The 576716-nt window shown below is 38.8% G+C and overlaps 6 protein-coding genes, 1 long non-coding RNA gene and 1 pseudogene across 41 annotated transcripts; 5 read left to right on the top strand and 3 right to left on the bottom strand.

Moving 5' to 3' along the window:
- Positions 1–30107: 30107 nt before the first annotated feature.
- SLAIN2 (SLAIN motif family member 2) lies at positions 30108–114899 on the top strand. 2 transcript variants are annotated; one of them, XM_008521629.2, is made up of 9 exons: positions 30108–30986; positions 64657–64805; positions 72570–72734; positions 74756–74917; positions 77886–78245; positions 78973–79110; positions 89121–89198; positions 109947–110265; positions 111855–114899. In XM_008521629.2, exons 1-9 carry the CDS (start codon positions 30598–30600, stop codon positions 111919–111921), a joined length of 1827 nt encoding a protein of 608 aa, XP_008519851.2. In that variant the 5' UTR covers positions 30108–30597; the 3' UTR covers positions 111922–114899. The 2 variants fall into 2 exon arrangements, with proteins under 2 accessions (XP_008519851.2, XP_070471112.1); XM_070615011.1 differs by lacking the exon at positions 89121–89198 and having other exon boundaries at positions 30202–30986.
- A 48202-nt stretch (positions 114900–163101) lies between these two features.
- SLC10A4 (solute carrier family 10 member 4) lies at positions 163102–169207 on the top strand. The gene is made up of 3 exons (XM_070615009.1): positions 163102–163944; positions 164754–164964; positions 168124–169207. Exons 1-3 carry the CDS (start codon positions 163349–163351, stop codon positions 168634–168636), a joined length of 1320 nt encoding a protein of 439 aa, XP_070471110.1. The 5' UTR covers positions 163102–163348; the 3' UTR covers positions 168637–169207.
- An 817-nt stretch (positions 169208–170024) lies between these two features.
- Positions 170025–174358, top strand: ZAR1 (zygote arrest 1). Its single transcript, XM_008521631.2, has 4 exons — positions 170025–170936; positions 172380–172472; positions 172552–172626; positions 173835–174358. The coding sequence occupies exons 1-4, from the start codon at positions 170025–170027 to the stop codon at positions 173976–173978; spliced, it is 1224 nt and encodes a 407-aa protein (XP_008519853.2). The 3' UTR covers positions 173979–174358.
- Positions 174359–177363: 3005 nt separating this feature from the next.
- Positions 177364–422694, bottom strand: FRYL (FRY like transcription coactivator). 15 transcript variants are annotated; one of them, XM_070614993.1, is made up of 66 exons: positions 422449–422589; positions 388482–388698; positions 380313–380702; positions 359582–362199; positions 316186–316385; positions 302138–302191; positions 299003–299142; positions 297950–298046; positions 290221–290300; positions 289756–289836; positions 287145–287313; positions 286760–286852; positions 280375–280473; positions 279478–279579; positions 276539–276583; positions 273981–274084; positions 273672–273780; positions 270977–271063; positions 267508–267679; positions 266918–267050; positions 264607–264714; positions 261325–261562; positions 260242–260427; positions 259891–259977; positions 258079–258347; positions 255147–255342; positions 253931–254055; positions 252387–252444; positions 249966–250057; positions 247944–248116; positions 246144–246304; positions 245488–245598; positions 244497–244651; positions 243528–243627; positions 242288–242456; positions 238957–239216; positions 238455–238595; positions 234754–234922; positions 232852–232936; positions 232138–232250; positions 231028–231178; positions 230260–230363; positions 229173–229358; positions 227012–227216; positions 225683–225804; positions 224427–224617; positions 222986–223080; positions 221297–221904; positions 220905–221002; positions 215827–215997; positions 213860–214000; positions 210893–211090; positions 209314–209475; positions 209111–209185; positions 208601–208777; positions 204863–205066; positions 202637–202804; positions 197359–197609; positions 194235–194442; positions 192612–192761; positions 190571–190669; positions 184487–184555; positions 181786–181803; positions 180928–181038; positions 179801–179991; positions 177364–179463 (listed from the first exon to the last, which is right to left on the bottom strand). In XM_070614993.1, the coding sequence occupies exons 4-66, from the start codon at positions 359778–359780 to the stop codon at positions 179205–179207; spliced, it is 9372 nt and encodes a 3123-aa protein (XP_070471094.1). In that variant the 5' UTR covers positions 359781–362199; positions 380313–380702; positions 388482–388698; positions 422449–422589; the 3' UTR covers positions 177364–179204. The 15 variants fall into 15 exon arrangements, with proteins under 15 accessions (XP_070471094.1, XP_070471098.1, XP_070471100.1 ...); XM_070614997.1 differs by lacking the exons at positions 359582–362199; positions 380313–380702 and adding an exon at positions 362245–362374 and having other exon boundaries at positions 388523–388698; positions 422449–422694; XM_070614999.1 differs by lacking the exons at positions 359582–362199; positions 380313–380702 and adding an exon at positions 362245–362374 and having other exon boundaries at positions 227012–227213; positions 388523–388698; positions 422449–422694.
- A 36695-nt stretch (positions 422695–459389) lies between these two features.
- Positions 459390–484598, top strand: OCIAD1 (OCIA domain containing 1). Of its 8 annotated transcripts, none has more exons than XM_008521623.2 (9): positions 459390–459979; positions 461394–461456; positions 461877–461957; positions 468092–468145; positions 475166–475213; positions 476213–476348; positions 477249–477424; positions 481435–481587; positions 484086–484598. In XM_008521623.2, the coding sequence occupies exons 2-9, from the start codon at positions 461399–461401 to the stop codon at positions 484121–484123; spliced, it is 744 nt and encodes a 247-aa protein (XP_008519845.1). In that variant the 5' UTR covers positions 459390–459979; positions 461394–461398; the 3' UTR covers positions 484124–484598. The 8 variants fall into 8 exon arrangements, with proteins under 8 accessions (XP_008519845.1, XP_070471088.1, XP_070471091.1 ...); XM_008521624.2 differs by having other exon boundaries at positions 459731–460142; XM_070614986.1 differs by having other exon boundaries at positions 459755–460088.
- A 7805-nt stretch (positions 484599–492403) lies between these two features.
- OCIAD2 (OCIA domain containing 2) lies at positions 492404–507216 on the bottom strand. 13 transcript variants are annotated; one of them, XM_070612900.1, is made up of 8 exons: positions 507003–507101; positions 503877–504041; positions 503667–503777; positions 499701–499797; positions 498050–498103; positions 494983–495030; positions 493875–493992; positions 492404–492758 (listed from the first exon to the last, which is right to left on the bottom strand). In XM_070612900.1, exons 3-8 carry the CDS (start codon positions 503730–503732, stop codon positions 492677–492679), a joined length of 465 nt encoding a protein of 154 aa, XP_070469001.1. In that variant the 5' UTR covers positions 503733–503777; positions 503877–504041; positions 507003–507101; the 3' UTR covers positions 492404–492676. The 13 variants fall into 13 exon arrangements, with proteins under 13 accessions (XP_070469001.1, XP_070469007.1, XP_070469000.1 ...); XM_070612906.1 differs by having other exon boundaries at positions 503667–503773; positions 507003–507053; XM_070612899.1 differs by lacking the exon at positions 507003–507101 and adding an exon at positions 506794–506983.
- A 12193-nt stretch (positions 507217–519409) lies between these two features.
- Positions 519410–564374, top strand: LOC139082316 (uncharacterized). The gene is made up of 4 exons (XR_011538202.1): positions 519410–519551; positions 552940–553037; positions 561839–561993; positions 562197–564374. It is a non-coding gene; the product is annotated as an uncharacterized lncRNA (long non-coding RNA).
- Positions 531096–531728, bottom strand: LOC103551909 (large ribosomal subunit protein eL22 pseudogene; annotated as a pseudogene).
- Positions 564375–576716: the final 12342 nt, after the last annotated feature.

Raw genomic sequence — 576716 nt, 5'->3', positions numbered from 1 at the left:
GGGTTTTCTTTATTCCAGAGAAGCTTGCCCAACCTATATACAAGGAAGAATGTACAAGGATATTTTTTAAACCCTTTGAAGCAGCAATAAGTAAATAAAAATTAAAACAGTCTAATTCTCCATCAATTGGGAAATGAATAAACAATATGTAATTATTCCCATATATGATTATTCTCATTTTTTCTCTATGTGAATTTACATATAGTAGTTAAAAGCAGTAAATCATATGTACCAAGGTGGGTAAATTTCAAAAATATTACACTAAGTAAAAATTAAATAGTAATAGGATACATTCAATATGATACAATTTGTGTATAATTTTACATGCATAAAACAATGTTATATGTCTATATGTATATATACTACATATATTATATGTATTATCTATTATACATTATATTATTATATATTCTATTAATATGTTATATATTTATTATACATATATATTATACAGATTATATATATTATACATATATATAATTTATTTATTTATTTAGAGAAAAAACATTCTGAAGCAAAGATGGCAAAGTATAAACATCATTTAAATTCAGGTGGTGAGTAAACAGTTGTCTGTAATATTATTTTCCATATGTTTGAAATATTTAATAATTAAATAATTTTTATTTGAGTTATTATTAATGAAAACACTCAAATTTATTTGGATGAATACAAAAGCAAAGCATATAGAAGCAATCTTACAAGGCTAGAATTTATTACTAGAGTTCATTTCATCCCTATAAGTTCTTGATGTGACAGTCAGCTCCAATTAAACCCTCAAGAACATCCTTTTTCGAGCTTACATTGGGTAGGGGATCCTTTTTATTATCCCCCAAGACAAATGTGACAAATAAAATTCAAAGGGTTTCTCAAGCTTTCTTCACCTTACATTTACTGGTCGAAAGACAGGTTTAGGCAACGAGAGACTTGCTCATTCATACTTCTAATTAGTTTTGTTATTTATGCAAATTGCTTATTTGCCACTTAGCCTTTTGGGGTTGCTGATTTGAGCTGTTTGATCTTCTGTGGCATTGTATACATTTTATGAAAATGCAAACAAATATATTTGAAGAAAATCCAAACTAAAGAATCACTTTGTCCCGCCACTTGGTAACCATCACAGTAAGTATTGGTTCAGTCAAAAATCATGAATGGATGCTAAAACCAGTGAGTGAAAGTTTGATGAGAAAGAGGATGTAATCTGAAAGCATTTCCCCACAAATTACTTTTTAATTACAAAGGGAAAAGCTAGTAACTTTGCAGTGGTGAGCCCAGTCAGACATCACTTTAACACAAATAATGAAAGTTAATATCATGACTACCAGGACACATCAATATCGTGTGAACTGATGTGTGTATGACACAATGCACTGAGAACACAGCATCACGTCAGACAAACCCAAATTGAGGGACGTTCTACAAAGTAACTGGCCTGATGCTTCAAAAATGTCAAAGTCTGGGACCAGCCTGGTGGCACAGCAGTTAAGTGCGCACATTCTGCTTCTGGCGGCCCGGGATTCGCTGGTTTGGATCCTGGGTGCGGACATGGCACTGCTTGGCAAGCCATGCTGGGGTAGGCATCCCACATATAAAGTAGAGGAAGATGGGCACAGATGTTAGCTCAGGGCCACTCTTCCTCAGCAAAAGAAGAGGAGGATTGGCAGCAGTTAGCTCAGGGCTAATCTTCCTAAAAAAAAAAGTCAAAGTCTATATGAAAGACAAAGAAAACCTGAGGAATTATTCCAGATGAAAGAATACCAAAGTGACATGACAACTAAATGCAATACGTGATATGGGATTGCATTGGATCTGGGACCAAAAATTATTTTTCTTTTGCTATGAATGACATCAATGGATAATTAGTGATTTTGAATAATTTTTTCCAACTTCTTGCTTTTAAGAAGCCTCAGAATGCAAATTTAATATAAAATACTTTGAATATCTGCATCATATAATGAGAATAAAGCATGAAAACATTTCAGTCTCATCTTGCTACTCCACAAAAATGTAACAATTTAAAAAGAGAGTTCTCCATACTCTGCTCTCAAGAATTACCAACAACTCTGTCATGGTAAGATTGACAGAGAATTTCTTCTATATATTTAGGCCTGGTCTGCAGATTCCATATCACAAATTTGGGAACTAATGGCAGAACTGATTAGCTGATCTATTCTACTGTAAAGCTGAAAAAAGAGAAAGATGATTAATAAAGCTGTTGGGGCCAAATGACATTGGATTTCACATCTTACATCAGCTTCCAGAATTGCATGTAGACATACAGCAGTGGTCAGTCCAGCACTTTGGCTTTGATGCAATGCATCCTACTTCCTGTATCATTTTAACTTAGTGGAATTGTTTTAGAGATGAGTGTTATATATCTCAGTTTCTTGGATAGTGTTCTCCATAATTTTAATATATTAACTGCAACTGTTTTTAGCTTTAGTTAAAAGTGAGCTTGTTTCTCATTAACCATCTGACTTGAAGTTAATTACTTGGCTTCGTTGAGCCCAAGAGCTTTAACTTGCTAACTGACAGGATCAGACTCTTGTCTCAGATTCTTTTCCATTTTAGTTGAGGGTTGTTCTAGTTCTTTAGCCAATAGTTAGAGTATCAGTAAAAGAAAACCTATCTTCTTTAAAAGCCATTCCTTATGTTAGTTTGTTTTATGCAGTATTTTAGATGCATAAAAATGTGTAATTAAGAATAGAACAAACTTCCATATACCCACTATGCAGCTAAAATATAGAACATTACAGTTTTTAATCAATCATGATGAAATTCTTAAGTTTGACAAAATACTTTATTGGCAAGTCTGCAGGGGAACAGGCACTTCCATACATTGCTTGTGGGAACGCAGAAATGGCATAAGGGGAATTTGGCGATATCTAGCAAAATTGTACATGCATTTAACCTTGGATACCTAATCGCCCTTCTATAAATCTATCTAAAAAATATATAGGCAGAAATATGAAATGATGTATGCACAAGGTTATTTATTGTAGCATTATCTGTAATAGCAAAAGACTGGACACCATCCAAATGTTCATCAATAAAGGGACTGGTTTAAGAAGCAATGGCACATCCATATGATGAAGTCCTATGCCATTGTAAAAAATGCTGCACAAAATGCTATGGGATATGCACATTACAATACCTTTTGTGTAATAAAGGGGGACTATAAATATGTTGTTTGTGTGTACTACAGTTTTTAAAAGTAACAATAGAAGGATAACCCGAAAGCCAATTAAAAGTTGGTTAACTATAGTGAAAGGAAAAAACAGAAGGCAAGGGATGGCAAATGACACATATGAAAAGGTGCTCAACATCATACGTCATTAAGGAATTGCAAATTAAAATAACAATGAGATGACACCATACACATATTAGAATGGCTAAAATCCAAAGCACTGACAACACCAAATTTTGGCGAGGGAGTGGAGTAACAGGAACTCTCACTCGTTTCTGGTGGGAATGCAAAATGGTACAGCCAGTCTGGAAAACAGTTTGGCAGTTTCTTACAAAACTAAGCATACTCTTAGCATATGATCCAGCAATTGCACCCCTTGGTATTTACCCAAATGACTTGAAAACTTATGTTCACACAAAATCCTGCACACGAATGTTTACAGCAGCTTTATTCATAATTGCTAAAACTTGGTAGCAACCAAGATGTCCTTCGGTAGGTGAATGGATAAACAAATTGTGGTACATCCAGACAATGGAATATTATTCAGTAATAAAGAGAAATGAGTTATCAGCCACAAAAATACATGAAGGAATCTTAAATGCATATTGCTAACTTAAAAAAGCAAATATTAAAGACGACATACTATAATCATTCCAATTATATGACATTCTGGAAAAGGCAAAACTATGGAGACAGTAAAAAGATCAATGGTTGCTAGGAGTTCTGGGGGAAGAGTGTAGGAAGGAGAGAAGGATGCAAAAGCAGAGCACAGGGGATTTTTAGGACCATGAAACTATTCTGTATCACATTTTAATGGTGGACACGTGTCATTATACGTGTGTCAAACCCCATAAAAATGTACAACACAAAGAATGAACAGTGTAAACCATGGTCTTTACTTAATAATAATGTATCAGTATTGGCTCCTCAGTTGTAACAAATGTACCACACAAACATAAGATGTTAATAATAGGGGAAAAGGGTTGGGTGGCAGAGCAAGGGGAAGGGAGTATAGGGGAACTCTCTGCTCTTCCTGTCCATTTTTTTGTAAACCTAAAATTGCTTTCAAAAAATAAAATCTATTAATTAAAAACAAAATGAAACAGGAGGCAGGGGGCAGGGATGGAAATAACCCCTTCTGAATGAAATTTGTCATATGGTTTTGACTTTGGAACCATGTAAACATGGTTATTAAATGACTTAAAAAACAAAGTTAGGGGCCAGCCCCGTGGTGTAGTGGCTAAGTCCAGTGCATTCTGCTTCAGTAGCCCAGGTTTGTGGGTTCAGATCCCAGGTACAGACCTACACCACCTGCCAGCCATGCTGTGGAGGCATCCCACATACAAAATAGAGGAAGACTGGCACAGATGTTAGCTCAGGGCAAATCTTCCTCAGCAAAAAAGAGGAAAATTGGTAACATATGTTAGCTCAGAGCGAACTTTCCTCACACACACACACACACAAAAATTAATTTAAAAAGAACAATGGAACCCCTAAAAATCTAAACAAAATTGAAACAAGTGAACCTAACTTTACATCAAGTTGGTGCCATGACCAGAGAAGAGCTATTTCAAGCATCCGTGAAAGCAGCATTTAGACTTTACACTTTCTGTGGGAAATCTTAACCTGTATTTCGTTGTTTTATTGATAATTACAATATTGGGATTTCTATTTTCAAACTGTCATTTTTAACAGTACATATGTACATACATCCTAATATAAATATTAATAATTAATAACTATTTATTTGCTTTTTCCTATCTTATATATTTCAATCCTTTATGAAAACAAATAATTATGTTAATTTTATAAAAACCAAAAATTTTAGGGGTCGGCTCCGTGGCCGAGTGGTTAAGTTTGTGTGCTCCGCTGCGGCAGCCCAGGGTTCGGATCCTGGGCGCGGACATGGCACTGCTCGTCAGGCCACGTTGAGGCGGCGTCCCACATCCCACAACTAGAAGGACCTGCAACTAGGATATACAACTGTGTACAGGGGGCTTTGGGGAGATAAAGCAGAAAAAGAAAAAAAAAAAAAAAGGATTGGCAACACTTGTTAGCCCAGGTGCCAATCCTTAAAAAAAAAAAAAATTTTAGCTTGAGAACAGAGATAAAATATAAAATAAAAAATTAAGTGAAATTTCTAATCTTTAATTTAAATAGAAAATATCAGTATGAACTCATTATTCATTTTTCTCTTCCTAAAAAACAGTTATTTTCTAGTTTTGCCAACTGGAAAGGTATAATAACTTACTACCAACAAGCACCTCTAGTGCCCAGATTGCAGTCTCAAAATAGCAAGGAAACAAAGTGTTTGGAGAAATGGCTCTTGCCTAGGAAGTATACACAGTGAGCCTGGGGTATCTTGTTGTGCCTGAGAGCCAAGAAGCTATCAGGTGCTACTAGGGTTATGTCAAAATGACAAAAGAGCCGAACTGAAGAGGCTCTGCTGGCTAAAACTGGCAACAGTGTGAGCCTCAAAAAGAATAACAAAACCATATAATCTAGTTGAGTAAAAGGATGCAGAGAAATTATTCCATTTTTAGAAATTTCTAGAAAAATAGAATCTAATCTATACACAGAAAGCTGAGCAGTGGTTGCGTAGGGCCAGGGATGGAGTGGGAGTAAGACTGACTGCAAAGGGCACAAAGGAACTTTTTGAAGCGATGGAAATGTTCTATATCCTGACTGTGGTGGTAGTTACATAGGTGTAAACAGTTTTCAAAATTCATTCAGTGGTATATTTTTTAAATGAGTGCATTTTATTGCATGCAAATTACACCTCAAGACCTTTTTTTAAAAGGAATAATGACTGCAATGGATAGAAATCAGATATGCAAAAATCTTGGAGTTCTTAGAAATTCTTTAAAAAAAAAATAAAAACCTCTTTGGTCACCAAATTGCTAGGATACCAATTCATTATTCTAAAAATTAATAAATTGATGTTATCATACACTCACTCTGCTTTTGTTATATGGGCGCTAACTCAAAGGTCTTAGTGACTGATGAGGGAAAGTTCTTTACAGAAGAATTGCAGTTATAAGTTCAGAAGAAATGGTAAAATTAGAAGATTACTATTTTTCAATCTTTGATGAAATGATGGATCTAAGCAAAAATCTCGATGGTTGCAAAAACCATTAGTTGAAAGATCAATGAGGAGCCTTATTATTATATATATTGATGGATCAGGTCAAACACTCTGAACCTATGGATCAACAACCAGCATTATGTGCTTCTTGATGTAATACAGTAGAAATATATAGCATCGTGCATGAAGTATCCATGCCTAAATAAATAAACTTGAATCTAAATCAAACCTCTAAATCTAACCATAGGTTGATAGGAAATACTGTAAACTTTGTTTCCATTCCACACTATTGAAATGGTAAAACTTGATATGTCTAACCTTGGCAAGCGTGGTGAAGATGTGGATGGAACTTTGGAAACTATCTCACCCTGCTGATAGGTATACTAATTGGCCCAAGGAATTCAAATTCGATGATCCTTAAACGATGGGGAAAATCTTCTTGCCACTAGATGGTGCTTATTGGCTTTTGAGTAGTTTACTGCGTTGTCTTCTACTACATTGCTGTATTTCTCTTATTACTCCTTGTGCATAATTGGAGGAAGGGATTGGGCACTGGCACTTGAGCCTCACCAAGAAGTTGAAATCCGGATCCAGGCAGCTGTATCTGCTTTCTGGCCATCGCACCATGTTGGCACTGGGGGACACATCTCTGAAGCTTGCTGTCTCCCCAAGACACTTATTTTATTTAGTTCCTTAGCAATATCTATCTCTAGTACTGTATCAAGGGTATTTTTTCTGAGGAATATGTTTTTCAATATTTAATAGCTACATTCTCTATTTAAAATTTTTTTTTTAGTTTGAGATCAAAGTTATAGAAAATGGTACAAAGAAATTTTGTATATGCTTCGCTCAGGACCCAGGTTCCCTGCTTATTAATATTTTACCGTTCTCTCCCTTTCTCTCTTTCCCTGTCTTTCTCATTATCTCACATATATGAATATATAAGACACTATTAGTTAAGTATAATTTTTTAAACCATTTAAGAGTAAGTTGCAGACATGTTGCCTCATTGACCTTATCAACAAGGGCATTATTCTACAAAACTACAGCATACCTATCAAAATCAAAACAGTTCCTCAGGCTGTCCTTGTCTTTTTATAATTATACTGTTTTTGAAGACCGGGTACTTTGTATGACCTTCAATTTGGGTTTCTCATGGTACTTCCTCATGATTAGATTCAAATTATGATTTGAGAGGCAGGAATAACACGAATGGAATGCTATGTTCTCAGTGCATGATATCAGGAGGCACACTGTTAATTCGTACTCCTACTGGTAATATTAACCTTTCTCATTTTGTTTCCCCACAGAAGAACTAATAAAAAAATATTTTGTAGTTATTAATTAACATAATTTGCAAGTGTTTTGTGGGGAGATACTTTGGGACTATGTAAATATCCTTTTTCTCATCAAACTTTCACTCACTATTTTTCCTGAATCAATTCTTACTGTGGTTGTTACCAAATAGTGATTTTCTAATTCTATTATTCCTTCTATTAATTAGCTGCCATTCTACTGTAAGGTAGAATTTTATTTATTCTATTTATTTATTTATTCAATTCTCTATATCAGTATAGACTCATGGATTCCTATTTTATTTAATGGTTTATAATCCGTTACTAATATTATTTATTTTGATGCTCGAATTGTCTCATATTTGGCCAGTGGGAGCCCCTGCTGGTTGAGTCCTGTATCCTTTAACATATTCCCAACATACTTTGAGAGCTTCCTTATTTTCTGGAGCAAGAAGATGTTTCAGACTCATCTTGCACTTTCCTTGGCACAGCCCTGAAACGGGCAACTTATCCAATGAACCATGGTTCCTTTTAATAAAGCATTTAGAAAACAAGATCCGGGTGCTAAGTTTGCTCTTTGCTACAAAGGTATCATTGCTTCCAGGCCTCTAACCAAAAAGAGCCAGGAAACGCATCTATATCTATGCCTATGTCTACATCTATATATTAAAACAACCCTGAGTTCACAGCAATACCTATAATTCTAATCCAATACCATGTAATTTATTCTAGCCTTCTCCCTTTCCATAATTGTACTCCCTTCTCTGACAGTAAGAAAATTGCCTCCCACAAATGACTGGATAAAGAAGATATGATACACACACACACACACACACACACACACACACACACACACACACGGCAATATTATTCAGCCATTAAAAGGGAGGAGATCCTGCCATTAACAACAACAGGAATGGACCTTGAGGGCATTATGCTAAGTGAAATACATCAGACAGAGAAAGACAAATACTGTATGATCTCACTTAAATGCGGAATCTTAAAAAACAAACAAACAAACAAAACTCTTAGAAAAAGAGATAAGATTTGTAGTTACCAGAGGCAGGAAGTGGGAAGAGGGGAAATTGGATGAAGATGGTCAAAAGGTGCAAACTTTCAGTTATAAGATAAATAAGTACTAGGAATGTAATGTACAACACAATGACTATAGTTAACATTACTATATGGTATATATGAAAGTTAAGAGAGTAAATCCTAAGAGTTCTCGTCACAAGGAAAAATATATATATACATATTTTTAAATTTATATCAGATGATGAATTTTAACTAAACTTATTGTGGTAATAATTTTTCCATATAAGTAAAATCATTATGCTGTACACCTTAAACTTATACACTGATGTATGTTAATTATATCTCAGTAAAACTGGAACAAAAACCATTTTGGAGCAGAAAGAAAGAAGGAAGGAAGGAAGGAAAGAAAGAAAGAGAGAGATAGAGAGAAAGAAAGAAGGAAGGAAGGAAGAAAAGGAAGGAAGGGAAGGAAGGAAGGAAGGAAGAAAAGAAAGGGAAAGAAAGAAAGAAAAAGACAGAAAGAGAAAAGGAAGGAAGGAAAGAAGAAAGAAGGAAGGAAAGAAAATTGTCTCGCATTATCAAAATATTTATTTTCCCTGTAGGTACCCAATATCCAGGTCAAGTGAGACATCTCCTACATTTCTTTGGCTGACTCCACCAGGCCAAATTCACAGGTTACCTCCTCAGCCCCAGCTCTGCCATAGCTGCTAGGTACACTACTTTAGTCCCTCTGATCCCAAACAGTCCCTAGTCATTCATGATTCCTCCCTCCCCCTCATTGTGCACATATGATCAACCCCAAGCCCTGCCTCCTAACTGTTTCCTGAATCTGTCTCCTTCCCTATATTCTTTCTACATGATTGTATGACTGGGAAAACTGTATCAAATGCCTAGAAATTGTTGATGTAGTTGAGGGAGCTAGTATATTTTTTTCCCTCTCCCTCTAATGTTTTTTGGCTAATGACCAATTATTAAGGGCCTTATTAACCATGGTTAAAGAGCAACATTTTCCCCAGGCCATACTTGTTCTCTTTCTAATAATTATTTGGAGCGCCCAAAAATTGGACAGGAGAAGTTAAGCCCTGGTCTTAGCCCACAAAGTAGAGTGATGCTCAGATGCTAGAACTGTTCTGATTGAAGGATGAAGTGGCAGATGAGAGGCCCATCTCTTTCCATTCAGCCTCACTGATGATGCAACATCTTCTAGCTTCCAGTCCTAACCTGTAAAGGGCAAAACTGAAAGCTCAGCTCTTCTCTGCTATGCTGACAAGTATTAAATTCAGCATTAATGGCTACAAACTAATTGCTGAGTTACTACGGGTAGGTGAGTGCAGCTCAGGTTGATGCTGTGCCCACCTTTCTGGTAGTTTGCTCGAGTCCAGTTAACTGTATCTGTCTTTTAGCTACTTTGGATTGTCAATGACCCTGCCTTATCACCTCATAGTTGATCTAAGAGGTGTAGGTAGGCTAGGATTGGGAAAAGCGTCTTTTCTCCTCATTATAAAAGAAATCATTACATTCTGGGAATTTTGGAAAAATGAAAATAAAATGAAGAAAACAAAAATTACGCCAAATACTACAACTCTCTGATATAATTTCTTGAAGTTTTTTCTGTGCTGTTATAAAACAAACTTGAGATTATAATGTGTTTATTTTTGTATCTTATTCTTTCTTAATATTATCAGATAATCATTCTTTCATTTCATTCAAAATTGCTTGAAACATCATTAATAAAAACATAGATGTGTCCTAATTTAACAATGTCCTAATTTTTTACATTGAAGTTGTTTCTATTTTTTTACAATTAGAAATATTACTGGAATAAACATTTGTGTACTTTAATCTTTGTCCACATTGATAAATATTTTCTGTGGTTAGATTACCAGATGCAGAATATCTGGCCCAAAGTCTATGAGCACAGTTAAGCTTCTGGAGCATATTGTCAAATTGTTTTCCAAAAAGCTTGATGTAATTTACACTTTCATCAGCCATGTATGAACGTGAGTGCCTTTCTCACTCCGACACAACTGCATCTTAGAGGACAGGATAAGAAGTAAGAATAGGATGATAAAAAGGAAGATAAATGGAAAAGAGAACTCAAGTAGTTGCTTGAGGAAGAAGATTCATTTCTAACTTCTATCTTTCTACACAAGGATACGATGGTGATATTTAACCATTCTTATCTTCTCGAGAGCTATTAGTCTTATCCTGTGTATACATCTAGGCAAAGAGAAGATCCTAAATGGTAAGATGCTCTGGAGAGGTTGGACATTCAGCTTTATCATTTGGTAGGAAGATGAAGGAAATTGATTGCCCAAGCTGGACACTTTAGAGCATCCTCCTTCCCTCCTCCTCTCTCACATTTGATCAATCAACAAACCCAGCCACTCTGCCTCCTCTCTATCTCTCACTACCTCTTCACCTCTCTCAGTTTCTCCAGTTCAGACTGTCATCCTTCACCTGAATAAATGCAATAGCCCCCTAACAGATCTCTCTCAAATCATCCTTCACATAGAGTAATCTGCCCAAAGCACAACTCCAGCCATCTCATCCCCCCTGTTTAAACACCCTCAAGGATACCTCATTGCTCACAGAATAATGATCAAGCTCTTTATCCTGAAGACAAAGGTCTACTGACCTATTCCCCACCTGTCACTACTGCTTCATCTCTCACTTTCTCCTGCCTTGAGCCTTATACTTCATCGATAGCAAGCTATTTATAGTTACTGCCCAAATACCATTCTATTTCTTGCCTCTAATTTGCTCATCCCCACTACCCAACATACATTCTCCCCACCCCACCCCAAGTAATGGCCAGGATACATCTTATTCTTCTTCAAAAATAGTAATTGCCCCTCCTCGGGGAAATATCCTACTTCCCTGCTCGACAGATCAGATTTGCCACCTGATTTTTTTTCAGCTGGGAATGTCTGAGCACAGTTATGTTTGCCACTTCCAAGTATAAGCTTTAAGAGTCAGGCTGTGGCTTGCTATGCTCTTTTTTTTTCCCCCTTGAAATGAGATCAGTAATGTTCCAGGTGGAGGCTGCTTCATCAGCCTGGATCCTAAAGTGAGGACAATATGGACTATCTGCAATGGATGTGAGTGAGAAACAAACCTTTGTTGCTGCAAACCACTAAGATTTTGGAGTTAGTTGTTATTGTGCATAAAGAATCTTATCCTAACCGATATACTTGCCATCTCCTGATTATCCTTTCCTACAGGGTACTACTTTTAGTGAGGTTCTATGGTAGGAGTATGGCTGCCCATTACTTGAAGATATAAATAAACTTCCTGTTTGGGGAAGCCACCATTGCATGAGTTTTGGCAGGTGGCAGTTTCTGCCTCCCACTAAGGAAGGTGAAAAGAACCAATACTTCTCCTCCCAGATTCCTCACAGCTAGGGAATAAGCATGTGACCTAAGTTCCAAATAACCTAAGTCATTTGGAAGCTCCCTACTCAGAAATTTGAGTCTTGATACAAAGAAGCAACAACAGTATATCAAGCATTATTTCTGTTGCTGGTGGCAGCAGCTAGTGTCCAGTGGAGTGACAGCAGTGAGAGCAGAGTCAAGGGGTGTAACAGTGAGTGTTTAGTTGTGGCAAGATAAGCAAACTGTTGTGGTGCTGAGGTCTGGCTGTCTTCCAGGCTGCCTAGTGCCCTCATTCCTGCTCATTTTCTGATCCTGCTTTTCCAGTGTTCCTAACAATTTTTCGATGTACCTCATATTCTTCCATTCAACCCATTTTTGTCTTAAATTACCAGAGTTGTTTTCTGCTGTCTGCAACCAAAAATCTTATTCCTACTAATTCCCAGGGCTCCAAGTGACCTGGTTCCACATGGAGTCACATTTTAAAAGCCCAATCCTGCATCCTAAAAGAATTTTAAAAAGAGTCCCAATCTTTATCTAATGTCTCTAAAGAACCTTAAAAGGGATCCTACTTATGACCTGTATTCACCCACACTTATTCATACTTTTGCCTCATCTACCTCCACCTGGGAAGGTTTCTCACACTTCGAGCTTCCCTGGAGACACCCACTTGCAACCCGCCCACTCTGCCCACCTGGACTGCCCAGCTCTGGGACTTCTTTTCCTCTTCCTCTCTTTCTCTCCCAGCTCTTTGTTATCTAGATCATCTTACCCTGTCTAGTTAGGGCCTTATATATTTTATTTCACCTCCCAGACCTTGCTTCTCTCTGCTTATTTTTTCAATTCTGCATCACCAATTCTGCAAAAGGTCTGGGAATCAAGCTGGCCAAGACAAACTCCCGTTAAAGTACAGGTGGCAAGATGGCAGCCCACTAACCACATCCAGCCCTGCAACTTAATTTCTGTTGTAAAGTGTTGTTTAAGCTGTAGAATGTTGTGCTTATCTTTATTGAGTTACTTGCCAAGAGTTAACAGTGTGAGAATTTCACCTAAAAATCTGGATTTCCAGATCTTCTGAAAAATCGAAAGACCTGGCAATATTGGGATTCTCCATGGTAAGAATCAACCGGAGTTTGGGAGCAGCCGCCCCCTTTTGTGAGGCATCACTCCAGTTCTCCATCATCCCATCCCAGTTTTCCTCACTCAAATTACCTTTCTGGCTCCTGTGGGCATTTGAATTTGCAACCCCTGCTCTCCAGGGTACGCCAGGAAGGATAGCAAGCATCTGTGAGTTGAAAGAGCATATCTTCTTTAGAGATGGGGGCATAGAGTGGAAGGAAAGATACAGGAGGGGAACACTTACACATTGTAAATCCTGTGTTGCTACAATAGGAGAAAAGGGGGAGAGACTGATGAAAGAAGAAATGTACAGGAGAAAGTAAGGCAGCTTCAGAGTGTGTAGTGGGTGGGGGGCAAGGCAAATGGATTAAGGTGCCTAGCTGGTGAGAAGAATAAAAGTACAATGTTAAAATTCTTCCAGGAGCTTGTATTTTGGAGAATGTCTCTCTCTTCTTATCCTCCACCCCTGCCAACCTGACTCCCTTCTCTGTACTTGAAAGCTGTCGTCCTTGAAGTCCCTCTGAGCTGCAGAGGAAGAGGTATAACACTCATAAGCAAGAAGCAAACTGCATTTGATTCCACTTTAAATGTATGGGGGAGAAAGCTTTTGAAAGGAATCATAAGGCAAAATATTTTGAAAAGCATATTTACCTTCCAAAGCTTGCTTGTATTTCTTTTAATCCCAATTTTCATATGCGTGTTAGATTTGTTTAAAGTTAGAGGCATCTAAATTATCAAACAATTGAACTAAAATTTTTTACACCAAACTCACTGTTTTCTCACAACTTTACAAGTTTTTCACTGAGAAAACTTACTTGAGGTCTATATCTCTACAGTATTACCTACATCTGTACATGAAACAAGGTTTCAACTTTTTAATACTTCACAGGTTGTGAGTGAAAACAAAATAGCAGATTTCAGGCTGGTAGAGAAAAAAATGTACGGTAATGTTTAAGGAAGAGAAGGGTCAATGAAACACTGGACTGTGAAGGAACTCCACTTTAACATGTCACTCTCTGAAAAAAATTCAGGGATTTTACTATTTGTAGTAATATAATCACATTCATGCTTTTCAGGGGATATCTAAGTGTTGAACATAGCTTAGATGGAAAAGAAGGAGAGGAAAGTTGAGAGTGAAGAAATGCTGTGTTTCATGTCTGTTGCATGTACTTAAAACAAAGAATTTATAAATGGCAAACTTGGGTTACTTTAGTATTGTTTCCATTTCTTCTCTTGTCATTTTATTCTCCTTTCTTGTATTGTTTATTTTGTATATTGTAATCATAGACAGTAGAATTTTTTTAGAAACTGATTTCTTGAAAGTACAATGATATAACTGTTTTGGAGAATAACTGGGAACAGCTAGTTAGTTTGAAGATACACATACCATATGACCCAGAATTTCCTCCTATAGGTAAATACCCTAGAGAAACTGTTGCACATTATCATATGGAAACCTGTCCAAGTGTGTACCTGCGGTATCGTTCATTATAGCCTCTATTAATAGTAGAATGGACAAATGAATTATGGCCTATTCACTGAACAGAACACCATACACTAATGAAAAGGAATGAACTAGGGCTACAAGTTTCTTTATGGGGAAATCTCACAAAAGTAATGTTGAAGGGAAAAACAGATTGCAAAAAAACCCACAGTGTAACAGTATAGCAGCATTTGAAACAGTGTAGCATAGTCATGCAGATACTCTGGAGTCAGACTGCTGAATTCAAACCCATCTCTACTATTTACTAACTATGTGACCTCGGCAAGTCACTTAACCTCTATTGGCCTCCATTTCCTTATCTGTAAAGTGGGGATAATAATTGCTTCTACTTCATATGGTCATTGTGAAAATGAAAATGAGTTAGTACTAAAGTACAAGAAGAATACATGGTATCACTATTTTTCATACAGTGTATATTCAGCCTAAAATTATACACAAAATACTGTGTATTATGTAAGAATGTATATATGTTAGGAAAAGCACATATACATCAATGGGAATGAAAATACAAAATCATGACAGCAGTTGTCTCCTGGACAGAAGGATATTTCTTGAGCTGTGGTGGATACATGATTGTTTGTTAGTATACTTCTTATGCCTTTGTGTATGGCTGAATTAGATAAATTTTAAATCAAATGATTGAAATGTACTTTTTAAACTATACATACAGTGTAACCAAATTTCTGAAAAATTGGAAAATAGAGGAAAAATCACCCCAAATTACACCATTTTAACCCACAATTTAAAAAATTGTGATTCTTTCAACATCTGAGTGAGGTTGATGAATAAGAATGCTGTTTCTACAGCATTATTCATAATAGCCAAAATCAACTCAAATGGCCATCTTAAGCAAATGGCTAAACAAAATATGGTATATCCATACAATGGAAGGAAATTCAGCAATAAAAAAGGAATGAAAGACTGATGATATATGTTACAACTTGGATGAAATTCAAAAACATTACTCTCAGTAAAAGGAACCAGAAACAAAAGACCACATATTGTATAATTCCATTTATATGAAATGTCTGGAAAGGCCAAAAACGTGCCAAAATAGATTAGTGGTTGCCTGAGGCTGTGGCGGAGGGAACAGGGAGAGACTGCAAATGAGTACCAAAGATTTTTAGGGGGTGATGGAAATATTCAATGATTGGATGGTGGTGATGGTTGCACGACTTAGTGTATTTACTAAAACTCCTTGAATTGTACACCTAAAATGAGTGAATGTTATTATATGTAACTTAAATGTCAAAAACTCCTTTAAAAAACAGTGTTTATAGAAGAAATACTTATGCTTGGGAGAGAGGGGAAGGAATGTTATTTCAGTTTATAGACATGAACATGGAAATCTATAAATCTGAAAAAGGACCCAGAACCTTATCCCATTAAACGATGTCAGTAGAAACCTTCCAGGTAGGTTGAGGTGGAGGCTGAAAGCAAAGGTTCCTTTCTGTCAGGGTCTCAGGGAGGATGCCACCCTGTAGGAAGACCCTTAACAGCATGGAACAGCCATAGTAGAAAAAAAAAATAGTAATGGTTTCTCTTGTTAGGCAGAGAGAAATCTGAAGATGGTGCTCCCTGTTTTTCATGTTCTGTGGGTGACTTACAGGAGACTCAAAAGTTCCTGCATGCCCTGATTTGGGGAGGGTGGGCACCAAGGCCTGAGAAAAAGAGTAAACTGAAAGAAGCCTGGAGATTAGGATTCTGGGACCAAATATCATGTATATGTTTATGATCCCCAAATTTACATCTCTAACTTAGATCTCGAATTAACTCTAGGCTCCCATCTCCAGTGGCCAACTTGATATCTACCCTGGGTTATTGCACAGAAATATCAAACTAAACAGCCTCAAATGGCAATCTTGATTTCTAGAACCCCAAACCCCCATCCTACCACTCTCCCAGGTTGCTACCCACCCCCCTCCCCCCATACACAGCCACTGTCCCAGACTCCTCAGTACATGGAATTCACTTTCTCTATCTCCAGTGCCACCACCTGTTCTTGGCCACCATCATTTTTCTCCTGGACAAAGCAACAACCTCTTAACTGGCCTCTCTGCTTCCACTTTTGCTTTCTTCCAACTCATCCTCCATACAACAGTGAAACTTGTTTTCTTAAATGTAAATTGGGTCCTGTCACTCAAATTCTTAAAACTCTTCAATAGCCTCCCATTGTGTGTGGAATAAATGCAAACTCCTTAGCTTGCCTGGTGAGGCCCTGAATAACCTGGCTCCTGCCCAAGTCCCCATTGCACTACCTGGCATTCTTCCCCTAACTGCATTTATTCACATTTGTTCTTTAGATTTTCACATTTCCTGAGCTCTTCTCATTTCGAGGATTTGGCACTTACTGTTCCTTTGATTTGTATGGCTCTTCTGCCTTCTCATCCTTCGCATTTCAGCTTAAATATGCCTCTCTCAAAGTCACCTTCTCCGCTCACTCTGTGAAAGGTAGCCTCCCTTTTTATTCTCCGCCTTCATCCCTTTTTTGTTGTCTTCATAGCACTTCTCACAATTTGCAACTATTATGGGTTGGTTTACTTATATTTTAGGCTGCTTTTCTTATGAGAATGGAAACGCTATGAACCATATGCTGTTTATTATTGTAGCCCCAGCATCCAGCATAATACCTGGAATGTCGTAGAGGCTCCACAAAGATTTGTTGAAAGAAAGCACTTAGAAAAACACTTGAATATTTCCCCCTATTGTTCAATTTTCAGAAAGAAACAGATTTTCTTGGCTGTTTCAGGACTATTTTGATTACAAGTAACGGAAGCCCATTTAAGCCTAAATAAAAGGGAGATTTATTATGCAGACACGGGGTTCTTTCAGGAAGCTGAAGGGCAAAGGAACAGGTGTGTGTTAGGAAAGAACCCAAAACAGGAACTGGGGTAATTTAAGGGACCCAAGGATTTTACCCTACCTGCAAGCTAGCTAGTTAGCCTACCATGATTTCATGCATTCTGACAGAAGACACAAGCTTCCTGCATTAGAGACAAAAAACAATGTATCATTCATACCAATGGTAGTAGCCAGTGTATCAACATTTGCACTGGTTCCAACCTCCAATTCCCACAGGATGACATGAAGAGAGCCAGGTGGTGCTTACACATCCAGTGGGCTGTGTTACAGGTGAGAAATTCCTAATTTAGGAAACCCAAATCTTTTTATAATGGGCAGTATGCATGCCTGACCTTGGCCCTGGAGAAAAGACATTATCTTTATCACATCGGATAGTAAACAAACCTGCTCTTTGCTCTAGGGAGAGACAATATCTCTATATTTCAAGGCTGTTTACTATATAAACATCCTTGAAAAAATAATCCAGAACAAGGGCAGTTAGTGCCTCACTCACAAGATATGCAGAAATGCAAGAGATCCAGGGAGAAATGTCTCCCACCAAGAGGTGGGGGAGGGGGAGAGGACGAGCTAAGCAGAAAAAACTACAGACATCCACCATCTGTACGTCTCTAGACTGTAGTAGCTTTTAGAATGGTTAAGGGAATAAGTTTAGCACTTTTCACAAATGAATTCACAGAATATTTACTAATTTGTATGTTATAAAACCTTTACCATTAGATCTGTTTTTCTTAAGAAAAACACTGCTATCTCTTTCTAAAAGGTATAGAATATTTTGAAAACAATATTAACATGTTTTCACAACTACTGGTATGGAGGAGAACAGTTTAAATTCCTGGCAACGATGCATTTGAAATAATTCTTTAAAAATAGTTTCTCTCTTTTTTCTGTTTCTGTTTTTTAAAGAGAAGATTGTGGCAAAGGGTCAAGTGGGGTATTGTTTTATATTTTTCCTGCGTAAGGGAATCTGAACTATTCTGGTTCTGTATGAATAAAAACAAACCTTGGAACATTTACTGCTATCTTTAAAAGAAATTCGAGGCAGTACTAAGGGAGTTAAATGCCCCTATTTAATTCCCCATAACCATTTCAAATATTTTTAAACTATATTTGTACATGAATTTGAAATTCTGATTACCCAGAATTCTGTGGATGAAGAAAGTCATACAGTCTTAGGAAATAAACCAGGAGTCAAGGCTTACTGCTACCAGAGTAACCTTATTCCACAATTTTGCTTTGATCAATGACTGTAGAATGGTAGTTATAAACAAATCAATGATTGATTCATTGTTTCTTCAGTTATACTTGTTGATACATTTGTCTTGGATGATGAGACCATAAAATATTGGGCTTAAATCAGTTTAATTCATTTTATGGAGAACTTAGCATAGCAACTAAGCACTTAAATGCTTGCTAAATTTAAAAAACGTTCTTCAAATCAATTACAGAAACACAATTTCATTTTATTTTATCAATTAATTAATTAATTATTGCTGAAGAAGATTTGCCCTGAGCTGACACGTGTGCCAGTCTTACTCTATTTTGTAGGTGGGTGGCCACCACAGCTTTGCTGTCAGCAAGTGGTGTAAGTCCGCACCCAGGGACCACACCTGGGCCACCAAAGCAGAGTGCATTGAAGTTAGCCGGTAGGCCACGTGGCCAGCCCTGAAACCATGATTTTAGGTCTTAATGAAAAGTAAATATTTAGAAGCACCCTTCCCTCTAATTCAGCATTAATACTTTTTTATTGTCTTCCTGTCTCTGAAATTTAAGAAAAATAATTCCCTTTTCCCCATGTTTCTCCCATTTCTAACCCAAGAGAAAATCAAACCTATTTCAGCCATATTTAAGCAGTAGAGCTAATCTGTAATAGCAAATCTAAATAGAACAAATTACGTATTATTTTTCATGTGATGAAATATGTTCTTAAACTAGAGAATTATTTCAATCAACAAAGGCTTATTAGAAACTGCATGTAGGGGCTGGCCCAGTGGTGCACTGGTTAAGTTCGCACGTTCTGCTTCAGCAGCTTGGGGTTCTCCCATTTGGATCCCGGGTGTGGACATGGCACTGCTTGGCAAGCCATGCTGTGGTAGAATCCCAGATATAAAGTAGAGGAATATGGCATGGATGTCAGTTCAGGGCCAGTCTTCCTCAGCGAAAAGAGGAGGATTGGCCCAGATGTTAGCTCAGGGTTAATCGTCCTCAAAAAAAAAAAGAAAAAAAGAAAGAAACTACATGCAGGACACTAAGCTTGTTTAATGAGAAGAGTGAGAAAAGTAAAAACAACAACAACATAACTTCATATTCTTTAATATTTCAGAATATGAAATGCCATTAATCTGCTATCATTACTATAAAATTTAGCTACTATTTATTTAGATAAGTGAGTTTTTGTACAGCGCTATTTAAAGCGTGGAACTGTTTGTTACTGCTGCGTGATAAGTACAGAAATTGAGACTAAGCATTTAGAAACTTTTATAGCAGTTTGACAGAGTAATTTTCTGTATGTTGAACCTAATAATAAAAAATTTAGGCTTCAATTTTGTTTATCATTTTAAATTTAATTTTTCTAGGAATTCATTTTTACTGTATTTTACAAAAGTATCATTTTCCTACAGCTTGGAAATAAAAATTAGAAAACTGGTCCTTACCACAGATAGTTTTCGAAGCTCCGTTTTAGCGTAAAGCATTATAAAGTCATCTAATATTAGGGCTGCTCTTAAGTGGTTACTGGGCACTCCAGCAGTATGATAGGATTAGAGGTTTCTTTTACCAAACATACTAGATTTATTGACTGTTACGTGTGTGTTGAGAACCCAAAATATTTGAGGTGTCCGATGAAGTTGTGCTCTAGGATCCTGTTCGCCTCCGTCCCCGGGCTCAGCTTGCTCTACCCCAGTGGACTAACATTAGTCAGCCTAATAATACGTGAGTCTACTGTTACCTCCCCCGAGAATCTGGAATTGGGATGCTGAGAGACTGAATGATTAGGTCATAGTGGGCACATGAACTCAAATGTCAACAGTTGTTACAACACCAAACCACATGGAAGCCACATGGAAGCTGATGTTGTGAGGGGAACACAGAAGCCATGAGTAAGCAGAAGTTTTGAGAGACTAAGCAGGATGGAGCAACTGACAAACATGCAAGAGGCGGAGGAGAGGAATCTTCTTCAACTGTAATTCAAATCACGTCACTCTTTGGTTCAAAATGCTCCCTTTTCTTCTCGTCTTACTCAGAGCAAAAAGTCAAAGTTTTTACAACTGCCTGCTAGGCCCTATAGAATCGTTGCTCACCTCTCTGACTTCGTCTCCCGTGACTCCTCCCCTCACTCACTCCAGTTGAGCCACACAGATCTTGTTCTTCCTTGAAACCAGGCACATTGTGGCCTCGGGGCCTCTGTATGTGCTATTCTGCTTGGCATGTTCTTCCCTAGTTATCTGCATACCTTGCTCTCTTACCTCCTTCAGACCTTTGCTCAAATGCCTTCTCTGCCACGCCCTCCCTGACCACTCTATTTAAAATTGCAACCCCACCCCCACCCCTCTCCTTATCTTCTTCCCTGATTTATTTTTCCCCACGGCACTATCATCATGTGGCATATTATACATTTTACTTACGTATTTATTGTCTGCTGCCCATCACTAACATGTAAGCTCCATGAGGTCAGGTCTTTTCACTCTCTTTTAGCCTTTGCAATACGCCCAATGCCTACAACAGCTCCTGGTACATAGTAAGTACTCAATAAATATGTTGGCTAAATGAATGAATGAATGACTCAAGGAAATGGAAGACCTTGCCATCGTTTCTTACTTTGTAGTGCTAGTCCTGAAGTGGCCTGGTTACTCTATCACCTATCATCAGATATTATAATACCACTTCTTCTTCTTTTTTTTTTGCTGAGGAAGATTCACCCTGAGCTAACATCTGTCACCAGTTTTCCTCTTTTTGCTTGAGGAAGATTGGCCCAAAGCTAACAACTGTTGCCAGTCATCCTCTATGTTGTATATGGGTCATCGTCACAGCATGGCCACTGATGAGTGGTGTAAGTCCATGCCTGGGAACCGAACCCAGGCTGCCAAAGCAGAGCATACTGAACTTAAAAACTAGGCCACCAGGCTGGCCCCATAATACTACTTTTGCGTAGCTCCTCCTTTTTTCTTTTTGATTTTTGTTTTTTAATCATGTAAATATTTACATGGTTCCAAAGTCAAAACTAAGTTATAAGATAAACTCAAGATGAATTCTATTTCTATGCCCTCCACTCTGTTTCCTTCTTCCCCATTTGGTCACCATTTTTATTGATTTTTTTTTTTTTTTGAGAAAGATTAGCCCTGAGCTAATATCTGCCGCCAATCCTCCTCTTTTCTTTGCTGAGGAAGATTGTCCCTGAGCTAACATCCATGCCCATCTTCCTCTACTTTATATGTGGGATGTCTGCCACAGCATGGCTTGGTAAGCAGTGCATAGGTCCACATCTGGGATCCAAACTGGTGAACCCTGGCCCGCCACAGCAGAGAGTGCAAACTTAACCACTGCGCCACTGGGCCAGCCCCAGATTTTTGGTTTATTCTTCTATTGTTTCTTTTTGCAAATATAAGCATATATGTATATATTTTATATCCCTCCCCACTTCTTACAATGAATGCAGCATGCCATCAGCACCATTCGGAACCAGTTATCCTGGAGACATATGGAGATCTGCCTCTTTCCTTTTTACTGAGCCATAGTCCTCTGTTGTGTGGATGTATCATACTTTTGCCAACTAGTCCCATATTGATAACATTTGGATTACTCTTAGTCTTTTACTATTGCAAATAATGGCATAATAAATAGCCTTGAGCATAGGTCTGTTTATATTTTTGCCAGTTTACTTTTGCAATAGATTCTCAGAAGTGAGATGAGTGAAAAACCTCCTTTTTTAATGGAGGTAATTCGAGTGGTTTTCTGTTCATTACAACCCAGAAGTCAATATTAAGACAGCTACCTAATCGTGAAGTCTCAAATTATACTGCTTCTGGGAATTCTTATTATCCTAGACAGAAGGAATCTACATCTATTCCCCTAATACTCTCTCAAAAAAAAAAAAAAAACCTGAAAAGAAAAATTAAAGGAAAAAACCCCCACAGAAACCCCTCGTATTCTCTCTTGTCCACATTGCTCACATGATACTTTTCACATGTGGCTAGGTATATGTAGTTATCTGTGTATATCTCATCTCTTCAAGTGGATAATAAGCTGCTGCAGAGCAAGAAGCACATTCCTTATGACCTTTATCATCTCTGGCCCCTGACAGTGTATCTTGAACTAGTAACAATGACTGAATGAATAAATACAGTAGGTCAATCCAGCACATGATGGTGCCCCATATAAAAGTGTCCATTTAGAGTTATGCCTCACATAACACACCAGAATAAATCTCAGGTGAGCTAAAAAGTTGAATGTAAAGATCATAAGAAACTATAAGAGAGCCAGGCCCAATGGCCTGGTGGTTAAAGTTTGGTGCGCTCTGCTTGGGCAGCCTGGGTTTGGTTCCTGGGTGTGGAACCACACCTCTTGTCTGTCAGTAGCCATCCTGTGGCAGCAGCTCACATAGCAGAACCAGAAAGACTAACAACTATACACAACTATGTACTGGGGCTTTGAGGGAGGGAAAGGAAGAGAAAAGTTGGAAGATTGGCAACAGACGTTATCTTAGGGTGAATCTTCTCCTGCAAAAAAAAACCCAAAAAAACCTCCAGAAACTATAAGGAAAAAAGAAGTGACATTTATCATTCGTGTGGAGGTCAGGGAAAGGACTCTCTGAACTTTGTGCCGTTAAACTAGACTGATCCAATAAAGCTGAGCTTGGAGCCCTCCAGGACAACTTTTTGGATCGTCTCACATAGCTCCTCACCATGTTCTCTGCTCATAGTACCAATTCCAGCTGATGCCACTGCTGGGCTGGTCCTTCAAGGGATTATTGAATGTTCTTGCCCAAATCTAAGGCTCCAGAGTCAAGCCATTGCTACAGTCATGTGGAAGGTCTGGCAACTACATTATTGTGTGCAGGGAGCACATCGGCTGCTGTGTGGAGGTGGTGACCTTTGTTAGCCTTTTGGCTGAGTGTAGGAGGAGTTGTTTTTCCTACTTGGACTCTAATAGGCTACGCCCACTCTTGGAGGGGACCTTGTGCAACATTATGATGTAGCTCTGAATGCATCTGAGGTGGAGAGGTAGCAACGCATCTCTTTTATCCTGCCTGTCAGAGAGGTGGGAGAAATTCATTTCCTTCCATGCAGTCTGCAATCCCATCTTTGAAAGACATACACACTCCCCCACTATCCCATAGTATACATAACCCTCTCCCTGCCAGGATGAGCACAGTCAGCACCATGATCTGTCCTGCTGTCAATGCACAGTGAAATTTTGGTGGTTTTCTCAAGAGCTGTCTATAAATAATACCACATCATAACTTGGGTCCAATATTCAAGGACTCAGAGGATGCTTAAGCAGAACTCCTAAGTGATAGCTGTGCATGACTTAAGGTTGCCTAAATACCTGGCCACACCTCCTGATCAACTGACCTGGGCCTCAAAAACAGGCAATAGTAAAAGCTCAAACATTTAGGAGAATGGTGGTAATAGAAAACAGGAAACAAGACTTCCATTAATGTGAGTAGACAACCATGCCAACAGATAGAGCAGCTCTGTTTGAACTGTGAGCCACCACTCCATGTGCAGGTGCCCTATCTGAGGTAAACCATACCCACTGATAACAGGGGAACCACCTGTGCCACGCCCTACTCCTCATCTCTTTCCTGCCCTGCCCAACACCCTACCCTCATTTCTCTAGACTGGAGTGCAGATGTGAGATGAGGGCTATCTGGTTTCCAGGGACTTTGGGGAGCCGGAATTTATTTACACATCTACACAACGGCGGACTCTTGCGTATCAGAGAGCTTTGCAGATTGGGCCCTGGTCCAGCATATCTGGTTACCAACTTGTCCCAAGGCTAGAAACTCACAACCCTGCCAGGCAACAGCATCACTGGCCCTTTAAATGCAACTGTTCCTCCTACGCAACGTGCTACAGAGGGCATGGAAAGGCAACTGCCTACAATCACTTAGTTTTTAGCACATGCCAAGAATCACCCTCTCATCTACTATTGAACCCACTGCTCCTTGCTCTCTTCTGTTTCCCTGGCTCAATACTTTGTCTTTTGATATCTGCTTCCAGGCTTCCTTATTTCAGGACTGGATCAAATTTTCCTTCTCTCGTGTATAGACCTAGGACTCTTGCCACTGAATTTTGACTCTTAACTTCATGTTTTGTTGATTTGGGTGGTACTACTGCCCTGGGTAAGAGACTCTCTCCACTAACTTCTGTCCCATAAAACCCCTACAGGCGGGACTAGTTGACCAGTCTTTCCAATGAGCAGCTCAGATGCTGAAGCTTCATCTTAGCAAACTGCTGACTGGGGGGTCTTCAGGCCTCCCCCACTCACCTCTCCAGCACCTGAAGTACTGTTTAAGCAAACGGCCTTCCAAAAATGGAAGTCTTTTGAGCAAGAGATAAAGGAATTACCTCCTTCTCTAAGAAACAGATTGTTTCAATATGTTGGGTCCCAGAGGTGCTGAGACTTCAAAACTGGCAAACTTGCTCTTAGCATGAGATGACTGACTTGTTAGGTATCATAAAGGCAGTAACCCTTGCCCTCAATTGTCCCCCAAGCCTCATCCCAGATGGTAGCTGACTGAGGTACCAATACTCTTTTAGGAAATCAACAGAGAACACATTTTGGTCATGGACTATCGGGGATTGTGAGTGCAGATTCTGAAGTCAGCCCACCTGTGTTCAAATCCAGTTCTACTACTTCCTGGCTATGGGATCTTGGGAAATTATTTACCTTCTCTGCCTGAGTTTCCTCATTTGTATAATAGAGATGATGATACAAATAGCAGCAACCTCAAAGTACTATAGTGAGTTTTAAATGAATTATTACATATCATAAAAGTGGTCAATAATTGTTACCTACTATAATTATTGGGCCAATTCAGAAAGACCTGGATATATACAGAGTTAAATTTCCAGGGTACACATAACTTTGTTTACATAAAGATGATGACAGCTAAGAAAGAAAATTTCTAGACATGCTTCAGCAAATTGAATAGTTGATGATGTCTTTCAATCTGTGTAATATTCCAGGAGTATCCCAAAGACTCGGGAATGAAATATTCTACAACTTCCTAGATAGAAGAGTAATTATAAAAATATCTCAATGACAGTTTAATTTACTTTAGCTTAATATGAGCCTATATTCATAGTCTACCATCTCTATAGCATCTCTAAGTCAATTCTTGGAATGACATATTATAAATCTTAGATCAAGATTATTGGGATTTGTTTTATTGGCTTGGAGATTTGGGTGATTCTTAATACTTTTTCTGCTATCTTTGAATAGTAGGTTCTCTAGAACATCATGGATATTCAGAAGTGGTTCATATTCCACTTTTCCAACTTCATTGTCCTGCTTGTATACTACTTAAAGAAAAGAGGAAATAATAAATGTTATTTAACAATCTTATCTTCCCACTTGCTACCACAAAAAGGGTGGGAGATAAGGTATTGTTTCCTTTGACACAGCAGCCTCGTAAGAGTTCAAAAATCTGTTCACCTCTGCCCTGATCATTGACCTCCCCGCCCCTACAGCAATATAACACATGCCCCCAACAGTGTGATAGGGGGCACCCTCTGGCCAGAGGTCCTCCCTAGGGAAGTGATGCATGCCATTGTGGCCACTTTTGAGGAATCTCATAACTGTAAGCTCTGATGGATGCTGACTGGAAAGACTCTAGGTCCAAATCCCGGGCCTCTCTTCTGTTTTGCCCCAAAGATTTCAATTCACAATCTCTTATATACCTATCCTTTAAAGATCCTAGGATTCCTTCTTAAAATTGCACGTGTCAGGACAGTGAACAAGAGGTCCCTTGATAGACCAGAGGGAGGTACATCCTGGGGAAGGATGCTGGTGAGGAATAAGTGAGAGAGGACACATAGGAAATGACCAGCCAAGTGTGTGCTTGTGAAGATAAAACAGATATTGGGTAGTAAAGGTTTCTTTGAAGAATTTGAGCATTTTTTAAACAAATGCAAATATTTCTGTAAGTGCCTAGCAATTTCTGTACTACTTTTGGGCAGGTGCTCATTCAAGCACACACACATGCATACAAAAAACACACACACATCTTGACTTAGGATTTTAGGACTGCTAAATATCTTTAAGCCATTGGGTAATAGTTTTTCACTCTAAATACTTTTAGTGGTTTGTAATATTTTCCACTTGGTCAGGAGTTTCACCAAGAGCTAACATGCAAGTAGGAGCAAGTTATGGAAAGGGCCACACCTACTTAGAAAAGAAGCGACTCCTTCATCAGCAACAAAGCAAGCTTATGGTAAAAGACACCTGAAAAACTAGTTGGGATAACTGTGACACATACCACAGACACCTACCTATCTACATAAGACAGTCCCTTTCAGAGTGACTTTTTATAAAACACGCTCTAACACTTCTGAGTCACCAGAGAAAACAATATCATAGTTAACCTGAAAGAGAAGGACCCTCGCAAAGTTTAAGATAGGATGGAAACATTCTTGTCCTCATTCTTCTCAGTGAGAACCTAAGACTTCCTCTCCTCAGCAATTCTTAAGGGCTGTTGGCACTCAGGAAGTGGAGAATGACCTAGTTTTGAGGCTGACATATATAGTGTAACATGTTGCTCTTTTGGAAGAGGAAAATGTAATTAAAAAAATCAACCATTCAATATTATTAGGAATTTCTATTTTCATGATTTGAGATACAACAAACACATTTATCTGAAATTCTCTGTTAGGAGGCTTCACTTGACCTAAATCTACTCATTCACTCAACATGTACTGAGCACCTACCATAAGGTAGGCACTGGCGATACAGCCGTAAACCCTGGTCTCACACAGTTCACATTCCACTGGGGAGAGAGAGACAATAAACAAAGAAAGAAAGAGATGGTGTGTCTGAGGAAAAATGAAATAATCTAAGAGGACGGGGAATGATAGGGATGCTATTTTACGAGGGTCATAATAATGACGATGGTGAACTTAGGTAGTGATATTTGAGCTGAGACCTGAATGAAGGGAAAGAATCAGTAATGTGACAATGTGGAGGAAGATTACATCTTAGACAGAGGGAATAGCAAGTGCAAAGTTCCTAAAGTAAAAACTTGCTTGGCATGTTTGAAGAACATCAAAAAGGCCAGTGTGGCTGGAGGAGAGGGATGGAGGGGAAGAGTGGTAGTCAATGAGATACTTGCAGAAGTTGCCAAGTATCCAGTCTTATTGGCTAGGGAAAGGACTTGGGATTTTAATCACGTTGGGAAGCACACAGAGGATTCCTAGCAGGAGAGCGGTAATCTGATTTACACAAAGGATCATCTGGTTGCTGTGTGCATCACAGACTGTAAGCAGCAAAGTGGAAGAGCCCATTAAGAGGGTACCACAGTAAGCTAGACAAGAAAAGACAGCAAGTTGAACTAGAGTTGTACTAGTGGAGGTGCTAAGAAGTACTCAGACATATTTTGAGTACAGAGTTAGCATGATCTGCTTAAGGTTCAGAGATTAAGACAAGCACCACATTTGTGGTATAGCTGGAATCTGCCATCAGGCCTTCTGATTCTTCATTCATTGCTCCACATTACACCAACCTCTCCTCGCCCTGTGGAATATTAGCATTTAACTTTATAATGTCATATGAACTATTCTTTTCAAGGAATATATTTGAAGTGTTCTCGTTACAGAACCTGGCTAATGAGAATTTATTTCACAAACCACTAAATGCAAGTGAAAAGTGCTATATGTGAAGCAGTCATGATGTTTAACCCTCTAGCAACTAGTTCAGACATGTCAAGAGACAGCAATGATATTTAGATGTGCATTATATAGATAATACATATTACTTCACAATTATTGTGTATTAGCCAACAAAGACATCCTTTGACTAGGTTTGCATAGCTAGGAAAATAGTCAGCAAATTTGAAAATACTCAATGCTTTTTTTTCACTATGAATAAACATCTATCTGGTCCTTGACCTGTCAGAATTTACATTCTTTTGTTTTTCCTTTTCAGGAAAATTAGCCCTGAGCTAACTTCTGCCAGTCCTCCTCTTTTTGCTGAGGAAGACTGACCCTGAGCTAACATCCGTGCCCATCTTCCTCTACTTTATACGTGGAATGCCTACCACAGCATGGCTTGCCAAGGGGTGCCACGTCCACACCCAGGATCCCAACTGGCGAACCCCAGGCGGTGGAAGCGGAACCTGCGCACTTAACCCCTGCACTACCAGTGGCCCCCACATTCTTCTCAACTTTCAACAAACCAGGTATTGAATGTCCACCGTGTCAGATACTATACTAGACATGGGAAACAAAAATGAATGATCCCTTTTCATCACGTATACAGACAAAAACAAACAAAAAACTTAGAAGACAGAAAAAGAAGCAATTTTTTAAAAGTGCAAACGTCTGTTGAAAATTATTGATCAGGTGATGCTAAAGTAAACAGAACAACTAGATCTTTGTAGAATTGTCAGGGAAAGGTTTCCTGGATGGCTGAGTACAAGTTTTAAGAGAAGGAATCAGATTTGGCAGGCAGAACATTCTAGGCAAGGAAAATACAGCACAGAAAGGATAAAGGGTGGAAGCAAGTAAGCCATGGCATATAAGCCCACACCCAAGTGTAATAGAACTGGATCATTACTGGCTAAGGGTGGAGGAGGCAATTAGAGGAAAGCTGGAAACACAAGTAGCTCACCACTGACATCTGAAGAACAACGAATGTGGTCAAAACAAAGCATCTGAGTATTTTTTGTTTTGTTTTGCCATCAGTGGTACACATACCTGGTGCCACTGAAGGCAGATCTTTACATTCATACATCTTTCAGCATTCATCCGTATATGTCATGTTAAGTACTTTTGTATACAACTTTATATACTTTTAATATAAAACTTTATATACTTTTAATATACAACTTTTTAAAAGTCAAGACACACTACAAAAAAGTTTTTCCGAAGAAAACGACCCAAAGAGCAGATGATGCATCAATGAACAGACAAAGGCGAGGGGAGAAGAGCAGTTTTCCACCCTCCGCTTCCATGCCAGTGCGCAGCAAACTTTAAGTCGGGAAAACTGTTTTAATCGCTAAGATAATACCTTTAAAGTGCTTAGCACAGTGTTTAGCCTGTAGTAAGTACTCAACAATTTATGGTTATTTTGATCTTAGACCTCGCTTCACCATTTGGGATTCTGTTTTCTCATTTTCAGAGGAAGAAACGGGTGACAGAAAGTCTCTGAGGCTCCTGCCAGCTCTGACACTCTCCTATTTCAAGTAGGCATCGAACAAATATTTGCTGAACAGACGAAGTAAACCGTCTCTCCACCGGCCCTGGCTGAGAGCCCATCTGAGAACCAGCCGGGAGGGAAGACAGGATTGGCCCGCTGGTCCCACACGTCCGTGTTTGGGGGTGGAGAGCACACTACACGCCCCTCATCCAAGACCAATAGGCGTGGCTGAGCGAGAGCTCCCGTTTGCGATCTCAGCCCCACCCGCGCCCCAGTCCCCACCCCTCCCGGGCGGCGGCGCGCCTATCTCCCCAGCTCAGGCCCAGCCTGCGGTCGGAATCGCTCTTCCCAGCCAGCCTAGCAGCGTCCCCCAATCCGCCGGCGCCCGGGCACGCCCCTTCCGGCCGAGGCCCCGCCCCCCCGCGGCCCCGCCCCGCGGCGAGCTGGGCGCCGGGTCCTCTCAGCGCCGGCCGGCGGCCTGGCCCTCCCCCGACGCTCTGAGGTCACCGACGGGGCCGGCCTACGGGGGGCGGAGGGACGGAGGGAAGATGGCGGCCGAGGCCGGATATTGGCGCCGCCTCCCCCAATCCTGGAGCCGGCGCAGATGAGGCGGCTCGGCTGGGGCCAGCGGCGCTTGGGAACCGGAGCTGGGGGGACCCTGGCGGTGGGGCCTGGTCCTGCTATGTGCCGGTGCCTCCGCTAGAGTGAGCGGCGGCGGCGGCGACGCCTCTTTCCTCCGGCTGTTTCGCTAGTGCGGGCCGGCGGCGGGCGGCAGATTCGGCGGGGCCGGGATGGAGGACGTTAACTCCAACGTGAACGCGGACCAGGAGGTGCGGAAGCTGCAGGAGCTGGTGAAGAAGCTGGAGAAGCAGAACGAACAGCTGAGGAGCCGCTCGGGGGCCGTGCAGGGCGCCGGCTCGCTCGGGCCGGGCAGCCCGGTTCGGGCCGGCGCGTCCACTCCCTCCTCCGGCACCGCGTCCCCTCGCGGCTTCCCCTTGGGCCTCGGCGCCAAGTCGGGCAGCGGGGCGGGCTCGGGCCCGAGACGGACGAGCAGCGAGGAGCTGCGGGACGCCACCTCCTTGCTGGCCGCGGGCGAGGGCGGCTTGCTGGACGAGGTGGAGCCGCTGCGGCCCGAGGAGCTGGAGCGCCTGTCAGGCTGGGAGGAGGAGGAGGAGAGCTGGTGAGCGCGGGGCGCCGGGCCGGGGCTGGGCGGGGACGGGCCGGGGGCGGAGAGCGTTCTCCGAGGGTCCCCGCGGTGGGACACGTCGCTTTGTGTAGTCGGATCCGCGCTCTGACGGGGACCCGTGACTGTTTTTGCTTTTGGCTGCGGAAAGGTCAGCTGGAGTTGGGCAGTCGAGGCGTGCCAGGGGAACAGGGTTGGCAGCTAGTTCTCCTCTGGGTCGTGGACCCCAGTGGGTTCTGTGGGCTGGCGCAACCTGGGGAGGGCTACTCTGCTTTATAGGAAGGGATCCTGCTTTGTGTGAAATCCTGGCTTTCGGATGGTGGCCTGGGCATTTTGGACGTCGGGGAGGAGTCTGCTTGATCGGGTATCACCGGTGCGGGGAGCAGCCAGAGTGGGCTACGTCTGTGCCGTGGTCGGGGTTTTGGATCAGTGGGAGATGGGTACATTCCTGGCGGTGATGGGGAGACGGTGTGAATCAGCACTCTCCTTTGGGTAGTAGGGCAAAGCCTGCTTTGTGTGAAGAGGGCAGAGGATGGTGCTGCTTTGTGTGAAGAGTCCAGGGTGGAACGAGAGCCCTGGCTCTTGTTTTTTAAACAAGAATCGGGGCTGGCGTTTTCCGGATCTGTGAAGTGACAGTTATCACGTCTGTCTTTCGTTTCCCTGTCATCCTAGGGGTAGAGAAAGAGAGCCCTATTTAAAAATCTAAACCAAAGGTTGTATCGCCGTAGGCCACTTCTGGGTAAAATTGTGACCCGCACCGTAATATCGCCTCCATAAATAGAAAGGACATGGGAGGCGTTTTTCCTCGTAGTTTATTGCAAGCGTATAAAGATGTCCGTGTGAAATTCTTTGTCTTAATTTATCCCTGTTTAAAGTTTTAACTTTTGGCTAAAATGTCTCTACTCTCCGTTGAAATGGAAACTTCTAACTTAGTGAAATCGAAATCCTGCATGGACTCTGGTATTGCAGGGCTGCAACTCAGTGCACTGAGGTGGTTAAGAGCTTTGCCTGGATTCAGGCCCTGGCTCTGCCACTTACTAGTTGTATGACCTTGGGCAAGTTACTCTGAGCTTCACTTTCTATCTGATGGAGAAAAGAATAGTTCTTACTCTGTGGAGTTGTGAAGATTATGGGAGATAATGCACGTATACTTTTAGCACTGGGTCTGGCGTATAGTAACCTCTCCAAGACTAGCTGCTGTTATTCTCAAGCCTGGTTATTTAAGTCAAGAAATATTTAGTGAGTTCTTGGAAGATCTAGCGGAAGATTCTAAAGATAAAAGGATTCTCCAGATTAAAGATTCTTGAGTGTTGATCCCTGTTCATTAAGGCAGTGACAGTCTTATTGGGAGCCAAGTTTATATAAGCCAGGACATATACAGTGAATTGCTAAAAAGAGTGATAGGAACAAAATGTATTGAGAGTGCTCAGAAATTGGGAAGAAAATAGTTTAAAGTAGTTGGGGCAAACTTTGAGGAGAGGTTGCTTTGGAGCCTGGGGGTGGGGAAAGAGTGGGAAGGGCGGTTTATACTCTTGACAACTGCCAGAGCAGGGTCAGAGATATTTGTAACCCCCAATTAGGAAGGTTTGAAATACAGGGATACTCTTGAATACATGATGTCAAGCCTTTATTTTATTACCAAGTGATACCAAATATTATTAGAACTGACTGCGGTAGTGACAGTTTCTCATATTAGTGTGAAATCACGTCCTCCCAAAGGAATCCTGGGTATGTGTACGGTTTAAAAGAGCCCAGAATCATCTAAATATCATCACATGCCTCTTCCAAGTGATGATGATAATGATGCTCTTAATAATGAGGATTAGCTGCACCCATCAGCCCATTTTAGATTATGTATTATTAGAACACATTGGCTCCACTTGGAGAAGTTGTCCTTTGCTGCTTTGGTTTCTGAGCATAGGGTTTGTTTAGGTAAAGCGAGTCTTCTTAAATACTATGCCAGAAGTTTCTTTTGACCAAATGGTTCCTGCTTACTGCTTTGATCCTAGCTATGTAGCTTGATATTGTAGATGTCCTACACTTTTTCTGAAAAGATTTGTGTGAATTTAAAGTTTCATAAATCATATTTAAAGTGTTTTGGAGTATGTGTTAGGAGTATAAGTTGAAAGGGGTGGATGTTGGTGGCAGGAGGAGGAAGATTCAAAGAGTCAAGAGTTTTTTTCTTGGCAAGCTAAAAATCTTTATTTATACCCGTTGTACCTTCTTTTTCATCTAGGGGAATGTTTTTCCTCAAGTGTGTAACACCAAATGCTAGTCCTGAAGGTGTTAGTAGATATTGTGTGAAAAATAATGATAGATCTGAGGTCATGTATATGTGGGAAAAACGAGGTTCAACAAAAATAAACAGGTTTCTTTAATGCTGGACTTTTTGATATGCTACTGTGTATTAAATATGGTAAACCTCTAAGTGGTATGGTTTGTTTCCTAAACTTATTTGAGCTCCCAAGGAACTAGTATCTATAGAACACACTTAGAAAACAATGCTCTAGAGCAGTGGCTTTCACAGCTCCCTTTTTTTTTTTTTGGCCCAGCTTCATGATAAGAAATACATTTTACATCATAGCCCAGTACACACATGTATATGAATAATTGAAACAAAAGTTTCACAAAACTATAGTTACTTTTAGTACATGTGCTAAGTTCTAATATTTTCTGTTCTGTTTCTTTAGAAAAAAATGTTGGTTACAGCCCACTAAGCTGATTTTGTGACTCGTCAATGGGTTGTAACTTTTTGAAAAACACTGTTCTAGAACAACTCAGAAAAGTCTAGAGAAGGGAACTAACATCATAGTGTATCACGGTGTGTTGGGCTATGCCAGGCAGCTTATAAACACTTTTGTTCTTAATTGCATTTAATTTTTATCCATTTATGAGGTAGGTATCATTTTCTAGATAAGGAAGCTTAATCTCTAAGCATCAAATAACACACAGTAGATGATGGAGCCAGGGTCTGAACATCAAAGCCTATGCTGTTCCCACTATATTTTGTTTTTTCCAAGTATAATCCCTTTTCCATGTGAATGGCCCCTTAAAATATTTGAAGACTACTATCCTCCTGCTGATCCCTTCTCTCCACCACATACACATTCTCATCACTTCTTCAGAGTAAGGCAATCCCAGTTTATTTAATCATTCCTGAGATAATGTAACTCTCTGATCCTTCAACCATGGCCATTTTTCTCATAATGAATTTCTAGTTGCTGTTGTCATTAAACATGGTACTCGGAACTGTATTTTGCATTTTAGATGGTACCTGACCAGAAAGTGTTTGGTGGATATACCTTGCTTGAGCTAAATGCTATTATTTTGAAATATTTTATTAATAGTTTTAACCTCTGTTACTTCTGCTTAATATAAGCTAGGAGTGTCAGTTACGCTCTGTATCTTTTATACATAAGTTGTTAAACTAAGTCTCCCTCACCCTGTTTTTGTGTAATGAATTTTTTTAGCATAAATATTAGGCTTTTATATTTCATTTTGTTAGTCTTGATCTAGCCACTTAATATTATCTATTCTTTCTCATTTTTTTGTCATTTTCATATTTGGTATGCATACCTATTGGGTCTTCATTCAAGTTGTTAATAAAAATATTAAAATGACAGCAGAAAGGGCTCTGAAGTGTGCAGCTCGACTGGACTCCCTCCAGATTAACATCAATCCATTAATCAACATGCATTGTGGTTGTTAAATAACTATTAGTTCCACTTATTATTGTCAAGCCCTTATGCCATTTTTTGTGTATGAATATTATGAAAGATTTTGCCAAATGACTTGCTGTAATTAGGCTATACTGTGCCTGCAGGGTTCTTACCTGCAATGAAGTACACCTATTAAAATAGAAATTGTAGTTAATTTGGTTTGACTTGTTCAGGGTGAACTCTCTGACTTTTTCCTTTTCTAACTTCACAAACATTTTGTTGAAGCCAGTTTTGAATTTTGCAAGGAATAAGTTTGGTTTGGAATTTCTAGACACTACTTATTTTTCTCTTGAGGAATGATCATATTTCCTCTCATCCAGGCTTTTGACCCTGCCATGATGTTTCAGATCAACAATAACTGGTAATAAAATTTCAATTCTTTTCCATTATTTGGAGGGGTAGGCCTAAGCCTGTTTCAAGCTACATTCCAGGGACTGGGCCCATGGCCAAGTGGTTAAGTTTGCACACTTTGCTTCGGCAGCCCAGGGTTTTGTTGGTTCGGATCCTGGGCGCGGACCTAGCACCACTCATCAAGCCGTGCTGAGGCGGTGTCCCACATAGCTCAACCAGAAGGATCACAACTACATATACAAGTATGTACTGGGGAGCTTTGGAGAGAGGGAAAAAAAAAGAGGAAGACTGGCAACAGATGTTAGCTCAGGGCCAAACTTTTTTTAAAAAAAACAGCTGCATTCCAGCTTACTTTGTCATCTTGCCTCATTTGAACTTCAGTTTCCTTCGAAGAATGTTTATTCAACCTGTCCATTTGAACAGACTATTGGTAGAAAAACAGAAGCTAAAGAATAATTTCTGCCTTCCCTTTGTCATTTAGTATCATTGCATATTTTACTCCAAGACTTTTTTGTACTAATGCTCTCAATGTAATTTTTTTCTCGTTGAGTTTCTATTTGTTGAGATATAATTCACATACAATGAAATTTGCCCTCTTAAAGTTTGTAATTCAGTGCTTTTTAGTGTATTCACAAAGTTGTGCAACTGTTATCACTATCTAATTCCAGAACATCTTCATCATACCCCCAAAAAACTGCAGCCCACTATCAGTCACTTCCCATTTCCCTCTCATCCCGCCTTCACTTATCTACTTTGTGTCGATGGAATTGCCCATTCTGGTTATTTCATGTAAATGAAAGCATATAATATGTGGCTTTTTGTGTCTGGCTTCTTTCATTTAGTATGATGTTTTCAGGGTTCATCCATGTTGTAGCACGTATCAAAACATTCCCTTTCTTTGTTCTATTTTATATCTGAATAATATTACCACATTTTGTTTATCCATTCCTCAGTTGATGGACATTTGATTTGTTTCCAGCTTTTAGCTATTATGAAAAATGCTGCTGTGAACATTTCTTCTCAGGTTTTTATATTGTCATGTTTTCATTTTTTCTTGGGTACATATACCTGGGAATGAAATTACTAGGGCAAATGGTAGCTTCATGTTTAACTTTTTGAGAAACTGCCACACTGTTTTCTGTGGCTGCACCATTTTACATTCCCACCAGCGATACACAAGGGTTCCAATTTCACCACATCCTCATTGACACTTGTTATTGTCTGTCTGTTTTGTTATATAGCCATGCTACTGATATATCATTGTGATTCTGATTTGCATTTCTCTGATGACTAAAGATGTTGAGCATCTTTTCATGTATTTGTTGGCCGTTTGTATATCTTCCTTGGAGAAATGTCTATTCAAACCATTTACTCATTTTCTAATTGGGTTACCTGTCTTTATGTTAAGTTGTAAGAGTTTTTTATATATTCCTTGTGAGATACATGATTTGCAAATATTTTCTCCTGTTCTGTGTTGTTTTTTCACTTTGTTTTTGGAACTCTTTGAAGCATAGAGTTTTCAATATTATTAAATTTGATTTATCTATTTTTTCTTTTGTTACTTGTGCTTTTCCTGTCATATCTAAGAAACCTCTGCCTTATCCAAGATGATGAGATTTACTCGTATCTTTTCTTCTAGAAGGTTTATAATTTAGCTCTTACATTTAGGTCTTTGATCCATTTTTTTTATTGTGTTAAAATATACATAACATCAAATTTACTGTGTTAACCATTTTTAAGTATATAGTTCAGTGGCATTAAGTACATGCACATTGTTGTGCAACCATTTGTCTCCAGAACTTTTTCATCTTCCCAAACTGGAACTCCGTGCTCATTAAACAATAACTCTCCATCTCCTGCTTCCCACAGCCCCGGACAGCCATCCTTCTGCTTTGTCTCTGTGAGTTTGACTGCTCTAGGTAACTCGTATGTATGGAATCATACAATATGTGCACTTTTGTGACTGGCTTATTTCACTTAGCACAATGTCTTCAAGATTCATACATGTTGTAGCATGTCTCAGAATTCTCTGAAGCTTTATTTAGTCTCATAATTCTCAATGGGCAAGAGAAAACAGCACTTAAATCTTTCTATCCCAAACCTAAGCTTGTATGATGAGTATATGATGTTCATATTTAAATATGGAATTTATATGTATATGCTTTTTTGTGCATGTGACAAAAAACCCCAAAACTCATGGAAAATTCAGCCTCTCAACAGTTTCTAAGTGTACGGTTCAATATCGTCAACCACATGCACATTGTTGTGCAGCAGATCCCCAGAATCTTCCCATCCTGCATGACTGAAACTCTGTACCCACAGAACAGTGACTCTTTACCTCCCCTTCTCCCAGCCTCTGGCAACTACCATTCCACTTTGTTTCTATAAGTTTAACTACTTTAGATACCTCATAAGTGGAATCATTATAGTATTTGTCTTTTTATGACTAGCTTATTTTTACTTGGCGTAATGTCCTCAAGATTCATCCATGTTGTAGCATATGCCATGGTTTCCTTCTTTTTTAAGGCTGGATAATATTCCATTGTATGTATATACCACATTTTCTTTATCCATACATCTGTTGATACCTCTTGGCTATTGTGAATAATGCTGCTATGAACATGGGTGTACGAATATCTGTTCAAGTGCTTGCTTTCACTTCTTTGGGGTATATACCCAGAAGTGGAATTGCCAGATCAAATGGTAATTCTATGTTTAATTTTTTGAGGAGCCACAATACTGTTTTCCACAGCAGCTGCACTGTTTTACATTCTGACCAGCATTATACAAGGGCTTCAGTTTTTCCACATCCTTGCTGACATTTCTTTTGATCCTTTTTGAGTTTTTATATAGTGTGAGGTAGGGGGTCCAACTTCATTCTTTTTGCATGTGGATATCCAGTTCTCCCCATACCATTTGTTGAAAAGACTTTTCTGACCCCATTAAATTGTCTTGGCACCCTTGCTGAAAATCAGTTGCCCATAAATGTATGGGTTTATTTCAGGACTCTCAATTCTGTTCCATTTATTGATGACTATCCTTATGCCGGTACTGCACAGTTGTGATTACTGTAGCTTTTTAGAAAGTTTTGAAATTGGAAAGTGTGAGTCCTACAATTTTGTTCTTTTTCAAGATTGTTTTGGTTTTTCAAGGTCCCTTGTATTTCCATATGAGTTTTAAAATCAGCTTGTAAATTTCGTCAAAAAAAGGCAGCTAGAGTTTTGGTAGAGCTTATATTGAATCTGTAGATCGCTTGAGGCATCTTAACAATATTGATTCTTTCAATCCATGGAAATTGGATGTCTTTCCATTCACTTAGGTCTTCTTTAATTTCTTTCAACTATGTTTTATAATTTTCAGTGTTTGAGTCTTGCATTTCTTTTTAAAATTTTATTCCTAGGTATTTTATTCTTTTTTGATGCCATTGTAAATGGAATTGTTTTTCTTAATTTCACTTTTGGATTGTTCATTCCTATTGTGTAATGCAGTTGTATATATATAAATATATATAAATTGTGTATACAGTTTTGTATATTGATATCTTTGTATCCTGCAGTGTTGCTTAGGTCATTTATTAGCTGTGACAGATTTGTGTGTATGTGGATTCCTTGGGATTCTTTTATATATAAGATCCTGTCATCTGCTAATAGAGAAAATTCTACTTATTCGTTCCCATCTGAATGCCTTTTTTTTTTTTTTTTTTCTGGTGAGGAAGACTCACCCTGAGCTAACATCCATTGCCAATCTTCCCCTTTTTGCTTGAGGAAGATTAGCTCTGAGCTAACATCTATGCCAGTCTTCCTCTATTTTGTACATGGGATGCCTCCACAGCATGACTGATGAGTGGTGTGTAGGTCTGTGCCTGGGATCTGAACCCATGAACCTGGGCCACAGAAGCGGAGCACGCCAATGTTAACCACTCAGCCATGGGGCCAGCCCCAAATGTTTAATTAATTAATTAACTATTTAATTAATCAATTTTGAGGAAGATTAGCCCTGAGCTAACATCTGCCACCAATCCTCCTCTTTTTGCTGAGGAAGACTGACCCTGAGCTAACATCCGTGCCCAGCTTCCTCTATGTTATATGTGGGATGCCTGCCACAGTGTGGCTTGACAAGCAGTGCCTAGAGCCACACCCAGGATCTGAACTGGCGAACCCCAGGCCGCTGAAGTGGAACGTGTGAATTTAACTACTACACCACTGGGCCAGCCCCTTGGATGCTTTTTGTTTCAACTTCTTGCCTAATTGCCCTGGCTAGCATATCTAATATAATGTTGGGTACAAATGGTGAAAGTGGACATCCCTTAATGTGATTTTTTTTTTTTTTTTTTGGTAAAGAAGATTGACCATGAGCTAATATCTGTTACCAATCTTCCTCTTTTTGCTTGAGGAAGATTGTTGCTGAGCTAACATCTGTGCGTCTTCCTCTATTTTGTGTGTGGTATGCTGCCACAGCATGGCTTCATGAGCAGTGTGTAGGTCTGCACCTGGGATCTGAACCCACAAACCCCAGACCACCGAAGCAGAGTGAGTGAACTTAACTACTGTGCCACTAGGCTGGCCGCTCAACGTGATTTTTTTTTTTTTTTTTTTAAGATTAGCACCTGAGCTAACAACTGTTGCCAATCTTCTTTTTTTCTTTTTCTCCTTTTTCTCTCCAAATCCCCCCAGTACATAGTTGTATGTTTTAGTTGTGGGTCCTTCTAGTTGTGGCATGTGGGAGGCTGCCTCACCATGGCCTGATGAGTGGTGCCGTGTCTGCGCCCAGGATCTGAACTGGCGAAACCCTGGGCCGCCAAAGCAGAGCGCAAGAACTTAACCACTTGGCCACGGGGCCAGCCCCCTCAATTTGATTTTTATTGCTCTTTTATTTTTAATAATAGCTAACAATTATTTATTGCATTAACATGTGACAGATACTAAGCACTTTATATAAAGTGTTTTATCTTCCTAATAACCCAGTATGATCAAACTGTTATTAACCCCATTTTAAAGATGGGGAAATTAAAGTTTAGGTTAAATAACTTGCTCATAGTCACTCAAGTATATGGCTGAGCTAGGATTGGAACCTAATTAGCCTGACTTTATATTTAAAAATTTTCAACCCTTACCTAATTCTAATTATCTGTATTTTTTATGTTATTCTTAAAAGATTTATACTGTTAGGTGATATCTCAGTGTAGTTTGGATTTGCATTTTCCTGATGATTAGTGATGTTGAACATCTTTTCATGTGCCTGTTGGCCATCTGTCTATCTTCTTTGGAAAAATGTTCAGATCCTCTGCCCATTTTTTGATTGGGTTCTTTGTTTTTTTGTTGAGTTGTATGAATTCTTTCTTTATTTTGGAGATTAACCCCTTGTCAGATATGTGATTTGCAAATATTTTCTCCCAGTTGGTGGGTTGTCTTTACGTTTTGATCTTGGTTTCTTTTGCCTTGCAGAAGCTCTTTAGTCTAATGAAGTCCCATTTATTTACTTTTTTCTTTTGTTTCCCTTGTGCGAGTAGACATGGTAGTCAAAAAGATCTTTCTAAGACTGATGTCAAAGAGTGTGCTGCCTGTGTTTTCTTCCAGGAGTTTTATGCTTTAACGTCTTACCTTCAAGTCTTTGATCCATTTTGAGTTAATTTTTGTGTATGGCACAAGACAATGGTTGTGTATGGCCTTCATTATGTTGAGGTACTTTCCTTCTATATCCATTTTATTGAGAGTTTCATAAATGGGTGCTGAATCTTGATGATTGCTTTCTCTGCATCGATCGAGATCATCATGTGGTTTTTATTCCTCATTTTGTTAATGCACATCACATTGATTGATTTGCAGATGTTGAACCATCCCTGTGTCCCTGGTATAAGTCCCACTTGATATGATGTGTGATCCTTTTAATGTATTGCTGTATTCGGTATGCCAGTATTTTGTTGAGGATTTTTGCATCTCTGTTCATCAGCAGTATTGGCCTGTAATTTTCCTTCTTTGTGTTGCCCTCGTGGGGCTTTGGGATCAGGGTGATGTTGGTCTTGTAAAATGAGTTAGGAAGTTTTCTGTCTTCTTCAATTTTTTGGAATAGTTTGAGAAGGATAGGTATTAAATCTTCTTTGAATGTTTGGTAGAATTCTCCAGAGAAGCCATTTGGTCCTAGACTTTTATTTTTTTGGAGGTTTCTGATTACTGTTTCAATTTCTTGTGATTGGTCTATTCAGATTCTCTGTTTCTTCTTGATTCAGTTTTGGGAGGTTGTGTGAGCCTAAGAATTTATTTCTTTCTTCTAGATTGTCCAATTTGTAGGCATATAGTTTTTCATAGTATTTGAAAATTTGAAATCCTTTGTATTTCTATGGTAGCTGTTGTAATTTCTCCTCTTAATTTCTAATTTTATTTATTTGAGCCTTCTCTCTTCTTTTCTTAGTGAGTCTGGCTAAGGGTTTGTCAATGTTGTTTATCTTCTCAAAGAACCAGCTCTTAGTTTTGTTGATCCTTTCTACGGGGCTTTTTTGTTTGTTTGTTTCAATTTCACTTATTTCTGCTCTAATTTGTATTATTTCCCTCCTTCTGCTGACTTTGGTCTTTGTTCTTCTTTTTCTAGTTCTGTTAGGTGTGGTTTAAGATTACTTATTTGAGATTTTTCTTGTTTGTTAAGGTGGCCCTATATTACTGTGAATTTCCCTCTTAGGACTGCTTTTGCTGCATCCCGTATGAGTTGATATGGTGTATTTTCATTTGTCTAGAGATATTTTTTAATTTCTCCTTTAATGTCTTCAGTGATCCATTGGTTGTTCAGTACCATGTTGTTTAGTCTCCATACATTTGTCACTTTCCCAACTTTTTTGTTGTAGTTGATTTCTAGTTTCATAGTATTATGGTCAGAAAAGATGCTTGATATGATTTCAGTCTTCTTAAATTTATTGAGGCTTGCCTTGTTACCCAACATATGGTCTATCTTTGGGAATATTCCATGTACACTTGAGAAGAATGTGTATTCTGCTGTTTTTGGATGGAGTGTCCTATAAATCTGTTAAGTCCATGTGGTCTAGTTTTTCATTTAATTCCACTATTTCCTTGTTGACTTTCTGTCTGGTTGATCTCTCCATTGATGTAAGTGGGGTCTTAAGAACCTCTACTGTTATTGTGTTGCTGTTAATATTTCCTTGTATATTTGTTAAAAGTTGCTTTATGTACTTTGGTGCTCCTGTCTTGGGTGCATATATATTTATAAGTGTCAATGTCTTCTTGGTGGAGTGTTCCTTTTATCATTATACACTGCCCCTCTTTGTCTCTCATTGCCTTTTTTCTTTTGTTTTTAAAAAGGTTGGCACCTGAGCTAACAACTGTTGCCAATCTTTTTTTTTTTTTTTTTTTTCTGGTTTATCTCCCCAAATCCCCGCTGGTACATAGTTGTATGTCTTAGTTGCAGGTCCTTCTAGTTGTGGTGTGTGGGATGCCACCTCAACATGGCCTGATGAATGGTGCCATGTCTGCACCCAGGATCCAAACTGGCGAAACCCTGGGTGCCACAGCGGAGCGCACAAACTTAACCACTTGGCCGTGGGGCCAGCGGCCCCTACCTTTTTTATCTTGAAGTCTACTTTCTCTGATATAAGTATGGCAACACCTGCTTTTGTTTGCCATTCGCTTGAGTATCGTCTTCCATCCCTTCACTCTGAGGCTGTGTTTGTCTTTAGAGCTGAGATGTGTTTCCTGGAGGTAGCCTACTGTTGGGTCTTGTTTTTTAATCTATCCAGCCATTCTGTCTTTTGATTGGAGAATTCAGTCCATCTACATTTACAGTGATTATTGATATATGAGGGCTTAATGCTGCCCTTTTATCACTTGTTTTCCAGTTGTTCTGTATTTCCCTTGTTTCTCATCCCGTATATTTAGGACTGCCATTTCAGTTTGGTAGTTCTCTATGTTGGTTTTCTCATTTTCTCTTTATTTATCGTTTGTGTCCTTGTTCTGATTATTTGTTTAGTGTTTTTGTGAGGTTTGTGTAAAAAGTCTTATAGATAGTCCATTTTCTGATAGCCTCTTATTTTCTTAGTTTAAGCAGGTTCTGTCTCTTTCCTCTTCCCCTTCTAAGTGATTGTTGTCACACCTTAGTCTGTTTTGTGTTGCGAATTTGTGGTTAAAATGACAAGCTTGTAGTTATTTTTGATGTTTTCCCTTCCTTTATCTTTAGTGTTATAATTGTTTGTTAACCTGTTCTGATAGCTGCAATTTTCTGATTTTGTCTGCCTATTTATCTCCTTGCTCAAGGCTTTGTGAATCTCCCTCTTTTTTCAGGTATAAGGGCCTTCTTGGTCATTTCTTATTGGGGGGGGGGGGTCGCATGGCAATGAACTCCCTCAGCTTTTGTTTATCTGGGAAAGTTTTTATTTCTCCATCATATCTAAAGGGTATTTTTGCTGGATAGAGTATTCTTGGCTGAAAATTTTTGTCTTTCAGAATTTTTAATATATCATTCCACTCTCTCCTAGCCTGTGAAGTTTCTGCTGAGACATCTGCTGAAAGCCTCATAGGGGTTCCTTTGTAAGTTCTTTTCTTCTGCATTGCTGCCCTTAATATTTTTTCTTTGTCATTGAGTTCTGCCAATTTTACCAGTATATGCCTTGGAGAAGGTCTTTTTACACTGATGTAATTAGGAGTTATGTTAGCTTCTTTTACTTGTAATTCCAGCTCCTTCCTCAGGTTTGGGAAGTTCTCATCTATTATTTCTTTGAACAAGCTTTCTGCTCCTTCCTCCCTGTCTTCTCTCTCTGGAATACCTATAATCCTTATATTGCATTCCCTAATTGAATTGGATATTTCTTGGAGAATTTCTTCATTTCTTTTTAGTCTTAGTTCTCCTCCTCCATCTGAAGCAGTTCTATATTTTTGTCCCCCAAACTGCTAATTCTGTCCTCCATGATATCAGCTCTATTATTCAAGGACTCCAGATTTTTGTTTATTTCATCCATTGTGGTTTTTCATCTCCAACATTTCTGATTGGCTTTTCTTTATAGTTTCAATCTCTTGTGAAGAATTCCCTCTGTTCATTAATTTTATTCCTGATTCCATTGAATCGTGTTTCTGAGTTTTCTTGTATCTTGCTGAGTTTTTTTAATGATAGTTATTTTGAATTCTCTGACATTTAGATTGTAAATTTATGTGGCTTCAGGATTGATTTCTGCTTGTCATTTCCCTTCTTGTCTGGAGTATTAATATATTTCTTCATACTATTTGATGGGGTGGATTTGTGCCTTTGCATAGTGATAGTATCTGTTTGCAGATTCCGCTTGCCCCCACTGGGGAGGGTCAGGAGCTGTGTATTCAGAGCTTGTTGCCATCCCTGGCATCTGTGCCTGTCCTTTGGAATCTGTGCTGACAGGACCTGTCTGTGATTGCCTGCTCACACTGCTTCTTTACAAATGCATGCACTTTGGTGGTGGTCCCTCGCCCTGGCTGACTGGCTGAGGTGGTGTGCCAGGTGGGGGTAGGGGTGCTTTCTTTTGCATGCATAATCCCTGGGACATTCTCGCCCTGCCCTCACTGTGTGCTCTCCTCCGGTGCTGGCTTTATGATGACACCCCTCGCAATTGCTTAGCCTCCTCTGTCTGCAGCTTTCCCAGTGCTGGGAGGCAACTCAGAGAGCAAAGGCATTCCTGCAGTGAGCTGCCCTTCCGCCCGCCACCCCCTTTTCAGGGCTGTACGTGTTCCTGTGCCCTAGGTTGCTGCTGGGGAGGGCGAGGAGATCCCCTTACCTCCTACCACTTCCTCCTGGGGGTGTCCAGCACCTCCACCTTCAGATGTATGGATCTCTCAGACATCTGTTGTGTGAATATTCTCTGTTGGTCTATGAATGTCCTTTTCGTTATATCTTGGGGGGAGAGAGGACACTTTTTAAACGTAATCATTATACCAATTTCACCTCCCAATTAAAAATCTTTAATATTATCAAATGTGTTCTGGATGTTTTTAGATCAAATTTTCTTTTTTACTTTATTTATTTTTTTGAAGAAGATTAGCCCTGAGCTAACATCTGCTGCCAATCTCATCCTCTTTTTGCTGAGGAAGACTGGCCCTGAGCTAACATCTGTGCCCCTCTTCCTCTACTTTATATGTGGGATGCCTACCACACCATGGCTTGCCACGCGGTGCCATGTCCGCATCCAGGATCTGAACTGGTGGACCCTGGGCCGCCGAAGCAGAACGTGCCTACTTAACTGCTGCACCACTGGGCCGGCCCCTAGATCAAATTTTCTAAAACTTGGTTTGCACATCTATGTTTAGCATTTTCTTTCTATTCTGTTATAAACTCTAAGATGAAATTGGCTGCTTCCAGCATTTTGATCATTTTTATATCACCAGTTAATTTGTTGATGATGGTCAAAACAGGTTCAGTTCTTCTTTCTTCCCTAGCCTTTTGAGAAATTAAATTGTTGGGGTGAATCAAGAATTTCTTGAGTGTTCTGCTGTGTGCAGGGTGAAGCTTTCAGGAGATGTCTGACTACTCCAAGTCCATATCACTGTTATATCCTTGTACTAGAATTAGAATTTTATTATTTATATCTTCCCTTGGCCTTTTGGCCTGTAATCCACTTCCATAATATCATTCTTATTTTCACATTTATAATTATTTAAGATTTTTAGTTAAATTTGGTTTTAGTGTCTCTGTACTTTGACCCATGAATTTGTACTCTCAGGCTCCTACTTCTTTTTTTTTATTTTGAGGAAGATTAGCCCTGAGCTAACTACTGCCAGTCATCCTCTTTTTTGCTGAGGAAGCCTGGCCCTGAGCTAACATCATGCTCATCTTCCTCTGCTTTATATGTGGGACGCCTACCACAGCATGGCGTGCCAAGCAGTGCCATGTCTGCACCCAGGATCCAAACCAGTGAACCCCGGGCCACCGAGAAGCGGAACGTGTGAACTTAACTGCTGCGCCGCCGGGCCTGCCCCCACTCCTACGTTTTTGTAGAACAAAGTAATTTTAGTCTAATTTTCCCTAAGTCTACGTTTTCTTCATTAAATTTATCTAAAATGTTTCTTTCCTGAGGAAGGGAACAGTCTTGGGTCTCAAAGAAAGGATCCTTTATTAATGGTTTTCATTGGAATTTCTCAAAGGCCTCATATAAAAGAATGAACAAATGCATATAATACATAAAAGTCTTTATATTACTATTTAAAATATTTGTTGTTGAGGTAAAGGGTTAGGAGCTGACTTCTCCATCTCTTTAAGTCTCATAAGATTGTTGTCTCCATCCCTACTGTTAATTGTACTAATCGAAGAGAAATTTACATGTGGGCAAAAGGGGAGTGTATGTGTGAAATACTTTTTAAATGAGTTTTAGATTGTTTATTCATCTACTCTGCACTGATGTAGATGAAAGTTTACTGTTGCATATATATTCATAAAGACTGCATTATCTAATCAGTATTTGCTAGTTAAAATTAATTGTTAGCATCCAGCAGTTTGTTTTATTTTTCCCCCTTTTTCTTACCTTTGAGAGATCCATTATTGCTGGCATAAACCCCGTATATCTGTAGTGGAGACAATAGATTGAGAATAGAGATGTTAGGGAAAATTGATATGAATTGTCAGGCTCTTTGTAGGGCCTCTAGGAACTTTTGCAGAATATAAAATCATAGAAAAGGAAATTAGAAATGGACTTTCAGATTAGGTGCTCATTCCTCTTGTTTTTAAGCTGTTTAATATTCAAGCTGGCTGAGGCAGATGGTTTCTTAAAAATTTTTGAGATTGGAAATATAAGTTTCTCATATTCTGTTAAATCCATTTTACTTTAAATCAGTTTTCTCAAATTTTTGAAGATACTTTAAACTCGAACTGACTTCTTATCAATAAATTTTATTGATAAACTTCCCCAACTAGATAGGTATGTGGTTTTTACTTACTGTGTTTTTTTACTCATAGCCCTTCTCTTCTGAGAATAGTCTTTATTACATGACCTCTGTTTTATGTATGCTTTTTGTAGGGGGCTATTCGTAGAATTAGCCGTAATTTAATATGATAAGCCTAGGTTAATAAAGCAGTTTAATTTGTGTAATTATCACCACTTATCTGAATATTTTGGAAGTCACTCACTGATTAACATCTTGAAGTTTTGTTTACTAGATTGTTCTGTACAAGGAGATGTTACTTTAAAGGAAGGTGTGAGTGTTTTAAATAAATCAGATGTTATACATCTGGGTGAGCATTTTGTTCCCTTCTTAGCAGTGTTTTCTCAAGTAATTCTAACACGGCTTTAAATTTTTTTCATTAATCTAACAAATACTTAAAGCTCCTATGTGTGAGCTGTGCAATATTGGAAACACTGAAAGACATGATAATGCAGGTCCTTGCTTTCTTAAAAAATGGAATTTGGCCCAGAAGGGCCACATGGTTCATAAAGTATATTATAATCACTATTGTTCGTGCACATTCTGTATGCTCAGTATTGTATAAGCCATTTTGTGCATGTTAAATCATTTAATCTGCACAATTTTGAGTTATAGCTATTGTTATCCCCATTTTTTTATTGTGGTAAAATATACAAAACAAAAAATTTACCATTTTAACCATTTTTTGAGTGTACAGTTCAGTGGCATATTAAGTACATTTACATTGTTGTGCAGTTATCACCACCATCCATCTCTGGAACTTTTTATCTTTCCAAATTAAAACTGTGTAACAGTAACTCCTCATTCTCCTGTTCTCCCTGCCCTTAGCCCCTGGCAACCACCATTCTACTTTCTGTGTCTACAAATTTGACCATTCTAGATACCTCATGTAAGTAGAATAATACAGTATTTGTCCTTTTGTGTCTGGTTCATTTCCTTTAGCATTGTGTCTTCAAAGTTCATCCATGTTGTAGCATGTGTTATGTTATCCCCATTTTACAGGTAAGGAAACTAAACTCAAAATCACATAGCTAATATAGTGAATGAATTGAGATTCATAGCAAGCCTGAAAATCATGCCTAAAGAAAACGTTTGATCTTGATTTATTTAACCTGTAGATATTTAGCTTTGACAATACTTTTTAAATATTTGAAGTACTATAATAAGGTTTATTAGACTTATTCTGTATAATTCTGGAGATCATTACTAGAACAATAGATATCAGGGAGGCAAATTTTTATTTAATATAATGAAGAATTTTCTTTTTTCTTTTTTCCTTTTTTTTTGGTGAGGAAGATTGTCCCTGAGCTAACATCTGTGCCAATCCTCCTCCACTTTGTATGTGGGACGCTGCCACAGCATGGCTTGATAAGTGGTGTGTAGGTCCACGGCCGGCATCTGAACCCATGAACCCCGGGCTGCCAAAATGGAGCACGTGAACTTAACCACCACGCAACCAGGCCGGCCCCAAGAATTTTCTAATAGAGCTATTCCTAGATGGTATGGACCCCCTTTAAAAAGTGTTATAAGTAATCTTCAGCAGTAAGGACTACTGAATGGTCCTGTGGCAAGAGATGTTACAAAGAGGTAAAAAGTTGAATTAGTTTACTTCTAAGTGTCTTTTAAACTCTGTGTTTCTGTGATTAAAATATTACAGTCTGTTTGGGAGTGTAAGATACCTTCAAGACAAAGTGTTAAGCATAAATGTGGGAGAGATTTTTTAGCAATGGAAGCATCATGGATGTTTCTTTTCTAAATCTATGGTACGATTTTTTGAATATCCTCAGCAACGGCAAATTCTTTTCCTCTTGAGGTTTGAGTTTTGAAAACTATTAAAAGTCATTATTATGCCTAGTGAACAAAAATGGATTAGCAAGATATTTAAAGTCCTCAGCAGTCCAACTTCAATTTACCTTTTTCCTAGATTTACTTGCTATTGCCAGAAAACATCATGAACATTCATGCCTGTTAGCTTTTGATGTTCATTCTGCATAGAGTACCTTTTTTCTCTCTTTCATGAAATTCTAAATTTCCCACTTGGTTTCCTTCCTCTTCAACGTTACCTAGCACTGTTTATATATCCTTTTTAGAGTGTGTGTAACATGACAGCCTTGTACTTTGGTCTGTCTAGATTGTGAGCAATTTAAGCAGGGGGCAGTATCATATTTAACTTTGGTGTCTGAATAGACTTTCAGTATCTTGTATCTAGTAAGAGTTCAGTTACATTAAATTAAATTAAATCAATCTTATTGTCAATAATGTTAGGTTGAAATGAGGTGAAGCTATAAAATTACAAGACCAAATTTCTTGCATGATTTGCATGACCCTTATGCCAGTTACAGATGAGGAATTTCACACATACTCTCCATAATGGCAGTATTGAATCTGTACTTTCCCATGATGAATTAAGAAAATACTGTCTAGATACAGTGTCTGATTTTAAAAGTCAGTTTTAAAATTAATCAAAATAGTGATATCTCTATCTTTGATAGGATAACAGATGCACCTTGTTTTAAACTTTTTTGTACTTTTTGTGATTTCTAAATTTCCACTTATGAACACAGATTGCTTTTGTAATTAAAAAACATCCTATTGATTTAAATCAGTTTCGTTATTCTTTGGTCACATGGGTAGGGATCATACTATAACATGATACATTAAAAAGCCGTTGATGTTTCTCTTGTTACTTGGTGGTGTAAGATTATATGTCACAGATGGAGAAATTTTGGTTCTAGTAAGTTTAGACATGCATGTTTGATAAAACTGGAGCCCAAGTCAGCTGATGTGTATGATCCTATCTATTGTTTTTAATTTTGCATTTTAAAAATGAAATTCCACAAATATAAATATCACCAAGTTTATCAGATTTACCTAAATTGTCTATTTTTGTGGGGGAGACCCCAAAACTTCTTTATTTTCCAGGAATATCAGATAAGAAACCCTAAAGCTGTGTAACTTACATCCTGTGAGCCTTCTGGGTCACTGATGTGCTTGCTCTCCTCAGTCCCGTCTTTGGAACTACCCTGCACACAAACCCCTATGTCAGACTTCCCAGGGAACCTGGTGTTGATGCCCTAGTAGCCCAAAAGGGTTCCTTCCCTTCTTCCTCCACTTACCCAGACCCCTGCTTCCTTGCCTTTCTGCCAGGAACATATCTATAACTGTATCTGTAAATTAGTTTGATTTTGACATGACTTTTTTAAAAGGAGACAATTTGGATAGTAAATAGCAGGATTAAATAGTGTCTTAATGTAAATGGGTTGAGTTACAATAATGTACTGTTCCTTACAGTAAGTGCTTGTACTAGCCAGAGCACAAAACACGTTGACTCTTGTGGTGTTAGTTTAGTAGCAAAAGTGAACTTGTAAAAGCATGTACGTTTTAAGGCTTTCAGTAATCTAAGTTCTTATTTTTCCTGTTCCGTTTACTCAAAATCACATCCTCTGGGAGCTTTCATTTGGGAATCTAAAGTATGGTGGAAATGGACACCTTCAGGAACAAACTAGCTTATTTAAGAGGAAGGCTTTTAAACTAGGTCTTTAAACTAGGTGTGGCTCAAAAAATGCAAAACATACAGTTTGCTTTGATCTTGGAAAAGGCTCAAATTCTGGAATAAAATTGAAATGTCTTAAGCGTGTTAAAGGACTGTAAGAAGAAAAAGAAAAAGCGATTGCATCGCTTTGAAATGTGAGAAATAATAGAAGCAAGATAATGCAGTGCTGTAATATCTGATATGAAGTTTGTGAAAATATTTGGAAAGATAAGATGAAGAGGAAGGTAGTGTTTAGTTAAAAATTAGAAGTTTAGGGGCCGGCTCCATGGCCAAGTGGTTAAGTTCGCGCGCTCTGCTGTGGTGGCCCAGGGTTCGGATCCTGGGAGCAGACATGGCACCGCTTGTCAGGCCACGTTGAGGTGGCATCCCACATCCCACAACTAGAAAGACATGCAGCTAAGATATGCAACTGTGTACAGGGGGGTTTGGGGAGATAAAGCAGAAAAAAAAAAAAAGGAAGATTGGCAACAGTTGTTAGCCCAGGTGCCAATCTTTAATAAAAAAAAAAATTACAAGTTTAGATTTCATAGAGGTGAATCAAACCATCTCCCACTCCTACAGTTTACTAGAAAGAAACCCCTCCCGTACACAGCCCTCCACTCCTCCATTCAGGAGCTTCGACTCATCTCCCTGTGAGAGAGTAAAAAAGAGTAGTTAACCATGTGTGGCTGTTAAGGGTGGTTTTATTTGGAAGGTGTGAATAAGAAGCAGGGCTGGGCCAGGCTAAGTATGTAAGTGACCTGTGAGTCTGATAAGCTTGAAGAATGGGATTTAATAGATGCTTTCAAATTAGTAAGAAAGTTTTTAAATATGCATTTAGTGCCTAATTAGCACTATATTTTAAAATTATATTGAGATTAGATTGTATGTCTTTAATTTAGTATTTTTAGCATACGAATATCTTTTTTTCTTCATCTTTTTCCTTCTTTCTTTCTTTTCTTTTGTTTTTTTTTTTACAGGGGAAGATTCACCCTGAGCTAACGGCTGTTGTCCGTTTCTCCCCCACCCAGCTCTTCCCCCTCTGCCCAAAGCCCCAGTACATAGTTGTTAGTTCTGTGTGAGCTGCTGCCACAGTATGACTGCTGACAAATGAGTGATGTGGTTCCACACCTGGGAACTAAACCCAGGCTGCTGAAGTGGAGCACGTGGAACTATAACCTCTAGGCCATCAGGGATGGCTCAGGATATGAATAACTTTTGAGTGGACTGACTGATTTACCCTCTAAGAGGGACATAATGGGTTTTGCTGTTGACTTGTCATAGTGAAATTCTTGTTTGCTACTGGTTATTCTTAGCCAGGGCTGATCTGGAGAGGATTAAAAAACAAAATCCAAAAAACTGGTGAATCTTTGAAACCTGGATCTGGAGGTTTGGAACTTGATGAGCAGGCACTGTAGGTCTTGATGATAGTACAGTCTATGAATGACAGAGGCTAACAACCAGCACTATGTGAGGTACGATCTTCTAGTTTTTGTCTTAATTCAGCTTTGAATTCCTCTGTAGCACCATACTTGGCCAATGGTAGCTGCTATATGAATATTTGTTTAAATGACTGTGTGGAGCTTGGTATTAAGCTTTCAGGGTGCTTAGAGTTTGGAGACAGAATAAACAGAATTCGGTTCTCTCTGAAACCAATAATGAGTCCATGGAAGAAAGGTTTATATGTTCTTGAATTTGAGAGCTGGGACTTAGGATTTAGGTACAGATGGAAGGGTATTTCTTCCTGTTCTGTCAGAATCAAAGAGTGCAGGGAAAAGAATCAGTGCTGCATTTGAGTAGGGTAAAGAGAGAGCCAATGAAGATGCTTAGGTAAAGTTTGTTGGGAAACAAGTGAGAAATAAAGTTGAATGATTGGGTAGGGGACCATACTGTGGATGGCCTCTGAAATCTAGGAGGAGATTTTTTGAGTGTTGGAATATTCTTAACAAAATGGTGTTTTGGAAAGATTAGTGTGGCAGTATGTAGATGGGAACAGAAGACACAGCTACCTTTTAGGGCTAGAAAACTGAGCCTCTGAGCTTTGCATACCTCTTGTGCCCAGAAGCACATGGCAAAACTGGAATTCAGACCAAAATGTTGAGTTGATAGTGATATTCTTTCCATTTCATCCTAACTACTTATAATTAATTACATGAAAATCATCATATCAAGGTAAATGATTAAAGATCATATTTATTTAGTTCCTTTTATAAAACATCCACGTTGTTTAAAAATATCATTTTGATCTTAACTCTCTTCTATGAGGATATTGACATTTTGGGTGCTGTCCTGTGTATTGTAGGATGTCTAGCAGCATCCCTGGCCAAACAAAAATGTCTCCAGGCATTGCCAGATGTCCACTGGAGACAAGTATTGCTTTAAAGCATACTTAAGGTATGGTGTCAGCCTAACCAGAAATATTTAGTGCTATATTGCAGGAATTAGTATCATATTCTAGTAACTTTGCTCCACTTATATTCCTAAGTTATAAAATAGTAATGTTCTGAAAATTAGGGAAAACTAAAGTGATTGTGTAATTTATTTGTACAAACTTGGACAGTTTGCAAATCAAGGGAGTGCTGGGATGCCAAAACAATAGACTTAAATTAGGACTTCCCTGGGCAGACTGAGATGAACGGTCACTCTAGGAGTAATCATCAAACATTTATTGAGTACCTACTGTGAGCAGAGCATTATGTTAAGATAATAAGGAGTAATCATAAGAACTGTGGCAATTGGAAAGCCTCGTGAAAAAGCTAAGTCTTGAATTGGTCTTGAAGTAAGGCTTGAGTTAGACAAGGAAAATGGAAAGGAAATTCTTTTTTCTCCCCCGGTAGTAAAAAGAACTTATGAACAAAGGCATCTGTGGTTTAACTGTCTATAACGCATGGAGTGAACATTTATTTGGTCAGTTTGACTAGACAAGAGGATTTTTTTCCTGAAGTGCTTGGGAGAGAGGATCAAAGGACAAAGTTTTGGATCCGGTAACACAGAATCTTGAAAATTAAGCTGGGGACTGTATCCAGTGGGAAGGTTTTTGAGCTGTGAAACAACGTTACACTGATCTCTGTCTTAGAGAGCTGAGTGATAGGGGCTGGTGGATGGATTGGAGGGATGCGAGTCTGGTAGGTAATGGGAAACCAGTAGAGAGTGTTGTAATAATAGCCTATGTTGTGTGAGATGAGGGTCTAAGCTAGAGTGAGGTCAGCGGAAATGAAAAGGAAAGGATGGATTTGAGGGCATTAATGAATTAATAGAATATGTTGACTGAATACATGGAGAGAGAAAACAGTCAAGGTTAGTGTAAAAATTTTCATTTGTTGACTGGAAAAAACAATGGTGTCATTTTAGGTCTGTTCGGGAATATTTGATTTTGGGGGGGATGTGTGTAGTAAGCGGTTAGAGCTCTGTGACTAACACCCAGGAGAAAGATTAGGGCTAGAACTATTAGAAAATCATGTATGTCCAAAAAGTGATAGTTGGTTATGATGAAACAAAAAAACCCTTCAAATTATAAAAGTTTCTGATAAACATAGAATAAAATAGTAGGAACAAAGAAATAGTTGTATCTTGTGAGGGAGCAGCTGATAAAATAACAAAAATCATGTGATATAAAAAGTGTGTGAAGAAATGGAAGAGCTCAGTTTTTACATTTATACTGTGTTTTCAAACCCTCATGTCATCACTTCTAGCTTTGGTAATTAAACTTTAATAAGTTATGTGGAAAAAACTGATGGGAAAGAGAAGAAAGTTAAGAGACTGGAGAATAGGTTGAATTTAGCCTCTTAAAGACACGGAGATAATTTGATTACTGTCACTTGGGAGAGATTCTGGTTAGTTGTTATGGGTATTTTGAAAGGAATGAATAAGGTGGAATGGCTGTGAATTAAAATAGGAAAAATTTAGTTCTGCTGATCTTACAACTGGAGTAACCAGATGGTACAATCAAGAATAACTGTAGAATTTCCATGGTTAATTTTTCAGGAAAAAATGCAGTGCTCTATTATGAATTCTTTGTCATTATATTCGTTTTCTCCTATGTGCCAGACAGTTTTCTTTGGGGGTGAGAATGGGGCATAAGAGATCAGGTGAAATATTCTTATTCCTGCCCTTGAGATGCTTGGAGTCCCATATGAGAGACAGTTATATAATTATGTGTAAATTGTATATATACATGCAACTGCAAACTAACAATGGAGGGCTAGATTAAGTTTTCTCTCTAGGACAATGCCAGTTCTAAAAGTATTATCCCTCCCTCTCCCTAAATGTATTTTATGCATTCTGACCCCCTCAGTATACAGGGCACTTCAGGAATCCTCGCATACCCACTCTTATCTTTCTTTCTATGAAACTCAAAAGAAAAAAAGAAGAGAATGTCTGGACTGGTCTTCTTAACATTAACTTTAGTTCTATAAGCAGAGTACAGGGTACCATTCTCTCTTACTTCCTCCTCTGGTGTATAACGTAAAAATATTGCCAAATTTTCTGTAGCACTTCAATTACCTGATATTTTAGGCTGATCTATTGTTGAGGTTAAGCACATATATTTACAAATATATGTATTTAAATATATTTGGTTTATATTTTTCTTATTTGATTCATATTTTCCTATTCTTATTTGGTTCATATTTTCACAAAGTGGATAAAATATTGTAATATTATACTAATTCAAGAAACCAATTTTAGATTCTGTAGGAATACTGCAAATAGAAATTCTCTGAGAGGACACTTGCTTAATCTTTATTGTATTAATAAACCTTTGTTATCAGTGTGCTGTGGATTCTAACTTTATGCTCTCATACCTTTTCTCAGAATTTTGTAGAAACCTTCTCAACAATAAGAAAAGTATATTAATTTTTAAAAACCTAACGTTAGTTGACAAACTATTAAAAGTCATTATAGTATGCATTATTATTATTTGCGAATTGAAGGATGTATCATTTGCTAAAACTTATGACTTTTTAGCTATAGGTACCATGGTTTCTACAATTAAGATCTTGTTTAAGGCATTTCACAGATAAAGTTAGCTATTGATGAGCAAGGTACTCTAAAAGAATTAGTGTGAATTACACACACATTTCATATATATGTAACACATATATCTGTATGTGTATATATATATATATATGTATATACATATACCCATGTATTTTTTCTGTGGACTAAAAAATTCCGCTATCAGTAGTAATTGCTATCTATTTATGTGGTTGTGGCTGGAAAGATGTGTACTAATCAGTATACATAAAGACTGTCTCTTGCTTTGCAGCGGTTGCCACAATTTGCAGCATCTGATGTAGTTTGAGACATTCTTCCTGATGTCTTTTCTCAGAAAGAACTCAGTTTCTGGTTGCTGTGCTCTCATTCAGTCTTACTGCAACTGTTTTTTTGTTATGCCTCATGGCTATGCCTCAACACTAGAAGTTTCTCTTTTTTTTATTTATTTTTATTTTTTTTATTTTTATTTTTTAAAGATTTTATTTTTGCCTTTTTCTCCCCAAAGCTCCCCCCCCCGGTACATAGTTGTATATTCTTCGTTGTGGGTCCTTCTAGTTGTGGTATGTGGGACGCCGCCTCAGCGTGGTTTGATGAGCAGTGTCATGTCCGCACCCAGGATTCGAACCAACGAAACACTGGGCTGCCTGCAGCGGAACGCGCGAACTTAACCACTCGGCCACGGGGCCAGCCCCCTAGAAGTTTCTCTTTTTAAAGAAGTAATTTCCAACCTCAGTTTTGTGGCATCCCAGGGAATATAAAAATTATTTTTATTTTCTTAAAATTAACAAACCCATGCCATACCAGAATGAAAATCAAGAGAGTCATGAAATGAAAATGAAAGAGTAGACTATCACTGTTAAAAGTTTGGGATTCACTGCTTTAAAGCTTTTCTTCAGTCTGCTCTGCTTGCTCTGCCCTGTTTTTTGGTTCATCATGTGTTCTACTGTCGTACCTGCTGTTTGTATATGTATCCTACCCTGCAGCTAATGTCACCTCAGTGCTTGTAAATTGTTCTCTTCTAAGACTTTATTCATGAATTCACTTTGTTAGTAATTACCATTATTATTGGTAATACTGGTGATGATCTTTTAAAAACCAGAAAGATTTATTTCTTGATATAAATATCATATGCTTTTAAGTCACCTAGTGGGCCAAATATAATAGTAAATGGCATGATGATCAATCTAAAATTTCAAGAAATTTGAACCGAAGATATTTTTCTTCACTTGAGTTGTGATTTTTTATTATAATAGCAGGATAAATTACAACTTTATGTTTTATGGTTGGTAGGGTTTACGAGAAGAGAGCAGAACAGCAAGAGGCTGTTAGATGATTACTATATTGAAGTCTTTAACTTAAGGATCTTTTGCATTCTTTTTTAACAATGGTATTAGACAGTAAAGTATAATAGTTAAGAGCACAGGTTCTGGAGCGGTCCTGGTTTTGCCACGCAATAGCTCTGCTACCTTGGACGAGTCATTTATCTCAGTGTGCCTCAGTGACCTCATCTGTAACACGGATTATTAATAGTACCTATCTCACAGATTTGTTGTGAAGATTGAAGGAGTTAGTATATTTAAAGTACTGAAACATGCCTGGTATGTAATAAGCACTTGATAAAATATAAATAATAATAATAATGTTTATTATTATTGCCACATCATCTAAGAAAGCTTGTTAGGGGTCAGCCTGGTGGCATAGTGGTTAAGTTCACACATTCCGCTTCGGCGGCCCAGGGTTCCCGGGCCTACACACTGCTTATTATCAAGCCATGCTGTGGCAGGTGTCCCACATATAAAGTAGAGGAAGATGGACACAGATGTTAGCTCAGGGCCAGTCTTCCTTAGCAAAAAGAGGAGGATTGGCGGCAGATGTTAGCTCAAGGCTAATCTTCCTCAAAAAAAAAAAAAAAAAGCAAGCTTGTTAAATCATTATAAAGCAATGTATCCCAATAGTTTAGAATTATTGAATTATATTTAGTTGTGGGTGAAACCAAAGATACTTTTATTAGCTAAAGCTTTTAAAAAACATAAAATTATAAAAATAGAAACAATTAGAATCTCAAAATGGTCACTTTGATATTATTTACTTTGGTATGTTGTTTCCTTTATCTTTTTTATGTGCATTTTTAAACATTGTAAATATGGTTGTTTTATTCAGTGTTCATTCAGATGCAAATATTTGATCATCTCTAAATGTCAGTCACTATGCCGGGGATTATGTATTGAACTTTGTGAAGACAGAGGCTCTGTTCTTTTGCCTTGAATATGCCTAACTCAATAAATAGATAGAAAAGGACGATTTTGAGGTATTAAAATTTGATTATTTTCCTTGGCCTGTAAAGTTTGCATACTAGTCTAAAGAAATTTATTTCAATAACAATTTTAATATATCTTTATTTTTCCTTAAGTTAAATCTTTGTTGTTATTAGCTTCACTAGACTACTTTCTGCTGACTACAATATGAAAAGTGATTACTATGGTTACCAGAAATTCAGCAAAGTGACTCCAGTCTCCTTTCCTATCTCCATTCGTTTAATTATATCTCTACTATATGTGGATGCATAGAAAAGTCAGGAGAGACATACTTGGAACTATAAATAACTTTGGAGGATAGAATTGGTGGGGTGAGGGAAATTATCATCACCCCTTACATTTATGCATTTCTATATTACTGAAAGTTGTTACACTTTTAAAAAAATAATAAAGTTATATTCTTAGTTTTTATCACCAATCATTTTATATAGGCGTGTGTGACATATAGGTCACAATATGACTTCTTATTGTCAGTTTCATAATATTCATACTCTTAATTACCTTTCTACTAGTTCTCTCAGTATTTAACAGTATACATAATTATATTTAATGGTGTTAATTCCTTGGTAATGATTGTTCTAAGGGAAAAAGTGATATCTTGAAAGACTAGTTTATTTCTAACAGCTTTTTTAAACAGCTGTTTTGAGGTATAATTTACATAGCCTAAAATCCACCTGTTTGTATGATGCTTTGTAGTATTTAGTGATTTCTAGTATATTTACAGAATACTAGAACCATCATCATAATCTTGTTTTAGAATGTTTTCAACATCCCCTAAAGAAACCTTGTATACCCATTAGCAGTCACTTCCTATTCCTCTTCTCCCTGCCCCCTCTCCCGTCCCTAGGCAACCACTGATCCACTTTCTGTCTCATGGATTTGCCTATTCTAGACATTCCATATAAATGGTGTCATACAATATGTGGTCTTTTGTGGCTGGCTTCTTTTACTTAGCATAATGTTTTTGAGGTTCATCCATATTGTAGCATTTTTATTGCCTTTAACACAATTTTTTAAATCTCTTTTCAACCTATAAATACCAACTCAAAAACTTCAAACAGGACAAAAATGAATAAAATATAAAGTAAGTCTCCTGTAATTAGAATGAGGGTTAGAGATGGAATTTCCTTTTTGATGGCGCATATCTAAGTGACTGCAAAGATGCTTTGTTAAAACACTTTGTTTTACCATGTAATACGTAGTGGGGCACCTAATATAACCTTCTGAGAAGTGTTCAAGGGAGCTTTCCTTGAAGAAATGACATTTAAGCTGAAGCTCAGTAATGAGAGCTGAAGTTGGGCAGGGGACGTTGAGGTAAGCGAGAAGTGGAATTGAGCTTGTTTCAGGCAAGGGGAACAGCATGCACAAATGAACTAAAAGCAAGTGTTGGGCTTTCCAGGAATAGAAATTAGTACCATATGGCTGTTATTTAGATTTGGATGATGGAGGAGGGTGAGAAATGTAGCTGAAAAAAATACTGCAACAGTTAGATCATTGCTCACATCTCAAGGGCCGTCAGGGCCAGTTTTTGGAAAAGACTCTCTCCTAAGGACAAAAGGAAGCTGGCACAGACTTTTTAGCAGATGAATATTAATAAAGTCAGATTCATATTTTAGAAAACAATTTGGCTGTAGTATATGGAATGGATTGGAAGGGAGCAAGACCAGAGCTTTTCAAATTAAAAAAAAAAAGATTTTGTCTTTTGCAAAATTGTTTTGGCCATTCTTTGTGCTTTATATTTTCATATAACTTTTAGAATCAGCTTGTCAATTTCTATAAAAATGACTGCTGAGATTTTTTAGGGATTATGTTGATTCTGTAGATAACTTAGGAAGAATTGACATCTTGACAGTATTGAGTCCTGAGATCTATGAACATGGTACGTCTCTCCGTTTGTCTTTAATTTCTCTCAGCAGTGCTTTATTGTTGCCAGTGTACAACTCTTGTACTTTGTTTGTTAAATTTATTTGTAAGTGTTTTCTTTTTGATGCTGTTGTGAATGGAATTGTATTTATTTCATATTCAAATTGTTCATTGATAATATATAGAAATACAGTTCTGTTTTTGCCTGTCAATATCTTGTGACCTTGCTAAACACATTTATTAATTCTAGTTGGTTTTTTGTTGTGTTTATTGTTTTTTGTAGATTCCTACAAAGGATTTTCTATATATGGGATCATGTTGTCTGTGAATAAAGACGCTTTTACTTCTGTCTTTCCAAATGGATGCCTTTGATTTCTTTTTCTTGCCTTTTTGCACTGATTCTAGTACAGCATTGAATAGAAATGATGAGCGTCTACATCCTTAACTTTGTTCTCAGTCTTAGAAGAAGCATTCATTCACCGTTCGAGCTATTTTTGTGAGAGTTTGTGTAGGATTGGTGTTTTTTTTCCCCTTAGTATTGATAAAATTAATAAGTTAAGACTTTTGGGTCTGGGCTTTTCTTTGTAGGAAGATTTCTAATTACTGATTCAATTTCTTCTTAGTAAATCTCTTCAGATTATCTGTTTCTTCTTGAGTCCCGTTTGGTAACTTATATCTTTCTAGGAATTTGTCTATCTTACCTAAGTTATCTATTTTGTTGGCATAAAGTTGTTGATAATGTTCCCTTATAATCCTTTTATTATTGTTAATGTTTGTAGCAATGTTCACCCTTTATTTCTGATTTTGGTATTTCATTTTTTCTGTCTTTTTTCTAGGTAAAGCTAAAGATTGATCAGTTTTTTAATTTTTTGAAAGAATGAACTTTGATTTTTTCTCTATTGTTTTTCTGTTTCATTGATTTCTACCAATGTTTAAAATCTCCTTCCTTCTGACTGCCTTGGGTTTAATTACTCTTCTTGTTTTATAATTTTTATGCTGAGATTGATTTTCTTTCCTAATATGTGTTTAAAATTATAAATTTTCCTCTGAGTACTTTGTTAGCTTCATCATGTAATTAGTGGTTATGTTATATTTTTGCTTTTATTCAGTTCAAGATATTTTCTAATTTCTCTTGTGATATCCTTTCACCTGTGGTTATTTGTAAGTATGTTTAATTTCCAAATATTTGGGATTTACTAAATTTTTTTGTTGTTCGTTTCTAATTTAATTCTATTGTGGTTGAACAGACTTTGGAGAATTTTAATTCTTTTACATTCAGAAAGGCTTTTTTATGGTCTGGATGATGATCTGTCCTGGAGAATGTTCTGTGTGCGTAAAAAGAATGTATATCTTGTTATTGTTGGGTGGAGTGTCTCGTAAATGTCAATTAAGTAAAGTTGATTGATAATGTTATTCAAGTCTTCTATATCCTTACCGATTCTGCATGTAGTTCTTTTTGCAGTTATTGAGTGGGGGCTATTGAAAACGCCAAACAAAATTTCTGAATTATCTCTTTTTTCTTTCAGTTTTACTACTGTTATTAGGTATATTTACATTTAATTTTTATATCTTCCTGATGTATTGATATGTCTTGTTTGTCTCTAGTAATATTTCTTAAACTCCAGCTCTCTTATGGTTACTATTATGCATAGTGTATCTTTTCCTGTCCTTTTATTTTCAACCTATTTGTGACTTTGAATCTAAGCTGTTTCTTTTGTAGACAACATATGGTTGGGTCTTGTTTTTTTTAATCCAGTCTGACCATCTCTGTCTTTTGAGTAGAATGCTTAGTCCATTCACATTTAATGTAATTATTGGTGTGGTTGGATTTATGTCTGCCATTTTTTTTGTTTGTTTTCAATGTGACTCAATTTCCTTTCTGTTCTTTCTGCCTCCTTTAACTGTGTGCTTGGTATGATGAGTGAGTTCCACTTGTATCTTGGACATTCTAGGTGTTATGTTGTGAGACTCATAATCATATTTCTTCTTTTTTAGTAGGCAGTTAGTCACCTTGTTTAGGTGTAAGTGGATGGGCCTGGATAGGGGTGGATGTTCAGCCAGGCCCTGCTGATACCACCTTGGCAAAAGTAGAGCACTGCCTCACACTACCTCCTTCCAGATGGATGGGGTGTAAGATCAGCTCCCTACTGAGCCCTACTGACACATGGAGGGTAAGGAAAAGAGAGAGGAGTTGTCCCACTTCCACTTGTCTCTGCCTCATTATTGCTGGGCAGGGATGGAGTCTCAGCACCCCACTGGACCTCTGTGACTTAATTTTAGCAGAAATAGAGTAATGAAGTAATATCTTTCAAGTTTTCTTGGCAAGTAAAAACTTAACAAAACTCAACCTGTTGTAAGTTGCATTAGCCATCAATAAACTGGCTGCATCCATCAGAACTAAGTCCCTCTTGATTAAACCATATATTATTATACAAGAAATTCAAAAGTGTCAGAGTGAAAAAAATGGTTTTAGTAGGCAAAATAGTTATTTTGAAGAGGTCTATGTGTTTTTAAGAAATGAGCAAAGGAGATGATATATGTAGTTATTGCAAATATTTTTACTTGGAATTTTCTTTAAAATTCAGGGACCAACACACCTAGGTCTTGCTAAAGGAGGATCCAGTTATATGCTACAACCCAACTCATGTGTCCTCTGGCCAGTTGAGAAGCACTTTGAAACCTCAGTTGAAGGTTTTCTGATTGAAGAATAATTTTGTGCCAATACTGTAAGGGCCAAAGCCCTCCATTTTTAGTCTTGGGGGTAGTGATAGGGCACCAAAATAAGAGAATAGAGTGATCGAAGATGGCATAAGCAGGAGTTATTGAATCAGTCTCCCCCTTTTCATCACTCTAGGAATGGACAGGTTGCTACATTAACTTCTATCTGTTAGTGGAAAGAAGGAGCATTCTCTATTGCCAGTTAGAGTATTAAATATGGGAATAGTGGGGGGAAATGTAGTTTATATGTGTAGAATCAGTAGGACTTAGTGACAGATTATTGATGAGGGTAGGAAATAAAAAAGATGAAGGAACCCAAAATTACTGTTAAGTTTTTAGCTTTTGTAACTGAAAGAATTATATTGCCATTGACAAAAACAGGAAAACTACCATTCATTGAATATAGGAGAAATGATGATGTTTTAGTTTAATTGATTTTGAATTGTTGATGTTTTATTCATTTACCTTATAGTAGTTTCTATATTTTTAAATATGCTAAAAGCACCTTACAACTTTTTCATAGACAGCTTTATCAGGATATAATTTACATACTATAAAATTTACCTGTAGCTATGTAATTTATGTACCATAAAATTAAGTGTATATTTTGATGAATTCAGTGTATTTACAATCGTGACACTGTTACTACAAACAACACCACCATGTAATTTTAGAACTTTTATATCACCCTGAAGAGGAACCTTTTCCCCATTCCTACCTCCATCTCTAAGCAATAACTAATCTACTTTCTGCTCCATGTTCTTTTCTAGACGTTTCATATAAATGGAATCATACAATATGTGTTTTTTTGTGTCTGTCTTCTTTCACTGAGCATGTTTTTGAGGCTCGCTCATGTATCTTGCACTTTTTAAAATGAGTTTTATAGTTAATAGTAGAGAAACATATTAAGTACATGTGAGTCATGGGGGTAAATTGTGTGAAAAACCAGTCAGTATACGGAAAAGTTATATATTGGAAGAGTGGCGATGATGTCATAAAGTGATTTCATTGTCTATCATTAGTCTATAGAGGATTCGCTTGCTAAATATTTGCTAACATAGAATATCAGTATATGATAATTATCATAATTAAAGGGAATGCTGAGGTAGAGATTTGTTGTGAAACATTTGTAGTATTTAAGTTGGAAAGGGAATGAACTCCATTGGTTTCATTTTCATTTTGAATTTTTAATAAGTTGTTTAACAAGTTGAGATTGTATTTCATTATTTCTGTCCGAATGAATATGAATTGAGGACCAGAGAAATGACTGTTCACCCTATTGTCTTGATTATCTTGATCAGAGCTAAATAATTGATGTGACAGACCTAAGTTATAGATAGGGGAGATGAAAGAATGGACGGAAAATGTACATTTTGCCACTGGGAAGTAGTTTGTCAATTATGGTACTGTAGAGATATATTTAAATATTTACACCAGAACACACTTCACTTTATTGCCGTAACTTGACTAATGTAAAATATGAAATTATTAACTGCCTGCCTTATTGAGACATTTGACTGTATAGATATATCAAAGCATAATTTTGTTTACTTCATAAATTCCACTTAAAGTATCTTAATTTGGAAACTACTCTGGTTAGAATTCAAGTAACTTCACATTTTCCATATGGGGTCGCATTTGAAATAAATTAATATCAGTTGACATAATCTGGACTAATCTGAGGAAATACTATAAAGTAGGCAATTTAAGTACACCCTTTCCCTATCTTCTCGCCTTTTTCTTTTCATATATCTTCTCCAGGAGCTTATAAAATACTGTCTCTTTCTTCTTTCCTGAGACTGAAGTAATTTCACAAATTGATTCATATTAAATTATTAAGAATTTAAAATAGTGCTTTTCTCTGATGTTTCATCATTTGAAAAGTGGGCTACAAAATGGTTACTGCTTAACTGAAAGGAGTGAGTTACTAATGGTAGATTTTTGTGTGGTTTGTGGTAGGAAGGCATTATATTAGGGAGTTAGTCGAGTACTATTGTAAATAGAATAAACCATTGTAAGGATAAATGTTTCCTCATAGTTTTTTGTAATGAGAGTAAAAGAGACATTTTAGGATTGGACAGTTGGGCTCATTTGAGTTCATTTAATAGTTGAGATTTGGGTTTATGTTGATCGTTGTAGTGTCATTTTCTTCCTGTGCACAAAGTAACTGTGGGTGATTTTAAAATACTCTGTCACTTTTACTCCCCACCCAAATATAAATCTATCCAAAAGGATCCCTATCTTATAACCTTGTGCTTAATAATGAATGTTACCCTTTTGTTTTTTGTTTTCTTCTAGGCTGTACTCATCACCAAAGAAAAAACTTACACCAATGCAGAAATCGGTTAGTCCATTAGTTTGGTGCAGGCAAGTTTTGGATTACCCAAGTCCTGATGTTGAATGTGCTAAAAAGTCTCTTATCCACAAACTTGATCAAACTATGTCAGGTATGTCTATAACTTTACTTGTGAATTCATCTCTTTGCTTTCTTTAATCAAAAAACAGATAAATGTTGAGTGGTATGTTTTTAGGAAGGCAATTATTTGCTTGGATAGTGTTTTTTGAACCTCATTGTGCATACCATCATGAGTTTTTGCCATATGCACATAACCTGTTCTGTTATTTACTTAATAGATTTCTTTTCTTCAGCCTCCTTATTTTTATTTAGCTTCATCCTAAAGAAAAATAGCCATGAAATAATGGATTTTATGTGATAGCTGTTTTTCTAATACAAGTTAAAACAAATACCTATTTTAAAAAATGTTTGTCTGGTATCATCTAAAATCATCTCACTTCCTACCCTCAGGGAAATTGTGATGTGGTAGAAAGATAACAGGTTGAGAGCCAGAGTTAGACCTTATTCTTCTTCTAGCACTTGGTTACTGTCTGACTCTGCGCATTATTTAACTTCTGTGAGCTCAGATTTCTCATAAGAATCATGAACCTTAAAAGGTTATTTTGAAGATTACATGATCTTTATGAAAGAGCCTGTCATGTTTTTCTGGCTCATAGTAGATTCTTAATAAATGTATTCATTTCCTTGTTATGTTGTTCTTGTTTTTTTTCTTTAATTTGGTGTTTAGATTTAAATTCTTTTTATCTTCTTTTGTTTAATAGCATTCACAAAGCTGACAAAATATATCTGTCACTATGTATGGCCTTTAATGGAGCATGCCAGTATGGGGTAGAAATGTAGGAGAAATATTGGCTCTTTCTTGGAATTTATCTCAGTATCTTAAGAATGTTACTGTTTTCTGGAATACTCACATAGTAAAGGATTGATGCATGATTACTGATTCTAAATAGCTTTTTGTTTTTGTTTTTTGCATTGTATTTACTTGGCACCCATGTACTTAAAATTGCTTATTTTGGCTTTGTTATTGAAATATGTACTCTCTTGTTTAGAGTGTAAGCTGAAAATGGTCAGAGGACTCAAAGGGGAGATTAAAAAGTTAAACTGTCTTACTAAAAAAGCGTAGTTCGCTTGGCTGTAAGGAGTAATGATTATTATATGAAAATAACATATAGGATGTGACGGAGCTTCTCAGTCTGTTTTGACATTAAAGTCCTACTTTTCCTCTGTGTAGAGAATCTCTTTTGAAAAAGCAATAGCCTTTATGTAATTTTTAAACATGTTTTTGTCTGAATATCAAGTGTTTTTAGAATTGTATCCTGGAGGTTGGTTAAAATCATATTCATAAGAGAGTATTAGAAATAGGTAGACAAGCTAGTAGACAATTTGAAATAAGTGGAAAATTTATAACTCAGATGATATTATTTAGACATTTATTAAAAATAGTTTTAGAACCAGCCCTGATGGCCTAGTGGTTAAAGTTTGGTGTATTCTGCTTCAGTGGCCTAGGTTTGGTTCCCGGGCACACAACCATACCATTCTTCTGTCAGTAGCTATGCTGTGGTAGTGGCTCACATGGAGGAACTAGAAGGACTTACAACTAGAATGTGCAGCTATGTCCTGCGGCTTTGGGGAGGAAAACAAAAAAAGAGAGAGAGAGGAAGGTTGGCAACAGAAGGTTAGCTCAGGGCGAATCTTTCCCAGCAAAAAATATATATGTATTTTTTAGTAACAATTTTCCAGTACTCTGTCTTACCTTAGAAATACTCTAAGTATATTTTACAGTTTAATTAGGAATTTTCATTATTGAACAGTGTATGTTCATAACCTACTATGTGCTAGGCATTATTCTCAACTCTGAGGATATAGCAATGAATAAAATAGACCAAAACATCCCTTACCTCCTGGAGCTTGTATTCTAATGGGGGAGGCAGACAATAAACAGAATAAGTTAAACATATAAAACAGAGGTTGGCAAACTTTTTCTGTAAAAAGTCAGATAGTGAACAATTTAGGCTTTGTGGGCTATAAGGTCTCTGTTGCAGTTACTCAGCTTTGCCCTTATTGCACACAAACAGCCATAAATAAGACATTAATGAATGGGCATGGCTGTGTTCCAATAAAATTTTATTTACAAACAGGTGGCAAGCTGGATTTGGCTCACAGGCTATAGTTTACCAATCCCTGGCTTAAAACATCCTAAGGAATAGGAAATATTAGCAATTGATAATTAGTAACTTGGACTTAGGAGAGAAAACCAAAGCTGTTGCACCTCAAAAATAGCAATTTGAGTGAGTGGTTTTTTGCTTTATTATAACAAGGATATTGAAGATAGTAGGAGTGTGTAGGAAATCCTGTTACTCTTGAACCAAAACTAGATGCAATCAAGTGCAGGACCTTTTTAACAGTGTTTAAACTTTATAGCTATATGCACAGAGCAGTAGCTACAGCTGTCAATATAATGTCTATTTAAAGGAAAAATAACTTGGCTATTGCAAGTTTGAACCTTGTAGTCCTAAACCTCCCTTTTCCCAAGTTAGAGGGGAGTTTTTGTTTGTTTGTTTGTTTGTTTTTTAAAGATTGGCACCTGAGCTAACAACTGTTGCCAATCTTCTTTTTTTTTTTTTCCTGCTTTTTCTCCCCAAATCCCTCCAGTATATAGTTGTATATTTTAGTTGTGGGTCCTTCTAGTGGTGGCATGTGGGATGCTGCCTCAACGTGGCCTGACGAGCGTTGCCATGTCCTCGCCCAGGATCCAAACCAGTGAAACCCCAGGCCGCCGAAGCAGAGCTTGCAAACTTAACCACTCGGCCGTGGGGCCGGCCCCGGGAGATTGTTTTTTAATTGTATTTTTGGATAAGGCAAAACTTTCTGGGACTATTGTATTCTAGCGGAACAGTTTCTGCTCCATCACACTCAGGCACTACCTCTTGTTCCTAAGCTGTTCTTCTCTTGTTTTTTATGATTGTGCATTATCTTTTTCACCCTGTCTTACCCTCCCTGCTGTGTTCAGTTTATGTTGAAGATTTTTCCTTCTCTGCCCATCTTTTTTTTATTGTGGCAAAATTTATATAACATAAAATTTCCCACTTTAATAACCATTTTTAAATATACAGGTTGGTGGCATTAAGTACATTCATATTGCTGTGCAACCATCACCATTGTCCATCTCCAGAACTTTTTTATGGTCTTATACTAAAATTCTGTACCCATTAAACTTCCCATTCCCCCTTGCCCCCATCTGCCCATCTTTCAAGTTTAGGATACCCTAGGTCTCTTTTGCCCCTCTTCTCTCTGTTTTGATGATTTCATCCATTCATATGTTGTCCAGGATTATCTCTATTCAAATTAATCTCATTCATTCATGCATATATTCCATTAATATTTGTTGAGAGCCTGTTATGTATTAGGCTTTGGGGAAAAGTTGAAGGATACATGATGGGGAAGAACTAACACTGTTCCTGCAGTCATGGAGTTTATCATCTAAAGGGGGAAACATATTAATACAAATAATTTTTATAACTGGTGATAAGTAATAGAAGAATATGTAATAAATACAGTGCTTTGAGAAATAGGTCAAACATCAGGAGATAAAATTCCTGAGTCATAAAGAAAAATTTAAGTAGGGTAAGGGGGAAGGAGAAAGAGTAGGGTGTTGCAGGTAGAGAAAACAGCATGTGCAGAGGCTTTGTGAGAAGCCTGTGGCTGCATGTGGAGGGAGCATGACATGCATGAGGAACTGGACCAAGCCAGGGTGGCTAGAGAACAGTAAGGAAGGGAGAGACGTGAGATAAGGCCAGAAAGATATGTAGGAGCCAGACTCTGCAAAGCTTTATAGGCCATGTTAAATATTTTGGACTTTATTCTAAAAGCAATGGGAAGATATTGAAGGGCTTTATCAAGGGTCTGGTGTGTGTCGGTGGGAAGACATGATCACATTGCTGATTTTTTTTTTTTAGTTTTTATTGAGTTTATGATAGTTTATACCCTTGTGAAATTTCAGTTGTACGTTATTGCTTGTCAGCTATGTTGTAGGTGCACCACTTCACCCTTTGTGCTCACCCTCCGTCTCCCCTTTCTCCTTGTAGCCACTAATCTGTTCTTTGTCTACATATTTAACTTCCACATGTGAGTGGAGTCATACAGAGATTGTCTTTCTCTATCTGACTTATTTCACTTAACATAATTCCCTCAAGGTCCATCCATGTTGTTGTGAATGGGACGATTTTATTCTTTTTCATGGCTGAGTAGTATCCCATTGTGTGTATACACACACACACACACACACACACACACACACACACACACCCCATATCTTCTTTATCCAGTCATCAGTTGTGGGCACTTAGGTTGCTTCCATGTCTTGGCTATTGTAAATAATGCTGCAATAAACATAGGGGTGCATGGGACTTTTGGAATTGGTGACTTCAGGCTCTTTGGATAGATACCCAGTAGTGGGATGGCTGGGTCATATGGTATTTCTATTTTTAATTTTTTGAGAAATCTCCATACTGTTTTCCATAGTGGCTGCACCAGTTTGCATTCCTACCAGCAGTGTATGAGGGTTCCTTTTTCTCCACAACCTCTCCAACAATGTTACTTTTTGTTTTGGTTATTTTTGCCATTCTAATGAGTGTAAGGTGATATCTTAGTGTAGTTTTGATTTGCATTTCCCTGATGATCAGTGATGATGAGCATCTTTTCATGTGCCTGTTGGCTATCCGTATATCTTCTTTGGAGAAATGTCTGTTCATGTCTCCTGCCCATTTTTTGATCAGGTTGATTGATTTTTTTTGTTGTTGAGTTGTGTGAGTTCTTTACATATTATGGATATTAACTCTTTGTTGGATATATGACTTGCAAATATTTTTTCCCAATTAGTGGGTTGTTTTTTTGTTTCAATCCTGTGTTCCCTTTCCTTGAAGAAGCTGTTTAGTCTGATGAAGTCCCATTTGTTTATTCTTTCTATTGTTTCCCTTCTCTGAGAGACATGGTGTCTGAAAAGATCCTTTTAATACTGATGTCAAAGAGTGTACTGCCTATATTTTCTTCTAGAAGGCTTGTGGTTGCAGGTCTTACCTTTAGGTCTTTGATCCATTTTGAGTTTATTTTTGTGAACGGTGAAAAAGAATGGTCAATTTTCATTCTTTTACATGTGGCTTTCCAGTTTTTCCAGCACCATTTGTTGAAAAGACTTTCTTTTCTCCATTGTAGGCCCTCAGTTCCTTTGTCCAAGATTAGCTGTCAACAGATGTGTGGTTTTGTTTCTGGGCTTTCAAGTCTGTTCCATTGATCTGTGCACCTGTTTTTGTACCAATACCATGCTGTTTTGATTTCTGTAGCTTTGTTGTATGTTTTGAAGTCGGGGATTGTGATGCCTGCAGCTTTGTTCTTTTTTCTCAGGATTGCTTTAGCAATTCGGGGTCTTTTGTTGCTCCATATTGCATTGCATTTTGATAAAGTCATGCCTAGCTTTAGTATGGAGAGTAGAGTGGAATGTAGGACGCTTTTGAGGGGAATTGATGATTGTAGCTGGGCAGGGTGTGTTAAGGGGAAAGAGTGGTAGTGGAAAGGAAAAGATATATAAGGAAAAAGGAATGAGCCAAGTATGAGGAAATGAGCAAGAAGAAAGTATCAACAGTAGTTTCTAGGTTTCCAGCCTGTATAACAGGATGAATGTTATCATCCTGCTATAGGGACCCCAGAAAAAGAATTTGACTGTAGCAGGCAAATGATGAGTGTGGATTTGGACATGTTGGCTCTGGGGTACGTTTGCAGTACCCACAGGGGAGACGTTAAATGGGCAGCTTATATGGCACTGAAGCTAAGGAAAATTTAGGACTAGAGATATAAGTAATGGAAAGGACTGAGGACTTGAAATGCTAGTGATTAGATAAATAACCAAGTAAAAGAGAATAAGCTTCAAAGGAGATCAAAGAGTAAAGAGATTAGGAAGAAATTAGCACCTCTGTTTCTGCTCAGGTTGATATTTCTGAGATCATGCTGCATACTACATACTAAATGTTTAAAATGTGGTCTCTTGTCTCATAGTGAATATGTATAAAACTACACTGTCCAGCTTCCTGCACTATCCAACTAAACAGAAAACATATGTTCCTCCTCCCAAAACCACTACCCTTCCAGTAGGCAAACCAGAAACTTATCTTATTTTTTTTCCCTTTAGTAATCCTTTTTGGTTTTTAATATCTATCCTTTTTTTTTCCTTTTTTTAATTTGTCGCTTGTACTGCCTAGTTCAATCTAATCTATCAACATCAAAATTTCCATCAGATTTTTTCCTACAGTGATTGGATCATATCACTGTTACTCAGAAATCACTGATGGCGTTATCATTCCTACTCAATAGAGTTCAGACTCCTGAGCATGGTGTTCCAGGCCTTCCATCATGTGGCCCCAGCTGGTTTTTCCTGTGTTGTCCCTCATCATGTGCTTTACCTTTCTAGAGTGCTCACTGTCATTCCCGGAACATACTGTGCATTTTCAAGACACTGCTTTTGTTCATGTTATAAACACAGATGAAAACACATATTTTCTCCACTTTGAATGGCCTATCAAATTCCTCCGCATCCTCTCAAGACTGCTCTAGTGCCTCTCCTTCCAAAAAGCCTTACCTAGTTTCTCGCAGTTGTAATGAATTAACTCCTATCTCATCATTTCCACAGGCCTTTGCACCTTTATGATAGTACTTATTTTATTTTGGCTTGAGATCCTGTTTTTTCTGCCTTCACCACTTAGCTATAGGCCCCTTGAGAAAAAGCACCGTGTCACACTTGTCTATGTTTTCCACACAGTGCTTGCCAGTGGTCATAAATACTGAATAAGCCGTGGATTTTAGAATAGGGTGGAATTAAGAAATACTGTCTTAAGTATTAAGTTTTCTTGTATGTAATTGTACTTGATACTTATCACTATCTTTATATTTCTATAATTTGATATGCATGGCATAATTTTTTTTCCTTTTTTTGACAGAAGTATTCTCCGTAGGTCAGAAAATGGGGGTAGGGTGAGCTTTTTTCTTGTTAAAAAGAGAATTCTTGCACGTTTTGACGTTAACCTGGCCTAAATAGTCAGTATTACTTTATCTTTTAAAAAATTCAAGCTTTGGGGCCGGCCCCTTGGCCAAGTGGTTAAGTTCGCGCACTCCGCTTCAGCGGCCCAGGGTTTCGCCGGTTCGGATCCTGGGCGCGGACATGGCACCGCTCATCAGCCCTTGCTGAGGTGGCGTCCCACATGGCACAACCAGAGGCACTCACAGTTAGAATACACAACTATGTACTGGGGGGCTTCAGGGAGAAGAAGAAGAAGAAGGAAAAAAACAAATCAACCAAGATTGGTAACAGATGTTAGCTCAGGTGCCAATCTTTTAAAAAAAAAAAAAAATCCCAAACTTTGGAAAGGCTGTTTTTAAAACTCATTATTTCATAGTTTTTTTGGGGGGAGGGGGCAATATATTTGTTATAGAAAAATGAGAACACAAATATGCTTTTACATTCATTTTATTTTTAAAAGCCATTTAGGGTTGATACAGTTGGAATAAACTTTCTAACAAGATAGAAGTAAATTAATTTTGTGGTTAAGAATTTGTCGAGATTGTCTTGCTGTGATATTATTTTTGTTGTTTGGTGTGGCTATTATTTGCCTAACGCAATTTAAGATAGTGGGAATATTTTGTTGGGATTATTAATATGATATATTTTCCCCACTATTATAAGATGTCTCTGTATTTAAGTTGAGATAGATAATGACTTAATGAATTTCCTAATAGGAAAAATTTTGAAATAAAATGTTAACTCTTCCTCAGTTACTAAATTTGATTTCCCCCTTTCTTATTAATGCAGCTCTCAAGAGGCAGAATTTATATAATAATCCTTTCAACTCTGTGAGTTACACAAGTCCTTACAGTCCAAATGCAAGTAGCCCATACAGCAGTGGTTTCAATTCTCCATCTTCAACCCCGGTGCGACCTCCTATAGTCAAACAGCTAATACTTCCTGGAAATTCAGGTAAGGAGAAAATGAATTGAAGTAATTAAGGAATGGTTTTTAACTTACTGTCCTACCTCAGAAAATAACTTATTCATTAGCAGTTCAAGTTTTTTTATTTATGCAACTTTTAACTGGTTAGAGAAAATAGCATTGAGGAGCTACTTGGCACTAAGTACTGTACAAGGCACCAGGGATTCGGATAAGCCAGGTTACATCCGCAAAGTTTGCTTTAGCATGTGCTTAAATGTTTCTAATCTGGCTTGATTAAATAGGGTCACAAGCATGCTTCTTTTAACCAGTAGATGCTTAGTGAATAACTTGCTTGGGTTGTAATAGTCACAGAGTTTAAAACTTTTTTTATATGAGTTTTCATAAGGTTTGGTATTGCACTTAAATAATAGTGCAAGGCTATATATCAGTGTGCCAAAAGAGTGTTTGGAGCCCTAAATGATATGGGAAGGGGGATAAATTGCTGTAAATTGGGGTCAGAATGTTCTGCTGTGATTCTGTGACTAAGACTGTTACTTTGTAGCTTACTTTTCTTTAGAATTCACTCAGTTATTACTGTACTCTTTTTTTTTTTTTTTGAGGATGATTAACCCTGAGCTAACTACTGCCAATCCTCCTCTTTTTTCTGAGGAAGGACTGGCCCTGAGCTAACATCCGTGCCCATCTTCCTCCACTTTATACGTGGGATGCCTACCACAGCATGGCTTGCCAAGCAGTGCCATGTCTGCACCTGGGATCCGAACCGGTGAACCCCAGGCCGCCAAGAAGCGGAACATGCACACTTAACCACTGCGCCACCGGGCCGGCCCCTTACTGTACTCTTATTGCTGCTATTCTTATGGCTAATTATATTAGCTTCCTTAAAAATTAGAGTATTGTTAACTGCTTCAGATTTTTGACCTGTGGCCTCTGTAGTCTAATGACTTTATTGACCCTGCCCTTTACTTTGCACATAGGTTGTTAGGTGCTACTTATTTCACCTATGACTGTCATACTAAAAAGTTTAATCTGCTATATTTGTTTAGCAGAATAAAGAGTTTTATTCAGATACTATGTGAGCCTGACCTTATAGTATTTTTCCTATCATGTGTGCTATGCTCTTCTTGATGATATAAGCATTAACTATTTTGTATTCTTCTTGCTCTTCTTATGTTCCTTTCATTTTGGAGCTGATTCTTTTGGTGAAGAATTCTGGAAAAAAAATCGTTTCAAATAAGTCTGTTAGAAATATTAGTGACAGTGTTGTAATTTTATTATTCTTCACTAGAAGGTGATGATCTGGTGAAAGCATTTCCTTAGAAACAAGTTAGACTCTTCTGCACATGTATATCCTTTATTCCTCTGACCTGTCTTCTATCCCCTTTTAGAGTGATAAAGTACTTTTTTTAATCTAGTAATTTTCTTCATCCCATCTTTGTGCTTTACTACTAAACTTCAGAGGACTCCTTGGATCCCCATTACTAGTTTGGCAAAGGAATTTTATAAATATGGCATAATGTAGGAGAAATGAGCCTGGTGTCCTTTTTTGGTTTGTTCCTAAATCTCTAAGGAATCCTGATTTTCCTCAAATTATAGTTTTCTTGTTTAGGAAAAGTAGATGCTTTTATTCAAGGGAAAAGATGATGGTGTTTGCTAATGACTATGAATTTGGGAGGGGGAAAACACCACATCATGAATTCATCTATTCATTGGTTTCTTTGGTTATCTTGTAAAAGTTGAAATCCTCTAACATATATTTATTGAACACTAACTTCTTGCCAGGCACTGTGGTGAAAGCTTAGTTATTTCATAAGAAGATAGATAAGTTATAGTTAAATGAAAATTTGTTTCGCCATAGTACTTGGAGGAATCTCTGTAGCCCTCTTTATTCTTAATAAGGTCAATTTTTAATTTCAATATTTGGAATTTTTACCAACAGAAAAGGCAAAATAATATTGAACTGAATCACAAGATATAATATCAAGTTAATTGCATCAGATGTTTATTCAATTTTTGTTTCACTAAAGTTTGAATCTTTTTCTTTTTTTAAGGTAATTTGAAAAGTTCATCAGATAGAAATCCTCCGCTCAGTCCTCAATCCTCTATAGACAGTGAGTTAAGTGCTTCAGAATTAGATGAAGATTCAATCGGATCGAATTATAAGCTAAATGATGTAACCGATGTGCAGATTCTAGCTCGGATGCAAGAAGAAAGTAAGTATTTTCATTGTTAAAGTTGAGGTCTTTCATTACTGCATAATTTTGTTGTGGGTATTAAATATGTCTTACAGTGTCGTGGAATAGTACTGTCATAAGAGTAGAAATGTTACAATTTCAGAGACTTCTTCCATACATGGACTCGTTTGTTCATTAGCTTGTTTTCAGAGTCTGTGTTATGTAGAACAGTTTACTTTGATGGTAATCCTACCCTGCATGGTCTCTACACTGGCACTCACTGCGGTAGTTATTACTGTTACACTGTGTTTTCTTAGTGTAGACCAGTGTTTCTCAACTTTTTTCATTATTGCCCCCCTAAGGATCCTTTTTAGATACTTTTTTTTCCTTTTTGCCAACTACCCTCCTCCATGAAATTTTAATACCACAGATATACTCTATATCTCTTTATGTACTATGAGGGCCACAAACTATTATGATATCTAAGATTTTTTTCACACCCCAGGAACCAATTTTTGCCCCCTTAGGGGCAAATATCACCTCTCTTAGAATGTATGGTATAAACTATAAAAAAAGACCTTTGTGAGAAAAATTGGAACTGTGATGTTAAATTAAACAAAGCATGTGATACTGCTTTGCAAAGTGGTCCTTTCAACTTTTTAGGTCACAGACACTTTTGAGAATCCAATAAAAATGATGTCTCTGTCATCCCCAAAATGTACATATGCACAAAATTTTTCATACTATTTTAAGGGTTCCTGTATGCCCTGGCTGTCATCTGAATGTAAGCAGTTGTGATAGTACTCTTATTGCCTGTACATTTTATTGTAAGATGCCATGGGCTTAACTGGGAAATAAGTAATCTCTCTGAAGTGATCCCTTTAACCTTTACAATGAAAAGACCTTTGAAGCACACATTTCAGAGTCTCAACAATTGGCTGAGGGTAATGGAGCATTGCTGTCATTCAGTTCAAGAGCTTTCTGTTTTGGGCCCTTGCTTTTAGGGAAATATGTAGTAAGTTTTATCAAGCTATAACATTTGTTAAGAAACTGCAGAATGTTTCTTACTCTGCTGATTCATTTCCCATTTTCACACAGCTTCCCTTAGACAGATAGAAAGACTTGGCACTTGCTTCATTTATGTTTAGCTCTAGAAACTAATAGAATGGAACCCTTTTCTTCTTCTGTAATTTTGTTTAACTCCTCACCGAGACTGTGTGATTGTCAGCTAGTGGGCTGCTGGTTGTTGTGGATGTGAAACGAGGATAAAGAATGCTGCTTAACTGTAACTTAGAGTAAACTCACTCGTTTCTTCTTTGAACCCTGACTTCTTACACCCCGGTATTTTGTTAGAAACTCAACCAGCCATTTGCTGTAGCTTTCATGTTGTGTTTTGATACCAAATAACAGAAACTTTAGCTTTACTTTAATAATCCTTTCTTAACTGTCAACCTACACAAATATTTCTTTTCCTGCTCAATAAAAAAAGATGCTAAAAATGTGTGTGATACCTCCATGAAAATGCCAGCTTTTTTTTTTTTTTAAGAGAATGATTTTCCTTTTTATAACATTGTTTATTGAGTGTTTTTGCTAACAGAAGTGTAGAGTTACAGATTTGGGCTGTTGCCTGGTTAAGCCCCCTCATTTTTAAGATGGGAAACACACAATCCCACAGTGAATGTGACTTCCTTAGGATCCCCTTGTTAGTGGAGAGCTTACATCAAGATCTGGATTTTTCTTTTCTAAGATACTGCTCTTTTCACAGCTCTGTTGTCTTTAGTTAGGTGACATTAGTGCTACATTTGCTATAACGATATAACAAGACACTACATAACTTGTTGGATACCACAGTGGTTCCCAAAGGCCTAGATGGGCCCCAGGAATCTGTAGTTTTACAGATACCCTGGTGTGATTCTCATCCACTGCTTTGGGGAAACCATAGTGATAGCACTTTCTGTGTATGAATATATAACTTAAAAATTTGAATACTATTCTATAACAGATCTTTTAGGCTAGACTGCCAGTAGTTATCAGAACTTGCTCAAAATATTATCTAAATTCCGCACATTTTTTAATTGTAGTTTTTTTCCTTGTTTAATGTGTGTCAACATTTGTTTTTTGTTTGTTTCTTTTTTAAAGATTTTATTTTTCCTTTTTCTCCCCAAACCCCCCTGGTACATAGGTGTATAGTTTTAGTTGTGGGTCCTTCTAGTTGTGGCATGTGGGATGCTGCCTCAGCATGGCCTGACAAGCGGTGCCATGTCCGCGCCCAGGATCTGAACCTGCGAAACCCTGGGCCACCACAGCAGAGCGCATGAACTTTAACCTCTTGGCCACGGGGCGGCCCTCAACGTTTGTTTTTGTTCTAGAAGTTTTTATGCTATTTGAAGGGCTCCTAAGGTTACTTGAGTGTTTCTGGAGGTATCAAGATACATGAAGGACTCCTTTGAAAATTCTTACTTTGATGGCTTAGAATTTAAGCTTGTTTTATTGAAAACTCTTGGGTTATGAAGCAATCGAAATTTCATTTATGCCCAACTGTTGAATTCCTAAGGGCAAGATAGAAGTTTCCTTCATCATCTTCACAAATAAGACTAACTCAAGAGTTCAGCATCCAGGGAGTTTATTTACTCACTGCTGTATTCTTTTCCCTGGTTGGGTAGTAATTGTTTTTCCTCAATATTCCTTTAATGTTAATCTCAAATTTGGATTACTGTCTTTAGTAGTAGAAATATTTTTAAGTTTATGATTCCACTTGTAATACAGATTTTAGATTCAAGAAGAAATGTTGAAATTGGGCAGAAGTTTATAGAATGTCATTCAATTTAAAAATAACCTTTAGATGTGATTATGGGAGGATGTCCATGATGATTCAAGTGAGAAGGGAGTTTTCCTTTATACTTTGTACCCTATTTTAATTTCTCAATGATAATCTTTTGCTTTTAAACCTTAAATATTTAAATGTTTAAAAATGTAATTAAATAAATAACACGTTCATTGTTGTCAGGTCTCCGACAGGAATATGCAGCCACCGCATCTCGGCGCAGTTCTGGTTCATCTTGCAATTCTACAAGACGGGGTACTTTTAGTGATCAGGAACTTGATGCACAAAGTTTAGATGATGAAGATGACAATATGCATCATGCAGTATACCCTGCTGTTAACAGGTTCTCGCCATCACCACGCAATTCACCTCGACCATCACCTAAGCAGTCACCCAGAAATTCACCTCGTTCACGATCTCCTGCTCGGGGAATAGAATATAGTAGAGTGTCCCCACAGCCTATGATTAGCCGCTTACAGCAGCCTCGCCTTTCACTTCAAGGCCATCCCACAGATTTACAGACAAGCAATGTTAAAAATGAAGGTAATTAGAATGTTTCTGGAAAAAAAGTTGTCCTTCGTATTTCAGTATGAAAGTAACACAATTTTTACCAAGGTCTTGTATTTCAGATACGTAGATCAAGAATTCAGTTTACCATTTTGTTAGTAGTGAACCAATACAAAAGTAAAGGAGAAAGTGAATTTAATTTTGCTTGATTATGTTAGTTTTGCTTTATTCCTCTCATGAAGTGATCTGTATATAGATTGTGATTTAAATAAATAATTTAGGGACCAGCCTGGTGGCGCAGCAGTTAAGCTCACACGTTCCGCTTTGGCGATCAGGGGTCTGCCAGTTTGGATCCCGGGTGTAGACATGGCACTGCTCGTCAAGTCATGCTGTGGCAGGCGTCCCACATATAAAGTAGAGGAAGATGGGCACGATGTTACCTCAGGGCCAGTCTTCCTCAGCAAAAAGAGGAGGATTGGCAGATGTCAGCTCAGGGCTGTTCTTCCTCAAAAAAAAAAAATTAAAAAAATTTTAAAAATAAAATAATTTATAATTCTTTTTAAAGATTCTCTTATTCTACCCTTTTATAGAATCTAGGTTGAGTTGTTTGTTTTTTTATAAGGCATGTACTTCCTGTTAGCTCTTCTAAAATATGCAGAATGCTTCAATAAAGAATTTGATTTTGAATGATAATTAATATTTTAGTTTTCTCCATTTGAACAAATGGTTTGATTTTTTTTTTCAATTAAAATTCTGTTGTCAGAAAAACTAAGACGCAGTCTTCCAAACCTGTCCCGAACATCTAATACACAAGTTGACTCTGTGAAGAGCAGCAGAAGTGACTCAAATTTCCAAGTGCCAAATGGAGGAATACCTCGCATGCAACCTCAGGCTTCAGCCAGTAAGTATCTTTCATGTGTTAGTTATTTAAAGGAAAATGAAAATTAGATATTCTTTGCTGGTAGGTATATTAAACTATATCTGTAGTACAATATGATTAGTAATTGCTATAAGATAATCATAGCTATATTAAAATTTAAAATTTGTCCCTCTAAGATACCCAGTTGCATCAGTAATTATATTTACATGAGACTCCGATCTCTCCAGAATTTTAAAATAAGCAAAGTCTAGCTATTTAATATATAAATATATATTTCTTAAAAACCTCACATTCTGCAATACTGCACATTAAAAATGACAGGATTTTGAGAGGAAATAATCCTAGAACAGAACACTTAAAACCCAAGCAGCTTTCTTACTAGAGCATTAGTAAAAACCATAATGATCCTATAAAAATGCTAGCACAATTAAAGGCATGTTAAATTCTTCATAAAATAAATACTCCAGCAAATATAGAACTTCATTAAAAAAATTAAAGTTGAAGATAACTTGATGGAAGGGAAGGGTTGAGACTATTGAATTAAGGAGACATATGCAACATAAACAAAGATCAGAGAGAATCATGCAGAAAGAACTTCTGAGACAAAGTGGCCAAACTGAGCCAAGAAGTGATGTAGCAGTAGGTACCACTGTGTACTTTACTGTACAAGGTGATTAAAAAAGAATTGAACACTTTCCAAATAGTATTGCTTATGGGGGCTGGCCCAGTGGCACAGCAGTTGAATTTGTGTGCTTCGCTTCTGCAGCCCAGGGTTCGCTGGTTTGGATCCGACTCACCACTTATCAAGCCATGCTGTGGCGGGCGTCCCACTTAGAGAGGAAGATGGGCACAGATGTTAGCTCAGGGCTGGTCTTCCTCAGCAAAAAGAGAAGGATTAGCAGTGGAGGTTAGCTCAGGGCTAATCTTCCTTTGGGAAAAAAAAGTATTACTTATTGACTAGGATAGATATGAGCATGTAGTCAAATCAATTTTAAATGAACTTTCTCAGTTATTTCTGTAGTCTTAGAAATGCTCACTGTGTGTGCTTTGTATCCCACAGCTTACATCAGTCCTGTAGTCTGATTCACTCAGTTCCTTTGTAGCATATTACCAATGGTTGAAGTGGTGGCTGTGATGTGTTCCTTCATTTCCTCAAACCTTTGAGGAAGAAGTGATACAAACATGAGATTATTGACTGTCTGTTCATCTATAACTTGTTTATTGAGTAACACGACTTTTGAAAGCATTCAATTCTTTTTTAATTCCCTGTCCTCTTCCTTGGCTCTGTTGTGTTTAGCTGACTTTGTATACTTTGTATGAAGCTGCTGTTAGCTGGTAGCTCAAAAATCAACAGAGAGGAAAAAGTACATTTGAACCAAAATGACTTTTGTGATAATATTGATAAATTTTCCTTCTTTACCAGTTGCATATATTATTATTTATGTTACAGAAACTCACATTATACTGTACTGTACATGCATAATCCTATTTAATCCTCAGAACAATTCTATGAGGTAGGTACAGTTAACACATTTTACAAATTAGGAAATTTAAGCTTTGAATGGTTAAATAACTTGTGTATGATCGTACGGCTTATAAGTGGCAAGTTAGGACTCAAACCCATGTTGATCCTGCTCAAGAGCCCAAGTCCACCTAGAGAGATTTGTCACATTCGTGATTTAGTAGGAAGACATAAAAATTATCCAGAAATATTATTTCTCTCTTTCATAAGGTAAACTCTAAAATTTAAGGCACTGTGGAAAATTGTTACCTAGAGATTTGTGTACCTCATTTTTTTCACTTCGATATATACGAAAAACATGTTTTTGTACCAAATTAAATTTTAAAATTAGTACTCCAATATTCTTCGTATTCCAGTATACACAACTCTTATGAGCTGTGTCATTGAGTGCCATTATGATACTCATACGGTATTCATAACTGGTATAGAAAATAGGGAATCACAAAACTTTAAAAATGAAAGTAAAGATACAATCTAAAGTCTGTTATCCCTGGAATGGTGAATGATAGGTTTTGTGCCTTTAAACCTACAAATTAAGTTAATTTGACACTTGAGACAATCTTGTTTCTGGTCACCCCCGCTCCCCACCTCGCGCCCCCCCCCCCCCCCCCCCCCCCCCCCCCCGCACCATGCCCTTGGTATAGTTGCCTGAAACAAAAAGCAATCCACGATGTTAGTATAAGAGGAAAGAAAATGTTATATCATTAAGAAGATGAAGTAATAAAACTCCCGTATATTATAAGCTACACTTTTATAACCTATGCACAAGTAATCCAAAACATCATTTGTACTTGGGTTGCAAAGGTGTTTCATACTTAGTTTGAATTGTTAAGTTCCAATTTCTCAAAACTTTACATGATACATCTCCAAACAGCTTCCTAGCTGTTTGATAAAACCAGCTAGATCTACGTTCTCTTTGCCTCATTCCATTATTGTCAGTACTAACTTTTTACTCAGGGTTGTTCCCTCATGCCCTCATACATGCTCTTTATTTGAACTATTCTAGCACCTCAATGCTGTATGGAAATGAAAAACAATTTTTCACAAAAATAGAATAAAATAGAAAAGTTGAGAACCTAGGATAAAAATGTTTATAATAGAAGAATATATTGACCATATCCTAAACTTTATGGTAATTAGCTCACCTTCGCTAGTGGTAGAATTAGGGTTGTAATCACCTGCTGATTCCCTAGAATTTTTTTCTGTGCGTGAATTATTTTTCCTTCTTCCCCAGAAGTTGATAATTAAGAAAAATATATAGGGAAACATAATGAGGTTCTAATCACTGATTTACTTATAAGTGGAAAATGTAGTTTCATAATGGTGTATTTCAATATTTGAATAATGTACAGGTAGAAGAGAAAGTAAGGTACCGTCTTTTTTTTTAAGTGCATATGCTTGTTTATGTTTATATTTGTAGCTGTGGTGAAGCTTATTTATACTTAAAATGTCACAAACATTTGTTTTAGTGTAGAATCACACTATTCACAAAAATGTATTTGGAAAGTAGTAAATCCAGAATATTAGGAAGTTTGAAACTTAATATTGTTTATTTTATAAAAATATTTAAAGCTTTATGTTTAAAGTTAATACATTATGAAGCAAAATGTTAGTCTCTTTCTCTTAAAAGTTTGCATATATCTTTGATACATAAAAGTGTGTATGCTTTCTTTTAGTGTTATTTGTATATAAATATATACTGTTTTCATAGTGCCTTTTAAATTTTGATAATCATGTACAAATATTATAATAGCAAGTTTCATACATTCTATACATGAATTATTATTATTTTTTGTATAAACCAGTTAGTATAATAGATGTTGCATTTTGGGTTTTTTTAAGCATTTGTTTTTCCAGCTCTTAAGTGGTAAAGCTTTGGTTCTTACTTGCTGGTCTGCATGAACCTAACTTTGCAAGGTTGCTGTTATTTCCACCTAAGGGACCACTTCTTTTGCCTTGTTACTGTGCCAATCACTATTTTTATATGCTTATTTGCTGTGGCTGCATTATTGTGGATGCTGGCATTCAAATATGAATATTATGAGAGTTCTAATATATTTTCATTTTTATAGCTATTACAATTTTCAACTTTTATATTTCAAAAATGTGAGTAACTTAAAAAGTTTAAGAAAACCAGAGCACTGCAGAGGTCATGGGTACATGTCATTTTCTCAGTTTCTCCAATTAAAAGAAGGAATGTGTGTCAGGGGTAGAGTTCTTAGAAAGACTAGTGCCTTGCTTGCTTTCTAAGACTACTAGAACACAGGTTAAGTAGCAAGTTTTGTTTTCAGAAAAATACAGGAATTTTTGGTTCAGAAATAAGGAAAGAGAAGGGAGAAAAACCTAAGACAATCTGCTGGTTTAAAAAAAGTAATAATACTCAAACTTTGGTTAGTATTTTTAACTGTTTACTTTCACATATATTATCTCAGTTGAACCTCACAACAACCCATTTCTTATTTTTAGAGAGAGCAGAAATCCATATAAATTATATATATAATTTCACAAAACTAGATAAGTGGCAAAACCAAACCAAATTACTCCCAACTCCTCCCTGAGTCTCCTGATGTCCTCCCAATCATTGTTTGAATTACATCATGCTGACCTAACTGCAAATGAGTAGGCATCTTGGAAAATATTCTTGGATGACTCTATTGGAGTGTGATTTGAGGTTGAACTATAAATACTTTGTAAATTACCACAAAAGAGTAAAATAATTCAATGTAATATTTATCCATTTGCTTACGTTTAGCCAAATGGAAGATTTTTTCTTTTCTTTTTCTTTATTTTTTGAGGAAGATTAACCCTGAGCTAACATCTTCCTCTATTTTATATGTGGGACGCCTGCCACAGCATGGCTTGATAAGCAGTGTGTAGGTCCATGCCCGGGATCTGAACCCATGAACCCTGAGCCACCAAAGCAGAGTGCATGAACTTAACCACTATGCTGCAGTGCCAGCCCCAAGAATATTTTTGCATAGAATACAGAGTATACTTCCAGAAAAAAGGCATATAGGATCAATAGTGTACTCTGGACATCTCACTGAAGAGGGAGTATCCAGGGTAATTGTCAGCTTATGCATAGCGATGCTGCACTGAGGCCCGTGGGGAAGGAATTCTCATCCAGATTTTCCTTGGAACCAAAACACTAAAAGATTACACTTGAATTTTACATAATTATGAAACATAAATTGAAGTAAGTAATTCATGATAAATCTTTGTAATGGGCTAATGTAAGAATGAATGAAATATTTGTAGAACTTCTGTTTAAAGATAAGTAGTGCAGTGAGGTTGGGTCAATTATCTGATCATGAAGAGATTTTATAAATGTAGTTTTTCTGGCCCTTCTGGAAATTTTGATTGAATATATTTGGGATGAGGACCCAGCATCTCTGTTTTTAGAAGTATTTCAGCTGATCCTGGGGCACATTCAAGTTTCAGACCCTTTGGATTAGACCTCAACTATGGAGGATCTTGAATGCTTAGTTTAGATCTCTGGATTTTACCCAACAATCAGTCACTTATGTGGTCCTTAATTTTTCAACCGGTATTTATTGTGTGTATGTTACATTCCAAGCACTGGGAGTGTAAATGTGAATGAGACGACTTGTGCCCTTCACTAGCAGGGAGTGATAGGCAGGAACTTCTGTGGGAACAGAGGAGAGGCATCAAATTCAGTGTGAAGAGGTTTTCAGGAAAGATATTGAGAGAGATATCAACCAGCTCAAGAGGAGCTCGTGAGTTGCTACATGAAGAAAGAAGGTATAGGTTTTCCCAACAGTGGCATCAATAATGAAATCTTAAGAATGGCACCCTGATGATAGTAGTTTTGTATGACTAAAGTGTAGGGTGCAGTGATGAAGGACGAGAGGTGTAGGTAGGGAACAGATTGTGGGAGTTTTTTTATTATCATATTAAAGGATTTGGATTTCATCTGTAAGAGTAGGGAGCCATGGTAGGGTTTTAATCAAGGTTGCTTAGAAAATTCAATCTAATGGCAATGTGGAGAAGGGATTAAAGTTGAGGAGAGACTAGAATCCAGGCAAGAGATGAAGATCTGAACAAGGCAGTAGTGCAGAGGGTGATGAGATCTGGATGAATTTAAAAAATGAAGTGAAGATATGTGGCTTGGTAACGTTGAGATGCTTGGAGATGGAGAGGGAGAGAGGACTGAAGGATGACTGTGAATGAGAATTTGTAAGCAATAAAAGGTTTGAAATAAAAATGTCATGGTAGGGGGACGGGGACAAGGATCATTTTACATAGTAGTAATTAACATTCATTTCTAGTGGGTTATGCTTACTTAGTATTTGGCATCTAGAGATTATTCTTAATGTCCCCCCATATGACAAAATTATATTTGATAGTAATCATCAAATGGAATTATAATAATAATGGCCAAGAAAAAAGGCAGAAAATGAAAATGTTCTTTTATTGACCTATTTTATAACTGTGTCAAAAAAATAATAAAATCAACATTATGATACCAAAAAAAAAAGTTAATGGGTTAATACTTTTAAGTTACATTAATCATTTTTTTAAAAAGGAAAAATATACTTTTACATATTGGTCTTTTACAGTAGTGAATATTTACTTATTTACTTATTATTTATTACTTATGAATATTTACTTATCTGCTTCTGCAGATGTCAATAATTTCTTCAGAATTGATCTTTGCATCTTGCAGTTCAGTACACACTATAGCCAGATTTATCAATTTATCTTCACTCATATCAATTGAAGAACAGTCTTCAATTTTTAGTTCTGAAAGGTTTTGATTTTTTTTTTCCCATGGAGCAACTGCTATACAAATAGGAAAAATCTTCAACATAAGGGTAAGTTTGGCAGAGATTCATACAATCCATTTTAGAATAAATTCCAGAAATTGCCATACTGTCCATATCTTTGTTCCTTTGGGGATCAAGTCTAATGATTTTTAAATGTCTTCACAGTTGAAAAATTTTAAATACATACTCAAAGTCACATATAACAACAGAATTAAAGTAACTGACATTGTTTCATTGATTTTATAATCACTATACCATCATTGTTTATTTCTGATTTGTCTAAATATAGGAATATATTATTGTACCATAGATATTGGAGGCATATACTCTGCTGAATTGAGCTTGATTTCAAATTGCTACAAACTTGCTCAGGAAAAAAAACATGTAGCTGAATCCACCTCTTTCAGGGGAAACTATATAACTGAGAGTTATCCTAGTTGTCTTTCATGTGAAATGCAATGGTTATTAAAGGATAGGTATTAAAAATGTGCTAATTTAAAGCTAATATGTTATTAAAACTCAACACTACCTACAGCAGTTGTTTATAACTTAGGCCAACAAGTTATTTTCTTCAGAGAGGAGCATTTTATCACTGACATTGATTTTTTTTTTTTTTTTTTTTAAGATTGGCACCTGAGCTAACAACTGTTGCCAATCTTTTTTTTTTTTTTTCTTTATTCTTCTTCTCCCCAAAGCCTCCCAGTACATAGTTGTATATTCTAGTTGTGAGTGCCTCTGGTTGTGCTGTGTGGGACGCCGCCTCAGCATGGCCTGACGAGTGGTGCCATGTCTGCACCCGGGATCCGAACCGGTGAAACCCCAGGCCACCGAAACGGAGCGCACGAACTTAACTGCTCAGCCACGGGGCCTACCCCACTGACATTGATTATTATTGCTGGGACATGATAATGAAAAAACAGACCAAACTTGTTTTATTTTTGTTTCTGAATTCCCTGCAAACAGTACACTCACTTATTGCCTGCTTTTGGGGGAGTAGAGGGCAACACTTTCACCACCTTTCCCTTGATGTACATGAAGGAAGTGAAAGAACTTGGATGTAGGGAGATCCAGAAGGACCCTGTTCTGGTCCAAAAATAGAGTGATGAAGGTCTGAATTAGGACTTTAGGAGACAATGGGGATAGAAAGGAAGGGATAGATCTACAGAACTACGGAGATGAATAAATGGAGTTTAAAGTAAGAAAACTTTGAGCTAGAATGATTTGGAAAATGGTGGTATATGTTTAACAGAAATACAGAGAGTTTTGGAGTTGGTTTGTGGAGAAGACATTAACCTACATAATGGTAACATGAGAGAATAATATTTTCACTGTACCATCTTTGCCTCTCACAGTGGGATCTTGCTAATTTGAAATTATGTAAATATTAAAAAAGAAACCAGGGAAACCATACGTATTTTAAAACAACTAACACATTGAATTCTATTATTTTAGAGAGATTTGGAGACTTTCAGTTTAACTACTTACACTTTATCATTTAAAAAATGTTTTTGTCCTTAGAAAACTGATCAAATTAAGATTGATAATTTGGATAAAAATTAAGGTTTTGCTCTATTTGGGTAACATCATGTGACTATGTGGTATCTTATGAAAATCATTCATTTCATTCTGTCTGTATCAGGCAAATTTAGAGTACACTGCCTGATTGTATTTGCATTCTGACTCTTTGAATTAGCGTATGATAGTTTTCACTTGTCTATAGGTGCTGTTCTTGTGACATCACCTATGAAACTTGAGGGATAAGTAAGGTTCGTTGGAGTCATCGTAGCTATTAATTTAAATAGGACCTTTCCAAAACAGATGATTATAGTTGGTATTAAGCCCTCATTTAAAAAAATTGAATAGTTAATAGATATTGTGGATTGTTAGCGTACATACAGTTGGTAACCTTTTGCCCTCATGTACTCCAGTCACAGTGGCCTACTTTCTGTTCTTCAGACATTCTGGGCACACTCCTACCTCAGGTTCTTTACCATTGCTTTTCCTTCTGTCTAGGATGCTTTCCTCAGATATCTATATGGCTCACTTCCTCTCTTCAGATCTTTGTGCAGATATCATCCTAGGAAAATCTTTCCTGATCACCCTGTTTGTAATTGCAATTTAAATCTCCTACTTCCTGTTTTCCTTTTCTATTCAGTTTTCTCCTTAGCAGCTATCACCATCTGGCAGGCCATATATTTTACTCTTTGTTTATTGTCTATTTTTCCTTTCCTAGAATGCTAGTTCCAGGAGAGTAGGAAATTTGTCTGTCTCATTGGCTAATGAATCCATTGTACCTAAAACGGCACCTGGAGTAAAGTAGATAATTAACTATTTGAAAGAATGAAAGAAAGCAGGAATGAATGAATGAAAATATGAAGGGGATGAAAGCATGTATGAATAAATATGTAAATGAAGACTATTCACTGATAGCATCCTGTATTTCTGTGGGAGATATAGTAGGCAATGAAATTATAAAACTGATTTTTTTTTTAGGTTTGGAGAATTTTTTGCAGATCTGCTTAGCATAAAATATTACTTAGCTACAGTAATGTGTGGAGTGCTGTAAAATTTGAAGTCAAATACATTTGTTACTTTTAAAAAATGTTTACTATCAGACAGTGAGAAAACAGTTTTTCAGTGTTGGTAGGGTTAAGCAATAGAGCATAGGAAAAATTCTCCTTAATTCTCCGATGATATATCAAGTATCCCTTTATCCCTGCAATGATTTTTTTAAACTAAGGCCAGATTTATGGTTGTGGGATCTCCTTTTTTTTTTTTTTGCATATCAATCGTAGAGATAATATGAAGTTTGACTTTCAAATCGGTAGACGTTTTAGAGCCACTTAAATAGGTGACTTAAATAGGTGTAGGACTCATCAGTTCATTGGAGCCATAGTGATCTTTAACTCTGGATGGCTCTGGGCTGCTGCTTACATGCCAGTTTTGAGAGTTTCATTGCAGTTAATAGATTAAGAGTTTTGAATAAAGCTTAGAATTCCCCATTGATCACTTTAACAAACAGATGCTCTGACTCCTCCAAACCCCTCAACCATAGTCACACACACACACACACACACCCCTACCCACCCCATATGCATATATGCACAGCCCAGATATGTTGCTACCCAAAGTCTAAAGTACAAATTAGTTGTATTCTACAGCAAGATGATATTGAACACATTAAAGTCTCCAGATTGTGACTCCCTTGAGGACCTGCCTCGTTCTGAGTTTTCTTCTTTTTGAGTTTGGGAATTACTGTTTCATGTTAGGGCAATTCATCTAACAATAACTGCTTTGCCAAAGTCCGCTTCTTTGCATTGAACAAGTATTACATTTATTTTATTGTATACTATGTGCTTGTGTTCATCACTTTTACTTAATTAGCTTTGTATTCTTTGCATCCTGTAGCATGTTTGCTGGTGATTTGTTTTCTCTTTGGTATTTTGATCAGTTTACATACTGTAGATTTTGTCATCTAGAAGAAACTATTTCTGAAAGTATGCACTTTGCACTAAAGATTTCTATCCCCTTTCCTTTCCAACTTAATGCACTAAGCATCACTTTAAAATTCTTCTGCTTCTGGGATTCTAACACATTTTCACCTTATGGTTTCTATTCCTTGACAAATTTTCAGGTTTGTATTAAAATATTCAAGTTTACAGAAGCTATAGCCGTTATCTTGTCCTTTCAGGCAAATATTACAGTTCCTTATTTTTCAACAGCTTCGCAAAGGCTGAAAAATTTGCCTCGTACTTCCCTCAAAGCCAAACAGTTGCTTCAAACTTCATCTACAAAAAGAGGTAACTACAGCCTCTTACTAAGTTTTAAATTTCAGCACTGGTTAAGTTAGCTAAATCTTATACCTTTTGACCTACTGAGTCAGTGATGTCTGTAGGGCACGTTTTAGTTTTCTTTTTAACAAAAACAATAAAATAAAATAATGTGGATTCATTCTCTGTTATTGGATAAATGCAGAAGAAACTCCTTTTCTACAGAGGTATGTATTGAGTTGCTATTCTGTTCGGAATGAATGATATATAGGTTTAATATTAGAGAATTTATCATTTTTCTTACCAACCTAAAACTGAAGGTCATTGTTTTAGCTTAATGTTAGATGAACTATTAAATGCTTTAAAATGAACTGGATGTCAGACATCATGTATGTAATACGTTTTCTCCTGACTGATTTTTGGATTTATTTATCTGTAGGATGAAATGGAATTCTTTCACATTAGAAGTTGATTGACTTTAAGTCAGAAGTTGTTATGGTTAACTGATAATGTTTGGAATATTTAGGGAGTGGTAGCTTCTGTAAGAACTGAGAGTTGAAGAAGTACAGGAAGATTGGACATCAAAGCTGTCATATTAGTTCCAAGAGATTGGATGTATGGGCAGCTAGAAACAAGTAGAACTGGGAGAAATACTGTGGGATTGGGTAGACCAGCAGGAATAAGAATGAATAGAATTCTCAGAGGAAATGGGATGGAACAAACATAGGCAATGAGGAAAAATATTTCCCCTATCGAGGACATGGAGATTTCCTGATAGCTTCAGAACTCAATAAACAACAAAGATATATAAGGAAGATAAAGCGCTAAAAGACATTATGTGGAAAGAGGAGGTTTCAGATTTGATTTGTTGAAGAAAAGATTTAGTTAATATGGTTACAAAAGTACTGAAATAGATGTTTTAACAAGTTCATTAAGGCAAATGTTTTAGGATTGATTTGGTGGATTAAGTATAATTTAAGGAAATAGTTTCAGATAATAGAATCTGAAGGAAAGAGAATAGTTGAAAAGTAGGATATGTGAATGTTCGTGTTTTGAATATCAGAAGTTGATCATAGGCCTCCAATACACGTGTCTTTTGGTGCCACTGTCAGAAATTATAGGCTGGATAGATTATGTTATTTGGATGGAGAACAAGATGATTTATTAGGGATTATTATAGAAAAGGATTTTTATAGAAATTATTTGAGGACTTCAGGCTTCTTTTATGAGACTTCTAGGTATTTTTAAGTACTTTTAGGGGTGGGAGGTAGGTGAAAACAGATGATCATGAAAGGATTGTGGTGTCTAAAACAGGGCAAGAGTTAACTATACCATAAAAAAGTGGAGGATTGTAAGTTTACATAAATTTTATTTGCTGTCTGCTTCTGTAAGCTGCTTCATAATGTTTTTTGGAATCAGGTAGGTTTAAATCATTGTAAATTGTTGTTTAGATTTTAGGTTGTTGTTTATTAGGTTAAGAAGATCATAACTTCTGACTTTTTAAAAAAGTTTGCCTATGGTTCCATTATTTTTGTGACTCTAAGCACCAAACTGCCCACCCTCCATGATAAGATGACAGGAAAACCCAATCTCAAAATTCTTGGTACCTCCAGCTGTCTAGTTGACTTAGTAAAGGGAGAGAAGTCTCTAAGTGTGTGTGTTTGGTTTTCTTCTGTGTTGTTTCATTTTGTTTAATCTCTTACTTATTTAACTTAATCCTGACTCTCATATTTTCTGGTTGGTATGATCATTTTACACTATAAGTTCTGAACCAATTGAAAAATGGACACAAGTATACAGTAGGATTTAAAATATTAGTAATTACTGGTAAAGCTGAGTTGGAGAATACCTCTTGGATTCAAGGCCAAAATGGATTTTTGAACTTTCCCTCATATCCAGACTTTAAGAGAGAGGGATCTGCATGGGACTGTGGAATTCTCTGCCGTTGTAGGGTAACTTTGGCACGTTAGACCATTAGTAGAGAGTAGGCACATTAGTAGAGAAACACGGACTATATAGTAAATTGTCGCATCAATCAATTGTCCCCTCCTGAAGATGAGTCTATAACATTTCCTAGAAAGCTGATGTACTTATTTTAAGGACTCACAGCATCATGGGAAGAGGAAGAAAAGGTACACAATTGGAAATATGATCACTTTGATTTTAATTGCATTTAGTAGTAGCTGGAGTATGAAGATGAGAAGGGAAGTAAAAACTGTGTTACCTGGCACCAAGAGACACACCATAAACATTTGTTAAATGAACACAGTCATTCACACTCACACTCAAGAAAGGCTGGACACGTTCCTCTTTGTGTTTTCCTCTTGCAAGGTTTTTGTGTTTCTTTAGCCCATCCTTCTCTTTGAGGAAAAGAATCCATTGTGTATTTTAAGGCTTCGTGGAAGTGACTGCTAAAACAAACTGCTTTGACAAAGAGATTATTCATTCGCAGTTGTTGGGAACTCAGTCAAGTGGAGGTAAACAGGGTTCAGACCTCACCAAGTCAGGGAAAGAAAATGAAGACTCGTTAGAAAAAGTGAATGTGGAGAATCAGGACAAATTAAAATATAGAAACATTTTTATTTAGAAGGAAAAAGGCAACTAAGGAGGAGTTAGTGATGGTAGTTGTCTAATAACTTCTTTAATTCGCTATATTTTCAGATATTCAAGGTCAGATAAATAAGTTTATAATAGGCCTTGTTGATTTGAGTTTAAAATACTGTTTGATATCAGACTGTCTGAAAATGGAGAACCCAGGAATTACGTGATTATCCTGGATCCAAAATTTAAAATTTCTTGTGTTCCCCTTTCTATCAACAAGTATTTATTGAATCTGTATCAGAAACAGGATACGCTCATTATATCCTTTCCTTCCCCCCCCCCCCCCCCCCCCCCCCGTTCTAGCCCCTCTTTACTTTCTCTTCTGTCATAGGTGTGGTCAAAGCCAGCCTCTGCCATAAATAGAGTTTCTAGATCCAGTTAAAGTGATAGGAGTTGCTCCCCCTCCCATAGCTTTGTTACGTACAATTGGGAATGGGAAGGGAGAGAGCATGGGGGCTATTCCTGGGGCTCCCTCCAAACACAGAAATTCCTGTTAGACCATTTCATGCTATTTGATAATTGAATAGATTATTTGCATTTGGACATGGTAAGGCTTTTATGATTTTCCAAGATCTTTCTTTCCTCTTTGGTTAAATCTTGACTGCATCTATAAATTTCCTTTGCTGAGTAAGTCCTAGATCAGAATTTTCTCCTCTGTGAAATTTGTGCCTTGATTTTTTCCAGATTAAATACTGGCTGCATTTTAGAATGTTAGTTACAGCTATAAGGTTTAAAGACCTAATTCCAAGTAACATCATTATATTTTTTATTCCTCCCTAGCCCAAAGTTTATAGATAAAGTAGAATGCTGCTACCATTAGAGGAAACATTTTTTGCAAATCATCTTCTCTAGTTTTCCTTCAACTTATACATTAACCTTGTTAAAGTATTTCTCTCCATATCTTGAGATTGTAGAACTTTTTGACTTGTCCTTTCATGGACTCTAGTGCACTTATCTAAGAATTGAAGGATTAATAAATTTAAAAGGATTTCTAATTTATAAACCTGTTTTTTAAACTTTTTAAAAAAATATAACACACCTTCAGAAAACTGTGTAATACATAGCTTAATGAATTCTTATCAGGCAACCCCCTAGTAACCACCATCCGTATCAGAAGATGAGAACTTGCTACCTCAGACACTCTCCACCTGTCTGCTTCCAAACATAATCCTCTCTTGATCCCCCTCCCCTCAGACTAGCCATTCTTCCGAATTTTTATAGGAATCATTTCCTTACCTCTCTATATGATTTTTATCATCCAAGTAATGAAACTATAGTTTTGCTTCTTTAATAATACGTCTTTTTGAGTTTCTCTTAGTTTACAGTTTTCTTCCATCTCTTTACTCTCCCTTGTTTGTTTGCTGAAGAAACCAAAAAGATCATTTGTCCTGTAGATGTTCACACAGGCTGGATTTTGCTGGCATCTTTTCCATGGTGTCATTTAGCAGGTTCCTCTGTACTTCCTGTAAGTTGATAGTTGGATCTAGATGCTTAATTAGATTCAGTTTTGTTATTTTGGGTGAGACTGCTTTTATAGGTGGTGCTGCTTCTTCAGCCAAAGGTGCATCACATCTTTTTTGTGTTGTTAACAGCCATTGACACTTAATGCCCATATCCTTACTTTATCAGGTATCACAGAGCTGGATTATTCCAATTCTAACATTCCTTTTTTTATTTGTCAAAATGCTTCTGTAAAGAGGAACTTTTCTTAATTATTTGGTCACCCAGCAATACAGTTTCATTAGGAAATTCAGAATAAATACTTGTTCTTTCCCTTTATTTACCAGTTTACAAAATAAAAAATTGGCAACCTAGCATCCTGCAAAGGTGACCAATATTTTTCTTAAATATATATCATTATAAACTTGTAAATGTAAATCTTTTTATGTGTTTCGATCCATTCTGGATATTTTCCCAGCTTTGGTGGAAGCTGCTTCAAGTTGGCTTTCAAGTCTTTCTGACACAACCCTAGTAGTCTTTGATAACTTCTTGCTAACTGGTATGACAAGATAGACTCACCTTGTACATTTCCTGCTGCAGACCTGGATTTAGTCATTTCTTCAGAAAGACTGGTTTTGAAGGTAGGAATTGGTATTTTAAAACCAAAATCCAAGTTTTCAGCTGTGCTCGTTGGTACCAGGTTGGTCGTTGTTTCTAGGTCTTTTCAGTTACTAGAGCTAGTAAATATATGTGTAGATTTGTCTTTGTGTATTTTTAAAGATTGAATGCTCTAATGAGTTCATTCTGCTACTTCCTATTCAAATTCAGGGCTTGAGGGTAAATACTTAACCTCTTTTAATTTACATCTGTATCTCTTATTTTGCTCTGAGAATCCTATCTATCAGCAACACACAAAATTACAGTATCATTTAATAATTTGTTTTATCCCATATTACACACAAAATCTTGTAGGGATGATATTAGCATAATACCATACGATATTATTATTGAAAACAGTTTATGAAACTTTTTGCGCATGCTCCCTCCATTTTTTTTTTTTTAGTTATGCTATATCTCCATTGTCAGATTAAATAGCTATTACTCTCCTTTATATGCCTTATTTATTTAGTCTTAGTTCTACATTTAAATATATATTTGATCCTTGCTACCAGTCTGTATGTTATTGTCTCCCCAGTCATTTTTCTTGTTTGAATCTCATTCTCTAGTAGATTCCTCAAGAAGGCCTTGTGGGAACAAAATCCATTCCCTCAGTTTTTGCGTGTTGATGAGAGCCTGTCTGCTGTTTTTATATTTGAAAGTCATTAGCTAGATATGAGATCTTTGGCTCACATTTTCTTTCTTTGAGTATATTAAATATATCAGTCTATTTTTGTCAGGAATAAAGAATTTTGTCTGTTAGAATCATTTGGTCTTTGGATGTCCAAAGAATGTTTTAAAGTTCAATAATTTATGAGAGTATCTCTTAGTATTGGTCATTCTGAATTAATTTTCGCGGATATGTGGTGTGTCCTTTCAATCTGGAGTTGTAAATGTTTTTAAATTTTAGACAAATTCTTTTGGATTATAATTTTTAGTATTCTGTTCTCTTGCCTTTGTTTTCTTTCTGGTAGGGATTTCTGTTGTACACAAGTTGGATATTCTTTTGCCTGTCTTCTGTATCTGTTGACTTCTCTTGAATCTTTTTCATCTTTCTTCATTTCTTCTTGTTCTATAAAGTTTCTTTTCATTGTCTATTTCTGTTAAAGCATAATCTTTGTATACCATGACTCTTGTGTTCCTTCTATCTTAAACTTCATTGTGAAAGGATTTATTTTATGTCTCATTCTTTGCTGTGTTCCATTGCCTCATTTTCGAGTGTTTCCCATTCTGATTTACGATGTTCTTTCATATCTTGTATCATTTTCTTGAATGGCTTTAGAATTTGAAATAGTAGATTGTGATTTTTGTATGTACATGGTGGACATGATTTCTGGCAAGTTTCCATCATTAGTAGAAATGTTATTCTGTTGCTTTCTCTCTTTTTTCTTATAATAACTTTATGTGGGATTTGACCTCAACCTTTTTCTGTTACTCATTTTTTCCATGAAATTCATTTTTCTAAACATTTAGAAAAGGAGCTTGATTTAAGATTTTCTAATTTTGTGGGTCTAGAGTTCCCTCTTCTGTTGTTTTGGGGAACTCTTCAAAAATATGGCTACTTATTTTCTGATATTTCTTGCCTTTTTTATTCACTTTCTGCTACTTTTAAAATATACAACTCATTGTTTTTTAGTATATTCCTAGAATTGAGCAGCTGTTACTGTTGTTTGATGTTAGAGATGTTCATCACGCCCTTAAGAAACACCATACCCATTAACAGTCACTCTCCATTCCCCACTCCTTCCAGTCCCTGGCAACCACTAATCTTTCTGTCTCTTTGGATTTTCCTGTGCTGAGCATTTCATATAAATGGAATCATACAATATGTGATCTTTGTGACTGGCTTCTTTCACTTAGCATATTTCTGAAGTCCCTCATATTGTAGCATATGTTAGTACTTTGCTTCTTTTTATTGCCAAGTAGTATTCCAGTGTATGGATATACCACATTTTGTTTATCCATTCATCAGCTGGTGGACATTTGAGTTGTTTCCACTTTTTCCCTATTGTGAATAATGCTGCTAATGCTGCAAATGTTTGCTGGAGCTTATTTATTTATATCTATCAATCCTTTTGTATGTATGGAAGAAAAGCTAGTAAGCCCATTCCCAGAGGTTTCTTCTACCCTTATGTTTAATAAATCCTCTCTTGGGGCCAGCCCCATGGTGTAGTGGTTAAGTTTGGCACCCTCCATTTTGGCAGCCTGGGTTCACAGCTTCAGATCCTGGGTGTGGACCTATACCACTCGTTAGCCATGCTATGGTGGCAACCCACATATAAAGTGGAGAAAGATTGGCGCAGATGTTAGCTCAGGGCTAATCTTCCTCAGGAAAAAAAAATCCTCTCAATAACTGTATGCTTGCAGAAATAATGGTGAGTCATGTACGCTAATGGAAGAAGAAATTAAAGCTTCTATGACTTGTTATTTTTTTGTGATTTGTCAGCCATTACAAATTCACTATGCCTTGGTGTCATATCTAATGACACCTGCCTGGGATACTAGCCCCACAAATAAACTTTCTGAGTCTAGTTGAAAGTTAAAATGGTGAAGATAACATTTTAATATCTACTCCCAGAGGTATTTCTCTTTTTGGTTTCCAGTAAAGAATGCCAATCAGGGAATCAGGGGACCTGGGTTCAAGTCCTGACTGTCCTCTGTATTTGCTCAATTGATCTCTGTGATTGTGGCAGTTTTCCTTCTCTGTACAGTGAAAAGGTTGGAGTAGATAGTCACTAGGAACTCTTAACAAGGATTCTTTAACTCTGTAATGAGAGAATCATATGTACTTCATCTCGGTGGTCTTTAGTAACCGGAACTTATTTTTAAGTGGTTATTATGTCAGTAACCTTTTACTATCTTTGATGGGGCATAGACCATTGAGCGTCTGGGATGTAACTTAACATAGTAAGGGATAGTTGACAAGGAAGCATTTTTGTCGTTATTCTTTGTTAAATAATTGAATGACATATGTATTTTAATAAATGTTTTTCTCCCCATTAGTCATGGTGGCCAGTGTTTGGCAATGTGTGCATTTTTATTGCAAACTACATATTTATTGGATATTTACACATTTTTAAAAATCATAGAATTCATGTAATTTATAGTTTGGACAGATCACTATGAAGACAATAACTTGGAGTGTCAAATTTTTATAGTGCCAGATACACATGGGATATATTATTTATAATACATTTTATATTCAGTGAATAATTATCAAGCTAAAAACAGTATATAATTAACTCAATTTCTCCATTTTAGAGTTGTTTTAAGTGCCTGCTGAGTTGTCTAAACCTTGATTAGAAAACAAATACCATTTTTATTAAATGCTTATTAAAAGACAAAAATGAATATTTTAAAAATGTGAATCCTCATATTCCATTTTAGTTGTGACTTAACAAGATTAGCATTCTTAGTCATATGTCAGTTTTATAAATAGAGTTCTAATTCTTGCTCAGAGCAGATAACACTTCTTCATTTTATGCCTTGATTCAAGTGTAATTCTTAGTATCCCAAATGAGTAAAGAGAAATTATAACCTACTGTCATAATTACTTTGGACAATAGAGCCTAATTTACTTAATCGCTTTATTTTAGTTAATTTATAAGGACAGCCTATGAGACTGTCCTCAGTGGCATTGTTTGAGTATCTTTCCACAGAACTCAGCTGCAGCAGGATGAAAGGCACCATATTTCTTAGGTAAGGAATGCACAGATATGATAATATTTTACAATTTGTGTAATATTTTACATTTTACCAACAGTTTACACACACGTTATTCTTTTGATCCTTGTAGCTAACCGATGATATTTGATGATACTTGTTTTATTAGATTTACATCTAAGTGTTTCTTTTCTCTTTTTGGGGCGCAATGCAAAGGATATTGCATTTTTTATTTTGATTTCCATACATTCATTGCAGGTATATAGAAATACAGTTGATTTTTGTATATTAACCTTCCATCCTGTGACTTTAGTGAACTCAATATTTCTGTAAGTTGTTTTTTTAGTAGGTTCTTTGGGATTTACTATGTAAACAATCATGGAGACAGTTTTTCTTTCTTTCTAATCTAAATGCCTTTTATTTCCTTTTCTTGCTTATGGCACTGGCTAGAACTTCCAGCACTATGTTAAATGAGAGTGCTGAGAGCATATATCTTGCCTTGTTCCTTATCTTAGAGGGGAAACATTCAGTCTTTGACTATTAAGTATCGTGTTAGCTGTAGATTTTTTGTAGATGCTCTTTATCAGGTTGAAGTTCCCCCTTCTCCTCTTTTTATGAGAATTTGTATCATGAATATGTGTTGAATTTTGTCAGATGCTTTTTTGCTTCAATAAGTGTCATCATGTGATTTTTCTTCTTTATCTTGCTATTGTAGTGGATTGTATTGACTTTTCAAATATCGAACCAACTTTATATCCTGGATTAAACCCCACTTGATCATGATATCTAATTATTTTTTATATATCACTGAGTTCTATTTGCTAATATTTTGTTAAGGAGTTTTATGTCTATATTCATGAGGGATATTGGTCTGTAGTTTTCTTTTTTGATACTGTCTTTTTCTGGTTTTAGTATCAGGGTAATACTAGCTTCGTAAAATGAATTGGGATGTGTTCCCTCCTCTTCTGTTTTCTGGTAGAGAGTATGTAGAATTGATGTTAATTCTTCTTTTAACGTTTGGTACAATTTCCAAGTGAAACCATCTGGGCGTGAAGATTTCTTTTTTCGAGGGTTTTGGAATTATGAAATCAGTTTTCCTAATAATTGTATGGCCATTCAATTTATCTATTATGTATCAAATAAGTTGTGGTAGTTTGTACATTTTGAGGCATTAGTCTATTCATCTAAGTTGTCAAATTAGTGTGTGTAGGGTTGTTCATAGTGCTCCCTTATGATCCTTCTGATGTCTTCAGGGTCTGCAGTGATATCCCATTTCATTACTGAGATTGGTAATTTGTGTTTTCTCTCTTTTTTTTCTTTGTCAGGCTTGTCAATTTTATTGTCCTTTTGAAAGAACCAGCCCTTCATTTCATTGATTTTTCTCTATTTTTCTAATTTTCTATTTTGGGGTTTTGTTGTTTTCTGCTCTTTATTATTTCCTCTACTTGCTTTGAGTTTAACTCTTTTTTTCTAGGCTTTTGAAGTAGGAATTTGGATTATTAACTTAAGACTTTTTCTTCTTTCTAATTATGACCTACAGATTTTGATATTTTGTATTTTAATTTTTATTCAGTTCTCTGTATTTTAAAATTTCCATTGAGAAGTGTATTTAGTTTTCGAGTGATTTTCCTGTTATCCTTCTGTCATCTTTTAGTTATTGATTTCTAGTTTGATTGTATTATGATCAGAGAAAGTATTCTTTATAATTTCAGTTCTTTTTAAAGTGTTGACGTTTGCTTTATGGCCCGGGATACAGTCTATCTTGGTGTATATATTGTGGGCACCTAAAAGAATGTGTGTTCTGCTGTGATGAGTGGATTGTTCTCTAAATATCAAGTAGATCCTGTGGTTGATGGTGGTGTTGAATTCTTTTATATCTTTGCTGATTTTCTATCTATCAGTTGTTGACATGGGGATGTTGAAGTCTCCAACTATAGTTGTGGATTTGTGTCTTTCTCATTTCATTTCTTTACATTTTTCTTCACATATTTACAGCTCTGTTATTTGGTACATACACATTGAGGGTTGTTATATCTTCTTGGTAGTTTGACCATGTTATCATTAGATATTATCCCTCTTTGTCCCTTGCAATTTTCTTTTAAATTATCTGTTATTAATATAGCCACTCTTGCTTTCCTTTTGTATTGTTTGCATGGTATATCTTTTTCCGTCCCTTTGCTTTCCACCTCCCTGTTTTGTTGCATTTGAAGTGACTTTCTTGTAGACAAGCATAAGGGTAGGCCATGTTTTTTAATGCACTCTGCCAACTCTCTGTCTTATAAATGATGTAGGTAGACCATTTACATTTCATGTAATTATTGATATGTTTAGGTCTGCCACTTTAGTTGTTGTTTCCTGTTTGTTTCCTCTATTTTATTTTTCCTGCCTTCCTCTGGGTAGTTGAATGTTCTTTAGAGTTCCATTTTGACTTACCTAGTGTTTTTGAGTGTATATATTTGCACAGTTATTGGAGTGGTTGCATTACATTCAATTTTGTATACATAACTTACATAATATACATATCACAGTCTATTGGTGTTATCATTCTACCAGTTCAAGTCAAGTATATAAACCTTACTTTCCTTCATGTCCCTTTACCTTGCCCCATTTATAATTGTCTTAAATAGATCCTCTACATACATTTCCAACCACCTCTGTGTTACTTTTTCTTCACCCTTCATGTAATTTTGAAAATTCAAGGAGAGAGACAGCCTATTGTATTTGTCCATATTTTTACTTACCCTTTGCATATCTTCCTTTCTGATATTCTAAGGTTCCTTCTTTTTATCATTTCCTTTCTGTTTAGAGGGTTCATTTAGCCATTCTTTTGGGGTGGGTCTACTGGCCACAAATTCTCTTGGTTTTCTTTTGTCTGAGAATCTCTTGATTTTCCCTTAATTCTTGTAGGATATTTTCCCTGGGTATAGGACTCTGGGTTGACATTTCTTTTCTTGGGACTCTTGACAAATATTGTGACACTTTCTTCTGGCCTCTTTGGATTATGATGAAAATCCACTGTCATTAGAATTGTTTTTCCCCTATAGATTAGGTGTTATTTTTCTCTCTGATTTCGAGGATTTTTTCTTGTCTTTACTTTTCAGACGTTTGACTGTGATGTGTCTTGGTATGAGTTTCTTTGGATTTATCTTGTTTGGTGTTTGCTCAGCTTCTTGAAGCTGTAGGTTTATGTCTTTTGCCAAATGTGGGAAGTTTTCAGTCATTATTTCTCAGAGTACATTTTGTCCTCTCTTTCTCCTTTCCTTCCTGACTCTGATGACATGCAAATGTTAGGTCTTTTGTTATAGTCCCACATGTCCTTGAAGCTCTGTTCATTTGTTTTTTTCCATCTATTTTCTCTGTGTTGTTCAGATTGGGTAATTTCTTCTGTTCTATCTTCTAGTTCACTCATTTTTCTCTGTCCTCTCTGTTCTGCTGTTGAACTCAACCTTTGAGTTTTTTATTTTGGTTAATGTATCTTTCAATTGTAAAATTTCTGTTTGGTACTTTATATCTTCTATTTCTTTTCTGAGAGTTTCTATTTTTGCATGTTTCAAACACTCAGAATTACTCATTCAGTTTTATGATGACTACTTTAAAATATTTGTCAGATAATTCTAACATCTCTGTCATCTTAGTGTTGACATTTATTGATTCTCTTTTTTTGTTTAGTTTAAGATCTTCCTGGTTCTTGGTATGATGAGTTACTTTTCATTGAAATGTGGACGTTTTTTGAATTATGAGATTCTGGATCTTATTTAAACCTTCTCTTTTTTTTGAGGAAGATTAGCCCAGAGCTAACTGCTTCTAATCTTCCTCTTTTTGCTGAGGAAGACTGGCCCTGAGCTAACATCCATGCCCGTCTTCCTCTACTTTATATGTGGGACGCCTACTACAGCATGGCATGCCAAGCGGTGCCATGTCCGCACCCGGGATCTGAACTGCCGAACCCCAGGCTGCTGAAGTGGAATGTGTGCACTTAATTGCTGCGCGACCAGGCCGTCCCCTAAACCTTCTCTTTTATATTTCTTTCTCTGACACCACTTAGGGTTTTGATGGATTGGGGGTGGGGGCATTTTATTACTGCTAGATGAGAATAGAAGCCCAAGTTCTCTACTCAGACTCTGTTGACACCCAAGGGAGAGGGGCTAGCTGGGTGGAGGTAAGAGTTCTGACTCTCCATAAGGTCTCCACTCACACTGTGGTGGGGATGTCTTGTTACCACTGAGCAGTCATAAAACTAACTCTCCACTAGCCCTCTTCTGACACCAACCCAAGAAGAGGGGGAAGAGCACTTCATTCATTACTGCCTTCTCTGACACCTCCCTTGAGGGGTGTTGTGGTGCCTTGTCAAGCCTCACAAGGATAGAATTCTAGGCTACCCATTGGCCATTGTTGGCATGGGTGGGAGTAGGGCCACAGATTTTTCTGTGGTGTTTAGCTGGAGTAGAGCAGTTACTCTCTAAAAATTTTATTTCCTAGTCATTTGGCTGGAGAGAGCAGGGATTTTTTTCATACCCAATGGTGTTTCCAAGTTGCCGGTTTCTTCAGCTCCAATCTGGGTTATATGAGGGAAAATGAAAACCCTGGGAACTCATTACCATGTCATCCCTCAGGTTGCAAGGTCCCTAGGTGGTTTTTCTTTCTTCTCTCTACTCTTCAGAGTTATCTTATGTCTTTTTTATATATAGTACCGTTGTTTTAAATTATAGTTAAAGGGATAAATAGGGAAAAATACATCTATTCCATTTTTCCAAGTGAAAGTCTGAGATTCATATTTTTGAAAATTTCAGGAGACAACTATTTCCCTGGCATGACTATTAATAGTTAAAATGTTGGTCAGAAGTTTTTCTAGAGGAAACGATACTTTTTTACAAAGCCTATTTTCAAGATAGGATTTGGGTAAGCCATTCAAAAGATTATAGATATAGGGGCTGGCCCCGTGGCCAAGTGGTTAAGTTCACGCGCTCCGCTGCAGGCGGCCCAGTGTTTCGTTGGTTCGAATCCTGGGTGTGGACATGGCACTGCTCATCAAACCACGCTGAGGCGGCGTCCCGCATGCCACAGCTAGAAGGACCCACAACGAAGAATATACAACTATGTACTGGGGGGCTTTGGGGAGAAAAAGGAAAAAATAAAATCTTTAAAAAAAATTAAAAAAAAAAAAGATTATAGATATATTCCAATATTTATAAGTATGTCATGTGGAAATGAAACACTCTTAGCCTCATCAATATAATCTGCCTAATTACACCATACCTTTTACATCGGTCACCATAAGAAGGAAGCCTAGGACTCCTTGGTCATACTTCATCTACCAGATTGTCATTCACAGTGTCAGTGCATCTCTTAATCTGACTTCATTTCCATCTATCCCCAACTCCCCAGACTTCCAAAATACTCTTTGGAACTCATGCTCCTCCTCTGAACTTTACTCTTCTTTTTCCTACCTGAAAACTGCCTCTCTACCTAAATAAAACCCTGGTCAAAGGCTCCCAACTATGGTAAAAGCTAGGACTGAAGATGGCTTTTCTGGAATTGGTACTGGAAGGTCCAGACCCCACCCTTAGTAGCGAGAGTATTAGAGACATGGAGCCTTGGTTATCCGGTGAGCCTCCAGGAAGACAGTGAAACAACTTGGGTAGACACTGGTCTGGCAAGGGAGACATAGGTGGGACTGTAGAGAATGGAATTGAGAAAATGTTTTTATAGTCACTTATAGAAAAGGGAATATGGATTATATAAGGTAAAAAAAATCTGTGAAGTTCATGGGATTTGCAGTTCAGGGGTACTTGGGCCCTGTGGACAACTTCAGTTTTCTACCAGAGAAGACTGTAACAATTGTTAGAAACCAGGACATGTTGATTTGAGAGCTATTATTCTCAACTATGGCTCTACTTTAGAATCCCTTATGGAATTTTTTTAAAATCAAGTTTATTCAGGTGGAATTTTAAATGAATAATTTGAATTTCAGCAAAAGTATGCATTTATGTAACCACCTGCACAGTAAATTCATAGAACATTTTCACCAGCCCCAAAAGTTCTCTTGAACTCCTTTCCCAGTCATCCTCCCACCCCAGGGAAATAATCGGATCTGCTTTCTGTTATCATAAATTAGATTTGCCTTTTCTAGAATTTTATGTAAATGGAATTCTACAGTATGTCCTGTTTTGTGTCTGGCACTTGATTCACTCAGTATAACGTTTGAGAGTCATCCTTATTGTATCAGCAGTTTACTCCTTTTTATTGCTGAGTAGTATTCTGTGGTGTGGATATATCACAATTTGTTTACCCAGTCACCTGCTGTGGACATTTGAGCTGTGTCCGGTTGAGTGGAGTGTTCTATAAATGTCAGACCAACTTAATTGGTGGTGCTGCTCATGTCTTCTACTTCCTTTCTGATTTTCTTCCTATTTGTTTCATCAGTTACTGAGAAAGCAGCATTGAAGTGTCTGTTTTTTAATTTTTATTTAATTTTTTTTTATTTTTGAAGAAGATTAGCCCTGAGCTAACATCTGCTGCCAATCCTTTTCTTTTTGCTGAGGAATATTGGCACTGAGCTAACATGCATGCCCATCTTCCTCTATTTTATATGTGAGATGCCTGCCACAGCAGAGAACCCTGGCTGCCAAAGTGGAACATGCGAACTTAACCACTGCACCACAAGGCTGGCCCTGAAATGTCTAACTCTAATTTTGGACTTCCCCCCCCACACACACACCTTTGAGTTATGTCAGTTTGTTTCGTGTGTTTTGTATATCGATTTTGGGCTATACACAGATAGAGTTCTTATGTCCTTTTGCTGAATCAAGCCCTTTAACGTTATGAACTTTATCTCTGGTGGTAATCTTTTTTCCTGATATTATTATAGACAGTGCAGCTTTTTCATGATCAGTTTTATATGGTGTATCTTTTTCTGTCCTTTTAACCTACATCTTTATATCTAAAATGTGTTTCTTTTAGATGGCATGTTGCTCTTGCTTTTTGTCCATGGTGACAATCTTTACCTTTTTTTATTTTTATTTTTTGGTGAGGAAAATTGTCCCTGAGCTAACATCTGTGCCACTCTTCCTCTGTTTTGTATGTGGGACACCATCACAGCATGGCTTGTTGAGCAATGTGTAGGTCCGTGCCTGGGATCCGAACCCGCAAACCCCAGGCCACCAAAGCAGAGCACACAAACTTAACCACTACACCACCAGGCTGGCCCCAATCTTTACCTTTTAATTGGAGTGATTACTGTTCACATTAAATTCAGTTATCAGTATGGTCGGTTTAAAATCTACCATTTCATGGTTTGTTTTCTCTTTGTCCCTTCAGATCTTTGGTCCTTTTCCCCCTCCTCTTTCTTTTCTTTCTTTTGGAATAGCTGAGTACTTTTTTTTTTTTTTGCTGAGGAAGGTTAGCCCTGAGCTAACATCTGTGCCAGTCTTCCTCTATTTTATATGTGGGCTGCCGCCACAGCATGACTGAGATGGTGTAGATCTCTGCCTGGGATCTGAACCCATGAAACTGGGCCACCGAAGCAGAATGCACTGAACTTAACCACTACACCTTGGAGCCGGCCCCATGGAATAGCTGAGTACTTTTTAACATTCCATTTTATTTTCACTCTTTGCTTATTTTCTACATATTTCTTATTGTTTTGCTTTTTATTAAGTGGTTGCTCTAGAGTGTGCAGTGTGCATATCTAACTTACTACAGTTTACCTTCAAGTAATATGCCACTTCTCTTAAGATGTAAGAGCCTTGTGGCAGTATGTTTTCATTCCTCCCCGTTCTTTGTGCTACATTTGTCATTTATTTTAACTCTACATATGTATTAAATCCCAAAGTACGTTTTTATTATTTTTATTTTAAATAGTTAATTATCTTTTAGTGAAACTTAAAAATGATTTGTTAAAGATCTTTTATGTTTCCCAACATATTTACCATTCCTGGTACTACTTATTGCTGTATGTAGATCAGGGTTGCCCTTTAGTATCACTTTCCTTCTACTTGAAGAACTTCCTTTAACATTACTTTTAGTGAAGGACTGTTGGCAACGGATTTTCTCAGCTTTTGTTTGTCTTTAAAAGTCTTTATTTTTATTTTAGTTTTGAAAGATAATTTTGCTAGATATATATAACTTTAGATTGACGGGCTTTTAAGTACATTAACAGTGTTATTCCATTGTCTTTGATTTACCTCATTTCTGTTGAGAAGTCTATGATACTTTATCTTTGTTCTTCTGTTAAAAAAATCTGGGGCCGGCCCGGTGGCGCAGCAGTTAAGTTCGCACGTTCCGCTTCTCTGCGGCCCAGGGTTTGCTGGTTCGGATCTCAGGTACGGACATGGCACTGCTTGGCAGGCCATGCTATGGTAGGCGTCCCATGTATAAAGTAGAGGAAGATGGGCACGATGTTACCTCAGGGCCAGGCTTCCTCAGCAAAAAAGAGAAGGACTGGCAGTAGTTAGCTCAGGGCTAATCTTCACCCAAAAAAAGAAAATTAAGATTTTTTAATTAGTCACTTTTAGAAATTTGATCATGATGTTCCTTGGTATGATGTTCCCTGTGTTGGCCCTACTTGGGGTCTTTTTCCCTTCTTGGGGTGTTTTTGAACTACTTAGATATGTGAGTTCATTATAGTTATCATCAAATTTGGAAAATTTTCTGCCATTCTTCCTTCAAGTCATTTCTGTCCCATTCATACTCCCCCCTGCTCCATCTGGGACTCCGGTTGCTTATATTAGACCACATGATATTGACCTGTAGGTCAGAGGCTTTACTGTTTTATTTTTGAATCTTTTTGTTTTCTATATGCTTTAGTTTGGAAAATTCTTATTGTTAGGTCTTCAGGTGCCTCTTCTTCTGTAGCATCTAAACTGCTAATAATTGCCATCTAGTGAACTTAGCATTTTGCATATATGGTAAGCTTTTCATCTTTCAAAGTTTTATCCAGTTCTTTTGAAAGTCTTTTATTTCTCATCTCTTTTATGTTTATACTTTTGTTTATATCCCTAAGCATATATGTAATAGTTCTTTTAAAGTCTTTGCCTGCTAATCCAGTCGTCTCTTTGACTTCCTGATCGTTTCTGTTGACTAATTTTTATCCTGATTTTAGTTATGATTTTTCTATTTCTTTATATGTCTACTAATTTTTTATTGGATAGTGGACATTGTGCAGTTTTATGTTGTTCTTTGCTAGATGTTATCTTTTAAATAGTGTTGTGGCAAGCACTTGTTTATGAATTAGTTTGATTCTTTATAGCAGGGATCAGCAAACACTTTCTTAAAGGGCCAGATAGTAAATATTTTAGGATTGTGGGTAATATGGTCTCTGTTGTAACTCCTCAACTCTGCTTTTATAGCTGGAAAGCAACCATAGACGATAAATAAACACATGGGTGTTGCTATGTTCTTATAAAGCTTTATTTATAAAAACAGTTGAGGGGCCAGCCCCATGGCCAAGTGGTTAAGTTCGCGCGCTCCACTTCAGCAGCCCAGGGTTTCGTTGATTCGGATCCTGGGTGTGGACATGGCACCGTTCATTAGGCCATGCTGAGGCAGCGTCCCACATGCCACAACTAGAAGGACCCACAACTAGAATATACAACTATGTACTGGGGGGCTTTGTATAGAAAAAGCAGGGGAAAAAAAAAGATTGGCAATAGTTGTTAGCTCAGGTGCCAATCTTTAAAAAAAAAAGTTGATTTGCCCATAGGTGGTAGTTTGCTGACCCCTGCTTTAGAGGCTTATTTTTAAGTTTTTAGAGTAGCTTTATTCTAGGGCAAGTTTATTCCTTTTGGGGTGTTTCTTGATTGCCCTGTGTGTTTGGCAAGGATTCTCTTCTCTTGCTGGTTGAAACTCAGATGTCTTTTAGTCCTGTATGAGCTTTGGAAACTGTTGAGTTTACAGTGCTCCAGTCCTCCTTTGCCCAGTTTCATAGAGCTTTACTCGGTACATGCACAGTTCAATAGTCAACAAAGAGTCAAGCAGACCCCTAAGCTGAGTTATAGAGGTCTTCTGGAGCAACTCCCTCCTTCAAGGTACTCCACCTCTCAAATTCCAATTTTTGTCTTCTCACCTCAGCAAGATAACTAAGATCTGTTCCAGATCCTCCTCCTTACTCTGTAGTCCAAAAAGTATCTCCAGACTCCCCACCTGACCCCCCACAAAAGCCAGAGTGCTCATAGGACTCACCACATTTATTTTCCTTCTCTCAGGGATTATAGTCCTGTACTGCCTGTTGTCCAGTATTTGAAAACTGTTTTATATATTTTGTCCAGTTTTATAGCTCCTTCCCAGTTTTGCCATCATGGCTAGAAGCGCCTATGGTGGTTTTAAAAGAAATATCCGAGTTCCATTTCAGACTAGATTCTCGAACGGTGGTGCCTGGGCTTCTGTGTATATTTTAAAAGCCCCTCAGGATTCTGACACACAGTCAGGTTTGAGAATCATGGCTCTAGAGGTTTGGGAGTCAAGCAGAGATGATTTGAGCTCATCAGGTACTGGGACCTAGTATATCTTATGTACAGAGGTGCTGACAATTGGGACTTTGATCAGACAGAAAGCAGGGAAGATCAGTTGGGAAGGAAGGAGGCTATGTACAAAAAAATCTCATTAAAAGGAAAGTAGGAGATGAATTTCCCCTATTTTTCAGTTTTGAAGCTAAAGCTTATCCTCTTGTCTTCCAGACACCGGGTAAAAATAGTGGCCAGATTCATCCATTCTTTCCTATTCTATTCCCTACTGTGGTAGACTTTACTGTTACTTACATCCTTTAGACGGATTAGTAGAAATGAGGAGGATGGAGTTGTGTATAATAATCCATTTCTGTGGTCTTAGGACAAAGTCCCTGGCCCAAGCTTTCCCCCCCTTCACATCCTCCCCAAACTAATGGAGTTTGGGAAAGAATAGGGTGACCTCTTTCTGCCTCTGATCCGTTTCTTCCCCACTCTGTCCCCTCTCACCCCCATTCTCTCTGAACCCCACCCGAGAGTTCTTTGTTAGATAAAGCATGTTACAGTAATATTTTTTATTTACATTGTCTGTAGCCATCCACGGGCATTTGGAGAAACTAAACTTGATGCTCTTTCAGAAGTGATTTATCCAAACAGAATAAACAGGGAAGGATGAATGTGTTTCCTGGGAGATATGAGCTTATAATGCTAAGGGACCACCACAATAATAAAATTTATTTGAAGTCTTATTTTGGCTTAAAAGTTAATGCAAATTGTACTTTTTATTCTTTCATGTATCAGTATTTGTTTAATATGCGTGTCTTAGAGCCAACCCTGGTGACCTCTATTGGTTAAAGTCCGGTGCTTTCACCGCTTCAGTGACCCGGGTTCATTTCCCAGGCAGGGAACCACACCACCCATCTGTCAGTTGCCATGCTGTGACAGCAGTTCACATAGAAGAACTAGAAGGACTTACAACTAGGATATACAGCCATGCACTGGGGCTTTGGGGAGGAGGAACAAAAGAAAAACAGGAATATTGGCAACAGATGTTAGCTCAGGGTGAATCTTGCCCTGCAAAAAAAAAAAAAGTGTTTTAACTTACTACTTAGTAGAATTGACATTCCAGAAAAATGTACCGCCTTTAGCCTGTGACTTCATGTACCTCTTGATATGCCCCTGGGTTTCTAACTTTCCTGCTTGGTGAAGCACAACAGTAGAAGCAGTCTATTTAAAAAATAATTTTTAGTTTCTAAATTTTAAGTACACTGTAGGTGATATAGGACTTGGAGGCACACCCACCAGATACTTGATACGTTTTGTTTTTTTGCATATTCTTTTTTTTTTTTCCCTAAGATTTTATTTTTCCTTTTTCTCTCCAAAGCTCCCAGGTACATAGTAGTGTATTTTTGGTTGTGGGTCCTTCTAGTTGTGGCATGTGGGACGCAGCCTCAGCACAGCCTGATGAGCGGTGCCATGTCCATGCCCAGGATCCGAACCAGTGAAACCCTGGTCCGCTGAAGCACAGCGCGCGAACTCAACCACCCGGCCACGGGGCCGGCCCCACTTGATGCATATTTACATGAATGTTTCTTTGAAGGGAAAGTGTGTTTCGGATTCTAGTCAACCATCTGATAGTTGACCCTTTTTTTAACCTTTAGAATATGGCCAGGTTAGTTGCTAGTGAAACAGAATCCTGCAGTTCCTTTTCTCTTCTGGTATAGTGGATTCCTAGCTGGCCTAGTTAAAACACTGTTGTCAAGGATAGTTGCAATCCTCTGAGTAAGCACTTGGTTATTTAGGACTTACCAATTTTTTTTTTAAGCCCAGAAATATTCTTTATTCCTTGCATTTCTATAGAGTGAGTTTTCATGAATACAGATGTACTGGTGCCCAGTCATCAAGTGTAACATAAAGCAGTGGTTTAACTTATACTTGGTTTTCACTGAAAACATTGATTTTTCTTTGCCATTTGCAGTACCTTCTCCAGGCAAATTCCGCTCCCCTGCAGCACCGTCTCCTTTGGCTCTCCGGCAACCAGTAAAAGCATTTAGTAACCATGGCTCTGGTTCTCCTGGTAGCCAAGAAACAACACAGCTCACACACGCCACCTCCTCACCTGGACCTCCCATGGTTCAGAACACAGTCCCAGCAAATCCTCCCAGCAATATCAACAGCACTACTCTAACCAGACCTGCAGGGACAACCGCGATGAGAAGTGGCTTGCCCAGACCCAGTGCCCCTTCTGCTGGGGGTATACCAGTGCCTCGCAGCAAACTTGCACAGCCTGTTCGCAGGTAAGTGGCAAATGCTCTCTTTCAACATTCTTGAGCATAGGAAAGTGAGTAGACTGCAATTACCCTCATCTCTGCATTTGGTAGTGAACATAGCAGGTCCTAATGGGTTCCCACTAGAGTCTTAGTACAATTTGAATAAAACATTACTTAATTGTTTTAAAGAAATCCTCACTTGAAGTATTCAAGTATTATGCCACTTTGATTCAGATTAAATTTGCCCAGATACCTAATATGATTAAGCATCTCAGAAAACTCCTAGAAAATCGTTAAAACCACTCAATTTGGTTGTGATGTTTGTTCATTTTGAATATAATGATATTCAATAAAGATAATAAAAGTATATTAAAACCTAGAATGAGATTTAAGATAACACTTCTAGCTACCAAGTCTAGAGCTACCAATCTACCTGGCATGTAATCCAGGAGGGTGGTTTTCAAATCTTGCTACAATTAAGAATCTTCTCTAGAATTTATGTAAGTATATAGAGGCCTAAGTTTTACCCCCAGAGAGTAGATCTGATATGAGGCCCAGAATCTGTTAGTATGCTGGTTTTTGTCTGTTTGTTTGATATTCGGGTGATTCTGAGCCCAGCCAGGTTGGGAACCATGCATCTGTAATCTTTATCTACTTTCAGGAATGTGATTGCCACCATCAGTAAACTTATGGGTCAAATATAATTAAACTTTATTTATCTACATGAAAATAAATTCTTTCTTCCCATAGGCATTTAAAATTATCTCTACTACTTTTATTCTAAGATAAACATAGTACATTTCTGAATTCAGTAGTAGAGTACAACAGCTTTTTGTTATGCACTATGCTAATTGGCTTATACATACCTTATTTAATTTTTACAATAATATTAAACATGTAGGTACTGTTGTTATTCCTATTTTTCAGAGGAGAATGTTGAAATTTAACGAGGTTATGTAATTTGCCAAAGACTACACAACTAGTAAGACCTTCAGTTCCAAGTATGTCTGACTAAAAAGTCCTTTTTTTTGGAGGAAGATTAGCCCTGAGCTAACATCTGTGTTCATCTTCCTCTATTTTATATGTGGGATGCCTACCACAGCATGGCTTTTGCCAAGCGGTGCCATGTCCACACCCGGGATCCGAACCAGCAAACCCCAGGCCGCTGAGAAGCGGAACGTGCGCACTTAACTGCTGTGCCACCGGGCCAGCCCCTAAAAAGTCCTTTTAGGTGCTGTCCCATTCTGTCTCTCTAGTCATGGTGACACTAAGCCTTTTATCACATTCATCACTCTGCCCCTCAAATAAGTGAAGTTGGTGATCCATGTGGTTGGAAAAGATGAGAGAATTTTTTCCTTTCTTTTACTCCAGTAGCTGTGTTAACAAAAGAGGTGGAGTCAGGTGGTGCCCAGTGAAACTTGACAGTTGTGGAAATGCTGAGTGTTGGAGGGTTGGGTTGTACTAATAGCTGTTTAGAACTTTGATCTCAGTGGTCCCCTGAAACAGGCTTCACTGGATCGTGATGCTACCAGCAAAGTAATTAATATATATGGGAGATAATATGATAATGTTTCCTAAAGCCTTGCAAATCACTTTATAAAATTGCTTTATTTCAGATCCTTGCCAGCTCCTAAAACCTATGGTAGCATGAAAGATGACAGTTGGAAAGATGGCTGTTATTGACCAGCAAAGACAAGAATGCAGAGGTCCACAGCTTCATGGATACCCGATACCCCTTCACCAGGCTAAAAGACAACTTTTATATGCAGACTGTTCAGATAAGACTCTTGGGATTTATAAAATCCCAGCCCTCTCTGTCTTGATTAGCACAAACTGACAGAGATGATCAAGCAGCACTTTAATGACATTTAACATCAGATGTGTTTGGTAATCATACAATCACTCTCTATGGAATCACTTTTAGTTTTGTTTAATGGAAACTAAGTTGATTTTTAAATATTTGACAGAGGCCAATATCTGGGCAAAAAACTAATGGATGCCAAAGAGAAATGCCCATTTGTAAATGAGAGAGTACCTTTGTGCACAAGAAAATGGTGAATTCAAGCTATCCAAAACTTCACGTTCAACCTAATTTACTGTATGAATAGTATCAATAAATATTTGTGTTAATGAGAACCAATATTCTGACTAATTATCTAAAATGTTTCACTAGTACTCCAAGAAACTAGATTGAGATGGAGGTGGGGGAGCGGAAAGAAACCTGGGCTAGAGATTTAAAACATGATACCTAAATTTGGGAGAATTCTATAAATTATTTTTGCAGATTCATTGGAAAAATTGTCGTTTTGTTTAATCTTAAGTTTTGGATGTAGCTCACATATCACCACCACCAGATAGTGTTATGCTGTGCATCCATCATGTTGCATTGACACATCGGACTTCTGTGTGTTTGTTTTGATTGCCAAAAGGGCTTGATATCAGTTGTACAATCTTTCTAAACTTTATAGCTCCTGGCTCAGGAAAGATAGCCTTTGCTATTGAAGCCAACTTCTTCACATGCTGTTATCTGTAGCAGAACCTAAGAGATCTTGTTTTTATTGGCAGGTTTCCATGATGGGAAAAAGCAAGTAGTATGTGTCTTTATTCTTGATATAAATAACGCCACCTCAGTGCTTACAACCTGGAACAAAACCATACAGTGAAAGAGCAGGGGAAATCTATGCACTTAACTTACGAAATCTCTGGTAATGACAGTTGTATTGTTACTATTAATTGACACAACGGTCTGTTGTATGGTAGGAAAATGTAGCCTGCTGAATCCTACTTAAGTTGATCCACTTTAAACTGAGTAACTGTATAAAACATCCTTTGAAAATACTGTCCCTTTTGACTTAGATTCTGCCTTTCATCAGTTTTGGCATTTTTGGTAACAGATGAAACCTACTACATGCGACTCTAACCTGTTAAATACTTGCTCTCTAATGGCCCTTATGTATATCCTAGAAATCACTTGTTTCGGTTTTATTAGACAATTACCAGACTAAAATTTCCTTCTGCAGCAGGCTTCTCATTTTTCATAGTGAAGTCTGTTTTAAAATATTTAATTTGAACAGCTCTAAAATATTCCCAATCAGGTCACCTAAAGGATTTTAGAGATTTGAACATAAGTTCTTTTCCTATCAGTCAAAGACATTCTGTAAGTTGGCAAAGGAAACTGAGAGAGAAATGGGAAGCTTGATATTCAGAATCACATTGAGGTTGATAGGTTGAGAGAATGATAAAACTTTTACAGCCAAGCCCCCTGTTCTGCCATGACTGACACTGTGGTATCTTTATTAGCTTGACCAATAGGGAGTCAGTCAGCACAGCAGCTGGAGACTGATACTGCCAGCGCTAATGTATTTTGGTGTATAATGCAAGGAAGACATTTTATCCTTGAGTTTGAGGGTGAATGGGTGTGGGTCAGGAAAGGATGGCACCAGCATTCCACATGATGATGAACTAAGAAAATGTTGCTTTTCAGAGGAACATAAAGAAAGCATCTGCTTCAGGTAGGGGGGTATCTCATGTAAAAATTTAAGTGAAAGAAAGAATTAGCCACTGTCTCTTTTTAAAACAACATGTACACAAAACAAAATAAGTCTCAGTTTTCAGTGCAACGTTGCAAAAAAAATGCTGCAATCTAATAATTAAAAAGAATTTTAACTCTATTATGAAAAACCCATTACATTTTTAAGTTAGGTTTTCAGTTTCAAAAGGAGTATTCAGGTTATTTAACTTTGTTTTTAAATGGCTGCATCAGAAAAAAAAAGTCTATTTTTTTTAATTAAAATATTTCATCACTTGTTAAAAGAATATTTGGATCTGAGTAGGGTAAAGTATTATTTTACCTGCTGTTGTACTACCACAGACTATTGGCTTTTAGTTTCCTAAAGAGAAAAATTGCCTTTTTACTAGAAAGCCTTTGTGTATTGCCAATTTTTCTGTTTGGGAAAATCTAAGGATTCACTGTGGTTAGTTTTACAGAAGAAATGTGGATTTGATAAACTAGTGCCTATGATTTTAACTTATGTTTGATATATAGTAGTAAGGGTTTTATGAATGTTGATTATTTTTTTGTGCCAACAGCCCAGAGTTGTCACTTATATGTAAGCAGAAAGCTATGAGCTCTGCTTCCAAAGTTATTTAATTTTCTCAGTGTTTGAATGTTATTTTTTTGTGTGTTAATAAAAGTGTAAAGAATTGGAAAAAATATAAATATTCTTAACTCAAGCATTTGCTGGATCATTTTTCTACAAAACTTGTTTGTATAATATAAACACTCTCTGAAGAGTTGACTCTTTTCAGTTTTCATACCCTGGAAATCACATTTTGTAAAACTAGGGACCATTCATAATAGTCAGATACTTTTTAAAATTATTATCTCAATACATCACTTTTATAAAAAAAGTTTTTTTGGAAAGGAAATTAGATACATATGTGTCCCCAGATGTTTGTGTAACTCTAGAATGATCTAGATGTGTATGTTTAACTTTTTATTGAATGTACAGGCGTCCATTTTTGCCATTACGCATGGTCCTTTTAGATCACATGAAGTTTGATTTACAAACATTTCTATAGCCGAACTTGTATGTGTGGTTGCCTCCTTAATAAACAGCCTGACCATAATGTTTATTATTAAATTTATATTTGTTTTTTAAGTGTTTTATTAATTTCTGGCTATAAGATTGCCCCCCACCCTCCAGTTGCCCACAATTGGTTTTAATAAATTTCTCTTGTGATTTTTTTAAACACGCAAACCCAAATCATGTTGCCCTTTCAGACTCGATCTTCATGAGGTTGGAATATATCATGTTATATTCTCTCCATCCTGGTTATTTCATATGTGGATTACTTGGAGTAAATTTATAGTTTACTCAAAACTGGTGTGTTCCTGGAACTTTTTCACCTGTTTGAATTGATACCTAGTTAGAAAAAGCTAACATATATAAAACAAGCAAAAAGCCATTACATAAGAGTTTCCAAGAGGAAAAATTAATGCAGTTTCAAGCCAAATATGAATATTTAGTTGATCATGTGCATCTTTTCTCTTATGGATGAATGGGAAAAGTCAAGAATTGTACACTGTTTAATTGTTCCCAACATTCCGTTTGGAAGTTTTTACTGTCCTCCGTGTAATTAGTCTCACTGATGAGGCATAGAGAAATGACATCATGTTTGAATTTTTCTCCCAAGCCCAACCTAAAAACTTTTAAGAACCATTTAAAATGTCACTATTCTTCTAAGTCAATTAATAGAAGTTAACTTAAACTTGTAATATACATAGTGCAACAGGAAAACCCATGTTCTTGTAAAGTATTTGCTGTATCAAAGTTTAGCTTTGAGTTACAAAAGCAGAATAAATGATAGAGAAACCACCCTGGAGGGAGGTAGTGAACAGGATATTCATATGAGCATGAAACGGCAGTTAGCAGCCCTTAATGTATTTTGAATGATCCTAAATATAAATCAACCACTCTCATTACTAGTCTGAAGATGGAACAGATTTCACTTATGGGCCTTACTTAATACAACTTGGTTAAAACTGTGTTAAGTGCATGGCAATTTTTAGAGCAATTCTTTATCTACACTGGGTAACTTTAATATTTTTTCTTTAAACAGAAGAAAGAATCAGAAAATAAAGCTTGATCCCACATTTTACCTTGGGATCCCACAATCCCATCATCCAGAAATAAATATTTATGTGCTGACCCGACATGATTATAAAATATTAAATGAAAGAGTAGAAAGTCTCTGTTCAAGATGAGAAACTATTTTTCACTTACAATGCTGACATGAGTTTGCTTGTGAACAGAGGTATACATTAACTGCTATTGACACACGTCTTTCAATTCCTGATTGCAGATATTCGTTGATTTATTTTTACCAGTCATGTTGTTTATATCTTTATAACATTAATTGATTTTCCTTATGAAAAATTGTTTTTTATTGAAAACCAAATTATATAGAAGAAAAAGCACTTAATGTCATAGGTACTCGACCACTTAAATTTGAGGATATTGTCTTTTTATTTTCTTATGAAATTAGGATCATAGTCATAGTTGACAGTGTAACTTTTTCTGGACTCTGACGTCACTGATGACTGCTATGATTTAGGTGAATTCTGCAAAAAAAAAAAAAACTTCCAGAAAGAGTATACAAACATCAATCTTTACCAAGCCTGTATTATCATAGTTCTTTATATAGTATCTCTTATTGATACTTGAACTGCTCCACAGGGTCTACCAAGCCATGAATTGACAGTATTGATTAATACAATTCCAGTTTTAAAACAAATTACCTTTGAAGAAATAATAGACAACCAAATAAAGAATCAAGATACTCTATATTAGGGTTCTCAAACTTTAGAATCACCCGACAGGTTGTTGAAACACAGATTTCTGCGCCCCACCCTAAGCGTGCCTATTAAAAAATAGAACTCTGGTCCCAAGAACAAAAATTCTAGGACTAGGAGTCCCCAGCGTAAGTCAGGTGCCCATCACTAGACTAATTGACTGTGGCCAGGTGTTTGGGGTTAAGTAGGAACTATGTAGCTCCTATGAAAACCATCTGGATGGAATGAGGGAAGACCATTTTCCCTGAAAGTGGTGCTGTCCCCAGTAAATGGGCCTAGTCTGGGGCAAACAAAACAACAGGTGCACACCACGAATGTCTCAGTGCATATTATACAAAATGGTTGTTTCATGTCAGTGGTCGTATTTTCCTGGAGGTGCATTTGTAGTGAGAGAGGAGGTTCAGATAGTATTTGAGCCCTTGGCTCAGTTGTTCATGAGACCCAGTATCATCCTGTCCTTGAATTCCATGAAACAACAAAGTATCCTTATTATAAATTCCCCTTAGTATGTAGGTCAATTTAAGCTAAGATTCTGTCATTTTTCCCAGAAGGAAGAGTAAATTTTTCTGATGTTTTTTAAATTGATACATAAAATATGCACAGAAAAGTGTACAAAACGAATGTTCAGCTAAATGAATTATTGTGACTACAGTGTAACCACCATGTAGGCAAGAAGTAGACTGTTCCCAGCACCCCAGAAGCTCTCCTGACGCCACCTGCCAGTCACTACTTCCTCCTCTTCCAAGATAACAGCTATCCTGACTTCTACATTATAATTTAATTTTGCCTATTTTTGAACTTTATATAAATGGAACCATTCTCTTTGTCATTTTTTTCTGTAAATTTTATTTTGATTAAAGGCTAAAAATGTTTCTCTGAGACTCAGAGACTAAATGACAAAAATAACGTGAAGTTCACCCATGTTGCTGATGTCACTGTAGTTTGTTCATTCTCATTGCCATATTATATGCTATTGTTTAAATAGATCACGATTTGTTCATTCTAATGGTGAATGAATGTTGAAGGACAGTTGGATTGTTTCCTGTTTGGGTCTCTTAAAAATAATGCGACTTTGGACTTCAGGCGTAGTCAGGGTGAGTATGCCCTCAAAAGCCTCTCTCTCCCACTTACAAATGAAAATTTTGGGAAGAATGCAAAAGGCAACTAACTGATGACACTGGAAAGTAAACAAAAGCAGGCAGATTGGGGAAAAGCATCAAACCTGGAGAGGGTGAGTTTCCTGTTTTTCCCCTCTGTTCTCTCTCGGCCTCGAGCCAGGAAAAGAGCACCCAGCAGAGCTGTCATAGTGAATCCCTGGACAGGTTAAACCAGAGGAAACTGTGAGGAAACACCTATGGAAGAAAAACTCTAAAAGACAAGAAAAAAAGGAGCTCCTGGAAGCTAGAGCATGTTGGGGGGTTCATTTCCTTCCTCTTCTCTCATGGCATGTCACTGGTAAGCCCACAGCTAAGCCCTGGTAGCCAGCAGTGCCAACAGTTAAAATAGATGGAAACCCTGTCTTTCTAGACAGAGGAAATGGGGAAGAGTGTGAAGATAATCCCCGTTTTTCTCTTATTTTCTCTACTGTCTTTGTCGTGAAAGGGGCCTGAATTTTGGGAACTGCACAGCAACAGTGGTGGAATTAAAATTCCAAGAGAAACCCCATATATCTAGTCGAAGGACAGGGCAGGGGCCCTGTGGGACAAGGAAGGATCCCAGAGAGAGGAGAGCTGGAGAAGGGAGGCCTTTCATTGGCACAAGCTCCAAGCTTACCCTGAGCTACACATACTCAGAAAAGACCAAAGCAGCATAGCAAAGCCTTTGAGAACCGAACTACAATTTAAACCACTGAACATGACACAGACTAACTACTGAGTAGTGCACGTGTGAGAGAGAGCCAATATAGCATAACAAAGCCTGTGTAAACTGAGCAGGAGTTGGAACCACAGCCAGCAGAAGATGGAACAGAACTTAGAGTCTGAACCTGTCTGGGTTGATGGTTAACTAAAAATCATCATTGTCTGGAATATTTTGCCAGGACCTGGAGTGTAAACTATAATATTCAAAATGTCCAGCATATAATCTTAAAATTACTCAATGTATAAAGAACCAGGAAAATGTGATCAGTTCTCAAGAAGAAAAGCAGCAAATGTCAACACCAAGATGATCCAGATGTTAGAATTGTCAGAAAGAAGTTAAAGCAGCTGTTGTAACTATAATATGAGGTAAAAGAAACTGCTCTAGAGATGAATGGAACTACAGAAGTTCTCAAGAGAGTAGAATTTTAAAAAAATGGAAATTTTAGAACTGAAACCGCTGAAATTTTAAAAATTTGCTAGATGGATTTAGTAGCTGACTGAAGACACAAGAGTCAGTGAAGTTGAAGAGAAATCAATAGGGTTTTTTCAATCTGGAGAACAGAGAGACAAAATAGCAAAAATGAGCAGAGTTTCAGAAAGCAGAGGACCAAAATCAAAAGGTCTAACATTTGTGTGACTGGAGTCCAGTGGTAAACTGGCTCTCAGAAAAAAGCCCTTGTTTGTAGTGTTTTCCAATGTCTGGATGTAAATATTCCCACCATGGCCATTTTCAAGCTATCAACATGACATCGCTGAATGTGGAGTAGGGAGGAGATGTGCAGAATCAACTCTTGTGAGCTGATACAAGCATACTCCAGCACACCATGTTAGAATACCAGGAAAAGAAGAGAAAGGGTAAGTACGGAAAAATTATTTGAAGAAATAATGGTTAAGACTTCCCAAATTTGTTGAAAGACATAAATTTACAGATTCAAGAATCTCAGTGATTGAACCTATCTGGGTTAATAACAGGATAAACTCAAAGAAAACCACACTCAGACACATCATAAACTGCTTAACTCAAAGAAAACAGTACAGACTCAAACACACCTGGACACATCATAAACTGCTGAAAACCAGAGAGAAAGGGAAAAAATCTTGAAAGATGCTAGATAAAAACATTATATACAGTGGAACAACTATTCAACTGAACACAGATTTCTCATCAGAAACCCTGGAGATCAGAAGATAGTGAACAATATCTTTAAAGTGCTGAAAAAAAGAATTATCAACTCAATTTTCTATCTAGTGAAAATTTTCTTCAGGAATCAAGGCAAAATAAAGACATTTTTCAAGTGAGGGAAAACTAAGAATTTATTGTCTGCAGACTTGCTTTTAAAGTAAATGATGCCAGAGGGAAACATAGAATTACAAGAATGAAGGAAAAGCAACGTAAGTGTTAAATATATGGTAAATATAAAAAACAAGTTTTATAAATTCTTTAAAATATGTATGTTGAAAGCAAAACAATAATGTCAAGAGAAGTTTTCAGTGCATTTTGGAACAATGCAGGTGACAACTGTAAGAAGGGTAAAGGGACCTATATAACTGTAAGACGTAAATTTTACTTGAACTGGTAAAATATTAATTCTAAGTACACTATGAAAGATTAGGTATGTTTATTGCAATCCCTAGAGCATGTATCTTGCAGTTGCAATTGAGAGAAAGGATAGATAAGTTATAATAATAAATAGATTCAAATAATCCAAAAGAAGCCAGGAAAGGTAGAATGGAAAAACAAAAACAGAGGACAAACAGAAAACAAATATTAAAATGGTAGACCTAAATCCATCTATACCAATAATTACATTAAATGTAAATGATCTAAACACATCAAATTAAAAGAGATTGTCAGATTGCATAAGGGCAAGACCCAATGATATGCTGTTATAACTTTATGCTTTATATAAATATGAAGACAAGTTAGAAGCAAAAGGATGTACAATGCAAACATCAATTGAAAGAAAGCTGGAGGTACTATATTATCAAACAAAGTAGACTTCTGAAGAAGGAATGTTGTCAGGGATAAAAAGGAAAATCGCATAATGATAAAAGGTCAATTCACCAAGAAGATATAACAGTCCTAAAAATGTACACTTAATAACAGATCTTCAATTTCATGAAGCAAAAACTGATAGAATTGAAAGGAGAAATAGACAAATCCACAATTATAATTGATAGAACAAGTAGACAAAATTAGAATATGGAAGACTTCAACAACACTATCAACCAACTTGACCGAATGGACATTTAAAGAATACTCAATCTGGGCCGGCCCAGTGGTGCAGCAGTTAAGTGTGCACATTCTGCTTCTCGGCGGCCTGGGCTTTGCTAGTTTGGATCCCGGGTGCAGACATGGCACCACTTGGCAAAAGCCATGCTGTGGCAGGCGTCCCACATATAAAATAGAGGAAGATAGGCACGGATGTTAGCTCAGGGCCAATCTTCCTCAGCAAAAAGAGGAGGATTGGCAGTAGTTAGCTCAGGGCTAATCTTCCTCAAAAAAAAAAAAAAAAAAAAGAATACTCAATCCAATAACAGCAGAATATGCCTTCTTTTTTAAGTGCATGTGGAATATTCACTAAAACATTATATGTTGGGTCATAAAACAAACTTAACAAGTTTTCTTCTCTGAATCAAAGTTAAAGCAGAAATCAATTACAGGCATACCTAGGAGATACTGTGGGTTCGAGACCACTGCAATAAAGTGGACGTTGTGATCAAGTCACACGAATTTTTTGGTTTTCTAGTGCATATAAAAGTTATGTTTACAATATACTATAGTCTATTAAGTGTGCAATGGTATTATGTCTAAAAAAACAATGTATATAATTAAAAAATACTTTATTGCTAAAAAATGCTAAATGTCATCTGAGGCTTCAGTAAGCCGTAATCGTTTTGCTGGTGGAGGGTCTGGTAAAAAAGGTAACATCCGTGAAGCACAATAAAGCAAAGCACGGTAAAATGAGGTGCCTGTCCAGCAAGATAGATAGCTGGAAACACAACTATTTGGAAACTTGAAAACATACTTTTAAATAACCCATTCATCAAAAACAAAGTCACAAGAGAAATTAGAAAATATTTTGAGTTGATCGAAAATGAAGGTCCAAAACGCTAGAGTAACTAGAAGGAAATTTATAGTCTTAAGTGCTTATATTAGGAAAAAATGTGGTTGGCAGAATAATAGCCCTCCAAAGAGCTAGCATCCTAATGCTTTGAACCCGTGAATATGTTAGTTACACGGCAAAGGGCAATTAAGGTTGCAGGTGGAATTCAGGTTGTTAATCAGCTGACTTGGAGATGTGGAGATTATCCAGGTGTGTCCAACACAAACACAAGGGTCCTTATCCATGGAGGAGGGAGACAAAAGACGGAGAGCCCGAGAGAGGGCAGCGTGAGGACTCAGCCCAGCATTGCTGGAGGAATGAGGCCATAAGCCGTGCAATACGGGCCGTCTCCAGAAACTAGAAAAGGCAATAAAGCCCTGCTGGCCCCTTGAGTTTAGCACGGTGAGAGTAGTTTCAGACTTCTGGTCTCCAGAACTGTGAGATAATACATTTGTGTTGTTTTAAGCCACTAAGTTTGTAGTAATTTGTTACAGCAGCCGTAGGAAACTAATAAAAGAAGGTCTTCAAATCAATGATGAGCTTCCACCTTAAGAAATTAGAAAAAGAAAAGCAGAAGGAAAGAAAGAATGAAGAGCAGAAAGCGAAACTGAAAACAAAACAATTGAGAAAATCAATGAAGTCAAAGTAATGCCGCTATGAATTTTCTTGTACATGTGCATGGATTTCTGCTGGGCATATATATAAAAGTGGAATTGCTGAGTAAAATGGTGTGCATATGTGTAACATTCACACGTTTTCCAAGCTGATTTTCAAAGTGGTTGTACCAGCTTACATTCCCACCTGCAGTGTGCAAATATTCCCATTGCTCCACATCCTTGCCAATGTTTGGTCTTGACAGTCCTTTTTATTGTAGTCATTCTGAGTATGTGGTGATATCTTTGTGCATTTATTTTTCATTTCCTTGATCACTTATGATAGGTGAGAACTTTTTCATATGCTTATTGACCATTTGGATATCCTCTTGTGAAGTCTGTTCAAATAGCTTGCCTGATTTTCTATTGTCTCTTTCTCTTACTGATTTGTAGGAGTTCTATATGTGTCCTAGATAAATAAATATATATAGTTGTTAGTAAAGTTTTTCATGGTTCTTTTTAATGAATGCATAATCTGAAGTGCTGTCCTTTTCGTCCCGCATACTGATATCAGTGTGTTTGTGCATTCTCCCTCTCCCTCTCTCTCCCCTTTCCTCTTATCAGTTTCACCAGGAGTTTCTCAATTTTATTCTTGCAGCTATTAATATGATGTGTCCCAGGAACCAGTCCTTGGTCCACTGCTCTTTCTGCACTCACTCAGTGATTCATGCCTTAGAAATCATCTATTATACATGTCTGGAATTCAGGCCCATCTCCTGAACTCCAGATTTACATACCCAACTGCTGACTCAGCATCTTCACTTGGATACCCAATAGATATCTTGGGGTGTACATGTGCAAAACCAAACTTCTGATCTTGCGAACCTGCTTTATCCATCTTGGCTGATGGCAACAAGTTGAACACTTGGGAGTAATTCTTGATAACTCTTCTCTTTCTCTCATGCACGCACACACACACACAATATAAGCTTCATAGGAGCAGAGAACTTTGATTTGCTTATCATTTTATCTCAAGTGCCCAGAACAGTGTCTAGCACATTGTAGGAGCTCACATATTGAATTAAAGCATTGCTGAGAGTCTCTTTAGAGAGCAACTTGTAACAAAATTTAAAATGTACCTTTAGATCCAGGGATTCAACGTCTAGGAATTTATCTTAGATATACCTGCACATGTGTTTGTGTAAATGTGAAAACAAGGATATATTTTATAGGATAATTTGTGGCAAAGGCTGAACTTAAATGACAATCAATAGGAAACTGGTTAAATTATGATACAATATTCACTGAAATATTATGCAGCATAAGGAAGACCAAGATACAACAGCTCTATATGTAATGATGGAATTGGGTGGAATGACACCCAAGATACATTGTTAAAAGTAAAAATGAGATGCCAAGCAGTGCCATTTGTGGAATAAAACAGTTCGTGTGTGATATCTGCTTGATTAGCAATGACCATCTGAGAATACAAAAGAAACTGGTGACTGGCTACCTGTGGAGAGGGTAATTGGGGACTACGTTAATAATGGTAAGAAGACTTCTTTTACCTGAATTTTTTTGTTTGTTTTTTTTTGCTTGTCTGGAAAACTCTTTCTCTCTCCTTCCATTCTGAATGATAACCTTGGTGGGTATTCTTTGCTGTAGGTTTTTTTCTTTTAGCACTTTAAATATATCATGCCAGTCCTTTCTAGCCTGTAAGGTTTCTGCTAAGAAGTCAGCTGATAGCCTTATGGGGTTTCCTTTGTGTGTAACTTGCCTTTCTCTTGCAGTTTTTAGGATTCTCTATTTATCTTTCATTCTTGACAGTTTAATTATAATGTGTCTCAGTGTGGGCCTCTTTGGGTTTATCTTGTTTGGTGCTCTCTGTGCTTCCTGTACCTGGATGTCTGTTTCCTTCCTTAGGTTAGGACAGTTCTCAGCTATGATTTCTTCAAATGGATTCTCTGCCCCTTTGGCTCTCTTTTCTCCTTCTGGGATGTTAATAATATGGATGTTAGTGTGCTTGATGTTGTCTCAGAGGTCCCTTAGACTGAGCTTGTTCTTTTTTAATTCTTTTTCTTTTATCTGTTCAGCTTGGGTGCTTTCCTTTAGTCTTTCATCCAGTTCGCTGATCCATTCTTCTGTATCATCTACTCTATTCTTGAGTCCCTCTAGTGAATTTTTCATTTCCGTTATTGTATTCTTCATTTCTGATTGGTCCTTTTTTATATTTTCCCATTCTTTATTGAACTTCTCATTGAATTCATCCATTCTTCTCCCAAGATCAGTGAGTATCCTCATGACTATTAGTTTGTACTCTTTGTCAGATTGTTTATCTGTGTTTCGTTTAGTTCTTTTTCAGAGGATTTGTCCTGTTCCCTTGCTTGGAACATATCCCTTTGTCTCCTCATCTTGCCTATTCCTCCGTGCTTATATCTGTGTTTTAGGTAGATCAACTGTGGCTCGCAATCTTGGAGCAGTGGCCTCATGTAAGAGATGCCTTACCAGGCCCAGCAGTGTACTTCCTCTTCTCACCAGTTCAGAATGTTCCAGGAGTGTCCCTGTGTGGGCTACATGTGTCCTTCTGTTGTGGCAGAGTTTCTTTCACTGCAGGTGCATGGGGAGGCTGGGCTGTCCCCCTGCCCAGCTGGTTGTAATGCTCAGCTGCGTGTGGCTGCTATGGTCCCTTCAGTCACTTTATTGGGCATGGGGAGCCCCAGCCCAGTTGGCTGCAAGGTCTAGTAGCACATTTCTGCTGCAGTTTTTCTGTTAGGTGTGTAGGCCCCCAGTGTGACTGGTTGCTAGGCTCAGGGGCTTACAATTGCTGTAGGCCTCCAGTCTGCAAAGCTGTTGTCAGCTCTTTCAGGAGTGCAGCTGGGTGGAGCCAGCCCCAGGCATGGTAGCACACAATTGTTTCAGGCACTAGAAGGTGGGGCCAATCCCCTGTGTGGCTGTCAGCTCTTCTGTTGCTGATAAGCCCCATGGCCCAAGGTCCACACACCCTGTCAACACTGCCCTGCCCTGTGCACACACCCTGACCCACTGAAGCAGACCCACTCACCCCACTGCAAAGTTCCCATACACCCCACATATTCAGGCCCACAAGCTACCCTAGGGTTTGCTGTTGGGTGGGACCAGTCCCTAGGGCTGGCTGCCTGCTCTGGCTGAGCTGGATTAAATTGGTGCTCTAGTGGATGGGGCAAAGCCCTGCACTAACTGGCCAGGGGAAGAACTCCAATGGCGTCTGCCAGTGTCTGTGTCAGCACGCCTATATTAGGTCACAATAATGGCTGCCACCAAAGTCTCAGTCCCTTCAGAAGTGAGCCCAGCCTGGGGATCTCTCACCTCTTGCTGAGATGCGCCCAGAGCCTATCAAGTGAGTCTCTTTTCACCAAAGGACTGTGCAGCTTTCTGGTGATTTTAGGTTGCTTTCCAAAATGGGTGAATTTGTGCATGGGCCCTTTAAGAGCAGGCTTTTTTCCCCTTATGTCCCATAGCTTTTCTGGGAGTATTCCCTCTTGTTAATAGCCACAAAGCCAGATATTATGACATTTGCCGTGGTTGTGGCTGAGTTCAAAAGCTGCTTATTGTGGCAAAGCTCTCCCGCTCAGATCCCCCACTCCTCCAGGAAGAGCTTCCTACCTTAAGATCACTCCTGGCTGTGAAGTGCCACAGCTTGTGAAGGTGGCTTCTTTCTCTCCAGAAAGGCATTTCTTCCCCTTCCACCTCAGTCAGCACTGTCCCTTGTTGTGAGGGTTCCTTTTATCCACTTTTCAGTTCTCTCTCAGGGGTAATTTTTCCAAGAGTAGTTGTAAATTTGTTGTGTCTATAGAAGGAGGTGAGTTCAGAGTCCTCCTGTGCTGCCATCTTGACCAGTACCAGTGAATATTTTTTTGTACTGTTTGAATTCTTTACCATGTGCATATGTACACCCACTGGTTTCTCTTTTTTTCTTTTTTTTTGAGGAAGATTAGCCCTGAGCTAACATCTGCTCCCAATCCTCCTCTTTTTGCTGAGGAAGACTGGCCCTGAGCTAACATCCGTGCCCATCTTCCTCTGTTTTATATGTGGGACGCCTACCACAGCATGGCTTGATGAGTGGTGCGTAGGTCTGCTCCCGGGATCCAGATTGGTGAACCCTGGGCCACTGAAGTAGAACATGCAAACTTAACCACTGCATCACCAGCCCAGCCCCACCCACTGGTTTTTCAAAAAGTAAAAGAGAAATATAATTCTTCTCCTAACTTCCCCACCATCTCCCAAAAAACCTATCGTCTGACTTAGCTAAATGAGTAGAATCAGGTCTGTGAGATGTGCTCTTCATTTTTTTAGCCCTCTCATTTATGTCATCTTAAGTTTATATATTTGGGCTACAAAAAACATTTTCATAAATTTTACTTTAATGTTATGCTTCGAGTCTTATCAAGGATTTTATAAAGAACAACCACAAAAGCTGCTTCTGCCTCTGGTGTAAAATTATCAAGAGCATTGCTCGTTATGTTGCTCAACACCGTCTACATAAGGGTCTGTTCAAGCACTTTATTTTAGAATGCAGTGCCTGGAAAATCACTGTCCCTCTCGAGGAACTGGGGCTCCCTGTCTTGGATACAAGACCTGTGTGCTCTACCATGTTTGCGTTTTTGTTCCGGTTGCAGGAAAGTTTAGATCTATATATGATGCTCAATTGTAGTAACTGAATTTATTTATTTATTTATTTATTTTTTGAGAAAGATTAGCCCTGAGCTAACATCTGCCACCAATCCTCCTCTTTCTGCTGAGGAAGACTGGCCCTGAGCTAACATCCATGCCCATCTTCCTCCACTCTATATGTGTGACTCCTGCCACAGAATGGCTTGACAAGCGCCATGATCCAGCAAACCCCAGGCTGCCAAAGTGGAATGTGTGAACTCAACTGCTGCGCCACCAGGCTAGCCCCTGAATTTATTTTTTTTAGCCTGCCTTGGTCCAAAAATTTTAAGGTGGTTTACATAAATACAATTTTTTTTTAAATTGACACCTGCACTAACATCTGTTGCCAATCTTTTTCTTCTTCTTCTTCTTCTTCTTCTTCTTCTTCTCCCCAAAGCCTCCTGGTACATAGTTGTATATTCTAGTTGTGCGTGCCTCTGGTTGTGCTATGTGGGATGCCGCCTCAGCATGGCTTGATGAACTGTTCCATGTCTGCACCCGGGATCTGAACCAGTGAAACCCTGGGCCGGCAAAGTGGAGCGCACAAACTTAACCACTCAGCCACGGGGCAGGCCCCAAGAAGTTTTTAATTAGACAGAAAAACATCATGAACCTAAGGAGAATAGGAGAAACCTCATGTGGCATATTTGCTTCCTCTTCCTTTCCAGAGCCTGGATCATATTTCTATTTTATAATATAAATATTCCCTTAGAAAGAAGGTGAACATAAGTGAAGAGGCCGTATTTATATTTTTTATCCAAATATTAAATTTTTCTACCTATTTTCGTTCTTCAGCAAGCAAGCAAGACTTCTGTAAGTTTAACTTACTTTGCACAGCCCTTTGCTGTGGACTGAGAAAAAATCAGTTCTGGTAATATAATTTTATAGTCAAATTATAATTATTGGTTTCATAGTAAATAAAGGAGACTATGACTACTAAATAAGTCTAAGCAGGGACTGGCCCCGTGGCAGAGTGGTTATGTTCGCCCACTCCGCTTCAGCGGCCCAGGGTTTTGCCGGTTCAGATCCCAGGTGTGGACATGGCACTGCTCATCAGGCCATGCTGAGGCGGCGTCCCACATAGCAGAGCCAGAGGCACTCACAACTAGAATATACAACTATGTGCTGGGGGGCTTTGGGGAGAAGAAGAAAAAAAAGATTGGCAGCAGATTTTAGCTCAGGTGCCAATCTCTAAAAAAAAGAAAAAAATGTGTAAGCAAAATTTGTCAAAGTCCTTTTACAAAAAACAAAAAAATTAGAAACTATACGAGTTTCTTTGTCTTGATTACTTTTTTCTTTTTTTTTTTTTTTTTGAGGGAGGAAGATTGGCCCTGAGCTAACATCTGTTGCCAAGCTTCTTCTATTTTGCTTGTGGGACACTGCCGCAGTGTGGCTTGACAAGCGGTGTGTAGGTCCGTGCCTGGGATCCAAACTTGCAAACCTCAGGCTGTGAAGTAGAGCGCACAAACTTAGCCACTACACCACCAGGCTGGCCCCTGTCTTGATTACTTTTATATAACATGAAAAAGTTTTAATTAGAGAACTCAGGTTTCTGTGGGAGACATCCTTCTTTTAATATACACTTTTAGAAAGTTGGGATGGAGGGGGAAACTATATTTGAGAATTGATAATTTGGCTGGCAGCTACTTAGAGTGTTTACACTTCAAACATCTTTTAGATAAAAGGAGGTACCTATACGTTATTCCCTTGTAGATACCAGCAAACCAGACAGATTTATAAACATCTAGGAAGAGTTCCTTTAATGCTTTCTCTTTTATTTATTTGCTTTTTATTTTTATTTAGGTATAACTGACATATTATATTAGTTTCAGGTGCACAACATAATGATTTGATATTTGTATATATGGTGAAACGATCACCACAATAATCTAGTGAACGCCCGTCACCACACGTAACTACAAAATTTTTTTTCTTGTGATGAAAACTTTTAAGATCTACTCTCTTAGCAAGTTTCAAATATGCTGTACAGTACTATTAGCTATAGTCCCCATGCTGTACATTACTTCCCTATTACTTCTTTATTTTATACCTGGGAGTTCGTACTTTTTAACCGCCTTCAGCCATTTTGCCCACCCCCCGCAACCCCTCTCCCCGCCTCTGGTAACCATCAATCTGTTTTCTATGTCCATGGGCTTGGTTTGGTCGGTTGGCTGGTTTTGGGGTTTTGTTTTGTGTTGTTTTTTAAGTTCCACATATAAGCGAGATCATATAGTATTTGTCTTTCTCTGTCTGACTTATTTCACTTAGCACAGTGCCCTCAAGGTCCATTCATGTTGTTGCAAATGGCAAGATTCCCCACTTTTTATGGCTGAATTATATACATATACACACACACTCATACATACACATATATTATACACATAATATAATATGTGTATATTATATTATACACATATTATATACATACACACACATAATATATACATAAACCACATTTTCATTATCCATCTATACATCAATGGACACTTAGGTTTCTTCCATTTCTTGGCTATTGTAAATAATGTGGCAATGAAAGTGGGGGTGCATATATCTTTTCGAATTAGTGTTTTTGTTTCCTCCAGTTAGATACCCATAAGTGGAATTGCTGGATCTTATGGTAGTTCTATTTTTAATTTTTTGAGGAACTTGCATACCGTTTTCCATAGTGGTTGCACCAATTTGTATTCCCACCAACAGTGCATAAGGGTTCTCTTTTCTCCACATCCTTGCCAACACATGTCATTTCTTGTCTTTTTGATGATAGCCATTCTAACAGGTGTGAGGTGATATCTCATTGTGGTTTTGATTTGTACTTCCCTGATTATTAGTGATGGTGAGCACCTTTTCATATATCTGTTGGTTATCTTAATGTCTTTTTTGGAAAAATGTCTATTCAGATCATCCACCCATTTTTTTAATTGGATTGCTTGGTTTTTTGCTACTGATTTGTACGTGTTCCTTATATACTTTAGAGATTAATCCCTTATCAGGTATATGATTTGCAAATACTTTCTCTTATTTGGTAGGTTTCCTTTTCACTTTGTTCATGGTTTTCTTTGCTGTGCAGAAGATTTTCGTTTGATGTAGTCCCACTGTTTGTTTTTGCTTTTATTGCCTTTGCTTTAGGTGTCAAATTCAAATAATCATTGCCAAGACTGATGTCAGGGAACATGCTGCTTATGTTTTTCTCTAGGAGTTTTATGGTTTCAGGTCATGTTCAAATCTTTGATGCATTTTGAGTTAATTTTTGTGTGTGATGTAAGACAGTGGTCCAATTTCATTCTTTTGCATGCGTCTGTCCAATTTTTCCAACACCATTTATTAAAGAGACTGTCCTTTCTCCATTGTATATTTTTGGCTTCTTTGTCATAAATTAATTGACCATATATGTGTGGGTTTATTTCTGGGCTCTCTATTCTGTTCCATTGATCTATGTGTCTGTTTTTATGCCAATACCATGCCATTTTGATTACTATGTCTTCGTAATATAGTTTGAAATCAGGGAGCATGATGCCTCCAGCTTTATGCTTCTTTCTCAAAATGGCTTTGGTTATTTGCAGTCTTTTATGATTCCATACCGATTTTAGGATTGTTTGTTCTATTTCTGTGAAGACTGCCATTGGAATTTTGATAAGGATTGCGTTGAACCTGTAGATTGCTTTGGGTAGTATGGACATTTTAACAATATTAATTCTTCCAGTCCACGAGCATGGAATATCTTTTCATTTTTTTGCATCTCTTCACTTTCTTTCATCAATGTCTTATAGCATTCATTGTAAAAGTCTTTCACCTCATTGGTTAAATTTATTCCTAGATATTTTATTCTTTTTGGTGCAATTGTAAATAGGATTGTTTTCTTAATTTCTCTTTCTGATAGCTCATTATCAGTGTACAGAAACACAACAGATTTTTGTATATTGATTTAGTATCCTGCAACTTTACTGAATTTTTTAATTAGTTCTAACAGTTTTTTGGTGAAGTCTTTAGGGTTTTCACTAGTTAATATCATGTCATCTGCAAATAATGACAGTTTTACTTCTTCCTTCTGATTTGGATGCCTTTTATTTCTTTTTCTTGCCCAATTGCTCTGGCTGGGACTTCCAATACTAAGTTGAATAAAAGTGACAAGAGTGAGCCTCCTTTTCTTGTTTCTGATCTTAGAGGAAAAACTTCAGCTTTTCACCATTGAGTATGACGTTAGCTGTGGGCTCGTCATATGTGGCCTTTATTATGTTGAGGTACATTCCCTCCATACCCACTTCATTAAGAGTTTTTATTATAAATGGATGTCCTAAATTTCTCTTTTAAATACAAGATGTTTCCATGATAATCTGAAGCACAACAACTCATTTTCACTGAATCTTAAGTTTCTTTCTCTCAAAATCTCGAGGAGATCTGTGAGTGTCCATTAGAAGACAATGGTTACTAACATTTGAGAGAGAGGAAGAGAGAGAATGATTTTGAAATTTCTAAATCTGAGTCAGGAAAGAATTATAAGAGAAATATTCATTCAATAGAATATTATTCAGCAACTTCTACATGCCAGACTTGTGTTATGTGCAATTTTCATGGAGTAGGAAACTCTTACATTGGTGAGTATACATCCTAAGTTATTTCAGTTTTTCCCAAACGCCCTCAAATGCTACTATCTCACTGAAGACTTGGTTGTGATTAAGTCTACTACCTTATCTAGCAGCAGCTCCCAGCTGCACTCTCCCTGACCTGAGAAGCCAGTTTTCAGACATTTGATATAAAGGGATTCCTGCGTAGGGTAACAAAACTGAAACTCAAACCACGTCCTCAAGCCTTTACAATATAGCTTCTCTGAAAATTGACTGAAATGGCATCCTTGTTCATAGAAATGTTAAGTGCCAATATCCTTTGACTAATTCACCAATTGTAAATTTGATAGGCTTCCTCATTAAATGTCAGAGCAAAGAGATTAATCAGAAATCAATAAAATGAATAGGAAATCTCAATAAAGTTAATAATATAGCATTTTCACAAATTTATTATAAATGTTTAGAACATTCTAAGTTGTTCTCAGTGTGAGTCATACAGATTTTCAAACCCCTTATAAAGGGGCAATTGTTCTTATTATATACATGGCTGAAAAACCACCTAATAAGACAGTAGACAAGGGCAAGACATCGGGACTGGTAGGGACAGACAGAATGCCTGGTTTTTAATAGTTTTCATTTGTTGAAGCATTTTGCTCTTCTAGAATTCGGCTATTTAGGTTTCATTGCCCAAAAGAGAGCAAAGTCCTTAAAGAGCATGGGATGTGGTTAGCTGAGATGATAATACTAACAGTAGCAACCATGTATTAAGTAGATACTATTATTTTTTCCCACTTTTATTAAAAATTTTTACCTTATATAGGTCAAGCTACTTGTCCTTCATAGTTGAAAGTTCCAAGCAAAGAATTGATAGAATAAGATGATGATGGTTGGCTTTGGGGGGAAAAATGTTAAGATAGGGTTGAAAAAAACCATTATGTTTAAGCCACTGACATTCCAACAGAGAGTTATAGGGTATTATTGACGCAATTGTGAGACCTAAATAAGTTGTAGAAATCACCCAGAGTTTCAGGGATAAAAACATTGTTATAATTTATTAACATTTAGTGTTGGTAATTGCAAGCCTACCATCACTGAGATTCAATTGCTGATGGAAAAATTCACTAACTTGAGTATAAAAGTTATATAACAGCAAGATCCTCAGGATGAAATATAATGAGCTGAGACAGGGAAATGGTAAATGGAGTAATGAAAAACAAATTTTAAGGGCTGGCCTGGTGGCATAGTGGTTAAGTTCATGCTCTCCGCTTCAGCAACCCGGGGTTCCCGGGTTCACATCCTGGGCACGGACCTACACTCTGGTCATCAAACCACACTGTGGTGGTGTCCCACATACAAAGAAGAGGAAGATGGGCACAGATGTTAGCTCAGTAACAATCTTCTTCAAGCAAAAAGAAGAAGATTAGCAACAGATGTTAGCTCAGGGCCAGTCTTCCTCACCAAAAAAAAAAAAAAAAAAAGAAAAAGAAAGAAAGAAAAGAAAAGAAAAAACAATTTTACCCATGAAGAAAATCATTAGGAAAACACAAGAGCTGTCAGACCAGCCTGGTCTATAAAAACTTAATGCTGTAATTCTCATTTTTTAGCAAAGGTTTGGGAAGCTATGAGACAAGAAACATAGAAAACTAGATCCTACAGATAAAATGTATGTAAAAAAATTATAAGTGGTGGTCTTCAACACTGTTGTGGGAAATGACACTAAGTTCATGGCAGAGTGGATAAGAGCACTTATCCAGAGAGTGGAGAAGTGATGTTATCAGGTTACTTAACTTCCTTAAACTCCAGAATCTCCCTCCATCCCTGAAAAAAGGGCTTGATCATAAGATCTATATCATGAACTTGCGGTGCATATTAAAAGAGCCAAAGTATATAAAAAGCTTCACATAGTGCCTGGGCCTTAGTAACCATTAATTATTGTAATTATTAATACTAAAAATAATATTTAGGAGTAATATTAATTGGTCAGTATATAATATATTGGGCTTCAAGTAACAGAAAACTTGATTTTCAGAGGCAGAGTACTCAGGAAGTCCAAGTTAGTTCATTGGCGGTGTTGGTTCAGTATTCATCAATAATTTCAGTGATGCAGGCTTTTTCTAACTTTCTGCCCCATCATTCTTAGAGTTGAATTTTGTCTTCATTCTTGTTGCCTCATGGTTCTTTATAACTGCTGCAGATCCAGCCATCACATCTTTACTGAAGATAGGAATATGAGGGAAAGGGGCAGTGTCAGGGATAGCTGATCCCTTTCATCAAGAAAGCAAAAGTTTCCCAAAAGGCCCAGCAGATTTCTGCTTGTATCTCATCAGCCAAAACTTCATCACAAAGCAACTCCTGCTAAAGGAAGCTGAGAAAGTGAGTATTTAATTGAGTACATTGCCTTCCCAAATAAATGAGTTTTGTTCGTGGAAGAAGAGGGGAAATGGATGTTACATTAGCAATTAACAGGGTCTGCCACAAATAAATGAATTTTCTAAAGAACAGAAACTTAGCCAAGTTCCAAAAACCTTTTAAATTTTAGTTATTTTTAGTGAAAATCTTTTTCTGGTGCTTTCATAAACAGAAGATGCTGATCACAATCATGTGGATGTTGCTTAATGATGAAGCTCGTCGGTAAAATCAATGGCTATATTCCGTGTTCAGTACATTTCTTTCCTCCTGCCTGCCAGCTGTCAATCCTCCTGCCAGAAGCCAGTGGTGCTATCTTTTTTCTGCTGAGCCAAATCAGATAATCCAAATTATTAGAGTTACATATAAGAATAGTCAGGAAGTTCTTAGCTATGCCTATTTCTACACGGATGCCTCGTTTCTGTTTATCCATCTTTGGGACAGGTATTTCACAGGCCTCTTTTAGCATGCTTTTTGATGTTGCACTATGTTCAAATGTTTGAATAGCCAGACATCTGATATCCAGTAATTGGGGAGGGAAGCGGAGGGAGAGGGAAAAAGTGCTGCTAACCGTAGTGCTCATCAAGCCCAGTCAAGCAGACAGACAGCTGTTGAGGATAATAATATACACAGGGATTGAATGCCTTACCTTTCAGATTCATTAATCTTGCTTAACGAATATAAAAGAATGTAACCCCACAGAAAACTGCTCATTCAGGCCTTGACTACCTATTCTGTAGAAGGCCCTGTAGGGTGTGATATCGATTGCCAATTTTGTAGGCTTTTTTTTTTTTTTTGGTGAGGAAGACTGTCAACAGCTGTTAGCTTACAGCCAATCCTCCTCTTTTTGCTTGCGAAGATTGTCGCTGAGCTAACATCTGTGCCAGTCTTTCCCTATTTTGTACGTGGGACACCACCTCAGCATGGCTTGATGAGCAGTATGTAGGTCCACATCTGGGATCCGAACCCGTGAACCCCGGGCCACCAAAGTGGAGTTCGCAAACTTAACCATTACGCCACCAGACCAGCCCTGCAGGCTTTTAACATGAACACCTGCCAGGTCCAAGGCTCCTTCTCTTTTCAAGGATATTTGTGGTTGAGGTTGTTCGCCATTTTTGTTAGTAATTGACTGTGTCTACTCTTTCTATGATGATATTTAAACTATGATGTTTATTATCATTTCCAAAATATACTTTTTTACAAAGATTTATTCTTCAGCATTGATGCTGTGTTGGAAAGTCAAGTGCTATTTTCTATTACAACACTAGAGGGAGATCTTGTCTTCTCTTGGAGTTTTTAAAAATCTCAACTCACCCTCAGGTTGCTCTGAATTCAATTTATCTTCAGTCCAAGGGAATCCGTGAGATTTTCATATTCGTCAAAATAAAACGAGGACACGAGGACTAAATGTAACGTGGTATCTTGTGTGGGATCCTGAAACAGAAAAAGGACATTAGGCAAAAACTAAGGAAATCTGAATAAAGTATGGACTTTGGTTAATAACAATGTATCAATACTGGTTCATTAATTGTGACAAAGATCCCATAGTAATGTAAGACGTTAACAATAGGGGAAGCTGGGCGTAGGGTAAATGAGAACTTTGTACTTACTATCTTTGCAAGTTTTTTTTTTTTCAAGATTTTATTTTTTCCTTTTTCTCCCCAAAGCCCCCCCGGTACATTGTTGTGTATTTTAGTTGTGGGTCCTTCTGGTTGTGGCATGCGGGACGCCGCCTCAGCGTGGCCCGATGAGCGGTGCCATGTCTGCGCCCAGGATCTGAACCAGCGAAACCCTGGGCCGCCACAGCAGAGCACCTGAACTTAACGTCTTGGCCACAGGGCCACCCCCTCTTTGCAACTTTTCTGTAAGTCTAAACTATGCCAATATCAAAAGTTTATTAAAAAAATACATTTAAAAAAAAGTGAGACCAGAACCTAATTTCCATTCTATTTCTTTTTGGAACCATGGAAAATACTTTAAAAACAATATATTTGCAGGACGAATTGAATATTGGAAAGAAGAACTTTGCTGAGTGAGCTATAAGTATTTGAAGATATCATTAAATAGGATTAGACATATTTAAAATACTTAAATATTAAAAAAAAATTGTTATCTGAGCTTCTCAAACTCCTAGCAAAGAACCCTCCCAGCAGAGCAGAGGACAGAGGACGGGAGCAGGGCAGCTCGCTTGGAGGGCCGAGTGTCTGGGAAAGTCCTTGGCTTCTCTTGCTAATTCACAAGTGTGGGCTCCCTGAGGCCTGGCTCACCCTGCTGGTCCATCTCGAAGGAATGTAACAAAAGTCTGTTAAAGTTTCTTAAGGAGTATCAGAGAGCCGTCTCTGGTGTGTTGTTATGTGGCGCCCACCCCCAGGAGTTCCTGCAAATCTGATTCAGACTTCTCTCACGCTCTCCAAGCTCCCACTTCCCAAAGGAACTCATTTCTCTCCTCGCTCTCAAAATCCACACCTACTGTCCATGTCCCTGGACTCATGGCTCCCTTCCCTTCCTCTGGCCTTCTCCTTATTCCCTCCTCCAGGACCCATTTGTTCCTCTTTCAATTGGCTCCACTCCACTTCTTCTCTAAAGCCATGGCTTCTTTCCCTGTGGTTGGGAGGGTGGCCACCAACTCGTCAACACACCCCTCCTCCTCCGCCTGGGCACAAGGTAGGATGGCATGGCCCTGCTCATTCCCCTGCTTCAGCCAATGGAACACAAGCAGGAGTGACATATCTTATTTCTGGACAGGAGCCTGTAAGAGCTGACTTTTCCTTCCCCCTCCCATGGAAAACACTGTCATTGCAGGTGATGGAGTCTCCCCCAGTTTGCAGGCTTCAGTGAGGACAACGAGGAGCCCACAGTCAACCCGCAGGGACATACATCACGCGAAAGAAAAATGTCTTTGTGATTTTAAGCCACTAAGATTTCGGGGTTGTTGAGCAACATAACCTAGCTCATCCTGACCATCCACCATCTCTCCAAGCAAGACATCCCGTCATCGTCCCTGATTTACTTGTGAAGAAACTGAGGTACTGGAGATTAAGTAGCTTGCCCAGTATTACCTAGCTACAGAGTAGTAAAGCCAGGAGTGAAACCTAGGAAGGAGGGCTCTGGTGACTGTGCCTTAAATAACCATCCCCTAGAGACTCTCAGAGAAAAAATACAAGAACACATCAGAGAATCTGTCTTCTGTTTCCTGGCCCCTGAACAGCACCATTCTGCTGCTCCCATCGGCCCGGGTTGTTTGCTCAGCCGGCTGTGTAGCTGTTGTCCTGAGATTGGCCTGTTAGAACCTTTTCCTAGATCCATGGGTTTTCTCTCTTAGTTCACTCCCTTGTTCTGCTGAAACTTTCTAAGAGGCTTATAGGAAAGGGTACATGAAAGGTAAACTTCTGGAGGCCCTGAATTTTTGAAAATGTTTTATTCTTCCCTTATTATGATAGTTAATGTTATGTGTCAACTTGGCTAGGCCACAGTGCCCAAACATGTGTCAAACATTATTCTGGATGTTTCTGTGAGAGTGTATTTGAATGTGATTAACATTTCCATGGGTGCACTTTGAGTACAGCAGGTTGCCCTCCATAATGTGGTGGGCCTCATCCAATCAGTTGAAGGCCTAAACAGAACAAAAGACTAGCCTCCCCCAAGGAAGAGAGAATTCTGCCCACAAATGGATTTTGGACTAGAACTGCAATATTGGCTCTTCCTTGGGTCGCCAGCCTACTGGCCTGCTCTGCAGATTATGGACTTGAGAGCATCCATAATCACATAAGACAGTTCCTTAAAGTAAATCTCTTTCTATCTAAATATACATCCTATTGGTTCTGTTTCTCTGGAGAAGCTAATACATGCATACATAGCTGATAGTTTGAAGGATATAGTATTCTCCCTTGAAAACAGTAGTTCATCCAAACATTGAAGGCATTCCTCTATGGTCTTCAAATTTTTAGGGTTAATATTGAAAGTCTTACCATCATTCTATTTGTTCCTTTGAATGTGGACTTCCCCTCTGCCCACCCCTGAAACAAAAAGGTATTTTCTTTGTCCCAAGTGTTTTGATAGTTCATCATATTTTTTTCTTGATTAAGGTCTTCAAAATCGTTGTGGGCCTTTTCACCTCGGAGATTCACATTCTTCGGTTCTGCAAGATTTTCTTCTTTCCCCATGAGTGTACTTCACTGGACTGGAAGCTTTGTGGAGGCAGGGGCCAGACAGATCTTGCTCCTCATTCATTTATGGTGCCTAGTGTAGTGTAGTACTTGGAGCCCAATGTCTATGTGAATGAATGAATGAATGAATGCAGGAGAAGAACATGTACACTTTGGGAAGAAGAGATTGAGCTGAGTTTTGGCCATATGGAGCATGAGGTGCACGCTGTACGTAAAGCTTGGAGTCTGAGTCAGGTGTCAGGGCTGGAAAGGTAGACTGAGGACTCAACTGCATATATTTGGGAAACGAAGCCCTGGTCGTGAAATGATCTGGAAGAGTGTACGGAGAAAGAGAAGCAAAGACAGTGGGTGGCAGAGGGCTGTAAAGTAGATGATTCCTCTGAACAAAGAAAAAAATCTGTTCCCCAACTCTTCCTAACAACAGGAAAGCTGGAGGAAGATGTTCTCTTATCCCAGGGCGTTCTGTGCCGCCCAGCAGATTCTGTGTATTCTTTGAGAAACACGGTACTAGGAGACACTAATTATTAGGGTCCGCCTTCAAAACTCACCTCTTTCTATATCCACAGTTCAAATAAGCAGAGAGGAGACACACATGGGTTGAAAACAGAAATGGCAAAGAGGAAAAGTGGACAGATCAGAAAAGTTGCCAGAAGAGAGATATAGGTCAACAGTTCTGGCCCACCGAGCCCTCCGGGTCCTCTGAGCTGTTCAGATCCTCGGCCCCAGGCCCTCTGCTCCTGAAAACCCTGCTGCTGAACGCGTCCCCAAATAACCCCCGTCTATGCAGATAATCCGTAGTCAATCTAGAAAGCAAAACTGAGGGTGAGTTATGATGAGTCAGTATTACAGTCTGAGGATTACAGCCCCAAAGGCTTCCTTCCCCAAGGAAGGGGGCACGGCAAAGAAGTGGGGTCAACAGAGGGGGTGTATACAAAGAGCATACATCACACGTGACTGGAATGCTCCTTTTAGTACTGTCATGAGATGCTCAGCTGGCACAGCAGGTCAGTGGTCACAAGGTGAGCACAGCAACTTGGTAATGAATCCTTAGTTTCCAGGAAGAGATACTTATCCTTAAGGAAATGCTGATATGGCAGGAAGCCACGCCTCTATCTTTAAGGGCATCATTCTTGTCTTTGGGACGTGGTAAAGGTTAAAGCAGATGTACAATACATGCTCAACAGGCACGTCAGGCCCTTTTGGAGAAACAAGGTCAGGCTGAATTCGTTTTAAATCAGATGGCTTCCTCATAGACTCCAATAGCTCCTGTTGTTTGTCGTTTACTCATCATCGCGATTCCACCCCTGCCATTAGCAACTATTTCTTGCAGGCCCAGCTTCTGCTCTCTTAACCATGCCCACAGCCCACTTTCCACCAAGTCTAAATCATTCTCTAAGAAGGCTCTAGTCTCTTCTTAGTAAGCCTAGCCTGAACTGAAACCACTGTCCCCAATTCTAGCTGAAGTTAGTTGACTTCTCTAATCACTGGATATTTAGGGCCCCCTCTAGTTGCCTGTATCACCAGCGAAATCACCTGGCGGGAGCTGACTCTCAGTGCGGGTTCTCTCTCTGCCTCGCCCTTCATATTTCTCTGCAAGCTCCACAGTGTCTCAGAACGAAGCTCTCAGGGACCCCCGCCCTGCACGGTATCTTCCTGCCAGAACATGCTTGCAGATGAGCTCACAATCGAATTTGTTTATTTTAATGGTTGGGGTTTGGACACCTGGGAGCCAATTTTAGAAAATGTACTGCCTGTTGCATGAGATGATGAAGTCCAGATCTAGCACGCAGTTCTGAGCCTCCACCACCGGGCTAGCTGACTGGAGTGTTCCAAGGAAGTAGAGAGACGGTTTGTGTGTCGTAACATCCTTCACAAACAGGAATTCAGGTTCCAGTAATCACGGGCTAGATAATGAGCACCAACCTTTTCTCTAAAATGAGACGTTTTGGATAAAATATATTTACAGTCACATTAAAAACAATGAAAACTTGAAAAGACAGCGGGAACTGCCATGCTAAATTATGGGAGAAAGCCTGACTGGAAGTCCGCAGAAAGAACCTGAGCGCCAAAGCCGCCTTGTGCTTAAGGGTGTTAGCTGACGCTGAACACTGAGTCTTGAGTTGTCCACCCTTGGGCAGCCTGTGGCAAAAGGGACAGAGTCAAGGCCAGGGCCCACCCAAGAAGAGGAAACTTAGGGCTAACGTTCTCTACCTCACAGGGATCCCAAAAGGCTGATTTATAGTAAATATGCATTTGGTCTTCATCCTTGTTTCTGGCACAGGGGGCCTAAAACCACTGGAATTTCTTAAGTGATGAGAGCCAAAAAGGTGTCTTTTGTTATGTTAATGAAGTGACTTTTAGAAAGCCCCTATGTCACCTAAGGATGGGGGCCAGGGGAACCAACCGTGTCATTCGAGAATTGGAACTTTCAGTCCCACCCCCTGATTTCCAGGGAGGGGAGAGGGGCTGGAGGCCGAATCAATTGCCAGTGGCCAATGATGTCATCAATCACGCCTATGCAATGAAGCCGCCAGAAAAACCCAAAAATGGGTGGGGCTCGGAGAGCTTCCAGGTTGGTGAACACTTGGAGATTTGGAGAGTGGCCTGCTCAGAGAGGGCATGGAAGCTCCACGCCCTGTCCTTGCCCTGTGCATCTCCTCCATTTGGCTGTTCCTGAGTTATACCCTTTCATAATAAACTGGTAATTTGGTAAGTACAGTGTTTCTCTGAGGTCTGCGAGCCGCTCTAGCAAAGAAATTGCACCTGAGGAGGGGGTTGTTGGAAGCTCAATCTGTAGCCAACTGGTCAGAAGCACAGGCGGCAATCTGGACTTGTTATTGGCACCTGAAATGTGGGTGGGGGACAGTCTTGTAGGACTGAGCCCTTAACCAATGGGATCTGAAAATAGTGGTGTCAGAGAATTGCTAGGTGGTGTGGCACCCACCACACCCCCAAAACACACATTGGAACTGGTGATCAGAATCACTACCTTATGATTTCTGATCCTGCTTAAAACAAAACAGTCTTCATTTAAAAATAAACCATTAATATCATCAGGCATTTATTAAATATCAGGCATCAGGCAAATATTAAAGTGAGTGTTTCATAATTTAATGAAAGTCTTTAAGGAAAACATCCACAAGAGACATTTTACTTAGTTTCAAATTTAAAAGACTGAAAAAACTCGTTATTTAAGCCCTTTAAAATAGCTTGGTATCAATTAGCAAAATCATGATTCAATTCAGCTACATGATCACTTTAACCCTTGAAAGCACAGATATAGACAGAAGAACCCAGGACTTTATTTTCTGGGCAAACTTCCAACCTGAAGCTTAACAATGGTTAATAAATTTCGTGTGTCAGGGTCATATGAATTCTTTTAAGACTGCAGTAGAAGTGTTGGCAGAATTTCTTCTAATGGTACAGGCTCTAAAATAAGTATCTAGTGAAATTAATGCTGTAATTGACCCCACCTGACTTTGTAACACTGCTAAGTGCAGCCAGTCATAAGGGGAGAATGGAATGGCTGAGACAAATGGCATCACAGATTGACGTCATGAATTTCATTTCCTGGAATTACTCGAATCATCAAATTGTAACTGACCAATCAGACAAGAAGGGGGAAACCATCCTTTCAGCATGTTTTTCAACAACTGATGGATATCCTGAATGTCTTATTGAGCATCCTCTCTCCCTCATAAAGACAGCCTTTATTTGGGATGGTGGAAATTCCCAGGAACAAAGGTGACAGTAGGACTTCCCTCCTCTGAGGCTTGCTTGGCAATCAGCTCTGGGATAATATCACTGAAGGAAAGATTTGCAGACTACGGGGCAACAGGCAGAGCATTTCTCTGTGGATGTTTTCATTAGAAGACCTGTTGGCTTTTAATCCCACAATTTCACAGAGTGCAGCTTCTCAATACGTTTTTCAGCTGAAGTTTGTAGAGAAAAGATTTTTTATTTATGTCCCCAAATTCAATATTTTAAACAAAATGATACATAAGTAAAGTCTCAAATTACTTCCAAAAACAATTAGGAGACGTCAGAATGGCATGAGGATGGTTTGAAAAGGGCACCAAGCGTGCAGGCTTGCATGTGGCTGGATTTCACAAGTCAGCTGTTCATAACAGTTTTATTAATTGCAAGGTACCCAGTACGTGCTGTTTTAATCAGTATTCTTCCTAGCATGGGGGTTTATTACTTACATGCAGGTGTGTAGGTGTTTCACCAAGTTTGATTTTAGGAAATTGATTGAGTTCTGGAAACGTTTAGGAAAAGAATGAGTTCTAGGAAAGAGATGGCTGACTGACCACAACTCGGGGCATCTGGCAGGGCTGCAGGGTGGAACATACAGATTGTCATGAAAAATAGTGTCAAAGGGAGCGGGATGCCCTGTATTTCTTGCTTCTAAGATCATAAGATCTACCTCTCACTCTCAGGAGTAGGTCAAACCCCTTGGAGAGGATGAGCTCCTTAGCTGACCCTGCATGGACATGGAGGGGAGAACAGGAATTTTTATAGCAATGGTCAAGAAAAGTCAGTACACACATTCTGCTAAGTGAAATAAATCAGATGGAGAAAGACAAGTACTGAATGATCTCACTTACATGTGGAATCTAAAAATGCTGAACTCACAGAAACGGAGAGCAGACTGGTGGTTGCCAGGGGCTGGCAGGTGGGGGAAATGGGGAGATGTTGGTCAAAGGGTACAAACTGCCAATTGTGAGATGAGCAAATTCTGGGGATCTAATGCACAGCATGGTGACTGCAGTTAACAATACTATATTATATACTTAAATGTTCTCACCACTCCAAAAAAAAAAAAGACAACTATGTGAGGTGATGGAGGTGTTAACTAACCTTATTTTGTGGTAATCATTTCACAATATATACATGTATCAAATCATCATGTTGTATACCTTAAACTTAAACAATAGTATGTCAATTTTATCTCAAAAAATTTGGGAAGTAAAACAAAAACAAAGCAACAACAAAAAAGAAGAGTCAATACAGAGAATATGGCCGGGCATTCTGTCTTCAGGTAAAAAAAAAAGAAACAGTTGAATGATGGCAGGGATCTTGGTGATGACAGCTATCAGTGTGTCTGTCCCTTGAATCATACTTCTCCAATATAGACAGGTTTCCTCTATGCCAGGGGCACAGCTGTCATCCTGGCACCTCCTTTCACTATCTTCCTGGAGATCCATTTGTGTCTCTCCCAGTTTAATCTCCTGTTTTCTGTTTTGCACGTTTTTGATTTACTGTTTGATTTTGATGGACCACGTCCTCCAGTATCTCCATCAGAAAGGGTGCAGGGGAGGTAAGTTTTTTGAAACATTGCCTGTCGAAAACCTCTTTGTCCTAGTAAAGGCTGGTAATTTATTAATAGTTTAGCTGGGTATAGAATTTCAGGTCAGCAATCATTTTCCTTCTGAATGGTGAAGGCATGACTTTACTATCTTTTGATTTTTATTTTGTTTATTTTTTACTTTTTTTTTTTTAAAAGATTGGCCTTGAGCTAACATCTGTTGCTAATCTATTTTTTTCTTCTTCTCCCCAAAACTCCCCATACATAGTTGCATATTCCAGTTGTAGGTCCTTCTAGTTCTGCGATGTGGGACGCCGTCTCAGCATGGCTTGATGAGCAGTGCTAGGTCTGCGCCCAGGATCCAAACTGGGCAAAACCCTGGGCTGCTGAAGCAGAGCATGCGAACTTAACCACTCGGCCATGGGGCTGGCCCCTCCTGTCTTTTTTTTTTTTAACTTCATGTATTTTTCATTTCTGGAAATTCACTTTGGTTCTTTTTCAAAACCGCTGTGTCATTTTCAGAATCCTTGATTCCTGAAGATATTTTTAAGTTGAATTCTTTAGTTCTTTAAACTTAGTAAGCATAGCTGCTTAAAGCTCAGGACCAATCATTCCAACACCTGTTCTCGTTCAAGTTCGTGTTTTGTTTTCTGGTGTGCTTCTGCTGCTTGCTGGGCACTACCCTAGAAAAATGACTTTTAGTGGTTCTCTGGGGTCTGGACAGCAGAGCTGTGCCTTCCTGCAGAGCTTTCCATTTGTTTCTGCCAGATGCCTAAGGGCACCATTAGAAAGGACCACATGAGGTTTGCAGCTCCTGACCCACCCAGGTTACATGTCTTCTGAGGATGATTTCATTTGAGGACCTGTCCATTGACCTCCCTAGGACAGCTTCTTTCCCTTTTTTCCTCCTTTTTTTCTCTCCTGCTCCCCAAGGTAGCACCAAGGCAGCCCTCCCCACAGTTCCCTGCAGACCAGGGGAAGGACGGTAAGGCTAGCTCAGGTTTGCCACTGTTGCTCTGATGTTCTGCTTGCCTCTCTGGTTACAAGTTCCCATCTGAAAAGGGACCTGAGAGTTCCCAACTGTCTTTTTATGCCTTTAATGATTTTAAGGTATTTTTATTTTCAAAATTTTTATTTTCAGCAGGAGAATAGCCCAGCTTCCTAGCCTGTCATTACTGGAAACTGAAATGCTCCAATGATTTACTTCCAGTATTACTGTTAGGAAGTCCAAAGCCATTCTGATTCCTGATCCTTTAGATAAGATCAGTTTGTGTTGTTGTTTTTACTTTCTCTTTCTCTGGAATCTAATAAACTTTGATGCTAATATTGTTTAACTTCATAATGATGTGCTTTGAGGTGAGTCTGTTTTATCCATTGTGCTGGGCTATCCGTGGGCCCTTTCAGTCTGCAAATCACATCCTTAGATCCTGAGAAATGTCCTTGAATTACTTCACTGAAGATTTGCTTTGCTCAGCTTTCTCTGTTCTTCCTTCCAGGAATGCCTATTAGATATTACACCTATGGACTCTGTGGTGGACTGAATGTTTGTGTCACCCCAAAATCCATAGGTTGAACTCTAATCTAATGTGATGGTATTAGGAGATGGGACACTTGGAGGGTAATTAGGTCACGAGGGTAGAGCCCTTACGAATGGGATTAGTGCTTTTATAAGAAGAGGCCAAGGAGCTAGCTTGCTCTCTTTTGCCATGTGAGGCTATAACAAGAAGTCTGTAACCCTGAAGAGGGCTCTTACCAGAACCCAGCCATGCTGGCACCCTGATCTTGGACTTCCACCCTCCAGAACTGTGAGGGATAAATTTCTGTTGTTTATAAGCTAACCAGTCTACAGTACTTCATTATAGCAGCCTGAACTATGACTATTATAATCTTTCTTTCCTATGTTCTGCCTCTGTCATTTTGTTTTACTTTGTAGAAAAAGTTATGTTCCAACTTTCCTATTGAGTGTTTCATTTCTGCCTCCATAGTTTTCATTTTTAAGACTTCCTCTTTTTGTTGTTCTCTAAATGTTCCTTTTTATAGCATACTGTTCTTGTTTTGTGATTGCAATACCTATGTCTGAAAGTTTCTTTTTTTTTTTTTTTTTGCTGGGAAAGATTCGCCCTGAGCTAACATCTGTTGCCAATCTTCCCCTTTTTTTCTCCCCAAAGCCCCAGTACATTGTCATATATTCTAGTTGTAGGTCCTTCTAGCTCTTCCATGTGAGCCGCCACCACAGCATGGCTACTGATGATGAGTAGTGTGATTCTGCACCGAGGAACTGAACCTGGGCTGCCGAGGCGGAGAGTGCCAAACTTTAACCACTAGGCCAACAGGCCTGGCTCTGAAATGGTCTTTTTTAACTTTGAAAGGTTCTATTTCCCCTGCTTGGTTTCTATTTTTTATATTGCTTTCTTGCTTGCTTGTCTGTGTGGGTCTCTAGCTTCCACATTGGAGGTTTTCCTTAGATGTCTGGTAATCTTTGGTTGTGTGCTCATGCTTAAGAGAGGGAGACTAAACAGCTGACCAGAAGCTCTGAGCACATGGGTGGGACTTGCCTTCCCTTTAGGGTGATCTGGCTGGGACATTTTATTAGGGAAACTCCAGTGTCATTATCTTTTGACTCTAGCTGCCAAGTTTTGGGGACAAAGTGAGGAGAAGACTAGAGTAGTCACAGTATTTTGTGTGCACACATTCACCTATTGCTTTTGCTTATTGTATTTGTACCTTCGACTATGTCTGATATCTCCCAGTATGGAGAATCTCTTATGCTCTCCAGAGAGGGAACCTCTAGTCTAGAGGAGCTTGTCTAGAGACATAAACCGGGGAGTAGATCTGGACATTTCACCCCTTCTCCTCCTCTTCCTCTCCTCCTCCTTTTCTTCTTCTTCGAAAAAATTTTTACTGAGATATAATTTATATACAGAGAAATGCACAGATCTTCAGGGTGGACCTGACTAGCTGCTTCTCAAATGATCCTAATTTTAGCCCATCCTTCACGCCGTCTTCCTGAAGTATACAGTGCTGCCCATTCTGGAGCCTTTGGGGATTCTGGGTGTCAGTTGAGTTAATAGTGTAATCAGACCCCAATCTGGGTGCGAGAAGGGCTGATTCTGAAAACTAATTCTCTCTCTAATTCTAATTCGAATTCTCTAATTCCCCTAAATTCTCTCAGGGGACATATCTTTCCCTTTCTTTCCTTCCTCAGCACCTAGACTGGAACAAAGAGGTTACCTTTTCCCATGGTTTGTCTTTGCTAAGGGACAGACAGTGTTCTCTCCTACCTTTTTGAAGAGGGTGTGGCTCTTCTAGATTCCTGACATTCTGTGGGTGTCTACTTCCAACTCCCCAGCTTGTGGCACCTGAGGCTCTGTCTCCTGGGTCCTGTCCCCAACACACCCCTACCCAGCCTCGCCCCAGGACTCTGGGGTCCCAGTTTTGGCAAACACCCTCAAGACAACATGGGCTTCAGCACGAGCTCACCGTTCTATGTTCCTGGTTTTCAAAGGATATTTGTTGTTCTTAGTTTAGCAGTTTGGGTGTTTGTAACTGGATGATTTTTCATAAAATCTAGTCTAGAGTATTGCTGATAACAGTTCGTCTTGTTAAACACTACTCATCTTTAAAAGTTCAATTCAAAGGTCACCTTTTGTGTGACAGCTTTCCACCTTTCTCCTGGAGGAGTGAGACCCTCCTTCTCTAAGCTCCCACAGTCTTCATGACCCTCCTCCTGCAGTGCTCTCACTTGCAAAGCTGCTCTGTGTACTTACGTATTTGTCTCTATCACCAGTTACGAGCTCCTCAGGGCAGCCACTTTGGGGGGCACCTCTTATCTTCTGCCTCTAGCAGAGAGCCTGCCACCTGAGGGGTACTGCATACTCACTGAATTCAAACTATGAACTATGGACTATGTGCTAATGTCATAGTTCAAAATCTGCTGAGGCTTCCAATCGTGTCTGTTAGGAAAGACTTGCTACCCACGTATTTATTGCAAACATGTATTGGTTGTCTTCATTCTGTCCCTGAAACATGCCAAGCTTATTCCTATCCCAAGGTCTTTGCATTACTGTCCTTCTGCTTGGAATGCTCTTCCCCTGGCTGTTTACATGGCTACCACCCTCCTCTTATGTAGATCTCAACTTGAATGCTGCCTCCACAGAGGAGGCTCCACTAACCACCCCCACCCATGTGTCCAGTCACATTATCCTATTTTCTCTTCTTAAGAGCATTTATTACAACATGTGATTCTGTAATCACCTAAAATTAACTTGTTTATTCATGTATTTAAAAAATAAACATATAAATGCAATCTATGTAGTAGCACTCCCAGACCTAGAACGACGCCTGCCACGTGATAGATATTCAATAAGTAATTTGTTGACTGACTGCCTAACATGTACAGGTGCAAAAAAATGTAGAAACTGAGTGATTGGCCCTGACAGGCTCATTGAAAAGTTCATTTGATCAAAAATGGATGTTCTTTTGGGCCACTGTTGAGAATTCTCTGAGTGTGGTAGACAACTAGTAATATCTGCCTTTTTCTAGGCCTAAGCTATCTAACTTACACTCTGTAATTCTGGGGACCTCTCTGACCATCTAGTCATATGTCAGAGCAGGTTTAACGTGTTTTCCTAAGCAAAGTCCTGGCTTTGTCTGTAGGTGGCACTAGCTTTGGTCCCTCCAGTCACGGAGTTGAGTTCAAGTCCTTCCAAGTGGGAATTAGGTTCAGCCCACCAGTTTCCCCTAAAGGATGTCCCCTCGCACCTGCTTATCCCTACCCCTCTGCTGAAGCTAGGGCGGAAGGAGGCACGAGATTGTGGATGAGGGGAACACACTGCAGCGGGGGTTTAGGAAAACAAGATGGCACGAGGCACCAGGGGTTTGAAGACAGGAAGGCCTAAGAAGTAGGATAAAGGGGAAAAAGCGAAATGGAAAGATCTCAGAAATGACTGAGACCAACTTTGATATTCAGTCCAGGGGCAGCTTTGCTCAGAATTGGTCTGAAAAGATGCAGTTCCTCTTGACTTATCTGGGCAAGAAAACTTGTGTGAAAGCGGGGGAAGGAAAGAGGCACTTTTGTCCTGGGACATGAGCTTCTTACCTCACAAGGAGTACAGTGAAGCAGGGCATCAGTTTCTCCTTTAGTTCTAAAAATGCTATTATCTCTGGAGCTCGGTGACCACGTTCTCCCTTTCCCCGACTACAAGCCACGGCATGGCATAAACAAGGTTTGCTCTGCATGATAAATAAATGTTCTTTGGAAGTGGCTTGCCCACATCTAGCCACACATGCACGTGGCTACCAGCCGTGGTCCTTCAGCTTTAGTGTGCAAAGAGGTTTATTAAAAACGCCAATTCTGGGGCCAGCCCCGTGGCACAGCGGTTAAGTGCACATGTTCCACTTTGCTGGCCCCAGGTTCGCCGGTTTTGATCCCGGGTGCGGACATGGCACCGCTTGGCATGCCATGCTGTGGTAGGCATCCCACATATAAAGTAGAGGAAGATGGGCACAGATGTTAGCTCAGGGCCAGGCTTCCTCAGCGAAAAGAGGAGGATTGGCAGCAGTTAGCTCAGGGCTAATCTTCCTAAAAAAAAAAATGCCGATTCTCCCTCAGAGGTTCTGATTCGGTAGATTTGATGGAAGCCCAGCTATCCACATTCTAACCTAGCACCACAGTGATTCGGAAAAAGGGATGTGTGGACCACTATTTTAGAAAATTGGCTTTTAGAAAATTACAGTAATAATACTTAGCATTTACTAAATTGACCCAGGCATTGTGCTAATACTTTATGTGTACTGTCTCTCTGAATCCTCACAAGAGCTCACTAGCTGGTCGGAGACTATCATTAGCTGAAGAAACAGGCTGGGAGGTCAGGTGTAATTTGTAGGTGGCGAATCACGGACTTAAACCCAAAGGTCTCTGATTTCAAAGCCCACACTCCTTCATCGGGCTGGGATCTCTGTAGGATTCTCCGATCCCTTGCTACTCCAAGAGCGGTCCTTCAGTACACATCACCTGGGAACTTGTTAGAAATATAGACTCTCAGGCCACTCCCCAGACCATGTGCATCAGAATCTGTAGTTTAACAAGATCCCCAGGTGAGGTCTATACCCATTAAAGTTTGAGAAGCACTGTTCTAATATATTTTACTTATTCATTTGTACTCCATCTCACGCCAAAATAAATTAGAAGTATGTTTTCCTATTACATATATCATGGAAATGCCTTACATCTTGAGCAATGTGATTCAAATTGGTTTATGAGCTTTAATTCATCCATTCAACTAGATTTAGCTGAACTAATTTTATTATTCTTCACCCAGACTATTACAATTATCTCTTATTTAATTTATCTGCCTCTACTCTCTTCTATCTTCTGTACATTTTGGCAAGCAAGTTTTTTTAAGCAATGAAACCCCTTATTGAAACAAAATTTTGGTGAAAGATCTACAATAATAAAAGCGCAGCTGCTCTGGTTGAAATGTGTGTATTGGCGGGGGGCGGGGCAGTCAGAGCTCTGTCTTCTTAGTTCTCCCTGCCGACCTCTGGTTCCCAAGACACCTCCCCTAAAGCCCCAGGTTTCTGTGGAGCACAGATGACTATCCTTGCACTAGCCTTTCTCACCCGTGGCATTGTAACTCTTTCGTGATCAATCATGAGGTGCATTGCCAATAATTTAGTAATAATTGAAGTACCAAAGTTTGTGACAAATTTAGTTTAAAATAACTTGGAGTGGATCCAAGTCAAGCTCACATTGCATTTCCGTGTGCTTTCTCGAGGATGAAAGCCCCTGTATTAGTTACACATGGGAATATGGGGAGTTGTCAACACGGACGTCATAGTGGAAAAAGGTCCAGAGTCATGGATTCGGGCTGGCCTCCATGTTGCTGCCAGAGCGTTTCCTTAAAAGCATCACCCTCCTTGCTTATAAACTCAGCCCTCCACAGCCTACACATTAAGACCAATCTGCTTACGTGTATTTCTCTCTCTCACCTCTTGTCATTTCTCCCTGTAAGCCCTCCAGGGCTCTAGGACTCCCGTCTCCTCATACATGAACACGGCAGACCCTTCCACGATTCTCTGTCTGCACAAGTGCTCTTCCTCTGCCTGGAAGTAGGAAAGACACGGAGAGAACAGCGGATTTCTGACCTTGAGTGCCTGCCTCTGATCGCTCCTGGGCTCCAGCTCTTCTTCCCGCCCTTGCATTCTTTGATGCTCTTTGACACCCTCACATTGGGCTCTATCTCATCCTTCTTCATCTGTCGTGAGATCTCCTCTTACTTTTGTACCCTCAGAGCCTGGAAAGCAATGAGACAACATGTTATTTCTTCCTTTTTTAATAGAGCAAATCAAAGAAAACTATCTTGTATTTTAGGGTTTTTAGATTACTTCTCTTTCTTTGACTCAAGGTGACACTTGAAAATACTCCTTTGAGTGAAAATAAAATACAACATGCTCCTCAGGGCTTTAACTTAACACAAAGACTTTTCCAGTTCTAGTTTTTTTCTATACGAACAAGAACTTTTTATGTTGACTCCCTGAAGAAGCAGCAGTACTCTATCATCCCAATCATTTTCCATTTGCGTGCGATAATCAGCAGGAATTTCCTTCTTCGTGCCAAACCCAGCAGTGCAGAGAGCCAGGCTTTTTAAAAAGTAATTCATTAGTTTGCAAATAGGAAGTGACAAGAGGTAATTGATCTCTTTCAATTTGCTTTCAGAGCAGATAGTTTTTATTTCTTTGCCCCATGGCCCCTTTTGAGTTAGTGTATGTATTTTCCAGAAAATTTGTATCGTTTTTTCAATTCAATGGGGAGCACTGAGACTATTGTAAATCACAAATGGAGACCTCTCAGTCTTAATGTCTGCTTTCCTATTATAACTAAATATAGCAATTAGGCAATACCAAGGTCTTCTCTCTTGCCCCTGCTCTCATCTCAGCATTCGGTCCAACCTTCTTTATTCTCTGCTTTCCCCTCCCCCACAGAGATTTTAATTTTGTTAAAACGTTGTTACTGCGGCTGTGACTCAAGCAGCTCAGCTAGCTGCAGAAACACAATGTCATTTAATATTCCAACCCACAGCCCAGACAGTTTCACATCGGGTCATCTGGAGCAGGGCTGTGGAGGCTGCTTTATGACAATGATTGGCAACACCCTGCTATTGAAAAACAGACAGCATGAAAACCAGCTAGTGTGCTCTGAGCAATAATTCCGTTTTCAATACCACACTATAAATTGCAGCCAATTTAAAAGACATGAATATTGTCACCAGAAGATGATATAACACTAAAGCCACACTCTTGATTCCCTCTGAGTTGGCAGAATAAACCACATCCAATCATTAATCCATCCGCCCATTCATTCACCTATATTCAAAGTGGGCCTGTTTCCGGATGGGAGCCAGGCAAAGGCAATGCTTAGGACCCAAAACAGCGCCAGCACAGCTTCTGCTACTAGCATCCCAGTGGTCTACTGGAGAGGGTAGACTTCAAAAAAAAATTTACAAATACAGGTGAGGCCCATCATGGTAATCTGGGAAACCAAAGAGATAGCACCTAACACTAACAGGGAAACCAAAGGCAAGTTGAAGGGGCTTACGGAGGAAGCAAGATTTGAAGTAAATTTTAAGGGATGAACTGGATATTTCAGGGTGGATGTATTCTGGAGTCAATGTCTACAGTTCACAGCAAAAGCCAGGTGAGAGGCCGACCCCTGTGGCCAGGTGGTTAAGTTCTCATACGCCGCTTCACAGGTTCAAATCCTGGGGTGGACATGGCACCACCTTGTCAAGCCATGCTGAGACGGCATCCCACATGCCACAACTAGAAGGACCCACAACTGAAAATGCACAGCTATGTACCGGGGGGCTTTGGGGAGAAAAAGGAGAAATAAAATCTTAAAAAAAAAAAAAAAGCCAGGTGTGTTAATGAAATCACCTAAGAATGTGCAAAGTGAGAAGAAAAAAGAGCCCATGACCGAATTCTAGGAACAGCCACATTTAAGGATATGACTGAGGCAAAGGAACACACAAGGGAGTCTGAAGAAGAGTTACGGGAGTACAGATATAGAAGCGTGTGGGATACACAAGGCACCTGCTTTTACAGAAACCACCTTCCCCATTTTTGTATCCCTAGCACCTGACATTCATTCAGATATCTGCTAAATGAATGATTTTAGATCTTATTTGGTTTTCGTTTTTTTTTTAAAGATTGGCCCTGAGCTAATATCTGTTGCCAATGTTTTCTATTTTTTCCTTCTTCTCCCCAAAGCCCCCCAGTACATAGTTGCATATTCCAGTTGTAGGTCCCTCTAGTTCTGCTATGTGGGAGGCCCCCTCAGCGTGGCCTGATGAGCAGTGCTAGGTCTGTGCCCAGGATCTGAACTGGTGAAACCCTGGGCCGCTGAAGTCGAGCGCACAAACTTAACCACTCGGCCATAGGGCCGGCCCCAGATATTATCCAGCTTAATTTTATCTTAGAAATGAGAAGAGTAAAGCCAACATTGTATAATTTGTGTAGTTAAGATAGTCTCTTTATTTATTTTGCATTTTTGCTATCACATGTCTAGATATGGATTTATGTCTATTTACCCTTCCCAGGACTCACTATGCTTCTTGAATATGGATTTGTGTCTTTCTTTAAGTCTGGTAAACTTTTAGCTATTACATTTTAAAATATTCCTTCTTGCACATTCTTTCCTTCTGGAATGCCCATTAGATGTATGTGGAGGTTTTCCATTTACTCTGTTGTGGACTTGTCTACGCCTCTAAGAGGAGGTTTATTATCTTCTATGCAGCCTATCTGAGTATTCTTGGTAACAGAAGGATTTTCAGCTTATTGAGTCAGTCATATTACCAGAAAGTGGAGGTGTAACAATTGCCATCAGTCTGACTGCTAATTTATATCTGTTTCAAGTTCTCTCTGCAAGGCTTCAGAACTAAAGTTCATTTGCATATTAGACTCCAACAGGTCATTCCAAACGTCCTACCCAACACATCTATAACCTGAATCTCAAACTTGCTTCTTTGCCCACGTTCTGTATCTCATTTAATATCATCACCATCCATCCAGTCTTCCAAATTAGAGCCTAATTGTGCTTTGAGTCATGTCTCTTCTTCACCACAAATGTTTCTTCTCCTCTTAATTTCCATGCTTATTCTCTACTATAAGCTGGCATTATTTTCCATTGGAATTATCATAATAGCTTCTTAATTTGATTCTCTCGATGTTCTTTATGCCTGTTCCTATCCATTTACCCAGATCTTCTGGAATTGTCTTTCTGAGTCTTGAATCTGATATGTCACTTCCCTGCTTAGAAAACTTCTCTAACTTTCTGATGTCAACAGAATAAAGTTTAAGATCTTTACATGGCACTATAATAATAATTTGCCTCCACTACCCTTCCACATCTTGTTTCTTGTCCTTGCCACTTTGTTTATAGTCTCTCTCCCCCTACGGAAGTAGTGTATTCCCATGACTTTGTTCAAACTGTTCTCCTTTCCTGGAATGTCCTTTGCCTTCCTTTACATGTTGAAAGTCTAGTACTCATTAGTTAATAAAGCTTAGGATCCTTAGACAGAATTCGTCACTCTCATCTCTATTTGTACCTGAATATATAAAGTTCATCACAAAATGCCTTGCATTTGTATACTTAGCTGTAAACATAGATGGCGCAACAAGGTCCTTGAGAACAGGAAACATACTTTATATTCCTCTCTATCATTCTACTGACTAGCAAAACAGTGGGAAATTAATACACAGTTGTTGAATTGTTATAATGCAATATTACAAAAAAACTCTGAAATTTTAGGAATCCATGTCTACTAATACAGACAACTCTGAAGGGTCTGGAGTAATAGAAGAAAGTGTGTATATACACATATACTTTGCCTATATATACATGTATTACACATACACATGTATACGTATGCATGTCATACATATATATTTCAAAATATCAGATTTTTTTGAAAAGTCATTTATATTTGGCCAGTTAAGAGAGTCTAGGGGCTGGCCCCGTGGCTGAGTGATTAAGTTCGCGTGTTCCACTTTGGTGGCCCAGGGTTTCGCCTGTTTGGATCCTGGGCGCAGACATGGCACCGCTCATCAGGCCATGCTGAGGCAGCATCCCACATGCCACAACTAGAAGGACCCACAACTAAAATACACAACTATGTACTGAGGGGCTTTGGGGAGAAGAAGGAAAGATAAAAACAATTGAAAAAATCTTTTTTTTTTAAAAAAAAAAAGAGTCCAAGCAAGTATGATAAAAATACTAGTACCAATTTTTAATCCCCCCATCTCCAGCCCCCATTAAGGCCTCTCTTTGCATGATTTTGCAAAAGTAGGGGAGAGGAGGAAGCTGTGACCTTATCTACTATCCCCCAATCAATATTTTAGACAAGTAGGGCAATGGATATCAATGTAAGTAGCAGCCATGGGTAATAATTCTCAGATCTATTGAATGGCAAGGCTATTTCAATATTGAGATTAAGCAAAGAACGTATGAAATATAAAATTAAGACCACACTCCTTTCTTAGGATCACATGAAACCAACATTAATTACTATTCTGCCAACACATATCATTACTTACCAAGGTTAAATGAGTGAGCAAGAGGTTGGTTTTACGATTTGCTTCTTGCATAATGGGCAAGAAGTTTTAAATTATTCCAAGAGAAATCCACCTTTAAAGAATGTTTCAAAATAACACTTCCTAAATTCAGAAATGTTAATGCTGCTTCTACTTTGTATGGAGTGATGGAAAATTAAAAAAAACCAAACACCCAAATCCAAACCAATTAGCGGAGTTTAATTTTAATAAAATTTCTTTTAAAAGAAATCTCAGTTTTGCTACTTACTGCATTGTCTGTTCTACTTAACAAGAGGTAATTTCTCAGTAGTGGGCCTTGAAAAATATTACTAGAGACTTTTTTCATGTTTAGATCAAATAAATTCTCAGTTTAATATCCTGCTAGAGCTTTGTGGATACGGTTTTTTCCTTTTCACGTTATCAGATGACAAATGCCTCTGATACGAGGCTTTATGCTACACAAAGATCGCTATGTGAAGTCCCCAGGAAAGGCTTTCATGCATTAAAACAAGCTGAAATGTTAGAACTGCAAGAAAGCACTGGCTCTCCCACTTCTCAGGTTAGTTGGCAGTGATAGGAAAGTTAAAGAATAGGTGAAAACAAGGATGGAACTGATTAAAGAACAGAATATTAGCAGAGAAAAGAGAGAGAGAACCATCTTCCCAGGTAAAGCAAACCCTTATTGTTAAATCATTGAGGAGGTGTGTGGAAAGCTGTGGGCTCCTCTGGTACAGACTTTGAGATAATACGGAAAGGAGGACCTGGATTAAATCACATCTCCATGGATGCCTTTTGGTAGAGACTAGGAAGCGCACAAGTGACTCACATGATTCCAGAGCAGAAGAGACGATACTTTGTTACAAAGATGGCTGCAGTATGAGATCTGAGGTGTTGTCAGAATAGGCAATATAGACTGGGGAAAGTCATGCCAGGACGCAAGGAATCATAGCCTCAAATAACGTAGCACAAGATTTGGAAACAACAGCTACACACACCAACTGAAGATACCAAGATCATTTCAATGCAGGAGCTTAGGTTCGTTAGGTCAGTTACTGTATTCAGTAACAGTAATATGGTCTCTAGGTATGGAAAGCTGATAGCGGAAAGATGATAGATTTAGCTGTTAACAACCGCCTACTTTGTGCAACAATTTAACTCAGCCTGTTCTTCCCCTGGCCACATGAGCTTGGGGCTGCAATCCAGGAATGTGAGTTATACTGAAACTAGCAAAATAATAGCCTTTGACTCCCAAACGCCACCTGTAAAATTACTGGATAACTAATTGCCAATTTTTTCCCGTTTGGTGAAAATGGTCTTCCTATTTAGGGACTGCAGTTGCAGCTTGAACTAGCTTGGCTAAAAGGGGAGCTATATTAGCTCGCATAACCAGGAAGATGAGGAGTGCTGTTGGGAAGGACCAGAACAGGGACCTGGTGTTGCCTGCATTTTCTCTCTTCATCTCTCATCCGCTTTATTTGGGCTTTTATTTTTGGCTTTATCCTCCCAAGCTGGGTGATCTGATAAAATGGAACCACGGTTAGTATCAGTTTCAGGGCTCACAACTTCCCAGGTTCTTAAGAAGAGAAAAAAGGGCTGTTCCCGCATAGCTCTCATTTATAAAATAAAATTAAAAAGAAATCACAGGGAAGAACCCTAATTGGCCTGAGTTGGATCACTTTCTACTCCCTGGATCAGTACCGAGCTTAGGATATTGGTTCCTGGAGTCAGATCATATGCACAAATTAACTTTCACGAATTCAGCTATGAGAGTTAAACGGGGGAAAAACAAGAGAGACGATGGATACATGTGGGTGATGCTGTCGGCCACTGAGCACAGTGAGTCTGAGTGCAGAGATGTGACTCTGCTCTTCCCGAGGTCAGTCTCAACTCCCAGTGTTTGTAATGGCCTGAGAACCTGGAGCAAAGGTCCAGAAAGTAATTTCATATAACATGGCCCATAAATGCAAGCTTGCCACTCCCTCTGGTACTCAGCTGGAGAAACAGTAATCGGTTTCAATACTGGGGGAAGAAATGTCACAGTGGCCTTCACGAGAAGAAGATAATTATACCGTATGGGTGTTGAAAGGATTTTCAAGGACAGTTTTAACTACACTTGAATTTCTTCCCACAAGCTGACATTAAAACCTAGGCCCTGTTTAGGATTACTCCGAACTCTATTAACATGGGTCTGGGGGCCCATCCCTCAACCAGTGGTGCTGTCCTTTAGGAAGGGAATGGCGGCTTCCATTTGGACTTAAAGGTAATAGCAATTGGAGGTGCAATTCCCCCCAAAGGGAGGGTCCATCTCCAGGAGAGTAGGGGAGGAGTGCTTGGGAGCAAAACAACAGAGATCCTTTACACTGACTTCAGATATTCGGACTTCTATGCCAATTGTGTAAATGTAATATTGCAGATTAGTAAATGTTTTAAGTGTGGTATGCTTTTTGGACACAGATAATAGTCCCTGGTTATATCTATCATTAACTAGTTATTAAAGTATAATTAACATTGTTAGAAACTGACATTATTCTGTAAAATAGACTTAATTATATAAATCAAGTGTAATTACCAGGCCATGTTGCTTTTAGATACAAGCCAGCTAAGAGCAATATTCTAGTCAATTCTCCTGTTTGACAGATCTCTATTAAAAGAAAACCTTCCAGCTTCCTTTCAACAAAAGTGGCCAAACATTACTGTAATTCAAGTTACTTCAATGAACTTAGAAAACTTACCTGTTTTACTACTTAAAACCCACTATATCTTCAATATACTTGTTTGATTATTTCAAACAGTTTCTTTGGGGGGGTGAGATTGGAGATAAAGAGATTATAAGAATACGAAAATCATCCACTGTCCAAAATATATTGGTATATATTGGTCCAATATTTTTGAAAGCAAATATAGAAATATTTTTTTAAAAATTAGGGCTAGGGGCTGGCCCAGTGGTGCAGAGATTAAGTGTGCACGTTCCACTTCTCGGCGGCCCGGAGTTCTCCGGTTCAGATCCCGGGTGCGGACATGGCACCGCTTGGCATGCCATGCTGTGGTAGGCATCCCACATATAAAGTGGAGGAAGATGGGCATGGAGTTTAGCTCAGGGCCAGTCTTCCTCAGCAAAAAGAGGAGGATTGGCAGCAGATGTTAGCTCAGGGCTAATCTTCCTCAAAAAAAAAAAATTAGGCTAGAGTGTACATTCTGTTATATAACGTGCTTTTCTCACATCAGAGTATATTATGAAACTTTTTAATATTTGCGTAGTATTACATTATATGAACAAAGAATAATTCATTCAAACAACTGCATATTGTTGGATATTTAAATTCTTTTGTTCTTCTCTTAGCACAGTCTTATTTTAGCTTTGAGCATAAATAGTCTGCAATTCAGGTGATTTCCCTAAGTCAACACGGTGAGCACCTATTGCTTTGCTTGCCTGGCATCCATTTTTCCTCCTTCTGTTAACAGCACCCAACATTCCTTTGGGGAATCCCTTACCCAAATCTGAGTTCACGTGTCTTGAGTGGGGATGAGATCACTCCCAACTGGAGTAGAGCATTCCAGCCCATGGCCACAACGACTGTCTCAAAGATAGGCACAGTTCCCCTGCCTGGGCCAGGTGAAGTCCAGAACTTTTATGGGAATTATTGGGACCTAGGCATTCTTGCCACAGGAGGTTCTAAGCTGGTAGGATAGATCTGAAATTGCTGAGCCCCCCTATGGAGAAAGCATACATGAAAATAAAGATGACACAGAGGAAAGCAGGGCTGAGAAATGGAGAGACTGAGTCCTCGTTTTAACCCTGAAAGCCAATACACCTGGAGATTTTTCATTTTCATGAGTCAATAAATTGTTTTTCTGGCTTAAACCAATTTGATTTAGGGTTTCTGGAACTTCATTTGAAGTAATCCTAATTTTAAAAAATATTCAGAAGCAGAACTGTATTTTCAAATTATTTTCCCTAGAAGTTGTATCAAGTATCACACCACCAACAAAGATGAGTCTTCTATTGCATTTCCAGCATTAAATGTTGTTACTTTGAGAATCTTTGTCAACTTGATTTTTTTTTTGAGGAATATTAGCCCTGAGCTAACATCTGACACTAATCCTCCTCGTTTTCGCTGAGGAAGATTGGCCCTAAGCTAACATCTATGCCCATCTTCCTCTACTTTATATGTGGGATGCCTATCACAGCATGGCTTGATAAGCGGTATGTATGTCGCACCTGGGGTCCAAACTGGCGAAGCCCAGATGCCAAAATGGAGTGTATGAACTTAACCGCTGCACCACCGGGCCGGCCCTTATTTGATTTTTTTAAAGTCTCATATTTTGTGTTTAACGGCCAGTGAAGTAAAATTTAATGTTTAATAATTGTAAACATTTAATAATTTATTTAATAAATACAATATAATTTGTCTGTTGTAAATTATGTGTCTCTCTTGCCTATTTTTTTCTATCAACCTATCGTCTATGGATTGATTACAGTGATTTACTCTTTGACACTTGTAGAATGTATTTTTCCTCTGGATTTTATACTCTAAAAAAATAGGGGCCAGTCCCGTGGCCGAGTGGTCAAGTTCCCGCTTCACTGTTCGGATCCTGGGTGCAGACATGGCACCACTCATCCGGCCATGCTGAGGTCGCGTCCCACATGCCACAACTAGAAGGACCCACAACTGAAAATATACAACTATGTACCAGGGGGCTTTGGGGGGAAAAGGAAAAACTTTAAAAAAAAAAAAAGTTTATATTTTTCTGATTATAAAATATATTTATGGCAGAAATTTGGAAAACACAGTAAAATACAAACAAGAAAGCAAAAATCACTTTTAATACCACTACTCCCATGTAGTCTACATTGGGGAAATTCCCTCTAAATTTATATGTATTTAATATATTACTAGATTATAAGTGAATGTGTTTGTGTGTTTATAGCTTTTTAACTTATTTTATCACTTAAGATTACTTCACAGGAATTTCCCCCTTGTCATTAAATATTCCTCTAAATAGATCTTGAGTCCTCTCAGGAACCTGAGAAAAGCCAAGGACTCATTTTTCAGAAAAAAAAGAAGTCACATATCGAAAAGTCGAAGCATCATTTCAGGAGGTCCTGGAGTCGTCCATGGACTCTAGACTAGGAACTCTGGTTGTAAATGCACTAGGTAGCGTCTGCAGAGCAGTCTCCTGTATGAGTGCCCTGCAATTTGTTTAACCACGTCACATCAGGCGTGGGAGTATGGACTTTGGGATCCAAAAGCTTGGGTTCGAATCCTGACTCTACCCCTGCTAGGGGGTGATCAGGCAAATTTCTAAGCTTGTGAAGCCTATGATAAGGATTAAATGAGATGATCCATGTAAAGGCTTTGAAGATTGTGTGCTACCTAGTAAGCTCTCAATGTAGCTCCCTTTTAAAAATTTCCCTGATTGTTTCCTTAGGATAAACTCCTAGAAATATAATTACTGAGTCAAAGAAGATGCACATTCTTAGGGCTATCGTCATCTACTACCAACTTTTCTTCTAGAAAGGGTTCACCACTAGCAGGATGAGAGAGTGCCCAGTTGAGAGTATCCTTGCCACCATAACATAATATCATCTATTTCGGTCTTTTCCAATAGTGAAAAAATGGCATCTAATTGCTTCAATTTAATTTCTTTGGTTACAAGTGAGTGTGACTATTTTTTATATTTTGGTGACTCAAATTCCTTTTGTGATCTTGTGTGTCTTTTCATATCATTTGCCTTTTTTCCTATGGTGGTGTTTGTTCTTATTAATTTACAAAGCCGTTTTACAAGTTAGTGATATTAGCTCTTGGCTTTATATATGTTGCAAATATTTTTTCTCACTTTGTAACTTGCTTTTAACTTTTTTCAATGCTGTTTTTACTATACCAAAGCTTAACCTTCTTATGTAGCCTTATCTGCTGAGCTTTCCATTATGATTTCTTCCGTTACTTTTTTGCTTAGGAAGGTTTTCCCTACCCAAAGATGAGATACATTCTGGCCAATATTTTTCTTCATTATTTTGTTGCATTATTATTGTTATTATAATTAACTCTTTAATTTATCTGGAATTAATTTTGGTGTATGATGTGCACAAGGCTCTAAATTTATTTTCCCAAAAATAGCATATTTCTGAGCGCTATGTTGTTGTCTCTCCCTTCTGTGTACTCTCTCCCCTCTGGGTGGGCCAGACCCTCCTTCGTGGCAGCCAGAGTAAAGGGAGAGCAATCCACAAAGCTAAGTGACCCAAGCCAGCTCCCCAGTGTCACCACACCTGGAGAAGGAACTCTGTTTCCTCATCCCGGGGTTTTCCCCTAAATAGTGAAGGAGATCAGAAAGAAGAGGGGAGGGAGCAATATCTGCTTGCTTCACATTGACAGTAACCTCATCCGCAGAGAGACAGCAGGCCTACAGGCCCCAAGAAGCCCTCAAGACTGCAGGTGCAGCGTGATCCTGCTGATTTACAATCCAAATCCATCTTTTCTGCTTTTTGCTCTTCGCCCATTGCACAAACCGCCTCCCAGATTCCTCCCCGATTCCTCCCGGAGCCCCGAGAGGAGCTAGTCGGATGACTTGGTCTGCCTCTGATTACTGCTTATTTGATTTGATTGTGGATTTTAACATCGTTAACACGAGGACGGGGCAAATAGGAGCGGTGCCGGCAGAGTTGGGCTTCAGCTCATCCTCTGCCATTTGTCTTCGTCCCTTATCTCATCCTGTGGTTTCACGTGTAAGACTCAGTGTTGCCTCCTCCTCATCGTGTCAGTTTCTCTAACCACTCCCCTGGATACACTCACTTAAGGCAAGTATTCAGGTGGCATGATTCATTGTATATCTGAGTACCTTTCTTTTGTTTATATAAGCTTAAATGAAAACTTGGAATATTTTTGGTCACATCCCACTTCCTTCAAAGCTGTATGGATGTTACGGCATTGTTTTCTTGGGTTTACTGTTTTGGGAAGCATGAGGGTGTGTTATTTTCCTAAATGCTTTTGGAAGCACTGCCCTTTGGAATTTATGGTCTCATGGAGAAGAAGTACATGATTCATTTGTGATGAAGAATGCAATATGCTGTGAATTTAGTCTTATTTTTTATATTCTCTGTCATTTTCATGAGGTTCGGGGAGGAGAAAATATAAACACACGGGCGCAGTCCACCATTGGGAAATGGAAATCCCCCAGCTTCCTGTGATGTCAGAAAAAGGGGCAGGGACAAGCCCCCAGGAAGAAGAGGAAGATTCTCTCTGGGATCTTGGCTCGGCTAAGGCTAAGACCTCGGCCTAGAAATTCCTACTGTTGGCTTTCACAGCTCAGCTGGCTGTCACTTTACGGTCACTCCAGACAGCCAGAGGCTTTCTCAGACGCAGGAGGTCCCTTTCCTTTGCAGATGCATCTGGTGACTGACGTAAACTTGTTGGGTCAACATTCCCAAGAACTCTGAATTTGATTTGTTTGGGGATAAATCTGTCTGAAGCAGTGAAGCTCACCACTTTATTTCTTTTCAGGCCCTTAATCCTAACGCCAGGGCTATGCTCCCAATGCTTCATAAATCTCTGGCCACTGAAATATTCTCTCCCCATCTGCCATTTCTCACGGAGACTTTTCTTAGCAGAGCTCTTCCTTGCGCTCTTTCAAGACACATCACCTTTCACATTCAGCGGGTCCTTGTGGGTTTGCTTGATGAGTCATAGAGACTTCCCTGTGCCTCAGTTTTCTTGGGTGTAAAAATCGAGCTAATAGTATCTTTCCCACGGCTCTGCTGTGAGAATCAAATGAACAATGCACACTCGCACAACACTTGGCTCAAAAAACACTGGTGGTGTGTTACTTTCTACATTAAATTCGAACATAAAGATCTTGTGCAAAAGTTGTTTGCAAATTAAAACCAGATATTGTGTCTTGCTATCAGAGAACCGCACATACGCAGTCAAGCGCCCCTCTCGATGCTGAGGGTTGCCGGCCATTTGAACAGCGTATATGGTGTATTTGCGTGCACAGATAAGCTTATTATTATTTTTTTTACTCTATGTGTCTGAGTCTCTAGATTTCATTATCTAAGAGGCAGAGCCCATCAGAGAACTTGATCAGCAGCCAGGCACGGTTTTTTCTTCTTCTTGTCCTTTGTCAGGTCTTTGTTCCGCCCCTGGCTACACTCTAACAGAACCACTTACTGGTGATTAAAAGGAGGGACTTGGCGGCGGGGCGGGGCCTGCGGGCGCGGGGCCCGGCGATTGGGTTCACCCCGGGGGGCCGCGCTCTCTTAAGTGCCAGCCAGCTGGCGTCGCCGACCCCGGAGCCGGGGACCGACCCGCCGCATCCGACGCCGCGGAGACGTCAACGGCGAGCGGCCGAGGCTTGCAACCGAGCCGCGTTTGGCGGCTGCGACGGACGGACAGACGGACGGACGGCGGCGGCGATCGAAGGACGGAGCGCGGCGGGAGGGAACAGAAACGCAGCCCTGCCGCCTCCCGCCGGCAGCGCCATGGACGGCTCCGACAACGCAACCCTGCTCTTCGCCCTGTCTTCCCTGCAGCCGGACAACTACACGCTGCCGCCCAATGCCAGCAGCCTGAGCCCCGGCCCGGACGTCCCCGGCGCTCCTGCCTCCAGCGCCGGCCCCAGCGCCGCGCTCAGCCTCGGGCCGGGTCCCGGCGCCAGTCTCAGCCCCGGCCCCACGCCGACCCCGAAGCCGACGGGCAGCAGCCTGGCGGGCGGCGCGGAGGGCCTGGGCGCTTCCCCGTTCCCCCGGCCCGGGGCCCCCCACGAGCCCCCGTTCTGGGACACGCCGCTGAACCACGGGCTGAACGTGTTGGTGGGCGCCGCCCTGTGCATCACCATGCTGGGGCTGGGCTGCACCGTGGACGTGAACCACTTCGGGGCGCACGTCCGCCGGCCCCTGGGCGCCGGGCTGGCCGCGCTCTGCCAGTTCGGCATCCTGCCGCTGCTGGCCTTCCTGCTGGCCCTCGTCTTCTCGCTGAACGAGGTGGCCGCCGTGGCGGTGCTCCTGTGTGGCTGCTGTCCCGGCGGGAATCTCTCCAACCTTATGTCCCTGCTGGTTGACGGCGACATGAACCTCAGGTACGGGGCTGTCTGTTCCTTGGGCATCTTTCGCATCCCAACCAACCGCGTTTAGAGCCAGGGGTGAAGACGGAGGAGCAAGGAAGGGGAGGCGGTTGGAATGAGGCGTGGAAGAGGGAAAGAGAGAGTGGAGGAAGATGTTGACGCCCGGGCTTTAGAAGTCAAGGCGGACCAAGAAGAGGTAGTGTTGTAGGGGGAAAGATCTAGACGGGGACGGAGCTGCTCTAAGGGTCTTGAGGTTTCAGCCACAGCTCTGTCAGCATCCTCCCTGAGCGTCGGGCTGTCAGCGCAGGTCTTCGACCCCTGGAAGACAAAGGGAACTGGGAAGTCTGAAGCTAGGACTCTTAGGAAATGCAAAAGCGAAATAGGGCTCTTGGCCCTGCTAAAGAGAGTAATCTCACATATAGGACAATATAATTGAGTTCTATCTGACAAGTAGTAAGTATTCAGCAGCTGTACCTTATCTCACAGGGTGCTTTGGAGGATTAAAAAAGAAGAGGAAAGAAAAAATGTTGCTTGCCCTCAAAATCATCCAGACTATAGCCAGCTCAGTAGGCTTTGTGAAGCTGGAGGCAGCAGTCCTGAGATTTTGTGTTCTTGCCTGGGGTTCCTGTGTCCGTTGGGCCTGGACCTGCTGCTCTCTTGTGCTCCCCTCTGGTAAAGTAGGTTCTCACAGACTGCAAGCTGGGGGACTTGCGGTCTCCCCCTTTTCCAGATCCCCAGTGTACAAGAGAGAGGTTACCCCGTGTTCAAGAGAACCTCTTTGGCTCAAAGCCCTCTCTGACTCCTGTTCATTCCCTTTTCTGCAGCATCATCATGACCATCTCCTCCACGCTTCTGGCCCTGGTCTTGATGCCCCTGTGCCTGTGGATCTATAGCCGGGCTTGGATCAACACCCCACTGGTGCAGTTGTTGCCCCTGGGGGCAATGACGCTGACGCTCTGCAGCACGCTCATCCCCATTGGTTTGGGTGTCTTCATTCGATACAAATACAACCGGGTGGCTGACTACATTGTGAAGGTAAGGTCACTCTTCCCTTTAGATGCTCTACACGCTTGCAGGGTCCTGGGTCTCTGACCCACGGCTGCAATGCTAAGAAGTTTGGGAAAGAGGAGAAAGGAATGAAAAGGACTTGTCAGCCTTGCATGGATAAACTTAAAAAAGAAGTTTATGCCACAAAGATAATTTCGACCTTTGGAACTTCACAAATTATAGCTTTAATGAAAGCAGAGCTTAATTAAAAACGGCGTAAGAGAACTATCAGTACTCATAGGCGGAAACATATCATCGGGGGAGGGGGGGAAGATGGCAGTGCAATTAGATGGCAACATATTTCCCACTAGCAAATTGTATATTACTAAAAATCAAAGCAGATTAAATACAATTATTTTACTAGAATTTGTGCAGTATTTTAGAAATGAATTACTAATTTCTTAAACTGGAACTCTAATTCTGAGAAACTCTGTAGAAGTTTCCGTTAAAATGTTTTATTAATTTTCTAAAAATAAGTTGACACTAATAAGACTAAAAGTAATTTAAAAATTGCATCTTGGCAATATAATACAATACACTAAATATTGGCTTTAAAGCACAAAATAAAATAGTCCTGGATGAATAAAGCAGAATATATTGCCACTGCTAAATGTGTGTGTTTCTTTTCCTTCCCCATTGCGGTATGTCAAGTGGTTTCTATAGGTAGTGAGAGGATGGGGATTTTTATTATTTTGTGCAATATTTCTAGTATTGTTTTATTCTTAAAAAAAGATGGTTTTTACAGCAGTAGAGATTTTTCTAATAGTGGACTGGAGAAAAATTTAAATAGTTGTAAATTAGGCTTTCTTTGAAAACTCAAAAATCATAGTAAATAAGAGTAAACCATGAATAGGATTCTTATTTTAGGAAGTCAGTCAAATTAGATATGTAACTAATTACTATAGCATGCAAGGGAAATTCCTTTAGACAAATGAAGAGAAAAAGAGCCATTCCAATATTTCAGTTATGTAGATTTAGAAGACATAATCTTTTGTGTTTTACTTATACTAGCTTATTTTCTACAGTGATCTAATTATACAGAGGGGCTAACTTTTATTAATATGAAAAACAGAGTTCTTTTGTGTACATATATCCAGCCTGAGTAAAAGAAATTGTGCTCTATAATAAACATATATATCTGAATGTAATAAATATACATGGTTATGTAAATATACATATATGTTATATATTATGTATAATATACTCATAGATAATCTTGAGATGCATTAAGAACTTATTAAGCTTAATCATTAAAGCTAATACTATTAATGTGATGACATTTACTATAAAACCTTAGGAATTCTAGAGAAAGTCAATCAAATGAGCTATTTCAATGCTAAAAACATAAACATAAAAACATATATTTAGGTAACAGACAGTTCAATAAGACTGGCTAAGTTTAAGGTAAACCTATCTCTATTCCTTAGCCAGCACACAAGTAAGATGCGGTTTATAACATTTTTATATTTTGCAAATACTTTAAAATGAGCATTCGGTGTCAAAGCTCACCCAAATGATTTAAAATAGTTCGAAGGAAACTTTGGAGCCAATATTTTCACAATGAAGAACCAGATTTCCTGTCAAAGCTTTTAATGTGGACACACTTTGAAACTTAATATAAGAAAAGTTTCTGGGCTGGCCCGGTGGCACAGCGGTTAAGTGCGCACATTCCGCTTTCGTGGCCCGGGGTTCACCAGCCCAGATCCCGGGTGTGGACCTTGCTCTGCTTGTCAAGCCATGCTGTGGTAGCCGTCGCACATATAAAGTAGAGGAAGATGGGCACAGATGTTAGCTCAGGGCCAGTCTTTCTCAGCGAAAAGAGGAGGATTGGCAGCAGATGTTAGCTCAGGGCTATTCTTCCTCAAAAAAAGAAAAGTTTTGATTTATAATAGTTTGGTTTCTGCCAATTGTACATTTGTAGCATGAGTACCTTACATAATAATTATTTCAGCATCCTCTAGGGTAGACTTTTTGACCAGCCCAGATAAATTTTAAATAATTTTTAAAGAGTATAAAGTATATGCCAATCCCACAGACCCCAAAGGGATTTCCTCCCAGATATCCAGGGAACAGGAGCAACACTTAAACTGTTCTTCTGGATCTGCAGTCTCCTTCACAAATGCCCACTCCCCCGTTCTAAGAAAACAAGCTAACTACCAATCTGAAGGAGAAATAGGAGAGGAATCTTTAGGTTTCCATCTTACCATTTACACAGCCTGTCTTACTTGAATGAGTGGAATGTACTAGTCAGACATCAAGATGACACAATGTTTCATACAGTCAGTTGTTTTATATCTAAAAGCCATCTATTATATATAATGATTCTTAACCATCTAGAGACTTACAGGTGGGAGGTGTCTCATGAACAGATGAAAAGAGGGGAAGTTGCAGAATTGCAAAGAATTCCTCACATGTTACTTTTCCCCCCCTCTTACATAATCTAGAAATTGGTAATTGGTTTGATATTGCTAACAATCCTCTGAGATATAAAGTATTTTAAAGGTTAAAAATATCACACACTAAGTTTCATAAATTTTAATAGTATTTTCTCTCATGTGTAAAACCGGAATTAATTTCTTATGGGAAACATGGGGTCCTGTTCACGGAAAGTCATGTCCATTTGCCCACTCTATGCATGAGACCATACCTGGTGTGTCGGGTTCAGTTGTAAGTGCTCTGTTTTTAAGAGGTGCATTTACAAATTAAAAGCATGCTCCGAACAGTCAGGACTCCAAACCAGTTATATGGTGGAGGCTGAAAGCCTGGGGACAATCTGCCTGGAGAAGATAGCAGTTTTTTAAACTTTTGAAGGCTATTTTGCAAGGGGAGTAGTCTGGTCTGTGTTGTTCCTGAGGGCCTATCCAAGACAATGGCTAGCAGTTACAGTTACAGAAGGAGAATTGTTACTAGATATAGTGGGCCTCCAGACAATTAGAGCTGTGACGGTAGGTCCAGATGCCTCCTCAAGAGGTGATCTACCCATCTTCAGAAAGATTCTGGCAAAGACTTTTTACGGCAAAGATCTCCATTCTGTGCAGGAGGTCAGACTAGATGGGTCTCTTCTTCCAAGCACCTGGATATCTCCTGCCTGAATTCGTCTCCAACTATCTATTTTTGATGGCTTGTTTATCCATTTTCTATTACTAGGTTTCCCTGTGGTCTCTGCTAGTGACGCTGGTGGTCCTTTTCATAATGACTGGCACTATGTTAGGACCTGAACTGCTGGCACGTATTCCTGCAGCTGTTTATGTGGTAGCAATTTTTATGCCTTTGGCTGGCTACGCCTCTGGCTACGGCTTAGCGACGCTCTTCCATCTTCCACCCAATTGTAAGAGGACGATATGCCTGGAAACAGGGAGCCAGAATGTGCAGCTCTGTACCGCCATTCTAAAGCTGGCCTTTCCACCACGATTCATAGGGAGTATGTACATGTTTCCCTTGCTTTATGCGCTTTTCCAGTCGGCAGAAGCAGGGATTTTTGTTTTAATCTATAAAATGTATGGAAGTGAAATACTGCACAAGCAAGATCCTCTAGATGAAGATGAAGATACGGATATTTCTTACAAGAAACTAAAAGAAGAGGAAATGGCAGACACTTCGTACGGCACAGTGAAAACAGATAATTTAATGATGATGGAAACCACTCAGACTTCACTGTAAACATGGAGATACACAGGAGCCTCTATCTTGCTGAAGTATTACTTCATATTTATGGTCTGTGATAGAGTATATGGTTTACATAAAGGATAACAATTAGTTCACATTATCGTACATGTAACAATTTTGATTTTCCCATTGTAAGGTTGCATGGTATATTAGCCAAACGTTTTCACAAATTACAAATCAATGTCGTAATATAACTTGCACCTGGGACTGCTGAAGTGACTTCTGAACAAGTTAAATCTGCCCTTTGGTTTTCACTGTTACTAATTTCTATAACTGTTTCCAGTATGTTAACTCTTAGAAAACAGGGTCTTGGAAATGTAGATTTTTGGTGCACTATCTGATATGAAAAAAACACGAGCTATATTTGTAAAGCATAAGTGAGTTTAATGTAATTGTTGTTTAAAAAAAACTGTGCTTGCTCCACTTATAAATCCTTGACACTGTTGAATTTTGACCTGTATTCAGAAAAATCCTCACAGGTCAATTAAACAATGAAATAGAGTATTTTATTGTCAAACCTGTATCAAATCAGAGCAAAATTACATTAATGTATTCGATTACTTAATCTGGTCTATTGGTAAAGAACAGCCAACATTTTCGCAGCGGACGAAGCATTTCCATTTCAATTGGGGACTGATTTTGGTTCTTCTGCATTTAGGTAAACACACCCCAAATCAATTTATCTTTTGGAGGGATGATTTGGTTAGGAAAATCTGTAGAACTATGCACCCCAGAGAAGAGCAATAGTCATCAGCACCTCGTGGTCCTCAACACAACCTCGTGGTCTCCATTGGGAGGGTGGGGGAAGGGGGAGGAAGGACGTTCCCCAGGGGAGAAAACAGCCTAACTAGATAGGGATGCCCTAGAGGGCTTTCCCTATGACCAACTGAGAGGGTTCAGTGGGTAGGCTTCTCAGAGCAGCTCTGAGATAGTTTAACTATAATTTGAGGTCATAGGTAGCAGACCCAAAGCAGTTCGGTAAAACCTCGCGTTTTTGCTCACTCGCCAGAGGCACCAGCCTCGCCTCAGCTTTCCGGGCGGCGCAGACACCTGCAATCAGCAGGGCATAGGAACCACCTGGAACAGCTGGTTCTCTTGGAATCCTCTTCTCCGCGGGCAAGTTCACTTACAAATCAGTTCTTGCAGCACAAAGAAAACCTTCTCTCCAGATCATCCAAGGGCATTTGTGCCCACCTCTGAGTGTGGAAAATTTCCACGCAGAGAAGATCGAGGTGGGGCCCCCTCGGCGGGGACGCGGGGACCCGGGCCGGCGGCGGGAAGGGTGCGGGGGGCCGCGCGCGAGCGGTGGTGGGGCGGGCGCTCGCTGCCTCCGCGGGGCCGCCTATTTAGGGCGCGGCGGGCTGCACGGCCGGGCTGCGCCTATGGCTGCCCTGGGGGACGAGGGGCTGGACGGTTACATGTACCCGGCGTGCGCCCCCTGCTCATACCCGATCCCCTACCTGCCCGCCGCTAAGGGCAAGGGCGCGGCGGGCGGGGCCGACTGGCGGCACCGGGGCGGGAGCTACCCTCCCGCCTCCTCCTCGTCGTCGTCATCCTCGGCCGGGGCGGCCCCGGCGGCTCTCCCGGGCTGCGGGCAGCTGTCGGCCGCCGACTACTTCGACAGCTACCAGCGGGCGCAGCTCATGGCCCTTCTGTCGCAAGTGAGCCCGAGCCTGGCCCCGGCACTGCGCAGGGCCGGCGGCCGCGACGTGGCGGTGCAGGTGAACCCGCGCCGCGACGTCTCGGTGCAGTGCTCGCTGGGGCGGCGCACGCTGCCGCGCCGGGCCCGCGACCCCGGCTCCCCGGCCGGCCCCGGGCCTGGACCCCTCCCCGAGGGCGCGGGCGGCGGCTCAGCGTCCCCGCAGCCGGCGCGCCAGGGCCCCGGGCGGGGCAGCCCCCCGAGCAGCGCGCCGCGGCCCGTGCGCTTCCCGCGCACCGTCGCCGTGTACTCGCCGGTGGCCTCCCGCCGCCTCACCACCCTCCTGGAAGGGGCCGGGGGCGCGGCGGGGGAGCGAGGGCCGCCCTCTCCGAGGCCCCGAGGCCCCGAGGCGGGAGAGACGTCGGTGAGGACGGCACCCCAGCAGCCGCAGCCGCAGGACGAGGAGGAGGAGGACGAGGCCCAGGGCGCGGGGTCTGGGCTGCCGCCGCGGGAGGCACCGGGAGGGGAGGCGGCCCCGGGGCGCGCGCCGAGCAGCCTGGAGCAGCCCCCGCCGGGCGGTATGGCCCAGGCTGCCACGGGCGAGAGGCCGTCGCTGCGGAGCCCCGAGCCGGGCAAGGAGCGCCTGCGCTTCCAGGTGAGTCCCAGTCGGGCTGGGGGCCTGGCCGGGGCAGGAGAGCCCGGCGCGCGGCGTCCCCGGTCCCTGGGCTGCCCTCGTCCTCCGCCGCTCCGGGCACGTGGAGGCGCCGGGCTCCCCTGGGGCGGGCCGCGGCGGGGCCGCAGCGGCTTCCGCAGTAGAAGGAAAGCGAGCGTAGGCTGCTTGTTGTTTGCGGTGCTGTGCAGCGAGTCGTGCTTTTAACATTCTTATTCTGAGCGTATCCGCAGTATAAGACCCTGACCGTGACCCTGTGGTCCTGTGTTGATCCCGCATGTGGATGATTTAGGATGAGTACGCAGCGGAACATCGGAAGGTGACCTTACTGGCAGGAGAGCTAGTTCCCAAGGACTCCACTTACTTTTCCGAATTCGATGTGGCAAAGCTGGAATAGTCGACTACTGGGGTCGTGGTCGGCTCTGCCCCACCTGACTTTTGCCCGCATTTCCCAAGCTTCTTTTGGAAGCTAGAACTGCTGAAGTGCCTGCCTTAGGATCTTTCCTTGCTCTTAAAAAGCGCCCTTGTTAGAAACCTCATCCTGCTGGAGCGCTTGGGCGGTTGTGTGTTGCTGCCTGAGAGAGCAGCGGGCTTGGAGGGCCAGCTCGCCCCGGCTGAGCCCTGCAGGGCTGGAGTACACTGAGGTGGTTGTAACCTGGGGCAGTGGGAAGGCTGAGAGGGTGGAGGAGGCCTTTGGGGTCCCTTCCACAGTCCCCCCAGGGCTGTTTGGTTGCGGGGGAGGGAGTGGTGGGGTTGCGAATCAAGCAGTTTATACACCAGCTATGTGTGATCTTAAGTAACCTTCCTAAAGGCCTAACTCCAAAAACTTGTTTATAACTTATTTCTCACTGAGAGGGAAGAAGATAAGCTTAAGAGTAAGATAATACTACTTTAGTTCATGGTAAGTGTGAATTCTGGCTTATCCACAGCTGAGAAGCACTGCTGTCCCATGGAAATTTAACTAGCAGCATAATCTTGGGTGAACACCTCAAAGTATTTTAGGATGCTGAGTCTTACTTCTTCAGTGTAACCACTTCCATATGTGTATGTCCTACAATCAAACTTTATCCTCCAGAGAAAAGGCCTCCCTTAAAGAATCTCAAGGTTCAGGAACCCTGGATGTTTGGCTTTTCCCTTGTGGGTCTGAGGGAAACACCTACTTAGTAATCTGTCAATTACTTTGCTTTATGAACCAAGTTAATGATGGCGTATCAACTTCCGTGGGCCCATGCTTGCTTATCTGCTTGATTAAGCTGTTAGCTCACCCAATTATTATGTTGTAGAGACTAACTCGAACCTGATCCTACTTTCCTCCAGGATCTGAACTGAAGTTGTCAGTTTTAAGTATCACATAGACCGTTCCCAGCTTCTGAAATAAAGGACAGTTGAGATGCCATGTTGGTTGAACTTGGGTCTCCTTTGGTTCAGTTCCTAGAGCAGAAGTATGGCTATTACCACTGCAAGGACTGCAACATCCGGTGGGAAAGTGCCTACGTGTGGTGTGTACAGGGCACGAACAAGGTAAGAACACGAGCTGACATCTTCTGGACAAAAGGGTCGGGAGGGTTTTGCTTTAAGTTTTCCCTCTCTCCCATCCCAGGTCTACTTCAAGCAGTTTTGCAGAACTTGTCAGAAGTCTTACAACCCTTACCGAGTGGAGGACATCACCTGTCAAGTAAATCGAATGTTTGCATCTTGTGTCTGAACTGGGGAGCGAGAGAAGGGCTTCAGGCAGTTTCTTGAATGTGTTTCCTTAGCGAGGACAGGTTCCCAGCAACCTAAGGTTTTGGTTGCTTTTTGGCAGAAGTCAGCGAAGTGTAATACTCAGTTGGGAAGTGGGGCCTTGGGCCTGGTTTCCTTCTCCCTTGCAAATCTCGCCCATGGTAGCATCTTCAGAGCCTGTCACCTCGTGTGCAGTCTAGAAGAATGCTTGCCTTACCTGCGACTCAGTCTAATAGATGAGAAAGCAAACTGAGCAGAATTCCTTTCTACGAATGTGAGGTGGTGAAGGTTGACTATTTACACAACTGCATTTTATAAAGCATGTACCCGAGTTAAAGTATTGAATGTAGGCATGGAGTTTTAAAGTTTGCCTCTCCTGAGAGTTTGCAAAGGGATTTGTTTTAAAGAAAATCCAAGTTGCTCAGCTTTATGGGGTTAACTGGTAACATGATCGTTTACTAGTAAGCAAGCACTGCTGCATGGCACTAAAGGGCTTAGATAATCTAAGAGAAAAGAAGTGACTAAACTTGCCTGTTACCACGCAGCTGGTGGAGCCTGACTTGCCAGCTGAGACAGCCTAGTCGATGCACTTGACTCCAGTCAGACATTGGAAGCATTAACGCCGTAGGGTGGGTGGAGGGAAACTAAGCATGGAAAACTTGGACTGAGACTGCGGGTGGAGTAGAGTACGGTTCTGATGTAGGCTGCCTTAACCGCTCTGCTCTTGGCTCAGCAGTTGCTGCTCTGCCGTCTGCCTCAGCTTGAGGTCATTTGCAGCAGGTGGAGGGCCACGGTCAGCCACCAATGCCAGGCCTGACCCACACCGGCCTCGCACCTTTAGCTTTCCTGGTCAAACGCCTCTCTCCCACTCATTTGTCCTTCACCCTTCTAGTGCAGGAAAAGATTTCCTTTTAGACAATTGTTTCAAAAGAAGCTTCACAATTCAGAATCGTGTGCACATGGGACCACGACCCCATGGTGAAACACCCTCTATTCCTAATCTTGTCATTACTAGGAAGGGATCTAGACAGAACAAGATTGCATAGGGCCTTGCTTAGAGTGCATTCAGTAAGTATTCGAATGGACTAGAAAAATAACCTTGGAGTTCTAGGAAGTCACCAAGGGTTTATCTTCTGTATGTACTTCTCATTTTGATTTCAGAGTTGTAAACAGACTAGATGCTCCTGCCCAGTAAAGCTTCGCCACATTGACCCCAAAAGGCCTCATCGTCAGGACCTGTGTGGGAGATGCAAAGGCAAACGCCTGTCCTGTGACAGCACTTTCAGCTTCAAGTATATCATTTAGATGAAAGTCAAAGAGGGGGAAAAAAGGTCCTGCTGGATGTGTGCTAGTGGGACAGCTAAGTTAGCTTTTTCCGTGCTCCTCCTTTCTGCCTCTCCCTTCTCAAGATATGTCAGGAAAGGCTGTGTTTTTGGCAAAGCCTTTAAATAAAAGTATTGCAAAACAATTGATAAATTGCATACAATCTTATTTTTTAAAATAAAGGCTCAGGAGAGCTCATCTTGTGCTCACAGTCTGGACCTGTCACTCTATCTCTAATATGATTCATTCATTGCATACGGAGTGGCTGGGCTCAGAAACTCATAAGCAAGATATTAACTGAAAAGCCGTCTAACCATTAAAATATTCTTCTGGGGAGATGGAGGCAGAGCCATGGCTTGATGTGTGAGATGACACTCTGGGTTATGCCCAACTCAGAACCCTGAGTGGCTGCCTGGCTGGGTGGCGGTGGGGGGGGGGGAGCTTCAGTGGGTACAGGTGATCTTAGTTAATAGGTAACTACTTGGGGAGGGAGGCTGGGAGAGCTAACCTGACTTGTTAATCACAATGTTACAGGTGTGGAACGGTGGCTAAGGGCAGCTTAAGGTGGTGAATAACGTCATCGATGGACTTCAGGTGGTAGCTTTTGTTTAAAAATATAGGCCTAAATGTACTTAACCCGAATTAGTTGGACAGGCAGTTTTGGCCTTTCTTGTCACTGGCAGCTCTGTAACTGGAACCGGTGTTTCTCGCCCTATAACATGGGGGTTCTCCTCCTCACTGTACCTCCAAGCTTCCTACCTGATTCCCAAGAGAATAGGGAGGCCCAGCCCCAGAGCTCCCGTGGTCCGTGGGTTGCAGGATGGTATTTCGGTTACAACCTCCGGGACTCAGATGAAATCAGAGTTTGAAGGCTGCTATTGGTTTCCTGGCTATGAAAACAACATAATTGGAACCAGGTGCTAATTATGCATCCTTCCAATTTTCTAACCAGCCTGTTTAGGTTAACCCTTCCTACCTTAGAGGGGCCATGGGAGGACATCTGTTAGCATCTTGGATGCTTGTGTCTAGATAAATACAGGGAATAAAAGAACCTGAAGTGAGTTTGGGGTCTCCAGAACCCATAGAGTGAGGGGAAAGGCCTCTGCATCCACATGGACCTAGGCAGGTGCTGGTAAAGATTCCTAGGCCCCCATCCCTACTGAATCACTGTCTGGAGTGAAGCACCCCAGGTGTTGCTTATGGAACTGAAGTGTGAAAACCATCAAGTGAGTCAGCCTTACTTGAGAAAAATATGGACGTGGCCTCTGCCCTTATGGAGCTTCCAGTTCAGTGGATAGATGGCCATTAATTCCTGCATTAAAAAAAATGGAAGTTCTACCACGTAATATGGAAGAGGTACTTAGTTAAGTGCCTGTAATAAACAGGGGATCTGACTTGGGGAGGTCAGGGAAGGCTTTCCTAAAAAATGACACTTCAGCTGAGCTGAAGTTCGGATGAGTTGAATTAGGCAGAGGGGAAGGAGAGGTTTTCCAGACTATGTTAACAACATGTGCAGAGGCCCAGCGGTAAAGAAAACCAGGAGGAGGCCACAGTGGTAGAATGCTCTGGAGAATGGGGTGGACATGCGGGCAGGCGAGACTGTTAGGCCCAGACAGGGAGGGCTTCTTAAAGCTTGCTCGGGAGGACTGGTGTTAATCGGTCATCAGTGAGAGTCCACTGAAAGGTTTTAAAGCTGTGGTGGGGCATGGTGACAAACAAATTCACCTTTAAAAAGAAATAATCACTCTGGCTGTACAGTGCATGCCTGTCAACCAGGAAGGAGACTTGCAGAGATCAGATAAAATGGTGGCGGGGCCAAAGAGAGATGAACGACAAGAACTGTAGGTCTGGGTGAAGGTGAGGTTTCATTCTAACACCTGTTACTACTGATTTGACTCGCGTGGCATGCAAGTGGTACCTCATATGCACTCAATGGGCATTTGCTGAATGAATGAGGGAACAATAGAGATATACCTGCACTGAGTCCTAAGACAAATTCAATCGCTATTAATATGGCTGTTAATCTTTAAGCTTAATATTGCTTGCCATTAATTTTCCCAATAGAGCAGCTAACCCTATTTTACAGTTGAGGACAGCAAGGATCAAAGTATGTTTTACTTAGTGGGCATTCAGACATTGAACAAAGTGGTACAGAAACTCACGGTGAGTTATGGTGATATGCTAGCAATGAGAAGGCACTGTCGAACTGTGTACCATTGGAAATTTATAAAATGTAATTTTTTTTCAAGCGAGAGATTGAGAGGCTAGAAGGAAATACCCTTGAATACTGTTGTCTTTGGATGTCAAGAGAAGTTACTCTACTTTTCTTCATATTTCCTACATTTGCTAAAGTGACAATGGATTACTTTGAAAATTTTTTTAAAATGCCATAAAGTACAATTTTAATTACATTGATTTGAGGTTGTGCTGGCATGGTGTATGAGCACTTCTCATAGGCCTAAAGGAGGGGAGCTCAGCCTGGCTTTGGTGAGTCTGTTCTTAGAGAAAATGTTAACTATTTCCTCAAGGTAGACCATGGGTTGTACTGCATCCTCTGTTTTTTTTTTAAAGATTTTATTTTTTCTTTTTCTTCCAAAGCCCCCAGTTCGTAGTTGTGTATTTTTAGTTGTGGGTCCTTCCAGTTGTGGCCTCAGCGTAGCTTGACGAGCAGTGCCATGTCATCGCCCAGGATTTGAACCGGCAAAACCCTGGGTCACTGAAGTGAAGCACGCAAACTTAACCACTCGGCCATGGGGCCGGCCCCGCATACTCTGTTTTCTATCACTACAAGTAGAAAATATTTTCTAAATTGTGTAAAAATCCTTTGGCTTTCTATTTTAGAAGCAGCATGAAGAAACTGCCAGATCTCTTCTCTTGGTGTTATTTTACAGACTTACTATTTAAAAATTATAAATTTAGTGGGCAAAAGAAAAAGATGGTATGAGCAAAAACTGGGCTCTGATTGGAAATAAAATGTTTAATAAATTAAGCATTTGATATATTTTGTTAATAAATGCAAATTTTGGATTCAAAGGATAAGGAGCAAGGAAGTATAGGTCTGAAGAAAATCCAGTTGCAAAAGGACAATCTTAATGACTATATTTGCATCTTGTTTTCTGCAGGTGTATTCATTTTTATTATATTATTAATAGACTTAGCTGCATATAAATAATATGAAAAGGCAATTTCAGCTGTTTGAAAGGTGATGACCACCTTTTGATTTTTGTTTTCCCCCTTGAAGGGGAACAATTTTATTCTCCCCCTTTACGGAAAGTTATATTTAAGAATAATGAAAGTGACATTTCAAAAGTTTCTAAATGATGCACATTATAATCATTCATCCTTTCTTAAAATACAACACAAGCCAACAGCTACAATGCTTTTTATTTTAACAAAAAGGATATAAGGAGGGTGAGAAAAATAGGGGATGGTAAGATAGGATGTAAAGTGTGGTGTGTCTCTGGACACCATCCTTCTCTTCCTGCCCCACACCCAAAAGTTATTAAATAATTTAAAGGACACCATTTACAGTACCAGAACACCATCAAAATAATTGTTTTTATCAGGGTCAAAAAATACAGTGATTATGAATGTGCCGTGACCAGTTACGGAATTTTACAGGTAACATAACTATAGTCAGCAGTCCAACGGCGTGCACAGTGCCTTCAATTAATGCACTTGAGCATAATTACATTTCTGGCAGGGTCCACACCCCCAAGAAAAGGCAAAGCTAAGCATTTCATTTCTACATTCTAAACTCTGGAATCACAGAGCCCAGTTTAAAAGAAAAGTCACAGTGGATAAGAGATGCATATAAAAAATACAAGGTGTTCCTTTCAAATCAGAGGAATTGTGGGACTACATTCATTTCTTTTACAAAATGCTATTTAAAAAAGGACAGAGAATCCAGTTCATGTTATGCTGCAGACCTAGACAGTGAATGAGTATATTGCATGTTTTGGTAGTCGGTCTTCAGGCTTCCTTTCATTTTCCCCCATAGCCCCAGGTTCCTTTAGGGTGAAACATGTGAGTCCTGAATAAACATATAAAAATGCATTTGCATCTCTCTTCTTGAATTCTGCAGACTTCAGAGCCCGCAAGTCATATATTCTACCATCCATGACCACAATTTTTTTCTTTAGCTTTGTACACCTATTCTTGTATAACAGTGCATTGCACAAATGTACAAGAAAATACTGGTTTTAATCTATACAGTTTCTATAATAATTATGGAGTAAAATAAGTTAACTTTTCTAATGAGAATAGCTGACGGGCAGCATACATCTTTATTTTACATTTTAAAGTCTCTGCAGGCATCTACTTTGGTTAGTTATCAACATTGTAACATAAGCACTGATCAGAGAACTGAGCAGCATTCCAATAACGTTAACAGATATATTATTTCTTTTCGAAATACTGGGAAAGCCCAGTTTTAAAATATTATTAAAATGTTCTAACATTTACACACTATGAAGAGTTAGATCTAATAAAATAAAATTTCTTCAAAAATAATCTTGCAGTGCTCTTTTAGGCATGCTCTGAGACGTTATCACCAAACATCCATACCTTGAAAATATGACTATCACATATTCACACATCCCAGCTCACACACACATAATTCCTTATACAGCCCCAAAAACAAAACACCCACACCCTTATCCCACATGTTGAAAAATCAGTGGTTTTTGCAAAGAAGTGTATGTATATCTATCCGACTGGATGTTCCTCATGTGGATGATTCAGCATTAATTGTAGAGTCTGCTTATGGCCGCTAGAAAGCCAAGCACTCTGCAGGTCTTCAGCTAAAACGAACCAGCCTCGATTTCAGCCTCATGTCACCTGCTTTCCCACGTCTCAGTATTAGAGGCCATTATTGCAAATGTTCTTAAAATTCCTTTCTTTCTCCAGAAAGTAATGTATTTGTATGCATCACTTTTAGCCCTTTTCACGTCGGTTGAATAATCAAAAAATTCTTTCTTCATACAGTTATTGTGGGAGGTATTGGCAGCTGTTAAACAATTAGATTTTTTTCCTTCAGATCTTTGATTTTGACATTCTTTATCTTGAGAAAGTCTGACATTAGTTACACTGTGGTTGTGGATGCTGCCAGAAAAAGTTATCAGTGAATTGCAAGGGTTCATAAAAGGTGCTTGTTAATATTCTTAAATCATCTTCAGTTTAGTTTCTTTCCTGAAAGGCTGAAGTTTCTCAGAATCCAGTGCTCACCAAACTTCCAATTGGTTTGGCCTGTGCTAGAAGTTGGTATGACTGCACCATGCGTAAAGACTCTCTTATTTCTAGATTAAGTTCCATCAGTTTGTAGTTGGCTTCTGACATGTCCAGGTCGGAGCCTATAACTGCAAAGCTTCCTGTCTGGCCCAGCGTCTGGTGATGGAAATATATGTGTAACAGCGTCTGCACAGGGTCATCTTCACAACTGCCAAAGATATCATTGGGCCAGAGAGACCTGAAAATACACAATATTTTTAAGTCCTGAGACTCAATCAAGCATTTCCTATGATTAACTCCGTTTTAAGTTAATACCTATAACAACAACAACAAAATTTCCTTGTGAATCACTGAGGATTTGTTTTAATATTTGAGCAAATATCTTACTGAAAGTATCACTGAGAGTGAACAAAATCTAAAATTGGTGTCACTTCAGTGGTAACTGTAGAAAATAATGTCAGGCCTTCCTTTCACAAAGCCATGATTTGGAAACATAAAGTAGGACCCAAACCCAGTGCTTGTACACCCCCAGCCCGCGTCTAAAGGCATCACCTTTAAATCCCTTCATGTTTTACCTGAAAGCTTTCACTTGTGCTACAGCCAACAGAAATTCCTTATTTTTCAAAGTTTCAATCAAAGAATGAATGGCAGTTTCTATCGTCGTTTGTGCAGCTTTGGCAATGTCCATTTCTTCGTTTTCTGAAGCAGACTCAGCTTCCTTGAGGATACTTTCCAGCTGGGCAAGTTCCTCAGACATATTGATGACCTAAAACAAATAAATACACCTTCAAAGGACCTATTTGTATATTCAATAATAAAAAGAGCATTTAATCGGCTGTAACGACACATCAGACGGTAGTAGTATTTTATTTTCAAATGTTAAACTTAGTAGTTAAGGGCAGTTAATATTTCAAGTTCTCTATTCAGTAGGGATAAATAATTTCAGCCACCAAGTAGTGGTCTTTAAATACCCTTGATAAAACAACAGATTTTAGTAAGTGTAATAAAACAGGTTGTAACCAATGTTTATATTGGTTTTAACATATGGTCTAGACTACGTCTTGCATAGCAAAAATACATTCACTGTTATGGGGGGTCATGAAATTTTTTTTTGACAGTAAAGGAAAGTCTTTATATTTTAAAAGGTTATTTACCAAGGGTATTTTATAAAAAACCAGTATGTGTATATATATATTTTAATTTATTTAACTATTAAAAAAAATTAAATCATTTCCCCAGTGATAGTTTCAGTACCAGCAATTGACAAGGGGGAAAAAAGATTGAAGTCACTACCTCTGAACCTGTTCATGACATGATTTCCAACACTTAAAGTGTTTTTTGACGCATTTATTTTTGTGTTCATTACAAGAACTAGAGAAACATGTGGACAAGGTGTTGGGGGGTTCATGATGGGATTTTGTGTCTCCATTGAATTGATATGCTTTACTTGACTTTCGATTACAGATGATCTGTCGCTGCTACTGCAACCTTGAAAGTCTTGAACCTTTATGGCATCCAGCTATATCCTATCTTATTTACCAATAGGTCCTGAAGTAGTACATCATTTCAAGAAACAATTCTGAAAAAAAACAATTCGCTATAGTGACTTTTGACATAAGCTCTCCTATAAGGCATATATGTATTGTATATATTTTAATTTCCTAGAATCAGTTACTGATGCCTCGTATAACTGAATATTTACCTCTGCTTCATTTTTTATTGTATTTACTTGGTTGATGAGTTTACAGTAGGCTTGGAACAGAAGCAGCAGTTGAAAATGCAGTTTGTATAGCCTTCGGCAGAGCTCCAGTTCCTAGAGATAAATGACAATGCATCAAATTTAGGTGCTATTTTCCAGGATATTTGAGTAGATGTTGTATTTCCAATAAAAATTTATAAATAAATAAATGTTAAAATTGCCTTGGCATTTATTTTGCTATAGTAAGCAAGTTAATATGACTTGAAGCTGATGAAAGATAGATGAAAGATGCTTTGAAGACTGGGATTAAGGTAATTTATTGTTGGTTACATAATTCATTTTTAGTGTGAAGCACATTTTCACATTAGACAAACAGAATTTTTCAGCAGGCAATATATAGGATGCTTTGAAAATGATTCACTACAACTGAAAACTTCAAATTCATAATGAAAAGACTTTACAAATGCACATGCTTTCGCCCATCAAGATGATTATTTTATTGCATTTATCAACAAGTGCCTGATAAAGCAAAGTGAAATTGGTAACCTCTTGCCTAAAAATGAATTCATTTTTCTAAAAAAACACTTCATAATCTCACTGAAGTGAGATAAGTTAAGATATGCACTTTGATTTTTAAAATTAAGATTTAAAAGGCGATGTTAGTTAAAGATGTACAAAAAGGCGACTGCTAGTCGTACGTATTAATGATAAAATCTCATTATTTTTATAGGACCAGCATTTCATGGATTAGGGCTATGCAAAACTGAGGCAAACACCACCCTTAAAGTAATCACAATGGTAAGTGAAAACCAGTTTGTCTGACATGGATAAGTAGTCTATAAATTAAGACAGGTCACTTACTGCTAGAATTTCCATTTGCTAAGCAAGAAGGTGATCGGGTCACAAAAAATACAAAGGAAGAAAAAGACCAAGAATTAGTGTAAGAAATCATTGTAACTAGGGTCACAGATGTCCCAGGGAAACTGAAGAACATTTAATTACACCCCAAAGAGAAATTCATGATGCTATTTCCAGAATAAAACTGTTTAGACATTTACTGTAACAATCCAGGGTGTTTTAAATTCTTTGCCAAATAATAACTAAATTACATTTAGGCTATATTTCAGTGTAAAAGTCACAAAGAATAAAATCGAACTAAGGTGATTCTTGGGAAACTTTACTATTATAAGTGATCTTCTATCTAGGTTTTTATAGCCTTTAAAAACAGAAAGTCAAGTGTAATAAAATTTCTATTAGTAAAACAGAAAAATTCTGATTAGAAAATAAGTGAATTACTGTTCTCAGAAAAGAATTGGGTTATAATCTTATAAATACTTACCCATGAGATTCTCTCTGGTGTGGCTCATTCTAGGCCTCCTACCCCTTACTGCCTAATTAGGTCCTATGTTGTCATAATCGGTGCTGAGTCAGAAGGTAAAATATCAAAAGTAGATGTGTGTTTTAAGTTGCATTCCAAATGTAATTTAGGAAACTTCAGAAATTCAACCCAACTAGGTTTGAATCAAATGAGATAATGTATGTAAAATAGATAGGGAAACATCTAGTTTATGAACTATTTTAAAGCTATCACATTAAAATATCTACAGCAACTTGGACCTAGTCTCATAAATGGAGAAGAATGACTTCTAATTAAAACAGCAATGGCCGTAATGTAAATATTGCTTCTAAAAGTCCCTTTGGAAGCCTGCTTTTCTAAATAGTTTCCTCTGAAGGACTGTTTATATAACATTTATTCCTATCAATTTAGAAGGGATTTGCTAAGCAAACGTGAACTTAGCTCCCTCCAGCTTACTATAAATTACACGGAGGGTCAGTCAGTGAACACCAGGTGAGCACAATCCAACCGCAAACATATTAGCATATCTAAATTTCTGAGGTTTTACTTTCTATGGTTGTATATGGAAACCACTATTTGAGTTCTAAATACTTTCTCAGGAGAACTCATTCTACATGCATAGATCCACAGCCTCTACTTTGGGATGTAATGGAAAAGAAATCACTGATAAAGTTTATGATCACCACGATGGTAGGAAGTAACACAAACGTAATTAAGTCTATAGCTCGGAATTACTAGAAATTACACTAAATATGCTAACATTGTACATTTTCAATTATTGCTTTTTAAAGTATATGAAAATTTGCATACATATTCTCTTCACTTATTTTTTAGCAAATATTTAATGACTGCTTATTATGCAAAGGAGTATACTGCTACACGGGGACAGATAGTAGATAATGTTGTGTAAAAAGGGCCCCCCACTCTCAAGGAGCTGAAGATGAAAGGAGAGGTAAGATATGAATGGAAGTCTTAAATGTGCAGAGTCTCTAGTTTTCACTTAGTGAGGGAACCTTAAACTATATGAACAGACGCAGACTCTTGGAGATGGAACTCATTTTCTTCAAGGTAGAAGGGATATAAGGAATCACTTAGTCTAACATCTAATTTATACAGGACAAAAGGAGTTTCTTACGTGCTTAAGCCATGTGGTGAAATAGTGGCAAAGACAGATTTAGAGCCAAAGGATCTAATTCTAGTCTAGGGTTAATTCCTTATCTTTCCTCATTTCTTTCTTTACAGAGGTGATTTGACAATTTCTTTGTAAAATAGTGCACGATTTGGAGTCAGCCTGCCTAGGTTTAAATCTCAATTCTAACTAACTGATTTTAGATAAATTAGCTTCTCAGAGCCTCATTTCCTCATCTGCAAAATGGGGACGATTATAGCATCTACTAGACAGAGTTGGAAGGACAGAGATAATGGGTGTGAAATGCTCAGTATAGTGCCTGGCAAACAGCTGACATTTATTGAGAGTATCCTATTTTCTCAACATTTCAGTTTTTTAAAAACTTCAAATTTTTATTATAATAGTACAACAGCTTTTACAGTGACCAGAAATCTGTAACAATCTGACACTGAAAAAGATTAGAATTCTGATGTCAAACACAGAGGTTGTTGAGAGATGAATGAATGCATCCTCCCCGGATGAAGTTGCACTCCTATTGGACGAATTTGTAGGTCTTAATTTATCCTCCCTTAATATAATGTATGTATTATATATGTGCACTTTTCTCTAGTAAAATATATTACTATTATTTTCACTGAGTTTTATACTAGCAAAAAACATAATTCACCTAATCAGAATTTCCCCTTTAGAAAACTAATATGAATGTATATAATATCACTCTCAGGTTTGCTTTCCGGACCAATTTATCTGCAGAATACTAATGCAGAACAACATTTTTTTTAAAGAGGCAGATACAACTAAAAGCTGACCCGGATTGTCCAGATATCCATCAAGTTTACCTACTGGATGTTATTAAGCTTCAGTCACAGCTGATCGTTCATTTTTATTAAAGTGAATTTTTCATTACTAAGCCAATATTTCATTGAACCTAACTTTTACAAAGATTGTTCTGATATAAAAAATGAAAAGTGTTATAAATATTCTTTATTTCTAGGAATATCAAATAAGAACATTTGAGCATATGTATTATTTTACCTGATGTAGAAATATAGCAAAACTAAGAATAAGAAACTTACTTGTGCATCTGTGTTTATCCTGTACATGTCTTCTTTGGCACCAAATGTCCTCTTACAATTGTCTAACCACTAGAGAAATAAGTAACAGTAAATTTTAATAGACATTGCACAATACACAATGAAATTGGTAATATAACAGCCAGCGCATATAAAACAACAAACTTAAAAGTGAACTTGAGGGGCTGGCCCAGTGGCGTAGTGTTTAAGTTCATATGTTCTGCTTCAGCAGCCCAGGATTCACGGGTTCAGATCCTGGGCACGGACCCACACACTGCTCATCAAGCAATGCTGAGGCAGTGTGCCACATACAAAAAAGAGGAAGATTGGCACAGATGTTAGCTCAGGGCCAATCTTCCTCACACACAAAAAAGTGAACTTGAATTTCTAGGATTGGTTGTAGACATAAAATATCCCCACTCGAGCCTAATCATTTATATACAACAAACCAAAGCACATGATGCATCAGCGTAACCAGATGTGCACTTGTGACAGTCTACCAACAAACACAAACGATCTTCTGCTCCAGGGACTAGTGGTGCCCACTTCAGGAAAGAATATTCTTCATTTTGCAGATTTTATTGGAAACCTCCACAATCTATACCTGACCTCTGTCTAACGTGAGATGGGAAATGACAGATGTGCTTCCCTCTGGTCAATTTAATAAAGGCAACTTAGAACTCACCAGGTCCCTTTGCTTATCAGGAGTGTAATTCTCAGAAGACTGGTGTCAGTTTTAATTAGTGAAACAGAAACCAAAATCCATTTTAAATCTTATTTGTTTTGCTTTTTCTTCCTTTTTGGACAGTAATGAATGACAAACCTGTTACCTCCAAAGAATATTGAATACAGAAGCCAAATGTGGTTTTCCCTTAGCCAGGGGCTATTCCTAAAGATAGATATTTATTTAAGGTACCTTTTTTTCAGTCAAATAAAAATAAAATAATAGCATTGTGGTTTAGCAGGAAAAAACACTGGATTCACAGAATGTCCAAGCAGAAGTGAAAGCTAAGAGCTTTCAAGTTAAGCAGCTGGGTTTTGATAGTTTGATATTATTATTATCAGTTCTTATGACTTCCTATTTCTTTGTGTGTGATATATATACTAGTTTTATTATGTTAAATCTAAGAAACCATTAGGACTTTTTAAATTAGGACTTTGAGAAAAACTACTAGCTACATCAATTTATTCTTTGAAAATACTTCAGCACTGGGCATTTAAAATTCCCAATTGTAGTATAACATTCTACATGCAAAGAATTAAAATTAGACATCTTGGTTATTTCAAAACAATCTCTTTGACCTTAGGTCCCTTTTATCCCAGTCTCTGAGACTGTACAGGCGCTTAGGCTCTTTGCTTGACAGCATCTCTGAAGAAAAACATGTTAGGCCTTTCTAGTGAGATACAGCTGCTGGCAGCTATTGTCAAAAGCTCTCCAGCAGATTTCTTTATATCAGCAAAATACAGTTGACATCTATCACGGAACTGCTACGTTAGTCTTTAGTCACACAAAATGTTAAAATGCCTATACACTTAATCATCATCACTAATCCAGTCCAATTTGTCTAAGTATACTAATACATTTGGAAAAAAAATAATTTCAATTGATTAGTGGCTGCTTATTAAATATTTTTTTTTATACTGTATGCCTAGTGATACAGCATATTAGGGGCACTATTTAACATAATTATTTCTGATTTTTATTCTGTTAAAAGACAAGCCCCAACCCTATAGTCTCATGGCCGCATACTGGCCTGAAAAGTACAGATACACACCTTTCCAGCCAGTGTATGTAAGACACAGTAGATCACTGGTGTACAGAATACCCTCCAGTTCACACCTAGTCAGTCTTCCTGTCATGATGTCTTCTTTACTCTGAGCTCCAATGAAGGTTAAAATTTAACTGGAGAGGTTTGGCTTCTGGGCGTGATGGAGGAGCTTGCGTAAGGCCAATCCTCCAAGGACAACTAGAGAAGCTGAAAACCATTGTCCAGGACTTAGAGAGGAAGAGGAAAGTACTGAAGCAAGCCCTACATGGACACCAGTGTTTACTCCGGAGGATTTGCTTATTCATGTCCATAGGCATAAGAGGCTGAACAGAAAGTGGCGGCCTACAGTTTCACTGGGCCGGAAAAACGGTTATCAAAGGTAGTGAGGTACTGAGGGCCAAGATCCTGGAGAAAAGGGCACTGCAGAGAAGGGAGCTTGTGTGCATTTCTCCTTGGGGCACTTGCTCTTCCTGTTGATTATGTGCAGGAGGACAGGCTAAGAAGCCAAGTAGCAGCGTCTGGGAGGCTAAAGAGGTAAGTGAAGATTTCTGGTCTTTTGGTGCTGGGGAGACAAATTGTTCAATTCCTGCCAAGATGGCGGGGTCCTGATAAATATCTCAGGCTTTCACTCGTGATCCTTAGAAGACACAAGGAATAATGAAAGAATGTATAACTTAAAAAACTATTACAGGGAAAAAAGTGAATAATAAAAAATACTTGGTTGTAAAGTTAAAAATAGAAATACCCTATGACCCAGCCATCCCATTACTGGGTATCTATCCTAAGAACCTGATATCAGAAATCTCAAGAGTCCGTTGCACCCCTATGTTCATCGCAGCATTATTTACAATAGCCAAGACGTGGAACCAGCCTACATGCCCAGAAACTGATGATTGGATAAAGAAGATGTGGTAATATATACACAATGGAATACTACTCAGCCATAAAAAAAGACAAAATTGGCCCATTCACAACAACGTGGATGGACCTCGAGGGTATTATGTTAAGCGAAATAAGCCAGTCAGAGAAAGATGAACTCTATATGACTCCACTCATAGGTGGAAATTAGTATATTGAAAAGGAGATCTGATTGGTGGTTACCAGGGAAAAGGGGGGGTGGGGGGAGGGCACAGAGGGGGAAGTGGTGTACCCACAACATGACTAACAAAAATGTACAACTGAAATCTCACAAGGTTGTAATCTATCATAACATTAATAAAAAAAAAATACTTGGTTGATAGAAAAGAAGACAAGGAAGAAAAAAGTAACAGAGAACAGAAGGGACAAGCAATAGTGAGATGGTAGCTCAGGAAGGAATCAAAGTTCATTTTACCCCCATATAAATATTTAGTTGATTCAGCACAATTTACTGAAAAGAATATTCTTTTCTCACTGCACTGCAATAGCGCCTTTGCTGTAAATTATGTGATTATATATGTGTGGGTCTCATGTTTCATTGGTCTATTTGTCTGTTCTTATATGAGTACTACACTTTTGAGGTTTTTAATAGGTCTTACTGGCTGGAAGTCTAGCTCTGTTGTGTAGACCTTGTTGTTGTTCTTTGTGGACAAGGTTTGGAAAATTTCTTCTGTAAAGGGCAGATAGTAAATATTTTAGTTGTTGCAAACCATATATTCTCTGTTGCAAGTATTTAATTCTGTGTTGCAGTGTAAAAATAGCCATAGACAACATGTAAACAAATGGGACGGCTATGTTCCAAAAAACTATTCACAGAAACAGGCCAGATGTGACCTGAGGGCTCTAGTTTGCTGACTGTGTTCAAGAAGATTGTGAGCGCTATTATTAACCACTCGTATTTCCATATAAATCATAGAATCAGTCTGTCAATTCCCATTAATATACTGTCTGAGATTTTGAATGAGATTGCCTTAAATCTACAGATCATTTTGTGGAAAAATGACATCTTTACACTAGTGTGTTTTCTGCTTCATGAACATGGTATAGCCCTCCATGTATTTAGGTGGCCTTTAATTTCTCTCGGTGATATTTGAAGTTTTCTGTGTGGAGGTTTAGCACATCTCTGACTAGGTTTATCTGTAGGTATTTGATGTTTTCCTATTGTAAATGTATCTATTGCTGTATAACCAACCACCCTAAAACTTAATGGCTTAAAACAACAAGACAAATCTCTGTGTTGGCTGGGAGTTTCTTCTGGTCTTGCCGAGGGTCACTCATGAGGCTACAGTCATGTGATGGCCTGACTGGGGCTGAACTTACTCATATGCCTGCCAGGCTGGCTGTCAGCTGGGACGCCGCCATTCTCCTCCACGTGGCCTCTTATCCTCCAGTAGGCTGGAGGTCAAATAGTTTTCCAGAGTTTATCCCAATTTACACCCTGACCAACATGGTGGCTAATGCAGAAGCTGCAAAAGGCCTCTCAGGTTCTACTCTCAGAAGCTGTACAGCATCACTTCTGACTTTGGTCCAAACAAGTGACAAGACCACCCCAGACTTAAGAGGTGGGAGAATAGGCTCCAATCTCCTGATGGGAGGGACAGCAAAGTCATGTTGCAAAGAGGTGTGGACAGAGAGGCATGATTCATCAGGACTGTTATGTAACACTCTACCACAGCTTCTAGGATAGCAAAGGTTTCTGAAGACATGAAAGGCACTAACCATAATGGGAAAGACTGATAACTTGGACTTAATTAAAACTAAAAACTTCTGTTTATAGAAAGAGGCTATTAAGATAGTAAAAATGCTAGCCACAGAGAGGGGAAGAAAAATTTGTAATACATATATCCAATAAAAGGCTTGTGTTTAGAATAAGGAACACCTACAAATCAATAAGAAAACCACAAATGACTCATTTACAAAAATGGGCAAGGTATCTGAAGGCAAAATAGACAAAATGTCTAAATGAAGATATCTATATGAAAAGGTGCTCAAACAGTCATCAGGGAGGTGCAAAATAATATCATGAAAAACTACCACATACCCACCAGAATGGCTAAAATTTTAAAAATTGGCAATACCAAGCAGTGGCAAAGATTAAGCAATGGTAACTCTTGTACACACTTCTGATGGGATTGTAAATTGATACAATGTCTTCTAGAAAACTGCTTGGCAGAATCTACTAAAGCTGTACATGTGTCTAGAGTGTGATCCAGCAATTCCACTCCTAGATAGATACTCAACAGGTATCTGAGCATATATATGTAAAAGACATGTAGAAGAATGGACATAGCAATGTTATTTGTTAGATGACCAGATGTTGGACGATCCTTTCTTCATGTTGAAAACTCTTTCCTCTTCTCCAATCTGTCATTATTCTTTCAATCCAAATATAAGATCACTATCCCCTTACAAGGGGAGAAAGCCTTAATGTAAGTATTTTCTCATACCGTATTCTTTCTCTGAAATAATCCCTCCATCTAAAATTACCATCTGTCAGGCCTAAGGTCATGTCTCTGTTCCGTGAAGTTTTCCTATCAGTCCAAAGTGACCGGTCTCTGGAAATCGTAGCATTTGGTCTGCATCAGTTCTCTGTTAGACCCGAACGATCTTGAGATGTGTCTTTCATTGCCAGTACTTTTATTTATAGCTACAATTTAAGTGATTCTTTCCTTTGGTTACTAGTTATTCACACACAGTATTTGTGCTTTATATTCCTACCTAGAATATTTAGGGAATAAGAACCAGGTTTTAGGCTTCATTTTTCAGAGGCCTTTACATGTGATAGATATTTAATGCTTATTAATGAAAGACCCATCTCCTATCTAGAAAAAGAAAGCCTACTCAATGCATTTTGTGTGAAAAGGAGAAGCATTTTTTCTTCAAGTTCTTCTACTCCTGCCAATTGAAAACATACTGGATGTTCCCTCAGGGAAGAGAACTCCTGTGTTTTGTAGTGCCAGATTGGAGTTGAAGAAACATTTCTTCGCAGGTAATACCTATAATCTACTACCCTTTACCCACATACATACACACCACAGGGAAAAGATCCAACTTCATCACAGGTGCAGATTTTCTGGACACAATATCATAACGCATTCTCAGAGAAATGCTGCTTTCATTTCCCCACTTGCAATGTTGACAGCAGCTACATAGTCTCCACACAGAAGCTTTTTATAAAGCTATAGCTTTCCATTGTGCTCTTAGCTCTTACAGGGCCAATTTCTAAAAGCCAAAAACAGGAATTCACTGGACAGAGAGCTCAAAGGCCCTACCATTCTCAGTAAAACCCAGAGGCCAGTGTTAAGAGGCTCTCTTCTCTATCTCAGCTATCCAGCTGCCATCTTAACACTTATAGTGTCAAAAGAAAACTACTTTTTTCACATGGTAAAAAGAGACTGACCTGTTCAGCTGCTTCTCTTTTGGCATTGTATGTATCCAGGTGTTCTTGCAACTCCAAAACACTGAACTTGAGTGTTTCTAGCAAACCACAGGACATCAGCTGTAAAATCAGAAACACAGTGATCCAGGTTATCATTTCTGATCGCAATCATGAGACTGACAACTTTTGGATCATGGAATTTCTGCTGGTTGGTTTTCAACCCAACTTGGTGCTGGTGTCTCTAACTGTACTCTGTCCCTCACTAAGGGCTGACCTTTCACTGAAACAGAGTGGGAGTGCAGTGGGATTTCAGGGATGTCAGCAAGGGCAAGCACATCTTGAAATGCTTTCAAAAACTGGCTCAGTGAAGAAATGGTAGGTCAGACTAGAATATGCCATAAAGGTAACATCCTTGAAGCTTTTTAAACCTTAATTCTTTAACTATCTTAATAATCTACAGGTGTGCTTAGAAACAAGCCAAGTGGGGAGACCAAGGAGCTCTGGGTTGTTCCCAGGGGAAGGTCTAGCCCTCTTCTATCCACTTTCATTGAGGAATTGAGAAGAGTTCACATCTCTAGAACATGACGTTTTACCCTCTCCATCTAGGACTCTGTGGAGAGTGAGGGCAGGTGGGGGAGGGTGAGAATCAGAAATAGTCACAAGTCACTACATATAATATACTGGAATTGCATTTTGCTAGATATTTATAGTCAAGTGGAAAATATGAACCATTACACTTTAAAATTCTGAATTATATTTTAAAAAGACCATTTACATTGGTGATGTTTAGATTTGACATCAAAAGCAAAGGCAACAAAAGTAAAAATAAACAAGTGAGACTACATCAAACTAAAAAGCTTCTGCACAGCAAAGGAAACCATCAGCAAAATGAAAAGGCAAACTACTGAATGGGAGAAAATATTTGCAAATCATATATTAGATAAAGGGTTAATATCCAAAATATATAAAGAACACATACAACTCAATAGCAAAAGAACCAATCTGACTGAAAAATGGCAGAGGATCTGAATAGACATTTTTCCAAAGAAGACATATAGATGGCCAACAGGTACATGAAAAGGTGCTCAATATCCCTAATTATCAGGAAAATGCAAATTAAAACCACAATGAGATATTACCTCCCACCTGTTAGAATAGCTATTATCAAAAAGACAAGAAATAATAAGTGTTGGCGAGGATGTGGAGAAAAGAAGAGAAAATGTGGAGAAAAGGATGCACTGTTGGTGGGAATGTAAATTGGTGTAGTCACTATGGAAAAACAGTATAGAGGTTCCTCAAAAAATTAAAAGTAGAAATACCATATGATCCAGCAATTCCACTCATGGGTATTTATCCAGAAGAAACAAAAACACTAACTTGAAAAGATACATGCACCTTCACGTTCACTGCAACATTATTTACAACAGCCAAGAAATGGAAACAATCTAAATGTCTGTTAACATATGAATAAAGAAAATGTAGTGTATATATACAATGGAATATAACTCAGCTGTAAAAAAGGAAATCTTGCCATTTGCGATAACATGGATGGACCTTGAGGGCATTATGCTATGTGAAATAAGGCAGAGAGAGAAAGACAAATACTGTCTGATCTCACTTAAATGTGGAATCTAAAAAAAAATCCCCCAAACGAAGCTCATAGATACAGAGAACAGGCTGGTAGTGGCCAGAGGCAAGGATGGGGGGTGGGTGAAATGAGCGAAGGGGATAAAAACATACAAAATTCCAGTTGTAAAATAAATAACTTCTGGGGATGTACTGCACAGCATGGTGACCACAGTTAATAATACTGTGTTGCATATTTGAAAATTGCTAAGGGAGGAAACCTTAAACGTTCTCATGACAAGAAAAAACAATTCTCTAACGGTGTATGGTGATGGATGTTAACTAGACTGATTGTGGTGATCATTTTGCAAAATATACAAATACTGAATCATTATGTTATGCATCTGAAACTAAACATAATGTTGTATGTCAATTATACCTTAATGATGCCATTCAGATTTAGTCTTTATAAAAAGCCCTCATGTAAAAGACTTACTGTTTCAGCATCCACAAAGACTGTTGGGCATTCTGAACACATCATCATCACCTCCAACGAACTTTTAAACTTGGTACCGATGCGCTGCAGACTCTCACCAAGAAAGCTAACGGCCTCGTTAGTTATGTCTCCAAACTTTCTTTGAATTGTCTACGGAGAAAAGCATAAGAAAAAGTTTAGTATTTCATAAGAAGGGCTTTTTTCATCTTTAAGTAAAGAAGCGTAATTTATAATTAGGGCAAATTATTATTCTAGTGGTATATAATGTGACAATGATATATAATTATGGTGACAACAACTGATCTGTAAATCCATGTTTTTAGGCACTTCTTTAGGAAATGGTTTAATTTCTAAAAAAAGATCAAAGATTTACAAAATAGTATTACTGAAAAAAGAAAACAGTGATAGATGCCATTCGTCTCCTCATTCCTGAGATCTTTTCATTAGGAGAGACAGAAGGAACACATGCTGCACGTCCTTGGCAACAAAGTCCTCACATGCCTGAGGAATTAGCTCTTCTGAAGTTAAGTTCTACCCGAGAGAAACTTTCGGTAAAAGCTGCCTTCTGACTTTAACATCAAAAAAATGCATCAAGTGTAGTAGCTTCTCAGAACTTAAGAATATTCATTTACGTATAACCGACAGTGCGTGACCCACTCAATGAATTAGGCTATATTATCAATAATATAATTATACAAATAGTTAATGTGTACCTACATTATGTGTAGCACTGTTAGGTGTTATTAATTTAAAAAAAAAAAAGGCATAAGCCACAATCCCAGACATCAAGAAACTTACCATATCACTGTAAAGAAAAAAATATACATAGAAAACCAAGTAGTAATGCAAAAACCACAGAATCAAATAAATAAATGCTCCAGTTAATGAGCACCAAAGAACCTCCCAGAGGGAGACTGGAGGTCGGAGGAGTTGGGAAAGCCTCAGGGAGCACATGTACTTAGCTGGGTCTTCCAACATGGGCAAACTCTGCTTAGGTAGGGCGGGAAGACGGTAGGTAGTTCAGAGGATAAGGACTGAAATGGTGGTTTTTCTCTGTGCCTTAGTTTCTCTGGCCACAGAACGTTAAAAATATCTCTACATTCCATAGGTCTGTTGTAAGAATTATCTACTTAATGTAAAGCATTTAGCATAATGCCTAGCAGGTAGTGAGTAGTCAATAAATGGTAGCTCATATTATTCTTATTTTCAGGGTTGGGAGCAACCTTAACTAAAATTTTTAAGGTCTCCACACAGTAACGAAAGTGCCAATGAATTTAACACTTTATTATAAACTGTTTTATGGTATTGACTGTGAGCTCGCTGAAGGCAGGGACCAAACTTTATATTTCTTTGGCATCCCTGATGGTGCCTAGCATACTGCAGAAAATTTAACAGATGTTTTGAAATTCTAGTAATTACCTTAGGGGAGATACCTGTACTAGTCATTATATAATGTATCAGCAATACTACAATGTCAAAATGTAAATTTAAATAATATCATTATCTTAGGAAAAAAAATCAGTGGAAATATTAATATTTGAGATACTGATTTTAGACCCCCCCAAACCCATAATTTTATCAGGTAACTATAATATGAATTCAGAAACCTTAAAGCTCACTGACCTGAAACAACCTAGAAAACACATGAAAAGTAAACACTGCACAGGATCCGTCAGTGTCAGACAGCATCTGATTGACATGGCAGCGCCAGGCTTCTTCTTCATCATCATAAGCTACTGGCTGAAAAGCGGCTATTATGGCAGAAAGAAATGGGGACGGTAGAGGTGATGTCTGTACTTCTGGAAAACCATCTTGTTCTTCTTCGTCTTGACTGTTAACAAAAATATCACAGTAATCATAATACTATCTCAACAGACTCAATTACTTAAAACAGTTTGGTTTAAGTCATCCACACACACACACACATTTATACACACACACACACACACACACACACATTCATACACACACACACACATTCATATACACACACACACATCCATATACACACACACACATCCATATACACACACACACACATTCATACACACACACATTCATATACACACACATTCATAAACACACACACACATTCCTATACACACATTGATTTAGAAAATGTACGATAACCTAAACTGTGTAAGGAAGCATTAATAATCAGATTTCTGTGTTTTTCTATTTAGCATCTTTGGTATTAGAAGTCTAATTTCACACGACTACCTTGAAACAACCCAAGTCCTATAATATGCCAGCACCATGGAATAATTTCAGTAACTTCTGTGAATACTTCAGATTAGAATGCTTGCATTTTAAATGGTCAGTTTTGGAGGTTTTTATTTGAACAGGCCCAAACTGATGATGAGAATATTTAAAAAGTTCTGGGCATGTACTTTTGTGTCACAGGCTGTGTTAGGGGCTCTCTATGGATTGTTTAGTTCAATCTTCACAGCAACTCTCTGAGGGTTTGGTACTACATTTTCCTGATGAGGGAAAAAAAAAGGTTCAGTGCGGTTAAATAATGTGCCTAGGTTATTGGGTAGGAAATGACAGAATCAGAATTTGAATCCAGGACTATGAGTGCAAACCCAATATTAAAAGCCATGACATGATGCCAGCTCAGCTATTTCATGAGTGCACATGTGTGCCTAGCAGTATAGCAGGAACAGATTGGACTCAAAAGAAACACAAGACCTAGCCATCTTCTTTGAAGAATTTATAATCCCAACCATGAGATAATACAAACAAAAATGGAACAATGAAAAAAGACGAAGATGTATTCGGGTTGGACGTTCTAGGAAGAAGGTGTAACTCTGAGTCTTAAAGATGAAGACGTGTTTGAGTCAGAAAACTCCATAAAAAAAAGTGTTACTCAAGGTCTTAAGATTGCATGTTTCACATTATAAGATAGCTCTACAAGGCTTTACAGAAATTATGGAGCATTTCTTACAGAAGAGAGGGATCTGAGTAAAGATTGGGGGAAAAAATCAAAATAAAGCCGACATTTGAAGTGAAAACTTAAATTATACCTCAAAAAGATTAATTTTTAAAATGTCATTGTGGCGACTAATTTGAAGAAAGTGTATCCTGTGAGCTTGAGTAGATGCCTCTCTATTTAGGAGATGCTCTATTCTACTTCAGCTTCAGTACTTGCCAAAGTCAACTATGTGGCTTCAGCCTTTCAGAAAGCTAAAGAGCTGAATATCCACCTCCACATCATTTCTGGCATCCATGAACTTGTGTATGATCAATGAATGAGCGAGTGACTGCAAAGGCTACTGTCATATCCAAATCAATAATAGGAACAAGGTGTGTCACCAAGACATGTTGTCAATATCTCAATGTACACTTTCAAATATAGGTGAGCATTCTAGACACAGAGAGTGAAAAATTTCCTTATGTGTTGTATATGTTAAAACTCTATCACCACTTGAAGTATAAATGAATAATTTTTATTGTAAGAGTAAAACTCAAATTCTTGATTACTAAATATTAATTTTTGTATGAAAATAATTATCAAGGAGCTTCAAATTGCTGAATAGGGAAATAGACTGAGAGTGCAGTAAGTTAGATACCTTTATAAAGTACGTTATTTTGAGCCACAAATATTTATAAAATTTAAATAATAATAAAAGCAAAATAGTAGATAGTAGATTATATAATTCTAATCACTATAGAATTGTTTGGTATACAAGTTTCACAGCAGCCACCAAAATTTCCTTTACAAACTAGATGTCATAATTGGTTATTCAACTCAGTTAGCTCATGAGTGAAGAAACAGTCCTCTTTGGGAATTCTTCATACTTTGTGATAATACATTTTTTATTATTATTATTTAAAATTTTTTATTGCAGTAACATTGGTTTATAACATTATATAAATTTCAGGTGTACATTGATATATATATCGATTTTTGTGTAGATTACATCATGTTCACCACCCAAAGACTATTTACAATCCATCACCACATACATGTGCCTAATGTGATGATAAATTTTGAATGTGCAGAGCATAAACATTTAAAACAGGACTGAGAAAATTATCTGACTACTAAGAAATCATCACTTTTGCCCATTAAATGTCTAGCTTTAAAAATCTGACCATTGATAATGAAACTGTAAAATAATTTAGGGATATAGTTCAGATTTATTCTGACATCACAGAAGTTCATCTTATGATTCTGATACTCAGATCTGGCCCTGGCCCAGAATTGATTTTAACACCTGGCCATTAGGCATTTTGCCAAGATCGATATTTGGTGTGCTTCCCAGTGTAGAATGCCATTCACTAGTGCCTTGAGAATGGCCTACTTGTTTTTCTTTAAAAGAATGTCACTAACAGAAATGAACCCATCATGTTAAGTCATTTTATCTTTAAAAATGAAGACAGTATGGGGGTGGCCCCGTGGCCGAGTGGTTAAGTTCGCGTGCTGTGCTGCACGCGGCCCAGTGTTTCGTTGGTTTGAATCCTGGGCATGGACATGGCACTGCTCATCAAACCACACTGAGGCAGTCAGTGTTCCACACACCACAACTAGAAGTACCCACGACGAAGAATATACAACCATGTACCGGGGGGCTTTGGGGAGAAAAAGAAAAAAAATAAAATCTTTAAAAAAAAAAAATGAAGACAGTATGATTATGGACTAAAACATACACACATAAGTAAACTGGAATCGAGGGTCATATTTGGGAGGGAATGGCATAGAAAATATCACTTCATTATAGTGTTTGTCATACTGTATTCTCACCTCGACAGTCCAGAGAAATCGGCTTCTTCTTCTTCACATCTCTCATCTAGTTCTTTCAAAGCTAAGGTCACATCCTCTTCACAGATGGACTCGGGGTAGCTCTCAGGAGCGAGAGGCTCTGGCACTTCAGTTTCCTCTAAATCGAGAATTCCTTGACACACAAGAGAATCTTGCTGTTCTTGAATTATATATGACCCTTCATCTTCAAAGCTTGTAATAACCTGTTCCTCCTTTAATACTGAACTGGTATCCTGTAAAACAATCGTATTTTTTATGGACTTTACAAACTTTAAAAAAAAAGAATTTTATCAACATAGAAAAAATGATCATTGCCAACAACGTAATCTATTTTATTAAGTAGTCTTCATTTACATAGTTTAATTTTTGGACTTTGTGGACTCTGATTATATAAGACTGTTTTTTAAAAAACAATACAAGGTTTTACAAATTTTGAAATTAAAATGTATCACCTACTGCCACATAAAAATAGCAAGGCGACTTTTTTTCTCTTAATAGACTTTAGTTGTTTCCTTAGAAATATATCCTTTGGTAAAATATCTTCTCTCATACATACTCTAATTCTACATTAGTAGAATTTTACATTACTACTATAAAATTCTCTCTTATTTGCAATGTCATTTCTTTCATTATACCAAAACATTATATCCAGTGAGTTCTGGATATAAGAGGAGATAATTCAAAATGGTTAACCTGCTGGTCTTGTGTTGCTGCCATGAATCAGGAACAGGTCCTGACCAATCAGGAGGATGCTGAACTGAAACAAAGGCAGCCTTACTGGTATACATGAGCTGAATACTTGTGATGTAAGAGTTGCTTTCAAGTCATAAGGCCACAATAACTCATTGCAGGTTTGAATAATGCTTCATCACCGAGTTACAGTTCAAGCTCATTTATCAAAAACAGTGACTGCGTTCTCCTAACCCTCAGCAAATGATAATGAGAATGTGTGTTACAGTGTACACTCATGGTTTTACCTTCCTATCCATTGTAACATTACTGAAGTACGGTTGCTACATGCCTGACATGGAGTAGAAGCCCAACAGATATGGGTTAAATAAATGAACTACCACTATTAAAAAAGAGAAATACTTCTAAGGTGTATATCGTGACAGTATCAATACTAATTTTAATATGCATGTATGGATATTAGTTTAATCAGTTTGAAAATAACCACTCATGGTCTCACAGTTTTAGGAACAAAGATCAGCTTCTTTCAGTACTTAGACCTAAGTTACTAGTTAGTTGTACAGTAGTTTCTTATCTCTTTTTCATGAGTAAAAACCGAATTTTCTTTCCAAAATATGAAAAATGAAAGAGCCCCTGACCTTAGACCAGCCTGGGCCTTAGTTTATTCATCTGTAAAATTCATCTATAGTCATGCATTGCATATGTCATTTTCGTCGATGATGCACCGCATATATGATCGTGGTCCCATAAGATTAGTACCATACACCCTAGGTGTGCAGTAGGCTATACCATCTAGGTTTGTGTAAGTGCACTCTATGATGTTCACACAATGACAAAATCACCTAACGACATATTTCTCAGAACGTATCCCCATTGTTAAATGATGCATGACTGTATAACAAAATAAAAAGAAGGATTTTGACCAGATTCTGGGCTGAGTGGTCTGGGATAAATTAATAACTAACTACACTTGGTTTATAACCTAATAATGGGGTTAGCCTAATATGCAAATGACAATAATATATAGTAAAGTATCGTAAGTGTAATGTCAATATCAGCAATATACAAGGACTACTGGTACTCAAAGAAGGGAAAGATCACATCTGGTTGAGGCAGAAGACTAGTCTCTTTGGAGGAAACAACACATGATGGGCTTTGACAAAGATAGGGTAGCAATAGGGTTATGGATGGAATGTTTTTGTTCCCTCAAAATTCATATGTTGAAAACCTAACCCCCAATGCGATGGTTTTAGGAGGTGGGGCCTTTGGGAGGTGATTAGGTCATGAGGGTAGAGACCTCGTGAATGGGATTAGTACCCTTATAAGAAGATGCCAGAGGGCTATAGAGCTCTTTTCCCACCATGTGAGGACATAGCAGGAAGACAGCGTTTGCTACCAGGAAGCAGGCCCTCACCCAGAGTGAATCGGCTGGCACCTTGATCTTGGATTTCCTGGCCTCTAGAACTGTGAGAAATAAATTTCTATTGTCGATAAGCCACCCAAGTTTACGGTATTTTGTTACAGCAGCCAAAGCTGACTAAGACAGATAGTATTTCAGGGAAAAGGAATGAGAAGATGTCAAAGGCACAGAAATACTGCAGGAAAACACAAAATGGATTAAGGGAACATTGGTCTGGAGTTAGTTAAGCAAGGAAAGCAGCACACTCTTGCATCCTCACAGAATTGCACTTCTTAAATAATAGAGTACAATCATTCCTTAATCACTCCAACAGCTCATGTTCAATACATCCTATTTAAGGTTTCCATCTGAAATTTTCCTTTTTAACGATCTGGCCATGAAAGGCATAAGTATTAGTTATTTGGAAAGACAGTTAACGTTACAGTCCTAGAGACACATCTACACCTAGGATTTTTATTGGTATTAATTTTTCCTTCTACGGCAATTTGAACATACCATGTTGAAATAACCCACCAAACTTTACAGTGTCTTGGAAGTGGGCCCAATAAATATTGTTTGATGAATGAATGCCCCATCTGAAATAACACAATTTCCCATATATATGGAAGTTTGCATTAATTTCCAATTCATTTCCAATAATTATGAATTATTTCTGAGAAGTAGTTTATGCACTATGATTAAAGCTATTTTAATAATAAAAATTAAAAGATTTCCCCATTTGTTAATTAAATAAAATTAAAATACACGACCATTAACCACACTGCTTTTGTTAAGAAGGTATTTCTAGTATCAGTCTGCTGTTTACCACTGTTTCTAATGAGAATGTCTGTTGACCTTTTAACATGCTATGATCTAAACTAGACACAGCAGATTAGATTATTAACTAGTAGTTACTGTTCACTTTAACAAGCCTCCCAGCAACTGAAAGGACTATAGTCTACTTCAGGTGCATCTCTAAGTCCTGTCAGTTCTCTCCTGTAACCACTTCCCATGCTCACCCGCTGGGTCTTAGTTCAGGCCCCCTTTATCTCTTGCTAATGTTCTTCTAGCTTATCTCCACATCCCGGCCTCCTCCAGTCCACCCTTCTTCACACCTCCATCACAGAGACTTTACTGAAACACAATCAGACTGTAACCTTTCCCTGGTGATAGGTGCCCAGACTGCAGGCTCCATGTGGCAGGTACCAGAACCTACTTTCCTTTTTCCACAAAAAAAGCTGAGATTTTAAGAAATAAACATAATCAGATCATAAGCTTCTTCTGCTTAAAATCCTCCAGTGGTTACCTGCTGTGTGGCTCATAAGACCGACCTTGAGAGCACCTTGGCCATCCCCATCTCCTTCTCCCTCCATCGCTCATGTTCACCGGGCTCCTGCCCCCCTGGCCAGCTTGTCGTTCTTCAGATACACCTCTGCCTTTCTAACTGCTGCTTCCTCAGCCTGGAACGGAGTTCTTCCTCCACATCTTCAAGGGTTGGCTCCTTCCTGTCACTTAGGTTTCACCTCAAATGCCACCCTATCCCACCTTCCCCTTCACCAAGTCCACCTTACTGTTAGATTTTCTTAGTATGAATAAGAAGATGATCACTTTCTATTATTTATATTTTGTTTTATCTGTTTATGATGTCTCTCCTACTAGAATTAAGCTCCGTACAACCAGGAGCCTTTGTCTGTTTCACACAGTGCTGTAGGCCTGGCGCCTAGAATAGCGCCCAGCATGTGGTAGGTGCTCAATAAATACTGGCTAAGTGACTGAATGCTCGTATGCCCTGTATTCCCATCTAGGTATCTGGTACAGTGCTTGTCACAAGATAGGTATCTTTCGAAAGAATGAAAATTCATGACTTCCTCTCTTATCAAGATGAAGTCTTAGTATGGCACGCAGGGCCCTCCATGTCTTAGACCCTGCCCATCTTTCCTCTTGCTCTTCTGCCTTCTCCCATTTTAGTCTCTAGAAATACTGAATTTCCTGCTGTTACCTGAACATACCATGCTATTTCACGTTGTTGTGTCTTCCCACATGGAGTCCCTCTGTCTGGAATGTCCCAGTGGCCACGAAGCCTGTCCTTTACCACCACCATCCCCAATGCCCAACTGATCAGTCTCTCCTCTGAGTTTTCACAAAGCCTTGAACATGTCTATTATTGAGTTTCTCATATGGACATGTACTGCTTTTTTTTTTTTTTTAACCTTCTCTGTCTGCCTTAATAGACAATGCACTCCCTGAGAACAGGGGTCATACCTTCTTCATCTTTCTAGCACCTGACGGAATGCCTGGCAGCTAGTAAAATCTCAATTAATATTTGTGGAAATGAATTATCCAAACTTCAGCCATTCTAGCGTGAGCATTTAAAAAACTGCCAAAATGCCTTCATTTCAAAATATGTCTGCTTACTGTTAAAAATGTTAAATACATTGCCGGCTTAATAAGAACATGAGAATTCAACTTCCTAAAATAATCAGATCTAATAACTGTTTAATTTGGTTAACACTGAAAAAATATAGTATTTTCCTACTACTTACCAAGCCATAATGACACAGCTATAGCAATTACAGTTAGGAAAAAAGTATCTATAATAATCTTAAAAGAAAAACACTAAGAAAACTAATACTTACTTATTTTTGGTCAGTCATTAGCTTGGAATGTGGCTTACTTCTCACAGGTCTTTCCAAGAAACATAATACTAGTAGTTCCAAAGTCTTTTTAAAACGTTTCATTTAACCAACTGCTAACACAGCTGGCCTGAGGTTTTAATCCCAATCATAGCATCAATCACATAAACCAAAACACAAAGCAAAGAGAGAAGGAGAAACAAAAGCGGTCCTTCAAAGAAGATACAGCGCCACAGATGATGCTCACCATCCCCAGAGAAGCGTCTATACATTAAACTAATCACATTCTGCAACTCAAAATGCTCATTAAAAACACTCAAGGTTATTTTTAACCTGTAGGTCATTTCCTTAATCCATCAACTTTCTGTATCATCAGATTTGACTATCTCATCTGAAACAACCCAACAGGTTAGAAATACTGGAAACAAATCAAATAATTAGTGTATCAGATGAAAACTCTTTTGGAAGAAAAGCGAGGGATGAAATAGTGCTAAAAGGAGCCCAGATTGGCCATGCACCAGCCCCCAACTCTCCCCACCTCAGGCAGCTGGCTGTTAGCATTATCTAGAGAAGCCTCCAAAGTTGGGGTCTCATCTCTGATTTGAAGCACTTCTTCTGTCGAGACGCTGCCAGTGGAGTCTTGAGACTGAAGAAGTAAATCCGGATGGTCTGGCATGGTTTCATCGGCAGCAGAATCATTGTTTAACTAAAAGGAGAATACAATAAGGAATTCCTTTATGAGTCAGGGATGGTCACTGAAGCATATTCTACATCATAAGATACTTTGGGGGCTTACTTATAAAGAGCTTCTTAGACTTCATAGGATTACCTCCCCCGACCCTTTAGTCTACCCCAGAATTGGTGCTGTTAATGCAGGCAGCTAACCCATCAACAGAACTGAAACATCCATTAATATAGGTTAAATTTTGCCAAACAAGAAATAGCCAAGTGGAAGAGCTCTATGTAACCATGTTTATCTTGAACTGAAATTCCTATCTTTACAATGTTTTGTGTTTTCAGTTGGTCTGAGGATTTGTCAGGGCTCTTTGACCTCCCTGTGGCCTCAACGCCAAGCAGGCAGCGGATTCTTAAGAAGCAGCATTAATTCGGAGGCAGGCACGTAAGTCTCAACAGGCCATTCACTCATTTAAGCAAAAATCAATACCACAAAACTTCAATAAGACAAAAAGAATTGGGACGATAAAGTTGTTGTAATGGCAGTCCATCATTAGTGGGTTTATAGTCTTTAAAAACTAGTTGTAATTTAATTAGAAGAAAATATATTACAATTTTTCCTCTTTTAGGCAAGATTATAAATTTTTCATGGTCAATATTTGACATAAGAAATATCAAGTTTATGCTTCAGAGTAGGTAAAGGCAAAAACTAACTGTTTTCCCTCTGAGGAGGAAGCAACTTAAAATTCTTTTTTACCTCACTACCCTTATGACTAGAGCTGGCTTTATAAGGAGACAGTCAATTCTGCCCCAAGGCTCTCAGGAGAGCTAACCTATATTAAGCACTTAGAGTAGGCTAGGTGGCTTTCCTCCTCATGAAATTCCCATGAGGCAGATACCACCAGGAGCCCTGTTTTAAAGGAGAGGTTAGGTAACTTGACCACAGTCACACAGCAGGTTGGTGGCCTGATGCCAGCCTCTGAGCCCATAGTCTGGCTCAGGGAGGGCCTGTGCCTCATTCAGTCAGTCACTATTGCCAGTAGCTCAACCATTCCTTTAAATGAAAACACTCGCATGGACACCCAAGCCTTAGGTGGCATGGATCTGGGGGCAGACTGCCCGGTTCAAATTCAATTACCTGCTGCGTGTCCTGGGACCAGAACTGAAATAACTGTACTTACTTCGTGTGGTTGGGGGCAGAGTTCTAGTGACTAATCCATGTAAAACAGCTTGAACAGAAACTGGCACATCTTAAACACTCAGTGAGTGATAACTATTGCTATTGTTATCAGCAACGGCTTATCATTTAATACTTAAATGGGGAGTTCGTTGAAAGACATTGGGCAACAGTGAGATGTCAAAAACAGGAGAGATGACAGGCAGCCAACCACAAGCTGACAACTTGACATTATGTCTAAAGCCAGCTCAGCCCCCGCCATTCAACATCGCCACTGTGTAACTGTAGCTGACACCTGGTCTACACTGGTTGCTCCCTTACCACATGTATCATGGTAGCTATTCCATACCTTCTACGCCTTCTCTCTCCTCATACTGCCATCTTGAAGTTCCAACCCACTACCCTGCATCTTTATCCTTCCTCTCAACCTCACATTTCTGAAATGAAGGCTACTCTTGCAGTCTTCATTTTCTCATTTTTCACTCACTCTTTAAATCTTTGTCATCTAGCCCTTGGGATACAAGTCAGAACCCCCATATCAATGACTTGATCTTGAAAGAGACCAAAACTGTGCTCTATCTTTGCACATCAACTAGGAAAGAAGAGCGGGTAGTGAATTAAGTATCCTTCAAGATGAGGGCCTCTGATTGTGCACAGAACAACCGCCATGACGAGGAGAAAAGCAATATAAAATATGTCTTAGCTGCTAAGGGGAGCACAGTATCAACAAATGTTTAGTTCTGTCATGAATAATAGAATACTCCATTACAGCTGCAATTTTGTATTTTCATTTCAGTGTGTGCATTTTAACCAAACTGAAACGAAAATCAGAAAATCAAGAAACATTAATGGCCAAGTTGGAGGTTAAGAGGAAAACAAGACCGACTGTCACCGTATAAAAAGGTAGTGTACCATCTGCGTGCGTGAGAGTATCTGGCTTGCAGTGAGGGCCGCTTCCTCTTCTGAGGACTCATCTGTATCCTCCTGGTTTGTCAGGTTCAGGCTGGGCGTGCTGCTGGAGCACTGGTACTCCTGGAGGGATGGAGTGTCCCCTTTGTCAATACTGTCCAGTGAGCGCCTGCGGACTCCCCAGTTGAAATTGTCCATACTTTCTCCCTGGAAATGTAAGACATGATTTCTAAATCCTCAAATACATGCTTATAAATATGGTAAATGCAATAACACTAGGAAAACATACACTGAGATGAAAGATACTTAATGCATCGTCATAAGCAGAGTTTCAATCAGCCCTTCAATTTCTTGAAACGGTTAAAACATCATTAAATATTTATACTTAAAGAGATCAAAATATTTGGTTGATAACCTATTTTAACTAAATAATTTTCTTAACTTCCTATCTTGTATTACTGGGGACCAACTAAATCTACTATCTAGGCCATTTCTATTCTAACACACAAACACAAATGAGACTACCAAGACAAGTACGTCACAGACGACAACAAAGAAACAATCCACAACACCAGGCTGCAACTTACCTGCAGCTCCTGGTTAGCAAAAAGGAAAACACACAGAATTAGAAAGAACGAAGACAAACATTTAAATATACGCTACACTTTTGGGGAAAATTCTTTGTGATTTCTCACACCCAAAGACTGATTCAAGCTCTGGATTAAGCTTTGAGCAGGAAGCAACATGTGATTCAAATTACTTTTTTTATGCAAAATATATTGTGAAAAAGTCAGAGACAGACACTTAAAACAACATTTCTATGATACACTTTGGCAACACAAACTCTAAGAAAATCTTCAAAATTTACATAGATTGAATACTTGATACAAGGCAAAACTGACTTAAAATATCCACACTCAGTTGACAACATACAGGGTCACAATTATTTTAGTCTGTAGGATGGCTCTGGCTAAATCCAATGGTCATTTTTTACTATAAAATAATTTAAAATCAAGATTACAGCTATCAAAACATAACCTTTGCCAACTTCCAAAGGTCAAGAGGAAAATACGACAAATTTCTATTTCACCCCAATAACGGATTTATGTAAATTATGTTTCTGTTATTCTAAGCTGATCCTCCTTTTGTAAGGATATAATTCTTTCTTAAGCCCTGATATGACAAATCACAGTGAGTTAGCTAGCAGACTATGATTTATTAGTGTTCCTTTACTCAAGAGGGATTGTTCAGAATAGAGGTTTTCAAATCTTTTTCTTTTTTTTATTGAATAAAGCAGAGGAATACTTATTTCAAATAAAATTTAAGATGCAAGTCAACTGGGCAAAACTGACAAACAAAACCAGAGCTGCTCTGGTTAAAAAAGGTGGCCAGGAGGTCTGCCCATTTGGCCCTTGGATCTTTCCCTGTTCTCAGGGTATCCTAGAAAACAGGGCTCTGCAATCAGGGTTTGAAAAGCCACGTTCCTAAAACATTTCAAATATTATTATGTAGCATAACACATAACAATGGCCACAACACTCGATATATATTTGGTGAATGAATGAATACACACTGTGGGCTTTCAAGGTTAGGGATACTTTGGAAGTGTCATTAGAATTAATTCATTTATTATTTTGTAGCAAAGTATTTCCTGTTACTATGTTTTAAGCACGACTATATTTAGGTTTTAGAAAATCTCTGTCATTTGATTTGGCCTAATTCTTAGGCATAAATTAGCACCACCTTCCCCAAATTACGGTGACTTGAATCAAAGACAGGAGGATAATAAGCGTCTTTAATTCAGTCTACGGTTCTATTTAAAAGCCACATTTATTACTACTGACATTTTAAAGTACTGGATGAACTTGGAAGCATTTACAGTGTTCTTAGAGAAAAAAAGCAAACAGAAAAAAATAACCTTACCATTACAAAAATGTCAAGAGCCTGCCTTTGGAAATTTTAAATTCTGAACTGAAAAAAGCAAGTAACTACAGAAGAATTTCGCAGCTGCTCATGCCCTTGGGGCAGGGCCGCAGGTCCCTTCAACTCATAACGCTTTTTTGCCTGATTATGCAAGTCTAGCCTGTTTCCTACATGTTTTCCAAATTGTGGGAGTGAAGTCAATCTTAGAGGGTGGTGACTTGCCCTTTTTGAAAAAAACAGAAACGAAAAGAAGAGAATAGAAAACATCGATATGCATGGCATAGAGTAAGGATGCATATTCTTGAATTTTTTAAAATGTGTGTCTATATATCTACATGGATGTGATATAAAATGTTATTAACTATGAATTACAGTCAAAAAAAGTTTAAAAGCCACTGCCCTATAAGGTGCTGAATAATACTTGTTCTTGGGCTCCTATGAACCTGTACAACTGTGGGAATGTATAAATGGTTAACTATTATATAGGAGCCTTCTAGCTCATATCTGCAGGGGATGCCGAAGCATACAGGAGGCCCTCCCTAAACTGGTCTCCTATCAACAACCAACAGTGTGACACGGCACAGGCCATTACATTTCATTCCTCCGCCTCACCTAGTAGCACTAAAGGAAACATCCCTTCAAGAGAGTTGATGAATGCATACGAATTATATGAGTGTTTAAATTCTTCGGAGAGACATATATCAATGACATGGTATGGATACTTGATAATAAGGCATTTTGGGCTCCTCACGTATAGATATTTGTAAAAGTTTTAGAATGAACATTTTTTGACCTATTTGACATAAACTTTCTAGCTTTAGGAGACTGTGGTTTATGGGACTGACATTAGCTATAGGAATTCATTCTGAATAGTCTAAGACAACCAGGGCGATCTATTCTCTTTGCCACAATGATTGTTTTAGAAATTGGCACATGTGCCAGCTTGGGCCAATGAGATATGACAAGTATGCTAAAAGCATTTAGGAGAACAACTTCTTCACTTTTATGAGAGCGTTTCTGGAAGCAGCCCTCACTTCCTCTGACCAGTACTGTCTGTGGACATAACCATCTCGCCACTGTCTGAGCTGACTGGTAGAGAAGGGCAGAACCTAGGGAACTACAGAGAAATAACCAGAGACCTCACTGAGCCATATCTAAATAAGTAATAACTCCAGATCATCTAAATTTTGTGAACTAATAAATCCACTTTTGGTGTTGGATTTTCCACTTAGAAAGCATCTAAACTGACACAACTATCAGTTTAATTAAACAATCATTTTAGAGGAGAAAGCCCTTTGGGCATGAAATGAAGTGAAGCATTTGAGAGAGCTGGGTATGTCATAAAGAAGAGAGTGGTGAGGAATGTCATAGGAAGAACCTCAGCCATTTGCCATGGGAAAGAGTTCTGGAGAGCCAAAGCCTTCTTAATCATCAATTTAGTAGCAGTGTTTAGATTTATACTTTAAAATTGTTTGATAAATTTTAATATAATTTTTTACTATTTTGCTGCACATTAATTTGTATAGCTCATGTAAAACAGGATCTAAGTAGATCCTAAATTAGAAAAACACTTGTGAAGAAATCCATTTTTTTTACTCTATAGTGTTAAAGATAAAGATGAAAAATTAGATTTTCCTCTTATTTCAGACTTATTCTGCTGTTGACTAATTATACTAATCACATTCAGTTCCCAACTTAGATGTTGACCTTTTTGACCTTACACTGACTTTAATAAGGGAAGAGTCTATGGTCAAATCCTTAATTCTCATACAGTTGCAACTCTTCTATAATACCCTAACGGAAAGCCCATATCCTTACCTCTGCATCTTCCAATTCAACATCTAAAAAGTCAAAATCCTTAAAAACACCAAACTGTTGTTCACTGCTATTATCTTCCACAGCTACTTCTTCCTCCTGAATTATGTCTTCTGTTGCAGAAATTAGGCTAGTCTGCTGGTCACCGACTTCCAGATCTTCATTGGAGGAAAATACAACCTGACCCCACCAGAGGGGGAAAAAAAAAAAGGCCATGCATCAGCTTGTCACTCTGCACACGAGACATCAGTGCCCTGAGAACCACTGCCGGGCATATCTGTCAATGAATCCAGAGCTTTAATTTGGTCTTCATGTTAACATCTAACTGGCTGAATACTTAATTAGCAGAGCTGCCAAGTGTCACAAAGACAAGTAATATTTTTTTCATTCTTAGTTAATACCATAAGTGAGGTAAGTCAGAAAAAGGTAAGCAAGGAGACAGAATAATTTCCATTTCTTCGTGGACTAACATGATTTTTTTAAACCTTTACACATGCCTTCCCGATTACTCACAGATGGATTCTTCGGAAGGCCAGATTCTGGACCACAGAGAGAAAGCACATTCATTAGCTTTTCTCTTGTTCTTCGCTAAAGAAAAAAAAAAATTCAAGTGTTAGTATTACTGATATAATAAGATAAATTCTCGAGTGTTCACACAGACAACAAAATTGATTCTTCTATTCCATAAATATTCATTTTGATATGCTTTTACATACCTGTGATAACTGTGGCCTTTTCCAGCTGACAGGGACCAAGGCATTAGAATTCGAACCCGAAGAAGTTGAAGAAGTACTTCTAGTAACAGCAATAACTTTCGGCTTCCCATTTCTTCCGGCTGCGCTATGCTGATCACCATATTTATTTCCAATAATTGGGGTCTACATAGAAACAAAATGCCAGTGTCTGACTTACATAATTCAACATAAAAGGGTTAATAGTGTATCAATAATGACATTTTTTTACAAACAAAAAACAGCATAAGGAGAAAGATTACTTAGCACGAGGCAGATGTTACAAAAATCAAAGGTAATGATGTCTTTTTTTTTAATTAAGTGATTTCACTTTTTTGGAAATGAGTCTCTGAGAAGACTATCTGAGAGCTTATTCCTATTTTAAAGATAGATCTGCTTTCTTTAAGAACTACCACCTCCGGCTTTCCCCCCGTGGTTGTAAAATATATCCTGTTTGAGAGCTCAGAAAACATAAAAATTATTTTAAAAAATCACCAGTAATCTCACCACTCAGATTTAATCTCTGTTAACATTCTGCTGTTTCTTCAATGCATATTGTTAAGTGTGCTTCAGTAATGTGCTTTCGCAAATATTAAAGATAAGTAACAACTCCGAAGAGGAAGATATCTATATAGTGTCTTACTACAAATCTGATGTATAATACTTCCAAAATTATTTCGGTAAAAGTTCTATGATGATCTAAAACTCACTTATATTTATTTGGCTTTGTGAAGTGTCTTGAATTTTCATTTGAATATTCAAGCTCATTTGCATGTTATACAGTCCCTTTATGATCTGGTTCCTGCTTATCTCCCTAACCTCAACTTCTCCCACTCCCTCCTGAACTTCACACTCCAGCAAACTGAACTTCCTGTTGTTTTCCAAACATACTGTGCTTTTATGGACCTGTGTTTTGGCACATGCTGCCCCCTCTGCATGGAATATTCACCAAGCTTCTCAGGTCTCAGTTTATTTTAGCTTTGTTTTTCCTTCCACAATTTCAACTAAAAATCCTTTAAGAGTTCCTACTGCTTCAAGATAAAACCATCTTGTTACTATGGCAGGCAAGGTCCCTGATCTTGCCCCCCTTATGCTTTCAGCCTCATCTCTCATCACACTCTACCGCCATTCTCTGTACCCTGCTTCCGTGCTATGGCAGTTTCCAGAGCACCATGCTTTCTCACACTTACAAGCCTTCATTCACACATGTTGCCTTTTCTTGGATTTAATCTCTCCTCCCCAAATTTCAATATATGCCCGTCTAGGGTTATTTATCTTTCGACACTCAGCTCAGATTAGATGTACATGCTATATATTTCTATAGTACTTCTAACTTACTTCCAGCCAAAGCACTTACCACAATGTTTATTTGCCTATTTCCCCAAGAGACTGTAAGCATCCTGAGAGTAACCCTTCTCCCTACCCCCACCCTGTTTTCTCAGCACCTACCACAGCATCTGCTACTGAGTATCAGCTCAATCAGTGCTTGTTGAACGGGAGAATGAATAAATGAACAAAAGAAAATTTCTAACAGAACACTTGTATCAATTCCTGAGCGTCTTACCTCAGATATATCAAAATGAAAATCTAAGGTCTTCCCAGGCAACTCCTTAGAGACATTATTAAAAATCTTAGTGAAGGATATTTCCGGGGAACCTATGTCTCCTCCATAGGTCTTGGGAATATCGCTGGGCACAACAAGACTTGCAGAGCGAGACACCACGAGTTTTAATATGTTAAGGGCTTCCTTCCAATAAGGACTCTGGTTTAAAAAAAGAAGAGAAATATAAAGGTTACAAATACATTATTTACCTATGAACAAAATTTAGTGTGGACTGTAGACAATGAAAATACTGTTTCTACAAAAACTCTTGAAAACTATTCATTTTTACTTTGAGGTCCTTCACAGAGGGTCTGAGTTACAAAAGGAAAGAAAACAAGTTATTATTTGTGCTGTTAGATTTACAAGTCCCCAAATACATAATAATGCTACCAATTCAGAATACTTTGCATTTCTCCCCAATGAGCGCTTTATAAATACTATTAATTTCCAAAGTCTGATACCGTCATCTGGCATTAGTGGTAAACAAAGGGGTTGTGTACGTGTCAACTTTCTAGATGAATGAAGTTTATGGCTTTAAGACTCTAAACTTTAGATATGTTAAGCCTTGGACATAAACAATTTTTAATGCATACTTTCTTTTTTAGACATAAAAATATTAAAATACTAAAAACATTTTAGATTTTTCTTGATGACCCAAGCCCCAAATAATAAGCACAAACACTGTGCTAAAGAGATGCTCTCAGGGATTACTGAGTTGCATAGGGTGAGTTTTTTTCTCCTACCTATATGATGGCTATGTTTTTTGAGTTACTGTTCTGCTTTTAGTTTTGTATATTTCTACCAACATAATTTAGGAATGATTTACATGACAGATGTATATATGGGGAAGAATCAATGTCTAATAAAGAATTTATATTTATCTTTTACCATCTACTGAAAAGAATAGACAACATAAAAAAACTACTTTTTTGCTTATTTATGGTACCAAAATCACATCTCAACCTTGTATGACATATGTTGTTTCACAGCTGACAATTCTAGGGTAGGAAAAAATGCCACGAGAAAAAGGAAGTGAAAAATCTTTGGCAGAACAGAGTCATCCAGTTTAGTTAATAACATCTTAATATGAAGACACCTAAAGCACAAAATATTTAATAACAATAGAACTGTCCGTATTATGACATTTTAAGCATATCATTGTAAAAATCAGTTTGTTTCCATTTAACAAAGTTATGGCTAAGTAGAAATCATCATCTTTTTTTTCTGACAGAGATAATTAGAAACTCTGGGCATTGTGAGGTGCTCCAACATTTCCAGGGATGTTTCCATAAATTACATTGGTAGCTGTGTTCCAAATGTAAACGACTATCAGGAGTTCAATTCTGTAAAATGTTTAATGTTGGAATAAAGCAAAGTCACTATCTGTGATGACCCGTCAGCTAAATATGACCTTGGTTCACACAACATCTAAAAATAAACTTGAAAAGAAATTTGAGTCACCATTTTGAAATTAGGAGATTTTACAGCAGAACCCAGATTTCTAGCTTCTTTTTAAAAATTCGAAGTTCTGGCCACCCTGGACCAGTCCTCCAACATGGCAACTGTTAGAGGAAGCCAGGTTGTGCCGTTCCTTTTAGATGGGGAACGTGCAATTCACTGAGTCATAAGTCTATGCCCTCCTTTGGTTACTTGCTTTCTCAGTGGGCATGTGGGCTTGTGGTTCTGAACAAAATAAATGTATTTATATTTTATAAATTAGTAACTCAATGTGTTTATGTTTCTGTGGAAGATCCAGCAAATATTTGATGAGTTAACTTCTTTACACTTTAAGAAGAAAAGAGAAATGTGCTTTAGGAAAAAAATACAATTGTTATTTGGTGAAGCCTTCCTCAATAAGAGATAAGGTAGAGAAGATACAGGGGGTCACCAAAGAATCTTAGGTTCTTTTGAATATTTGCAATCACCAATTTTCAAGGGAATCTGAAAAGTAATCTGGATTACCTAACTGAATAATGGAAAACATTTAAATCCAGTTTTATTACTTTCAGATACAGACTAGGACACAAACTCATTCCTAGTCAAGTATTTCCATTTGTAAGTTTTGCTTTAGTGAATGCAAATATAACTGGAATAGAAACATAGAATATTAATCTGTGAAGGTTCTTAAAGAGTTTGCTCTCTGATAAGTTGTATCCACAATACTGATCTGCTCAGCAAAGCCTTTCTTAACAGATAGTTCACAGGTGAAATTTAGAACAGACCAGGTTGATATGACATCACTTAGATTAAAACTTTCTACTTTCTAAACTTCTGGTGCTTTTATCAGACACAGAAAGCAACTCTAAAATACAGACTCTTCAAAGGGCTCTTCTGTTTCTAAGAGTAATATTTGTTTATTAATTATGTAGAATCTGATTAAAAATAGGAAGGTACAGGGGCCAGGCCCTGTAGTATAGTGGTTAAGTTCAGTGTGCTCTGCTTCAGCGGCACAGGTTCACAAGTTCGGATTCTGGGCACAGACCTACACCACTTGTCAGCCATCCTGTAGCAGGTGACCCACATATAAAACAGAGGAAGACTGGCACAGATGTTAGCTCAGGGAGAATCTTCCGCAGCCAAAAAGTAAAATAAAGTAAAAGGAAGGTGCAAAGAGTCACAATTCTAATTGTACTGTCTAAAGATGGTGACTGCTGCCATTTTGAACATCCTTTCTAGTCATTACTGAAATGTATATTAGTAGATGTAATGGTTAAAATTCAAATTAGGAATTAGACCAATGTTACCATTCAGATTCTGCTTGTTGTCACTTACAAGGAGAACGTTTTTCCACATTGTAAATATTCCTGAAAACATGATTTATGGACTAGCCACTTCCCTACTCTTGAACATTTAAGATGTTTCTGATTTTTATGATTATAAATCGTTTTGAGATGAATATTTCTATACATAAGTTTTGTGGTCACTCACCTGTACGTATTTGCCAATAATCTTTATGATCTCCAGATTAAACTGCTTGACGGGGGCAGCAGAGAGGTCAATGTGACTCAGAAGACTGTAGATGATCTGTAGTAGCGACTGCTGCATACTGGACAACCCTTTTTCTAACAGCTAAAAGCAAAATTAAAAGGTGTGCTTTAATCAAGTTAAAGAAAATTCACTATTTAGATTTATGATGTTGAAAAACAACAGATTTAAACCATGAATTTATAGCTAGATGACTAGAAATCCAGAGACTAATAAAGGTAAAAGGTGGTATCTATTTATTGTTATTTGTCCTCAGTTCAGAAAAGAAAGTAGATATTTTTCATCTTAATCTTAGCATTTTCTTTTATTTCCTTAACTAATTTAGTTGAACACCATTTACTTTAGGTTAAGAAGAACACCACTATACCACCATCCCCAAAGAGTGCCTCCCCCAAACCATTCATGCCAGCCACTTATTAGCCATGTGATCTTGGACATGTTTCTTAACTTCTCCAAGCCTGATTTTTTAAAATAAAATAGCGGTAACACCTACTTCATGCAGTTTGCAGGACAATCAAATTAAATATACGTAGTTTTAAATATACGTAACTAGCTTTAGAACTGTTGGTAGTAATACTTTGAGAGTTATTAATAATAATACAACAAGGACAATTTACACCAGTAAGAGCAACATTTGGGGCAAAGCAGTCTCTCTACCGAGTGGACAAATGTTGCCCTAATGTGATGCAAACAGGCTGCACTGTGCCAGTCCCAGACCTTGGAACCCCACGATTAGATCCTCAGGGAGTACTACTGTGACTTTAGTGGTGAGCTTTATGATGGCTCATGTGAAGCTCAATGTGAAGCTGGTCTAAGGCACTGCAATTCAAAGCCAATTAAGGAGGTTAGGCCTGGTTTATGTTGGCCCTGGTCCTAAAGGTACAGGTGTAAGATAAACCTAGGGACTTGCATTCACTCGGGTTAGGAAGCTGTCAGGCAGACAGCTCACACTGTCAGCTCCCTTGAGTCTAAAGCTGACAGGAGCAAACCTATCAAAATCAATGCTTTAAAAAAATTCACACCAGTCCTGAAGCATTTCATGATATTCAACATCAGTGACGTAGCTAAGGTAAACAGTCTGATGAGCAATACGTAAAATATTTATCGAGTTGTGAATAATTTCTTTTAAGTTTACAGTGTTTTAGGTTTAATTTCTATAGGCCGACTTTTTAAAAAGGAAGCTATTACTTTATTATATGCTGATAAACATTCTTAGCGACCAAGAATTTCTTCCTTTTGAGGTTCTCCTTGTGGCTATCGACTCAGTAATTCACTTTTCTAAGCATGAAGTTACTCCCTCAAGAAACATTAACTTTTTATGCCGTTCTAGGGCTAGTTTTTTAAATAATTTCATTTTTAGCCACCAAAATCATATTTTAGATTAGGAAGCAAATGTATCATCAAAATAAAGAATTACCCAGCAGAAATGCCTTTGCATGCTGTATTATTCTAGAAGGGATTTCAGAGTCAAGAAGGAATTTTGTGGAAACAAAAATAATAGCCATTCTCTAGGATCAAGACCAGTAAAAACCCATTTTCCATTTGAATTAAAATTACATTATTTTGAGTTTTATGTCACTTAAGGACAGTGAATGAGGAAATACACTCAAAAACCCATTTTCCATTTTAAATAAAGTTGAGGTTTGCATTATTTTGAGTTTATATCACTGAAGGGCGGTGAATGAAGAAATAAACACTGAAAACGGAAAAAAAAAACTTTATAAAAACTTCCTTTATCCTTGAAAGGAACTACCCATATTTTTCTTTTAAAAAAGATGTTATCTATATTCCCTCTCAAAGACAGTTTGAAGATTAGTTAGCATCAGTGCTGCTTCTAGAAATAAGTCTACTTGAAAATTTTGCCACAGAGCGGCTAAACAGCCCCCTGCCCGGTTTTCTTGTAAATTTACCTCTGCAAGATAAGTCACCAGATTGAACGTAGTCTCCGAGAAGGAGTCATGCAGGTATCTACACACTACGTTGATCCAGTTAGAACAGTCTCGGGAATACGTGTGTGTACTGTACAAACTCATCATGTGAGCCAGATTGACAAGCGTTGGGCATTTTTCTTCTGCACAAACCTAAAAACACCAAAAAAAAAAAAATTTTATCCACCTAAAATAAAGATATAAGTTTAAACTTGATTTTATACTAAAGGTATTTAATGAAAATGTTAGATGTATATGTTGAAGCTTTAATGCATTTTATTTCAGTACAGAAGAGTTAGAAGAGAAGAAAAGCACAAGGCATTCTTAAGAGAACGACAGACAACATGGAAAGATGATTAACACGTCAAGCACTTTCACAGGTGTTAAACAGTATGGCTTTTTTCAGTCTGATGCTCTGTAAGACCTTCTTTGGTAAAAACCCATACGTGGTTTTGTGAACCATATATGTTATTTTGTACCTTTTGAAAAAAAGAGTTTTGTTTTGTAAAATCTATGGTTCAGGGCACAAGGAAACATGCTGGCTCAACCTGGGAATTCTCAGCGAGGTTCAGAGCTGCTGTGCCAACAAAGAAACGCTTCGGTCTCAAGCTCCCCAGGGTCTCTCAGTAGAGCAGTCAAGTACAGACAGCCTCAACACGTGTGAGGTATTCAGAGGACCTCACTGGAGCTCTGATAATACTCTGAGTCTTGCAGCTCCAATGAATGGCAGTCTGCAGGGTGGACCCCAAACGGCTCTTCAGGAAATCACCTAAAGCTCTTCAGGTTCTTGGTCAGTCATGTAGAGGCCACTTCAAAATGTATTGACTTCTAGAGTTTCTTTGACACAGTACTACGGAATCTGAATCAACAAACGTTTGGGAGGATCTTACTGACCAAATGCACCTTCTTAGTCTGTTCCTTGAGTTATTGGTGAGGACGTTCCTGAGCCTCCTCTGGGGGACACCTGAACCATGCAGAACTAGAAAAGGGCCATGCTAGTCTTTCATCCCTATCTATCAGAAAAGGCCAGCCTCAGGAGGCCACCCCATGGCTGAGTGGTTAAGTTCGCGCTCCACTTTGGTGGCCCAGGGTTTCACTGGTTCAGATCCTGGGCGCGGACCTAGAACCGCTCATCAGGCCTTGCTGAGGCACCGGCCCACGTAGCACAACTAGAAAGACCTACAACTATTGACTGAGGGTATTTAAGGAGGAGGAGAAGAAGAAGAAGAAGAAGAAGGAAGATTGGCAACAGATGTTAGCTCAGGTGCCAATCTTTAAAAAAAAAGAAAAAAGAAAAAAAGGCCAGCCTCACTGACATTGCTTTTAGTTTTCCTTTTTTCTTTTTCCTTGCTTAATCTTCCATCTTATTGATGTGTTATATGTATTCTCACAAACTGCCTAGAACATTCAATAAAGAAAGTAGAGTGTTACCTTTTTAAATATATATATTTTCAACTTTCAGAAGAATATAACTGACTTTTCTTTTGATTCATCATGTGGACATTATCACTGGACAGGTCTGGGACACAAAGTTGTGCAAGATTGTGCACAGACTATTAACACAGTAGCTTAGAAGCTATTTTATAAAATCATTAAAAGAAGCTGATTTCATGCATTAGCCTTTTACCCATAAAACAGACACCAGGAAGAAAAAAGAAAAATTTGGTTGATATTTCTTATCTGTATTTCAAAATATAACAATATTTTTAAAAATCACATAATTTTATAATTTCACAAAAATTTGTTACTCTTCTGGAAAATTTTTTTTTCTGCTTTTTTCTCCCCAAATCCCCCAAGTACATAGTTGTATAGTTTTAGTTGTGGGTCCTTCTAGTTGTGGCATGTGGGACGCCACCTCAACGTGGCCTGACGAGTGGCGCCATGTCCATGCCCAGGATCCGAACCAGTGAAACCCTGGGCTGCTGAAGTGGAGCACCCGAACTTAACCACTCGGCCACGGGGCTGGCCCCAGGAAAAACATTTACACTTTAAATTCTTTATAGTAAATTTTTTAATTTAAAATTTTTTAAAGTAAAATTTTAAAATATAAAATTTTTGCTGAAGAATAAAAACATTGATAGAATTCTTATATTCTTAAAGAATTTTTTTTTAGAGAATGATTTTTTAAAACGTATTTTTGAAAAGACAGAAAATTCCTAGGAATACATGCTGTGCAATTATATAATAAAGCCAATGGTTACAATTTAGTTTTGAAATTTCTGAATTACCAAGTTAAAATATGATCCCAAGAGTATGTTTATAAGAAACTTTTTTAGCATACTATTTTTGCCATATGAATAGCTAAAAAGGACAATATTTGTCCTAAGTGTTGCCTCGTTTTGAAATTTCGTGCTCTCCAAGGGTGCAAACAGCAGGGCTAAGGATATTTGCATAATGAGGAAGCACATAATGGCAGAAAATTACTCTCGACAGTTTAAGTGAGAGAATAATTAAGGAATCAATTTAATCCACATCCTGCAGGTTGCTGAAAGCACACGCAAGGAGCCTTTGTGTGCTGCTCAACAGGAAGAAAACAGAGTTAAAAACAGTTTCTGACTCACAGGAAGCCATATTTGATTTCTTAAAAACAAAAAAGATATTTGGGAATTTCCCGTGCTTGGCCTTGGTCATGACAGCAGAGGCTCAACACCCCAGGGGCTCCTGCGTGGGCCAGGCCAGGCGAGGCTGTGCTCCTCACGTAGCCCAGAATTTGGCAGAAGTTATGCAACACGTGTCAGCTGCCACCCTTAAATGCTTCTACTTCCCTTATTATAGGGGATTCATGCTTTTCTTCATACCTCAAAGTAAGCCAAAATACTTTTTTTCCTCATGTTTTCTTTCTTACCCCTCATGTAGGAAAAAACTACTTGTTTACAACATTTTTCAAATGATGTGTCATTAGAATATTAAAATGAAAGTCATTTTAATAAATTATTTATTTTGTATCACTTTTAGACCTCCTTAATGCAAACACATATTGATGAAGCTTTTTTTTAGGCAAATGATCATTTTCAAAACTAAGATCTTTCCGGGGCTGGCCCCGTGGCCGAGTGGTTAAGTTCGCGTGCTCCGCTGCAGGCGGCCCAGTGTTTCGTTTGTTCGAATCCTAGGTGCGGACATGGCACTGCTCATCAAACCATGCTGAGGCAGCATCCCACATGCCACAACTAGGTGGACCCACAACGAAGAATATACAACTATGTAACGGCGGGGGGCTTTGGGGAGAAAAAGGAAAAAAATAAAATCTTTAAAAAAAAAAAAAAACTAAGATCTTTCCATTGATTATAATAATGGCTCTTTTTTTTTCCCCCTGCTGAGGAAAATTTGCCCTGAGCCAACATCCATTGCCAGTCTTCGTCTATTTTGTATGTGAGCTACTGCCACAGCATGGCCACTGACAGATGAATGGTGTAGGTCCACGCCCGGGAACCAAACCCGGGTCGCCAAAGCGGAGCACGCTGAATGTAATCACAGGGCCCCCAGGGCTGGCCCAATAATGGCTCTTCTTTTTAAATACATGGTTTTAAAATGATTATGTTAAGAATATCTCCATATCTAATTTATTTAGAAATTTAATTAGGGGTGGATTCAACAGATATTTTATTAAATATTTTCTTGTCATTTATTAAATATTATCTATCAAGATAATGAAAAGGTTTTATTCTTGTTCCTGTAAATGTGACCAGTTGGGTTGGTTGTATTTTCCCACTACATTTGCACCCAGAGATAAAGCTGCACTTACCAGTGTTGAAATCTGGTCCATGGAAAGGGGGGTGTTTTATCTGGCTTTCTACATGCTTGCTGTTTCCAATTACTGCTGTGCTACTTGTTAACTGAATCTTAGTTTTTAAAAACTTGCCTATATAAAAAGTTCTTCCAGAGAAGTTTACTTGCTTGTTCCCTTCTGTTGCAAACTTCTCTGACTGTTCTCCCAGGGCTGTAGCTAGATCCTCTTACTGATCTTGCTATTCACTCACCTCCTCCAGGTCACCCAATTTCCTGTGGTATGTATATTACTTGTAACTTTATATAACTCCTTCTTGTAACTATTTTTATTTTCAGTCTGAATAGCCTTTTCCCAAGACTCAATGACTGACCAAAAAAAAAAAGTTAAGAATTAAGTTTAAGCAGAATTCAAGGTACTTGAGAGATCTTTACTGTTCTTAAGAGGGGAAATTATTAAAAATATAAAATGTCAATATCATATTCTTTTAAAATTAAGAGCTATAACGCTTTTAAGCAAATGTTAACAGACAATTTAAAAATAGCTAATGTTCTTGTTTCAGAACTGTATGGTGGGAGGGAAGGAGCCAAAGAAGGAAGAAAAAAGAATGAAGGGAGTAGAGAGAGAAGATGAAGACAGTGTTAAAAGGAAAACGGCAAACACAGGGAAAGAAAACTTTCAGAATCCCAAACTCCATTATGCTCTCTTCTTCCTCAGGGTCTTTGCACGTGCAATTTCTCCTGCCTAGAAAACTCCTACACTCAGTCCTGCTCTTTGTTTCTCACCCAGAGATCTTACTTTGTTTATTCCTATTCAGCCTTCAACGTCTGCTTATATATGACTTCCTCGACGAAGACTTCTGCTTTATGTGTCCCTAGAGGACTCCGCCTTCCATTGCACTTATCAGACTCTGCTGGGATTGTCTTCTTACTTGACTGCAGTCCCACTATAAGGCCCATGAGGTAAGCAGTCTATCTACTTTGACTATCATTGTATTTCCACACCTAACCCAGTGCTCAGTAAATATTTGGTAGCGAATAAATGAATGAATCAGAAAGTGACAGAGAGGTAGAGGATAAAGTAGGGAAACGGAGCAGAAAAAGACTCAGACTCAGAGAAGAGTTACTCTAATTAAGCAATTTTATTCACTGTCATTTGATCAGTTGTAATTTACATCATTACTATGCAACTCCTTTATATGAATAAGAATAAAAGTTTAGATGTAAAATTCACATAGGAAGTGACAGTATAAGGATTTTTAAGAGAGTTCCCCCCTTAAGATAAACTCCAGAAAAACTTCCCTTTAGTGTTATCTTTCAGTGTAACATTGGCTTACCTTTGCTATTCGACTAGCTGTTTCTTTGCAAAACTGAGTTGGGCTGTCAAAATGCTGGATTAAGTGAGGCAATAAGCAAAGGATGTTAAGAGGAAAGCCTATCAGGAAAAAAAAAGCAAACAATAACCAATTTTATTGCACATTATTTTAAAAGTTAAAGGTATTTTTTTCAATGGTTCACGGAAACCATTTTCTTTTTATTTCCTGGGGTACTCGATCTTCTAAATTCTTTTTTTCGCTTTTACCAAAGAATTTAAGCTACCTCCCATTAAAAAAAAAATGACTATAACTGTTTGTGGAAAAGCAGAAATTAGTAGATTTTCAAACAAATGGTTAGTTTACATTTCACTACATTAAAAAGCAAAGAGTTGGTGCAATTCTATTAACGTCACCTGACAACTGGGAAGGATCCACCAAGGTGTGTTTGGAGACAGCGATGAGTTTACTGAGGAGGTGCACGGTCATTTCTTGTGTAGATACTGAGGTAAAGCCCTTCAGGAAGAGCTGCTGAAGGCCTGGGAAATTATTCCATTTCAATTTACTTTGTACATTTTCAATCTTCTCTCGACTCTCTGATTTATCCAAAGGCAAATGGATAAGCAGTTTGTTGAGAAGCCTGAGAGCCAGGAGGTATTCATATTCATAATCTGATTCTAATAAAGATGCTGCTATCCAAAAAATGGTGGCCATCAAGTTGGTAGGCTCAGTAGTGGACTGCACATCATACATTCCTTTCTCTCGTAGAGAGGAAAGGCTTCTCGTCCTTGCTAAACTACTGCTATGGTTTATCCGTCCATCCATTATATCCAGTGTGTTACTCCGCCGCCGGTCACCTCTTCGGTCACCAATTGAACTTAATCTCAAAGAGTTACTTCTTGCATTGCTGTTATATCCCAAATAACTGCTACTATTAATGGGACTTGTGCTTAGATTGAGTTGTCCAGTGCTTTTCCTGTTAGCTGCATACTTGTTTCCCATTATAGGATCATGGTATGAGGTTCTTCAAAAAAAAAAAAAAAAAAGAAAAGAAAAGATGAATGCATGCACAACCACTTCTTTTGCTATGTTAATTTTACTCTCAAAAACACTGAAAAACCGTCACTGTTACCAGGAAAAATCATTTTTAAGTATATCTGACTTTGCTTAATCCGATTTCATTTCTTTCCTCCATATTAAAATAAAATGCACAACAGTATCTTTTCTATTGTGGCCAACTGTTTCCTTTGAGTTGGATGACGTTGAGCTCGAAGTACAGATTCTGCGACAGCAATTACTGATAACTTTCAGCTCCAGAATTTAGTAAACAGGTCCAAAGCATCATTTATCTTATCCCCGAACTTGATGGTCCCGATGTTCCTATTCTCTCAATGCAGATTCTTTCCCAAAGAACCAAGCTCAAAAATTTATTTTTGATTTCTCCTTCTCCCTCAAATCCAATTATCAGTGATGAAAAATATAATTACAGAATACTTTCACTATGTGTCAGCAGTATGTGAAATGCAAGGAGTATCAGACAGAGTCTATTGGGGGAGACTGATATGTAAATGGATAAATTTATATAGCCTGTTAATTGCTGTTATTAAAATAATGAAGAAAAAAACCTATGAGAACCCAAAGGATGAAATAATTAGCACTATCCTGGGGGACTGAAAAATGCTTAGCTAGGAGGGGCTATTTAGGATGGACCTGAAGATAAATCAACTCTGGGATTTGCAAGGAAGAGAAAGTGGAAGGAGAGGCTACGCCAGGGAGAAGGAACACCATGTGGAGGGTATGAGTCCTCAGGGGACTGGCCTGCTAGGTGGGCAATGGGATGTTGAGGGTGGCAGGATGGAGCTTGTCAGTGAAGTCACGTAGCACAGCAGAGAGATCTCTGACCAGGACTTAGAGGAACAGCACTGCCACTTATTAGTTGTGACTTTTCTCAAATCCTCACTGTCTGAGGTTCATTTTCCCACTGGTATTATTATTTTTGGTATTATTCTTACTTACTAATATTACAATATAATATTTTAGTTATACATATTCAGCTACTGAAGTTCTATGTACAACCCTCCAGGTTGCCAGGTTTAAATTCTTACTGAGAAAGGGCAGAAAGAAGATCATAATGCTTCATGGTTTCAGCCAAAGTGTCAATTGCAGACTCCAACGTGAGAAGAAGCTCAATCACAAATCCCTAGAAAAAAGGGCAGATTTTAATTAATTTTGCTCTGGGAAAAAACAAATTGCAATGGACTTCCCAAGGAGATTTAAAAATAGACAGATTCCACCTTAATACTACAAAATGATTAAACTCTTGAGCAACATGCTGCTGCTGACTGATGAAAACTCATCAAACTAATGGTATAAACTGATTATAATGACATCACAATTCATTCAAAATTGCTCAGGCCAGGAAGCCAGGAACCAGCCTTGTTACTTTCTCTCACGTCTAAATCAAATCCATCAGCAAGTCTCGAAAATATTATTTTAAAAATATATCCTAAAAAATCTGACCCCTTTTCTCTACCTCCATAGCTTTCCTTAATCTAAGCTACCACTATTTCAGCCTGGACTCTGACCACAGCCTCTGAACTGACCCCTCTTGCCCTCCTAAGGACTCCACCTGGCCGCCAGAGGGAATTTTTTTAAAAAGCAAATCATATCCATCACCCTCATCTCAAAACTTTCGAGTGGCTTCCCATCTAGTTTCCCTACTAGACCCCACATGATCGGGACCTGCCTACCTCCTCAAACTCCGGCCTCTGGACGCCCCCATCCAACACGCTCCAGCCACAGTGCTTTACCTCATGTTCCTCAAAAAACCCTATTGCTTTTGCCTCAGGAACCTTGCACTTGCCAGTCCTATTTCCCTCTGCCTGAAACGTTCTGCGCCAAATTATAACAGGACTCTCACTTCATTTAAGTACGTGTTCAAAAATCACCTTCTCAGATGATCCTACATAAAACAACTCCTTCTGCCTCATCACCCTTAACCCATTACGCTACCTTATTGTTTTCACAGCATCTGTCTAAGCAAAACTGAGTTATGTATTACAGGCAAATTAAAGGCTTGTTTTCCCAATAAAATGTGAGCTCCTGAATGCCAGGAACTTTGTCTGCCTCACTACCATATTCCCAGTGTCTAGAACGATGCTAATAAAATCATCACTCTGTATAGACTTAAGTTCGCAAGTGCAATATTTCACTTACTTTATCTTAAAAATGAAATCTCATGTTCGACGTTACATTTAAATTTCACTTCCTGTCTCTTTTACTTTGTGATCATCCTACGATAATACCCAGGGAGGAGTGTGTAAATGTCAAGCTTTCTCTGATAGGCACTAAATGATTCGATTCAATTAGTGTGTTATTAAATATTAATTACAAAACTGTACTTAATTCTTTGCCTGCTTGTTAACCTCTGCCATTAATAATTCTATATCGCTATAATTACGCTCTAGCTGCAGTGATCTGTGTTTGGCAGTAAGCCTTGACAATGAGCAGCTGCTCCAGAACTGCGGAGGGAACTTCATGAAATACCTGTGCATCTTCCCCTGGGTCCCCCACAGTTTCTACAAGTCTGGAGAGAACATCAGAAAGCGTAGTTGCAGACAGAGGCTGCTTTAGTGCCCTGAAAATCTGAAAGGATCTCCCAGCATAGTGTCGAGAAGAACAAGAAAGTGCTGTTTGCAGAGCAACTTCGCTAAGATGATGTTCCAAATGAATTCCTTCTGTGAAAACAAAGGAAACAAGTAAGCAGTCCTAGTTTTTCAGAATATAGGGGTTATAATCAGAGGCTAATTTTTCTTTTTTTAAAGATCATCTTTTTTTTTGGTCTGCTTTTTCTCCCCAAATCGCCCAGTACGTAGTTGTATATTTTAGTTGTGAGTCCTTCCAGTTGTGGCATGTGGGAGGCTACCTCAGCATGGCCTGACGAGTGGTGCCACGTGGTGCCCAGGATCTGAACCAGTGAAACCGTGGGCCACTGAAGCAGAGCATGTGAATTTAACCACTTGGCCACGGGGCCAGCCCCCAGAGGCTAACTATTTTAAACCCAGTGCCAAGCAGTCTCTGGCAAACCGGGTAGGCACTCAAATTTTATGTCAATGCTTTTTCTTGTCATTAAACTCCATTTGCATTTTAGATGACTCTTCATTCTAATCCCCAGGGAAGGAATCCTTGACAACAGGGTTTCTCAACCTCAGCACTATAGACATTGTGACCAGAGAGTTCTTTACTGTAAGGGGTGTCCTGCAGTGTATGATGTTCAGCAGCATCCCTGGCCTCTACTCAACTAGACACCAGTAGGAACCACTTGCCCCTGCTCCTCGATTGTGACACAACGTCTCCAGATATTGCCAGGTGGCTCGAGGGGCAAAATCACCCTTCATTGAGAACTCTTGCTTTAGATATACATGTTTTTACTACAATTTTCAGAATTTTAGATCATAGAAGCCTGTACCAGTATAAAAAAGAATTTTTAAGTTTGTTATCTCTACATGTTCCTTTAATGTCACTGTTTCATAATGCGTTGTAATTTTATGATGCCACCATACACAAAACTAAGAAGCCCAGCATGTCACAAGTAGCTTCCTTATTTTTAAGTAGTAACTTAATTTGTCTTCAACCCACACAAATCCGTTATCACTGATAAGTTAAAAACAAAAAACCTATCTAAAACTTTTTAATTTAGACATAACAGCTAACTTTTTGCTAACCATTATCAGAAGTTTCGACATCACATTAAAATATCTCATTGAAAGTAAATATTATCTGAAATATTTATTGAAAGATACCTGAGCTCGACTGCTTAAAAACGGAGACCACATGTTTTAAAAACGTGGTTAACTGCTCAGCACTCTTTATGCTAGGATTCTTGGCAGAAACATCCTCATGGTTCCAAAGGGGTCCTCTTTTTCTGAAAACAGAGAATAGATTAAGTCCCCTGGTTTTTAACTTATGTTGACAGTTCTACTCGCCTAACATGTGCCTTTGCAATTAGAAAGGAGAGTAGTTGAAGAAATCTAATGGCATGCCACACAGTCTATAGCTTACGTGCATGGATCGATCTGTAATGATCTATAGCAGGCAGAGGGAGACTCAAGCCACATATAATTTCAAAGTCTCCCATCGTTAACGTCAAATTCTTTCAGCAGTAGTAGGAAGAGATAACAAACTTTGCCAAGTGAGAAGAGTACTAGTTATTGCTTTATAAGTCAAAACACTATAATTTGTAGAGGCTGGATTGTATTTAGATTGTAATGCAAAGAAAATAATTTACTAGCTACAACTACAGGCAAAGTTTAGGACAGAATAACATCCTGTTGATTCTTTCTTGGAACTGTCTTTGCATTTTCAAGGCCACCACCTTGCTTAATAAGGGTTAAGGCCGTTATTACCACAGGCCCCAAGTGCCCTGGAGACCTTTCACATGGTCACGCCGCCTCCAGGCCCTTCTGCCTCTGATTCATCCTCCTCACTGCTACAAGGCTGATTTTCTCAACATACTTATTTAATTGTGCCTCCCACCCTCCCCATCCAGCTCAGAGATCTTCAACAGGGCCTCCTTTCTTGGAAAATAAAAGATCTGTAACGCAAGGCCTAAGCTTCATTGCCCTCCAGTTTGAATCTTCCCAAACTTTCTCATCTAGAAAGCCCCTTTCCTCAGCACCGCAGCTGGACCGGGTCCCTCATTATCCCAACACACTTCTCTTCTCACGCCCCTGTGACTCTGCTTTCCCTGCAGAACACAAGCCCTTTTCTCCTCATCTATGTTTCTTCCTTACTTATAGTGCCTTGCAAACAGTAGACCATAAGTAAACATGTGATGACTGACTGATAATGTAGCTAATGGAAGTGGAACATGTATTCAGATAATACTGTATTCTCTTTGGGCACTTGGCATCCAGACACAATTAAGGCCCTCCTTAAGTATAGCCGTGTGAGCGCAGAAGAAGAAAGTCTTTGGTGGCATCAAATCTTCTGAATATCGCACAATACAAACCCATGTATTTCAAATCAATGGCACTTCAGAAAACAAAAATGTGGTTCACCGTAGCTGACGAATGAGGGAACAGCCTAACACACACGTGTGTTGCTGGAACGGTAAGAGCTGCAAGTGTTACCTTGAGGTGATGAATTCCATGAGGGTTTTGACTTTTCCATCCTGCTCGACTGAGATGTCGACCTCGCTGAGGAGAGTGGTGTGTAGATGCGACACGGCCGCGCTGCTATTTCCTAAGCTGATACTAGACGAGGTAGAACTTGAACTAAGCCCTGAGTCAGTCATAGGGGAGGGCTGGTAATCAGGTGTAAAATCATTAACGCCTGCTGGGAGAGAGATGGCCAGCCATCAATACCCAAACACAGAAGAATCTCACACAGCACTGAAAGCACTCAACTATTGTTCCTTATAGATTGTATGGGACACCCAGGGACGCTGTTAGCACAGGTTGATGCAGATCAGCGCTCCTTCTGTTGGGGCCTCATAAGCACCACATGACATCAGGCGAGTTTTTGGGCAAACATTATTTTCATAGCCAATTATTAAAACTCAACTGCTTGGATTTACTGTGCAGTCCTCTGCTGCCATCTGCTGAAGGAAGTTGAAAGTGGCAGTTTCCTACGATTTTGGCATATTTCCTCAACATGTGTCAAGTCAGTCACATTTCTATAATGTGAACTGACTTTTTAATTTCTTATGGAAAGGATTCTTCTATACTTTCTGCTTCATTTTCCTTAAGGAAAGATTATTTTAAAGCCAATTTGTAACATTTATATTATTTCAATATTAAACAAATAATTTTAAAGGTTATTACCAATGCCCGTATTTACAAAATGGCAAAAGCAGCCTTAAAAACAAACTATGAAATTTTAAATAAAGATTCTTTAACATAAAAAATGCAGTAAACTTTTTCCATTCAGCTTTGAATCATAGTTTTAAAAGGTAAAAAAGTTTCCTAATAATTGTTTTCTTACCAACTATAGGGTCTTAAGTATATAACAGGGTTTTAACTAATAACTTTAAAATTCATTAACCCTGTACCTGACATTATATGACTAGGAAAAAAATATTATTTCAATTTTTAAAAATAATTATTTTCTATACCATCTATTATTAACCTGATAATACTGATGAATGGAATAAATAAGTTAGAGCTAGTAGGAATGAAGAAAATATAGCTTCCAAAGTTAAAAAAAAAAACTACTCAGGGGCTGGCCTGGTGACGCAGCGGTTAAGTTCGCACGTTCTGCTTCTCGGCAGTCCAGGGTTTGCTGGTTCAGATCCCGGGTGCGCACATGGCACCACTTGGCAAGCCATGCTGTGGTAGGCATCCCACATATAAAGTAGAGGAAGATGGACACAGATGTTAGCTCAGGGCTAATTTTCCTCAAAAAAGAAAAAAAAATACTCAATAATTAAATAAATTTTATATTCTCATTAGTTTGTACCTCATTACTTCACAATGTTTTTTTTCTCTTTCTGGTGAGGAAGATTGGCCCTGAGCTAACATCTGTGCCAATCTTCTTCTATTTTATGTGGGATGCCGCCACAGCACGGCTTGACAAGTGGTGCTAGGTCTGTGCACAGGATCCAAACCTGCAAACCCTGGGCTGCTGAAGAGGAGCGCGCAAACCCAACCACTATGCCACCAGGCCAGCCCCCATGTTATTATTATTATTTTTTGCTGAGGAAGATTAGCCCTGAGTTAACATCTGTGCCAATCTTCTTTCACTTTACATGTGGGTCCTGCCACAGCATGGCTGATGAGTGGTGTAGGTCTGTGCCTGGGATCTGAACCCACAAACCTGGGCAGCTGAAGCAGAGTGCGCCAAACTTAACCATCACATCATGGGCCTGGCCCCAAAATGTATAACATTTTAACTGCAGTAAATATAATCAAGTGAATAAAAAATTTTAAATGTCTATCATTGTCAGTTTTTCAGATCTTGAGAGTAGGAGGAAGCTAATATAAGTTCGACACCTTTTTCATAACTAGTGGTCAATAAATTAAGCATTCTTTCATTGTATCTTCAACTTACACGTTCAGAACTTAAAATTTTATGACAAAGATTCTTAAAAGCAATATGGACTCAAATCCTGCAAGTTCAATTCCTTCTTTAACTGGTTAATAAATGATGTAAATGGTGCTTAAAATAATAAAACTATATTCATAAAAATGTTCTCTAGTATTTCAACTTTTATTTAGTTGACTTTCTCTATTGTAGGATTCCAAATTAAGGAAGTACGATTCCACTTTCAAATTGTATTTTTAAAGCAAATACCTGTGAAGGTATAATCTAAGTGTGTAATTTGTTTGACTGTAAGCACCCTGGGCTCATTAAACTCCTTGTTCCTGAGAAGGACAGAAGCAACAGTTCGGATGTTACTGCTGGATCCCATTACTATTAGTAAGTGCAGAAGCAGGCGTTTACAATGTTCATAGACCTCAGGGTGGCAGTGGTCAAACCCTAAAAAGGATAGTAGAAAATAATCATCAATAAAGAGAAATAATGAGTCTTCTTGCAATCAAAGTCATATTTTAAAGAAAAGCAGAAATTATATGAAATATTTTGTGGAAGATCATGTACCACATAAAGATTTTTTGTTGGCCTAGGGTTCACATATGCTTTTCTAATAGTCTATTGTACTAGGGAGAATCAAGATAAGTTCTCAATGTGTTTTATGTCTAAAATTTAGTACTCTTTTAGAAATTATTACCGTTACATAACACTAGATGTAGATGAATTTTAAAAAGGCAAGGATTTTTGGAGCCTAGCACATAATACAAAGACAATTTATGTTTGATTACTGAAGGAATGAAGTAATAAATATATAATAAGTGTGCATTATCAGGAAAACTTAGGAGAAGATGACTATGTTGATTTGCTTCAGGAAGCCAATCCTAGAAGCTTAAGAAGTGTTGCCAATGTGATGGATCCCACGTGTTTGTTACAATGGGCACAATGGAGTGTCAGCTGTGATAAGCAGAGTGTCCACAATCCAATTCTTTTGGGACTTGGAACTCATTTCAATTTCCCAATTACTCTGAAAGTTCCAAGCCCCAGAGGTGAATTAATTTTACTCTTGCTATGGCTACAGAATTTTTTCTGCTAGAGGGTTTACGTGTTTGTGTGTGTGGTGAGAGAGGCAGTAGGATAGGAATAGGAGTGGGGATAATAGACTTGTTTGTAGTTAAAAGAAAGGCTAGAAATAACTTCCCACTAGACCACGAGAATCACAGTAAAAAGTGTCATGGAAATAACATACAGAAAACGGGAACAGAAACATGTAGAAACTTTCTTAAAACTATATTGCCTTTAAATTATCACAAAAATATGAAATGAAGGAATTAGAACCAATATTTATTACCTATAAAAATTGCATGAAGAAGAAGATGGAGGTAGCTTCCCCATTCCACCTTCACACTATGATCAATGATCAGATCAGTCAAAAGGATTACGGCTATGTTACACCTGTGACAAATCAGAGAGTTATTAACATTTTACTAGGGTAAACCTAGAGAAAATCTTATGTAAATTACTTGAAAACTTTAATATTGTATTTTATGGAAAAATACAACTTCTCAAGAAAAAAAGAGGAAAAGAGATACAGGCAAAGAAACCGTTAAGTGATAGTTTTAGAAAAAATATATCTACTAAGAGCTCCTCGAAGTCAAGGGCCATATTTTCTTCATCTTCAACCTTGAGAGCTTAGCACACTGCTTGCCACATAGTAGGTGTTCAATTCACGTTTGGTACATTAATAAATTCTGAAAGAATGCAGTTAACTGTTCTGTTGTGATTTTGCTAAGTAGAATTCAGTTTAACTCAATTCAAAATAATAGTGCCTACTACCATAAAGCAATATTTTTCAGATGTAGTAACTGGGTCCCAGAAAGGTCAAGTAACTATGCCAGACACCCAGAAAAGCAGCAGCAGAATTATATTTAATATTATTAAATGTAAACAGAATTCTAGTTTTTAGATCTCTGAAAATCTAAACACAGTGATCTAATTTGTTGCAATATCTAAAGAAAGAAGATTGCTTTTATCCTGTGTCATCAGATAGCATAAAGAAAGCTGAAAGTGTTAAGCGGCAATTTGGCTCATATGAAATAGGAATGACGCTGTAGTCCACCTGTGAAGAGGTAATCCAGGTGATGATGTTTCAGGCAAGTAATCCACCAGTGGTGACCAGCAGCCTCCAGCTGGTGGGAAGGGTAGTGGCTCTCCTTGATTATGCTCCATCACTTTCAGTCGCCAATTAGAATAAAGTGGCATTGAATCACCTATCAAAATAAAATGATCTCATTTTCTACACCATCTATTTTCTGCCAATATAAGCAAACTCTAGTAAGACGCCAACTATTTATAGCATTGGAAAGTGCTAAAAAATAGTTTCCCACTACTTGACATATATTTGCTAGCGAGACCTGAGTACAATGATCAAATTAAGCAAATCAGAGAGAGAAAGCGTTATCAATTCAGGTTCCATCCTTTATATCAAAGCAAAACTACATTAGCACTTCATTATGACTCCATAATTGATGTCCAAGCCGAGAGACCACATTATAGGTACAGCTGCCTTGTAGCAAGGGCCTTCTGGTAAGTTACTCAATTCTAAATTTCCTGAGATAGGGCCAACACAAACCTATTTTAAAAGGAAATCAGCTCTACCACAATGGGGCTGCAGGGTGCAGTAAATAATGCAATCAGGAAATGTGAATTCTGTGTGACGTGGGTAAGTCACTTAACCTCTCTGGACCTCAGTTCCATCATGTGTAAAATGAGGATATTGGACCAGATCATCTTCAGGGTCCCTTCCCAGTTGGAAGGCTTGTGTTTTGATTCCACCCTACCTCAGTGTTACAGTGAGACTTCGGCAGATTACTCACTTTGCAATTGCAAGGGAGAACTTTTTAGGAAAACGTGAGTCCAATGGAGAAAGCGCAAACCTGTTCAAGAAAGCAGCCTGGTGCTAGTGTCTGTTCTCTGATGCTTCTTGAGAACCGATTCTTACGTTTCCTTTGATTTATCTACAGGGAACCTGCGCTTTTAAAACAAATTTCCCCCACTCATGCTGCTTCTTAAAATCAAGATATTTCAGACTATGTCAGAACACCACTAGTGGCACTTAAATACTCTTCTTAAAAACAATTTATTGGAAAAAATATATTGATTCACTCTAATATAATTAATAAAACACCTCGCCATTGTAGTTATTAAAAAAACATTTGGAACTTATTACTTTTTTCTTCTTCATAAGATCCTCCAGAGCTGCTACTGTATCGAGATTCTAGTCTGTGATGTTGACGGTTTAAATGACTGTTTAGTCCACTGTAGATGTCTAGGTGCACATAGCTACGGGAATGATCATCGCAGTTAGTCAAGGTCAAGGTAAAATGGTATTTGCACTTTATATTTCACTTTCTATGTTTAAAAAAGAACACAGTACACAAAATATTAACAAAAGTTTACTACATATTAATATTTACTATGTAGTAATATATTTATATTATTTACATATAATTATTAATATTAATATATAATATTAATATATATTAATTTCCATCTTACAATTCAAAAGCTTAAGCTTTTAAGTCAATTATTTCTACCTGAAGATTTTCCTAAATTGTTGTGGTAATAATGTCTGATGAAACTTATTTTCTACCAAACAGGCAGAGTAAATATCCATTTAGACGAGTTTAAAAATGCAGCAACACAAAATGTGCCTGACCATATTCCACGTCTTCCTCCATTCAAGCAGATGAAAGAATCTAGCATGTCAGCACCTTTAATGGTGAGACAGTCAATGTGGAAAAATCCCAAAATGCAAATGTATTTCTTCACTAGAATTTTAACACAATGAAATACGCATTCCAATGCAGAAATTACCATTTATTCTGATGACAGTCAGCGTCTGTCAAACTGAAAGGCTAATGAGGGACAGAGAAGGACTTACCCCTCTTCCATATTCTCTTTTATGGGCTTATTATCAAGATTGCCCTCTGTGGGAGCTACCATCGTATTGCTACTGGAAGTAGTTCCTGTAATCAGAAATAAAACAGTATCTGTGAATTTAAAGCCAGTGATAACTCAATAAGAACAAAAGACTTCAAATTACAGATGTTAAAACTCCACTAAACTGAGAGCAAGGTGATTTTTTTACAAAGGAATGTATTCATAATGACCAAGAGGGAAAGGAGACAACAGCAACAAAATTTTGGATGCTGGAAAACCAATGGACAAGAAGTAAGTGTTAAGAGGGCTGAATCCAAAGCTGGTAGTGGGGGAAACAAAGAAGCTTCCATATCTATGTTGCTGAACCTCCCAAAGGCTCAGGAATTAGTGGCATCAACGACCTCTGGAAGCAGGGGTTGAAGGTGGCACTAAAAATGGCAAGATTGGTTGAGAATCTATTTCAGAAGTAGGTGGTCCCTAAGACCTATGCCCTTCCCTCTTGTAACTGGGTGGCTGTCTCTGTCCACTTCTAGACGTCCTTTCTGATGAAGACTAAATCAGAAGATTTCTGGACTAGGGCACACCACATCCAACTGAAGGAGCAACTCTTTACTGGGAACAAGAGGATTAGGTGAAAATATACACACCCAAATTTGAGACTGTATCCCCATGTAGCTTTCTTACCCCACGGGGCTAAGGGCAGGCTTGAAGACCATGATGTGTGTGTGTGTGTGTGTGAGTCTACAGATTCTACATATTTGTACAAACACACACACACATACACTCACAGCCCTACACCTCTACTTTAGGCAGATGACTAGTAGAGTTTTCTCTGGGGAATCTGATTAGTGCAAGAAAAAAGATCTATGGACACTTACATCAGTGAAATCATTGCACAACAAATAACAAGTCCATAAATTCCTTATATACCTACAAAACATTCAATCCACTTTTTAATACTCCACTCTTTATGAAAAGACAGATCCAGAATTGGTAGGCTTTTGAGAAAAGCACTTACTAAGACAAATCAAAACAAACAGCAATATAGAGAAAATAGGAACTTTTCTTGGGAGAAGAAAACTTTATCAGATATAGAAAATAATCCAACCATGGAACATGAATAGGGCACTCAAAAAAATTCTATTTTTTTTAAAAAAAAACCTCTTTGGAATTAAAAACATTCTGGCAGATAAGAAAAATTCAGTAGAAGCATTATTAGATGTTGACTAGAAAGGAGAACAAAAAGCCTAAGAGATGAAAATGGATAACAAAAAATAAATTATAAAGATATAAAAGATCTCTAATTATACAGATAATGTTGTTATTAACATACTGAAAACATTTAATATAAACTGTTTAATATAAACTGAATGACAGAGTTTCATCGAAATTTAATCTACAATAGCCTAAATATTATACTGATTTTCAATGGAAGTTATTCCACCAGGGACATAGTTTCTTCGACTCAAAATATTACAATCATCATAATATATGTATTTACATAAAAGTATAGACACTCACATGATTGGATACTATGCATGATATATGCCCAATAATTCTAGTATGAAATTACAGACTAATTTCAATACGTAAGCATTTTCTATATTGAACACTAATTATATTCATCACAGAATGCATTTGTTAGATAAGGAGACATAAATCTATATTCCAGTTCTGAATAAGTATGTAAATACATTTCCCGTCTGTAACATTAAGAACCCTTACAATGTCAAATTTCTTTACTCATATGAGGATTTACAAAGTCTCGAGTTAATTACCATATATGACTCAGGTTTGCCTTCGTTTTCTTGATGATGAGGTTTAAAGCAAACCCTTGCTAAAAGGAACAGTTATGTGAAGCTTCTCTTTGGGGACAAGTGATCAGTTCTAAATGACTTCCCACCTGAGGTGACGGAAGGGATCTTATAGCTGGAAGTGATGCGGTAATACGGGGGGTTATCCATGTGAGTGACGCCCGAACTGACAGGATCCGTCAGCTGCAGTTCACTCACCAGTTCTTCGAGCAGCTGCATTGTTTTATCTCTACCTAAATATACAATAACTTTCTTTACCTGCCGCAAAAGAAGAAGCAAAAGTCTTATCTCATAAGTTTATCTTGAGACAAATTTTATCAAAGTAACTTTAAGTAGTAGATGAATTAAGTACAATCTAAATTTGAATAGACATTGATCAGCAATAAGACATTAATCTGCTTTACAAATACTGTGCTCCCTCTAGCCCTCAACATTATATATAATTAGGATGACCTGGATACATTGTTTAATGGTTTCCACAATGTTATCTACTTCCTTTACTTTTTGGCTTTTTTTTTTTTTAAGAAAAGCAAAAGAGAGTTTGCTTTCCTATAAGCCAGTTTCTTTTCTTTTTTCTTTTCTTTTTTTTTTTAAAGATTTTATTTTTTTCCTTTTTCTCCCCAAAGCCCCCTGGTACATAGTTGTATATCTTCGCTGTGGGTCCTTCTAGTTGTGGCATGTGGGACGCCGCCTCAGCGTGGTTTGATGAGCGGCGCCATGTCCGCGCCCAGGACTCGAACCAGCGAAACACTGGGCCGCCTGCAGCGGAGCGCGCGAACTTAACCACTCGGCCACGGGGCCAGCCCCTAAGCCAGTTTCTTTTCAATGGAAAAGCTTTTGATTAGTATCATCCTAAGGTTTTCCCTCATATTTTAAGTCAGCCAGCCCTTAAACCCAGGATTTATCTTTTATTCTATCTTCCTCATTCTGTATATCCAACACAGCAGTACCGAGTAGTGATTAAGAGTAAGGATCTAGAGCTAAACTAGAACTCAAACTACACAGCCTGGCCTGGAACGCAGATCTAACACTTACTAGCTATGTGATCTGGAAAGTGACTCTCGGTTTTCTCTTCCGCAAATGGGGACAATAGCATCTACTTCATACAGTTTTTAGGATGAAATAAGTTAAGATTTATAAAGCACTTTAAAAATGCCTAGTACATAATATGAGTTAAATAAGTGAAAACAAAATTTTTGTATGCATTATATGCATGTTTTAGTAATATGTATTAGAGAAAGAGCTTACTAACTGATCAGCCTATCTCTTTTTTTCTCCCTCCTTTCTTTTTTTTTTTTTCCAGGAAGATTAGCCCTGAGCTAACTACTGCCAATCCTCCTCTTTTGGCTGAGGAAGACTGGCCCTGAGCTAACATCCATGCCCATCTTCCTCTGCTTTATACATGGGATGTCTACCACAGTATGGCTTTTTGCCAAGCAGTGTCATGTCCGCACCTGGGATCTGAACTGGCGAACCCCGGCCACTGAGAAGCGGAAGGTGTGAACTCAAATCACTGTGCCACCAGGCCGGCCCCATCCCTCCTTTTTTTTTAATTCTTACTACTCAAAATGTGGTCCTAGTAGCATAGGCAATATCATCTGGAACTTGCTCGAAATACAGAATCTTGGGCCCCACCCTCACCTCCAGAATGAGAACTAGAACAAGATCACCAGGTGACTCCCATACATACAGATGGATGCGAAGCTGTGCTTCAGATGACCCCTGGACAAATCTTAAAACATTACATCATACCAAAAATCTTACAGTGCTTACTCATCAATAACGGTCCTACACACAGCTCTTCATCCAACCCCCTCCATCTATTTGCTAATTCTCTGTTCTCAGATCAGCCTCCTCTGACCATGCCAGGTGCATTCCTGCCTCTGTGCCTTTGTTATGACTGTGAACACCTCCAGCTGACACTCCTGACCCTAATCCTGTCAAGTCTTCCAGCCCCCCCCCCCCCCCCAACTGTGCTGCGTTCACATGAAGCTTTCACTGACTTTTCCCAAACCATCTGACTTGGAATTCCAGCTCTAAGAAGTGATACAGCTAAATGGCTGCGTGACTCTGAGGAAATTACTCTTCTCTCAGCCTTGTTTTATTCACCTGTGAAAATGCTATAATAATCTTACCAAACTCACAGATATCTTCTGAGAATTAAATGAAATAATGTAGATAAAGTTCATGAATCATGCCTGGCTTATAACAAGTGCTTAAGAAATAATAATTAAGAAATTAATATTATCGTCATTAAAAATGGCTCTTTTTAAATTCCTGGAAAATGCCTATTTTCTGAATTTCATCTTGGCATGAATTATAACTTCATACCTGTTTCTAGTTCCAGCCCCAGTTCACTCATTCATCTAACTAATGGGCACCTTCTAAGTGCCAGGCACTCTTCTAGGCTCTGGCCAGACAGCTATGAACCCAGTAGACAAAAATTCCTGCTCTTAAGGAGCTCACAATCACCTGGGTTGATTGAGGCAAAAATAATGAGGCAAACAGGTAAAATATACAATATGTTTGACAACAAGTGTGAGGAAAATCAATGAAGCAGGGAAAGGAAAAAGAAGAGTAGGAGTGTGGGGCAGGGCATCTGTAGTTGTAGATAGGATAACCAGCCAAGGTCTCAATAAGCGGACGTTTGAAGAAAGCTCCAAGGAGGTGAGGGAGTGAGCAATGTGGCTACCTGGGGAGAGAGGAAAAGTACGTGCAAAGGCCCAGAGGTGGGAATGCCTGGTGTGAGAGCAGGGTAGCAAGGGGGTCAGCAGAGCTTAGGGGGAGGGAGCCTGAGGGAGAATATCAGCAGATGTGGTCAGAGAGGTAATGTGGATCATGTTGTTCTGTCCCATACACCGACCTTGCTTTAAGTGCTTCTCAACGAATATTAATCCTGTGACATGCCTCCAGAACAATTCTTTCAGTAGTCAGGTTAACTCAGGCAACGCTGGGTAAAGCAAAGCTATTCAATGGTGTGTTTAAAATAGAATCTGTAAGAACTTTTAGAGCAACATTCTGCAGCTAGTCTTCTGTGGAACACACTTTTAGGGAATGCTACCACGGGATGGATAGCTCTATCTATGCACACACACATACGTGTGTTTGCACACATGTGAGTATATTCAGTTTAACCCTCATGTTTGATGGTTTCATATTGTTCTCTTAACTTGAGCAGATTTTAGTACTGCTTTCCCCCTAGAAGGCAAAGACTGTTATATTGTTCATTGTATATCTCTTACTGTGCTTTTCCCTTGCTTCCAGAAGCCTTAGGTGCAATTCTACAGGCACTGAGCCCTCACTCACCATCCTGCTCTAATATCCCAATGCCAGCTCCTGCCTAGCAGAAACTATAAACATCCTCAATTTTGTGGTCTCTTCTTCACTATCACTTTCTCTCGAGCAGCATCTCTAAACCTCCCAGACGGCTGTGGTTCCCAGATCATTCCCTCTCAGTACTCTGCAATTTTCCCTTGTAGCCCTTATCAAGACTGCACTTTATTAACTTACTGATTTATTCATTAAATAAATCAGGTGTAGGTTCAGAAAATAAAATCTGTATCACCCATCAGATTGTAATGCCCAGAATCTAGAAGAGCAGCTGGCCTGTGATGAAACTAGAAAATACTGGTTGAATGCATCAATGAGTAAATCCATGTGCGATTTCCTGACTGTCCTCATCCTGGCCCTGGCTTTGCCTCTGCTGGTCTACTGCGGCCCATGCTCTGAGATTATAAGACACCAGGTAAATATTTTTGAAAAAAAAAGTCAAATGAACTTGAATACATACGTAAGGCAAAAGGCTTGGTTCACTATTCACTCCACAAATGCTGATCAAAAAGTGCAAAATTATTTTCAGGTTTTTTGGCCAGCCATCTGCAAGTGTGGTCCACACATTCTCCACCTCTGACCAGGCCAGCTCATCACCATACTAGATGCAGGAAGCACAAGACATACTTCAGTAATGACTGTCTATTAAATTCCCAACTTGTCACATCATGCAATATCAGAAAATAACATTTTTATGGACAGCTTTAATTGTTTCCATGCTTTAGAGGAATAAGCATTTTTTTCAACAAATCTGTACATAAATATCATTAATCGCATATGATTTTAGCTCCCTCCCCAAAAAGATATTTTATATCTACTGAGATATTTTTTAAAGACAGGAATTTATAACGTACATATGCTTATCACAGGATTATCTAATCTCTTCATCTATTTCTAACCTTGTTGACTCCTCGTAACTCAGTAATTTTGGGCAGCAACTGGAAACACAAACTCCATTTTACCTTTGCTGTCATGTACATCAGATTGTTCAAAACCATTGCAGTGGCTTGTGGGGAGCCCCAGCCTTCTCCTCGTAACCAGCGCCGGCTAGTCACCATAAGTTCTCGATCTTTTAAGGAATCATCTTCATCTTCATCATGTCGCCTTGCTGTGGGCAAAGGTTTTAAATCTACCAACTCAATGTTGTTCATCCATGGTAAGAGGTAATGCAGCATGACTTGCCTCCCAGCGGGGTGAGCTGTCTGAATTCTCTGGCTTATCTCTGTAATTGCAAACAAGCCAAAAGAGGGAACAATTGATAGAATTTTGGTTTTCGTTGATTTGTAATTAATTTCAACATCTCATTCTTAAAGAATAGGAAGCCAGATTTTACTCATTATACTTAAAAATTATGAGTACTGTTTCCCCTTTTAATAAATTTGACCTTGGTGACATCGTAAAGAAAAGTAACAGCTAGCATATATCACGTACTTACTTTTTATATAAAATACCATTGATGGTTAAGATAAATAAATACGTACTGTCGGTGGGATTGTAAAATGGTGCAAACACTATGGAAAACAGTATAGTGGTGCGTCAAAAAATTAGAAAGAGGGCTGGCCCCGTGGCCGAGTGGTTAAGTTCACGCACTCCGCTGCAGGCGGCCCAGTGTTTTGTCAGTTCGAATCCTGGGCGCGGACATGGCACTGCTCATCAAACCACGCTGAGGCAGCGTCCCACATGCTACAACTAGAAGGACCCACAACTAAGAATATGCAACTATGTACCGGGGGGCTTTGGGGAGAAAAAGGAAAAAAAATAAAAAAATCTTTAAAAAAAAAAAATTAGAAAGAGAATTACCATACAATCTAGCAGTCCCAATTCTGAGTATATACCCAAAAGAACCGAAAGCAGGGTCTCGAAGAGATACTTGCACATCTATGTTCATAGCAGCATTATTCACAATAGCCAAGAAGTGGAAGCAACCCAAGTGCCCACTGACGAATGGATAATCAAAATGTGGTACATTCATATAATGGAATACTACACAGCCTTAAAAAGGAAGGAAATTTTGTCACTTGCTACAACATGGATGAACCCTGAGGACATTATGCTAAATGAAATAAGCCAGTCACAGAAACACAAATACTGTATGATTGCACTTACGTGAGGTATCTAAAGTAGTCAAATGCATAGAAATAGAAAGTAGAATGGTAGTTAGCAAGGGCTGGGGCAAGAGGAAAAAGGGAGTTAATTGTTTAGTGGGTAGAGTTTCAGTTCTGCAGGATGAAAAATTTCTTGAGATCTATTTCACAATGATGTAAACACACAACTGTTGAACTGTATAGTTAAAATGATTAATATGGTAAATTTTATTATATGTGCTTTTTACCAAAATAAATAAATGCAATTTTAAGATAAAAGACAATCTTTATACATGGATTAAATTAAACTGACCCATGAAGAACCTCAGGTTTTGGTTCTATCTAGGGGAGACTCCTATGATGTGCTTCTTACTTTTACATTCACCTCATTTCATGCTCATGACAAACCCGTGAGGTGGACAGAGTCAGGGTAACTTGCCGGAGGTCAGATAGTAGCAAGTGGCAGAGGATTCAAACACAAGGTTACTTTCAAAGCCCATGAGTTTTTATATACTGTTTAATTTCCATAAACAACTTTAAATAAAAATCTTCTTTCTCCTCAGGCCCCTACCCCTTTTAGATCTTGCACTTACTTACTCACTAGAAGGAGTGAATGTGGAAGCACAGTGATTCGGAACTGGGCTCTGGAATCACACACACCTGGGTCTGAACCCCAGCTCTACCACAAACAAGCTGCCTGACCTGAGGCCAAACTGTCAACCTCTGATCCTCAATTTATTGTTCTGTAAAAAGAGGGTAACAAACTAGTTGCCTCATGGAGTTATTGTGCAAATTCAATATAGTGCCAATGAAGTGCTGAGTCCAATGCCTTGCAAAGAATTCTGCGCAATTCTAACTTTTTCCAAGAATCCCTCTGTTAATACATCAGTGTTATTGCCTCTAGAATGAAATATTAGACCTGGAGCTCTGAAAGTAGTTGAATGAAGAGATCTTGTCTGGGGGAGAGTCCCACAGTGTGTGCGGGAGCTGGGGCCACAGCACTACCAGCTGCCATCCTGACCAATTTCATGACCTTTGGGACCCAGCTGGATTTCTCTGCCTTCTGTGCAGGGGCCTCTAGAAGAAGCCCAGCAGCCCCTAAAAATCAGCATTCACAATGGTGACTACTTTGTGCTGATGACCATCCACGTACATCTTAAAAAGGCTGGCGGGACTGTGCGAGTTGGGGAACAAAGAGGGGCGTGATTGCTGCCATCTACCACTGCAAACCAAAGAGGTAAGCTGCTTTCAGACTGAATGTCAAAAGAACTTAAGTTGCTTTTTCCCCAGTCTGGTCAACTAGGGATGGGAAACAAGCTATTTCCACTGCTGAAATAGGCACTGTGGAAAGACTCCCAAAGAAGGCTAAGGTCACTATGGCTGGAGCCCAAATGAAAGAAAGGATCCACAGCAGAATCTTGCCATCCCCTGGATGCCAATTTTGGTGCATGCCCAGTACTCAGGCGAGACCAAGATCTTGCTGCAGATGAAAGGCAGAAAAGCTAGGGACTGTCTTTCGTGTTACAATTACTTTTCAATTCAAGGGGGTATTTGCAATAGTATGTTCATTAGGCAGAAGGTTAAACTAGATGGATCCCCAAACTGTCCTAAATTTGAGTCCTGGGAGACCCAGATAGATATGACATCTTGCCTGACAACACACATCCCTCATGTTCTAGAAAGGAACCCCTAACAGGAATCTTTCTTGGCCCCAAGGAAAAGAAAGTAGACCAGAAATCAATGTGGGATCCCAGCAATAGTTCTGCTTAAGGCACTGCAGGACCTTTCCCTGTGATTACAGTTTTACTTACACAAAGAAACCTGTATCCTTATGCCAGCCCATCTTTATTACTAAAGACAGGCCAATACATAAGATACACACACTAGAAGATTCAGGAAGTTCTATATCAAAGAAACATTTGTAAATTGCATATGAAGCCCCCTACCCCCTACATTTTTTGTTGTTTGTTTTTTTTTGTGCTGGGGTAGGGTAGAGAAGGGAGGGCAAAGTGTGAAGCCCTGTAAGAAATCTAAATATCATGATAGACTAGTATAAGAGTTGTTATTAAAGAAAAAAAATTCTCTTCTATAAAGACATGTTCTGTTTCGATTCAACCTTAAATTTAATATATTTAAAATTTCCCAAAAGTAGTTTTTTAGAAATGATTGCTAAAGAAAAACTACTAGCCAGTTAGTTCAATGATCATACCTGAGAATATGGCGAGAGTTAGCTCAGGATATGCCCTTGCTAATTCCTCAGACAACTGATAATATGAAACCGAATACAGATGTGGCAGAGGAGACAGCTGGCTGAGTACTCCATCTGTTCTCTGAACCTCCAATTTGTGAGCATAGCGAAACATCTTCGGTTCCAGGATCTACGGGAATGTAATTCCATCAATTTAAGATTCTATGGGTCCTCTAAATTTCAGCTATAATTAAAAAATTACAGTCTTCTACCAAGAAATATTCCAGTTTAAAAAAATATAGTAATATATATTGTACTTAAGATGTTAATTCCTAACTCCAAGAATGTTTGCAAAAGACTCTAACTGTTTACAAGGCTTTACATTCCTCATGTTTGATGGTTTGGGTTAGTAGCATAATCAGAAAACAACTTCAGCGACTTAATACACAATTACTTGAAAAAGATTTACCACTTTTCTAGTTAAAAAATATGACTAGATTTTGTACACAAGATGTATAAATGAAAAACAAATCTTCAAACAGATCTTAGTTAATCACAGATTAAATATGGAATATAAACGAAAAGTCTTTTTGGCATTACACTACGTAAAGAGCTACGCTACTGAACTTTCCTGTTAATTAATCAAAACATTAGGGTATAATTCCTAAGACGGTCCCTACCAGCACCAGTACCACTTCAAACCCTCTGAAAAATCAGCATCTACTTAAATCCCATCCTTAACCTTTGGTTAAGAGTGAAGAGCCTCGTGTTATTATCAATTAGTTAAATATTGTATAATAATGATACATCCACACTTGGTAAGTTAACATTCTAGGTTACTCTCCTCAGTCTAATAAAGACAAAGTATACAAGGTTATCATTAAAGAGCTAATTACTTTCCACTTGGTTCTCAAAAATAATTTGACTCATATTGTTCTTATCTGGTAAACAGAAAATGTTACCTGTACGCACAGGCCCTAACCACTCGATTTTTATAAGTACTCTCACACACCTACAAGTGTGTGTGTGGGATCATAAACATAATCCCTCTATAATACACTTCTGAATATTCATATTATTTATAGACTTAAATGACCCATATCATCTTTGTCTTCTATTTCTAACAATAATCAGGAATTGATACCACACCTCATTATTAAAAATAAAGCTGAATATTAGTATACTTTCAAGGTAAGAACAGATAATTGCACTTCATCAAATCCTGAATAAAAAATTTTTTAATTAACATTTGTTTACAGACCTGTAAAAGTTGCATAGCAACTTCATAGATACCTCGAGAAGAATCAGCTGCTTTAAACAGTATCAGATTTAGGAGCATCACTGTGTCACACTGATAATCCCTAGGGACAAATTTTACATGTTAGGTAAATAATGTTCAGAGGTTTTCAACAAGTTAATAAATATGATATTCAAAGGGCAAGGCTACAGGCATGCAGCTGCTCAGCCTCTGAGAGGACCGGGCTTTTTTTAAGGCAAAAGGAACGACAACAGATGCATGGTGACCATTATCCTTAGAGCTTAAGGAGAGAAAATACTGATTTCTTAGTATTTCTGAATTCAACAGGAAATAATTTCTTTAAAAAAAAAATCTAGGGGCTGGCCCCATGGCTGAGTGGTTAAGTTCACATGCTCCACTTCTGGGGCCCGGGGTTCACCAGTTCGGATCCCAGGCGTGGACCTACATACTGCTCATCAAGCCATGCTGTGGTGGTGTCCCACATGGAGGAACTAGAATAATGTGCAGCTAGATTACACAACTATGTACTGGGGCTTTGGGGAGAAGAAAAAAATAAAAAGATGAATGGGGCTGGCCCCGTGGCTGAGTGGTTAAGTTCACGCACTCCTCTTCAGCAGCCCAGGGTTTTGCCAGTTTGGATCTTGGGCATGGACCTAGCACCGCTCATCAAGCCATGCTGAGGTGGTGTCCCACATAGCACAACCAGAAAGATCTACAACTCAAATATACAACTATGTACTGGGGGGCTTTGGGGAGAAGAAGAAACAAACGAACAAACAAAAAAGAAGATTAGCAACAGATGTTAGCTCAGGTAATAATCTTAAAGAAAAAAAAGGAGGAACATTGGCAACAGATGTTAGCTCAGGGCCAATCTTCCTCACAAAAAAAAAAAAAGAAAAAGAAGAAAGCCAAGGAGAGCAGAGATTAAAAAAAAAAATCTAAATAACACATGAAAGACAGTATCTTGGGTACCTGTTCTGGAATACATTAGCTATGGCTTTAAAGCAGCCAGCTGCCACCCTCTTGGAACCAGTGTAACATCGATCCACAGCCCAGTACATCAGGTTGCTCTGATCCGGGTTCAGCTCCAGCAGTAATGTAACTGCTTCACAGCCCAACTGATGAACCTAAGTACAGGTCATAGAATTGCCCAGGAGAGAGAAAGTTATACATCATTTAATTGTCTACTTCACATTTTTACTAACATACTCCATATATTTCTTATATTTAATCACAAAATTCAGTCTCTTTTCGTTCAACTTCTTTTCATTTTATTTAGCCAGAAGAAAAAACAAAATGACATGGATAAATTATATTTGGTCTCCTGCCTTTCACACAAGTCTCTTAGTGGTACAATTCTCTCCTCCAGCAGAGCCCCAAGGGTGGCTGATGAATGTGAACAGTGATTAAGTGCTTTCAGCAAAGTGAGTTATTAACCTCTCCAATTACTTTCATCAAGCTGTATTCTTGCTTTTGATAACCCACCAGAAAATATTCTGAGCGAAAAAACCTAAGTCCTATTTTAAATTGTGAAGCCTATGTGTACATAGTATGAGAGTAAGGAGGGCAAGGAGTAAGCAGGGCAAGAAAGAATGATTAACTGGAGAGTGGTCAAAAAGAAAAACAAAAGGAATTAAACATAGCAAATAACATATTTCTTCCTAGGAGACCAATGTATTCTACATTAATATTTTACTTACAGACTTAGAACCCTATTGTGAGAGATATACAACACTACCGTATTAATCCTATAATGTAAAAGGGAAATTAAAACTATTCAAATGAGTAATAAATAAGAATTAGAAAGTTCTTACACTATGGCATCCTATTTAATTTTACACAATATGTTTTCTGCATATCATTCTAACCTATCTTATTAAAAAAAGACATTTTCAGTGAGCCATACAATAACGCCAAAGGCAATGCAATTTCTTATGAAATTTTAAGGGTGTTGTCAAATTACCTTTTTGTCCAGAGAGTCCAAAATGTTATCCAACCATTTGTACAAATAGCCATCTGATGAAAGTCCTACATTATCTGCAACAGGGCCACAACACAGTACAGCAGACATAGCCTTCAAACAATAATATTAGAATTACATTTAAAACATTTAGGAGGTTAAATGTTGGTTGCTTAATGAGAAGAGGCAGGATATTTTTACTTATGCTTATGTAGCCACAATATCTTTAATATTTTTCTTTACAAAGAAAAACGTCATAATTTTGAAACCAAGAAATTTATTGTAAGTAGTAAATAAATATAACGATACCCAATTAGAGTTTGAACAGTACTGGAAGAGAAGGGAAAGAAAAAAAAAGACCAAGAGCAAGTACTTAAGTAGGAAAAAAATAGGTATTTCTTCAAGGTAATCCTCAGTTCATTAGGAAAATGGCATTCAAATTTTGGTAGATTCTGGAACTTCTTTGCATTGTATATCATGCATTTAAATAAACCTACTGTATATGTATTTGAATGCAGCAAGCAAATATAAATTCTAATACTCTCAGGTATTTTGAAGAAATTTCTGTCCTCTTTATAATACCAGGTACTGAGAGAGACAAAAAAATTGAACTCTACTCTTAACATAAGAAAAAACAAAACAGATTTCTAAGTAAATACCTTCAGTGCACAGTACTGATGTCTGTTAATTTGCATATTTCTGTCACTGTATCTGTCCAAGGGCGTAAACATGATGCTAAAAGGCCCTGCCCAGTGACTGAACAGCATAAACAGACTGTGACGAAGGCTCTGTTGAGGAAAAATACTTCTTCTCTGGTGCACTGTAAATAAAAAATAGACGAAAAAGAAATTTAGTTCCTTTTTACTTTAAACATGCATGTCAACTTATTTGTTATTGAATATGTATGTGATGTAAAAAAGAAAGCAAAAGTTTTGATTTTAATCTACCAAAAACCTCCATAGTAACAGAAATCATTTACATATATGCAAGTCACAGAAACAAACTTGCAGTCTTTGTCACCATGTAACACAGCATTATATGAGATACAGCATCTGTGCACACAGGATTTCCTGGCAGGGACAGCGCTGCCCGGAGGCCTGCAGAGAGCTGGGCGTCAGGACCCTGCTTCTCCTTGGGCTGTTGCTAGCTACATGATGAACTTGGCCAAAACATGAACACAAACACACTCTGGACCTCAGTTTGGTGGTAAGAGAGGGCTTTGGACTAGATTAGCTATTTTTAAATTTGTATGTTCTCAGCAGCGGAGCTGTCTTTATAAAAGAATCCTTACATGGGATCTTGATATACAAAACAGACGAAAGGGGAGCTGCTTGACCTGCAGTCAGGTGTGAGGCCTGGCGTGCAAACCCACTCTGCTGCCTCTTGCTGATGGTGCCAACATGATCTCCAAGGATTCTTTCCACTTTAAAATTCACCATTTTCCCCTAAAGTTCAAAACAGAGCTCCTGCACTTCAAATTAATGCACCTAAACAGGTGCTTACACGAACATGTTATAAAACACAACCCATGCTCTTACTTTAAAAGTCAGCTGCTTGCATACACTTTTTCAGGTAACAAAATAACTTTCATGTTTTTTCAGAAAGAAGAAAAAACACTTGTATCTACATTGTATACCAAAGACTATAACAACCTTTTTATATTTTACACTTGTAAATAATTTACAACTTTTTAAAATGTAATTACATGTATCAATCTTCCTGTTGCCTAAACAAGTACCTGGAATACAGTATGTGCTCAATAAGAGGCACAACCATCTGTGAAAGGACTCAATCAGTAACACTGTATCCTTGTTATTCGTTACATCTGTGGTCCACACCTTTCTCTCATTATTCAAAGGTATCTCGTTAATCCTATTCTCAATTACCATTGGGAGTATTATGCTTCTTGGGTCTAGAACAAGTTTGTCCAAAGAGCTTATTCTACTGATTTCTTCAAATTTTTGTGTCAGTGTCTTTTTTTTTTTCTTTTTTGAGAAAGATTGGCCCTGAGCTAACATCTGCTGCCAATCCTCTTCTTTTTGCTGAGGAAGACTGGCTCTGAGCTAACATCCGTGCCTATCTTCTTCTATTTTATATGTGGGACGCCTGCCACAGCATGGCTTGCCAAGCAGTGCCATGTCTGCACCTGGGATCCGAACTGGTGAACACCAGGCCGCTGAAGCAGAACTTGTGCACTTAACCGCTGCACCACCGGGCTGGCCCCTGTGTTAGTGTCTTGATTGCTGTCATTGAAAACCTAAGCTGGGCTCCTTTTTGATTTCTAATCACTGACACTAATTCAAAGGTAAAACAAACTCTTGCCATCCATGCGATGCTGAGATATTTTTCCAGTATGTTCACATGCTGTTTTATCAACTTAGATTACAAAACCTCAGGGGAAGAAAAAATATGATGGTCCCTGAATATTTAATAATGGTTTAAGAAACTGAAAATCATACCTGGAACATTCTGAATGATATTCGCCACTAAGGCACTAAAATGGCATCGTATATCCTTCAGTGTGTCAGAGTCTTTTTCATTTTCTGCTTCCAGGAGTTGTCTAGTCAAATCTACATACTCCAATAAAGTGTTGTTGAGGAAATGTGTTTCATTATCAAGGCCACCACTTGCACTGAAAATATGGAAGGAAATAAATGATAAAGAAAACGTGATTTTGAATTATAATTTAAATCAAAACAAATTCCTAGTAGTCAAAATCAGAATAATATATATTGAAGTTTGCATGGTCACGGTAGTATGCAACTTAATATACAAAAATTAAATGAACATGATTTTGGCCCTCGTAAATATAAAAATAGACAGTACCTCTCAATCAAAGGAACTGCTACTGAAATTTGTATTATTCAACCCCATATCCACCTTTAATCAACTACTCAGTGCTAAGGTTACTCCCTCTCCATCGAAATATGTAGCTCTTCAAAATAAGGAGGCATATGAGATATGGAGGGTCAGCTGAGAGAGGCAGAAAGAAGAAAGACTAGTTCTATATGTTCTCATAGTTGCCATGCATATTCATATTATGGCCTTTAGCATAATCAATAAAATACCCATTAGGTACTTATTCTCAGCAAGACCCTAGGATAGGGATTACTGGAGTTACAAAAATTTAAGAGAATTCAAGTAAGAGTGCTGGTTTTCAAATCTTCCATCTAGATCTATGGAGTTGCTTCAAGAATCTCTGCAGTCAGATTCTCTTTGAGGCAAGGGTTCTGTGCCTGGAAACCTGACTGGAAGGGGGTCACTTGGTTAGAGTCAGAAATCTCAGAACGCAGTCTTGTTCCATCAGTTATTAAGCATGTGACCAGTATCTACTTCAGAGCATTTCAGTATGAATATGAATGAGTCACCATCTATAAACGTCCTAGGAAGCTGTAAGTGCTGTATAAATGATTAGCTATTACATTCACATTTATTTGCGTCAGCTTTTCCTTCTTACATTGCAAAGGACTTCTAAAACGTATGATTTTAAAAGTAAAAACAATTTTTTAAATAGATGTCAATAGCTTCTTATAAACATCCTAAAGCCATGAAAACAAGTGTAAGGAGTCACAATGATACCACAGTATATCAAAAATATCAGTCTAGTAAAAATATGTTGAATGAATTCATGATGAAATTTTTTTCTTTATTCCTTAAACAAGTGTTTTTAATCTCTGGGTCATGACTTATTAGTGGATGGGAAACCAATTCAGTAGATTGCAACCTGGCCCAGAATAAAACATTCCTTTAACAAATATTCATTGAGTACCTATTGTGCATCAGGCACAGAGAATCGATTGGGTGAGCAAAGCAAAGACCTCTATACCTTCTTGGCATTCAGACTTCATCCTTTTTTCCCTTAACCAAGGAAATAAAAAGTCCATAATAGTGAAAGCCTTATATTCATTTCTCTTAAAAAAACAAAACTGACGGAATTTTCCTCAAGGGACTGTCCTTTTATTACAACCGCAGCCCCAGGTTTTATGTTTTCATTTGCAAAAAGTGGAAACAGTTAAGAACTAGGTTTGTGGATTTCATAATTTTCCCAGCAGGACAGATTAACAGTTGATTGGAATAAATTTACAAACCTTATAATGTTTAGCCTTTAAATATATGATTTCTTTTTACAAGTCCAGAAGAAATAGATCTTAAAAATGAGATAAGAAATAGTTGAATCAGTCACACACAAAAAAGGCTACTGTCCACTTACCTAGATTACTAGATTCCAACAAACATCAAAATCATCGCAACATTATATCCAATTTTTGCGTGAAGCAATCCAGCACTAGTGTTTCAATACATTTGTTAACCATTAGTTAATTTGCTGGATGCATCTTTGACTGCTAAATAATGTTTACCGTGATGCAGACAGGGATTTTTTGTTGCAAAGGTGCTTTTCTGTTTCTCTGTAGTTCATGAGAGAAAAAATATTATGTTCCCTGATCATTCCAAAGTTTTAAAAATCAAAATCCAATACCAACCTGTGACTAATGACACCAGCATCTGCCAGCAGTTCAAATATTCGTACCAGTTGTACTCGTAAAATATCTCGACGCCTGCGCCGTTTCATATTCTATTCCAAAGATACAAAGATATTAATGAAAAGCCCTTCAGGGAAATTGATAGCAAACTTGTTAGTGTAACTTGGAGAGAACAATGTGAATGTCTGAGAGTTAGCAAAATTATGTAGCTTGTGTAATGTAGATTTTGACCATTCTGGTAGCTACTGCATCAAAGAGATATGTGCTGATGGTTTGAAATTAACAAGCCAAATAAAATCACATGACATTTTACATGGTGATACCCCTTATGTGGGGTACAAATAAAACTCCACAGTTACTTTTAGGTGATTTGCCTGTCTGACATCTTTAGAAGAAGTGAAGTGGTTAGCAAACTGTTCTCATTGAATGATAAAAAAAACTCCCTAAGATACTCCCCAAAACATAACAGAAAAACAGGGAAAATATTGTGAAGGGGACTGAAGAAACCCTACAGATTTTGCTCATGCCAAAGTTTTCCACTTAACAGTTAATTTTGGCACAAAAAATAAATACAAACAAAAACAAAAGAAAAAATTTCTTTGATCATTATGGTATGAATAAACATGCTTGTCTTCCTAGGGCCAAAGTCCTAATGCCTAGAGTAACAGCTGTAATGCCTCGACTTGATTCTGCTTCCAACAGTAACTCATATAGCAGTAACATACAGATCTCCTATCTCACTCTCTTCTGTAGCTCATGATTTCATTGAGGACGTCATTTGCATAGTACAGAGCAATTCAAGATATATTTATTAGTCTTTCACTTTAGTGCCCACAATCCAGTTTTCTGTCTTCCATAAGCAGCCAATTTGCTGATAACCAATTCATTAAATTTACTCTTTCTTTTACCTCTTTATAAAGTTTACAGCAATTTATATTGGAAAGGATAGTTTCTTAACAGCCTTTGGGGACTTCTGCAAAGTTTTAGCTAACCCATTTTCATTCTGTCTCCATAGGAAGACTGTGAGTCTAACGCTCTCTGACTATAACTCAGTGAAAGCCCATTGCTGTACACAGCTAATCACTTGGAGATAACTTTTTTCCCCTGAAACTCAGAAGTATAAAAATACTGCCACTTAATTTTGTTTCCAATTCTACTTCCCTCTAATAAATCATCCTGCATTGTAACCAAAATGATCGCTCTGCAACAAATCTAATCAATTACAAAATGGGGATGCTATCACTACTCCGCAGGGCTGAATTAAAGAAAGGGAGTGAAGAATTACAGATGGTGTTTTAAAGCCTCTGAAAGAGTAGCTATTGTCACCATCTCCGTCTCCCGCTTAAATTCCTCAGTGGATCTCCAACGTTAACAGCAGAGACTCTCAAAAAGTGTTCTGCACCAGCCTCATCTAAGGTGCTTAAAAAAAAAAGAAAAAGTTTTCTAGGCTCCACTCCAGGGATTCTCATTCTACGGGTCCAGTAATCGGTAGTTTTTAGCAACCTCTTCTGGTAATTCTCAGACGCCACTGGCATAAGCTGACCACTGGTCTACTTGATAAAGCTGAAACCAGGAGTCTTTCAGGAAACAGTTCCTATCTTGCTTTCCAGCCTAACCGATCACTTTCCCCATAAGATAATCACACGAAAGAATGTGCAATGTCTAAATTCTTTTATAAAGTGTGCAAATGCTGTTCCTCTGCCTAGAATGTCTTTCTCTTGCTTGTCCACTGGGGAACATGCTTTAAAATTCACCTCAAATGTCAGTGCTTCATCTGTAATGCCTTCTCTTACTCCACAGGCAGAGTCAGAGGCTTTCCTCCCTGTAGCTTGTGTAACCTGTTATCTATGACTTTGAGTGTGTCATACATTGTTATAATTATGGTTTACATATCAGTCTGTCCCACCAGATCTTTGGTTTCTAAAAGTTGCTCAAAACCCACACAGATCTGTAGGTTTAGGGATCTAGAGCCGGGGTTGGCAAAATATGGCCCTCGGGCCAGATCTGGCCCACTGCTGCCTGTTACTGTAAATAAAAGTTTTATTGGAATATAGCCACACCCACTTGTTTAGTAGTCTATGCAGCAAAATTGAGTAGTTGCAAGAGAGACAGTATGGCCTGCAAAAAGGAAAATATTTACTATATGGCCATTTATAGAAAAGGTTTGCCAACTGCAGTCTAGACTCTGACTGTCCTCACTTCAGCTAGAGCATTTTAACATCTGTTTTCAATAACGGGTTTCTGCATGAGATCTCCTGTGGGGGACAAAAAAAGAGTTCTCTATATTAAAAAAATGTTGAAAACTGCACTAAATAATCTTTTACATATTTCTGAATTTCTAACTTTTGGCATAATGTGTAGAATATAGAAGAGAGGTAAGTGTTGGCCAAATATTTAATGATAGAATACCACACAGCTTACCTCTGGCCTTCTTTCAAGTGCTTCTTTAATTATGGGATGCAATTCCTCTATCAGTTCCCTAGAAGAAAAATGGTATTCGTTCACTTAATTAAAGCTGAACAGATCACTCAGACATGTGCGAATATGTAAATATAATGATGTAAACTGATAAGTGTTAACCCTAACCCTATTGTTTTAAACACAACTTTTGTTGTTTTGTTTTACTTATAAAATAACAAATGCACACTGAAGAACACTTGGAAAACAGAAAAAATGGTACAGGCCACTTATTCTCATTTTTAGACATAAGTACTATCAAGATTTCTGTTCAATCATTTTGCAGCCCACATACATTTTACATAATTGAAACCCTATCAGATGTAAGATGGTACCTTTTTTCCTTTACATAATATTAGCATAATCACTTTCACATATCATTAGTTAATTCATAACATTCCATTATACGGTAGGATACCATAAATTTCCTAACCATTTTCATTTATTACTGATTTATTAAATTTTATATAATTTTTGTTATTATAAATAATGCTTCAGTGAATATCTTTGTCTTCATTTCTGATTATCTCCTTAGGATTAATTCTTACAAATTAAAATTAATGAGTCAAAGGGTATGAACTTTATGAAAATGATAATTAATCTTTGCTTATACTCTGATTTTAAGTGGAAAATGTGCTCATTGTAGAAGACTGGGATAATACAAAAGGTATAAGAAGAAAATAAAATCTGCCCACAATTTCATCATCTATAGAAACTACTGCGGACATTTGAAGTGTCTGCCTCAGAACTGTGTGTTTATGCAAATTTGTTTTTTCAGAAGTTGAGATTATTTTTGTATCCCGTTTTTTCTATTACCACAATAGTGTATTTACTTGTCACAAAATAATCTTCCAAAACTTCATTTATAATGAATGCTATCCCATATCTATAGACAAATTACAATTTATTAACCTATTCTCTACTGTACATTATCCTGGAGATAAAACATCAAACATCACCTCATATCAATAGAGGACAATCTTAAAAGAATAAATTCAGGGACCAGCAGGCAGTAATAAGGCAGAACCTCAGGCAAAAATGAAAAATTTCCTTCATTAACATCAAAAACATCAAGAATGATATAAAATATATACATAAATAATGCTTTTAAAAATAGTCTAATTCTCTTAAACAAGAAGGGGAAAAACTGTAGTTTTCACCAACGGATCAAGATTACAAATTAATAGAATCACTGTGTAAATAAATCAAATAGGAAAATATTAAAGATTTACATGGCGTTTTATTTCTGGAACATATTTATACAGTCTATATTTGATTTTAATAATCGTTCTGTGAAGAAAACAGGGTAAATCTTATTTACTCAATCAAAATGGGAAAATAAAGGCTCAAATAACTTAAATGACTTGTTAAATGTTACACAGCTGGTTAAGCCATAAAAGTCAGAACAGTTACGCACCCGTCCTGATGATAAGTACTCCACCCGCGCCATCTCTCCAAGTAGTCACATTTGCTATTTTAGTGTGTAGAGAAAACAGAAAGATACTTACCTAAAAGCTCCTGGGTTGGTCCTGCCAAGACCGAGAACAAGGGATTCTGTGATTTCCATGCTCTCAGAGCGCATCATGGGAACTATGTGCTTAAACAAGGATGAAGGGGATGGGATGCCAATAATCTGGAAAAATAATGTTATATTTATAACAGCACTAATGGTAGTACATCCAACTAAATAATGTGACATTTCAACAATATTTGGTCAAGGACAATGCACAGAGGAAATTTTAGTATGAACGGTGCTTCAAAATTCGCCTGTTGTGCACATAACCTGAAAAGGTTAAACGATTTGTCCAATGACTCATTGCAAGTGTGCTAACAGACTTGGGCTCTGCGACTCTTAATTTCTTATAGATACTTACCATCCCCTAATAGGCTGACTCCCTCCATCAGACCGTCACTGTCTTTTGATCCGTAAAAGTGAGTAGAAAACAACTACTTCTAAAGGAGTCATCGGTGTTGAAGTTAGACACCCAGGTCTTAAATTTTGTAAATTTCCTTCAACTACCTCAGAATATTTTGTATTGTATCAGAGACTATATAGCTGTTGTTACCAAGTATCATTTGTACCACTACATAATTTAGGCAAATTCTAAAAAGGTAATTATTTAAACGACTCCTTTTGGATATGGAAAAGTGTGAGAACTACAGGAAATAGAATAAAGGAAGACAAGGATGAAAATTACTTTAAAAATATTCATTAACAGGGGCCAGCCCAGTGGCATAGTGGTTGGGTTCACACGCTCTACTTAGGCAGCCCAGGGTCTGCGGGTTCGGATCCCGGGTGTGGACCTACATACTGCTCATCAAGCCATGCTGTGGCAGCATCCCACATGCAAAATGGAGGAAGACTGGCACTGATGTTAGCTCAGTGATAATCTTCCTTAAGCAAAAAGAGGAAGACTGGCAACAGACGTTAGCTCAGGGCCACATCTTCCTCACCAAAAAAAAAAAAAAAAAAAAAAATCATTATGATAATTTAATGAGCAAATGAGCATGGTCGTTTCTGCCCAAGAACAAACTATACATATTATTGATTCCAACTAGGAATCCATAAAAATAGTAATGGGATTTCTTGAACTACTTTCATTATTAATGCAAGTAACTAATACCCTTTTCAACCAAGTTACTTCATTGTCCTGGAAAGAAATTTTAAAACATTACTACTTCTATGGTGCCATTCAGATTCAATGACAGATCTGAAAAACTTACTTTAGAATCAATGCTATAGCCACTGTCCGGGGTAGACGCCAGCGTCTCAGGAGGAGAACACCTTACAGAACCTGCAGATGCTGAAGACGAGGTGGATGTTGCTGCACTGCAGCAAAGAAGCAGGTAGTTCCTCCACAGGCCAATGTAGGAGTCACTGCTCGTGGTAGTATTTACTTTCTTAGCATTGATGGGGCTACTAAGGAAAAAAAAAGAAGAAGAAAAACAGGTAGATATAAATAATACAACATATTTTAAAATGTTTTCTTTAACTAATGCTAAGTTTCTATCATTTTAGGGGAGATCGTTCTCATCTAGTTTTCATTAGTACTAAATCTTTGTGGAATGATACGAGATATAAATGAATACAATATTAGATCGAAAATTAAAACGTATTACAGGATCATTTTAACACTACTATTCCTGTGAAAAAACTTAATATTTTATCAGGCCACATTTTATAACTAATTATATGTGTTTAGTGTAGAACAAAATAAAAATTACCTTTACTGCCACACCAAAATAAGCACTGTATATTCTTCTACACACCTTTAGTTCATATATATGTACATATAAATGCATGAATACCTCTCTTTTAACATATAAAAAGTGAATAATATTGTTTCTTTTGTTTTATATTCACTTTTTGTATTAAACACATATTTTTAACATCTTCCATGTAAATTAATATACTTCCATGACATTATTTTTGATGACCATATGCTATATCAATATAGAGATTACCTAACTTTTATATGGCCAAACTTTCATTGTTGGACATTTTATTTTCTTTTGTTTTCTCCCCCAAGCCCCAGTACATAGTTATATATTGTAGTTGTGAGTTGTTCTAGTTCTTCTATGTGGGATGCGGCCACAGCATGGCCTGATGAGCAGGTGCAGGTCCAGGCCGAGGATCCGAACTGATGAACCCCAGGCCACCAAAGCAGAGCGTGTAATCTTAACCACTCGGCCACAGAGTCAGCCCCCTGGACATTTTAGCTAATAGCAATTTCCCCCTATTATATACAACATTATACATTTGCATATATGCTTAATTATAATAAAAGGTGAATTAGTTTCTTGGGTAAATTCCTGAAAAGAGAATTTGAGAGTCAAAACAATATCCACATTTTTAAGGCTTCTGTCAAATTTCTGTCTTAAAAGATTAGACCAAGAAACTATTTTGAAACCATTCCATAAATCTTCCCAAACACCAAAATTCCATTGGGATTAAGGACTGAGAACAAAACAAAAACAGGAAAAATACTGATACACACTAGTTGCCTTCAGTCAATTTATAACATATTAAGATAATATGTATACACACCACTTCATTAATTCCACAACAGTGTCTTAGTGTGTTAGAAAATGTTCTGAGCACTGATGACAGTAGTGGGAAAAAAACCTGTAAAAAAACCACCGCCATAGTGTGTGCTGGGGGAGACATACAATAAAGAAACAAATAATGTCAGATGGTGCTAAGTTTGATGAAGAAGAATAGAGTAGAAAGGGGAGAGAGGGAGTAGTCATAGGAGAGGGGCTTATAATTTAAAATATGGTAATTAGGGGAGACCATAAATAAGATCACGTCATGAATGCTATGCAAGGTGGCGAGCGTCAATCTTCATTAAAAAAATAACACCCAATATACACAATACCTGAGAATCTACATAGATATATAATTAGCATGTACATACAGAAATACCAAAAATATATATACTAAAATCTAAAAGAAGGAATGATTACTCTGGGTTGGAGATGTAAAAGGTGGCTTGAAAAATAAGGTGGAATTTGAGATATGTCAGATATGGACATGGGGGGTTGGGGAGACAAAAGGCATTCTAGGCACATGTGAACAAAAGCTCATAGAATGGAAACTGTGGCCCACGGTTAGTGAGCTTCAAGAGGTTCATTTTGGTTCCAACATAAGAGTACATGGATGGCAGTGACAGAAAATGAGGAAAAAAGTACAAACTGAGCCAGGTTTTGAAAGCCTTTAATGTGAGCCTAAGGTGTTAGATTTATCCAGGTGCTGGGTTTATATGGGCAAGTTATACGATGAAAGGACTCATTCCATGCAATCTGATCAACGGCGTACTGGATAGATGAAATCAGGAACTCAAACTCAGGTTCAAAAATTCTCTTCTATATTTAAGAACAAGAAGAAATTAACTCCAGTTTATAGTGACCTTGGTCAACTCTCCATCACATACTCAGTTACTGCAAATCTTTATGATTATCCTCAAAACCACAACCCAATGTCATTATCACTAATCTCCGTTAGCAGATGGCCGTTCTTATAATGTCATCAGGAAAAGTAAGGTCCTTAGCTCGGTTTCTCTTTACTTCTCAGCCTTTGTCTGCAAACTTATCTATATCCACATCCATACTCATCTTCAGATCCTTTCATCATTAATTCTTTCATTCAAAATACATTCACTGGGGCCAGCCCGGTGGCACAGTAGTTAAGCGCGCATGTTCTGCTTTGGTGGCCTGGGGTTCACCGGTTCGAATCCTGGGTGTGGACATGGCACCGCTTGGCAAGCCATGCTGTGGTAGGTGTCCCACATATAAAAACAGAGGAAGGTGGAAACAGATGTTAGCTCAGGGCCAGTCTTCCTCAGCAAAAAGAGGAGGATTGGCAGATGTTAGCTCAGGGCCAGTTTTCCTCAAAAAAAAAAACATGCACTGGACACATACTCTGTACCAAGCACTGTGTCATTAAGTAAACTAACAATTACAATTTGTTGAGACTAAATTATATGAAAAGGATTATGAGACTATATCCTTCACAACGTTCATCTCTCTCCTTAATACATCAATACATTATGGCCTGTTACTTACGGGTTTCCAATTTGTACAACTTTTCAAATACATACGTTATGAAAACTGATAGTCTATACATTTTAAAATTTACATTAGGAAAATAACTTACTTTATATCAACTTGTGGGGACAATAACTGGAGTCTTGTGTATGCAAACATCCAAGCATAGCTCACAGCTGTGGAGCAGTGTTTCGGAAGGTTTTCTTGCTTTAAAAAACTGGAGAGACTTATAATCCATGGGTCTTGGCCTTGGGTCACATGTGCAAATATCCATATGTGTGATGGACTGATCACATCAAACTGGTGGCTGATAGGAGAAGAGTTCCATTCTGCTAACGTCTGTAAATCTATTGAGCTAGGGCAATACAGCAAAGTCGTCTACGCAGAGAAAAAAAAAATTGATTATTGCACATTTCAATAACTTTCAAAGTTTTGCCATATGAATTGCTTTAAACTGTAAGTTGTCTATTGGTAGTTTCTAGAACAGAGGTTCTAAAACAGGGGAAATAGGAGGTTCAAGTTGGGTTTAAGGAAGGGGATGAAAAGCTCCATTAGCCACACCATGCTTGAAGGGAGTAGTTTGAGTAGTAAATTCCTGAAATGGCATGTGAGGTTTTTGTGCATGTGCATACATGCTTTTTTCTGGAGAGACATTCCACAGCTTTCATTACTCTCAAAAAGATCTATAACCCAAAAAGGTTAAGAACCACTACTTACGTAATTCACATATGAATATGCAACTTTCATGGGCATACTGAAGCTGCTAGAGAACTCAAAAATGAACCATTAACTTCCATGCTGATGCACCCTATATAGGCATAAGTGGAACAGACTGGAAAATGGGCTCCTCTCTAGAGGTATATATTCTTAAATTTTTGCTCAATAATACTCTGAGCTCTTATACTGAAGAGATAAAAATTTACCTTCAGAGCAAAACATATATATATACATTTCTGCAACAACAACAATGAAAAATGGAATCTTAAACTGAACACAGGCTCAATTCATTCTATCATTCAACAGATATTTATAAAGCATCTGCTATGAGCCAGGCACAGCTTTAAGCACCAGAAGAGAGTCATTCACGACTCCTTTTGTTGGCATAATTCATGGTTAGTAATCTAAAACAGAATTCTTTAAATGTACAGATTTATAATCATCTCTTAGATTTATAAAATTTTATTATTATTTTTCTTGGTTACACATAACTCATGAGTTCTAAGAGCCAAATGTTATGCCGAAAGCACAGAAACTTCTTGTCCATGTATTCCAAGACAGGAAGAAAAAAATTTCAAGTAGTAAAGTTTGATAGTTATTCCTACATCAATCGAAATATTGATATATGGCCCTTTTTTTTTCAAATCCAGCTAAGAGTTTGCGTAAGCTTTCTCAGCAATGTGTTTGTTGACAAAGTTTTTTTCTTCATTTTAATGCGTCAAATTACATAAGACTCACATAAAATACTACATATTTACCCCATTGCTCTTATGTGTCAAAGCAAACAAATATACTCATTGAAGGTGAGGGTACAATTTTTTGCTTTGAATTTCAACAAATATCTTTTTCCATAGCATTTTAACCAGTATATATATGTCAAGAATATTATATGCCATAATAACTAGCAGATAGTAGTCAATAGTAACACTAGATTTAAGAGAAGCTTCTCAGGTTGGAAAGATTGAGATTTTACAAAGATAAAGTATTTTTATTTCTATGGGGAAGAGTAATGACCATAGCATAAACTAGTGTCACTTCGTCTGTGTGTGTGCCACCTTTTTAAAATTACTTTTTATTTTTAAGGCAATTTACAGTTTTCAAAAATACTTTCTAGCATTACATTTGTAAAGGAAATTCACGTATGTATGTATGTATGTCATAAGTTCCAAAACAAGACTGAACAACATGAAATCAGCATAGTTACCTGATCAGCCCCAGTAAGATGTATGAAGCTCTCAAGAATGGATGGGCTCAGCCTGTCCATCACATCTATGGCTAATTCATCATCACCCTATAAAAGAGACATCATGTGTCTAAAAAAATTTAGGAATGTTTAAGAAAAGTAGCCAAACCTAAGTAAACATTAAAAACTCAGTTTAGCCTTATTTGTTACAAATGGAATGGAGGGCAGGCGGGTTAATTTAGACTCTGTCAAAAAGACTTTGTTAAAAAGTTATATCTGTGCAGTAGTAACAGAAATACAGAATAAGGATGGACAAAAGGACAGTTTTTAAGTACTTTCATTAGGTAACAAAATGAAATGCCTAAGTCTTACCTTAGGTATTTCCAAAAGTGCAAATAAAGCCCGTATTTCCCTAAGGACACTGACGGCTAATCTCCGAGTGGCCGGTCGACTGCTACAGAGAATGACGAGTGCAAACCCTTCGACCACATGGAATACATTGGAAAACGGGCTCCTTTCCAGAGGCGGGGGATGAGAAGCTCCATTAGCCACACCATGCTTGAAAAATAAAGAGAATTTTAAAATAAAATAAAATGTATGCATACACATCCCAGTCAAACAATTAATAAAGGGTAAAGCAAATCATAAAAATTATGGCCATACGTCTGCCTCAGCTCAAACAATTTAAGTAATATTTAATTTATAAAAATGTAATCATATACGCAGGGAAGAAAATCCATTTAATTGGCAGTCTGAATATGAATTCTGTACCTAACTTCTATCATTCTCTGGCTACTCTGTAACCTTGGAGCTGACACTATTAACTACTCTTGGTCTAACATTTCTATGTGAAAAATGTAGGGGCTGGATTGGAGCCTTTGTACTCAAAGTGTGGACCAGTGGCAAGACTTCACCTAGGAGCTTGTTAGAAATAGAGATTCTCAGGCCCCTGCTGATGTGTATGCTCATTAAAGGTTGAGAAACTGGGTGGCTTAGATGATCCAGCTCTAAAATTCCAAGGATCTATAACTTAGACATTATCAAAAGTCAATAATTTGAGCACATTTATGGTTAAGAAGCCCAGATACTGTATTTAGGAAACAAGGACTGGTATCATGGATAACATAATCAAATAAGTCAAATGGAAGGCTACCAAAAATTTTCACTGTATCGGATTTAAACATATTGGAAACAACCTAAATGTGAGCTAGAATTGCCTCTACTTTCTATGTTCATCCAAACCTAACTGTTACCAAAGGAAGACGGGTGGAAAGGTTAGATGCACAAACGCTATATATTTAATATATGAACTATAGGAAAGTTCAGCTTAAGGGATGAGAAACACTTTTAAAGTGACTAAAACTAATAAAATTTTTAGTTTTTGAGAAAGTCAAGATATAGAACATCATTATTGGTCATTTACATACAAAGGGACAGTGAGAAAGAATTTGGTACCTGTGAGTCCTGATTTTTGTTATGCATTTGGGTTGCTTGTTTCCACTGATTTATTAATTGTACCAACATTCTTACAGCGCTATCGAGAAGCGTGGGATGGACATCAGTCACTTCACGAACAATAAAATAAACAAATCCTGAAAGAACATCCTCCCGCCAATCTGGAAAATCAAGCATTAGTGCCTGCAGAGTATTGAAAGCCAGAGCACGCAGTTCTTCATCCATATGAACTGTGAGCCTACCAAGAACAAAATTCCATTAGCGAACCTCCAAACCTTCCAAATGGCTTCAGCATCTAGAACTTAAAACTAACAACTTAAAAAACATGTCCTCTTAATTGGTTTGTAAGAACTATGAAGACAGGAACCAATGTTCACTTTTTTTGTGCTATATTCATCCTTATGTTAGTCTTTACTCATTGCTTAAATTCACATATGAATCTATTGATATTATTTGGTATTTTTACTGTAATTCAGAACATTAAGTTTGATCATAATTCAAATGCTGTACTTTAGAAAATAAAGGTTGACATATTAGAATTACATTAAAAAATTCTTTAATTCTTCAAATACCATGTGTTATCCTATAATCCATCAAAAATTATGCCCAATCATATAATACCTTAGGACTATCACAGTTATTTAGTCCTTTATATCACTAGAAAAGACGAGAAAAGACGTGATTTATCTCTATCATTCCTTTCATGCTGCTGAGGTTACAGTTAAACATCAAATGGCTGATTGTGAAGAAGGAAATACAAATTAAGATGGAATCAATTTAACAGAAATAATTCTTGAAGGTGAGAATGAGAATAAACTTAGGAGTAATATCATAAATGGGGTATGCCTAGAAAAAAATGTGTTGAACTAACACAGAAGGCCCTAAAGAGAGTTCAAGTCTAAATAAGTTAGAGGAGAGGCTACATAAAATTACCTTTTAAAGACATCAAAACAATATGAGGATATGAACAAAATATTAAAGGATTTTAACAGAACATAAAGAAGAGAATGATGAACAAGAAAACTATAAAAGATGGCTGCAGTGGTGAAGCCACCAAACACAATGCTATACGCATAAGAGTTTCTGATTTAGGGCTGAAAAGGATTATTTGAGTGATTAACCATCAAGACAAATGCATTAGAGCTGGAAACAGCCTGAATGAATAAGATAAGTAGGTAATATTAAAAATATGCCACAATTACATGCTTGGGAAGCTGGGAGGATGGAGTTATCCACAATGACAGAGGAGGAAAGCTGTGTGGTTTAGGTGAAAGGAGATATCACAGTCTTCACCCTGCTGAACTCAGTTCTGGTCTTCACTAAGCCAACCTTCAACTGACAATGAGACTGAAGAGAAAATTTATTACAGCTAGACAGACTCGGGAGTAAGCCACGAAGCAGCAGCAGTTATAGAAGCACATAGGAAATACCATATAGGGTCAGATTAAGGATCTCTAGCCCAGTGTCTGTCTCTGATAGTGGCACCAAAGCAGCTACTGTGGGAGAGGAGAGTGACTGTCTCTATGATGCTGATTTTAAAGGTGATTTCAACTTCCCTTATTAAATCCACGAATGTGTAAATATCATCTTAACCTATTTGTGTGACTCTGGGTACATATGCATGAGAACAACAATGCAGCCTGGCTAATTCAAGGCAGGGGAACTAATTAACTTTCCTGAGAGACAGCACACAGGTCTACAAATTTACTGCCTATCTTTGACTTGTTTGTTTGCTTGCTTTATTTTTAAGTAAATAAGTTTTAGTCATCACAATTCCAAATGATAGGAATAGAGGACAAAATAGAATGGACCTTAGAATCTTTCTCTCTGCTGAAGTAAATTAATTAGTAAATGAATATCACCGGGGGAAAAAGCAAAGTACACAGCAAAGCAAATTGTCATCCACTGTTCAGGAGTTCTCTCCTCTAGGCTCCCCCATCCTGCCCCTCCTAGATGCTGCTTCATTTTGGTGGGGGATATGGGATCACTATCCACAGAGATGTACGTGAGTTAAATTGAGGTGGGAGGAGTACAAACAGAATTGAATGATACTTGTTTACTGCTTTCCCAAGGAATAACATTATAAACAATGAAACTCCTTTTCTCTCCCTAATGCTGATTATCAACTTTGTAACTCTGCAATCTACTTCACAGCAAAAATTAAGAGACACAGTGGGAAAGGCTGAATTTCTTTCATGGTGCATTTTCAAAGTAACTCCTCCCTCTCCTCATAATCCTAAAAAGAGACAAATAGCATTCTATCTCTGATGGCAGCCTGCAACAGTTGAGGGTAGGGTTGTGCATGGGTGTGTCAAATGCCAGGTTTTTCAAGGAGGTAGAAAGGGTTGCTGGAGCTATCTATTAACTGTTTATTCATTGTGAATTTAACTGAAGGCTTAGTGACAAGTGCTAAGCAACCAGTAAATGTCTTTCAATATAGCCAAGTATCACTGCTCTAGGATAGTCATCTACTTGGCTTTTCATTTAGGCAGGGCTGGCAAACTATGGCTAAGGGCCAAATCCAGCCAGGCGCCTGCTGGAACACAGTCACGCCCGTTTCTTTACATGGTGTCTACAGCTGCTTTTATACTACAAAGGCAGCATTGAGTAGCTGTGACCAAGACCATATGATCTGCAATCCTAAGAGATTTATTATTTGGTCCTTGACAGAAAAAAGTTTGCTGACTCTTTACCAAGAGAATCCCTAAATACATCAACAAACCAGTTTTTCCATAAGCCATCACCTCAACTTAGAATTAGTTTTGGGAGCTAGTATTTCAGTTTGGTTATTATGCTATTTACTCATTTTATAGAGATATGACATGCCGAATAGAGGAAAAAGAGACACAAACTCGAACCCTGTGGGGACTACAATAACAAAAAAGTGCAAAGGAGACCTGGTCACCACCCTGGGTGCAAAGGAAATGACTGAAGGAGTCAACACAATAATTAATTGTCTAATGGGTATCATTATACCTGATAAGGCTCACATGCTAGGGGATGATGGGTTCCATAAATCCCAAGAAACAGTACTTGATGGAAAGCTAGGGAATTGAAAAATAGGATTTGTAGGGGAATCCAAAAATTTAAAAGTTAAAAATGAGTGGGGAGAACGTGTTTAACAAAACATAAAAGAGAAAATGGGAGTTTAGAAGGTAAATCAAATAAAGGATTAAAAATGTCTTTATTATTACTTTTTTCATAACAGTAACAAGGCTGTGCTAGAAATTAAAAGGTATCAAAAAAGAAAAATTAACATAGCAAACAGCAATTCTTATTTACCTTGCTAATAATTCAATGAGGTCAGTTCTACTCATGCCATCAGGAATCAACCTTGGAATAGCAGCAATGCAAGTTCGAAACAAATCAATTTTGGGTTTTCTTTCTCCCCTGAAAAATAAATCACAACAGGACTTAATAAGAAGTGTATTATATATGTTAAACAATGAAAGCAAACTTGGAAAAATAACTATAGAAAATAGGAGCTCATCTCTGAAAGTTTAATGTATTTAATATAAAAAGAGTGCACACAAATCCAGTAAATAACTATCAGTTTATAAATGGGCAAAAGAATACAGAGATAACTCGGGAAAAGACAGAGTTAGCAGGCAAAAAAAGGTTTTCAGGATTTAGAAAATAAGCATAGGAACTATTATGTTAAAATAATAAACATTATTTAGGTAAATTATGATACAGTTATTTCAAATTAACAAATAAAATTTATAATATTTAGGCTTTAATAAATAATACTTAATTATTAAATAACACTAAATAATATTGGTTATTTGGGGGGGCCTAGAAAATTAACAAAAAGATTTTTTTCATTTAATATCATTTACTAACAAGGGTCTTGGAAAACGCATATTCTCATAAACCACTGTTGGCATTGCCTGTTCCTGTCTTTTTATTTTACTTCAGGACATACGAACACGTATACCCAAACATACATATTTAAAATTTTTATGTAATAAAATGTGTCAATTTTTTGAAAATTCTCTGGTTCTTTCAGAGGCTTAATACAATTTTATTCTACTCTTTTTTCTTTGAGTTATCCAATGACTTTATTTATTTTAAATATCTAACCTCTTAATACACTGATTTTTATTTTGGTCTCTATTTCAAGGTGAGGTTTTAAGGTAATTTATTTTATCTAAATTGTTCTTTAGTTGGCCTAATTAAATAATTCTCATGTAGAAAAGAATTTGAATCTTTTAAGCATTTTGGGTCAGTATTCCTTATAGTGGCAATGGGCTTGCTACCCACTTTTAGAGATTTTATATAGTCGGTCTTCTCTTTGCATGGTTCCAATATGCATGAATTTTAGTTACCACAATTTAGTTAAATAACACCAGACCCCAAAGCATGGTTCAGTTTTCAGTTACTACATGCTAACTATAAGTAATTGCATAAAGAAGCTTCCCCGTTGGCTCTTCATTCCACAAATCATGATGTGAATAACAGATGTACATCATAATCAGGGACAATCACGTCACTTTTTTCAAAATCTGCACGTTATTCGGTTCACACACAGCAAAGTGTGTAGTGGTGTTGCTTCCTTGTCTCCAGCAATAAATTCAGGTGACATTTTACAACAATGGATAATCGAAAGAGGAAACTGGCCAACAAAGATTAAAGTGCAGCAAAGAAAGGAAAGTGATGTCACTGGTAGCGAAATTGGAATCAAACATTAATGGAGTTACAGAAGAAATAGCTGAGCGGGCAATGCTGACACTGCTATCGTTGGAGACTGTACATATGCAGCCAGAGGAACTTAGTGAGGGCAAACTTATTGACATAAATGAGGAAAGTGGTTGTGACGAAAAGGATGAAGATGTCCCAGAAGAGGTAACGCAGGAAAAAACCTTCACATTAGAGAAACTCTCAGAGATATTAGCATATACTAGTACATAATAACTGTGTATTAATTAAATTGAGAGATCCAATATCCAATTTGCTAATCTGAGACCTATAATGCAGATATTAATATCTAAAAAAAATGCCCTCCCTTATAGAGAATATGTAGCTACTTCTTAGCAAATAAAAGAAGTTATTGCCATAAAATGCATCCTCCTGAGGACGAAGTTCCTAACAGTAAAGAAAAAAGATGCTGGGATGACAAGCAGCGACAAGGCTGGGGATGGGGTAGGGTGGGATAAAGTACTGTTTTGAAAATCCATTCATACATTATTCCCCTCTGTACCCCTGGCTCCCAGGAGATATTCAGGTTTTTTTGTGGGTTTTTATGCTGTTGTTTATCAGGGCTCTAAAAATAAGAGCATTTGTTTGACTTAATAAACCAATCATGTCCAGACACACATGGGTTAACTGGGATTTATCTATCGCTCACGGAATAACTACAGGGCTTTGTGACTGACAACAAACTAGACTGGGATCCAGGATGACTTTTGCTGTCTCTTCTAGTTTGACAGCACTTTAAAGAATAAAACTGAGCATGTGGAAGGAATAGCCGCAGCAGCTGGCAATACAGGAGAACTCCAGAGAGAAAGGAAGGAAATCAGTAAGCAAGAATCAACCATCTATACTTTTCTATGAAAACTGAAACAGCAATGAAGAAAAATAATTTACTACATACGTGATCATATCTTCAGGCTCCTTGTTAGACATCTGCACGCTAGTCATACACATTGGCCTCCCAACTTCTTTGTCCAAATGTCTGAGAATGCTATCTAATGCTTTTCTCACTTGAGGATAGTAAACTGACATTCCTAGGGGAAAAAACCTCACAGTTATAAAATTTCAGATATTAGATAAAGAATAGTTACAGTTACCTTCTGTAAAAATAAAAGCCTATTAATCTTTAAATGACATTAGATTATTATTGTTATAAAAGAAGGAATTTCGACTGTGATATACTTTATCCCTGATGATCAGTTTCAGCATTTTGGAGAAAAATGCGCAAAAATTATGCAGAGAACTAAAATTAATTTGAAGGAAGGACAAAATGCAGTGAATAGTATCTTTCAAAAAATAAGGATTTTAGCAGAAGACTCCTAACATGAAGACATATAGGTGTTATCAAAAATGTATTCATTTTTGTATCACTCTTTATACCAGAATAACAATTATTAGGCAAATACACACATTTTAGATTTGATCTAAGCTTTTAAAAAAGAATATTAAACTGTAACACAAAGCAATTTATTTATTCCAGTTAACACTAACCTATGACTTTTGCTTCTTCATCTGTCAAGGTTTTATTGAGAAAAATTTTCTTTACACGAAGAGTGTTTCCCGAGGGAAGAATGACCCCTGTCGTCGGCATTGGTGGCTCGCCATCTTTCTGCTGCAAGCTGTCTGCTATTACCAGGAAGACTCGGAGGCCTATGTTCATTCTCTTCAGAGAAAAAAGTTCCAAAATAAAGAAGTCAGAGTGTCAGAAAACATCTTTTTTTTTTTTTAAAGGGGATGTTTATTTATTTATTTATTTATTTCTTGCGGAAGATTAGCCCTGAGCTAACTACTGCCAATCCTTCCTCTTTTTGCTGAGGAAGACTGGCCCTGAGCTAACATCCATGCCCATCTTCCTCTATTTTATATGTGGGATGCCTACCACAGCATGGCTTTTGCCAAGCGGTGCCATGTCTGCACCTGGGATCCGAACCAGTGAACCCTGGGCCACCGAAAAGCAGAACATGTGCACTTAACCACTGCGCCACGGGGCCAGCCCCCCAGAAAACATCTTTTTTTCATGTTAAAAACATCTCATCAAGTAACACTGCAGGATGGAAGTAGGACAGCAGGAAAACTAACCTTTCTGTCCAGTATTTTTTAACTAGTCCAGGCATTAGAGTTTGCTTTAATATCAAACTTCCAAATGCCACCCACTCAGTTCAGAGGTCAACTGGCTCTCCTATTCTCCACAAAGCTTATTTTAAACCTCTTCTGTCCTTGTGTAACTTTCCTACACTCCTACCATCCCCTCCTTCTCTCTCGCCAGATGATTTGTCTCCTACTTTACAGAAAGAAAAAACCATCACCTTTCCTCAATCTCGCACCTGAATACATACCAGTCTACTTAAATCTGCACCTCCTTCCCCACTCCTTTGCTCTCCTTGCAGATGAGGGGGTGCTGGTCTTCCCAGCTGTTAGAATCCCATCTGCTCTTGTTTCTTCAAGAACATTACACTATCAATTATCCCTTCCCTTTCTTGTATCTTCAATATTTCCCTTTCAACTGAATATATTCCATTTCTGTTAACTGTCCTCAACTGTCTTTAATGGAATAAGCCCTCCCCATAATACTTCTCTGATGCAACTCTCACTCATCAGTGACGATTCTGCTCAAACGGTGGGCACCTTTCCTGCATCCTGTTTGACTTTTGAGCAGCACAGGACACTGTCAAGTATTCCTTCTTTCCTGAAACACTCCCTTCCTTCGATATGTCCATGCCACTGCTGGCTGCGTCATCTCTGCCCACGTTTCAGGTTTAGCCTTCTTTATCTGGATGTTCAATGCTACACTGCTTCAAGACAAGGTCCTAGGCTGCCTTCTCCTATCATTATGTATTCTCTCCTGAAGTAATTTCATGTGTATACGTGGCTTCATTTACCACCAGGACCAGATCACCCACTAATTTTAAGCCTCACTTCTCTGAACTCGGACTCTCAGACTCATTTGACATCTCTACTTGAATGTCAAAAAGATACCCCAGATTAGATACGCTCACACCAAATGCACTTTCCCCTCAAACTTAATCCCTTCTCAATGTTTCTTTTCTCAGTAAATGATCTTCTCTCCATCTGTACCATGCTATTTCAGCCCAAGCTGCCGTTATCACTGACCTACACCGGTGATCTCTAAAATGGGTATGTGCATCCCAGTGGGTGTGCAAGATAGTTCACTGGAATACAGAGAGAAAGTAAAACTTTTATTTATGTATTTTTTGTTACCTAAATAAGATTAAGGTTTTAAGCTTTACTCATCTTTATATATGACACAGTAATGGTGCCCTCCCTTGGTCTAAATATCAGATGGTCACAATACATAGTCAGAGAAGACATCCTGGAGGGAGATGGACAGCTCCACAATGCACTGGGGTTCACAGAGGTGCCCGCACTTACTCATTCTTTCAGTGTTGCAATTTACAAGTATTTGATTAAATGGATTAATGGATAATTTATCTGGCTTTAACTAAACTAACTCTCATAAGCTTAAAAAGATTCCTGAAAAGAAAATACAGATTGGAGATAATCCTAATAAAGTAAGCCTAAATGAGTAACAACAACAAAAGAGCAGAGCTGACGCTTTTTCTATTCCTAGTATGACAGCTTCAGCGAGGAGAAAACATTGTCAGAAATAAACTTGTTCAATAGAGAGAATATTTTTGAAAATGGATGTTCAAGAAAATGTCTTTCGTTATGTAATTTTTCTTGCTGAAAAGCATGTTAAGTATGTCATCTATAAAAACACTCACGTCTGCTCACTTTAAAAATCTGGAAACAATTACTGACTGATCTTTAAAATCCTACAAATGAAAAGCTTCAATAGCTTTCTAATCCATTTGTGAATTACATAAATACATATCTTAGGATTTGATTACGAGAAGGACCAGGATAGTAATTTAAAAGAAATAAGAAAAAGGATAACCTTATTTTGCCTTCTTATATTCTCGTATGTTGTTAGATTGTGCTAGTTAGTTTGCAAAATATTTTTTTTTTCTTCTTCGTCTTCTCCTCCCCAAAGCCCCCCAGTACATAGTTGTATATTCTAGTTGTCAGTGCCTGTGGTTATGCTATGTGGGATGCCACCTCAGCAAGACCTGATGAGCAGTGACACGTCCACGCCCAGGATCTAAATCAGCAAAACCCTGGGTGCCAAAGCAGAGCAGAAAATTAACCACTTGGCCACAGGGCTGGCTCCTGCAAAATATTTGTAAACAATCTCAATTTAACATCTACAGAGCGAATTAGAGTTCACTAGTGAATAACAAGGCTGTAAAAGTAGGAAATAACATTTTTTTTTTTTTGGTCTGTTTTTTTATTGTAAGCTCCATCTGGGGAAAAGGATTTTTGTCTGTTTTGTCTCTAACACCTAAAACAGCGCCCAACACACTTTAGGTGCTCAATAAGTGTTGTATCAGTATTTATTAAAGAATATCTTTTTTTTTTTTAAAGATTTTATTTTTTCCTTTTTCTTCCCAAAGCCCCCCAGTACATAGTTGTATATTCTTCGTCGTGGGTCCTTCTAGTTGTGGCATGTGGGACGCTGCCTCAGCGTGGTTTGATGAGCAGTGCCATGTCCGCGCCCAGGATTCAAACCAATGAAACACTGGGCTGCCTGCAGCGGAGCGCGCGAACTTAACCACTTGGCCACAGGGCCAGCCCCTAAAGAATATCTTAAATATAAGTCATTTGAAGTGAAAGAAACCTGAGCTCATGTTACAACTTCCACAACTCTGAAAACTTCCTCTCTCAATTGTCTTCTACCATGCTTAAGACTACAATAAACCATTCAGCCAGCCATCAGAAAGGTTAAATAACTTGTCCCAGATCACACTTGTAGTTACAAGTAAAGCTTCTAACTAGGGATTTGAGCCTAAGAGTTCTGATTCCAGAAACTGTGCTCTAAAAAAAAAAAATAAAACAAAAAAATTGTATAAGATAGCACATTACTACATTATAATTTTTCTACCTCTGGATTAATGGTGAAAGTTTTAGCAGATTTTCCAACACTGAGAAGATCAAATATTATTTCTTTCATTGCAAAATCCAAACGTTCCTAGAAAAAGAAAACAATAAATCCTTATAATTCATTACTATTATACGTTAGATATCATGTTAAAAATTGCACTTATAATGGCAACAACACAGGTCTGTACCCATAAGAAGTTCATAAACCTAGTCTGACAGAAGAAAAATACAAATGAATTAAGATTTAAAAATATGATTATAAATATATTATTTAATTATCAAATGATGTATTTAATACCCCAACCAATAGGACAAAAATTTTAAATACTCATTCACCAAAGTCATAGTCAAAATCTAAGAAGGATAATCATCAGGGAAATGCAAATCAAAACCACACTAAGAAACCACCTTACACCTGTTAAAATGGCTATAATCACTAACACTAAAAATAACAAATGTTAGAGAGGGCATGGATAAAAGGGAACCCTCATACACCAACGGTGGGAATGCAAACTGGTGCAGCCACTATGGAAAACAGTATGGAATTCCTCAAAAAACTAAAAATAGAACTACCATACGATCCAGCCATCCCACTACTGGCTATCTACATAAACAACTTGAAATCAACAATCCATAGTAACGTATGCACCCCTATGCTCATTACAGCACTATTCACAATAGCCAAGACATGAAAGCAAGCCAAGTGCCCAAGTTCTAACTGCTCACTCAGAATAAAAGACAAAAATCATCCTATTTGCAACAACATGGATGGACCTGGAGGGAATTATGCTAAGCGAAATAAGCCAGACTGAGAAAGACAAACACCAGATGATTTCACTCATATGCAGAATATAAACAAATACATGGACAAAGAAAACAGTTCAGTGGTTACCAGGGGAAGGGGGCTGGAGGGTGGGCACAGGGGGTGAAGGGGAGCACTTAGGTGGTGACAGACAAGGAATAATGTACAAGTGAAATTTCACAATGATGTAAACTATTATGAACTCAATAATAACAATAAAAAATCTAAGTGAAGGAATTCCCAGAATGATGATGACAGGAAGTCCCAAGACAATAGCTCTGCAGCAGACTTAGCGAGCAGTGAGTTCATACTGGGACAGAAAGAACAGGGCTCCAGGAAGGAAACCTCTAAGACAAAAAATAAATAAATAAATAAAAATAACTGATAAGATTAACTGATGTTTGAGAGGAGTTTTATAGTTCTGGCGCAGTATTCGTGTGAGGTGATTAAACCCAAGGGAGTCAGTAAGTTCCCAGAGAAAAAAAGGGGGAAGAGAGACATCTTAATGGCAAAAGTTTTCTGAACAGTAGATCTAAAGCACAATTTGCTTTCATTCATCTTATTGACACATAAGTAATTATCGTTAGGTTTGTGCTCCAGTAAACAGATACATTAATTTTATTTAAATATTCCTATTCACTGTCCAAATTAATTACATTATGGATAATCTAAATTGTTACAGTTTTAGTTCAGAGAGAATGCAATGAATATTCTGGAATCAAATTATTTTCCTAAATTGAGAAGATAACCCTACCTATGTTTCTCCAGGGCTCGTGTCCCAAAAGGGAATGTGACCAAAAGCTTGGATTTGCTCACTCAACACCCATTTAACGCCCTTGTAATACACCTTCCTTTACTGCAGAGGCTAGGAAGCTAAAATGGTATTTCCTGGGATTCCTTATAACAGTAGGCTGCAGGATGTGATTTAGACCCTGCCAAATGGTATTTAGACCCTACTCATGCGAATCTTTGGGAACAGGGGTACATGAGGAAGAGGAGGAGGGAGGAAGGAAGGTTTTACTGATGGGGATCATGGCAGGAGAACGATGCTGAAGCACCTGTAGCGACTTCCTAATTTGGCAGCTTTTTGATTGTGGCAGAGGCAGAAGCTTCCTTGACAGCCCAATTCTGCAATTTCCTGTTAATCATTCAAATTAGTCCTATTAGTGATTCTATGAACTATCTATATTCCTTAAAAGATCCCTTTGGGTTCAACTAGCTACAGTGGATTCCAGTATCTGTACCTAAGAACCTAGATTAATGCGGACTATGAGAATAATTTTCCAAAAATCTTTCGAGATACTCAGGAGGTAATTAGTAAATGAACTAACACTAGGATCAGAGACACTTTCTTGACCTTTCCTAAATTAAGTGCTTCCACTTGTGGGTCTCCTTTCCTCCTCCAAGTGTGTAGCTTAATGATTTAAATTTATATCGTCACAAAAAATTAATAGCATCTTTTTTTTCCAAAGATTGGCACCTGAGCTAACATCTCTTGCCAATCTTCTTCTTCTTTTTTGCTTTCCTTTTCTTCTTCCTCTTCCCAAAGACTCCCAGTACATAGTCTAGTTGTAGGTCCTTCTGGTTGTGCTATATGGGGTGGTGCCTCAGCATGGCCTGACGAATGGTGCCAGGTCGGTGGCCAGGATCCAAACCGGAGAAATCCCGGGTAGCCAAAGTGGAGCGCGAGAACTTAACCACTCAGCCACAGGGCTGGCCCTAGCATCTTTTATTTCTTACTTTTTAAAGCATACTTTTATTTTCACTATTCAATATTAATAAATGTTTTGTTATCATGCTTTTAGATGTGTAACAAGTTTTAAAACTCCAAGTTACTACAGTAGAGTACTCTTGTAACTTCATGTGTATATGTGTCATGAGGTGAAGCACTCACCTGAGCAATGAACTGAATAATCTTCACAAATATATTGAGAGGTGTGTCACGAGGAACCACACTACGTGAACCTTTTGGAAAAAGTGCTGACACTATGCTCATAAGACGACTATAAGAAAAAAAAGATTTAGTCATAATAAGGCAATGAAATGAACAGCAAACCATTCTTCTTACTCTGCATAATAGGTCAAGAGAATTCATACTCCTCCCTCAAGGTAATTATAATGTTCACTAAAATTCCAATCATGTGATTTTTTTTTACCAAGATTTTATTTTATTTTAAATACACTTTAATACAAAGGCACTCACCTTTGAGTTACAGTGTTGCTTTCACATTTTATTCTAATTACATAAACCCACAACAATCTATACAAAGATTCCAGTGCAACTCGAGACATTTTAGGATCTTTATTCTGTTTAAAAACAAAAGAGAATAAAAATAAACTTATTTCTTTAATTACTTGCAATCACTTAAGATCAAATGCATTCTCTGTCAAAACTTAAAAGCCCTCACCCATCCCCCATTTTGGATTCAATCTAAAACAGGTTTAAATATATATGTATATGCATATATATATATATATTCGGCATACAGTAAGTACAGATAGCTCAAAAGTAACCATAGATAAAAATTCTGAGCCATTCCTGATACTCTCAAAATGAAACAGTAAAATATCAGACTTATATTATCATTTCTAATAATTCCTAAATTACACACACATCAACTTACTTGATGGCAAACGGTTCACACAACACTGGTAGAATGAGGGAAGGATTACTCCTTTGGAATTCACTGCAGCCCATACACAGTAAAATTTAGAACACCAAATGTTACTAAAGATATATGTATTTGTGAAATAAAGCAAAATATTGAGTGATTATCCTTACAAGAGGGAATATGGGATAGTGGGTGAAGAGCATGGACTCTGAAATTAGGAATGACTGGCCAACCCCCATCCTTGGGCACTGTTATATATCACTGGTGACACAATTTCCTCATCTGTAAAAGGGAGATGAAATGGTACCTACCTCACACATTAAGGAAGTTATTATGTGAAAAGCACTTGGAACACTGCCTGGCACATGCTAAATGCTCAACAAATGTTAAGTGTTAGACCTTTAATTTTTATTTAGAATGAAAACATTATTATTTAGATTATTATTATTTAGGATCAGAAAAGTATTCCATTTCAATCACAATTTTATCAGCAAATTTTTTCTTCACACTAGCTATAACAAAAAGTGAAGTTCTCAAATGACCAGAGTCATGTAATGAGATTAAATTGTGAGTTTTGAAAATGCACCTAATAATCACCTTTTATTAGGAGAAACCCTTTATGCATTTGTTAATTGGCTGTAGGATGCATTGATTGCTATAAATTAGCATTGATTTAATTTGGTTTGGAGGATTTCTTATTGTTAAACAATTATTCTATATTGTTAAATAACAATTGTTAAATGACTATTATATAGCAACTGACAAAAGGTAATTTTAAAATACTAAGTAATTTAGTCATTCTATTTTATGTTTTCTTAAGATACAGAATAATGGACATCTACTCTGTAAGATTAAAAGCAATGCAAAAAGATAACAACTGAGGATGTTTCAAATAAAAAGAAACAACCTCTAGAATATATTATTTTGTACATCTATCTATACGAAGATTTGATAAAATTAAGAATGGAATGTCAATTACTCTGCTGGTCAGAGTCTGAATATCAATCCCTCCCACCAGATCCATAATGATGCCAAATCTTAACAACACTCCCCAAGTCGTTCTCTGTTAATTTCTTACTAATGGAACTAAGTAACATATAAAGTATCATATAGTGTATGTATGCTACTAATAACAACCAAGTTTTTTCTAGTATTTTCTTCCCTATCATTTAGTTCAAGATATCAGATATCAAAATATAAGTTCAATTAGTTTTATGTATACTCCAAGTAATATATATTCAAAATATGATCAATACCAATTAAGATATAATAAATTGTATATTGAAATATTTAAGTCCAATTCCACATAAAAACTATTTTCATATAAATGGTTAATGATGTAAAATTTAAGTGCTGAGGTACCTGGCATGAAAAAAAAAAAAACCTTAATTTTCAAGCTTTCCAAGATGGACTACTATGTTTACAAAGCAGACTTACTTTATACTGAACAATGCCAAAACAAGATGAAAAGTGATAAAAATCAATTATTAATTGTCTATTCAGTCACTACAATGCTGCTATACATGTCTGAATAATAAAAACATCCTAAATTGATCTGAGCCTTAAACAGAGACAGATAATTCCCTAGTTACAATTTTGGTCTAATTTGCATAATCAGATTGTTATATAAATTAAAATCCAATAGTATTAATATACAATAAAGTTTTGATATGTCAAATATGCTCTTTGGCAGCAATCATTTTAATGTTTCTTCCCCATTTTTCTACTGTGAACCAAAAACAAAGTGATTTGCTTAAAACCCAAACCAAAAGGATAGAAGTTTTAAAAAGTCATACATCAAAATCATATTCAAAATCTAAGCTACTGTCTCCTTAATTTCATTGGAAATGTTTTTAAAACTCTCATTTATAACAGCTAATATAAATTAAATAGAATATTTTAAAATTGAGGACTCTGGTGAAGAATCAACATCCATTATCATTTCTCTCTCTTAAATTCATCTTCTTGGGGTCACATTACTATTAAGCCTGTGGAATGTTCCTGCTGTGTGCTACTCTTCTTTTACAATATGAAAAGCAGGTTTGAATAAATACATTAGACATGCAATGCAACAATGGGTAAAGAAAAAAAAGGCCACACTTAAAGGAGATAAAGCGATATTTTACTTTGTAACATCAACACAACTCACCTGGAGTGTTTCTATTTGTTTTCTGATACTGTTGTTAGATGGCATCTAAATAAAGCAATGTGAGACAGCAAACATAAACATGAGATGCAGCACATGCATGTTAGATGAAAATAAGCACAAAACAAGACAGCTCCTCACCAAGGTCTCTATTTAGAAGAAATTTGAAATTTCCAAGATGGTGGCTAGAAACACTAAGAAAAAAAAATCCTATAATTTGGGCATCACGGTACACATCTTAATAATCAAACTAAGAGAAAACAGTTAAAATTTTTAACTACCTAATTTTTCCTCTCAAAGCACTGCATTTGAGTTCAAACAAGTTTAAATTTTTAAAAGAAAATAAGCACACACTGCAGAAAAAAATCTTCAAATTGTTTCTACATGATATCTACTCTTATTATTATTCTCTCCCTCTCTCTAATTTTCTTTAGAAACTTTAAAATCATTTTTTACATTATGACCTCAATTGATATAAAGATAGGGGAATGGGAAACTACCAAATTCTGTTTGGGACAAAAATAACAGATTTCACATTTTCTGTGAAAATAAACTGATGCTCTCTCATGCTGTTTATGGGCCTATAGGACTAGAGCCCATTTTTCATGGTCACCAACTTCAAAAACTAGTATGGTAATCTTTAAAAAATTGCACAATATCTTAAAATGCCTTGAAAATGTTATCATATTTATTCTTATGACTCTAGAGGATAATGCCTTAATATCCCAGAATTATAGCCAAAATATTTTCTTAAAATATTCAGTACGACATTTCTCATAGTACATTAAAAGGTAACATGGTGGACCAGAAAGAGCAAAGCATATGGAACTACATGGACCTAGTTGTAAATCCTATCTCTATCACTTTTTGGTTCCCTAACATGGGTTACTTATTTATCTTCTCTCAGCCTCCGTTACAGATAGAATTAAATGAGATACTGTATTTAGAGAATCTAGCATATAGTTAATATTAATAAAAATCAGTTTTAAGAAGCAGTAGTTTTGATAAATGGAAAGCTGTTACAGATTTTTTTTCAAATCAAGAGATTACTTGAATCTCAAAACAAAATAAATTTAGGTAAGGCCTTTATCTTGGACCAATTTTTCCTACATATAAAACAAATAAATTATACCTATTATAACAGATAACTAGCACAGTTTTCCCCTGAATGCTCAAATCCTTACCTCAACTCTGCAGCAGAGCCACAGTATCTAAAACTCAAGAAACAGGAGCCAATTCATAAAATTTCTGCTGAATAGAGCCTTAATGTAAGTTAAGGGTTAATGGCCAAGACAACTATATTCCAAATACTCATGCTAAGGGGCTCTTATCTCCTTTAGACTGGCAGATTGACATAGCCATTAATGAAAATGGACAATATGCCAGAAATATTTAACAGGAGGTAAGGGTTCGAAGAAAACAGAGCATTTTAAATGAAAGCCTTAAGACAAAAAAAAAAAAAAAGTTAAGGTACTGCGAAAGAATTGCAAATATGTTAGGTGGAAACGTATATATATATATAAAAAAATTCCAACAAGCAACAGAAAAGTATGAATTGTCGTGAAACAAAGCAACCTTCCAGAAAACACTTAAATGCATTCCTTAAAATATTCTATTCAAAGCATGAAAAATCCTACTACCCAGAAAATGATCAATTATCAAAGGAAGGACAGAAAACAGTATAATGTAATTAATTAAATAAAACATTTTCTGGTTGCATGACATAAAGAGTTTAGTCCGCTTGATTTGGTCCCGGGAATTTTCATAAATAAAGTAAAGAGAATATATCAATTCTCATCCAAACATGAATAATATCAACGCATTTCTAGGAAGAAAATAGCCAAAAATGTTTTTCAAAGACTTAGATTTTTTTTAATATATACCTTACTAAGAAATGAAGGCATTTTTGAAAAGGATACATAAAATCATGAAAAAGATATATATAGGATAATGTTGTCCAATGGATCATTCCTATAGTGGGAAAGAGCCAGATCTATTTCTCACAATAACACAATGAGCTGTAGGGCCAGAGACAATCATTTAATCTATCTGTGCCTTGCTTTCACGATCTTCAAAGTATAAGGTTCTCAGTCTTAATCCTAACTTGGAGGAGTAACAGGAAATGAAATGTCATGTCTACCACGTTTCTATAACTTGTAAGAGATTTTCAAATATATTCGTCTATATATCAAAACCAGTATTCAAATCAAGCATTCACATGACACGCAGATGAGAAATATTCCCATGTTCTGTGTCAGACATTAACTGTGCTCCTATCCACAGAAGGAAAGAAGATTCTGTAGACCTTGTAGCAGAGCATCCTGGGAAGAAAATGACCCTTCCATCTCACAGTTTTGTTTTCAATACTAAGAGAGACCAGACATGGATGTGCCAAACAGCGTTAGAACAATTATCCCTTGATTCAAGTCAGAATCATTTCAGGAGCTTTTACATCCACGTGGATCCAGTATCACACGTGTAGATTTGTCCGGGCATACTTACATTAAATGTACCTTTAGTGATATTCTACTATCAAGGCTTTTTTCATATTATTCAGACTTGAGCCAACATTACTGAATTTTGTCAAAACAAAACACAAAATATGTATATGGAAAGTTTTGTAGGATTAATTAACAATTAATTAATTCTAAAGGAATTTATTAACAAATAGTGCTAGATCTAAGATAATATAAAAAACAATCATTAAAAAATGTACAATTTTGCATTCAATAAGACAAACTAAATTTTCAATCAAAAGGTCATTCATGTCTATACATGATTCCCTATAGAAGGAATGAAGTATGTATAAAATATGTGGCAAAGTATTTCTTTTCAAATGTACCAATAGTAATGAAAGTTTTATTATATACTGTTCAATGTATATGCATCAGTGAATATATTACAATCAGTATTTACATGTCATAAATGAGATTACATCTTACCTTTAAATGCGACAAACAGTTCTGTAGGAAAATATGCCAGTTATTTAAAAAAAACTGTTTCTGACTGACACATAAAAGGCAGGTAATTAGTGGATACAAAGCCTATAGGAAACAGGGAAAAGAGAATTAACATTTTTCATGGAAAAGCACTAGACTCGTAAATTATATTTCTTTTATTCTCCTAAACACAGAAAAATTCTTTTATGCAGTTTTCCCATTTGAAATAAGAAAGAGGATCTCATGGAGCAATCTAACAAAGAATGGTAAAGGGCAAATTTTCCATAAAAACAATTCCTTGACCAGTAACAATTCCCTGAGTTAAAATGTGCTATTATTTCTCCCCAGACTCATTACTTTCTCAAGCAGTGGTTATAAACATAGGCCCTGGGATGAGACGACAGACTGGCAGTGAAGTTTCCGCTTTCTGAAACTAAAAATTTACAGAAAAATCCTTCAAAGTTACATGAAATTAGCGGTTCCGTGGAAAGAAATGCCTTAAGTCACTGAATAGAAACAATGTAATCAGACAGACAATGGCTCCTAAATAATCTGATGCTTGAGAATGCAATTTATTATCATGTAAAATCAAGGAATTTATGGTTTAGTGTAAGAGTACATTCACCTTTCCCATATTATAATATACAGTTTAAAGCACCTGTCAAGACAGGTAAATGCCTAGAATGAAGTCTGAATAACCTATCAAATGCAGAGCTAAAAAAATTAAGAATAGAAAGTTTTAAAAAGAGCAGGAGAAAATATACAAAATTTGCCCTCATATTATACTTTGGATATTTTATAATTTCAAGTTTTACAGTTATCTTAAATCTCCATTGAATTCATAAATCAATTACTAAACTCCTAATTGAATATGTAAAGGTTTGAAATGTTTCTCAATACCAATGAATGCTTCTTTCTGGAGCTCAGTTCAAAAGTAGTCTGATAAAGCATCTCCACAAAATTTTTCAAACAGGGAACATTCACTTCATTTTTAACAGCCTATGTAAAAAATAACACAAACAGAAAGAAAATGGTTACAAACAGATTAAACTATGCAAGGATTACAAGAACTTTCTGTAAGATTTGAAATTAGTTAATAATTCACTGAGTGTCTCTCTGAAGTGCTAGAATGCGCCAAATAACCAAATGTTAATAAACCTGGTCCCTGCCCTGAGCGAACAGGCAGACAGCACAGGCAAGGGAACAGGTATGTGGTACAACAGACACTGTAAGAGGAAATGCTCTGTGCTCTTGGAGCACTCAGAAGGGGCCCTATGGAAAAACTCTACAAGGAAGTAACATCCAAACTGAATCCAGCATCTCTTACCTGAAATATAGCAATAGCCTCCTATTTAAGCTCTCTGGCCTTATCTCCCACTACTCTGCCCCCTACACTGGGATCCAGCCACACCAGCTAGGTGAGAGTTAGGGTTAGGACTAGGGTGAGGGTTAGGGTTAGGGCTAGGGCCAGGGCTAGGGCTAGGGTTAGGGCTAGCTTCCTTGCTGTTCCTAGAACACATCATGTGTGCTCTTGCTTCAGGACGTCTGCGCTTGTTCCTTCTGCCTAAGAAGCTCTTCTCCCAGGTGTAGTATGTCTTACTCCCTCATCCCTTTAGTCTTTGCTCAATTGTCACCATCTGTTTCAAGGTGATGGTCTTTGCTAATCACTATTTAAAATAGTGATTATCCCTTCAGTAATTCTTATCCCCACCCTGCTTTACATTTCTCCACAGCACTTACCACCATCTATGTATCTTACACACTAGTTTATTGCCTATTATCCACACTAGAAGGGAGCTCTTAAAAGCAGGGAGTCTTTCCTGCCTTGATCATTGTTGTATTCCCTGTGCATAGAAGAGGCCCTGGCCGACAGAAAGCACTCAGTACATATAATGAATAAATAACTAGAGTCCAACCAGGCAAAAAGGGGGGAGGTTATTAGAGAGGCAAGAATGCTCCAGACAGAAGGAGCTCTATGTGCAGAGGCAGGTGTTATGAGTCGAACTGTGTCCCTACAAAATTCATATACTGAAGTTCCAACCCTGATCCTTCATAATGTGACCTTATTTGGAAATAGGTCTTTGCAGACATAATTAGTTAAGATGAGGTCATAGTGGAGTAGGGGGACCCCCTACTCCAACATGACTGTCCTTAAAAAAAGGGAGCGACATGGACAAAGATATACACACGGGAGAATGCCATGTGGAGATGAAGGGCAAAGATCAGGTGATGGTTCTTTAAGTCAAGGAACACCAAAGATGTCAGTAAACCACTAGAAGCTAGCTGAGACGCACAGAACAGACTTCCTCACAGCCCTCGGCAGGACTCAACCAGCCAACACCATGGTCTCAGACATCTAGCCTCCATAACTGTGAGACAGTAAGTTTTTGTTGTTTAAGCCACCTAGCGTGTGGTACTTTGTTAAGGCTACCTTAGCAAACAAATAAACCACAAAAGCAAACATGGTACAAAAGAACAAGGTGGGGCCAGCCCTGTGGCCTAGTGGTTGAGTTTAGCACGTTCTACTTCAGTGGCCTCAGTTCGTGGGTTCGGATCCCTGGTGTGGACTTACACCACTCATCAGCTATGCTGTGGTGGCAACCCACATATAAAAAACGGAGGGAGATTGGCACAGATATTAGCTCAGGGCTAATCTTACTCAGCAAAAAAAAAAAAAAAAAAGGAAGTAGAAGAAGAATTAGGCAATGTAGTAATAATGGACAATTGTCAAGGGTCTTTCTTCCTACAACCTGCTGCTTTTGATGAACTACCTTAAAAACTACAACCTAATCCCAGTTAGATATCTGGCAAAAATAGATTTTCAGACAAGGGGGAAATAAAAATGACAATTTGGGATAGATCGGCAGTAATTCAAACCATTTCTAGGAAAAGAAATTCAAGCACATGTACTAATGATAATAGACTAAAGCTGACATGGTTTTATAAATGATAAAAATGAACCTACTACATGCTAAGAACTGGGGTAAGGGGTGGGGGGCTATCTGACTCAAACTACCTGCAAAGCTATGATTCATGACTTTTACTTGTACCCATTAAAATAATCTTCAAACATTTAACTATAAGTAAACATTCAAGAAAGGTAAACAAATCATGCCAATTACTATGTCATCAATATTTTAAATTTTTAACTTTTCTTACAATCCCTGTCCACCTTTTCGAAACACACTCTAAAGATAGGACCTAAACACCACATACCCATACATATGAACACATTGATCACAAGTCAATTAGTTCAATATTTAAAAGTGAAAGCCAAAACAGTTCAATTTGATTCTCAACATGAAAATAAATTTCTTCATTAAAAAAATTTTTTTTTTCTTGGTGAGGAAGATGGGCACTGAGCTAACATCTGTTGCCAATCTTCCTATTTTCGCTTGAGGAAGATTGGCCCTGAGCTAACATTTGTGCCAATCTTCCTCTATTTTGTATGTGAGATGCTGCCATAGCATGACTTGATGAGCAGTGTGTAGGTCTGCACCTGGGATCCAAACCTGCAACCCCAGGCCACCAAAGCAGAGAGTGTGAACTTAACCACTATGCCACTGGGCTGGCCCCATTTTGTTTTTAAAATTTTTAAATAGAATAAAACCTGAATAAACGGAATGTTACTAACTTCCATTTCTAGCCAAGATGGCGTAAAGGGGGCTGGATTTACCCTACCATCTGAAACAAACAAAAAACAAACAAAATATATGAAATGATATGCAAAACACTGCATATCAGTCAATAAAAGAAAGTAACCCCTAAGGAACGGAAAATAAATGAGGTGAACCCTTCATGGTCCCACCTTACTACCTTGCAAGAGTTTTCAGGGAAGAAATGGAAGCATATGTATGATATAACTACCCACGTATGGTATAACACCGCTTGAGGTAGAGAGTGATAAGTTAAAGATGTATACCATAAACAATAAAGTGCCAAAACAATGAGATATAACTAGTAAGCCAACAAAGGAGATAAAAGAATCATGAAAGTATTCAATTAATCCAAAAGAAAGCAGAAAAAAAGGAGAAAAAGGGAACAAAGAATAGATGGGAAAAATAAAAAACGTAATCAGAAGATAAAAGATTTAAAATAACTGTATCAATAATCATATTAAATGAATGTGGTCCCCAATTGAAAGGCAGAGATTGACAGACTAGATAAAAAAGCAAGATCAAACCATATTCTGCCTACAAAAAAAGGTACTTTAAATACAAAACCACAAGTAGGTTAAAAGTAAAAGAATGCAAAAAGATATACTATCCTTACACAACCAAAAGAAAGCTGGAGTGGCTATATTAATATCAGACAAAGTAGATTTCAGAGCAAAGTGAAAAGAGGCAAGGAAGTCTGCTCTCTTCATTTCTATTTATCATTTTACTAAAAGTCCTCACCAGTGCAATAAGGCAAAAGTAAAATAAAACATACACACTGAAAAGTATTTTGAACACCCAGATAGCATAAAAATATGAAATGCCTAGGGGTAAATTTTACAAAATATGTTCAAGATCTGTACGCTGAAAAATACAAAACATTGTTCACAGAAAATAAAGACTTAAGTAAAAGGAGAGAGATATTATCTTCATGAATAGCAAAAATCTATGTTAAGATGTCTGTCCTCCCAATTTACTTATTAATTGAATGAAATTCCAATTCAAATCCCAGCAGTTTTTTTAATTGGCGAGGTGATTCTAAAATTCATATGGAAGCGCAACGGACCTAGAACAGCCAAAATAATATTGAAAACGTATAAAGTTGCAAGATGTACACCACCTGTCTTCTAAACTTAATACAGTAATTAAGATAGTGTGCTACTGCTGTGAGAATATACACATAGATATTAGAACAGAATACAGTCAGAAATACACTCACACACATAAAGTCAACTGATTTCTCAGACAAAGGAACTAAATTACTTGAAAAGAATCTCTTCTCAACAAATGGTCAAATGGTGCTGGAACAACTGAACACCATATGCAAAAAACAAAACAAAGAATTAAACAAAACACAGCAAAATTTCAATCCATACCTCATACCTTACACAAAATTAACTCAAAATGGATCATTCAACTAAAAGCAAACTCTAAAACTGAAATATAGGAGAAAACCTTTGCAACCTTGGGTTAGGTAGACTTCTTAGGTATGATACCAAAAGCACAATCTGTAAAAGAACAAATTGATAAATCAGACTTCATCAAAATTAAAAACTTCTCTTCCAAAGACTTAGTTAAGAGAATGAAAAAACAAATCCAGAGCTAGGAGAAAATATTCATGAAGCACTATCTGATAAAATCCTTGTACCCGCAGTGTATAAAAAATATATCTCTCAAAACTTGATCAGAAAACAAATTCCCAATTTAAAAATGGGAAAAAAGATTTCAACACACATTTCACCAAAGAAAATATATGGACGGCAAATAAGGACATGAAAAGATGCTCAAAATCATGTCATTCGGGAAATGCAAATTAAAAACCACAATGAGATATCACGACACACCTATTTCAATGGCTACAACTAAAAAGACTGGCCAAAGCAAGTGCTGGTGAGGATTTGGAGGAACTAGAACTCTCAGACGCTGCTTGTGGAATGCAAAATGATACAGCTGCTTTGGAATATAGTTTGGCAATTTCTTTAAGAGTTAAAGCTACTATTTGGTCCAGCAATTCCATTCCTCTACATTTACTCAAAGGAAATAAAAGCATATGTCCATCCACAGACTTGTACATGAATGTTCACAGCAGATTTATTTGTAACAGCCAAAAACTGGAAACAACCCAAATGTCCAAAAACAGATGAACACATAACCAAACTGTGGTATATCCATACAAACGAAATACTACTCCAGAATGAAAAAGGAATAAACTACTGACATACTCTACAACACAGCTGAAATTCAAAATAATTATGCAGAGTGAAAGAAGCTGGAAAAAAGAGTTCGTACTTTTTTTTTTTTTTTTTTGAGGAAGATTAGCCCTGAGCTAACTATTGCCAATCCTCCTCTTTTCGCTGAGGAAGACTGGCCCTGAGCTAACATCCACACCCATCTTCCTCTACTTTATTCGTGGGATGCCTACCACAGCATGGCTTTTGCCAAGCAGTGCCATGTCTGAACCCAGGATCCGAACCAGCGAACCCTGGGCCACCAAGAAGCGGAACGTGTGCACTTAACCGCTGTGCCACCGGGCCGGCCCAGAGTTTGTACTGTTAAGATTCCCTTATTACAAAATTCTAGGAAATCCCAAACTAACGTAAAGGGATAAAAAGAAGATCACTGGTTGCCTGAGACGGCGGGGTGAGTCGGAGGGAGGGATTAAAAAAGAATATGAAGAAAATTTTAGGGTGTGATCGATATGTACATTATCTTGACTGTGGCGATGGTTTCACAGGCATATACATGTCATATTGTACCTAGAACAGCCAAAATAACTTTGAAAAAGCATAAAGTTGGAAGATGTACACTACCTGCTTTCCAAAGTTTAAATACGTGTAATTCATTGCAGGTCAATTTTACCTCCATAAGTCTTCTTGAAAATAAAATCATAATACATATAAAAAAAGAATATAATTTATACAGTAATGTGTAGTGTACTGAAAGTGAGTAGCATATCACATACCATACGGAAAAACTGCGTGGGGAAAAAACCCAGGAAACAAAAAGAAACGAGCATGTCTCTAAGTAATCTAAAATCACGGAATCCTGCTTATAGTATATGTTACTAGTAATTGCAAAATTATTTTTGAATAACACACTGCATTTACACCAAGAAAAGCTTCTATAAATCTGCTTCCCTAGAAGTTACTGCAATCATAATTATAGCAATCATAATTTCTAGTTTAGAATACATCTTTTTACAGGTATGATAAATAGCATGGCGACTATAGAACAGAACATTAAAATCGAGACAGTGCTGTAAATTCCAGGACATGTGTCACAGTACTTTTAAATTCTTCAGAGGCTGTTAAAATGACTGCCATTTTGTGAGGAGCACAAGCCACGAGTAAATGCAGCACGTTGTATTGAGCTACTCTGGGCACCGATTACCGCCAGGACGCAAATACTCCATCTCTGAATCTTAAGGGCTTGGGCTCGTTCTTTTAATGAAAAGATTGATCAATGCTCTTCTGCTATTTGTCTAACAACCGTTTTCCCCATACCCACATTACATTCCAAGTTTCTGCTTCATTGTCTCTGAGATTACCAGAAAGTAAGAATATGTATTTCATGTGGTAGCATCTTCAGTGAAAAGGTACTTTCAAAATATAGTATAAAAATATACTTACAGCAGCTACAGGGATAAGAATCTCCACAAATAAACCAGCAAGTGCATGTTTTATATCTTTATCTTTTACTTCTAAGAAATACTGAGCACATTCCTGGAGGGGGGGGAAAGGTACATTAGATTAACAAAAGAGGAAGATTAAAGAATTTTTAATATCACAATAATTTTGTAAATACTCTGCAATTTTACCAAAACACAAAAGTCAAAACATGCTCATATTAAAAAAAAAAAAAAGGTAATTCATACTTGTGACATCTTAACATTTGGAATAAGGAAATAACAACAATGTCATTACTTTGTATACATTTTGCTTCTTCAAAAAGCCACGAACAAGAACCACCACCATCAGGTGGGTTTTAATTACTGCAAGTGGGAAGGCCCATCACCTGCATGAACTGAAACGATGCTTCAAAATCTTCCACAGGATACATCTTCACTCGGAAGAACTTCATTCCCATTATTAAGCTGATGACACTTTGTACCACATGTGGACTTTGCTCCTTTTGTCGCAGTTCTTTTAATTCTGTCACAAACTTCTTCCTCACAGCCTGAAACCTTTAATATACATGGATAAATCATTTGAATGTGAATTAAAAACACAATTTCCCCCATGATAATTAACGTTGAAATCAAAAGGTGTTTTATCTAAACATCATCTCCTTTCTCTGCCCTCATCAAAATTACCAGAAAAGCATTCAGAGGGAAACAAAATTATTTGTTATTTTAAATTTGCCGTTCATTTATTTTAAAATCAGAACTTCCTTATGGGGAAATAACAGGATTTCTTTATTCCTATAATATCATCAATACAGCACCATTACCATTTAATAATTAATAATCATCATAAAAATAAGATCAAATAATCCACCCATAAAACATCCCCATGTAAATCAGAGTGTCTCTAAATTTTAAGGCTCCTTTTTACAGAGTCTGAAATTTGAGTTACATGGAGAGTAGATTGGAGACTACACATTTGTTCAGAGATAAATCAATCAGTTGTAGGCTACTAATATCCCCTTACACTGCAGGAAAGCTGAAGAGGAGTTGAGGGACGCTGGTCTCAGAATGTGAATAAGCTAAAGAATCCAAATGTGAGCTTTCAAAATGTGAGTACCATCCTGGATGTAAATGACCACAACTGTTAAGGCTACTAAGTTTTTCCCTTGTTTACATTGGAAAAAGATATCTGATAGTTTATTAATCAATAATTCTTCATTTTCTCCTTCTCTATATTGTGAAACAACTAAAGATTTTATTGTTAATGTTATTTGGAGAAACCAGTTCCTGAAAGTTAAAATGACAAAGGAAGCATACTTTCCAATGGTCACTGACTACAGTGGGGAAAAAGTAAATTACATATTAATGAAATATAGATACAGGATAGCAAATATTACTTATCTATTTCCATTTGAGTTTTGGAGCATACGATACCATTTTCCATTAAAGTATTCTTTTCCATTTTATAAAGAAAATATAAAGTGGATAAAAAATCTTCCTATTGCAATAATATTAGAATCCAAGGGTTTTTTCTTTTATTTTTTTTCTTTCTCATAATAATCATTAGTCACTGCAATCAAAGGACATGTATACACAAGATTCTAATACACCACCTAGCCTCTCTTTCTCCTCTCCCCTTTACCACCCCACTACTTGTCCCCTCAAATGTCGATGCTAACAGCCTCACGTAATGTGGATCCATCCATGTTTTCTCCCATGCTCATTATACGTATGGATGGAAAACACCTCAACAGTGCTCCAAGTGCCATTTCTCTCACAATTAGACTAGTGAGGCTGAGCGTCATTTCGTAAATTTACTGCCCACTTGGATTTACCATCCTTAATGTCCCAGATTTAACTTAGTTGTGATATAGTGTTGTCCTGGACCCAACTTGCTGATGTATTCGTTAGAATTTCTAATCTATATTCTTGATAGAAATTTATTTTTGATCAAAATTAAAATATCGTGAACTATTATGCCATAGAAGGAAATATATCATTGCTCATGTTATGTTTTTGTGACTATATTCCTGATCAGGGATTCATTATTGATTAAATATAAATGAGAGATTAAGATATTACTGCCAATGTCTGAATCATTTAAAATTCTCAAATTATGTTCTAAGTTCTATAGCATTGGTTAGACAAAGATCCCTAGTGTATGAACAAAAGATAAAAAATACACAAAATAAAATACACTACTTAATATTAAAATCTAACCTACTAAACATTAATAATAATTGTGCTTGCCTTCTTAGAATTTAGAAAGGTTTTCAGATGGTGATTTCAGGGCCAAAGACTCTAAATAGCATCCAAGAAAATGTGAGCTGATACTTTTTACCTTAGAAATTTCCCAGTAGCAACAGAGGAAATTTGAAATCTTCCTCAGCCTTTAGAGCAACCACAAGATACTAAAGATCATCTTGTTTCATTGTTTACTACAATGATAGTTCAACACAACTCATTGAGTGTAACTCCTAATGAATAACACTTTTTATGGAGTAATATAGTATCTTTTATCTTTCCTTTTTGCTATCTCTTCTACCTATTTAAAACTCTGGTTAGTACTAAGACAAATAAGATGATTAGAAGGAAGACATTATGTTGCTGTTTCAGAAATAAAAACACTCAACTGGAGAGTATTAAAAGTAATTATTAGCTCTGTACAAAGTTCTAAAATGAAGACATTTTAAAACACTTCTCATAGAATTGTAAAAATAGGGAACAAGGTAATGTTCTGACTATTTCGGCAATTTTTGACTTCCTCAATTCAGACATTTATGGAAAACCCCAAATAAATGAAAACAGGTTATAAAATTAAGGTATGGGTGTTACTTAAAAATCCTCTAAGGAACAGAGGCGTTGAGTAATAAAAGGTGGAGCAGATTTCATAATAACTATGAAAAAAATAGTAGCTCTAAAACTATCAGTGTCTATTAGTTAGTAATAAAGCATTCTAAAACGCAAAGCAAATCAAAATCAGTGGTTTTTAAAACTTACTTTGATTGGGCAAGAACCCCTATCACCTCTGCATATAGATCTGCAATAATATGCACATTCCCAGTGTTGGTTCCTGAATATCTAAAATAAAAAGAGAACAAACGTAAGATTTCATTAAATATTCTACAAACTTAGTAAATTGGAAAATTCCTTATCAGAGTGTTATATAATTTTCTCTGAAGATTCGTTTAGGGGATGAAAAAACCACAAGAATTTTCTTCTATCTCTAGATTTTAATTTGCCATGAAATGTAACCTTCCAATTCTTATAAGTCCAATCAATGGTTTTAAGAACTGTTTTTACAAAATCTTTCCTATAAGCATTTTGTGTGAATTCAATAAAGATAGGAAGATAATTGCTTTGAACTCTATAAATAAATGATCAATGAGAATCCAAATTCTACTTAAAGAGTCTAAACCCGGACTGCAGAGAAAAGCAACAGTTCCTAGTTAGTATTTCACTTACCCTTCCTTATGTTTAAAGTGCTTAAAAGCTAAGTTTAGAACTTCATGAACTAAGGGATCAGGCACAGGATGAACAGGAATCTAGAATAAAAAAAATTATCAGGTAAGAAAAAGCTAAATGGGTTCTAACTCTTTTGAGTGTTCTCAATATCTCAACTAAATCAATTCTAAATGTCATGATATGATCTATTACTAAGAAGTCAATCTTCCCTTTTTCTAAGAATGCTATTATTTCCTCTAAGAATTTAGTTACTCGTCAAATTTAACAACCTCTAGATTTAAGAATATTAGCTTCAAAATCACAAGTCCTTGAACTATGGACCACGTAGCGGAAAAAGCAGTCATTATTAGTGTTGTTACAATTGTTACTGTCAGAAAGTTGAGAAAGACACTCATGTATAACTCTCTGCACCATCTACAGGAAAACAACCTTTGACTGAGCCAGCCCCACGTTCCACACAGAAAATCCATTTTCTATCATGAACAGAAAACAAAAAGGACACCAACTAACCCAACATTTTTTAAACTATTTATGGCTTTATTGGTATTAGAAATTTGTCATTTAAACTTCTTTGTTTTGTTTTGTTCTTTGAAAATTACATGCCAGTTCCTAATACACAAAAGAAATCAAACTATTTAAACCAGAAAGTAAAACCCCTGCCCCTTTCCCCATTATAATCACTATTAACAACTTGCTGTATATCCTTCCAGACGGTTTCCTACACACACCAACACACCCTTTTTTTCCCATTGAGGTACAATTGACATACAAATTATATTAGTTTCAGGTGTACAACATAATAATTCAATATTTGCATATATTGCGAAATGACCACCACAATAATTCTAGTTAATATCTGTCACCATACATAGTTACAGAATTTTTTTCTTGTGATGAGAACTTTTCAGAGTTACTCTGAGTAACTTTTGAATACGCAATACAGTGTTATTAACTATAGTTGTCATGCTGTATATTACAGCTCCATAACTTATTTATTTTATAACTGGAAGTCTGTTCCTTTTGACTCCCTTCACCCATTTTGCCCAATTTCCACATCTCTGCCTCTGGCAACCACCAATCTCTTCTCTGCATCTATGAGCTTGGTTTTTTGTTTCGTTTTGTTCTTTTGAGATTCTAGGTATAAGGCACACATCTTATTTTTACTTTAAAGAATAACACATCTTTGCATGTCAGTACTTACAGCAACTCCTTATACTTTTTAACAGTCATGTAATACTCAGCATACACATTTTAATTTACTTAATGAGCTCCCTGTTAATGAACATTTCATTCCAAATTTTCAATATCCAACATATATAACGTTATACAATATACATCTTCTGCATTTAACATTATATACTTGTATAGTTCCATCAGAGAGTCCAAAAGGAGGAACTGATAGGTCAAAGAGTACACAGGTCACCATTGGAATACATTCTATATAAGTGTGGGTCTGTTTTTGAGCTCTCTATTCTGATCTACCAATTTGTTTATGTCTGTACCAAAACCACGCGGTCTTAATTATGAGACCTTAATAATAAGCTCTGATGTCTCATACTGCAAGTTCCCCCTTATTTTTACTTCAGACACAGCTTGGCTGTTCTTGGCCCATTGTTCTTCCATATTCAATTTATAGTCATCTTTTCCAGCTCCACAAAAACTGTTAGGATTGTTATTGGAGTTGCAATGCATCTATAGACCAATTTCAGGATAACTGTGTTGCCGCATTTACATGGAATACCTTTGCACTTCTTTAAAGGCTTTCAGCAAAGTTTTATAATTTTCTGTTTTTGTCCTGTGTTATACTTATTCCTAAGACAATAACATATGAAGAGATGCTTGATTTTATCAATAATAAGGAGAATAATAATACACAAGATATCATTTTACACCTATTCAATGGGAAAAAGTTAAGTCTGACAATACAAACAGTAGAGAGAACGTAAATGAATGAGGTTTCGTATACATTGCTGGTGGAAGTTTAAATCAATCTTTCGCAAAGCCTGCAATCTAGTGAAGGGGATCAAAGCATGACATCACAAAATATGGCACTTTGGCATAAGGATTATTTTGAACTGAAGGCAACTGAGAAACAGCAGATGCAGGAAAAGCTCTCTACCTTTCTACGTCTCAATGAATCTTTTAAAAGCAACCTGATGATACAGGAAAGAAATGAAGTTTATTCATCAGTCTGTAAAGCTGAGATTTTTTAAATCCCATGTTAGTAATAGGGCAAAAACTGAATTTATTCCACATAATAAAGTTCAAGAATTCAGAGACTCGAGGAGAATAATCTTAACCTTTGTCCCATATTGGTAAACTGAAATTTTAAACCCAGAATTTCTCTAGCAATTAGGGATACTTACCTAGGAACTTGAACAATGACTGCATAATTACAAGAAGCTTTTCAATCTTTTACAGGCAAACGCATCCCATCATTATAAAAGGGTAACAATCACATCTTATTGATACAGGAATTTCAGGGTTGATCGATTAAGTTGCGGCATGGCAATCTTTTACTTGGTACCCTGAGTACCTCTTTTTAGGACCACATTATTCATCTCATAATAAGAAGAAACTAAAAACCACATCCCCAAAGTACTCCTGTATATCCACACCAAGCTGTGCAATTTATCACAGGGAAACTCTAATCAAACCTTTATACGATAAATAAAAGCATTTCCTTCATTATAATGAGAAAAGCGTAGAAAGACCATGGATTTTGGATTAGTCTAATCAAATCAAAGCCTCTTTTCTTTTTACTAGTTATGTAACCTTGAGGAAGTTTCCACTTGCTCACCTGTAAAATGTAGAGAATAGAAGTCTAAGATTACCAGCCCTGAGAGAGTGCAAAATTGAGTGTATTACAATTGGAGACTGATTCCTGTTCTCTCACTTTTTCTATCTTTTTCTAAAAGGCACCAGACCAAAATTCTTACTTCCCGAGAATGTAGGGCAGATAAAGGGACTAGAACATAGGATGCAGATACTGATGGGAAGCCCTCGTAGGGAAAAACGGCAGGACACCAGAGCCCGTTAGAGAAGCAGGGAGGAAGATGGATCCTCCTAGCCTGACCTTCCCCGCACTGGGCCACGAGACAGGCCCCACCAGAATCACTGCTGTTGCCCTGTACGTCCCAGTCCCCATGTGGCTATCCCATTGAGAGCTAAAACAGAGCAGACATCTACCACTAGGTGATGCCAAACTTTAGCTAGGAATAGGCCATATTTAGATCAAGCAGCCGGACTCCCAGAACTTATTCCAGAACTCACAGAGCTAATCACGCAGGCTGGCCCCAGACGTCTCAACAACCTGGCAGTCATGCAACACTCCAATTTACATGATTTAATTTTTTGTACCCCACTTACTGTCCTGTGTTGTGGTTTTACCACACTGATTTCCCCACAGGGATGTTTGGTGTACTCTAGACCAGAGATATAAAAATCAAGGTGACTTAAACCTATAATTTCTCCTAGTCTTTGTTTGCTCCAGTTATGCCTGAAGTCTAACAAGGACAAGAGGGACACTACTTAGCCATGCTGTGTGCTTTTCACCACTACCCTAGTCCTGCCACTATCAATACTTTCTACACGTCTACGTGCCAGGTACTGGTTAGGCATTTCTATATACATTATTTATAAACACTTACAACAGCCTTACAAGGTAGATATTTGTCCCCTAACTTACAGATGAGGGAACTAAAGTTCGGTAGTGCATACTTCTCTAGAATATACTGTGTGCCCAGTTTCTGATATATGAAAATGCACTCAATAGATGAAACAAATGAGGAAAGAAAACTTTCAGTTTTATATTATAGCTGGAAAAGAGATGGGGAAACAGAAGTGAAAGAAGAAATATATTTTTACTTTTTGGAAGAAGAAGAGCACAATCTCTAAAAATTTTATTTAAAGAATAAACATCAGAACGCACACACATCCTTGAACTCTCTCTTTCTCCCCTTGTTTTCAATAGCAAAAAAAATTCCCAAACCAAATCTCAAAAAAAAAGGGCCCGGGGGGCGGGGGGGGGGGGGGGGGGAAGAATCCCATTGCAGTATATAGGGAAGAAGTTCTACTTTCATGGGATGATATTCCCATCTTTTGTATCAAGAATTTTTCACAGCTTGTCATTCGTGTGATTTTAGAAGCAGCTCTAATTTTACCTGAACATTCAAGAAGGATATACTTAGTAGACTCTAAAGAATACTCAGGGGTGATTCCAAGGCTAGTCCCACCACCACTTCCAAAATTTAAAGTTTTTATCACAACATGAAAGTGAAAAACAACCAAATCAGGTTAAGATAGGGAAACTGTGGAGTCAGTGAGGCTCGCTCGTTACCTAAAGGACCAGGCCTCAACGCAAAGGGGAGGGAATAAATTCATGCCTCAGCAAAATCACAAATAACTCTACAAGCTCCAGGGCTGCCCATCAACATCTAAAGTGCTAATGTTAAATCTAAAAATATGAAGGATCCACTCCACCTTGTGATACTTTAGAACAGCACGGATAAAACCAAGCCAAGAGCTCGAAATGGCTCACAAGCCTGTTTCCCAATGTTCTTGTTTGTTTTGATGAATAAATGTTTCACTAAAACTCCATATAAAAAGAAAATTGCTTCAAAGTTTCTAAATGCTATATTGCTGTTTAAATAGACTTTTATCATGGATTTGCAAGCCTTTGGTACCAACACACTAAAATCTGTAGTGGCCATGACCCCAAAATTACTATTCTGATTTTCTAGAAAAAATTAAATTAGTCCTCTATCACCCTGAATTAAGTTTGTTCCCATGGCAAATCACACTGTTTAATTTCATCATATTCTACTAATTCAATTATTTCTCTAACTTGTTATGATTAAAACTTTAATTTCATAAAATCCTGGCCATTTCACCTAATTTTGTATTACTGATTTTACCAATAAGAATAATTTTATTTTTATTATTAAAGGGAGAAAACTTGGAGTAAAAAAGTGAAGTCACTTTATAATCTTCAGCAAATCACTACAACCAAGAAAATTTCTTTATCTGCAAAATGAAAGTAACAGACAACATTTATTGGGCACTTTTCATGTCTCAGGCATTATTGTTTTAATTCTCATGATTCTCCAAAAATGGTACTATTACCATCCCTCTTTTACAGAGGAGGAATGAGTTAGTGGGTAATAACTTGCCCAAGTCACACAGAAAGTAAATGATACAGCTAGGATGGAAACACTTGTCATGCATATCTCCCAGGCTATTATAATGACAGCTGCTACAAAGGACTTAGAGTCTTTATGTATTACAAAGAGTTCTAAACATGTGTGATTATTACTAAAGTTATGACAAATTATTCAAGAAACAAAAAATTTACAAAACACAAGGTCAAAGACTGATCCACAAAGAATATTTACTCCTCCTTAAGACTGAACTATCCATGTATAATACTTCCAATGCTCCCAGGACTGTCCACCTCATCAAAATAAAACTGAATCACATTTTAATATGTGTATATTATCTGGGACAAAACTAAAAGTCCTATTAAATTCAAGATATATTACATTGATTACTCTCTGGATCTATTAAACCCTATATCACCTTGACATGGAAGAAAATTGGGTTAGTTTGTCATGATATTTCAGAAAGTTCTATTGATTTTTACTTCATTTTCTGTGGTTTTACAGGTTTTGAAGAAGCTAAAAAGACTTGCCTTTTACTAGGAAAGAGAAACCCATATAACATTTTAAATGAATAAAAGTAGATCTATGTTCTTGGTGATATATTTTATTCTTTGATGGGTACATTTGAATGAAAGTCTGAGGATAACGGTAAAAGGGAGAAAAGGTAAGTGGAAAGGAAACTGTAGGTTGGAACAACATGGCGACAGAACCAAAGGCAAAGATGAGCTATTAGAGCCACTGTATTTCTCTTTTTCACACTTTGAGTCCATGTGAACCACGGGTCTGAAAGGATTCTGTGCAGTGGACTTGAAAAATGAGCCCACTGAAAGAATGTTCTTGAGTTTATAGATGCTGATGTTTTTTTATACCAGAAGAGCTATCTGGATTATAGTTTAAAAGAAGGAGGATAAAGATCAAGAAGATGGGGAGGGAAAAAAGACAGGGAAGGAGGGAGGGGAAGACGAGAAAGAAAAACCTTCACAGGGTTGTCTATGCATTGAAGTTCTAAAGCCAGTGCAATTAGGGGCAACTTTTAGACAAGAAGAGAGACTGATTGCTAGGCAGAAGAACGTCACGGGAAACAAAGGAGAAAAGGCACAAAGGAGCCGGATCAGGGAGGGCCCTGGATGTCAGGGTAGGGAGTTTGCAACTTCTCCTGCTGGAAGAAGAAACCCTGTACTATTTATTTAACTAAGCAAAGAAGTGCAAACGCTGGTGACCTAACCACTTCAATGACCTACAGTTAGTACTTAACTGACCTACATTTAGCATACAAGAGATGCTAGAGATCAACCAGGATGAGCCCTAGTCAAAGTCCATTCATGGTCTATGGCGTTTCTGCTCCTCAGCTCCTCCAAGCCCTCGTTACTTCGGATTTAGGGTCTTAGGATCCCAGCTAGCCTGAGAGATCACAGAGCAAATCTGGCTTGTTAGCACAACTCCCAGAGGAAATTTCCTTCTCACATCCACTAAAAAACCTTAAAGAAAGGTACAAATTAAAGTGATTTTACCTTTCATTAACTCATTTATTTATTTTTACATATTTAAAATTATTTTTATTTTCAGATTTCAATGTCTTTTTGCATATATTGTAAAAACAAATGCAAAGTAAAAATGATCACATAATTCAAATGTTTTTATATTGGCTAGCTCAAAAAATAGACTATCAATTAACTTTTATATCTTACATTTTCTCTTTATTGTCATATTATATATTCTATTTCATTTTATATAACAGAAACAAAATCCACTGTCCAAACAAGTCATACGCAAGATGTGATTTTTTTTTCTTTTAGGTTTCCTAACTTTTTTCAAAACATTACAATGTGCATAGTTGGAAATATATAGATTATCTTTGAATTATATATAACGTTTTAAAGACTACAAACTATAAAAAAAATACTATCAAAATCAGTACAGGTATTTATATGTATATTCGTACTGATTTCGAACAGTAAAAATATACATGGTAGATTATATTATGTACTTATATCTTTACTGTCTATGCCATTCAGATGTTAGCTTCTTGAGTGTAGTGCCTAGAGCAATGCCAGCGAACAGTAGGCATTCTAATACTCACTGAATGAATAAACATAAATAATTTATTACCCTGAGATATTTTCACTTGTCTGAGAACCATTTGCACTTGACAGTTCAGCTTTACCCATGTCAGATCACCTCCATTCCTCAACTGTAACTGCTCAACCATTCCACGTTGGAATGTAGGCTTGAGGGCTTTGGAAGACAAATTCTTAGAAAGTGGATTGAAGGAGGTGAATGACAGGCAGACTGTATTTGCAGCCAACAGACCTTATTTAACACAATTTCTATTCAGCCCAATTTTGCTAACAAGATTTCACATCTTAGATGGCATACAAAGTAAAAAGAATGGCAGTGATAGGTACAGCATACGAAAGCCCCAGGCAACTGAACGAAGTGTAATTGAATTACAGGAATTTAGTTGATGTGGACCAGAATTTTAGAGGTGACATCTTAAATAAGGTAACTAAAACACAAAGGCATAAGCAAAGAATAAGAAATTTAGACTTTGTGGAAATAAAAGAGCTTACCTGCTTTAGAACTTCAACTAAAACTAAACAGAAAATGAAATCTACTGCTAAGTCTCTCCTTTCAAGAAGATAATCTCTTTCACGTTGCTGTTCATCCCTGAAACAAGAACAAATTGGGATGGCATCAAGACTCAAGTTGTAAAGTGACTATTGGTTAGTAGCTCACGTTATGTCCTGAATTCCTAATAAATACGGTGTTCCACAGCAATTGTTAGTACAAGTTTTTTTCATAACCCAACGCATGTATTACATGTTCTCACATTCTCTCTCTTTTTGTACATTAGGTATTTATATACACATTTCACTATTATATCTATCAGAAACTAAACCTAATCTAAAAGAATTAGTAAGAGGAAGAAAAATATTTCAAATTTCATTTAGAAAACCTAACATTGCTCCATATTCGATTAGTACTTTTTTTTTTATTAAGAACTGAAATAAAAGTAATAATTTTCTGAGGAAAATACAATGCCAGGTAACTTTCTCACAAATCTAAGTTGAAAAATCATGAGTTGCATCTACTAAAGTTCAATTCCAAACCACGGACCATCACTTTGAACACAAAGAGATGTTTTATGAAAAGTCAAGATCTCCCAGAGACATTTGAAGGAGGTGAAGACAATTCTAGGATTTGGGCACCAAGAAGAGTCCCTAGTATTATAATGCAGGGTTTGGGCCATCTTCTTGTATCACAACAATTGCCTCCCTTCACAAACCACGTGAATGGGACCTTCTTTGAATATTTTCTTAACAACTATTAAAGCTATTAAAACTATCAAAATTGAAAATTTACTCACTGAACTGCTGAAAGGGCACTCCTGTCTTTGCATGACTAGTACTGCAGAGCTGCACCTAGCTTAGCTGGTACTTTCCTTTGACTTACAATTTAAGTAAGGACTACCCTTTCCTCTTACTGCCACCTTCATACCAAAAGTAATCAATGTTTTTGCTTAGAAACCAAAAAATAACAATCTTCAGTTGATAACACTATCATAGCCCCTTCATTGGAAATGTTTTGATTCCAGGTAGAACAGTGGAAAATAAGCCACTTACCCCTTAGACTTTGTGCTAGATCGAGGCCTATACTCATAAGATTCATCTTCAGTTCCATTCTGGCGTCTGTACCAGTCAAACAAGGTGCGAAGTAAGGAAGGGAGACAGTGCTCTGCTACTGAGCTCATAGAGCTTATCAACTGAAAAGACAAGACATTACCCGAAAATAAAATACAACATTGAAGTACCACACTCCTAACTCTATTAGTAATCATCTAGAAATGATTAACATTTGTAGAATAAACATAGTAATTCAAATGCAGTAAGCGTGTTTTAAAATAAAAATAAGGGCTAAGGGTTTAGCCAAGCAATAAAGTGGGCTAAGAAGTTTAACCCACTATCAAACTTTACTAAACCCATTCAGTGGCTGTCAACCTTTCTGCTGCCACCACATGCCATTCACGTGTAAAAACACGCCATCGGTAACATCCCTGATTATACAAATGGATATCTCTGGGAGAACTGTCATGTATAACATGAAAAAACCATATCTACTTCCTGCCCCAGCCAGTTCCTCTGTGCTCATGTGAATTAAAAGGTTCTAAAATGTTGCCACTAGAATGGATGAGGAGATGTAGAAACAAAGATGACTACACTATGATAGAACTCTGGGAAAAGCTCCAATTTACTCTGTACTGCTGCTACGACACAGAACAGAGAATTATAATTAATTTGTGATACCCGCAAATAAACATAGCAGAAATGTATTGTAAACGAGCTTTTAAAGCTTAGAATATAAAAATGGACACATAAAGATAAATGTAGTGGGATGAACAGTTGCTACTCAATTTGAGGCATCACTGAAACTATTCGAATTTTAGGTGAATATCAGATTTAATCCATGAATGAACCCAACTTGCCTGCAGTTGTGGTAAGAGGTACACCAGCTACCTTTAGTAATCCCTAAGGTCACTCTTCATCTTGAGGATCGCAAGAAAAGAATTCTCTCTTCATAAGAATTTCTGTATCTGATTCAACCCATTGCTCATAAAATTAATATTCTTTTTTTTTTTTTTTTTTTTGAGGAAGACTGGCCCTGAGATAACATCTGTGCCCATCTTGCTCTATTTTATATATGGGACGCCTGTCACAGCATGGCTTGATAAGCAGTGCTTAGGTCCGTGCCCAGGATCCAAACCAGTGAACCCTGGGCCGCTGAAGTAGAGCATGTGAACTTAACCACTACACAACCAGGCTGGCCCCTAAGATTAACATTCTAAAATCAGCATACAGTCAAACATGCTTCATTTTTTTTTCTTAACTAAAAAACTATGGGTTGCAGGAATACTCAAGGCCTTTCAGTTCCATGACTATAGGAAGAGGGAGATAAAGAAGATAAACTGATACCAATAGGAATCAAACATGTAATTTTCCTAATGTTTTAAATTCTTTATATAACTTCAAAATGTACTTCATCCAGGAAAATAAAAAAGAATGAGTTTATCTGATTGTGTAGGCTGTTCTCTTTTTCATTGTCTCTGCTTTTCTTTAATCATGCTTTTATTTATAAATTACCATAATTTCAAAGGTAAATAGTTTGTAATACAGGGAATTAAAATAAAAACAAGATCCTATGGGGCCAGCCTGGTGGCATGGTGGTTAAGTTTGTGTGCTCCGCTTCGGTGGCCTGGGGTTCACGAGTTCACCTCCTAGAACATACGCACCGCTTGTCAAGCCATGCTGTGGTGGCACCCCACATACAAAGTAGAGGAAGATTGGCATGGATGTTAGCTCAGGGACAATCTTCCTCACCAAAAAGAAAACAAGAAGAAGAAAAAAAAAGATTCTAATTTTATTTAACTGTTTTATTAAGAATGAATAGCGTCATTCAAAAGAAATCGCTTTTAATATCTAAAGAAAAATAAAACACCACCTGCCACTATAAATATATATTAAAACAATTTATAACATGCATAGCTTTTTACTGTGGAAAAAAAAATCAAGCTATGAGGCATCATCATTTATAATTTTATTAATCATTTACATAAGAAAACAATTGGAAATTTGCCTTAAAATGTTGTTTAATAGGATTTCAAATTCTGAATGTACATTCATTCATCATTAGTGAAGTAGATTAGACATGTGAATAATCTAAATACCTTTAAAATAATATATTAATAGATAAATAAGTAATAATTAGTAATAATTGATACCTTTTGTAGTGGAATTAAGATTTGAATATTAAGATTATAATTAACATTAAGATTATAATTAACATTAAGATTATAATTAAGATTATATAAGGTTATCTTCATATTACTGTTAACAGAGGACTAGCCTTCCTATTCATGGTTTCTTCGTAGACCAGTGGCTATTTACTAAGTGTAGGCATCAGAATCGCTTAGGGAGCTATGGGAAAACACAGGTGGCAGGGCACTGCTCTGGGTGATTCTGATTCAGCAGAACTGGACTGGGAGCCAGAAACACAGTATTCTGGTAAGTCTCCACCAAGTAATTCTAACCAGTCAGCTTGATCTAGTCAATTAAACTCATATGAACATTAACTTCTATTTCCTAGATACATAATAATGAGAAAAGTACTAGATGGCAGAGAAAACTAATCTGGGTTATTGGTTTTTTGCCAACAACACATAATAATTCTTGAGCAAACATAATTATGATAAAATAACACTTGATCAAACGTTCAATCTCAGCCAAGAGGAAAGAATTAACACTAGAGGAATACTACATCAATTTTTAGATACTGGCATTCTATATAAAGGTTCTAATATCACAATCGGAAAAAATAAATGTTAAAAGGTAAAATACTATTATGTAAAAACTGGTACACAAGGAAAGATTGAGGGCTATAATTGGAAACATTCTGAGAAAATTTCAAATGGCACAGAAGAGAGATTAACAATGAAAAGTAAAACATTTTAAAATGCTAAATGAACAGAAATCAATAAAGTTCACAGCTCATCCTATGAACTATAAAGTTCACAGTTCATGCGAACTTTTTCACATGTTTTGTTAAAAAACAAACTACCAATTCTAGACTGATTCTAGTGTATAAAGATATGTAGGATCACTAAACAAAATAAAGACATTTCTTAATATTGGATATATTCAGACTAGACTGTTACAATGAACATTTTCCTTTCAGGAAAAAATATTCCCCCCAAATTGGCATACCTGGTCAAACTGAAGATCTTCACCCCTCTGAAGAGATCTAGATAATGGCTTCTCCTACAATTAAAAAAAAGTATATATACAAAATATTAGAAATCTTATATATGATACGCAGTTTAGATTTGTGAATTGGTTTTGTTTTTGTTTTCATTTGTAATTAGATTGTTTTAAAGAAAGGTAGGCCTCCCGCTTGCCCAGGGTCACAAAACTAGGATTCAAGCCTGAGTGTGGCTCCAGAGCCAGAGCTCTCTCCAGGATACCCTCCAAAAAGAGTGGCCATAAGTCCTATAACTGGGGCGGGGGGGGGGGGGGGGGGTGGGGATGAGAAAGTAACTACAGGAGGAGACAGAAAAGAGGTAGCGGGGTGACTCTTAGGTTTCCAGTTTGCACACATGGATGATGGATGGTGGTACTGCTCTCTGAAAGGGGGAATACAACGGGAAGACAAAGTTTAAACGGAAGGACATATTCTGGTGACATTGAGTTTAAAGTCCCTATAAGCCATACTAGAGAAGATGTTGACTAATAGGGGCTTGAAGAATACAGAAGAGCAGACTAGCCTGGAGAGAGAAATTTGGAAGCCATCACTATATAGAAAGTAACCAAGTTCATGAAACAAAGTCAACTACCTAGGAAGACATAGGTAAGACGAGGTCCTAGATTTAAATTTTGAGAAATTCTAACAGTTAATGTTTATGTACTCAGCCTCACAAAGATTATCAACATTCCCTAAATTCTATAAATTTAACATGACCTCCTGGTAAAAACAGAAATTTTTTAATCCAATAAGCTGATTAAATGTTCATATGGAGAAATAAATGATTCTTGATTATGCCAAGTCACTATATCAGTAAAGAAAATACAGAAATAGACACAAATACAGATGGGAAAATAACAAGGGCAGAAATTCAAATATTGTAGCAAAGATGGAAAACTTAATATATAGCATTGGGATAATTAGATTGTCTGCAGGAAATATTAAGTGACATCATTACCTCAATGAATCCTAAGTGTTTTTTAAAATTTTAAAACAAAATCATCAAAATCCTAGAAAAAAAATCCTAGAAGAAAGGTGGTAGGTTTTTCTTGAGTTCATAATAGTTTACATCATTGGGAAATTTCAGTTGTACATTATTTCTTGTCTGTCACCACATAGGTGCTCCCCTTCACCCCCTGTGCCCACCCCCTACTCTCCTTCCCCTGGTAACCACTGAAATGTTTTCTTTGTCCATGTGCTTGTTTATATTCCACATATGAGTGAATTCATCTGGTGTTTGCCTTTCTCAGTTTGGCTTATTTCGCTTAGCATAATTCTCACCAGGTCCATCCATGTTGTTGCAAATGGGATGATTTTGTCTTTTTTTATGGCTGAGTAGTATTCCATTGTATATATATACCACATCATCTTTATCCAATCATCGGTCAATGGGCATTTAGGTTGCTTCCATGTCTTGGCTATTGTGAATAGTGCTGCAATGAACATAGGGGTACATATGTTACTATGGATTGTTGATTTCAAGTTGTTTGGGTAGATACCCAGTAATGGGATAGCTGGGTCCTATGGTAGTTCTATTTTTAGTTTTTTGAAGAATCTCCATACTGTTTCCCATAGTGGCTGCACCAGTTTGCATTCCCACCAGTAGTGTATGAGGGTTCCCTTCTCTCCACACCCTCTCCAACATTTATTTTTAGTCTTAGAGATTATAGCCATTTTAACAGACATAAGGTGGTATCTTAGTGTAGTTTTGATTTGCATTTCCCTGATGATTAGCATGATCATCTTTTCATGTGTTTATTGGCCATCTGTATATCTTCTTTGGAAAAATGTTCACATCCTCTGCCCATTTTTTGATTAGATTGTTTCTTATTTTGTTGTTCAGTTGTGTGAGTTCCTTATATATTATGGACATTAACCCCTTATCAGACACATGATTTGCAAAAATTTTCTCCCCGTTGGTGGGCTGTCTTTTGGTTTTGATCCTAGTTTCTTTCGCCTTGCAGAAGCTCTTTAGTCTCTTTTTCTTTTGGTTCCCTTGTCTGAGAAAACATGGTATTCGAAAAGATCCTTTTATGTTTGATGTCAAAGAGTGTACTACCTATGTTATCTTCCAGGAGTTTTACAGTTTCAGGACTTATCCTAAGGTCTTTGATCCATTTTGAGTTTATTTTTGTGTAGGGTGTGAGATAATGGTCTACTTTCATTCTTTTGCACGTGGCTGTCCAGTTTTCCCAACACCACTTATTGAAGAAACTGTCTTTTCTCCATTGCACGTTCTTGGCACCTTTGTTGAAGATTAGCTGTCTGTATATGTGCGGTTATATTTCTGGTCTTTCAGTTCTCTTCCATTGATCTGTGTGCCTGTTTTTGTCCCAGTACCAGCTGTTTTGATCACTATGGCTTTGTAGTACATTTTGAAGTCAGGGATTGTGATGCCTCCGGCTTTGTTCTTCTTTCTCAGTATTGCTTTAGCAATTCGGGGTCTTTGGTTGCCCCATATGAATTTTAGGATTTTTTGCTCTATTTCTGTGAAGAATGTCCTTAGGATTGTGATTGGGATTGTACTAAATCTGTACATTGCTCTGGAAGGTATGGACATTTTAACTACGTTTATTCTTCCAATCCATGTACCTGGAATCTCTTTCCACCTCTTTATGTCCTTATCTATTTCTTTCAATAATGTCTTATAGTTTTCATTGTATAAGTCCTTCACCTCCTTTGTTAAATTTATTCCTAGGTACTTTATTCTTTTTGTTGCAATTGTAAATGGAATTGTATTCTTGAGTTCTCTTTCTGTAAGTTCATTATTAGAGAAGAGAAATGCAACTGATTTTTGTAAGTTGATTTTGTACCCTGCAACTTTATTGTAGTTGTTAATTATTTCTAATAGTTTTCCTATGGAGTCTTTAGGGTTTTCTATATATAAGATCATGTGATCTGCAAACAGCAAGAGTTTCACTTCTTCACTCCCTATTTGGATTCCTTTTATTCCTTTCTCTTGCCTTATTGCTCTGGCCAAAACCTCCAGTACTATGCTGAATAAGAGTGGTGATAGTAGGCATCCTTGTCTTGTTCTTGTTCTCAGGGGGATGGCGTTCAGTTTTTCCCCATTGAGTATGATGTTGGCTGTGGGTTTGTGTATATGGCCTTCATTAAGTTGAGGTAATTTCCTTCTATCCCCATTTTGTTAAGAGTTCTTATCATAAATGGCTGTTGGATCTTGTCAAATGTTTTCTCTGTATCTAATGAGATGTTCATGTGGGTTTTATTCCTCATTTTGTTAATGTGGTGCATCACACTGATTAATTTGCAGATGTTGAACCATCCCTGTGTCCCTGGAATACATCCCACTTGATCATGATGTATGATCTTTTTGATGTATTGCTGTAGGTAGTCTTTTTTTTTAACAATCTCAGACTTTTCTAAATATGATACAAAATGCAGAAACAAACAAAAATAGTAAATTCAACCACATATAAATAAAAAAGTATATGCATAGTAAAAAAAAAAAGAATGAAGGTCAAATGACAAAATAGGAAAAATAGTTGTAATAGATATTATAAACAAAGGTCTAATTTCCTTAACATACAAAGAGTTCCTATAGATCATTAAGGGAAAAATTCAATAACCCAACAGAAAAAAATGTACAAAGAATCAACAGATAGTTCACAAAAAGGAAATGCTTATAGCTCCTAAATATCTGTTCATATACTTAACCTCACTCAGAAGAGAAATGCAATTTAAAAACACAAAGAAGTACTCCCTATCTATCAGATTTGCAAAGTTCAAAAAGTCTGCCAGCATGATGTTTTGGTGAGGTTACTTTCAAATGGTGAGAGTCCTCTCAAATAATGCCAATGAGAAAGTAAATAGATAACAACATCCTTCGAATACCATTTGGCAATATTTGTCAAAATTTTAAAACGTCCACATCCTTTGACCCAGCAAAAGTTCCACTCATAAGTATCTATCTTACACACATAATCACATCTGTAAAATGATTTTCATAAAATATTCACTACAGCTTCATCTGCAACAGCAAAGATTAGAAATAACTAAAGTCTACCTATATTATGATACATCCATAGAATAGAAAGAATACCGTGACGACTTTTAAACGAATCACATAGCTCTCTATATATTAACATGGAATAATCTCCTAGGTATAATGAGAGCGTGCTATACACACACACTCACATTTGCTATTAAATACATAGACTATCTCGTTAAAAAAAAGAGAGAAAGAAAGAAATGTGTTTGCAAGTGGGGAGAGAAATTGGACAATTAGGAAAAGGGGTTAGGAGTGGAAGGTTGTTCCTGTACAGATTTTTGTACCATTTGAACTTCCATGATACAACACAAGCCAAGGGAAAAGAATACTTCACAAAGAAAGAAACAGTGTATTGACAGTAAAATACAATACTTTCATGAGGTGACCTTTCAGTATGGTTGCTTCCTATTAATTTAAATGGTATCAAGAGAAGCTTCTGATTTAGTGTTGCATCTTGCTTCAGCACACAGCATTACTGGAATGCTTTTTTTTTTTAACTTTCCATCTGTTCTGTTAATTTGTTTACCTAAAAAACACATGAGTTCCTACTATGGGCAAGCAATATCTGTGACCTAAAGATGGTGCGGTGGGACTCACTGTGGAAAGCTTAGACTCTTTACCCTTCAACCACTGGGTCTGCAGGGCATAATGGATACTATGGCCTCTCCACCCTCTCTCATCTGCACATGAAATCATTCTTGCTTGTAAGAAGACATGCCCATGAAAGGGTCATTCTAGATCACTGTCTCAAGTTAGAATAGAAAGATCACCCTTGCTACATACAGAGGCCTCTATCAAAGGAGTGAAGGAATGGGTTATGATACTTTGTTGCCCTAGGTTGAGAGGAAGAGGGATTAAAGAAAACCCTGGACAGATAAAAGTTTTGATGGACACTGGACATTATGATGGTTAATTTTATGTGTTAACTTGACTGAGCCCAAATATTTGGTCAACATCATTCTGGATGTGTCTGTGAGGGTCTTTTTGGATGAGATTAACATTTGAATTGCTAGACTGAGTAAAGCACATTGCCCTCCCTAAAGTGAGTGGCCCTCATCTGATTAGCTGAAGGCCTGAAAAGAACAAAAAAGGCTCGCTATCTCTGGAGTAAGAAAGAACTCCCCTTGCCTGTCTGCAGTGAGCCGGGACATCAGTCCAGACCTGCCTTTCTTCCTATCTCAAACTGATGCATCGGCTCTTCCCGGGTCTGCTGGCTTTCAGACTGGAACCGACACCATCAGCTCCCCTGGGTCTCCAGCTCGCCCACTGCAGATCTCGGGACTTCCTAGCCTCTATGATCATGTGAGCCAATTCCTAAATTCTTTTTATATATACATACACACACTCCTTATCAGTTCTGCTTCTCTGGAGAATGCTGACTAATATAAACATCATTTCAGATTTAATTTCCTCTTTGATCCAAGGAAAGAATATGTCCCAGGGAAAAGAAATGTGTCCACATTTACAAAAGGTGGATAGAAGGACATTCACTGTAAACAGTAAAAACTGAAAGCAACATCAATGCACAACAGTGGATAATCTGAGTTAAAAAATCATGGTATATCAATAAATTAGAATATTGCAAAGCCAGTAAAATGACAGGAAGAACTAAATTTATAGATTAGGCAAACATCTTCAATGTATTAACTAAATTAATAATAGATATAATACTCTTATAAAAGGATAGAATGTATATATGGTGGTATACACATATAAGTAAATTTAAAGCTCTAGAAATATATATATATATACACCATACACTAATAATAAGAACCAGGAATATAGATTGTTTCGTGGTTGTACTATTACTAGCTTATTTTTATTTTCTGAGTTTTCTACAAAGAACATAGATTACTTCTTCACATTCTTAAACTTGAGGGTTGCTGTTGGGTTTCCAGTGCTTGGTGGTATCTAGCAAATCCATTTAATGATAGAACTAAGACAGTAAAATCAAGAGAATTATGGTTACAGAACAGAAGTGGGTTTTTTTTAATGCTTTTTTTGGTGAGGATGATTGGTCCCGAACTAACATCTGTTGCCAATCTTCCTCTTTTTTTTTCTCCCTCCCCAAAGCCCCAGTACATAGTTGTATGCCTTAGTTGTAAGTCATTCTAGTTCTTCTATGTGGGACGCTGCCAACAGCCTGGCTTGATGAGTGGTGCGTAGGTCTGTGCCCATGATCCGAACCTGCGAACCCTGGGCCACCAAACCGGAGCCCGCGAACTGAACCACTATGCCATCAGGCCAGCCCCTGTATATATGTTAATGTTTACATTTAGCTTTAAAGATCTCTTACCTATTCTCTCTGTAAAAGAAACATTTGTCTGAAATTCAGAAACTAAATCATTTTAGTTTCAGTTTACTTTTGTTCTGTTAATTCAAACAAAATTTACCATTATTAGTTTAATTTAAAATAACATATTTAGTGTTATCCCTTTTGTCAGTTTTTCTACCTACTTGCCTTGATGGCTACCCCAAATTTAGTTACGTAACTTGCTGAATATGAGCTGCCTGGGATTATGTTCAAATATATGATGACTGATTCTTCTGTTGAGATTTTTAGAATGATCTTCTAAACTTTCTACTATGCTTTTTGAAAGTTATTTTTTATTTTTCTTTTATTTATTTATTTATTTGAGGAAGATGAGCCCTGAGCTAACATCTGCCACCAATCCTCCTCTTTTTACTGAGGAAGACTGGCCCTGAGCTCACATCTGTGCCCATCTTCCTCTCCTTTACATGTGGGATGCCTACCATAGCAAAGTTTGACAAGTGGTGAGTAGGTTCACACCTGGGATCTGAACCGGCAAACCCCAGGCCACAGAAGTGGAGTGTGCAAACTTAACCACTGCACCACTGGGCTGACCCCCAGAAATGATTTTTGAATGCAAAAGGATACTCATGTCACCATTAGTACAACATGAAATAAGTGTATTGCATTAAATATAAATTCCTAACGAGGAACTTTGTATTAACCTCTCAGTGTCATTATAGTGTGGCTGAGGATGCCCTAATCAAGGTCCAAGCAGATGTACTGTCTTTTGCTAAGAGATTTTGAAAAGATGAACCATTCAAAAATATGTTTATAGTACATGCAAGCCATTATCACAACAACAAAAAGGATACAAATTATTCTCTATATTCACATATATATGAATGCAAAGACTTATGTACAAGAATGTTTACTGTGGCATTTTTTTCCCAGAGTTGTCCCAAATTGAGGTAAGTCCCAAACTGCCTACCAACAAATAATGATAAAAAAAAAACTTTGTGGTAGTTTTATTGAAATAATATTAAATTGTTAGGAAGAAAGAGACAAATTGATATGGGCTGATATAGAACATCTCCAATCTATATCACTAAATAAAAATATCTAGGTACAGGAAAAAAAATTATATATATATATATATATATACATACACACAGACATATATATAGATAAAACTTCCCATTTGTGCTTTTAAAAAGGTGGCAGGTGCTACAGAGATAGATAAATAACAGACACAAACAATGGTAGACTAAAAATTGTGGACAGAGATTATCTTGATTCAGAATGGAAGGAAGAGTCACTACTTTTATTACATAACCTTTAGAACTATTTCCACTTTTTATAATGTCATTATTTCATAATAATATAAAAAATTAATAATGACACTAAGGCTCACAATCTTTTATAGTCTAAATTGGTTATTTAACTAGGATATATGTATAGAGCACCAATAGCAACATGTAGCTTCCAGGGAAAGCCACAGAGTTTATTGAAAAGATTTTGATAGCATAACAATGATACTGAAATATTTCAATAATTTGCAATTAAAGATGGTAGGGTGAACGCACACGCTTAAAATCCCACTTAAAAAGCTTAAAACCAAAAGTTCAGAGAGAACGGGAGAAGAGGTAAAAAGCAGATGGAAGAGCATAACTATCTATCTCACCAAACAACAGCGAGTCCAAAGCAGGCAAGGGGAAAAGTCAAGACATCTGTTCATTCCTGCAGCTACTCATCCGTTCACCTGAACCATCTACTGAGTGTACAGTACAGTAGGAACAGCTCTCAGCTCTGGAGACACAGCCACGAACACAATGGAAAACAATCCCTGTCCTCACAGAGCTAAAAGTCTAATGAGAAAGCAAAGAAAATATATATTATCTTAGGTAGACTTTAGGATAGGACATTGGAATGGGGGTTGAGATTTTAGATAGAAGGACCACTGAGAAGATGACACTTGAGTCACAATGGGAGGGAAGTGAATGAGCTGGCCATGCAGAGTGAAGGAAAGATAATCCAGGTGACACTCAGAACTCCCAAAAGTCTCAGGATGGAGAACTTCAGCACTCTGAAAGTGTGGGTGAAGGTGAAGCTAAAAGTAAGAGGGCTGGGGCCAGCCTGGTGGTGTAGTGATTACGTCCGCATGCTCTGCTTTGGCGGCCCAGGGTTCATGGTTTTGGATCCCAGGCATGGACCTACACACTGCTCATCAAGCCATGCTGTGGCAGTGTCCCACATACAAAATAGAGGAAGACTGCCACAGATGTTAGCTCAGGGCCAATCCTCCTTAAACAGAAAGAGGAGGATTGGCAGCAGATGTTAGCTCAGGGCCAACCTTCCTCACCCAAAAAAAAAAAAAAAAAAGTAAGAGGGCTGATTGAAGGATTGTTTAAGAAAGATTAGAAAGATTTAGACCCTCCCTCTTGTTCCCTTCACTCACTCTGCTTAGCAGGTTGACTGTCCCTCCACCTTACCCACGCAGGAATTGCCCTTTTTAGGAAGGGGCAAAAAAGATAAACACTGACTGAGGGATAGTACAGTTGAAGATAAAGTTATCATACTGAAGTCAGAGAGCTTAGTAAAAATTTATACACCAAATATCACAAAACCCAGTTATCTTCTGCCTCTAGAGACCCAGAATGCTAGCAGCCAAGCCTAAACCCTCCCATTTAGGGTACTGGGGGAAGCTTCTCTGGGGATTCTGACTAGCCCCCAGAAAGAGAGGCAACACTGATGGTTCAGCTGATTACACACTGAAGACCAAGTCAAAAAGGCCCCAGTCAGATGCTTAGTGCCTCAGTCATAAACTATAACATGTTACAATAAACATGTAAGGAGAAAGCAAAATTTTTGGAAGAAATAAGAGATCATATGGGGAGAAGACATTTTTAAATATATATATATATATATATTTACTATTCTCAAAAAATAGCAGAGTTGTAAAAATGCTGGTCTAAACCAAATACAGAAAGTCTAAACCAGCAGGTGATTGGTTAAAGCATTTTTTCCCATCTTCTTTTCTAGTCACTGGCCATCTAAAAGATTAACAGATAAGCTTGGATGTGCCTGGATCATCACCCAGGATTGATTCACCTCCTTTAAGGAAGAAAGAAACCTAAGGCATTGGATTGCATAGTTTGCAAGCTGCAATTTCAATCAATGACTGCCCATCATTCCTGAATCTTCCTTCTAAAATGAAAATGAATTGTGGCTAAAAATCAAGCTCAGCTACTCTTTGAACCTTTTGGCCTCCTTAACGTCCTTTCATTAAGGCTTCTAATATGAGAATAAAGACGCCGGTTCTCTCATTTTAGTGGTAGATTAAAATCTGTTTGCAAAAGCCATTCTCATGTGTGCTTCTAAGATTTTTTGGAACCTGCTGTCCAACTGAGCATAGGATGTGCCAGTCTCCTTGTATCTAACAATCCATGAATGCTATTTTCTTTCCAGTGACCCTGCAAGAGTTTCATTTGAAAACTCAAGAGAGTCCTCTTGGATGGTTGTTTATTACCTAAAAGGGTACAGAGTCAACTTTAAAATAAATGAAATCACAGTAAATGCATCTGAAGCTATAATAAAAGCATTATGACAGTATCAGATTAAATGTATTTTCATTATTTAATCTTGATGCTGGGTAGATAATACACAATCTACCCAGACTTGGATATAAGTCAAACAAAGGTGGCAGAGATCTGATGCAGATAAGAAGAAATTATGCTGGTATACAGGAATATAGGGGTAAAAAATCTAGAAAATATGGGGATTTTCTCAGCCAGTATTTGCCTTTGGCTGCTGCAGCCCACGACATTGGGGGTCTTCCTGGTGTGTGAGGAAGAGTAAGCAGGACTGACTCTTCTAGGTGTGGGGATGGGGGAGAAACATCTATTTTCTGATGGAATCCTCACCACTATTCATTAGTTTATGAATAATTTCATAAAACTATTCATGATAATTTTATCATCTCATCTTAGATTTACATAACAGATGTTTCTGAAATTAGCTACTAAATGAATGAATAAAATACAGTCAGCATCAGACTATTCTGAAAGAACTATTAGAAACCCTGGCTAGAACAATGACATTATGCTTTGTTAGAAGACCAAAGGACACATGCCACAGAATGGCCTTAGGGCTCAATTCAACTTAAAATACAAACCTTTACTAAGAACCTTCTACTAAGCACCTACCACCACGGGCGGTGCTGCAGAGAGAGGGGCAACAAGCAGCTCACATCAGAGGAAACAAACACGTAAGCAATCAACCATAATATGGCAATGTCAGAATCTAGGAGTACAAACAAATTATTATGGTACTACAAAGATTCATTTAGCTTGGAGGACGATCACTACGTTAGAGGGAACATATGGGAGGTTGGAAGGATGAGTAAAGGTTTAAAAAACAGGGGAGTTAAAAGCATTTTAGACCAAGAGAAAAACAAGAACAAACACATCAGGGCAAAAGAACACACAGAGGAAACATTAAGCGTCACAGCATCCAACAGGATGGGAGAACTGAGAGACAGTATACAAAGAGTAAGAAGACTGTGAAGAGGCTGGAAGGTCCCACCAAGAACTTGAATTTATTTCATAGCAATGAAAAGTGAGCGAGATTTTTAAAGAGGAATGGTGCTAATACTTGTTTTAGATATAGAAAAGTCTGGCGAGAGCAAGGAAAATGGAAAGGCGATAGATCACCTCTTGACTGGTTGGAAGGCCACTGCAGAACCTATGACAGTGACAGCGGCATCAGAAGAAAAAGGAAGGAGAAACACACAAAATCACCATTTTACTGACTCAGTCAAATGAGGGAATTTCACCTATATTATCTTTTAATATTCTAACTCTCAAGGCCTTTACATTTCAAAATTAAAATTCCTTTAAGAATATATAACATTCGAGAGCTGACAGGACCATACCACATGGTGCTGTTTATAAAATGTTTTATAAAATAGGTAATAAAGTGTTTTAAAAACGTGCTGTGCGAGTTGAAAACTGCTGAAGCTAGGTGATGGGCCTGGGGGGTTAATTATACTATAATCTGTACTTTTATCAAAGTTCGAAATTTTTCATAAACTTTTTTTTTCTTTTTTCAGGTTTATTGAGATATAACTGACAAACAAAATTGAAATATATTGAAAGTGTACAATGAGAGGGTTTGGTATATGTACACATTGTGAAACAATCCCACCACTGAGTTAATTAACACATCCATCACCTCACATATTAACCTTTTTTGGGGGTGAGAACACAAGTTCTACTCTCTTAGCAAATTTCAATTATACAATACAGTATTATCAACTATAGTCACCATGTTCCATAAATGTTTTTTAATGTGTATTTTTTAAAAAGTAGTTCCCTTTCTTACCGTTGCTGTTTAAGTAGGTTAGTGTAGCAATCTATCATGTAATTCACAGGCTATTGATGGAGAAAATTAACTTTTTATAGATTAAGTGCATCTATAATCAAATCTTATAATCATTAATTCATATCTATAAGCTCTTGTAAACCTTATTTCTAAAACAGAACTTTGTATTATATGTGTGCTATAAAATATATATACACTGGTATAAAAATAATCATTACTTTGTTATGTGGAAAGCAATCATGGAATGATTTAAATTGAATAGAGTGAGCTACACAGTTTTGAAATATACATGTTGGCTAATTATCTTTTACATACTATTATTTTTCAAACTTCAAATACATTATTTCATAGATGCTTTTCTCAGAGTAGTTTCCTTTCTCTACTTAATGATCAGGAAGAAACTCACTCACATGCAGGCACATCCTCACTCACATACTTTCACAATCTTAGCAATCTTAGTTAAGCCCTACTTCACTAAGAAAAGTAAGAACACATAACGATACCTTCTTCAACTTCCCTCCTTTCTTAGGTCATCAGCTATTCTCTCTTTTGTTCCTTTCCTCCCTTCCTTCTGAGGAAGTATAGCAGATTGAGTAAGCCAACAGGTTCTGAAGCCATTATTGTGCCTAACTCCTCACTCTGCCACTTACTGGCTTTGAGCTTCAGATAAGTAACAAACCCTCTGAGTCTCAAATTGGCGGTGAATACCTATCTCTAATGCAGCTGTGTAAGGAATAAATGAATTTCAGCTGTCACGTTCTCCACCTCCATCTTCTTTATGATCATCTCACTTCTAACCTACAAATGATCTTGGTACATCACATATCCACTCCCTTCAAATCCAAAGACTTACTTCCTAAAGTTCTATCATCCTGCTAAAACCGTTCTCAGGTTAATTTCCAAATCCAATAAAATTTTCTCAGTGTTCATTGTAGTGCCTGTCTATATTATTTGACAATAATAATGCTATTCTATACTCTCTTTCCTTTGATATCATCATCTGTTCTTTTGGCTTTGATTATCACCCTCATGTAGAAGATGCCAAAATCTCTATTTCTGGTCACCATCTCTTGTGAGTTCCCCAAAAGAATTTCCAGCTATCAAATAATTCCATGTGGTTTAGATCACCAGTATCTCAAGCTTAACAAACGAAAGAAAAATCACCCTATTTACTTTTCCTACTGCAACAATATTCCTGTGTTCTTTACCTAGGTATATAGATTACCATCTTTTTGAACACTTCAAAGAACCCCTAACTCTTCACTTTCACTCAAAACACCTACTTGTATTTATTTGTCAAGATCCACTGATTCTACTTTTGTTATTTGTCTCACTTTCTTCTGCCACCATCTTCATGGTTAATGCCCTAGTTGAAGACCCTTGCATTCCAGCTTGAATCCTATACAATAGCTAAAAAGTCTCTACCTTTAATCTCTTCTCCCTCTTATTGTGCAACAACTGTATCTACAACAGCCTTCACAATTCTTCAGAATCTGACTCAAACATTTGTCTTCAGTCTTCCTCTTCCTCCCTCGTCACTAGAAGCTCAAATCACATAGAGCCCCTCTTATTCTTTAATATGTTTCATGTACTATACATACATTTAAAAATAAGTTTACTTGTTTATTACAAGTTTGGCTACTGCCATATCATCAACTTGCAGAATGTTCTAGATTTTCCTTTTTTTCTCTTATGTTTTATCTGTCTCCACAATTCCCATTGGTGAAATCCATTTTTGTTCTTTGGTGACCTGCAGTAACTTATCAAAGTAGATTCCAAAGTCATTACAGCTTTCTAAGTCACTACTTTACTACTAACCTAGCCCTTAATTTTTTATGATTTTACTTTTTTAGAGCAGTTTTAGCAAAAGTGAGCTAAAGGGACAGATTTTCCCAAATACCCCCTCACCCTACACATGCATAGCCTCCCTCATTATCAACATCCCCCACCAGAGTGTTGCATTTGCTACAGGTGATGAACCTACAAGTGACACATCTTAATCATCCACAGTCCAGAGTTTACGTTAGGGTTCACTCTTGGTGTTGTACATTCTATGGGTTTGGACAAATGTATAATGACATGTATCCATCACTATAGTATCATACAGAGTATTTTCACTGCCCTAAAAATCCTCTGTGCTCCGTCTATTCATCCCTCCACCCCCAACCAACTCCTGATCTTTTTACCGTCTCTATAGTTTTGCCTTTTCCAGAATGTCATATAGTTGGAATTATCAGTATGTAGCCTCTTTAGACTTGCTTCCTTCAATATTTTTTTCAAGTATATTATTTCCTTGGGAAAATTTGTATTACAATGGTTAATACAAAAGTCAAGAAAATATTTCAGATTTATAGGTCAGCTCTACTCACCAAGGGTTCAGCCATTACAACTTCAATTTTCTTTTCAGCTTGAACAGCAAATTCTGCGAAGAGGCTCTTGATGACATATTCACCAGGCTTGACATCTGGGTCAATTGTAATGCTTGACATGATGAAATTCTTTTTTCCCAAAGTGGAATGAAAGTTGGAAGAAGTGCAGTATTTATTCACTTTGCTGACTGGTGCTGAAGCTGAAAATAAAAGAAACAAAAGAACTCTACTTTAATAATCAACTCAATGAGGCCTACCATAACCATCCTCTTTAATATGCATCCTGTCCCTAAACCCCATCCAGATCTCCCAATCTGTATGACCGTACTCTCCGTCTATTACACTTGCTGCCTTCCAACATACTGCTCAAAGTAACTATAATTTAGTTATGTATTTTGTTTATTATATACTGTTTTTCTATCCTAGTAATGTGCATTCCATAAGAACAGGGATTCTCTTTTGTCTTTTTTGTTCATTGATGAATCCCAAGTACCTAGAACAATGTCTGCATATACTAGTTATATGATAAATACATATTGAATGAGTGAACTCTAAACAAAGTCATGTGCAATGAAGGAAACAAAACATGTGAATAAACGAAACAGGGATTGGTTAGGGGACTGAAATACTACTTTAGAAAGCATGCTCAGGAAAGGTCCCACTGAAGAAGCCACATTTGAACTCAGATCTAGATGATGAAAAAGAGACAGCAAGGCAAAGCACCAAGAACAGAAAGCACCAGTGTGGCTGGAGCTCAAGAGAGCAAGCAGGGGTGGAGGGAAATGTGAGATGAGGTCAGAATCATTAGTCAGGGATCAAAGTTTTAGAACTTTGTAGGGAAATTAGATTTAACTCTAAAGGCAATTAACATTCAGTCGGAAGTATTAACTTGGAGAGGGATAGGATCTGGCTTCTCCTTAAAAGATCTCTCTGGCTCCCCTGGAGAATGGATTGGAAGAGGGCAAATGAAGAATCAGGAAAGCCATTACAGAAATCCAAGTGAGATGATCAGAGCCTGGGCTAAGACGATGGCAATGGCACAGGAGGAAAGGAAAAGGATTTGAGATTTATCACGTCAGTGGGTTGGATATCAAAGAGAAGGAAAGGAATTAATGATGACTCACAGATTTTTATTTGAATCGCTCAAAGGATAGTGGTGCCCTTTACTCAGATAGGGATGTCATGGTGCTTGGCAAACACTATGTTGCACCAGATGTGGCATAAAGAGAGCACACACCACTGCATGCTGTTGATCTTCACCTGCTCTGTTCTGTTGACTGCCTGGGCAGCCTACCTGGCTTTCTATCGAGTTTATCCAGTCACCATGATCTTCCAGCCTGCTGCATAATTCAGACCCTTCCATTCTCTAACTTCAGCTTATGTCATCCCTTTGGCCTAGAATACCCATGGAGAATCTGCAAGATGGTACTCCTCTACCTCAACTTGATCTCCAGATATTGTCCTTTCATATGCTGTCTTATAAGTAATCCCCTCCTTGAAAAGGGAAGCAGAACTCAATTCTCAAACACTGAATTTCTGTCTATATGTATGTGTATGTATCACTATAGGTCATATCCTACATGTATACACTCCAAACTCATAAGGAATTGTTTGTCAACTATAAAAATCCACTCTACCAAACACAGTATGTCAAGACATATACATTTATAAAAATAACCTAAAGAATATTACAAATTGTTAATATTGTACCTAAAATAAATACCTTTGTATTAAATTAAAATACAATATGTATTGTATTCTAGAACTAAAATTATATAATAAGAACAAATCAAAACAAAAATTCACAGTCCTTTGAACACAGTGCACACTATTTATTTTAAACAATGACTTGTTTGTTTACTGATTCATGATCCAACACTGTGTATTATAAAGCAGAGAATCTGTTAACAAATGGCATGGTGGAAAAAGGAGATCTTAAATTTTAAAAAATTATTTTGGATCATTACGATACTCTATATTTCATACCCATATTATGTTGGATAACTTTAGAGAATTATAAAATAGTGAAAAAGATACTCAGTTTCCAGAATTTTAATTTAGATTTTAAAAATAAAAATGAGAATAAGACATTTTCAACATTCTGACTTACGGTACTAGATACAAAACATACATTGTCCACTAGTTAAGATTTGCAAGCCTTAATTAAGATTCATAAGATCATAAGAGAGTTACAAAGTTTCTTTGGCTTTAACTTTACAATAAATGTAACTACAAGAAACCTTATAATAGACCTAGGTACTAAATTCTAGACTATGACAAGGTACAAACTTCTTAAATGACATTTTAGTCTTTGAATAGTCTCTTCACAAAGAAAAACAAAGCTTTATTTAGTTAAAATGATTTCTCAAATAACTCGCCTTTACTTTCTTCTACTTCCTAAAAAGCATAAACATAAATATTCCTAGGTATAATAAGTGCATATTTTAAGAAATTTGCCAATAAAGCCAAAAGTTTTAGGAAAATCATTATTTATCTTCCAAACATCTGGATTGTCTTCCAAAATAAAAATATTTCAAGTTTAAAAAAATCCAATTTTTATGAAAAGCAAATGTTTTTGATCAAATAAAATAATCTACTGCAACTGTCTTTCTTAATAAGTGTTTAATAAATGCTTGTTGAATTTATTAATACTAAAAAGCAACACTGAACAGATCCAATGATTGAAATTTCAGGTCACAAAACCACCTAATGTTGGTAACATGGGATTAGTAAAATAAATTATTTTTATAATCTAAAAAATAGAATACTATAAAAGACAGCTGAAACAACATATAGAATTAAGTGAAAAGAGATCATAAGACAGTATGTATATAAAACCAAAATAAAATTAAAAGGCAGGAAAAAATATCTTCAGCCTGGAATAAACATAGAGTTCATCGCTTTTATCTCCATGCACAAAACTCTAATGACATCAATTAGAAAAAGACCCAGGCCCCCAAACTGAAAACTGGATAAAAGCCATGAACAGACAAGTTACAAAGAATAAAACAGAAGAGGCCAATAAACATGAAAATAACATTTAACCTCACTAATATTTTAAAAGCAAGTAAAAATTAGGCAACACTGTTCACCTATTAAATGGTTCCCCCCTCAATCTTGTATTTCGCCATAATGTTCAACCTTGGTGAAGGTATGTGAATTTTTCTCATATTATGCTAAAGTTAAGAAAAAGGAATGATCAGTCCAAGCAGGGTGAGAAGGCTAGTTTCCACATAACTAGATTAACTTGACGTCACTTGACTGCTTGAGTTAAATATTTTATAACGTTAAAGAGTAATATTTCCTTACATGCTATTATAAAATTCTGAAAAATTTATGCAAGCTTATGAGAGAATAAAGACATAATACATATTTTAGAGTGTAATTCTGAAGAACACTGACAACACTCTGAACGTTCTTAAGAACATTCAGCCATTGAATTACAAATTGTAAAAACCCAATGTCATATTATATATCCTTGGAATATAAATCTACTAAACTCTAACTGAATAATTAAAATACAGGAATTAAAAGCTAGCACATCTAGGCTTTCTCTTAAAGTACGAATAAAAGTAAATATGGTATTTTTAGATGGTTTACTCTATATATAGCATTGTATTTAGCATATTTAATGAAACAATTATTATCTTGTTCACGCTCACAGGACTCCTATACCCTGAGAAATTTAAATTCAGTCAAGGAGAAGAGACAAGTAAGAAGAGACATAAAACCCCTAAAGTGATGCATGTTTGGTTTCATTACTTTCCAGCAGCAGTTCGCAGCCTCTCTTTTCTGCCTCTACTATTATCTTATGTGCTACACTCTAAATAGTGACATTCCTCAAAATACACAATGATTCTCAATAATTCGGGTGCTTTAGACAGGGATGGGTAGGGACAGGTATATATACTTTAAAGACACCCCACTGCAGTGTGGGAAAGCTGTCTGAAGCCTCTCATCCCCCAGGACAGGTCTTTAGGGAGAAAAATTAGTACTTTATAGCCACAAACTTATATATATATATATATATACATGCATATTACATGCATATATTTATGCACAGATTTATATAACGCAGACGTGTAACAAAGTACCATACGCTTGCTCACTAGTATAATAATTATTACTTATACTGGCTAACAGTAAGATTTTGATGACCACCTAAGAAAGAAAAGGTGTAAGGCAAATGACCTTGGAACAAGAACAGAAGTCAAAAATGCCTCTGAATTAAAAAAAGCAAAAGCAAAATTCTTAGTTTAAAAAAGAAGCCTATGCCAGCAAGTTACTTTGTGGATATCAACAAACTGATTCTAAAGTTTATATGGAAAGGCAAAAGACCCAGAACAGCCAACACCATATTGAAGGAGATGAACAAAGTTGGATGACCGACACTCCCTTACTATAAAGCTACTGTAATCAAGACAGTGTGGTATTGGTGAAAGAATAACAGATCAATGGGACAGAATAGAGAGCCCAGAAATAGACCCCCATAAATACAGTCAACTGATCTTTGACAAAGGAGCAAGAGCAATACAATGAAACAAAGATAGTCTTTTCAACAAATGGTGCTGGAAAAACTGGACATCCACAGGCCAAAAAAAAAAAAAAAAAAGGATCCAGACACAGACCCTACAACTTTCACAAAAATTAACTCAAAAAGAATCATAGATCTAAATATAAAACACAAAACTATAAAGCTCCCAGAATATAAGTTAGGAGATAATCTAGGAGTTCTTGGGTTTAGTGATGACTTTTTGGATACAACACCAAAGCACAACCCATGAAAGAAAAATTGATAAATTGAACTTCATTAAAATTAATAACTTCAGCTCTGCAAAAGACACCTTTAAGAAAATGAAAAGAGAAGATACAGATTGGGAGAAAAACCTTTGCAAAACACATATCTGATAAAGGACTGGTATCCAAAATACATAAAGAATTCTTAAAACTCAACAATAGGAAGACAAACAATCCAATTAAAAAACAGGCAAAAGATCTGAATTGGACCCTCACCAAAAAAGACATACAGATAATAAATAAGCATATGAAAAGATACTCCATATCATATGTCTTCAGGGAATTGCAAATTAAAACAACAATGAGGGGCCGGCCCAGTGGCACAGCGGTTAAGTGTGCACGTTCTGCTTCAGCGGCCCTGGGGTTCACCGGTTCGGATCCCAGGTGCGGACATGGCACCGCTTGGCAAGCCATGCTGTGGTGGACATCCCACATATAAAGTAGAGGAGGATGGGCACAGATGTTAGCTCAGGGCCAGTCTTCCTCAGAAAAAAAAAAAAAAAGAGGAAGATTGGCAGATGTTAGCTCAGGGCTAATCTTCCCCGAAACAAAACAAAACAAAACAATGAGATAACACTGTAATACACTTATTACAATAGGTAAAACCCAGAACACTGACAACACCAAATGCTGGAGAAGATATGGAACAACAGAACCTTGCATTCATCCCTGGAATGCAGAATGGTACAGCCACTTTGGAAGACAGTTTGAAAGTTTCTTACAAAACCAAACATATTCTTATCATATGATTCAGCATTGGACTCCTTGGCATTTAACCAAAGGAGTTGAAAACATGTCCACACAAAAACCTGAACATAGATGTTAATAGCAGCTTTATTCATAATTGCCAAAACTTGGATCCAATCAAGATGTCCTTCAATAGGTGAGTGGATAAATAAACTGTGGTATATCCAGACAGTGGAATATTACTCAGCAATAAAAAAGAAATGAATTATCACGCCATTAAAAGAAGTGGCAGAAACTTAAATGCATATTACTGAGTGAAAGAAGAACTATGAAAAGGTTGCATACTATAGGATTCCAATTATATGACATTATGGAAAAATAAAACTATGGATCAGTGGTTGCCAGGAGTTCAGGTTGGGGAGAGAAAGAAAGGGAAGGATGAAAAGGGGAGCAAAGGAAATTTTAAGGCCATAAACTATTATGTATGGTCCTGAAATGATGGACACATGTCACTATATTTGTCAAAATCCATGGAATGTACAACATAAGGGGTGAATACTAACATAAATTATGGACTTTGGGTGACTAGGATGTGTCAACGCAGGTTCATCAATTATAACAAATGTACCACACTAAGGTAAAATGTTAAAATAGGAGAAACTGGGGGCAGGCAAGGCCACTCTCTACTCTCTGCTCAAATTTTTTTGAAAACTTGCAACGGCTCTAAAAAATAAGGTCTTTTAATTTTAAAAACACAAAAAGAAAAGAAAGAGAGAAAAGCCTATTTTAGCCCTGTCAGCCAGCACCAAAGATGCCTGGGAAGAGTGAAAATAAACAACAGCTCACGCTCAAGCATAAAACAATAACATCCTTGGATCACTCAGAGAAAGGAAACGGTTTATAAGTCCATTACAGATAAAAAGTCAAAAATAAAATCAGATTATATGGTAGATACATTGAAAGCACAAAGAAAGAACAAAATCAGGATTAGGGAATAATAGCAAATTTCCACTTCTGGGAGGCCAGGTGGATTGGTGTACCTTTCAACCAACAAGCCAGAGGAAGACTGGACATTTGAAACCAACCATAGCTGACGAGGAAAAAAGAAAACATAAGGAATGTGCATGTTGTGGGTGTTGAGAGATACAATACGAAAGCACCATTTGATGACTCAGTGCACAAACAGTTTGCTATAAGGCAAGATATGCCTCAAAATTCCTTCATGAATGAAGGACATTCACACCAGACACTGTTTATTTCGGATGAAAATGAAACACTAATACTTTATTAAAGCATTTTGCATATTATCTCATTTTATCCTAACAAACCTATTCTTATTTGAAGTGAGATGCTGGCATGTGGCTCTTTCAAAAAAAGAAAAGTCCTGATTTGTGGCATTTGCCAATTTCCATTGTGAAAAGTCGCTCATCGCTCATCGTGACTGATTTCAAGCCACCAATGGTTTTAACAACTAGCTGGTAAAATTCCTGCCAGGAACTAGACCCAAAACTCCACTTCCAGTTATCATCCAGTGATAATGAGGAAATTGACTCCTAATTAAAGTCCCTTGTCACATGAGAGGGGAATGTGAACTCAGGTCCTGAGTCTCTAAGAACTTTCAGATCAGAGGCTTTATTTCCTTCAGAATCGCCAGATTTTGATATATCCTGTTTTCTCCTTTAAAGGTCTAGATTACTAACACACTATTTGCTTAGAATAACTATTTCCCAAATCAAATACTTTGGTTTCATCTTCAAATTCATTTACATAAAATGGGCTTAAAAAGAAAAGGCTTCCCCACTTTGATTAGATTTATATTTACCAATATTGTACCTCTTTTTTAGTTCATTTTATTTATTCCATTTAAATCTGTCATCCAACTGGAATTTATTTGGGTGGTATGCAATAAAGATGTTATTTTATTTTTCTTCCCAATATTTAATCAATTCTTCTCAGTTCCTTTACTGAAATTCTGTCACTGATTTTATTCACCATCATAAACTGAATCCATACTCAAATATGCTTTCTGGGCTTTCTATTCTGCTCATTAACACTCTGTTTTGTGTCAGTAGCATACTTTTTTTCTCAATTTAAAAAAAATTTTTTCTTTTTGAGGAAGATTAGCCCTGAGTTAACATCTGTCACCAATCCTCCTCTTTTTGCTGAGGAAGACTGGCCCTGAGCTAACATCCGTGCCCATCTTCCTCTACTTTATACATGGGATGCCTGCCACAGCATGGCTTGACAAGCGGTGCTAGGTCCATACACGGGATCCGCACTGGCGAGCCCCGGGCCACCAAAACAGAACATATGCGAACTTAACCACTGCACCACTGGGCCAGCCCCCTCATACTTTTAATTATTGTAGCTTTACAATAGGTTTTATTGTCTGTTGGCACAAATACCCCTTTTTAGTCATCATCTTCAGTACTTTCTCAGCTAATGCCACTCACTTATACGTCTAAGCTTATGCATAGCTTCACAAATTAATTATAAGAAAACTGATGTCTTAATCAAGACTTCTTGTCTAAAACCTGGCATATCCTTATTAATGTGTCTTCTTTAGCATACTCAAAGAAAAATGGACATTTTCCTTCATAGGAGATCTATCTAATTCTCATTCATTCTATTCCTAACTACTTTTTAAGTTTCTATTCTGTGTGAATGAAATCATTTTCCCCCACTATTCAGTGCAACTTTTTTTACTTTTGGTTGAATTTCAATGGACAGAAAAACTAAGACTTTCTCTTGTTCTTTGGACAGCTGTTCTTAAAATGTTTATTTATCCAAGTCTAAACTGTTCCTATTAAAAACAATTTCTAAACATAGAAGTCCTATGACATTTTTGGCACATCTCCAATGTTTTTTACTTGAAATCTACTACAGAAATATCACTTATTATAAAACTCAAGAAAAATGACCTATCATCTAAACAATCCATTATTCACTCAGCTAGAGTCTCACTGAGGTTAATATTTTCTTGTACTCTTGAACCTTCAGAAGCTTAACTAAGAAACTCTTCTAAAAATCTAGAAATAATGTGGTACTTTTTAAAACATGCATGAACTTAGGAGTCAGAAGACAAGGGCCCTAGACTTGACTTGGCTACTTAGTGTGATTATAATCTTGGTCACATTATTTAATCTCCCTAAGCTTTTGATAGAAAATGAACAAGTTGAGTTATAACTCAACCATGGATCTGTATCAGAAGCAACAAGAAAGATGTTTTCACTTTTGTTCTCTGCTCCTCTGCCAATAAAAATATTTGCTGCCCATTAAAAACCACCTACTGTGGCAAACCTTCCTCCTCTAGCCAAACGTGAGCCTGGGACCAGCACAGGAAAGCCCTGAAGTGAACATCTGAACAAGAGAATCCTACAGAACTTCATCCAGGAGGCATGCCTAGACTCAGGGCCTGGGACAGGGAAATAACTGCATATGGATATGTAGCCATCTTCTTTGACCTCAAAGAAGTTGAGTAAAATCTAAATAGGTGGGCTGAGTCCTCTCTGCTTCAGGCTGAGATGATGTAAGAAGACAAAGAGCAAAGGGGCTTCCTCCTAACATCCTAACTGGTCGTTAAAAGAGGCTCACAGAGGCTGAGACTGCTTTCCCTTCCAGCACTCTTGTGGTTACACTTGAAAATACTCTAGCTGTTTGGCCCACACTCAATTAGCAGACAAGGAAATACAACTGCACATCTGCTGGTATCCAGCAGCCAGAGACAAAGAAAATAAAATATTTACCAAATACCAGCAGCGAATACCATTACAGATTTCAAAACACCGAACCTATTTCAATGGAAACAGAAACTAAACAAAGATACTGATTCTTGCCTTATTATTCAGCACCATCCTGGAGGTTATGGGATAATATAAGTAAATGTGATAGAAGAAAATGAAATCATTGTTATAAATATTAAAAAAAAAGACATGAAACTTTCTATATTAACTAGCAATAACTACCTAGCAATGAAAACGGATAAATATCTATTTACAAATATAAAATAGGTGAGGATAAATTTAATAACAAAAGTATAGGACTTACATGGACGAAATTACAAGAACTTCTTAAAGGTCATAAAAAAAGATCTGAGCAAATGGAAAGATATATTTGTAGATGGAAGCGCTGTTATAATGTCAATTCTCACAAATTATTTTATTAATTAGTACAATTCCAATTAAGATTTCAATACTATTTTGTTCAGGTTGTATTGGCTAAAATCATCTTAAAGTATACTTGGAGGAAAAGCTAAAAAAAAATCATTTTAAAAAAATACAAAGAATATTTTCTAAATCAGAAGATAATACAACTATAATCAAAACAGATTATAACTATAATCAAAACATCATATCAAAACATATGACTATATCATAACATAATATAAGTAATCAACTCAGTGAACTTAAATGTAGATAAATCAGATTAATGTAAAAGATTAAAGAATCCCGCAAAAGTCCCAGAATAAGAATTCAACAGAGGCAAAATCCAAGGGAGGAGGATGATTTATTTAGTAATAATATTAAAATATCTGGCTATTCATCTGGGGAAAAATAAGTAAAATATATTCAGAAACTAATCTCCAGATGGACACGAAGTTAAGAGTTAATTTTCAAAAGTCTGAGAAAAAAAATTCAGAGTCAACATGTATAATCCAGGGGAAAAGAGACCTCAGCCAAGACATAAAGCTCAAAATTATGAAAAAGATGAATGCATTCAACCGAATAAAAATTTAAACTATTTATAAGGCAGATGATATCATAAACAAGAAAGGACAAAGCTTGAAAAAAATATAATTCAGATGACAGAAAATATAAAACATTCAAAGAGCTCTTACAAAATAAGAAGAAAAAGACAACACAATAGAGAAAAATTGGCACATTATAATTAGGCAATTCACATAAGAACCAATCTGAAAAGACAACAAACAAAAAAAATACTCAAACTTTGTAGTGCCCAAAAAATGCACATTAAACTAGCAATGAGCTTTCATTTTATACACATCAGACTGGCAAATATTAAAAAAGAATAATTAGATCTACTGCTGGCAAGGTAAAGGGAAAGTGAACACAACACGATGCTCAGAGAAATGCAATGACCACCTAAGTACAGTCCAGTAGGCTGGACAAAAGGATGAGTATTTTGGCCCCTATAGAAAAGCAACACAGATACAAATTTCTTTGATGTTTAGGCTCTCCGTGTGACTTTCTGATTACAATTTAGCTTTGTATGACCTACCCCACAAGGAGAGCAAAGGAGGGTCTGCCAGCTCTAGCATTAACATTCACTTGGCATATCACTCATTGTAAATTAGTAAATTGGCAAACATAGAAGCTTGTCCCTGTCAGACTGTTGATTATGATTCCACCCCTGGAAAAAGATTTCATATCCACTCTCAGCATTCTGGCAAAGTCAAGTTTTCTGACCTGATTCCAGTCTTTGCTGGCCTTCTCAGGCAATTCCTCAAATCAAAATCAAACTCTTTGGAGTGAGGCCCAGGCATCTGTATGTTTTTGAAAACTCCCCAATATGACTCTAATGTGCAGCAAGGGCTAAGAACCACGGCCTTACACTACTCTTCTAAAGTGGAAGAGTTGGTTCTATACAATGATTTTATTTAAAACTAAGTCTGACCACTAAAAAGTTTCAAAAACATCATAAATAAGGAAACCCATTTATATAATACCACAAATAATATCCATCAAGCAACTCAGAGAGAGTTAAACAAATGCATGTCAGGGGCAAAACTCTAGGAAGCAAAGTGAAGGATCAATAAAACAATTCAAAGACCTAATTTTAAAAAATCATACAGGGTTTTCCCAGTTCACACTAGAAATCTTGATAAACTGATTTTTCTCTCCGGTTTCAGTCACTTGACTTTATTCACTGTCTGCGCCCCAAACCACATACCTTGGCGCCCTGTCAACTCTCTGCCTTTGGTTATGCATGATTACAAAGGGTGAAATTTCAATGACGTAAACTTTGGAACCACTATTGATTCTTCCCTGTGCCTTATATTCTATACCTAGCCTAGCCATCAAAGTCCATCACTGCTGAAAGTAATCCCCATTCTTCTTTCTGCATAGCTAAATTTTAAGTTCCAATCCTATTAACAGTCTATGTAGACTCCTGAAAAATATTCCTTCATAGTTATCCCTGCCTCTTAGCAGAGGAAACAACTTTACACAGCAGCCAAAGCAATTACTTTCCATTTGAACCCTTTCTATTTGAACCTTACTAGGCCCTATACATCAACCCAGGGCCATACACTGCCTTTGTACTCTGCATAGGAACACACTGCTAACCTTATCTTCAAGATGATTACTAAAGCTGTTTTTTTGGAATCATCATTTTCTTTTCTTCCATAGTCTCCCTACAATAAGAATGACTCACTCATATACTGCTCCAAAATTTTATGTGAAGCTTTTTCTTTTTTTAACTTCATCTTCTTTTTGTTTTTTAAAGGCTATTTTTTTAGTTCTAGGTTCACAGCAAAACTGAGAGGAAGGTACAGCAATATCCCATATACCACACATGGACACATGTTGCCACACATGCACAGCCTCTCTCATTATCTACATCTGCCAACAGAGTGGTACATTTGTTACAAATGATGAACTTGCATTGACGCATCATTATCACCCAAAGTCCACAGTTTACATTAGGATTCACTCTTTGTGTTGTAAATTCTATGAGTTTGAACAAATGTATCCATCATTATAGTATCACACAGAGAAGTTTCATTGCCCTAAAAATCCTCCTTCTCCCTAGCCCCTGGCAAGCACTCATCTTTTTACTGTCTCCATAGTTTTGTCTCTTCCAGAATGTCATATTGTTGGAATTAAATAGTATGTAGCCTTTTCAAACTGGCTTATTTCACTTAGTAACCAGCGTTTAAGTTTCCTACAAGTCTTTTCATGGCTTGATAGCTCATTTCATTTTAGCACTGAATACTATTCCATTGTCGGGATGCACCACATTTATTTATCCATTTACCTACTGAAGCACCTCTTGGTTTCTTCCAAGTTTTGATAATTATGAATAAAGCTGGTGGAAACATCAGTGAAGCCTTTTTTAAACAAAAAAGATCCATTTAATGCATCTAATATAAATCTGTATTTTGTTATTATGTTATACTGTTACTATATTACATGTTGATGGATATTAAGTCATTCTTCATTTTTTATGAATGCCTTTGCTAACTAGTTTCTGTATCACATGTCAATAAATATAACTGAAAATTCAGCTTCTAAAACAATTCATATGATTTTCTACTATGAACTACCATCACATTTACAATTCATCATCTTCTAGTAAAAACAGGTCTGACAGTTTGGAATTTGGCTTCTACAGCCTTTCCCATTCAAACGAATTTCTCTTTAATTCTCTTTTTGTAAAAACCCTTAAAACTTTACTCATTTTAGAAAATTTTTTTTAAATTGGGAAATAGCATGCTTAATGAAAACCAACTAGTAGACTCAAAATGAAATTGTGAGAAATCCCACTGAACAAGCAACATCCTGTTGACATCATGCATTAACAGGTGATTAGAAGGAGAAATAATTGAGAACACAGCCTATTCCATCCTGCAAAACGCTAGTAAACTATGTCCTATCAATGGGTCAGAGAGACTATAAGCATAGCTACTTCCAGAAAGGAAGTCTAAGAGCGTGGCCAGTAGTGGAACAAGCCAGAACTCAATGACATGGGGCCTAACCAGGATAATAGGCCAGACACCTGTCAGGTGTCATATTTAAAATATTCAGCTATCAGTACAGAGGACAATCAGAACAGCTTCTGGCTGTAAATACCAGTACAGTCATAAGGATGCATAATGGCTGAATATCAGCAATGTTGGAGATAACGAGAAAGCCAGTAATGAGAGCAGAAAATGGTATCTAAAGAGCATGACAAAAGGTAAAATCTTGGATCTTGGATCAGGAAGACCCAAGAAAGAACAGATATGCCAGCAAACAGATATATAATGTAAAGTCTAAGGACAGGAAATATGTGGACATGCAGTTGGAGAGGCAGGTTTAATAAATTAGGCCAAAACTTGTAGTGAGCTTGGGCTGACGTGGAGTCGTCTGGACTGGTGAGCTAGGGCTCTCCCAATCTCCCCATCTTAGTGCAGGTTAGGACCCAGGGCCTGACAGAAGACTGAGTCTACACATGACTACGACAGAAGGACAAAAGGGGAGGGGTTATGACATCAAGATTTATGAAACAGTGTGTCTGAAACTTACCATAGATATTACACCGATCTTTTTGAATACTCTCAGACACCTAAGAACACTGTGACCCTCTGTTAGATTTTCCTGATTTTGAATTTTCTCACATTATTAAACAATGTGTCTTTATTCTAATATTTACCAATAAAAAATTTTAAAACAAATCATGAAACCAAATACTTAATGAGTTAGACAATCAGCTGTACATCTCACAACACAAAATGTTTAGTTTTGAAGATGAAATGTCTCTTTGGTCAAATGAGGTACACCTAGCTGAACGAGTTAGAATATTAAAATATATATATATATATATATATATATATATATATATATATGGATAAAGCAGGCTTGTGATTCCTAATTCAATGATATCCGGAGCTGGGAACTCCAAATTCAGGGACCATCACAGAGTTCACACTGTTCACGTAACAGCACTATGAGTTGGCTTCCTTGTCCAGCTTCATATCCTAAAGTGGACAGATCTCTCTGGGGGATGAGAGGGTATTCTTGGCAATGAGCAGGAGGTGATTCTTTTCCACTACGACTCATGTTAACTCTCAATGGATGCATCTCTGAAATTAACGTCAATGAGAACATAAATTTCTCTACCAAATCCATTCTATGAAAACCTAGTTAAAAATTTCCTTCACCTCCCATATTTAACCGAGGACCTATTATTCCCACCTCTTAAATATTTCCCATATCCATAATTAAATGAGTTAATATTCTGTAAAGCACTTAAAAGAGTAGCTAGCCATGTGGTAGGCATTACATACAAGTTTGCTAAATTAATAAATAACATTTCTCCATTTGTTCAACTTTCATCTCCAATCTGGTCCACTGCAACAGCATCCCAACTCATCTCCCTGCAGACACTGTACTGCTGTCTCGTCCCTTCTCTCTGCCTCATCCCATGAAAAATGAAAGCCTGTCAACTACTGTCACAAAGTCCAGCAATGGTTCCCCATGTATTTTAGGTTTAAGACCAAAATCCATAACAAGGCCCTCAAAATTCCACAAAGACTGTCCCCTGCCTACCTTTCCAGCTCATTCCCTCCCTCCTTCCAGGCCTCTCTGTTCCAGCCAAACTGGCCACACTTCCTCCAGCCTCCAGCGCATGACATCCTTTCTTTTCTGCCCATCCACCCTCCCCTCAAACTGTTAACTATTTCTTCCTTCGTACTTTTATGAAGTATCACCAGGTCAGGGAAACCTTTAAATTGAAATATGAAGGATTAAAGTAAGTTAGCTAAAGAATTTGAGTGGGTTTTTGGGGGGGGGGGGAGGGGGTATTCTCAGCACACTTTAACTTACCTGAGCCCCAATTTTCTCTTCTATGAAAACAGCAATTTATCAACTGATTAATGGATAGACAAAATGTGGTATATCCATACAATGGAATATTACTGAGCCCATGAAAAGTAATGAAGTGCCAATACTTACTAAAAATGGATGAACCTTGGAAATAGGATAAGTGAAAGAAAACAGTTACAAAGAAACACCTATAGTATGATTCCATTTATACGGAATGCCCAGAATAGACAAATCCATAGAGACAGAAAACAAATTTATGAGTATGAGGGCTCTTTTTGGGGTGATGAAAATGTCTGAAAATTTGAGAGTGGTGATAGCTGTACAACTCTGTGAGTACACTAAAAACTACTGAATTGTACACTTTAAAAGGATGGATTTTATGGTGTGTAACTTATATCACAATAAATCTATTTTTAAAAAGCAGCAGTAATCTGGGGCTGGCCCCGTGGCCGAGTGGTTAAGTTCGCGCGCTCCGCTGCAGGCGGCCCAGTGTTTCATTGGTTCAAATCCTGGGCGCGGACATGGCACTGCTCATCAGACCATGCTGAGGCAGCGTCCCACATGCCACAACTGGAAGAGCCCACAACGAAGAATACACAACTATGTACCGGGGGGCTTTGGGGAGAAAAAGGAAAAAATAAAATCTTTTAAAAAAAAAAAAAAAAGCAGCAGTAATAGTATTCCTTAGATTTTCATGATGATTACATGAGATTTAATAATTGTATTGTGTATCTGATTGTACACATGCACATGTACAACATGTACTTACCACAATACTCAACCCATAAGTACTTGAGTAAATGCTAAGTATTATATTAATCAAATAACTCAGACTTTAACAGAAATTTATAAAAATGCTTAATTGTGCTTTTTAGGGTTGGCTTTTTACCATTTTTGCAATCCAGGAAAAACATCTCTGAGGTTTAAAAAGTCTGTTTGTGAATTTTTTGCATTGTTTAAAAATCCAAGAAATTTATGCAAATTTAGTTTCTTAACATACCATATCTTATTCACATTTTAATTTATAAAATCATAGTTAAAATAAGTCAATTTACCTCTTCTAGTTCTGATAAAAACCGAATTCTTTGAAACACTAGTTGTCAAAAAATTATATACGCAAAATAACTTCTATAAATATGTTTATTAGAGGTATGATATTAATAAATGCATCTGTGATCATAATTAACATTGCAGATATAGAACTGGATAGTTCTCAGTACTGAACCTTGTCGTCTCACCAATTTTAGGGAACTAAGCCAATCTTTTAAAGGATAACATCCTTACTACACAGCTGGTTTAACAGAATGTTCCTGATCCCGTTTTTAAAAGAAGTAATGCCTAAAACTGTTGGCACAAAGATAAAATCCTGAATTTAGGCCATATGAATGTCACTTCATTGTTGTTACTGAAAGACAGAAGCTCAACTATAATCAAACTTCAGCAGCACTGCAACAACATTCTGCCAGCTAAGCAGGCCTTGAAACCAGAGGGCCTCTAGCGATTAATACACTGTCAAATGTGGCATTTAACATTAATACAAATCAGGAAAAATCTATCTTATAAACATGAAACATTATTATATTTAATGATAAAGAATAATACACATTGCTATTGTTATGTTCAATGACAAAAACCAGATTTCTTTTTTCTTTTTCCTTTTTTTCTTTAGGAGGGTAGGGGCCTCCCAAAATTTGAAATATATAACTTATTTAATGGAAAACTTATTTTCCATTTTATTTCTTTTTACAAAGGCTATTAATAAACCAGGTTTTTCTCTGTTCTTCCCAAGAAATTCACTGAAGAGAATTTAATGAAACATTAATTCTTTTGAAATCACTAAGGTATTTATACATTCCTGCTTCAGGAACTATTCCCCTGAGAGACATCACTAGAACAATAATAATCACATACTATAAGAGGGGTCATATATTTAACCTCCTACCTTCTTTCCAATTATTAATCTATTCCAACAAAAATGACTGCATCCCTAAGTTTTACCTTAGTTGCCTGCACATTTCCCGAAACTTGATGAAGCATCAAGTATATAAAGATGAACAAACACACCATCAATCTATGCCCTCCAAGAGCTTACACTCAAGTAGCAGAGAAAGACACGAACAGGGGGATAAGAACAATGATACAACGATGTTTAAAGTGAAGGACAGAGCAGACGAAGCATTTAGTATCTGGCTGACTCAAGAAAGGATGGGTCTTCAAACACAAGTAAGAGTTCATTGAGAAGCAGACAACGGGAGGAGGAGGGTAGGGGGTGCATTCTAGGCAAAGGTAGCAACAAATAGAAAGGCACCAACAAATATAAAGGCACCACATGCTCTAGGAACGGGGTAAGTATGGCGAGAGAGGAGACTGAAAAATGAGCAAGGGTACATGATGAAAGGCTTCATCATACGGGGGATAGAAGGACTGTTAAGTAAGGAAGGGAGAGACTTTAAGAGCAGATGTTTAGAAGGAACCCTTGGCAGCAACGTGGAAGATCCAAACAGGACAAAAAGAAACTATGGCACTAATCCAGGTGATAATGAAAAGAGAGAGGTCTGAACCAAGGCAAGTTAAGTGGCTCTGGCAACAGAAGGCAGGAGAGACTTAGGAAATTTTAGAAGGTAGAATGCCAAGTCTTGGTAAATGACTGAAAGGGGTGGGATGTGGGGTCCAGGGGTGAGACAGGGGTGCTGACCCACCCCTGGTTTCTGGCTCAGGGAGACTGGATGGCAGTACTGCCTGCCACCAAGGGGAACATCCTACCATTCGAAACAGAACTCAAACAGATTCCTTTCCCTCTAAGTCTTCTCTGTCCCCTGTGGTTCAATGATTCCTTCCATCTCTGTACACTCTGTTCTTTTCCTGTGTAACAGTTACTTGGTAAGTCATAACGTATATGCAACATCTCTCATTTAACTTCCTTACTGTTAACTTTTTATGTATATTTACCCTCTGACTAAACTAGAAGCTCCTTATGTGCAAAGGTCACATCTATTTGTTACAGCACAGTACCTGCTCAATAAATGTTCGCTGATTCAAGTGTTGGAATCATGGAAACATCCCTAGGAAGAGACAGATAACTCCTTAACTGCCCCTTTCTGAGCTCTTAGAAATATTTCAATCCTCTCTCTCTCTTTTTTAAATACAATAGGGCTAAGTGAAGACCTAGAAAGACACCCACAGACGCCGGGGAAAGAAAAACATTCTCCCACTTTTCAGAGCGAGGGCAGACGTGGTTAGGGACTCACTGAACAGTAAGACTTATCATTTCTTTTCAGTATTAACCTACCGCTGTACGACTGTAAAAATGCCTTCAAGAGATTTGTACTATGAATACCCAAGGGCAATGGGATTCCCACAAACTCAATCATTATATTACTAACAGCTAACAACAAAGGCTTCACAAACATCTGTTTTTGGTTCACTCCTGGATTCAGGGAATATGATTACACGAGATTTGGCTGTGGCTGGTTATAGGGTTCAGGGAATGACATGTAGAAATGTTTAAATGGTCACAAAACAACCACATAGTTCACAAGTATCTAAGCAAACTAAGTTTTTACAAGACAAACTGCTATGATATAATCTAATACATTGTTCCTCTATAGGAACCCATTAATTATAGCCTCATTCTCACTATAAAACTCTCTTACTGTTTAAAAAAATGTACACGATGAGGATGGGGGAAGGAAGGAGAAGGAGGGGGAGGGAGGAAGTAAAGATGGATTAGAACCCATAGTCTAGTTTATTTTAGTAAAAATGTATTCTAGAATACCCTTTTAAGCAGTAAAAGTATTTAATTTAAATTAGTCAGTAATTATAATTCTCCCAATATTTTAACTATGTATATTCACTTAGAAACTTTCCTAGAACTAAGACAATTTTCTGCCATCTGGCACAACAATATCTCCATATGGAAGAATTACTTACAGATCAAAAATAAAAGACATGCAGAGATTGTAAATGCAGTAAATTTGGCATAATACAACTCTCCTCTAATTATAATCTATAAGGCTTTATCTTAAGAGGTCTTTTTCCCCCATATCAACATTTGGTCTCTTATATTATTTGCTTATAAAACAAAACTACACTAAATAAATATTTGGGTAAGGAGTTAACTGGAAAAAATTAAATTTAGTCTCTCATATTTTATTCATTACTTTGCTCAGGCACTGGCAGCACAGTTGGGAGCAAGAACAAGTGGGTTCTAATTCTAGTTCTTTGCCACCGTATGACCTTGGAAAAGTCACATTTTTTTCTATATTTCAATTTTCTTGGGCAAAACAGATACTATAAGAGAATCTTTGTTTACTTCATTAGTTTAGTATCATATTACTAAGATAATTTCAGCAAAAAAAAAAAAAAAAAAAACACAAAAAACCCAGCTATGGTAATAAATAATTTCCATTAAGTGCTTTGAGATCTTCAGAGAAAAGTACCATTGGAAATTACTGGAAATACAGAAGAAAATCAATATTTCTGCCAAATCCACATATTAGGAAAGGAGTTAAAATAATGGCTCAATGATATTAGTTTTGTTGACTTACTTCAACTTTGAAACATAAGTATATCATCCTGAATGTTCTTTATCATACAGAAAATTACTCATTGTAACTTCAATGACAGGAATAGGGGAAAGATATGATTGTTATATTAAATCATCTGATGTCTTAAGATAACTGATGTTGCTTCAAACAAACATTTCATGCTAACAGAACTGTGGAATAGTACTGGTATCAGATAACCCTGCAGACATCAGAGTCTATTTGTCATCTTTTTCCCCCATTTTTGACCAATGGAGAGAAACTTTTCCAGAATGACACAAATTAACAAGAAAACTAAGGCTAGTCAAAGAATATTTAACTACCAATATTACAACTGTCCTGTGTGTGCACATCTAGATTTTCTATCTTACTAACTGCCATTCAGGAAAAGAATTCTTCATGTTATTTTTAACAGCTTTTATTCTATTCGGATTGGTCTAAAGAACTAGCATGCAAGGAATGGTAACGATCATAGCTCAGCATTTCTCCCATTTAGGCATGTATACTTACAGCTGCTGCTCCAGGACTTTAACAAGGACTTTATGCTAATTTCAAAAAACACAGAATCCTGTAGACTCAACATTGTGTCTCAATTGGCTGCAATAGCAGCAGCAGCAGCAGCAGCAGCAGCAGCAGCAGTAGCAGCAGCAACGGATTTGTTGATCTATCTCCCCGGCCGCTGTCCCTTCTCTTCTCACAGGCAGCAGAGTTTTGGCCCACAGTGCCTTGGCTTCATTACCATGCAGTCTCGCAGTGACGCACAACTATAGTGGAAACGCTGCTGAATGCAGATGAACTATCCAGTTGAATAAAGGCTTACGAGTTTATTCTAAGTGTCCTGAAGGACACCCTCACCTTTCTTTATGGAGACATACACGTGGCCGCAATGATCTTCTCTAAGTCCGTGTTATCAGTTTTGATGAGCTGTGTCTCCAACTGCTTTCAGTGTAGTCACTACTGCTAGTAAACAGACAAGGGTAGAGCTCTGCCCTCGGATGCCAACTTTTCTCATTAGCTAAGGACCTTAGAAATACAAAATGAATTTGGATCTAGCATAAAGTCTTTAAATCTCTTCCTGTAAAAGCTGACCAAAAAAAAAAAAATCGGTGGCATTTATCACACTCCAACATCAGTTTTTTCCTAGATGATTTTAGTAGTAAATTCTCTCCACTGCTCTACACACCCAGGCAGTGAGCAGTGACTCTCAGCATGCTTACGATGATGCAGAGGCCACTGCCTCACTTAACCCACCGGAGAGAACGCTGGCTAATGGAATGAAAAGATGATGTAATGAACACCATGGCTGAGCCTCCATCAGCCCTCTAAAACTGCTCAGCTCAGGACAAAGTTTCCTCTGCTGAATGCAACTTATTCAAAAGAGAGAACTCTATTATAATAATGAGATTATTATAAAACATAGGGTCTTCTATTCTTAATAAAGTGCATGATTCCCCTGAAAGCCTTACAGTCAGAAAAGTCAATGAAAAGTGAGAAATCCTCTGGTCAAATAAAATGCACATTTTTAAAACTTTACTCTATAGAAACTATTTTAAAACTGAAAACTGACACTATTAAAAGCCTAACTGCTCTTCAAAATAGTAGAAAAATTTCATAATCAAACACAGCCAGTATTATTTCATGTTATATCAGAGGAAAAATGTCTTGACCTCATAATTAGTTTACTGTGACTTTGAAGGTCAGCGAGGTATGTGTTTTCCATACGTGGTAATACATTTGTATTCATCCATCTATACTACTGTATCCTTTAAATACTCTAAGTAATAAATAAATTCAGTGATCAAAGTCATAACCAAATAAATTTACTCATAGCCAAATGGCTAGGCACTGTATTAAAAGCTAAAAGGGAAAAAAAGAAAAAAAAGCTAGAAGAACTTCCTTCCATACTCAAGTATCATATACTAAGGGAAAAAGATAATTGTACTCCATAAGACATATTCAGAATAACAGTATTGTTCAGTGAGTGTCATTTCAAGCTTGTATTTTTTCATAGTGGTCCAAGAAATTTGGAATGAATCTGGGCTATTCCTATTCCTGAACAGGCCCAAAACCTAAATTCAAGCCAGAGCTGCAAGGCTAACCACAGAGAACCTCAATACTACAACCCCATTGTTTGAGTGCATCTTCTTGATCAGAGACATCTCAGGATAAGTTGAGAGCAGGGTTTCCCCTGGTCCAATGGAACACAAACGCCTCAAGGTGTCGCATGAACAAAGGGCATTCCACAGTCCCAAAATACTACCTATTACATGCCATTCTTGTACATTACCAATGTATGTCAACAAGCAAAAGGCTCTGAGTTGTACACAAAGTGGTTTGATTTTTCTTTTTAATTAAAGTATATCTCAAAGTGATTTGACAATACAATCCTCGTTTCATCAAACAGCTGTCAGCAGATTCAGGGAATAAGCTGATCGAGACCCAAACAAACTACACCATTAAATGCCAAGACTCAGAACTGAATCATGTCAGCAAGCAGACAAGTTCGGAGGCATATGCCCAGATATTCTGCCACATTTTTTCTACCCCTATTGAGCTAAGTCTTTTAGTCTCACACAAATCTTAAAAGTTACTTAATACTATTTGGCTACAATGTCCCACCAAAGTAACCAAGCTTCATTCCTAGCAAACCTTCATAAACGACAACAAGCAAAACTACCTGTCATACAGAACGTCAGAGTAGGATAACCTTTTTGGGTGTGGGTGTGGGGGTTAAATAATAGGTGACTTTCTCACAATCTTAAAAAAAAAAAAAAAAAGGTTTTCTTCTGTTTGTTTTCTCTACATAGACCTAAAAGAATAAATCAGAACCTAAAGTTTCTATTCTATCGAACCAGTCTGTTACTATGTATATACAGCCAAAGCAAATCAACAATTTCTTTGGGACTTAGATGCATAGAATTAATTTCAGGGCTGATTTTGGAATTTTACACCAGGTCTTTCTTGTAGACAGAGGGTGAGCAAACGTAGCATTTTCCATTTTTATGGAAAATAATTCAATAGGCCCATGTGTGCAGGGCCTGGGCTCTGAACTTTATTCCACAATATAAAGAATAAAATAAGCAGTGTTACTATTCCAACTATTAATCACAGCTTTCACAAAGGTTAATGGAATTAGGTATTTCCTTTCTAACCTTTCCTAAACTTTTATCACCCAAATCGCTAAAGTGAGTAACCAGGAGACATAGGCACCCAACGATCCTTTTAGAAGATCGAGGCAGAGCTCCCTTGTATTCTGAATCTTTTCTCAATCCCTCAATTACTAAACATATTTTTAAATTACACAAATAATACTCCTACCATTCTTCAAGTGAGTTCTCTATCCTTAACCTTTCAATTAATCACAGAAACAAACGCATAGCGTGGAGTTCCCTGCAAGCTTGCCAAAAGACCAGTCTAAATGTCAGTCTTCTATTTTATTCTTTCTATAAATTCAGAATTCTCCAAGTTGTGTCACACATATATATTTTTTGGTCTCATCACCTTAAAAAGATAGCCACAGAAATCATTTCTCAATGGCATATCCTTGGCAAAGCAGAAACATCTATTCTGGATAATTTCCTTCAACTATATTCCTCTCCATCTTTTAGATTAATGTAATATATTGAAGAATGCTTTTAAAATGATAAGATTTAGAATATTTTTAAGAAATTCACAATTTCACTATTGTCAGCCTTTGCTGAGGTCCTCCCGGCATGGGCCAGCTACCATACAGCACTGGGCACAAAAGATGACTGTGGCAGTTCTCTCGCCCTCACGGAGTTAGAAAGTAGGTTTCCCTCTTTCTTTTCATCAGTTTCCATTTAATTCTATGCCCTTTCCTCTGGCATTTTAAGGATTCATGGAATTAGTTACTTGCTTTACATTTCTAAGTAGAAGGGAGATAGAGGTACATTCTAATACACCAAAAGAATGTGTACCAGGAAAAATTCTCAGTAAATCTTACAAAAATATTGCCATTTAGATATAGGATCCAAACAAAATGTTCCTCAATATATAATAAAGTTTGGATTCAACTGAAAATATACAACACAATTCACTGGAATTTAATGTTCCACCTACCCAAAAGGAAATGAAAGTCTTCAATTATTAAAATTCTTAGGAAGAATGCAAATATATGGATTATTCCTCATATTAACACCTTTTTAAATAACGCAAAAATTATTAAACTGGTATCTAAAACAATCAGAAGATGGAAAAGAATAGACACCGGGCAAGTTTTTCGATAGAAAATGTCAAATATCCTGTCACTCCTAGAACCTTCTGTAGTCCCACAGATTTCAGCCTCTTCAAAAAGGCCTATCTTTTCCGGAGTTTAGCAAAGAGATAGAAAGGTTTTAGGTATGGAAGGAAAGATGCTCTCAAGTCTGTTAGGTAATTAACACCACACATGAAATACAAAAAAAATAATAATAGTTGTAAAAATCACTTTGTATTTTGCTTTGAAACCTTATTAAATAATGTAACAGATATTAACACAGTAACTATCTATAATCATATCAATAGTTAACATTTACTTCTTACTGCAATTACTTTACTTACTTCTTCCCATATTTCCCAAATTTTCTACAGTGAATTGTTTTAACATTTAAAAAGGAAGCAGAGCTGCTTGGAGAAATGGCTGATTCTAGATCTGGAGCATGGAACCCATAAGATAAATCTAGAGTATCTGGTGGTGCCAGAAAGCAGGAAAGGGCTCAAAAAACAAATAATGTGGGGATGTCAAAGAGATACAGGAGCCAACTGAAGGAGCTGCCAATGGCCAAAGCTAACAACTTGAGCAACAAAATAAACAACGTAGTTTTGGAATATAACCCAGAGTATATAATAAATATCCATGAGTCTATACTGATATAAATAAATGATTAAATAAATAAATAAGGGAGAAGAGACAAATCTCACATTGTACAGAAAAGAGTTAACCTAGTAGGCCTGACTGGTATCCTTTGAAAGGCCTGCTTACAAGATGGGCCCTTGGCTAGCACCTAAGAACTTAGATTTTAAGAGGGTCCCACCACCCCTAGAATTACTAAGAGTGGCTTACTATGCCTAAACTGTTGCTACAAAGAATATTTTTACTGCTGAACATCTGCTTTCCTTCGGGGAGTCTAAAATTTGAGTATGTGCCAGGCAGGGGGTACCTATGTGATCAGCCCCAATAAAAATCCCGGGCGTTGAATGTCTAACAAGCTTCCCTGGTTGGTAAGATTTTATCTGTGGTTTGCAGCTCCCTGCAGGGGAATCAATTGCAAGGGAACCCCCTCCATGATGCTACTGAAAGACACTGAAAGCTTGCAGCAGGTTTCCCCTGGATTTCGCCCCACATGCCTTTTACACTTTGCTGATTATGCTTAGCATCCTTCAGCTGTAATGAATCATAGCTATGAGTATAACTATATGCTGTGTCCTGTGAGTCATTCTAACAGATCATTAAATGCGATGATGGTCTTGGGGACCTCTGACACATCTTCAGACGAATTCCAAATAATTTATGTAGATACTTCACCCTCAAGAGTGAGGAGCAATACTTCTCAACATTTCAAAGTGTGGGCTACACTTGCGACTCCCTTCCAAAAGGTACTGTATAGAAAGCAGGGCGGAAAGAGTAATCTTACTGTGGAAAAATCTGACAAACACTACTTCAGCCAGGAGATCAAGGTTAACATTATCAGTAATAAATCAAGAGTATATGTTCTTGATACGATATGATGAAAATGGCACTTTACCTCTGTGTTTTTCCTCCCCAAAACCCATAACCCCAGTCTAACCATGAAAAAAAATCACATAAACTCAAACTGAACAATCTACAAAATACCCAACCAATACTTCTGAACACTATCAAGGTCATCACAAACAAGGAAAATTTGGGAAACTATTACAATGAATACCCAGTGCATTCTGTAGATACTCCACAAAGGTCACGCCTTATTAGTGGAACTAAAAGCTACTTTAAATCCTCCTTAACATAGCTTCAAAGGATCCAAAACAAGCCTCAAATGATTAAGCTATCTACAAGTAACTGCCTTCCCCAAACAAAGAACAACACTCTTCAAAAGAATGTAACAAAATTCAGCTCTCAACAACTGTGTCACATATACAGCGGCATCCAATTAAAAATTACTAGACATGTCAAGAAGCAGAAAAATGTGGCCTATAAAATCAGTCAATAGAGCAGATCTAGAAATGATGGAGATGATGGAATTAGCTATGGGCTCTTAAAAAAACTATTATAAATATGCTCAAGGACTTAAAGGAAAAAATAAACAAAATGAGAAGAAAATAGAAGGTACAAAAATAGAATATAAAAATAGACTCAAACAGAACTTTGAGGGATAAAATATACAATATCTAAGTCACTGGGTGGGAACAAGAGAAGATTAGATTCTGCAGAAGAAAAGGTCAGTAAACTTGGAGAAATGGAAATAGTAACTCTCCAAAGTGAAGCACAGAAGACAAAACAAGGGGAAAAAATGCACAAAGTCTCAGTGACCTTTGGAACAACATCAAATGACCTAACATATGTGTAACTGGAATCTCAGAGGAGTGAACATAAAACACTATTTGAAGAAATAATGATCAAAAATTTTCTAAAATTGATGGACTATGAACCCACAAATCCAAAACTCTCATTAAACCTCAATCAAGAATAACACACAGATTAAACCATGGGACGAGAAACAAAGGAAACTGAAGAAAACCGGAAAACAAGACACAAAATGGTAGTGGTAGGTCCCCACGTCTCAATAATCACTCTAAATGTAAATGGATTGAACTCCCCAATCAAAAGACACAGAGTGGCAGGATGGATCAAAGAACAAGATCCAACAATATGCTGCCTCCAGGAAACACACCTCAGCCCCAAAGACAAACACAGACTCAGAGTGAAGGGATGGAGAACAATACTCCAAGCTAATAATGAACAAAAGAAAGCAGGTGTCGCTATACTAATATCAGACAAGGTAGATTTCAAAGCAAAACAGATAAAGAAAGACAAAGAGGGACAGTATATAATGATAAAAGGGACTCTCCACCAAGAAGACATAACACTTATAAATATATACGCACCCAACACAGGAGCACCAAAATTTGTAAAGCAACTCTTAATAGAACTAAAAGAAGACATCAACAACAATACAATAATAGTAGGGGGCCTCAACACACCATTAACACCAATGGACAGAACATCCAGACAGAAAATCAACAAGGAAATAATAGAATTAAATGAAAAATTAGACCAGATGGACTTAATAGATATATATAGAACACTTCATCCAAAAACAGCAGGTTACACATTCTTCTCAAGTGCACATGGAACATTCTCAAGGATTGACCATATTTTGGGAACCAAAGCAAACATCAATAAATACAAGAGAGTTGAAATAATATCAAGCATCTTTTCTGATCATAACGCTATTAAACTAGAAATCAACTACAAGAAAAAAGCAGAGAAAGGTGCAAAAATGTGGAGACTAAACAACACGCTTCTCAACAAACAATGGATCATTGAAGAAATTAAAGAAGAAATCAAATATTATCTGGAGACAAATGAAAATGAGAACACGACATACCAAATCATTTGGGATGCAGCAAAAGCAGTCCTAAGAGGGAAATTCATCGCAATACAGGCTCACCTCACTAAACAAGAAAAAGCTCACGTAAGCAACCTCAAACGACACCTAACAGAACTAGAAAAAGAAGAACAAACAAGGCCCAGAGTCAGTAGAAGGAGGGAAATAATAAAAATAAGAGCAGAAATAAACGATATTGAAACAAAAAAGACAATAGAAAGGATCAATGAAACAAAGAGTTGGTTCTTCGAAAGAATTAACAAAATTGACAAACCCCTAGCCAGACTCACCAAGAAAAGAAGAGAGAAATCGCAAATTAATAAAATCAGGAATGACAGAGGAGAAATCACAACAGATACCAATGAAATACAAGAGATCATAAGAGAATACTATGAAAAACTATATGCCAACAAATTGAACAACCTGGAAGAAATGGACAAATTCCTAGACTCCTACAATCTCCCCAAACTGAATCAGGAAGAAATGGAGAATCTGAATAGACCAATCACAAGTAAGGAAATAGAAACGGTAATCAAAAACCTCCCCAAAAATAAGAGTCCAGGACCAGACGGCTTCTCTGGAGAATTCTACCAAACATTCAAAGAAGACTTAATACCTATTCTCCTCAAACTGTTCCAGAAAATTGAGAAAGATGGAGAACTCCCTAACACATTCTATGAAGCCAACATCACTCTGATCCCCAAACCTGACAAGGACAACACAAAGAAGGAGAACTACAGGCCGATATCACTGATGAACATAGATGCAAAAATCCTCAACAAAATTTTGGCTAACCGATTACAGCAATACATCAAAAAGATTATACACCATGATCAAGTGGGATTTATACCAGGGACACAGGGATGGTTCAACATCCGCAAGTCAATCAACGTGATACACTACATCAACAAAATGAAAACCAAAAACCACATGATCATCTCAATAGATGCAGAGAAAGCATTCGACAAGATCCAACACCCATTTATGATAAAAACCCTCAGTAAAATGGGTATAGAAGGAAAGTACCTCAACATAATAAAGGCCATATATGATAGACCCACAGCCAACATCATACTCAATGGACAAAAGCTGAAAGCCATCCCTCTGAGGACAGGAACAAGACAAGGGTGCCCACTTTCACCACTCCTATTCAACATAGTTCTGGAGGTGCTGGCCAGAGCAATTCGGCAGGAAAAAGAAATAAAAGGAATCCAAATAGGTAACGAAGAAGTAAAACTCTCGTTGTTTGCAGACGACATGATCTTATACATAGAAAACCCCAAAGAATCCACAGAAAAACTATTAGAAATAATCAACAACTACAGCAAAGTAGCAGGGTATAAAATTAACGTGCATAAATCAGTAGCATTTCTATACACTAACAATAAACTAACAGAAAAAGAACTCAAGAACTCTATCCCATTCACAATCGCAACGAAAAGAATAAAATACCTTGGGATAAACTTAACCAAGGAAGTGAAGGATCTATACAATGAAAACTACAAGACTTTCTTGAAAGAAATAGGCGATGACATAAAGAGATGGAAAAACATTCCTTGCACATGGATTGGAAGAATAAACATAGTTAAAATGTCCATACTACCTAAAGCAATATACAGGTTCAATGCTATCCCAATCAGAATCCCAAGAACATTCTTCACAGAAATTGAACAAACAATCCTAAAATTCATATGGGGCAACAAAAGACCGCGAATTGCTAAAGCAATCCTGAGCAAGAAAAACAAAGCCGGCGGAATCACAATCCCCGATTTCAAAACATACTACAAAGCTACAGTGATCAAAACAGCATGGTACTGGTACAAAAACAGGTCCACAGATCAATGGAACAGAATTGAAAGCCCAGAGATAAAACCACACATCTATGGACAGCTAATCTTCGACAAAGGAGCAGAGGGCCTACAATGGAGAAAAGAAAGTCTCTTCAACAAATGGTGCTGGGAAAACTGGACAGCCACATGCAAAAGATTGAAAATTGACCATTCTTTTTCACCACACACCAAAATAAACTCAAAATGGATCAAAGACCTAAAGATTAGGCCTGAGACAATAAGTCTTTTGGAAGAGAATATAGGCAGTACACTCTTTGACATCAGTTTCAAAAGAATCTTTTCGGACACTGCAACTCCTCAGTTGAGGGAAACAATAGAAAGAATAAACAAATGGGACTTCATCAGACTAAAGAGCTTCTTCAAGGCAAGGGAAAACAGGATTGAAACAAAAAAACAGCTCACTAATTGGGAAAAAATATTTACAAGCCACTTATCTGACAAAGGGTTAATCTCCATAATATACAAAGAACTCACACTGCTTAACAACAAAAAAACAAACAACCCGATCAAAAAATGGGCAGAGGACATGAACAGACATTTCTCAAAAGAAGATATGAATATGGCCAATAGACACATGAAAAGATGTTCATCATCGCTAATCATCAGGGAAATGCAAATCAAAACTACACTAAGATATCACCTTACCCCCGTTAGATTGGCAAAAACATCCAAAACCAAGAACGACAAATGTTGGAGAGGTTGTGGAGAAAGAGGAACCCTCATACACTGTTGGTGGGAATGCAAACTGGTACAGCCACTATGGAAAACAGTATGGAGATTTCTCAAAAAGTTAAAAATAGAAATACCCTATGACCCAGCCATCCCATTACTGGGTATCTATCCTAAGAACCTGATATCAGATATCTCAAGAGTCCGTTGCACCCCTATGTTCATCGCAGCATTATTTACAATAGCCAAGACGTGGAACCAGCCTACATGCCCAGAAACTGATGATTGGATAAAGAAGATGTGGTATATATACACAATGGAATACTACTCAGCCATAAAAAAAGACGAAATTGGCCCATTCACAACAATGTGGATGGACCTCGAGGGCATTATGTTAAGCGAAATAAGTCAGTCAGAGAAAGACGAACTCTATATGACTCCACTCATAGGTGGAAATTAGCATATTGATAAGGAGATCTGATCGGTGGTTACCAGGGAAAAGGGGGGGTGGGGGGAGGGTACGGAGGGGGAAGTGGTGTACCCACAACATGACTAACAAAAATGTACAACTGAAATCTCACAAGGTTGTAATCTATCATAACATTAATAAAAAAAAAAAAAAAAAAAAAGAATAACACACATACCAAGGCACATCATAATCAAACTACTGCAAACCAATAACAAAGAGAAAATCTTAAAGGCAGTCAAAGAAAATGATTCATTACATACAGAGGAGCAAAGATAAAAAATAAACACAGATGTTTAATCTGAAACTATACAACACAGAAGTTGGAATGACGGCACTGAAAAGCTTAAACACAAAACTGATGACCTATAATTCTATATACAGTGAAAATATGTTGCAAAGATATGAGCAAAAAATTTTCCAAGACACATAAAAGCTGAAAGAATTTGTCACCAATGGATCTGCATACAAAAAATGTTAAAGAAAGTTCTTCGGCAGAAAGAAAATTATACAAGATGAAAACTTGAATCCACACAAACAATGAAGAGTGCCAGAACTGACAGATTTGCAGGTGAGAAGAGGACCTTTTATTTCTCATTTTAAATTTTAAGTTAATTGATTGCTTAAAGCAAAGTGGTTAACAATGTACTGTCAGGTTTATAACACATGTAGAAATAAAACATTTGACTACAATAGCACAAACGATGAAGGGGAGAAAGATAAGTATAACGTTTCAGGTTCTTAGATTATAAATGAAATCATATGCTATTATTTGAAAGTAGACAGTGATAAGTTGAAATTCATTTTGTAAACCCTAAAGCAACTAGTTTAAAAAAGAGAGAGATAATAAGCCAATAAAAGAATAAATTAGAATACTAGAAAATATACAATTAATTCAAGAGAAAGCAAGGAAAGAGAGGAAAAAAGAAAACACAACAGATGCGACAAATAGGAAATATAAGCAAGACAGATTTAAACCCAACCATGTCACTAGTTACATTAAATATAAATGGTCTAAACACCATGTGGAGCATCATGCCAGGTGCTAAAGGACAATTTAGTGAATAAAACAGATCTTTTTGCCCTTGGAAAGGTTAGGATCCAAAGGTGGAGATAAAAAGTGTGCTTGTGGGGGGCGGGTGTCCCCATATATATACATGCAAATATAAAATTACAAATTGTGATTAAATGCTGTGAAGGTAATAAAGGGGGTATAGTGAAAGAGAAAAACCAGATGAGGCCCTACGGACAAAGGGTGATCAGGGATGGCCACCCTGAGGGAACACTATCAAATTGAAATCTGTTCAGCAGTGGATCTTCTTTTGAAGAATCAATCTTTTTTTTTTTTCCTGAGGAAGATTACCCTTGAGCTAACATCTGCTGCCAATCCTCCTCTTTTCTTTTGCTTGAGAACAATTAGCCCTGAGCTAACATCTGTCCCAATCTTCTTCTTCTTTATATGTGGGTTGCCATCAAAGTGTGGCTGACTAGTGGTGTAGGTCCATGCCCAGGATCTGAACCCACAAACCCAGGCCATCAAAGCAGAGCATGCAGAACTTAACCACTGTGCCACTGAGGGGAGGAGGAAGGGCGGAGGACGACGGCTGAAGAATGAATATGTTTAATCCCCAAAAGGAAAATAGATTAAAATCAAAGTAACTCTGGCTGACCAGGGTTAGAGCACCAGAGTCCTACCCACTTGGCTCAGGAGATTCTCAAAGAACCCCTGAAATATCCACAAGGCTCCAAGAAACATTGAAGTTGATAACTGGATGCTGTAGAAAAGTTTGATCAGGAACAAGGTCAGACAGACCACTTGATTGGTTAGCTGGAGAATGGACTTGAGGAGAACACAACGGAAGTCAATGGGCTATTTAAATTGCTGAGGTGAGTGATAATCAAGAAAAAAATAAATAGTATACTTAGAATAATTTGGTAAAAGGCAATAAGGATGGGAATAAGAAGACAGATCTCAATTTTTCCTAATAGATACCTCTTGATGTATTTGGCAACTAAATGGATAGAAAAAAGTAAAGCTGAAATACTCAAAAGTGACCCCTAGGCTTAGGTGACTGGGTGGACAGAATTATTAAATATGGAATAGCCAGGTGTAGGTAACACGAAGAAGAGTTTTGGCTACATAAATCTAAAGTACAAACGAGAGTCAGGACTAGAGATAAGAGGAGGACAAAGAGACAGAAGAGAAGGAGATGGACAACGAGTCCCACGAGCTCTCCAGCTGTCTTCTCCCTTTATTGGGGGGAAAAATTAAATTTACTTTTTTAAGCACTTGCTAACCAACAATAACCACAAATTAATGGATTCAGCTGACCTGAAGGAAAATAAAACAAACAAAAAAGAGACAATAATTCAAATAGAGCAAATGAAATAAGCAAGCGAGCAATGAGGAGAATCTGCTCCTGAAAGACACAGACTAGAATTCCATCCAGACTTCTGGATGGAAAGATTTCAGGTCACGTCCAAATTAACTACTGATTTTAGAAGTATAAATCAAGTTTCTGAATTAATGGTCATAGCTATAAAAGGGTTTCTAATAAAGGTAAGTTTTATAAAAATGTCGCAGATTAGACCAATGCATCAATATATTCACAAATTAGCAACATAAAACCAGTAGAGAAGCATTTTAACCAAGCTCTCTAATTTTGGGAGTGGTTACCTATGCAGCAATTACATTACTTGGGTATGCCACAAGGTACAATTACTGTTACCTTCCTGACACAGGATATTTATTAATAGCCCAACTTGTTCTTAGCTATTGGTTTAAGTTCTTTTTATATATTTCACACATAAAACAAAAAAAATTTTTTCCTCTGCTTAAAATGAAGCAATCCAGACCCTGTAATCATACTTTCTTCTTTGCCCTCACAAACCAAACCAATTTGCTGTAATTTGGCGCAGTGCTAAGATATTATTATTTCTTGAATGAGAAAAGAAAATCTGCTGTTTCTGAATATATTTAAAATTGATTCTTGAGATCCTAAGAACTCGAGACATCAGAAATTATTTTTAATTGCTTGAAATAATTTTTGAAGGTACCGTTATTCAAAAGGGGACTAGTTTTTGGATTTGTATTTTTACAACACACACAATGCATATTCACCACCCCAAAAGAAACTGGAATTGCTAATACTAGGATACTTTCATTGTCAATACACACAGACAGACGGAACTGAGAAGGAAAGGGTATATGCATTACCATTGGTCAATCCTAATGGGAAAGAATAGGTAAAATTCTATGAAGCATGAAGAGGTTGAATATACAATGTATTGTCCACAGCAGGACTTTTTTGAGCACTATTAACAACAGGCCAGAACAGAGATGTAAACCATCAACTGTCCAGGGTCCATGGAGACCTTTGGTTAACTTATCCCTGAAGCACCCATCACAAAGTAAAGGCTCACTATTTCCTGCCAACACCTGCCTTTCTGGATTTTTCCAACATTGTCAGTAGCATAATAAATTTTCAACCAACTAGAGGTTTTTATTGTAGAGCCACCTCTGATATGACTCTTAGTTTTAAAACAAAAGGGTAAGTCAGCAAGGCTGTAATAAAGTATAAAAGGAAGACCCTAAGTCAGGAAAGGAAAGAAAGCATCAATAAGCTGCAGAGGTAACCAACTGTAAAGACCAAAATCACACTTAGGAAGTAGGGTACCAGTAGTGTCAGGAAGAAAAGACGAAGAGATTGTTCAGTAGAATTCAATGGGCAAGCCCAAAACACAGGAAAATGTTTATGCATGGTGAAGCTTAATCATAATGTACTATATTAAAAGTAAACTGAAAGGAGCTACCTGCATAATCTTAACATTCCTTAAAGGCCCACCCTAAACCTAGCAATAAAACCTCTAGGTCATTCTTATGCACATTAAACTTTAAGAAGAGCTACTTTCAAATTATACTAATATAAAAATATCACTATCTTGTTTATGTCATTTTTCGCATACATCTATACCTATACTTATTTAAAAAGAGAGACTGGGAAAATTCAGAAGCCTAAGAAATAGTAAAGAGAAATTTTCTGTATTCCTTACAAAGAACTTTTCAGAGTTCTTTAGAGTGTCTTTATCTTGTAGACTAGAAATATATACCAACTTACATTTCATCTTGAGAAGAGTATAAGAAATTATCAGACAGCTTACATAACCTTAAACAATTCACTCTTTAGAAACAGAAAAATCTATCAAAAGTCTAAGTGAAAGAAGAATTTAGAATTTAGGTAGGGTGACTATAATTTACATCTGTAATATTTAAAACTATTTGGATTGTTCATCTTTAACAGTTTAAATGAATAAATCAATCATGGCATGTTCCCTTTGCTGATACAGAAGTTAGAAAAATATAATACTTAAAAGACAGATTGACCCTCATCTTGATTGCCAGCTTTCTACAAAGAATTACTTGAGATTGTCTAGGTTACTTCTACAGCTAATTTATTCTTCTAAACAAACAAAAAAAACCGACTAGGCTTAATAAATTTTACGATTAAAGTAAGGCAGTGTGTATTCTATCCGCTTGTGTGGCAGGATAGGGTGACAGGGACGGGTAAAGGTATGGCCTAGTGGACAATGAGTTCCATTGTGGAGATGTCCATAAAACATAACGATGGAAGAAAGCAACCATTTCAGAACTCCACATCAGGATACTGTACTGAAGACAAACAGGAAATGTGATAAGCCAACAATTGTTATCTTTAAAGAATAAACCATCTGGCCTTCCACAAACAGTCACAGAATCACATATTTTTTCTTAACTGGAGAGTCTGTGATGATAACATCATCCCTTCAATTTTAGATGAGACATCTCAAGCCCAGGGAGAATAAGTAATATCGTTAGATCCCAAATAAAAGCAATAAATATTTATTGAACATCTACTACAGATAAAACACTATTCTAAGAGTTATAGAAAATATAAATAAGTATAATATTGGATCCCATCTTCGAAGCTTCCATTCTCTGCTTCCCAGGTAAGATACCCGCATGAAGCTCTCTGATGTCAGCAAAATTCTTTTCCATATTCTAGGTTGGGGTTGGAACCCTTTGGTCCAGAGGCCAAATCTGGTTCATCACTTGTTTTTTACATAGAGTTGTGCTGGACGTGGCCACAGACATTCATTCATGTACCATCTAGGCAACTTTTGCTCTACGAAATCAGAGCTGACTAATTGTGACAGAAACTTGTGGCCTGCAAAGCCAAAAACATTTACTACCCGGCCCTTTACAGAAAAAGTTTGTTAACCTCTGTTCTAGATCATTATTTGCTCAATATGAGGGGTTTTTTTTCTTTTTTCATTTTGAAACTAATGGAAAGGTGATTTTGCCTCCAAACCACTGCCCACCGCCTACTGTAGTAGATGGTTTTGAAGGAAAAGTCAGTGGGCTAAATATGGCAACTGACAGCAGCTCTCAGCAACAAAACTTGCTCTGGCACATACAGGACAAGAATGAAAGGACTGAGGACTCTAACATTCAACAAAAATTTACCAACTGCTCAGTAAGTGCCTGCCATTGGGCTAAGTTCTGGGGCTACCCACATAAAGAAGAACAACTCAGTTCTCAAAGAACTCACTATCTCGTAAACTCATTATCCAGTAGAAGAAACAATCCCTTTATATCAAAAATAGAAGCTAGTGGACAATGAGTTAGAGTCCTGACACACAGAATAATTAACTAAGGTTGGGAGTGGGGGAAATTATTCAACCCCAAAGAGCGTCACACAGAGACTTCTGCTCCCCCTGCAGAGTTCCAGTTGCAGGAATTCACCAGGATTGGAAGCTTGTAACTACCTATCGTTGCCTCAACCCAAAGGCTACTACTTGTACACAGGTGGAGTTGACCCTTGGACTGTACGTTGCTTCCTGAATTCTTTTTATAGCACGTTTTATTTTTGTTTAACTTTTCTAGTATATTCCTTTAGTTACATTTTAATCTTACATTTAGTTTTAGTCATCTTAACCTATTTTACTGTGGTTTTTTTTTAACCTCATCTCCATTATTCACTTTAGTATCTTCCAATATAGATATTATTTTTTTATCATCCTATTCATCTTTTCACACCTTTATTATTTCAGTACGTTTTGCCTAATATTTATTCAGTTATATACTTTTCTTATCCCCTTTTGTTTCAACTATTTTACCTTAGACACAATACCTCCTTCCTTTTGCTTCTTAAGTGAGGAATAAGCAGGGGTGATCATTGACATAGTGAGCCACCAGGAAGGTAACTGAACAATTCAAGCAAGCCCAGCCTCAGAGCGAAGGTGGGTTCCAGGGCAGGACATGTGCCTAGGACTTATCCTTTAGTTGATGAAACCTGGGGTGGTCCCAGAGGGTCCTGGGGTTGGGGCAGGAGGACTGAAGCAGCAGGAACATTTCGGACAGGAGATGGAGCAGTAGCTAAATGTCAACTGATACGAGGAATAATAAATATTTTAACAACCAGGATCACCCTGCCAGTACCTACTGGATAAATATCAGTTCTGTGATTAGGAAACAGCAGAGTAAGCGGGACAGAGAGGAAGCTATTCCAGGCCCCTTAAAAAGGGAGACACATGCATTTACTTCCATTGTTTCTTGCAAGTCTTTTCTAAAAGCCAAAGAAGACCCTGATCCTAACTCTAGACATACTTAACTGTTCCAATTTTAAAAAATATACATCTATATAACTTGAGAAGACAGTCTAAAATGATCCTTCTTAAGAAGTGTTAGGCTAATTTCAAAAACAGCCAAGAGAAACTACTGAAGCAATACTGTTGTGCTAACTTCTAGATGCCTTTGTATCTGAACCACACAATCGTTTGGCAGGAATTATTTGGAAGAGCACCCACTGTGGACAGAGAAGGAAGCACAGGAAAAGGTGTTGCAACTCAAGCTCCCATGAACTGTCACGTAGCTATAAATCACATGCTAACTCTTTTTGGAATTATGCACAATAAGAGACCTGGATCCAAATTCCTGGAATATTTTCTATGATGGAATGCTCTAAGGATAAATTCTAGTTAAATTTATCTACCTCCAAGTCAGAAATCCAAAAGCTTTTATAAATAATAAAAGCCACCATGTTTTGAACTATGTGCCAACTTTGCTGCTATTTTTTATAATCTTGAAAACAATGCTACAAAAACGGTATCAAGTTGATAGGTGAGGTTAACTGGCCTCAGAGAGATTAAGTAGGCTGTTCAAGGACACACAGCTAGTCACTGGAAGAGCTCAGCTCAGTCTGGACCAAAGCCCCATTCCACTCCTTTCTCAGTACTTCACTGCCTCTCTCTCATCACGTTGTAGGTCTTCCCCGTATCTCTGCTCAATCATGAGATTCTCATAGATTCAGAGAAGGCATGAATATAAAAACCCAATGAGGCCTCTCCTATATCCTCCCATGATTACAGCCTGAAAAGTACTCCAAAGGTCTTCTTAAGTAAGCCAACGCACTATGAAAGCCCAATGCTTCCGAATCTCATTTGTATAAGCAAGAAGAGTTCCTGAACTCCTTCACACACTTACACAGTAAGCGCAAGGCATCATTTGGACCAGACCAGAAATTCCAGAGCAGATATTATTTGGACCTCAGGTTCTTCCATGACATTGCCCTGCCCAGCAACCTTTTTATCACATTTCAATTCCAAACGCTTCTGCATCTCCTTTGGTCTGTGATCGCTACGAGCATGTGAAGTGTCAGAAGAAAATCTCATCTTAATTTTCTCCCAGGACCTTCTCTAAATTCCCTGTGAATAGTCCAGTCTCTGAGGAAGACTTAAATGACTCATTACTCATCTCACTCCCTTCTAAAAAGAAACTGGCCTGCCAGGCTGTTCCCCTACCCAATATAGGGCATATCAAACAAAACGGAGCTATTCTGGAGATACAAAATTTAACCATTGAGAGCAATGGTTCTGCAAAAACAAAGCTGAAAAGATCACTTATTAAGGAAATCCAGTTAGTAACAGTTAGCTAATATAGATAGCAGCCTTTAAAATTCAACCAAAAGGCACTTGGAATTTTATAACAAGTGCCACATTTTGGTTTGTCCCCGATAGTAAGCTGTGCTGAATACCTCAAGAGAGGTAAACCAGCATACTATTCAAATGTTTATATCCTGTGGAGTCATTAATACTTTGTAATGAAATGGAAATGGTTATCTCAATGTGTGTCTCTTAATTATTTTTGTAAAAGTCATGTGAAACAGCTATTCACTTAATCAGCTTATCTAACCAGTGTTATAAAAAATTATCATCTGTTCATTAAAGCAAAACACAGGGCCTCAAAGAGTAATGCTTAATATACACTGAAATTAAAATCTTTTCCTATTGAAGTTTAGCTACTAATTAAAATGAGAGCACCAAAAACAGTGACGTTCTTTAATGGAACTAATAAACTTGATTGATACACTAGTCTTTAAAAAAATGTTTTAGGGCCAGCCCCATGGCCTAGTGGTTAAGCTCAGCATGCTCGGCTTTGGTAGCCTGAATCCGATCCCAGGGCACGGACCTACACTACTCGTTGGTGGCCATGCTGCGGCGGTGGCTCACATACAAAATAGAGGAAGACTGGCACGGATATTAGCTCAGAGCAAATCTTCCTCAGGAAAAACAAATTATATGTAAAGATTCAAAAACATCAAACATTGCAGTGAAGTGGAGCAGAAGGAGCAAATGCCTGACTTTAAAACAATGGCATGGCTATACCACTTAGTAGCTGAAAAACCTCAGATAATTTTTTAAAACTTTGTATAACAACCTATCTCACCAGGTTTTCAAGAGGACTTAGATAACATCTGCTCATTCAACCAACATTTATTGAACAACTGTTATGTTCCAAGCCCTGGAACACATCAGTAGGCACAGCAAACCCCATGCTCAACTTACATTCTATTTCAGGAGGAAAGGGGACTGGAAAGCACTAAAGAGGCAGATAAATGAGACCATTTAAGTTAATGGTAAAACAAAACAAGAAAACAGTATGCAGAATACAGAACGTGCTCAAAAGTTTCTTTCATCTTTAATGCTGACATATACTTAGTATATATCATTATCTCTGTTCTTAGTGAATTATAAAAAAAATCAATCTTATACTATATTTACACTCATTTATTCTTGACTACAAACAGAATGAACAACAACAACAAAATTAAGGTTGATTCCATCAGAATAAAAATAACCCAATCCTGGAGATACAAGGACTTTGCAGCTGTCACAACAGAAGCCTGTGGAAAAACACTGCCTGATTCTTAGGATCTGACTCATGACTATGCCTAACATTCATTGTTCTTCAATGGTCAGACAACCATGTAGTACATTCTAAATCAGTGAAGGGCATTTTCTCCCCACCAACTTTTATGCCTGAAGATAAATGAGTAGAATTGTCATAAATAATATCTATCAGTGAGTAGTCTTTGAAGACATGATTAGGACTCTACACAAAAAAATACATGGATATTTAAGCATCTTATGAAGAAGATTACATTACATGAATACATGAACACTTTGATTTCTTTTTTTTTATTAAGGAAGTGGGGGGAAAATAAATGATTTACTTCTTTAAGAAAACTGCAACATTTCACATCAATATACAATAGAGTCCTTTGACTGTAAATTACAACTGTTAGCTAATCATTTAGTCAAATAGCTCCATTAAACTAGGAATCAGAGGAATAAAAGAACAACAGGTCCACTAAAGATTTTACTTTAGCTTAAAATATAAAACCTGCTTTATTCCCTAGCCTTTTGATATAGTGCCAATCGTTGTCTCTTAAGGTGAAGTTGCTGACTACACCATTGTCTTTCTTGCCTAAAATTCAACCCATGTACGTCATCTGCGATTTCCAGTTTCAATTTCTTCAAAGCAGAGTGGGAAGTTGAAGGTATGTGAGGGCAAATCCTTCCAATCTTGTACACTTCTCTGGCCCACATGTAATTCAAAAGCAAATTTACGGAGTCTGACCAAAGCATTCAACTTCACTTACACCGAAACAACTCTTTTCAGACTCTTTTCATACTTCACTCAACTATGTAATACCTAATTAAATTACATGATCACAATTACAAGCATAATCGGCAAAAACAGGTTTGGTTTAAAACACAACTAACTCTTGGTAAGCCCACAACTCAACCTGCTGGGAGCAGAAATGATGGCAGGGGTCTGAACAGTGAGCAGCGTACTACAGGCATTTGTTAATATATTTTATAGAGAAATAGAGGATTTCTGGTAAATTCACGGTGGGTTATTTGAGAATTTCCATAAAAATTTTAAAATATGAAATAAATTAATATTTAGAGAAAGTGAAAAAATGAAAAAATTTATCAAAAGCCAAGAAAAATGCTCTTCAAAATATCAACCCCTGCAATACCTCAAAATTCTATGCATATTCCTGTTAAAGAAATCATAAGCATCTGTAAATACTTCTGGAGCTAAAAGTAGCAGGTAAATTTCTATATACTGCAAACTACCTTATTCTCAATTGATCCTTTCACAAAAGTACAATTGTCAATCCATATTGCAATCTTGTCTAACATTCCTTAGAAATAACTTTTTAAATTTTGAATTAATAATGAAGGAGGTTGGAACCCACTGATTTAAGTACAAAGCTACGGGATTACAGATCAGTTTCCCTCAAAAAGAATAGTTCCTTCTTTGCATTACTGATATGAAATCTCTTCATACTCTTGATTTCTCCTTTCATTAAATGAACAAAACCCTAACGCCCCTTAGAAGAACTGTACTCAGTCATACTTGCGGAACATCTGGCTAAACTATTGCATTATCTCTAACACCCAGAACCACCAGTAAACAGGAAGTAAAATCTATTCACGCTGAGTTGCGAGTAACCTATGTATAGGCTAGTGCAAACCATGTGGGTTTGATTCTTATAATACAATATAAATTTAGTATCAAATCTTGAGATTCGAGAAAAGGACTTTGATTAGTAAATTTAAATTTAACAACCAGACACTTTAAAACCAAATCTTCAACAGAAATTGCCAAAGAAGACCTCGAAATTAATTTTAATAGTCATTCCCTAAAGTGGAATTCTACTTTTGAAGAAAATATTAAGCAAGAGTTATTCCACAAAGGACCTGTAGCCTCTGGAATTTCAGACAACAGATTCTTCAGTACTCCATGACTGTGCTTTGCTTTGACCGTGATTGGTAAAAACACATGAACTATGGAAATTTTTAATTATTAAATTGAGTGCTTATTTGAAACTTAACAAATTACAAAATCTAATTGGTACACTTTATAACATGTACGCTATTTTCAAAAATGTGTAAGATAGCCTTCAAAAAAAAGGAGCCATTTTAAACTGATGGGCATAGCATATTGCATTTAAATACCAAGTCCAACCACATAGGCTGAGGTACAGTAAAGAAAACAACTAAATGATTCAAGACTGAAAGTTAAAGGAAAAGTAAATTTTTAATAACTTAAATAACTGCACATATTAATATATCTATATTTTTCACTTATGCCTGCATACACTATAGAACCAAAACTAAGTGCTCAATGATTTACAGATTTTAATTGAAACTAAACGGCACTAACTTATCAATGGCCTCACCTCCCTTTCAACTCCCCAAATGAGTGAAGAGTATAAAAACATGACTTCCAATACCGGTATAGTGTAGATATCAATATATATTTCTCTATAAAGCTTAGAAACTCCTTCTCCTTTCTTTTACATAATTCATATTTTTAAAACAGAAAGTATGGCTTCTCATAGCTATGATTCTATTTTCTAAACTGACAAGAAACTATGTTAGGGAGACTAGAAAGAACTAGGGACACTCCTATCCTGCCCTGGGGAGCTTAAATTGAAATATTTTTAAAGGTAACTTGGCACTGTCTATCAAAACTTTAAATGCACACAGAAATTTATACTAAAAAGCAATTAAAGGCATAAAGCGATATATAAATGGATATTTATTACATAATTATTTTTAATAACTAAAAATTAAAGTCATTCTAAATGTGCTTCAATAAGGGACTGATTGAATAAATTATTATATCCACACAATGGAGTGCATTTTAAATGAGACTGAAAGATGTTTACGATGTATTAAACGAAAAAGCAAGTCTCCGAACAGTTGGGGTAGTAAATCTCATTTTTAAATTCTATAAATAAAAATGTCTATGTGCATATTAAAATATGCATAGAAAACAGCTATAAGAATATATATTGAGTGGCCGGCCCGTGGCGAGTGGTTAGGTTCACGGGCTCCACTCCAGCGGCCCAGGGTTTCGCTGGTTTGGATCCTGGACTCGGACATGGCACCGCTCACCAGGCCATGCTGAGTCTGCGTCCCAGCTAGCACAACCAGAGGCACTCACAACTAGAACACACAACTATGTACTGGTGGGGGGGTAGGGGAGCAGCAGAAGGAAAAAGAAGATGACTGGCAACAGATGTTAGCTCAGGTGTCAATCTTTAAAAAGATCTCTATAATATATATATATTGAACTTGCAGAGGATTTACAGAAACTCTCTTCTTTCAACTAAATATAACATTAATTTTGTAAGAGTAATTTATTCCCTAAAAGAAAAAAATTCATAATTATCTGGAACATTTTAACATTTTAAAGTGTTTTAGTCAAAAATTTCAAAACTTAAAGCACTTTCCATCTTCTTCCTAAAGAATTTTCCTTTCAATATTGGCTAGTTACTATATGCAAAACCGATTTTTATCCTAACACGTAATGAATATCACCCTCTCAAACTTTAAAAATCATTAAACTTAACTTTGCAGAATTATCCGAAACAAAAGTACTGTGATGCAAAATAATCATTATATTCAAAGATGTGACTTTTTTTATATTTCATTCCAAATATTCATTTTCTTTAGGACAAAAGAATGGGACATAATTTTGAAGCAAAATTTAACTAATAAGTAAAATTCAATTTTTTTAATTTACATATCCTACAGGTTATAACAATAACATTTTCCAACAAGTATAACACTTCATTATCAAAATGTTCTCCAAAGTTCACCAAACTGCTAACTTTATTAATGGTTTTATCTTGATGCATAATATCAATATTTCTCCATCTAAACTCAAAGCAAAAATTCTGATACTTAAAAATATTTAGACTACGTATTTATTGTAGTAAACATTTTTTAATATTTAAACCTGAGTTTCAAAATAAAGATTTATGCTCACTAGAATTCATACTTACAAAAATAATTTTACTTTTCTAAAATGTTTTTTTAAAGGATTGAAAATAATATATTTTTACTTTACCCAGTCGACGACGTTGATTATCGTAATTACTACGACAGATACTGATTCTGTCTTCTCCATCTACAGTCTTCTCTGATGAAGGCAAGCTAAGGCGTCTCATCTTAAGTAATCTTGGGGAACTTTCCTGAAAACTCTCTTTAGTATCCAAAACCACATCTCCCGAAAGAATGGGAGGAACGACTTTCTTTAAAAAATCCATTTTAAAGTTATCCTACATTACTAGACCCACAAGCACACAAAAAGGAGCTTGTACCAACTTCCTTGATGAGAAGGTGAGGTACACTATTTGCGTCAGAGAGCAAAGAAACGTCATGTGAATTTAGGTGGTGCTAAACACCAGGAGGTCAGCTGCCAGCTGTTTTGAAGCTGATTTCCAAGACCTTTGCTGTTCACACTGATAACAGACCCAACAGCTACAGACCATGAAACTGTACTTTATATACATGGACGTGTACACCTACGATGGGTGTGTTAACAGCAGTATCGAGACTATAAAATGTTTAGCATTCACCTAGTTTAATATTTAGACTTTGAAAACCTACACTGTGATAATGTTAAGACAAATTTACTTTGGAGTGAGGTGTGTGTGCCTTTCAAATAAACTTATGGCTAAAGTGTGAAACAGTAACTTGTATTCAAAAGATAATTCTTACCATTCTGAAAATTCCCTAATGCACCTCAGGGACCTCAAGTTTTATGGGACATGAAAAGGAACAATGTAAAACTTTATATTGAATTATGAATATTCCAATACACTTTTTAAACACAAAAAACCTCCTCATTACAATGAATCATAATTATTAACAGTAGTGATAGAAACCTTGGCATGAATTACCAAAAACATAATTGATAATTTAAAATAAATGGACCTAAGAATATAAAGTTGAAGAATTTAAAGTATGAATATTTAATTCAATAAACCCAGTAATCAACCTTACATAATTTATTTCCAAATAACTGAACATTCTACTAACTATTTTAAAACAGCAAAAGTAGTGGATCCTACTGCTTTAATGTAACCCAGAAACATGACAAAATACGCCAGGGAAAGGTGCCTACATAAGACTTTGAGAACTGAAATTAATCTCTTTTCTCCTTTCCTTTGCCTGCCCTCTGGTGGGGGTACTGAGTGAGCAACAAGGAAATGAAAAAGCAAAGGGAACAGATAAAGCGTGAACTCCCTAAGTAATCAAATTGATAACTTTGAAGGATATACATTTTAATAATAAAAAAAAAATTTGATTCACTTAGGAAACACAAGTACAACCTCATTGTTCCAATACTCAACATGAAGAAAATCACTTACATATTTGAAAGATGAAGTATAAAATTGTCTATATAGGTAGGAAAAATTGTTGTAATGTGAAAACAAGTAATTTCTGGTTCTGAACTGCTGAGTTTTTAATCCTTATTCTTCTACCACAGAAATTATGAAGCCAATTATTCCTGAGCTTATTCCTTTAAAAGATTAATTGAAGGTCATCTACACATAAAGCATTAATATTAAGGTTCAGAGAAAATTTAGAGGATTTATTAATGCAAAACCTATCTCAGGGAATCTTACAGCAAAAAGGAAGGAAAAACAAGAAAGTTAAAGACTTAAATTTGTTGCCCTGAAGTAGGACTGTACCTTCTAAAAAAAAATGTTGACTTTTAAAAAAAAAGCTTCTAGGAAGTAGATTCTCTCTTAACCCTTGAGCATAAAAGGATAAAAATTCATATCTGATCAGCCTATTGCCCATATACAGAAAAAACCGGTTAGAACCACTGTCTGTATGCCTTAATATAGAAGTTATTACTGTGTCTTCCAGGTTGTTTTTTTACCTCTTTACAGATATGATATCATGTTTGTTACAACTTATGTTTGTGGTTTCCCTCAGGTCCCTCTGCAGGTCTTCCTTACGTATGGAACCCGGAAATAGTATATGTAACACATGCCGATTATAGAGGGCAAGTTACCTTCACATTTGTTCATGATATGCAGGGCAACCACCTGTGTCACTGTGAAGCCCACCTTCTAACCTGCACTTTCAACTGGGGAGAGGAAGGGCAAGGATTAGGTGCAACAGAAGAGACCACAGGATTCTTCTCACATCTCCTTCATTCAACGAATATCTGCTGAGCAGCTTCTATAATGCCATGTGCAAAACGCCAAGGCACCGAAGATATGTCTCTATTCCCAAGCAGCTTACTGTTTACGAAGGAAAAGAAACTCTCACAACTACAATACTCCCTGCAGAGCTGGCCAAGGCTTTGTTGAGCCTGTGTTCCAGTTCAGTGCCCTCTGCTCAACCTGCTTCCTAACCCCCTCTCTTCATGGGTGGTGATCTCGAACAAACATTCTGGAAGCCAAACTCCTTTTAAGCAGCAGCTTCGGGAGGACCCACCCTCAGACAGACAGCAAGGGGAAAAGCATGGCATTCCAGAGACAAAACTGTATCCATTACTAGCTGAATCTACGAGGAGGAAATGCCACAAAGCCTTGTTTGCATGTTGGTTTTTCTAAGATCTCTGGTTGACTTATCACAACTTTGAACTCCTGGTATAATAGTTACAGGATTAAAAAATTGTAATAGGAGCTAGGTGCTCAAATACGGCTTTTAAAAATCTTTTTAGACCTCATAGTCACTATCTAGCCTTTAGAATATTTATTATGATCTTACCGTAGAACTCAGGACAGTAATTTCTTGGTGGTAACTCGGATCATCTAATCCTGACTGTGGGACTCGAGCAGTTTTGAGAATTAAGCATTTAGGTGTTAATCATCCAAGATTCAAATAAATGGCTTCGGCTCTGAAGAAAAACAAAAGGCAACATTTACACATTAGATATGTTAATAACAAGTACATCTGTATGTCACTCATATCTATCCTTACTTCTTAATATATTATATAGCAACATCACTAGTGATGCAATTATCTTCTCCCGATGTTGCATTACATTTTTTCTAATTTTTATTATGAAAAATTTCAAAGTAATGCAAAATTATTGAGAATAGTAAAATGAACCCACCATTATTAACTCATGGAAAATCATGTTTCACTTATTATCTCCACCCACCCCCTCAACCCCTATCCCACCACTCTGGATTATTCTGAAGCAAATTCCAGACATCATACCACTTCATCTATAGATAATTCCATATGTCGCTCTCTAAGAGAAAGATTTGCTTTTTAAACATAAATCGATATTATAAAATGTACAATAAATAATTTCTTTATAACATCAACTACCAATCAGTGCTCAAATTTCCACAAGTGTCTCATAAGTGTTTTTGTAAACAGTTTGTTCCCAACTCAGATCTAAACAAAATTCATACAAGCAATTGTTACCATGTCTCTTTTTTTTTTTTAAAGATTGGCACCTGAGCCAATCTTTACCTGTTGCCAATCTTTTATTTTTTGTTTATTTATTTATTTTTTTCTTCTTCTTCTCCCCAAAGGCCCCCAGCACATTGTTGCATATTGTAGTTGTAGCCCTTCTGGTTCTGCTACATGGGACGCTGCCTCAGCACGGCTTGATGAGTGGTGCCATGTCCATGCCCAGGATCTGAACTGGCGAAACCCTGGGCCGCCGAAGCAGAGTGCATGAACTTAACCACTTGGCCAAGGGGCCAGCCCGACCATGTCTCTTAAATTCCTTTTAATTTATAGCTTTCCTCATTTCTTCCTTCTCTTTGTAGTGACAAATAATGTTTTTACTAGCCAATGATTGAACTAATACATCAATACCTTAATATATCAATAATTTAATAATACATTTGATACATTTTTATTTTATTCACTAAAATAAACAGACTTGCAAAGTAGTTCACATATCCGCTAGGCCCAATATTTATCCCATTACAGACAATGTTTGGCATACATATTTTTCAAAGTCCAATTATAATAACTCTGAGGGAGTCATGGATTGTGAACTGTATCATATCTGTAATAATTTGATGGTTACTAAGAATGAAACTAACGACCACAGGGAGTTATCCTTTTACCATATATAAGGACTCACATATAATGGTACACATTCCATGTTTTTATTACCATTAAACATCTTGGCATTTTTCAACAGTTAAATAGACCACATTTTAAATCTGGTATTTAAATTCAAATTAACCTCATTTTAGATCACATCTGGTTTCTTACTATTTTTTGCTGTTGTTGTTAAATGAATTTAATCCCCAACCCAAGAGAAAGGACTAACTACTCTCTAAAGTATTAATTTTGTACTTAAACTTCTTAATTTGAAATTCCTTTAGCCAAGTTAGAAAAATATAATATTCCAGTTACTTACAGGCATAATCAACTAAATCATGATTAAAACCAAATCTTTGAAGCCAAAAAATTGGTAAATATGAATAAAATACTAATTTATATGCACTTGTTCATAATCAATATCATCCAGACTTCCCAGAATTTTTGAGTGCCAACCAAATATTTCTGAATCTACTAACAACATGACATCTACAATTCTGCCATAATTCTTGACACTTTTTTTTATCTTAGGTTCATGGAATCATTTCTCCTTCCAAGCAAACAAAGCTTATGTGACAAACAGCATATCATTTCTGTAGATGTTGGGTAGTACAATCATGCATTGGTCTATATTTAATGAAATTTAAACTATTTTTCACTATCTTCTAGGACAAATCACAAAACCAATTACTACTGTAATACAAGGCAGTTTTAGGAATACTGAAACAATTTCAAATAGGATTGAGTTGTACCACCATGTCTAGGTCTTTCGTTTTGCTTCACTTTTGAATAACTTTCTGTTCAGGCATAGCAAGGGCTAATGCCATGCTTTTTATATGTTTTCTCTTCTTGTAACCACACCATCAGAGCACTGTATCATTTTAAGACTTTCCAGTGTTCATCTAGAATTTTCAGGATCTCTTTAATAGATACACAACCTTTTTATTTTCAACTTTTTTTGATAAAATAAACATACGTCTTTGGTTACCCTGGAAAATATTTGGTTTATACTCCTCTGTCTTTCTTTATAAGTTATAACCATTTTTAGCAGGGATGGGTTTTTCTTGTTTTTGTCTTGGTTTGGGGTTTTTTTTCACGTCAATTTCTTTTTCATCTTGTCTCCATATACCTATTACTTAACATGGGACTCATTTTTATTTTCATTTCACTTGATTAATTTGGAGAATATTTTATCTACAAGAAAAGTAATTTTTATTACTACTTTTACAAAACTACTTTTGAGATGGTCAAGGTCAGAGAGGTTAGGTAACTGCGGTCATGGTGTACACATGATCGATGCTGTTGTTTCTTATTTTAAAAGAAAAAAGTCATAAGCAAGAGTGACTTGAGGAGGTCAGTTGGTTTTTGACAACACTAAAGAGAAGAGTGTAAATAGTCAAATAGCAAAAGCTTTGAAGGGGCAAGGCTGCAGCAAAAGTAATGATCTAGTAGCTTCCATGTGCAATAAAGAGAACAGTTGCCCAGCTCTGGCGCTTGGGAGGATCTCGGGTCAAATGAGGTCCTCCAGGGAGAGCATTGCTTCACTCAGGCCAGAAAGTAAAAGAGAAAGTTGAATGGTGTTCAGATAGCACATTAACCTCATTTCCTTTCTAAACAGAGCTACTAGAATAACAAAGAACAGAAATGCCACAAATTTAATGTATCTTAATTGTAATAAGACACTTGATATATATGTCTCTCATATACACTGATACAGAAAATAATAATCTTAAGCAAATAGAGCACAAATTAAGAGTAAATGAATCTCAGTGATGTTCATTATAATATTCTCAATACTTGTCTGTATACTTCGTAATTTGAAAAGGAGAACAAGGAAGTTATGGTGCCTAGCACAAGGTAGATGAATTCAACATACAGAAGAATAACTTAATTATTGCACAATTAATGAAAAGTCTGCATCATAAAGATATGAAGTCCCTGCTCACTGAGATTTTAGGCAAAGGTTCTCAGAAAGGGTTATATCCCACTGCGTAAAAAGATTAGGCTAAATTACTTCAAAGATCCCAACTCAAAACTCTAAAGCTGACTTCAAAAGGTACTTTATACTTATACTTGAATTGAACCATGTGGTGACCTAGAAACTCAGTGTATGTCAAGTAAAGAAAGAAACCACATTGCAAGATACGGAATCTATGAGAGCAAATTCCTGCCTTCCATTAAAATTATTCTAAGAATCTTGCAAGGCTTCTTCAAATGATGCAAAAGACTAAATGATGGAAAAGTTCTGACAGTCTTTTAGAGTAAGGATGCAATGGTTTTCAAATAAATTTAGAATAATCATAGGTCCTATTCACAATAGCAAAACAATTATGGAAAATAAAATGTAGTACTTTTTTAATCTGCCAAAGATTATATAAAATGTAAAAAATCTACTCACAAATAATCAAGTGCAGGCAGCAAACAATTATTCAAATATCTTTTATGTCTGACTGGTAAGAATAAAGAATTTACAATCACCCCTTTAATTAACCAAGAAAATTGATGATTCATAAGAGTAAAACTGGTTCCATCACACTCGAATTTTTAGAAATTCACTTTTTCTCTTATTTTAGAAATGATATACTTAAAAAAAAATTTTTAAATGGAATTGCATCTTAACTTCCCTGTCATTCTTTTTAACCTTCTCCTAAATGTCAATTTTAAAAAGTACAGAAACTCATTACGCTGGCTAATGTAATCACAGACTACTCTATATCTATCACCTGCTAAAAATGCTGTATAATGGTAATGAGCTAGAATAATTGGGCTTCACTGCAAAAATCTAAATCTCTTGCTGATAAAGCAATGTTCTCTGCAGTTAAATTTTGTTGATTTTACATTTTTAGCCAGATTATCAGTTATTGCCATACTACTTGATCTAATGAAAACAATTATAAAAATTTTCCATTCACAAACTTAAGGGGAAGTTTTTTATAAAGGTTTCATTCATTGAATCAAATGAAAACAGCATCAGAATACAACATTTTCTGAGATACTGATGAAGGGATATGTATTGTTTAAAGTAATTTTCCTACTACATTTCCACGTTGGCACAGAAAAAAGGAAGGAAGGAAGGAATTCAACCACAAAATTATCATACAAATGCTCTACCTACTTAACTAGACTTCAACACCAAGAGAAAATTTTTGAACAAATGTAGGAACAGACCATAACACATCAACCTCACTAAGTCTGGAAGGTACTCCCATCCCTAAATTCTAAAAACCCAGGACTATAACTATGACACATATAATTCACAGAAATTCTATATTCAACAAATACTTATTGATCAGAACTACGTGCCAGTAACCAGGGACAGGGGAGTGAATAAAATAGACAAAAAGCCCTAGCTTCATGGAGCTTACATTCCAGCAGGAACTTGAGCTTTTTTTGGAGTCATTCCTATAAGAATCTGAAAAAAGCACTTGGAGGCCTCTCCTTCCAAAATGCACATAGACCTAATTTCACAAGGTTATCAAACTTTCTAATCCAATCATTAATTATGGATTAAGAACCTCTGATAAAAACCCTCCTTATATTTATTTTCTATCATTTATCATAGATAGCTTCATAATTTTACTATTCATAATAAAAAGAATAGTACTTTTTTTTCCATTAAAATACTCATGGCTTTCAAATTTCAATGGAATGTTTTCTATTTATTCCATTTGAACCTCTCACAAATTTCTAGGCTGTCAGATTATCCTTTATCAATCTTGGTCTTTCCAGAAAACTTAATCCTAACCTCTTTGGCAGCTTCATAGGGAAATTTTCTTTCATTCATTCATTATTCTCTGGATCCCCTTAAATTAAAATCCCCCTCCCCTGCCCAAATTGTCGGTTAAATTCATTGTAGAAGTCACTTCCAGAGTCTCTGGAAGAAGATATGCTCAAGAGAAACCACAATAAAACTTTAATCATTTAACACAAACCAACAATTAATTAACCAAAAATTTTTCTGTTTTTGCTTGTCACAAAAAGAGAGTAAGCAACCCCCTAGAGAGAACTGTCTTTTTAATTAAAAAATGCAACATCTAAAACACTTTCTAGGGTCATTATAATCTCTAATCAATGTGTTATACCTTTTATAGCTATAATTTTAAAAATTTACAATGGAAATTTTTCTACCTAATTATGATCCTGAGGTCCCCATGCAAATCTGATACGTATATTTTCAATGTTTTTATAAAACTATTCGCAATAAAAAGTTTCTGGGCTAATCTAAATTTTAAGTTAATCAGAAAAATGAGGAAGTAATTGCTGAAGGTCATAGAGCAAGTAAGTGCCCACGATTTGATCTCTAAAGTTGGTCTCTCCTCTCTTTCTCTGCGTTTACTGTCTCCGGCAGGCTTAGAGAAGCCTGACTTTTATAAGGGCAACTAAGAAAGCACCAATTCCCATTGATGTTTAGATGACCTATTTCTCCCAAATTTATAGCCGCAAAACAACTTCTCTAAACGTAAGAAGGAATGATCACTTGTGACCTGCAATCTCACAGCCTGTATAAAGCCTTTAAAATGTTTGCGTTCTTGACTCAATAATTCCATTACTAAGAGCTTTTTCTAGGACGATAGTCAGAAATGCTCATGCAGATTTATTCACAAAGATGTTCATTGTACCATTATTCCTATGAGCAGAATCATGCAGGGGAGACAGAACAAAAACAAGGAACCAGTTGAAGAGATCATGGTTTATCCCCAAGATGAAAAGTTATCTATCAATGAAAAAATGTATTTTTTACTAATATGTCACCATATTCACTATATATTTCTAGGTAAGAAGTAAAAAACCAAAACTATTTATAGTATCTTCACAATTGTTGGAGATAAAACCACATTTAGAAGCAAAGAATAAACTTAGAAGGATAGAACCAAAGTGTCTAGGTACTCAATCTCTCTGTGCCTCCATTTTCTCATCTATAAAACAAGGATAATAAAACCACTGGGGCTATTGTGAGAATTAAGTGTAAAAGATAAAAAGTGCTTCAATAGTGCTTGACACGGTAAGTACTCAATAAATGTTCATTGTTGTTTAACATATCACATATGCTGACAAATACACAACACTTCCAAAAAATAGTACTGAAGAAATCAAACTCACTCATAATTCTAATACCCAGAGATAGCCACTATTAGTGCATGTTAATATCTGGGTTAATTTCCTTCAGGTCTTTTAATACGTATTACACATTTTATAAAGTTAGTATCATATTGTATCATTTCTAGCGGTTACAAAATATCTCAATATTTTATGAATACATTATGTGTATTTAATCATTCCACTATTATTAGGTCCAATTTTTCACTGCTATAATTAATATTACAGTAAATACCTCGATTGGCAGTCTTTGTACACATCTTTGATTTTTCCCTCAAGAAAGAGTCTAGAAGCAGAATTTCTATCTCAAATGGTCTGAAATACACTTGGCTTTACTCCCCTACTGACCTATTATACGGAATGTAGGCACATACCACGTGTTTTAAAATGCCGATTTCTCTCTTTTCTCCATGGATACTTAAAGGCTATTAATTGGCTTTTCCATTGTAACCTTTCTATTGTTTTTTTGTTACAACTGCTTATCAGGTATTTCTCTTTTTCCATTTATTCCATTTAAAGGATCTCATTTTTCCTTTATGTCACTCTAACATCCCAAATACAATTTGAGTGTTAATTACTTCAGTACCTCTCTCAAAAAGGTTCTTACGATTCTACTTTATGTCTAGAAATGGAAATCCTTGTCTTTCAGAAATACATCTTGAAACATTTACAGATGATGTTTTATGAAAGAGGAACTACATCAAAATAAGTGGGAACTGGGGGAAAGGAGTGGGTAGAGATAACGAAGAGCTGAAAAATGTTGAAGCTGAAGAATGGGCATGTAAATATTCATTCTACCATTCTCTCTATTTAAATATTTTTAAAACTATCTTTAGTGGGAAGAAACTGCTTTAAAATAAATCTTTAAAAGAAGATATAATTATTAAAATCTATAAAACAATTGTGGTTTACCTTCTACCACAGGTCTTAGAGAACAATAATTCAAGGATTATAAAAAAAAAAATAACAAGACCAAAAATATTTAAGCCAAATTCAAAAGTGAAGTAAACAACTACAGTATTTAGAATCTCTCAATTACACTTGCCAGTAATTCCCACAGATAAAAACATACTACAATGCCTTTTTCCAAACCATGGCTTCAGCTTAGCATGCTGATTCTCCGAAACAATATTAGTATTTATATTGTGCATTACAAGAACACAATTTTGCCTCTGTATGTGCCCACATGAATATTTGATAAGTACTTTTATTATGTACTAGTATTAAATAATCCAAATTCTCTCAGTGCTTAAATCACATCTTGGTACCAAGTTAGGCACATCATAAACAATACTTACAGATTAGCAGTTAGGTCCACCAAAGCGTTTATTTGTACCCAGAGGCATGCAAGCAAGACCAGCATAACGGAAAAACCACCTCGCTGCACATCTTTTATTAAGACGTATTGTGGGAAAATATCACCTGCGTATATTTCTACCTCTGCAGAAATATACCTTGGCGTCAGGTTATGATAACAAGAGAGCTTAGCAAAAAGAGTAAGAACAAATCTAGGGATAGGGGATCAACGGCCGTTCAGTGGATTTAAAGGGTGAAATGGACAGGTTAAACACATGCTTTCTAAACTCTTTTCACTGCAGTAAAAAAATACATTTTATATAAATGTACTTACAATATATTTTATATAACAACCCCAGTATATATACACCCACATGATACATTTGAAATAATCTGCAATACATTTTGATAGTCTCCAAACTATTTCTTTTTAAAAGTGTTATTTTCGAGTCACTACCCACTAAAATAATTTCTTGACTTCATAGATTTAAATCTCAGGACTAAAAAATTGGCCTGGGAAAAACAGCCTGCTTATCCTCCTGTTCATCAGTCGAAGGAGATGGAAGAGAACATCTGACAAACTAGACATTTCATGCCACCCAAGCATTCATCTGCCTGAATTCCTGTCTGCCCTGCACAGAAAATGACATCATTACATGTATGGGAGGATGGGGAGTGGGGACAGGAGACACTGAAGTGGGCAGGAATCAGACGACCACTGCTTAAACACACATACACACACACACAGCCCTAAGAGAAGATAATCTCTTAAATTTCTTCCAGTTCTAAAATTCTGTAGTTCTAAGAGTTGGCTCTGAGATTATAAGTCCCTAAAGGGTAAGAAATTCATTGCTACATCTCCCACAGTGCCTAGCAAACTGACTTTCATAAAAATAACAGAGCACTACATAGAAATTAAACTCAATTAACAATATGCAAACTAAGCATAAATGTAAAGGTTCCTGTCATTTAAACGTATGTTTTCCACACACTGTTAGATGTAAAAATCAATGCTATTGTATATTATTTGAAAACTCATAAGCATAAAAATGCTAAAATATATATATAGCGGATGTATATGTATGTGTGTGTATATATAATACATATGCCACAAATACTATTCCTGTTACTTTATCCATAAAAGGTATAAAACAATTCACTGTAAAATTATTCTAAAACTCAGAATGGAATTAAATTACTAACTTTTAGTTTGAATTAAACCTTTTTTTCTGTCTGCTTAATGATACTACATTAATGGCAGAGAAATAAGCAAAACATGGGCCTAGTACAAAAGAAAAGTAACAGCAGAGGACTAGACAATATAGAACTTTCACAACCATGTAGTACTCTAAAGGCTACCAGTTTGGGCCCAATGGTCTCCTCTGCTTTTATCTTAGAAGGAATAGTTTTCATCAAAAAAATTTTAATGACATCGAAGTGTTTCCATATATATATTAACTTTCACTAAATTATTATGGTTTAATTGAAGTGAGAGAGAAGGCGAAAAAGGAGTCTTCAAAAAAGACTTCCAACTTCAAATCACAATATCCTTATGCCTTTTATATAATGTTATAAAATGCCATATGATGCAAAAAAAGACAACTTTCTCATGAACCTGAAAATTACACACAACTCTTTCTTTCCATAAGCTTTACCTAAAATTCCATTACTTTGAGGTGCTGGATTAAATTATTTGGAAAAAATCTAGGATTTTACCAAAATTAATATAATTTCTGATTTTTAAATGAGGAAAATGTTTACAAATATACTTTTGTTACTTAAAAGAATAATGCACTTTAATGGGCCAATTCCAAATTTCCAGTTCTGCTTAACATTTCTCACCAGTTCTTGGATTTCTAAATTTAATTACTACTAACTAAAACATACCTTTCAAAAGCTTTATGGAGAAGGACCTGAATTTGTTCCTTGAAAGAAATAAGGGAATTAGAGAATCTGCATTGGCAGAGGAGAAAGAAACAAGACTGGGAACGACAGAGGTGGTACAGGAGACAGGATAGGATTAGCCTCTCTAGAGATTATTCATTAAAGAACTGTTAAAGATAACGTCAGACAATATAACTGGACCAGTGACTGTTGAGGAGTCTCCACAAGCCACAGGGAGATGAACACCTAACACTGACTGAGGGTCAACCCTGAACTCCCAGAATCAGCACGAAGTGGCACTTAGACACAACGGCAACCTTCCAGGAGTTTACAGATCCGCTGGAAGAGAGACACACGCGATGACGTGTTTTAGGTGATTTGAAAGAGGTTACCTAAATATGTTCAAGCTACAATCAGGTCCAAGCGAGACAGTCATCAATTTAAGCGGAGGAGGGGACAGGAAAGACTTTGTCAAGGAAGTGGTGCTCACAGCTCCATTGCCAGAAGAGTAACTGGAGCAACAATCTACAACTACACGAATGGCTTTTTGCCTCTCTTTGAGGAGCTGGCTAGCTGTTGACAGAAGAGCTGTTTGAGTGGCACATTAAGGCTTAACAAATATGACTATTTCACTGCAGCCTCCAAGCCATAACTTCCCAATGTGACAGGCTCCAAAGTTGGGTGCTATCACATACCCTTTTAGTTACACAACAGGACCTGGCTTCATCCCAAAAATGGTTATCCTGGGATTGCCTCTTCCTCATGTTTATGAACAGAAGTATTGTGTCCAGTAAGGTTTACACTGATGGACTGTTCCTCTCACTCTAGAAATGTAGAAAGGATAATAAGCAATTTATTCAGATCAAGATCCTCTGTACAGAAAATAACACATTTCAAAGTTAGTAACAAAACAACATTCCAAATCAGTTTGGTCACTATGGATGACCATATAGAACACGCCACAAAGCTTAATCCTTCACATTCCAGTACATCCAGTGACTCTAAAAGGACTGCACACAAAAGTCAAAAAGCCCCACCCTACTCCACCAACAGGCTTTATTCTTCACAGTGATTAAGTCAGTCTGAACATTTTACAAATACAGAAGGGTAGAATTCAGAATTGGTTCACTGCACCCTAAGAAATGGTGCTCTGGAAATCCAAATTAATTAAGTACCCAATAATAATAATAACAACAACACTCATCACTGAGGCCCTACTATGTGTGAGAAACCAAGTTAGGTGCTTTACACACATTACTTCAGTTTAACCCAAACAAACCCATAACTTCTGTAAATGTTCAACTTTGCAGCTGTGGAAACTGGCAAAGCTAGTAAATGAACTGAGAAATACTGCACATCTGGATTCTTTTATATCTTGAAAAAATAAGCTGTTATATGGAGTTACATTAGATGAAGTTCTCAAATTAAAATGCAATTATGATTTCAATGTTTTTATACTGATTCTGAATCTCAGAACAAAAGCTAGAGATCTCTTTAAAAAAAGGATAATTAAACATAATTAACACACAATTTATCTTAAATATTCCATAAAGAATAAATTTGCCTCATCAACAGTAAAAAATAGGGGGGCCAGCCCAGTGGCATAGTGGTTAACATTGCACGCTCCATTTCAGCGGCCCAGGGTTCACAGTTCCGATGCCAGGGGCAAACCTACATCACTCATCAAGCCAGGCTGTGGTGGCAGCAACCCACATTCAAAACAGAGGAAGACTGGCACAGATGTTAGCTCAGGGACAATCTTCCTCAAGCAAAAAGGAGAAGATTGGCAACAGATGTCAGCTCAAGACCAATCTTCCTCACCAAAAAAAAGTAAAAAGTAGGGAGAAAAAGGAGAAACCATTTATAACCAACAAATCGCAGAAATGCTTATACTGAGACTAAATTCAATCCTCTTCTGTTAATGTCTTACTATTAATTTAAAAGTCCAAGCACAACTTTATAAAGGAAAGTGACATCCTCCTGTTTCAGCCAGAATTCTTAAAACAATCTTTAACCTAAAATGTATGTTTCCCAAAGATGGATGCTCACAATTTAACCACAGTGAAATTTAACCAGCTGCAAAATTCTGTATCAGGACTTTCTACATTACAGAGAAAACCTGACAACGTATGCAAGTATCAATTGTCATATCTGTGGTTTAAAATGAAACTCCCTCCCCTCAACTCAAATCATCCTTTCTCTCTGGGTCCCTGCATGCCTCTTTTCCTTTATTCCTGCTCTATGTTGAGAGAATATTTGGTCCCTAGCTCAGTTTAGTCAAGTTCAGAGTCATGGGAATAATACCTTTTTAATGTTGTCTCTGGATCAACTTCCAAATTTAGGTTATGCTCTTCTTCTCATTAAAAACTTTAATATAAATTCAAATCATATTAAGACGGGATGTAAATGCTAACTGCAAGATTTATCAGAATAAAGCAAAAACAAAAATAAAAATTTTTAAGCTTTCTAGAAACCCAATACCAGGTACAGTATAATAAATAAAAACAGACATAATTCTACCACCTTCACTGAGCTCAACTGTATATCAAGCTCGGTAGTGAAGGACACAAACAATGAATAGGACATTGGCTATGACCCTAAGGAATTTGTTGTGTGGTGTGACTCATCCAGCTCTAGGACCATCCCTCCTAAACTGCTGTAGAAGGAGAGTGTGGTAGAAAGTTCCAATATGGTACAAATGGAGTTATTACAAAACAGCAAATGCTTATCTTCTAATATATCAGGCTTCTGAATTAATGTTGTGATCATATTTGAAGGTATGACACTCATGTAGGATTTGAAATGAGAGAGGAAATAAGATGTGGGGAGTGCAGCGTGAGGAACTGAGTCATTTCTCCCACCTTGCCAGGTTTTTTCACCCTTGCTATTAGTTACATAAATCCTATGTGGAATGCAATATTTCACTTATGACAATTTTACCTTTTAAGCCTTTCATAAACCTGTCAAACTACGAGCTACATGGACCAATTTTTGTTTTATAGATTCTCAGTTTTAAAAATAAAAGCTTGTTCATCCCTCCAAACTAAATGCATTATGATTGAAGATCACAGTACCAAATGATCATTTGATTCTTACCGATAAGTACCTGTCCTGATTAATGTTTCAAAGTAATTTAAAAAAAAAAACAAACACAAAAACATATTCCAGAAAATAAGACAATGTGCTAATTTAACCCTAAGCAAGCTCATTTAAAATTCTCATTAAGAGATTTTTACTTTAAAATCATACAACCAAAATACTTCTCATTAGTTAATATTGTTGAAACATCAAAAATTTCAAATGCGACTTTAGGAAACTTACTTTTAAAATAGGTTTAAAAAGGTTTAGTCCCTACTGCATCTCCAATGACAAAAATAAATCCCATTCAGTATGGAACCAAAATTATTATAATCTCCTGACCCTTTTATTTAAAATCGCATACAAAAGAAATCTGTATAAACCCTATTTCAATTATAATTTCAGAGAAATGATCTCACATGAGAAAGCAGCACAATGTATGTAGCGCAGTTACACAATAGTAAGCTATATTAACTCAAAGTGAGTTAACCTCATTTACAAGAAGAAAAGGAGAGAGGGAAGAAGAGGAGAGAGGAAAATTTATAAGAACAAAAAAAGATACAGTACATAAAATCATTTTGCAAGTTTATAGACAGTAAACGATAGTCCCCTGTCTTCATCAAAGAAAACATGCTGGCTGGCCCTGATACACAAACAAAAGCACATGGGCGAATCAAGTATATTAATCTCTGTCAACATGCAGACTACGACCTTTAACCTAGCAGGATGCCTGGTAAGTTAGCCAAGCAGACAGTTAGTCCACAAAACACCGCAGGTAAAAGCAGAGGTACATTTAGACATGCTGCATATTTATGATTTTACTGCCCATTCTCCACCATCATGGAAACTGAGTATTTAATACTCTAAACATGCCATTACCCCCAGTAAGTCATAAGAACTCTCTGATATTGCCATAAAAACATATTTTTGTCAAACTAGTGTAGAGAGTATAAGTATTATTTGATGTTCACTGAACTGCAGACTGTTTCAAAAGGCAAGTAAGATATTCCCCTCTAAATGAGGTCACTCTCTGAAGGTTCAATACAAGATACTCGCAAAATTGTACTTGAGACTTGTTTCTTTTACAAGAGATTGCCAGTGAGTATCTACCACATGGAATGCTCCCTAATCTCATCCAATTCAATTCGACAAATATCTCGAGTTCCTATGAATTACAAAAACGAAAAATACACAAGTCTTTGCACTCCAAATACACGAATATAGTAATACAACACAGACTCTGATGAATCCTAGAACCAACACATCAACAAAGGAAAATAGGGTATGTGGGTTAAAAGTCAACCAAACTGAGAGGATTTAAGAAGGAATAGGGGAATAGTGAGGATTTAAGAAGGAAGAGGGGAATAGTTAGGATTTGAGTGGAGCCTTTAGGAAAAAGAAAAAAGAAAGAGGAAACAGCATTCTGGAGGTGGAGATGTCATGACACAAGATGAAGATGAGCTAAAGAAAAGAGGTAAAAAAAGTATCAGTCTGGTTGCCTAAAAGAAAGTAGTCTCAGAGGAGCAGACCATGAAGCTCAAGGAAAATAATAAAGGCTTCAATTTCAAGTGGGCTTTCACTTTTCCACAATGAAGGAGTCTATTAGTCAGGGTTCAGAGACTACAGAGAAACAGAACCACTAAGATATACATCCATGTGCCACGTTAACGACGTTTCAGTCAATGATGAACCACACATGTAATGGTGGTTCCATTAAGATTAGTACCATAAAGCCTAGGTGTGTAGTTAGCTATACCATCTCATACTGTAGGGAAGGAAGAAATTTTCCTCGACTCTTATAGGTTATTCCAGCTGGTCTAAGAATTGAATTGACATGAGAGAGATTAACGGAGAAAAACAAACAAAAGTTTAGTAACATTCGTATATGGGAGAACCAAGTAACTCGTCAAAATGGCCAAAGCCCTCACCTTAAACACCATCGTCAGCTAAAGACAAAAGAAGATGTTGGGGTTGGGGAAAGACTTCAAAGGGAAGGAAGGCAATTCACAAAAGGAGCAAGTACTTGGAAAACAAGTATTTGGCCACACAGAAACAGAAGAACACAGAGGGAGCCCAACAAACAGGTTTTTCTAGATTCCTCCTGTCTACCACCCAGTTCATGTTATGCTAAGGTGATAGCTCGCTTCCTGAAACAAATGGAATTCCTTTTTTAGGCAGTTAAGGGAGAGGTAACAAGAAAAACTTTCTGAGCCTTTTGTTCCTTAAAAATAATCAGCCTAAAATAATAACCACGTTAAAGAGACATATTTTTGGATGGCAAATTTTGCTCCCCCTCAGTACAATCTGTGATGTTCACACAACAAAGAAATCCCATAATGATGCATTTCCCAGAACATACCCCATCATTAAGTGACACAGGACTGTAAATAGACATACAAGAGGAGATTTATTATGGGAATTAGCTTACATGATTATGGAGGCTGAGAAGTCCTACGATATGCCATGTGCAAGCTGGAGAACCATGAAAGCCAGTGGTGTAATTCAGTGGGAATCCGAAGGCCTGAGAAGTAGGGGAGCAGATGGTGTAACTCCCAGTCCAAAGGCCAAAGAGGGTGGAGGGTGCTACCAGTCCAAGTTTTGGAATCCAAAGGCCCCAGAACCAGGAGCTCAAATGTCTGAGGGCAGGAGAAGATGGAAGTCCCGGCTCAAGGAGAGAGAGCAAATTCACTCTTCCTCCATCTTTTTGTCCTATCTGGATCCTCAACCAATTGGATGATGCCCACCCACACAGGTGAGGGTGGTTCTTCTTCAGTCTACTGATTCTAATGCTAATCTCTTCTGGAAACACCCTCACAGACAGATCCAGAAATAATGTTTTACCAGCTCTCTGGGCATCGTTTAGCCCAGTCAAGTGAGCTAAATGCTTGACACATGAAATTAACCATCACAGGGAGCCACCATGAGTTTTTGAGAAAGAAAGTGATATAAATAGACCTGAGAGTTCTAAAAGCTATCTTTTGAAGCATATTGGATGGGAAACAGAGACTAAAACAGAGTGGGGCCAATTTTTAAAAATCCATCATAGTAGTAGAGAGAACTTTCCGAACTAGTGGGGTGGATATAGAAATATGGGAAGAATGAGCAAAGCGCTAAAGTAGAACTGAAAAAGTCCTCCAACTGAACAAATGTGGCACCATCCCTTTCACAATTACTCTCTCAGTCTTCTAACCAGGCTCCTAAACAACTTCTACACACACCCCTTTCCAACATACTCTCCCCACCACGGCAGAGTGACCATTTTACAAAGCAAGCCAGATCACATCTCATGGCCCTCTACCCCTTCTCCCTATCGGCCAGCAACCCTGGTCTTTTCATTTCCTAGAAGTTCAACTTCTTTCCTGACTCAGGATCCTTCCACACACAGTTTCCTATACCTGGAAACTGGCACCTCGGCTTTTTTTCACCACATTAACCATAAAAGACCTTCAAATCTCAGTTCAAATTTCGCAAAGAGGCTATTCCTAACCTCTCCAATCTAATCATGTATCCCAATCTTTAAATTCTCTCTTGAAACGCAGTCATCAAACACAGGCATACCACATTTTACTGCACTTCACTTTATTGTGCTTTGCAGATATTGCGTTTTGTAGATATTGTGTTTTTTTACAAATTGAAGGTTTATGGCAACCCCGAATCGAGCAAGTCTATCAGTACCATTTTTCCAACAGCATTTGCTCACTTCGTGTGTCTGTCACATTTTGGCCATTCTCACAATATTTCAAACTTTTTCATTATCATTATATTTGTTATGGCAATCTATGATTAGTGATCTTAGCTGCTACTATTGTAATTGTTTGGAGGCGCCAGGAACCGCACCCATATAAGACAGTGAATTTAATTGATACATGTTGTGTGTGTTCTGACTATTCCACCAACAGGCTGTTCCCCTGTCTCTCTCCCTCTCCTTAGGCCTTGCTATTCCCTGAGACACAACAATATTGAAATTAGGCCAGTTAACAACCCTACAACGGCCTCTAAGTGTTCAAGTGAAAGGAAGACTTGCACGTCTCTCACTTTAAATCAAAAACTAGAAATAATGAAGCTCAGTGAAGAAGGCAAGTCAAAAGTCGAGATAGGCTGAAACTAGGCCTCTTGTGCCAAACAATTAGCCAAGTTGTGAATTCAAAGGAAAAGTTCTTGAAGGAAATTCAAAGTGCTACTCTAGTAAATACACAAATGAGAAGAAAGTGAACCAGCCTTATTACTGATATAGAGAAAGTTTTAGTGGTCTGAATGGAAGATCAAACCAGCCACAACATTCCCTTAAGCCAAAAACTAATGCAGAGCAAGGCCCTAACTCTTCTCAATTCTACGAAGACAGAGAGGTGAGGAAGCTGCAGAAGAAAAGTCTGAAGGTAGCAGAGGTTGGTTTATAAGGTTTAAGAAAGAAGCCGTTTCCATAAGATGAAAGTGCAAGGTGAAGCAGCCAGTGTTGACGTAGAAGCTACAGCAGTTTATCCAGTAGATCTAGCTAAGATAATTAATGAAGGTGGCTACACTAAACAACAGATTTTCAAGGTAGACAAAAGAAGAAGATGCCATCTAGGACTTTCATAGCTGAAGAGGAGAAGTCAATGCCTGGCTTCAAAGCTTCAAAGGACAGGCTGACTCTCCCATTAAGGGCTAACGCAGCTGGCGACTTTAAGTTGAAGTCAATGCTCTTTTACCACCCCAAAGATCCTACGGCCCTTAAGAATTATGCTAAATCTACTCTGCCAGAGCTCTCTAAAAGGAACAAGAAAGCATGGATGACAGCGCATCTGTTAACTACATAGTTGACTAAATATTTTAAAACCATTGTTGAGACCTACGACTCAAAAAAAGATTCCTTTTGAAATACTACTGCTCATTGACAATGCACCTTATCACCCAAGAGCTTTGATGGAGATGTACAATGAGACTAATGTTGTTTTCATGCCTGCTAACACAACATCCAGTCTGCAGCCCATAGATCAAGGAGTAATTTCGACTTTCAAGTTCTATTATTTAAGAAATACATTTTATAAGGCTATAGCTGCCACAGATGCTGATTCTTCTGATGGATCTGTGCAAAGTAAATTAAAAACCTTCTAGGAGCCAGCCTGGTGGCACAGCAGTTAAGTTTGCACATTCCACTTCTCGGCGGCCCAGGGTTCACCACTTCAGATCCCGGGTACGGACATGGCACTGCTTGGCAAAAAGTCATGCTGTGGCAGGCATCCCACGTATAAAGTAGAGGAAGATGGGCATGGATGTTAGCTCAGGGCCAGTCTTCCTCAGCCAAAAGAGGAGGATTGGCAGTAGTTAGCTCAGGGCTAATCTTCCTCAAAATAAATAAAAAATAAAAATAAAAACCTTGTAGAAAGGATTCACCATTTTAGATGCCATTAAGAACATTTGTGAGGAGCCAGCCCCGTGGCCGAGTAGTTAAGTTTATGCGCACTGCTTCAGTGGCCTAGGTTTTCCCCAGTTCGAATCCTGGGCACAGACATGGCACTGCTCATCGAGCCATGCTGAGGTGGCATCCCACATGCCACAACTAGAAGGACCTACAACTAAAAATACACAACTATGTACCGGGGGGCTTTGGGGAGAAAAAGGAAAAATAAAATATTTAAAAAACAAAAAAAAGAGCATTTGTGATTCATGGGAAGAGGTCGAAACATCAACATTAACGGGAGTTTAGAAGAAGTTGATTCCAACTTTCACAGATGACTTTGAGGAGTTCAAGATTTCAGTGGAGGAAGTAACTGCAGATGTGGCAGAAATAGCAAGAGAACTAGAATTAAAAGTGGAGTCTGAACATGGGACTGAATTGCTGCCATCTCATGATAAAACTTTAATGGATAAGAAATTGCTTCTTGTGGATGAGCAAAGAAAGTGACTTCTTGAGATAGAATCTACTCCTGGTGAAGATGTTGTGAAGACTGTGGAAATAACAACAAGGAATTAAGGATGTTACATAAACGTAGTTGATGAAGCAGCAGCAGGGTTTGAGAGGATTGACTCCAATTCTGAAAGGAGTTCTACTGTGGGTAAGATGCTTTCAAACAGCATCGCACGCTACAGAGAAATCATTTGTAAAAGGAGGAGTCAATCAATGTGGCAAACTTCACTGTTGTCTTATTTTAAGAAATTGCCACAGTCACTTCAATCTTCAGCAACCACCACTCTGATCAGTCAGCTGCTATCAACATCAAAGCAATACCCTCCACCAGCAAAAAGATTACAATTCAGGGAAAGCTCAGATGATGGTTAGCGTTTTTTAGCAATAAACTATCTCTTAATTAGGGTATGTATATATTTTTTTAGACATAATGCTATTGCACACTTAATAGACTACATTATGGTGTAAACATAACTTTTTTTTTTTGGCTGAGGAAGATTTGCCCTGAGCTAACATCCACTGCCAATCGTCCTCTTTTTGTATGTGAGTTGCCACCACAGCATGACCAACGATAGACGAGTGGTGTAGGTCTGCGCCCAGGAACCAAACCCAGGCCACTGAAGCAGGGCACATGAAGCTTAACCACTAGGCCACCGGGGCTGGCCCTAAACATAACTTTTATAAGCATCGGGAAACCAAAAAATTTTCATGACTCACTTTATTGTGGTGGTCTCAAACCAAACCCACAATATCTCCAAGGTATGCCTATACTGAATATATCACTTAGCGAGAAGAATAAATGTAACATTAATGGAAAGGGATGATAAGCAAAATAAAGCAAACTAAAAGCAGATTAGACAATACCACTCTTTAACTGGCAGGAAGAAGAAAACAAATAGACAAAAGGTTGATATAGGTACACAGCTTATAAAATAGAAAATACCAACAAATCCACAGAAAAGAGGGCTAAAAAATGGACAGGTAACAGGAAAAGAAATGCAAATGTCTCAATCATATAAAAAGATATTCTATCTCATTCATAATGAGAGATGGGAATTAACACTATGATGAGATTCCATTTGGCAAAACAAGACAAAAGTTTGACAAAATATTCTGTTGACAAGGTTATGTATAAACAAATAGGCACTTTCATATGTTACTGATAGAAACACAAAAATGTACACATAATTCTTAGGGGATAAATTTGGCAATATCTAGTAAAATTGCATACTCATTTACCCTTTGAAACTATAATTCCTCATCTAGGAATCTGTCCCAAATATACAATAACAAAATATAAAAAGACATATATATGAACAGGGTTTTTCATTGCAGTGCTATTTACATACAAAAAATTAGAAACAATCCAAAGGTCCATCAACTGGGAACTGTTTAAATAAACTATGGTACATTCATTCAATGGAATATTATGTAGCTATAAAAATGAATGAATAATATACTACTAAGAAGTGATCTCCAGGATATAGTAAGTGAAAAAAAGCAAAGTATATAGTACTCTATCATTTACTTAAGAACAGAGGGATAAGAATATATAGCCTTATATTAAAAAAATAGATAAGAATAAACTGAAGTTTTTCGCAAATTGTTATTCCCCTTAGAAGGGGAAGAAGAGTAAAGGATAGAGAAAACAGATAGAAGCTAGAGTCCTTTAAATAAACTTTGTTTTGTGATTTGACTTTGGAACCATGAAACTATTATACATGATTATAAAACAAAATTACATTCTACAACAGTTATTAAATATCAAAAATAAAATAAATGAACTTAAACGTATATCCAGTTGGTAGCATAACTATACAGAGAAAAATTAAGACTGACTTAAACAGTGTGGCATGGTAGGTGGCCTCTGTGAGGGCCCAACGATCCCCACCTCCTGGTATTCACACCCTTATGTAATTATTTCCTCTTCATCATGGACTCAATTTAGAGACTTGCTTCTAAGAATAGAATGCGGCAGAACATCAAGGTTTACAGCAGAGTTATCCACAACGGCCAAAAGGAGAAAACAAACGTCCATCGATGGATGCATGGATAAACAAAATGTGGTAGATACACACAGTGGAATATCATTCAACCTTAAAAAGGAATGAAATTCTGATGCACGCTATAACTTGGATGAATCTTAAAGACATTCTGCTGAGTGAAATCAGCCAGTCACAAACGGCCAAATATTCTATGACTCCACTTAGGAAGTGTGTAGAGTGGTCAAACTCAGAGACAGAAAGTAGAATGGTGGATGCCAAGGGCTGGGGGAAGAGGGGAATGGGGAGTTGTTGTTTAATGGGTATAGTGTTTCAGTATAGAAAGATGGAAAAAGTTCTGGAGATTGATGGTGGTGATGATCGCACGACAATGTGAATTTACTTAATGCCAATCATCTATATACCTAAAAATGGTCAAAGTGGTAAATTTTGTTATGTATATTTTACCACAATAATTAAACAAAAAAGAATGCAGCATATATGATGGGTTGTCACTCTAAGAAGAGGTTACAAAAAGGCCATGGCTTCCATCTTGGATACCCTTTCTCCCTTGCTCCAAGCCAACAACCAGCTGCCATGTTGTTAGCTGCCCTGTGGAGAGGCCCAAGGAACTGGTCTCTGGCCAACAGCCAGAAAGGACCTAGGACCTGTCAAGAATCACAGGAATCTGCTTGAAAGCACTCCAGAAGGCTCCTTTGTGCCCCCTTTAACTGAGCCTTGGGACGAATATGGCACCAGCTGACACCTAGATTGCAGCCTTATGACCAATCCTGAGCTGGAGTTAAGATACACCCCACAGAAACTGACCCATAGCAACTGCGAGATAATAATGTTTGCTGTATTAAGCCACTAAGTTTTGGGGTGATTTGTTACACATCAATAGATAACTAACACACACAGTGTTTAACTAAACATTCCTAGGGGGGCGTGCCCTAAGTCCAAAACAGAATTGCAGATTCCATTGCTGGGTATATGTCCAAAAAGAACCCAGCACAATGTCCAACAAAAGACATACACAAGAGTGTTCATAGCAACTTTATTCATAAAAGTCCCAAACTAGAAACAACTCAAATATCCATCAACTGGAGAATGGATAAATAAATTATTGTATTTCACACAATGCAATACTGCGCAGCAAGCAAAAAAACTCCACTGTTTCATAAAACAACATGGATAAATCTCACAGACATAATATTGAGCAAAAGAAGGCAGAAAGAGACAAAACTATAATGTTGGTATTGCTATTCTGAAATTGCTATGTGTATAATGGGGTGCTATAAATGAGTAATTACGTAATGTTTTAATTGTATTATTTCTAGTGTCACTGAGAACCAGGATTCTCAGCTGAGAAAAAGATACAGATGTAAAATAAAAAAGATTAAGTAAAAATCTGGTGGTGCTGAAACTGAACTAGAAGTATTAGTATGAACTCATGAGGTACCTATCTTTAAAAATATTTTTTCTGGGGCCAGCCCCGTGGCCGACTGGTCAAGTTCACGCACTCTACTTTAGTGGCCCAGGGTTTCACTGGTTCAGATCCTGGGTGCGGACGTGGCACTGCTCATCAGGCCATGCTGAGTCAGCGTCCCACAGAGCACAACTGGAAGGACCCACAAATAAAATATGCAACTATGTACTGGGGAGGTTTGGGAAGAAAAAGTAGAAAAAAAATTTTTTTTTCCTAGTTCTGAGTACTAAAAAGGCCTAGAAACATGATAAGTCCGTTATCAACAAGAAGCCCTAGAGCTCGGATTGTAGCTTTGAAGTTCCATTCCCCAGTAAGGAATTGGGGCTCCCTTGAGAACTTGCTAATACCAGGTGTGGGGAGGCAACGTACATGATGAGCCTGGAACTGCCTGTCATACCAGATAATCAAGAAGCTATCAAAAACTACTAGAGACACGTCAAAATAACTCAGTAAGCAACTTTAAAAGGTTCGTACTGGCCAAAGATTAATTTAAGCATCAGTAAGGATAATAACTACAATCAATTTTTTAAAAACACCCAATATGTTTAAATTTAAGAGTCCATAATGAATCCAGGAGAGAAGGGGAGAAGCCTAATACAACCAACTCGCTATTTTAAAATTAGTAAGCCAAGGGAAACTATCAAGCTTTTATCCAACCTTTCCTATACAAACCTTACTACTAAGTAACAAACAGTACATAAGGAACAGTTTCTCTTTACAGAATATTCTAACTAATAAATGAACAGTAAAGTTATAGTATTAACTATCACTATTCTCCAACCTCTAACGATTAACAGACCTAAAGCAGAGTCTACCGTCTACTTTTTTTTAATCCTTATTTAAAAAAATTTTTTTTTGAGGAAGATTAGCCCTGAGCTAACATCTGCTGCCAATCCCCCTATTTTTGCTGAGGAAAACTGGCCCTGAGCTAACATCTGTGCCCATCTTCCTCTTGACAAGCGGTGCCATGTCTGCACCCGGGATGTGAACCGGCAAACCACAGGCCACCAAATCAAAACGTGCAAACTTAACCACTGCGCCACTGGGCCAGCCCCTCTATCATCTGTTTCTGTAAATAAAGTTTTATTGGAATACAGTCATGTCCATGCATTTACATTTTGCCTCTGGCTGCTTTCTCATTACAACATCAGTTTAGTAGTTGCAGCAGAGGAGACAAAACGGCCCATGGACCCTGAAACATACACTATCTGCCCCCTTACAGAAAATCATTGCCAACCCGATCTAAAGCATTGAGTACAAATGGCAACAAATTAGCAAGAAAATAGAGACACTGTCTGCACCAGACAGACACCTGCCAAAAGACAGACACTTTCCAAAAGAAATCAAACCTGAATCTGAGCAAGTCTCTAAATCCAAACGCCAATTAATAGGAGATAAAAAGGACAGATGAGTATGACGTTTAATCGCTTCACAGGAATGTACTCAGGAACATCCACATCAACAGGACAAAGGCCCAATTTGTTCAACAAATAAATTTTAAAGACAAAGATGTGGAGGGAGGCATTGGGACAGGGATGAGACACCACACAACCTTAAGAGAAAAATCAACCAATTGCAATGGGAGGCAGGTGACCCAATCAGGTCAATTGTTTTTAAAATGTATGAAAGAATTAAAATTAACACTGACTGGATATTTGATTACATTGGAAGTCTTGCTGATTTTGTTGTTCGATTTGTTTTGTTTTTTTGCCGAGGAAGATTAGCCCTGAGCTAACATCTGTTGCCAATCTTCCTCTTTTTTTGCTTGAGGAAGACTAGCTCTGAGATAATATCTATGCCAATCTTCCTCCACTTTCTATGTGGGTTGCTGCCACAGCATGGCTGACAGGTGGTGTAGGATCCCACGCCTGGGATCTGAATGCACGAACCTGGGCCACCAAAGCAGAGCATGCCAAACTTAACCACTACACCATGGGACCGGCTCCTTGTTGCTGCGTTTTTAAGGGGGATAATGGTTTTGTGGTTATATTTTTTAAAAAGAAAGTCTTATACTTTAAGGATACGTAGTGAAATACAAATAAATTATATGATGTCTAGGATTTCCTTTAAAATAATACAAGAGTGGGAGGGAAGTCAGCAGGAAATAAATAATTTGGCCATGATTTGATAATTACTGAACCTGAGTGATGACTACAAGGGGATTATAATAATCTGTTTACTTTTACATATGTTTTAAATTTTTCATAAGTAAAACCTTAAAATTAGGCAAAACATTTCTTCTTCAGACACAAGAAAAAATCTGGAGTATGAAGAAGAACAGGTCAAGAAGTATGCTAGATAACCCCAAAGAAGCAACATGACAGTGACAAGGGTAGGGTCTTCTACGGAAGGGTAAAAAGCCAAGTTTGAAAAGAACCAGTTTAGAGACCAAGCAAATGATTGCTGAATAGATTCCAAACTTAGTTAAGTGACCTTTTCCAACTGCATCGAGCAGTGAGAACTAGGAAAAAAGGCTATATATGGCAAATTAACTTAGGTACGGGATTTGGTAAAACAGATTCCTCAGGAGGAAAAGGGCAAGAGAACGTAAGATGCTGCTGCAAGTATGATCATGGGGCTTGGGTGAGCAAAACGCCAATGAGGCTAGGAAATAGCTAACTTGATTAGAAAAGCATGGAAATGCCAAGAAAGTACAAGTCATAACAAAGACAAAGAACAGACTCAGAAAGCGTGACATGATAGAGGGTTATGATCACGAGAGGGAACTTTTCAAGACCTCAGAAGTGGAAGTGTTCCAGGTGATGATGAGAAGTGATGGGGTATGAAAAGTGCACAGAAGTTTGGGGCTCCAGTCCTGCTAAACTAATGCTGGTTTACTAACTGCTTCCGGCCACCTGCCAAGAATCACACCTCTGTCCCAGGATCATTTCAGAAGATATCCGTATTTTTTAAAAGGGTCCCAGGATTGGAACCACTAGTTTACAATTTAGTAACCCTGGAAAATGACTAAGGTGAAAATGATGGATGTCAGTCAGGTCAAGGAAGCACGATGAGAGCCACTAATATAAGAGACAGAAGGGGAGCATCTGAATCAAATGAAGAAAAATTCTAGAGGTCAACAGAGGATAAAAATGTAGAGAGAAAAGAATAAAAGACATCAACTTCAAAAGAAAACAATTAATTGAAAAATGTTCTAATAGTGAGGACATTATTCTAACCCCATAACTCAAAGAAAATAGTCTAAAAATATCTCTATCGGATAGATTAGGGAAGAAAAGGTATCCCCAAAAAAACAAAAATCAATTTGTTCATTACAATCATAAAGTGCTGGGTGTATGAAAGCACCAAAAAAACCTTATAAATCATTTAGTTTAATTCACTCATTTCATAGAGAAAACCAAGGTGCACCAAGGCTAATTAACTTGCACCCAAGAACATTACGCAGTTAATGAACAGAACTCAAGTTAAAGTGTACCCCGTTCTTCCCCCAACCTCCCTGCCTCGCACTCTCATCTAACACCTTGGTTTCCATCTCGTGACTCACTTCTTTTCAATGCTAAATGTCATTATATATTTTCACTCATAAATAGCAAGCATTTGGTAAATATTTGTTGACTGGCACTCAAAATGAGCCTACTTCAGTAATTTTATTTTAAAGGTCTCCTATAGCAGCAACTTGTTCCGCTCAATTTTACTCTTCTGTCTCCCTCGGTCCCCTCCCCAAAATATGTTCTGAGTAAATCTCAGAGATGTTCAGAAAATGTGTTGGCTAACTAGCACCTATGCTTCCAAAAAATGTTAGAACATGAAAAGGCACACATAGTGCCATGCTATAAAAAGAAGAGCTGGCATTATACACTTCTCTCATCATTTCCATAAATGCGTACATAATTTACAATTGCTATGAAGTAAGAAGATGTTCTGGACCCAGGGGACTCCAAATACCTAAATAGACAGGAAAAAACAGGATAAACTACCTCAGCCTTACAATAAAGGATTATAGAGTACACAAAGTACACATACATAAAGATGTTTATACATTTCTATATTTATTCTCTATAAATATTACATATTATACTCCACCCAGAATATAATATGGAAAGAACATTTTGAAGCTTCCACAAACCTGATGTTACTGCTATTTTTAGAAGAGATTTTTAAAATATTAACCAAAAAAAAAAGTGCAGATATCACTCATATGTAAAAAGAGAAGAAGACACAAAAAAGGGGAAGGCAATCTAAACAAAAATTGTGTTACAAATTTCTATTATTCTTAAAAAAAAAGGTACATATTCTTACCACTTAGAAACGGTTGTTGAGGCACAGAGTTTGTAGAAAAGACACCAAATTTGGAAAGGATCCATCTAGAAGCTTTTTCAATCGGGAGCTTGTACTTTATAGGCACACAAGTGGGCACACCGGTGCACAGCAGTAGGCATTCACCATGTACAAAGCAGAATATGGAATGTCAAAGGCTGGAAGACAAAAAGAGAGAGGAAAGAAAGAAATATGGTTGGTTAATAGTAATAGCCATGTTTAAACCCAAAATTTAGCAGTTTTCATATATCATGTATCATTATTGATTAGTTTTTATAAGGAAGAATCTGGCCAAGAACTTACTTATCAAAAAATTTCAGCAATTTTTTAACAGGAAAAGAAGCTATCTGGAGAGAGAAAACAAGAAAATGAGAATAACTCTTTTAAAGGTCCTAATTTAAATACTTTTTCGCCACCCATAACATCTTTCTCAGGTATATTATAAATTTCTTCACCGTCTGAAAATAATTACCTGTTTTTTGATGACAGAAGGGCCATCATCATAAGAGTGCTTACACAGTATTTGAGGACATAAACATTATGGGACTTGGGGTAATGACCCTAGAACTACCTTTCTTTCAAAGGTACCCCAAGAAAGAAGTGAACTCTCTGTCGCTGGTGGCAGTGCCAATACCTACAAAATTAGGAATGTATCTATCCTTTGACCCAACAATCCTTCTTCTGGGACATTCTCCTACAGATATAATTCCATACTCACAAAATAAAGTGTACAGTATGATTATTACGGGATTATTTATAAAAGTGAAACACTGAAAATAACCCGAGGACAAATAAAAATACCTATGAGACATCCGTAAGAAGGAACACCATGCAGCTGTAAAAATGAATAAGGAAGCACCCTCTGTGCTTCTATGAAAAGGCCAGAAAAAGAACTCAGCCACGATGCTGTGAGAAAGCCCAAGCCACATCGGGAGGCAAAAAAAAAAAAGGTCAGAATATATTAAACAAGCAAGATACAGAATTTATATACACAGTATGCTATATTCTGTGTTTAAAAAAGGGAAGGGGGGAGGGAAGTAAGAATATCTATCCTTATTTGTTAAAAAAATGCACTGTATAGATACATAAGAAATTGGTTAAAATGGTTACCTATAAAGGACAGTAAGGAACCAGGGATAGGCACTAAGACTTCTCCGTCTGTCATTTTGACTTCTAAAACATGTAAATGTTCAAACAAAATTAAATTTAAAACAAGTCCCCTAAATACTTGATTCTTACTCTTTCATCCCTTATTCATAAAAATTTGAGCTGTTATATGATCAGTATAACACATTACTTTCCTGAAAAATCAAATGATAAGTTATTTTCTTATCCTTCAGAAAAACCCTTCTCTTTGCTACTGGTAGCAATTCAATATATACTGAGTGCCTGCTATGCACCAGCACTATATGCATCTGTGAACAAAACTGAAAAATCCCTGCTCTGGTGATCTTAAAAGTGAACTGTTATCCATTTACTCATTGCTAGTGAAGGTACAGTAAGAAACGCATAAATATACATTTCTAGAGAAAATATAAATTTGTCAACCATTCTGGAAAGCAATTTGTGAATACATAACAAAAATCTTTAAAATGTTCATAGCTACTGACTCAGCAACTACACTTCTGAGAACTCAAAATGCAGACATAACTTTATATACAAATGTTTTGTACATTATTTATAATGAAAAATTGTAAGAAATCTAAATGTCCAAAATTAACTAAACTATGATGTACTCAGCAGATGGAATACTATGCTGCAGTTAACCGAGAAGTCATTTCCAGTTAAACGTGGTGGATTAACCACAAATATTTATCCCCACTCTGTCCCTGGGTTCCTCTGAAATAATTGTAAAAAAAAATTAAAGAAATTTAAAATTAAATAAATAAAAGAACACAAAAGCAAGAAGAACAGAAGAGACATTCTCTGATAGGATAAAACTAAAATGTGATTTCCAAAAATAACATGAGGAAACAATGTTAAAAAAGGCAAGACTCAATCACATATAATTTTGGCCATACTTTTTAAATTACATTAAAATGTGGAGGAAAAAACACTAAATATTATTTCTAAATAGTGATTTAAAATAAGTGATTTTTATTCTTTTATTCTTTTCTATATTTTCCAAAATATCTCCAAAGAGCATTTATTACTGTTATAGTCAGAAAAATAAAATCACTTTAAAAACATATATATACCTACTAGGATGGCTATAACCAAAAAGATAAGTATTGGCAAGTGTACAGTTGGAACACTCACACACTGCTGGTGAGAATATAAAATGGTACAGGCATGTCGGAAAATAGTTCCTCAAAAGTTAAACATGACTCAGACATTCTACTCCCAGGGACACACCAAGAGAAACAAAAAAATGCATCCATGAAAAATACATATGCAAATATTCGTAGTAGCGTTATTTGTAATAGCCAAAAGGCAGAAATGACACAAATGTCATCAACTGATGAATGGATAAATCAAAGTAGTATATTCACCCAACAGAATATTGTTCTGCCTTAAAAAGGAATGAAGTACTGATACATATTACAACATAGATGAATCTTAAAAACATTATGCTAAATGAAGGAAAGCAGTCACAAAAGGCCACCTATTACATGATTCCATTTATATGAAATGTCTAAAATAGACAAATAGAGATAAAATAGATTAGTGGTTGCCTAGGGCCAGGAGGGAGAAGATAGGGAGTGTCTGCTAACGGATACAGGTTTTCTTTTGGCAATGATGAAAACGTTTTAAAATCAGTTGTGATAATGGTTACACAATTCTGTGAACATACAAAAACCCTGAATTGTACATTTTAATCTGGTGATTTGCATGGTATATGAATTATATCTCAGCAAAGCTGCTATACTAAAAAAAACCCTATAGTCTGTAACTTCTTCACCGCTAACTAATATTTCACTTCTTAGTCCTTATCACCTTGCAACACTACATAATGGGAAAAGCATTGGATTCAAAGATAAAACCAGACTCTTGCCAATCCTAAGACCATGGACAAGCCACAACTTCCCAGCTTCAGTTTCTTTTTCAGGGAGTGGGGAGGCCTCTCTGGTACACCATCTCATTTTTCTCCCAACAACTGAGTTGCATGCCTACCAAGAGCAAATTATATTTGTTCCAAAATCTGTTTATGCCAGTTGTATTTACTATAATTATGTAATTTAGTAAAATATTACATAAAAAATATGAGCACAAAAAGAACATGCTTTGTCTCTGAAAATCAAGCTGTACAATTTGAAAAAGGCAAGTCACTTTAAAAATGTCCTCAAGAGAAGGCCTCAGCTATACATCAAGATGGATGAAGTATAATCATTTATATAGTTAACAATTATAAAATATTTAAAGTATGTATCTTTCTTATGATTCCTCATTTTAAACAAATTTTCTGTTTAACCAACCCAACCACTGGTTGGTTATACAACCACTATTGTGTAAGAGAGAGATTCTACTCTACATAAGCTATTTGTGTAAAAGACTAACAAAAGAACACCATTGTGATTCTAGCTCATGCTCTAAAGAGTGACAGTGGACTCTAGCGAGTTCCCTCTTACAGAGGTTGAAATTTCTCCACCCTTCAAGGCCCAGGCCCACTAGGTTCTGTCTTCTCTACAGATACTTTGTTTCTTAAAGTGAAAGAGGATGCCTAATGTAAACTCTTCAAATTCAATTCAGGCTGCTAAAGTCCCTTTTCCTGTGCTCTTAGGCTCTCCAAATCCTCCTGATCAAAGCTAAACCTACACCTGACCCATGTATTCAGATGACCATTAAGCACCGCCCCCCCCCCCCCCAAAATCTTACACTCATGCTCCACAGACTCCTTTTTTTACTTCCTATTACCACACATTTGGGCCTCTACTTTTCTCACCTACCAACTTACCCTCCATTGCCAGTCATTTGGACTCTGATCCCAACCACTGGAACACTAAAATAGTCTTCCTAATGACTTCGAAAGAATTCCAAGTGGTCATTCTAACTTGTCCCTAACTTCTCCTCTCTCACTACTCCGATGCACCTCAGGTATTGCTGCCAAATGCACCTTCCTAACGCACAACACTCATCACAAAACTGCTGGCTTGGTAATTCAGTGGTACTCCCACTGCCTACAAAGTCCAGAAATTCAATAGCCTGAGAGTCAAGGTCCTAAGAGGAGAAAATAAACTGCTAGCCCATCTCCCTAATGTTCTCCAGACCACAGTCAGGCTCTGTGAAACACACCCCATTCATTCCTACACATAGATCTTTCTTCCACCTAGAATGTCCTCCCTTCATTTCTACGCACTGAAACCCTATAATCATTTTCAAAGTAGAAAATCACTTACCAACTCAGAGACTGGAGTTTCTCAACTGTAACACCTTCAAGGGTCATTTTACAAGGATTATAAAGTGTTGCAAGTATTAGAAGTATTATCAAGTATAATCTTAGAACAATAGCCAGCAGATATCACTCAGCAAATGTTACTGTTGCTCATGCAACACAATGAGCACTCAATAAAATATTTTCTAAATTGACATACAAAACCAAAAAAAGTCTTTTCCGGCCACACTGTACTCTTTGCTCTAAAAGCAACAGTTTAAGGCTTGAAATCTCTGGAAATTAAGATGATGAAAATTTCTGATAAAGTTTTCACTTTATGGCACTCTCACACAGATTCGTGATGCAAGAACAGCAACCCACTATTTCATGATTTAACCAAGAACAGCTCGATTCACTAACATCTACCAAACGAGGAGAGGGAAGGCAAGCTTTACAAAAATAGGTTAGTTCTATCATTCACTTCTTTTAAAAATTGTGGTAAAATACAGATAACGTACCATTTTTAAGTGTACAGCTCAGTGGCATTAAGTACATTCACACTATCTTGCAACCATCACCCTCATCCATCTCCAGAACTCTTTCCATCATGCAAAACTGAAACTCTGTACTCATTAACAACAACTTCCCACTCGCCTTCCCCCATCCCCTGGCCACAAGCAGTCTACTTTCTGTTTCTATGAGTTTGACTGCTCTAGATACTCATCTAAGTGGAATCATACAGTATTTGTCCTTTTGTGACTGGCTTACTTCACTAAAAGCATGATGTCCTCAAGGTTCATTCGTGTTATTCAATTTTTCAACAAGAACTTCAAAACCACATAAAGGACATGGGCTAAAAATACTCTAGTTCAAACTCCTGGTTTAAATATACTCTATATCGTATGGCACTACTCCACAGATTTGGATGGCTCAATTACAAAAAAAAAAAAGGGAAAAGGAGAATAATAGACTTGATAATCCGGTATGATGCCAGGTATTCTGCTAGGTGCATTTCACACACTTAAGTCCACCCAATTTGAAGGAGGTAGGTTTTTACTACTCCCAACTGGTAAATGATAAAAAGGAGGTTCAGAGCCACTCAGTATCAAGCAGGCCTCTCATGTCACGAGCCTATTTTCATCTTGTTTGCATAGAAATTACCACTATCTGACATACATCCATTTATTTCCTTATGTGCAAATTATATGTAGATCAAAAAAAAGGTTGAGAATCTCTACAGTAGTGGAATGGTCACATTTATACAACAAAGTTCTATCTATGATACAACATAGCCTTGAATCTAAATATCTTAGAATCCCTAGCTTTTCTAAGATTTCAGTCCATAGATACATTTGTTAGATACTCGGAAATTTGGAGACTCTATTAACTACCAAAGATATATTCAGAGATTTTTTTTTCTTCTTTTTTTAAGCAGAGATGGGAAGTGGGAGGTATTGGAGGACAAAGGTAGAGGATAAAATTCCAACCGAGAAGTCCAAGGGTTCAGGAAGACTGGTCTCCGGTGAGTCTAAATTTACTATAACACCCTCATTGTCTACAGATTTTGTTGTTTTTAATCAAACTTCACCTGAGGAATTTTCTACTAATCATGGATTTACAGTGGGAAGGGAGATACTAAGTTGTGGTATATAGTCCACTTACACTTTAAATATATTCTCACTATAATATTAGCTACATTTACAGTAATATGGATTTCCTTCTTCTGCTTCAGAATGAATGTAAATATTCACACCATCCTGTATTGCGACATTTTCTCCCTTAAAATTAGTTAAAACTTTTTAAGACATTACAAAATAACTAAATACCTAGCTTCTAACCTGCTTAACCTATATTTTTTCATAATTTAAATTATGGCAAATATCTCCACAATTAAAAGACTTTAAAAGGTTAGGGAGAGAAATCATATATATATATATATATATATATATATATATATATATATTTTTTTTTTTTTTTTTTTTTTTGGTGAGGAAGATTTGCCCTGAGCTAGTATCTGTGCCACTCTTCCTCTATTTCATATGTGGGATGCCTCCACAGCATGGCTGTTGAGTGGAGTAGGTCCATACCCAGGATCCGAACCTGTGAACCTAGGCAGCTGAAGGAGAGTACACAGAACTTTAATCACTCAGTCATGGGACCTGCCCCAAGAAATCAGATTTTTTTAAGGGCTCTCACTAAATAAATCCCCACTTGTAACAAAGTCTACATTTCGCATTAACTTACTGTTTTCATAAATAATTTCTTTTGATCACAGTATGAAAAATGTTACTCACAAAAGGAGTACTGTGTTCACAAAATAATTATATCTTCACTGATGTAACAAGAAGTCAGTGGTTTCCTTTTTGTGGTAAACAATGGGCCTTGGGAAACACATTCCCCATTAAATGTCTTTTACATTTTTTTATACACAATTGGTTCCACTTCCTAATAATCACCATTTACCAGAAATGTGAAAGATAAAAATCTATCAAGATACACAATAAGACTAAGCAAGCCAAAAGGAGAAAAATAAAATTACAAAGGCTCTCTGAAGAGGGTGGGGTAGAGAAAACTTCCAACCCAACACCAACCATCTCCAAACTACTTTTTAAAACTGAGAATATCAGTTTCAAGGAGACAAAAATCTCACATCTTTTCTCTCTATTACTAAAGGATCACGCCCATCAGTATCCAAACATACTATAATGATCGCCCACCATAAAGAAAACAAAAGGAGAGGGCCCTCTTTGACCACAAAACCCCTGTCAGTGACGGCACAATTTCTCCGCTCCCCTTTATAATAAAAGTCCTCCACAGTTGCCTCTATTTGGTATTTCACTAGCTTCCCTTCTTCATCCCATTCTCCTATTCACTCCAAGGCTTGCCACCTCCACCACTCCACAGGACTGCCTGTCTCTAATGACCTCCACACCTCACGAAATCCAAAGGTCAATACTCAGTCCGCATCTTAGCTGACTCAACAGGAGCATTTCTCTCCCTACTTTTTGAAACACCGTCTTCATCTGGATTGCAAAATGCCACACTCTCCTGGTTTTCTTTCTTTTCCTCATGAGCTGCTCTGTCTCTGCCCAGGGTCAGTCCCTGGCCCTCTTCTCCACTGACATTTACCTCTACACGACCTTATCCCATCGAGAAGCCTCAAATTCAAATTTGGGATTTGCCAGCATATAGACAGCATCTCCAACCCAGACCTTTCTCTCCAGAGCACTAACCTTGCAAATTCAACTATCTGACTGTACATCTAGTAGGATCTCAACCACGACTCTTAATACATCCCCCTACATCTTTGCCTATGCCCAAAGCTGCACCTCAGTAAAGAATGCCGTCATTCTTCTAGTCACTTAGTCCAATAATCTGGCAGTCATTTTTATTCCCTTCTTTACCTCACACCCTCCCATCTAATCCATCAACAGCTTCTGTAAACCCTATTTTCAAAATACTGCTACTCCTGCATCTACTCATTCCCTAATTCTCCACATAGTAACCAGAGTGATCTGTGTAGAAGACAAATTTATTCATTCCACTCATGCTCAAAAATCCTCCAGTAGTTTCCCACCAAACGCAGAAAAATATCCACCCTCTCTCTAAGCTTTTTTTCCTCTATTCTAGCCATGCCAGCTTTCTTGCAATTTCTCAAGCTCAAGAAGCTTATTCCCACATGGGGCCTATGTATTTACTAATCCCTCTGCCTGGAAAGTTCTCTCCCTTGAGTATGATTTGCTCCCTCCCTTCATTCAGATGGCTGCAGATGCTACCCTCCACAAAGAGCCCTTCCCCACACCCTATCTGAAAAAGTCCACACCCATCATTCTCTAGCCAAACTTACTTTTTCATCACAGAGTTTAGCAGTCAACATTTGCTTAATGTTTGCCTATGTGACTAAAAAGCAAGCTCCCAGGAGGGCAGAGACTGTCTTGTTTACCTTTATGGTCCCCAGCACCACCTCCTGGCTCACAGGTGCACAAGAAATATTTGTTGACTACATAAACGACGCCAATGATAGTACCTGATATGCACTAAAAAAAAAAAAAATCAATTTATAGACTTTCATTTTATTCAACAAAAGGAATATTAACAAATACATAAATTTCCATTTTACAACCTTTAGAGGAGATCAGAGTAGTACAGAATAACAGAGGAAGAGAGGTGAACTTCTGGTCTTCAGCACATAAATCCAATCTGTTCACGGAGGCTACTTTATATTCATTTCGAGATATAACCTAAAGTTTCCAGAAAATAGCAGGTTTTAAACTATTTCCTTTCTTCCTGTTAAATACCTGAATCAACCTCTATTCAAACAAGCTTAAGGAGAAGCAATACTCACACGATAACCTAAAAATACATATTCGATTAGCTCCCTGTTCCCCCGAGACGACTCAATCAACATAAAAGGGAAAACTCAAGCAACAGTAGAAATTAGAAAGGAGTATCACCATACACCTCAAATTTTGAGCTTCTACCAAGATTTTTTAAGGTAAGAATAATGGGAAACAAGTGGCAACCTGCCCACTCTCAGCCATTATCTGCTGTGTTCCGAGAACCTGCTTGCCAGCCCACTCCACTTAGGTGACCCTAGAAGAAAGTGGTCCATGCTCAACCCCTCCCTCCATCACATTCACTGGGCTAAACACTAACTGCAGTCTTCAGACTCTGACTAGCCTTTCAGAGAAGAGGAAGAGAGAAGAAAACCTCATGCCAGGCTGTGACAGAGCATGTACTATTCATCAATAATACACAATATACACATACATACAATATATATTTACATATACACATATACATATACATAATAAACATTTTCATATACGCAATATACACAGAATAATGTGTATATGAAAAAATCACTATTCTTAAGAGGAGACGACAGACATAGGACAGATCAAATTCTGAGATCTCATTAAAGTTCTGAATTCCAAGGATATTTACCTGGGTAAAATTCTAAACACAGATGTGAAAGGCGAAACCATTTGCTTTTCTAAGATATTCACTCTTTGGGGGAGAATGGAGGCTTACCAAAGGCATGTCTATAATCAGGGTGAGACACTTTAGGAACTCTTTCTCTCAAAAAACAAATCAACTAGTCAAAAATAAATAAATAAAGATATAGAGATATTAACAACATGATCCAGTACCACTCTCTTGGGCATAATGGTGAACTACACTTTCCTTCTCCTTCTTGAAGTTAAGCATGGTCTTGTGACTTGCGTTGGCCAATGAAATGTGAGTAGAATTGATATATAAATTTCCAATGGAAGCATTTAATTGTCAGTCCTCAGCTCTGTACCTCTCCTCCACTGTCTCATGGAGGCAGGTGTTGATATGGAAGTGCAATGCCAAACCTGTAGAGAAGACAACTTACACAAAAGGCATGGAGTTGACATGAGTGAGCAATAAATTTTTACGTTTTAAGTACTGATAATTTGAGGAGTGTTTTCATTGCAGCATAATCTAACCTAATTTGATTTGTATTTAACAATTCCAATAAAATTAACTAAAATTCAGCAAATCCAGAAAATTGGACAAGGGAGAAGGAGTTTCAGAGATGGACAGGGAAACACGCTAACAGGACATCATAATGAGAAATGGATTATAACTGCAGAAATAGAGGACTTTAATGGAATGTGCCCTCAAAAATCAATAATTTCATCTCACTTAAAAAAATTTTAAGAGGCCGGCCTGGTGACACAGCAGCTAAGTTCACACGTTCCGCTTCTTGGCGGCCTGGGGTTCGCCGGTTTGGATCCCAGGTGCGGACATGGCACTGCCTGGCAAAAGCCATGCTATGGTAGGCGTCCCACGTATAAAATAGAGGAAGATGGGCACGGATGTTAGCAAAGGGCCAGGCTCCCTCAGCAAAAAGAGGAGGATTGGCAGTAGTTAGCTCAGGGCTAATCTTCCTCAAAAAAAAAAAAAAAAATTTAAGAATAGTACGCTCTCTTTGGAAGGATGCAAAAGAAACTCATAATACTGGTTGTCTCCAGGAAAGGAAACTGTATGGCAAGAGAAAAAGTGAGAAGGAAAGACTTCCAGTTTCCAGTCCTGCAGGAAAGATGCTTAGAAGTCACCACTCTGGGGCTGGCCCCGTGACCAAGTGGTTAAGTTCGCACACTCTGCTTTGGTGGCCCAGGGTTTTCCCGGTTCGGATCCTGAGTGCAGACATGGCACCACTCATCAGGCCATGCTGAGGCAGCGTCCCACATGCCACAACTAGAAGGACCCACAACTAAAATACGCAACTATATACTGGGGGTATTTGGGGAGAAAAAGCAGAAAAAAAAAAAAAGATTGGCAACAGTCGTGAGCTCAGGTGCCAATCTTTAAAAAAAAAAAAAGAAGTCACCACTCTGTCTTAACAGAAAGTAAAAAAGATGAACAAACTGAAAAGCAACAAGTCTTCGTAGATCCATAAGGGAAGTGAGGTCATGGGGCAAACCGCTACTCCCAAAAGTGGAGAGACAGATAGGCAAATACAGAGAATCACAAATTATGGGAACAGAAACCCATGAGCAGAAACTTCCGTGGGAACCAGTGCCAGGGTGAGAAAATCTGAACTCTAGTTGACAAACTGTTATAGGCTCAGAGTGGACATTTCTGAGAGTCAAAGACTCCAGGGGGACCCAGTTATGGGGGGACCCCACACTTTTGTGAGGTTTATCTCCAAGAACTTGACCTGGTTCTCATAGCAAATATCAGAGAAAAATCCCCTTGTGCTTCTGGCAGGTGGAGGGGGAAAGGAACCATTTCGAAATACTCCAAAGCATTCTGTTCTTAAAGCCTGCCCTCAGGAGAAACGATTTAACCAGAGTCTAACTTACCAAGGGGAGAGAAATACAAAACTCCAGGCCCCCTAACCATCCTTTCCCACCTACAGTGGGGAAAAAACTGAGAAGTACTTGAGAAGTTCACAGTCCAGAGGCACAGGCTGACTAAACTACTGTAATCCTACCATAGGACTACAGACTGCCTCCTCTGCCCCAACATCTCACCACCACATTACTGAAGCCCTATTTAAAGCAGTCCCTTTTACTTGGTACATCATGTCCAACTACCAAGAAAAATTACAAGGCATATTAAAAGACAAAAGCACAGTTTGAAGAGACACAGCAAGCATCGGAACCAACCTCAGATATGGCAGGATGTTGGAATTATCAGACTGGAAATTCAAAACAACTGTGATTAATATGTTAAGGGCTCTAAAGGATAAAGTAGAAAGCATGCAAGAAAAGATGGGAAATGCAAGCAGAGAGATGGAAATTCTACAAAAGAATCAAAAAGAAACACGAGTAGGGGCAGGACCAGTGGCATAGTGGTTAAGTTTACATGCTCCACTTTGGCAGCCCTGGGTTCGCAGGTTCGGATCCCAGGCATGGACCTAGCACCACTTGTCAAGCCCACTGTGGCGGCATCCCACATAAAAGAAAGGAATATTGGAACAGATGTTACCTCAGAGACAACATTCCTCAAGCAAAAAGGGGAAGATTGGCAACAGATGTTAGCTTAAGCTTAATCTTCCTCAAAAAAAAAAAAAAGAAAGAAACACTAGTGATCAAAAATACTGTAACGGAAACGAAGAACGCCTGTGATGGGCTTATTAGTAGACTGGCCATGGCTAAGGAAGGAATCTCTGAGCTTGAGGATATCTCAATAGAAATCTGAAAAAAAAAAGAAGAACAAAAAACTGAAAAGCAAAGAGAAAAAAGACCAGGGGAAAAAAACAAAACAGGGCCCAGCCCCACGGCTGAGTGGTTAAAGTTCACATGCTCCACTTTGGCAGCCTGGGTTCACAGGTTTGGATCCAGGCGTGGACCTGCTCCACTCGTCTGCCATGCTGTGGAGGTGTCCCATATACAAGGTGGAGGAAGACTGGCACAGACGTTAGCTCAGGGCTAATCTTCCTCAAGCAAAAAAAGAGGAAGACTGGCAATGCATGTTAGGTCAGGGCAAATCTTCCTCACCAGAAAAAAACAGAACAATAGCCAAGAACTGTGAGACAACTATAAAAGATGTAACATACACATAATGGGAATACCAGAAGGAGAAGAAAGAGAGAAAGGAACAAAAGAAATTATTGAAACAAAAATGACTGCGAATTTTCCCCAAATTAATATCAAATACCAAAACCACAGATCCAGGAAGCTGAGAAAACACCAAGCAGGATAAATACCAAAAAAAAAAAAAAAACCCCACACCCAGGCATATCATATTTAAAATCAAAGATAAAGAAAAGGGGCCGGCCCCCTGGCAGAGTGGTTAACTTCGCACGCTCCACTTTGGCGGCCCAGGGTTTCGCCAGTTCAGATCCTGGGCGTGGACATGGCACTGCTCATCAAGCCATGCTGAGGTGGCGTCCCACATGCCACAACCAGAAGGACCCACAACTAAAACTATACAACTATGTACTGGGGGCCTTTAGGGAGAAAAAGGAAAAATAAAATCTTTAAAAAAAAAAAATCCTGAAAGAAGCTGGGACACACACACAAACACACATACACATGACACAATACACCCTACCTATAGAGGAACAAAGACAAGAATTACATCCAACTTCTCCTCAGAAACCATGCAAGGAAGAACAGAGTAGAGTGAAATATTTAAAATGTTGAGGGTGAAAAGAAAAACCACCCAGAATTCTGAAGTATAATTGATATGCTAAGAAAGGAAAGAAAACAGAATTACATAAAATAGTCAAATTAAAGTCATAAAAGGTAGAAAAAGATTGGAAGGGGAAAAAAGGAACAAAGAACAAGGGCAACAAATAGAAAACAATGACAGATATTAATTCAACTATATCAATAATCACTTTGAACATCAATGGTCTAAATGAACCAATTAAAAGACAAAGATTGTCACAATGGATAAAAAAACAAGACCCAACTACATTACCTAAGAAACCCACTTTATATATAAAGACACATATAGATTAAAAGTAAATGGATGGAGAAAGATCCACTATGCTAACACTAACCAAAAGAAAGATACAGTAGTTATTAATCCCATACAGAGCAGACTTAAAAGCAGGGAAAGTTATCAAGGATAAAGAGAATCATACATAATGGTAAAAGAGTCAGTTCTCCAAGGCAGACAACAAGAGTCCTCAACGTGTATATGCCTAACAAGAGAGCATCAAAATACGTGAGGCAAAAACTGACAGAACTGTAAGGAGAAATAGATGAATCCACTGTTATAGTGGGAAACTTCAACACCCTTCTGTCAGAAATGGACAGATATAGCAGGCAGAAAATCAATAAGGACATAGCTGAGCTCAACACCACCATCAATCAACTTGATATAACTGACATCAATAGACTATTTCATTCAACAACAGCAGAGTGCCAGCCCCGTGGCCGAGTGGTTAAGTTCGCACACTCCACTTAGGCAGCCCAGGGTTTCACTGGTTCGGATCCTGGGCACATACATGGCACCACTCATCAAGCCATGCTGAGGCAGCATCCCACATGCCACAACCAGAGGCACTCACAACTAGAATATATAACTATGTACTGGGGGTCTTTGGGGAGAAGAATTTAAAAATAAAAAAAGATTGGCAACAGATGTTGGCTCAGGTGCCAATCTTTAAACAACAGCAGAATACACATTCTTTTCAAGCTCACCCCAAAAGATTCACTAAGACAGACCACATTCTGGGACATAAAATACACCTTAACAAATTGAATAGAAATCATACAGTGTCTCCTCAGATCACAATGGACTTAAACTAGAAATCAATGACGGGGAGACAACTGGAAAATCCGAAAATATATGAAGATTAAACAATACATTTCTAAATAACACATGGGTCAAAGAAAAAAAAATCAAGAGAAATTTAAAAATATTTTGACTAAATGAAAATACCACTTATCAAAATGTGTGGGATGCAGCAAAAGCAATGCCTAGAGAGAAATTTATAGCACTGAATGCATATATTAGAAAAGAAGATCTAAAAATCAATCCAAGTTTCCACTTTAGGAAAATAAAAAAAAAGAGCAAATTAAATGCAAAATAAGGAAAAGAATAATATAAATTAAACAGGGGGCCAGCCCAGTGGTGCAGTGGTTAACTTCCCACATTCCGCTTCGGTGGCCCAGGGTTCGCTGGTTCAGATCCTGGGAGCGAACCTCCACACCACTTGTCAAGCCATGCTGTGGCACGCATCCCACATATAAAGTAGAGGAAGATGGCACGGATGTTAGCTCAGGGCCCATCTTCCTCAGCAAAAAGAGGAGGCTTGGTGGTAGATGTTAGCTCAGGGCTAATCTTCCTCAAAAAAAAGGAAAGAAAGAAAAGAAAAATCAAACAGAAATCAATAAAAGTGAAAACATGAAAATTAATAGAGAAAAATCAATGAGACAAAAGCTGGAAGAAAGAAAGAGAGTCCGCCAAGTGGACACCAGGAGTAGGAGTGTTCCAGCCATGGGGAAGAGCCAACACAAAGACCCTAAGGCAGGAACACGCCTGGCACCTTAGAGCAAGATCCAGGGCGATTAGAGCAGATGAACGAGAGAAAGAGTACTAGGAAAAAAGGATCAGAGAGGTAGCTAGGGGCCAACTCAGGTGGGGCCTGTAGACAACAGTGCTCTAAATGAGCTGGGGAGCCACTAGAGGGTTTGCAGAAAGAGTAACATGAGCATGGTACATTTGAAAGGATTGTCTGGCTACTGTATAAAGAACAGACTGTAGGGGGGAAGCACAGAAGCAGGGGACCTCTCAGGAGGAGGCTATTTGTGACTGAAGTGTTAGCAAAACCCTTGTCTTCCAGCATAAGAAACTGCTCTTGGATTCAGTTAACTTTCTAGCTCTGTTCCCCTGGAAACCATACAGGCAGAGTGTCAGCTGTGTTACTAGGCAACACTGCTTACGGTAAAAATGACCTATTGGTAAATTGCTTGGAACTGAGAGGAACTTTAAACACCTGGTGAGTGGCCACAAGTTTGTGCTTCTCTTAGTGTGGTGACTCTTGTAATTGGGCACACACCTTGTAGGGATCCTGGAAACTATGCTCATGGGTTGTTATACAAGATAATGGCTTTTGTGGAACATGGGGTTCCTAAGCCAGGTTAATTACATACTCACTCATGTAAGCCTCATTACTGACATCCAAGCTTCACCTGGAAGGAGAGGAGAGTCATAGAGAACAATTCTGGTTGTTCTCTTTGTGGACTGCCACGAGGACCCCAAAGAAAGAGAACATCTGATGCCTCCCTGCGGGTAAGCTGTGTTTCCTGTCCCATATCCTCCTAAGTGAATCTGACGTCAAAAGTGGTCTATTGGTCATCCACCGGTCTGTCTACTTGAGCCCTACGTAAATTCCCTGGAAAGGCACTGCTCTACTGCAGTAACCCAGCAAGAAACGGTAGTGGCTTGGACCAGGATGGTAGTGGTATAAACAGAAAAAAGTAGTAAGATTGTAAATATAATTTTTTTTTAAGATTTTGTTTTTCCTTTTTTTCCCCAAAGCCCCCCTGGTACATAGTTGTGTATTTTTAGTTGTGGGTCCTTCCAGTTGTGGCATGTGGGATACCACCTCAGTGTGGCTTGATGAGCAATGCCATGTCCGCACCCAGGATCCAAACCAGTAAAACCCTGGACCGCCAAAGTGGAGCGCGCGCACTTAACCACTCGGCTATGGGGCCGGCCCCTGTAAGCATAATTTAAAGAGGGAGCTTACAGGGTCTTCTAACAAATAGAATATAGGCTATGAGGGAAAGAATAAAGTTAGGGATAATGGCAAGACTTTTGGCCTAAGCAACTGGAAAGATGGAGTGAAAAATTTGGGGAAGGGAGTACTTGAGGTTAGGAATTCAATGTCAGACAATTTTGAGTTGAAGGTCATTCATCATCTCAGTTTCTTCTCAATGACCCGAGATGGCTGCAACAGCTCTAAGTATCATGCCCTTACTTGACCACATCCAGAAGAAGGAGTGTGTCTTCATAAAGTGAAGGAAGCCAGACTCCCAGGAGACTTTCCCTGACGTGTCACCATGCCTAAAACCAATCACTGGCCAGGAGAACAGAACTAACACAATTGAATTTAGGCTGAGCGACATCCACAAATTGCCTCTTTGGGCTGGGGAGGAGTTGAGGAAGCAGATGAGTACTGAATACCTGAGCAGACCTGGGCTTCTCTTAGCAAGGAAAGAGGAATGACTAACAGGTGCAGCGTCTGTCAGAGGTATTATCAAGGGTATTGGATGAACCATCCACATCGTTGATGTTAAAATCACCCAGAATAAAAGAAGTAAGACCAGTAAAAAGGTACAGGTACAAAATAAGACAGGGAGACAGGTGAGAAATGAATGAGAGGAATTGACCTACCTTCTGTTTCATGAAAAAAAAAAATCTAGACAAATCATGTGAAATTTCATAACCACCAAGACGATCTGAGGAAAAAACAAGAGTTAAGAATTGGACTAAAGGGGCCGGGCTGGTGGCACAGCAGTTGGGTTCACATGTTCTGCTTTGGCGGCCCGGGGTTCACCAGTTCAGATCCTGGGTGCAGACATGGCATCACTTGGCACATCACACTGTGGTAGGTGTCCCACATATAAAGTAGAGGAAGATGAGCATGGATGTTAGCTCAGGGCCAGTCTTCTTCAGCAAAAAGAGGAGGATTGGCAGCAGTTAGCTCAGGGCTAATCTTCCTCAAAAAAAAAAAAGAATCAGACCAAAATCTGAAACTCTCAGTGGTAGAAGACAGAGACTGTCTCAAAAATTTCCAGAGTGAAATAATTCTGACCTAGATTTTTATATCCAAATGATCAATCAAGTGAGAAGGCAGTATAAAGACGTGTTCAGACACTAGCGAACAAGAACGAAAACCAATAAAATAGATGTGAGAACACAAGGAATAGTGGAAACAATCCAAGAGTGAAATGAAAAAGAAGTCCCGGGATGGCAGCTGTGCAGCAGGACTAGACAATAATTCATCCTACTAAAACAGAAAATTAGTGAACTCCATGAAAGGAAGAAAGGAATGGATTCCGTTCAAAAGACAGAATAACTAAGAAGCTGGTTTAATGACAGGAAGGCATATGTCTCTTTTCTCAATAAAAGAAGAAGACATGCACCAGAAAACTCCAGCAGACTGCTGCTGATTGACTATCCACAGCTTCAGTCCCTTATTCCTCGCTCAAGAAAACTAACTTTTTTCTTTTTTTGTTAAGGTATCAGGTGAGACGCACATGATTAGAAAAGGTAGCCCCTCTCCCAGACCCATGAGATGAATCACTACATGTCTAGACTAAGCCTGGAAATCCCATTCTCCTTTGCCAGCAACTGGCCTGAGCAACTGCTCCTGTCCCATTGTGGACAAGCAATTCAGTTCAGGTCAATGAGACATACAGGAAAGTCATCTGGGGAGCTTCTTAAAAGATTTTCCTCCAAGATAAAAAGAGAGATCTCATCAGGGGAAATTTGCTAAAGGAACATTACAGGGAAAACGGTGAATTTGAATAGGGACTGTATATTAGATAATAGTATTGTATTGTGGTAGACATGGAGAGGTACCACTCACATCCAAAACTCACCACCAGGTGTGAGGAATGTGGTTAAGCTATTAGCTTCATCGGAGTTGGCTTCAGCTTTCAAGAGAGTCTCACTGTTCTCTGGAAAGCTCCCAGCCCATAAGTGAGAAAGGAAAGGTACGTGCCAACACAGAACTCCTCTAACGAACAATCTTGACTCCAGATCTGCTCCTTGTGCCAACAGACAGGGTATCATCACAATCTGACAGCTCTACCTGCCCAACCCTGCTTCCTCCCTTTACTTTTGTGTCATCCTAATTCTGGCTCAGCAGCTGCTTCCCAGAGAACTCAATCTGTGACAGTTAACAACATTAAATTTCCTGAACTTGATCATCATTCCAGCATCACATGAGAAAAAGTCCTTTTCTTAGGTGGTAAGTGGTGAAGGATTTAAGAGTAAAGAGTGATGATCTCTGCAACTTTCTCTCAAAAGATTCACCAAAATAAAAACTACTCTAGATCTAGATAGACAAAGATAAGGAAAGGAAAAAGCAAATGGAGCAAAATGTTTATAACTGATGAATCTGGGTGAAAGACAAGAGTTCATATTACTATTTTCACAACTTTTCAATAAATTTTAAATTTTTTCAAAAACATGTTTTAAGAGGGGGAAGAGCCAAAAGAAGCAACACCCATGCTATTCCCTTCTTCCTGCCTTGTAGTAACTAAGAAAAACATGCCTGGAGCTACAGCAGCCACTGGCAATAAGAGAAAGGTCAGGACAATCGAATATGTCACCTGCGGTTGGATATTCTGTCAAATGCTGCCAAAAACAACCAACATGATACATCAGGAAAAACAAAAGAGCTATTCAAGGAAGTCATCATTCAAATGTGAAAAAAATGTATATATGACATGATTTTGAGTAACTGATGAATTACAGGAAAAGAAAATCCATTTGTCTTTGATACTAAGAACATCATCCTTCCATTGGCATGGGGTCATGGCACTGGCATGCAGAGAAGGCAACGTAATCGTAACTCACTACTCTGCTCTGCAGTGAATATCTGCACAATTAAAAGATGTAGGACCAACATAAAACAAAGCACCAAAGACCTCATTAAATTTACAGAAGAGAATGTAAATGTTTTTAGCCTTGCTAGTGTAAAAGGTACAGCTGATACAAGTTGGGAGATGGAGTCGGGGAGAGCAAAAGAGAAAAAGAGAAGCAGCGAAAAAGAGTAGGATTTCAATTTTGAATGCTCTAAGACTGGAAATTTGTAAACATATTCCACATGACTTATTGATAACAGTTTGTATAGAGATATAATTCATATACCATAAAATTCACCAATTTATTCACCATTTTAATTAGGTTATCTTTTTATCATTGAGTTGTGAGAATTCTTTATATATTCTAAGATACAAGTCTCTTATTAGATATGACTTGCCAATATTTCCTCCCATTTTGTGGATTGTTGTTTCACTTTCTGAAGGTGTCCTTTGAGGCATAAAAGTTTTGAATTTTGATGAAGTCCAATTTATTTTATTTTTTGTTGCTTGTGCTTTTATTGTCATATCTAAGAAGGCTTTGCCTAACCCAAGGTCACTATGATTTACTCATATTTTCTTGCATGAATTTTATAATTTTATCTGTTACATTTAGATCTATGAGCCATTTTTAGTTAGTTTTTGTGTACAGTATGAGAAAGGGGGTCAAATTTGCTCTTTTGCACGTAGATATCCAAGTGTCTCAGTACCATTTGCTGAAAAGATTATTCTTTCCCTATTGAATTGTCTTGGCACCTTTGTCAAAAAAAATTTATATATATATATATATATACACACACACACATATATATATCAATCAATTAATCATAGGGTTCATTCATTTCTGGACTGAATACTATTCAATTGATTTATATATACGGACCTTTTTTTTAATTAAGGTAAAACCCATATAAAATATAATTAACTATTTTAAAGTGTACAATTCAATTGCATTTAATATATTCACAACGTTTTGCAGCCAACACCTCTATCTAGTTCCATAACATTTTCATCACCCCAAAAGGAAACCTGCACCCATTAAGCAGTCACTCCCCACTATCCATGCCCCTGGCAACCACTAATCTGCTTTATGTCTCTATAGATTTACCTGTCCTGGCTATTTTATATCAATAGAATCACACAATATGTGATCTTTTGTGTCCAGCTTCCTTCACTTAGCATAATGTTTTTGAGTTTCACGCACTTTGTAGCATTTATCATTTTTGCAGCTGTACAATATTCCATCGTATGAATACACCATATTTTGGTTATCCATTCATCAGTTAACGGACAATTGGGTTATTTCTACCTTTTGCTAATGTTAACAGTGCTATGAATGAGCATTCATGTACAAGTATTTGTTTGAATACCTATTTTCAATTCTTTTGGGTATATACCTAGGAGTGGAATATCTGGGTCATATGGTAATTCTAGGTTTAACTGTTTGAGGAGCCACCAAATTGTTTTCCATAGCAACTGCACTATTCTACATCCCTACCAGCAAGGCATGAGGGTTCCAACTTCTCCATATCCTCGCCAACACATTTTCTGTTTTCTGGCTCATTTTCAAATGTGACATCCAGAACCCAACACAATACTCCAGGTATAATCTGGATAATACAAAACAAAGTAAGACTAACACACTTCCCTTCTGAACTTCTTCCTCCTATTAGTCCAGACAATGGTTCTATGAAGCCTTTGCGGTAGTCACAATACGTTTTATATCCACATTGAGTTTATTACAGTAAGAAAGACACCTAAGTTGTTTAACTACATCTCCCTCACCGCTATAATTATGTGGCTGTTTTCTGAACCCATATATAGGACCTTCCCATCAAGCTCCATTAAAAGATCTTGTTAGCCTCCGCCCACCTTTGCAGTCAGAAATATTCTTTTCAAAAGTTATCCATAAAAATTTCATTTCATCCAAAAATTTGACAAGCATAGTTATCAATGTTTTCATTCACATCATTCCAAAAATATGGACAGCGACCTTCAGCATGTCACTAGAAATTTGTCTCCAGTTGTTATCAATTCGCTGTTGATTAATTTTTGGAGGTGCTAGTGAACCAATCACATTTCCACCTAATTGAGTGGTCAGTCAGCCCATACTCTTCCCCCTTGTCAACAGAAAGAAACGTTACAAAATGTCTGGCTGAAATCCGCTTATGCCGTTTCTTCTGCATTCTCTTGACCCACAGTCTAACAATCCTATCTAAAAAGAACTAAGGTTAGTCTAACCTAACTGTCTTTTGTGAGCCCCAGTAATACTTTCCTTTAAAATGAAATCATAATCAATGTTTTTAGCACATAAAACACAATGAACTCAGAGTAGATCATCCCAGGTTTGAAATAATATTTTGAGATTTTTATAGCAACATCTTTTTATTTAATCCTTACAACTCTATGAGAGAAATCATGTTTTACATGTTTCATACATGAGGAATCTGAGGCTACCCATGGCACTTCTAGAGACTCCAAATAACCGACCCCAAAGTGCTGGGCTTACAGGAGATGCTACTGTACGTGTTTGTGGAACTGAGTCAGCAGAACCAGCGTTCAGTTGGCACAGACTCCACTGGCCTGTTTCTAACCCTCACCGCTCTCTTCCTATTCATGTGTGTGTCTGTACACTGGAGTGAGGGGGAATGCACAAAACGTACGGCTTTTCTTGCCCCCTACTTCAAACAAAACCGTCTCTCCTTTCATCACTTGATATTTGAGATTTCAGGGCATGATTTTGTTTAAAGAAATGGTTTTGAAATCTCTACACACCATGCCACTTTCCTTTTAGGCTTTGGTGAAGTCATATGTTAAGAAATAAGGCAAAATTATGTGAAAAGGTGACATATCAGATGTGAAAATCCAACGCATTTATGTATCTCTGAATCAGCTCAACAATTTTAGATGAATTATAGAGTTTAAATTTATAGATTCCTTCCTAAAGTATACATTTTTGGGTTCCAGATTTGAACACATAAATTACTTTTATAGCTATTTCAAGCATTCAGATAAACTCCCCAAAGTCCAATAGATTGGATAAGAGATTATCAACATTTTAATATATCTTGACACAAATAATCCATTATTTTTCAGGATCCCATCAACCATATGGGAATGTATCCTTTTTAAAAAGCAATTATTGGGATGATATAATTGACTTCCAAGCATCCCTTCTCATCTAATAATCAACTCTTATGATGTTCCTTGGCTCTTCCCCAAGCACTGGGGTAACAATAATTTTCTTTTTATGTCCTGAAAAAAGGATGGAGATCAGAGATGGGGTCTGTGACTGACTGCAGAAGTCTTGGTATTAAATGGCTGGCAGCTATCTTGATTGAACCTACTCCCCTGGAGCAGCCACTTTTAATCTTTCCTGGGTCACAGCCTCCGCTTTGAGAATCTGAAGAATCTATGGACCTCTCACTAGAAAAGTGCAGATGAACAAACTCAAAATTTTCCGTACAACTTATTTTATTGCTTTTAAATCAATTGCCAACACAGGCCATATAAAATCAGTCTTTGCAAGGATATCTGTATGTCTCATTTTTGGTTTTGTGCTGAAATTTGCTACACCCAGGAATAAAATCCAAAGTATGCAATAAAACAAACCAAACTTTATTTTTGACAAAAAGATACCAAAGTAGTGATGAGCGCTGGCTATAGAGCCTCTGGCATCAGAGAAGAGTTCTACAAGAAAGCCCACCTCTTCCACATTCTTCTCCAGGGTGAGCCGGGGAAAACACAGGTGCTAGACAGAGAGAAGGCTCGGGTGCCAGCAGTAAGGGAAGAATAACGTTGGCAGAATTTAATGAGGGTTTCCCAAAACAATAACATTTTATACTTGTATTTACTTATAAAAAGGAAAAATATGGTTTCAGAAATTGGGAGATATTAAGATAAATTTAAAATTTTTGAAAAATCATACCAGACCTACTATGTTCCTACTACTTAATCATTTGAAATGTATGAAGTTCAAAGTGGAACAAGTGCATGCACTGCTCAGAGGTGGGCTAATCAAGCCAAGAGAGTGAAAATACTAGCAGATTATACATATGCGTTACCTTAAACTTGAAATTTGAGCTTTACTAATATTCAGTATGTGAGATTGATACCAGCAGCTTCTCTTGATCCTGCGTCAGGCTGCTTCAGTCTCGTGGCATTTATGTGAAGTATGCAGGATCCCACAGACTGCCTCTCCTGACCTCCAGTCTACCTACAGGCAATTTGAAAGGCACCTTTTCAGTTGTTGGAGGGGCAAGCACAGTTGTGGAAATGTGCGATTTCTCTACAGCATCATTCCAATGTCCATCCTCCAGCTTCTCGGTGACGAGAAGCACTGTGGTGGCAGCAGCAGCAGCAGAGGCTTCTGGATCTGACTTCCTAATTCTGGACTGCAGCTATGGGTCTGTCCTACAGACTCTCCAGCATCTGGAGGCACGTGCAACAGCAACGGAGGTGGCACGAGCTCTGGATTCCAGCAGAGCTACCCTAGTGGGTTACTTCGGTATTGGCACCCTAAAACCTGCTGTCAGGATCTTCTAACAATTCTGTAAGCCCTTAATACCCTGCATTAAGTCTCTTCTATCTTAAAATACTCAGAAGGGTTTCTGTGACACTGAACACACACAATATTACAGTAGGTAAAGGTCTCCTAATGGAAAGGTGGCCGTTGCACACTCTGGGGAGGTTGGTTGTGATGTCCCCACTTGTCTGCTCACTTTCAGCATACTGCAATACCCTACAACTTACATGTGCCCAAGAGAGCAGATTTGCAGTTATCATCAGAATTATGACATCACCCACAAATAGATTTTTTAAAGATTTTTGCAAAGAAAGGCACATTAAACATAAATAAAGCAAAACACAAGCAAGCAAGAAAACGGTAGAGCTGACAACTACTTTATTACCAGTAACGGTGCTTTATCAAAAATTGTAAGGTAAGAAAGTGATTACCTTGTAAAATGTAAAACCATAAAACTTTTAGAAGAAAAATTGGAAAAAAACCTTCAAGACATAGGACTAGATGAAAAGGTCATAGACATGACACCATAAGAACAATTTTAAAAAAGGGAAAAAAATAATTGAATGCACTACATGAAAATTTAAAACTTTTTTGCTCTGTAAAAGACCCTGTTCAGAGGATGAAAAGATAAGCTATGGGGGCCGGCCCGGTAGTGTAGAGTGAAGTTCATGTGCTCCGGTTCAGCAGCCTGGGTTCATAGGCTGGGATCCTGGTGCAGACGTACACACTGCTTATCAAACCATGCTTGACACAGATTTGAGCTCAGCGACAATCTTCCTCAAGCAAAAAGAGGACGATTGGCAATGGATGTTAGCTCAGGGTCAATGTTCCTCAGCAAAAAAACAGAAGGAAAGAAAAGAAAAGAAAAGCTATGGATGGGAAGAAAATTTCTGCAAACTGACTACCTGACAAAGGGTTTATATCTAGAATATATGAAGAACTCTCAAAACTCAACAATGAAAAACAACCCAATTTGCTCATTAGGGAAACAATTAATTTACCCATTAGGGAAAGGCAAACTACAACCACAATGAGATATTACTACATTCACCATTAGAATAGCTAAAATTTAAAAATAATGAAAATACCAAATTCTGGTAAGGATATAGAGAAACTGGATCTTCCATACATTGCTGGTGGAAATATACAGCCACTCTGGAAAATAGTCAAGCAGTTTCTTATAAAACTAAACATACACTTACACTATAATCCAGCAATTGCACTCTTGGGCACTGATCCTGGAGAAATGAATACTTATGTTTACACAAAAACCTATACATGAATGTTTACAGCAACTTTATTCATAACAGCCAAAAACTGGAAACAACTCATATGTTCTTCAACAGGTGAATAGCTAAACTGTGTACTGTGATATATCCATACAATGAATACTACTCAGCAATAAAGAGAGATAACCTACTACTACATAAGTACTTAATACATAATAGTACATAATACACAAGAATTTGGATGGTTCTCTATACCACTGTATTGAGTGAAAAAAGTCAGTCCCAAAAGGCTATGTACAGAATGATTCCATTTATGTAACATTCTCTGAATGACACAGTTATAGAGATGAAAAACAAATTAGTGGCTGCCAGTTAATAGGGATGGGGAGGTTGGGGAAGGGGGGGACCTTGAGCCGCATGAGAGTTTCTTGGTAGTGACAGAACTGTATCTTAATTGCAGTGGTAGTTACATGAAACTAGACATGCTATCAAATTGCATAGAACTGTACCCACACACACATGAATGAGTGCACTAAAAACCATGAAATCCGAATATGGCTGCTTAACAGTATTGGACCAATGTCAGTTTCCTGGTTTAACATTGTTATTAATATGTCATATAAGATATTACAACAAGGGGATGTTCATGAAGATTACACAGGACTCCTGTACTATTTTTGCAACTTCCCGTGAGTCTATAATTATTTTAAAATAAAAAGTTTTTTTAAGTGATGACATTCAGTCATACTTATCTAATTTTAAAAATTACCATTTAAAGTGGAATCAAAAACATGGAACTAATACATTTTAAAGTTTTCTAAAATGTTTTTCATCGTTACCTCATTTTTTGTTAATGTCTCATTATGTACAAAATATGTAGTATATACTTTTAAACAAACGTATCTTGGGAATGCAGACACAATTTTTTATACTGCTGGGTGTGACATAAAATTTTTGCAGACCAGACCTCTGTTATAGAGGCTACAGAAGTCTAAGATTCTACCCACCTCTTAAAAATTTTACTTGGGGAAGCATATACTAGAAGACGAAAAACACTGCACTAAGAATCAAAAAGAACTCAATTCTATTCAAGTTTAAACAAGTCCCAATCTCATCCTCATCTACAAAATGCAGGCATTGTATCAGATCTTTCCCCACGACATTCCAGCTCTCAAAGCATTGTAACTCCATGAGCTCCACAACAGGAAAGAGTGAAGCAACCCTAAAGAAACGCACGACAAAAACTCGAACCAGTATTTATTCAAAGTGTACTAAGGGTTCAATATTGCCAAAAACACTAAATACAAGACATAGTCTAAGTTATCATCAACACAGACACAGAAAAGGGCGTCTACAAAGACAGTTTTACCTCAAAGAAAACAGATTACCAAAAGAACCAGTTTAAATATAAATATCTAGACACCAGGCATATGTGGCTACTTTACAGGCAACCTCACAGTTCTTTAAGGCTTCTAATTTCTATTCACGAAAATTAAGATTACGTTCTGTACTGCAACAAACAATATACCAGCGCATACAAGTATCCTAGTGTACAAGCTTGGGGGTTGTGATGGTTCTTGCAAGAAGTAGAATATCAAGACATCCAAGAAAGAATTATTTTCCATCTACATGAGTTAAGACTTAATAAGACAGAATTTTAAGAGGTCCATTATTCAAGGGAAATTAAACATCCACAAGGTAATTATACCACCCTGTTACACCCCCTTCTGCTTTCCAGAAACATCACCTACCTCAAACAGAGCCCAAAACTAGGAAAGAAGAAAGAGTCCTCTAAGCAGTAAAAACCAACATAACAAGGGCCTAGCACTAAAGCTCCATGCACAGGAAGTCCTGTGGTTCCTCACTCAGAACCTTCTATCATTTTGATCGACCATTCAACAAGTGTGCTATGGGTTCTCTTCTCATAGCACAGTGAAAACATCAAATTAGAAAAACAAAGAAACCTCTACAGGTAGGTGTAATGAGAGCACACAGAGAGATACAACTAACAGTAAAGTAAAGAGCAAATCGACCCCAAAACAACACATGATTTACAAAGGAATGGTTTTACCAACACATGAACAAAATATGGTGGCCTGTATACTGCTGACCAAGGAGACTAATGGCTGGAGTTTCTTCTGCAAATAAATGGTTATGAGTTCATTCACACCCCAGACACACGAATGGAACCACCAAAGTACTATCTTTTTACCAGTGCTATAGACAGCATAATCCATCTTAGATTTTTAAATGGAGAACAAAACTGCAAACTGCCTTTAAATGATCTCTCCAGCATTCTTTAGTATTGAACTAAACTATATCACATTTGAAGGTTACCGTGAAATAAAGAGACATACCAAAAAACAAAACAGAACAAAACAAAACAAAGAATCCTGAGAAGTTGAAATATTATGTTGAAATCCATTCGGCAACAAAGCACACATATGACTATTTTATAACCTAAAAAAATGAGGTTGTATTGCAGTAAGTGAACATACTAATAACCCTTTCTCATCAATTCTCAGACACTTTTTAAAAACAACACTTTAATCTCTCTAAAGTATGGATGCTCCGAAATAAGAGACGTTATCTTACAATGCTGTCATCCAAGAGCAGGATGTAGTTGCTGAAAACCTTATGTTGACATCTCTTGGAAAGATCAAGAAAGCATCAGCATCAAAGTGCCTGAGGTTTGATAAAAAATGGCCATTCAAAATAATCTAAAAAAGACAAAGAAATGATCAGAAACTTGTGAAACTACAATCAATGGAGATAATTACAGAAAATTCTCAAAAGTAAATTGCATCCTTTTACCTTAAAAGATAGTACATATGAAGTACTTATCACATTACTTAGTAAGCACTCAATAAATTTAGCTACTATTATTATTACAAGATGGAAAATAAGGACTCATAGAGCTGATAAAAATATCTATGATCACAGTGACCAGGCAATCAATAAGCACTTATTAAGTGCCTACGAGGCCACCAGCATTGTGCAGGAGCAATACAAGCGCATCATGATCAACCTAGGAGGCACTATTTTTTATCAAATAAATGGTGATTTGCACAATACAACAGTTTCAACCAATAAGATAAACATCACATTATCTTCAGCAACGATTAGAGCTTATGAAGTACTTTCGACTTCTTTTGAAGTACTGTCTTTTATTTAAGTCCAGCATGCAGAACTTGTGGTATAAACCATTTAGGGGCCGGCCCCGTGGCAAGTGGTTAAGCTTGCCTGCTCTGCTTTGGAGGCCCACGGTTTCACCAGTTCAGATCCTGGGCACGGACATGGCACCACTCATCAAGCCATGCTGAGGCGGCGTCCCACATGCCACAACTAGAAGGACCCACTACTAAAAATACACAACTATGTACCGGGGGCCTTTGGGGAGAAAAAGGAAAAATAAAATCTTTAAAAAAAAAAATGTTTACTGAAGAGTCACCAAATGATTAAATGAATATAAAGAAGTGTCACCAAAATGAGTCTTATAATTTTCATCGGTGGGAAAAAAATCTCTTTTCCCATTACTCTCCAGGCGTAGGTAGAATAAGGATTTATATAAATTCTCTCTTAAAGAAAATATTTCTGAACTTGGAGCTACACACATCATGAAAAGACCCTCTCTACTCCTAGGATTTATACACATTTACAGGGACCAATTTATACAGGAATGCACATTTATTAAAATGTTATATTTCACTTATATGAAATGTCCAGAAATGGCAAATGTTACAGAGATGGAATGTAGATTAGTGGTTGCCCAGGGCTGGGAAGGGAGGTGGGGAAGACGATGGGGTGATGAAAAAGTTCTAAAATCGATTGTGGCAGTGATGTACAACTCTGGAATATGCTGAAAACCACTGAATTATGCCCTTTAAGTAGGTGAGTTGTATGGTATGTAAATTATATCTCAATAAAGCTGTCATTTTAAAATCTTAACTCTTCATGAAACTTGACAAATTATAACTGTTGCATTACAGTCAAACGCCATAGGCCGTACCTACCCCTCTGTCAGACTCTTCCCTGGCCTGGGTGGATTCCATCAATGACAGTCCTACAAAGTCCCTTTCTTAGTAATCCAATTCCTTCCCCAGAAATACAAAGATCGAGCAAAGGGGCAGGGGTGAGGGGGGGGACGATGACGACACAGTCTATTGTGTAAAAGTTAAAAATACTTCAGACTGTATTTTATACAAGCAACTTTTCAAAATAATAATTATTTTCATAACATTAAAGAAAAATCCTGATTAAGGAATATATTTATTATAACATTTTGAGTTTAAAAGAACATGTTACTACTCTATCAGCAAACTATGAATTATCTGATTATCTGCTAGGATACAGACGTAGTCTCACAATGGTTGTCTTTGAAATGGATGATCCTTGTAGAGTACAAAGAAATCAATGTATGCAGAATTTCAGAAATATTTTGCCCCAAAAGAACAGCAGTGTTTGAAATTAAAAAAAAAAAAAAATTCTAGAGCGGACGGATTTAATTTAAAAGGCTCCCTGGACCCCAACCCACCTCCTATGGAAGACCAGGTTCGTTTGCTAGGAGACTTTGGAAAAAGCTTTGCAGAACAATAAACACGAGTGAATCATAAATTCACCTAGCTGTGCCCTTTGTTTACACTACCTTTAATCCACATGTACCACTCTATTTAAGGATCCTATTCAGAGGCGCTCTTAGCTTGTGGTAGAAACAGACTTAATCTTATTCTCAATGCCTAGCACGGTGCTTAGAGTAGGTGCAGTTCTCAAGAAAAATTTGCTGAACGAACGGAGATTTCTCAGCTGACTAGGCCAACTGGCTGCTTACAGCTGGGCTTTCTATTCAGGAACCTTTGGAAAACCTTTTTCCTCTCTGAGTTGGCTTAAAGAAGCTCCTAGAACAACAGAATCTTATCACCTACTTCACTGGCCTAAATTGTAGCTCCCTTTTCAAAATGAGCAACAGGAGGTGAGAGTAAAACCTCTGGATATGATTTGATCATGAACAAATGTCTTCCTACATTCCTCCTTGGGCTACGATGAAGAGTGCCTGTTGGCAGCCTCAAAGCAATTTTTAATGCTCTCTAGAGATGAGGAGAATCAAGAAATGAAAAGAGATTATGCCTAGAGCATGTACTCCAAAAAATGTTTAGGGTAAAGGCAGGTAAACTGTTCAGGGACACAGGCTTTGATGAATTTTTTTTTCAAGGAACATTAGCCCTGAGCTAACTGCTGCCAATCCTCCTCTTTTTGCTGAGGAAGCCTGGCCCTGAACTAACATCCATGCCCATATTCCTCTCCTTTATATGCGGGACACCTGCCACAGCATGGCTTACCAAGCAGTGCCATGTCCACACCTGGGATCCAAACCGACGAACCCTGGGCCACCAAAGCAGAATGTGCGCACTTAACTGCCACACCACCAGGCCAGGCCCCGGCTTTGATCAATTTTTGAAATGATTATGAAGGCTATATTTTGAACACACACACACTGGTAGCAGCCTTGTATCTCAAGAAAAGGTAAAAGAATCAGAATTACTGAGCCGGGAGAAATTAATAATAAATAAGTGTGTAAAAATCTATTATTTTTCTCCATTCCCAGTAAACAACTACTTCAGGAAAAATTTCAAGTATGATAGTTTAAGGCAGTCCTATCTGAAGGTAATAAAAGAAAAGGAAAGAACTGGAAGAATAAACACCAAACCATTACTAATAGTTATAATATGCTAAGGGCAGCGTTATGGGGGCACTTTTAATTTCTAAATTATATATTTCTTTCACATCAATATTCTGCAATGAGCATGTGAAACTTTGGTGATAAGGAAAAAAATGGTCTTGCCTTCAAACATACATATACACTTTCCCCAAGTAAAATAATTTGAACTTCTTTACGGCTTATAGTTTTACAGAATACTGGTGGGCTAATAAAACTCACGTACTTTAGGCAACAGTAAAAAAGGGAGGGAGGAGGTCCAACTTTTGTTAATGGCTTTTACCAAAGTCCACAATCTAATGAAGAAATACATAATCATACTGTAAGTCAGAGTATGGCTTGTACTGTGAAAGTGTTTTACAGGAGCGAGAGGAAAGAGCATCACTTATGACTAGAACAGAAGAAGAGCTTGCAGAAAAGGCGACAGTTGAGCTGGGTTAGATGGATGATCTCTCTGGTGAGGTAACAATAGTTGAAATTCAGAGCACATGCTCTGTCCCCAAAAAATATTTTGTAGATAAAAATAGTTCAAGTTAGGGAACATACACCCAGCCAACCCCCAAACATATTTTTCTTAAATCTATTTTAAAATATATCACAAAATCTGCTATATAAAGCAAAGAAAACTTTCCCACCTCATCTCGGTTTCTTCTCTCATTCGACTATTCCTTTACCATTTTGGCGTGAATCCTGTGTGACTGGTACTTCACACCAGTTTCTGTGCTGAGATACACATTGTCTTTTTCCTATGGATGATAATTTTGCATCTCCTCATTAAACTGCATACCTTTGAGAGCAATGGCGGTCATCCATTTCTACTTTATCTTTCCATGATACTCCTTAAATAAGTACTCAACAGATGTTGTTGACAGATTAAACCTAGTTCTAATAATTGCGACAAGTTATTGATATCACAAAAGATGTCTGTGAAACAGATACTATAAACAATAAAATCACATTTTTGTATAGAACAAAAAGCGTCTTGATTAATATATCTTCCCCAGACACTAACCCAATTGCTGTTCTTTGGTGTAATCTGTTCAGAAACGTGTTTATTAAAAAAAAAAAATTAAGTCTCTTAAGCAGCCTCTATTGAACATTATCTTTTTTTGTCACAAAGACCTAAGACAACACATTTATTGGGCACTAGAAAGGCACTAGGTGACACACTGAATTTGCACAGAAATGGTGGACAGTCCCAGTTCCCAAGGATCTCAAAGGACAGTTCACAACTCAAGAAACGACTTGGCAATGTATATATACAAGACAATGTGTTTAAAACAATGTGAAAAGTACACAGGAAAAAACATGTTTTCCAGGAAACATGTCCTAGATATTTCAAAGGTAATTCTTTCTGAATGTTTTCTTTACATGTGCTTTTAAAAGTTCAGAAATTCTCTCCTCGATTGTTTAAATAAGCTAGTAAGTAAACAAAGATAGAAATTTGGAAACTTGTTTAAATCTTCTACTTTCTATTATAAAATGGAAAGGAAGATTCTGCCCGCAAGCTTGCCTGACAATCCTTATCACAGAAGAGGATGAAAGAGGGTGGGGGCAATATTAGGTGTGACAATGCCAGATACCATCAAGATTACTACAACATGTTTTGCGTGTCTAAATTTCCTAAATTCTGTAGTAAGAATAGAGTCTCTCTCAAACATTATTATCTGAAATCAGCTTTCAGTTGCCCAAGTATAGTTTCTCCTTTGTTGCTGTTGCTGAGCCTGTGAATTTAGGCTATAATGTTTCACCCCACTCAAAAAGTTACTAAACAGTGAGTTAATCAATGAACACTTTGGAAAGTAGTTAGTATTGCTTTAAAAAACAACAAAACACTGGGCCAGGGTTCCAACAAAACTCACTCTTCTAGAGAAGTGTTTTACAAAATAACTCAAAATGGAAGAAAAGACAGGATGGAATGCTATTTTTGATAATGAGTAGCAAAAAAAAAGAAAAGAAAAGAAAAGAAAGACTACAGAATAACACACCCACTGCTACTTTGTTTATAGGCCTGTAACTTGCACATGCAAGTACTCTACAAAGTACTGCACAAGAAGAAACTGTCAAAAATGAATGCTTATGAAAACATTCCTTCTCTATATTAGGTCTCTAACCAGGAATGTGCTGTTTCTAAATATGACGACTTCAGCAAGTATTGACAGGTATAGCAGAGCAATAATGCTCAAGATGGAAAAAAAATCTTACATGTACTTGTTTTTGTTTTATCAATAGTAAAAGTTGCTGTTACCAATTATAATACCTATGGTCTCAGTAGTAGAAATTAACTTTACGGAAGATATCTGCTAGGCAGAACAGTATTTTACAAACTAATTTTATTTCTACCAAAAGTCTAGTTTTTTTCCTAATCCAATACGCCCTAGCAACCTGGGGGTTTTTTTGTTTTGCTTTTTCCCCCTTCCAAAAGAGCCTCCGCCAGTAAGTCGAAGTAATACTTTCCACAGTTCAAAGGTTAAGGCAAATTCGGCTCTACGTAGAGTCTTGCCCCTCATCAGCAATACCCACCCCTCGCCCCCGCCTTTTTGTTGTTGTTCTTTTCAAATTTTCTTGGCCTGAGAGAAGTTAATGCTCTCATATGATTGCAAATCCACGACACAAGCGATTTCAGGTGCCGAGGAACAAAACTGGGATGGGAGGAAAGAACGACAGCAATCAAGAACCATTGCGCCCTTGAAATGAGCCTCTCCAGAACGCAGGAAACGAGATTATGCCCAAAGAACCTGCCGCCCGGAAGCCACAACTTCCATCAATCAGCAAAGAAAAGTTGCTAGGAGGAGCTCAGCGCCCAGGCAGCCGGCGCCGGAGCGGAGACCGAGAGCAGCACAGACACTCCAAGGCCCGGACCGCCCCGGACGGCAGGCGGCAGCTGCGGCTGCGGCGTCCGGGGGGCCGACTCCGGAAGGCTCCGGGTCTCGGGGTGCGCAACCGGCCCGGAGCGGCGCGGGCACAGCGCCCGAACGCGCACCCCTCCCCACGACCACGAGCAGTGGGCGGAGAGACGGGAGCAAAGGAAAAGCGGGACAATGCTGGGCCGGACTGGCGACTCCGCGCGCTCCAGGGGTCCCCAGCGCCCCTTTCCGCCCTGGGGCCGCCGGCCGCCGCGCTAAGTTCGCTCCTCGGCCCTCGCTTCAGGGTTGGGGCGGCGAAACCGTGGCGCCGACCTCCCTCCGCCTGGCCGCCGCCGCCTTTCTCTCCGCGGGGCGGCTCCTGCGAGTCCGCGAGGAGGCGGCGCGCGAGCAGAAGGGAGCGCGCGCGGGGAAGGGGGCGCGCAAGGCAGCGGCGCGCGGGGGAGCGGGGCGCGCGGCGCTCCCCGAGGACCCGCTGCCGCTCCGGCGGCTTTTCGGTTGAGGCGGGGGCTGCGCCGCGGTTTAGCGTCCGTTACGAGTCTTGGCCCGGGCGGCGCAGCTTGCCAGCCATCCTGGCCCGCTTCCCCCTCGGCTCCCATCAGGAAGGGCAGCCGAAAGGGCCGGCGACCGTCTCCCGCCAGGGCTGCGGCCGCCGGTCGGCGGGCATCCCGGCGCCTGCCCCTAGGGCTGGAAGAGAAAGTAAAATGAAGTGCCTTTCCCCAGGCGACACCTACCCGTCCCCAGTCCAAGTGCAGCTGCCTCGCTCCTCAGGCGCCGCCGGTCCCCGCCCTCGGGCCCCAGGCTCCGTTCTCTTGACAATGGCGCGTCCCCTTTAAGGAATAATCCGATCGGAACCGATCTGTGGTTAAACCTCCCTCCGACTCTGATTTTAACCGGATTTCTCTCTCTCTCCCAGAGCCCGACGGGCGCCCGGCGGTGCTGCGAGCTCTTCCCACCCCTTCCCCGCCCCGCCCACTCCCTCGCCTTCCTGATTGGCGAGCAACACTACAACAGGAACAGCAACCCTCGCACTCCACTGGCCAGTCCAGCCGCCGCTCAGAATTACCCCCACCCCCACCGCGCCCCTTTTCCTGGGTTGGTCCTACCTCCAATCACTCTATGTCCTCTATTCTATCGTTGCTTTGGAGAACTGGCAGTCAAGGCTCACCCTCCCGCCTCCGGAAAGCGAACTTTATTTTTATTGGTAAAAGGACATCTTCCTGTGCACCTGATTGGGCAAGGAAGGAGCTAGTCTGCACGCCCCTCACCCATTATCGCTCTCCCTTTACGGGTTTGAGAAATACAGCCGCAAAGTCCTCCCTACTTTGCCTTCTTCTAAGCGCCTTTCCCATTAAATGTTGGAGGAGTCGTGGACAAACCTCACAGCCGGTGTTGGGAAAAGCTGGAAAGAGAGAAGAGAAAAATTCAAAATCTTCTGCAATGAGTAATGTATCCTGAGCTGGAGCTGGGATCCTGCGGAACCTCACCATGAGGTCTAGTGAATGGAGTGGTTAGAATGAGTTTGTATACCTGAAATTTGAGTGCTAACTCTTCCTGAGAGTCACTCAACAAGTTTTCACTCACTGTCCACTCTACTCCTACCGTCGGTTCCACTGGCATTTGGCCACCCGGAAGAGCTTTAATAAAAGTATCTGCAAACCTGGCGTTTCCTTGTGTGTCTCGCAATCGTTCATTTAAAAAGTATTTAAATTATTTCCATTAACAATTACCTTTTAGTCACGTCCTCTGCGTTATGCCGGCGTTTGTCACGAGACATAAGTTACTTTTCTGAAAAGATTGAATAGGTGGTCCCACTTACGCCAATCTCAAAGTCGAAGACGTCCATCTCCCTTCCTCGAACGGTAGCAGGGAGAGCCCCGAGTGAGCCCAAGCGATACCAGAAGGCTATTCCTTGGGGGAAAGAGGGAGTCTGGCACCGGAAGCTTGACCCTGCAGCAAAACCTCACGCATGAAAAGACGAGAAATTCTGTGGCAGCCTGGTGGCATCTGCATTAGGATTTCCCCAGTTTCCCACCGGAGCTGTAAGAATCGAAAGGATTGTAACTACTAAAACTGGGTACAGTTCGTGCTTTGGTACCCATCTAAGAATGTCAGGGGAAGACGATTAAGTGTCCTGATCCTCTTTGCCAATGAACTTTGAGAGACTTTGGACCACAGGATGTTTAGTGTATTTGCAGTGATAGCCCCGGCGGAAACCAGTGGTGCCAAGAACGTGGCGGCGCTCAGCAGTACCCTAGAAGGGGGTTTCGTGCCAGAAAAGGGAAAATAAACATAGATAGTCCATAGGACTTTTCCGGTGAAAAATCTCCTGGGAATACCCATAAATATCGAAGAATGAGAAAAGGGAATGTTGTGGGTGGGTTACGTGTTGCTAAAGGGGGCAAGAGACAAGGAAGTATCTGGATTATATTTACATAACCTTCACAGACATATATATATATACATTATATATATTATATATATATAATATATATAAATCTCTTAAGTGTCTATCACTAAACCCCTATTTTCAGCCTATTCCATTTATTACTTTTTTTTTACTACAACCAAGGTAAATTAAGACTCCTGGTTTTCTCCTGATTTACTACTCTCAAGCTTTGAGATGCTTCGGGGTTCTGATACTCTATATTAGAATATAATCAGAATAAGAATATTCTATATTTGGGCCGGCCTGGTGGTGCAGCCCTTAAGTTTGCACATTCTGCTTTGGTGGCGGGTTGGCGGGTTCGGATCCTGGGTGCGGATCCCGGGTGTGGACATGGCACTGCTTTGCAAGTCATGCTGTGGCAGGCGTCCCACATATAAAGCAGAGGAAGATAGGCACGGATGCTAGCTCAGGGCCAGTCTTCCCCAGCAAAAAAAGGAGGATTGGCAGCAGATGTTAGCTCAGGGCTAATCTTCCTCAAAAAAAAAAAACAAAGAATATTCTATATTCTAATATCTAGTATGATCTTCTGGAAACAAAGACATCTAGTATTTCAGATGTGTGGCAACTGCACATAACTGCAAGTCTTGTTCAAGATCTAGGTGATATTTTCAACTTGTTTGTAAAACAGCTGCTCTATGATGTTCAGATTGTTTTGTTATACTAACACATTGGGCTCATAACTCCAGAAAGCAATCTACAGTAACCTCTAGATTCTCTTTCTTATACTAACCAACCATGCTGAGATCATCACCCCTCAAATATAATTTATATTATTTTTTTCTCTATTTCACCCTTGCCCACAATAGGATTATTTATCACTTTTTAGCCCATACACCCAGCCTCCTGGTACTAACATTCCTATTGGTATTTCACATTAAGGAAGAATTTTGAACATCTGCAAACCTGAAGCTTCCAATAGGCAGGTCATTTTTCAGAATGTTCAGAGTTACTGAACACAGTGCAAATTCTAACACTGCGGAAATTTACAATTGGCACTTTCCCCTTCCGAGAAACTTTATCTCCTACCTTTGTTCCTATCTCTAAGTCAGACTATTCTTTTTTTCTCTCTCTCTTTTCTTCAGGGGAAGATTCACCCCAAGCTAACATCTGTTGCCAATCTCCCTCCTGCCTTTTTCATCCTTCTTTTCCCCCCACTAAAGCCCCAGTACATAGTTGTGTATAGTTGCATGTTCTGGTTCTTCTACGTGAGCCACCACCACAGCATGGCTACTGACAGACTAGCGGCATGGTTCCATGCCTGAGAACTGAACCCAGGCTGCCAAAGGGAGAATGCAGAAGTTTAGCCACTAGGCCATCAGGGCTGATTCAGACCCCACCCTTTAAACAGAAATATCCCCTGTAATGTGCCCATATGACTAAAGCTTTTTAACATCCTTGTGTGTAGATCTTTGGTAAAGTCTTTGAAAGGGTGAAATGCATTATGATCACTTGTTCTCCCTGTTTATATACAAAGATAAACCACATAAAAGAACTACCATAGTTTAGGGGGCTGGCTCCATGGCCGAGTGGTTAAGTTCGCGCGCTCCGCTGCAAGCGGCCCAGTGTTTCGTTGGTTCGAATCCTGGGCGTGGACATGGCACTGCTCCTCAGACCACGCTGAGGCAGCATCCCACATGCCACAACTAGAAGGACCCACAACGAAGAATATACAACTATGTACTGGGGGGCTTTGGGGAGAAAAAGGAAAAAATAAAATCTTTAAAAAAAAAAGAACTACCATAGTTTAATCACTAATTAGTTTCCTCAGAAAAATTATGTTACCAATTACATTGCAAATTCTTTTCAGTTCACCATACGTATACACAGTAGCTATTATGTGCTAAGTAAAGAATAGGGAAAGGGGCCAGCCCTGTGGCCAAGTGGTTAAGTTTGAGTGATCAGCTTCAGCAGCCCAGGGTTTTGCTGGTTCGGATCCTGGGTGTGGACATGGCACCACTCATCAGTCCATGCTGAGGCAGTGTCTCACATACCACAGCTAGAAGTACCCATGACTAAAATATACAACTATGTACTGGGGGGATTTGGGGAGAAAAAGCAGAAGAAAAAAAAAGATTGGCAACAGTTGTTAGCTCAGGTGCCAATCTTAAAAAAAAAAAAAAAGGAATAGGGAAAAAATGATGAATAAATGATGAATATACTGTCATTCTCATAAAATGAATCTCCAAATTCCATCTCTAAGGGTCACAATTTTACTCTTTACTCAGCACATAGGTGGATACCATCTATTAACCAGTGATTTTCTACAGTAAAATTAAGAAAAATCCAATTGCTAGAAGCTGTCAACCAAAATGTCTTCCCCCAGCCCCTTACTAATATTCACAAGCATGAGTCGAATTAAGAGAAAATAAGTTTATAGTAATTTGATTTTATAAAGAAACTTCAAGAAATATTTCCTGGGTCCTTATGGAAGAGGCCCACATCCTCCACCTTCTATCCTTCAATGTGTTCAATGTAAAATGAGAACTGATGTTCAATGAGAATATCACTGAAAGATCTTCAATCATCAGTAAAAGATTCAGTTATGTTCAATGTATTCTACTATGGCAGAAGGGAGATACCAATACATTTTTAGGAAGATTTCCAATTCTCTCCTTCTTAAAACCCTTCAAAGATTATCTAGGCACATGTCAAATATGGTTCAAGCATCTCAGCAAAATATGCAAGCCCCTTTATAATTTGATTCCAGGCTCCTTCTCACGTTTCTTCTCTGGCCGCTCCTTTATTTGACACTTGAAATGGCTGCTCCATCAGTATCAATGATCCTGCTCTTTCAAGCCTCAATGCCTTTGGGCACATGGTTCCCTTTGTGTAGAATAGCCTTCCCCTCCACGTTCACCTGCAGGACTCTCCCATCCATCACGCAAAACCCAACAGAAGCGTTACTTTGTTTATGAAGCTTTCTCTGACCACAACCCTTTCCCTGACTTCATATTTCTCTACCACACACACACATCTATGATTCTGATTACAGATATCACATTGAAGAGAGATCTTAAAGGTTTCTTTGTCTATCTCTTGCACTAATCTAGTCGGTTCTTGAAAAGCAAAGGCCATGCTTATGCATCTTTGCATGGGTGTCACTTAAGACGATGACCGGCATAACTGAAGGCTTTCAATAATGCACATCAAATTGAGTCAAATGAGCACGGCTGAAATGAAAAGGTTAACCCATAATGGGAAAACCTTATTAACTAGAATAGTATTCTAGGAGCAGTCTAATTATGTATTATTTTATTATAAATCTATCTTATCAATTAGTCCAGGTCACTGGTTCCCAGACTTTTCTATTTCAAGGACTGGTAAAATTGCCAAGGAATTTTTGACATAGGCTTAACAACTTTCTGTTTTGCATAGTAAAGATATAAAAATAAATATATGTGAATCTTCTATCTATTCTCCCCATTATTTCATAAAATAAGAAAAACTAAAAACTGAAAATTGGGCAGCTTCTAACTTCAAAATGAAAGTTCTTCGAACAAATCTGACGTTATGAAGAACTTACACAAACCTCCACTTGAATCTAGAATATTCACTACACTTCATGCTACTTGATCTGATGCTTCTTTTCATCTAATTTAAAAGATGGTTTAGAAATGAAAATATTCCTAAGGTTTTTTCCCCCATAATTATCCATAAGGGGGGAGAAACTATTTGACTTTTTGTTGATTTTTACTCTACCCGTGAGTCAACACTAGTGTCATCGCTAATTGACTTGCTAGTTTCCTGCTGGAATATTTGTAGGGAAACTCATCGTTTATAGAAGCCCTTGCAAAATGCTTCTTGAATTCCTTTTTGCATCTACCATGTCTTACAGAGTTCCTCTCCTTTTCTTTTGGGAAGCCTTTTCATCTTTAAAACCCATTGTTTAATGCTTAGAAAGTTCCCCCATTGTTTGTCAGTGAGTCAAACAATAAAAATTTAAGTACTCTTTTAAAAATTTTTTTTACCCATGTAACACACACATTCTCTGAGCTTCCAAAAACTCGGGTTAAGTGCCTGATAACCATCAATGAATATTATAGTGTCTATCCTGTGTCACAGTTATAATAATGATAATATGAGCCATATTAAAGCACATGGAGAAAGGTTTGTGTTATATTGCTGCAAATATAATATATTTTTATATATGTAAGTGCTTTCTTAAATAGTGTAACCCAATCATATGTAAGTTCTTTATGATAGGGTAGCTCATAATGGCTAAGCATCCTAAAGAAGAAATCTTCTGATGCCATGGTAAAGGTCTAGAAATATCACCTTCTAAACTGGGTCAAATAATTGCTTTTCTTGCTCTGTGAGATACATAAATAATGTACATGATACCATCTTCCATTAATAAAATATTCTATTTATTTTGTCTTACTTCAATTTCTATACCTATTTTAGATAATTTGGGAACTTTATATTTTAATGCTACTTTTATTAATCGGGATACCTTTATGAATAAGATCTTAACTTTATCCAAAATATCTTACTGCTGGTATGTTGGTATTCTGCCTAATCTTTCCTTTCATCGTTACAAGGGGAATTCCAATCTAAATAGATCTATTGGGTGAAAATGTGAATTTAAAGAAGAGATAGGGGCCGGCCCCGGTGCCACAGCGGTTAAGTGCGCATGTTCTGCTTCTCGGCGGCCCAGGGTTCGCTGGTTCGGATCCCAGGTGCAGACATGGCACCGTGTGGCAAGCCATGCTGGGGTAGGCGTCCCACACATAAAGTAGAGGAAGATGGGCATGGATGTTAGCTCAGGGCCAGTCTTCCTCAGCGAAAAGAGGAGGATTGGCAGTAGTTAGCTCAGGGCTAATCTTCCCCCCCCCCAAAAAAAATAAATAAAAATAAAGCAGAGATAAATGAAGGATTAAATACTGACTTTATAAGTGAATTACTCTGAGGCATTTTTTAGAATATTATTCAACTTAAATCTATTTCCACTCACAAACTGGTTTTTAGAAGTAAAAGGTATTATATAAAGAAAGACACCTATATTCAGTACAATCCCCTTTGTCTACTCTATCACTAAAAATATCTTTGAATTCAGCAGCCAAGAGCATATACAGTGGTTACATTTCAGACTAGATGTTTAAATTAAATCATTTAAAGGAATCAACAGTTCATCTGTTCCTGTTGGGATGGTTATCTAGTACTACAGTGAAATCACTTTGAAACTATCTTAAAACCTTGTTAGATTTTAATGTGTATTTTAAAGTGTCGCTCTGGTAAGTAAGCATTTGTACTGGAAAGGGATATAGTCCTTCTAAAAGAAGAGAGACAGCAGTTTTTAAGCCGTTCCCAGTTTATGAGTTGAAGGAAAGTTGGTAGGAAAATGTAGGCACTGTATTTAAATTCATTGCTACCACCTATCAGCTCATTATCTTATTTAAGAAAGGAATTCATGAATTAGCCAAAGAAAGAGGAAATCTTCTGATTTGGGGGGAAAAACAGTTACATGATCACACCACTTGCAAAGGAGTACACCATATGACTGATCCCCTTTGGGGGCTTCTGTCTGTTGATGGAGAAGCAGAAAAACAAAGGACAAAGGAAAGTCTCTTTAATTAATCCTACCAACTAAGCAAAATAAATAGATCACTTGTTTCAGCAATAGAAGCAAACTGTTAACCATTGAGAAAAGCCACCTGCAGGTGCTTTTGTACACAAGCTGCCCCAGAGCTCAGAATTACTATTGTTTAACACAAGGGTCTGCAAACTTCTTCTGTAAAAGCCCAGAGAGTAAGTATTTTTAGCTTTGTGGGCCATATGGCCTCTTTCACAACAACTCAACTCTGCCACTGTAGCACGAAAGCGGTCATAGAGAATACATAAATGAATATGCAGGGCTAGGTTCCAATAAAACTTTATGGACATTGAAATAAAATTTTATTTAATTTTCATGTGACAAAATGTATTATTCTTCTTTTGATTTTTTGCAATCATTTAAAAATATAAAAACCATTCTTAGCTTGCAGGTCATACAAAAAAGAGGTAGGGGGCCAGATTTGCCTATGGGCTGTAGTACTGACTCCTGATCTAACATAACTAATTCACTAAAAACAATTTTCTGGGGGCCGGCCCGGTGGCGCAGCAGTTAAGTTCGCATGTTCCGCTTCGGCAGCCTGGGGTTCGCCGTTTTGGATCCTGGGTGCGGACACGGCATCGTTTGGCAAGCCATGCTGTGGTAGGCATCCCACATATAAAGTAGAAGAAGAAGGGCATGGATGTTAGCTCAGGGCCAGTCTTCCTCAGCAAAAAGAGGAGGATTGGCAGTGGTTAGCTAAGGGCTAATCTTCCTCAAAAAAACAAAAAAAAACCAATTCTTTTTGGTTCAGTACCTAGCATGTGTCAGGTGCTATAGTAGGCCTGGGGACTATAATGGCTAACAAGATAGACATGGTCCCTGTCCTGATGGAGTTTATGATTTAATAATCACACAAATATATAATTAGAAACTGTAATAAATGGCTGTAAAGGAAAAGTACAGGGTGCTCTAAACTATGAGTTGTAATCTAGACTAGGAGGTCAGGGAAGCCTTCCCGTTTGACAGGGACTGAAAAATGAGTGTGAATTGACATGGTGAATTTGGGGGTGGGGCGGAGGAAAAGGCACAGCGTGTGCAGCACCTCGATGGCACGGAAAGGTGTGGAAAATACAAAGCGAAGGCAAGAGAGACAAGCAGTTAAGTTGGAGAAATAGGTAAAAGCAAACGTACTCAGGGCCCAGTGGGTCTTTACTCAGAATCATTGAAGGCTTTAAATCAAAGCCATGACATGGTCAGGTTTGCGTTTTTGAAAGGTCACTAGCTAATATATGGAGAATAGATTAGTGAAGGGCAACAGTGGTGACTACAATTGTCAAAGGATTCTAGACCCTAGATTCTAGGGCGTAGAGCCAAACATCGCTGCTACCTATGCCAGGTACTGTTCTTAGTACTTTACATATATTAACTCATTGAAGTTTCACAGCCCCATCAGGAGGCATTATCATCTTCCTTTTATGGAGGAGGAGACTTAACCACGTGCTGCCTCTCAGTTTCTTCTCTTAGTTTATAGAATTGCAGGAAGTAATTATAGGAGAAAGGTAAGAGTGAGAAGGAAAGAGGAGGCAGAAAGAAATGAAGAAGGTATGTTCCATGGGACCATTGCCTTGGCTTAGATCCCAGTCTGTTTTCCAAGAAATTATATTGTTTACTGGGAATGAGGCCCAAATTCAATGAGGTAGCTCCCTTGGGTATCTGTGGAAGCCCTCGTGAGAAGACTCATTGCTACAAAAACATACTCCATGCAATATTTGGGACATACCTATACTAAAAAAGTCCCCCCTTGCATTATCTAAAATGTAAATAAATCTAACTGGGCATCCTGTATTTTATCTGGCAAGCCTACACTAAGGAAACAAACACTTTCCCTCTCATAAAATCTAGATGTCAGCTGGAGACACCTGGCCCCTTAAGATTTAGAAGATCAGCCTGAATAGTTTATACAAGTTCAAAAGCCTTTCCAAGGATTTTTGTGCATTACCAGGGCAAGGGTGTGGGATGGGGGATTCTGTTTTCACCTTTGCCTCCAGGCTCATTCTTTCTCCCTGAAGACTCACTTCTGAGCTCTTCCAATGTCAAGAAAACCAAAAAACCCATCGAAACATTGCAAGAGTGGTAGATTGCACAGAAAAGCTGGGAGCTGGGAGCTAAAGGAAGCAAGCAGCCCCATCAGGAACAGGCTGAAGAACAACTCAAAGTAGTATTTTGTTACACTCTCTTCTTTAAAGTCCTTTCAGCCACCTACCACCAATGGTTTCTCATGCCCCTCTGCCATGATCCTGGGTCATGCTCACCCTCTTGACAGGCCCTTTCCCTCCTCTGTCTAGATCTTCTTGACATTCTCCTAGCAGCCAAGAATTTCTCTCCTCCTGGAGAGCAAATTCCCAAACTAAGCAGTTTTGACTCCCTCTCTAAAGCTTCGTCATCAGCTGATATCCAAGACCTCAGGGTCTCAATCACTTATTGAGGCATTCTTTCAAAACAAAGACAGTTTGAAATTCTCCCTAGGAAGAATTCTGATGCCAGCAGTTGAGACAATAATCAGTTTTTCTTAAGTTGTTGCAATGATACTGTTTTGTGCAAGCTGGCAGGAAAAAGAAGGATATCTCTTTTGGTTGTATCCAGTGGGGCCCATTTTTACTAGTTCCATCATCATTTTCTTGGGGGAAACTCAGTTGCTTCTTACCCCGTGACCAGTACATCAAAAGCTCAGGGAAAACCTAACGGGCAGCATTTTGGATTCCACTATGGATTTCAGATAAGCCTGTTTTTTCTCTGCCTTTAAATCTGATTCAAAATTAAAGCCGAATACTTTTTTCAAGGTAAAGAAAGAAGGTTTGGGTAAACACACTACAATTTGCTGTAGCTGGAAGCCTGATCTGATCTTTAAAAAATGAAAAAAAAGAATGAAATGTACTATCAGGTAAATTCCTCAAGTAAGAGTGAGGAGAGAAGAAGCAGAAAGGTATGAAAAAAGTGGTCTCTGTGGAACCATAGCATTGGACTCTATTCCTTTATCTTTTCCAAGTTTGTCTTCTAAATTTAGCTTTACTTGCCTATTTACTGATTCCTAGATACTGCAAAAACCAATAAAACTGCACAGATATAGTAATCCTGCTAGTCAATTAGAATAATAATGATAATACAAAGATTTACAAATACGAATTTCTGTGAGGTCATTATAGAAAAATGGAATATAGAATCTGATCAATCATATAAATACATTTAAAAAAAGCTTTGCTACAATTATCTCAATATTTAGTCACCTATTGATTAGAGTCTGTTTTTTGGTTTGAACTATCCAATTAAAAGCCTCAATATTTTACTCCCTTTCTGCAAATGTAAATTTGGCCTGAATTTCAATGTATTGATAACTGACATTGAGACTATATATACATATATATTTATATTTATATATTACCCACATAGAGACTATATATACATATATATTTATATTTATATATTACCCACATATTAATTATATAAATGATGAGCTGATTAGTAATATAGAAGCCACACTCTGGTAATATGGCAATACATTAGAAATTGTTTATCTTCTACATATAATAAAACTACCAGTGTACTAAAGATTTTTACAAACCAACTAAAAAATAAAATCCTCTTTCAGTAAACTACTTCTTTAACATAGAAAAAAGTCCATAATAACCGAACAATATTCTAAATTGTCCTTCAAAGGTACATTACCTTTAGAGAATTATGCTCTTTCACTCAATCAGTGAAGCAATGTACATCTTTCATCTGTGAGAGGATTTTTCCCCTCAAGAAAATTCTCAACTTTCCATATCTCAGTACTTTAGCAGGTCACATTTTCCATAAGACAAGTTTTACAAACCATATGTACATATCTGATGGCTTTTGTGAAATCCCACTCGATACAATTTAGTATTTTGGATCTATTTATAGAAGTCCTGCTATGTGAACATTTTTAGCCTGTACGATGTCAGCCTGGTAATTTTCATGCAAGTAAGAAAACAATTTGTTCTAGCCTCCAAAATGCTACTGACATCAAATGCGTCCTTCACATGGGAGAACTTGTGACTGAAGAACTTCCAGTAAAAGCAGTAAAAATGGTGGCAATAGCAAGTCTGCAGTGGCAGTGCTAATGGGAGAGCAGTGGCTCTTGCTGGCCAATATAATGGAATCAGCAGGCATTGTTGAGTGATAGTGAGGTAGAAAGCATCTGGGCTTCAAGTTTATCTCTTTCCTGACATGGAGATTCTGCCAACCTGTGAGAATCTGCATTGTTACTCTTGTTTTTAATGGCAATTCCATTACTGACCCCAACCCATTTTTCCTGCACCATCTCCCACTTATTCTGTAATATTCAGGTCAAATTGATCTACATGCTATTCCCCAGATTCCTCCATTGCCCTTGGCTACATCACTGAGAAGGTTCTCAGAAGAGTAGGGTTCAAGAAATGGTAACAGAGAAATCAAGAGAGTAGTATTTAATAATGGTGGCATTAGAGCAGCTGAGATAGGAAAGCATGGCTGGCGTCGGCCCGGTGGCACAGCGGTTAAGTGCACACGTTCCACTTTGGCGGCCCATGGTTCACCAGTTCGGATCCCAGGTGTGGACATGGCACCGCTTGGCAAGCCATGCTGGGATGGCGTTCCACATATAAAGTAGAGAAAGATGGACTCGGATGTTAGCTCAGGGCCAGTGTTCCTCAGCAAAAAGAGGAGGATTGGTAGCAGTTAGCTCAGGGCTAATCTTCCTCAAAAGAAAAGAAAAGAAAAGAAAAGCACGGCTGCAGCCCCTATAAATTTCCCTAAGAAATCTATAAATGAATCTGAGGAGAGTGAGAATAGGACAGACAACAGAGTCATTAAGACCTCTCAGCTTATTCAGTACCCATGAACAGACAAGCCAAGTAGAGCATAAACTACTGTCAGTGTTTGGAAACTGCATTGAAGTGGCCTAAAGGAATCTGGAAATGAAAGAGGTCTAAAGGTCATCTTGGAGTTCATTGTAACCAACATGTAATGGATCAGAGAGGAGAAATACAAAATCACTGTAAAGAGAATGGCTCCCAACCCTACAAGTCATGTCTGAATAGGATAAAATGTGCCATCATATCTAAAGAGATGAGTCCATCAGAATGGGGATGGTTAGCCAAGGAGGCGGAGAAATAGGAGAGTCACAGAAAACTGCTGACAGCCTTCAAGCCCTTACAGAGAGAGAAGACCTTGATTTGAAGGAGTCAATTTGTCAATCCCAGTGGCAGGAATACTATTATTACATGTGTTCTACATGTGCTAACTTACTGATTCCTCAAAAATACTATTGATGCTGAATTGGTCAAGGTTCTCTTGTTGCAAATGGCAGAAACCAACCCTAACTAGCTTAAGCAAGAAGAGGAGCTTTACGAGAGAACCCAGGGATGTCACCAGAAAAGGTACAGCCCCTGAGCCTCTGTAGGACCTGGAAAAGGGAGCTGGCAGGCACTGCTCCCAGGCTCTCTCTCTCTCTGATGCCTATGGTCCTAGTCTCTACTTCCCTAGGCAAGTCTGCTTCACTCCTCTCTCCCTTTCTCTGCAGACCAGCCTCAACTCACTCTGGCAGCACATGGACGGGCATCATTACTCTACAGCAGCAGCCTCCAGTCCCAAGTTTACATCACTTCACTCAAGCAAACAGATCAGACTGGATGGAATCTCTGGGTCTAAATTGCAAATTCCTAGGAGACAGAATTGATTGGCCTAACTAAACAAGGAGTCCATCTCTCATCTATTTCCCTGTGGACAACAGTACAAGGTCATAACATAAAAACACAGATATTGGAGGCCTAAATTTATGGAAGGAGGGAGGGATGGAGAGAAGGTGGTTATTCTTAAAGGAAGTGAACCAGTGACCTATGAAGACATCCCAAAAAGTATCTTCTACAGGTTGGGACCGTCATTATCCCCACTTTATAGATGAGAAATTAAGCATTCAGAGCTTAAGTAATTTGCCCAAAGTCACAGAGCTAGTTTACAGATGAGAAATTAAGAATTCAGAGCTTAAGTAATTTGCCCAAAGTCACAGAGCTAGTTGGTGGCAGGCTTAAGTGATCTGAAGCGAAGTCTAAGTCTTAATCATTATGTTGTAATGCATCTCCAATCCCCGTTCACCAAGCAAGCTTATTTGATATAGCTTCTTATGAAGGTCTACCTACAGGCAGTACTGATTATACAGACTTCATCTGTTCTAATTCTTGTGATGATTATAGTTCTCATGATAAACTAATAGATTGGCATTCTAGTTCATATGTCATTATTGTGAGTTTGGGTAATGTCAGTCCAGTTCTAAGAAATGGATCTACTCTAACTATGTTGATAAAATTGGGTATCAGAGCCTGTTAAGGCTAAGACTGAGACCCTTGACATCTATGGCTGTGAGGGTTGTAAATTCCACCATTGGGTTAATGCATGCTTTTAGGAAGTTCCTTAAAGGACAGTTGCTGGCCTTTCTGTCATGATAGTCTTCTTCTTACCACATGAAACATTTTGATTTCTACAAAGATTGGATATTTTTCTCTTTTAGGCCATAACAACAACAACAACAAAGTGCTAGGTTTTGTTTGCAAACTGGGGAATTTCTATTCTCCATTCATCCATGCATTCCACAATCATTAATGTCAATTATGTGCCAAGCAACGTGCTAGGTACTGTCAATGCAGTGAACAACATAGGCATGGCTTTTGTCCGCAGGTTGCTTGTAGTGTAGATTAGTTTAGAATTTGAGGCAAGTAAAATTTCTCCTAACAAGCTTTGGGAGGAGAATGAGAATGAAGAGAAAAGAGAAAAAAATGTAAAAGAGGTGTGTGGGCCTTTTCCTACAGGAGAGATGAAGAAAGAAGCAGTAAAGAAGAAGAAAAATCCTGGGTTGATTTAAAAATAACAGAGAGATAGACTTCATGAGTGCTTATAAATATATTAATCATGAGAGCAATGTATTTCATCTCCCATCCTACTGGAAAAAAGAAGTATATTGTGATATAAATAATCCAAATCAAGGCAATTTTGGCTAAAGAGCAACTAACATCAGCAACAGCCAAAGGACTGTTTGATTAAGAGCTTTCTGACATGTCCATGGAGTTCACTACCTCATCAGCAATCAATCGACAAATATAGATAAGATTGCAAATGAAATTTGATTCAACTGATAGATCCAGCTGAGACCCAGCATGCTTAATTAATCAGAACACTGCTAAGTTTTTGTCTATCCTAAAAGCAAAATTAGATTCTCTACAAGCTATATTCTACCCCCACCTTCTGCCCCCATGACAGGAACAAGTTTGACGTGTTCAAAGAAGGGCAGGAAGTCCAAGTTGCTAAATGAGAGTAAAGGGGAGGAAGAGTTACAGGGATGAGGTCAGAGAGCTGGGCCAGGTCACTGGGGCCTTGTAAACATAGGCGAAGACTGGGTTAGTATTCTAAACGCAGTGGAAAACCACTGTGGAACTGTACTCTGGTGAATGACATGATCTGATTTACCAATTGAAGAAGATCATTCTGGAGTCTGTATAAAGAAGAAATTGTGTGACAGCAAGAATTGAGCCAGAGAGACTTGTTAGAAGAATATTGCAAAAGACTGGAGGAGAGATTATGTTAGCCTGGACTTGAGTGGTAACAATGGAGATTGTGAGATTTCAGTGGATCCTGACAGGACTTGCTGATGGATTGAATACAATGGAAAGAAAACTGAGGGTGACTCTCAGGTCAATGGAGCGAAAGGAGAATGCTAATTACAGAGAAGGGGAACACATGGAAAGGAACAGGTCTGAGGGAGAAAATAAAGAAGGAAAGTTGGAGATATCAAGTGGACATACAAGAGGAGTCATCAAGTAGGAGCTAGTGTATGAATCTGGAGCTCAGGAGAGTGATTACGGCCAGAGAGATTAAATTGGGTGGCTTCAATATATAGATGATATTTAAGGTCATATGACTAGGTGAAGGCATCTAGGAAATGAGCATAAATGAGCACAGATAAAGAAAAGGCCAACAACTGATCCCTGATGTGCTCCAACATTTAACAGTCTTAGAAAAATTGGCCAGCAAAGTAGGAGAATCAGAAAAGAGATGTGAGGGGCCAGCCCAGTGGTGCAGCGGTTAAGTGCGCACGTTCCACTTCTCAGCGGCCCACGGTTTGCTGGTTCGGATCCCAGGTGCGGACATGGCACTGCTTGGCAAAAGCCAGCTGTGGTAGGCATCCCACGTATAAAGTAGAGGAAGATGGGCATGGATGTTAGCTCAGGGCCAGGCTTCCTCAGCAAAAAGAGGAGGATTGGCAGTAGTTAGCTCAGGGCTAATCTTCCTCAAAAAAAAAAAAAAAAAAAGAGGTGATATGGAAGCCAAGTGAAGAAATGTTTAAGAAGGGAATGATTATCAACTCAAATGCTGTCAGGAGGCTAAGCAAGGTGAGAACTGAGACACGACCACTGGATTTGACAAGAAAGGGGTTATTATTTGATCTTGACAAGGGTATTCTTGGAGGAATAGTCAGTGCAAATGCCTGAAATGGAGTGAGTTGAAAATATGAGGTACAAAGTGGAGACAGTAATAATAGACAATTTTAAATGGACTATTGCAATAAAGAGTAGGAAAATGTGACATTAGTTGAGGGGGACAAGGACACTAGAGAGAATTTACATCCTGCTTGTATGCTGATGGGAATGATCGAGAAGAAAAAATTGTGGATGCAGGGGAGAGATGGGATATTGCTGGATTGAGATCACTGATGGGCCAAAAGGGCAGAATCTGATGCACATGTGGAAATGTTGGCTTCAGGTGGGAGCACTGATGGTTTACACAGAGCGACAGAAGGGAAGGCAAAGTACATAGGTACAGATGCTGGCAGGCTGGTACATATAATTAAGAAAAAAATAGTTTTCTTCCAACTGCTTCTATTTTCTCAGTCAAATTAGAAGAGTGGTCATTATCTAAATGTGAGAAGTGGGGTGGGGATGTTTGAGGTTTGAAAATAGGGGAGAAGTTGTGAAATAATTATCTAGGAAAGTGGGAAAGACTAGGGAAATGTAGCAAGACTGTTGAACAGGGTAAGGCTGACTTGAATTTTATGGTTAAAAAGTTTCCGCAGTAAGAGCAGTCAACAGGGTTGAATATTGTTCTCTAGCCATGTTCAACAGCTCAGTGCTGATGTGAAGCAGACAAAGAACTGCGTTTAAGACAGGACTGGGTTCTTCTAGTGAGTAAGATGGAAAGTGCAAGAGGCAAGGCCACTGTAGGTGTATGCAATGGAGTGATTGATTACAGTAAGCCACATAAGGAGAAAAGACAGTAACACAAGTGGAAAATGGACAGTGAAGAAGAGGTAGACCACTCGATCGGCTGCTCCAAAGGGGTTGACTGGGGGAGGGAGTGATGGCAGAACTAAAAAGTTAAGAGATGATTGGTCAAAAGAGTATGCAATACTGGAAACCAAGATTTTTGGAGGTGATACAGTGACATGGTAAGAAGAAGTTTTCTAGGGCATATGACCATGGTAGGGTTTTGCTGAAATGTAGCAGAGGAAAATAATATTGGAAGTGAGAAGATTAAGGAACTCAGATGCTGGAGTGTTTCCATGGAAAATTTTTGTGGACGCTGAAGTCACCAAGCATAGGAGTATAGAGTAGTGGTGGAGAGAAAGACAGAAGACTGGAATCTAAAATCTCCACTGAAAAAGGAAGAGTTAACAAGAGGCTAGTAGGTGACTCAATAAAGAGGGATAGTGGTTTGATAGCATGTACTTCAAAAAAGCTGATTTTGTGGTGGTGGTTGTTTTTTAGAGAAGAAAAATAAAAATATCTAAAAGCAGCAATGAGAAACAAGGACATCATTTCCAGGTCCTCTGTAAGTGGGATGTAGGAGAAAACACAGCTACCACTTGAAAGAGTGAGGAGGGCATAGCATCTTCAAAGACTAGCCAAGGGGGCCGGCCCGGTGGTGCAGCATTCAAGTTTGCGTGTTCTACTTCGGCAGCCCGGGGTTCGCCGGTTCGGATCCCCGGTGCGGACATGGCACCGCTTGTCAAGCCATGCTGTCGCAGGTGTACCACATAGAAAGTAGAGGAAGATGGGCACAGATGTTAGCTCAGGGCCAGTCTTCCTCAGCAAAAAGAGGAGAATTAGTGGCAGATGTTAGCTCAGAGTTAATCTTACTCAAAAAAAAAAAAAAAAAAAAAAGGCTAGCCAAGCTTCACTTAAAGAAAGAGGGACCATAAATTCCAAAGGACACAGTGCAAGGGTTTGTCTAGTTAGGGAGGAGTGGGAGATTGATTCAAATCAGTGGATGTACTAAACTCAATGAATGGTAATCAATGACCCAGGGGCTAGGACTTCTGTTTGTGCTGCTGAAGTATATAAGGCATTTGGCATAATGAGATTAATTCTGATGGTCTCTTAAGAGAAGGTGTGTATCAATCTTCATTGTAGCCTTGGCTTTATGCCTGATTTCTTACACTTTGTAGGAGAGAGGCAGGTGGTCTTGTGATCATTGCTAAGTGGCAGCCTTGCCAGCTGTGTGGCCCTCCCTTCAATCTTTTTTTTTTTTTTGAGGAAGATTAGCCCTGAGCTAACTACTGCCGATCCCCCTCTTTTTGCTGAGGAAGACTGGCCCTGAGCTAACATCCATGCCCATCTTCCTCCACTTTACACGTGGGACGCCTACCACAGCATGGCTGATTTTGCCCTGCCTTCAGTCTTGCTGAAGGTGGTATGAGAGGAGGGAGAGGGCTGATTTTACCAAGGCCAAAGGAGTTCTCGCGGCCTTGCTTAAATCCTTTGAGCCTTTCCACAGATATATTCCATTGAGCCATCAAGAACACATCCCCTTGGAAAATTCCTTCCTTCAATGTGCAAAAGCATATGTTGTGGATCCCAGGCACATCAATTAACAGCTTAATCAGTTCTACTGTAGCCTGCTCACCCTAGGAATCCTCCAGTATTGAGATGAAAAGGAATGACCTAGGAATGGCATTGGCCTTTCCTCGATTACACCAGTGAAAACTGATGTATGTAATGGCTCTGTTCCAAAGGATTTAAAACAAGTCACTAAGAAAAAAGTCTCATAACTGATGTGCATTAAACTCCTTAAATTCCATAATAAAAAATAACATGTATGAAAATAACAAAGTATGTTTACTTTAAGTATATTTAAAGTATTATTTATTTAAAGTATATTATTTTCTTTTTGACAGTTGCGATCTTACTTTCCGGCATGCTCCAACACACGTGAACATTCCCCATTAGTCTGGATATAGTTTAAAAATACAAAGCAGCTCAGTGCTAAATAAATTAGTAACAATATTGCAAAACAACAAGAGACCTCTTAGAGGCTGCTAGGTGTTTATCCAGCAATTAACTATTCTGGATAAATAGTAGGAGAACTAGAGTTCAAAGAGTTGGAACCCCTGTCCCAACAAGCTAAAAGCTATTGAAAGAGCCTGAGTAACAGCCTTTCACCTCTACCCCAACACCTCTCAACATAAATTCACGACACAGAATGATGTTTGAAACAATGGGTGTTTTGTTCAAGTCCAAGGACTTGGACATAAACGTTCCAGCCCAAGGTGTTCACGCTTACTACCGGAGTCTGGAATGCCCAGATGGTTGGGCTCAACTGATTCAACCTGCCTGAGTCTTGTTCAGACACGACATAAGATTAACGCCGGTGGTCAAAGCAGACAGTCAATTTTAAAATACACTCTTGTATAATGATTTTGAGTAGGTCTTAATGAAAGCTAAATTCAAAAGTATAGTGGAGAGACAGATGAAAAATAAAATTTAATTAACAGGACTTGAACTAGAAAGGTTCCACAAAAGTTTAAAACAGATGACTCTGGTAGGCTCAAACTTTCCCATTTTTATAACTCCACCTAGGTATATTGTATAGTCATTATTCCCCTTGAGAAAAGCCTCTTCTCCAGATTTTTTTCCTCCTCAAGTCCTTTCCCAAAGCTGCTGCCAAAATCAACTTCCTCTGTTGTCATTCTGACAATGTCACTCCCTTCTTAAAATTCCCTTTAATGGTCTTTGCTGGTCTTGGTGTGAGCGGCAGGCTTCTCGCCCTGAGTTTAGGACAAACACGCTATTCCTGCCCAGATTTATTTAAGGCTCCTCCCCATTTTGACAAACCCACATGCCATTTTCCTCTCTGTGAAGACTGATTACCTTTCAGCTTCTCAACTTCTTTATGTTCATTAATGTTTAAACATTTTATTCAGTTTTGGTCAATAAGAGTTCCTCATTTTACCTCTACCCTCCCTATCCCCTCCACCCCAACACAAATACATACACACTAAAAATCTCTAGAGCTATGTGCCTTATTCAAATTTCTCCTGAAATCTGATTACTTTTGTAAGAACTACACAATTATCCACAGTGAAACTTTTTGTCCAATGAAAACCAAACAACGGCAAAAACAAAATACTCGTAAAAGATGAAAATAATATGTGGAATTTCCCTAAGGAGTGAAAAGATTTTTCAGAATGAGTCACAGGAAAAAATATCTAATATTATTATCACGGGCAACTTCTAGGAAAAAGGTTCTCCTCATTCTGAAACAGCACCAATGCTATGTTCTTTGTTCTTCTTCATCTTTTTGTTGTTGTTGTTTTAAACCAAGAAGATCTGAACTCAAGTCCCAGCTTGGTTATTTGCAAATTCTATTATTTTTGTCATTTAACTTCTTTGAGCATGAGCTTCTTGTTTGTAAAGTGGAAATAACAATACCCATATGAGCGTTTCTGACGATTCAATAGCATTTGTTCAAAATGCTTTGTAAAGAGCGCTACACAAATACAAGACATTATTATTACTTCCTTCGAATGTTCCCTTTTGACTGAGAACTTTCCCAGGATTTCCCCTTTCCCATGCATCTGGAGACAAATCTGGTAGTGTAGTTATAGACCTACCTTCTAAATGGGAAACTGTATTAAATCTTTCAGAGAGAGTGAATATTGTTACTGATAATTTCTTCCTTTATTATTGTGTTTTGTAGAAAACCAGATACAATAATCTCATTTTTTAATAATTATAACTTTTAAAATACAGAATGTATATAGAAGGAAATAAAATTTATCAGTAACCTTACTACCCAAAAAAACAAGTATTGAAATTTTGGTGTATTTTTTCATATCTTTTCCTAATGCATATGTATAACCTTTATGGAGTGTTTATATGTGCCAGATGCTTTAGATGAATTATCTAATTGATTCTTCACCACAGCCTTGTGAGGTAGGTACTATGGGCATCTACCTTTCATGGAGGAAAACCAGTTCAGAGCTTAACTAGCCGAAGCTCCTATAAGTTAGGAGGCTGCCTGATGCTGAACTCCCTTCTAAGAAGCACTCCATTTTTCTATCTACAATACTATGATGCTACTGCGCCACTTGTGTGCCACTTTTTTGACTTACCATAAAATAGTGACCATTTTACTATGTTATTATACATTCATTAAAAGCACGATTTTAAATAATCTTTGTTGTTTGGATGTGTCATGATTTATTTAACTACCCCCCTATTGTGGAATACTTAGTTTATTTCCAAGTTTTCACTATCACATTCACTTTTTTTAGTGATAATTAAATACATGCTTGAAACGCAAAATTTTTTTAAATAAGGAAATGTATAGAAAGTAAAAATTCCCTGTGCCACATTCTCCGAAGAGAAACTCTACTCCCCCTCTTTTTTTTTTTTTTTGAGATAATCACTTCTAACAGTTTTGCATATATTCTTCCAGGATTGTTTTTCTTGTTTTATGTGGTTTTTTTGTTCTTTTGTTTTTTGAGGAAGATTAGCTCTTAGCTAACATCTGCCACCAATCCTCTGTTTTATTTTTGCTAAGGAAGACTGGCCCTGAGCCAACATCCATGCCCATCTTCCTCTACTTTTCTTAATACGTGGGACACCTGCCACAGCATGGCTTGCCAAGCAATGCGTATGTCTGCACTCGGGATCTGAACTGGCGAACCTCTGGCCACCGAAGTGGAATGCGGAAACTGAACCACTGTGCCACCAGGCCAGCCCTTGTTTTTCTCATTTTAATTTTATTTAATTTTTTGACAAAAAATGGAATCATCCTATATGTATTTTGCATCTCATCTTGCTTTTGTCTTTGCAGTATTCGTGGACATCTTTCCATGTCAGTCCATGTGTTAATCAGGACTCTTTCTGTGGCAAGAATTAGATACCAATTCAAACCAAATTAGATTAAAAAAGGATTTCCGTTTTTGCTCATGTAGCTGCAAAGTCCAGAGGTAGATCTGCGTTTGCTGTGCAGCTGGATTCCAGTACTCTAAAGATAGCATCGAGAAACCCTCTCTCTCTCTTTCTCTTCCTCTCTGGTCTCTGCCTTCCTTCGCAGTGGCTTCCTTCCCAGGTGGGCACCAGCAACTTAGCAACCCTAGTGGAAGCTGTGTGCCTGTTTCCCAATACTTTCCGCCAAAATCCCAGTATAGACAATCATCGGCTCAGCTTGAGTCGTAGGCCCATAGCTGGAACTGAGGGGTGGAGTCAGCCTCAAGCTCACCACACCCACTGCGAGTGAGTAACACTTGGTTTCACAAAGGAAGATCAGGCATTGCTACCAAAGAAGGAAGAAAGGACGATGAAAGCAGGTAAACAATAAACGTTTGCTATGGTATGTATAGACTTCTCTCACAGCGTGTGATAGTTTCTTGGAGATTGGGTCATAATTTGTTTAGACTAATCTGTTGAGCAGTTTAGCTATTCTTATCAAATAGTCTAAACTAATATATTTTATACTTACGTTGTCTAATTTTTACTTTAAGCATCTTTAGTACCAAACTGCTTTAATATTTGTTACATAATATATCATAGCCTTCTCATTAATTTGGCAGTGCTCCACATGGAAATAAAGACACCATGAGTTATAGGTTGATATGTGTACCCCCAAAATATGTGGAAATCTTCACCCTCCGTACTTCAGAATGTGGCTTTATTTGGCAATAGGGTCTTTAGAGCGGTAATCAAGTTAAAATGAGGTCATTAGAGTGGGCCATAATCAGTAGGACTGGTGTCCTTATACAAGGTGGAAATTTGGACGAGACAGACACACAGCGGGAGACCATGTGGAAACATAGGGAGAAGACAGACATGTGACTCAGTGATGCATCTACAAGCCAAGGAACACCAAGGATTGCTGGCGAATACCAGAGGCTTCAAGAGGCAAGAAAGGATTCTTCTCTAGAGCTGTCAGAGAGGGCACGACCCTACTGACACCATGATTCCAGATTTCTAGCTTCTAGAACAGTGAAACAATAAATTTCTAGTTTTAAGCCATCCAATTTTTGGTACTTTGTTATGGCATCCTTAGGAAACTAATGCAATGTCCTTACCCTACTTCAAAATGTCAGTGAAATGCAAATAAAAACAACAATGAGATCATTACTTCATGACTAAAAGATTGGCAACAATTAGTATTATGGGTACTGCCAAGAGTTGGAGGGGATGTGGTAATGTATATATATCTGAAGTCTCATTGCACTGCTGCTGGAAGCACAGGCTGGGGCAGCGATCCTGGAGAGCTGTCTGACAGTGCTTTGTCCAATAAAGAACATGCATAGCCATTCTCCTCCTGGGATTATGGGTTCCAAAGAACTCTCACATACGTCCTCGAGGGGATGCGTTCAAGGAGGTTTGCGGTATCACTACTCGGGGTGGTGAGAAGTGTGAAGTAGCCTGTGTTTCCATGCCAGGTAGGTGAGCGCAAAGGCAAAATGTGATGAATACATCCCATGGACTACTATGTGGCCGTTACAAACAACAGACTATATATTCACACAGCAACATGGATGGATTTAGGAACATAATACTGAATTTGAAAAAAACAAACCAGTGACTTTTGGCGAAGATGTTCAGAGGAGACGTGGGGGTAAGAGACAGTAGTTTGAGGGATGAACGGGAAGCAAGATCTTGGAGAAATGGAAGGTAAACGGCTTTTTCCAGAAAAATGCACTATCATCGAATTGACAGACAACTCTGATATTAAACTGTAGTTTTACATGACAGGGACTGTGGTGGATTTAAAATACGTCCATAAGGGCTTTGATACTCCTCCTTTCAAGAGGTGAAGCTGAGTTTCCCCTCCCCTTGAATGCAGGCTAGATTTAGCGACTTCCTTCTAACAAACAAAGATGGAGGAAGTGACAGCGGTGGACCCTGATACTAGGTCATAAAAGGCATTGCAGCTTCCTCCTTTTCTCTCGTAGACTATTTGCTCTGTAGAAGCCAGCTGCCTGATCATGAGGACACTCAGGCAGCCCTATGGAGAGGCCCTTGTCAGCAACCATGCGAGTAAGCTGTCTTAGAAATGGAGCCTCCAGCCCCAAGTGTAGCCCTCAGATGACTGTAACCCCAACCTACATTTTAGGGGCTAACCCACTCCAAAGTTCTTGACCTGCAAAAACTATGAGACAATAAATGTATATTGTTTTAAGCTGCTAAACTTGAGGGTAATTTGTTACATAACAACAGATAGCTAAGACAGGGCCTATACAGATAGCAAACAAGCCGAATCCTTGTATGGCTAATACTGTGACTTACTTCGGATAGATCTGAAAAGAGACATATCACATAAGATTTGTGAGAAATCTCCCTTGTCTCTCCTATCCAAATTTGTCTGTATATCCATGTTCGTTTAGTTTGCAGTTATTTAGGAGAAAATTATATCATTTACATTTAAGTGGTGAACTATTTAATTTTTTTATTACATGGGTATGTGGACATTCCACATTTTATGCTAGTTTTATAAATTAATGATCTCTAGAAAAGACAATATCCCTGTCTTCTAAAATTAGAACTATCCACATTTTATTCATTCACAGTTTCATGTCTGGCTTTAGCATTTGTCATTAAAATTTGGTAAAATATTTGAAAGTAATCAATTTTTCTTCCTTTCATTAGAACATTTTCCTTGTCAACTTTGGGAACGGACTTTACTGATTTTCATCCTTTCCCTAAATTGCTTTTATCATTTTCTTTATCTTCTCTCTACCCAGAAAGACTACTTTTTCTTTAGATTTACAGAGTACATTTTAAAAAATCATTTCAAATTGTGTCTTTTAAAAAATTTATTGGGGGTGCCAGCCCAGTGGTGTAGTGGTTAAGTTTGCACACTCTGCTTTGGAGGCCTGGGGTTTGTGGGTTCAGTTTCCAGGTACAGACCTATACACCACTCATCAAGCTATGCTGTGGAGCATCCTACCTACAAAATAGAGGAAGATTGCCACTGATGTTAGCTCAGCAACAATCTTCCTCAAGCAAAAAGAGGAAGATTGGCAACAGATGTCATCTCAGAGCCAATCTTCCTCACTTAAAAAAAACAATTAGACCACAAATACACAGAATTAGATTGATTTGACTAATCACACTCTGGCTGATTGCTCAGTATCATCACCGGCCGCTCCCCCGGACCTTTTTTTTACAATTAACTTTAGTCACTTTTTTTTAATTGAGGTTACATTGGTCTATAACATTATATAAATTTCAAGCGTACCTCGTTAAATTTTGATTTCTGTGTAGCACTTTAGTCACTTTTAATGCTCATACCCCGCAACGAGTTTCTTCCTTGCCCAGATCTCACACCCAAAGATTCTGCTTGAATTTGTTTGGGGTGGAACCTGGGCCTCATTACTTTTTAAAATCTATCCAGGCGATTCTAGTAGTAACCAAGTTGAGAACCAGTGTGGGGGTGGACCCTTGCTATTCAAAAGTGATTCTAAGACCAGCAGTACTGGCTTCACCTGGGAGTTTGTTACACATGCAGAATCTCAGTTCGTACCCCAGACCCACTCAATCAGCCTCTGCTTTTTAAACAAATCGCCAGGTGATTGTAAGCACTAAGTACTAATTTAGAGCATGGGCGAGATTCAAATCCTAGCTCTATCACTTATTAGCTATGTGACCTCAAATAAGTTACTCGACCTCCCTGTGCCTCAAATCCCACATCTGTAAAGTCAAGATAATAATAGTACCTACTAGCTATAGAGTTATTGTAAGGATTTATTATGATATTGACCTAAAATGTTTAGGATCGTGCCTGATTTATAGTAAGTGAACAACAAACGTTAGGTATTATTATTAATTACCTTTTCTTGCCTCTTTGTTCAAGTAATACTTCTTGGTCTTTTCTATCCATCATTTTAATCACTGGTTCCCAGTTGCCTCTTTGGCATGCTGCAGGCTAGCCCCAGGAGAATCAACTGGGAGCTTTTACAAGTATATAGATCCCTCAGTCTCATCTCTGAAGACTTAGATTCAGTAGGTTTAGAGAGGGCTCCAGCAACTCTTTTTCGTGTGTGTGTGTGCTAAGGGAGATTAGCTCTGAGCCAACATCTGTTGCCAATCTTCTTCTTTTTTCGCTTGAGGAAGATTAGCCCTGAGCTAACGACTGTGCCAGTCTTCCTCCACTTTATATGTGGGTCATGGCCACAGTATGGCTGATGAGTGGCGTAGGTCTGCACCCAGGACCCGAACCCATGAACTGGGCCCTCAAAGTGGATCACACCAAACTTAACCACCCCAATTGAATATATATTTTTAAAACTTCCCCAGGTGATCTGATGTTCAAAGTCCTCAGACTGAGAATCATTGCTTTAAATGCTGGTATTTCCCACATTCGTTCCACTCATCCACTGCCATGACACCAGCTCCATCGATGGCCTGATGACTCTAGCCCAGATCTCTTTCTGAGCTACAGATCAATATATCTAATACCCACTGCAACCCTCTACTTGGGTATCCTGTAGACACTGTAAAATCTGCATGTCCAAATTCAGCCCTCCATCAAAATTTCCCCCTCCAGTATTCTCTGAGAGTTAGTTGTTCCACCATCCAACACTTACCAAAGCCACAAACCTAGGAGTTATTCTTGTCCTCTTCCTCTTTAACCACCCTATGTAGTTGGTGACAATGTCTTTTTGATTATTCATGTTATTATTCCTGAAATCCGTTCTCCTGTCTTTGTCACTATTTCAGTCATCTTAGTTCAGGCTTTGATCCTTTCTTCCTTGGATTAAAACATTTAATTAGGGGCCAGCCCAGTGGCGCAGCGGTTGAGTGTGCATGTTCTGCTTTGGCGGCCCCGGGTTCACCAGCTTGGATCCCGGGTGCAGACATGGCACCGCTTGGCAAGCTATGCTGTGGTAGGCGTCCCACATATAAAGTAGAGGAAGATGGGCACGGATGTTAGCTCAGGGCCAGTCTTCCTCAGCAAAAAAAGGAGGATTGGCAGCAGATGTTAGCTCAGGGTTAATCTTCCTCAAAACAAAACAAAACATTTAATTAATGTAGCTGCTCTCCTTGCCTTTAATTTAACCTGTTACCTACACAGCTGATAGTGATTTTTCTGACATTCAAATCTGATCTTATTTCCTTTCCCTTATTTAAAATCCATCTATGCTTTCCCTATTGCCTTCAAGATAAACTGTAAAATCCTTCCTGTGACATACCCTTTATGGTATGGCCTCTGTCTACTACTCTTATCACTTTTTCTCTACCACTTTCTTCTCTAGCTATAACTAATAACACTACTTTTTAAATGCCCAAAGTCCCCTCTCTCTCCCCTGTTGGTGCACATGCTGCAATTTCTGCCTTGAGCACCCATTCCCTTGTTCTTCCTTTGGCTAACTCATTTGTCTCTCGCAATTACCTCTTCCAGAAAGTCTGCCCTACTATGTTTCCCTGTGATGCCCTAGGATCCCCTTAATTATAGTAATGATTTTATTGCATTGTAAATTGCACAATTAAGTAATTAAGCATATGGGTTCTGGAGTCAGACTGTATAGATCTGAATCGTGGTATGCCTGGTTTATAACATTGAGTGTGCTACTTAATTTCTGTGCTTTTGGTCCTTCATTTTTAAAAATATTATTTTAATAGTATTCATCCCTTGTTCTGAGAGTTAAATGATATGACACATGTAACATTCTTAGAACAGTGCCTGGCACAAAGTAAGTGCTTGACAAATATTAGATATTATTATGATCTCTGCCAGCAAACTTAGCTTTTTAGCAGTAGAGGCTGTGTTTGTGTTTAATTGTGTTTCTGTCTTGTTTTTTTGTTTTTGTTGTTTTTCTAAAGTTGATTTTTATTGAGTTCATAATAGTTTACATCATTGTGAAGTTTCAGTTGTACATTATTTCTTGTCTATCCCCACATAAGCACTCCCCTTCACCCTCTGTGCCCACCCCCCAGCCCCCTTCCCCTGGTAACCCCTGAGCTGTTCTCTTTGTCCGTGTGTTTGTTTATCTTGCACATAAGAGTGAAATCATCTGGTGTTTGTCTTTCTCAGTCTGGCTTATTTCACTTAACATAATACACTCCAGGTCCATCCATGTTGTTGCAAATAGAATGATTTTGTCTTTTTTATGGCTGAGTAGTATTCCATTGTATATATACACCACATTTCTTTATCCAATCTTTGGTGGATGGGCATTGTTTTGTAACCTCTGTGCTCTTTATCCAGTCCCTGGTATATGGTATATACTCATTAGAGACTATAATTCTTTTATCCATTCAATCTTTTAACAATTATTAGTTGAGCACCTATGTGTCAGGCACTGTTCTAGGCACTAGGTATACATTAGTGAAAAAATTAAAGTCCTGCCCTCATAGTGCTGACTTATAGGCAGAAAAAGAATAAGTAAAACAATAGGTGAAGTGGTGATAAGAGCTATGGAAGGGTAAAAAAAGGCAGCGATAGGGAGGGATAGGAAATGCTAGTGATGAGTAAGGGCTGAGGATGGGAGAGAAGGAAGAGAGGGGTTACAATTCTCTCAGTCAGCAGAATGATCAAGAAAGCCTCATTGAGAAATGACATTTCAGCAAAGACCTGAATTAGATGAGAGACAGAATTATGCAGGTATTCTGGGCACTCAGATATCCCACCCAGAGGAGGAAACAATTACATGGATCCTAAGACGGGCACCTGGTGTACATATACAATGGATTACTACTCAGCTTGGCATGGTCGAGAAAATGCAAGAGCAGAATTGCTGTAGTGTAGTTAGTAAGGGAAGAGTAATAGATATGAGGTCTAGAAGGGAGGTAGAGAAAGACTGCAGGGCCTTGTATGCCATGTAAGGACATTGTCTCTTATTGGAGAGACATGGGAAGCCATGGGAGGGTTCTGAGTGAAGAGTGAATACCTGACTTGGATTTTAGAAAGATCAGTGTGGCTGCTATGTTAAGAGTAAACTGAAGCAAGGCAGGCAGAGCAGTTATGGGACTTGTGCAATAATTTAAGCCAAAGACGGTGATGACGTGGGCCAGGGTGGTAGTAGTGGGTCTAATGAAAAGGGGTCAGACTATGACTACGCCTTGAAGATAGAGCCAGTAGGATTTGCCAAGAACGTGTATGTAGGGTGTGAGATAAAAAAAGAGTCATGGATGCCTCCAATGATTTTAGCCTAATAAACTGGAAAGAGGAATTGCCTTCAAGTGAGATGGAGAAGACTGGAAATAAGAGATTCATTTTTTTCTGTTGTGGAGTTGGAAATAAGGAATTTGGTTTGGGGTATATAAAGTTTGAGATGCCAGTTAGATATATAGACAGATATATGAGTCTGGAGTTCCAGAGAGAGAGGTCTATACTAGAAAAATAAACTGGGAGTTATCAGAGTATAGATGTTATTTAAACCTCGAAATTGGATGAGATTACCAAGAAAGTGACTACAGAGACGTCCAAAGTCTGAATCCAAGGGCACCCCAAAACTTAGAAGTCCAAGAGATGAGGAGGAACTAGCAAAGAGACTGAGAAAGAGCAGCCAGTAAGACAGGAAGAAAAAAAAAGGAAAAGTGGAATATTTTGGAACCAAGTGAAGAAAATGTTTAAATAAGGAGTGATCAGTTGTGCCAAATGCTTTAGAAAAGGTTAAGTAATACAAGGACTGAGAATTGAAAAATCAGTTTAGTAACATGAAGGTCATGGGGACTTTTACAAGGGCATTTGCTGTGGAAGAGGAAGGGAAAAAACAAGCTTGAAGTAGGTCCAAGAGAGACAGGGGGAACAGGAATTGGAGAGGAGACAGGAAGTATAGACAGTTCTTTCAAGGAGTTTTGCCATAAAAGAGTAAATAGGGCTGGCCTGGTGGCACAGCACTTAAGTTCCCATGTTCCGCTTCTTGGCGGCCCTGGGTTCACCAGTTCGGATCCCTGGTGCAGACGTGGCACCGCTTGGCAAGCCATGTTGTGGTAGGTGTCCCATGTATAAAGTAGAGGAAGATGGGCGTGGATATTAGCTAAAGCAGAGAAAGATGGGCATGGATATTAGCTCAAGGCCAGTCTTCTTCAGCAAAAAGAGGAGGATTGGCAGCAGTTAGCTCAGGGTTAATCTTCCTCAAAAAAAAAAAAAAGAGCAAATAAATGGGATGCGGGGTCAAGAGAACTTTTGGGGTTTTGCTGTTGTTGTTTGTTAAAGGTGTGAGAATTATAGCTTGTTTATAAGCTGATGGGAATTTGTCCACAGTGAAGGGAGATCAGGGGCGTGGGAGACAGTGAGTAGAATTGCTGAAGGGATGTCCTTGAGTAGATGAGACAGGACGGGGTCTACCTCACAAGCGTAGGGCTGGTCTTGGATAGGAGCACAGGCAGGAGATCCACAGCGACAGGAGGAAAGACAGACTATACGGGCACAGCTGCAGGCAAGCATGCAGATGTAAGCGCCTGTGGTTCTGACTGCATCTCTTAAAGGCCCTTTCAAGAAATATCAGAATACCTTTTCTATTACATACATAAATGACTTTCAATTTAACTAAACATTATTAAAAGAGCCTAGTATGCATAATACTGTTGATATAAACAGAGTGGGGAAAGTCCGTTTTCTTGCAAGGATCTGTATTGTGGGTAAAATAGGTAAACAAATAATTGTGGTGTGGTGGGTGCTATCAAAAAGGCACACAAAATGCTGCAGGAGCTAAGGCTGAGAAAAACCTTGAACAGAATTTTCATAGAACTTAAGTATGCAGCCAGGACTAATTTCCTATGGTTTAATAATCTGGATCAGCAAGCTTTTTAAATTCTATAGTATAACATCATAAGAATGTGAAAATGCTCCGTAGACAAATAAGTAAATACTGTATTCGTCTTTTGGTCAATTTGAGGTTGATATAGGGAAACTGGCCTGAAGCTGTTAATATCTTAGATTTCTAGCCTGCAAACTTCTAGCATCTCTACAGCAGACATCAAACTTGCTTCCATATCTGAAAGTACTCGGTTCTTGAGTCAAAAATTTTTAAACATTTTTTTCATGCGATACGTTTTCTTAAGAGGAACTCATGAATAATTATTTAAATATTTATAGTTGGCTTGAGTTTTAAACATTTGATGGGAGTTGGTAAAATATATCTTCTTTAAATTTTCAGAGAACAGAATTTTAAGGCTCACTCTCTTATTATTATAAAATGAAGTAGTCACTTTGTGGTTCAAATTCATAAAAAAATAACTTCAAAACTGAGATTGACGTGTAGGACCCAGCTGCAAAAATTCAAAATAAGCTACATGCAGCTGCACTTGGTTTTCCTAATTCATCTAACAGCTTTTAGTGGGTTCTCTAAGTGACTTTAGAAAAGACACAGCAGATGTGCAAGATGGCTCCTGAAATCTAAAGTGGGACAGATGGTTCTCTGGTTGATTGACAGCAGGAGGAACACTGCAGAGGGTCACCTCCTGGGGAGAACTTTCCCCCCACCTGCTTCTGCCTGCAAATGAAACTGTCATACAAGAAAGAAAAGCAGGGATGGCTATTCAGAAAGCCTTTGTTTTCAAATATTCATTGTAGTAAAAAGATTCTCAGCAAAAGAAAGAGTCTCCTGGATGTGGAAAAAAACTCTCCTTCTCTGACCTTTGACAAAGTCTCTTTGCACAGTTACAAGGAAGTAGACAATTCATGTTTGAACATGATACTTAGGAGACTGGAGATAGAGCTGAGATTAATGAAAGAATAAAGAAATAATATAATTGGGATTTACAAGCCACCAAATAGCATCGATTAGTACCAGACTATTTCATCATTGGAAGCCCTATATTGCCCTGAAAAATAAACTTCTTGTTTTAAATTTTAATTAGAAAGCTGGACAACTATTTCCAGTTGTTAACCAGGAATTAACAGTCTAGCCTGCATCACCTGTACACTTACCCCCTCTCTCTTTCTCTCTTTCTCTTGTCTTTTCTAAAAAAATTCCTTTCTAGTACTTCAAATCTGCACGAAAAGTAAAAAAGAACTTATTTATTGCATGAAAACTAAATGCTGGACCCTGTGCAAGGTGTTTTCTTATAACTTTATACAATTTCAGATCTCAGAGATATTAATCCACTCTTTTTCTTAGGTTCATATTAATACAGAGACATGGGCCCCTAATTTTATTGATGTTTCTCTTTACCTCTTCTGCTGTAAAAGGGAAACCAAGCACAAAATACGCCCCAGGAAAATATGTCTAAGCATAAGTTCAGATGCATGTTAGGATTCCAAGATTTCTGCCTTCAATCTAGCTCTAGAAGAAATTTATACAGTGGCAGATGCAAGAATTCTCTGTAGAAGAAACTCAGGAATGGCAATGTGTTTGCAAGGACGAGCTGGGGGGTAACTTGTCTTGAAACTTCATTTGCCTAAAATCAGGCTTATTTGGAGTGATCTGCCAAAACTGCCAGTGACTTCATATGCCCGGGGAAACCTGATTTTTGGAGGATCTTCAAGAAATGCTACACTTTGGTAAAAGTCTGAAAACTACAGTGGATCTTATATATGATTAAATCTAGACTTTACCCCTGGGGCTCATGACCTAAACTGGGTTCTGACGATCTGGACAGCAATCTCCCCGTTATCTCCTTCCATTCTCAAGCAGCGCCACTTCAGCTCCTGTAAAGTCCTCAAATTCCTACTCTACTGGCCAGGAGGAAATCAAATTGTGGAACTGCAGCTCAGAAGCCCCGGCCACCACACATTTCTTTATCCTCCCTTTCATTTCCCATCATCTCTATTTTAATGATGACAAAGCCTTCTGTGGTGGTGGTGGAAATCGATTCAATAGGAATATTTACATTCCACCATCTGGTCAACATCTTCTTCCTGCTCTCCTACCCAGAAAAACCCACAAACACCTGTGCTTTGACGTCATAGTGACTGCCAGGTCTTTGATACCCTGTATACCTATCTGATTGTGTTCGCTCTTTCCCCACCCAACTTTGATTCCATTGCCCATGATTTCAACCATTCTTTTGCCAATATCCTCCGCTCCCTTGTCTTTTTATCACAAATGTATGAACTGGCCTGCATTTTGTAACTTTCATTACCTTGTTCCTCCCTGTTTCAAAGGATAGGTAAATCCTTTACACTGATCCATCCACCTGTGCCCTGTCCTGTCTCTCCCTCTGCTCAAAAATCTATGCAAGGATCTCCCAACCTTTTTTACATCATGGCAAACAGAAAAATGACAATATTTGTGCACTTCACTAGAATAAAATGAAGGGATTGACGTATTTATATAGGGCTTCTATATATATAGGGTAAATATAGATATCCTCAACTATTTACATGTATTGCTATATATTTATTTATAGCATAATTTTGATAAAATAAAATACAAAATATAAGGGAATAGAATAAATATTGACTTTTTGGATTAGATATTGAATTGTATAAAACTTCCAAATACTATCTTTTTAAACTTAGGCTTGCTTCTCTACATATCACTTTTAAATATTAGGTTTAAATTTGAAAGGGCTACACAAATTTCCTGAAACTTTTTAATAATAATCTAACTCCTTTTTTTTTTTTTTGAGGAACATTAGCCCTGAGCTAACTGCTGCCAATTCTCCTCTTTTTTCTGAGGAAGACTGGCCCTGAGCTCACATCCATGCCCATCTTCCTCTACTTTATATGTGGGACACCTACCACAGCATGGCTTGCCAAGTGGTGCCATGTCCGCACCCAGGATCTGAACCAGCGAACCCCAGGCTACCAAAGCGGAACGTGTGCACTTAACTGCTGCACCACCAGGCTGGCCCCTTAATGATAATCTAATTCTTAATAGTTCCCACCAATGAGAAATTTATTTTACTTTATTTTATTTTATTTTATTTTATTTTATTTTATTTTAAGGAAGCTTAGCCCTGAGCTAACATCTGCCGCCAATCCTCCTCCTTTTTTTGCTGAGGAAGACTGGCCCTGAGCTAACATCCGTGCCCATCTTCCTCTACTTTATATGTGGGATGCCTGCCACAGCACGACTTGCCAAGCAGTGCCATGTCCACACCTAGGATCTGAACCGGTGAACCCCGGGCTGCCGAAGTGGAACGTGAGAACTTAACTGCTGCACCACTCGGCCGCCCACAAAAAATTTTAAATGTAATCACCATTCGATGTTTACAATTGAAATTTTATCTAAAGAGTCTAACAGTTCTTTCTTATCTTTCATTAACAAATGTAACATGGAAATGTCCTGTGATAATCCAAGTGAATTTTGAAGCCAAATGAACATTTTAATTTCAAGTATATCAAAATAATGAGGAACTCCAAGTTGCATTGTTCAAGCAGTCCCCTGCAGCTGGTCTGGACACCACAAAAAGGACATATCAGCTACAAAAGACCAGATATGTCCAATTAACATGAAGACTGAGATTTAGGGCTGCTCCTTGAACTGCAACTGCCAGGAGCCCCGGTCCTGTCTCCTTGTGCCTCCACCCTACCAGCTGCGCCTTGGCATGGCTGCCATGCTCCCTGGGCATCTAGAACATAAATATCTCCAGCAACCCCAAGGGTTCCTTGCCTATGATGGGCAGTAACGTCCCTTGGGCTGAATTTTCTGACATTTAGGTTGAAGAAGAGCTGAATGTTGCCCATTGTTCTCATCACCTGTGGAGTACATGGTCAGACCGTTAGGCCTTATTCCCTACTAGTTACTCTCAGGGGACCTCAAAGAACGTTACTCAGGCTAAAGGCAACTGGCCCCGGGCTCTGCCCACAGCTCATCCCAAAGGCTGAGTGGATCAATAGCTTGTGGCATACCTATAGCACATCCACAGAACACCATTTGTGAAATCTGCCTTATGCCATTAACTATCCCTTCTCACTCCCTTATTTTCCACTCTTCTTTTTACTGGTTCTTCACCTTTAACAATTACAGTCAAGTCTCTATCCAATTAAAAAACCAAAACTAACCTTCATTCATTCCTTATTTTCCCCCCAGCTAATACCCTGCCTTCCTTTCACCAAATAACTAAGCTTTCAGAAAGAGTAGTCTACACTTTTCTCCACATTATTTCTAATCACTCTTTTCTCAACTCATTGCAATCTAAATTTTAATGAAATCACTTTTGCAAAAGTTATAAATAACCTATTGCAATATTTAATGGATAGTCCTCCATCCTGATCAGCCTTTGACATGATTGACCATTCCTTCCTTCTTGGAACATTCTCTTTCCTTGGCTTCTATGACATTACATTTTTAGCAATAAATACGTATTGAACACTGGATAGTCTATGGTGAACAAATAAGACACAATCTCTACCCCATGGAACATAAATGGAAATATGCTAAATAATAACATGGGTTTCATTTATATGAATGAATGAGTACTCTCAACAACTCCTTTATAATTAATTTTTTTTAAGTTATGTCTAACAAGTGGACATTTCTTATGGTGACATTTCATTAGATCTTAACTCAGTGGAGGTATTCTGAAGTGAATTGATTTAATGTAATCCAGGTAGATTGATTTCTGGTGATCTCACAGTTCAAGATTAAAGCACCAAGGGTGTGAATTGGCTAATAAATCCTGTAGCCTCTTTTATCAAATGTGAACTAGATTTCAGTAAGGCTTTGATTCTTAACCAATTTATGTTTGAGTTCTTTGATTGTTGCATTGCCCAAATTACCTATGGACTCAATAACCTCTAAAGCCAACACAGAAAATGAAAATTTACCTTGAATGTTTAGAATCCTATTTATTCCCACAGAAAGAGCACCATACTCTTTCATCAATAGAAATCTAATTTATTAACTGACTTGATTGCTGAGAAATATGTGGGCAACTCATCAATATCTACAAAGTGCCATGTGTTAGGCCTGGCTCTGTAAATATAAAGAATATGATAAATCTGGATTCTGGAATCTTATAATCTAGTCAGAAAGCAAACAGTAGATTTTGCTTTAGCATAAAGCTTGCCCGGTATTACTTCTAATTATCTTATTTTTGTTTCTTCTGTTACAAAAGTGTACTCAATAAATTCACCTAAGGAATATTTGTTGATTTCACACTATGTGCTAATATTTTGATGCCAGACAGGCTGCTACTCTCAAAGATCTTTTACATTAGTGAGTGAAGAGAGACAATAAACAAACAAATAATTATTTTAGATCATGATGAGTGCTATGAAAATAATAAATGAGGTAATATGGAGAATGACAAGGGTACTATTTTAATTGGGTGATTGGGGAAAGCCTCTTTGATGTGGTGACATCAGCTGCAACCTGAGACGAGAAGCCATGTACACAGCTGGAAGAACAGTGTTCTTGAAGAGGAAACAGCAATTGCAAAAGCTGTGAGCCCAGAACCAGCTTAGCACATCCCAGGAACAAAATGAATATTAATTATTAATACTGATTATCTTAGGGATACATTTGAGAGTATAAAGATTTATAAGCCAAGGTCTCTGTCCTAAAGAAGCTCTGTAACAGAGATAGACATAAGCAAAAAGATCACAATACAGTGCAGAACTACATTGCAATCAAAGAAGTATGTACAAAGTGAACAGGTGCTAGGATGGAGGAGTGACTTATTCTCTAGGCTGTGTTTCAGAGAAGGCTTCACAAAGGAAGTAACGTAAAAGCAGGATTTTGAAATATCAACAGAGTTGACAAGGCAGGGAGGAGGGCTGTGCCAGGGGAAACAGCATACAGGAAACAGTGAGTGCAAAGGGCTGCAGGTTGTTTCTTATCGGTGAAAACTACAATAGAAGAAAGTGAGGCTCAAGAGGACAGAGGCCAAGCTGTGAAGGACCTTATATTCCGTGCATGATGGGAGCTATGAAAAGGCTCTAAGGAAGGAACCATAGGGTTGAATTTGTGTTTTAGATGGATCACCATAGGCTGTCTCTCTTAAATGTGTCTGTGGGAGAATAAATTTGGGGCAGCTCCGGAGGCAGTGTAAAAGATGAAATGAGGATAGTGGCCGAAGGGCTCAGAAAGAGGTGAGAAATCTGAGAGGTTTTTAGGAGATGATGAAACAAACGGGTAGGGCTCATTGTTCTCTGCTGAATCACCAATAACTTTCAGTATCTGGCTCATAGCAGGCACTCAATAAATATTTGTAGAATGAATGAATGAATGAATGAATGGTGGCTGGCTGTGGCAACATGATTCTGATGAACGGAAGTCATAAGCCCCGCATTCAAATACAGACTTTCCCATTAACAGAACCATTGAGCGCTTAAGCTTCCTCTTAGGTGTGTTGCCTTAATCCTAACAACCCTATGAGGTAGGTGCTATTTCTGTTTTTCAGATGAGAAAAACCCGAGGCTCAGAGAGGACCCTTACCAGGCCTGAGGTTCTAAAACTAGTCAGAAGCTGGACTCACAACAGTCTGACAGCCAACTGCGCATGCTTAATAATTACTTTATACTACTTAGCCTAGAGGCTCAAAGAATGAAATGAATTATGTAAAACCTAAAAACAGAGAAATCCAAGAAAAGCCGGTAACTCTCAACAAGAGGATAAAAGGGGGTTCCAGCACGGTCCTGTCAGCCGGTCACTGGAATATCAGAGTCGGCCATCAGAACAGCCTGAAACCAAGCGTCCCCCGGAGGTCCAGGGAGAGGGCGAGCCGAGTTCCCCGTCCGCAGGGGCGGCAAGCGCAGCCTCAGTGCAGCTCGTGAGCGCCGCGGCCTGGGGGGTAAACAGAGGAGGGACCAGCAGAGGAAGACCGGGCCGGCAGGCGCAGGCGCATGCCTCTGCGTCTATTCCGAAGCTGCTCGCCTTTAGACTCCGCGGGGCACACTTGACGTCATTTCCGTCCGCAGGTGGCCAGTGCTTCCGGGTTGCGGTCATTTTGCGCCCATATCTGGGTGACTTCTAGGCGGCCGAGTCGCTGTCCGTTCCCCACCCCCAACTCTGCTGGGGTCGTGCGCGCCTCCAGATTTCCGCGCATTTTTCCCCCTCCCTGACCCCTCTCGGGTCCCCTCCGGGCCTTCTGCCCGTGACCGCCCGGCTGGCCGTGCCACCGCCCGCCGTCGTCGTCGGGAGGTGGGTGAGGTGACGCAGACAGCCCCGTTCCGCCCCCCACCTCGCCACTCACCGCCTCAGCGCGGCCCGCCGCGATCCCGCGCCTTCCGCCATTTTCCCGTCTGTGAGGGTGGGCTGAGCGCGCTGCTGGGTTCGGGCTCCTGGGTGCCGGTGACCGGGGGAGGTGAGGGAGTGTTCCAGGGGGGTGTGGATGGGAAAAATTCATGGTGACGGGGGTGTAGGGGGGTTGTTGCAGGTGGGAGACGCGGATGTAGCGGGTGAGGGATGGAGTGCTGCAGTCGACGGTCGTAGGGCGACGAGGGTTCAGCTCAGTTTTTTTCTTTGGGATTAAGAGATTCAAATGATGTTATGTAGAGGGGCCTTGTCATTCCTGACAGTCTCTTTGTAGGGTTTCTAGGTAGGATGCTGTTGTGGGAAGTAAGAGGGTTTCATTACTCTTTACGGTTGTTTTAGGATATAAGTATGTGGTTTATTCAGCCAGCTCCATGCATCCGTGGATTCCTCTTACCCTGTCTCTCCTTTTCCCTCGCTAAGGGATTGGCATGTAGTAGGCCCTCAGGGCTGTCTTACTGAGTAAGTGAACTATGGAAGGGCCCCAGTTGCTATCCTCATCGCGTAGGCCGTTTCCCGTTTTCATGTAAATTTCGTGTTTTTAAGGTGGGAATAATCATGATCCCATGTGAGCGTTCTGTAAAATAGATAATTATCTACTGTGTTGGTCTCCTAAGTCCTCTGAGGCAGGGGTTGAAAAACAAAGAAACAAAAATAAAAGTGTGTGTTTTGAAATGTTATGCATTTTTTATATCTCGTATGTTCTTCTAAGTCTCTATTTGGGGAGAGAGGGAAGTTTGGAGGATACAGAATTTGCTGTTAGCTTTACACCACAGGGAGAAGGACGTGACGTCTTTGTTATTCCATTTTTTTGGAGTACTGCTTTGTGGGAGAGGTTCTGTGTTTCCTGATGATTATCATATTTTTTAAAAATGAAAGCCCAGAAAGGACTTTTGAGATTTTTCTGCTTGTATTTTGGGGAATTATCCTAATCATTGGGCTTTCATTTCTGAAAGGATCCAAACATAGAATAATGTGAAATAAACTAGCTTCAGGAGGAAAAATATGTCTACTAAAATTCTTTTGTATCTTAACTTGGTATCAGTTGATAAATACTTATAAAGCATCTGTTATTCTTTTTCAGTTAAAGGATTTAAGGTGAATAATCAGTTCCAGATTAGTTAATAAGTGTGACTTTATTATTTAACTTTTTTATGTCAAGTACTTCAAATGAAGTAGTGTTTGGTAAATATTTGTTGATTGATTGTTATGTAGACTGGTAATTTTACTATGCTACATCTTGATTTACTTTGCCCTATCTTGTAATCATTTCTAATACTTAATATAAATGTTTTTGATGCAGGAAAGATGAATGGGAGGGCTGATTTTCGAGAGCCGAATGCAGAAGTTCCGAGACCAATTCCCCGTAACTATCAATTAAGTATTTATAATTAGAAGCACTTCCTGTGTAGAGAAATTTTTGCTGCCTTGAGTAACAGTAGCAGCTGGGCTGGCTTGATGGTTTTGTGACCTGTGCAGTCACACAGTGACCCACACTTGGTTTAATGATCTACAATTGCCGTCTTGAACTTTATAATTTGTACAAGGGGTCCCAAATTTTCATTTTGTGCCAGATCCAGCACATTATATAGCTAGTCCTGACAGCAGATAATATCTCTAACTTCTTTTTGAAGTCAAATTTATTAAAAGTTTATAAGCCATTTGTTAAATTACTTCCTTAGAAAGAAAGCCGAATACATTGTGTTAATGTTTAGACTAAGGTAATTTTTTAGACTTAGTTTTTCCATGGACCTTTTAATGTTTGCTACTTTTCTTTGGTAAAAAGACATAGGGGCTGATTACATTCCAACAGAGGAAGAAAGAAGAGTCTTTGCAGAATGCAACGATGAAAGCTTCTGGTTCAGATGTAAGTTAAATTTTCTAAGCAACAAAATTTGACCTTTAGTATCTGAAATTATAATGACTTCATATAGCAAAAATTGCACACTTTTGGCATATTGTGGTTATTACTAAAAGAGGTTGATTAAAGAAGTAGAATTGTACACATTTTGAAGTAATAATTTCTAGAACTTTTTTCAAAACCACAATATTTTTGTTAGTAATAGTAATAGTATTTACTGTGTGTACATGGATTATATAGAAACAACCCAATAAGGTTGAAAACTATCATCCTCACTTTACAGATGAAGAAATTGAGGTTTGGAGATGTTTAATGAGTTATCTAGTGTTACACAATGGGTAAGTTGTGATGTGTGGACTTGAAGCCAAGTCTGAAACAGAAGCTCATGATTTTAACTCTTACACTTTAACTGTTACATGGTAAAGACTGATTAGTTCTCATTTTATCACTGTGAAATGTTACTACACTACCAGCTCTTGATTTCTGACTAGAGACTTTGTACATGGAGATTTTGCTTTTTAAATACAGAGAATGTGGAAAGCAACATAAAACATAATCTTGCTTTTGAACAGAACCCTGGTGTTGCTTCACTTGATCACTGCAGTCCTTTCAGATAAGGTAATTCTCACAAAAAGGCAGGATGGAATTTTAAAAAAGGGAGAGAGTGACTTAAGTCATTAAAGAGGTTGTACGTTTCCATCAGTCGGCCTGGTATTTATGCTCACGGAGTGTAAGGTACTATGCTTGGAAGATAAGTTTTATGAGACACAGTCTTTATCCTAAAGTAATTTTATACTGTAGTTGAGTCAAAGCTAACTCATGAAACATTTTGAGAAAGATTAAGTGTATAACAGCAATAGGAATTTTAAAAAGAGATAAATTAATTGGAATTGATTTAGCTAAAAAAGACTTTATTAAACAAGTGAGATTTAACAACTAGTAGGACTTTAGGTACATGAAGAATAGTGGAGGAGCATTTACAAGAAAGGAATGGTGAACAAAGGTAGAGTCTACAATAACTTGATGGCTACTAGAGTCATGAGGTTTCACTGACTGGGGCAGAGGTCTTTTGTTGGGGGTAGAAAATAAACATACTACAAAGGAGTTAAAGGTTTGATTCATTATGTACTGTAGGTTCTTGGGCCAAGGGAATGATATATAAATTTTTTTGAAGAAAGATTAGTTAGCAGTGTGTAGGATGGGTTAGAAGGATGAGGAGTTGTACTTGGTGAAATCTGTTCTGAGCTTTTGGCAATAGCTCAGGTATATAGTCATTGAGGAGACAGTTGATTGAAGTGTTATTTGGACTAGAGAAGATGGGATGACAATGGAAGGTTTTTTAAAAGACGCTTAATGGGATTTCTAAATAGATTAAGAAGGAATGAAGGAAATATTAACTTCAGGATATCCAGCTTAGGACGCTGACTAATGATGACATTGCCATTTGAAAGGTGTAGTTTGACGTTCTTGTTCAAGGGGGGAAACAAGTTTAATTTGGACATTTGAGTATATGGTGCAACATTTGATAGTGGAAGATGTGTAAGCAAGTAGAGAGAAACAAAGGTATATGTGAGAAATTAGGGTTTGTGGTGTGGTTGTGTTAGTGAATTCACCAAGAAATTAAGTGTAGAAATAAAAGCATAAAATGGATGATAGTATTTATCATGTGGTTAATATTTAGGAATGATGGAATAAATGACAGTTTGGGTAGTACCAGGGTAAGGGAACAAGTGGTGGTAAAGAAATCAACAAAGATCAAGAAAGAGCAGTTAAGCTAACAGGAGCTCTGATAGAATCCTTTGCATTTTATCCTCAGTCTAATATTCAGAGACTTACAGAGGTTTCAAGCTAGAAATAACCTGAGTAAGAATTAGGTGATGACACATATCTCCAAGTGAGAATAATTTTTTTAGAGGCATAGTCATCATGGATCAAAGACTTTAAAAAATTTGCCTGGCTCTTGGTATGGGAATAATTTCTCAGACAACAAAATTGTACTCTGACAACAGATTTTTTATCTTCGAGGATCGCATAGAGGAGATAGAATAAAGTGATTTATTTTTAATCTGTTGATACAGGATTAAGAAAAAGGCAAGTCTGATAGACAGGGTTTGAGGTCATTGTAGTGTTAGGCTAATGACCACATAGGTACTGTGGTGTCCAAATTTATTTCTTAGGTGATAAATTTTTGCTGCTGTACATGTATAACATTCCAAATAGCTACAACAGCATTGTGCTAAAAGTACATTGAAGGGCAGTGATCAGTGGGCAGGGTACCCTTGTATGCCTGTTAAAAGTAGGACCTGTGGTATATGAATAATAGAATCCTAAGTAATTCTGTGTATTAGACCAGATTAGTCACAAGTTGGACAGAAAGCATGTAATAAGGACAGGCTTAAAAAATAGCTTGTTGTATACCATGTCTGAATTACTGGGAAATTACAACAGCCAAAAAATTAATGTATTAATAAGTAGTGATTACTCTTAGAGATAACCTAGATGTTGCATATCATAATGACAGGAAAGACTAAATAATCATGCATTAGGAAATTTTTTACTTTTAACATATGTATCTTCAAATATGGATATTCTGTGCAGTATGTGTGTTTACATATATTTATGTAAACGAATAACGGAATCTCTGTTACTTTGGAGAGTATCATCTAGTGCCTATTGATTTAAAAAAGTTGTGATGAAAGTAGAAATGTCTAGAAAAAGTGCTTACTATGGTAATTTTTACACATTTTGTAAGTCTGTTAAATATATTCATCTTGGTTTAAAATTAGACTTGTTGATCTAGGGACAATTCTCTTTCTTTAAGGTAACTGTTTATTTCTACTCCAATCTACTGTTCATCTTCAAGTGTAGCTAAGCAGGCATCTTATTTCCCATTGCTTAAAATTGTGGCCCTGTGCACTGACAAAAAAACAGTTGTATCTGTGCCCAAACATACAGGCAATGAAAGAATTTACACAAAAGGGTCATTCTAATGTGTATTAAATGCTACAGTAGTTTTCAGCCTCTGGAATTACTAAAAAGGTGTATGAATTCACATTTATGTCATGTATCCATTATAGATTTTGTGAATGGTAGTTTATGCATGTGTACTACTGGTTTTCAAATGAGACAGTGCAGTAAATGATAAGAGCATAGACTCTGAGGCCTGCTTGTCTGGATTCAAATCCCAGCTCCATCATGTATTAGCTGTGAGATTTTGGGTAAATTCTTAATGTCTCTATGCCTCAGTTTCTTTATCTGTAAAATGGGGATAATAATTCACCAATCTCATGGGACTATTGTGGAGATTAATTCAATTTGATTTATTACGTAAGTGTTAAACTATCTTTATTAAATGGCTGTTAATATTGTGATAAATAAAAGTTTCAGTTCAAAACAATTATGAATTTAGAGTAGCATTTTGCTATTGTAAGGGGAGAAGAGTTAAAGGAATTTTAGGGGCCCGTGTATTGGATATGGTTGAGACTGTAGTCATAAAGCAGAATAGCTTTTGGTCAGCAGTGTTATTGCTTTGCCTACAGAAACATTATTTTATGAAGTAGGAGTCACGTAGTACAGTGTTGAAAAGGCCACTGATGTGAGAGTCAGGAGTGTTGGGTTTTGATCTAAGCTCTACCTCCAACTAACCATCTTTGTTGCTTTTAGCAACTGCCTTTATCCTTTCTGGGCATTAGTTTACTCTGATTAGGGTGAAGACTAGATAATCTCTGAAGTCCCCTTCAGTTTTGCCTTCTCTTTTTCTGTGACAGAATACATGATTTAGAAAGAGACCTTAGTTCTAATCCATTACCCTTGATAGCATGAAAAGAAGTTGAGATTTATGCGGATGTAGTGGTAAATGGCAGAACTAGCACTAGGATCACCTTAACCAGACTGCTACTTTTCGCATTGTACCAACTTGGCCTGAGAAAAAAGTGGCATGAAGAAAACATTGTCCGTTGTGGAGCTGGCCAGCTAACTCATTGTATTTGTCCTTGTATGACTCTTCAGTTCTTCATGTTGAAGTTCTTGAACCAACCTGAAGGAGAAAAATGATTGCAAATTGTACAAATGCTGTAATTGAAAGGGAGTTGTCCTTTGAAAAACCTTAAATAGTAATACATGAAGGCATTCTAACCAACCAACATTAGAGAAAGCATTTTTCCACCAAAGGTAAAATCTCTTAGTAAGTAGTAGAGCAAGGATTCAAAACGTAGGGTTTCTGCAAGTTGTGTCTGATGACAAAGCTCTACTGCCCTATTCCAGAGTTAATGGATTTTAATCATGAAATCTCTCTAATAATTCAAATGTCTTCATAATTACTTTGGTCCTTAAATTGCCCGTGTATAATCTAGACCAGAGTTGAGCAAACCACAGCCGAAGAGCCAAATCAGTTTTTGTGTGGCTATGAGCTAAGAATGGTTTTTACATTTTTAAGTGGTTAAAAAAATCAAAAGAATATTTTGTTACATGTGAAAATTATATGAACTTCATATTTCTGCATCCGTAAATAAAGTTTTATTGGAGCACAGCTCTGTTCATTTGTTTATGTATTGTCTCAGTGCTTTTACTTTAAAATAGCAGTTGAGTAGTTGGGACAGAGGCTGTGGCCCCCAAAACATAAAATATTTGCCATTTCAGCTTTTTACAGAGCGTTTCCCAACCCCTGGTCTGGAACTGACTGCAGAGTCCAGTGTGGCAGCCACATGTAGCTATTTAAGTTTAAAATAATTTACAGTTGAAAGGATACAAAGCAAAATCAGCAGAGAAAGGATGTGGGGTGAAGTCCAGAGAGACCAGTCACAAGCTTCCGAGAGTTCTCTCCCAGTAGAGTCACACATGAAGGACATGCTGAATCTCTCCAGTTGCATGTTGTAATAACATGTGTGAAGTGTTGTCTACCAAAGAATCTCATTAGAGACTTAGCGCTTAGGGTTTTTATTGGGGGCTGGTCACCTAGGCCCCCTCAGCCCAGCTGGTAGCAAAATTCCAGACTCCTAGGAGAAAAGCAGGAATTTGGTATAAACTATTTGTACAAGTAGTCTAGGCACAGTGAGCCACTTTTCATTCAGGTAAAGTTTTGTATCAGTTTAGCAGTCCAGTTCCCAGATACCAGCCAAGGACCAACCTTGCAAGCTGGCCTTTCTAAGGAGAGCAGTCTCAGGGCTGCTATGTGAAATCACACTATCTAACTGGAAAGCACAGATGTAGACTACTCCCATTATCACAGAAAGTTCTACTGGACATTGCTGGTATAGAAAACAGTGATTTTTAAATTATGAGCCGCTTTGAGATTAGGAGATTTTGGATTTTTCACTCTGGATTAATACACGCACATATATATATATATATATATATATGTATGTGTATATATATATACACACACGTAATATTTTCATTTAGTTTCACAGAATTCACTGGTTTAGAAGAAGGAACGTTAGTATTTAAAATAAATGCTTTTTAATTCTTGCCCCAATCACTGTATGATTTCGGGCAAATATACCTTGTGTTTTGGTTCATGCAGTGTAATACAGAACTTAAAAATTTGAGATCTAGTATAAGACAGACTTCATTAGAATCTGGAACCTACTGTTGAAGTGACTGTGTGGCCTTGAGCAAATTACTTAACATCTCTAAGCTTCTATTTCCTTATCTTTAAAAATGGTAGTAATAATACCTACATTATAGAGATACGATATGAAGTAAATGAGATAATGCACATAAGGCACTTAGCATGGTGCGTGGAATTTAGCAATTACTCAGTAATGTCTCTTATTATTTGTAATATGCTTTTTGCCTCCCTCTTCCATTTTTGCCCCTTTCACTAACTCCATAAGTAACTTTTGGTTTCTATTATGTTGTTTTAATTGATGATATTAATGAATGTCTCTTTTAAGGCCTCAGTCTAGGCAGTTCTTGAATTATATCGTTTAATAATTTGTAATGGTTTCTTAATGTGCTTGTTTTATATTTCCACTGTCTATACACAGTACAGCTTTTAAAAGTGGAAAAATTTCTTTTAAACGTCTTAATTGGGCACCATACTTCCGGGCTGGTTTTAACTGATATGCATTTACCTATCCTAATGAACTCAGACAAAATCTTCCTTTTTTGGTGTTGACAAGTTCTTTTTTCTCCTATAGCTGTGCCTTTGGCTGCAACAAGTATGTTGATTACTCAAGGACTGATTAGTAAAGGTAAGTATTTAAACTTCAAATTTATGTAGCGTTTTGGATATCATCATGTTTTTATGTGTTATTTTCCTGATGTTTAGATAAAGTAACTATGACAATGCATCATATTAAACATTATCACTGATGAATTTCTACAACCTCAGAAGAGTTATGTCTCCATGGTCCCACTAACTCAAGTATCTTGATTTAAGAATTTGATGTCCTCCTGCACTGTAGCAACATTAACAATCTATAAGAGCAAGAAAGTAACTAAAAGCCTGCAATGGTTTACAGGGAGGCAGAGAGACAAACCTGGTCTAGGTAGGCCTCTACATTACCATCACCTAGGAGCTTGTTAGAAATGCAAATTTGTGGGCCCCATCCCAGACCTACTGAGTCACAGTCTCTGAGTGAGGGCCCCAGAATCTGTGTTTTCACAAACTCCAAGTGATTCTTATATCTTATGCACTGGTTTAAAGATCAGTAGCTTCCTAGCTCTCCCGCTCCCTAACTCAGCTTTGTCTTATAATAGTGGGGAAGTAGAGATACTTTCTTTTTCCAAATTGTGTTGGCTTAAATAGTGCAGTGTATTCATATGTGGAATTGAGTTTACATTAAGTATTAAATGTATCAGTCTCTAAATCATAAAATTTAGTGATGTAAGCAATAGAAATGTTCATTACATTTATTTTGTAAACTATCTTCTTAGAATGAGAAGATGTCCCAGAAAAGATTGGTGACTTAGGATGGCCTCCACATATCCTAAAAACCTGTTCTTTTAACTAGCTAGCTCCTTCTAAAATGTGATTGTGATAGGAAGTCATAACCTTTTCTTTTTTTTTTTTTTAAGATTTTATTTTTCCTTTTTCTCCCCAAAGCCCCCTGGTACATAGTTGTGTATTTTTAGTTGTGGGTCCTTGTAGTTGTGGCATTTGGGATGCCGCCTCAGCGTGGCCTGATGAGCGGTGTCATGTCTGCACCCAGGATTCAAACGGGCGAAACCCTGGGCCGCCGAAGCCGAGCGTGTGAACTTACCACTTGGCCACGGGGCCAGCCCCCAGTTTTAGCCTTTTCACATTAGCGGTATGAAATATTTAGACAGTAGTATTGACACAAATAGTTGAGAAAAGTACTTTTAGAGGAAAATGGGAGAATTTGGGAGGATAAAATTTTGTTTATTTAAAGAATTCCCAAACAACCTCATTACAGTATACTGCCATGATGGGAATCTTAAAAATGCAAGAAGTCAAGATATATATGCACTTACATGTCCTTTTGGACTAAGTTGTTTTAGACTGGGATTATTTTATAGCGTAAAACAAAAAGCATTTTGGGGCTGGCCCGGTGGCATAGTGGTTAAGTTCGCGTGCTCCACTTCAGAGGCCTGGGGTTTGCAAGTTCGGATCCTGAGCGCAGACCTGCACACCCACTCATCAGGCCATGCTGAGGCAGCGTCCCACATACAAAATAGAGGAAGATGGGCACAGATGTTAGCTCAGGGACAGTCTTCCTCAAGCAAAAAGAGGAAGATTGGCAACAGATGTTAGCTTAGAGCCGAATCTTCCTCTCTCTCACACACAAAACCCCCCAAAACAAAATCATTTTAATCACATTACTTTTAGGGGAAAACTATGATACAGGGAATTATGAACAGAGAAATTATAGTGTCTGTTATTGTACTGCTCATTTTATCTATCTTAATCCAGTTTGTCATTTAACTAATAACAATTGGATCTAGGCATGGGGGGAATTATATAAGAGAAATGAAGAGCTATTGGTAGTTCATCTGAGGAAACAATATGAACGCAATGTTGAGGCGAATAGAGAATATAATTAAATACTTAAAAAGCTACTAAGGGGGCCGGCTCCGTGGCTGAGTGGTAAGTTCGTGCGCTCCGCTTCGGCGGCCCAGGGTTTCGCCGCTTTGAATCCTGGACGCGGACATGGCACTGCTCATCAGGCCATGCTGAGGCGGCGTCCCACATGCCACAACTAGAAGGACCCACAACTAAGAATATACAACTATGTACCGGGGGGCTTTGGGGAGAAAAAGGGAAAATAAAATCTTAACAAAAGCTACTAAGTTGTGTAGTAGAAACTCCAAGTGCTGTAGGTTTTCAAAGAAAGAGCTCTGTAGGGCTGCTATAATCAAGGAAAATTTTTGGAAGAACTGTATTTTGGAGACGAGTAGGACTTAGATTAAAGGAGAGGGAAGAATATCTCAGGAACCAGGGACCTGGTTATCAAAATAATAAGCATGGCTCTTGGGAGGGGCAATCAGGAGACTGATGGGTAGAGTGGCAAAGTCATGCAGGGAGGAGTGAAAATGCCATTGAAGAGCTAAAGTAGAACCAGGAGAAATGATCATTTTGATTAGATACAGAGATGGTAAATTTTGGAGTTCTGGGCCTTAGGTAGAGTAGGAGACTTTGGAGAGCTTGAAGGTAAGGCAGAAGTGGTCAAAATTGAGAGGGTCAGATTGCACCTACTCATTTAAACAGACCTTACATCTTCAACAGTAAAGTCCCACCACTGCTTGGTGGTTTTTTTCTGCCTGGCTGGAGAATGTCTTGTTCCTGCTCATAACTAATTAATACACATAACCAAACCAGACAAAGAAATTTCCTTTTTCTAATTCCAGATACATTCTGATAGGATTGTTCTCGTACAGTTAGAGTGCATCCTACTGAAAACATTAGGACCTTTTACTTAGGAGACAAATTATTCTTGTAGCCAGAATTGTCATGGATTCTTAGTCACCATTTGGTGATTAATTATTTGACTTGTCATTGATGTAATAACTCTATGATTTCATTTGCAAAATTCGTGCCATGAGCAACAGCAGTGTTCCAACATCTTCCTCTGTAATTGTTCCTAATGACTGAGCCTGTAGCCTTTCAGTGGAATTCCATTTTTTAGAAAGGTTAAATTGCTGAAAGTGATTTATCCTAATTTGTGGAATAGTGTTATTTTCTATTGAGCATGTCACATGTCATCTTTATAACGTTGTCAGTGTTGTTTCAGTATTGTTGGTGTTTTGAAACTTTGAATAAAAAATACAGAAAAGAACATTGAATGATATATTACTCATGTAACTATCTCCCAGAATTAAGGGCTTTTATTATTCTTGAAATTGTATTGGAGTTTTGCTTTTTGGGGTGGAGTATTCTAATAAAAAAGTCAATCTCAAAAAAAAAGAGAGAGAAAGACTTCAGAAAAGGAATTTAGAATCCACCAAGACATTTTGCATTTAATCAAAATGCCTGATATTTTGTGTATGCTTTCACAGTGTGTCATACCCAGCATCATGTTAGCTGCTCCCTCTCTCATTCCTTTTCTATCAAAACATTTAAACACGCTCAGGTCTGTTCTAACTCTACAACGCGGAAGAGAAAAATCTTCCCTCGTAGCCCTTTCCACCTGCTCTGACTGTGTTGCATTTGAAGCCAGACTTCATGGATGAGCATTTCTCTTTTACCCATTGAAGTCTGTGTCCTAGATTATGCGTATATTCTAAGATGTATCAAAACTTTTAAAAAGGTTACTAACACCACCTCTTTGTTGCTTAAATTCAATGAACTGTTTTTGTTTGTGACCATTATACAACTTTAACCATTCCTTCTTGAAACATTTTCTTCCTTTGGCTTTCATGAAAGCACAATCTTCCGATTTTTCTCCTATCTCAGGCAACTCCTCCATTTTTCCATATGTTTTTTGAGTGTCTGATATGTACTATACACTGTTTTTGCTATATAGCACTAAAAGACAAAAAACCATGACCACTTGGTGCTTGTATTCTAGTCTGTGTTTTCCAGAGTTTTACTTTGACTTTCAGTTTTCAGCCTGTATACTATTACCCAGCAATAATATGGGCTTCAGTGACCATTTATTGCTCTGAATCCCCATGATTATCTCTAGCCTAGATAACTGCTCCAGAACCGTATTTTGCATATCTCCACATGGATGGCCGCTCCTACAGCCTACTCAAACTGAACTCAGTTCATCTCAAACTGAATTCATTTCTCCCCAGACCAATTCCTCCGTTTTCCCCTGTCTGAATGGCATCACTATCCATCCAGGAAACTAAGGCATTATTTTTCACTTCTATCCCTTATTTACTTTGTCTACTAATTGTCTATTGTAGTTCAGCTCTTAAATATGTTTGTAAACTGTCTGCCTCCACCTGCACTGCCACTTTAATTAATGGAACCGTCTATTGCCAGAAGTATTGCATTAGCCTTCAACAAGTCTGTTTGCCTCCATTCTTGCTACTTCCCTGTAGAAAACGGGCTATCTCCAGCGCCTGACAGAGGGTATAATGCACTGCTAGATACTCAAATATTTGAGTGGATGAATAGCAACTATCACACTGTGTTCTGTTTGTCTTCATTCCCTCTCTAGACTGTAAACCCTGTGAGGGTAAAGAGAGTGTCTTGTTTACTGTTACATCCCTACCTCCTAGCATGTAGTTCCTATGTGTTGTAAGTGGGCTATATAACTATTTGGTGACAGAATGAAGGAACAGCTTTTTTGTGTAAATGTATGTATTGTTTCCATCTTCCTTTTTCTCCTCCTTATCCTCTCAGTGTATAAATGAAGGAATTGGAGCTATCAGTGTGTCAGTTCTGTTTTTATAGTTTATTTACATAAAATCATACAATTAAATATTCTTTTGTGTGCCCTCTTTAAACGTTGTGAGATTCATGCAGTGGTGTGCTGGAACTGGCCGGTACCAGCTCTGGAGAACTGATTGTTAAAATTTCAGGAGCTTATTATTTAGCAAGCTGGTTTTTAAGCCACTGTTAGCTTGAAATTGGGCATGGTGCAAGTATGTATGCCATGGAAATTGACATTACAAATCAGGGCTTTTTATTTGGAGACCTGGTTTATCGGCACATCTCTAGATTCCTCCACATTGTTGCGTGTAGTTGTAGATTGTATATTCTCATTGCCATAGAGTTCCACTGTGTGAATATACCACAGCAATTTACCCATTCTATTGTACATTGACAGTTGGGTAGTTTCCACTTCTGACTATTACAAATAGTTCTGCCATGAAAACAATGTTTCTTAGTGAACATTTTGCTGGATCATAGATAATGTATATGTTCAGCTTTGGTAGATACTGCCAAACAACTGTTTGGACCAATTTACTCTCCCACTTACAATTTATCAGTAAGGTTCTATTGTCACATTATCACCAACACTTGCTATTTTTGTGTCTCTTGAATTTTAGCCATAGTGGTGAGTGAACGATGATATTGATTGCATTGTGGTTTTAATTTGCATCTCCCTGAGAGCTAATGAAGTTGAGGATCTTTTTCTTTTGTTTATAGCCTATTTGAATACCTCTTTTTTGTCACGTATGTGTTCAAGCCTGTTGTCCATTTTTCCATTGGATTGTTTTCTTTTTCCTATTGGTTTTGTGAGAGTTCTCTATCCTAGAAGTGTCTTTTCTCAGATATAAATATTGCAATTTTTCTCCCACTCTGATTAACTGTAGTTCTTAATGTAATAGTGTCCAATTTATCAGATCTCTTCTTTATGATGAGGGCTTTTTGTGGTCTGTTAAGATCTTTATCTATTATAAGAACATGAAGAATCTCTTATGCTTTCTTTTATGAGCATTATTTTTCATATTTAAATTTTCATGTATCTGAAGTTGGTTTTGAATATTGTGAGAGGAAGGATCAAGGCACATTTTCCCCTCTTATGGATATGTAGCTGACTCAGCACTCTATTTTGAAAGGACTGTTCTTTATTCCCTGCAGTACAATGTTGCCTCTGTTATAAGTCAGATGACTGTATGTGTGGATCTGTTTCTGGACTCTCTTTTGATTTTGGTCAGTTTATTCTTATTGTACTTAGACTGTCTTAATTACTATATCTTTATCATAGGTCTCGATATCTGTTGGTAGTCAGGTCTCCAATTTTGTTCTTCAGTATTACCATGGTTATTCTTGGCTTTTTGTATTTGCACATGGTTTTTAGAATAAGCTTTTCAATTTTGGAGAAAACTTTCTGTGATTTTCATTGGGATTGCCTTGAATTTATAGGTGAATTTTTGGAGAATTGCCATATTTACAATATTCTTTCAATTCATGGATGTGGTTTATTCTTCCATTTATTTAGCTTTCATTTCTCTCAGTAAGTTTTGTAGTTTTCAGTATAGAGATCGTTCATATTTTTTCATTAGATTACTAGTTGGTCTTTGATGTTTTTGGTGCTATAATAAATTGTACCTTTTTCAAAAGCTTGGCACTTTTTGTTTGTTCCTGGTATATAGAAATAATATATTTTTGTTTATTGACCTTGTATCAAGTGTTCTTGCTTAATGCACCTATTCTAATAGATTGTAGAATCCTTTGGATTTTCTTCATATTTCTGTTGATATTGAACTTACTTGGTTCTCTCTTTTAAATAGCTTTAAACTTCTCTGGGGTTATAGAAAAAGCTGATGTTGGGTAATCTTTAAAGATAGTTTGTATTGATTTTACCTTATATCTTTGTGGGTTGCCTGAAGCTGCTGAGAAATAGATATATCTTACTTTACACTGCATTGCTACACTTATTACTACTTTTGCTTCCCATTAGAAGAGATCAGATGACTAACAGAAATAGTTGCCTTGTTTTTTTCCCCCCCGAGGAAGATTAGCCCTGAGCTAATATCTGTTGCCAGTCTTCTTTTTTTGCTTGAGGAAGATAGCCCTGAGCTAACATCTATGCCAGTCTTCCTCCACTTTTTATATGTGGGTTGCCACCACAGCATGGCTGACGAGTGGTGTAGGTCCACGCCCAGGATCTGAATCCGTGAACCTGGGCTGTTGAAGTGGAGGGTGCCAAACTTAACCACTACGCCATGGGGGCAGCGCCTCCTTGTATTTTTTACCATAATTTCTGTGTCATTTTCTTATATACTTTTAAACTTGGCATAAACCTATTCTTTTACCTTAATAAAAGAGAAAACATCTTATCATAATTATGTAAATGTGTCCTTCTGTTACAGTTAGTGTAACTCAGTAATATTTACTCTTTTGTCTTTAGGAATCCTTTCAAGTCATCCTAAATATGGGTCCATCCCTAAACTTATATGTAAGTATGAACACCACTAGTTTTCTTAGCTTTTCTGCCTAAATAAAATAATTAGTTTTTACCAAATGTTTTGTCTTGCTTAACTCATAGTAGTTATTTGGTTATTTGCTTTGACAAATCAGTTTGTTTAAGCTTTTCATGAAGGGGTCTACTTGGACGTTTTGTTGTTAGCGTTAAAAATCATGACTTACTTGAAGCATCTTTTTCTCTTTGTAATGTGATAGAACGTTAAAATTATTTTGTAAAGATATGGTATTTGAAAATAAATTCTCTTTGTCTATGAGGAAAGAAAGTTATTCAGATATTCTGATTAATCAAATAAAGTATTTTAAAATTAAGCTTAATAAAAAAATAAATCTCTTTTAATTTGCATTTAACTTACATTTATAAGCATAACTTATTTACTTGTATATGGTTAATAGGAAAGAAGCCAAATTGCTCTTAAAAAAAGTACCTGAGGCTTTTTCTGAATCTTTCCAAGTTAACCCCTCTTTTGTATTGGAAACAGACACATGATGCAACAAAGCTGTATTTAGGTAGCATTTCACAATTCATTATTTTAAGAGGTTTGTTGCACCTAATTTTAAAAACAATCCTATGATATTAGCTGGGCAAATGATATGATTCCCATTTAATAGGACAAGAAATAGCCTAAATCCCTGGGAGTAGGCTAAAACTTTGATGTTTTGATTCCTCATTTTTACACCTTTAGCTTATCTTTCCTGTCAGTATTAATAAAGTAATTAGTAAAGTAGAGTTTATTTAACTTATAGCAACTTTATTTGGGCGTATTTTATTTTGTGAAAGTGAGTTATATCCACAGAATCTTTTTCTGAACTCTGAATGTGATCTAATGTGGTCTTTTTACCATTATTTCAATAAATTTCTCTCTTCCACACCAAAAAATTTAGAATCACATTTTGAAAAAATGTACTTTTAGAAAAGATTTTTGTCTAAAAGGGCACGTTGAGTCACACTTTGTTTGTTCTTACAAAAAAGTTGCTTGTATCATGGGATACTTTGCTGGAAAGCTTTCTTACGTGAAAACTTGCCAAGAGAAGTTCAAGAATCTTGAGAATTCCCCTCTTGGAGAAGCTTTACGATCAGGACAGGCACGACGATCTTCGCCACCTGGGTAGGCCAGATTTTGATCTTTCTTAAAGGTTTTCAAATTTAGCTAAAAAGTTCTTACTGGATATTGTCGTAATTCAGGGCGTGAAACATTGCCTAACTGAAGGACTATTGGAAACTTGCCATTGTGCTGCAAGCTAAGGCTAATTTTGTTTTAAAGTGGAGCAAGATTTATCTACGTTTGTTTTAAATATACAGTTGCATCCTGTTGGAAGTGCGTGTCCCAGAATAAGGAATTTTAATTTGGCAAACACCTTTGGTTACTCTATTTTGGACTTTTCTTTTGAATTCCCAAATTTTATCAATGCCATCACTAAATAATTTTCACCTTTTTAATCCTTGTGTTTAAAATAGTAGGGAAATTGTGTAAGTATAAGTAAATGGATCTTTCTGTCTGGATAGGTAGATAAATAATAAGATGACTAAGTAGATTTGGTAGATAAATTGTCATATCATAAATGGCAAGCAGCATCAACCCCGTGAGAGCTAAGAGCTAGCATTACTTATATCTGCTTTAGCGAAACAGTGTTTATGGACTGCTAGCTGTGGAAGTAACTTGCAAATTAATATGGAAAGGGATACATTTTCTATCTGGAGTACTTTTTCCCCCAAGAACTTTAAACACATTAAAATGATCTCTGAAGCCTAGTAATTAAAAAAGTGGATCTACTTTTTCTCTTCTCTATATTAAGAGAGACAATTTTTAAGTTGTGTAAGTGGGTCAGAACATATTTTTAATGTTTTTGTGGCAGAAAGAAACAGACCTCATTTTACCGTTTTAAATAACTATGTTAAAATTATATGATTTCTTTAGAAAATAACTAGTTTTCATACCTTAACACACTTCTTTAAAAGGTATAGGCAATAACTCGTGTTTCTTATACAATATGATTTTCTTTTACAGGCACTATTCTCAAAAGTCGAAATACGACTCAAATGTGAGTGGTCATTCCTCTTTTGTGACATCCCCAGCAGCAGACAACATAGAAAGGGAGATGCTTCCTCCTTATGAGCCAATTCCATTCAGTGCTTCTATGAATGAATCTACTCCCACTGGTATTACTGATCATATTGCCCAAGGTAGAAACTTCTCTTGAAATGAATTTCAGCATTTTATGGTCCAACGTATGTATAAACTTTATTTGACAACCTTTTCTGCTGGACATCACCTGTATGTTCCACCATCAGCCTAAACTCAGCATGTTTGTTTGTTTGTTTATTCGTATCTTCATTCATTCAGCAGTTTTTGAGGTCCAGTAGGTGTGAGGCACTCTACTAGGTATAGAAGAGGTAAAGATGAATAAGACCTGGTTCTTGTCCCTAAGAACTCTCTCAGACTATTAGAAGATACAGAAATATAAGGATAAATTACTAATATGTTCCATTAATTGAAAATACCAAGTTTAGTGGAATAGCAAAGGAGAATTGATAAATTGTGCCTCAAGGAAGCTTTTTAAAGGTTACCTTTGTTAGGCTGGTCTTAAAGGCTTTCAGCTTCTTTGTCTGTAATGTTAGAAAAATAATAATTAACTGCCTTACAGAACTATTGTCAAGTGAGAAAATCCATGTGAAAATGCTTTATGAAGTCTGTGTAAATACTAGATTTGAAGATCACATAATGTAAGTGAAACATCAACTTTGGATTAAGACCTGGATTTGAATTATGATTGACATTTGCTAGCTATGTGACTTTGGGCAAGTAACTGTAATTTGTGATCCTTCAGTTCTTGATCTCTCAATTGGAGATGCAAATACTCTCTCTTAAAGAACTTTTGGAATGAGATGAAATAATCAGAGGTAATGCCTGGCAAGTAATAGGCTCTCAGCAAGTGTTAGTTTCCTTCCTTCCTTTGGTCTAGTTTGCAGTGAAAGGTGTGAGGAATTAGAAAGTACAAGTCTGCAGTTCCTTATCTAAAATTGTAAAACCAAAAAAGCTTTGAAAACCAGTTTTTTTAATAAGTAACTAGTGATGAAATCTGACCTGAACTCATTTCAAACCCTGCCATAAACTGACATGTCTCTTTATAATTATTTACCTTAATATGATTTTTCCTGCATTTTGTTGTAGAAATATTAAAGTGTTTGCTTATGCTTTGCTGCTCCAAGCCACTGAATAGATGGATATTAAGTAATATAAAGGCTCTATACTACAGTATTTTTCTAAAATCTGAGAAACTGCATTTGAAACATTTCTGACTCTAAGGGTGTGGATGAGGGATTGTGGACTTCATAGAGTAGTCTTTGAAAATGCTTGCTTTGAAGCAAATGCAATAAGCCAGTAACTATGGGGAACAAAGTTAAAGGAGCATTTGGGTTCTGTTTCTTTTGTTTAAGATGGAGATTTGAATCTATGTGTAGGTTAAAGGGAGGAGATACAGTAGAAAGAGTGAAGTTGATTATAGGTCAGTTAAGGTTCCAGAGGATGCAGAAAGGGGTCTAGGTAGGTCAGGATATAAAGTAGCCACTGGCTAAATATGGCCATTTAAATTAATTAAAGTTAAATCAGATTGAAAATTCAATTCTTTAGTTGCATTGGCAGCACTTTAAATGCTCAGTAGCCACATGCGCTAGTGGCTACCGTGTTGGACTGTGCAGATACACAACATTCTCGTTGTTACAGACAATTCTACTGGACAGCTTTGCTTTGGAGCGTAAGTCAGGGAGTTGGGGATCAGGGGTGAGTGTTAGAGACAAGAGAGAATGGAAGTAAAGATGAGTAAAGAGATTCTTAAGTGGATGAAAGTTGTTGCGAATCTCTTAATCCTCGGCTTCTTTTTTTTTTTTTTCCTGAATGGTTGGAAGCAAAGACACCAATTAGTCAGAAAGGGAAGGAGGTGGGCAGATGAAGAGAGAGTGGTTAAAGCCATTATTTTATCTCCAAAGGCAGCTGTCCTTGTCCCTTACTGCATCTCTCATTTTCTCAGTCTCAAGTTCAAATCCATTCTTCTTGTACTCTAGCTGGGCACCCACTCTTCCCTTGTAATGACTTGCATCCCTCCTTCTGTTTGCATTAGAAAATTCCATTCCATGTTATATAATTTCTTTTCCAAATAAAAGGAAACAAACAAAAAGGCCTTTGGTATCTGCCCAAAGACTACAGCAAGGCCCGTATTTTAATATATTTTATGTCCTCCACAGCAGCCATCCATTTGTCCACTGCTCTGCTTTCTCACCTGCTGCTGTAAGTCCAGGTTGCACTCTGCTTGCCACATGGGCCAGCAGTGGCCTCCTTTACTTTCTCCAGCTGTTGTCCTCCCTTATTACCAGGACACCGTCTGCTTTGTTTAAGTCCTACTTGCCCTCTTTAGTTCTGCTTTCTCTTACCAGGAATTAAAAGAGTTACTAACCTTTCGAAGTAGAAAATGCTTCTTCATAGTTGTTAGGAGACTTATTATAGATAGTTTATGACAGTTAGATTTAAATCAGTGCTGTTTTACATTTTCTTATTCCTTCCAGCTCTTTATAATCTTCCCAAAGTAGTAAATTATGCTCCCTATACCATGCAGGATATCTTCATTGGGCTTTTATAAGTGGAAAAAATTCTCCCTAATTGTCTGATTTATGTTTTCATTATTTGTAGCAGAATTTCAGAAGAATGGAAAATTTTTACTTTCGATAAGAAAAACTATTAGACCTGGAAGGAACTTTAGAGATAGATCATCTAGTCAGACTACTCTGTGTCACAATTGAGAAAATCAAGGTTCAGAGAAGCTTAGTGATTTGCCCAAGGATGTTCACTAATTGGCAGCAGAGTGGGAGTGAGAACCTAGGGTTCCTGACTAATCTAGTCTGCATGGTCTCTTTCAGAATTTTATATGGTGAAGAGAAATGAGTTCAGTAATTACTTATTACTAATGAAATGCAAAGTGGTTTTAAACCCAGTATTTTTCTTTGCATTCTTTTTTGGCAAGAAAAACTTAGATTTCACACACGGTATACTATTAGAACTAAATAGTAGAAATTTAGATCCTGTTTGTTTTGTATCAGTGCAGTATACTTTGTAGCAAATAAAAGATTATGGATGAAAACATTTTAATACATTATACATTATACTATACAGTTAAGTTGCTTTGAAATTTCTGATTATTCACAGGGACCTTACCATTGAGATCCAAAATAGGCCACTTAGAAAAATTGTCTTTTATAAAATTAATATATTATTAAAATGATATGCCCAATTTGTATGTCTCATTAAAAACCGCTTTGAAAAATACTGCTTTTGGAGTGGTCTGTAAGACTTCCGAAGTTAGTAGTTATGAATGTCATGTTAGCAATGATTAATGTCTTTAAAAATGTGTATATGGCCTTTTTTGCTGGTAATACATTTTATATTCAATATTTGGTCCTACCAACTAATATTAAGCGTAATGACTTCCTTATTTTTACATCAGTATTTCACTATTTGATAATATGTATTCATACTTTGACTCTCTGTGGGAGAGAGAAAGAATAAATGCTGGTTCCCTGGCCGAAATTATAGTTGCCACTTTCTTCTGCCTCAGTATTGCCTCTGTTAGACCTAAGTGAAAATGATGCTGACTATAATTAAAGATTATGTTTTATACTTTTCAATAGCTATTTTCAAGTACTTTTGTTTAAATATAAAGATGATAAAATAAATATTTTTTTTATGTAGGCTCTGATTGTAGGAACATTTAACTATGGAAATATTACTAAATGAAATCTACACTATGTCAAGTTTTGTTCAGTTGTCACTAGTAGAATATATTTCTCTTTAATTATATCAACAGTATGACTAACTTTCCAGGTTAAAACTCTAGCATTTTAATGAGTCTAGATTGTACTGGTATATATTATGATATCTGTTATTCTTCTAGCCATGGTTAGTTTTTAATTTTTTTTTTTTTAATTTTAGAAATAAAGCTGTATTAAAAGTGTAAGAGGAAGTAGATTTTAGTTTTATAATTACCTTGGGGAAATATAGTCCCTTTGGAATGGTGGTGGTAATTTGATCCTTTATTTCACTTTATTGTTTTTTTATTATAGGTAAGGAGCATTTATAAAACTTAGTTGCTTTTGGATTTATTCAAATCCTTTTATCGCCATTTATTAACTGTTTGTTGTTTTAGGACCTGATCCCAACCTTGAAGAAAGTCCCAAAAGAAAAAATATTACATATGAGGAATTAAGGAATAAGAACAGAGAGTCATATGAAGTAACTTTAACACATAAGACTGACCCCTCAGTCAGGCCTATGCAGGAAAGAATGCCAAAAAAAGAAGGTATGGTAGTTGAGTCTGATTCCCTTTGCTCTTTAGGATTGGAAACTGCAGAATTAGTTGCAAACATTAATTATACTAATATGTGGTTTAATTCCTCAAGCAATTAACCAAAATAACATTTTTTAAAAAGAATAGCCATTTCACAGTTATCAGTTCTTCCTTTTTTAAGGTGTTCCAAAGTCCATTTTGTGTTAGAAAATAATGAAGTCCAGATAGGAGTATGACTTAAGACAGTAAGACTAGTTTTGTAATACAATGTAGAAATTATACTTCCATCTGACTGTTTTCTTAAAGAAGTTACCTTGGGAATTCATATCATTTTTTTAATGATGCATCTATTGCAGAAAACCAGATCTGGTGACATGAGGTTGATAATTGGGCTGTAATGCCACATAATCATGCTCAAATAATGAAATTGATTTTCTTAGATGTTTGGGAAACTGAGGTAGAGTTGTATGCTTTACAAACCAGCTTTTAGGACATTTCCAAAAGAGGAACTTAACTTTTTTTTAACAATGCTGTTGCTCTATAATTAATTATAAATTTTTAAGTCACAGTTTCTTTTAAGCCCTTTTGGAAGAGCTATACGTTACCCAAAGTAAAATTTCTGACAAGTTTACCTCTAAAGTAACAGAGCATTTTGAATAGGGGTTTGTAGCTATTTCAATATAAAATTTTATGATATCTCTCCTGAGGAATTTTAGAGGCTGTGTCATTGTCTCAAGGTTTTCTATTTACTTCTTTAAAAGTCAAAGGAAGGAATAGGTCCTCGGTACCTTGTTATGCCACAGAGATTGCAAAAATACATAAAAATCTTTAGTATTTTTTATTATGATTGTTCTTTTAGATCCAATTTTATTTCTAATTGTTAGTGGTTGCTTCGTTTAGAATTCTGTTTTCATAACAATAATGGATAATATCTGTCATATTATTGATGTAAAAAAATCTGACTTTAAAGTGGATTTGTAATGAACAATACATACTTGTTAATGTTTGTCATTAAAAAAATTTAGCATTCAGTGGCCATTACTCTGTAATATGTAGACTTACTGGTACTTTGTTATGCTAATTACTTTGAGGAGTTAGACTGTAAGCTCCGTGGGGGCAGGCAGTAGTATTTTTCTTATTTTTAGAACCTTTTCTACTGTATGTCTGCACAGTATAGTACCATGCACTGATACATCAAAAATGGAGTGTTTTGGTTGGGTCTTCTATAGTAATAAAGGTTAAGAAAAGGAAATATGGTAGACTTTTGGCATTTGCTGGACTTTAACATTTGTGGTTTTGACTGAACAGTCTTAAAATTCTGTTACATGACACAGTAATGAGAAATAATGTTTTTCCTTGTAAAAAAGGAAGCTGATTTTTTTGTGCTTTATAATTTAAAGAAAAAAACAGTTATGTAATAGTTTCAGTGATTTCCTAGAATGTTTTGTTCTAGAATCTAGACAGAACAGCATAAATTCACTGAGGCAGTATCACTTACAGTTTTCAGCGTTAGTTTGTGTGGATTATATTTATTGATATTTATCTAATTAGAAATTAAGACTGAGAAATTTTTTAAATATAAGCACATTATCAGTTAGCTGTCAGAGCAGTGATGTTGCCACACATTCTGTAGCTTCCAGAAAACTCTACTTTGTACACCTGAGGGAATGAAGGTAAAGAGGAAAAAGGCAAAGTATGAGGGAAAAGGGCATATAATGTCTTAGTAAACAATGAAATAGTTCTGACTCTACGGACACCCTGAAATAGTTTTGGGGAAGGGGTCCCTAGTCCATGCGTTAACTGCTTCTCTGCATGGTTGTGGAGACCTGAGTCTTCTGAAGAGTTGTAATTCACAAATAAAGGCTATGTAGAAGAGAGGCTAAAAAGAGAAGACGGAGGAGCATGTTTCAAAATCTAGTTTCATGTAAAATGCAGGAATTTTGGAAACTGTTTCCTTCTTGTACTAATATAACAGCTCATGGGAGAGAAGATTGAATTAACCACAATCTGAAGACTTGCCTGTTTCTATTACTTTATTTTTTTCTGAAAAGCAAAATTCAAATGTTTGTTATTATTCTTTATTTCCTGGTAATTTTTTTGTATGTGTTGTAACATATACCCCATTTACTTAGGTACTATGATAAAGTTGTAAGACATCCAGACTTTGGGCCTAAACAGACCTGTATTCAGATTTTAGTTCTTCTGGTTTTATTAGGCTTATACCTTGGGCAAGTTACTAATCTGTTTTCTCAACCTTAAAATGAGGATTGTTTTTACTTTATAAGGTTGTTATGAGGATCAAATATTTATGTAAAGTTCTTGATAGAGTGCATTATTTTTTATGTCCAACTTCCAGTTTGCAAATATCTGGCCAGCCCCTTTTTATAATGACTCATGTGCATTTATTCAAATGAGAGAGAAACGTAACTTTTCATCATAATAGCAAACTTAAAATAGTGCCTTTATTTATTACCATTTGGCATCATCAATTATTTGTGCTTTTTTCCTAGTCAAAGTAAACAAATATGGAGATACTTGGGATGAGTGAAAAATTGCATCATTGGACCTACTGAAGGAGTTTCAATATCCAACTTCATCTAGGTGGTCATGAATATCTGCATGCTCTGAGCTCAGCAGCAGTCTTCATAAACACATTTACAACTAGAACCTGGGTTTTTGTGGTTTGGCTTATTAAAATGATGTTTCAGAAACACAGAATTTAGTGTTAATATTGTGTGAATGTATTCACCTTTGGGAACTATATGAATGATGGTATTAGACCAGTTTGTGAAATTGTTTTAAGTTACAGGGCAAGGATATTCTCATAAAGCTGTTGAGATTGTAATCCTCTAGATTCAGCATATATGAACATAAATGATATCTGCATGTTGAATTGGGGTGGGTGGGGGGCAAGCATAATTTTAAGTGCTAAGCTTTACATTCAAAAATTATTAAAAGCCTTTCTCCAGTGTTTGCTGTATTCTCTTAATGTTTATGGTAAATAAAATATAAAGGAACATGCATCTTCATTGATTTCATGATTTTATTGTTTGCAATCTATTTTTAAGTACAATTGTAAGTAAGTGGTGTTTTGTAGGGATAGGAAATAAAGTCATTTATCTCTGGATATTTAATAATGATACGATGAATGTGACTCATAAATAACATACAGTGTAAATACCCTGGTACCTTAAAAAAGTTTGAAAAATTTGCAAATTCTGGGGGAATAAGAATTTAATATATACTTTTTTCATTTTTGACTTAATATTTGTTTCTGCTTTAGATGACGGGAAAATGAAATTGTAGTCTCATCTAAATTCTGCTTATTTATATTAGATTTCTGCCAGAAACCTAGTGTTTCAATTAGCTATTGCTGCAAATCATCCCAAAACTTGGTGGCTTAAAAACAACAATCATTTATGATCTCAGTTTTTTTGTGGGTCACGAATGAAGGAAGGATTCGGCTGAGTTGGCTCTGGATCGCTTGAGTATGTAGTCAGATGCTGGATGGAGCTGAAACAGCAGGGAGCTAGAGCAGCTGGGGCCTAGCCAGGGCGTCTCTCCATTTAGTTTCAAGACCTTGCACGTTGTCTCCATTGGATAGTGTGGGCTCCTCACAATATGGTGTGTGTTCAGGGCAACAGACTGCTTACATGACCACTTAGGGCTTTAGTGTGAGTGTTCCAGCAAGCATGTCAAAAGCTGCATTGCCTGGTATTTATGATCTAGCTTCAGAAGTCGTGTAGCATCAATTCTGCACAAGCCTGCCTGTCAAAGGCCAGGAATGGGACTCCCCACCGTGTCACATTTTTAAAAGGACACGGGGGATAGAAGGTGTTGCAGCTATCTTTTCAGTCCACTATTTGAGCACAGTAATTCACATTCCTCCCACGTGCAAAATAAACATACTTTTCCCAGGACCTCCAATTCATATCCCATTGTAATAGCTAAGAGTGCAGGAGCTCCTCATCCAATCAGGTCCAGGTATAGATGAGGCGCTTGGGTAAAAGGCCTTGAGTACCATTCCTTTCAGTCTGAAGACTTAAGAAGAAAGGGGTTACCTGCCCTGTTCACCCGAAATACCTAGGAGGCATAACATCACTTCTCTAGACATTCCCATTCAAAAAGGGGGAAATGAGAGGCGTACGCCAGTCACTTGTCCATAGCAATTCTGAGGTCCAGCCAGACTCCTTGCCGGTTCTTTGACAAGGGTTCAAGCATATCCCCCTGGGGATCGCCGTGGTTCTTGGTCTTGCCTCTCCCACAAAGGTAGTTCATGTTTGCAGCTGAGTAGTTTTCTCAATCTGCTCCCTGCCCATAGAAATCAGGAATCCCAAGGCCTATTTTTATACTATCCCTGTCCAAACTGATAGACTTTTTTAAGCCTGTGGCGTTCTTACGTATTCGTTTATAATCCACTGTTACACAAAAGCCACCCATGTCTATTGGAAACAGTCCCTTTTCTATGTTGGGCTTCCTGAAGCCTGATGAACAAGAACATCCCTAAGATTCTTAGAAACCTTGGGCAGGGTCTACAAGGTTTTGCCTTTAAGACATGTAGAGGGCCATTTGTGTGTCCGAAATGTCCTGTGAGGCACTGTCAACTTTCTGTGGTCTTGAACAGAAAATGCTACTGCCCCACTCTCGATTTGGTCTTTGCCCAGAAGTCATCTCTGAATGTGAGAACCCTTTGCTGGCTTAAAAGACTCTTATGAGCCTTGATATTTTCTACAAATCACATTTGGAAATGGAGTAATTTGTTTTTTATATTATGTCTCTCATCTCTCATTTTAGAAAAAGCCAGGTGGCACCCTCGGCGCTGCCCAGAAATCTTAGCTGGATCATCAGCTTCGTTAGGTGCATTTTCTATTTTCCATGTTACCACAGGTAACAGTTGTGCTAATCTTTACTACATAGAGTGTCTTCCAGCTTCCAATAACATATTCCTCTCTCTTATAATCCCTCCTTGACAGTCTCCTTGGAAGCTCTTTAGGCTTCTAACAACACCCTTGTCCAGGCCCTTTAGGTTTTCACTGACAATCTCCTCAAGCTTCTGCCAGCATCCGTCTGCCACTTGCGCACCAAACCAATGCCACGTGTTTTAGGTTTTTGTAATGGCAGTACCCCACTTCCTGCATTAAAGTGTGATAGAAGAGCAGACCTGCTGTGAATGATAGAGAGTAAGGGGTCGATCATAGGGATTAGATCTTAAGGGCAATTGTGGAACTGATGGGTCAGTCTGCAGGCTATAGCCTCTGCATCTAGTACCGGGCATGTTCTTATGGTCACGACAGAGACAAGTGGAAACACTCAGGTCTCTTTCAGCCTAAATTTGGAACTGGCACATCTTTATTTCTGCCTCACCTTTTGCCTAAAGCAAGTCATATGGACAAACCCCAGGTCAAGAGATAGGTAAGTAGGCCCCACTCACAGTGGGAAGGAAATGCAAAATTACATGACAAAACGCATGGCTGTAAGGACAGGTAAAGAATTGGGCCAGTAATAGAATCTACAAGGGCACCAAAAGTAACCACTGCTGTCCCTGCATTCTAGTGGCGTTTAGTTTGTGTGTATCTCACACACACATTACATCATGTTGTATTGTAGCTATTTATTCACATATCTCCTCCACTTACCTCTTTGACGGTTAGGAACTATTAGTCATGAAAGCACCCCTATTTCTTCTAGCACACTGCTTCACATATGGTAGGTATTGAAAAATATTGTCGAATTAGTGAATTAAGCCATTTCTGGGCTTCCAAATCATAAGGCCTATAGTGACAGCCCTGATTTTCAAAATTTTATTCAGGGAGGTTCCTTTTTTGATACCTCTTTCCCCACCATTGTTGAAGTCTACTTCCCAGCTCTCTCCTCTCTTGTCACTCTCCCATTCCAACCCTCATTCCTATCCCACCCACAGCTAGAGACGAGAGAATCTCTCTCATAAACGGAACTACTATTTGAGGTTTTTGTTTTTATTTTTTAAGATTTTATTTTTCCTTTTTCTCCTCAAAGCCCTCTGGTACATAGTTGTATATTTTAGTTGTGGGTCCTTCTAGTTGTGGCATGTGGGACGCCGCCTCAACGTGGCCTGATAAACAGTGCCACGTTGGCACCTGGGATCCAAACCAGCAAAACCGTGGGCTGCCTCTGGAGTGCGCGAACTCAACCACTTGGCCATGGGGCCGGCCCCTTGAGGTTTTTATTTTATGATAAATTCTCCTTCAAGACAATCATCAGTCAACAAAGATTGTTTGTGCACTTACCGTAAACACTATACATTAAGAAACCAAAGGGGTAAATGGAGTATTTTCCAGTGCAGGTGACACGATACTCATCTGTTGAATCACAAATTTTAGACTGAAGAGGACAGACAATTGGGCCTGAAAATAGCCTTATAAAATTGAAAAGAGGTAAGTGTATGATGAGTTACACTGAAGTTCAGAACGACCAGCTGCATAAACATAAAATGGGGAGACTTCAAGTTAGGTGATGTGAAAAAGCCTACCGGAGGCCACAAGTGGACACACACACACTTTTGGACTGCATTAGCAGTCATAGTAGTAGTAATAGCTAACATCCATGGAGTGGTTACTCTGAGCCACGTACTGTTCTAAGCATTGTATAAGTATTAGCTCATTTAATTCTCATGAACAACCTATCAGGTAAGTCTAAAATTTTTCCATTTTACCAATGAAAGTGAGGCCCAGAGCAGTTAAATAACTCACTCAATGTCAGGTAGCCAGTAACTGGTGGGGCCTGGATTTGAGCACAGGGTCGATACAGAGCAACCCTTGCTATCAGTTCAGGTGCCTGAAACAAAGAGCATGATAATCCTGCTCTCCTCTGAACTGGTCAGTCCATTTCTGGAGTCTTAGGGTGTGAAGACATCAACATCACCAACCAAGGTGTGTGCCACACCAGGATGTGACAGAGCTGGGAACCCACTCCAATGGTTGAAAACACGGGGGCCTCAGCCAGAATTCTGAAAGGAACGTGCTTTCCAGTATTTAAAGGCTATTATATGAAAGAAGAACAAAAATTCCATTTTGTAGCCACAGGGCAATTACAGATTTAGGCTGACAAACGTTTACGAAGTGCCTATATCCGGCCAAGAACTCTGGTTGGGGCTGGAGATTCAGAGATAAGTAAAAAAAAGATAGACTTCCTGTCCTGGAGGAGCTTCCAGTCCAGAGGGGAGGAAGGCAAACCTGGGCTCCCACAGCCCTTTCTGAATAGTTTAGCAGCTGGGCAGTGTACTGGGCTGCACCGTGGAGGAGCAGGTGTCCTTGCCTCAGAAGCACGAATGCAGGTCCTGCCCAGACACAGAGGATTTCCCCAGTGGGTGGGAGGCTGGGTTGGATCTCAAGCCACAAACTGGTGATGAGGACATAAGCTCCAGGAAGATGGAATTTTGTTGGTTGTGTGCACTGCTACATTCCCAGGAACTCAGACAGTGCCTGGCACAGAGTGGGTGCTTGATTGTCGAATATATGGAAGAATGAACATTTAAAGACCAGAATATTTCCATAAAAGCCTGCACTTGTCTTTTATTTTATTTTGAGGAAGATTAGCCCTGAGCTAACTACTGCCAATCCTCGTCTTTTTGCTGAGGAAGGCTGGCCCTAAGCTAACATCCATGCCCATCTTCCTCTACTTTATATGTGGAATGCCTACCACAGCATGGGTTTTGCCAAGCGGTGCCATGTCCACACCCGGGATCCGAACCGGCGAACCCCAGGCCACCGAGAAGCAGAACATGAGAATTTAACCGCTGTGCCACTGGGCCAGCCCTGCACTTTTCTTTTAAAACCAGGAGATTTGACAACAGTGGGCCCACATATTCATCTGTGTGGAAGTGAAGAATACACTTGTGTTTAATATCTCCCTAGTCCAGCCTCACTCAATTACATTATTTGTCTGATTCTGGACTTCGCAGTCTCTGGGTTAATCACTGAAATCTCAGCCAACTCTAAATGGCTGTGAAATCAAATTCTATAGTTTAAATTTGGGGGCAGAGTTCCAAGCTGGAAAAGTTTTCTGTCGATTAATAGACTGCATTATTTGAATATCAAAAAAGTTGTCTACATGGCATTTTCATTACTTAATCAAGTCATTCAAGATAAATTTTATTATTATCATAATATTAACAGAAAATATATAAATCATCTATTCCTACAGCAAGGGAAGGGACTATCTTTGCTTAAATGAGAATTTTAAAAATATGCTAGCATTATATACAGTGCGTTATGTATATACATTGATGATATGTGAATAGATGATATATGGAGATGAGATATATAGAGATGAGATATATTTTGTTTTCCTGGCAATTCTGGTCTACTTTGATAAGAGAACCAGATGCAAAAGGATTATTTTACTATTTTTTAAATTGTGAAATGTACATTTCAGACGGAAAATACTTTCACCCCAGCAATAACTTTTGAACTCCGGGATCACACAAACTGAAGCAAAATTTAGAAATGAATGGTTACCTTAGCTAACAGTGGGTAGGACATTTGAGCAATATCTTAGAATTTAAAAATATCTTGATAGAATCCTTTCTAATCATCCATTCATATATAACCCAAGAAAGAAACACACTTCTAGGCATTACTTGGGTGTCACAGGATGCATGGGAGTAACATAAATCATTTCAATGTTGTTTTCTGTTTGGATAAGGATCATCCTTACTCTCATTAGTGTCATTCTCCTCTGTTAAGAACAGCTTACTATGCTCTCTAGATAAGGTACAAATGCATGACAAGCCTTGTTGGTTTCAGGTCTCAAGTTTGTCTTTTTTTGTTTTGTTTTTTGATGAGGAAGATTGGCTCTGAGCTAACATCTGTACCAATCTTCCTCTGTTTTGTATGTGGGACGCTGCCACAGCATGGCTTGATGAGCAGTGTGTAGGTCCATGCCTGGGATCTGAACCTGCAAACTCCAGGCTGCCAAAGCAGAGCACACAAACTTAACCACTATGCCACCAGGCTGGCCCCAAGTTTGTCTCTTTTTATACGTACATCCAGGGAAAGGGTAGCCAGATGTTACATTTAAATTCCATTAACCAAATGTGAAATAATGGAATATTTTCCATTTTCTTCATTCTAGAATATTAGTCCATATCATAATAGGGAAAGGTTGCCAATAAAATTGGTTAAACATTCGTCTTTTTACTATAGAGTCTCATCAGTTCTCTCCTTTATACAAATTTATCTACAATTTTATGCTGGGGTTTTTTTGCCAAGATTTTTTGTGGGTTTTTTCCTTCTTTTCTTTTTTCATCATGAAGGTACCGCTTTCATAAGCTTATGACCACCTTGGAGACGAGTGTTGGTACTTGCTAAAAGGCAAACGCTGCTCCTTTAACACATCTTCCTACAAGAAACAGACATTCTCCCCCAGGTTACATGCTTCTTAATATGTACAATAGATAATGCAGCAAAATATTCAAGATTTCTTGGATGACCTTCTAGTTTTTTCTTTATTGATTTCCTTTGACACTAAGATCACTGTGATAAACTGCTTCAATGAGTAACTATCTACTTAGGAGAAGCAGAGCGTCCAAACAATAAACCCAATCTGATTCAGAACTATGAAGATGTCAGCAGTAAAAACAATGTGCCTTTTCAACAATAATAGATTCATCTTTTCCCAGTACCCAGGGACCGATTTCAACATTGACTTGCTGTGCTTAGCAATGTGAAAATGTTCTCATCCTTGGAAAATCATTCTCTGGGATTCAGGAAAAAATGTGCCCAATTCTGAATTTTTGCCAAGAGCTGAGATAACAAAGAGCCAGCAATTGCTGGTTGTCAGAGCCAAGAGTTAAACCGCATCCAAGAAGCTAGGATGTTGGCTCTGTGTTCCGATTTACAGAAATAGAACTTTATCAACTAAAAAACCAGGATATATAATTTATAAAAAGAAACTTACTCAAAATCACTCCATTTTATACAATTAATGTCCATGTAAAAATAAAAACTTCCAAATATTTTTGACATTTGAAATAAAATATTTCATATCAAGTATTAACTTCTGATGAGGTTTCACTTTCTACCTCCATGGTATAGATTTCAAAATATATTAAGTAAAACGCAAATGTGTACACACACACACACACACACACCCAATATACAAATGGTGACGAATGCAAAGGTTCAGGAGAAGTTTTCACGTAGGGCTCAGACAACCTGCCATAAAACAAAAGGTCCCCACTGGAAGAGTTTTGGGGGTTTTTTTAATGCAAAAAGGCTGGTAAGATAGGAATCTAACTCTTGGGGTTGGATTGGCTGCTTCTCAGCTCCCTACAGCCCTAAAAGTTTATCAATCTATGAATTCATTCTTCCAGGGTTGCTCCCATAAATCAACTGTTCCTTGGGAGAAGGAGGGAGAGTTTGGGAAGCTGTGTTTGCTCTCTCAGGCCACTAGAGGTATATTAAAGAACCCAGTTCGTGAGTGCTGACCGTGAGCATGGACCCGTCAGCTCAGCCAGGGATCTAAGGACAATGGGATTTTTTCCAAAACTCTACCATACCAACGAGGCATCAAGTCACCGAGGTCACCAAAAGGACAGTTGATTCATATTGTGACTCTTCCGAACGAAAAATTTTTCATTAAGTTAAAAATCTTGGATCCTACCTTTTAGAAAGTACTTCCCATACCTACAAGACACAATCTTTCCTGCCCTGTGTTTCTATCTCCACACACATTGATTTTCTTTGGGGCATGACTTCCCAAGTTTCTCATCATGCATTTCTATCTTCTATCCGAGATCTTAAAACCCTGAATGAAAGCAGAGTGAAAGAACGGATGGGGGTGAATCAGAGAAGATCTAAATTCTTTTATTAGGCTGTAAGCAAGTTAGGGTGCAACATAATTTCTTTTTGCTGGGTGAGGGCTCCCGATGCGTCCTTAAATAGCAGAAAAACACATAATGCTTAATTCAATTGAGACTCTTGCAGAGAAAGCATTTCAACTGGGTGAGAGAATCACAATGTTTCGGTTCCACCATAAGTATATCATTTTAAAGTACACTTGAAATTTTAAATGTCTACAAATTCAGAGGTTTAAGAAACTTCAAAAGCCAGAGAAACAGTGTTTAGGAAGCCGAAGGCTGTGAACTTCCTTTCTCACTTAATCCATGCTTAATTTTGCATTCCTCACAGGTAAGCAGGCAGTGCCTAGAATAGAAACAAAAATAGTGGTTTACACGTTGACAGTACAAGTTCCGGTCAAAACACAGTATTATTTAGAGACTTTCTTATGCTAAGGTTCACAAGCCTATTTTTTTCAGGAATAATAGCTGTTTCTTGGTTTGAGAAACCCACAATTTCATCCAAAAAAAGGCCAATAATGATCTTCACGTCCAATGTTGTTTTCGCAGTACGGTATTGCCTCTCACGTAGAATCCTCTAGGACAAGTGAGGGTCTTTAGAGAAACGTGTCCCCAGCACTAGTCCTGTCATGCTGTAGTAGAAATTGAGTGCTTCCTGAGTGTCAGGAATAATCATTTCGATTCCTTATAACATCCCATGAAAACAATTCTGATCACCATTTTATACGGATGAGAAAACTGAGGATTAGAGAGTTTAAGAAACTTGTTCAAGGTCACACAGCTTAGTAAGTGGTAGAACTGGTTTTCAACCCACGTACTCCAACAGCAGAGTTAACGCTGTTCACTCCAGAGTCCTACTGCCTATATCCCCTAAAGAGATCACGATATGTATTAACATAGTAAAGGCTCTGAGAAGTCCTGCAGTAAAGAAATCTGTTTAAATTTCGGGTAACCCTGTGACGGTAGGAGCCATGTCTGCTCATTAAGATATTCTTCAGAGTCTTGCACGATGCCTTGAACATAGTTGGTACTCACTACATATTTGTTGAGCAAATAAAATAGGGAACTACCTTAAATAATAATTATTGTTGAAGTTGAACAGCAACAATCCCCCAATTTTTTTTCTTCTTCTTCTTATCCCCAAAGCCCCCAGTACATAGTTGTATATTTTTAGTTGTGAGTGCCTCTGGTTGTGCTATGTGGGACGCCTCCTCAGCATGGCCTGATGAGCGGTGCCATGTCTGTGGCCGGGATCTGAACCAGTGAAACCCTGGGCTGCCAAAGTGGGGCACGCCAACTTAACCACTCAGCCACAGGGCCAGCCCCATCAACCACTCAAAATGTGAGGGCTAAAGAGTTTTTTCCCCAACATATGGATGTTAAATTGTTTAATATTATAAATGGTGAATGATCTTTTATAATTTTTCTTCCTTACAATCTCTCAAGCAAACAAATTACAAACCTGTTATGCCCTGGACCAAAACCAGCCCCACGGAGCTGATCTTCAAAGGAATAGAATTTACTCCGGCAGGCACCTATGTAGGACAACTTTCCAAGGCCGAATCCCAAGATACCAGCAACTGTAAAAGCAGGGGAGAAAAGATAGATAATGTAAAGCTTCAGAGTCTCCTCCAGTAATTATCTTCTAGAACTTTATTAACAGTATTAATTTTTATATTAAAAGTACTGTGATAAATCAGTGAACAAAAACTGAGAACGAAGCGCCCTATTCAAGAGGAGCACTGGGGACTGGAGACTTTCTCGTCTCCCCAGATTTGAACTGGCGGTCGAAGGGCCAGGATGGAGGAAGCGAAGGTGCTGTCCCAGAGACAGGCAAACAGACAAAGGCCCAGCTGGCCGACAAATGTCTGAGGCTACCAGGGGAGGAAGCGGGGAGCAGGGGTTTAGGTTGTGACTATGGGTGGCCTCCAAATCACTGGGTAGGAGAGCCCCTTAACTGTCTTTACGGATCGGAGTTTGGGGAGCCGCAGTCTGTCTTGCCTGTATGGGAGACAGGTCACGAGGCAGAGGGAACCTCCTCTGGAAGAAATCTCCCACCCGCTCCTCCCGCTGGGAATGAGGTTTCAGACCGTGAAGGGAATGCATCCCCTCTGAACATGAAAGGTCCGTGTATAACGAATGGAAGAAGATGGAAATCCAAGGTTGTGGGAAATGTGTTATTACAAAGCCCCTGATTTTAAAAAAACATTCTTCATGTCCATTATGGAAAATATTTTGAAAAAACTGGCCAAAGGAAGAAAACTTCAATCCCTAATGGATCTATCCCTCGAGGCTCTGCTGTTGATATCCTCCTGCCGGAGGTCCTGCCAGTCCCTCCTAGTCCGCGCTTTAACGAGGACGGTCGGAGGGGAAGTCCCTATTGCCCAGCTTTACATCAGAAAGAGTTGGATGAACTAAGCACTGCAAAGTGGCAGAAAATGCAGACTAATTCTCAGAGAGCCAATACAGGCAATTTAGTTAACCTGGATATTCATACCTTGTTATAAAGTTAAGAAGTTATAACAACTTTTTAAAAAAATGAATCTTTTTTTTTTACGTCTGTCACTTACGTGCAACTTTAGGCAATGATCCAAATCTTGGGTTAGCTGCTAAATAACCTAAGGAGTAATATATAAACACATTACTATTTCATTTTATAACATTTAAACTTATAAATTATAAAGAAAACCTTCAAAGTTTAAGATATACACAGATTCTTTTTTTTTGAGGAAGATTAGCCCTGAGCTAACACCTGCTGCCAATCCTCTTCTTTTTGCTGAGGAAGACTGGCCCTGAGCTAACATCCATGCCCATCTTCCTCTACATTATATGTGGGACGCCTACCACAGCATGGCTTGATAAGCGGTGCCATGTCCCCACCCAGGATCCGAACCGGTGAACCCCGGGCTGCCTGAAGCGGAACGTGCACACTTAACCATTGCACCACCGGGTGGCCCCTATACACAGATTCTTAATCTAAAGAGATGATCTTAAAAGAATTATAATTCAATTCTTGATTGGATTTAACTCTCAAATAGCCATTTTTGGCAAGCAGTAGCTTTAAAAGAATGTGAAATAGACAATTCAAAACTGATATCCAGATGTCAAAGCAAAGATGGAGCTAAGAACTTAGTTCCAAGCAATTAGTCAGTGCCCCCTCTCCTTTTTAATTAAGTCAAAAAGAGTTTCAACTTAGAGATTCACAGTATATATATCACAATTTTTAAATGAAAACATTACAACCTGTGGTGGGTAGGCCTCCTAAATAATGGCCTCCTAAAGATGTCCACACCCCAAAGCTCAGAGACTATGAATATGTTATCTTACATACTAAAGGGGAATTAAACTAGAAAATGGAATTAAGATTGCCAATCAGATGACTTTAAAATAGGGAAATTATCCTGGATTACTATGACCTTTGAATGAGGAAGAAGGATTTGGAGACAGATGGCAGTGTGAGAAGAACTTCGCTCAACCCCGTTTGCTGGTTTTACACACAGAGGAAGGGGCCATGAGCCAAGGAATGTGGGTGGTCTCCAGAAGCTGGAAAGGGAAAGGAAAGTCCAAAGCCCCTGGAAAAGAACGCAGCTCTGCTGACACTTCGCTTTCAGCCCACTGAGACCCATTTTGGACTTCTGATCTCCAGAACGCTAAGAAAATAAATTTGTATTGTTTTAAACCAGTATGTTTGTGGTAATTTGTTACAGCAGCCATTAGAAAACTAATACACCACCCTAGAAAAGCATATTCGCACACATGCAAGAGACAGTAGATTATGAATATGCAGTTTTTAATATTTATAAAACATAATCCCTATTGGGGTCAGCCCCACGGCCCAGTGGTTAAGTTTATGTGCTACGCTTCAGCAGCCTGTTGTTTGCTGGTTCAGATCCTGGGTGCAGACCTACACACCACTCATCAAGCCATGCTGTGGAGGCATCCCACATGGGAGGACTAGAATGACCTACAACTAAGATATACAACTATGTACTGGGGTTTTGGAGAAAAGGGGAAAAAAAAAAAAAGATGAAGATCGGCAACAGATGTTAGCTCAGGGCCAATCTTCCTCAAAGAAAAAAAGAGAGAACATAATTCCTATAGATGTTGTGGCCACATTTTTTTGTTGTCCAAAATGGTCTGACAAAGGCTCATTACTGATTGATGAATATACTTCTATAAAAAGACTATCTTCAAGTTATAAAAATGAAATCATATTTAATAAATCACCTGTAACGACAAGAATAACATTGATTGAAATGGGGTTCTCTGGGACCCCTGTGGCCAAGTGGTTAAGTTCACATGCTCTGCTTCAGCAGCCCAGGGTTTCGCCAGTATGGATCCTGGGCGCAGATGTGGCACTGCTCATCAGACCATGCTGAGGTGGCATCCCACGTACCACTACTAGAAGGACCCACTAACTAAACTATACAACTATGTACTGGGGGGATTTGGGGAGAAAAAAGCAGAAAAAAAAAAAAGATTGGCAACAGTTGTTAGCTCAGGTGACAATCTAAAAAAAAAAAGAAATGGGGTTCTCCTAGATATATGACACATGTGGCCTTTAAGACCCAAAACAAAGCTAGAACATTGTCCCTTATGTTTAATGGGTACAAATGCTCTTTAAAATCCTGGTAATCAGGGGGCCGGCCCCGTGGCTGAGTGGTTAAGTTTGTGTACTCCGCTTCAGTGGCCCAGGGTTTTGCTGGTTCAGATCCTGGGCATGGACATGGCACAGCTCGTCAGGCACATTTGTCACCTTACAGTTCTAGAGGTCAGAAGCTCAAAATAGGTCTCACTGGGTGTCTTAGTCCGTTCAGGCTGCTATAACAAAAATACCACAGACTGGGTGACTTCTAAACAACAGAAATTGATTTCTCACAGTTCTGGAGGCTGAAGTGTCAGCACGGTCAGGTGAGGGCCCTCTCTGGGGTCTCAGGCTTCACATTGTATGTCCCATGGTGGAAAGAGCTAGGGGTCTCTTTTACAAGGGCACTAATCCCATTCATGAGGGCTCCACCCTCACGACCTAATCACCTCCCAAAGGCCCCACCTCCCAATACCAACACGTTGGGGGTTGGCATTCCAACTCGTGAATCTGGGGGGACCACAAACATTCGGCCCACAGCACTGGGCTAAAATCAGCGTGCTGGCAGAGCTGTGTGCCCTTCTGGAGACTCTAGAGCTTCTTGCCTTTCCAGCTTCAAGAGGACTCACATTTCTGGCTGCGTGGCCCCTTCCTCCGTCTTCAAAGCCAGCAATGCTGAGCTGAGTCCTTCTTACGCTGCCAACTCTCTGGTTCTGTCTTCTGATCCACTCTTTCATTTTTAAGGACCCTTTAATTACACTGGGCCCATCTGGATGATCCAGAATAATCTCTCTATTTTAAGGTCAGCCGATTAACAACGTTAATTCCATCTGCAACTTTAATTTCCCTTTGCCGTGTAACCTCATATAGTCATTCTTTCTGGGGATGAGGAGATCATCGGGAGGGGGTGACTTTAGGCTGAAAATAGGCAAAAACCTGTGTAAATAAACCCTCCACCAAAAAATAAATGCCAAGTGCCAAAAAGCTGCCAGGAGGGTCACAGAAAATTGGGCTCTCTTAAGTTAAATTAGTTAATGAATATTGAATCTTACCTTGGTGGACTAGTCCTTGGGTCACAAGCATGCTTACAAGAGAAAAAGGCAGAGCTGTAAAACAAAAATGCCCTTCAATATTGGTATTTTACAGCATGGCACTTCACCTAGAAGTCAGGGAGAATGACTAAGATTTTTCTCTTACTTACCTTGGCAATGATTTCTTAGTCATGTTATTTTACTTATTCAACACATATTTATTAAGCAGCGCGTGGGGAATTTTCTTGAGATCTGCCTCAGGCACTCAACCCGATGCACAGCATTAATCTGACAAACTAAACCCCATCCCACTCCAGCTCTGACACCCACTTTTCCTGAATGCCCACCATGTACCAGGTTCTGATCATTACATGCAACACACGCATCTCAGTGTCTGTGCACTTAGCTGTTGAATTTGGGAGTTGCCTCCAGCTACATATTTTGAAATTTCCAATCTTACATAAAAGTTAAAAAATAGCACAACAAACTCCTGCATACTCTATCTAGGATAGTTCCCTGCTTTTGTCTTTTATGACATTTTGTTGCACAATTTGGATACGTCTGTTTCCTGAAGATTATAACAGTACCACAACATTCATGTTAAAAATGGGCAATATCTAGCTATGATTTTTAAAACAGGCAAATTAGTCTGGCAAAGGCACTTTCTAGTTCTGTCAAAATGTGTCAAATGACTTCTATCAGAAGCAGAGAGCAGTGATAAACACGTAGCTCTTCCTAGCAACCAAGACAAATCAAACAGCAACCGATTTTTCCACTCTTATCCACCTAATGGTAGGCAAATGGGTCATATCGAAATGTTAACCTACTAGGGCTCCATTAAATTACTTAGTCAGAGCTTGTCAGAAAAGATGAATTTCTAGGAGCACGATCATGATGATAGTAATCCATAATGAATATCAACTTCTAAAGAGTGTTACTTCCAAATTGATACTGAATTTGAATGATTTCAGAAATCAACATGAGTATTTCAAAGTATAAATTATCTCTACATCAGCAATGTTGCAAAATATTGGGACTATACCCATAGGCTCTATTATGACATTTTCAAACGACACATCACGAATTTTTTAACTTGGAAGAGACCTTAACACACAGCCTGAATTCACACCCTTGTCTTACATAAGGCAGTCCCAGAAAGAGGAAGTGACTCGGCAGAAAAGGTTATTTCAGAGACATTGCAAGAGACATGCTAATGGAATGCTGCCAGTTTTCATTCACTCCACAAATATTTAACAGGTATTTTCTATGAGTGAAGCACTCACTGTGCTTGGCACTGGGATGAATCAATGACCTTGACATTATCTCTGAACTCAGTGAAGGTTAGAGTCTAGTGGCATTTAGAAAGGTCTACTCTTCGAAGAACTTGTAAATAACACTCTCGGTACAATTCTCAGTCACATGAAGGAAAGCGTTATGTGTGCCTCGCTTTTTGCTAAGTGAGGTACAGTGTTCCTACATCAGATTTTATCTCTGCCCTTAAAAGGGTCTCAACATGGATTCAAACTCTAAGTAGCCCCAGATATCAAAGTTCTTCAGAGAATTATGCAAAGTCCCACCCCAAAATAAATTATTACCACAATTCTAATACGATATTTAGGCAGTTTATTGCAGCAAAGAGAGTGTTAACAAAGATAAAGAGGAGTGAAATTACCTCTCTTCCAGAAACTTTCTTCTTGACATTCACGGATAATCTTAGAAATCTCCGCTCTCTGGATGTGCAGCTTTGATTTTGGACAAAACAACAGGCTCTGTAAGGAAAGCTCTATGGTGAGTTGACTGAAATCATGAGAAAAGCACCAGCTCTGTTTCTCTGGAGAAGGGCAGTGAGTGCCTGTGTGCTGTGCTGGCTGCCACCACACAGCAATGACCAGTTTCAGCCAGTGCTTTCCAGCTGGGAACGCTGGATGGACTCAGGCAAGGAGAGAAGCCCAGGTGGAGAAGAAGGGTAATTCATTGACCACAGAGCATGGAGCAGGTATCCAGTCAGAACGAATTACTGCTGAGGCCACACTTACTTTCTTCCCTCCAGCCTCTGTCGCTGCAGGGCACTATCTCTGCAAAGCTACTCCCTCTGTATCCCTGGTCTCCTGATGACCCAGTTCAATGTTGCCTCCTGGATGAAGAGAGATTTCCCCTACAGCATAATATTTACCCATCTGGGAGGGCTCTCAGAGCAGCGTGTTACAAGTTATTTACTCACAGATCTGTATTCTAATTTACCTATGTATACTTCCGTATGCATTTTTAGACTATGAACTCATCAACAGACTGCTTTTTCTTTTTCTACATACTTTACTTTCTATCTTAACAGTTTTTTTACACATTTGTAAGCGGGCTGCACATAATTTCTGGTAGAACTACTGACACAGTTGACATAATTATTTTGAATAGTCTATCGTATTTTTTAACCATGTTGATATGCTATAATCTGGATTAACTCCTATCTTTTATGATCCCTCCCCTGTTGTAGGTATGTATGGGGTATTTACTCACTCATCCACATTCTCCATTTTCATTGCCCTTTGCCCATCACCAGCATTCCGGGTGTTTAATGTAGATCTTTTGTAGCTAAGCATTTTTGCATGATGTTCATTGTTTTGGGTGCATGCATCTTTTAAAAATGTAAATGGCATTGTTTTCTCTACTTAATTTTATTTAAAAACGTATTTTCAACTCAGCTGTATGCTTTTGAGAGCCATCCCTGCTGCTCCATCCATCTAGGCCACTGCTTCTGACTGCTGCAGAAGCCTCCGGGGTGCCTCCAAGTCCCCACCGCCACATGTCCCCTCAACCCACGTGACAACATTTTTCAGACATATATCTAGAATTAAAATATAGGGCATGCGTCTTCCCAGCCTGACAAAGTCCTGATACACTGCCCTCCCCAGTGGCTGTACCCCACCCCCACCACAGCAGTGCGTGAACATTCCTCTGCCCTCAGACCCTGCGTAAGGCGAGTTAATGCTGGATTCCAAGCAGGTCAGAGTAAAGGAAGGCTTTTGTAAACTTGGCACTACCCAGTTTTCTAAATTTCCACAGTCTAATAGGTATAAAGTAATATTTTATTGCCTTATTTGTCTGATAACTGATGGGTTTGAACAATTCTACATATTCTTCAGCCAGACTGCCCTTCTCCCCTAGGGTTGAGGAAATCCTTGTAGCCAGACCTGGGTTATAATCTTTTGTTATATATTGACTCATTAATTTTTTATGGTGGTAAAATACAGGTAACATAATATTTACCATTTTACGTTTTTGAATACAATTCAGTGGCCTTAAGTACATCCACAAGGTATAGCCATCACCACCATCTAGTTCCTGAACTTTTTCATCATCCCCAAAGGAAATCCCATAACCATTAAGCAGTCTCTCCTGATTCTCTCCTCCCTCTGCCCACTGGCAACCACTAATATGCTTTCTGTCTCTACGGATTTGCCTATTCTGGAATTTTTTTTTTTTAAGGTATTGCTTTTGTTGGTGAGGAACATTGGCCCTGAGCTAACATCTGTTGCCAATCTTCCTCTTTCTTTGTTTTTTTCTCCCCAAAGCCCCAGTACATAGTTGTATATTCTAGTTCTAAGTCATTCTAGTTCTTCTATGTGGGATGCTGCCACAGCATGGCTTGATGAGCAGCGTGTAGGTCCACGCCCAGGATCCAAACCAGTGAACCCTGGGCTGCTGAAGAAGAGCATGCAAACTTAACCACTATGCCACCAAGCTGGCCCCTGGATATTTTGTATAAATGGTATCATACAATATGTGACCTTTGTGACTGGCTTTCTTCTGCACAATGTTTTCAAGGTTCATCCATGTTGTGGCATATAACAGTATTTCATTCCTTTTTATGGCTCAATAATATTCCATTATATGGCTATATCACACTTTGTTTACCCATTCATTGATTGATGGATATTTGGGTTGTTTCCACCTTTTGGCTATTGTGAATAGAGCCACTTTGAACATTACTGTACAAGTTTTTGTTTGAACACCTGTTTTCAATTCTGCCAGGCCATATGGTAATTCTGTTTAATTTAATGAGAAATTGCCAAACTGTTTTCCACAGTAGCTGCACCATTTTACAATTCCATCAACAAAGTATGAGAGTTCCAATTTCTCCACATCCTTGTCAACACTTGCTATTTTCTGTTCTGTTTTTGTTTTTAATTATGGTCATGCTAGTGGGTATCTCACTGTGGTTTTGATTTGCATTTCCCTAACGACTGATGACGTTGAGCATCTTTTCATTTACTTGTTGGTGATTTCTACATCTTCTTTGGAGAAATATCTATTCAAGTCCTTTGCCCATTTTTTAATTGGGTTTTTTGTCTTTTTGTTGTTGAGTTGTAAGAGTTCTTTACATATTCTAGATACTAGACCCTGATCAGATATATGATTTGCAAATAATTTTTCCCTTTTTGTGGGTTGTTCATTCATTTTTTAAAAACAAATTTTATTTAATTTGTTGCTTACTATAAAAGCCACACTTATATTTCCTTGCTTGTGAATTATTTATGTAGGTCCTCTGCCATTTATTTCTTGGAGTTTTAGTGTTTTTCTTATTGAGATGCAGCCCTTTTGCTTTAGATTTTGCTCCCAGCATAGCATAGGGAGGTGGTGGTCAGGCTGAGCACAGCGATGAGTGGAGGAGGTGTTCTCAGCCTCCACTTACCCTAGCTCCTCAGCAAGCACTCCTCCTTATCCTCATGTAAATAACTCTTGCTTCGGTTGTGGCTGTGGCGGAAACAAGGAACACCTCTCTCCCTCCCCTCCCCCAAACACATACATACACACACATCCCGGGTCAGGGACCCTGACCATACAGCTGCTGTGAGTCCTGCGGTCAACACTGCAGTTCCTGCAGAGTCGCCCACGGGAGCCTGGTGACCCTTTTCTGTAGAGCTGTAAATGCTTTATGGCTCTCAATTTCACACAGGCATCTCGGGTGTCTAAATTCTTTTCCTTGTGACTTGATATCATTTGTCTGTTTGCGTCTCCTAAACTTTGCTCCTTAAACGTTCCATCCTCCATAAGCTATTTTTAGCTTGAAAAGTCGACCCCAGAGAACATGAACTCCATTTACCCATCACAATAATTTCTCTTTTCTTCATTTATGTGTCCCTGAAACACGTAATATTCATTCTTAACAAGTTGAAAAGTTGTGCCCATGTTAACACTTGGCTTCTCAATCTGATGGCTAACTTAGTAATAAGGACTCCACCATCCTGAACAGGAACACCCATCAGCATATACTTAATATGATCAGCTTTGGCAACAAAAATGTAAAAACAAGCATCATGCGTCATTCCACTAGGTTCAACTAAGAGTTTTGCTCTGCTAATGGAAACCTCTTCAGTCACTGACAGCCTACATAAGAGTTAGTTAAGCTCGATTCTAATCAAGGAAGAGTAAAGAAAGGATTTTGTAAATAAAAATTTAAAAGTCTCCTTTTCAAGGCAGCCAAAAACACACTTTTCTTCCCCATTCCATGTTCCCTGAACCCATCCATCAAAGGGCTGGATTGAAAGAAGTTAGTAAGATGACTGGTGAAGGATGAGGTTTAAGGAAAGTCCCGTATGATGTTCCTCCTTAGACGGCAGACTTCAAATTAAAAGTATACCTGCTTGCTTGGCGGTGGCAAATGGGGCCCTTTATCTTGGTTTTCATGAGTAGACACTGAAGCCATGATGACTCTGTCTTTGCTTCCCTTCTAGCGGAGTGCAGGCACTGTCTATGGAAAGTAGAAGAGGGTCACTAAGCCATAACTGACTGTTTACATCAACATTAAAACACTCTTAGTTAGGGGCTGGCCCCGTGGCCGAGCAGTTACGTTCGCGCGCTCCGCTGCAGGCGGCCCAGTGTTTCATTGGTTCGAATCCTGGGCGAATCCTGGGCGCGGACATGGCACTGCTCATCCGACCACGCTGAGGCGGCGTCCCACATGCCACAACTAGAAGAACCCACAACGAAGAATACACAACTATGTACCGGGGGGCTTTGGGGAGAAAAAGGAAAAAATAAACAAACAAACAAACAAAAACACTCTTAGTTAGCAACTCACCTATTTGGGAAACTTATTTTCATTTGTCCTAGGTCTTAATCTGCAACCACCTGAAACCTCACTTTCTAATGCTCCTCTCCCCTAACACACACACACACTCACTAATGGTGACAGACCAGACTTAGAGGGGAGTGAAATGTCACACTGTACACAGCAAAATGTTTGACTACCTATAGATTATGTCCTTAAAAAAGTTTCAATGCATTAGAAGGTCATTAACTACACAAATATTTACTGAGTGTCTATTATGTGCCAGCCCAGGGGATAGAAAGAAGGATAAGACAACATCAGTGCTAAAGGCACTCATGGTCTAAAGAAGGCAGACAAGTCAGCAGTTATACAACATGCAAAGGGCTCCACTAGGGGTATGCACAGGGTGCTAAGGAAGGAGAGTGAGAAAGATCTATTCTGTCTGGCCAGGTCTGAAGATACCAAAGACTAAGACACCTGAGCTTTCAAGAGCTTTGCAGAGGGGCAGGCCGGGTGGCGCAGTGATTAAGTGCGCATGTTCCGCTTCCGCAGCCCAGGGCTCGCGGGTTCCAATCCCGAGTGGGGACATGGCACTGCTTGGCAAGCCATGCTGTGGTAGGCGTCCCACATATAAAGTAGAGGAGGATGGGCATGGATGTTAGCTCAGGGCCAGTCTGCCTCAGCAAAAAAGAGGAAGATTGGCAGATGTTAGCTTAGGGCTAATCTTCCTCCAAAAAAAAAAAAAAAAAGCTTTGCAGAGGGTGGATGGACTCCAGGTCCAGGAGGACCAGGAGCAGATGCTGAAATAGGGCAGGCAAGGAAAGAGACCTGAGCCAAGACCCTGGTAGAAAGGATAGAGATGATTAATTTGGGTTTGGAAAGGTTGGATTTGGGTCTGGAATTACAGATTAGGAGTAGGCTGGAGAGATAATTTGGGAGTTGCTATCATAGAGATGACAAGTAGAGCAAGAAACATGAACAAAATAGTCTAAAAAGAGTATTGGAGAGAGCCAGCCCTGATGGCCTAGTGGTTAAAGTTTGGCATGCTCCACTTCAGAGGGCTGGGTTTGGTTCCTGGGAGCAGAACCACACCACTCGTCTGTCGGTAGCCATGCTGTGGTGGCAGCTCACACAGAACTAGAAGGACTTACAACTACAATACACAACTATGTACTGGGGCTTTGGGGAGAAAAAAAAAAGAGGTAAGATTGACAACAGATGTTAACTCAGGGTGACTCTTTCCCACATTAAAAAAAAAAGAGTACTGGACAATGTGAACATTGAGGCCAAGGGAATATCAACAAGAGAAGAACAAAACAAAACAAAACCCCGCCAAAGAAATGGCTGAGAAAGAATAGCTGATACAGAGGGGAGGGTGTTTCTCAAGGAGGGAATGAATCATCGGTGTTACGTGGCTCAGAAATGTGATTTGGCCATGATGGGCACAGTCCAGGTGGACTACGAGCCCTTGCCACAGGCCACTGCACGCAGCAGCCCTAGACTCCAGGACTGCCACTAATTTCCCTGCAAAGTGAACATCTTATCATACACAATTCTGTTCTTACTAAACTGCCTGTATACGAGCCAAGGGGACCCTTCCTTGTACCAAGTTTCACCCTAGCTGCCTAATGTTCTTGTAGAGGCAGCAGGATGCCCTACAGTGGAAAGTCGGCGAATCAGAAAGACCTGAGTTCAGATCCTGACTCTACTCCTTGCTAGCCCTGTGCTTTGGGGAAAGTGTCTTAAGGTGTCTGTGCCTCACCTTTCTTACCTGTTAAGTGGGGGTAATGGACATAACCTTGAGGGGCTGTTGCAAGGAGGAGAGAAGAGGAGGAGGGATGAGGAGGAGGGATGAGGAGAAGGGAAAAGGAGGAGGAGGGAAGAGGAGGAGGGATGAGGAGGAGAGAAGAGGAAGAGGAATGAGGAAGAGGAGGGAAGAGGAGGAGGGATGAGGAGGAAGGATGAGGAGCGGGGGGAGGAGGAGGGTTGAGGTCCACAAAGCCCCAGCTCAGCACTCAGCACACAGTGAGCGTGTGGGCAGTAAGGGGCGGCTGTCAGAGTGGCCCTGGGCACCCAATTTCTTGAGTACCTGGAGGAAAGCTTTCCTGACTTAAGGCCACATTAGATTATCTTTACTTAGTCAAGCGTTATGCCGTTGCCTCAAATCAGGAAGTAAAGACACCACATCTCAGCCTTCGTGATCAGGTCCCCTTGCATCCAATTAATCATCAGCCCTCACCTAATTAAGCCTTCTGAGGGTCTTGCCTTCTAGGTGCAGCTCCTACCACCATGCCCCAGTCTGGTCTGGGACCCCTCTGCTTCTTGGGGCAGGGGCGGTAAGGCTGAGAAGCGGTGGGCAGGAGATGCGCAGCAGGAGGCGCGCAGCAGGAGGCGGGGGCGCGTGGTGGGATGACAGCTGGAGGGGGTCACCGCACTTTCCGGTCGGCGGGAAAGCCCGGAATCAGCCTGCTGAAATCCACCGCCCCCAGCCTCCAGCGGCCGCCTGCACGACCTCAAGGCCCCCACCCTTGCCCGGGTCGCTGCCGGAGCCCAAGCCAGGTGGGGAGGGGGTGGAAGAGGCGGCTCTAGGCGCCCGCGGCCGACCCGCGCAGCCTGCGAAGGACCCTCGTCCCCGAGGTCCCAGGAAGTAAAGCGGGCAGAGGAGGCCACCCCTTCCTCGCCGTCCCTCCTGCTGACCCCAGCTGGGCCGGCTCACCTGCGCGGGTGAGGATCGCGTCGCACGCCACGTCCCCGGTGCTCGCTGAACCGAGCTCGCCTCCCTCCGCGGCGGCCGCTTCCTCCGGGACCGCTGCCCGCCGCCCCGTCCCCGCCTCCCGGCGCCACAGCCTCCCCGCCGCCCAGTCCCCGCCTCCCGGCGCCCGCGGGCCGAAGCGCCCTCTCCCTCCGCGCTTCCCCGGCGCTCACCTCTCTTCCCCGAGCTTCCCTCCTGCTTCCTACTTCCTCTTGCTCCGCCCTCGCTCGCTGCTCCTCGTCTACTCGCTGAAGTCTCTCAACAAGTGCGCCCCCATCCCCCACCCCGCAGTCCCTTTCTCTGTTGATGGCTTCGGCACCCACACCCCACCGCTCAGGATGAAACCCCGCTTTTGCTAGAACTCCCACCCCGCGCCCAAGCCTTGTCATGACACCTGGTGGATTCTCCCACCGTGAGGTCTTTCAAATAACTCCTTCCCTCCCAACAATGACAGCAACAACCATTTATTGAACAGGCGTCGACACATTCCCTTGTCTGCAGTCCGGTTGTTTTGTTTTGTTTGGGGGGTATAACTGACATATAACATTGTATTAATTTCAGGTGTACAACATAATGATTCAATGTTTGTATACGTTGGGAGATGATCACTATAAGTCCAGTTAACATCCATCATTATACATGGTTACCAAAGAAAATTCTTTTTTCCTTGAGATGAGGACTTTCAGGCTCTGCTCTCTTAGCAGCTTCCGAGTATGCAGTACAGTATTGTTAACTATAGTCTTCATGCTGTACGTGACATCCTCATAGTTTGTCTTTTATGACTGAAAGTTTGTACCCTTTGACCCCCTTCACCCGTTTCGCCCCCACCCGTGCAATCTTTTTTACAGAGCTTTAGAGTGAGTGCTATTATCCTCATTTTGTAGATGAGGCAACTGAATTGTGCAAAGGCCACACTGGGAGTTTGGAGTCAAAGCCCATCAGCTTGGCTCCCAGGACTTCTCTTTCCATTGTTCTTTGTCCGTGGGCGCCTGCCTCCTGCCACTCCCAACCTCTGACATGGTGGGGGGGGGGGGGAGATGCTGGGTGCCTTTACCACCTATGTCACTCACCCCAACCTCAGCTGAGGTTCTTCCCTGGGACATGCCACTGAACCTGAATGGAGTATGTTGAGTTGGAAGAGAGGTAGGCCCTCCCCATTTCTCTGCTGTCCTAATTGGGCTCTGTGCCTCTGGCCTCAGCCCCTCCACAAAGCTCATCCCCTCCCTTCCCCCTCCACTATCCACAGGGGCCTCCTTCCTGTACCTCATGTCCACCCAGCTCCTTCCACCTGAGCCCTCTATGAAGGCTCCTCCTACCTGAAGCCCCCTCCCCATCCATCTTGTCCTGGCTTCTTCCTACTCATCCTTCTCTGACTCTTCCTCGAAAAGGCTTGCCTTGACCCCCACCCAGCCTAAAGTAGGTCTCTTTTCTTCTCTTTCATAGCAAGCCGCCCTGTTTTCTTTCGTTGTGTTTCTCACCAGTTGTTATTACAGTCCTCCCTCCGTATCCGGGGGTTGTGCGTCTGGGGATTCAATCCACTGCAGATGGAAAGGCACACAATGGTTGCTGAACATGTACAGACTTTTTTTCTTGTCGTTATTCCCTAAACAATACAGTATAACGACTATTTACATACCATTTACATTTTATTAGGTATTGTAAGTAACCTAGAGATGATTTAAAGTATACAAGGAAGATTTGCATAGGTTATATGCAAATACTACGCCATTTATATAAGGTACTTGAGCTTCGGTGGGTTTTGGTATCGGTAGGGGTCCTGGAACCAATCCCCTGTGGATACCAAGGGACGACTGTGTAAACTTATTAGTGTGTTTATTAGTTTCAAGCCTGTTTCCCCTGTTTTAGTGTAATCTTCATGAGGTACAGAACAAGATGGTGTCTAATTTGTTCACTGTTGTATACTTAGCATCTCAGATACATAAGGGGCTCAATCAATGTCTGTTGAAGGAAGGAACAAAGGAATGAATGAATAAATGAGGCTTGGGTTCAAAGACTGTCGAGACACTGTTGTTATGGAGGGTCCATGTTCCCCAGCTTGTCCCCCAGACCACATTCTTTCATGAGATTCACTGGTTTCTTTTCTTCCCCCTCTGCTTCCTCCAAATGAAAGGGGGTATAATTCTACTGCTAATTGTACATTGTGCTACCGGAAGTCAGAAATAACCCTCAGCCATTTTGGGGTCTGAAAGGAACAGCTTTCCAGTCGGCTCTGTGACAGAAATGAAAAGTACCTCCCTTACACCAAGGTCTGACTTCCAACAAATACCTCAAGGGTATTCGTCCTTTGACATCTCGCTACAATAAAGTCTGTGCCCGACCCTCAATTCTACTTTCCACTAGAATGTTCCTGTTAATTGCTTAAATAACTAGAAGTTACCATATATAATGTGCATGGATTATATGAATTCATCACTTGGTATTAGCTGGACAAATCTCATATGCCCACATGTTGTTCTAGGCACTTTCAAGATAAAAGAGAAAAGACCTGGGTCCTTCCCACAAAGGATTTATCAATTCCCAAAGAATCAGAATCAAATAAAATATATTTGGCTCTAGAAGTGTATACCACTGAACAGAGCTTTTCTTAGGTTTTGCTTTAGCATCCTACAGGACCTCAGGATCACAACCACGAAGTTGATTACCACCGGCCATGGTAATGCTGTGAAAAATGTGGCTGATTTAGAAAGTGCCAAAATGTTCCTGGCAGGCTTCAGCTTGAACTATTTCTGTAGCCCTGCAGGGTCCTCAGGCAAGATTCAAATTCATTAGCAGGGCCCTGCATGATTCAGCACCTGCCTGCCTGTCCAGCACATCTATCTAGCCCCTCAGGGGCCTGTGGAGTGACTGATGGTCTCCCTCCTCATGCGTTTGCATGTGCTGGAGCGTCAGTCTTCCTCCGCTTCTCCACCCCCTCTCTTTTTTTTTTTAAAGATTGGCACCTGAGCTAACATCTGTTGCCAATCTTTTTCTCCCCCAAAAGTCCCTCAGTACATAGTTGTATATTCTAGTTGTAGGTCCTTCTGGCTCTGCTGTGTGGGACGCTGCCTCAGCATGGCTTGATGAGTGGTGCCCTGTCTGTGCCCAGGATCCAAACCAGCATTACCCTAGGCCACTGAAGCAGAGCACACGAACTTAACCACTTGGCCACAGGGCTGGCCCCTCTCTCATTCATTCTTAAAGACTGGGCCCAGGGGTCACTTCCTCTTGGCAGCCCTGCCAGACTCAAGTTTACTTTTCCACCTTCTGTGCTCCTATCACACTCTCCAGTGGGTACCTGTTATGCATATGTGTGTGTACATATATATGTATCTATTATGCATATGTATGTATGTGAGTTTAACATTCAAAGCTAACATCTATTAAACACTATGTATCAGGCACTCTTCTGGTCTCTCTTCACCTTTGAACTCCATCCTCACAGCAACCCTTTGAGGGAGCTGCTAGTAACTTACTGGGTCACATAGCCAGGAAGTGACAGAATCAGAATTTGAACCCAGGCTCCAGAGCCATGCGCTTCAGAGCAATGCCATCCTGCTGTCCCTCGGCTGCTATCACACTGTGTTACAATTGTTGTCATTCTTTGTCACTCTCTCTTGACTGTCAGCTCTTTGAGGGCAGGGACTGGTCTTGTTCAGCAACTGAAACATTGTATGAACTCAGGAATGACTAAATGAGTTAATGAGGCACAGAATGAAAAATAAATAATGCATGATCCTTTATTTCAAGGGGCTCACAGTCTCTTTTCCTCCTTTCTTTCCACCCTCCCTCCTTCTTCCATTCCTTCCTTTGCAAAATAATTGCAGGGCCTTTTAAACAACCTGAGAAACTGGTAGTGTTATTCCACTTTACGTGCAAGAAAAATGAGGCCTAGAGAAGTTAAGTTATATGGCCAAGGTCATACTGGGGAATGACCTTGGGAGACAAACAGCTTTCTAATTGGCTTTGTGATGAAAATGAATAGCCCTCCGTTATACTAAAGTCTGACTTCCAACAAATACCCTAAGTGGCATTTGTCCTTTAATAGCTTGCTACAGCCAGACACAGCCAGGATTCAGACCTCAGAGGCCTGGCTCAGGACTTGTGCTCTAAACCTCCACAACATATATGTCCCCAATAGCCTCATTGGGCGGAAGAGACACATAAACTGATACAAAACAAGAGACAGGTACAGAAGCCTGAGCAGCAGGGGAGGGAGAGGGACCCTGACAAGCTGTTTGGGGGAGGCAGGAGAGAGGACCATGCCATGTGGCTGGCTGAAGAGTAGGCTCTCGGGGCTGGGGGGGCGGGGGGGGGGGGGAAGGGTGGGGATGGATTAAGAACAAATGCAGGTGGGAGTCTAGATCAGCACCACAGGGAGCTCGAGGCTCATTCACAACCATCTCACCTCTGCCAAGTAAAAGGGGCTCACTGGTTTCCTGGTGGGGAGGTGGGTGTGTGTGTATGTGTGTAGGGGTGCATCTTGGATGATCTCAGAGAAGCCAGCACAGCCCTTACCCGCCTGCCATCCCTTTTCTTGTCCCAGCACTTCGCTTACCATCTGCCCAGCTCTGTGAGAGGCTCTGTGAATCGCAAGATCTCGTGAGTCACTCATTCCCTCTCTGAGGAATAAATAACGTCAAGTCTCACAAAGGCAGAGCAGTCGGTTGAAATGAGGCGTCACACAAAGATGGAGCCTGGGGTCTGCTTTCTGTTATGAACTGGCACTGCTGTCAGGAGAGGCGTGTTGCCAGGCTCTCAGCTTGAGCTTTTGGGCCATCGACCCAGGGCTCTGGCTGCTTCGGGTTCATCTGGATTTGATGTTCAGACTGCCAGACTCAGCAAGAGGCAAAGCCATCCCCAGAGATCATGATTTTGGCCTAACTAGGGAACATCTGAAATGTGAAGATGAGTACGCATCAATTTGGTTGTGTCTCCAGTCTTCCCTGAGACAGGCCTATCCTTTATTTCACTCATGAATGCTGATGATAGCCATCCCCACAGTAAATTTAGTACTTAGAACATTCCAACACTGCTTTCCACAGTCTATGACATGTAAAGTCCTTTGAATGCACAAAACAGAATTCTCCTGGTGTAGCAGAGAGAACATGTGGTCAACTGGAGGCCAGTAATATCTTGTGGCAGATTTTTTGACCTCATTCCAAGAGTGTGTTGTCGTCTTCATGTCCTGGTGTCTGTCCCGAGCCTCTCTCTGGAGCAGCCTCCCAACCTGGCTAGAGTCAGGGTAGGAGAAAAGCAATTTGATTTTCTGGTGAAAAATACTCACAACAGGGTGTAAACCCTTGCACAGATTTACTCCTTGCAGGGCATAATTCCATTTTAGAAGACAGGCTTGTGAATCAAAATCTAATTGATAGAAGGTTGGGCAGGACTTTTTTTTTTTAAAATAGACATTATTTTTTAGAGCAATTTTAGATTCACAGCAAAATTGAGTGGAAGGTATAGAGATTTCCCATATCCCCCCTTCTCCCCATTCATGCATAGCCTCCCCTATTATCAGCATCCCTCACCAGAATGGTACATTTATTACAGGATGTTACCATTGATGAACCTACATTGGCAGAGCATCATCACCGAGTCCAATACAGTTCACTCTTGATGTTGTACACTCTGTGGGTTTGGACAAAAGTATAATGACGTATACCCACCATTATAATATCATACAGAGCATTTTCACTGCCCTCAAAATCCTCTGTGCTCTATCTAGTCGTCCCTCTCTCCTCCTGGCAACCACTGATCTTTTTTATTGTCTCCATAGTTTTACCTCTTCCAGAATGTCATATAGTTGGAATCATACAGTATAAAGTCTTTTCAGATTGGCTTCTTTCACTTAGTAATATGCATTTAAGGTCCCTCTATGTCTTTTCCTGGCTTGATAGCTCATCTCTTTTCAGCAGTGAATAATATCCCATAGTCTAGGTGTACCGCAGTATCTACCTATTCACCTACTGAAGGACATCTTTTTTTTTTTTTTTGAGGAAGATTAGCCCTGAGCTAACTGCTGCCAATCCTCCTCTTTTTTGCTGAGGAAGACTGGCCCTGAGCTAACATCCATGCCCATCTTCCTCTACTTTTATATGTGGGACACCTACCACAGCATGGCTTGCCAAGCGGTGTCATGTCCGCACCTGGGATCCGAACCAGCGAACCCCGGCCACTGAAGCAGAACGTGTGCACATAACCACTGTGCCACCAGGCCGGCGCCAACTTCAGAACATCTTGATTGCTTCCGAGTTCTGGAAATTATGAATAAAACTGTTAATAAACATCTGTCTGCAGGTTTTTATGTGAATATGAAGTTTCAACTCTTTTGGGTAAGTACCAAGGAGCATGATTGCCGGAGCATATGGTAAGGGAATGTTTAGTTTGTAAGAAACCACCAAACTGTCTTCCAAAGTGCTCGTAGCACGTTGCATTCCCACCAGCAATGGGTGAGAGTTCCTGTTGCTCTACATCCTCCACAGCATCTGGTGTTGTCAGTGCAGATTCCCTTTTGAGGGGGATTTTCTGAAATCCCTTCCTTACCCGAGTAGCCCTCCTCACCAGATTGGCCTCTGTTAGCCTTAGCGAGAAGAGCATCAGTATCCTTGCTGGTCTACTTCTGGAGGGTTGCTGGGACCTTAGCCCTTACTGTTTCAGATAGTTCAACTCCAACTTCCCTCTTCATGGCACCTCCCAGGGCTCTTTCACACTGTTCCACCCTACCCAACCCTCACACACCTACACTGTGCCACGGCAAGCTTGTAGTTATTTTTCAGTTCTCATTGAAGATATCCATAGAGCCTAGGAATTCAGGTCCTGGACTCTGGAGCTGGATTGCCTGGGTTCTAATTATAAGCCCACTGTCTATGTATATCTATATAAATAATTTCTTGGAGCAGTGCCTGGTACATAGGTAGGGAGTGGTATTTAAGAGTTCATAATCACTTCCTCCAGAAAAACCCCTCCCAGCCCCTGGTGCAGGGATTCCTCCTGTGTGCTATATTTTAATGACCTCTTTATTTGATCTCTATTCTAAGATGTGAGATCTCTGAAGGCAGGGACTGTCTTTCTCACCTTCATATCTGTGGTTAGAAAACCACCTCCAGATATTAATTTATATGTTGTGCTCATTCAGCAGCCTGAACAAATAATAGATATTTTCCCTTTCCCATTCCAAGATAGTCGCTGTGGGTGTCCTTACCTCCAGATTCTCTTTTTTGCTGAGGAATATTGGCCCTGAGCTAACATCTGTGCCAGTCTTCCTCTATTTTGTGTGTGGGTTGCCACCACAGCGTGAATGACAAGTGGTGTAGGTCCACGCCTGGGAACTGAACCCAGGCTGCCAAAGCAGAGGGTGCTGAACTTAAGTACTATGCCATGGGGCCAGCCTCCAGATTCTTAATGACTTTTGTATTATAGGGATAAGAAAAGGGTCTATAAATAAAGCATGAAACAGGCATCCAGAATATTATCCCTGTGTAGCATTTTATTGTAGAAAGAGAGGAAGTAGACCCATCCTAGAGGGAAGATTTTGAGCTTTTCCAGAAACTAGGAAGGGAGCAGAGGTGTGCAGGTTTGTAGAGTAGTGGAGACCAGCACTTCACTCCCTCCTATAGCTCTGGTCTGTGGAAGGGCCTCATGGCAAAAAAAGCTGCAAGGTGTCCTGAGCAAGGAGGCTCACTAAGCATATGGCTTCCCAGCCTTCAAAAGATCTGGGGCTGGGGCCACTGCTTTCAACGGACCATGTGGATTTTGACATTGAATAGAGGCCAGAGGGGATCACAGGGCCTTCTAAAATGGCCTGGACAGTGCCAGATCCCCAGATGCCCCCTTCTGACCCTACAGAGATGGGTTACCTCCCCACCTTGCCCCCACCAAATTCATGAGATTGAATTTCTTGAGTGGATAGAGGCTCTGAACAAATGTACCTTTATTTGGGACACAAAGGAATGCGGCTTATTTTTAACTCTAGTGAAGTGAGCTAAAATTCATACCCGTAATATGTCCATGGTCCTGGCAAAAGTGGGCACATAGACTATTTGGTGAGTAGATAAAAGCCGGAAGTACCTTGAAATGTATCCAGACTGTTTTAATGATACCATAGAAACGGTTTTTGCTTACTGACCTTGAATAAAGGTTTTCCAGGGCTATTTCCTGAATATTTAAAGCACATTCAAATGAATTGTCTTTGAACAAAGATTCAAAAGACTTTCGTGACTGCGAAATAGCAACAAGTTGAACTTATAACTCATCAGTCTTAAACATTGTTGGTTGCCTAAGCAACCAAGCCTGGCAGCTTTACACTTTGAAAAGACTGGAGTCTCCCATCAGAACTTGTCTCAAAGCCCCACCTAATCCGACAAAGCCTGGTAGACACAAAAAACAAAGTCCTACTTTGCATATTGGTATCCTTTTCACAAAGCTGCCTTGTACCTAACAATCCTAGTCCTTGCTCACAACGAAAGTTGTTTAAGCTGTTGTTTTTTTCTACTCTCGATCACTTGTGGTCGTTCTTCCAGGAATTGCTCAAATGAATTAAATCTAGAGATAATCCTAAAATGTTTCTTCAGTCATTGGTTTCTGCTCAGTCCCCTCTTCAATCTTCAGAGGTTCTTTCTAGGCTGCTATAATGGCCTGTAGACCTGATTTATTTTCTTGCCCTTCTAAGTATCAGAAGAGCATCCAAAAAGCAGATAATAAATGGAAAGGTAGGAACAAGCTAAACACCATGACAGAACATTCAGGCAAATCTTGAAGGTGAGGCAGTTGGACCAATTTCACTGGACAGCTGTCCTGGACTCTCAGTAAATTGGTGCCATAAGAACAGAGGGTGTTAGAAAAAAATTGAAGGACCCCAGAGAGCCCTGACTAATACACGATGTGAGATAACTTTGTAAATGTATCCCCCCAAGCAAATCTGACACATGATGATTCAGGACCACCGTTTATCTTTGTCATTAACAAAATAGAAAGAGGGTAAATAGGACTTTGTAACTATGTTTTAGGTTTTCAGTCAGATAAATACCGTACTTCAATCAATATTCCAAATGGCTTTATTTTTTCAATGTTTCATGCCAATTTTGGATCTTTAGTACAGCTTAATAACTTTTTTTTTTGGTGAGGAAGATCAGCCCTGAGCTAACATCTGTTGCCAATCTTCCTCTTTTTGCTTGAGGAATATTGTCCCTGAACTAACATCTGTGGCAGTCTTCCTCTATTTTGTAGGTGGGACACCACCACAGCATGGCTTGATGAGTGATGTGTATGTCCGTGCCCGGGATCTGAACCCACGAATGCCTGGCCGCTGAAGCCAAGCACACAAACTTAACTACTACACCACTGGGCCAGCCCCATAACTTTTTTTTTAACTCCTTTTTTTGCTCCAATATAAACACAGAGAGCTTTTGAGAAGCTGTAAGGGCTTTATGACATGTTACAACAGCACATTTATCTTTGATTCTAGAGTAAGCTGGAAACTTCAGGATTAAATGAGTGTGTACCATAGAAAGTCCTAAATGCTTAGGTTCAAGTTTACAGTCATGAAAAATTATGAAAATCATTCATCTTGTAAGGCCTGCACTACCAAACTAACAGCCTCAGAAGTGAGAACATTAACTGCTATGATGTTCCAACATCAAAATTTCACAAAAGCAAAACATTGTTTAAAATATACGTATAAGCAATTTAAATCCCCTGACACTGAATGACAAGAATTGTGCCGCAGGGCTTCCCATGAGACGTCTCTCTGGGGACTTCTCACAGTGAACCAGGGTTCTTTCATGCCTCTTTCCCTCGAGGGAACTGACACCCTGACAGGTTGAATGACGGGCCCAAGACCGTATGGCAGCTGCTATAAAGGCAGGATTGAAATTCAGAGTCGATGACTCATTCTCCATTCAACCAGCGTTTACTGAGCACTTACTAGGTGTCAGGCTCAGTTCTCGGTTCTGGGGACACTGAAATGAATAAAACATCAGAATCTGTGCTGTGGGTCTCAGGAACACAGCGGAGTTTAACAGGTAGAATTGATAACTATGCTCCATCGCTAGGCAGCATTCCAGCTGTCCATGGGGAAGTTTTGCCCTATAAGTTGGTTTGTTTTTCCTGAAGGAAAAAGGCCCCCAGACTCATCCTAAGTCTCTGAAGAGTGGAAGTCAGGATTACAGCTGAACTCTTTCAGAAAAAAAAAAAAATGTCTTGAAGTAGTTACTTTCTTTAAAAAACAAACGAATAAACAACCAGCCAACACACACACACACAGACAAGTTCCTCTATAGCTTTTCAAAGCATCCTCCACTCTAGGCAAACTAAATAAATATAGAACAATACTTTTACAATTCAAGATTCCCAGGCCAGTGGACTATTCTTCCCTGTTGTAGATATCCAGTTGGGACAATTTCCATACATTTCACTAAAAAGGACATCACAGTGCATTTCTGTAGTACTGTGGCCTGAATTCGCTGGGAGGGCCTGTAGTTCCTCAGGTAAGGCTTTCACTCCCTTAGCAACCAAACTGCTCTGGTGCTGCAATGTACGACACTTCTGCAATGGCCTGACCTACTTGGGGAGCCCGAAGCAAGCCCACCTTGGTGTCTGAACACCATAGCCCTACACACATCCAACGCACAATTCATGGCTCGGGGTTGCTGCTTGTTATGTTATATGGGCAAATAGCCTCAGTAAGCAATTTAAAAAGTCAAGATTTCCCTGTAGACAGTTACCTAAACTTTCTATACTTTAAAGTATAGCACTAGCTTTTCATGCCGAAAAGCACTGGGATAAGAAAATAAATTGGATGGCTATCTAGAATTGAAAAACCACTACTATTATACTATATACGTTTATAATGAAGAGCAAAGTCTTTATTTCTATTTTCAAACATGATGATTTATGATCTTTATATTTGAGTCCTATTTTACAGCCTTAATACACACATATTACATTATAGGAAGTGAAAGAATCTTGAAATAAGATTTCCCCCTCCTCTGGGTTTCTGAAGCTAGCACTCATTTCTTTTTCCATTCATTGAGAAAAAATTCATATGATTCATGGTAATGTAGGATTTTTTTTTAACAATGCCTAGGAGGTTTGAGCTGTGCATAAATAATTTAAAACAGACATCATTAGGATACTGGAGTTTATATTCACGTAAAAACTATCTAGTTTTCTTGCATTTTAAGAAAGTAAAAAGCTAAATGTCCCTAAACAGAGAGACTTGCTAACTCTAGCGCCGTGGACTTAGATAGACGGGAGATTTCAATGTGAAGTATCTCATCGTGAAGGGTACAGAGAGAGGTGACGAAGCCCTCACTTTACATCATTTAGAGAATTGACTGCTGTCTTCTCCTTGAACACTCCATCTTTTTACTGCCACCTTGTAATCCTGGCTGTGAAATGGACGTGTGTATTATGTTTTTGTTTCTTATTGTTGGTAGAGGGTTTTTTTTTCCCTCTCCTTCTTGGCACTAGGGAAAAGTTGATGACAAACTGAAAAACAGGCCATTGGATAGATAAAGGCTTTGGACTGAAAAGAAAGAGAATGGGGGTTCCAGTTCCAGCTCTGGGTGACCTGCCTACATTTGTGTCATAGGACAAAATATTCCATCCCTCTGGGCCTCAGTTCCCTACCTGTAAAAGGGACAGCAGGAGATCACATTGTCTTTGAAGTTTCCATTTTGGCTGCAAAGCTCTATGATTTAAATCTCATTTTAGCTATGACAATTAAGAAGTAAAATGGTAAGAAGCTCTAAGAGGCCAACTATTGCATATTCTGTAACGCCAGATTCATAAAGCAAAAATGTAATTGGCGCTCCTTCAAGAGTAGTCTAATTGCCCATGGGGCAGTACTGTTGCAAGCGTAATGTTATTCCTCACTCAACGTCTCCCTTCATTTGAAGGGCTATCCATAACTGTGACCCTCCTGGCATTTCTCTGCATCTGTCACTCAGTCTTTTCTTGAGAAGGTGCAGTGACTTGTCTAACTGGTGACTTTAGAAGAGAATCTGGATAGAGTAGCCAGTCCTTCCCTCTGGAGTCCTCCTGGAGCTGGTGTACCTGCAGAGAATGTGTGTCCTGCTCTGTTCCTCCACGTTGTGGGTTTCTCAGGCCAAGACCCCACCTGGGGAGGTCTGTAGTCATCCACGGGTAAGTGTGCCTGGTTCTGGGGTTTAGTGTTAAGAAAACATTTTGCTTTTAAATCTAAGCTACATTCTGTAATATCAGCTTTCTTAGTAGTAAACACAGAATTTTGATTTCCTTGTGTCTTATTTTTTTGGTCTAGTCTCAAGTAGTTCAGAATTTGGATAGGGTGCTATTTTTGGGGATCCCTGAAGTCCCAATGAGCAGCACTAGATTGTAATAAAAAATGACTTTGACAATGAACTTTCCACTTAGATTCTTCTCCCAGCCTCCACGGTCTCTGGTAAGGCCTTGACAACATCACTGCAAATTCTGGCCTTCCGAATGCCAGACGTCATTGTCTTAGCCAGCAATTACACAGCTGCCTGGCACTCGTGGTTCTAAAATGGAAGCCAAATATTTAAACAATCACCATGTGCTTTAAATATATTGCACCCAGCTTATTACAGAGCTGAATCAACACGGGAAGGAAGAGGTTCTTATTATGTGACTCAGGATGTTGGCTGAAATTTGAATAACCAGTCTACCCTTTTTACAACTTGTTTTCCCCATGAATCCAGAAAGAAGGGCTTCAGTCACAGGAGGTATGTAATTTAATAAATACTTGAGGGCCTAGTGTGGTAGCTGGACTTCTCTAGGTACTAAGGCGTACAACAGTGGACCATATAGACAAAAAGCCATATTCTCAAGGAGCTTGTATTTTAGTGGGAGAAGACGCACAATAACAAAAATAAATCAGTAAATAAATCAATACAATAATATAGTGTAGTGGCATAGTGCCTGGAGTCAAACAGCCTGAGATCAAAGCCTGACTCCATCGTTTACAAGCTGTACAAACTTTGGGAAAGTTCTTAACCTCTCTGTGCCTCAGTTTTCTCATCAGTGAAATGGATTTAACAAACGTTTGTAGGTTCGTCATGAGGTTTGCGTTTAATGAATGTTAAGCATTTATAACAGTGCCTGGCACACTTAAAGCACTTTATAGGTACTTGCTATTATTGTGTTAAATAGTGCTAAAACAACAAAGGGAAAAAGGGTGTGTTGGGTGGGTTTGTCATTTTTAATGAGCAGTAAGAGAAGACCTCAACGAAAAAGTGGCATTTGAGTAAAGACCTGAAGTTGCTGAGGGAGTCAATCACTCAGGTATCTGGGAGAAAGTGTTCCAGGCAAAAGGAACAGCAAGTACAAAGACCCTGAGGCTGGCACATGTCTAGGGTTCTAGGAACTGCAGGAGGGCAATGTGGCTGGAAGGGAGAATGCAACAGAAAAAGGTTGTAGACTGGGACTTCTTAGAAGAAGAGCCTAAGACAGGAATTCAAGTGTCTATGATTTATTGAGGACGTGCTCTCAGGAAAAAGGGAGAGAGGAGAGCAGAAGGGTGCAGGTGACAGAGCTAAGCAAGGACGTGACCTCAGCTGGAACGGCCTGGCCCACGGGGTGCTCTGGAGCAAGAACTGCACTACAGTGTGTCTCTCCTCGAGACAAGTGGGCTGGCCTTTTGTCCTCTCATATCACTGAGTCACTGGCAGCAGGCTGCCAAGGGAGGTGGTTTCTTAGTCCCTGCGGGTTGCTATAACAAAACCCACAGAGTGGGTGGCTTTTCAACGACAGGCATTTATTTGTCACAGTTCAGGAGGCTGGAAGTCTGAGATCGGAGTGCCAGCATCCTAGGGGAAGCCCCCTTCTGGGTTGCAGACTTCTTGCTGTATCTTCACACGGCAGAAGGGGCTAAGGATCCATCTCTACGGGGTTTCTTTTATAAAGGCACTAATGCCATTCATGAGGGCTTCACCCCCATGACCTAATCACCTCCCAAAGGCCCTCCCTACCAATACTGTCACACTGGGGCTTAGGATTGCAACATGCGAGTTTGGGGAGGGACACAAAGATTCAGACCACAGCAGCTGGCTCCCATTGGCCAAGGGCAGTTCCCAGGAGAAGGAGCAGCTGGAAGGTGGTGCGCTGGCCTGGAGAAGGGCATCAGAGCAGGACAAAGCAGTGTCCACCACAGGAGAGTAATAGGACAGAAAGTCACTTTTTCTAGGGGACTTACAGACATTTTGTAGTATAGTTCTAAAAGACTGGACTCTGTCTACGTTCCAGGAACAGAATCTCAGCAGCAGGAGGGCCGCAGTCTTTTCACTTCTAGCCTCCTGCTTCTGGAAAACTACACAGCGGGGGCAGCTTGGTGCCTCTATAAATTCCTGGCTTCTGACTTTTGTTAGGCCCTCGATACTGCTGGAAAATTCTTCAGGATGTATCTCCCTGGTCAGGTCCTGCTTCCTGCTTCTCAGCATCTATTCTGCACACCAACTGCTCTTCTCAAGTCTCTGCCTCACCATCTCCTTCTGCATCCTCAGCAATGAACCCGAAGGACAGCGCTCACTCTAGAACCGACTGGCCCGTGGGAGTTACAGGTCACGAGGCTGGATGATAATAAGGGGGTTCTCAGCCCTTGGCAGGGGCACACTTGGGAGGGATCTCGCCGTGGGTTCAGGGCAAGCTGGACTGATGAGAGAGAGAGAGTTTCCTCAGACAAGTGGAGGCTTCACCTGTAGGGGTCCTTTCTCCAAATGGGGCAGCAGGTGTGAACACCCCCACTCCAGGAAGCCTTGGAGAGCTCGCCTGTCCTTTTTCAGACAAGCCAGGGAAGGGATGCAGGACCAACCTGAGCCACCTCTCTACCTCATTGACTTTTCTGGGGGAGACGGAAGCTTGTGTCCGTACGTGAACCATTCCTGTGGGACTCTGTTTCCAGACAGACCCAGAGAACCTCATGGGAGGCAGGCTATCTCAGGCCTAAACTGTTGGAGGGAATCTCAGTGCTGCTAACTACTCCTAGGAAGGGAGCCAAGGACACCGCCAACCCAAGAAAATCCCCCAGAAACCCTATTTGGAAGGAAAGTGCATCAGATGGGTACCATCATGTGTCGGAGCGGTCTCCTAGGATTCCTACAGGCTGGTTATAGGCCTGATAAGGAATCACTCTCTACTGAGCCTCAATGGAAGATTCAAGACCTTCTGGTCCTGGTTTAAAATCAGATCAGGGGAATCATGCTGAGGATCTCTCCCTGAGTGCATCCTCCCAGGTAATCATGGATAAGTAAGTGGATAGGCTTCTAGAGTCCTTTGTATATTGGGAACTACTCTAAACACTTCAGATGTGTTAACGTATTTACCCTCATTACATCCATATTTAATAGGTATTGTTATTATGCTCCATTTTACAGATGAGGAAACTGAGGCACTGAAAAGTTGGGTTACTCACCCAAGGTTGCCCAGCTTGTGAGTTGTGGAGCCTAATTTGAACCTTTGCAGGCTGGCTCTAGAATCTGTGCTCTTAAACTCAACACCACTCTGCCTCCAGAGCTACTCTCTCTACCTGCTGGATGGAGTTCTGTTCACCCAGCTTCCCCCGAATCCAGTGGTTAGATAAAGTGGAGTCAGAGTCTGACCATCAGCTGTTCCAGGCAGGCTGACAATTTGGTGCTTCTCCAAATTCTTCTTTTTCCTTTCTTTCTTTGAAGGCAACCTAAATTTATTTTTTCATCTAATTTTTAAATATGTAAAACACTAAAATTGCTCAAAAACCAAACTGTATACAAAGATAAGTTTGAAAACTCTGGTTCTCACCCCAGTCTTTGTCCACCACATTCCTGCCACCCTCCACCTACCATATTAGTTTCTTTTTCTTTTTTTTTTTGGAGGAAGATTAGCCCCGAGTAACATATGCTGTCAATCCTCCTCTTTTTGCTGAGGAAGACTGGCCCCAAGCTAACATCTGTACCCATCATCCTCCACTTTGTATGTGGGATGCCACCACAGCATGGCTTGATAAGTGGTGCGTAGGTCTGCGCTCAGGATCTGAACTGGTGAACCGTGGGCCACCAAAGCAGAGTCTGTGAACTTAACTGCCATGCCACCAGGCAGCCCCCTTATTAGTTTCTTGTATCCTTTTGATGTTTTACGAACATATGAGCAAATCTAAATATGTGTAATGTTCCTCTTTATCTTACATAAAATTTAGTGTACTATAGGGGGGCCGGCCCAGTGGCACAGTGGTTAAGTTCACACGCACTTCGGTGGCCCAGGGTTTGCTGGTTCGGATCCCGGGTGCGGACATGGCACTGCTTGGCAAGCCATTCTGTGGTAGACATCCCACATATAAAGTAGAGGAAGATGGGCATGGATGTGAGCTCAGGGCCAGTCTTCCTCAGCAAAAAGAGGAGGATTGGCAGCAGTTAGCTCAGGGCTAATCTTCCTCAGAAAAAAATTTTTTAGCATACTATAAACATTGTTCTGCACCTACCTTTTTTTCTTTCTTTCTTCCTTCTTCTTTTTTTCCTTTTTAACCTATCCCAGAGGTCTTTCTACATCAGGGCAATGAGAACTTTCTTATTCTTTTTTCTTAGCTTCATAGAATTCCATCATGTGGATGTACCACAGGGTATTTAACCAGATCCCCATAGATGGATGCTAGGGTTGTTTCTAATTTTTGCTTATGCTGCCATGAATACATTTGTAGCAGAATGGTGCACATGTGTGGGGATGTACAAGTTCACACAGTCAGTAAGTGGTGAGGCCAAAATTCTCAGCAGTGGGATTACTGGCTCAAAGGCTAAGTGCATTTATAATTTCCATAGCTATTACAGATTTCTCTGCAAACCTGCCTTCTGTAAGTGGTTCCAGGTTTATTTCTAGGGAAGCTGAGCCCTGCAGCAGGCAAAGGCAGTGAAGAAGAGCTGCAGGGACACATTGCTGCCTCGGCTCCGGGGTCCTCGAGGATCCACACAAAGCAACAGTCCTGCAGGCAGATAGCCCCACATCCTCAGAAGGCAGCATAGGAATCATGGATTGTAACTGGAGCTAGAGCCTTGGGTGTCTTACACTTTACGCCAAGCTGCTGTCAACCCACTGCTTCCAGCCACACAGTGTTTGTCCCTGAGAGGAGATGTGGTGGCTTTGTACAATGTCACCTTAACTAAATTGGAACTACACTTCCCAGACACCTAAATGTGGGAATGCCCTGTGTGGTTGAGTTACGGTTGCCACAAAGACGTTTGTGTGATATTTGAGAGGCAGAAATAAACTAGCAGCCATTACATTTCGAAGGTTGGTAGAGGTGGTTAGGGACGGCCACAGAGAAGCCAGTCGGTGTCACTCTCTCTTGATTTTCCTGACTCCAAGTCCAGCTCTTCTTCCCAACTGCTGGCCCTACTGACCAGCGGTGACCCTAGATCCACCATGAAATGCTTTGTGCTGAGCTCACAGAGGGGGAAGCCGCAAAGAGCTGACAGCCTTCCATAGACTCCTTCCCCATCCCCTTCATGGCTTCTCTCTAACAGTTGCTTTCACCCAGCATCCAACAAGCTCTGACTTGTCCCCCCGCACCAGAGCTGGTTAGTGGCTTTTCTCTGACGCTCTTTGGACCTTTTCTTCAGCTCCATGCCAAACAGTGTAAGGTCTAACTCATAATAAATAATCTACCCCATAACACTTGTAGTGGTCGTTTTGCTCTGAATGAACCCTACTGGTACAGGAGGGAAAATTTATTATCTTCATCCTAACATTTCCAGGGACATTTTCTCATTCCTTATAGATTGCCACACCAGACACCTTTCTGGCTGGCTGTCCTCGAATGTAATCAATATATATCAACATAATTAATGTGACATTGAATACAAGGTCCTTGAATGTCTGGTAGGGAAGGCACAAAAGGACTGTTTTCAGAAGAACCTTAATAAAAATCCTAACCAGTGAGAGACACAGAAACTGGCTGCTAGAGATGCACTGGAGGCAAATTCTCCCCTCATATTGAGCACGGACCTAAAAAGCTTCTCCCATCTCCAGGGCTGGACCTGTCACCTCCTAGTTTCTGCTCCTTGTTCTGGGCTTGAGTCTTTCTCCCTCATCACATAGCACCATGCTGAAGAGAGGCCAGCAAGACTTAATTCAGTCACCAAATGGCTAAATTTACTCATTCATAATCTCATAGTATAATGGGAAGCGTGTTGGCCTGTGGCTCAGAGGATCTGGTTTCTGGTCTCAACCGCGAAGAACCCTCTGTGGGATTAGGGGAAAGTCATGCTGCCTCTCTGAGCTTCAGTTTCTCTATAATTTGTTCATAATAGCAAGGCTAATTGAATAGATTTTGGATCTTCTGCCACATCCTTAACTTCATTGCTTTTGTAAAAGCCTTTTTAGAAGCTTGCATTTGAGTTATTTATATTAGAGTTCTACAGAGCAAGGCACGTGCATCCCGGGAGGGTTATAATGTTAAATGCATGCATTGATGCAGTGCCCTCACCTGACCCCCCTGTCAGATGGTGTGTGACGTGGATGTGTCACACACGGAGCCACCCTGAGGGAAGAGGGGGAGCCCCAGGGCTCAGAGGGGTTGCGGGCAGTTTCCTCCCTCTTTTATTTGCTTTCTGCACAGTACGACGTATATTATCATAACTGTTTTCAGGTAACATTCTCTGGCTTTAACTTTCCTAAAGTAGGCAAATGGCTTAAAAAGGATTTCCTGCAAAGAACCCATGGACTGAAGCGAAAACAATAATCTGAGTGCAAGCAAATAAGCAACAGTAAAAATGGCAGAGCAGACACTCTTACTCCTAGAACCAACTCTTTGCAATCCACATTAACAGGTAAAAAATAATGAGGAGCAAATCAGATCTGAGAAAAATATTCAAAATTATCAAGAGATGGTTTACAGTTTGGATTTACGTCTGCTAGATTCACATCTACTATCATTAATGAGGAGCCTCTCCTTAAGGGCATATTGTGTCTTGAAATATTAGCTAATGTAGTCTGATGCCATCATGATTAGCAAGACATTTAACAACAGGATTTATTTCATCTTTTTATTTTCTTTTCTGCGCACTTATTACAATGCTTATAACACCTTGGTAAGTATACACATCGGAAGTATGCACTGAAAACTTCTTACTGAAGAGAGGGGTGTGACCAAAAAAGCTGGAGACTACTGATTTGGGCTGAGACTGACATGTCCATATGCCCTTCTGACTTATGAAGAAGAGTTGTGGGTGGTGGCCCAGCTTGGCGTCTGCACTTCAAGATTGTAAGACATTTATCCTTCTGCTTTTTATGATCTATGACGTAATTACAGGAATTAAGGAAAGGACTTTACTTTAGAAATTCAGATAAGCGTTTTCACTTTAACCATCAGGAAACCCATCTCCACTCCCACCTCTGCCCCCTGCAACTTCTAGAAAAAATTAGACCAGGTTTAATAATCTTTCAGTGAGTTTGCTTTCTTTCTTACTTTCAGCTGGTTCAACATCTAAGTAAATCATCACTGCTAACCTGTTAGTTTTTTGGAAGAAAAGGAATCTAAAGATTTTTCAGATTTAGGGAAGAATATTGTTGGGGTATTAAATATGTGCAATATTTATTTTTAAGTGTACTTTACAGGTCTAAAGTTACTTTTGTTCAGGAACAAAAAAAAAATCCTCTTGGTTTGCTCATAGAATGATTATTTATGGTATAGTTTTTTTTTTTTTTTTTTTTGGTGAGGAAGATTGCCCCTGAGCTAACAGCTGTGCCCGTCTTCCTCTATTTTTTGTATATGGGATGCCACCACAGCATGGCTTGATGAGTTGTGTGTAGGTCCGTGCCCAGGATCTGAACCCAAGAACCCTGGTCCACTGAAGCAGAGTACAGGAATTTAACCACTATGCTACTGGCCTGGCCCCTATGGTATACTATTTAAGTGTACTTTATGCAGAAAATAGTCATATTTAATGCTAAGTTATTTTTAAATTTTGCAAAATATAGTCGGGAGACAGAAAAGAAACAGGGTGTAAATGTGGGCTAAACTGTGCACCAGTAAGAGACCCCCTAGATCTTAGTGACTCAGCGCCTTAAAAGTTTATGTGTTACTCATACTGCATGTCTGATGCAGCTTGGCGGGTAGGGTTCTGCTCATTGAAATCTCTCCGAGACTGTGATAGACAGAGTAATGGCCCCCAAAGATAACCACGTTCTAACACCCAGAACCTGTTAATATATACCTTATATGGCAAAAGGTGCTTTGCTGAAGTGATTAAAGTTCTTTACAAGGGGAGCGTACCTTGGAGTATGCAGGTGGGTCCAATGTGATCACATGGGCTCTTAAGGAGGCAACAGGTGCAAGGCAGTAGTAAGAGATGTTACCATGGAAGGAAGAGGTTAGAGAAATATGAGGGAGGGCCACAAACCAAGGAGCACAGGAAGCCTCTGGACACCACAAAAGGCAAAGGAATGGATTCTCCCCTGAAGCCTCTAGAAAGAATCAGCCCTGTTGACAGCTGACTTTAGCCCAGTCAGACTGGTTTAGGACTTCTGACCTCCAAAGCTGCATGATGATAAATTTGTATTGATTGTTTGTTTGTTGGTGGTGAGGAAGATTCACTCTGAGCTAACATCTGTGCCGGTCTTCCTCTATTTTTTATGTGGGTTGCTGCCACAGCATGGCCTGCTAAGTGGTGTAGGTCTGCGCCTGGGATCCAAACCCAGGAACCTGGGCCACTGAAGTGGAGTGCACCGGACTTAACCACTATGCCATGGGGCCCATCCCAAATTTGTATTGTTTTAAGCCACTAAATTTGTGGTAATTTGTTACAGAAGCAATAGGAAACTAATACAGAGACCTATGTTCCATCTTGACAAATGCTTTCATGGTCCCTAAGGCAGAAAACAGAAAAATGGTGAATTATGTGCTGGCTCTTAAAGCTTCAACTAGACACAACACTGTATTGCTTGTGCTTACATTTCATTGATCACTGCAAGTCACATGTTCACATCTGACTTCAAGGGAGGTAGGGCATGCAATGCTGCCATGTGCCTAGAGTAGAGAGCCAGAGCATTTATGACGAGCTCTAGGGACTAACACACAAGCAGAGAAGAACTGGAAAGAATAGGGCTGAGAACAGTAAAAATGTGACTCATGGAAGGAACACTCAGTAGGTGACTGAGTGCACACAATCAGGACATTTTTTTTTTTTGAGGAAGATTAGCCCTGAGCTAACATCTGCTGCTAATCCTCCTCTTTTTGCTGAGGAAGGCTGGCCCTGAGCTAACATCTGTGCCCATCTTCCTCCACTCTATGAGTGGGATGCCTGCCACAGCATGGCATGCCAAGCGGTGCCATGTCCTCACCTGGATCCAAACTAGTGAACCCTGGGCCGCAGAAGCAGAACGTGTGCACTTAACCGCTGAGCCACCTGGCCAGCCCTGGCCCCCACAATCAGAATTTTTTAAAAAGCAGTTCAGAATTTCTCACTACTAGATTTGGAGTAGACACTGGTGAATGGGGCAGTGGCTACCCAGACTTCATCTAAATCCCAAAGACAGGAAGATTCCACCACTCCTATGCTCTGTAGAGCTAGAAGCAACAGCTCAGCCCTGACAAGAGGAGAGGGGCCCCTGAACATCAGGGTTAATGGACTCAAACTGCTTTAGGCTGCCTGCAGTCCCCAGGTTCCCAGGTTAGCTGGTTTCTGGCTGGGTTTGGCCAATGGGAGACACTAGTTCGAAATTGATTGGTGGGAGGAGCCAGGATATTTCTCCCTCTTTTTTTCTCCTTGGGCAGAGACAGGGACAGTGTGTCTTCGTGTCTCCTGCCTCTGCTGGATCAGCCTGTTTTCAACTTCCAGCTTCTACCAGGTGACCCTGAGCCCTGAACTCTGGTAACTCATCTCCTCCTTTGTCCCTCCAGCCTAGGGATGGGAATAAACTTGATGCATTTGCTGATCTGTGGGTTACTTCATTGTTTCCTGTCTTTCAAGGCTCTTGCATCATCTGTTTAACTGATTCCCTACATTAACATTCCAGTTGGTTTCTGGTTTCCTGGCTGGGCCCTGGCTGAAACACTGAGTAACCCAGAATCTGACAAGCACACTGTCCACAAGGGCAACCCTGGGTAAGGAAACATCCTTGAGGTTCTAAGCAATAGGTGGGAAAAGACTAGTGAAAAGGACCCAAGTCTGCAGGATTCAAGGCAGAGTGGATACAGATACAGGGTTGCCAGAAAAAATGCAGGTATGTCTCTTACAATATATAGACTATATAATTCTTTGTTGTCAGGGCTGTCTTGTGCATTGTAGGATGTTTAGTGATATTTGGGACACACTTATACTAAAAGATTACTCATTGTTTATCTGAAATTCGAATTGAACTGGGTGTCTTACATTTTTATTTGCTAAATCTGGCAACCTTAATAGAGAACGAGCTCGTGTTGAGAGCTGGTTTTAATGCTGGGCTGTGCAGCAATAAATATGGGAGCAGGCAGGATCAGTTTTGAAAAAAATTGGGTGCTGGAACCCGATGTTGACTGAAGTCTTTGTTAGAGGCTACTGTGACTGAGGCAATTGTGACATATGGATTAGTCCAGAGGACCTGTGAGAGTGAAGACTCAGAAAAATGCGTGCGCATATGTATTTGTGTGTGTATAAATAGTTACGGAAACTTACCTGAAACAATGGTCCAGATTCAGCTAGAGAAACATTCTCAATTATTCGTGAGTTTAAAGATACACAGATGGTGAACTAGCATGTGTTGTTTTTTGAGGACAATAACGGAAGACAAAAGTATCTTCCAAAGACCAAAAGTCCAAACTTGGTGATCTGTCTAAACCAGTAGTTCTCAGCTGGAGGCAGTTTTGTGCCCCAGGGAATACTCGGGAATGCGTGAATACACTTTGTCACAAATGGTGGGAGGTGCTGCTGGCATCTGGTGGGTGGAGGCCAGCTAACCATCCTGCAATGCACAGGACAGCTTCCAAAACAAAGAATCATCCAGTCCAGAAGGTCAATAGCACCACTGTTGAGAAACCCTGGTGTAAACTCATGGAAAGTTAGTAGTCAGCACACGTTCAGGAAAGGCATACACAAAATGTGCCATCCTAAGAGTGAAACCAGATAACGAGGCTGAAATTCAATGAGGACAGATTCTAAGCTAAAATAGAAGCAGCTGGCACCACACAGGCCCCTCATTTGTCATCCCATATCTGGGATTTAGCCACCTCTGCGGACAGACAATGAATCATGACTGAGTGGTATGCGCGTGGCATTGCTATCCTGTGTATATTTAATCAGTATTCCTAAATTTTTTAACCAGAATATGGTGCCATTGTTTCTTCAAGGTGGTTTATTTCTGCGTGATTCAAGAGATGGATATATGAATGGCGATACGGTTCAAGTTCAAGGAGTTCATTGGGGGAAGTTGTGAGCTAAACCTGGCCAGGCCTGGCTAAAAACCAAGGGAATTCTCATTTCCTGAGGCAGGGAACCAAGAATGTTTATTAAAGCTCTGTCAATTGTAGGGGACATAAAACCAACCCAACTGGCTTGAAAGCAGCAGAGGCTATGTTGTTTCACGGAACCGATCGTGTTGCTGGGGCATCTCAGAGAACAGGAGGAGGAGCCGCATGCACCAGCGCCTGCTCCTGGACTGGGCGCCGTGGGGCTCTCTCGTTCTCTCTGTCCATTTCTCATCTGCAACTGCATCTTGCAGACAGGCTTTCTCCACAGGGTCATGGTAGGGAGGATGGCTACTGGCAGCCTAGATGTCACATCCTCCTAGCTTGGGACTTCTCTTTCCTGTTTTCCACATGTTAGACTCAGGAAAGGTCTGTTTGGCTCTACTTGGGTCGTTGCCCACTCCTGGATCACTCGCTGTGTCCAGGGAATGGTATTCTGATCGGCCAAGTCTGTGTGATGGGTCCACCTCTGTCATCAGGAGTGAGGTTACACTTTTAAATAGTAGAGGGGAAATTAGAATGACCTTCCTTGGGCCACATTACTATGCCTTTTCTAGTCCTGACTGCTCTTGAATGCAGTGGCTGGCACCTGACTGCTGGAAGGAGCTGGATTGCTGAGGATTTTCATCCCTGGCTGTGCAGGGCCACATGGGAGAGACTACCCTGAGCTGTTTGGCAAAGGACTGACCCTCTTCACCTGGGGAGATTGTCCTGGACTTGTGAGCTTTTTGTATTAGAGAATCACAGAAACCCAATCACATGGCAGGAGCTCAATGATGCATGGGGTTTGGTTATAGGCATTGGGGTGTTTTGGTTCCCAAGTTTTATTCAAGAACTCATACAAAGCATTCCATATAAGTAAGTTTTAATCCTCATCTTTCTCCTCTTCTTCATCCTGGTTAGTCCGGATGTAACATAATCCATAACTCTCTTTGCTGTTAGCAACTACATGCAACCAATCACATCAATTAGTCTTCTTCAAATGTTTTTTTGTGAGATATTTCAAACGTCTTTTGGAAAGAGACACCTCAGAAGTGATGGTAATCTTGCTCTTGCTCCTTAAGTGGTTACATCCTTCCACCAAGATTCCAAGCATTTCTGGTCACTTTGATCCTTTCCTGAAGAAATTGGCAGCATCCGTGATTCCATCTTCTACAGGGTGGGTGCAGTCAAGGGTGAACTGCAGAACCTACTTCTTTTTTTGCCCCCCTCACCACAAGCTTTTTTTTTTCTCCAGGAAGATTAGCCCTGAGCTAACATCTGCCGCCAATCCTCCTCTTTTTTTTTGGCTGAGGAAGACTGGCCCTGAGCTAACATCTGTGCCTATCTTCCTCTATTTTATATGTGGGATGCCTGCCACAGCATGGTTTGACAAACGATGTGTAGGTCCACACCCAGGATCTGAACCAGTGAACCCCAGGCCGCTGAAGTGGAATGTGCAAACTTACCTACTGTGCCACCCGGCCAGCCCCACCACAAGCTTTTTCATGGGTGCCATGATGGCAGTGGAGGCAAAAAAAGGATTAACGCAGGCATTTCAATACTCTAGATGATGCATGTAGGTAGTAGGTAAAACACTCTGCAAGGCCCGCCTTGGCCCTCACGGCCTCCTGCAGTCATTCGAGTGATGTGAGGGAAGAAGCAGTCTATGGAGTCCAATAGACTGAGCTCCATCCCCTGCTTTACCACATGCTAGCTGAGTGGCCCTCTGGACATCTCTAAACCATCTGCAAAATGGGCCAATAATCCCCGCCTCTCAAGGATTCTGAGATAATATCAGGTTATCTATGTGTAGGGCCTGCATACAGTAAGTGCTCCAAAATGCTCTGTCCTCTCTCTCCTCTCCTGCAGATTTTGGCCCACTTTTAGCAAAATCTAAAGATGCTGGATTTCTTTAAATTCAGCGATATATAGCTCCAGCTGTAGGGACATTTTTGAATGTTGAAAATAACACTCAGGTAATATATTTGAAAATATCTATAGAAATTGTACTCTAAAATACAAGACATCACATATGATAATTTGGTAAGGAAACTGAGTTAATCGTAATTCAACTTTTATGTTCCTGAACAAAATGACTTTAGATCTTAAAGGATGTTAAAAACAAATATTGGAAAAAATTCCATTCGTTTCACCCCATACTTCCAAGGGTCAAATTCTATTTTCACTCTGAAGTTTCAAAATATCTATAAATTTCTCTTCTCTGGTGTGCAAATGTCTTACCAAATGCTAACTCGTAGCACTGTCTGTCAGTACTGCAGCCCAAGTTACTAAGAATAAAGAACATGGAGCCTTTCTACAGCAGTGCTATTTGAATAAATATTCTGGGGAAAGCACTTTGAGAACTGACGGTATTTCTAAAGATTTCTTAGTAATGATAATTTCTCCCAGCATGAGCAAGAATAGAAATTTGTACATCAGAATAAATGGATAATGTGTCCTAGCAACCTGGAATTTCAAACTTTTTATTAGTCTTCCTCTGCATTTGGCACATCTGAGGGGAGAAACACAAACATCATTAAACAGAGAATTTATGTGTAAGATGTGAAGTATAAGAACTCTTAATTTTCTACTGCAGCTGAGTAACCCTTTGTCTGGAGTGTTGATTGGCATACACAAAATGAAATGTGCAATCAAATTATGGCCTGACAAGTTTTATTTACCCAAAGGAAGTCTTAATTCTTGTTGTTGATTTTTTTCTATTTCAGTTAGCTTACATATAAAGCTAGTACATTTATGCAACTATGTCAAATTTATGAAACTTATTTCTCCTTTTATTTATCACCCTACTTCAAAAGAAGAAAGAAAATAAACAAAGAAATGCATACAATGCTTAATTATTTATTTGGCTGGGTAAGAGTCAACAGGGGGAACTAATTTATAGGGATTATCTAGAATTCTTTATTACCTTAATTTAAACTGTAGTTGATTTCTCCTCCTAAAGAATGATTTCCTTTCTTTCTGAACCAAAGACCGTTATAAAGATTAAATGAAATAACATATGTTCAGTACTGGCATAGAGCAAGTTTTCAATAAATGTTGCTTCTCTTTTCAGCCCCTTCCAATAGTCATCATGCCTGTTGACAGCAGAACAAGTAGCTCTCAAATTTCAAAGCATATCAGAATCATCCTGGAAATTTGTGAACTATACCACCACCTGGTTCCCACTTTGGCACCATAGGATTAGAATTTCCAGGACTAGATCTAACAAGTTCTGATGGACACCGGATCTCAAAACCACTGATTATTGCTTTGTTTAAGTCAGAGCCTACAACAATTTCTGGGTTGGTTTCTTTGGCTCCCATGTCTTGAACGAATTCTGCATCAAATATAAAGAGAAATTTGGAGCTAGACAGGAACCTGGGGAGTATTTATTCCAACTCCATCTTTTGCAGCTGAAACTGAATCCCAGAAAGTCTAAGTGACTTGCCAAGGACATCCACTTGGTGGCTGTGCATGATGTGGTTGTCCCTGGGCCTTGTCCCACAACAGTGCTGGCTTTGAGCATTAAGTACTTCTGGGCTTCATGTAGTAGAAACATTTACTCTGGGATTAGATTTGCCTACTTTTGCTGCTTATACAGCTCCACCCTGAAAATGTCATGCTGACCCTGTACTTTGAAGCTGTACTTTGTGCAAAAATAGCTTCCCACTTCTCCTGGCTGGCTATTTCTCACTTTTATTACCTGGTATAATTGTCCTCGCCCGGTCTCCTATGTGGTTATGTGATTCATGACTGTTATTAGCAGCAGACCTGAATGCACTTTGAAATCATGAGCAAAGATTCTTTACCAAGTACCATACAATCCCACTTGATTATTTTAATGTCTCAGAAGCATCAAAGGTTTATGTAGATACCTTTTGAAAAGATTGTTTTCTTTTTATTAACTTCAAGTCAAGTTGGCTTTTGGGAGCATTAAGTTGTCCCACTTTTTAAATATAGGGACAAAATTCATAAATGCCCACCCATCTATTTTAGAATTCTACTATATGGTCTTTGGATGAGAGACCATCATATATGATTCAGAGTGATGTTTTTGAAGTTGAATTCCTAAAATTGAGTGAGTATCTCAAGATAAGGTAGAATGAATGTGTCTCTCTTTTTCAATTCTCTGAATTGGTCTATCCCACTTGTGGGTCAAATTACTCTTCCTGGAAACTAGTCCCTCTCAGGCTGTCCTTTTGTGCTTTGGGAGCTATCCCCAGGGTGTACTTCTCATCTTCCCACCTGTGCCTCTTGCTGTGGCCTTGTCTGCGGCTGCCCCTCATGGGATTCTTCTGTTGGTTGAGTCTTCTCCTGCTAACTGATGCTCTTCCCACCACTGTGTGTAGGTGAAGGGGATGCTGCTTACAATCCTGCCTCTTCATCCCCTGTGCCTCTATTGTGAGGATAGTTTCCTGAAGCTTTGATAATAATGAAACAGATGTACAGTGCAGCAGAGAAAGACCAGACCAGTACTGTTTCTCTAATAGGGCTTAGGCTCCCTGCTTAGCCCCAGCTCTCTCCTCACGACGCTGGGGCAGTGAAGGTTCTAAATGCTTCAGGGTTTGTGTCAACTATCTTCCACCCCTAGAGAGAAAAGGAAGTTTCTTCTTCACTTGTGTCTTCGGCCTACTTGTCTTAGACAATTAACCTGCTGCCTGAATGATTGAGAGTTGCAAACGCTCATTCCCTGCCAAGGAAACTATACAGAGAGAATCTGGCCCGGTGGCCGCGACAAGATAATCCTTCATGGCCTGATGTTAGTATATTTACCCAAAGCTACATTATTCAGTCTCAAATAAAACCACATATGAAGTATCAAGAACCCAATCCAAGTTTAGTTGTTCCAAGTTTAATCCAGATAACTCCATCTCTTTTCTTTAAGGGTTCATAAACGGGTAGAGTTAGATGTCTAGTCTTCCCTGAAGTCATTTTGTTATACAGAGAAACATCCCTCAGTAACTCTTTTCTGAGTATGGAAATAAAAGTACCTTCACTGTGAAAGCCATGCTCTGGGGATCCCTCCCCACCATGCCCTCCATGCACGTTCCTCCCAAAGCTGCAGGCCTGGTTGGACAAGGAAGCCCAGTGGGAAAGTCCCTAGAGGTCAGCCTCCTGGGACACAGAGCACAGCAGAAAAGGGCAGAGAATGGATTTGAGGGGACAAAGGGAGAATAATCAGCACAGGGCCTGAGGTAGGAGTATGTAGGGAGGTTCTGATTCCCTGCTGGAAACTCTAGAACTCAACCAACACCTGGGATTTTCCTGAAGACTGGATTCCTGACTGTGAACTGCTGTGTCTGCGTGTGTGTGTGTGTACGGTGTGTGTGTGTGTGTACGTGTGTGTGTGTGTACGTGTGTGTGTGTACGTGTGTGTGTCTGCGTGTGTGTGTGTGTACGTGTGTGTGTCTGCGTGTGTGTGTGTGTACGTGTGTGTGTACGTGTGTGTGTGTACGTGTGTGTGTGTCTCTGTGTGTATGTATATGGGTTTGTCTATGTGTGTGTGTCTTTGTATTTATGCGTGAGTATATGTACGTCCGTGCGTGTCCCTGTATATATCTGTGTATATATGTCTCTGTATATGTATGTGTGTGTCTGTCTCTGTATGTATTATGTGTCCCCCTGTATGTCTGTGTGTATATATCTGTCTGTGTGTGTTTCCCTGAAAGCAGGGGCTTTGGCTGGGACCGAGAAGAGAGGAACTTCTGGGACAGAAGACTCAGAACTCACACACTGTGATGGTTTTGAGTCTGTGAGGCAGTGGACGGCCCATCTTGGGGGCTGCCCGGCACCCAGGAAAGGGGCCTTGGGAGTCTAAATGACTGTGACTTTGTTTATGCAAGGCCAATCTTGGCATGGCGCAATAGGATTATCCTTCTTAGAAGAATCATCAGGCCAGTACTACCCCTGATACTTGAGGGGCCCAGGGCAATAGCATAAACGAAAGCCTGCATACCGTATAATTCTAAATATTCAGAAATTGTAAATCAGCAACATTGCAGCCTAGCCCTTGTACCCAACATAGCCGCGGTGCTCCCCAGGGGTTGTCTTTGCTGGAGGCTAAAGGAGCCACACCCTCCCCCTCCCTGCCTGCAAGTAGTCGCCCAGCTCTCCTGGGGGCGCAGGACAGACAGGCCAGGGCAGAACAGGGGCTGGGCGCAGACTCCTGTGAGTGAGTTCACCAGCCTGAACCAAGGACAGTCACTGACCTGGGCCAAGCTTCCTGGGGGGTTATCAGCTCTCAGTACCTCCGCCACTAAAGCAGAAGGACCCTATTGTCGAATTGCTTTGGGAAATTCCACATACCAACTCCCCCGCTCACCCTCTTGGAGATTCACAATTTATATTACAGCATATAGTAAAGATTCTGACAGGTCGTATGATGAGAAAATCTGCTTAACTTTGTTTAACTCAGCCTTTCCTGAATGGAGCACTTTTTTCGGGAACCTTCCTTCCTTAAGCCTGGGTAATTACTCCCAGCACCAGAGTTCTCCAGCACACCTAAGGAATTGCTTTTTTTGGAAGAGTTTTGCAGTGGACTGAATGACTAACACTCCTCAGTTTGTAGCACGTAACTACCCTCCGGTCATGCGAGGCCCCTCTCTCGTCCATTCATTTGCTTATCCAGAGCTGACTCACCACTGGGCACAGTATGCACAGTGTGTCAGAGCTCGCAATACTTTTCGGGGCCCACAAAAATGGTTTAATTTCTTTTGAATCAGAAGTAAAAATGTGCTTTCAGGTCAAAGAAGATGTTTTCATATGTAATAATATATTTCTCTTTATGCCAATGCAGTTGTAAAACATGATTTTTAATACTTTTCTTACCCATGAAAGGATCCACGAATGCAAACGGCCTAAGGGCCCAAGGAAATAAGAATAGGGCCCTGCATTTACTTGTCTCTTTTACCCTCTATCTCAGTTCTATCGTCCTCAATAAGCAACCCTGTTAATGTGTATATTTATTTCTATTTGAATGGGATTTTTTATTTGTTTGTTTTTAGGAAGATCAGCCCTGAGCTCACATCTGCTGCCAATCCTCCTCTTTTTGCTGAGGAAGACTGGCCCTGAGCTAACATCCGTGCCCATCTTCCTCCACTTTATATGTGGGACACCTGCCACAGCATGGCCTGCCAAGCTGTGCCATGTCCAAACCTGGGATCTGACCCAGCAAATCCCGAGCCACCAAGCTGAATGTGCGAACTTAACCGCTGCACCACTGGGCTGGCCCCTAAATGTGTTTTTGAAAAATGTATATTGTTGCTTTGTGTAAAGTATTTTTCATTTAAGTGATATTGTAGTGTTCTGTTTCCTGCTTTTTTCACTAAGCACCATGTTTCTTTGAGGAAGATTAGCCCTGAGCTAACATCTGCCACCAACCCTCCTCTTTTTGCTGAGGAAGACTGGCCCTGAGCTAACATTCGTGCCCATCTTCCTCTACTTTATATGTGGGACTCCTACCACAGCATGGCTTCCCAAGCGGTGCATAGGTTCACGCCTGGGATCTGAACCAGTGAACCCCGGGCCACAGAAGCAGAACATGCGAACTTAACCGCTGTGGCACCTGGCCGGCCCCAGCACCATGTTGTTAAGATCAATCCATGGTGCTATAATTATGTAAGTATGTCCGGCTCATTGCTTTTACCTGCTGCAAAATACTCCGTCGTGTGCCCGCAGCTTTTATCCATCACTCTCCCAGAGATGCACTTTCAGGTCTCTAGCTCCCAGCCACCGTGGTGCTGCAGTGACCCGCCATGCAGGTTTCCCTCGTGGACCTGGATGGGAGTGTCCCCAGGATATATCGCAGCAGTTAAGTTCTGAGCCAGAGGGTACACACATACTTAATTTGGCTAAGTAATACCAAAAGGCTCTCTGGAGGAAATGCTGTTTTCATATTTTTCTCTTTTTGCACTAGTAATGCCAGGGTTCACTATCAGTATGTTAGCTGCATAAAATAAATTGGGTAGATTTTTAAAATATTCTGAAGCAATTTATATTGCATGAGAATTAACTTCTTTGAAAGTGTGAGAATACAGGCAGTATGACAGTGTTGCTTGGTGCTAAAGCCCATTTGTATAGGCAATTCTCTGAAAGTGTTTTCAATTTCTTCCTTGGGTATTGGTTCTAATTTTTTTTTTTTGAGGAAGATTAGCTCTGAGCTAACGTCTGCGGCCAATCCTCCTCTTTTTGCTGAGGAAGACTGAGCTAACATCCGTGCCCATCTTCCTCCACTTTATATGTGGGACACCTGCTACAGCATGACCTGCCAAGCTGTGCCATGTCTGAACCCAGGATCTGAACCAGCGAACCCCGGGCCACCAAGCTGAACATGTGAAATTAACTGCTGTGCCACCGGGCCGGCCCCCTTTTTTTTTTTTAAAGATTGGTACCTGAGCTAACATCTGATGCCAATCTTTTTTTTCCTCTTCTTCTTCCCAAAGCCCCCCAGTACATAGTTGCATATTCTAGTTGTGAGTGCCTCTGGTTGTGCTATGTGGGGCGCCACCTCAGCATGGCCTGATGAGAGGTGCCATGTCCACGCCCAGGATCAGAACCAGCGAAACCCCAGACCATCGAAGCGGAGCCTGCAAACCTAACCACTCGGCCACGAGGCGGCCCTGGTTCTAGTAAATTTTAATGGTTCTCAATCTGATGTTGGCACCTAGGCAGGAATTACTGGGTCCATGTGATACCAAGATGTATCTTTCTGTTATTTATTACTTTGTAACTTGCTGTAATACCTGAGGAGGATGCTCTGTGCGCAGTGGATGCTCAGCAACACTTGATGGACTTGCAGTTAAGTGGCTTCCAAATGCACGGAGTAGAATTTCATTCTCTGTATGTCACATAAGCCTGCTCTGGTCAATGAATGGGCTTTTTCCCTTTTTTTCATGCTCTCAAGTATTTTGCTTTTAAATTGACAGTGATGTCATGTACTTTTTGGCATTAGTTTGGCATATAGATATATATATATATAAATTCTCAAGGATTTTTCCCTCCTGAGCAAGCCAAGGCTGGCAAATTACTTCTTATAAATCAAGTGATACTTTTGGAGTCTGAATCATTCTGACTATCCAGAGAACATTTCTTTCCTTCCTTAATAATAGTCATTCCAAAATTGAACTTGTGTCACAAAACTGTCCTTTTCTGAATCTGTTTCAGGAACAACTAGTTCAGTGAGTGTGTGCCCCGTTCCTGACTAGTCACTGTGGTTAAGATTAGCACGTTTCCAAAAAGGAAGCTAAGCCTAAAAATAATTTAAAAAGTAAATCTTTTTCATTTCTCAAGTTTACTTGCCAAGTTACGTTACACAGGTATCCTCCATTTTAAACAAGCCCACTGGGGCTGGCCCAGTGGTGCAGTGGTTAAATGCGCACGTTCGGCTTCTCCGTGGCCCGGGGTTCGCCGGTTCAGATCCCCACCGCGGACATGGCACTGCTTGTCAAGCCATGCTGTGGTAGGCGTTCCACATATAAAGTAGAGGAAGATGGGCATGGATGTGAGCTCAGGGCCAGTCTTCCTCAGCAAAAAGAGGAGGACTGGCAGTAGTTAGCTCAGGGCTAATCTTCCTCAAAAAAAACAAAAAACAAGCCCACTGTACCTATGTTAAAATGTATGCAATCATGTAGAGGGATGCTCAAGGGTCTTCTGAAGAGTTTTTAATTGGATCTAACAAATGATTCCCTCCTCCCACCCGAGAAGTATACCACTAATTTTCTTAGTCGTTGAGAGAATAAGATTCACGCTTCAGATATTAATACTATAACTTATTTTGCTGGAATACAATTATTATATAAAAGAAAAGATATGACAGTTGGATACTAGGATCCAAAGTGTCTCAGATGCCAAAGTTTTTCCCTTTCTCTGACATTTTCCAAAAGTAACCCAAAATCCTAGATGTTTGAGAAAAGTTTCCAGAAGAAAATCCTGATATGAAAGCAACTTTGTGGACTTCATCTCATTAATTCTGGGAAGAAAAGCACACAGTCCATTTTCTAATCTTAATTTGTTGTGCTTGAGTATCTTGTGGCGGCTTTTGGTATCAGTGGGAATTTGGTGCCTTAATCTATTAAATGATTCAGCAAGCATTTATTACTTTAATTATTTATTTACATTTATTTATTCCAACAGAGACATCTACTCTATATCAGGGATACAGTGGTGGACAAGTTCAACCACAAAAAACAGTCCCTGACCTTCTCAAGCTTACATGCTAAGAGAGGGAATAGACAGCCAAGAAACAAAGGATCCAGGACTGTTAGAGCTCCTTGGGGCTGCTGTGTAGAGCCTGGAATGTGATGGGGGGGTGACAGGGAGGGGTGAAGAGCAGTAACAGTGACAGCAGACAGAGATGACCAAGACAGACAAATGGTGGTTCGGATGAGAATGGTAGCAGCGGAGATGGAGAGAAATGGACAGATTTGGAATATAATTTGAAATGGAGCTACACATCTCAAGGAGACTGTTTTATGTCAGGCCGCTTAGGTTAGGCTCCCTGGAAACAGACTCCGAGGTGGAGATGGGGGCCGGAGTTTCTTGAGGCGTGCTCTTGGAACACCTTAAAGGAGTGAGGAAAGTGTAACCGTGGGCTCTCCAAGACCATTTCAACTGACCCCATCTTATCAACAGAGTAATTAAGAGTTGTCTTTCAGGAACTAAGGCCCCTTGTCCAGTTCAGGCCAGGTGAGACCACCAATCCATCAACGGGGCCTGCACAAATGCTTGATAAGTGACCTTTTTGACATCAAGGAGCTGAAAACTCCACCCTTAGATCGTGGTAGGACTCCGTTTTGTGAACACGCATCCTCTGAAGAAGCGTGCAGCTTGACTGCGCGTGCACAGATCATCAGCCACCTCACCTCGCCTCACCTGCAGTCTTCTGTCTCCACCCTTTAGACCACACTGCTCTTCATCCCATAAATTGTGCGCCAAGCCCTGGATGGAGGGGACAGATCTGAGGGCACGTGCCCCCTGTCTCTTTGCAGATTAATCTTACAAAATAAAGCTACATTTCTTTTCCCAAAAACTGATGCCACGATAATTGTCTTTTTTAATGTGCATCAGGCAAGAGAACCTCAATTTTGTACGGCAACAAAAGCAGAGTAGGGTAGACGGAGAAGTGGAAATGCACTCATGACAGAGGCCTCAGCTGATGTCAGAGGGAGATCTGAAGCTGAATGGCCCTTCTGATATGGCCCAAAGTGAAGCAAGGAAAGGATAGGTCTTTGTCCCCTCCCGGACCAGTCATTAGAAACGGGCTGCTCCTGGAGAGAGGACATGACCTTGGGCAAGGCAGCTCCCTTCAGAGGAGGGCAATTCCTGGAGAGAGACTCAGCTGGGAGTTGTCAGGAGCCAACGCTACCAGTGGCTGGGGAAATGAGAGCCTAGATCCTAAACTGAGCATTTGGGTGGCTCATCCCACCATCCACTGGAGTACCCATAACCCTCACTTACAGAGGAAGTGGATAAGATGCTGTATTTGGACCCAGGCTGATGAAATGCTAATCTCTCATTTTAGATTCTCAAATTTGAGTGAGCATCAGAATCACCTGAGAAGTAACGTGCAGATTGCTAGACCCAATCCCTCAGGAGACTGATTCAGAGGTCTGTGGTGTGACCAGAGAATCTTCGGTATTAACGAGTATTTTAGGTTATTCTTATGTGGGAACCTGCAGATATCACTGTGAGCGAAAAAAGCATCTCACAGGATTCTGTGAATCCCCACAGATTCTGTCAGAATTCTAAGAAGCCCCCAAGATTTCCTGCCCCTCGTGTACACACCCCACACAATCCCAGGATTGTGAGTTTGGTGGATTTCACTCCTGTGATTAGATTGTATTATATGGCACAGTTGATCTTAAAGTAGGGAGATTGGTCCAGGTGGGCCTGACCTGATCATACAAACTCTTTAAAAGTGGAGAGTTTTCTCTGGCTGGTGGCAGAAGAGGGTGTCAGAGATGAGAAGAGCCAGTAGTGTTCAATGTGCTGTTGATGGCTCGAAGGGGAGGGAGTGGTAAGGAATGTGGGCAGCCTCTAGGAATGGCTTTCAGAATGGCTCCCAGCTGACAGACAGCCATGAAGCAGGGACCTCAGTCCTACAACAGCAAGGACCTGGATTCTACCGTGACAAGAATGATCTTGGAAATGACTTTTTCTCAGTGTCAGTTGACACTTTGATTAGAGCCTTGTGATACCCAGAGCAGAGAGCCCAACCACAGGCGTGCTGGACTCTGACCTACAGATCTGAGCGAATAAATGGGTGTTATTTTAAGCCACTGAGTTGGCAGTATTTGTTATGCAGCAATGGAAAATCAATATAAAAACCATTGCATTAAGCACATCCTGGAGACAGAACAGAGTAGAAATAAAGAGACTTGATTCTACCACTAGCTGTATAGGTGAGAGCATGGCAGAGAAGGGAACCTCCCTTGAGGTTCTTCCTGGTAAAATGGAGGTGACATGCCCACTCTGCCTGCCTCATGGAATTGTGGGGGGATGCAAATCAGGTACAAGCATAAGATATGAAGAACTGAATCGTTATTACAATGTGAGCTCCAGGACTTTCATAGATTCTTCATAGGGATTCCTCTAAATTGAATGTATAGGTTTTTAAATGAAAAAATTTTTTTCTGCTTTTTTCTCCCCAAATCCTCCCAGTACATAGTTGTATATTTTTAGTTGTCGGTTCTTCCGGTTGTGCTATGTGGAACACCACCTCAGCGTGGCCTGACAAGCGGTGCCATGTCCACGTCCAGGATCCGAACCAGCGAAACCCTGGGCATCGGAAGCAGAGCATGGGAACTTACCCACTCGGCCACGGGGGCCAGCCCTGAAAAATTTCTTTGCATCCCAAAGATATACAGAAAGTACTTCTCCTGACATTAAAACAAATAATAGAGTACCAAGCTACCCACTGGGGCTTGCCCGCCACGTGCCAACAGACTGTGGTACCCCAGTGAGCATAGATTCAAGTGCACACGGATCCTGGGAATCCTCTTCCTTGCACCTCATAAGGCTGGGTCAAGACCCTGTTAATGGGAGCAACAGGAGGCCGAGCGGGGGTCAACAGGGAGTGGAGTTACTGTATCAATCAGGATCCAGCCAGGAAATCAGAAGCCACATTAGCTATTACAACAGAGAGAATATAATGTAGAGAATACGTGTCCACTGAAGGAGCAAGAGGAAACACTGGCGTGAACAGAAATAGCTACAGGAGTAGCTACTGCCTCCTGCTGCTGGACCAAAAGGAAGAGGTTGGGATCATCAGAGTCTAGAAATTCAGAGGAGGGGCCTCTTGGAGCTGGGATGCAGATCTTTGAGGGAGAAGCCACGCCCTATGGGTGCTGTTTCTGAGTATCATGAAAAAGCTGGAGTCTGGAGCAATTGCCACTGGGGCAAACAGCGCTGCTAGCCGTGGACTCTCTCTAGTACCCTCTATGGGCAGAACCCAATAGAGGAGCAAGCAGGCAAAAGAAAAGTATCATTTGCAGAGTCCAGCCACAGCATCGCAAAGCAGTTTATGAAAGGGTGGGTTTGGAGCTGAGAAACAATACCTTCATAACCAGCACAGGTGGTTTCCAATGCAGCCAGAGACGCCCAGGCTCACCCGCAGGACTCAAAGACGGTGTCTGGGGTAGCGAGTGAGAGGGTTGGCTTATTATCAACTCCCCTTTTGCCCTAAGAAGAGATCCACGATCTAAGGTCATCTCAAAGGAACAGCTTTCTCTCACGATGGAAACCCTGGGATGGAGATAGAGGCGTAGGGTGGGGCTCGAGAGTACTTGTTAGTCAAGTTCCTGTGAATGATGTTCTCCTGCAGAGCTGGGCTGATGGACTAAGCTTTTGCTAGAATCTCTAACAAGGTGGCTTGTCCCCTGGAGGGCACAGAGAAGAATGCCAGGAAGGGTATGAAACTATAGGAAAATCATTGTGCATTTTCTTGGAATTTCCATTTTTTCTGGAAAGTTTTTAGGGAAAATACTTTCATATTAAGAAAATGTTTTACATAATGGGGTACAAGATTTACTTTTAAAGATAATGTATCAGATATCGAAGCAATGTGTGTTTGCAGTAGGCCACTTCAACTGCCACCTCTCCTCCCAGAGCCCTTGATAAGTTTGGGAATCACTCCTAGTATCAAGATCTGTCATCTGAATTTTTTAACACTCAAGGAGGGGGTCTTTTTGTCTGAAAAGGACTATTTATAGTATCTTTTTTTTGTATTTGAAATTACAAATATTTAAAAGTTAATTTTCCTAAGCTTTATGTTAAATTCAGAAATCTGGTTAGACTTTTTGTAAACTTAATAAACAAGAACAATCATCTTTAATCCTTCTCAGATTAATGTTAGATTAACTCAATTTGAACAGATTAAATTCTCCCAAACATTGGTCCCACTTACAAACTTAATTAAATCCCCTGAAACATTTTAAACTGCATTTATACATATAATATATTTAATTTTCTTAAGTGCTTCAAATGGCCAACAAGGCTAGTTTATGACCTAACAAGTGAAACTTTTCTAAGCACTTAGATAACTCTTGTACATTCAGTAAATTAAATTAAATATGGTTATCTTTTTGTTCTTTTAAATGCTTCGATATTTGTTAAATATTTCTTTGTCTTTTTTTAAGAGGAAGGAGAACAAGCTCTGTCTCTTCTTTTTTGAAGATTGGCACCTGAGCTGACATCTGTTGCCAATCTTCTTTTCTTCTTCTTCCTCTTCCTCTTCCTCTTCTTCTCCCCAAAGCCCCCCAGCATATAGTTGTATATTCTAGTTGTGAGTGCCTCTGGTTGTGCTACGTGGGATGCCTCCTCAGCATGGCCTGATGAGCAGTGCCATGTCCACCCCCAGGATGAGAACCCGCGAAGCCCTGGGCCGCCGAAGTGGAGGAGCGCGCGAACTTAACCACTCAGCCACGGGGCCGGTCCCTCTTTTGCTTTCCAACCTAAAATTACAAGTCAAAAACCAATTGCACCTTCCAACTGAAGTCACGAGCTAATCCATCAGATTTTCTAATCTGTCATATCTCTACACTTTGAATAACCCTTTAAATAATACCTGCAGATTGTCCTAGGGATTACAAAACCGCTTCCTGCAGTGAATATGAAGCTGTTAGCTCTACGGCTTTGAGTTGCTTCTTCATCTCTATTCTATTCTAGTCTTTTCCAGGGTTAAAAGGCATTCACCCAATTACAGGGAGCAATTGTACCATCTTGGATGGGTCCAGATTACAGGAATAACCATTCCTGACTATGACATTGTTGGGATTTAGACCAGGCTCCATGTCACAGACCCTTTTTATAACATTTGTGGAGATGGAGTTTTGCAACCCCCTCTGGGGGTTTAACCAATTTATTTTCTGGCTCCTTCAGTTCTATATTCTTCCCTTTTCTTCTCTTCTCTGATATTTTAGCACCTTCTCTTGTCTGAGTCTGGTCACAGTTTAAAGACATTTTAATTTCTTATCTTCCGGCTCTTCCAACAGAGCATTGTATTCTTGCTAGCAGCAAGATGGCAGATGTGGGTACCAGTGGGAGATGGCCTTCAATCTCTGCCTCCGGACATAACCTCAGGTGCAAAAAATAAATGCTTACTCAATGCAAATGAGCCAGTGCATTCACTGGAGGAGCAAGGAGAAGCACGAGTCAGCATCCCTCTCCCACTCTTATTTTCCTTCCCGTTGTTGCCATTGAAGGGATGTAAAATTTGTGCTAATCAGGCAGGGCAGAAGAGAATAAGCGGGGCCGGCCCCGTGGCCGACTGGTTGGGTTCACGCACTCCGCTTCGGCAGCCCAGGATTTGGCTAGACCTGATCCTGGGCACAGACATGGCACCGCTCATCAGGCTATGCTGAGGTGATGTCCCACATGCCACAACTAGAGAGACCCACAACTAGAATACACAACTATGTACTGGGGGCAATTTGGGGAGAAGAAGGTACAGTAAAAAATTAAAACAAACAAACAAACAAAAAAAGAAGAGAATAAGGGGCTTGGCTCTAAAAACGCCTCCTGACATATCCCAGGAGGGGTTAGAGCTTGGGGTATGGCTTCAAACAGATGGGGATTTGAATCTTGTGCCCACTACTTGAGAAAAGCATGACTATGGGAAAGTCATCAAACCTCTCCTATCCTATTTTCTCAACCTTAAAGTACCCAATTCACGGGATTATTGTTATAATCCTTTGAAATTATGTACATAAAGCAGACAGCATTTGGGTCCTGGCACATGGTTTACTGCAATGCCAATTTATCGATTCACTTTTGTAGTCCATATACATCTTGCTCAGTGTGCTTTCCCCAGCACCTAGTGATAAGGATCCAGGCTGCCCCAGGGAGAGAAGCCAAGGTGTCCTGGCCTACATGCCGATCTATACCACCCTCCAGGAAGTACAGGACGTCCTGACCCGATTCATCCTGACCTGATTCATCCTTACCTGATTCATATCTAAAGTTATATGACCACCCGATAACTAGACCCCACCTGCACTGATACCATTTTAGTGACTTTTTTACATGATCTTTTGTTTGTCTAGTAAAAAATAACTCACATACCTGTGCCTTATAAATTTAGCCCTACCCTCAACCCATTGCAGCTCTTCACTGCCCCTGGGTCCTGTCCCCATGCTATTCTGAGAATAAAGGAGCACCAATACCAGACTTTGAGAGTCCAAGAAATCTTTCCTTCGACTCTTCGGCTCACCGAGCCCGCATCACCTAGCTCAGGGCCTGGTACCAGGACTAGTTTGGGCTATCCTATCCATGACAATATGTGGGCCATTCTTCTTCAGCTGCTGGAGCTGTTGATGTTGGATATTACTTGTACCTGAACGACTTGCTTAGGGGCTGTATATGGAGCATTGGTGCTACGTCAGTGCTATGGTGACTGTTTTGTGTAATGCATGTTTACGCTGTTGGAATAAGGGCAAAGCCACAGTGATGTGTATAAGGAGTGAGGTCATACCTGAGGGCGGGACCTCTATTCCGGAATTGGGTTGGAGAAGTGTAGGTGGGTGGCAGAATGGGGATCTTTCTTTCTCTTGGACTTGACCACGGAGATGTCAAGATGACTGGGGTGAGACTGTGAGCAGGAGGTCTTTACATGACACCCTCTGCATGGCCTCCTTCTCTCTTGAGTCCCCACCCTACCTTATTCTAATTGCCACGTGAGATAGCGACACTGGCTCCAACGGCCTGGGACCTCTCCTCTCTCTTGGCCCTTAACCTGTGACCCCGGATTCTCGGCTTCATAGCTGTTGATTCTTTGTTTCAGGGAGCTGTCGTGGGAGTTGTAGGAGGGTTAGCAGCACGCTATTGTTGGAACTGGAGCAGGGACGAAGTGAATGCTCTCCTCACTAGATGCCAGTAGCAGCTCTCCAGTTGTAACTGTAAAAAATGTCTCCAGGGGCCAGCCCAGTGGCGTAGCAGTTAAGTGCACACGTTCCACTTTGGCGGCTTGGGGTTCACTGGTTTGGGTCCAGGTGCGGACATGGCACCATTCAGCAAGCCATGCTGTGGCAGGTGTCCCACATATAAAGTAGAGGAAGATGGGCACGGATGTTAGCTCAGGGCCAGTCTTCCTCAGCAAAAAAGAGGAAGATTGGCAGCAGATGTTAGCTCAGGGCTAATCTTCCTCAAAAAAAAAAAAGTCTCTAGACATTGCCAAGTGTTTCCCAGGGAAATACGGTTGAGAACCGCTGAACTAGACTTGTTTCGTAGGTTTTCTGTGTTTACTTCCCCTGTGTGCACTTTGACATTTTGTAAAGTCTTCTCAAAAATTCTATCCTTTCTCAACTGTGCTAAGGAGTAAGGAAGTGTTTCCTGGATATGCACAAACCAGGTCCTTACAGGAGGAACAAGCAGACCTTGGAAGTGACTCGGGTTGATGGTGACCATAGGCATCAAAGCGAAAGAATCTTGAGGAAATGAAACACACCTGTTTCCCGCCTGCAGCTTCTCTTCAGACTTTGACACTTTGAGAGGGATGGTGGTTTTGCTTATGTCATTCCTCTCATGAGTTTTTAGATTGTTTTTTTCACTAGAGGCAGGTGCACATTCCAGAAGTTCTGAATAAATGTTGCGCCACTTTACTGAGTCCTAATTAGAGCTGAGTTTTATAGTTTTTAACTGGGAGGGGAAAAGACAAAGGGTAAAAGTTTAACATGGCTGAAAGCCCAAGAAATAAATTTGCAAAGCCCTTTATGGCCTTTCCAGCTATAGCAGAAATTAAGAGAGAATGACGGTGCCGCTTCCTGATGGCCAAGCATCTGGAAATGTTTTTGCCTTGTTTTCGTGGGCACCATGGTTGACTCACAAGGGACCGCCCCCCCCGGCATCTTTTACATGGAGTACTACTTGCAACTCGTTGGCACAAAGAAGATTTACGAATCTTTCAGTCCCCGCACTTTCCTTTCTTTGTCTTGTGAAACATCCCATCCAGGCCCTGAAATGTGAGCCAACATAACAACACAGTGGGGTGGCGTGCAAAGCAGGTGCGAAGTTTTGGAAAACTTTGCCAATACAAGTATCTCTGGACAGATGACAACTCAATAAATGTGTGTCCTAGGGCTAATAGGAATTTTTTAAACTTGAAATATTGTGGAATAGGTAAGGGTTTAGCTACGGGACAGTTTTCATATTAAGTTGAGTTCAAGAAACATTATTAAATGATGCAAGGGTTTGGGCTAGACATTGGATAGGGGAGGGGAGGTTGGTCAGGCAAGATTGCTTTCGGGAACACACTCAATTTGTAAGGGAGTGAAGTCAGGCATGAATATAACTATGATGTACTTTAATACTCTGTAGCTGGCCAAAGGCTATGGGAGAGACGAGGAGGGAAGAGACTCTTTCTGGTCCAGAAGGATGTGAGATGGCCCCGTGGAGGAGGAAGCATTTGAGCTGAGTCCTGAAGCTGTGTAGGAATTTGTCAAATGGCTGGCGGTGGATGGGCCCTGCCGCAGGGAAGAACGGAATAGGATAAGCAAGGGAACAGAGACGGGAAGGAGCAGGACATTGGCGTTTAAGATAGGTTAAAGTGGTGCTTTTTTTATCCACTACAGATAGTAGTGGAAGATAAGGCTGGATAGACACATAATAGGTGTTCAATAAATATCTGTTAAATGAATACATTAAAAGTACGTTGTAGTCGTATTACAGAGGCTTTGAATGCCAAATTAAAGGGTTTGGACTTTCTCCTGTAAGCAGTGTGGGGCAGAGAGCGTTGAAAACTTTCGAGCAGGAAGGTAACATCAGATTTTTACTTTAGGAAGATTAAATTGGCAAATGCAGGTAGCACGGATTGCAGCAGAGTTTCCAAAATATGGTAGGTGCACCACTGGTGGTACACAGGATGATTTTAGGTGGGCTGTGCAGGGCTGACGCTCAGCTGGTAAGAAACGACAGAGACCTACTGCTCGATCAGGGCACCTCTGCCATCTGGACTGTAAATGTTTCCTGTATCACCCCTAGGCACATGGACACATTTAAAGTGTTAATAGTTATATTCAACTGTGAACTTAAAAACTACTGTATAATATAAAATTTTCTCTTAAAACACATTTATTTATGAAGAAAAATGAGTTAATGTAAAGAAAAAATTAAATAATAGAATATAGGTGGTGTAGGGGATCAGAATTAGCCACCCCAAAATGTGTCTCTTTGCCTTGACTATTTTTTTTTTGCTGAAGATTTGCCTTGAGCTAACATCTGTGCCAATCTTCCTCTATTTTGTATGTGGATCACTGCCACAGCATGGCTGCCAGTGGGTGGTGCAGGTCTCTGCCCAGAAACCGAACCCAGGCCACCAAAGCAGAGCACGCCAAACTTAACTACTAGCCCATGGGGCTGGCCCCTGCCTTGATTATTTTTAAGAACAGAAGACTCTGAAAGAAACTTTGACCTTCCCTGTAACTGCTTAAAAGAATTTAAGATAAAAGGCCTATCCCCAGGACAGGCCATCACCATAGATAACTCTAGGTATCAATAGATTGCGAGGGTCCTTGCTAAGCTCATTCTCTCTCTCTTTTTTCCCCCAGAGGAAGATTAGTCATAAGCTAACATCTGTGCCAACCTTCCTCTATTTTATGTGGGATGCCACCACAGCATGGCTTGATGAGCAGTGCATAGGTCTGCACCCAGGATCCAAACCCATGAGCCCTGGACCACCAAAGCAGACTGCATGAACTTAAACACTTGCCACCAGGCTGCCCTTATGAGCCCATTCTTATCAAAGTTCTGTCTACCAAACATATGTTTTTCCATTTCCATGTGAATTGCCTTCCTCCCCTTTGAAGACCCAAACCACTACCCCCAAAGCCCTCCTTTGTCTTGAGCTGAAGATGGTATTTAGGTGGTGGGATTCAGCCATTCTGACGAGTTACTCAGTTTTCCTGGGTTCCTTCCATGTATGCATGTTATAAAGCTGTGTTTGATTTTCTCCTGTTATTCTGTCTCATGTCAATTTAATTCTTAGACCAACCAGACGACCTAGAGGGTAGAGGAATTGTCTTCCTCCCCTTTAGTGGATAAGCAAAAGTCCTGAAGACGGCATGTGAATGGTTGAAGTTTGGGAAACACTGGATCAGAAGGACAAGAGATTAGAGGAAGATGACCGGTTAACAGCCATTTGGTCTACCTTCTGAGCAGTCAGCTAGATCATGACCAGTCTTTGGCCTGTGGTATAACAAATTTGCAGGGTTGAGCCCACCCAACATGTTTGTGTGGGGGACTGGAATTGGCCACCCCAAGATATGTCTCTTTGGCATGAGGATTATTTGGGGCTGGTTACTTTTAAAAACAACAGCAGACAGGAAAGACACGCTGAAAAGTAGAATTTACTTACCCTTTGTTAAGAGACATTTACGTTTGTAAAGGAAATCTCCATCTGTAAAGGTATCTCCCTCTCTGTACCAGGAAAAAGGGGTGATGACCTTATCTCTAGAAACTCTTAATCAATGCAGAAGGCAAGGACTTAAATCTGCATAATAACCTTACTCTTGTTTACTGTACTTGTCTGGTAATCTCCCGTAACTGACTCCCCCCACCCCCAACATCCTCCTTTGTCTTTAGCTAAAGATGATATTTAAGGTGGTGGCTTCAGCCATTTTGGCCAGTTGCTCAGGTTGCCTGAGCCTCTCCCATGTATACATGTTATAAAGCTTTGTTTAATTTTCTCCTGTTTTTCTGTCTCATGTGAATTTAATTCATTCTCCAGCCAGAAGGACCCAGAGCAGGTAGAGGAAATGTCTTCCTCCTCTACAATTGCGTTTTACCTTTACTGTGCAAGAAAAGCTCTATTCCAGTTAAAGGCATTTTAGGCATTAGGGAGCAAAGTGGAGAAAACTTGTGGGGCCAGAGGAATCCCAAAATATCAGGTTAGGTTTTTGACTATGGGAAGGCAAAAGTTAAGACCCTTTTAGACTGAATTTGTGGGGAGCGGAGGTAGCTAGAAGGAAAGTCTTTAGTCTCTTCTCTCCAAGGGTAACTGCTCACCCAGAGAACCATCCCCACCCAGCTCTGGTTGGATCTCTATCTGCCTGTGTATGCATAAACTCTCTCTCCAAGCACATGCAAGAGGTCCACCACTGTGGTTGCCCCTGGGGCAGGGAAACTAACAACAGGCATGGGAAGAGGATTACTTTACACTTATCTTCTACGTTCTTTATGATACGCGTGTATTTTCTGTTCAAAATGCAAATTTTAAAAATTAAAATTCAAACATATGTATTACACATATGTTTGATAAAGTTGAGGTCATACTTTGTACACTGTTTTGTATCTTCCTTGACCATTTAAGATAATTTCATGAGCATTTCCCCATATTCGATACCCTTTCAAAAATATCTTCCAGGGGTTGGCCTGGTGGCGCAGTGGTTAAGTGTGCACATTCCACTTCAGGGGTCCGGGATTCGCTGGTTCGGATCCCAGGTGGGGACATGGCACAGCTTGGCAGGCGATGCTGTGTCGGGCGTCCCACATATAAAGTAGAGGAAGATGGGCATGGATGTTAACTCAGGGACAGTCTTCCTCAGCAAAAAGAGGAGGATTGGCAGCAGATGTTAGCTCAGGGCTGATCTTCCTCAAAAAAAAAAAAAAAATTTCCATTTGGAAGTGTGTACCATAATTTAGTCATTCCCAGTGTTGGACCTTTATATTGTACCCAATGTTTTGGACAGATAATGAAGTTGTTAGAAATAAGGGGCCGGCCTGATGGCACAGCCGGTTAAATTTGCACGTTCCGCTTCGGTGGCCCGGGGTTCGCTGGTTCAGATCCCGGGTGTGGACGTGGCACTGCTTGTCAAGCCATGCTGTGGTAGGCGTCCCACATATAAAGTAGAGGAAGATGGGCACGAATGTTAGCTCAGGGCCAGTCTTCCTCAGCAAAAAGAGGAGGACTGGCAGTAGTTAGCTCAGATCTAATCTTCCTCAAAAAAACAAAACAAAAAAAAGAACACGAATGAATCTCTATAGACTTTAAGGACGGTTTCTTAAGTAAAATGAAAAGAGTCTCCCTCATTTTAGCATTACAATTGGCCAAATAATTCCTGCTTTTGGGGGGTTTGACAAAAGGAAGGGTGGCAGGGGACTTAGTGGGTTGGAGAGAAACCTCTTTGCCTGGGTGTTCAAGTTCTTGTTGTTAGCGAAACGAAAGTGGGTTCCCTCCTGGGGAGTTAAATCAGACTCTCCACCAGAAGCAGTGTCTCACAATGTACATTTGTGGCCAATAGGAGACCAGGAGGAATCATTTCCAGAGTCATGGAGTCCCCGAACAAAGGGAAGCAGGGACATTTATTTTGGATGCGGGATGAATATTCAAAAGGGAGAGGTGAGTATCCTCTTGCGCAGGCTCAGTTGGAAACATGTTTCCATATACACTGCAGGTGACTGTAGTAAGCCCTAAGCTCCTCCTGGAGAGATCTTAATATTAAAAATAAGGCAAAGGTCATAGCCGTAGCTCTCTGGTGAGGCTTGGTCTGGTTCAGGGTGGTTGGTGACTGCATCTCCTTAACGTAACAACAGGAAAAAAAACAGTTTGGAAAAACAGTTAAAATATCCAAACCCACTCTTGAGTTCCTTGGGGTGACTAGTCAGTGACATTGTCAGGAATAGATATTTATTTATTTTTCTGCCCCATCTCCCCAACCCCCCATACATAGTTGTATATCTTAGTTGCAGGTCCTAGTTGTGGCATGTGGGATGCCACCTCAACACAGCCCAACGAGCGGGGCCGTGTCCTCGCCCAGGATCCGAACCAGCGAAACCCTGGGCCACCGCAGTGGAGCACGGGAACTTAACCACTCGGCCACGGGGCCAGCCCCAGGAATAGATATTTAAAAAGCACATCTTTATTAAGATATAATTTACATAGCATAAAGTCCACCTTCTTAAAATGCACAATTCAGTGGGTTTCTAAAAAAATGTGTATTTACAAAATAGCACAACCATCAACACTCATTCCAGAACATGCTCATCATCATCCCCAAAAGAAACCCATACTCATTGGTAGTCTTTCCCCATTTCCACCTCCCCTTGCCCCTGACAATCACAAATCTACTTTCTGCCTCTATGGACTTGCCCATTCTGGACATTTCACATACATAGAATCACACAATAGCTGGCCTTTTATGACTGGCTTCTTTCACTTAATATAATGTTTGCAAGATTCATTCATGCGGTAGCATATATTAGGAAAGCAATTTTTAAAAAACCACTTGTCTTCTTCATTAAAAAAAGCCAATTTCTAATTAGCTTCTGAGAGGCATAACAGCCCTGCGTTCTTCCCGGAGAGGTGGCTCCTCTCCCCCCCACCCCGCTTCCCCTCTCCTCCTCCCTCCCTCCCACTCTCTTTCTTTCTTATGGAAAATAACCATCTGCCTGCTCAGAGTTCTCCAGGTCTTAGCACATTTCAAACATCCCGTCCTTCACCTCTTTCTCCTTTTCTGCCCCAGTCCCCATTTTCTCCAGGCTAATTTTAAAAAACAAGAAGGAACAACCTCTTTTTTTAGCACAGAGCTTTCTCGGCTGTATCTGCTGACTGGCCATAGGGAAACTCACCTTACTCTGGGAATACCAGTGGAGGTCTTCCTCCCCAGACAACGTTGTATGAAGGGCAGGCAAGCACTTTTTGTGCAGAAAGCCAGAATTTTCTTAACTAACCTAGAAACATGCGTTTACTCAGTACATGGGACTATATAAAATGCTCTATGAAATATAAAGATGAGAAAACCAAAGACCTGCTTTAGGTAGCTTATATTCTATGAAAGCATCTAAAACATTCTTGATAATATTACTTCATAGGTGTTCATGGACTATACTCCTTCTAGATAGTGAAGTCCTCAAGGGCTGGAACCATGTTCTATGAATATTTCCAATACCTATAGTGCTTTGCACAAATCTTTACAATGCGAGGCCTTCTTTTTGTTAGGATGCCCTAAAGTAAATGTACATGGAAGTGCTGAGAAAGGTCAGATGAGGGATGGGTTACTCCTGGCTGGAAAGATCCAAGAAGGCTTCATGGAGAAAATGGTTTCTGTGGTAAGCTGTGAAGGATGAATGGGATTCAGGCACATGGAGTTGGAAAGAGACTTCTAGGAAAAGAGGAAATGTACAGAGGCGAAACAGTGTGAGGCATGAGCAAAGGGAACGAAGACTTAATTTTGCAATGAAAAAGGAGAGTTGAGAAAGTCATGTCAGATGACCTAAACTTCCAAGCAAGGAAAGAAGCAGGGGTGTCTTCAAAGAAGGAAAGCAGCTGGGGTGGAATTTGGGTCTAAAGGGGTGTGGAAAAGGTTAGATTGTAGGATGTGGGCTAGAAACTCTAACAGACATTAAGACACGAGATCTTGAGGTGTTAGTGGGTCACACAAATGGAGGTGTCTACAAATATGGGATCATCTATGCTATAATTCAACTGATTTCTTAAGTATATTGGTGGATATAATATTTTAAATTTTAATAATTTACATTCTATTAAAAATTAAAATACACAGTCATTTACTCATCATTTATTCAACAAGTATTATTAAACACTGTTTCAGACTCTGAGGGCACAGCAGTGAACAAAATAGATAAGATTCCTGCATTTTTAAACATTTACATCTAGTAGGGAGAGGCAGACAAAAAAAAAAAAAAAACCCAAGTAGCACAAACGTGTATAATATTAGCAGAAACCAGTAGAGTTAAACATCATTAATTCAAAACTGCTTATTCATAATAATAGACAAATATTAGCAAGGGCTGTTTTCTAGCTAACTAATAAAAAATTGTTTCCTAATACAAGTATTAGAAAATCCAAACAGTTCCTTCAAAGTCTGTTTTCTCTAGAGCTTCCTGTGTCAAATTAACAAGGTTTCATTGCATTAAGGCAGGAAGTTATTCAGCACAATATGAAAGACAATTTTAAATTGTTCGGGACACTTCAGCACAAAGTATATTTGTAATGAGTGTCCAGAGAATCATGCTGGCAGTCCATAAAGTCTTGGTAACAATACATAACGCTGTAATTTTTTCTTCTTGAATGTATTTATCTACAAGTCTAGACCCCTAAGATGCAAAGATACGTAAGACACCATTTCTACTTTCAAAGCGCTCCCAGTCTGGAGGAGAAAAGAATCCATTAGAAAGCTAACAAAATACACTGTATAATAACTGATCCCAGGACTGAGGAAGGCGTGCTGAGCTTGCCTTGAGGGCTAGGCAGCCGTCACGACTCTCACAATAACTACTGAATCTGGCCCTGAAGGACGGGGGTGGAGAGGTCCATCTGCTCAGGTCGAAGGAACTGCATCAACAAAGGTGAGGAGGAAGCAGGTCTAGAGAAAAGGAGCTAATATTTATTGAGTTCCATGCACGTTTGGAACATAGTAGATACATTATAAACGTTTGTTCAGTGAATAGGCGTCCTTGCTAGGAAAGGATCATTACGGCCATTTGGTAGATAAAGAAACCGAGGTGCAGAGAGATTAAGTAATAGTTCTAAAGTCACATAGCTACGTGTGGTAGTGTTAGATATTGACCTCAGGCTGTCTGCCTAAGAAATATAAGTTTCTTTGTCCTGTCCTGTTGTGTGGCTCAAGTGCCCACGTGTGGCTAAAGTACAGGGTGTCTAGTGAGGGAGTAGAGTAGGCATTGTAGCCAGAGGTGAACTTAGAAACCAAGTTGGGACATTTACTGCAGCAGTCCCTGAAAGACATTCTAAAGAATGTACACTGTCCTTAATGGGAAGCCACCAAAGATCTTGAAGTAGGGCAGTGACGTCATCAATATTTTTTTCAGGAAGACAAGTGTGATGGATTGGAAGTTGGGGGGGCGGTGGGGATGCGGGCAGTGGCTATGACAGTAGATTGGTAGACAAGCTAAGAAATGCTATCGCACAGAGCTGGTGAGGAGCAATGTGAGACTGAGCGGCGGCTGTGGCCGTGGAAATGGAGACTAAGGGGGTCGACGCCTGGAGAGTTATCAGAGGAGGAGTCACCAGCACTCACCAGCCAGATCATTCGAGGACAGGGAAAGGATGCCTGAGGCTGCTGGGATTTCTAGCTCTGGTGAAGGAAGATCCCATTAGCTGAAATGGGATATAAGAAGAGGAATGCAGAGGCTGGCCCAGTGGCATAGTAGGTAAGTTTGCACACTCCACTTTGGTGGCTGGGGATTTGTGGGCCCAGATCCCAGGTGCAGACCTACACGCAGTTCATCAAGCTATGCTGCAGGAGCATCCTGCATACAAAACAGAGGAAGATGGGCACAGATGCTAGCTCAGCAACAATCTGCTTCAAGCAAAAAGAGGAAAGATTGGCAACACATGTTAGCTCAGGGCCAATCTTTCTCACCAAAAAAAAGAAAGAAAGAAAGAAAAGAAAAGGAATGCATTTGGTGGGCAGAAGATAATATTTTGGACAGTTTGAGTGGAGACATCCAAAGAGAGATGTATAATGGACAGTGGGAAATATGAGATGAGAGCAAAGGAGAGTGGCTGGATTAAGAAAATGTTGGGAATCATCAGTCTCTACGAGACAGTTGAGGCCAGAAGGATGAGAGGGCCGGGGGAGGTGTAGAATGGGAGAAGAGATGAGAAGACAAGGGGAAGTCAGCAAATGAAGCTAGGGAAGAAAGGACAGAGTTGTAGAAGGAGAACCAGAGGGAGATGGGTTATGGAAGCCAAGGGAAGAGGCTAGGAGAGGTGAACTGGGCTGAATGAAGGTTCTTGGTGACCTCTCCGAGCCCGGCTTCCCAGGAGAGCATGGGACAGAAGCTGGGTTTAGGATTGAGGACTGAGTGGATGCTTAGGCAGCAGGAAATGTGAGTACAGTCTATTCTCCAAATATTGCACAGCAACAAACTCTGGATAACTCGAGAGGAGTAGAGAGTAGAGAGAAATCTTAGTGAGATCCCTTGGGAAGTTTTGGAGCTGGCAGCTGCCTTGGTCAGCCACTGCAGAAGAAAAGCGAGTCAAGCAGAGTCCTCTCTGCTCCACTCTTGGGCAAGGCGGCTTTCCTAACATGGAGGGGAGAATCAGACTTAGCAGGAGCCTCCTTTTCATCACTGTTAAAAGACTGCAATATTGCTGTTCCCCAGGCATGTCCTACTGATTGTTTTATAATGGTGTTCTCTTTGGAAGGGATAAAGATAGGACTGGACTCGTAGCAGAGGGCAGAAGCAGGTAGCTTAGTGCCTCAGTTCGTCAGCCAGGCTGCCTAGACTCAAAGCCCGGCTCTGTCACTTACTGTGTGAACTTAGGTAAGTTACGTAAGCTCTCTGTGGCCCAGTTTCATCATCTGAAAACAGGAGTCATAATAATGCCACCTCAGGGGCTTGTTGGGAGCATTATTTGATTTAATAAATCAATAAGAAGAACTCAGAACAGAGTCAGAACCTGGCATACAGTCAGCCCCATGAAAGTATTAGCTACTATTGTTAATAGTTATTCCAAGCATTTGGGGCATCAGTGTTGGAAAGACCCTGGGGTCTTTCCACCTGTCACCAGCCTGTGCTGCTGCTCTGATTGCTTTGGCTATTCTTCAACAACATGAAGTTCTTTTAGTTTTGCGTATAACAGACCCTGCAAATTAATATTTGCTTTTCAAGATTAGCAGAGGCTGTTCTTAGGTGGAAAAACAATGGCTTCTCCTGCGGAGTAAGAAGGAAGAAGACACCTGTTAGGAGAAACTGGTTTTGGTGCAGTAAAACTCTGAAGCACGGTGCTTATGACAAAACCAAACAATTATAATATGGGTGGGGGTCTGTGTGCTATGAAATGTGACTCTTTTGGTATATTTTAACTAGCTGGGGAAGCTATATTTTTGCTTCTTATCTCTCTTAAAGCATTCACCCTCTAGAATACTCCAAGCACTAAAGTTAAACATCTGGTGCCAGGCAGGATGCAAAAATAACCTTTTATCTCGCTGCTATTTTTGATGGCAACCGGGCTGTTAGATGTTTGGAATTGCTCTCCCTCACTGCCACCTGCTGGTGAAGGCCCAGCACAACCCTCATTCCACCAACCGCACTGGTGGGCTTCTGATCGAATGCCCCGCAGAGGCTGCAAAAAGAGACCCTGATTTCTTCCTATTAAGAAAATACATTGTCGGGGTTTTTTGTTTTGTTTTAGGATTGGCACCTGAGCTAACAACTGTTGCCAATCTTTTTTTTGTTTCTGTTTTATCTCCCCAAATCCCCCCGGTATGTAGCTGTATATCTTAATTGCAGGTCCTTCTAGTTGTGGCATGTGGGACTCCGCCTCAACATGTGCCATATCTGTGCCCAGGACCCGAGCTGGTGAAACCCCGGGCCACCAAAGCAGAGCGTGCAAAGTTAACCACTGGGCCACCGGGCTGGCCCCATACATGGTCGTTTTAACTTACATCCAGGGCCAGCTCCTGCTTTTGTGGGACCTGTAGCTTATTCATTTGAGGGACAGTCTTTAAGGTGAAAGAATACCAACTCACAAATACAGAATCAGGTACGGCAGAGATGATCTATTTTAAAATGAGAAAAGATGTGAGAGCAAATTTTCTTTACAGTGTCTAATCTTGAATACCGTTTGAACTGACAGCACTTATTAACCAGTTTGTCTCCATGACCCCCTCGTGTGGGTACACTATGATTTCTGTTATATTTTGAGATGGCAGTATTTCATGTCAAATTAGCAAGAAGGTTAAATATTTTCCCAATAAAATATACTTTTACCGCTCTTCATTGATGGGATTATCAAACAATCTGAAGACTGCTTTATTTCTTCTATCTGAAATCTGTCTCTTCCTCTTGATGACTTACTGCTTTTGCTATAATCTGAATTTTTTGGGTCACAATTTGCATCTCAATGTCAGACTAATTTCTATTCATTTTATTCTTCATAGTAACCTCTTTTGTTTCATATTCCACTAATTTTTTACCTGAGTGTTCTCTCAAAATGCTAACTATGTGAGGTGATGTATGTGTCAACTAACTTTATTGTGGTAATCATTTCACAATAAATATGTATATCATATCATCACCTTGTACACCTTAAATTTATACAACTTTGATGCTACTCAGCCGTAAAAAAAGATGAAATCGTCCCATTCACAATCACATGGATGGACCTGGAGGGCATTACGTTCAGCGAAATAAGCCAGATAGAGAAAGACAAACACTGTATGATTTCACTCACATGTGGAAGAGAAACAAACTTACGGACAAAGAGAGCAGATTAGTGGTTACTGCGGGGAGGGGGTGGAGGGTGGGCACAAGTGGTGAAGGGGCACACTTATATGGCGTATGACAAATAATAATGTACAACTGAAAGTTCACAATGTTGTAAACTATTATGACTGCAATGAAAAAAAGAACGCTCGCACACTTTTCACTCTAAAAAAAAATTTATACAACTTTGTCAGTTATATCTTGGTAAAGCTAGGAAAAAAATGTTCTTTCAGTTCTTTAACAAATAAATGATAAGAAGTCAAATGATGTCTGTCGCTTCTCACTTGTTTTCCTGAAACTTTGCAGAACAACTTTCAAAACTACAGCTGACACCAGACACGCTCCACTCAATTTCTCCTTAGCAGGATCCCAAAACTGCCTGCAGCCACTTTAATGCCCTTGATGAGGGAAATGTGACAGATAGGAAGCCGGAGTGGAAAGGGACAGCTGTCTGAACCCATTGTGGCTGAAATACCTTACTTTTGAAAATGTTATGTAAATGTATGGCCCTGTGAGCCCATTCCCGGGGTCAGCACGGGGGTCGTTGACTCCATCGGACACCTTCTGCACCTCACTGTTCATCCTTCTGTGCCCAGGAGGTGCCAGGGTTTAGGGATCATTTTTTATTACTTATGATTCCATTCTGTTGCTTCTGTCCGTGCAGAAGACTGCTTTAATTTAGGTCAAATGGATGGAATATCAGTCTAAAATAGAGAAAATGTGGAATTAGGAAATACTTTTAAGTGTACATTTTAAGGTGTGAACTAAAAAACAAGAGACTGGTCTGTTTTCGTCCATGCAATAACTTGACCTTGGATAAGTCACTTATTCGTCTGTAAAGTGAGAGAGCTGGGGTATCTGCTGAGCTAAATGCTCATAAACGCTGGTAAAAAAATTTAGCTACAGTCAGCTACATGCTGATCTTAGATGATTTCTGAGATCCCTTTAAATTGTAAAATTCCGTGAACTTGATGTACATATAGAACGCACTAAGCGGTTTCCGAGAAGACAGCAAATCAGAATTTTTTTTAAAGAAAATAAACTTGTAATATTATTTGTAATTAGTGTGATCATTTCTAGTTTATTTATTTATTTATTTTGAGGAGGATTAGCCCTGAGCTAACTGCCGCCAATCCTCCTCTTTTTGCTGAGGAAGACTGGCCCTGAGCTAACATCCGTGCCCATCTTCCTCTACTTTATATGTGGGACGCCTACCACAGCATGGCTTGCCGAGCAGTGCCATGTCTGCACCCAGGATCCAAACTGGTGAACCCTGGGCTGGTGAAGTGGAATGTGCAAACTTAACCACTGCGCTACCGGCCTGGCCCTGTTTGATCATTTCCATTGGTATGCTGCTAGGCTTGAAAATTTTGGTTTTAATAAATGGGCTAAACATTTGCTCTAATCGGAACATCGTATATATTATTAATTGGCCTAGAAACCCACATTCTTCTGTTATGGTATACAGCCCACTTCCACAGTGGTTACCACTGATTAAATATCGTCAAGTTAACATTGTGCGTATATATGTATATACTACCAGGCAAAAATAATATACATATATATTACCTAATCCTTGTATCATTAGGCTTTCTTTTTACTTTTGAAAATTTGCTGCCTTCTAGGGAAAAAGTACTGTTTTAAAAATAATTTAAATGAAAATGTCTTTTTGTCATAATCTGCTTTGTAGTCCCAAATTTTATAGCCTCTTGGAAAAGACTGATGCTATTTCCACCATGGCCAGCCAGTTTACAAGGCTTTAGCTTCCTGAAGGCAGGTGTTGAGGCCCCTGTGTGTTGGGGCACCTGTTCATTCTTTCTCATAAGGCCCCGGGCTCCGAATGCACATTAACTCCAGCCCTCCCCGGCAACCTGGTTTGCATTCTAGAGATCTCTGGGAAGAACAGTGCCAGAATTCCTTCTGATATACCCTTTGTCTTCCTCTAAGGCCTCCTGGACAGTGCATTTCACAACTAGGAGGGGGTGATCACATGATTCTTAGCAGGACAGAAAGGTGCGCTGCAGCTCCCATCGCCAGACAAAGCGCCAGCTGGAACAACTGAGCACATTTGCTCAATGGCCTCTTGTTTCAAGTTGGCCTTGGTAAGTGGCCTATTACATAGACAACACATGGCTAGTAATGTCACATATGGGGGGTACTTCTTGGCTCCTAGGGACACTTGCTAGGGTAACACATCCGTCCTCTCATGCCACCTTGCTCAGATTTCTCCCCAGGAGATGCTGGTGGTTTGGGAAGGAGTTGCTGGCATTCAGCCCTCAGACTTTCCTCCTTCCCTTCTCTCTAGGGTTGGCCTGCAGAAAGCATCTGCTCTGTTCTGCAGTTGGCCAGCCAACAAAGGCTCTGCCCGATGGGGTGAGGCCTGCCGTTTCCTAGAGCTGCTTGTGGCTGTGTGGGTGAGTCTGTCTAATTCTCAGGTTCGGTTATTAGGACACTCATTGTTGCTGCATATCTAAACCACATGCTTCCATTCAGCTTTTACCAGTAATTAAGCTGCTAATTTTTTGATCTCCATCTGCTTGCTTCCTTTATGTCTCGCAGATGGTTCAGAGATTGGGTGGGCAAGAAGGGTGCTATTTATTGACTCTCTCAAACCTCCACACTATGTGCCAAGACACGGGGAACTAAATTAATCAAGACACAGTTCCTTCCCGGGGTGAGTGGACAATCTAGGAACTATGAAGACGTAAAAATTAGGAATTTGCAGGGGTAACACACACCCAAAACTGGGCAATCCCAACGCTTTCCCTTTCTATCCACCAGCACAAGTTATTCCAGCTCTGGATGAGTCATCACACATTATCCTAGACTTAACTGCACATAATGAAGCTAAGGGTGTGGGTGATATTGCAAAATGTTTTCTATGTGTGTCTTGGAATGGGAGAGAGTACACAGTGAGGTGAGGGAAGAGGAGGAGGAAGCCCCTGGAAACATTTCAGGGAGACTTAGGTGCTGAATTCATTTTAACTTGCCTGGGAGCAGTGGAGTGCATCGTCACATCTGGCTTGACCAGTTCGTGTAAGTCAGCAAACTTCATTCGAGCATGTTCTAAGTGGCAGGTACATTTCACATCCTTTAAGTCCTTGGATTCAAGGTCCCTTCATTAGGCTGTGCTGGGATGCTTGGTGAAACTTCTGTTTTAGACCAACTGATTACTCCCTGAACCCCAAATACAACTTCCCTTTTCCTGACTTTGTCCCTTTTCTAGGTCGCGCTCTGTTCACCTGGAATAGTCTTTCTCCGATCCCTGCCCTTTGTAATCTTCTCCATCCTTCCACGTCCATCTGTCTTGATCACCTTAGTGGATGTGAGCTTTTGCTCTGTATAAGAGGGACCCTTCCGTTGCTATTTCTATATCTGCTTTTTTTATGAGCTACCTGCTGAATTTCATTTTCTTCTCTAGGTTTCTCCTTTGGGGCCCCTGAATTGGCTTCTCGTAGTTCTGTCACGGCAGGAGTCTAATATAAAATGACTTCGTGGACACAGAAGCAACCTCTCACACTTCTCAAAAGACACATGTAGAGATACCTATTTGATTCATTTGTTCATGTGTCTTGTTTCAGCTCAGTGATAGACTCTTGGAGGGATGTATATTTCGTACCTTCTAAGATTCTTATTTAACAACTGATCTTCAATTAACAGCACAAGAGAATGAAGAAATTCCCTCCAGAATTCTGGAAGACATATATCAAAAAGTGTACTAGGAGCCCCATATTCTTTATCCTAAAACTTCATAAGCATTTTGCCTCCTTCTCTGTAGCATACCCATGTTTGTTTTTAACATAAAAATGTTATGAATTGTTTGCACTGAGTAAACAATGCTTTGAAAAGATGTGCGCTATTGAATTGCTAAGCTTATATATCCTCTGATACACTGCTGCTCACCACTGTTGTTTATTCCAGATGAAAAGCATGGCTAATAAATGCTCAATAAATATTTGTTAGATGAGTAAATGGATGAAAAATCTGATAATAATAATAGGATTCTTGTAGCTCCTTCCAGAAATGTATATATTGAATCACAGCTTTCCAAGGGAGCTAACCCACGGCGATACAAGTTTGATCTCTATCTCCTTCAAGTCAGACCAGTCAGTGCAGGGACGCTATAACTCCTTAAGGTTCTCTAATTAGCTTCATTTTACAGCTGGGAAAGTGGAGGCTTAGGCAGGTAAATGAGCACCGCAATTATCCATGAGTAAGTAGACCCTAACAGCCGTGACTCCAAGGGCCCCAGGCCGGCTCCCTCCTGCCAGCCCCCAGGCAGGCCCTCCTGCCTCCATTGCAGCTCTTCTCACAGTGGCTGTGATGACCTGAGCACTTCAGTCTCCATGCTGGGCCTTGAGCTCCTCCTTGCTGGGACCGTGTCTTGATCATATCTGTGCGCTCAGGATTGATGACAGGCCCTCCCACACAGGCACCCAGGAAATGTCAGAATGAATAAGTAAAAATGTACAAATCAAAGAAACTGCTGAGTGATTCCTGATTCTCCAGGCCTGTCTTCTATGTAAGCCTTTTTTTCCCCCCAAACTGTGCTAAGACGGTGCTCTTGATTGTAAGTCTAAATGAAAGAAAACCTAATGCTTATATTAGAATGTGAACTCAACGTTTCTCAAGACTTTCTTATTCTATTTTTACCGTATTGAAAATGTTCGGGGTTGGCCCAGTGGCACAGTGGTTAAGTTCACACATTCTGCTTCGGCAGTCCGGGGATGCCGGTTCGGATCCTGGGTGCGGACAGGGCACTGCTTGGCAAGCCATGCTGTGGTAGGCGTCTCGCATATAAAGTGGAGGAAGATGGGCACGGATGTGAGCTCAGGGCCAGTCTTCCTCAGCAAAAAGAGGAGGATTGGCAGCAGATGTTAGCTCAGGGCTAATCTTCCTCAAAAATACAAAAACAAAAAAAAAACAGGCAAAAGAAAAGAAGGAAAAAGAAAATGTTCACTCAGTCAGATCCTCTTTACTTTGGGGGGCCCAATGTTATTGAGTCACTTCCAACTCTTTGAGAAACCCTGTGTCCTAGGGCACAGGGATTGCTTTTGTTGGTCTCTGAGAACAGGCGCTCCCCGCTCTGCTGATTCAGGAACACAACTTGCTTTGTCTTCTGTGGGGATAATATTAGTTGTCTTTTTTTTCTTTTGAGGAAGATTAGCCCTGAGCTAACTGCTGCCAATCCTCCTCTTTTTGCTGAGGAAGACTGGCCCTGAGTTAACATCCATGCCCATCTTCCTCCACTTTATATGTGTGGATGCCTACCACAGCATGGCTTGCCAAGCGGTGCCATGTCCGCACCGGGGATCCAAACCAGCGAACCCCGGGCCACCGAAGTGGAAAGTGCGCACTTAACTGCTGTGCCACCCTGACAGCCAGATATTAGTTGTCTTAGTCAGTACTCTTACAGGTCCCCAAGTTTAAATCAGCTCCAGATAGACATAACGAGAGTCCCTTGCTAACTCTTTTACAGGTACAGATAACAATTCTATGACTTATAACAGTTTTTAAAAACAGCTGCATTGAGATATAGTTAACACACAAAAAAATCACCTATTTAAACTATGCACTTCAATGGCTTTTGATGTATTCACAGAGTTGTGCGACCATCACCACTCTCAATTCCGGAACATTTTCATCACCCCCAAAAGAAACCTCATACCCTTTAGCTATCACTTCCCAACTACTCCCTCTGGGAAACTAGCCATGTGCACAATGAGAAAGCTCTGTTGCAATTACAAAAAGCTACTTTGTTTGAATATGAATTAGTCAAGATTATTGTCTTTTCAAGTGAGAGAAATCCCAATCGAACTGGCTTGGGCAAAGGGAGGATTTACTGACCAATAGGATCCATGGAAGTGTTGAACAAGGAAACTATGGCTCGGGCATACATGCAGCTGGGTCTTGGAGACAAACTGAATGAGGGGCTTGCCACGACTCTTCTTTCTTCTTTGCCCTTCTTTTCACGTAGTGTTCATTTTTTCTCAGTGCAAAATATTTTCCTCTACGTGGTGGGAAACACGCAGCGTCTCCCCTGCCTTCCGTTGCATGGCCTCCACCACTGAGGAAGCCAAAAATAATTTGGAAGCCTAAAGCCACCAACGCGGACAAAGCTCCCCCGGAAGACGACCAGGCCACCCTTCAAATATCATTACTGATTTGCGGGGTGGCTTTTCTTCTGGAGGATATGGTCATGTTGTGCTTCAAACTTAGTATAACCTATAAAACAGAAGTGGTGTTTGGGGACAGCCAACATCTGGGTTACAAATTAAAGATATAAAGGTAATAAAAATTAAAAGGCATGTTTACTTCACACCATGTGCTTAAAATCTAATTATAGTAATGATGCAGATATTTAGGCACAATAAAATCTATGGGAGGTATCGTACAAATAAGGTTAAAAACAAGGATAAAAACTGATAGGATATTAATGCAATTGCCTGATTAAGTTCTGGTCAATGGTCAATGGGATGTAGGTTGAAGGAGTGTGTGCAACTTTCAGGAAATGTCTTTCAGAGTTGTTCCTTTCCCTGTCTCCTTCCCTTTTCTTTTTCTTGTTGGTTTGCATGAGGACTCAAAGCCTGGAGCTGAAGCAGTCATCTTGAATCAGGAAGTGGAATCTGCCTGTCGAGGATGGTGAGCAACAAGATAGAAAGAGCCTGGGTTCCTGATGACTGTGGGGCCATCATGCCAGCTTGGGATTACTTATGCCAATGTTTATGTGAGAAGACAAAATTTCAGTCTTGTTCAAGCCACTGTTATTTTGGAATTTTGGTCACAATTGGTCAAACCTTGGGATAAATGGTGCAATAAGGTGTTTTCTATTCTAATAATTTTTCAATCTCAGTGGATTGTGCCGACTGGGTAGGATAAGGACATTTGTAGATAAAGCCTCAAAAAAGCCTTACTTCATATAACTCAGCAACAAAGAAATGAACAACTTGATCAAAAAGTGGGCAGAGAATATGAACAGGCATTTTTCCAAAGAAGATATACAGATGGCCAACAGGCACACGAAAAGATGCTCAACATCACTAATCATCAGGGAAATGCAAATCAAAACTACAATGAGATATCACCTAACACCCGTCAGAATGACTTTAACTAACAAGACAAGAAATAACAAGTGTTGGAGAAGATGTGGAGAAAAGGGAACTCTCAAACACTGCTGGTGGGAATGCAAACTGGTGCAGCCACTACAGAAAACAGTGTAGAGATTTCCCCAAATATTAAAAACAGAAATACCATATAATCCAGCTATTTCACTAGTGGATATTTACCCAAAGAACAGGAAATCATTAATTCAAAAACATTTATGCACCACTATGTTCATTGCAGGATTATTCACAATAACCAAGGCCTTGGAAGCAACCCAAGTGCTCATCAACAGATGAAGGGATAAAGAAGATGTGGGGTGCTGGCCCTGTGGCCGAGTGGTTGAAGTTCCATGTGTTCCACTTCAGCAGCCCGGGCTTGTAGGTTGGGATCCAGGCATGGACCTAATCCATTCATCAGCCGTGCTGTGGAGGCACCCCACATACAAATAGAGGAGGATGGCACAGACGTTAGCTCAGGGCTAATCTTCCTCAAGCAAAAAAAGAGGAAGATTGGTAACAGATGTTAGCTCAGGGTGAATCTTCCTAACCAAAAAAAAAAAAAAAAAGAAGATGTCATATACATATACAGTGGAATACTACTCAGCCGTAAAAAAGGACAAAATTGTGCCATTTGTGACAACATGGATGGACCCTGAGAGGAGGATGATAAGCAAAATAAGTCAGACAGAGAAAGACAAATACCATATAATTTCATTCATATGTGGAAGAGAAACAAACAAACACATAGATAAGGAGAACAGACTAGCCATTACCAGAGGATAAGGGGGTGGGGGAGGGTGAAAGGGTTAAAGGGACACATGTTTAGGGAGATGGATAGAAACAAGACTATCCATGGTGAACACAATGGAGTCTATACAGAAACTGAACTATAATAATGTACAGCCGAAATTTACCCAATGTGATAAGGCAATATGACCTCAATAAAATTTTTTTAAAAACCCTTACTTGCTATGCACTCTTTCTCAGGAAGCCATTGGAGTAAATCAGTTAAGAGGAAGACATGCTCCTGGAAACAGGGAGTCCAATACAGGACAGAGGGGAAAGCAGTTTCTTAAACAGGGCTGAAGGGAAGCTCCAGGACAAGGGCTTGCAGCAAGCCGGGAGAGCAGCTAGTCCAGACCGCAGCAGAAGAGTAGAGGCACCAGGAGAGGTGATTCCCGGGAAGAAAGGAAACTGGTGTGAGACCTTATGGGTTTGACCATCATGAGGTTTTACAGCTCTGGGGATGGTTTGGGAACGAATTTGTGATTGTCACAGGTAAGTAAATGAAAAAAACAAATCAATGGTAAGCTAAAGAGGACACAAAAATTATATGAGAAATAAAATCTAATTACAGTATTCTGCATGGCTTAGCAGCGACATATCCTAATACAATAAACATGCTACTGATTCAATAAAAATCTGTGAACCAAATGAAACAACTATATTGGATGAAGGAGGTGACGCGTGTGTGTGTATGTGTGTGCACGTGTGTGCACGTGTCTGTAAGGAGAAGAGATTTAAACCCCCATCTTTCACGATAATAAAACCAATAAAGTCTAAATTTTTTTAAAAAGTCAAGAAATAGAAATATCTCAAGTAAATACCAAAGACACAGCTAAGAAGTTGAGACTGGTTGCCTCTGAGGAATGGGGATGAGGATGAGGAGAGGTGCCCCAGGGGAAAGATGTTCTGTCTTTACCACGTGACTCTTAAAACTACGCAGTATACTACTTCAATAAGAATAAAAATTAAATTAATGAAATAAAATAAAACTGTTTGACTATATAATCTCTAAACTCCTTAGAGAGATTGGATTGAATGCAAGAACATTAGGAAAAAATAAGGAGAAGGGAGGACATTATTAGGAAAAATGAGTCTGCAAACCAAAATTGTAGTTTAAAATGATTTACGCAGCTTTGTCTTCATTATCTATCAATGAGGAAAATGCCACGGTCCTTATTGAGGGCCAGGCCTACAAAGAGGAACATGGCTCAGCGCCCACCCCCAGAGTGTTTGCACATGAATCTCGGTGCACCATACTGTGTTCACTACAAGGTAACTACAGCATTGTTATCTTCTCAGAGCCCACTCTGGGCCAATCATCTTCTATATAGGAAGGCAAATCCTCACAATAACTGTGCAAAGGGGGCTTTACAGATGAGGAAACTGAGGCTCAGAAAGGTTAAGTCACTTGCCCAATTTCACTGGAAGGCTGGAGCCAAGATCTAAACCCAGGAGAGATTGACTGCACAACTCGTTCTCCTTCTGTCCCCCTCCCTGACATTCTCAGCGTGGTTAGTGTGGACAGCAGCTTCTGTGCATCCCGTGCCTCTGCTGCACCAGGCACTGGGCTATGTGCATCACGTGCTTTACAGTCATTTGTTTTGACCTATATTCTGTGGTGCTGAGGATGCCAGTCGCTTGCTCCCCCAGGCTTTCTTGCAGCAAGGGCACATGGTCTACTCACCACCAATCAGACTTTGACTCAGGAGCCAGTGATGCCAAAGGAAAAGACAAGAACACTCCTTTGGCAGCACAGAGGTGTGCCACTCAGATCTCCCTGCAATGAACCTGCTGTGAGGAGGGTAACTAACTGACAGCCTTCGGCATTTGCCGCAGCATTCATTCCACGTCTCTGCTCTGACCAGGAGCTCTGTTCACTGAATGGGAACAGAGCATAGAGGAGCTGGGACATTCCTCTCCAATGCAGGTTACTCTAATAGGCTGGTGTTCTGCCTGGCTGAGACTTTCCCAGAGGTCCCTACAGTCTGAGGCTCTCCCCATCCAATCCGCTTTCCTTCCCTCTCTCCTTTCACAGGTGTCAGACCTGCGTCACAGTCTGAATGCTCTCTCTGCCTACTCCTGCTCCCTCCCCCTTTGCCTGTCACAGGTGTTTCCCTCATAAATCTCTTTCACTTCTAATTCTGTCTTGGTGTCTGCTTCCCAAGAGGCCTAAACTGACCCACCTTCTCTGAAGATGGTGGCAGGGATGGCAGGTGAAAAGGCAAGGTTTGAGGGCAGTGGTGACTTTGATGCTGGTAGCAGGAACAGTTGCAAGATAGCTGAGTTCCTAGCATGGACATGGCAGTGGAGCAAACTATGGTGTCCAGTGCTCAATGCAGTGGAGGTTTCTGCCTCAAATCAGTTATATAGCATGGTTTTTGGCTATTGTTCTTGGAAGTCTAGCCATGAGCTAGTCCCTGGTTGAGCTGAGATTTGAATACAGATTGGTTTATTTCCAAAGCCCCATTCTTAATAGTTGCATTATATTCCCCATTTTTCCAGTTCAAAAGAATGTGGTGATCTCAGGGCTGGCCTGGTGGCATAGTGGTTAAGTTTGCATGCTCCACTTTGGCAGCCCGGAGTTGTGGGTTTGGATCTCTGGCACGGACCTACACACCACTCATCAAGCCATGTTGTGGTGGTGTCCCATACACAAAGTGGAGGAAGATGGGCACAAATATTAGCTCAGGGACAATCTTCCTCACAAAACAAACAAACAAAAAATATGTAGTGATTTCACATATAACTTCAGCTGAAAATCTGACAGGGACTCTGGGAGTTGGGGGGACTGATTTCCCTGGATGTGTTTAACAAATATTCCTCTGGGGCAGCATAACAATTCCTACAGGAGAAATTAGTTCAAGCACTACACTCACACATTGTAACCTGGTTCTTCTTCTTTCTCTCTTCCCTGTGCCTAGAGGGGCATACGATGAATGCTCGATGGCATTCCCTTTCTTTTTTTTTTTAAAGATTTTATTTTTCCTTCTCCTCCCCAAAGCCCCCTGGTACATAGTTGTATATTCTACCTGTGGGTCCTCCTAGTTGTCCTACGTGTGATGCCACCTCAGCATGGCCTGATGAGCGGTGCCATGTCCACGCCCAACATCCCAACCAGCAAAACCCTGGGCCACAGAGGTGGAGCGCATGAACCCAACCACTTGGCCACAGAGTCGGCCCCCCCTTTCATTTTTACAGCCCCTTAACCTCTGGGGAAAAACTGGATGTGGGTGTATTGGTTAGGGCAATGCTAATTCTGTAACAAACAAGCCCCAACCTTTCAGTGGCCGATCACACACAATAGTCCAAGGCCAGTGTTCCCAGTCAGCTTTCCTCCTGGTGGTGATTCAAGGACCTAGGCTCCCTTCCTCCTGTGGCTCAGCCTTTCCCCAGGGCCTCACTATCCCAAGCAGAAGAGGAGAAAGGCAGCATTTTTTAACCTCCTTGTCTGGCAGAGACACACACATCCTTTGGTCACATTCTGTTGGCGAGAGAGTCACACAAGACCCCATGGAGATGCCAGGGGAGCTGAGAAATGCAGCCCTTGGCTGGCAGCTCCTTTCCAGTAACATCTCTGTTCCATGGACAGTGGGGGACAATCGGGAATGTTTCGTAGATACTCAACATTTTCTGCCATGGGGAGCTTGCACTTCTTCCCATTCAAGGAAAGACGCTTACTTGTCCAAATGGAAGAGAGGCAAGCGAAGTGTACTCCTCCGTTTCTTCACAGCCACAAGCTGAAGTCTGATGATCTCAAGCCAAAGCCAGTGCCTTGAAGACTTAGGCTGAAACAGAGCTGAAGACCATCAGCTTCTTAGAGAAGTTCACTACCTTTTCATTTTGTTGGAGACATGTAACTTCTGTCTTTTAAATGAACTGGATAGCAAAAAAGAAAAATGTGTTCATGTTTTCTAGGTAGGGAGTCTGTTTATTTGAATATTACCACAAACAAAGCAATGTACATATCCATCAAAAGGGGAATGGTCAAGTAAATTATATACAACCATGATAGGGAATAATATACAGCCACTGAAAGTCACATTGCAGAGGAATGTTAATTGACACGAGAAAATATACTTAACGTGTTCGGCTGAAAGAAGCAGGTAATCAAAGATAATAATTAAACAACTACTAATCAATTATGAATTAAAATTAAAAGAATTAACAGAACTACACACTCTTATTAAAAAAAAGAGGACTGTGATAGATTGCATTATTGTTCAAAAACACTCCCTGCCTTTTTTGTATAGGCTCCTCCCCATTGAGGTCAGCTTGGCCACTGTATTTGCTGAGCAGCAGCTGAAGTGATGTGGTCCTCCAGGAGACCCGCAGGTGGAGACTGCTTCTCCATCCTGAGTCCCAGATTCATGACGGTGGAGCAAAGCTGTAGCTGACCCACTGTGGACAGGTGATGCAAGCGAGAAATAAACATTGTCATCGTAAAACATGAATTTAGCTTATCCTAAAGTGGCACAGATGCTTCTTAAAAAATTAATGAGCATAACTGAGAGCTTGAAGCGACACGAAGGGGTTTCTTTTTATTTCGCCTCTTCAAAGAGAAATGTTTCTGTTTTTTGCTAGACCAGAAGATCTTTATTATACCATAAAAAGTATTATCTGCTAGTAGACATTCTTTTCTTCTGATAAAAAGAAAAATAATCTCAGCATGTTCTGACTGAACTTGACGTGTTCATGCTCCCAGAAGTCAGAGAGGAAGAGGCAGTGGGCAGTGCCTTAATGGGCTTCATCCTTTTCCAAGAATGCAAATAGCAATTTGAGTTCAAAAAAGAGATTCTGACAAAAATGAAAAGACCACGGCCTTTGAAATTAAATTAAAACCAGGCAGATCGTAAATAGTATAAAAACCAAGGTCACAGTAATGAATTTACATATGATGGATGCATTCACAGAGCAGGTCAAACTGAAGGATGCTGTTATCAGTTTAGCCAGTAACGCAGATCCTTCATGTAACAGGTAAAAATTATACAGTAATTGTAATTAAGTAGCAATGAAATTAAACGGAAAGTAAGGTAAGTAAAAGCTCATATGAGCATTCTATTGGACTTACGATATTTGTGAATAATATTAAAAGCAACTTCATGAAAAGGAACCCTCATACACTGCTGGTGGGAATGCAAACTGGTGCAGCCACTATGGAAAACAGTATGGAGATTCCTCAAAAAACTAAAAATAGAACTACCATACGTTCCAGCCTTCCCACTACTGGGTATTTATCCAAAGAGCCTGAAGTCAGGAATCCCAAAAGTCCTGTGCACCCCAATGTTTATTGCAGCACTGTTTACAATAGCCAAGACATGGAAGCAACCTAAGTGCCCATCAACAGACGAATGGATAAAGAAGATGTGGTACATATATACAATGGAATACTACTCAGCTGCAAAACAGAACAAAATCATTCCATTTGCAATAACATGGATGGCCCTTGAGAGAATTATGTTAAGTGAAATAAGCCAGGGAGAGAAAGATAATCTGTGTATGACTCCACTCATATGAGGAATTTAAAACTATGGACCAAGAACAGTTTAGTGGATACCAGGGGAAAGGTGGGGTGGGGGGTGGGCACAAAGGGTGAAGTGGTGCACCTACAACATGACTGACAAACATTAATGTACAATTGAAATTTCACAAGATTGTAACCTATCAATAACTCAATAAAAAAATAATAATAAAAATAAATAAATAAATAAAAAGGAAAAAAAAAGCAACTTCATGATTAACTGGTTATGGGAATAATAATTCAAACTTACAAGCTACACAGGAAAGGATCAGGGACCATGGTAAATTTTCCCACAATGTGTCACAGAGGGACAAAATGGTAAATCAGAAAAATTATTGCAAACACAATTGAAACATTATTATTCTTTTGTAGTAGGGGAGGTGAAAAAAACCTCTGATGAAATTTCCCCTGGCACACTGAGTGCGACTTTTGTTTGGGCAGTTGGGAAAAAGTCAGAATGAGTTAGAGAAAGACCAGAGAAGGCAATTAAAATGATCTCAGGATGGAGAGGCTATTGATGTAATGGCCAAACACGTACTTACCTACCATACGCTGAGCACGAGGCCAACATTATGAGGGGTATACAAATAATAATGCCAGTTACCATTTGCTGAATACTGTGAATACCATAGGTGACATGCCGAGCACCTTAGTATTTGATCTATTTAAACCTCAAAACAGCACTATGTACACAGTAGGTTTTAATAGCAGAGACGGACAGCTGCTCACCAAAACTTGGTTTCTTTCCTTTCTGGGCTCACAGCTAGACCGCATTTTCCAGATTCCTTGCAGTTAGCTATGATCAAACTGCTAAAGAGAAAAAAACCCACAAAGACTAAAGATTGAGCTCTGAGTGGAAGAGAGAGCACACTGCATCCTCGGTAGGAGCAAAGGTTTTCTTAGCACTTAGCTTCAAAAAGGGACAAACTGGGCACACACAGCACTGAATTAGATGCTTTTCATACGGGTGCAGGAAAAGTAAACCGACGTGGGCAAAGAGGAAGGAAAATGCAGCGTCTGATGTTTTTAGTCACTGAAGTCTTTCACACGTTGAAGAATGTCTGATACTAAAAAACTGGAACCCAGCCAAAAAGTTTTTTACAAAATATAACTACTCATGTTTTAAACTGCCTTCCCCATTTAGCATGTGCAATGCAATGCTTTTAGTATATTCACAGAGTTGTGCAACCAATGCCACAATCTAATTTTAGAACATTTTCATCCCCCTTAAAAAAAACTATATAACCGTCAATGGCAATTAACCCCTTTCCCTCACCATTTGTGTCCCCAGCCCCAAGCAAACACTAATCTACTCTCAGGCACTATAAGTTTGCTTATTCAGAATATTTCATATAAATGGAATCATACAACATGTGATTTATTTTGTGACTGGCTTCTTTCACCTAGTAAAATGTTTTCAAGGTTCATCCATGTTGTAGCATATATCAGTACTTCATTCTTTTTATTGTTGAATCATATTCTATTGTATGGATACACCACATTTTGTTTATCCATTCATCAGTTGTTGCACATTTGGGTTGTTTCCACTTTTTGGCTATTGTGAGTAATGCTTCTATGAACATTTGTGCACAAATTCTGTGCGTTTTCATTTCTCTTTGGTATATATTCCTAGGAGTAGAATTGTTGGTCACAGAGTAACTCCATGTTTAATCATCTGAGGAACAAGAGACTGTTTCCCAAAGTGGCTACACCACTTTACATTTCCACCAGCAACATTGGAGGGTTCCATTTTCTCCACATCCTGTCAACACTTGTTATTATCTGACTTTTTGATTACAGCCATCTCAGTGAGTGTGAAGTGGTATCTCTTTGTGGTTTTAATTTGTACTTCCCTAATGAAATGATATTGAATATCTTTTCTTGTGCTTATTTGCTACTTGTATATTTTCTTTGGAGAAAGGTCTATCCAATCCTTTGTTCACCTTTTAATTGTCTCTTTATTATTAACTGTAATTTTTTTTGAGTTTAAAAGCATTTTATTTTTAGAAAACCTACATGACATGCTTTTTCCTTAAAAACAATGCCTCTGCTCCAAATAAATTAAGGTCAAAATAAATGAAGAGCTCAAGATGACATCAGTCCCATTTGTCTAAGTCCTGGTGTTGTGTGGATGAAAGCAGCAGCCAGTTACGACAGGTGCAGATCCAAAGTTATAGCCAAATTTGTTAACATTTTTCCATTTCTAAACCATCCTTCAAGAAAATCATATATGGGGTTACACCATCCACACAGCAGTCCAGCAGAGCAGCCATGCCATCTGGATTCATGTTTTCACCAGCAAAGAACTGGCAGTTTTTGAAATTAGCAAGGATGGGCTTCATTGGTTCCGCAGCCCCTGTCACAAAAGGTTTTACTCTTTCTGGTCTCTGTTCTTCAAGTTCGCCTTTGATTGAGTTCACGGAATCTTGGTTGTACTTCTTGTAGGCTTCTTTTGTGAAGCTGGTTTCCTGCAAGTGATGGCTCATGATGAATCCTAATTTTTTTAAATATATTTTGGTACCAGTTCATTACCAGATGTACGATTTAAAAATATTTTCTCCCATTCTGTGCTTTGTCTTTTCACTTCCTCGAGAGTGTCCTTTGAAGCACAAAAGCCTTTAATTTTAAGAAATTCCAATTTATCTATTATTTCTTTTGAAACTTGTGCTTTTGGTTTTGTTGCCAAGAACTCATTGCCTAACTAAACATCATGAAGATTTACTCCTGTTTTCTTCCAAGATTTTTATAGTTTTATCTCTTACATTTAGGTCTTAAATCCATTTTGAGTTAATTTTTGTATATGCTGTGAGATGGGGGTCATATTTTCTTCTTTTTCATGGGGATATTCAGTTGTCCTAGAACCATTTGTTGAAGACTATCCTTTTCCCCACGTAATTGTCTTGGCAAGCTTGTTGAAAATCATTTGACCCTAAATGAGACTGTTTATTTTCGGACTCTCAGTTCTGTTCCAATGATCTATATGTCTATCCTGTGACAAAGAGTACTAGTAAGTAATTAAGTGACTTGGAACTCTGCTCAAAACTGTTGTGGGCTTATAGCAATAATTGCTCCTAGCGATTCCTATACTTTTAGGCAACTCATCGTTTGCTTTAGAGTAAACTTTCCAAAAGTGATAAATGATAAACTCTCCCAAAAAAATCAAAGTGAATTAAGCTAAATTCCTTTGAGAAGGTTCTAAAAAAGTTCAAGACATTCTTGGGTATGGCAATATTTGAGCGAGAAATAACAGGCCTAGTTCACTCGCTCCATTGTTAACTAGAACGTCTCTCCCCCTCTCCTTAGGGACGAGCATGCTCAAAGATGATCATCGCTAAAGTTGAGAAGGGCAAAATTTCCACTCGCATCAATTATTTTCTCTCCCTTGACCAAGCGTTGCGACGTCTCTAAAAGCCACAGA

The sequence above is a fragment of the Equus przewalskii genome, chromosome 3 (genome assembly GCF_037783145.1).
Source record: "Equus przewalskii isolate Varuska chromosome 3, EquPr2, whole genome shotgun sequence".
NCBI classification, from domain to species: Eukaryota; Metazoa; Chordata; class Mammalia; order Perissodactyla; family Equidae; genus Equus; species Equus przewalskii.
Note: the sequence above shows the minus strand (reverse complement) of the source record. Positions and strands in the feature narration are given on the sequence as shown.

Excerpts from the sequence above, each read along its gene's own strand:
- SLAIN2 (XM_008521629.2), top strand. The coding sequence starts at position 30,598 with ATGGAGGACGTTAACTCCAACGTGAACGCGGACCAGGAGGTGCGGAAG. Across the intron at positions 30,987-64,656 it reads GAGGAGGAGGAGGAGAGCTG|GCTGTACTCATCACCAAAGA; the intron begins GTGAGCGCGGGG and ends GTTTTCTTCTAG. Across the intron at positions 78,246-78,972 it reads AAGCAATGTTAAAAATGAAG|AAAAACTAAGACGCAGTCTT; the intron begins GTAATTAGAATG and ends TTCTGTTGTCAG.
- SLC10A4 (XM_070615009.1), top strand. The coding sequence starts at position 163,349 with ATGGACGGCTCCGACAACGCAACCCTGCTCTTCGCCCTGTCTTCCCTG. Across the intron at positions 163,945-164,753 it reads GACGGCGACATGAACCTCAG|CATCATCATGACCATCTCCT; the intron begins GTACGGGGCTGT and ends CCTTTTCTGCAG. Across the intron at positions 164,965-168,123 it reads TGGCTGACTACATTGTGAAG|GTTTCCCTGTGGTCTCTGCT; the intron begins GTAAGGTCACTC and ends TTCTATTACTAG.
- ZAR1 (XM_008521631.2), top strand. The coding sequence starts at position 170,025 with ATGGCTGCCCTGGGGGACGAGGGGCTGGACGGTTACATGTACCCGGCG. Across the intron at positions 170,937-172,379 it reads AGGAGCGCCTGCGCTTCCAG|TTCCTAGAGCAGAAGTATGG; the intron begins GTGAGTCCCAGT and ends CCTTTGGTTCAG. Across the intron at positions 172,473-172,551 it reads GTGTACAGGGCACGAACAAG|GTCTACTTCAAGCAGTTTTG; the intron begins GTAAGAACACGA and ends CTCCCATCCCAG.
- FRYL (XM_070614993.1), bottom strand. The coding sequence starts at position 359,780 with ATGGATTTTTTAAAGAAAGTCGTTCCTCCCATTCTTTCGGGAGATGTG. Across the intron at positions 274,085-276,538 it reads AACAAATAGAAACACTCCAG|AATAAAGATCCTAAAATGTC; the intron begins GTGAGTTGTGTT and ends GTTTTTAAACAG. Across the intron at positions 252,445-253,930 it reads ACCAACCCAGGAGCTTTTAG|GGAACTGATAGAGGAATTGC; the intron begins GTAAGTATCTTT and ends TTTTTCTTCTAG.
- OCIAD1 (XM_008521623.2), top strand. The coding sequence starts at position 461,399 with ATGAATGGGAGGGCTGATTTTCGAGAGCCGAATGCAGAAGTTCCGAGA. Across the intron at positions 468,146-475,165 it reads TCAAGGACTGATTAGTAAAG|GAATCCTTTCAAGTCATCCT; the intron begins GTAAGTATTTAA and ends TTTTGTCTTTAG. Across the intron at positions 477,425-481,434 it reads TACTGATCATATTGCCCAAG|GACCTGATCCCAACCTTGAA; the intron begins GTAGAAACTTCT and ends TTGTTGTTTTAG.
- OCIAD2 (XM_008521626.2), bottom strand. The coding sequence starts at position 503,732 with ATGGCTTCAGTGTCTACTCATGAAAACCAAGATAAAGGGCCCCATTTG. Across the intron at positions 499,798-503,666 it reads TGCCACCGCCAAGCAAGCAG|AGCCTGTTGTTTTGTCCAAA; the intron begins GTATACTTTTAA and ends CTTTCCTTACAG. Across the intron at positions 492,759-493,874 it reads TTTGGTCCAGGGCATAACAG|GCACTGCCTGCTTACCTGTG; the intron begins GTTTGTAATTTG and ends TTTCTATTCTAG.